At 42.2% G+C, this 576,716-nt stretch overlaps 9 protein-coding genes and 1 long non-coding RNA gene across 26 annotated transcripts; 4 read left to right on the top strand and 6 right to left on the bottom strand.

The window, feature by feature from the left end:
• Window positions 1-75,311: 75,311 nt before the first annotated feature.
• On the top strand, window positions 75,312-77,578 carry DLX2 (distal-less homeobox 2). The gene is made up of 3 exons (XM_038751700.1): window positions 75,312-75,717; window positions 76,250-76,434; window positions 76,967-77,578. Exons 1-3 carry the CDS (start codon window positions 75,312-75,314, stop codon window positions 77,420-77,422), a joined length of 1,047 nt encoding a protein of 348 aa, XP_038607628.1. The 3' UTR covers window positions 77,423-77,578.
• A 16,142-nt stretch (window positions 77,579-93,720) lies between these two features.
• On the bottom strand, window positions 93,721-99,485 carry DLX1 (distal-less homeobox 1). Of its 3 annotated transcripts, XM_038751306.1 has the most exons (5): window positions 99,435-99,450; window positions 97,780-98,480; window positions 96,865-97,064; window positions 95,316-95,469; window positions 93,721-94,992 (listed from the first exon to the last, which is right to left on the bottom strand). In XM_038751306.1, exons 2-5 carry the CDS (start codon window positions 98,090-98,092, stop codon window positions 94,931-94,933), a joined length of 729 nt encoding a protein of 242 aa, XP_038607234.1. In that variant the 5' UTR covers window positions 98,093-98,480; window positions 99,435-99,450; the 3' UTR covers window positions 93,721-94,930. The 3 variants fall into 3 exon arrangements, with proteins under 3 accessions (XP_038607234.1, XP_038607233.1, XP_038607231.1); XM_038751305.1 differs by lacking the exon at window positions 99,435-99,450 and adding an exon at window positions 99,458-99,485 and having other exon boundaries at window positions 93,721-95,469; XM_038751303.1 differs by having other exon boundaries at window positions 93,721-95,469; window positions 99,435-99,451.
• A 4,574-nt stretch (window positions 99,486-104,059) lies between these two features.
• On the bottom strand, window positions 104,060-160,921 carry METAP1D (methionyl aminopeptidase type 1D, mitochondrial). Of its 4 annotated transcripts, XM_038751300.1 has the most exons (11): window positions 160,868-160,910; window positions 122,695-122,864; window positions 120,518-120,667; window positions 118,236-118,384; window positions 117,570-117,612; window positions 114,862-115,025; window positions 107,207-107,304; window positions 106,061-106,108; window positions 105,063-105,141; window positions 104,838-104,919; window positions 104,060-104,317 (listed from the first exon to the last, which is right to left on the bottom strand). In XM_038751300.1, exons 1-10 carry the CDS (start codon window positions 160,905-160,907, stop codon window positions 104,841-104,843), a joined length of 1,020 nt encoding a protein of 339 aa, XP_038607228.1. In that variant the 5' UTR covers window positions 160,908-160,910; the 3' UTR covers window positions 104,060-104,317; window positions 104,838-104,840. The 4 variants fall into 4 exon arrangements, with proteins under 4 accessions (XP_038607228.1, XP_038607227.1, XP_038607229.1 ...); XM_038751299.1 differs by lacking the exon at window positions 104,060-104,317 and having other exon boundaries at window positions 104,668-104,919; XM_038751301.1 differs by lacking the exons at window positions 104,060-104,317; window positions 120,518-120,667 and having other exon boundaries at window positions 104,668-104,919; window positions 160,868-160,889.
• A 14,498-nt stretch (window positions 160,922-175,419) lies between these two features.
• Window positions 175,420-230,741, bottom strand: HAT1 (histone acetyltransferase 1). Of its 2 annotated transcripts, XM_038751218.1 has the most exons (12): window positions 230,672-230,741; window positions 223,539-223,638; window positions 219,894-219,998; window positions 209,262-209,337; window positions 208,078-208,198; window positions 199,832-200,011; window positions 199,414-199,535; window positions 198,809-198,913; window positions 198,327-198,433; window positions 193,205-193,356; window positions 191,876-191,992; window positions 175,542-175,709 (listed from the first exon to the last, which is right to left on the bottom strand). In XM_038751218.1, the coding sequence occupies exons 3-12, from the start codon at window positions 219,985-219,987 to the stop codon at window positions 175,542-175,544; spliced, it is 1,242 nt and encodes a 413-aa protein (XP_038607146.1). In that variant the 5' UTR covers window positions 219,988-219,998; window positions 223,539-223,638; window positions 230,672-230,741. The 2 variants fall into 2 exon arrangements, with proteins under 2 accessions (XP_038607145.1, XP_038607146.1); XM_038751217.1 differs by lacking the exon at window positions 223,539-223,638 and having other exon boundaries at window positions 175,420-175,709; window positions 230,672-230,714.
• Window positions 230,742-232,220: 1,479 nt separating this feature from the next.
• On the top strand, window positions 232,221-238,482 carry LOC119932461. Its single transcript, XR_005452314.1, has 3 exons — window positions 232,221-232,319; window positions 234,741-234,990; window positions 238,447-238,482. It is a non-coding gene; the product is annotated as an uncharacterized LOC119932461 (long non-coding RNA).
• Window positions 238,483-239,843: 1,361 nt separating this feature from the next.
• SLC25A12 (solute carrier family 25 member 12) lies at window positions 239,844-318,476 on the top strand. Its single transcript, XM_038751669.1, has 18 exons — window positions 239,844-239,899; window positions 240,840-240,893; window positions 258,902-259,044; window positions 263,677-263,792; window positions 272,718-272,857; window positions 275,972-276,118; window positions 277,875-278,013; window positions 279,056-279,149; window positions 280,972-281,056; window positions 290,917-290,998; window positions 292,392-292,550; window positions 297,591-297,643; window positions 297,919-297,999; window positions 307,800-307,940; window positions 311,845-311,983; window positions 315,843-316,001; window positions 316,170-316,260; window positions 317,808-318,476. The coding sequence occupies exons 1-18, from the start codon at window positions 239,888-239,890 to the stop codon at window positions 318,004-318,006; spliced, it is 2,034 nt and encodes a 677-aa protein (XP_038607597.1). The 5' UTR covers window positions 239,844-239,887; the 3' UTR covers window positions 318,007-318,476.
• Window positions 318,477-327,148: 8,672 nt separating this feature from the next.
• Window positions 327,149-386,818, bottom strand: DYNC1I2 (dynein cytoplasmic 1 intermediate chain 2). 6 transcript variants are annotated; one of them, XM_038751319.1, is made up of 17 exons: window positions 386,763-386,818; window positions 374,874-374,991; window positions 371,916-372,033; window positions 361,852-361,996; window positions 357,904-357,963; window positions 355,378-355,493; window positions 343,113-343,202; window positions 342,698-342,860; window positions 342,500-342,599; window positions 341,832-341,957; window positions 340,743-340,889; window positions 339,163-339,276; window positions 338,690-338,823; window positions 337,662-337,806; window positions 333,279-333,419; window positions 330,575-330,700; window positions 327,149-327,832 (listed from the first exon to the last, which is right to left on the bottom strand). In XM_038751319.1, exons 2-17 carry the CDS (start codon window positions 374,979-374,981, stop codon window positions 327,719-327,721), a joined length of 1,947 nt encoding a protein of 648 aa, XP_038607247.1. In that variant the 5' UTR covers window positions 374,982-374,991; window positions 386,763-386,818; the 3' UTR covers window positions 327,149-327,718. The 6 variants fall into 6 exon arrangements, with proteins under 6 accessions (XP_038607247.1, XP_038607249.1, XP_038607250.1 ...); XM_038751321.1 differs by having other exon boundaries at window positions 361,852-361,993; XM_038751322.1 differs by having other exon boundaries at window positions 361,852-361,942.
• A 58,597-nt stretch (window positions 386,819-445,415) lies between these two features.
• On the bottom strand, window positions 445,416-461,337 carry LOC119932123 (cytochrome b reductase 1). The gene is made up of 4 exons (XM_038750988.1): window positions 461,151-461,337; window positions 449,317-449,525; window positions 445,979-446,133; window positions 445,416-445,778 (listed from the first exon to the last, which is right to left on the bottom strand). The coding sequence occupies exons 1-4, from the start codon at window positions 461,335-461,337 to the stop codon at window positions 445,478-445,480; spliced, it is 852 nt and encodes a 283-aa protein (XP_038606916.1). The 3' UTR covers window positions 445,416-445,477.
• A 13,287-nt stretch (window positions 461,338-474,624) lies between these two features.
• DCAF17 (DDB1 and CUL4 associated factor 17) lies at window positions 474,625-503,214 on the bottom strand. Of its 2 annotated transcripts, XM_038751356.1 has the most exons (14): window positions 502,992-503,214; window positions 498,081-498,184; window positions 496,839-496,929; window positions 494,326-494,462; window positions 492,985-493,063; window positions 491,336-491,425; window positions 486,477-486,584; window positions 485,476-485,581; window positions 484,605-484,747; window positions 482,400-482,509; window positions 479,681-479,768; window positions 477,089-477,172; window positions 475,852-476,007; window positions 474,625-475,319 (listed from the first exon to the last, which is right to left on the bottom strand). In XM_038751356.1, the coding sequence occupies exons 1-14, from the start codon at window positions 503,148-503,150 to the stop codon at window positions 475,179-475,181; spliced, it is 1,596 nt and encodes a 531-aa protein (XP_038607284.1). In that variant the 5' UTR covers window positions 503,151-503,214; the 3' UTR covers window positions 474,625-475,178. The 2 variants fall into 2 exon arrangements, with proteins under 2 accessions (XP_038607284.1, XP_038607285.1); XM_038751357.1 differs by lacking the exon at window positions 475,852-476,007.
• Window positions 503,215-508,992: 5,778 nt separating this feature from the next.
• On the top strand, window positions 508,993-570,423 carry METTL8 (methyltransferase like 8). Of its 5 annotated transcripts, none has more exons than XM_038751873.1 (10): window positions 508,993-509,071; window positions 539,726-539,881; window positions 545,376-545,467; window positions 556,675-557,054; window positions 558,653-558,702; window positions 563,374-563,437; window positions 563,865-564,004; window positions 566,644-566,750; window positions 566,882-566,947; window positions 569,756-570,032. In XM_038751873.1, exons 2-10 carry the CDS (start codon window positions 539,739-539,741, stop codon window positions 569,944-569,946), a joined length of 1,233 nt encoding a protein of 410 aa, XP_038607801.1. In that variant the 5' UTR covers window positions 508,993-509,071; window positions 539,726-539,738; the 3' UTR covers window positions 569,947-570,032. The 5 variants fall into 5 exon arrangements, 4 of the variants coding, with proteins under 4 accessions (XP_038607801.1, XP_038607799.1, XP_038607802.1 ...); XM_038751871.1 differs by lacking the exon at window positions 508,993-509,071 and adding an exon at window positions 526,086-526,268; XR_005452338.1 differs by lacking the exons at window positions 508,993-509,071; window positions 566,644-566,750 and adding an exon at window positions 526,086-526,268 and having other exon boundaries at window positions 569,756-570,423.
• The last annotated feature ends 6,293 nt before the right edge of the window (window positions 570,424-576,716 follow it).

Here is a 576,716-nt window from a genome sequence, read left to right as displayed (position 1 = left end):
TGTAGGATTTCCATGTTTTGTCTAAAATATATATTTGGAGAATGCCTTACGTTGGAAAATTGTATTCAGTTTGAACTCTGCACACTGTTAACCTATGACATCCTGGCTCTTGGAGATAATTGAAAATTGGATGAGAGGAAAGGAAAGGAAGTTGAGAGTCAAAGTTATGCTCCAATCCAAGCCAGATAAAGGGCATTATGTGATTCCTATTTATAGAGGATTATGGAATGGTCATTCATACAAGCAACTGGAAATTGAGACTCCTGGGTTCCATTTCTGACTCACTCCAGCCCTTAGGTGAAGCACTTGATCTTGCTGTACTTCCCTTTTCCCAAATGAGAAACCGTGATTGTCATCAGGGATCCCAGTAGTCTTTCACATTGGAAAAACAGCAGGAAGCTCTTTGCTAAACATTTTTGGTTTGGCAAATTAACTACAACTGCCATCACTTTAAGGCCACGATGAACTTCAAAGAACACTGAACCTGCACATTTCTGATTCGTTTACATAAAGTACATTCAATCAATCTAATGAGAGCTATTAGTATCCTTAGCTCTTTTTCATTTGAACTAGAAATTCAGGTTCTCTCAACAGAAACTAGAACTTGGTTCAGGTCTATATTAAGCCAATCACTCACTTCTGAGCCAAAAGAGACACACACAGTATTTGTCTATTCACAGCCTGAAAGAGGTATTTTTTTGGAAAAAAACCCAAGTTATATCAAAGAACTTCCCTCCGAAATACAAAAGTCTAAGCAGGGTTTTTTGTTCTTAGAACAGTGGCCTGGCATGACTGAAGAAACCTCTGCCTTTGAAAATTCAGCCAGAAACCAAGAAGGATGGGTTGGCAGGCTGGAGAAAGAATTGGAGGGGACTGAAAAAAGGAAGGGGCTCAGAGGAGAAGATACAAAGCTATTCCCCACCTCCATCCTCTTCTAAATTGCCACCTACCCTCTAGAGTGGACGGAGGTCCTGAGGCAGCAAAAGTCAAATCCTGAGTGCTACTTTCTCAAGCATTACCTTGCCTTTGTTGCCTTCACACAGCTGTTCAGTCCTCTCTAGTTCTGGCCTCTGAGACTAACTTTTGTGGGAATCAACTCCGAGTCAGGCTTAGACCCAAAGGTTAACAGTGGTGGGACATTTTTTCCCTTTTTTTAATAAAGAAGACCCTTGAGGAAACACCGGAGATCATTCTTCCCAATCCTCCATATTTTGTAAAACTATCTCCAGTACAGATGCCTCTAATATTTTATGTTCAGCATTCCCCTGCATGGGTTGATTGAATTCCAGAGCAGCTACTAGGAAGGTAAATAAAACTGGAAACCATCTGCAGTCATCACTGCCATCTCTCTTCAAGGATCCTTATGGAATAATTCAATAAAGACTGCTTTGGACAATAGTTATTATAGCCCTATAGCTCCCTTCCCCCTCCGCAATTACATCCTTAAGAAATCTCGGTGAATTCAGCTTCTTATAGCACAGCATAATCTGGCCATTGAGATGCTGGGTGTCATTTCTTTAAGCTCGTCTCAAATTACTTGAAACCTGAAGGACTTGGGAAAAAGTAAAGCTGCTGGTGTACTGCCTGCTTGGAAAATGATCCCTCTTTTCTCAGAAAGGGGTGAGGGGGCGCGGTGAAAAACCCAGAGAAGTTTCACCCTCCCCTGTTGCACTGGGAAGCTAAAGATCAGTTTTACAAAATAAGTTTCAATATTTCTCTATTTTCAGAGTTCTATGCCATTTTTCCCTATTCTGCTCTCTCAACAGAAGCTCTTTTGTGATTAGCCAACAGCTTCTCCTGTGCTATTAGGCAATGGGCCTCAAGTCTAGCCATGGTGACATTTTAGCAAGCTCCAGTGCAAGGCTGCCCCCCATTTCTGGTTTTTGTTATATCTTTGATTTTTGCTGATGCCTGCTGCCAAGAATGCACCTAAGATTTGGTTTAGAGAATCACAGAATGAATTTTCCCAAGGCACGATTTCTTTTCCCTTCTTAGTCACTGCAAATAGACTGCAGACTGAAAATAATAATAATAATAATGGCATTTATTAAGCGCTTACTATGTGCAAAGCACTGTTCTAAGCGCCAGGGAGGTTACAAGGTGATCAGGTTGTCCCACGGGGGGCTCACAGTCTTAATCCCCATTTTACAGATGAGGGAACTGAGGCCCAGAGAAGTTAAGTGACTTGCCCAAAGTCACACAGCTGACACTTGGTGGAGCCGGAATTCGAACCCACAACCTCTGACTCCAAAGCCCGTGCTCTTTCCACTGAGCCACACTGCTTCGCTAGAACTTCTAGACTGTGAGCCCTTTGTTGGGTAGGGACCATCTCTATATGTTGCCAACTTGTACTTCCCAAGTGCTTAGTACAGTGCTCTGCACACAGTAAGTGCTCCATAAATACGATTGATGAATGAATGAATGAAATAAGAGCTGTTAGCATTGTTTCAGGAGAAAAAGCAGATTTTCTTCATAGGCAGAAACACAATATGTGCCTATACGTATAGTATCACAAAATATCTGAGCTGGAAGAGACCATGAGAGGTCATCATCTAGGCTAATGAAGATCTACTCTTGCCCTAACCCTCTGCAGTTTATCAATCTATCAATACTATCCATTCTGCTTCCTTATACAGAGCTCTGTACAAAGTGCATGGGAGAGTACAATAAGTAGACATACCTCTGCCATTAAGGAGCATGCAATCCAGGACAGGGAGTCAGAGACAAAAATAAAATTACATTTAAAAAAGGAAAAAGCAATATGTTCTTGAATTAGAGCTTCAGGAGTCCTCTCCACAACCCACCCACCTAACTTTAATCTTTACTAGGCCCCAATCTTTACTTTGTATAAAGTGAAGAAAATACAAGCTGTATGATATCTATGACTTTCAATTATTCAGTTCATTACAAAGACTGGAAAGAATCACGCATCAACTAGTTTTTTTTTGTTGTTGTTGTTGTTGTTGTTATAGTATTGGTTAAGTGCTCAAAGTTAGAGTAGATGCAAGCTAATCAGGTTGGACACAGTCCATGTCCCATATGGGCTCAGTCTTAATCCCAGTTTTACAGATGAAGTAATGAGGCACCGAGAAGTGAAGTGACTTGCCCAAGGACACACAGCAGACAAGATGGGATTAGAACCCAGATCCTGACTCCCAGGACCATGCTCTTTCCCCTAGGCCACACTGCTTCCCAATGCTTCCCACTATGAGGCTAAGGAGAGAAAAGCTGTGTTCCAAGTCTCATGGCTCAGTCATTTGATGCCTGCAAAGGAATACAAAATCAGAAAATAGAAAAATAGTATCCTGGCCCAAAGCAACTAGCAATGTGATAACTGTATTGAAAAGATTTCAGAAAGGATGCGATAGATATCAAGAGGCAGAAATAAAGTCATCCTCAGGCACCGTGGGCAACAAATCACAACAATGTAGTAAAGGGAAATCTTTTCCTGTACTACACAACAATGAAATGTGGTGGTCTGATTAGAAATCTACAATAACCAAAAAAAGTCTCACTTTCAGTAGCAACGTCATGTTTTTGACAGATGAATATTAATATATCACCAGAGTCTGGTGGTGTTTTTCAGACATTCACTAACAGTAGTAATAGTATTTATTTAGACTTACTTTGTGCAGACCACTGTACTAAACGCTGGGCAAGACACGTGAGAATTGGACATAGACCTGTCCCTCGCAGGGCTCACAATCTAGTAGAAAAACTCACTTTTAGATCAATTTCAGGGACCCAGACATGAGTTACTGGCTGGTATAAGCCTGGCATAAAGCCAGTTTTTAAGACACTTTAGCTCTCACTAGGAAAAAGTAATCTGGTCTGAAGATGTCAATGACACAGAGAGACATCAAATATATGATGTCCGTTGATGTGAAGAATCAGCAATTCTCATTGTAAGTTTCAGTAACTGAATCAAAAAACAAAGCTCACAAACTCATTTTCTTAAAAAGACGAGAAAGGTGGAAGACAAGATGGACATATCTTGAGCATTTTCTCTTCCAAAGCCTCCTTCTTCGAGGAAGCTAAAGGAAAGGCATTAACATCCTTATATATATCTGGGGCAGAGGTTGACTGCAAATGACATATGCGCTTACTAAACCTTGTGCTAAGCACTAGAGTAGGCACAAGGTTATCAGATTGGATACAGTCCATGTCCAACACAGGACTCAGAGTCTAAGTCAGAGAGAAAACAGGTATTTTATCTCTATTTTACAATCCAATCAACTCACTTCCAGTTGCAGTGGCTTGAAAAAAAACAAATACTATTTTTAAAGTGTGTTCTGGGAGCACAAAATATGTGTGTAAAACCAGGCAAGTCTATCTATTGTTTATGGCTCAAACAAAATTTCAAGTATATTCTTTAATTAAATAGGGAAACGTACAATCATAGTCTTATACAATTAATGTTAGAATTAGTGATAATGATGTCTTCTGGTAATGTGCTTCAGTATTTAAAATACTCAGTTTCAAAAATAAAAATTCAATTGACTACAAGTCAAAATCTAATTTTCACAGACAACTGAACTGTAAATATCGAGCTGCCCTATTCTTACTCTAGTTTTCCATTTTACCTTTCACCACTCCCCAGCTGCATCTTAAATACACATTTTATTCTCTGCTTCACTGTACGGTATTTAGCACTTAAACTAAAAATACTGACTGGTTGTTTTGAAACTCAGACAACTCTACATACCTCAACAAAACGCACAACAGTACAGACAAGTCATGCAAAATAAAAGACTCTCGGTTTCCATTCCTGTTTCCTTACTTTTCTCATTCTGAACTCTTTGGTCTTACACATTTATCACCTGTGAGGTCCATCAGTGGAGCCAAACTCGCCCTCAACACCCATGATACCTTTATCACCTGAGCAGTTCTTTTCATATGTCGTGATCTGGCGTAAGAGAGAGTGGAGAGAGTGATGGTCTGTTGGACACGAAGAGGAAGGGAGTTCCAGGCCAGAGGCAGGATGTGGGCAAGAGGTCAGTGGCGAGAGAGATGAGAACGAGTTTCAGGAGGCTGGCATTAAAGGAGTGAAGTGAGTGGGCTAGGGTGTAAGAAATCACCAAGGTAAGATAGGAGCGACAAAGTGACTGAGTGCTTTCAAGTCAATGGTAAGGAGTTGCTGTTTGATACAGAGGTGGATAGACAACCACTGTAGGTTCCTTAGGAGTGGAGAAACATGGATTAAATGGTTTGTAGAAGCAGCAAATGTGTGCTGAAACTGACCACTTGGGTATTCAGATGTCATCCCCTGATGCTAAGGTGCCCTCCCTTTCCCAGCAGTTGTAACTCCATTCAGGCTCATGGGATGTTATGGGTCTCAACTGGATAAAAGATCCTTGGAGGGAGAATAAAGAAAGAAGTAAAACAACCCACTGAAACACTGTATTTGCTGTCATACTACCAAAGAGCAGCCCATCTCAACTGGGGAGAAGAGCAGGAAAGGGGACCCGTTGTGGGCAGGGAATGTGAATGTGTCTGTCTATTGTTGTATTTTACTGTCCCAAGCACTTAGGACAGTACTCTGCACACAGTAAGTGCTCAATACATATGACTGAACAAATGAGAGGGAAGAAAAACTTGAAGAAGCTGATCAGCATCATGGGTCCACATACTGGAGAGTACAGGACTTACATACATAACTTTAAATTATAGGTTACAAATTACTTATCTGTATTAATGTCTGTTTCCCCCTCTAGACTGTTAGCTCATTATGGGCAGGGAATATGCTAATTCTGTATTGTACTCTCCCAAGTGCTTAGTATAGTGCTCTGCACACAGTAAGCGCTCAATAAATACCACTGATTGGAGAGAGGAAAGAAATATCTAACACAGGTGAGTAAGTGATAATACAAATTTGGTCTTTTCAGTGGTTACTCTTCATTTACAGGCTGTGGCTTGAAAACATCCTGAACCTTTGCTCAGCCCATATCTCTCCTCTCACTAAACCCCTCAGCTGGCTTCCTGTATCTCTTGCATCTAACAAAAAAACAACCACCAAAAAAATGTTCCCAGTCAGCTTCAAGGATATCTACTGTCTGGGCCCACCTTATCTCTCCACTCACTGTTCCCCATCTCACTTTCTTCATTTCTCCCACATAAATCAGCTGAGAATGTCCTAGGTTATAGTACCTTCACCAGGAGATAAATGAAACAAAGCATATGCTATTAGATGGCAGTCTCAGCTTTAAGTCTTGCCTCTTGGACATACTAAACTGTTCACTGCCAAGGATAGGGAACAACAAAAAAGACCTCTCACTCCTTTGTACTACACTCTACAGACAAGAAGCAACAATTAGGGAGTGCAGGAGAAGAAAAACACTACTTCTGCAGCTGCAGCACTCAAGAACTTTCTAAAATGAACCAACTACCATTTTCAAGTGCTCTGTTAAGGAAACTCTCAACCTCAGTGTGACTAAGTGACCATTTTTTGTAGTTCCAATTTTTTTTTCAACCTATGTGAAATCTGATTACAAAACCATTTTAAATATATGAATTCAGACAGAGAAATATGTGGGTGGGTGGTTGTGCGTACACAAAGACAAGTACTTGCGGCTTGTAAATACATATGTAAAGGTATAGCTCACATGTTCACACCTAAAAATACATAACATACACCCAGGACTCCTAAAATGTTAAGACTGCGTTCTCACAGACCCCACGTTAAGAAAAGCTCACACAGTAATATTCACAATGGAGTCCAAGGAACATCCTGAGAAGCAATGTGGCCTATTGGAGGGAGATCGGGCCTGGAAGTCAGAGGACCTGGGTTCCAATCCCAGCTCTGCCACTGTCTGTTGTGTGACCTTGGGCAAGTCATTTCACTTCTCTGTGCCTCAATTACCTCATCTGTAAAATGGGAATTAAGACCCTGAGCCCAATATGGGACACGGACTGTATCCAACTTGATTATACTATACCTACCCCAGTACTTAGTAAGAGCTTTAACAAATACCATTTTTAAAAAATTAAAGAAAAAAACTTGTGGGCACAATCAATCAATGGTATTTTCTGTGTGCATACTATGTGCAGAACACTGTACTAAATGCTTGGAAGAATATGCCATTCTTTCCCACATCCAAACAGGTTTGTGGTGTCAGATGAATCTTCCCTAATTCCCTAACAATGCTCTAGCCAAAACACACAGTGAAGACATGCATCCTGACAGAACTGTATCTAGAAGGCAGTAAGCTGGGAATCAGAAGTCCTCGGCTCTTTTACTGACTCCACAACTGACTCACTTTATTAAACTTGGAACCTCTTTGCATTTGGATTTTCTACTAGTAACAGAGTGATATTCCTGGTGCTGAATTTCAAGAGGCTGAGATGCTTTACCTTTTCTAAAGAAAACTACTATAAAAATATCAGGTAGCAAAGCATTTGCTAAAAATGAGGGCCTTGTAAATCAAACGTCACTATCAATCCACTCCCCATGAGTTTGGAGATTTGGAGAAGTTATTCTGAAAGCAAATCCATGTACCAACTTCAAACCCCTCTAGGAACCACCCAGCCTAGCAATTACTGCCTTGTCAGAACTTGTCAGATTAAATACAAGTGATCTGTAATTTCCAAAGGGTGATTAATATCCTCTGGGATAGGCCAGGCTCTTAGTTCTAGCCCTACCCAAATTCTCAGCTGGCCCCAAAAAGATTCTAGGAAAGAGCCCAGCTCTGAAAGACTGAGAGTCCTCTTTATTTTCATTAAACAAATGATTCCTTGCTAGCAAACTGCTAGGACTTGATAACTGATATAGCCTTAAGTCTTTCCAAGGCAGGTGAGTTAACATGGTCAGCAATTAAACTGAGGTTCCAGTTGACTGGAGACTGACAATCGAATGTATTCTCACAGACCTCAGTAAAGTGCCATACCTAGAGTACACTTTCACTAAATAACATGGATTGATTTTAAATAATGGTCAAGAGAAAGACATGAGTAAGACTTCAGCACTACTATCCCTTTTGAGCAGATCCCAAGGCCAGTTAAGCATGGTTGAGGTCAGACCAATTTGGAAGAGGAAAAAATGGGAGCAGAATGGTATGTTGGAGATACCAATGGAAAGAGAAGAGAGTTTACCAAAGATGACATTCCATCTCTGAGCTTCCAATACTTTACTCTATGTAAAAGCAGGATTTAATAATAATAATTACAATATTTTGTTAAATATTTACTATATGCCAGGCACTGTACTAAGCGCAGGGCTGGATACAAGATAATTGGATTAGACACAGTCCCTGACCCATGTGGGGCTCAGTCTCAATCCCCATTTTACAGATGAGGTAACTGAGGCCCAGAGAAGTGACGTGACTTGCCCAAGGTCACACAGCAGACAAGTGGCAGAGCCAGAATTAGAACCCATGACCTTATAACTCCCAGGCCCGTGCTCTATCCACTAAGCCATTGTTCCTTATATGTATAATTTGGCAAACATTTAAGCTTAGTTAGCCTCCCCATCCCTTAATCAGGCATTAGACCAACAGCTTCCCTAATTGCAGCTCTTGCACACTGCCCCTTTCCCCCTCTGGTGGACTTACGCTGCTCTGAATGAATATGCAGAAGTAGAGGCTTGGAAAAGGGTTTTTTCTCCACTTCCAATTTCCCCTTTTAAACAATACTCATTGCTACTAAGGGATCAGCATAGTTGACAGTTTCATGCTGCTCTCTAGGGCACGTGCTTCCCACAAAACACACCCCAACATTAAAGCTTGAGACTTTAATTATAGAGAAGAAGAATAGTTCACATCTGTCTGGAAAACAAGTCAGGTGGGGGGCTTTCTACCCTGTTTTAAGTCCTGGGATTTTCCATCATTAGCCATCAAATCAATTCTTAAAGCATTTTCTTCTAATCCCTGTCGGGACAGTGTGCCGCCACCGCACACACACCCAAATACATATAGATTGGAGGGCATGGCAGAAAGTGCCATCTTGATAAATCTAAAGTCTGTTTACCATTGTCCCAAGCACAAGGCTATGTGCTGGCAGTCCTCACTGATAACCAGATGCTCTGAGATTCAGCCCTCAGTAACACTGCACAGCCGGCTTCAACAGCTCTCTCAGCCACCCAATCTCTAAGCCACCATCTGTGGAATGCTTGTTTCTGCTCCACTTGATTCATTACTCACTCGGTGATGATGATAATTATTATTATAGCAGCTGGACCGCCAATGCTTCTACCAGCCAAGAAAGTGTGTGGGAGGATGTGGGGCAGGGAGAGACTGAGAAACAGAGAAAAAGAAAAATGCAGTTATTATTGCATTAAATCATTAGATCCAGGTTTTCAAACCTTAAAATGACTCCATCTTTTGGCCCAGAGGTCAACCAAGCCCCTAACCTTTGGACAAATATCAGCTGTCAAGCCCAATATCCAGGTTGTAAAAAAAAAAAAAAACAACACTGTGTGGTCTGCTCAGCAGCTGGCCTGCTCTGATCAAGAACTGAGTAATTTTATGATTTTCTTCAAGAGGGTCAGGACACAGAGAAGGTGCTATCTTTACCCCTCTTGACTTCTAGAAATACTTGGCAATGGAAAAAGCCTATAGCTACAGTCTAGCCTGTAGTCTAGATTCTTAGTTAAAAGTCCTCAAACCTTGGCCATCAGATCAGCTATGTTGCCAATGGCCTGATCAAGTATTTGAAACTTGTCACTGAATGGTGTATGGACACCATTTCCTAGCTGGTTGAGAGAAGGTGGGATTGCTAAACTTCAGTGTGCAGAAAACAAACATTTCTACTGAGAAATCCTCTTCAAAAATTGCTTGCCCTGTGCAGACATAATCTGTCTTTGTTGACCATGGAGGATGTAGCACTTAAGACAGCTAAACTTTATCCTTGTTCAGTTTGACCTATCTTGATACTGGAATTAACTGTTGGATGGAAAAGCAAAGAATCCTAATCTTGGAATTTACTGACAGTGAGATGGATCTGAAATAGATTTTGTTTCACCTGAATTACAAATAAACAAACAAACAAGGCACCCAACCCTGAACAAGGCATCTTAAGATTCTCTCAAACAGGATAACTTTGTCTTCTTTGTCTCTTTGTCAGAAGCCTTGGAAATTAGGATTAAACCAGGATACCAGCACTCTAATGACAAATCCAGACTGAAATAAGCCCCAAGAGTACACAGGTGGCTGTCATTGTTTTCCATTACCAAAAAAATTCCCTTGTTTAGTTGAATAGAGATACAGTGGAGCTGATTATCCACAGTGAACTATTTAAGCACAATCTGGTGTTCCAATCTTCCCCAAATTTCTGCTCCCAAACAGTCACTCATTCCTGATTGTCATATGCCAGGTTGAGGAGGAGGAGAAGGAGGAGGAGGATAATAATAATAGTGATATCTGTCTGGTTTAATCAGTGACATTTATTGAACAGTTACTGTGTGTGGAGCACTGTACTAAGCACTTGGGAAAGGACAACACAACAAAATTAGTAGATGCAATCCCTGCTCAAAAGGAGTTTACAGCTTAAGAGAAAGGATGAACAGGAACCTTTTTTTTCCCCCTTTTAGACTGTGAGCCCACTGTTGGGTAGGGACTGTCTCTATGTGATGCCAATTTGTACTTCCCAAGCGCTTAGTACAGTGCTCTGCACATAGTAAGCGCTCAATAAATACGATTGATTGATTGATTGATTGATTATCCCTTTTTGCAGATGAGAAAACTCAAGGACACTTTGGTTAAATGACTCACCCAAAATCATACAGCATGGGACTGGTGGGACTGGGATTAGAACACAGTTCACCTTCCTCCCAGTCCCATGCCCTTTCCACTAAGTCCCACTGAATAATACAAAGGCCTATCCAAGAGCCATGAAGCTCTCCCTGACGACTTCTGGGGACTCAGAAACATCACCATGTCACTGGAAGTTGCTACCCAATATCACTGGGCCCCAACCACCTTCTCTCCCAATTTCCCAAGCATTTCTGAAGCCCTCAGAACCCCTGAGTTTGATTCAGGCCAGAAATGAGCCCAAAGGCCTCACTCCAGCAGGGTCCTGGGGGTTCAAGAGGGTTCAGAGGAGCCCTGAAGGGTCGGAGACTGATTTCCTTCTGGAAATAGATTTTGCTACATTTGAATTACACACACCCCCGCAAAAAAAAAAACAAAAAAACAGACACCCAACCCTGAACAAGTCATCTTTAACCTACTGGAACCTCAGGGCCCCTTAAACTGGGAATGTTTCAGCCCAGAGTGAACCTAAACGCCCCCATACAGTGACTCTAGGGTACCCCAGCCACAGTAAAAGCCTTTCGGGCTACAAGAGTAGAGTTCCAGCAAAGAGAGCTCCAATATCTGGAGTGAAATCACACCCAGTTTCTTCAGTGGCTCTATGGATTCTATTTGATTCTGAAATTGGGTATTTTCTCTGCTAAGACAAGTACCCAGGGTGAATGACGTGAAAGACGTGTTTCTCTTGATGAAGGCTAAGACAGCATGACATTGGAGAAGTTAACCAGGGTGGGCTCAGAGGGAAGCACCTGCACAATTTTGGTCATGCCCAAAGTGCATTCCTCTGACAACAAAATTCTTACCAGGCCTGGAAGCCTGCCAGATTGGGGGGCATGGGGGGTGCGTGCACGCTCGTGTGTGTGTGTGTGTGTGTGTGTGTGTGAGAGAGAGAGAGAGAGAGAGAGTGTGACTTGTGTGACTCAGGGATCTATCACAAAAGCTTCATGAGTCACCCGCTTCCTGACCGACACTGGGTAGACAACGTTCAGGATGCACATAGAGTACAGGAAGAGAGATTCTTGGCCAGGAGAGGAGAAAATGTCTTCTTTTGAAACAACTGGGGTTCTCAAAACAAAACACTACACACACAGGTAGGGAAAAGTTAGTAAACTATATAAAAACAGGTGAAGTTTCTTCTGGCTAATACAGCCCTCAATTTATGATTTTTTTTATTAAACAGAATAGGCAAGCACTGAAACCTGTCCTCCTTGACTTGCCACATCCTTTCCAGTTTGCATTGCTTAGGGACACTCTTTGGAGGTCACACTTCACTACTCTAATGCTAACCTTCTCACTGTACCTCAGGCGCAGTAGCGTCTAGTTCGCTGCCAACCTCTTGTCCCTGCCTCTGGAAAGACAATCAGCACACCAGCTAAACCTTAACTACACTCAGAAGTATCTTTGCAAGGCTAGAAAGGAATCAGGGAAATGCTAGCCACATTGCTTTTCTGAAGGAGTATGGCCAGAGAGGCAATACCTTCATCCCCAAGTTACGATCCAGAACCAGGTGCCCAGAGCCACCAACTTGTGTTAACATTCACACCCTCAGAGCTGAATTGGGGAGGCGGGGCCATGTACTGGGTTGCCAAACAAGAAGACATCAACCTATAAAGAGTCCTGAGAGAGGGAGTGAACATTAGCAATACTGGGCTGAGGCTAACAGTCCCCAAATTTTGCAGCCTCGGGCTAGTCGGCATTTCATGAACCCAGACTGAGAGAAGGCATAAAGAGTGGAACTTCTTGCTGTTCTGGTCATTCTGCATTTTTTTATGGTATTTGTTAAGCACTTACTATGGGCCAAGCATTGTACTAAGCGCTCGGGTAGGTATAAGCTAATCAGGGTGAACACAGTCCATGTCCTACAGTATTAATCCCCATTTTACAGATGAGATCACTGAGGCCCACAGAAGTTATGTGACTTGCTCAAGGTCACAGCAGACAAGTGGCAGAGCCAGCATTAGAACCCAAGTCTTTCGGTTTCCCAGGCCTATGCTCTATCCACGAGACCATGCTGCTTCTCTTCTCAAACCTCTCCTCCCCAGGGTGAGCCTAGGGCTGGGTGGAATTCAGGAACCAGAGCCTCCCAGACTCAGTGGGGTGAAGGAGGTTTAGGAGTAGAATGACGTCAAGAGCAAAAACCTGCCAACCACTAAACCTCCCCCAAATCCAAGCCAGGACTGCAAATGGCTGGTTTCGCTAAAATGTCAGGGCTGGCCCTGCTGAGAGCCCCTCAGCCAGAGGCATCCCTGCGGACTAGCTTAGGAATAGCACACACCTTCACAGGAAAGAAGTCTCTGCCTACAAGAACTGCAGCTGCATCCACTCCCAGTCCCAAAGGGCAAGTCTACAAATGCGGCTTTCCTGCTCAGGCCAAACTGGTTCAGGCTGCCCTGAAGGGAGCGGGAGGGAAGGAGGGAGGGTGGGTGGGTAGGTGGGGTGTGGAGGGAGAGGGAGGCAAAGCCAAGAGAGCTCGGTTGTAAGGTAGGCTGACTGCTTCTGTGGCATGTGGAAAAGAAACACAAACAACCCGGCAAAGTCCCCGGCAGCTGTAACAGCCAGGCCCATTCCTGGAGGCCACAAAGATCTGTCAGAAATTGTTCCTGCTAATTCATCCTCATTCTCTGTGGCTGCACCAGGCATGGGACCATCTCAATCCACTCCTATCAAGGCCCTTCACTATCACCCAAATCCACCAACAGCCTTAGTGAACAGCCTCCCCAAAGCATTTTGTAAAGCTGCTTTTAATGCCAGTTCAGGACTCTGAACCTCTTCTTTCCAGTTTTCTCATGTCCTTGTTGATAGGAAGTGGTAGGAAGTAAGACAAAAATCAAACCTGATTGGGATGCGTGAGAATGATGGCTTGGGAAGGGGAAGTCTGCAGTAGGATCTTGGGTAAAGGTCAGTGAGTTTTAGGGTTAAGGATTCTGTGCTTTACATCTTGACTCTGCCACTGATTTTACTTTATGGCCTTGGGGACCATCTAGTTAACCTCTCCAGACCCACAGTATTAAAATAATGCATCTGCTTCCCCCATCCTTGTCCCACAGAGGCATCAATAAAATGAATGAGAGAAAAATCCACAAGAGTACCACTGAAGTATGAAAAACAAGGATGTACAAGACCTAACAGCTCATGAGTCTTTTTCTACTTCCCCACAGAGAAAATTTGTGTCCTTAATCACGCATCTAACCATCAAGAACACTAACAGGCGTTTTCCTGACGGTTTCTTGAAGCTGAATCACTAATCACAGAAAATCAGAATTATCAATTCCAGGCAGAGCTTAATATCCTGTTCTTGCCTATTGACAGATGGGTTCAAACTGATAATTCCTCAGGCACAGCTGGAATGGGCAGAAATGAAAGGCTTTATGACTGGTGCAAAAAATTGCTGCAGAGGAGACAGACAGAGATACCAGCTGGCTGCTCCCAAAGTGTCCTCTCCCTCGACACTCCCTCCCTCAAACCTGTGCAGACAGCTCTTGGGTTCTGGGTTGCCTGGTGTGGCCAGTCCTGGGAGTCAGAAGGACCTGGGTTCTAATCCTGACTCTGCCACATGTCTGTGTGAGCTTGGGCAAGTCACTTAACTTCTCTGTGCCTCAGTTACCTGATCTGTAAAATGGGGATTAAGAGTGTGAGCCCCACGTGGAGAGGGAATGTGTCTGTTTGTTGTTGTACTATCCCAAGCACTTAGTCTAGTGCTTTGACACAGTAAGCACTCACATGACTGACTGAATGAATGAATGAATGTGGGATAGGGACGGTGTCCAACCTGATTAACCTGTATCTACTCCAGCAGGTAGAACAATACTTAGCATATAGTAAGTGCCTTAATAAATACCGTAACAATAATTATAAAGGGGGAGGGGAGGTGAAGGAGAGCAACGGGTCCAATGTAAGTTTGGGGGAAAGATGTGTTGGTGGAATGGTTGACCTTGTATCACCTTGCCCTTTAAATTCTACTAATCCCTCTAACTGAGCACTCCACTGATCCAGCAAGCTAGCCCTCGCTCTACATGTCCATGTCTAATGCTAACAGTTACCTCTCCTGTTCCTTTCCTGTAACTTCTGTCTCATATGCTTTTTATATGCTCTTTTAGACTGTGAGCCCACTGTTGGGTAGGGACTGTCTCTATATGTTGCCAACTTTTACTTCCCAAGTGCTTAGTACAGTGCTCTGCACATAGTAAGCGCTCAATAAATACAATTGATGATGATATGCTTGAACCTTGAAGAGTTATATTGACCCATTTCCCCAATTAGACAACAAGCTCCTTAAGGGCAGGGTCTATGATGGGTTGCGTCCTTGGTAATGCCCCACAGTACCCAGGGCAGTGCTCTACTCACAGTGAGGCGAGTCTTGCCTAAGTCTCAGCCTGGCTCAGGCTTGGGCTCAAGTGTGGTGGCCCTGTCTTCCCCACATCCACTTTCTGTTCTGCAACTCTGTACAATCCAACAATGGCTTCTATTCCGCACTTACTATGTGCAGCACACTCTATTAAATGCTTGGGAGAGTAAAATACAAACAGAATTAGCAGGCATGTTCACTGCCCATGATGAGCACAAGTGAAAAACATCCAGTAAGCCCGTTGGGACTGGGCCATGTAAGGCACAAACCACAATCAAGGTCCCCTTTTTTCCCCCGGAAGTGAAGTCAGGGTTAGCCATGTCTGGCTGGGGACTGGTCCAAGGATGACTCCCACACTGCTGGCACTCTTGGGGCTCAGGTCAGCCCAGGAAATGCTCTTAACCATGGATGCTCTACAAACTTCACTGAGTGACTGATTCCAAACATCCCACTATATAGAGATTTTAATTATATTCCCCTACCTTCCACACAACAGCCGGATTCCTCTAGGTGTCATTGGCAATACAAACATTATTGCATGCCTTCCAGTCACATGGAGGCACATTATAACTACGTCAACAGAGATCCAATCTAATTTTATTCCAGATGAGGGCTGGCTTAAAGCAGATGTCCTGGGTTTGCTATGAATAAGTCACCTGAGGGACTCCAAGAAATGCAGCAGATGTAGAATAAGTGGCCAGGAATTGGACTGCTCCAGTAATTATTTTAATAGTCAAAACCTACTGGCAGGTGGGCTTAGCTTCCCTAGACCATATTCAGTTCACCCTCTCTCTCCTACAGTGAACATGAGCATTTGGATCCATTAATAGATTCACTGGTTCTAGGGCCTTGGAAGCTTTCATCATTTTTCTATCATCTAATTTTTTCCAGGGAAGTTTTTGAGGGAGCAAATTCATCTTACAGAGTGAAATTTCTTGACTCACTGCAAATGCACTGATGCCTCAAACACATTCATGTGTCTACTCAGTATCTGGCCCTGCCCATGTCCCCATTCCCCGCCCAGATTAGAGAATGAGTGAGCAACCATGGCTGCTCAAACCACCTCACATTTTCCCTAGCTGAGGCGCAGACCTTCTTGGCAGGGGAGCCTCCAAAATAGGGATCACCGAGGTCACTGCCCACAGTGTGACTGTCCCTTGGAGACAGTTTGCTCAAGTTGCTAAACTGGGTTGCCTCAGGATGCCTGAGAGCTGGCAGGGATGGCTCCAGCCAAGAGTAGGGTTTCGCCTCAGCAACACACTTTACCAGGCTGTTTCTAAATCTTGACGCATTTACAAAGAACTCAGCCAGGATGCCAAGGGTATGCCTTCTCTAAGCAAATGGAAAACATGGAGCTGAAAGGCGGGGCCCATTCACAGGAACTCTGGGCTACAGAATGCATGCAGCACCAGAAGGTGCTCTAGGGTTTATGATTAAGTACTTCAACATCTCCCTTTTAAAGGAGAAGAGACTGTTGCCTGTCAGGATGAAAGGCTGAATTGAGAAGTTAACAGTGGTCTGGGGCTCTGGTTTGAAACGAACAGGGAAGTGTTCATTCACTAACAGCTAAAGAGACTTGCTTTCTAGGAAGGATGCAAATGAGGTTAGGTCTTTGTGGAGTGGGTGAACCTCCACCTCCCTGCATCCCATTCATTGAGTCCTGTGATCTCATCACAATTAGGTAACAAGATACATCCAGCATCCGCGGTTGGTTGTGGATCTCACCATTCAGACTTTAAGAAAAATAAGACAGGACAGGACTGAAAACAGATGAAAGGAAAGGTTCAGAGATGGCATTGCCAAGAGAATCAATGTCCTCTAGACTGTAAGCTCATTATGGGCAGGTAATGTGTCTGTTATACTGTAGTAATAATAATAATAATGGCATTTGTTAAGCGCTTACTATGTGCCGAGCACTGTTCTAAGCACTGAGCACTATTCTAAGCACTGTACTCTCCCAAGTACTTAATACAATGCTCTGCATATAATAAGCACTCAATACAACTGACTGATTTGGTACATACTGAGTGCTTACTGTGTGCAGAGGCACTGTATTAAATGAGCAAACCTCTAAATCACTTAAATCATTTGCTTTTCCTGAGCTCCCATTTTTCCAACTGGCTCCCTGTTCCTACAGAACATCAAGCCTCACCCATCCTGGGGCGGGGCAATTGGCAAAGCAATGATCCAAGCAGTCAGAGCCTCCCTGGCACCAGGAATTTACGGGGCTACAGCTGGGTGCGCTCTCACCTCCCACTAAACTCATGTGACTTATCTCTCTTCCCAACCTCCAGAAGGTTGGGTTTCCTGCTCTACCTACTTCTTTGATTGCAAGCCCCATGTGGGGCAGGAATTGGGTCCAATTTAATGATCCGGTATTTACCCCTATGTTTAGCACAGTGCTGGGCACACAGTAAACGATTAATACATTTCTTTAAGTTTGTCAGCAGGAAATGGGGCCTGGAGTGGTGAGGTGCTTAAGGCTTACACCCTCCAAGTAATACTTTAGTACTTTAATATTGATATTTAGATTGTTGAATTTTAACTTGCTCTCACTGTTGTTCATATTAACTTGTTTGATATGGCTACTTCTCCATTTAGATTGGAAGGAGACTAGGGGTTCCCCTTTCTCAAGGATTCCCCTGCCCCACAGGGGGACTTGAATGGTACCTTGCCCCACTCTGGGGATTTAATAATTAAATATAAATATCAGATCTTCTCTCTCCCCACCAATGGTGCATTTTGCAGGCTCTGTGTATTCCAAAAAAAAAAAAATGGATGGATTGACAAAATGATCGAGGGAGATTTGGGGACATTGCAAAAAGTTTCACTTGGCTTATCCCCCCCAGCTCCAGACAACGCTCTCTCCCTTCTCTTGTTCACACCTCTCCTGAAAACCTCCATTTTCTGTGCACTCAGGGACAGCCTCCTTTTGATGGACTGATCATTGTTATCACTATTTCTAAATTAGCCCCCAAATTTCCTACTTTGGAGATTTCACCAACTTCTTAATTGGGCAAGCTGTGCAGGAGTCTTATAGCCTAGGACACAAAGATTGTGTAGCCCAAGCTGTAACTGCTTATGGTAAGAACCCCACCTTTGTACAGCCTGCATGTTGCCACGTAAACTGGTGACAATCACTTTCAAAACATTCTTATTATAATACCAGTTCTATTCCATTTATACTTCAAAATAGTTTTGTTTCTTCTTTTTTTTAAGAAAGCTAGTACAAGCAGTCCTCAGGTTAAAACACAATTGGTTCCTGAAAAACTGTGCCAAGTCAAAACATTGTAAAATAGATCCAATTCTCCAATAGAAACAATATCCTAAATGGGGGATTGGTTCCTGAACCAGCCAGATACTATACTTTTACTAAAATTACCCAGAATTGTGCACACAAAGATAGATGAGTAAGGTACTTCTATTAAATGTATTTATATTGAGTCAGAGGAGTTCCACAATAGGGTAGAAAACTTTTTCTTCACTGAAAGTAAAACGGAGGCAGTCATAGAAGAATGTTCAGCCAAGTATGCAGCAAACAGAATGTCTATCTTGGAGTAGAGGGTTCAGGAAGATCATGACATCAGAAGGGGATGTTAAAACAGCACTAGATACTGTGGGTCACTACTGCAACACAATAACAAGAGGCTAGTCCTTTATACACACAATGCACAAAGAACCATCCGTCCACATTGGTCATACCCATACACAATGATGAAAATTTTTAGAGTCAATGCTGCCATTTTGGAATCCAAAGGATTGCTACATAAAGTTCACCACAAATGGGAATGAGTGATTTGTATGTGTTCTTTGCAGCAACTAGCACGCTTTGTTAAATCATCATCTTGAGAGCTTCAAAGAGAACAAAATAGGCAGTTTACAGAATATTTAAGTCCATAATTTCATCATCAGCAATACTGTTGTAACAGCTAATGAGCCCAGTTTTGTTTTTATAATGTATATTTAAAGTATACCTAGTCTGTTCTCCTCTCCATTCACACATGATCCAAAGAGGCGATTAGCCAAGAGTTGTCAATTCCTGGGTTTAGATAACATCTTGGTTGTTTTGGAAAGAATAATTTAGGGTCTGAAGGAAATACATATGGGCTGAATGAAAGTTTAACTGAACTGCCACATGAGGAAAGAATTCTGGGATTCAGAAAGTTCCTCACCTCCCCGCAGCTCTCCAGCAAGCTAACAGGCCACATCACATTTAGCCAAAGACTCAAGTGAAAAGATCAAATACTGCCAAATAGGCCTGCCCGTCTTGGACAACATCTCCAAAAGAATCTATATCTACACCAAAAGTCCTCCCTTTAAAAAAAACTCTTAATTTTCAATACCCCTAGGTCATGAGCCAAAATACAACTTACTGTTCCTCCTTAGCACATGTGACAGTCTGGACAACCCCAGAACTAGGCAGGGTTTTTAGGTTAATGGTTAACAAGCAGGCCAGTGCTCTATAGCTGGGTTAGAAATGTCACAACTGCCAGAGGCAGAATCACCTCTGTGAATATTAACAAGGAGTCTCCGTGAATGGCAGAGTGCTACTTACTTATTTCAACACTAAATTAGCCTGTGGAAATACAAATTAGACCTTTGCAAATATCCCCTTCAGGGACCTCTCCAAGAGATTACATATGGAAGACAGCCCACTAATCATGTTTACTCATGATGATTTCTAAGAAACACATTTAAATATAGTCCAACGTTTCATTAAACAGACAGGCCCAACTAGGCCCTGACCAGAGCAAGTACTTAGAAATAAGTCCACAAGCCCTAATTTTCAGTGTGGCTAGAGAGAATTATTTAGCTTTGGAATAACTAGAGGGAAAAGAAAGAACTGGGTGAAATATGGCTAAAAACGTCTTGGCCCTCACCCTCTATACACAAAAATCTTTCTTTCATGCATACACCCCCACACATCCCCTACCAGGCTTCCATGACCTGGGGAATCAACCCAGCCTTGAATGGAATAGGTGAGTGTCGTGTCCATAAGTGGGCAAAATGATGAGGAAAGGTTGGTCCCTCCTTCCAAAACATTAGATTCCCATGTGGAGAGATTTTGCCCCACAAACACTCCTGCCTGGCAGAGATATCCTGTCAGCAGCATTAGCTGCCTATGTTAACAGGTGTAAAGAAGGAAAAGAGGCCTAGTTGGGATGGGTCCTTCCCCAGCTGGTGGAACTTTGTTTACCAGGGGTGGGTATGGGAAGGCTTGGGCACGGCAGGGAGGAGATTAGTGACTTCTGTTCTTATTCAAACTGCTTCCAATGCTGTAGGAGGTATCCAGAAAGCCATTTTCCCACTCCAATGCTATCCCCTTTCATGGACACCATTCATTCATTCATTCAATCGCATTTATTGAGCACTTACTGTGTGCAGATCACCATATTAAGTGCTTGGGAGGGTACAATACAACAATAAACAGGCACATTCCCTGCACACAACCGACACACGCTCTGCACTCACTGAACGCCAGATAGCCCCTTAACTGAGGGTCATTAAGATTACATATTATCTGCCAATGAAAGTCTACTGCCTGGACCAGATTGAGGCAACTGGGCAAGAGTCATTCTGTCAAGCTGTGATGTTTTTTGAGCACCCATGCTATAAGCTGCGCTGAGAGGCATTACAAAGGGAGAAGACATCATCCCTGCCTTTGGGTAGGGTACCGTCTAATGAAGGAGACACCTGTATAGCAAAAGAAAAAAGGATTGAACATAAATAAGTGAAACAAAAAGGATTTATAAGAAAAAAGCAGAAATGCATAAACAAATGTATACAGTGACAAGTGCTGAGGAGCAGGAATCTGTCATTTAACTGGACAGCAGGAAAGCATTAGACTTATTCATTCATTTCTATTCCCACACCATCACACATCAATTACTCAAAACCTTCCCTTTGCTCTTTTAGCTTTCCTGGCCCTCTCTCAAGAGAGGATCTCTTGCCTGCTTACAAAAATCTATGCCCTCTACCTGTGCTACCATCCACTCTCCTTCCCTCCCTGACTACTGTCTTCCTCCCCTCACTCTCTGATGGCTCCTTCCTTCTGCTTTCAAACACACCCCTGTATCTCCTATCCTAAAAATCCCTCTCTCGATCCTATTACATCATCCAACTTTTGCGCCTTCTCTCGCCTACCATTCCTATCCAAACTCCTAGAATGGGGTGCTTACAGACATACTGCCACACTTTCTTTCCTCCAACTCATTCCTTAACCCTCTACAGTCCAGCTTCTTTCTCCTCCACTCCACAGAAACTGCTCTCCCTAGAGCCACCAACTACCTCCATTTCAAATCAATTGGACTCTAATCCATCCTAATCCTCCTTGACCTCTTGGCAGTCTCTGACACTGTGGACCACCTCCTCTCCTGGAAATGCTAACCTTGGTTTCTCAGACAATTCTCTCCTAGTTCTACTAGTTATTTTTTATGGTATTTGTAAAGTGCTTACTATGTGCCAGGCACTATACTAACCCCTGAGGTAGATACAAAGTAAGATTGGACACAGTCCCTGTCCTACATGGGGTTCACAGTCTTAATCTCCATAACTGAGGCACTGAGAAGTTAAGTGACTTGTCCAAGGTCACAGAGCGGATAAGTGGCAGAGCCAGAATTAGAACCCAGGTCCTTCTGACTTCCAGGCCTGGGGTCTACCCACTAGAGCATGCTGCTTCTTCCTTTCTGGCAGTGTCATTTCAATCTCTTTCACTAGCTCATCCTCGCCCTGTGAGTATCCCTCAAAGCTCTATTTTGGGTCTCCTTCTAATCTCAATCTGCACCTACTACCTTGGGGAGTCCAGTAGCTCTCATGGCTTCAGCTACAACCTTTACACGGATGAATCCCAAATCTACCTCCCTAGCCTGACCTCTCTCCTCTGCAATCTCGCATCTTCTCCTGTTTCCTGGACACTCTGCAAAGATGTACCACTGGAACCTCAAGGGTAACAAGTCCAAAGATGAACTCCTCATTTTCCCTCCCAAATACTCTCTTAACTTTCCCATCATAGTTGACTACACCTACATCCTCCCCTTCCCTCAGGCCAGTAACTTTGGCATTATTCTGTACCTTTTTGCCTGGAACTGCCTCCCCTTTCATATTTGTCCGACCACTGCTCTAGCCATCTTCAAAGTCCCTCTGAAATCATATCTCCTCTAGGAGACCTTCCCTGATTACTCACTCATCTCCCCACCCCCATTCCCTCCTTAGTGCCACTTTGGAGCTTCCCTGTCACCTGAACACTTGGGTACTCTCCCTTCCAACACTCCCCCACTCGCCAGGAACACTATATTCATAAACTCTGTTACGTCTCCCTACCTGTAACTTATTTTAGTGTCAGTTTCCCCCGTTAGGCTCTAAGTTCCTTGAGGGCAGGAAATGGGTCTACCAAGTCTATTGTACTCTCTCAAGCACCATGTCTGCACCAAGTACAGTGCTCTGTACAGAGTAAATACTCAATAAATACTACCGATGGGCAGAGTTTCTAGTCCTACCAATCAGATTATATACTTTTCAGACCCTAAATAGCAAATTCTTATTATTAAGCACCAGCTCAGTATCACTTCTTTGGAGTCACAGGCCCCATGAAAAATTGGATTCTTCCCTCTCCTGCATGCCACTGTCCCCGACACCCCTTCAGTACAGCACCACTTCCAATGGCCTACAGCGCCTACCTTTGTGTGACGCTCGTCTGAAAAAGTGAGAACATCAATAAGCCTGTGTGCCTGACAAAATCATCATCATCAATGGTATTTATTGAGTTCTTAGTATGTGTAGAGCACTGTACTACGCGCCTGGGAAAGTACAACGCAACAGAGTTGGCTGACACATTCCCTACCCACAAGGAGCTTACAAGGGAGATATTCAGAAATAGTGCCATGTGAACGGCAGGCAGGGGGTTAACCATAACCAGCACATTTGAGAAATATGATTCAAGGGTCCCCATCCCTCAGTCAGTCACGGGAACCTGAACTTAAAGACTTAGGCCGCCAATGCCTCCCTGCCTTTCCTGAGTGATTCAGGCCGGTTATTCAGCAGCACAGCCAGGTTGCCGAGCTCTAAGTGGTCGCGGCTGAAAAGGCCACTCTTGAGAAAGGATTTAAAGCACAAAGTGCCCTTGTTATGTTACTTCACAGGATGAGGAAATGAAGTGGTCATTTCTTTTTATAGCTTCAGCTACAGTGGGACCGTCTAACACTGTCCTCTGCTGGAAGCCAGAGAAGATCCTCCCTATTGCGATTCACCTCTACTCGACTTGTTAAAATCTCTCCAACCTGAATTCTCTCCATAAAAGGGTTTGTTTGGGGAGCTGAGGTGGGCGGGGAAGGATTTTAATGTGGCTTGTTACAAAGTCAGATGGCAGGGCAAGTTCGTGCTTGTAAGTTTCAGATGCAACCGTATTTTCATTTTCAAGTGTAAGCATGTTGCTCCAGTCCAAATACAAGACAAAATGAGATTCTGAAACATCAGAGAGTAGATTTCTCAGCATTAATCCTAGAAGTCTTCCCCACAGATTTCCCTGCTCCTCAAGCCTACAGTACTACGCTGTAACAGACGTCAACACTGCTTGTCAATAAGAATCCAAAGGCTGGAGTCCCCCCAAATCTCCTAAAACTCTAGCAATTATAAGGATTCCCCCTCATCTAAGCCACTCAGCCTAAACCTTCTGTGCTTCAAGCGCGCGCACACACACACACACTCAAAAAAAATCTATATTTTCCCTGACAGATTGAGCAACACAGTGAACTATGCTTCCTCTTGAAAACATGTGCAACTAGTTCGGGCCACAGGCAGCTTTAACTGGTTTTTAACTGCACTGTAAGCCCCAATGTTTGTGAAGATGCTGGCAGTTTACAGTCTCAGATAGCACAGGAGGAGTCTAAGAAAAGTCATTCAATCTTCAGCGGGGAAGGGGGAACAGTATAGTTACAGCCAGGATTCAGCCTTTTTCAATTTTGTGAAGAGCAGTGACAGTACTGTTCTAGAAATTCTCCAGAATCCCCACACTCAACAATGTCATCATCATCATCATCTCACTAACATTTTTTTAAAGTAATTCACTTATGTCATGAAGTTATTTGCATCACGGAAATGTTCTTTTTGTCAAAATGTTCACCTATTGCCAGTCTTTCGTAGGGCAAAGTGAGTTACTGGAATCGTGACATGCACTGGGGTGAATGTGTTTTAGTGTCCAACGCAATGAGGTAACTAAAACAGGCCCTGTCTCAGCTTGTCTTTCTTGGCTCCATCCTTTCTGCTGCCAAGCCCCAAGCCATCCTGACTCTCCTGTGAGTCCTGTGAGCAGCTCGAGGGTTGGAGGATCCTCTAACCCAGAAATAAAGTTTTTTTTCCCCTGAGGGCAGAATAGCTGACTGAGCAGAAATGAAAAAGATGGAACAAAACAGGAACTCCTTTAAAGGCGATTGCATTTGAAAAGCAGTGTGGCCTAGTGGCCTGGGAATCAGGGACTTGGATTCTATTCCTGGCTCCACCACTTGTCTTTGCGACCTCAGCAAGTCATTCAACTTCTCTGTGCCTCAATTTCCTCACTTTTAAAATTGGGATTAATTATCTGTTCTCCCTATTACTTATCTGTGAGCCCCATGTGGGACAGGGACTGTGTCTAACCTGATTATCCTGTAACTGTGCCAGTTCTTGACACGTAGTTAGCATTTAAATACCACAATTAAATTACTTTCAGAAAGATACAAGAAAAATTTACATCTGCACTCTGTCAGGGGATCAGAGAGGAGAATGTCCTTATCAGAAATTAGATAACCCACAGTGCTGAGAGTTGAAGAAAAAAATTCCTAGGGAAGGTGGTGAATGAAGTGGAGGAAGGGGTGAGAACCAGCCACTGAGGTGATGGAGTGACTTCTAACAGAAGAAAAGGAAGTAAAATGGGACGGGGGTGCTGTGGCTGCTGGTATGTGGGACAGAGACCGTGACCAACCTGATTAACTTGTATCTACTCCAGTGCTTGGAAGAGGACTTGACACTGAGTAAGCACTTAACTGAAATAATATTATTTCACCTTCAACTTCAGTTCAGTTGCAAATCACAATTCGTTAAGAAAGGTGGGAAACAACACCTAGCCAAATCTACCAAATCTTTGATACAGCTAACCTAGAGAAGAAATAGTACGTCATAGACACTGATTGCAAATGGAATACTTATATATGGTGAATTAGGCAATATTTCTGATCTTTTTCTAACCAATCATAAGAGAACAGTGCAAATGGATTTTGAAACAGAGGCAAAGATTTGAGGGAACATGACATGGTCAAATCAGAAAATGAGAATGAGAGACTTGTTTTGGTGATACCCCTTCCAGAGCATTTAATAAAGCAAATGTTTTGTTCCAAAACAAAATCAGCATCACAGTAATGGTGGGAAATGGGGCTGAGGTTAAGGAAGAATGAATCTAAATAACTTCATGCACCTTAGGTTTATTATGATTCAGAAAAAAAACTAACATTTTCTATTCAGTTCCTATTAGGCATCCTGAAGGTTAGAAAAATGAACATGTTCAAGAGCTTTACAACTCAGACAAGTCAAGAATTCTAGGGAACCCGAGCTCAAAACAGTCCATCTCCTTCCAAGGACAGGACAGATAAAGAAAAAAGATTAAAACAAAAACTCATCCATTGCATCCTGGGCCTCGTACTAACAAGGCTTACCTAATCCTTGCCTGGCCTCTACCTCCCTACAGAGCAGCTGCAGTTATGTAATGCTGAGCACATCTACAGCAGTTAAACATGCTGAAATTAAAAGGTATTTATTGGTTAGAAAAAATAAAAAGCCCAGGACAGAGGAAGGAGAGGTGGCAAAGCATCAAGATCAAAAGTCCTTTTTTAATGCTTATTATGTGAAAACAACACTGGAAGCCAGACCATGTGAAAAAACGGTGTTTTAATCCTGTGCTACCCTTTAGAGAATATTCCATTTACTTTCTCCCCCAGATGCACTCAAGAAATGTCCCAAAAAGCTGAAATATAGTGTCCTATGTTCCAAAGCAAGGGACTGATCACACTCCCACAGAGTTTAGGTCCAAGGATGCAGTGTTTCAGAAGATGCACTGCTGGCTATCTTATCTGGGAGCCCAGAAGCCGGGGAGGAACAGGGAAGCAGCCCCACTCGACAAGAAATCCAAGTCTCAAATGAGCAGCAAACCCAGATGAGTCTGGCGCTCTGGTGAACTTCTCAAACCTAAGTCCAGCAAATTCCTGACAACACTGGAAACAGGTTCCCATTTTCTGACCTGGGGTTGGCTCCAAAACAACTCCCTGGAATTTTCTCCTGGACCTCACCTGGATCAGAAAAGGGATCGTGACACCCTTAATTCTTTGATATTGAAACTAGGTTGTAAGGCGCTGTGACTCTAAACCCACACTGGGAGAGGTTACAGTTCTACTCTGTTGTGATATATATGCATATATAGTAGCTAAGCCACCCCATCCTCATTCAAGTTCTGCCACTGCAGCAAGATACAATAAAGTATGGAAAGTAGTAGCCTTCTAGACTGTAAGCTTGTTATGGGCACGGAACGTGTCTTCTAATTCTGTTGTACTGTACTCTCCCAAATGCTTAGTACAGTGCTTTGCACACGGTAAGTGCTCAATAAATACAATTGAAAGAATTACTGTACATGCAAGCGCACGCGCATACACACACACACACACACACACACAGACATGCATATACGCTTGATTCAATTTCTTCAAAATTGTAAAGGGGTCTAGAGTCCAGGAAGTGGTAATCTTTTTGCCAACATTTTATACCTCAAAAAGGTTTTTAGAAGCTTTTAGAATAAAAATAGAAGCCTTCATAGCAAAAGGACAGGGTGCCTAAAATTGCTTTACTAAAAATAAAGAAACCTTGGTTATTACTCTCTCCTTTCATGTAAGAAGCACAGAGTTGCTTTTTATCTACTGCCCTTCCATCACCCAGTTCTTTCCTCCCACCTCCTCGTCTACACTCAACAACAGACGGTGAATTGGCTGGTTGCCCACAGAGACAAACAAGAATAACTTGAAGATATTTAAGGAATAATGATGGCTACACGTTTTCAGTTGTTTTAGTTTTTCCTCCTGGCTTCTTACCTCACTTTCATGCACACACCTAAGCTTACCTGTGATGAAGGAGCAATTACCCCCTTGAATATGTCTGGAGTAAAAACAAGCCACACATGCTACATACTGCCTTTCTGCCCTTACCTACAGTGCTTTCTCCCAGGACCAGCTTCAGAGGGTAAGCAAATGAAGCATGGCGCACTACTTTGTTTCAACATGTGGCTACATGTGTTCCTACATGCAAGCATATGAGTGCCTAACCTCCAGCAAGTTAGTTTTATAAAACTCTTATTTCATGAAGAGAATTTCAAACCTTTTCAAGAATAAAAGGCACGATGATTGACACTGGGCCTAAGCGAATATAGTAGGTTAGGCCCGATTCTATCATCCTTAGGAAACAGTCATGCCTGACAAGGGCAGGTTGAAAAAAAGTCCCAGAATCCACCTGTGTCGATAATAATTTTTCTGGAGTCTGACTCTTTAGCTGGTGTAGCTCAGCACTACAGGGTTGAAAAATAATTGGACATAGTTATAAAGGCAAGGAAGTATTTGCCTGGAGATTGTTTCCTTATACTAGCCTCCAATTAATTTGATAGGAGCCCATCTATGAGATTGATAACTGCTCACCCGCCTCCTGCCCCCCCACCCCACCAGCCTGTCTGGGAGCTGGACCTATCCTAGGGTAACCCAAGGCAAGTGCAGCACTTGGAGTACATGCCGTCAAAAGGTAGGGGGGCCTGTAATGCAATCATCAATCAGGAGAAATTGATCACTCTCCCCACCTTCAAAACCTTATTACAAAACACATCTCCTCCAAGAGGCCTTCCCTAAGTTCCAATTTCCTCTTCTCCCACTCCCTTGTGTCACCTCCCTTCTGCGTCACCCTTGCACTTGGATTTGCACCCTTTATTCACCCCACCCTCAGCCCCACTGTACTTAGGTACACATCCATAATGCATTTATATTAATGTCCATAGACATATAATGCAGAATATAATGCATTTATATAAATGTCCATCCCCCTCTAGACTGTAAACTCCTGGCAGACATGGAATTCCATTATTTTGTATTCTCCCAAGTGTTTAGTACAGTGCTCTGAACCCAGAAAGCCCTCAATAAATACAATTGATTGATCAATTGGGAGCATGCAGATGGCAGGCTCCCTGGAGCAGGCATGAAGGCAAGACTGGTGGTACAGCATGCCACAGAATACTGATCTGGCTTTTCCAATGCAATCCCTACTGATCAAAATATCTTGGAATTTGCTTAGCACTTATTTCATCCAAAGTGCTTTCACAATGCTTATCATTTTATCCTTACACAATTCCTGTGAGGTAGAAAGCAGCAGGAATTATTGTTTTTACAGGTGTGGACGCTGAGGCAAAGAGAGGCTTCATGTCCAATATTACAAATCAGGCATGCCAAATATCACATAGCAGGTGAAAACTAGAATTAGAATCCAGGTCTCGATTCCTAAATGCATACTCTTTCCACTAGACTATGTAGGTGGCCCTGTGCAGATTCAGGCCAATTTCTCCTAGGGAATTAAAAAAACCCCACAAAATGTAAACCTTAAAGGTATAATCTCGGTATCCAGTCAAAGAGCATTAATGTCTATGAAATGCAAGATAGGAGGAAGGAAATGGTTTCTATACAGGTCATCAGTGAACTTCATCATTCTTTTCATTCACAAAATCAGTGTCCAAATAGTTATTACTTGTGCCAAAGACATTAAAAGTGTCTTTCCCTGATGCTGCCTATGAAGTTATAGCAGCGCCAGGCTTCACCATTCCAGAAATCTGGACCTAAGAAAAACTCTGCCTCCTCAAAAATCAGCTTTGATATCTCATGAGATATACACAGTACAAGCCAGGACAGGACTTCCATGAGCTTTAACTAGTGCAGCTATCACAGTCCAGCTGAATTTGCATGGGTGTGTGTGTCCGGGTGGGGTGGGGGAAAAACTAGTCAATTTGATTTTAACACCAGGATTTAGATTACACATTCCAGAACCTCTACAACCTGAGAAATTCTAGAATTAACATGCATTTTTCAAAGGACATGAACACTTTATTCAGAGCACTTACCACTTGTGCTGCTAAAGAGAGACTGCCCATCTTAGACACAATTACTGTTTCCCTATCAAAATGAGCACATTCTGCTATATTGTAACGTCACTATTTTATGCTCTTGAATGGAAACAGAAGAGCTATGAATTTTTCCCAAACATTCCAGACATTTCCTGGCAGACACTGCTCTCCCAGTACCAAATACACATTAGAGACAGTGAGTGTGTGTATGTGTGTGTCTGTTGTGTGCACAAAGGCCTGTATGTTCAGAGGTATTAGGTCTTGACGCTGGAAGAATCATATCTCTATTCTCTGTTTTTTTCATTATGGAAGCTCTTCATCCTTTCCAAATGGAGGGGAGTTTGGGCAGAGAATGCTCTAGGCATACAAAAGCACTTTCTTTTCATTCTTTTGTTGTAGTGGTAGATTTTAAATTCTTTTACCCTGTGCCCAGTGTGCTACAGTCAGTAGGTGTAACTGCTTTTCACTGTGCTTCTTTTTAAAACTCTAGAATAATAGGGCATTTTAAAAAAAAGACATACACTTAGAGCCACTATGAGTGGATGCATGCTTTTCTCATAAAAGTGAGGCATATGTGAATAGTACTCTGCCCCTTAACAGGGTCTTCTAGAAGCTATTTCAATAGAAAGAAGCAGTGTGGCACTTAGTAGGCTGGGGCCGATGAGCAAAGAGCTGGCAACCACATCAATAGAATTCAAACTCTCCTGCAGAAGTGCTATGCAGAGGCAAGTTGGGAAGTTTGGAGAGTCAAGGAAAAGACAGCTAGTTAAATGAGGGGATTCATTTCACTATATGCACCTCAAGGCCAGAGACTGTGTCTGTCCTTCGGCACCTAGCACCCAGCTTTATGAAGGTGCTCAAAAATACTGCTAGCTGGCTGTTGCTTTTAATCATTCTCCCTGTCATCAGGGAAATGAAAACAGTGAAAAATTCATGGTAATAATAATAATAACAATAATAATGGTATTTGTTAAGTGCTTACTATGTGCCAGGCATTGTACTAAGTGCTGGGGTTTATAAAAGCAAATCTGGTTGAGCACAGTTCCTGTCCCATGTGGGACTCACAGTATCAATCCCCATTTTGCAGATGAGGTAACTGAGCCACACAGAAGTGAAGTGACTTGCCCAAGGTCACACAGCAGACAAGTGGTGGAGGCAGCATTAGAACCCATGACTTTCTAACTCCCAGGCCTGTGCTCTATCCACTATGCCATGCTGCTTCTCTAATGAAATATATTTTCTATCTACCCCACTGCTTAATAAAATACTTTGCTCATAGTAAGCTCTTAAATAGCACAATCGTTATGCTATAACACAAGCAATAATAGACGGAATGCAGTATCTAGCGATCACTGCAGCATTTATTGAACCCCTGTTGAGTACTCGGCACTGTATTAAGTTCTTGGAAGAGTACAACTGTAGCAAGACAAACGTTCCCTGCCCTCAAAGTGTGATTAGTGGTTAGCTGTTATTAGTATAGCCCACCGGTTAGATATAGAAAACACACTGGAATTTGGGGCAACCGGTCGACTAAAGAGGGCAGGTAGAGTGAGGAAAAGAAACACCACCCCTGTTAGGTAGCAAATGAACACAGAGTTGTAACTCTTAGGGACGAGTGGAAGCATCAGTGTAGGGAAAGAGAAGTGCGGGGAGGAGGTACAGGCCTGGAATGACCTCTCTGCCCTCTGTTCTGGAAGCTGCCAAATCCCAGGTGTCCCTCCCTGACCCCTACAACAGAGAAAATTCAGAGTTTTCTCCCAGAAAAACCTCTTCTTACAGTGGGAAGCTTGCTATTACTCCACTCTTCACAAGTGTCCTCAGTCTGCAGCTATTCTTCAGTTCATTCAGTTGGCTACACTCTGGGCCTGTCTGAAGATAAAGTTGTGTGCACCGCACTTAGTACGCTGCCGGAAATGCTGCTTCAATAATAATAAATAATAATAATAATGCTATTTGTTAAGCGCTTACTATGTGCCCAGAACATAGCGCTGACACAGTCCCTGTCCTGATCTGGCAATGAAGCAGCTACCCATCCCCTCTGCTCTTTTAAAGCATCTGACAGTCAGAATGACAATGGACACACAAAGTCAAAAGCATATTTAGCTGAAACTTTGGTTTTGCAGCCTGCTAAAAGCAGAAAAGCGTGGCCAGGAAAGCGGCAGGTCAAGGCCGTTTCCTGATAGTCATTTTTAGGCTCTACATTGCCTTGGAAACTGCAACCCACAGAAAATGCCGCTTTTTCTGCTCCATTTTTTTAATTAAGTTGCCAAAAAAAATACATGCTCTATTTATTAATTGCTACTTGACCGTTTAGTTTGGGGATTATCAGCTTCTTTTATGACCCAACTGAATGTAATCTTAGAACAACACAGAGTTGCAAGACCTTCCTGTCCAATCCCCTGCCTCCAGGGAGGACCACATCTAAGCCACTCTTGCCGACAAGAATCTCGCAAAATGGAAATTTCCCAACTTCCCTCAAGACACTTAGTATTTCTCATTATCAGGAAAATAAGCAGCATGGTCTAGTGAGAAGCAACATGGCCCAGTGGAAAATAGAAATAATAAATATTTATTTGTATTAATGTCTGTCTCCCCCTCTAGATGAAGCTTGCTGTGGGCAGAGAAAGTGTGTTTATTGTTGTACTGTATTCTCCCAAGCACTCAGTACAGTGCTCTGCACTCAGTAAGCACTCGGTAAATATGACTGACTGACAAGAGTACAGGACTGGAAATCAGAGGACCTGGCTTCTAATCCCAACTGCCACTTGCCTGCTGTATGATCTTGAGCAAGTCACTTAACTTCTCTGTGCCTCCGTTTCCTAAATCTGTAAAATAGGAAATATCTGTTCTCCCTTCTAATTAGACTGTGAGCCCCATGTGCGACAGGGACTGTTTCCCACTGACTGTATTATAGCTACCCAGTGCTTAGTACAGTGGGTTGTGAGTGCAGAACAAATACCGTAATTATTATTTTAGCTATCCCTCCTAGTGTACCTTACTTCCATTTGCTTTTGGCCCTCAATTCAGATGGAGATGAAAGCAAGGAGATTATCACCTCCTAAAAGTCAGAGCTGTTTTCCTCTTTGAAGGGCAGTGGGGAATCACTAATCTGCAGTTGGATTGGAAAGACTGACCAAGGTGGCAAGTCTTTTGGGTCAGATTCTGCAGCAGCCCAATTTCACTGACCTAGCTACCACTCATTTCATTCCAAGGTTGCAGGGTGCATGAGATTTGGACCCTTTGGGGTTCTAGCGAGGATCAAAGTTCAGCAACGGAGTCCAGGCTCAAGCTGGGGCAGAGTGGACTGTGCCTTCCTGTTTCAAGTTTCCTCACATGCAGGTGAGCTGGAGCCTAGTAGCTGTGACATCACACATCCAAATAATTTTCTATCTCAGAAATACCCAGAAAAACCATGCACTTTCAAGACTGATAGCCAGTAATCTACTGGGAAGCAGCCATGGCCTAGAAGAAAGAGCAGAGGCCTGGGAAGAAGAGGACATGGGTTCTAATCCCTGCTCCGCCGAAGAGCAGAAGCCTGGAAGGAAGAAGACATGGGTTCTCATCCCCACTCCTCCTCCTGTCTGTTGTGTGACCTTAGGCAGATCACTTAACTACCCTATGCCTCAGTTACTCAGTGCCTCAGTGCCTCTGTAAAATGGGAATTAAGATTATGGGACACAGACTATGTCCAATCTGATTATGTTGTATCTAAGCCAGCACTTAGTACAGTACCTGGCAAAAGTAAGTGCTTAAATACAATTTTTTAAAATATCAAAAAACCTACATGCACCCGTATTCCTGCCTGTCCTCCTGTCTCCTCCCAAAAGTGAAGCCAGGCCCAGTCAGGCCACTGGAATTTCAGGTCTGATTCAGATCTACGGTCCTGGGGATCAAGCACTTAGTACAGTGCTCTGCACATCCTAAGCACTCAATAAATACAACTGATTGATTGATTCCTTAGGATGGGCCTTGGTTGGGTGAGCATTGCAGTAATTAAGGATAAGAAAAGCTGAGTCTTGATACACAGGTCCTTCCACTAAGTCACTACTGTAAGGAGATAATGCCAGAAATGGTCTTGACATAAATATTCCTAGCCAATCCTTGCCAGCCCAATTTTAGAATTGTGGGAAAAGGTCTGAATTGAAAACCAATTTTTTTTCACCCATTTCACCCCAATTTTCAGCAGTAAAAATCCCCACATTACAGGGCAGAAAGGAACTGAGAGAAACACTTAATCAGTCTTTGAAAAGTTAAAATATAAATTCATTAGCTGGCTGAGTCACAAGTCAAAACCAAATCACAGAGTGGAGGCTGCTTCCTGGAGTTTTCATGTTAATGCTCTATGCTCTTAGAGAAAGGGGGGGCACCTATCAAGGTAAAAATCCAAGGGATGAGACAGTGGAAATGACGACCTAAAGAACTGCCAATAGGACTCGATGCCTTGTTTTGTACGTCACTGGAATAAAATTAAGCAAGTGGATGGAAGGCTCTCAGTATGTTGCAGGTTCACATAATACATTTTCCCTCAAGGGGCAATATAAATGTCTTTGTGGTTACACGTGCCAAACGATTTATAATTACTTAGATTGCTTCTTTTTCCAAAATAATGGCATTTGCTAAGTGCTTCCTATGTGCCAGGCACTGTACTAAGCACTGGTGTAGATAGAAGCTAATCAGGTTGCCTCCTCCAGGAGGCCTTCCCAGACTGAGCCCCTTTTTCCTCTACTCCTCCCCATCCCCCCCACCCTACCTCCTTCCCCTCCCCACAGCACTTGTATAAATATTTGTACAGATTTATTACTCTATTTATTTTACTTGTACATATTTACTATTCTATTTATTTTATTAATGATATGCATATAGCTTTAATTCTATTTGTTCTGACAGTTTTGACACCTGTCTACATGTTTTGTTTTGTTGTCTGTCTCCCCCTTCTAGACTGTGAGCCCGTTATTGGGTAGGGACCATTTCTATACGTTGCTGACTTCTACTTCCCAAGCACTTAGTACAGTGCTCTGCACACAGTAAGTGCTCAATAAATACTACTGAATGAATGACCCATGTAGGGCTCACAGTCATAATCCCCATTTTACTGATGAGGTAACTGAGGCCCACAGAAGTTAAGTGACTGGCCCAAGGTCACACAGCAGACAAGTGGCAAATCTGGGACAAGAACCCAGGACCTTGGATTCCCAGGACCACCAAGCCATGATGCGTTTCACCTGACCAACTGTAAGTCATCCTAAGTATTATATAGGTTACCTTGGCTCCTCCCTTCAAGGCCCTACTGAGAGCTCACCTCCTCCAGGAGGCCTTCCCAGACTGAGCCCCCTCCTTCCTCTCCCCCTTGCCCCCCTCTCCATCCCCCTGTCTTATCTCCTTCCCTTCCCCACAGAACCTGTATATATGTATATATGTTTGTACATGTTTATTACTCTATTTATTCATTTATTTATTTTACTTGTACATATCTATTCTATTTTATTTTGTTAATATGTTTGGTTTTGTTCTCTGTCTCCCCCTTCTAGACTGTGAGCCCACTGTTGGGTAGGGACTGTCTCTATATGTTGCCAACTTGTACTTCCCAAGTGCTTAGTACAGTGCTCTGCACACAGTGAGCGCTCAATAAATACGATTGATTGATTGATTGATTCTCCCTTGCCACATTCCAAGACTGCATTCATCAGAGCCAGTTCCCTGTGGCTGGTACAGAAGAGAAGGGGACAGGGAAGAGTTCTTTTTCCTGGCCCCACAGACCGCCCGCTTCAGCCGGCTACTCCTGCCAACCACACAGAGTTGGGAGAGGAGAAAGACATGGGGAATCCAGTCAGGTGGAAGGGCTTCCAAGCCATATTTGTCACAGGGTGGGCCTCGTGGGGGATGAGAGCAGTGGACAAAGGCCAGTGAAGGGCAACTCAGAAGGGTAGCCCACCAGGGCCACCCCAAACTTCCCAGCCAACCCAGTTTCTGGGCCCTACTCTCCCCACAGTAAGGCCAACCCTGGCACCCAGCAACCTGGCCAAGGTGAAAGGTGCAATGCCTGAATCATATCCCCTCCCTTGCACATCACATTCCTTCCAATACACGGTATAAGTTCCAAGCCTCTGCCCTTTGATCATGGCTAACTCATTTCCTCTCAGCCCTGTTGCAGATACAAAGGAAAGTAGCATTTCAAAAGCTCTTATATGTGCTTCTAAACCCACAAACTGGAACAGTTGGATTGCTCTCTCAACTACAGTGAATTTGCCACTTTCTGTCTACTGTCTCCCCTATTCAAATTTAAAATCTTTGAGGGCAAGAATCATGATTTTTTACTTTTGTTTATTACCTAAGAGCCTATTAAAGTGTGCTGCAGGCAAGAAGCAAAAGTAAATATAGTTGATACTGATACTATCACTGGAGTGTGCTCACAACCACAAACTTTCTAGCATGTTATGCAAATCATGCACATCTTGATGCCATTACCAACTCCCATATTTAAAAATCCAAGCACTGTAGAGTGACGTCTTCTTAGAAGGAAGCTTCCTTTGCTTAGAAATTCACTAGAAGTGTTCCAAAGATTGACAAGTCAATGTCTTTAAGCCTACTCTTTTTTTAAAAAAAAAATGGTATCTGTTAAGCACTTACTAAGTGCCAGGCACTATATTAAGCGCTGGAGTAGATATAGGATAATCAGGTGGGACACAGTCCCTGCCCCACATGAGGCTCACAGTCTTAATCTCCATTTTACAGGTGGGGTAACTGAGGCACAGAGAAGTTAAATGACTTGCCCAAGGCCACACAGCAGACACGTGGCAGAGCCAGGATTACAACTCAGGTCCTCTGTCTCCCAAGCCCATGCTCTTTCCACTAGCTACACTGCTTCTCTGGTGAAATGTGCTGGAGAAGGACAAAGCATTCCTGTTATTCCATTCATTCATTCAATCGTATTTATTGAGCGTTTACTGTGTGCAGAGCACTGTAATACTAAGCATTGTTCTAGGATATCGACAATCCAAGTATAGACTACACTTATATAAGACCTTGGTACAAAAGCAATTCAGAAAATTGAAGTTTTTTAAATATTAACTCCTGGCTCTGAACAGCTCAAGTAAGAGTAGGTACTTGGGGCAGGCAAGAGCTTGCAAGAGAGTCAGCCTGAAGAACAGGAATGGACTTGTATAAATTCACAGAAATGCCAGCCCTTAAGCTCTATAAAAATCCAGGAGGGAAACCTCGCCGGTAGCTGTGGGTGAGTCAAGGCTGTTTTGTCAGAGCTTACGTTCAGCTTTCATGCTCCTCATGCCATCAACTCCCAACAAGCAGCAGGCAGGACAAACCAGCAGCAGCAGGAGAGAAGGAACTGTTTGGAGATCAGAGAGGAAACTGATTTCTCCCACCCTCTCTGGAACACTAAGTGCTTCCAGAGCTCTGTGCAGCCCTCACTAGTAGCCAGGAAAGTGGCTCTTGGTGGTGAGAGAATGTGAGTCATTGTTCATCTTCCAAAGTGCAAGGGTGACACAGAAGGGAGTGGGAGAAGAAGAAATGAGGGCTTAGTCAGGGAAGACCTCTTGGAGGAGATGTGACTTCAATACGGCTTTGAAGTTGGGAACGGTAATTGTCTGTCAGATACAAAGACAGAGGGGATTCCAGGCTAGTGGCAGGATGTGGGCGAGAGGTTGGCAGAACGATAGATGAGATCAAGGTACAATGAATAGGTTAACATTAGAGGAGCACTAGAGGAAAGAAAGAAAGAAAGAATGAAGCGGCAGGGAGAGGGGTGGCAGAAGAGACAGGGAATGGCACGAGACAATAGTGATGAATATCACCACCAGTCTTAAAAGAACGGAATGCTAGCTAGATGCCCGGAGTCCCATCAGAACATTTCAACAAACTGCTCACCGTTTCATTGCATTTGGAAATTTAAAACTAATACTAACAGTACATTCACCTTCTTAGAGAAGGCTCAAAGGAGTGTTACACAAACGATTAGGGGGCTGAAAGCTGGAGCTAGCAGGAAAGGCTAAGTGGTTATTTCTCTGGAGAAGAAAATGTTGAATAATTACTTTGAATCTAGGGATTTTCATTCAGGTGTTCATTTTCCCAAAAATAAGGAATAGGCTTAATCTACAGTGGGAATTGATTTTCTTTAGATAGCCATGAAGATGATTAAGCATTAGATACGGTAACCAAGGGAAGCTGAAGGCTTCTCACTGAAGAGTGTTTCTGGGGTTTTTTTTGTTTTTGCTTTTAAAAGTAGGTTACATCCATCCTCCTTGAAACCACTGGGATGGGTCAGAAGATTCCTCCAAACTTTACCCAATTCTGTATATAACACTGCCTCATATTTTCCTAGAGTTTCCAGAATCCCAGAATATCACATGGCAGAATATCACAAGGACGAAACAATAATAATTGCTGTCAAACATTAAGCCCCCAACATACTATGGTAACTTTGAAGAGTATGCCCAAATCCTCTATCAGCCTTGGCACGTAGTGAGGGTGTAAACAAATACCACAGTCATTATTATTATTACCAGCCTATCGTCCCCTTTTGACCTCTAACAAAACTCAAAACAGGAAGAAAAATAATCTGATACAGATTTTATTGTCTTCTTCCTCTTTAACAATAAATTTTACGGCATGGGAGGAAAGGACAAAAGATGAACAGAAGCCAGGAATTAGACAACTGGTCCATTTTACATTCCTGCAGGATGTGACATTTAAGGAAGATTTTAAATGAATAATGATAATGGTATTTGTGTTAAGTGCTTACTATGTGTCAAGCACTGTTCTAAATACTGGAGTATATACAAGTTAATCAGGTCAGATACAGTCCCTGTTCCACATGGGGGTCACAGTTTAAATTGGAAGGAGGAGGATTCAATCCCCATTTTACAGATGAGGTAACAGGCACAGAGAAGTTAAGTGACTTGCCTAAAGTCACACAGCAGATAAGTGGCAGAGCTGGGATTGAAATCCAGGTCCTCAGACTTCCAGCCCCATGCTCTTTCCATGATAGAGAAGTGGCGTGGCTCAGTGGAAAGAGCACAGCCTTTGGAGTCAGAGGTCACGGGTTCAAATACTGGCTCTGCCAATTGTCAGCTTTGTGACTTTGAGCAAGTCACTTAACTTCTCTGTGACTCAGTGACCTCATCTGTAAAATGGGGATGAAGGCTGTGAGCCCCACGTGGGACAACCTGATCACCTTGTATCTCCCCCAGCACTTAGAACAGTGCTTTGCACATAGTAAGCGCTTAACAAAGACCATCATTATTATTATTATATTATTATGGTAGGTCATGCTGCTTTCCAGTGAATGAATGAATTAAGGGAGGGATGTGGCAAGCAGAATACAGCCGGCTGCTTCAGAAATATTGTAGGAATAAAGCCACAGACTAGGTGAAAGGAACAAAAAGCAAGCAAGAACAGGCTTGGATGAAATGACAGGAGTCAGCAAAGAGATGAAGGAATATGCTCAATGTGTGGAGGGAATATGTCTGTTTATTGTTGTATTCTACTCTCCCAAGCGCTTAGTACAATGCTCTGCACACACTAACTGCTCAATAAATAGGATTGAATGAAAATACACAGGGCAGGAGAGTTGGATGCTGTAGCCCCAGTGTGAGGAGGACAAATGAGCTCCAAAAGATAACAGGAAGCTGCAGTGGTTTTCAAAGAAGGGGAAAGTCAGGGCCAAAGCCAGAGACAAATCATTTCCACCACTATGCCTGGATGGACTGGGGGTGTGACAGGCCAAGTAAAAGGAAAGTGTTGGCTCAAAAAGCAAAATAACTACGGTCCAGGAGGGCACCATCCATGACTTTCAAAGTGTGGGGGGCAGGGGGTGGCGAAGAACCTTTACCTTTTCAGAATGCTTCCCTATTCCCAGAGCAAACATCCATATTCATTGTGTCCTTGGAGCCTTTGGGTACTTGCCACCTCAGTGTCTTCCTCAGCTCTTTGTGCTGCAGCCACCCCAAAGTGGGAGAACTATGCCATTGTATTCATAATTACAGGTTCTTCTTTATACTGGAAAGCCTCAGGAGAGTTTCCAGAATCCCAGAATATCTCATGGCAGAATGGTGGATCCTGCCTAGTCCCTCAAGTCATCCTCATTTCTCAGGCTTCACGCTCAGCCTCACACTGAGCATGATTAATTAATTACATCTGCAGTGCATCCCACTCACCCTCAGAGGATCCAGGATTGATTGGGAGTCAAAACAGAAACTGATCTTCAGATCAATAGGCAGTTTAAAGATGTGTATGAAGCAGACATATAGCACCTGCTCATCAGAAATCAATAAGAACAGAGATGGGGAGAAAGGAAAGGAAGCCTCATCAGCAAAAATTGATCCAAACTTTTCCTGGACTGGTAATCAAAACAGTAGCTCTGAACTTGTTCTCTCAGCTTTTCCCTCGACAAGGGAGACACAGGCAGCCTGAACAGAGAGCCGACTGCTAGGAACTACACTGTAGGTAGGTGCTGCCAGGTAGTGCTATTTTCATATTTCAAACATTTTGTTCTCACTCATGTGTCCAGAATCTTCTATGGTCCATCATGGGGGGATGTTGCCATTGGGCAGGTGTGAAACAGAAGAAGGGGAATTTTGAATCCCAGGTTGTATTTCTAGCTCCAACTGGCTATGTAACATTGGGGAAAAAGTTACCTGATGGCCATATTTCAGCTCCATCTGTTTCAATAGGGGTAGCGTACTTGCTGCTGGCCTGTCTCACCAAAGAGGACTGAAGCAACGGGAGCAGACAGGAGAGAGATGTGGAACTAATGAGCTGTTTTTGAACTAGTTTAAAATCCTCAGGTGAGAGGCGCCAAGCTGGTGTTCTGATAATTATGACCCTGATCTCCCAGGGCCCAATGAAGCACGAAAGAAAAAAAAATCACTTCACGGTCTTATCTCACTATTCTCCTCCTTCCCTTCCAGCCCCTATATACCTCTTCCCTATTAGCATGTGCATCTCATACTGCATATCCTTAATTCTTGTTTTTTTAATAGATCTTAAAACTTCATCCAGGCCAAACCCACCTCCTACATAGAGCCATTTCACTCAGCTCAAGACACATACACCCATAATCCCACACTCAGAGCCATTTTTTCTCCACGAAAGTTTATTACTGATTTACTAGTTCCTTTATGAATGACTTTGCTCACACCCAGGAGCTAGTAAAAGACTAAGAAAGGGATCCTTATTTTACAGGAAATGGTGGGAGCAGAGGGAATTAAATTTAGGGATTTACCCAGAAGCCTAGATTCCATCAGAAGCAAAGCCAGTACCTTCTCTTTATTAAAAAAAAGTTTCAAATACTTCTTTTTAGTGGACAACAAGAAACTGGATTATACACCTTGGGACAGCAGAGGTAAGGGAGTATTGAAGGTTTAAGCTTCACAGAGTTTAACCACCAAAACCCCAATTGGAATGGAATTGGGCTCCCTTCAAAGCCCTACTGAGAGCCCTGAGAGTTCTCCTCCTCCAGGAGGTCTTCCCAGACTGAACCCCCTCCTTCCTCTCCCCTCACCCCCCTCCCCATCCCCCCCTTACCTCCTTCCCCTCCCCACAGCACCTGTATATATGTATATATGTTTGTATGTATTTATTACTCTATTTATTTTACTTGTATATATTTATTCTATTTATTTTATTTTGTTAATATGTTTTGTTTTGTTCTCTGTCTCCCCCTTCTAGACTGTGAGCCTGCTGTTGGGTAGGGACCGTCTCTGTATGTTGCCAACTTGTACTTCCCAAGCGCTTAGTACAGTGCTCTACACACAGTAAGCGCTCAATTAATACGATTGAATGAATGAGTGAATGAATGAATGAATACCACAGAAGAGAAGTTTTTAATTCCCACTCATCAGAGCTCTCTAGGTGCCTCCGTCTGTCCTTCAAAGAGGGCACTGAATGGTGAGTTCTGAAAAGCTATCTAAGGTCGCCTTGACTGGCAACGTGATTTATTAAAGGAAAACAGAAGTGAAGAAATAATTTGAAGTCAAGAAATACTCAAGTCAATCTGATTTGGGCTTCTCAAAAATAACTGGGGTGATTCAATAAACAAGTCAGTGTACAATGCTAAGGAAACCCTTAGAGAGAGGCAGCAAGGATGAATGGTATTTATTGTGTGCTTCCCATATCCACAGTTCTGTACTAAGCACTTGAACATGTCTGCTAATTATGTTGTACCGTACTCTCCCAAGCGCTTAATACAGTGCTCCACACATAGTAAGAACTCGCTAAATCCCACTGATTGGTTGGGAAAGTACAATATAACAGAGTTAGCAGACATGTTCCCTGACCACAACGAGCTTACAGTCTAGAGAGTACCTTCTTTCTCTCCAGTGGAATAGGAATGAATGTTCAGTATTGTGTAGGTATGAGACAAGTCTAGGTTTAGTAGCTTAGGTGGTCCCAACAAGGAGCTATGGGAGGAGAAAGGAAATTCTGAAAGGAGCCCAGTTAGCTATTGTATTACATTTTCAAAACTACTGAGAATAGTCAAAACTACCTAAGCATACAGGACCTGCTGTTGACACAAAACTGGATGGAGACAGTAACAATGTAAATATCCTCCCTGCTTAGGAATTTTGTAGTTACCTGTAAAAAGCCTAAGACCCCAAATTTTAAGTATTAGATAATGAGGAAACAATTCAGAGAACTACAATACAAACTTAGTATAAAACATTAGCCACCTCGGATGACTGAGGCACAATTAAGTCCTTCAACTGGTTTAAGGATTATTTCTGAGTCCTCTTTTGGAAATATCACACAGCCATAAAACAGTGTGGTGGGAAGTATGCTGACAGCTAAAGCCCTTTAAAAATCTAGATCACTGGAGAGCTGTTGAGTTACTGTATGTGCTCTGCATTTTAACACTTCCCCTGAGAGATTAAGAATGAAAGAAAAAAATGGGTTATCCCATCCAAAGAGCAGTTTATCAGGTCTAACCATGTACAACTGTCCCATCCCAGCTCCACTACCTCATGCTGCTCTGACACACCTGGAGAATGGCAATCAGACATTCATTTCAGCAAGACGACAAATATATTCAATGCTTAATCCAGGCACTGGAAGCATGGGATAAAAGGTTCACATGGATTAGAATCTTTTTCTCACTTCTTGCTATAAGAACTTGCTACATATGAGCCAAGAGAGCTTTCAGCATTTGCAGTCACAGGAAGGGAATGTCCAACATACACACACTTAAAACAGAAGTGTGGGAGAGGAGCACAGACAAAAATGCCCCACCATAAATAAAGACACTATCCAAGAACATTTCGTCTCCTTCTAAAATTTTCACCAAGGATCTTTCAGTGCAGGGCATAGAACTTACGACTTCAACAGACCAGGCCTGCTTATCCTGGAAATAGCATGGCCTAATGGATAGAGCATAGGCCTAGGAGTTAGAAGGAGCTGGGTTCTAATCCCAGCTCTGCTACCTGTCTGCTGTGTGACCTTGGACAATTCACTTCACTTCTCTTCGCCTCAATTACCTCATCTGTATAAACGGGGATCAAGACTGTGAGCCCCATGTGGCTCAGGGACTGTGTCCAACCTGATTAGTTGTACCCACCCCAGCGCTTAGAACAGTGCTTGTACACATGTAACAGATACCATCATTATTATTATTATGATCCCAGACCCATGGCCCAATCTCTTCTTAACCAACTGGACCACAGCAACGGTGAAGGGGATTCAGAGGAAGGGTGACTTATATTCCCCCCTGCCTCACCCCTGGCAGAAGTGTCCTCTCCCCACTTCACTGAGCAGCAGTGTGCACAGTCGGGATGGAAGACAGTGTTACACATAGCCTCATGTGCCCCTTCCTCCTCCCCACCTTTGCAGAAGCATGTTTGGAGCATTGGGGTTGTCTAATTCATTCCAAGACTTGCCCAGTCTTCCAGCTCTAATATCTTTGTAGTCCTGGGAGGTGAGTGATAGTTGATCCTCTGGGAGTCAGGAGCCCTGGAGCCACTAAGAAACCCCAGAGCTCAGAGGTAGATGGATGCATCAGCAGCATCTTACTGTACGCACCCACTGTGTGCAGAATGCTATACCAGGCGCTTGAGGTCATATGATTGCAGTAAAAGGCAAAGCCCTGTCCTAAAGAATTTTACAGGGGTTCCAATTCAACCCCACCACACTTCCCCTCTCCACTCTCAAATCTTTCCTCCACTAGGAGAGGTGCCAGTTTAGAGCAGTCCATCATCTCTCCCAGTACAAATTAAGCACCGGGTACTGTTGCTGTGGTCATCTATCCAGCTGTGTTTCAGGCAGACAGAAATGACTCAGGCAGATATTAGACACACCTTGACAAGTATATATATGAAGTAAAATATTTTCATTGGGAACCAAGCAAGTTAGAACTGTGGCAAAATCTGCAAAAATAACCTCCCTCATTTTTTAGTCTTCAAAAGCTGGTCAGTGGATTTAGCTCACATTCAAATTTCTTGGCCTCAATCGTGATTCCGAAGGCAAAAAGTGTAGAGGGGGAGAGGAGAAAGGATGACAGATAAGGGTGTCTGGAATGCAAGTCCAAATTTGTCTTAACTCTGCCACGGTCTGGAAAAGTTGCTAGGTATGGTAAAATGCTGGAGACAGAAATTCTAAAGCCATCCTGAGCATTTTAGACCTTATTTACATCTTCTGGCACATTTCCCAATGAGTCATACAGGCACCAGCTAGAAAGGGAAAATCTGGGAAGTGGGAACAATTTTTCAGGAAAATAAAACAAACTTTTCATTAATAATACAGGACACAAGAATTTTTTACAATTGCAATTTGCACCCTGAAAATTGTCTGAGAAACAGTGTTTTTCACACAGAGAAGCAGTGTGGCCTAGTAGATAGAGCACAGGACTGGGAGTCAGAAGGACCTGGGTTCTAATCCTGTCTGCTGTGTGACTCTGGGCAAATCACTTCACTTCTCTGTGCCTCAGTTACCTCATCTGTAAAATGGGGATTAAGACTGAGAGTCCCATGTTGGACATGGACGGTGCCAACCTAATTAGCTTGTGTCTCCCCCAGGACTTAATATAGTGCCTGACATGCAGTAAGAGCTTAAATACAATATGAAAAAAAAAATATATATATATATATATATATAAAACCAAACAGGAAGTTCATAGGATATTATGCAGTAGAATTATTTTTGTGATGGTCATTTACATGAAAGAACTCTTCCCCGTCGCCACCACCCCCCCTACTACAAACACAGGGGTGATGGTAAGCCTTGGGCTGATGGTGACAATGACAAATCCATGCTTGTCCACATCATCTTCAAACCAGAATCTTTTTCAACACACAACTACTCATTCAGGTACCAATTTCTGAACTAGCCAACAGACTCAACCGTACATTTATAACTGAAATATTACCGGGGAGCTTTGCAAAGACAGAGTAGAAGCCAGGTTCTTTATTGCACATTTATAAAGCTATAGTGCAACCAAGTGGACTGAACTGAAACTACTGCTTGGCCGTCGTCCAGACTGACAGAAGTAAATAAATGATGTCTCTTGACAGTCTCTTTGGGTTTGAGACTCCTCTGCTTCTAAAGAGAATGAAATATATAGTATTGAATTTCAAGAAATAAAATGAAATCCTAAAAGAGTTACCAATGACATTTATTAAGCACCTAGTGAGTGCAAAGCACTGTATTAAGCACTTAGAAGAGAAAAACAGGAGCAAGACACACACATGTTCATTGTGAGGTGGAGCTCACAGATCTACTGGCCAAGTGGATAAGGGTCAAATTTGAGAGCACTCAAACACATTTGCAGAATCTGTTTCTTCAACTCCTCCTTGGAATCCAACTAACATGAGGAATATTCACTGCTACTTTGGATCATGGTTCAGCCAGGCAGAGCTGAAAGACGAAAACCATGCACACTGAGTTCTATGCCTTCTAGGATTAAGGTCTCATGATTGGCTTAAGAATCTGTTTAAAAGTCGACAACTGTTTCATGGTAGTGTTAGTGGTTCTGATCTGATTCTCTCATCCAAACACCAGCCCATCTAAACTCTTCATACTGCCCTGAAGGCAATCAGAGTTTCAACCCAAATGCTCTCCATTAGTCAGGTAGAAGGGGCTGATGTTAGAGGTCATGTGGAGGTCATGGGGAAGGGACTTGTGGCAAGTAGATCCAAAAATATCAACAAAAAAGAAAAAAAAACTATGTGCACATATCAATCTTAGATACTTAGCTTAATGCTTAAAGATGGATTTGTTCCAAGATGATTAAGGCCAAAAAAAGAAAAAAAAGAAAATAATTTCAAAAATCTACAGCTAGTCCCACGGAGATCTGGCTATGGTCTCCAAAGGAATGGCTAAGGAGAAATAAAAACTATCCCTCATGACCAAAGACAATCTAGGTGCTCCACAAAATAGACTCTGCTACATGTGTAGAGTTGGTAATTTATGCAGCATTGCACACTTTTAACTTAAAACACAGAACTTCACTCTGTGAATCAAGGCTAGCTAGGAACTCTGGAATCAAGTCTAGTATGATTCCCTAATTCCTATCAAAATACACATGACACCTCACCTATTAATTGTTGGCTTTCTATTTATGTACAAGAATGGCATCAAAGATTTGACAACACACTACAAAGGAGCTAATTCTTGATGAAGCCACTTTTGATGAGCACACATGTCTCTGGTTTGGTCAAGGGTTTTTGTAGCCTTTACAATGGGGCGAGGTAAGAACTGACCAAATATTCTTGGAACCAGCTCAGGTTCTGCTCTGCTCTGCCACCAGAGTAGATTAGGACTGATTTAATTTGTCGTTTATGTAGTTTACTGAACACCCCCAGATCCTAGGGTGCTTTCTGCTGTACCTAGCCTAGACCTACTAGGCAAGTAGGCTTGCAACTTAACTGAATCATATTCATTCATTCATTCATTCAATCATATTTATTGAGTGCTTACTATGTGCAGAGCACTGTACTAAGTGCTTGGGAAGTACAAGTTGGCAACATATAGAGATGGTCCCTACCCAACAACGGGCTCACAGTCTAGAAGGGGGAGACAGAAAACAAAACAAAACATGTTAAGAAAATAAAATAAATAGAATAGTAAATATGTACAAGTAAAATAGAATAATAAATCTGTACAAACATATATACAGGTGCTGTCGGGAGGGGAAGGAGGTAGGGTGGGGGGAGGAGGCGGTGGGGAAGAGAAAGCAGGGGGCTCAGTCTGGGAAGGCCTCCTGGAGAAGGTGAGCTCTCAGTAGGGTTTTGAAGGGAGGAAGAGAGCTAGCATGGCAGATGTGCTGAGGGAGGGCATTCCAGGCCAGGGGGAGGACATGGGCCGGGGGTCGATGGCAGGACAGGTGTGAACGAGGCACAGTGAGGAGGTTAGAGGCAGAGGAGTGGAGGGTGCAGGCTGGGCTGTAGAAGGAGAGAAGGGAGGTGAGGTAGGAGGGGGCGAGGTGATGGACAGCCTTGAAACCGAGAGTGAGGAGTTTTTGCCTGATGCGTAGGTTGACTGGTAGCGACTGGAGATTTTTGAGGAGGGGAGTAACATGCCCAGAGCGTTTCTGCACAAAGATGATCCAGGCAGCAGCATGAAGTATAGACTGAAGTGGGGAGAGACAGGAGGATGGGAGATCAGAGAGGAGGCTGATGCAGTAATCCAGTCGGGATAGGATGAGAGATTGAACCAGCAGGGTAGCAGTTTGGATGGAGAGGAAAGGGTGGATCTTGGCGATGTTGTGGAGGTGAGACTGGCAGGTTCTGGTGACAGATTGGATGTGAGGGGTGAACGAGAGAGCAGAGTCGAGGATGACACCAAGGTTGTGGGCTTGTGAGACGGGAAGAATGGTAGTGCCGTCTACAGTGATGGGAAAGTCAGGGAGAGGGCAGGGTTTGGGAGGGAAGATAAGGAGTTTCTAGATGGGGGCAGACATCCAGATGCAGATGTCTTGAAGGCAGGAGGAGACACGAGCCTGAGGGGAGGGAGGGAGAGCAGGGGCAGAGATGTAGATTTGGGTGTCATCAGCATAGAGATGATAGTTGAAGCCGTGGGAGCGAATGAGTTCACCAAGTGAGTGAGTGTAGATAGAGAACAGAAGGGGACCGAGAACTGACCCTTGAGGAACCCCTACAGTAAGGGGATGGGAGGGGGAGGAGCAGCCCACAAAAGAGATTACCAGGACACCCAAGGGAAAGAGAGGTGTCAAAATGGTGCCAGACTCTGAAGTATTTCCAATATTAAACTATAATGGCCTATAATTCTAGATCAACTGTCTCCAAGTGATGTTTTGTGGCTCACTGGGGTGACTATGGAAACGAACTGGGTGTTTCCTGAGCATCTGAAGCCTGAAATCTTCACCGTTTCTGTGTGAGCATGTTCCTTTGCTCCGTCACACACCCTCACATGCTCAGACATGTCAAAGATGGAAGGCTGTTAAAATGGGAATATTCCCTCGCCAAATGACTCACCTCCAAAAGCATCTCCAGCCCCTCGGTCTTCTAGTGGAAGCACAGGGTAAGAAGCACCCCACTTTCTGGTGGGAAGCAACATGGCCTAATGGAAAAAAGACAGGACTATGAGTTGGGAGACCTGGGTTATAATCCTGGTTGTGCCATTTACCTGCTGTGTGACCTTGGGCAAGTTATTCAACTTGTCTGTGCCTCAGTTTCCTCATCTGAAAATGGGAATGATATAGCTGTTATCCCCTTCCCCAAAATGTGAGCCCCATATGGGATAGGAACTGTGTCCAACTGATCATCAACTACCCACCCCAGTGCTTAGCACATAGTAAGCACTTATTATTATTGGGGGATGGAGGGGCAGCCTATGTGTGTGATATAGCCCACAAAAATAAATCCATAATTATATCATGAAATATACGATCTACAGCTTAGAGTTTACAGTTGCTCTAAGGTAAGAAATTGGATATTTTGAATTAAAACTATATATCCTATATGTTCTAAGATGGAAATGTAGTCACAGAACAGCTTTAGGTTTTTTAAAAGGCAAGTTTAATAGAGCATTAATAGCCTCGATACCAAAACTGTAATCACCGTTTGAAATTCAAGAGAGACACTTGTTTTCAAGGTCCCCGAAAAGTCTTATAGCACAGGACCCCAAAGGAAGGTTAATTCATTATTCATTCATTCACTTATTCAATCGCATTTTGAGGGCGATTACTGCATGCAGAGCACTGTACTAAGCGCTTGGGAATGTACAATACAACAATAAACAGTAACATTACCTGCCCACAACAAGCTTACAGTCTTCACTACCATCACTGGCACCAAACCAATCCTCTCCCAGCCGCAACACCCAACTAGGGTGGTCTCATACAGAAATGGTGCCTGTTTTTGAGCTTGCTGCTGGATGTTGTATAGGGATTGTCTCTGTTGCCGAACTGTACTTTCCAAGCGCTTAGTACAGTGCTCTGCACACAGTAAGCACTCAATAAATACAACTGAATGAATGAATGGAAGTTGCTTAAGGAGTGGAAGCTGGTCTACTTCTTAATGCTACAGGTCATGCTGGACTGTATGGTCTTACAGCACTGCTACAATACTCACTCCTACCAGTAAAAGTCCGTAGTTTGGTGCATAATTGTGACCAAGGGTACTGAAGTGCCAAATGAGATTCCAGGGCTGAATCCTGAGGCCCTGTCACAAATACATTCCAAGCGTACACTGAAACAAAATTAGTTGGTAAGAGTTAATTCTCAGTAATAGTGATGATAACCATATTCCACTGAAAATGCCTGCAGGGACCTATTTGCATGATATAGAGGGATTTGTTCTGAGGTTTTTTTTCCCTTATGCAAGACTTTCTCTTACTCCCAGCTGAGAAAATTGTGTCTTTGACAGTTTTTCTCTGGACCAGATACACGTATATGCTATAAAGCACATGGTCCTCCTCACCTATAGTTAAGACCGTAAAAGACTTTATTTCCGCTCCTGGTCAAACCACTGATGGGCTAAGGAAATGAATCTGCTGTCTTCTTTATGCTATTTCCCCATTGGTAAAAGTGGAAATAATACTAATCTAGCTTCCTCAAAGTGGTATTTTCAGAATGGAATAGTATTTTCAATGTTCTTTTCAATTCCCAGAAAATGCGGTAGAAAATATCATAACTCCAGAAGGTCTGGACAGTTGTATCTGTGTGAACTGCAGGAAGGAGGGGTGGATTGGTGCACAGACCCATGAGGGCTAAGCCTAAAGTGGCACTGCTTATGGGCTGAGAAATTTTTCCCCTGGTGGACCACCCTCCAACCTCCTCTTCCCTGCTCATCCTCCTACAGAGATGCCAGAGAATGACACTCGCTGAAATCCCGGCTGCGCTTTCTTTCCCTCCTCCCTCCGCACCCGACCCCACCTCTCACCACCCTTCAAATCTTCCTCCATCCCAATCAAAACAGCCAAGACCAGCCCAGGGTTCAAGCTGCTGGACAAGGATTCAGTTCTGCACAGTCTCCAAAGTAACTCTCTTCTATAATTACGACTTTATTAAGTGCTTATTATGTTCTAAGCACTGGGACAGACAAAAAGGGTTAATGGAGAGTGCATAATCTTTTACAAATGAGGAACTGAGGCACAGAGAAGTTAACTGACTTGCCCAAGGTCACACAGAAGACAAGTGGCGGAGCTGGGATTGGAATCCAGGTTCTTCTGATTCCCAGGCCCGTGCTCTATCGACTAAGCCACATTGCTTGGCTTCTCATAAGGCAAAAAACTCAGAGTACTAGGCACAGGCCTACCACGCTCCACAGTCTGGAAAGCAAGGATAGGACCACATTCACCTCTAAGAAAATGATTAACAGACTCTGGGTCACACAGTCTTTTCTACATGACATCTGCCCAAATCCAGGCATTTCTCCTCCAGCAAATCATGCTTCTTGCCATTCCTCTTCTGTGGACACCCCATGTGCAAAAGATGGATAATAACACAAAGAGGTAGATGACCTGCCATCACTATTTGGCAAGGAGAAGCAAAGCTGGGAAGTGAACCCAATTCCTGTCTCAGAGCCTGAGGCTCAGACAAAGCTGAACTCCATAAGCAGCCCACAGGCCTGACAACAGAAGCCCATGGGTTAGAGATTCTACTTTATATGACTTCACCAAAACCTGCCACAACCGACAAAAAGCCAAATCTGTGAAGGATCCTCTTCCTGGGTGACATCCAGCACATTCTTTGTTAGCCCAGACAGTAAAACAGCTCTAAAGTAAAAGTATTTTTGAAAGGCCTGGCCTGCCACACCAACCAACTCACATTTTCTTGCTAAAACAGATGGATCTGTTGGCAAAATTGAAACCATAAGCTTGAAGACCTCAGAGTAGGCAGAGCTTTCGAAGGCAGAAACCCAGTAAGTAATCCCAGCACTGAGAAGAAGAGAAAGCTACCCAGAGCCCTGAACTCTCAGAAGGATCCCCTAAAGCCAACCACATGGCACTGTTCTCCCCTTCACCTTCTCCATCTGCCCTGGCGCCACTCAAAATTAGCTCCTTTGGAGCCAACAAGTGGCCACTGGCTTAAAGTGCCCACTGAGCTTCCCTGGCTCCACATCCATCAGAACCTTACTCTGGTGGATTACCTTTAATCCCTTCCTCCTGCTTTTCCAATGCAAGGTGAGGAAGCTATAAATTGTGCCTTTAAGTATAAGGGTCTTGGACGACTGAAAGACTGAGTGGGGTGTTGGATGCACAGCTCAGTGTACAAGTCACATATGAAACCCGACAGAAAGCCCCCTTCATGGCAGTTCACTATCCTACCAATTTCCTGTAGCAGAAATTCCACTCATCAGGGAAGCAATTGCTCAACTAACACTCCCCTTCATAAGCAGAACCTCAGTACCTAGTCTCTCCAAACCCACCTGCACCCCAAGTGCCGGGTAAGGCTTCTATCAATCCCCAGCCTGGGAAACCATCTGCCAGTGGTATTTTTTGAGCACAAGGCACTTTCCTTGCCCTTGGAAAGAGTCATTCCCTAGAGGAAAGAGCACAAGTCAGAGGACCAGGGCTCTAATTCCAGATCTCCATTTTCCTGCTGTGTGAGCTTAGAGAAGTCACTTCATTTCTCTGGGCCTGTTTCTTCACCTGTAAAATGAGGAAACAGTCACCTGTTCCCCCTCACTCAGACTGTCCCTAAATGGGACAAGGGCTGCGTCCAACTTGATTATTTTGTATCTACCCCACTACAGTGCTGGGGTAGATACAAGTAAGCACTTAAGTACCACAATTATCATTATTATTGTTATCATCATCATTATTAATACCGTCAAGAAGCTTACACTCAACTGGGGGTGTCAGATAAGCACAAATCATTTTCAAATAGCAGGAGCGGGAAGAATCCCCAGGATGTAACAGATACAAGTACTTCCAGATTAAATAGAGGATTAATAACTGAAGATACACAAGTGTTGAGGATAGTGCATAGATATATACATGTTAATAGTAGCTGTGCGATTGATGAGACTTGGATGTCGTGAATTAACTGGGGAAGGCTTCCTGGAGGAGGAAGGGTTTTAGGAGGGTTTTGAAGATGGGAAAGGCTGTGGCCTGGAGGATTTAGGGGAGACAGGGAATTCCAAGCAAGAGGAGTAATGTAGACAAGGGGTCAGAGGTGGGAGAATAAGTATGAATAAGATAAGACAGGAGATAAGAGATGCTCTGATACTGGGCAAGAGAGAGAGACAGAGTGACATCTCTGAACAACTTTCACTAGAATCTCATGACCCATTATACTAACTTTTAACCAGGTTTCTCACTGGCTTTTCATTTCCTTTCACCTCACTCTAGGCCATTTAAAAGATTTGTTACAGGAATCTGCACTGAAGCCCATGGCGGTTTAGTTCTCAGGAGTCATTCCCAATAACTTGTCTGGGCCCAAGGCAAGGAACCTTTGGCTAACCCACGGGGCTGAACTGAACCCTCTCATATTCACTGTCAGTCACCAAAGTAACTCAGACAGATGGACCACATAAAACACTTTCCTCCTAGGGATAAATATCTTTCTCACTAGCTTACAGGCTACAGCCAAGATTGCCGGAAAATCAGGGAAAGAACTTGAGCAGTTTCCATTTAATTCCAACCAAAATAAGATTCACTTTTACATGAATTTCCCAGAAACTACCACAACTCACCACATTGCCCAGTAACACCAAGGGATTCAAGGACATACATTTCTAATCTACTCAGGTCACTCCAGAGCTGGCTTGTTCCTACCATTTGCAGTTGGAGCCACAAGTGAAGCCCAAATGTTCTGACTACAAAGGAGTTGGGCTTCTGACTGAAATTAATTAAGGACACCTGGGCTCCCTTGAACACACTCAGAATTCTCTTAAAGGGACAACCAACTTGTGCTTGACCTGTTGAAATCAAAAAGCAAGCCAGAGGCAGAAGAGTGCAATTTCCATTGTAGTCACAAAGACAAAATGCAAAGCCTTTACAGCTGGACTAAAACTTCAACCTGTAAGAAACAGTTGACAGGGAAGTGCACTGGCAGTAGCACTTGGTTTAAGCTTCAAGAAAAAAAAATTGAAACCATGCGTCTTAAATAAACTGGTCATTAGAGAGAGCCTGGGTAATGCCCTGGCACCGGCTTCCTCCTTGATCTGAATGCCAACAGTTACAGATTGTTCTTTTGCAAATATCTGGGATAAATTATACCCTCATCATTCTGAATGTGGGTTTCCCATTGAAGGGGCCAAGTTGTCTTCTCAAATATGTTTAGCAGATCTCGTTCCCAACCCCCAAGCCTCTAGCTTCCTCTCTAGACATCATCTAGGACATTTTTTACTATGGAACCTGAATGTACAGCCTAAGTGGAATAAAACTAAAGGGGGAAAAATCTACTCTTTCTTTTTCTCAAAAGCCTTAGATTGAACTTTATTTGAGAAGGCAGGAAACAACCAGGATTTTGGAATTCTAATTTCTTACCCATAAACTGATCTGAAAAAGACAAGACACCTCCAACATTGCTGTCTAAATTGGGGAAGTAATGGAGTTAACCTTCTTGGGACTCAAAGGAGAACTTAGGTCATAATCCATAATCAATCAGTGAATGGTATTTATTGAGCTCTTACTGTGAGCTTACAGTCTAGAGGGAGAGAAAGACATGAAAATAAATTATGGAAACGCACTTAAGTACATAAATCTGAATCATGCTATTAAAGGGAAGGGTGAGATAGGACATGGAAATGCCAAACCCCAAATCTGTGGGTGATGTGGGAGAAAACAACAACAAACCCCACAAATTTCAAAGAAGAAAAATCCCATGGAAAAGGAAGGAAAAAATGAATCTAGCCTCACAGATTAGTCATGAGTAACAGTGTGGCCTAGTGGAAAGAGCATGGGCCTGGGAATCAGAAGGACCCAGCCCTGCCACTTGCCTGCTGTGTGACCTTGGGCAAGTCACTTAACTTCTCTATGCCTTTACCTCATCTGTAAAATGGGGATTAAGACTGTGAAACCCACATGGGGCATGGACTGTGTCCAATCTGATCATCTTGTATCTATTGGGCAAGTCACTTAACTTCTCTATGCCTTTACCTCATCTGTAAAATGGGGATTAAGACTGTGAAACCCACATGGGGCATGGACTGTGTCCAATCTGATCATCTTGTATCTAAACCAGCAGTTAGTACAGTGCCTGGCACATAGCCCTTAACAAATACCATTTAAAAAAAAAAGTCATGAGATCTATTACTTCATAGTCTTAGGATGTCTTTTAAGCATAAGAATGCCTTAGTCACAAATACTGAACAGGAAGAAAAATGAAAATAATAGGCAAATATAAATGAATTAACCCCTATTGAAATACCAAGATATCCTAAGTGATTCAAGTCCCTTCTGAAAACAATATACCTTCCCACGAAAAAACTAGGTTTACACTTGCAAACAATCCATATTCCTGAGGCCACAGTCTACTGTTACACTAGAATTATCCAGAAAATGTACTGATGTAGTACTAGACTAGTACTAGACTGTGAGCCCACTGTTGGGTAGGGACCGTCTCTATATGTTGCAAACTTGTACTTCCCAAGCGCTTGTACAGTGCTCTGCACACAGTAAGTGCTCAATAAATACGATTGATTGATTGATTAATGTAGGCACCCATTCAGAACTGAGGATCAAGTGAAGCCCTACAAGAATCAAGACCTTTGGGGTCAGCCGGGTCTTCACCCAGGCATTTCAGCATATTCCTCCAAGACGCCGACCTAGCTGCTAATATTCAAGTGGAGCCTCTTTCCACTGAGGAGTACAACTGTACTTTGTGCTACGCAAAAACCTGACTACAGGAAATAAAACACAGTCATCTCACACTTAAAGACGCAAGAGAAGTTACAATTCAGTGAAACAAAACATCCATGGGGCACGTGGCCATGGGAGCTGGAACAACTTAGGGAACAGATGAGATTTCTGAAAGCACAGAAGGAGGAGTCGAAGTGGATTACTTAGGCGGTATCTCTAGGTGTAAAGCCCAGTCAGCCAGGAGGGAAACAGATTAAAGGAACAGTGAGGAGAGAAGCTTTGGGGGAACATATGGAGTAGGCGGGGGAGCAAAAGGAAATGAAAGGCACCATGAAGCCAGAAGCAGAAGTACAAGGAGCTTTGAAAAGAGAGGAGGAGATGCCTGAGCCTTAACATGGAAGAATATAGGAAGCAAGGGCATATTCCAGCAGGGGTGAGGGCCATGTGATTAGAGTACAAGAGAGAAAAGCAATTTCAGCCTGGGAGTTTTACTGGTCTGGAAGTAGATGGGAGAGAAACAGAGAGTAACTGGAATAGAAAAATACTGGAACTTGGAGTGGCAAACACAGATTTTCAAGGCTTTAACACTTACTAGAGATGATCACTTCACGTGGATTTGAGATAAATTCTGGAACAGAGGGAGGAAGACTTTGTAGGGTGTGACCTAGAGCAAAAGGAAAATTCAGAATTCTCATCACAATTTCTGTGCAGGCTAGAAGCTCTCCTGAATTGCAGTGGCCAGGAAGAATAAATGTAAAACAGGACAATGCTAGAAGCCCCAAATTTCGGGAGAAGAAAAGGAATGAGGAGCCACACCTGGGATGGGGAAGGAGAGTGGGGAGGGGAGAGGCACTTTTCCGGTTTGATATTGGACAGCCTGGTTTCCAGCTGGTACGTCCCCTGTCCGGAACTGACATAGCAATTGGACACCTTTATGTCTGGTATTTTAATTTTTAAATGCCCAGTCTCTTTCTGTCTAAGCTCCTGCCAACAATCCATGACTCAGGAGTAGCTCCTGTGTTAAGATGGCCTGGGGAGAACTCAATGGTTCTGGAACATGGGCAGTGATCAAAGCAACCCAGTCTTAAGTTCTGCAGATTTCTCACCAAATGTTTCATATATTGTCATTCATTCATTCATTCATTCATTCATTCAATCGTATTTATTGAGCACTTACTGTGTGCAGAGCACTGTACTAAGCGCTTGGGAAGTACAAGTTGGCAACATATAGAGACAGTCCCTACCCAATAGCAGGCTCACAGTCTAGAAGGGGGAGACAGACAACAAAACAAAACATATTAACAGAATAAAATAAATAGAATAAATATGTACAAATAAAATAAATAAATGTCATGCATTGCTTTGATGGCCAGCATAATGCACATAACATAGACACTTTTGTTATTTCCAGGTGGTGGAAGGCCAGTTAGTATTCATAAGTGCAACGTGGCTCAGTGGAAAGAGTCCGGGCTTTGGAGTCAGAGGTCATGGGTTCAAATCCCGGCTCCGCCACTTGTCAGCTGTGTGACTTTGGGCAAGTCACTTAACTTCTCCGAGCCTCAGTTCCCTCATCTGTAAAATGGGGATGAAGACTGTGAGCCCCACGTGGGATGACCTGATCACCTTGTATCCTCCCCAGCACTTAGAACAGTGCTTTGCACATAGTAAGTGCTTAATAAATGCCATCATTATTATTATTTATTATTATAAGTGCCATCAACGTTCAACCTAGACCAGATGAATCTAGAGCTGCAGTCCCTAGAAAGTCTTTTAGGGAGCAGGGCTCTAAAGACGCTCACCACATTCAGCAGATAGGCCTGACTGAATTTGGGTCTGTCCTTCCCAGAGTTAAGTTCTTAGAGTGTAAGGCCATGTGTTTCTTACGATCTCTAAAGTACCCATAAGTCACGAGCTTTAATAAATGTTCAACAAAAATCCAAGCTGGTCACTTTTACCTGTTGCTAGTCATCCCATGTTAAGCCTCCAAATAGTGATTATTTCAGTTCTAGCTGCAGTGTACTCACCTGTGCAGTAAAAAGAATACAGCATATTCACATCTGCAGTAAACACATTCCCTCTCTATTTTCCTCCACCACCCCTACTTCTTTCACAACTTCGGCGTGGTCTAATGGGAAGAACACTGGGTGTAAGGCGATTCAGGAACTAGAATTAGCTCCGGCACTTGCCTGTTGTATGACCTTGGAGAAACCATTTAACCTCTCTGGTTCTCAGTTTCATCATCTGTAAAATGGAGATAATGGGAATACCTCTACTCCCTCTTAGATTGTGAACTCCATGTGGGGCAGGGACTGGGTCTGGATTCAGGAACTAGAATTAGCTCTGGCACTTGCCTGTTGTATGACCTTGGAGAAACCATTTAACCTCTCTGGTTCTCAGTTTCATCATCTGTAAAATGGAGATAATGGGAATACCTCTACTCCCTCTTAGATTGTGAACTCCATGTGGGGCAGGGACTGGGTCTGGTTTGATTCTCTTGGATATATTATAGGGCTTGGCACATTGTAAGTGCTTAATAAATACCATTATTACATTCTGTTTTCCATATTAACAGGGTAGCTGCTCTATTTTGAATAAAAGCTCCTTAGTACTGTTTGAGATTTGCAAAGTGTCCCTGGGAAAATGGAAAACATCTTGCCGATGAGTGTCTGCAGATACATGTGGGTGTATGTCATTAAAAAAACTCATACTTCATGCCTGCCGACTGAATCATGTATTTCAACCTCCATATAAAAATGTGTTTCAACACAGTATTCCAAAAAATTTCATAATCTAAAAGTTTGCTCACACAAATTTTTGTAGGCTGATTTATATTTCTAAATTCTCACTTCTATTCAAAGTTTATTTTTCATTCCATTATGGATTTACATTGACATTACTTGGAATACAATGTTGTAATAAAAATATAGTAAATAACAAATTATGCACTTTTTGTTTTATGCTATAGAGATATATAAACCATTAAGTTTAATAGTATTTCTCTGGAGCATTTTGCAGCTGAGAAAACTAAGTCTAGGGGGTCTCAGAACAAATTATTACCAGAGTCAAGAACAGATTCCATTCCCTGCTCTGATCACTAGGCAACGGGGTAATTTTCAAATTCAAAGACTGAGAGCCAGAGAACATCTTGCAGCAGCAGAACTCAAGTCTTCTTCTTAACTGATCCATTTTTTCCAAAACGTCTCAGGTGTAAGCTACTCCCAGGCCCAGCATGGCCCACCAGTGGCTAGTGGCTGGCTAGGTGGCTCTCCCCCTTCTAGACTGTGAGCCCGCTGTTGGGTAGGAACCATCTCTATATGTTGCCAATTTATATTCCCAGCGCTTAGTACAGTGCTCTGCACACAGTAAGTGCTCAATAAATACGATTGTAGGAATGAATGAATGAGTGAATAGGTAGGGCCAGTCTGGGTTGTGACTGGCTGTGGGGGCACTACTTGTTTGCTCAGAACTCAGAGTTAAAATAGAAGCTACTCCAAGCCAGTAAAGAGAATGGCAGATAGAAGCAGAGGAACTTCTGCTCTCAGCTCTCAAAGAAGCAGTGTGGCCTAGTGGATAGAGCATGAGCCTGGAAATCAGAGGACCTGGGTTCTAATCCCAGCTCTGCCACTACTTTTTTTTAATGATATTTGTTAAGCACTTACTGTGTGTCAGGCACTGTTACTAAGCACATGGGTAGATAAGAGTTACTCAGGTTGGACATAGTCCATGTCCCTCATGGAGCTCATAGTCTTAATCCCCATTTTACAGATGATGTAAGAGGCACAGAGAAGTAAAGTGACTTTTCCGAGGTCATCTGGCAAAACTCAAGTCCTTCGGGCTTCCAGGCCCCTGCTCTATCTAAGCCATGCTGCTTCTCATGTCACTTGTCTGCTATGTGACCATGGGCAAGTACCTTAAGTTTTCTGTGCCTAGGTTATCTCATCTGTAAAATGGGGATTAAGACTGTGTTCACCCTGATTATCTTCTATCTACCCCAGTGCTTAGAACAGTGCTTGGCGCATAGTAAGAACTTCACAAGTACCACAGAAAAGAAATAAAAATCTACTCCCTCTTTCTCCCCACCCTCTATCATTCAATGCTGGGATTTCCTGGTCATGGTTTTCAGTCTGGCCGTGGCTACCACAAAAGAGAAGCTTTTTTCCCCACCATCCCCAAAATGATTATCACTAATACTTTTAAAACCTAAAGATCTTGTGGCAGCAGATGCTTTAAAACACTTAAGAGATGGGTATGAACTGAAAGCGAAGAAATGAAAAAAATGTTCAGCTAGGACTGTTTGATGTGAGCATATTCTACTCCCCATGCTTAGCACGGTTTTAGCTTATAGTATGCCTAGATGTCAGAAAACAATCAGAGAACATCAGGTTTCCAACTACTGAGACACTGGGATTTCTCTTTAAGAATAAATTTCAAAGGTTCAAGTCTCCCTCACTGCAATGGTTTCCCATTACTAGTTTCTCAAAGATAGACAGCCTACACCTTAGTGCTCAAAGTTTCTTCGGCTCTCAACCCTGAGCCTTGCCGATATGGTATAAGACGTTGGGTCCAAATCTGTTTTGAAATTGACTAGAAAGGGTTAAACTAGGGGGTCTATTGCAGGCAGACCATAGCTCAGTGTTTTCATATAAGCATACATCACTATCTCATGACTCCCAGACAAGAATTGTAAGAAGAAAAGGCAAAGCAGAGAGGGATTGAGAGAACATGTTTAAATGTCAGACCAAGAAAACCACTTCTGGGTAAGGCAGGGCATGGCTGGGAGGCAGAAGGGAGACAGTGTGTGCTTAACCTATTTTTCAAGGAGAAGTTTAAATCCCTAAGGCCAGCTCACCTGTCCTTCTGCCCCTTGCATATTTTCCCTACTTTGCTGCCTTTGAAACCAACAGGTTATACAAAGGGGATACACAAATTCACAAGGTGGGGAAAAACATCTGGACACCTTTAAGTCTCCACCTTGATGCCTCCTCCAAAGACTCCACAGGAATAATACATAAATAAAGGACACAACCTGCTTGAGGATTTATTGCTGCTTTCAACCTCCTGTGAGAAACAAACTTACACCTGTCAGTTGGGATTCTGGGTTACAGACTCTCCCAAAGTTGCCAACTGCTGAGATAATTTTTACAAACAGTATGAGTAAAAAATTACTGACTTTCAAACATTTTACAAACAGATCAAAAGTGGCAGAGAGTTTTTTCCTGGTGAATTGGGGGGTGAATAATAACTGTTCACATGGGAGCAGCCAACCAGTCTCAAGTTAAACTCCACATTCGGGCACCCCAATTGATTAAACTGTCTTCTAGACTTCTAGTCTAGTCTTCTAGACTGTGAGCCCGCTGTTGGGTAGGGACTGTCTCTATGTGTTGCCGACTTGTACTTCCCAAGCGCTTAGTACAGTGCTCTGCACACAGTAAGTGCTCAATAAATACAATTGATTGATTGATTGATTAAACAAGGGGGCGGCAATGTCGTCGTCTCTGGGATTCCTCCTGCCACTAGCCCAGGTGGCGGCTGCCTACATTTTCACACATTGAAAAGTACAGACACACCATTTTATCTCGCTTCTACAGACTACTGCTGAATTTACGGAAGGTTGGCAATCCTGAGAAGGTTTCCCAGTTGGTGCAAAAGGATTGTTCTTTTCCACTTACTTGGACTAATCCCTTGAAAATAGAAATGCTTTTCTCTGCACAGGCATGGATGAATTGCAGGCTAAGCCGATGGCCCTTGGCCTTTAAGTCTACGGTACTGGACAATTAACCTCCATCCTTAAAACAAAAAAAGGAGCACAATCCAGGAAAACCAAGAACTCCCACTTTCTCAAACGTCAAGGGAAATTTACCACAGGAAATGTGTTTCTTCATGTTCAGGACAGTTGTTTTGGCCAGCTAACCAGTTCACTGAGGTAGTGTCGGTCCTACCCAAACTAAAAGCAAAACTTAACTCTTGTGCCTCCAACAGAGGTCTTTTTGCCATGCCAGCCACACTGATATAAGGCAGGGGTGACTTTCAGTGGCCAGTTAAATCACTCATCTCAGAAAGTTCTTCGTGCAGCCTACACCATAATGGGGTCCCAAGAGCAATTCTTTCAACCAACCAAGACCTTTCTCTTCCCTGACCTGCCAAACTTTTCCGGCCTCTGCCCCATGCCCTCTTTCCTCTTCTCGTTCTATTAACAGGACTCATAATCTCTCTGTATTCTGAGACATGGGATCAGACAGTCTCAGACATATTCCTGCCCGTAATAAGCAGGTATTCAGGGAGAGAGTGACAGCAACTTTAAACGGAGGGGTAGGCCCGGCAGAGTGACAAAACCTCTGCACCCCATCACCTTTCAGAGGAACCATGCATGGTTAGGACTGGGATCTGGAAGAGCCCATTACTGGTCATTTTAAGGTTTAGGTTTCCTGATAATAACTACCAGCTGTGTCAACCTATTTCTATACGTGGACTGATTGCACTTAGGCGACAGATAATTTCTTCTCTCTGCTCTTCGACTGCTCCCCACACCAGAAGACTAAAAGGGGGAGGGGAGCAGTTTCCAGACAAAAGATGTCTTTTTCACAACTCACATACTGAGGCTCCCCACAGCTGGCACGAGGTCATCCCTCAGCTTCCCCTCAGCTTCCCCTCAGCTCCCCTTGATTGGCTATTAACCCTTGGGGACAAGCTTGGGACTTGACAGGAATGTGGTTTCCACACATTGGTCCAACTTAATGGTGGCCCTCAAGTTTCCAGGAAACTTTTGTCAGGCAGCTTGTCAGGCTGCTCCCTTGAAGTTAATGCTGTCCTTTGTAACCCCAAGAGAGCTGTTGGAGAGTCAGCAAGGGTCAAGGAGAATTGGGGGAGCTTTGGATGGCCAGGGAGGTCAGCTGTTAAGTAGAGTTGGAGAGTCCAGATTTCCTAGAGGATAAATTGAACTTGGCAGTGTTAAGCCACATGAACTGACGCTGCACTTCAGCAACCTTGCTTTCAGTCAATGTTTCAGCCCACATTGTGCAAAGCCATAATGCCATCCTTTCATGTGGCTCTGAAAGGAGGCGACTAAGACACTCCAGACTGCATGTGTTTTCTGTTGCTATTCAAATTACTATCTATTTGTGGACAATGAAATGATTGAAGGAAATTACACTTAGCATAAAATAAACCTGACAATGATATTTCCTTTATTTGGCCCTTGGAGTACCTTTCATCTGAGGATCTCATAACACTTTTTAATAATTTGAGAGACTTCATCTCTTGGTGGATTCATTTCTAATTGGTTGATTCTTTTAGTTATTTGTAAAACACAAAGCAACCATCTGGGGTTTCCAGCAATGGAAGAATATGGCAACAAAGCTAAAACAAAAACGCCCTATTTCTACAAGGCAGACATTCTTCTTCCTACTGCTGCCGATTTTCTTTTTCATACCAAAGAATAAGAAAATAACCAAGTTCTACCCTATCAGGGGTCAACATGAGCACTCCTTCCCAAATATAAATTCTACTAAAGAACTATGAACAATGGAATGAGAACATAAATGCTTATTCAACATGAGACAAGAATTTTCAAGTAGGTGCCTCTCAAATTTTATAGCAGGAAAAAGGTTGATTTCATGTAATTACTTTTTCAAAAAGATACACTGGGCAGGGAGGAAAGAATTACAGTAACTCTAATCCTTCTCTTCTCTCCAGATACAAGTCCAGATAGGCAGCTATACCTACAGGCACAGAAGCAAATCAAAGGCAATTGGATTGGACTCCTGACCAAATTTCTGCTTGCCTCCCCGTAGTCCCTCTCCCCGCACCCCACCAGGCTCCTGGATAGGATGCAGATGGAGAGATCTCTTGGGGAGAGAATTCTTGAAGGATCAAATGTTTGAACAGGCACTGAGCAAGCCTCCACAGTACTCAGCTCTGTGATCTGACAACTTTATAACTCAGAAGGACCCTGACACTTCCAGGTTGGGTGTCCAAACCCCTTCGATAATTCTGGTATTTATTAAGCACTATGTGCCAAGCACTGAATTAAGCACTGGGGTAGGTACAATATAAACAGATTATACAGGCTTTGTCCCACATGGGGCTCTTAGTCTAAGGGGCAGAAAGAGCAGGTATTTAATCCCTATTTCTACAGATGAGAAAACTGAGGCACAAAGAAGTTAAGTGACTTGTCCAGCAGGCAAGTAGAACTGCCAGGATTAGAACGCAGGCCTCCTGGCACCTAGGCCCATGCTCTTTACATTAGGTCACACTGCTTCCCCTACTTCCTCGCTTCTCTTCAGTCACATTACTAAGTAGCCAGATATTTTACAACTCAAATGGTTTGGCTCACTTGCCTACTAAGAATTTAAAATAGATAAACATCCAAGATAACCCGACGCAATCTTGAAGTCCCAAGAAAGAAAGAAAACAGGACTCGGAGTTCATTGCCAGCTCTTTTCAGTGACCCCCTGCTTAGCTTTGAGCAAATCTCTTTCCTCCTCCAGGTAGAACAAACAGTAAAATAAGTATAGTCCGAGTTACCTCACTGGCATGTGGATGAGGTAAGTCTATAAAAGGGTTTTAAAGCCTTGGATAAAAGGAGTTACGTGAAACGTTACTGTCAGTGGGCTGGGAAAATGCCTTTACAAAGCCAGCGCCCAGCACATTCTAGCAAATTACAGTACACGAACGTAGGAGTCTTTTGGCTAGGATATCCAGACTTAGAGGTTCATTCAGGTATTCTTCAGTTCTGACTGCACCCAAATCAGCTCATCAGAAAACATCTGAAGAAACAAATTCCTAAAACTCCGTATTTCTTAGCAACACAAATTCTCAGTCTCATCCTCCATACTGCCAAGTAAGGCTTTGGAAGCGGTCACTTCTATCAGAGATTACATAGATCAACTGAGATCCACCTTGTTTCCCTCAGGCGGATGGGTACTTTTGCCAGGAGTATCCCAATGGTCGGGAGTCTGTCTGATAGACAGCAGCTTCCTGGGGGTTGTGGGAACTTATGTTGCTCCCCTCCTGATGCTCCTCCTGCCTGCAATGAGGCTCTAGTTGACAGTGAGGTGGGGAGAGAGGCCTAGGGGCTCACAAAGCCAAACATGCTCCTGTCAATCAGGAGAGCAATTAGGGCATCTGGGGCAGACTCTGGGCAAGACTGGTGTTGAGCAGTCTAAAAACAGTCCCTATGCATGTGACAGTTTGCCCAAGTAATTACTTATGCAGAAAGTTATTTTTGGCCCATGCAAGATTTTGGAGCAAAGACAGATATTTTCACGCAGACTGTATATTCCTCACTTCTTCCTTAGGATAACAAACCTGACATAGCTTTTTTCCAGATCTTTCCTACCTCAGAAAACCCTAATCTGAAACCTATTCACTAGTGCCAATTCATTTCTTCCTCTGCTTATTGATGATGCAGGGGTGCAAGGGCCTGAAATTTCATCACCACATGATTACGAACCCTGTATATTTCACCCTTCTGCTTGTGCCCAAAATCCTGGACTCTCTCTTTAAGTAAAAGAAATAAATGTCCAGAGAATTGAGTGCACAATGTAGTCTAACCTTCTCTCCTTTCAATAAATAAACTTTATCCAAGTAAAAACAAAAATCTGTTTCACATACCCAAGATGGGAAAATCAGAACAGGAAAATTTGAAAAAAGGCCAATTCAATGAATAAGAGAGAAATGAAGACTCCAAAAGTGCTTAGGTAAGGCAACTAGTTAACTACACCATCTACAATTTTCACCAAACATCATGAATAGATTCCCTGGAATCCAGTATTTTCTATGCAAAAATTACAAAGAGCTCCTCAACAGTTGGAGCCCTAACATGAAGCTGATGCAAAAACAGGAAGGGACAACTCTGAAATGACCAAAGGCAGCCAGCTTTTCTGAATAGTTTTAGGCAAAAGTTGTTGTTTTTTTAATGGTATTTGTAAAATGCTTACTAAGTTTCAGGCACTCTACTAATCTCTGGGATAGATATAAGATAATCAGGTCAGACACAGTCCTTGTCCCACACAGGGCTCACAGTCTTAATCCCCATTTTACAGATGAGGTATCTGAGGCACAGAGAAGTTAACTGACTTGTCCGCACTCACTCAGCAAGTGAGTGCCAGAGCCAGGATTAGAATCCAGTTCCTCTGACTCCAAAGTCCATACTCTTTCATTAGACCACGGTGCTTCGCTATATGAAATAATTGGGATAACGTTAATTATTGACCCAAATGGAATTTAGCGTGTGTTTTACACTCACAAAATTATCCAGATCATTGACGCCTAAAATTACATTTTAGTCTCCTTTATTCTACTCACACAGACCAAGAACCCCCATCTACACAAAAGATCTGGTTAGCTGGGACAAAAAATATTTTTGGAGCCATGACCTGGATAATTTGCAGGTGGAAGAACAGCCTTCATCATGACTTAATTATAAAAATTGGGATTTGGATAAGAGGGTGAATTTGAGAGTAGTTGTGTAGGACAGGCAAGAAATAATCAACTCATCCAACAGAGGCTGGGTTGCACACAAATGGAGGCCAATACAACCCAGGAGAGAAGTAAAAAGACATTAAAGAAAAATCAAGAGTAAATGTAATGAGAACCACACAGAAAGATGTGGGAAATGGAATGTCACAGTTAAATGGTCCCCAGCAGAGCCATTCCTAGTAGCAAGGCCAAACTGCCCCCCACTCCAACGCATGTACCCTTTCCCCAGTGGACCCAACTTTTTGGCAACTACTACAGAGGTTAGCTACGAGATGGCTGATACAAAGTTCTGAGGATATTGCCGGTTCTAGGCAAGGTTGCTGAAGTTCAGCATTAGTTCACATGGCTTAACACTACCAAGTTCAATTTGTCCTCTCTAAAATCTGGACTCTCTAGCTCTACTTAAGAACAGCTGTGTCCATCCCTGGCCTTAGCACGACTGATAAAAGTGAGGGAGCAAACTTGGGTAAGGTGAGAGAAGCCTTCCAAGGCCTGAAGAAGGTATATGTCCCTAGAACTCTGTCCCTGCCATCTCTTTGCTAACATCTGTGGTAGTTGCCAAAAAGTTAAGTCCACCCTGGAGGGGATACATTCCCATGTTGCACACTTCTCTTTTTCCTTCTCCTCTTCTCTTTTTCCTTCTCCTCTTCTCTTTTTCCTTCTCCTCTACTCTTTTTCCTTTCATCTTCCCTGGGGCCAGCACCGAGCCGGTCCTGCACTCCTGAATAGTTGACAGTGAAGTAACTGGTGGTCGAGGAGAGGCACAAACTGGCCATTCATGGCCTAGTATTAGGGGGAAAGTGGTAGGCCAAGAAATCCATCTGATACTTGGGGCAAAACTAAGATTTTCAAGGTTAAAAGGTTAGAAAGTATCTCAGCCATATGGACTAGTTTATCAGACTGTCCTAGACACTCTGTGTACAGGCCTACTCTTGGGAGTAAATGGGTGAAGCTACCTTTTCAAACCGGCTCTAGACAACTGTAAAAGGGCCATCTACCCCTTGAATGCTGACAAATGCCCAGTTGTCTTTCAGGTTGTTCTGACTCCTTTCTTCCTGCCATTCTGCCACCATTTCAAATATATTCCCAGACTGGGCAACCCCATCTGTCCTTCTCTCTCCCTCTCTTTCTCCCCACCTACACTCGGGCAGCATCCAGTACGGCTTGCACCCTCAGACTTCATCCACACCCCAACTCAGTCAAACTTCTGTTTCAGTTTTGCAGTATTTCCAGCCCCTGACACCCCTAAAAAGACGTTGGATTTGAAAGTCTGAGATATCCCTTCACCCAAGTACCGGTAGGAGCTACAGGTGTGACACCACTTGTTTATTCTCAGCCATATATTTGAGGAGCAGGTAACCAGGAGACAAAAAATCTAAAGGACTGAGCAGTGAGTCTGAAATCATTCTGGTCATATTACTGGCTCCTTTTTACAGCCTTTTGGTTTGGTGTCTGTAGACATTTCTGAGTGAATAGAAAGGGAAACTGTCCCTAGAAGGAAGGTGGAAGAAAGTAGACAAAGAAGGAAAGGGATTTTTCAATAGAGGAAATTCAGTGTTTCAGTAAATGCCGCGAGACACCCCTGATCTTGAGCCTTTCATTTACCAAAGTCTGATAACAATGGAAGGAAATGAAGGTTGAAATGTTCACTTGAAACTATATCTTTTTTTTTCCCCTTAGAGCTGTGTTGCTCCCCTGACACTAGTAGCTTTGTAAAGAATTCAGCTCCTTTTGGACACCTTGTGCGATCATCTCGGAGAGTAAATTTGGGGGTTTTAGGTGCTTTCTTGAGCGGTCTGAAAGCAAAGCATACCCATAGTATTCTTACTCACCCGTCTCACGGGACCTGTGGGTGTTGCTGAAAGGGCAGAAGTTAACCAACAAAAAAGGAAGGAAGTGGGGAAACAGTTCAATTATCTTGTAGCCACTGTCCCAGAAAAGAGAATTTGATTTATTCCATCAGGATTTATGCAACTCACAACTCAAGCCTTGTAACAGCAGCTTTCAGCGATCAAAGGAAACACAATTTTGCTCTCCCTGTGATGGTTGCCTGACTAAGCCCTCTAAGTATCTGGAGCTCAGCTCAGAGGCTCAGACCTAGCTCTTGGTGACAAGCTGCTGACACACTCTTTCACCAATCCAAATGCTTGACAGCGGCGAGTATCCAACTCTCCACTTCAAGACCACTCAGATCTTCCTGGGTGCGGCCATCAAATGCACCCATCAAGGGGTGGGGTGGGGAGGCTGATCGACAATTCACCCACAGTCATGTAGGGATCGGCTGAGCGAAACCCCTCATCCTTGTGAAACCCTGGAATTGCCTTTGGAGCTGTGATTCCAGCTCAATCCTCCTAAGGGGAAGAGAGCATCTTCCAGGCAAGGGGCCTTGACTGCCTCCACCCCCATCTTTTTCTTTTTACTGGTATTTGTTATGTGCTTACTTTGTGCCAGGCACTGTACTACGCACTGGGGTATACACAACCTAATCAGGTTGGACACACGTGTCTCATATGAGGCTCACAGTCTTAATCCTCATTTACAGATGAGGGTACTGAGATTTACAGAAGTGACTGACCCAAGACTGTGGTGCAGACAATTGGCAGAGCCAGGTCCTTCCAGCTCCCAGGCCTGGGCTCTACCCACTAAAGACATACATTCATTCATTCAATTGTATTTATTGAGCGCTTACTGTGTGCAGAGCACTGTACTAAGCGCTTGGGAAGTACAAGTCGACATGCTGCTTCTCTGGATAAAGAAAGGCACCCAGGGCAGGCAGGGCACAGTGTCTGGGGCACTCTGGAGTTCTGGCCTCACAGTGCTGGGCACAGTGTTGGACTGTACTTCTCTCTCTTTTTCTCTCACTCACTCTCTCTTTCTGTCTGTCTCTCCGTTGTGCTCTGGGAGAGCTCAAGAGGGGCTGGGGCTTTATGGCATGGCTGAGAGAGGGTAGCGGTCCAAAACTGGGTTTAGGCCTACAAGTCCCCTGCGGAACCTCTCCTTTCCCTCTGCCAGCCTGTAACGCCCATCACCGGGCAGCACCACCCCAGTCTCTGTCAAAGGCAAAAAGTGGCAAGCGTCCTCCCACCCTGCGGCGTCAGACTCACCCTTCGGCAGTTTTCGCATGAATCATAAACTCCATGAAGAAGCACCGGCTTGAGACGTCTTGGTGAAAGCAGGTTCACCTCGGCCTCACCCGCGCCGGCTCGACTCTCTCCAGGGCAGAGGTGTTTAGGAGCGGGCAGGAGGCCGAGGGGAAGACGTCGTGGGTAGGGCGAGGGATTACGGGCTCGCTTCCCCGGTGAAACCCAGACCGCTTGGCACCCTAAAGAAATGCACCATTAAAAGGGGGCATTAGAGAAGCAGCATGACTCAGTGGAGAGAGCACGAGCTTTGGAGTCAGAGATCACGGGTTCAAATCCATGCTCCGCCGATTGTCAGCTGTGTGACTTTGGGTGAGTCGCTTAACTTCTCTGGGCCTCAGTTACCTCATCTGGAAAGTGGGGTGATGACTGTAAACCCCCCGTGGGACAACCTGATCACCTTGTAACCTCCCCAGCACTTAGAACAGTGCTTTGCGCAAAGTAAGTGCTTAATAAATGCCAGCAGTATTTATTTATTATTAGAAAACGACAGGATTACGTGAGCCCACTGTTGGGTAGGGACTGTCTCTATATGTTGCCAACTTGTACTTCCCAAGCGCTTAGTACAGTTTTCTGCACATAGTAAGTGCTCAATAAATACGATTGATTGATTGATTGATTGATTGACAGCCATGCGAGGCCGTCATGCCAGGGCTGCGGGGCCCGGGCTTTGGAGTTCAGGCTTTGGGTTTTGAATCTGGGTTTTGGAGTCCGGGCTCGGGACTTTAAAGGCCTAGACCAAGGCGGGGAGCGGCGTCCCGGGCTCGGCTTCCTCCTGCGCTCGACGGCCGAGGATTGTCGGGGCGAGGAGAGCGCTAGTCCCGGTCCCAACCCAATCAATCAATCAATCAATCGTATTTATTGAGCGCTTACTGTGTGCAGAACACTGTACTAAGTGCTTGGGAAGTACAAGTTGGCAGCATACAGAGACAGTCCCTACCCAACAGTGGGCTCACAGTCTAAAAGGGGGAGACAGAGAACAAAACCAAACATACTAGCAAAATAAAATAAATAGAATAGATATGTACGAGTAAAATTAATAAATAAATAGAGTAATAAATATGTACAAACATATATACATATATACAGGTGATGTGGGGAAGGGAAGGAGGTAAGATGGGGGATGGAGAGGGGGACGAGGGGGAGAGGAAGGAAGGGGCTCAGTCTGGGAAGGCCTCCTGGAGGAGGTGAGCTCTCAGCAGGCCTTGAAGGGAGGAAGAGAGCTAGCTTGGTGGGTGGGCAGAGAGAGGGCATTCCAGGCCCGGGGGATGACGTGGGCCGGGGGTCGATGGCGGGACAGGCGAGAACGAGGCCCGGGGAGGAGATTAGCGGCAGAGGAGTGGAGGGTGCGGGCTGGGCTGGAGAAAGAGAGAAGGGAGGTGAGGTAGGAGGGGTCGAGGTGATGGACAGCCTTGAAGCCGAGGGTGAGGAGTTTCTGCCTGATGCGCAGATTGACTGGTAGCCACTGGAGATTTTTGAGGAGGGGAGCTGAACCCAGAGCTGAAGAGCCCACTCATTCATTCATTCAATAGTATTTACTGAGCGCTTACCGTGTGCAGACATGGCTGCGGAAGCTACCGCCCTAGGGAGGCAAACGAAGGGGTGAGGGGACGAAGGAACGAAGGAGGAGGGGCGAAGAAGCAACCCAAGAGGCTTCGCGAAAGCCTGTGGTGAAAGGCGAGTGCACACTCATAATAACAATAGTAATAATAATAGCATTCATTAAGCGCTTACTATGTGCAAAGCACTGTTCTAAGCGCTGGGGAGGGTACAAGGTGATCAGGTTGTCCCACGGGGGGCTCACAGTCTTCAACCCCATTTTACAGATGAGGTAACAGGTCCAGAGAAGTTAAGTGACTTGCCCAAAGTCACACAGCTAACAGTTGGCAGAGGCGGGATTTGAACCCATGACCTCTGACTCCAAAGCCCGTGCTCTTTCCACTGAGTCACAATGCTTCTCATTCATTCGTTCGTTCATTCAATCGTATTTATTGAGCGATTACTGTGGACTCAGCGCTTGGGAGAGTACGCTAAAACGATACACATATTCCCTGCCCACAACGAGCTTATTCGTTCCTTCATTCTGAATGTTGCTGAGAAGCAGCGTGGCTCAGTGGAAGGAGCCCGGGCTTCGGAGTTAGAGGTCGTGGGTTCTAATCCCGGCTCCGCCACTTGTCGGCTGTGTGACTTTGAGTGAGTCACTTCACCTCTCTGTGCCTCAGTTCCCTCATCTGTAAAATGGGGATGAGGACTGTGAGCCCCATGTGGGACAACCTGATTACCTTGTATCCCCCCCCCCCCCATTGCTTAGAATAGTGCTTGGCACATAGTAAGCGCTTACCAAATGGCATCATTATTATTCACTCGTGTTGATTGAGCTCTTATTAATAATAATAATGATGGCATTTATTAAGCGCTTACTATGTGCAAAGCACTGTTCTAAGCGCTGGGGGGGGATACAAGGTCATGAGGTTGTCCCACGTGGGGCTCACAGTCTTCATCCCCATTTTACAGATGAGGTAACTGAGGCCCAGAGAAGTGAAGTGACTTGCCCAAAGTCACAGAGCTGACAAGTGGCGGAGCCGGGCTTTGAACCCATGACCTCTGACTCCAAAGCCCGGGCTCTTTTCCACTGAGCCACGCTGCTTCTCCTATAATGATAGAATTTATTAAGCGCTTACTATGTGCAAAGCACTGTTCTAAGCGCTGGGGAGGTTACAAGGTGATCAGGCTGTCCCACGGGGGGCTCACAGTCTTTATCGCCATTTTACAGTTGAGGGAACTGAGGCCCAGAGAAGTTAAGTGACTCGCCCGAAGTCACCCAGCTGACAAGTGGCGGAGCCGGGATTCGAACCCATGACCTCTGACTCCAATGCCCGGGCTCTTTCCACTGAGCCACGCTGCTTCTCTTATTCTGCGCGAAACACTGTGCGAAGCGCTTAGGAGAGTGTTGAGGCAGAGGGAAGGGGGCGGTGAGGGCGGTGGTGCATCCTGAGGCCTTGCGATGGCCTCGCCTCTCTCCCACGACCCACCGAGCTGTGAGGAGGCGCCTAGGCGGCGGAGCGGGGCACCACGCCCGGTTTTAGAAGCCCCGTCAGGCCCGTGGGCCACGGCCTCCCGCTTGAAGCCTGGCTCAGCCCAGTCTCTAATATTATTATTGAGCACTTACTATGTGCCAAGCACTGTAACAGATACATGTCAATCGGGTTGGACAAAGTTCCTGGCCCACACTTTTAATCCCCATTTTACAGATGAGGTAACTGAGGCCCAGAGTCTAGTGACTTACCCAAGGTCACACAACAGACATGTGGCAGGGCCGGGATTAGAACCCAGGTCCTTCTGACTCCCGGGGCCGGGTTCTATCCACTAGGCCACTCTGCCTCTAAGATCTAAGCGGTTCCAAGCAGAGCTGAAAAGACCCCAAATCGGATCCTTCTGACCCGTTAGTTCTTCGAAGCCCAACTTCCCTTCTGCCTCCCGCACGCCCAAAGCGAGCCGGATCCCTTTCCTCCCGAGACAGTATCAATCCCGGGAAAGGGCTGGGATCGAGGGAGAACCCAAATTGTCAACCATCCCACCTATTTTTCACGCGTCCCCTCCCCTATCCCCTGCACCCTCCTCTTTCTCTGAATCGCGACGGAACTTGAGTTTACTATTGGAGCGAAGAGGCTCAGTTCTTAAAGCTTACGAACCCCATCTTTACAACTTCTCAGGAAAGCTGTAGACTGTAAGTTCCTTGTGGGCAGGGAACGTGTCTAGCAACTCTGTTATACGGCACTCTCCCCAGCGCTTAGTATAGTGCTCTGCACACAGTAAACGCCCAAGAAATACGATTGATGATGATGATCTGTTGGGAATTGGATCCCGAACGTGCAAGTCTGTCCTCCCCCTCCATTTCTTTTAGACTGTGAGCCCACTGTTGGGTAGGGACTGTCTCTATATGTTGCCAATTTGTGCTTCCCAAGCGCTTAGTACAGTGCTCTGCACATAGTAAGCGCTCAATAAATACGATTGATTGATTGATTGATTGATTGATTTCTGCTCACGGTATGTCTCTATATCCACCTACCTACTTTATCTCCCTCTCTCCCTCCTCTTTGTCTTTGTCCAACACTGCATACCCGAACCAGATTACAGGGGGTTTTCGGATTGGAATAGGGCCAACCATCTTCCTTTTCTGGTTGGAGCAACTGAGAAATCAAGTTTCCTTAAACCCTAAAGTCTCAAATTCATAGTGATGAAATCTCAGGAGGCAAGGACTGTGTCCAACCTGATTATCTTGTATCTACTCCAGCGCTTAGTACAGTGCCTGGCACATAGTAAGCATATATATATATATATATATATAACGACGGAAGTTGTAATAAGAAAACTTCTGGGAAGTTTTATGTTCCTATTTAGCAAGAAATATCAAAAAGAAGAATTACGTGCTTTGCTTTGCGCAAAAATAGCTACCTTCTGGGCAGAGAAAAAGAAAGATCTGAGTCGTAGAGGCGCAACAGCAAAAATGAATCGATATGAAATGCGGACTTGCCCCCTCGTCCCCCTCTCCATCCCCCCCATCTTACCTCCTTCCCTTCCCCACAGCACCTGTATATATGTATATATGTTTGTACATATTTATCACTCTATTTATTTATTTATTTTGCTTGTACATATCTATTCTATTTATTTTATTTTGTTAGTATGTTTGGTTTTGTTCTCTGTCTCCCCCTTTTAGACTGTGAACCCACTGTTGGGTAGGGACTGTCTCTATATGTTGCCAACTTGTACTTCCCAAGCGCTTAGTACAGTGCTCTGCACACAGTAAGCGCTCAATAAATACGATTGATGATGATGATGATGACTTAATAGATGCAGAAAATGGATTCGACGTCACCATTGGGGGGAAAAAATGAACTCTAAGAGAATTCAGTGAGTGCGAAAAGGAAAGAGATATATCTGTGAGAACGCCCTCCCTGCCATGGATCACCCGGGGTCTCCATACCCATCACTGGGAATTCCATCCCGGCAGCAGTGGAAAGCAGTTTGTTTTCTCGTTTCATTCTTCCCGCAGGCGGGAACAATTGATGAGGGTTCATGCTGATGTTCGCGTTTTAATTGCCCGCCGGCTTTTGGTGGGGAGAGAGACCAGAGACAATATTTTCAGAGCAATGACTTGTTTTGCATTACCCTGTTGTTACAACAAGTTCATTCCGCGACACAGTTATGTCTTTCGGATGGGGATCTTCAGACAGTGAGCGCTAGCATAATTTTGTGGCTTTTAATTACTATTTTGTTCCTTTGGGGGTTTTGAGAGACTGGCGCCTAGGTATGATTACACTGTCTACCTGATCTCACGGTGCTACAGCGCTATCTTCCGCTAGGTGGCGAAACGAGGCAGCGTCATAAATTTAAACCTGAAAATACTCCACACTCCACGAAGTGCATTTTGCTCCCCCAGTGGTTCACCCACCTCTGACTTCGCTTTTTTTTAAAAAAATGTGAATCCTCGCCTCGGGCTGAAAGGAAGACACTGAACATTTGGCCCAGAGTTTCCCTAAAAGAGATGTTATGCACAGAGTAAGCGTTCAGTACATGCTACTGATCGCATTATGCCAAGTGGCAAGAAGCATTACACAACGTGGAACTGTTTAGATGTTTCTGTTTTGGAAAGTCACACTTTTCATTTATCTTCTGGAAAAGAAGGGGAAAATCGTGAAGATAAAGTTGTTTATTCTTTGACTAGCATCGTTTCTTTGGCTCAATCCCGCAATTAAATACGCCTAATAAGGCTACATATTCATAATTAATTAGCAAATCGCTAGGTGCGTGAAGAAAATAGAAAGTGACGTTCAAAGATATTATTAAAGGTAATAATACCTTGTATTTAAATAGTTTTCTTTCCAAGAAGGAAAAACTCTCTACAGACATTCTCTAATTAATCCTCCAAATATATCTGTAAAGTTGGGTACGTGGCAGGTATTATTATTATTATTACAGAAGCAGCGTGGCTCAGTGGAAAGGGCCCGGGCTTCGGAGTCAGAGGTCATGGGTTCAAACCCCGGCTCTGCCAATTGTCAGCCGCGTGACTCTGGGCAGGTCACTTAACTTCTCTGTGCCTCCGTTACCTCATCTGTAAAATGGGGATTAAGACTGTGAGCAACCGGAGGGACAACCTGATCACCTTGTAACCTCCCCAGCGCTTACTTAGAACAGTGCTTTGCACATAGTAAGCGCTTAATAAATGCCATGATTATCCAGCGCTTAGAACAGTGTTCTGCACATAGTAAGCGCTTAATAAATGCCATGATTATCCAGCGCTCAGAACAGTGCTTTGCACATAGTAAGCGCTTAATAAATGCCATGATTATCCAGCGCTTAGAACAGGGCTTTGCACATAGTAAGCGCTTAATAAATGCCATGATTATCCAGCGCTCAGAACAGTGCTTTGCACATAGTAAGCGCTTAATAAATGCCATGATTATCCAGCGCTTAGAACAGTGCTTTGCACATAGCAAGCGCTTAATAAACGCCATCCCCTTTTTATGGGTAATTTGGGTCAGCTAAAGGAGGCGACTGCGAGGAATAACGCCGGAAGTTGCACGGGAAAAAGAACAACAAGAGCTGCTTTCGGTCGGTTGGGAACTAAAGTCAGACCGTGGGATTTCGAGTCGCTCCATCTCTGTTGTAAACAAAGCGGGAGAGGCAGCGGAGGGGAGAGAATCCCGCTCTGCTTTTTCTTCCAAGCCAAACCCCAAACCTCGGTCGGCACGTCTCTCCGGCCCTCCCCTCCCCATCCTTTCCATCGCTGCTCTCACTCAGAGGCGGCGGTCCCCGGTTGCCATGTGACCCCCTTCGGGAGGACGGGGCTGCCGATTGGCTGTTGCTAGGTGACGTCGCCCGCCCTCACGTGACAAGTGTTAAATGCCCGCCTGGCAGGAGCCAGCTCGGCAGACAATCGTAAAGCCGGTCCGGACCGCTCCCCCGCTCCCCGGCTCCCGGTGCCTGCCCTCCCCCGCCCTCCGTGCCGGGGAGCCAGCCCCGCTGGGCCAGAGGATGAGGATGAGCGGGCCCCGCTGATCGCCTCCCCCGGCTTGCTAGATAATTGCCGCGCTCCTTGTTTTCTTTTTCCATAATTACCCCGGTTGCCGGAGGGGAGAGGGAGCGACGGGGGAGGCGCCTCTTCCTCCCCCCACCCTCCCCGCCCTGCCTGTCCCCCCGCCGCCCGCTCCGTCCAGGCCCGGGACAGGATGACTGGAGTATTTGACAGTCTGGTGGCTGATATGCACTCGAGCCAGATCACCGCCTCCAGCAGCTACCACCAGCACCACCACCAGCACGGCAGCACCAGCAGCGGCAGCAGCAACAGCAGCAGCAGCACCAGCAGTACCAGCCTTCACAAACCCCAGGAGTCCCCCACTTTACCCGTCTCCACGGCCACCGACAGCAGTTACTACACCAACCAGCAGCACGGAGCGGGAGGCGGCGGGGGCGGCGGGTCGCCCTACGCCCAGATGGGTTCTTACCAGTACCACACCAGCGGCATCAACACGGTCCCCTATTCGGCCAAAGCCGGCTACGACCTGGGCTACTCGGCAGCCTACGGCTCCTACGGCCCCTACGGAACCAGCTCGTCTCCGCCCAACAACGAGCCCGGTATGGGTAAACTCTATTGCCCTTTTATTCTGGTTTAATTTATATAGAGAGAGATCTAGATATAGTCGAAAACTGGTCTGCCTCCAGCCCCGTACTCACACCCGGTCTGGTGGAGGGGGGAGGGCGGGAAGGGGAAACTAAAGGCACACTCTCTTCCACCACTAATTCGCGGAGTTTAAGGCGCAGGGAATCGCGACCAACATTTTGCAAGAGTGGGTGTAGGATGTTGTGATTTTGCAGCGATGCACCGGAGTTAAGGTCTCGCAGGTGGTTTTATCTTTTCCTTTCCACCGACCCTTTTCTTGTTTGTTTAGGATACTTCTTGCTCCTCTCCATTTCCTTTAGAGAGGTCGTTGGGCGCCCTCCCCGCTTCCCCTTTCTGAATTTCGGGGTGGTTTCGGGCATCAGCCGGGCCCTTGCCAACCCGCCTGGCAGTTGATCTCCCCTTGGTGCAACCGTTTTCGGATGGCCGCACTCCCGTCCGCCGGCGCCACATTGTTCGCGGTACGATTATTATAACGTTTCGTTGCAGAAAAAGAAGATTGCGAGCCCGAAATCAGGATAGTCAACGGGAAACCAAAGAAAGTGAGGAAACCCCGGACGATTTATTCTAGTTTCCAGCTGGCAGCTCTGCAGAGGCGTTTCCAAAAGACCCAGTACCTGGCCCTGCCGGAGAGAGCGGAATTAGCGGCGTCCCTAGGCCTCACTCAGACCCAGGTAAGAGAGCGCGATGGCGGTGGTGTCTCCCCGCATCTCTCGGTGTGGAGTTTCTCACCTGTCCGCGCCTCTCCGGTTGGGCCCATCACTGAGCACCTCCCTAACACTGTCAGACTTTTCTTCTCCAACTTTTTGGTTTTAAAACAAAATCTGAAAAAGGCCTAAATCTCCAACCACCCCTTCCCGCTTTCCCCCCTCCTCCCCAGTTCCTAAGGCTGGAAACGGATTCCCACCCCTGCCGAAAATGCAGCCTCCCCATCTCTCCTACCCCACGGACATGTCTGCGGGCCAGAGAAGGGACAAGTTAACCGACTGGGGAAAAGGCCCAATTTCGGCCTCCTCCTACCTGGAGAGGTTGCAGGGATTACAAGGCCTCTGGTACCGACCGGTCCGTTCTCCAGGCCGGACTGGAATGGCTCACCCGGTCGGTCACCAGTGGGCCTATCTTTCTCTCTTTTCCCCTGGCCCTTCCCCACGGCCTCCCCTTCCAGACCCCCGTACTTAAGTACCTCTTCTCCTTCTTCTGCCGCAGGTGAAAATCTGGTTCCAGAACCGCCGATCCAAGTTCAAGAAGATGTGGAAAAGCGGCGAGATCCCTTCGGACCAGCACCCGGGGGGCAGCGCCTCGCCAACGTGCGCCTCGCCCCCGGCCTCGGCCCCTGCCAACTGGGACTTCGTTCCGCATCAACGGATGGGCAGCGGCGGGACCGGGCCCGGGGCGGGGGCTGGGCCCGGGCCTGGGGCGGGGGGCGGCGGCAGCAGCTCGGGCTCCAGCCCCAGCAACGGGGCCGCCGCTGCCGCCGCCGCCGCCGCCTTCCTGGGCAACTACTCGTGGTACCACCAGGCCTCCAGCCCCGCCGCCCACCTCCAGGCCGCCACCCCCCTCCTGCAGCACGCCCAGCCCCATCACCACCACCACCACCATCACCATCACCACCACGGCGGCGGCGGCGGAGGAGGAGCCGTCAGCGCCGGGACGATTTTCTAAGACCAGAGAAAGAGGCGGGGAGGATGGCCCCCTCCCCCCGTGCCCACCTCCACGACCACAACTTTCCTCCCCCCGTCCTTTCCCCGACCCGGCTCAACCTCCCCCCCGGGCCCCACTTTGACTGGGGGAGGACGGATACTGGTGGTTTGATGAAAATACGGTCTGTGGCATCTGTTTTTTCACTCCCCTGACACCTCCCACCTTCTTTCTCCCATGCCTGTTGGGCCCGAAAGAGCTGGAGATGTTTGCCCGGTGGGTCTCTTCAAGGGGGGAATTGCTGCAGTCCGGTAGATCCTTTCTGAAGGGTCCTGCGGGCCCTCCCAGCCCCCCACCCCTTCTGCAGAAAGGAGAAGCCCCTCTGGCACTGTTTCCGCCTGGGCCCTTCCACCCCCAGCCTCTCATTCATAGCCTGACCTCTCCTCTCCCCTTCCCGGGTGACCAGGCGCCTTCTTCTCCCTGCGGGCGAAGTCCAGAAGAGTGACGTTTCACACACACATACACACCCCTCCTTCCCCTCCCCTCCCATCCCCCGAGGGCTCACTGTGAACTGAATTGCTCTTTTTTTGGAGTCGGTGGCTCGCCCTCTTCCACCCCCACCCATTTCTCTCCTTGCCACACGCAAAACTCTGGATTTACCGCTCAGTGTGGACCTGATCCTTTGCCCCATCTCATCTCTCTCTGCCCCCTCCAACCACACACATTTTGTTTTTTGTTCCCGTGCGTGCGTTGCTGCCCTTTATTCACAACCTCTCCGTCCCCCCTAGCTGTCCCCGGAAACGCCCCCCCCCCCCCTTAACTCCGCTTCTCCATCTTCTCTTTCTCATCTGATCACCAGTGGAGTTTTTTTATTTTTATTTTTTTAAAAGTTTAGGTGCCTTTGCGGATGACCTCATTTTGATGTTGGGGAAAAAATGATTTTTTATATGTGAACATTGCAAAAAATATATATACGTGTTTAAATTATCTTTTTTAAAATCTGTGCAGGATCGTTTTCCCGCACGCACAAAAAAAGTTTGTAAATAAAGGTGTTTGTGCAGAATTTTCCCTGATTTATTTGTATAAAATAATGTATTCATCTTCCCAGGTTCTTTTACGAACCAACTGTGAGAACTGCCGAATGGCAGTGGCTTCACGTCCTTTTTTTTTTTCCTCTTCCCCGTGGACGAGTTTCCTCGCAGTTAAATTAAGCTACTGATTTTCTTTTTTTATTCCTTAAACCTTACAACGAAAGGTATTTTTTGAGTTATTTATTATGAAAACACGCTCTTAATGTTGATTTTACAATACGAAGAGATTATTTAAATAAATTATTGTTTTCATTGTACGTTGTGCCGTGTTTCCTGGGGCCCGCGATGGGGGGTGGCTATGAGTTTGGGTCTTCTCCGCGCGTTGGCGACGAAGGCCCCGAAAGCCAGTGTAGGCTGGATGCAAGGGAGTCTCTTCTTCTAGGGAAGAAACTAGAACCCATGCCCTCTTGCTTCCAAGCCTGTGCTCTTGTCACCGAGCCACGCTGCTTCTCCAAACGTACTAAACGCTTGGGAGAGTGCAGTAGAAGTAGACCCTTTCCCTGCCCACAGCGGCCCAGCAGTGTAGGACTACCCAGTCTTCAGGGGATAGAGAAAGGGTGTTTTAATCCTCATTTGTGAGCCCTTTGTTGGGTAGGGACCGTCTCTATATGTCGCCAACTCGTACTTCCCAAGCGCTTAGTACAGTGCTCCGCACACAGTAAACGTTCGATAAATACGATTGAATTTTGTGCATATTTATTACTCTATTTATTTTACTTGCACATATCTATTCTATTTATTTTATTTTGTTAATATGTTTGGTTTTGTTCTGTCACCCCCTTTTAGACTGTGAGGCCACTGTTGGGTAGGGACTGTCTCTATATGTTGCCAACTTGTACTTCCCAAGCGCTTAGTACAGTGCTCCGCACACAGTAAACGTTCGATAAATACGACTGAATTGTGTACATGGTTATTACTCTATTTTACTTGTACATATCTATTCTATTTATTTTATTTTGTTAGTATGTTTGGTTTTGTTCTCTGTCTCCCCCTTCTAGACTGTGAGCCCACTGTTGGGTAGGGACTGTCTCTATATGTTGCCAACTTGTACTTCCCAAGCGCTTAGTACAGTGCTCTGCACACAGTAGGCGCTCAGTAAATACGATTGATTGATTGACTCGGCTCGCCTTTGCAGTCGTTGCAACTGCCGCAGCGAGTTCACCGTCTCCCGTCAATCAGTTAAGCGATCGATCGTATTTACTGAGCGCTTACTGTGTGCAGAGCGCTGTACTAAGCGCTTGGGAAGTCCAAGTTGGCAACATATAGAGACAGTCCCTACCCAACAGTGGGCTCACAGTCTCTGGCCGTCGAGGCAGCGGTCGGTGTGCCAGGAGGCCGTGAATCACCGGGCGAGCGGCTTTTGCTCCCAGACTCGGTCCCGCCCCCCTCGCCCTGGCGCCACCGACCGCCCCGGGCCCGGGACTGTCTCGCCCGCCCCCGCCCCGTTGCTCCGGAGGCCGCGGGAGCCGCAGCCGCCGCAGCCGCAGAGGCCTCCCCGGAGCCACGAGTGATGAAAGGGAATGACCGGATTCAGTCTTTCCCCCGCCCCCGCCCCATCCACATCCTTTCCCTTCCAACCTCAGCTCCGCAAGACCCCCTAATAATCAATCAATCAATCGTATTTATTGAGCGCTTACTGTGTGCAGAGCACTGTACAACATATAGGGACAGTCCCTCCCCAACACTGGGCTCACAGTCTAGAAGAGGGAGACAGAGGACAAAATCAAACATACTAACAAAATAAGATCAATCAGTCAATCGTATTTACTGAGCGCTTACTGTGCACAGAGCACTGGACTAAGCGCTTGGGAAGTACAAGTTGGCAACATATAGAGACAGTCCCTACCCAGCAGTGGGCTCACAGTCTAGAAGGGGGAGACAGAGAACAAAACCAAACATACTAACAAAATAAGATCAATCGATCAATCGTATTTATTGAGCGCTTACTGTGCGCAGAGCACTGTACAACATATAGAGACAGTCCCTACCCAACAGTGGGCTCACAGTCTAGAAGGGGGAGACAGAGAACAAAACCAAACATACTAACAAAATAAGATCAATCAGTCAATCGTATTTACTGAGCGCTTACTGTGCACAGAGCACTGGACTAAGCGCTTGGGAAGTACAAGTTGGCAACATATAGAGACAGTCCCTACCCAGCAGTGGGCTCACAGTCTAGAAGGGGGAGACAGAGAACAAAACCAAACATACTAACAAAATAAGATCAATCGATCAATCGTATTTATTGAGCGCTTACTGTGCGCAGAGCACTGTACAACATATAGAGACAGTCCCTACCCAACAGTGGGCTCACAGTCTAGAAGGGGGAGACAGAGAACAAAACCAAACATACTAACAAAATAAGATCAATCAGTCAATCGTATTTACTGAGCGCTTACTGTGCACAGAGCACTGGACTAAGCGCTTGGGAAGTACAAGTTGGCAACATATAGAGACAGTCCCTACCCAGCAGTGGGCTCACAGTCTAGAAGGGGGAGACAGAGAACAAAACCAAACATACTAACAAAATAAGATCAATCAATCAATCGTATTTATTGAGTGCTTCCTGTGCGCAGAGCACTGGACTAAGCGCTTGGGCAGTACAAGCTGGCAACATATAGAGACAGTTCCTACCCAGCAGTGGGCTCACAGTCTAGAAGGTGGAGACAGAGAACAAAACCAAACATACTAACAAAATAAGATCAATCAATCAATCGTATTTATTGAGCGCCTACTGTGTGCAGAGCACTGTACTAAGCACTTGGGAAGTACAAGCTGGCAACATATGGAGACAGTCCCTACCCAACAATGGGTTCACAGTCTAGAAGGGGGAGACAGAGAACAAAACCAAACATACTAACAAAATAAGATCAATCGATCAATCGTATTTATTGAGCGCTTACTGTGTGCAGAGCACTGTACTAAGCGCTTGGGAAGTACAAGTTGGCAACATATAGAGACAGTCCCTACACAGTCTAGAAAGGGGAGACAGAGAACAAAACCAAACATACTAACAAAATAAGATAAATAGAATAGATATGTACAAGTAAAATAGAGTAGTAAATATGTACAAACATATATACAGGTGCGTGACTTCTACACCGTGAGCCCGTCGGTGGGTAGGGATCGGCTCTATAATAATAATAATAATGATGGCATTTGTTAAGCGCTTACTATGTGCAAAGCACTGTCCTAAGCGCTGGGGAGGTTACAAGGTGCTCAGGTTGTCCCACGAGGGGCTCACAGTCTTAATCCCCCTTTTCTAGATGAGGTGAGGGCACAGAGAAGTTAAGTGACTTGCCCAAAGTCACACAGCTGACAATTGGCGGAGCCGGGATTTGAACCCACGTGGTTGCCGACTTGTACTTCCCAAGCGCTTAGTACAGTGCTCTGCACATAGTAAATGCTCAATAAAAGCGATTGAATGAATGAATGAAGACACAATAATAATGATGACATTTATTAAGCGCTTACTATGTGCCAAACACTGTTCTAAGCGCTGGGGAGGTTACAAGGTGATCAGGTTGTCCCACGGGGGGCTCACAGCCTTCATCCCCATTTTACAGATGAGGGAACTGAGGCGCAGAGAATTGACTTGCCCAAAGCCACACAGCTGACAGTTGGCGAAGGCGGGATTTGAACCCATGACCTCTGGCTCCAAAGCCCGTGCTCTTTCCACCGGGCCACGCTACTTGGAGACATAACCGGAACGCACACGCACATTTTATGGCCTGTGCCTCTCGGGGCCGCGTGGATGTGGCTTTGGAGGGGCGGTGAATGGGGGGGGGGGGGGGGACGTGCGCAACAGCACAAAAGACACACGTTTGATTGCAATGGAATGCTCCTTGACCCGCGTGCACACGAATTGAACCTCGAACACCCAGGCGGCCGCATATACATAGCCGGCTACATTAGGGATTAAGTGATGCGAGCATGGAGCAGGGGACACTTGCATTCACGCTTTGGGAACAATAGTGAGCGGCCGCGAGTGCTTGCAGGCGGAAGAGGGTCTCACAAACACACATGCACACACAAAGGCAAACATTGGGCTTACACGCTTTCCGGACTGTAAAGGACCCCTGGGGCCTCCATGCACGCGAGCGCGCTCGCATATACGCATTCCCACGCAGGGTCAGGATCCCGTGCCCAGTTCCTGCAGTTCTCACCGGGAACGGGGATGAATCCTGCGGGAGCACCCGGGAGGCGCTTCCCCTCCAGGGAAACCGAGTCCACAAGGGTGGGGGAGACAAGCTGCCGAAAATCAGACCTGGAGTGGCCCCGGGGCCAGGGCTTCCCTCTACTCCTGGAACGCCTCAGGGAATGTGTCTGATGCTACATCCTACCCTCCCAAGCGCTTACTACAGTGCTTTTGAACACAGCGCTCAATAAATACCATTCATTCATTCGATCGTATTTATTGAACGCTTACTGTGTTTACAGCACTGTAGTAAGCGCTTGGGGAAGTATGACAACAAGCGAGACAATCCCTGCCATCATCATCATCATCATCAATCGTATTTATTGAGCGCTTACTGTGTGCAGAGCACTGTACTAAGCTCTTGGGAAGTACCAGTAACGAGCTGTCTAGAGATAAGCTCGTATTTATTGAGCGCTTACTGTAGGCCGAGTACTGTAGTAAGCATTTGGGAAATACATACAGCAATAGAGACAATCCCTGCCCACAACGGGCCCACAGTCCAGAGGGATTATTATTAATAATAATACTCATCCCTGCTCCCTGCCCACTGGCTGCCTCTAAGAATTGATGAGAGAAAACTGTACCCTGAAACAACGTCACCTCCTGCTGTGGAGGAGATTCGGTACCCCTTCAGTGACAAAAGTCCAAGAGCTCCCCTCCTCCACCCCCAGCCCCCACCGCCCACCTCACAGTGGCAGAAAGAGGGGCTGGGAAAAGGAAATCCGTGAAAGCTTTAATCACCCACTCCGCTGGGCCGGGATCTGCCCAATCCTGCATCACTGCCCATCTCAAAGGCCCGGTCCTGAGAGTATTTCTCCCTGGTCACTCTAGACTGTGAGCTCGTTGTGGGCAGGGATCGTCTCTCCTTATTGCGCTTTTCCAAGCGATTAGTACAGTGCTCTCAGCACGGTAAATACTCAATCAATCAATCATATTTATTGAGCGCTTACTGTGAGCAGAGCACTCAATAAATATGATTGAATGACTGGGGGAAGGAGAACCGGGGGCTGACGGAAACTCAAACCCTGGACCTTTCTGTGTGTTTTAGCCTTGGCCCCTCACTTTCCGAAAGGGAGGTGACCAAAATGAAGAGGAAATGTTCTCAAGGGGCTACTAGGAGAAACTGGATCCAGGCCTCTCTCTCTTAATGGTTGCTGCCTACTCATTGTCGCTACTGTGGTTCTTGTTCCTCGGTCACTGAATGCCAACCATGTGCCGGGCGCTGTGACTGCGGCCTCCTGACGAGGACTCTGGGGGACATCTGCAACCAACTCCCAAACTGCAGCTGATTTTGCCGGGCCTCGGGAAGCTCAGGTCTCGCCCCACCCCCCGGGATCTCCAAAACAGCTGCTCTTCCCGGCAGCCCCCGACCCCGAGGCGGAAGAAGCGGGGTCTGAAGATGTTGTTTTCCAGCGGCTGGGACCCCCGTCTCCCCTCCCTCCCCCCCGCGAAACCAGAAGAGGAGAGACGTGGTAGTAAATTGGCTGGTGTCGAGGATCTGCTGCAGACAAGATGATTAAGAGGCCTAAGCCGGAGCGCCCGGGGCAGGGAATGTGCAGCCCAACTTGGGATCACGCAACAGGCCTTGGCATGAGAGGAGCCTAGGAGCCGGGCGGGCCAAGCTCCGGGGTGGGCTGGGCCCGGGCCTGGCCTGGCAGACATGCAGGAGTCACCCAACCGGGCCAGGCCGCAGCTCTGCCTGCAGCCGCCCCCGCCCTCCCGTGGGAGAGGCGGCTACACAGAGACGCTGCTGGGAATGGGGAGGGAGGGAGGAGACACACAGAGAACAGGGAGACAGAGACAAAAGGGGAGAGAGACAGAGGCACTGGAGGAAAGGAGGGAGAGCCTCGGAGAGACAGCGCAGGAGAAAAAATGGGAACAGGCCCCAGCCCTGAAACTGGGCAGGGAAGGAAGAGGCCAGAAACAAAGAGAGGGCGGGAGGGGAGGGAGAGAAGGGCTCCGCCACAGCCCGAGGCGAGTGGCTTTGCAAGCATTTCTCACAAGTTGCAGCTCTCCGAGACACAGGGCCCTGTGATCAGCCCGGCGCGCAGACAGCCCCTCCTCCGCCCCCCGCCCCGCCGCTGGTGAACGGCGCTCCCAAATGGGCCGATGAAAAATGGAAATGGGAAACAGTGAACTCCGCTCCATCCACTGGGAAACCGGCCGCGGTCATAAAGCCCATAAATCTTCATTGGAATCCCCTTCAATTTGCGCACGTGAAATATCAGACCAGAGACAGGATGTGACAAGCGCTAGGGAAGGAGGGAGGGGGAGCGATTCTCCTCTGCTCCCCGAGCCCTTACAATCTCCGCATTATTCCCGCGCGAGAGGCTTTCCCAAACTTGGGCAAAATGTTAATACTAATATTTTGCCCCTTGATGCTTCTTCCTCGTAAATAAACCGACGAGAGCATCTCCTCCCTCTCCCCCCCCACCCCACCCCCAGGAAGCGTTTGCAAACGTTTTGGGGGGGAGAGGGCAAGCGTTTGCAAGACCGATAAATGCTACAAAATCGCCACCCCCACGACCTCCCCGTCCCCGGCCCTCCGCACCGACTGCAATCCGGGCAGGCCTAGCGAAGGCGGGGCGGGGGGCGGGATGAAAAGAAAGAAATCCCTTGACTCTGCTCGGCACAGCTATAAATGTGGGATCGTTTAGGTGGCTTCCCCTCCGCCTCGCTGCAGGATTACTTGTGAAAATTGGAAATATCCGTCTGTGTGCGGAACGGTTTCCGAAGCTTGGCGGGGCAGGGTCTGAGGGGGGGATTGGGTTTGGTTTCCACGGGACTGTGCGTTTGTGCCACGGCGTGCGGATGTGTGAAAATGAATATGGATATATAGGTGTTTGTGTGTGTGTGCGCGGGTAAATATATATCGCATCTGTGAATCACACCGCCCCGGGAACTGTTTACAAACACCAGGGGAGGGATTCTGAGGCCTTCCCAGACTGAGCCCCTTCCTTCCTCTCCCCCTCGTCCTCCTCTCCATCCCCCCCATCTTACCTCCTTCCCTTCCCCACAGCACCTGTATATATGTATATATGTTTGTACATATTTATTACTCTATTTATTTATTTATTTTACTTGTACATATCTATTCATTTTATTTTGTTAGTACGTTTGGTTTTGTTCTCCGTCTCACCCTTTTAGACTGTGAGCCCCCTGTTGGGTAGGGACTGTCTCTATATGTTGCCAATTTGTACTTCCCAAGCGCTTAGTACAGTGCTCTGCAAATAGTAAGCGCTCAATAAATACGATTGATGATGATGATGACGACCAGGCCGAGCTGCCCCAGGAAGGCGCCGTTCGTTGTGGGCCGCAGGGCGCAGGCCAGAAGGGCAGTGCCAGGGCAGAAGGGCACCTCCTAAGAAGGCTTCCACCTCGAGGCCTCTCCTAAGAAGGCTTCTCTCCCCTTCCCCTAAGGGTGGAATTGGAAGTTGGGTCCCGTCCCCTCTCCCCCCTCCAGTGGACCTTTGCAAATGTTTGGTCCAGGAGCTCAGCCAAAGGGCAAGGTGACGTAGGGAAGCAAAACAACCGTAAGCCCCGAGGTGAAAAATAAGAATGATATTTAAAAAAAAAAAACCCACCAAGAAATCCGGAGTTGGGAAGCGTCCGTCCGTCGCCCCGCCCCAGCATGAGGCCCAGCGAGGTACCCGGGAGGGCCCTGGGAATCCGGGGCGGCTCCCGGGGGGAGGTGGACCCGGGAGGGACGTGGCACCATCATGCCCAGGCGGTGGGGCCGGGGGCCACCACCATCCACCCGGCCTCTTCAAGACGTGGGAGTTCCGCCTCGCGGGGCTGCGCTTTGGCAGTGATTGCCACATTACAAGATGTTACATTCCGCCCTGGGGCGGTCAGGAGAAGTAGAAACGGGTGAGGGAGGGAGAGAGCCCTCGGATTTCTAAACCTATGTAAATTAAAAGGTATTCCCTGGCAGCGCCCGCAGAGGGAGAAAATGAGAAGCTCCGCGCCCGGATCGACAGACGGACCTTTTCTTCCCGGGGAGCGTCTTTTCCTTTATTTTATTTGCCACCGCAGGAAAGATGGAAACGGGGTTGTCCTCGGCCATGGCCGCTTTCCGGGGGATTTCCAGCCCCTCGTTTTCGAGAGGCCGCTCGGCGGGGGGTCGTGCGGGGCGGGCAGGGGGCCGCGGGGGAGGAGGGCGGTCGGGGGGGGGGGAGTGGAAGGGGGTGCGGGGGTCAGCCGGACTCGGGCCAGGCTGCCCGCTCGCCCGAGTCCGGCCAGGACGGGCGCAATGGGGCGCTTCCCCCGCAGACCCCCTCCTCTCCTCCCCCCCCACCCCCTTTTCCCCCTCCGAGCCCCGCAAGGTGAAGCCGCCGCCTTCCCGAGCCTCGGTGCCCCTCCTGCCACGGGTGGGCGGCCAGAGGTGCCCGCCCCGCATCCCGGTCCTCTGAAAGGCCCAACCCGGCTGGCGGGGGGCACGGGGAAGGTGCCCAGGGCGGGGCGAGAGCCCGGGTTTGGGCCTCCTCCGATGACTGGGACTGGACTGTGAGCCCACTGTTGGGTAGGGACTGTCTCTAGAGGTTGCCAGCTTGGCTTCCCAAGCGCTTAGTCCAGTGCTCTGCACACAGTAAGCGCTCAATAAATACGACTGATTGATTGATTGATTGATTGGACTGGGGTCCAATTGATCGATTGGACCCGCCCCCCATCGGGAAGCGGGTTCCCCTAAGGGCCAAGGTCGGAGGGCCATCCCAGGCCCGGGACCCCATTAACCTCCCCCTCCCCCAATTCCCGACCACCCCTCTCTGCTCGCTGCCCCTGCCCGCCTCTATTCCTGCTGTCTGCAACTGCCCCTGCCCTCTGGCTCTCCCTCCCCTGGGCCCCTCCTCGCTGCCCGCTGCCCTCTAACCCCTGCCAACGCAACCCGCTCCCTCGAGTTCCGAGGACCGACGGAGGGCGCGGAGCTGCTTCCATTGTGCCCTCCGCTGCAATGCCACAGCCGGGGATGGGCAGGACAAGGGGGGGATGGCGGGGGATGGGGAGAGGAGGGGATGTGGCTAATTAACTCCCCCCCTGCTCTGATCCCACGTTGGGTCCGGGGGACGCAGGTAACCTGAGCAGAGACGGCGCGACAGATCCTCTCCCTGGCACATTTGCGGGGAGGACGGTGAAAATTTGCCATGGGTGGGCAATTTACTCATTTGCCCCTATTAAAAGAAAAAGAACAAGAAATTCAATTAAAGCAGCTCTGGCAAAAGGAGCTATTTGAGGCATGAATGTGTCCCCTAAAGCTGTAGCAATCATGTGGCATTAGACACTTCCGGAATCCTATAGCCAACTTGAAAAATCCCAGACCCCTTTTTTCCCTAATTTTTGCTCTGATCTGTAATTTTATCCACATTTGCACTAGTTTGAGCATTCTGGCTCTCCCATCTGAAAGCCTGCAATTACTATATAATTCTTCGCAATTTCAGATGTCCTAATATGGACTGTAATTTTTGCGCAAGACAATTTCCTGCTATTTCAAGCATCAACATTGTCAAAGTTGTATGTACATAATAAATGGGAATATCAATGCATAGTTTTTAGCATAACATCTTGACTCCTCGATAATTATATCCGTTCGGAGCCTACGCAGAATTAGCCTGAATTGCATGGTAACTGCTGCTGCTTTAAAATTTTTAAAAATTACTCATAATTTTCCCAAAGATTACCAAGATCTCGAGTGCACAATGTCATCAGCGTAATGAAGAGTAAACATTTATGCTAATAATCTGCAATTTTTTTCATCAGCTATAAAGACAGAGGCTATATAGCCGAAAATTTCAGTCATATTCTGCAAGAGCAGAGCTGCGAAAAGGCTGCGGCGCGGAGAGCCTAGCAACGTCTCGGGGGATCGTGTGCCACACTGCTCTCTCAGGATAGGATTATTGTACTTGTTTCCTTTTATTTTCTTTTCGGTTCCGTTTTGCCTTTCGTTTGTTTGACTCTGTGTTTGGTTTGATTTTTTTTTTCTCCTCTCTCTCTCCCGTTCCCTGCCTAGCCAAAAGCCGTACTCGTTCCTTGTGATCTGTTGTAGCAAAGAATGTGTCCAGATTAACTGACACTGAGACTGGGAAGCAGGTAAGGGTGGAAACCGGTTTCATTTTTCTGAGGGTTGGGGTGAGCGCGCTCTGTCGATAAATCTCCCCGGTCGGGGATTGGAAGGGTGGAAGAGTGATTCTGTAGGTACCAACTAATTCTGCCGTCCAAAACTTCTGGTCGGTTCTATCGGGATTATTCTTTTTCCTTGAAAAAAATTAACAACAAAAACAACAACAAAAAAAAGGCACAATATCTTGGTGTTTCAGGAAGGGCTCCATCCCTGCTCAGGGGTTTGCGGGGTGGGACGGTGCCACCGTTTCCAGTCGGTGTTGCCTTTCGAGTTGCTAGCGCCGTGGAATTTGCATCCTCATCGGGAGGAGGGGGGAAAAGGGTGGGAAGAATTCCCAAATTGACTGTAAGAGACCCAGGCGTCCCCTCCAGGCTGGGCTTCTCCCCATTGACCGTCCGGGCCGGGGGTACAAACAGAAGAGGGTCGAATCCCACCTGTTTGGATCCAGAACAGCGAGATACGGCTAAATAGGATGGAGGACTGCGCAAGGGAATCGGTTTTTATTTATCCTTGTGAATTTTCTAACTACTTCCATCTAAGGTGATCGGTTTTCTCCTTCCCCCATCCCACCCCTCTCCCCCTCTCCCACCGGCCTTCGGAGTCTTCTCTTCCATGGGAGAGGTTTCATGCTTTCCTGCCCCTCTAAATGCAATTTGAACGGATCGATTTACTTAGGTGCCCAGCGAAGGGCCTTTTTAAAAGAGAATCTTCAACTTTTCATGCCTCCTCAGAGAGTGGGTAACCGGGAGCTGGAAAGGCGAGGGGCGCTTTGATCTGGTCCAGATGTAGACTTTGCCTTTTAAAGCAATGATGATAATGGTGGTGGTGGTGATGATAATGGTCTGCCGTGAAAACCAATAAAATATAAAAATTTTTCGGAGTCTATTTGAAAATATTTTCTGGATTTGGGAGCTGATGCCCCGCAATTAGGCTGACACGCCTAAGGGATCCAAGCCATTCAATGATTTAAGAAAGACACGCCAAAGGTTGGTGAGGGTTCCCTTTTTCCTAGGGTCTGGGTGTGTGTGCGTGTGTGTGCATGCGTGTGTGTATGTGTACATATGTGTGCGTGCTTGTGTGTGTGTGTGTCTGTGTAAGAGATGATATTAAAGAGGTATCTGTTGTTTGGCAATTTTGCTAAGTCTGTCTTCATTACTTCAACATTGTGCATTTGCTAATTTGGAAGCCCCTTCCCATTGACAGTCCTGCTCCATACACCTGCAAGCAATTTGCCGAGCTCCAGTATAGGAGAATTGCAGAGATGGCAGCTCGCACCTATTTTATTTTTTTTCCTTTTCTCAATGCACAGCAAATTTGGCTTTCAGTGCGTTATCTCTTTTGTTAATGCAAAAAGATTCCCTGGGCGAAAAAATTGCTCATAATTACCAGAGAGATGGGGAAACTGCATTAGAATAAATAAACCTGAAATTACTGTAATTATGTTGTGTTTGATGGGCTCGGCTTGTAATCAAGAAGAGAATACAGTGAAATGATGCTGACCCTCTTGGTTTGCAGCTGTACCCGCACTTTGGGGGCTTTTTTTTTTTTGCAGAAAAGAGTCATTTTGATAATCATTAAGCTGTGTGTAACCTATTTCAGAAGTGTTTTAAAATGAGGTTCACATTTTTTGAACAAGGAAAAAAAATCCCAAAATTGCATTTTGCCATTACAGACTCATACATAAGGGAAGGTTGTGTTTTCCAAGTGACAATTTTAAGACATAATATTCGAAATCAGTATTTAATCATTATAATGAGGTATTGTTTAAATATAACCACCTTTAGATTATTCATAGTTTAATTAATATACTCATTATGAAAATCTTTGAATCAGATATTTGATGAACTACTTGTCAGTAACAAGGCAGCATTAATTAGGCCTATAGTGAGATTAACATTTTTAAAAAGCACAACCGCTTATAATTATAATAGAGCCTAACTAAAGACCGCCTTCCTGGAGGTAAAACTAATAATTTCTCTATTTGAACTGTTAGCAAGATATTATTAAATTAGTCTAAGCTAATATCTCCAAGTATTAAACTCCGCTTGACCAAACGGATTCTGCCTATGGCTCAAGGCGTGGCGGCCGGTTGCCGTGTGCGAGGATGACAAAAATCCTTTTTGCGGGATCGCCACCTGCCAATAATCTCGTTGGCGGCGGTGATGGTTGGTAGTGGTAGTGTTGGCGGTGGTGGCGGCAGTGGCGACAACGACTCCGGTCAGTCACGCCTCCCTGGGAAAGCCGGGCCAGAAGCTCCACTCGCCCATGGCTTTGGCAAGGCCTCGCAAAGGCAGAAAGGGGGTGATTGGGGTTGCCGGTTCCTCTTCTTCTTTTCGGTGTCCCTGATTGCTTCCAGGGATCAATGATCCGCCTGCGGGTCCCGAAGATCCCGCCTGCCACTTCCCCAGTTGAGGTGTCCCTGCCGCCCTCCCGCCTCCTTCCGAGGAGGGAAACGTTTGATCGTCCGTCTCTGGGAACTGGAGAATGGGTGCATGTCTCCACCAAAAATCAGTCTGCCCGTAGAGCTGGAAATCCTCCCAAAGCCCAGCCTGAGCTTGCAGATCCAGACCCAGACTGAAAGCCAGCCACCGGAATCAAAACCATCTGCCTGACCCCGGCCCCCTCCTCCGCACCAACCCAGCCTGGGCCGGCAGGTTCGCCAAAACGCGAGGCCTCGGGCCTTCCCGGGCTCAGGGAGGATCCAGGCCTAGTCTCCTTCTCTGTGAAACCAGGCTCAGGGTGGCTCCAGATCAGCTGAGGCCAGGCCGGGCTCAGGGCAGATCCAGGCCTGGTCCACCCTAGAGTCAGCCCAGGTCCACGCTAGTGCCAGGCCAGGCTCAGACAGAGCTCAGGTCGGATCCGGGCCGTGCCCTGGTGACCCTCAGACAGGGCTCCAAATCAGACCCAGGCCGGGCCCAGGGCGGAGCTTCAGCCCTTCCCCTAGGCAGAGACGGGGCCTGGAGCCAGCTTGGGGGGTCGAGACCCCAGTGGGTTCCCCCCGGCGTGGGCAGATTTGACCAGGGGATGGGGGCGTGCGGGGTGTGGGGCGGCCTGGGTCCTGCCGCCCCGGTGCAGAAGGCCGGGGCCCGGGGGAGAAGGCGGGCCTTGGGCGCCGGTCCTGCGGCTGCCATCACTAGGAGGGCCCGACTCCCTGGGTGTGCACCGGGGAGACCCCGCTGCTCGTGGCGTGAGCCAACCCCCTTCTGAGCCCGCGGCAACCACGACCGAATGGAGGTAGGCGAATGCGGAATACGCGCGAACCAGCCCCGGCCCGAGCTTGGGCCCGGAGTTTGGCCCAGCCCAGAGGAGACCTCAGAGCGCCGATAAAGGCGGGTCTCGGTGGCCAAAACCTTCCCGAGCCCTTTCCCCCGCCCCGCACAACCTCCCCACCACAGGCCTTGGACAGACTCATTTTTTCCCTGCAGTGTCCACCACTTACACACACTCTCTCTGTCTCTCTGTCTCTCTCCCCCTCCCTCGGGGTCTAGCACTGCCCCCCACCAAGACAGTGTGGACTCGGCCCAGCTCAGGGAACGGATTGCCGGATCGGCCGGCGGGAGCGTGGGGCGACCAACTGCCTCACCAACTAGCCAAGGGGCAGGAGGGGTCAGGAGGCTTGGTCTAGATCCTGCAGCCTGGTGTAGGGAGTCAGAAGGTTATGGGTTCTAATTCCAGTTCCACCACTTATCTACTGTGTGGCCCTGGGCAAGTCACTTAACTTCTCTGTGCCTCAGTTACCTCGTCTGTAAAATGGGGATTAAGACTGTGAGCCCCAGATGGGACGGGGACTGTATCCAACCCGATTTGCTTGTATCCACCCCAGTGCTTAGAATAGTGCCTGGCACATAGCAAGGGCTTAACAAATACCATTATCATTATTATTATTAGACCGGAGGTGGAGAGGAAGAGGGAAAGGTGGAGGGGGGGCGACTTGTCCACTTTCTCCGAGTCCAGGAGCGGTGACCGCACCTGCTCCCTCCTCTGAACCAGCCCGGTGGCACCTGCTCCCGCTCCAAGCCTGGGTGTGCGGGGGTGGCGGGGAGACGGGGTCCCGGGACAGCCCGGAGGGGGTCGCGGGGTCTCAGGAAGAGGGAACAGAGGGGTGCTGGGGGGGAAGGGAGTGGGCAGCGTAGCGGCCATAATAATAATAATGGTGTTTGTTAAGCGCTTACTAGGTGCCAAACACTATTCTAAGCGCTGGGGTAGATACAAGGTATAATCAGGTTGTCCCACTTGGGGCTCTCGATCTTAATCCCCATTTTACAGATGAGGCACAGAGAAATGGCTTGCCCAACACATCCCACCCGTGGCGGAGGCGGGTTTAGAACCCACGACCTCTGAGTCCCAAGCCGGTGCTCTCGATTGAGGAAGGGGGGAGGGGGGAGGGCACGGGGTTGGCAGGGCTCTCCAGCTGCCAACTTGTACTTCCCAAGCGCTTAGTACAGCGCTCTGCACATAGTAAGCGCTCCATAAATACGATTGGATGAATTAATGAATGAATGCCACCATCCTCCGCCTGCCCCTGCCCTTGACTTTCGCCTCCTCGGAGTCCGCAGGCCCCGCGCTTGGAGGCCCAGTGGGACCCTGCAGAGGCCGCAGGACTGACTGTGGTGGTCAGCAATGCCTGCCCAGGCCCGGCCCTGCCCTGGGCCCTGGGGGGCTGCACTTTGCAGCTGCCTCAGCCCCTGTCCTGCCATCCCCGTCCCCAGCCCCTGTCCTAGCCTCTGTTCCTACCCTCGAATTCGGCCCCGGTCCTCATCCCCATCCCCGCCCTTTCTCAGACCCACCTCCACCCCTGTCCATGTTTCTGCCCCACCGGCTGACCTTCTCACGTGGCGGCGGGTCTCGGTCGAAACCAGAATTGTACCGTCTCAAAGAAACTTTATAACTTATTTACAAAGATTTTTTTTTTCCGGATACAAAGCAATAAGTTAACATTCTCAATATAAAACTAAACTTTGACATATAGAACACTAAACACGGTTGATTTCAATTGATCACATCTTCGAAATTTCACAAGTAAAAGGTCGAGATTCCCATTTCACAAAGCGTCATGTTTTACAGCCACACGAAACAGAACGGAAAGAAAGGGGCTAAATTTGTGCAACATGTTTACGGAACAATAATAATAATAATTAATAATAATTAATAATACTATGTACAAAGATTCGATCCTGCACTCGAGAATGTGCATGTAGGTTTCGGGTTGGCATTATTCTGTGGTAAAGCCTCTGGAGGTCTGTCTTAAAGCTGCATTGTCTCACTTCGGAGCCAAGTGGAATATGATCGTTTCGCCTCTCGGTTTCTTCCTTCCCACTGACGATCAGTCAACTTGGCCCTTTATTTTTCGTGGAGGGAAATCGGATTCTGCTTCTCGCCCAAGCAAAGCGCTCAAGCGCTCCTAGGATGAAGGAAAGCGGGTGGGCTCGGTTTCTTTCTCTCTCTCGCTTTTTTTTTGTCTTTTCGCTCTTTTTTAAAATTAACACTGGGTATGTGAAAAATGCAAATCATTCGGACCCAACGTCTCCCCACCAGCAAAATATAAAAGTCATTGTAAAAGTTAAAAATCGCATCCCTTGTACTAAGACTGCATTTTCATTTGGAGTTAACTGTCCATTCGAACAGTGCGCTTTGCAAGCTGGATAGTGACCAGGTGTCTAGCATTCGGATAGTGGTATTTGAGTCAATTTCTTAATAAATAAAATTCCCTTCCCACCCTCCTCCCCTACCTCCCTCTAATAAACTACACAGATGAATAAGCGAGGGCACAGGGGAATGTCCCAAAAAATTACAAGGTGGTGGAGGGGGGGGTGTCATCCGCCCTCCACCTCCTTTCCCCATTGCTATTCAAGAGGCCGTAGAAGTTGGGGGGTAGCAAGCGAATGACCTACATTCGTCAGAGCACAGGGACAGAGAGACAAGGAGACGAGACAGGACAGAGAAGACCTTTTCTACAAACTTTTTGTTGTTGTTGGTTTGGGGGTTACTTTTGTTGGTTTTTTTTTTTATCGTCCCAACAAAGCTGAGGGTTGGCCGGTCTCCCTGCTCCCAGGCTGTCCTCCGGATGATCTAATAGATGGCCCGAGGCAGCTCCTCTCAGCTGTCAGCAGTTGGGAAGCAGCCCCGATTCACATCTGTGCCTGTTGTGTGTGCAGCGTGTTCCAAGCCAAGTGGTCCCTATGGCTGAGGCCTGCGGGATGGAGGAGGAGTAATTGTGGTGGTGGTGGCGGTGGTGGTCCTCATCGTTTGCATCCTCTTCTTTCTTTCCCTTCTTCCCCTTCTCTGGTCCCAAGTGTTTCCTCATGGTGGTTGGGCGGGGGGGAGTATATGTGTGTGTGTGTGTGTGGCAGGGAGGGGAGTTAAACAAGTGGGAAGTGGAGGCCGGGAACGGGCCGAACCGGGGTTTTGTAGATCACATGAGTTGAGGCTGCTGCATAGCTTCTTGGTGGGCCGAGGGATACCACGACGTGTAGCTGGGGATGTAGGTGCCCGCGTTGCCCGTGGAGCTCTTACCCGAAGACGCGGTGGTGTTCCAGCCGGGGGGCACCGGGGGGGAGCTGGCCGACAGAGCTCGCCCGTTGGCCAAGGCGCTGGTCTCCAGGGCCGCCCCACCTTGCTTCATCAGCTTCTTGAACTTGGACCGCTTGTTCTGGAACCAGATCTTGACCTGCGGGAGATGAACCGACCGGCGTCACCTCGGGGGGCCTGCTGGAAGGGAGGCGAGAGGGCCCCGAGGCCCGGCGGCGGGTGGGGTCGCCCAGGACCCAGGAGATCCGGCCCTCGGGAGGATCCAATCAATCAATCAATCAATCGTATTTATTGAGCGCTTACTATGTGCAGAGCACTGTACTAAGCGCTTGGGAAGTACAAATTGGCAACATATAGAGACAGTCCCTACCCAACAGTGGGCTCACAGTCTAAAAGGGGGAGACAGAGAACAAAACCAAACATACTAACAAAATAAAATAAATAGAATAGGGACGTGATGATGGGGGTCGGGGGGAGCAAGAGCCGGGCGGTGGCTACTGCGCCCAGGCCTCGCGGCGGGGAAGTTTGGGTAAGGAACCCTACACTGGCACTGGCCGCCGGATCGAGCCACCCGATGCCCTGGGAGAGGGGATCTTGGGATCAACCGGGCACCCGGGAGGTAGTGTCGAGGGCATTTGCCCTTCAGGAGCTAGAAATGAGAACTGGTCCCCGCCTAGCTTCTCTCAAACGATGCCTCCAGTCTATCCAGAAAATGCCCTCCACTTGGGATGAACGACAACATCACGATGAGGGGGATGGAGAGGAGATGACAATAACGCAACGATCATTATCATATCAAGAGCCGAAAAGCCAGAAATGATCTCAGGGAAGGCATCTGAACCCGCAAGCGGGTTCCCTCGGGTGCGGTTGGATTCCCCGGGGAGGGGGTTTCTGCGGACCCCGAACCGCCCCCAATGCGGGTCCGGCCCCGAGTTTCCTGCGCTCAACCCTGACCTGAATGCGGGATGGAAGGCGGATTAAAAAAAAAAAATCCCCAACGAGGATCAGGGGACTTTTCCTCCTTTCCTAGTGCATTCACTCTGCAAGTGATTGGGGAGGGAATGAGAAAGAGGTTTTAAAATCATCCCCCCCCCAACCAAGCTGGGGAGGAGGAAAGGAGGAGGGAGAGGAGGAGCAGGGCGGTGGAGTTGCCGAGAGAAAGGCCGAGAGTGATTTGTAAAGCACTTCAAAGCCCCGAGGGATTAAATCCGTTTCTATTGTTCCAGTCGTTCGGCTTCGCGTGGCCTTAGAGCCGCCAACAAAACCTCAGGACGAAATCCTCCCCGGGCCTGCCGCTCCCCACAGCTCAGGGGACCCCGAGGCAGAGGGCGAACGGGGAAGAGATGCAGAGACGGGGAGACAGGCGGACAGGGACCAAGGCAGGAAGAGACAGAGGGGGAAGAGACATCTGAAAAGCGAGGAGAGGACAGAAACGGGAAAGAGCATTTTTAAAGGAGGAGGGGAGAAGCAAACCAAGGAAGGAGGGGGCCGAGGAGAGGGGCTGCGTGGTAGGGGAGGGGGCTCTCCGCTGTACCTGTGTCTGCGTGAGTCCCAAAGAGGCTGCGAGCTCGGCTCTCTCCGGCAGAGCCAGGTACTGAGTCTGCTGGAACCTCCTGTTCAATGCCTGCAACTGCAAACTGGAATATATAGTCCTGGGTTTGCGAATTTTTTTCCCCTTCCCATTGAAACGAACTTCCCCTCCTTCTACCACGGTGCTTTTCTCCGAGTCTGCCCCTGGAATAACAGCAGAGAACAGGGAAGGGGGGGGGGGGCAATCATTAATAATGGTGGTGATGATGATGGTGATGATGATCATAATCACAAGGTTAATTAATAACAACAAGTGGCGATGAGGAGAGCGACAGCGGTAGCACAAGCGGTAACAAAGAGCGGCAGGTAAAGAAGTGGGGGGGGGGGAGGAAGGAAAAAGAAAAAAGTAAGGGACCAAGTGCCACTAACCAAGGCCGGGGACGATTTCGGCAGATCAGGCTGCTTCGCGGGGAAAGTTTGCTATTTTCGCAGGCTGCAGTTTAGGTTTAATTACCCTTAATTGCATACATTGTTTATAGCGCTACGCAATAAATAATTGCCAAGACTAATACGTGCACATCTGGGTTGCTGTTCTCCAGCGGGGCATTGTGTGCTCAGTGTACTAAGCCGCCCAGAGGCTCAGCTGATTCGGGGAGTTGCGGGGTGGGGGTCGCTCTCTGGATTTCGTCTTTTGGGGATGAGTATATGACTTTTAAAAAAAAATTCTTTGCTCTTCTATAGAGTCACAGATGGATACCAGAAAACCTTCTCGTACCCTCTCTCCAACGCGACCCACCCACCCTCTCCACCTCTCTCCTCTCTCTCTCTCTCTCTCTCATTCTCTCTCCCTCTCCCCATCTCTCTTTCCTCACACCTCCTCCCCTCCCCTCCCTCCCTGTGGAAAGCCAAGTTCACATACCTGTCTCCTCTAACCGGGTCTGAGTCAGGCTGGAGCTGTTGGGGTAGGATTGCACTGAACTGATGTAGGGGTTAGACGAGTGGCTGCTGACAGAGTTGACATAGGGGTAGCCCAGCGGCCTGGAGAAAGACGAGGCTGTGCTGTAGGAGCTGTCGGGCTGCGAGTGGCCGGCAGAGTGTAAACAGTGCATGGAATAGTGTCCGTGGGACATGGGAGAAGGAGACATTTGCTGGCTGGGTGGACCAAACTCCATAAAGACAGCCTTGCCCGAAACAGGGCTGTTGAGGCTTTCTGGCATAGTAGTCATGGTCATCTCTTCTCGCTGGGTCTGGGTGTGGGTCTCTCTCTCTCTTTCTGTCTCTCTCTCTGTCCTCTGCTTCCCTTTTTGGGGTCTCTGTGTTTCTCAGGACAGGAAGGAACCCAATTTAAGCGGAACCGGGATTTTCACTTTCCATTCATAAGAAAATGGAGTTTGTCTCTTTGAAAAGTCTAAGCATGATGCTGCCGAGCTCCCCAAACTCGCCTCAAAGCTTTGACTCAGCCGAGGTCATGAATATTCATGAGCTTGCGGAGCTGATTGGTCCGCCGTCTTGCATAATCGCCTGGGATTGGTCCGAGCTGCTTTGGCTCGGCTGGACTAGAGGGAGCGAGGCGAGCAGGGCTCGGGAGAGACGCGTCCCCGCTCCCCTGTGTGTGATCATCTGCAATAGAGCAACGACCGGACATCACAATGCTGCGGCGGCGGCGGCGGCCGCCAACGCCGGCCGGCCGGCCGGCCGGGCAGGCCTCCCTCCCGGCCCCCTCCCCGCAACCCCTCCCGCAAACCGCCCCCTCCCCTCCTTTCCCACCCCGTCGCAGCCGGATCCTTTGGCCCGCCACCAGGTTCCCGCCCCCCCAGGCTCCCGCACCCCAGCAACCCCTCCACCTCCCAACCTCCAGCATCCCTCCACCTCCTAGGGCCCCGCACCTCAGCATCCCTCCACCTAAGGTCCCGCACCCCAGCAACCCCTCCACCTCCCAACCTCCAGCATCCCTCCACCTCCCAGGGCCCCGCACCTCAGCATCCCTCTGCCTAAGGTCCCGTATTCCAGCAACCCCTCCATCTCCCAACCTCCAGCATCCCTCCACCTCCTAAGGACACGCACCTCAGCATCCCTCCACCTAAGGTCCCGCACCCCAGCAACCCCTCCACCTCACAACCACCAGCATCCCTCCACCTCCCAAGGCCCCGCACCTCAGCATCCCTCCACCTAAGGTCCCGCACCCCAACACCCCTCCACCTCACAACCTCCAGCATCCCTCCACCTCCCAGGGCCCCGCACCTCAGCATCCCTCCACCTAAGGTCCCGCACCCCAGCAACCCCTCCACCTCCCAACCTCCAGCATCCCTCCACCTCCCAGGGCCCCGCACCTCAGCATCCCTCCACCTAAGGTCCCGCACCCCAACACCCCTCCACTCCGCAACCTCCAGCACCCCTCCACCTAAGGCCCCGCACCCCAGCACCCCTCCACCTAAGGCCCCGCACCCCAACACCCCTCCACCTCCCAAGGTCCCGCCCCCATCCCCTCCCACCCCCCCCCCCATCTCCCGCGCTGCAGGCCCCGCAGCCCAGGTTCCCGCGTGTCCCCGCAGTGGCAGGCAGGCACGCACTCACTGGGCCGCCGCTCGGGTCCTCACCAGGGACGGTTCGCATCTCTCCTCCGGCGCGCTGGGGCCGGGGCCGGGGCCGGTCTGACTGAGCTCAGGCCGCTCCCGGGAGCGAGCTGGACGCCGCGCTTCTCCTCCCAGGAAAAAGGCGGCTGCACCGCCCCCTTCCCCGAGCCCCCCTCCTGCGCCGCCGTCGCTCTGCGCTCTCTGCGCCTCGCTCTGTCTCTGCGCCTCTCTCCCCCTGTCTCTGGCTGGCTGACCCCCTCCCTCACCGCCCCCTCCCGCAATTTCCTCTCCTCCCGCTCGGGCTGGAGCCTCAGTGGCACCGCCCGGGGGACCTCAACGACTGAACGGCCGCGATGGCTACCCCTGCGTGGGTGTGATAGTGTCCTCTTTTACCTCTTTCAAATACACCAGGCTCCCCGGGGGTGGGGGCCTCCCGTGCCCAATCGCACCGCCGCCTTGTGCCATAGTCCCCCAACGCTTCCCTCCCCCGGTACTACGCGGGCTCTACCCTAGATCCGTCTAGGTGCCCGGGGTGACCACCTTTCCCTTCCACCCGACAAGGCCCGGGGTTGGAAGGAGGCGAGCAGGCCCAGTCTTAGTCCCCTGTGAGCCCACTGGTGGGTAGGGACTGTCTCTACATATTGCCAACTTCTACTTCCCAAGCGCTCAGTACAGTGCTCCGCACACAGTAAGCGCCCAATAAATACCACTGATTGATTGATTAGCGCCCCTCGGCCACGCGCGAGGGTCCGCGGATTAACCGGGCTGACAGGGCGGGGCGGGAGCCCGCCAGCCCCACGGTGAATCCCAAATTACTTTGTTAGATAATTAGAAAGTGTTGATAATTATTTCTTTCATAATTTGGAGGTGCGACGGTAACAGGGAAATGAGCTTGTGAAAGTTCACACGTGCGGATGTATTAGTTACTGATTCATTTGATTAAATGCTAGTCTCAAGTGCTCTGATCCACAGCTGAAGGCGGCCCCATTAGCATAACACTGATGTTTAATTTTCATACGCATAATTAGCCATATATTTAACACTAATAGCAACATGCAGCCTTTCAGCGTTAAACAGCCTGGGATGTGATCTGGCCTGGGCTGAACCTTCTCGGTTGCACCTAGCCTGTCTCGGGTGCGCAGTTATCACAGGACCAAATCTATATAATCAAGCACATTTTGGCAAAGAGGGAACACCAATAAAAATGAACATTCAAAACAAATTACATCGCTGATGTCGTTACAGATATTAGTGGAGGGGGGCTTCTCTCTTTCTTAACTTCTGCCGCAGCTGAGACTGAGAGCTGCTGACGGAATTTCCCTCAGAGAACGGCGCGATGCTGGGGGCAGAGATATGACAGGAAGCTTGGTTGGAGCAAAAAACAAAAGCAGAAAAAAAAAAAACCCACCCAACCCCAAACAAAAACAACACACACACACACATCCCAAACCAATACTGGGTTTGCCAACGTTTAAAAGATTTTTTTTTTAGAAAATCTACGAACCACACTTCGAACTACAGTGATGCTTTTTAGCAACAGCAGCTAATGACTCTCCAAGCTGACAGCCCCCGGGCCTCTCAGCTCCTTGTGATTTAGTAGTTGGCTCCCGTGATTTTAATTGCTCGCCCCCAGCGCCTGTTCTGCCTCCGTTTTTTTTTTTTTTTGGGTGCGATGGGTAAAGTTCATTTTCGTGACCCAGCCGCGGATGGGCGGCCTTGCAGACGCCGGGGAGATGCTCCCCTTTCCCCCCACCCGGACTCGGCCCTGGCAACCGGCTCTTCCCCCGCGGGCCTTCGCCTGAACCGTGGCTATGTAAGTGACCAGCCGGAGCGGGTGCGGGGGTCTCCCCCCAATCGTGGACCCAGGTGGGCGGGGGAAAGGGGGAACGGGGGAGGAGAGGGAGGGGGAAGAGAACTGGCTGACCCACCGGTCTGTCTGTTGGAATTCTGTCTGGCCGGAAAGGAGTGAGGGTGGGAAGGGAGGAAAACGAATTCCCAACCGCAGTGGGGGTCAGTATCCTTAGCGATGGACTAGTGACTGTCCCTCCCACAGTTGATCGAAGGAGAGGGGCTATTCGGCTTTAGCGTTTGCCAGGGTGGAGTGGGTCGGACAGCGAGAACCAAGCGGTTTGGGGCCGTTGGCCAGCTCTTCCGAGGACTAGACAGCCGGCTGGAAATCTTGCGATGGCTCTATCTTAATGCTGAATTCAATGAATGCCCAAAGGGGCCGCCGTGGGAAAGAATGGGGGGATACATTCAGTGTATGGAGTTGTGAACCCTGAGGGATCATCATCATCAATCGTATTTATTGAGCGCTTACTATGTGCAGGGCACTTTACTAAGCGCTTGGGAAGTACAAATTGGCAACATATAGAGACAGTCCCTACCCAACAGTGGGCTCACAGTCTAAAAGGGGGAGGGATGCCCGTTGTAGACGGCGGGGGGCATATTTCGGTGGGGGCGTGAGGACCACGAGCACCCACGAAACGATCTTGTTCATTGGTTTTGATCCCAAAACGCACTCTCGTTCCGATTCTCCTTCGACTTCGGAGGTGGTGGTGGTGGTGGTGGTGGGGTTGCCTATCCCTTCTACACCCGGGAGGCTCTTCCCCCTCCTAGGGAATCGAACAGCTGCTCTAAACTATCCGGATTTCCTAGACCCACTGAGGTGATAACCACGAGGCGAGGAGAGACAGACACAGATCCTATTTCCTGTCACCCAGCGCTTCTCAAGTGCTGAACACCACTTGCCTTGCCTTTCCCTTGGAGAGCGGCGAGGCGTCTTCGGAGAAAGTTGCCATCGAATGGTGACGGTCTTTAGACGCGGCGTGAAACACTACCGCAAACCGAGAGAAAGTTTTAGCGTTTAGCGGTTCAAGAAGCAGAGGGGGAGAAGGGAGAAAAGAGATCTTTAAAACATCCTGTCTGGTTTTAAGCTTGAAAGCTCAGTCTATGTGAAATGTTTATAGAGTCCAAGTGTGTTTCTTATGGAACCCAAGTGTGTTTATGTTTTTTTTTTTAATTTTAGTAGTCAGGATTGTAGTAGTCGGTAGTCTAATCAGGATTAGAAATGTGTACCGTAAATACCTGCACCTCGGTATAATTGCGGCACAAACAGCTTGTTACCACAGCGGTTGGTAAAATCCTGCAGTCCTAATAAAATTATTCTTGGATAAACCCCGAGTAAACAGATCCTAAAACAAGATGCCGAACTAATCGCTAGCAATCCGATTACGGTATTCTGCGAAGGGAAATTGTCCTCTGGGCACATCCCTCATCAAGCCCTGGTGGCCTGGTTGGCTCGGGATGAGGAGTGGTCCCTGGACAGCAGCCCCCCGGAGCCTTGCCTTGCCCTGTCCTGGGTCTCTCTCCCAGCATCCGCGCCTGCAGCTTGGCTTCATCCCTGTCCCAAATCCCTCCTCCGCACCAGCTGGGAATCACATCCCCCTCGCCTTGTCCAGCTCAAGCCGGCGCTGACCGCCCGGGGCCGCGGGGGTTGGGAATCCCACCCCCAGGCAGAGCCCAGGGGGCCCCAGGAGTCCGTGGGCCCTGCACCGACCCTTTCCCTCACCACACCTCCCCCTCTTATTGAGGGTGGGGGAGTGGGATTTGGGGTTCCCAAAGAGGCTGGTGCACCGGACCGCTAGGCCACCCCGTATCTTGGGGTGGGGCATCAAGTTGGACACTGAAAAGGGGAACCTGCTTGGGACTGCGAGCCCTGCTTCCCAACGGCCGTCCCCCCTACTCCCCAATTCATGTAAAAACGGAACAAAATCAACATGCCTGATTGCCAATGGCCCTGTTCCGTGCAAGGCCCAGGTGCAATCTCTTCTCTCCCGCCCCCCTGCTCGGGGAGGGGAGGAGGTCACGGGGATGGGGAGGGGGCTGCGGGGGAAGGGGTCGCTTTCGTCCGGCACAGTTCTCCCCAAGGGAGAGGAGCCATCCAGAAGAGTTGCGGAGAAAAAGTTAGAGTTAAATTTTCAGTACTAAGTCAAACTTCCTGAGAAGGACTCCCGCCCGCCCTCCGCCCCTTCCGGGGGCCCTGGAGAGACCTAGGCCCAACCCGGGGTGGAGGGCCTTGTTTTCCCTTGCTCCGGCCTGGCTCCATCCGGGGCTGGGGGTCGGGGGGAAAAGGGGGTCCATGCTCCCAAGGGTCCAGGGGGGAGGAGGGTTGTGCCCCCGAAGCCCACAGGGAGGGTGAGAGAGTTTGTGCTCCCAAGGTCTGGGGTGAAATGGGGGCCTGTGCTCCCAAGGCCTTGGGAGTGAGGAGGGGAGCTTTGCTCCCAAGGCCCTGGGGGTGAGAAGGGGGGCTTTGCTCCCGAAGTCCTGGGGGGAGGGGGCGGGCTGTGCAGCGGTGGGGTCCCCGCTACGACCCCGGGGGGCGCGGAGGGGGCAAGGACGAGTCTGTCACCTTTGAAAAGTCCAAGTAGGACAGCCTCAGCGGCGGGGGCAGCTTCGGAACCACCGCCCTCAGAGGCCCCGCTTGTTTTCCTCCCCTCAGACCCCCTACCAACCCCCCACCGACCCCCGGAGCGCCCCGGACACAGGGCACGTCCCCCCGCCCCAGCCCAACGGGGCCCAAACCGCCAACGGCCCATCGTCATTAGAAACAAGATTTTATTCCATTTGGTGCGGGGATTACACCGAACACGTCCTCATGAAACAAGAAGGTCGCCAGCTCCTTGGCCCTCGAGAATGGCCGGACCCACGCGGCTTGTTTCTGGCCCCGCACTAACTTTCGTCTTGGTCCACGGCCTCCCTCGTGCGGGGGCGAGCCGGGGTGAGTTTCCAAGGAGGAAAATGACCCGGAGTGAAGAGTCAGGAGTGCCTCTCCTCTCCCGCGGCCCCAGTGGGCCTCCCCACTCTCCATTCACCTAAACTTTCCTGCAGCCGGGAAAAGCGCAAAATTAGTTAGTCCTTGTTCAGCGTCGACCCCTGGCCAAAAGTTTGGCGGATTCGACCCAAATCTTCTGCAAACTCGTGTGGGCTGGCAATGGTGCCTCGAACATCTTACCATCCTCATTCTCTCCCTTTCCTCGCCCTTCTTCTCCCTTTCCCCGATCACCTTCTAGAAAGCCCTTACTGGGGTCCGGGAAAGGGAGGAGTTCGGATTCCACCCTCACCCCCTGCACTCCTGCACGGAGTCTCTGCCACCATCAATCCATCTCCTTGGGCTCCTTGAAGGGTTTCCAAAATGGAGCTCACTCTCTTTACAAAGAGCACGAACTCATTCATTCATTCAATCGTATTTATTAGCGCTCACTGTGTGCAGAGCACCGTGCTAAGCGCTTGGGAAAGTACACTACAACAACAAAGTGACAATCCCTGCCCAAAACGAGCTCGCAGTCTGGGAGAGGGGGGAGGTCAGGGCCTCTTCCCGTCGTTCACGAACCCCCAGGTTCACCTTTTAAGCTTCTTCTAACAGTTTTGTCAGGATCTCTGCTCCTTCTGATGTAATGACGATGGTATGTTCAAACTGGGCTGATCTGAAACACACACATTGGGACGGTTTTAGGGCGCAGCTGGCAAAGTCCGCGGTGCCCTGGGACTTGCCAGGACGGTCTGGCTGTCTGTCACAGGCCGAGTCCTCGGAGAAATATAATTTTTTAAATAAAATAAAACAAAACACCTTTTATTGTCTGTAGAGACTGCTGTCCATTTATCCTCCAGAACTTTAAACTCCGAAGATCCCTCCGTGATGATTGGCTCTGTGAGAGGGAAAATATTTACTCCAGTGACCTCATCAAAATTCTTGTCAAACATAGTTTAGGCTCATTAGTTAAAGAAGAATAAAATAGTTGATCCTCCATGTACTTCTCCGCCTGTACATGTCATCTCCTAGTCTTTTAATTGACGTTTTGTTGCTGCATTAAACTAAAAAATAAACAGTAGGAAAAGGAAACACGAAAGCGTTTAAACATAAAATGAAGTTGCCCGATGCGTTTTTTGTAAAGAAGGGCATTTTAATCAAGCCTTAATTAAGACCCTGTGGATAACAAGTAGGAAAACACCAGTCTCTGTTATAAATATCAGTCATTTAAAATATTTTAATTTTTAAAACATCCTCAAAATGTTCATTAATCAGTAAAATTACAATTTTCTTATTTCCCTCTAATTGCATCACCATTTAGTCACAGTTAGAAAAATTGTTCTTTCTGTAGCCGTGTTTGATTGGTGTCTAACAGGTTGGGTTTTTCCAGAGAAAGAAACCTGGCTCGTTTAGCTGGGATGTAATAAATCAGAAGCCCGCAACAGTTGCTGACATAGAGCAAATGGCATGATTGTCACTAGCGATCTGGGTGTTATGCTCCCCCACCCACCCAAACACCGAACTAACAGAATCAGTCGTTGGGCGGCTGCAATTTCAAAATGTGTTGGTTCTCAGAATTCTGGAAGTCGGCAACAAAAGGCATGATCTAATAAGGTTTCTTTTTATGGATCTGAATTATTTCATTATGTAGCTTTGCCTTCTTGCTCCTTCCCATCACTTCCCGGGCCGGCTCCACACCCTAGGCAGGGCTCGAGGAGGGGCGTCGAGGAGGCCTGAGGGCATCTCGGGGAGGGGCGGGCAGGCCCGGGTCGGTCCGGTCCAACCCGGCCCGGCTGCTCCAGCTCCCCGCCACTCACCTATCGTGAACGCCATCCCTTCTTCCATTACCAAATCACTGTCATTCGCTACAAAAGAAAACAGAAGGCGAAAGCCCCAAATTTAGAAGACAGATCTGCGAGCAATCCGAGGCGAGGATGCGGCTGTCCAGTGGTTTCCTTTTGGGGGCCTTCCAGGAGGCCTTCCCAGACTGAGCCCCTTCCTTCCTCTCCCCCTCGCCCCCCTCTCCATCCCCCCATCTTACCTCCTTCCCTTCCCCACAGCACCTGTATATGTGTTTGTACAAATTGATTACTCTCTTTTACTTGTACGTATCTATTCTATTTTATTTTTGTTAGTATGTTTGGTTTTGTTCTCTGTCTCCCCCTTCTAGACTGTGAGCCCACTGTTGGGTAGGGACCGTCTCTATATGTTGCCAACTTGTACTTCCCAAGCGCTTAGTACAGTGCTCTGCACACAGTAAGCGCTCAATAAATACGATTGATTGATTTTGGGGGGCGGCGGGGGTGATGGGGCTCCTCGGGTGAGGTCGCAGCTCCCTCCCCCCCACTTCCCACGGGAACAAGGCCAAACCGAGCCTGGTGAGGGTCCCGCCACCGGCCCCACCGGGATGCCCTTCTTCCATCCTTCTCCCTTTCCCGGGGGGTCGGGGGGCCGAGGGGGTGCGCGGAGAGGTGGGCGATAACTTACACCTCTCTCAAGAGGTACGTGCTGCTAAATACATCAGCTGTCAACGCCGGGTGGGGTGTAATGAAGTTTAACCACAACAGTCAGTGGTTTGAAAAGGGGGCAGAGAAAGAAAAACAGAAAACAGTCATATAAGCATGCTGGGATATTGATGCACTGAAGTTTTGTTTTTATCCCTGTTAACTTTTTCTAGACAAATATCCCCTCTGCCTTCCAGCCAAGCACCCTTCAGGAGAAGCGTCCAGGCGAGATAAACCGAATTTTAGGGCCGGGGAAAACTGCTGGGATCTCGTCCAGGAACATCACAGTATGCCGGTTCAGATTAACATCGCCCTCCCACCCCTTATCTCTCTCCCTACCAAAGTCAGCGGAAAATGGATTGAAAGTAGGAAAATTGGCGTTAGGAGTAGAACGGCTCAGTTACAACTCCATAATTCCATTCAACAACAGCTTCCCCAAGTAAACTATCACTCTCTTACCATGATGCCAGATTTCCGGGTGTCCATGGAAATAAGATCCAATTCCGTGCCCAACGAAATGAGGACAAACTTGCAAGCCATTCTGATATGTTATGCGGCTTTAAAAACAACCAAACATGAAATATGTTATTGTTTAAATGAGGGCGATCGTTTCAAATATCCACTAGTGTCACCCTAAGCCACTTCATAATCACATACACTGCAGTCTCAAAAATTGGAATTTGGTGCAGCTTGAAGCGAATTCGTAGAAACGTGGAAAGAAAATCCATGCATTTACACAGTGGGTCACTCCATTTAGAAAAGACCCACTTATTTCAGTTCTAAACGAGACCTGTTTTAAATAATAGATTGCCAAGTATTTTGTAGTTGTACATAATATTTATAACACATTATATATACGCAAATCATAATTGAACACTATATCCGAAATCAATAATGTTCATTTTTCCAGGGCTGCTCAAAAGGACAGCCCTCATGGAAATATTTGCTTAAAGAGCTAAATAGGGAAAAATAAACATCAAGTAAATGTCTTCAATTTCCACCTGCTTGGTTCCTGGCTTCTCTTAGTTCTCTCCAAATAATTAAGCAATTTTTAAAGAGACGGCTAAATCTGGGGCCATTCACCTTGACAATGTCTGCATTCACGTCATAATTTTGTGATCCTCTAGGAATTCCATCCAGAATTTGCATCATTCACAAAATTAATAGAAATCCTCAATCAGAATACATAAATCCAATAATAGTAGTATGACTCAATGTTCTGAATACTTTATTACTGAGATGAACAGAGATGGGTTCCTGCATTGTATTTTGACTACATTAAAAAAAAGATCAAGTACAGCAAACAGACCAACTCAAAAAAATTCAAAGAAAAGGTTTGAAAAGCTGTATTTTTGAAATCAAACGGACATGCTTATTTCTGTGAATTCAGAAAGATAAGTACTTACAGACCTTCCATTAACTATTTACATTTACATGTTGATGAAGGGCTTTGTGACATAGTTTGGAACATTTACACCTTCATGCATCAAGGTACAGGGATTTCCAGGCACTACAATTACAGTCCTTTACAATGTCAGGGTCCTGAGATCCAAGTCAGAGTTTCCCGAACAGACTCACACCACTTACTTAGTCTACCCTGCAAGCCCAGGTTTTTAAACTAACATCTTCATCAGCTTTTCACTGCAAAATCACCGCCCCACAACATTTCCACTCTCATTTACTCTTATTTCCACTCTAGAGAAGGAGCGTGGCTTAGTGGAAAGAGCACGGCTTGGGAGTCAGAGGGTGTGGGTTCTCGGTCACTTAACAGCGCTGTGATTTTGGGCAAATCACAACTTCTCTGTGCCTCAGTTAACTCATCTGAAAAATGGGGATTAAGACTGTGAGCTCCACACGGGACAACCTGATTACCTTGCATCTACCCCGGCGCTTAGAACAGTGTTCGGGACATAGTAAGAGCTTAACAAATACCGTCATTATTAATATTTCCTGACTTCACTTCAATACCCTACTTTCTCGGATTGTGAGCCCCCTTCCCACTGAGGGGCAAGGACCATATCCAATTCCCATTTGTATACTCTTTCCCAGCACTTGGTACAGTGCTCTGCACCCAGTAGGTGCTTGATAATTACTCTTTATTACACCTTCAGCCACCCTGGGAGCGCCTAAAAATCTTTCATGATGTCATCACTGCTACAGAATCCGTGTGCGATTCCCCCCTAGGTCTTCTTTCTCAGTCAACTACAGTCATGGAATAACTGAGATTAAAGAACAAACAATGCAGAACGAGCACCAGGAATCAAAATTTGGGGTCCATAGTTCACAAGCTTTGCCGAGTGCTCAAATGAACACAACTCTAATTATTTTACTGCCTGTAAGAATGCTTTGCAAAATGTAATAAATAACATTCATTCACTAGTATTTATTGAGCACTTACTGTGTGCAGAACACTGTACTAAGCGCTTGAGAAGTACAAGTCGGCAACATATAGTGACGGTCCCTATCCAACAGCGGGCTCACAGTCTAGAAGGGGGAGACAGACAACAAAACAAAACATGTAGGCAGGTGTTGCATGTGAGGAGGAGGATGAGAGTCAGGTGGAGGAGGGGGCAGAAGGAGGAAGGGAAAGGGGACAGAAGGGGTAAAGGGAGTAGGAGTGTAGTGGTGGGAGGAGAGGAAGGATGAGGAAAAGGGGAGGCAGGGAGAGAAGGAGATGGGGGAGTTCATTCAATCGTATTTACTGAGCGCTTACTGTGTGCAGAGCACTGTACTAAGCACTTGAATGAAGAAAGAAATCGCAGTATTACCTAGTAACAAACAAAACAGCTGGAGGAACAGAATAAGACTATTCGAGAATGTTTTTCTCAAAGAACCTGGCAGTCAAATGCTTTCCTTCAGTGTATGGCATACAAAATTTCTTACTGCGTTTTCTCCTTAAAAGTGAGTGGCAAAGAAACTAAAAAGTGTCAGTCCTACACTTTAATTCCTAAAGAGGGGACAAGAAGGACTGAGGAGGGATCAATGTATGAAGTTTACTTGAAGTTAACTCCTTTATAATGCTCTTTCCTCTTCAAAAAGGACGCTGGTAGCAGCTGGTTGGCTGAAGAGATTTCAAAGTCAATCCCCCTGCAATATCCTTAAACTCTTGGTTCTTCTTGCACTTCAAGCAATAAGAGACACTTATGTATTCTGGATGGCTAGCATAAAAAAGAGAACCTATATTTTACAAAGGGGTGGAAGGAGGAAAGAATACAAATAAATTACTGTCAATTCCTTTGCTGAATAACATCTGTTCCATCCCAGAGCTCTACTGGTAGAAACACACTTGGGATACTTGTTTCAGTGAAATTTTACTTTGGAATAGAAGTTTGTCTTTACCTTTATCTACAGCGGTTGGAACAGTGCTTGACACATGGTAATCCTTTAATATAATAATAATAAAAAGCCAAGTGAGGGGAATCTCATTTGTGCTCTCATTTGACTTTTTCTCTGTCTCTTCTATTATTTTGTGGTTTTAACAGAGAACAAGGTGATTATCTTTGCTTTCAAGTTTGAAATTCTTGTGTCACTCAGTCAATTTAGGGGCCTTTAACAGTCAAGTTTCCTTTTCTGACACTGGAACAAATTCTGGCATGGGAAATCCAGAGCTGTGCGCTCCACTTGACTCGTTTACCTTGAACAATGAAGACAGAAATGTTAATAAGACTGGATTCTAACTGTAGTAAGTGCAGTAGCTTTCATGCACCAAGCGTGGCAGTGCCAAGACCAGCTTTGCAAGGAAGCAATGTAGAAGCAGTTTGACGGCTGTCAGTGAAGAAACGAGTCCTGTGCATATTCGTGATGTTGGCTGTCTTTTTTAAAAAATTTTGCTGAGAACTCTATCAGCACTAGCTGTTCAGTGGTTCCTATCTCTAACTGAGGCAAAAAACAATACAAAAAAAAAAAAAGCTCCAGGAATACAGACTCTCAGGAAGTATTTACCATTTGAATATTTGGAGCACAAGTCCTCCTCAGGAAACAGAGCATAATTTTGATACTTTTTATCCATAAAACCTATTCAGAGCAAATGAGGAAGTGGTATGTATTTAATAGGGCCCACAAACTTTTCTCGTTTATTTTGTATTACTATAGTAAAAACCTCAGTGTTTCTAGCTTTAAAAAATACTCCTAAGAATTTCATTTCAGAAGCATTTTCTCCAGTTTAGTTTCCATCACTAAGAGTTTAGATGCTCCTGATATGGGGTTAGAGGATTAAGAAAGGAGACAGACCTACTGACTTCTCTTACTTGACTGTTCTTTCAGGGACAAGGGTGTAATTTTCAAATTGGGAGAGAAGTTTTGTATTTTTCAATATAACTCGTGTGCAAGAATGCATATGGGAGAAGATCTAACAGATGCATTTATTATATTTGGGTAGCCCACCTGATCTAAAACCCGGTTATAGTTTCCTCATTAAAATATTTATTTGGAATGGCTCAATGTATCTGATTTGGTAAGTCACAGAATCTCCTTGGAAGCTTTTAAGATAGTTTTCTTTTCAGCAGGGCATTCTTGACTGAAGGAATCCACAAGTCCAGGGATCCCCTCTAATGACAAGTAATGTTTAAGTATAATTAGTAATATTTTTGAAAGCCAACAATTGTTTTTGAAAGAAAGGTACATTTTTGGTTTCAAACTGGAACACAAATTACTGTATTTTTCTTACAATAGTGCTGAACTTTTATTTGAGGCTGCTTCTGAAAAGCAGACATGATGGATTGAAATAAAAGATAATTTATTGCAATGCTTACTTTCAAGTGCAGAGAGAAGCAGTGTAATTGTAATTTACAGTAGCTGTCAAGGAAAATCTATCACAGATGACATTAAAATGACTTATTTTGCCTGAGCCACTTATTGTTTAAATGTGCATAATCTGATAGAAACAGATTATTTTTTTAAAAATCTGCTTTATATTGTTCTAAATTAATATCAAAACATATACTTATGGGTTAAACATTTAAAAACCATTGATTGATACTTTCATCACGGCATTTACACCTCTAGTTTGAATTCTGTTTTCCTGAACCACAAAATATTTAACATGTTTGACTCTACATGTTTTCAAGGAAGTGGTGCAGATTGTGTGTAAGAAAACGGAACCCTACTGAACAGTCGCTTCCCTCACAAACAGGAATAGGTTCATATATAGAGTCATTTTCAGTTAAGAATTAGGAAGATTTAGTCAGTAATCCGAGAGAGATATCATGGACACCTCTCCACACAGAATTCCACCCAGAATTTCAAAGCTTCTATCTCCTCTAAGCTAAAGTACTCCTAATGGCTCTGTTTACTAGAATGTAACTGCTACTAAATGATCCTCAAAATGCTTTTCTCAGGCCAACTCAAAGTAGGCATGAAATCAGTAGAGGGAGGATGCAAAAGATGTTGATTGCCTTAGAGTAAACACTGTGACTAGGTTTTAAGAGGTTCTGTAAACCTTCAGACTTTTCCAAAGTCCTTCTTGCTTACAGGTGTTTATTTACAGGTGTGTGGGGTTTTACTGGCCTGAGATTTTTGTCTGTACATGAAAAGGCAAAAATAATAGCTGTCCAAGTACAAATACTTCAACAAACCAGAAGGTGCATGTAACAGAGTCTGTGCCAGCTTACTCCATAAATGGTATATCTAAAGAGCCTAAACAATATAAAATGTGTTTGCTGGGAAGAGCCAAGCAAAACGTTCATGGCCTATTAATTTTTTTTTCATAGGTTCGGAAACCCAGTTGTTACGATGAATCTGATTTTTAGGGACTCCGTGCCTGCATATTTTACTTTGGAGGAAAACTGACCTTTGCATTCAAAGAGCAAAAATCCAATGTCACTTTCAATTCTGCTCTTCTTTTTTATATAGCCAGAATTAATGTAGTGAATATGTAATGAAATGCATTATCCTGCATGGAGATTTATCAGATTTTCCAATTGAATGCCATGCTTTGCTAGGACTAGCTGGAGTTCACCTGCATGTTGGTGTGGCGTGTGGCTCTTTATTGTAAAGAGTTAAGTCGTACACAAAAAAAGAGAACAAAGGTCAGCACCCAGCCGCCACTTGAATGTGAGATTTTTCTTTTTATTCCCCTTGATGTATACTAGGCTCTGTGTTATTAGTCTTAATGATGGAAAATTGTAGTGTTGATACAAATCTTTTTTTCAAAGTAGTAGGCGGGAGCTCCATTTGTTAGTAAGTTTTTTTGTGACTAAAAGCCATGGACAGTACATTTATGTAGCAGTAAAAGGCCTAGATGCTCTTTCCATAGCAGAGCTAATTATTCCTACTGTGACCTTACTGATCTACCCTGTTCCTAGTACATCTCATCTGCACGCCTGTTCCTCTGTGTAGATGGTGTCAGAGAATATGAAAAACCCTATAATGAAACCATTTTCATGATGGAGAAAGGCTACTGGAGTTGCACTTGCTACAAAGAGGCTCAATTATATGAGTAATTGTGATAATTTTCTACATTCATAGCCTTCAATGGGGAAAAAAGAATGAGAGCCACAAAGGAAAATTACTTTAACAAGAAAGTACAGAGAGTAAAAATGGAAGAAGAGACAAAAAGGGGAAAAAAATAACCAGGAAAAAAAAAGTTTAAAAAATAGATCTGGAGGGAGGAATAGCAAGACAGGGAGAACAACAGAAATGCTCAAAAAGCCTATGTGCAGCTGTGCTGCACAATTAAATTGAATTTTTTTTCTGCAGTTGATGAATGTGACTACTGCAAATGTGCCTCTGTAGTTAGCTATCATTTGTTGTTCCGTGACAGGAAAAGGATAATTACCTCTCAGAGAGAATCAAAGGCTGACATGCCCTTTAGACACAGCCATGAATGCAGAGCTCGATAGAATGCTTGAATAAGAATCTAGTGTTCTATGCCCCCTTCTACTGAAGAATAAATTTTGTTAAAATGCAAGAGTACCACCAGTAAATTTGTTGAACCCTAGGTGTTCAAAAATATGAGGTGCATCTATCGACTCATCCCATTTGCAAAAATAAAACTGCATTCTGAATTCATTTCTATTATATTCATGGACAGTAAGATAGTGAGATATGCATTAAATTTCTTTTCCCAGTAGGGGTCTGATTCAACATTTCCTATGAAAGAACAGAAAGACACTATCCTTTTTTCCCAGGCTAGTTAGCCTATAATTTAAAACTGTCAAAAACACAATTTTGTACAAAGTCTTCAATAAAAGCTTCTCAGATATAACCCAAAGAGATTTTACTAAAGTTTGAATCAGAATCTGTTACAATATTTTTAAAGCCATAAATACCTATAACAGATATTTTACTGCTTTTTTTTCACTTTAAAGTATTGAAGGCTCATAAAGAAAAAAGCAGTGTCTTTTTGAGGTGACTAGCCTTCCATTTAAAAAAAAAAAAACCCACAACGTTGTCATTAGTTTATATTAATGAGGGGAGCACTTTAAGAAGTACCAGTGAAAACTGCACTTTAATGATATAGCCATTTTAAAAAAAACATTTGTGAAAAAGATCTAAAAATGCACAACATATTATAAAGCAACGGTTTTGCATTAAAAAAATCCAAACACATACACTGCAAAGTGGACTTGGACTATTTTTTTTAGAAGTGGAAACAATAAGCTCTCAAACAAAAGGACTGTCAAAAAGGGAGAGGAAGTATTTCCAGGCTCTCTACTTACCCTTCCTAGGGAAAGGTAAGGATCTCCTGAGCTAATGCCTTCAGAATACAGGGACATATTTTGGCCATTCCTTTATAAAAATAGCCTCCCCCCAGAGAACTGAAATATATATATATATATATATATATATATATATATATATATATATATTTAAGATCAATTCATTAATTTCTTTGCACAGCACAAGCAAACCTAAACTCCAAAGCTAACACTGAAGTAGGTTTTTAACATCCTTGACTGTTTCCAAAGGTATCTCCGCTGACCCTGGTGTAACTCACTTTTTAAAAAGATTTTTCTTACCAAGGGAACAACATTACAGCTTGGCAGTTCACATACTGATATCAGACTGAAATGATGGTTCGGAATCATAAAACATGTCATCAGTTTTATACCAAACCACCAATAACCTTTGTCCCACTTGCCAACCCTCCCTTTACTTGTCACTATAAGACTTACCTGATTGTGTTTCCAATTACAGAGAAGGGAGCCCCTGCTCTGCAAGCTGCAACTGCTTCATCTCTACATCTCCTGGCAACCTCCACTAACTTTTTACCATATTTATCCACATTGCCCACCAAGAACGTTTCAGAAGTGTCTCCGTGGTAGCCATTGTAATACACCTAAGCATAAGCACAAATTTGGAAAAAAAAAATCTATTTCTAAAATCCAGGGACAAGCCATTTTCATAATACAGTGTGACCTATTAAGGAATTCAGTCTATGTTTAACGGATTCCTGTGTTTTTTTCCCAGCCACTAAAGTTTACCTGCAAAAAAAACTGGCATGGGAATGTTGGAACCCATCAGAAATGCAAAAAATGTAACTGCAACAGAGTCACTGAAAAGTAGAACAATAAGGAAGTGACTAGCATTGCACCCAATCTCAACATACTGATTAGTTTAGTGCTGCTATTTCAACATTTAGATCTCTTAGATTCATTTTTTTGAGTAAGACAAAAATCTGTTGAGTATATTCTCCAATGTAGCTAGCCAACATCATGTGCAAACTTACTGACCATTAAAATACTCCACATTCAACACACAGAGGCTTAGAAACCCAGGAAATATTTAACATGGTGGAAATAATTTCTTCAATGTAATTAGGGTTTACTATGTCTTCCATTTACTAATTCTACATTTTGAAAGTGAATATATTACAGTCAGAAGAAATAAGACAGACATGTCAGTACCGAAACAAGCAGCAGGGGAATTTAATTTCAAGATGTAGGCCAGTCCTATAGAAGGAGGACTGATTAAGAGTTACAATACAATGCTGATCTAGTAAACCACAAAGCTTGGGGTTTGACAATGCCTTTTTTTAACATTTTGAAAGATTTAACTACATTTCCTTATATTCTACCTGCAAAAATTAATAAAGCTATTTGTGAAAGATGCATTTTTTAATACTTCATTGTCCATAATTCTGACTTACCCATTTGGAAGACAAACATTAAATAAAATCCAATATCTGCACACATAATATTCTAGAATGTTTACTATGCAACTATATTGTTACTTCCATAATCATTGTTTTCATCAGCAAAATATCCTAGTTTTGCACTCTAAAAGTGGCCTTTTTGTTCTGAAGATCAATTAACAATTGAGAAAAAGAGCCCGTGTTTTCTTTTCAGACACACAAGAAGTGAATAATTACCAAACACAATGTTTATTTTCATGGAAAGAGGAATAGAATCAGAGAATTGTATCTTGCTAACAGGTACTAGATTACTGCAAATTCTTGGACACTATACAACATTCATCTTATTTTGTGCCTTTTTACAAATCATGAAAAAAAGGACATTATAAAATCCTCCTGCATTGTTGTTAAAAATTATTTTGAAAATATAGCAAAAGAAGGGGTAAGCCCTCTACAAAGACAAATCCAACAGAATCCTGGTTCTTGTATAAGTAGTTCAGATTTTATTTAAGGTGGTTGGAAAAGGAAACAAATCTTAAATTAGGTGATACCTGAAGGAAGCGAATACATGATGAACAAATCTTTGTTTCAGGTGCGTGTTATGAAACACCTGCTTCTAAATAGTTTGATTTGGTTAAAACATGCTGAAACCAGAACTGGATCACAATAAACTGGTAGCATGGCATTAAGGTTCAAATGACTTATGCGGAACATAAACATCTTTTATAAGGATTGTAACCCTAATAGTTCTTTGTGTATCACCCTGCTCAACCAAACTAGCAATAAAGATGTCAGGATCCAAAACAGTCTGCGTGGTTTTTCTCCTCAAAATGCAATTTTTCTGTGCTGTCTCTCAAATTATTACCTCCACTAAAATACTTTATTAAGTCTTTGCCTTACACATTAAAAGAACCAATTAGCCAGAAATGATTTCTGGAAAAAAACCATCACCCTTTGGGCAAAGTGAGCTATAAAAAGAGTTAATACTAGTCAGGGAATGTTAGAATGCTAACAGAATTACACCGGGTTCTGAACCTACTCAATTCGGGGTTCTTGTGTTACGCTGCTTAGCCTAGTTAAAAGTAGAACAATTAAACAGTTGGTGAAAATCCAAGTCCTTGTTTATATCATTCTCTTCCTATAAATCTAGGGTTCAAGGCTCTTATACCAGAAATGGAATATAACACTACCTTCGGATATTTTAATAAATGTAGGGAAAACTGCTAGCAAAAGAGTTGCTGTCCAAATAGACTGACATACACAGGCCAATGTAGCCTCTAATGACAGAGTAAGATAATGACAGGCCCCACTCAAAATCAGCAGGAAGAGGAAGATCAATCTTGGCAGAGTGAAGGAAAAATGCTGGCTTTCTTCATGTTAGCTCATCTCATACATATCTATCTTCAGCAGCTGCCCAGTACCGTGGTGTTCTGCATTAACTACACAGTGGATCAATAACAATTACACCTTCTCAAAAACATGACACATAGCAGGATTGGGTTGACATTTCACTTAGGCCAACATTGATCTCAGTGCATCTGATTCCAGCCCTAAATTCAAGTCAGGCCTGGGTCTAGTTGGAATAAACACAGATTTAAAAACAAAAAAGGAAACCAGCTGCTTGCGCCCAGGCTTAGAAGTAAACAGCTCATACATCTGTACACTCCGCATTTTCAATCTACTCCTCTTCCTGTTGCTACTAGCAATTCTTAAGTTGATCAAAGACTAGTTTTTATGTGATTTACTCACTGTGACATCGATGTTGATAATATCTCCATCCTGAAGAGGTCGACTGAAACATAAACAGAAAAAAAAAACAACAGTGACAGACAGGACTCAATAAAAAGTAATACCAAAACAAACACATAATAACTAGCACCACCCAAACCAGTGAACTATAAAAATAATCTGGAGGATAACTGTAATAAACACTGTATTTTTCAGCTCTCATTTTTCATTCTCGTTTTTTTCATTCTCCTTAGAACAAGTGCAATTCTACATAATTTTATGAAAAATGCCCAAATCAATTGTTTGAAAACAGATTACTTCTATCAGATATTTTTCCCGGATGGCCTTATGCTTCTTTGCTAAGTGCCAACATTACTGCTTCAGTGCATACATTCAGATTTTCTCACAATTTCTAAGGGCTGAAAAAATATAATATTTAGTGTACAATCTCATTTCTGGACCATATGCTTTATTAAGAGACATTACATTACATTACACTGATGGATGGAAGTGTTTTGTCTAGTTAATACTTCAGTATTATCATGAGATCAGCCCTTTTTACCACAGGCATCTGCAGTAGGCGTGTGGGTAACAATTAAACTACAGAGTCTTTCAACATATGTTACATAGCTTAGTTTCATGTTTTAGTTTTCAATGGAACAATACATGATATTAAGAGATAAATACCTGTCAGGAATACCATGACATAGCACGTTGTTTACAGAGGTACAAACAGATTTTGGAAAACCTCCGTAGCCAAGAGGTGAGGGATAGGCATTATGTGTGATTATTTCCTGGTGAACAAGAGAATCTATCTCTTCAGTTGTCATGCCAACCTAAAATATTAAATAAAAAAAATTATGCTGAGACAGTTGGAGACAATTCTCCTATGTATTGAATATTACTGCAGCAATACCACTTTAATAAAGCCCAAATTACAAAATAACACACATCTATGGACAAACATTGCATTGTTTTCAATATTTTTTTATTTCAGAGATATTCTAAATTTTGCATTTTGGTTCTCAAGTTTAGGGTGCAGTTAGCTCCTGTGGTAGGGGAATGGAAATGCCTAATTTTGGGGATCTGACTGATTCTTCTTTTATTTACTCTTAAATAGTTAGTACCAAAGCAGCAGCGTGGCTCAGTGGAAAGAGCCCAGGCTTGGGAGTCAGAGGTTGTGGGTTCTAACACCCTGCTGCCACTTGTCTACTGTGTGACCGTGGGCAAGTCATTTCATTTCTCTGTGCCTCAGTTCTCTCATCTGTTAAATGGGGATGAAAACTGTGAACCTCCTGTGGGACAACCTGATTATCTTCTATCCTCCCCAGCGCTTAGAACAGTGCTTGGCACATAGTAAGTGCTTAACAAAATCCATTATTATTCAAATGTAGAACTTGGGGGTACAGTTTAGAAGGTTTGAAAGCCAGGTCTACCTTCATTCAAGTGAAATATTAAATCAGGTTTGTATAACATATACAGATCGCAGATGGTCATTTTTGAAAATAAACAGAACTCTGTTGAGCTCACAATACTGTCTGCCCTTGTGATTTCTTTCTCCACATTGTTTTTCAGGCCATTCCATCAGTCCTGCTATTGGGCTTCCATAGTTAATTAATCAATCAAATCAATGGTATTTACTGAACACTTTCTGTGGGCAGAACACTACTAAGTGCTTAGCAGAGTACAGTACAACAGAGTTGATGGACATGTTGCCAACTTGCACTTCCCAAGAGCTTAGTACAATGAATGCTCTGTACACAGTAAGCGCTCAATAAATACGACAATGAATGAATGTTCCCTGCCCAAAAGGAGCTTACAGTCTACAAGGGGAGACAGACTGTGGTAGTGGAAAAGCATCCACAAGTCCAATTCATCTGCTACCTTGCAATAGAGAAATGGGATCAGGATATGGGGATCTATTGCTAGCACAATTTTATCTCCTACCGACCAATTATATTAATATTTATGTCAGAAGATTTGTTAAGTTTTCTTTGCCTGGAGAGTATTTTCTCATCTGCAAGTTTACTACCCTGCACCCTTATGGTTCACGTTTAGCAATCAATCACTCACTCAATAGTATTTATTGACTGCTTACTCTGAGCACAGCACTGTACTAAGCAATTGGGAGAGAAGAGAGTTAGTAGACACGATCCCTGCCCTGAAATATGGGGAACTGACTACTCTGTCCTGAATAAAAAAGTCATGTGAGGATCAGTGCAGTTGGTTAAATGCACAGACTTTTATGAGAATAATTACTAACTAAATTGTGGTATTTGTTAAGCGCTTACTATGAGCCAAGGACTGTACCATGAGCTGGGGTAGATACAAGATAATCAAGTCCCACATGGGGCTCACAGTCTGAGTAGGAGGGAGAACAGGTATTGAATCCCCATTTTGCAGATGAGGGAACTGAAGCACAGAGAAATTAAGTGACTTGCCCAAGGTCATACAGCAGACAACTGGCCAAAGAACCTAGGTCCTTGGACTCCCAAGCCTGTACTCTTTCCACTAGGCCACGGTGCTTCTCTTAGGCCACACTGCTTATATGTGTGTTCTTCTCAGAAGGAGAAATTTGAAAAAGATAGATCAAAGATAGAACAAACCACTACTTCAAATATACATAGAAAACAGAAATTAGGGAATAGAGGATTGAGGGGCCTAAAGGCTGAATGATTTTGTTGTGGAGCAATCTAGCCAGCAAGAATTCAGACCACAACCTCTCCAGCTCTTGAACTTGGGGAACTAGACATTGGGATACACAGTAAAAGGATCAAACACTATCTTCTGAGCAGTATTACAGCTAATGAAATCCCTTTCTCCCATAAGTTCCCCTCCCACAAATACATTACGCTTCCAACACACTGAAAACAAGTTGAGTTAAACTAGAAGAATTAAAAAGAGCAAGAAAATCCTTGAAAACCTAGTAACCACATAAGTCATCTTGAGGCTTCGTAAGGCTTCTCTACCTTTAAACTCTTTCCAGCTAGGAGGAGGACATGACGGGCCAGCTGACAAGCCCGACGAAGCCCTTGAATCTGATCTTCATTCTTAACTTCTATGCTGTCTCCCCAGTCTGGTACAATGCCTGTCGTCACATAGTCTGGCTTCTTTATGTGCTTGGAGAAAAAGGATTGAAAATGAAGATCAGAAAACTGAGCATGACAATGGGATCATTTTCTCAGATACAGCCTCTTGCTTCATGGCATTTTGCCCTTCCTGTCGCAGCACCGACCCCCTTAAGCCAGCAGAACAAACCCTCAAGGCTGCCTCAGTATTTCTTCCCCTGCCCTTTTGAACTTAACATTGCCTGTTAGTATTGACTTTTGATATTCTGTTAACCTTATGGTGCTGAAACCCAAGTGAGACTAGTGCAGACTTCTGGTCAAAACAAACAGTGGTTTTGTTTTCTTCCTCTCTTACTGCAGTCGCTCCTTCCCCACCAATATAAAACACATCATCATTGATGAAATACAGCATTCAGATTCACCACTGTCAAGTTGCTAATAAAAAGTACTTTCTTCTTTTTAACACAAAAGTAAATTTTATGCAAAAGATAGCTCACAACACTCTCTCTGAAAACGGTACTTATAAAAAGGCTAATTGTCAACCACACTGAGGCAGTTGTTTTTCTTACACTTCCCAACCATATCCAAACAGGGCTTCCTTTTGGGGGCACCCAGATTAACTGGAATATTACCATCATCACTAAGATCAAGAGCAAAACTTAATTCCAAGATCCCCAGTTAAAAAAGAGAACTCTCCACTATTTATTTGAACTCTACTGGAAATACACAGAAGTTAAAAAATGGATTCTCACAGAGCTCCTTTCACTATGGAAGGTCTGTAAAGCTCTTTGCAAACTATTTATAGGCACAGTTACAGGAGCAGTTTAAAAGCACATAGCCATATTTCAGTCTAGGACAGAAAGCTTTGGAATTCAGCATTATTTAAGAAAAACTTCAGATGAGATAGTGAAAGGACCCTGAAGTTAATGCTCTTCCACTTTTTTTCAAAAAAAGATCATGTGATCCTCAAGGACCTCAGATGGCCAGACTTTTAGCTTTCCCTCTCTTTCAATAGTAGACTCTCTTAAAAGTATACTGCTTCTTCCGGCATGCCAAGGCACGGGGCACTATGAATAGGAGTCTCCGATTTTTAAACTCCAGCTCCAATTCTTAAAGGACCCTTGTGCTTTCCTTCAATATTGCTTTGCGATTTTATGAGACCATAGTACAAGCAGGACGTTCCAGCCAAAAGGTGGTTATTGAAATGCTTATATAAAAAGTTCCACAATTTTACAGATGTCTTTCCCTTACCTACAATACAATGAATAATTGGCCTTGTGGCTAATTTCAAGAAAAATCTCGCCACATATTCTTTCCTTGATGGCTGCATCTTCCACTGGGGGCTTTTGTGTTGATCCATTTAATTTTAGGAAACTTTACCTACTAGGCTTCAATAAATATACTATTATTGGCATTCCATGAAAAATGGACTAGGAAGGGAAAAGAAAGTAGGTGCCTTTGTGACAAGTCTTTATGGCTGCTAGCTATTCTGATTCCCTCCAAATGATTCACACATCTCTGTTACACTGCAGTTTGAAAAATGGACAGATTGCCTTTTCTAAGAATTTCAATCCCTGAGGAATTCAAGAATACTTGGAGACCTGACATTCTATTTTATTTATCCTACAGGAACCGTTTAAAGGCAGCAGCAATAATATTGAAAATATAAAAGCAGGTTTTCAGGCTTTAGAAAAAAAGTGTCAATGTCAAGCAGTCCCTTTGAACGTCTCAACCTTGCATTTTCCATTTCAATTTTTGTTTTTGTACTGTGTTTTTTTAAACAATCAACAAATTGCAGTGGGATACACTGCTTTTCATCCCTTTTGCTAGAAATCCACATTTTAAATGGTCTAAAGGAGCTGCAAGTTCAATGCTTTAATGAATACTTATTTTGTTTAGGGTAAGAGTTGGATGCTGAAAACTTCCCATGTTGCTGTTGCAATTTCATATCATGAACCATGTCAAAGGAGCACAGATTTAAATGTCCCAAGGGTCAAGAGAGCAAATATGCTCGATCACTCGTACGGCCAACCTTTCTACTGGCTGGAAAATGAATCCGATAATAGACATTACAGTACCTTTGGAACCGGATGAGCTGAAGAAACTGCAGCTGGTGAAACTATACTGTGAGAAGTATTTCTTTGTCTATGGAAAAAGAAACATCTTCTTTGTTGACTACTTGACTGCTTGAGTAAGTAGATACGATTGACTGGTGCACAGAAAACTCCATGACAGCCAGTCATACAGCCTGTGAACAGAGATAGATGTATAAAAAAAGACTAAATGAACAACAGAATGAGTGCCACGGTTGAAATGTCTTTTAAAAATCATTACTACTTCAATATTCTATCAACCCTAACTGTAAAAGGAAATGGATGAGGAAAGTAGACTACGGGCTGGGTTCTAAGTATCACATCTTCTTCAGAAACCCTTCCCTGGCTATGCTCTTATTCTCTCACCCTATTTTCTCTCCTTGCTGCCTTGTCCATACATTTAGTCCCACCCACTAGGCACTTTGGTATTCAGTCCACTCCCACTCCCACAGAACTTCTGTACGAAGCCGAAGCCTCACTTTTGTTTGCATCCCTTACTTGTAATTTATTTTACTGTTTCTTTCCCTTATCTGTAATTTCCTTTAATGTCTGTCTCCTCAGATAGACTGTAAGCTCCTTAAAGGCAAGGCTCATATCTACAAACTATACTGTACTCCCCCAAGTGCTTAGTATGTTGCTCAGTACAAAATAATTACTTAATAAATACCACTGACTGATAGTTCATTAATTCAATAGTCATATTTATTGGTTAATGGTATACTTATATAATTATTTGATATCATGGAAAACAAACCAATACCATCACCTTGCTAGGTCCCATATGAGAGAAAAACAAGTCCCTTGCCTGATATTCTGGGCATCAGGACAATTGATCCTGGCCTGAGGGCCCTGATTTGAGAATAACACACTCTTGTTAAGAGCACATTCCTGGGAATCAGAGGACCTGGGATTCTAAATCTGACTGCCACTTGCCTGTTGTGTAACTTTGGACAAATCACTTAACTTCTCTGTCCTGAGTTTCCTCATCTATAAAATGGGGATTAAATACCTTTTTTCCCCTCCTAATTGGCCTGTGAGTCCTATGAGGGACAGGGTCAGTGTCCAACCTGATTACTTTGGTGCAGAGTAAGTGCTTCACGAATACCACAATTTTAATCACTGTCTTTCTGGTTGATTTCTGTACTTCAAAAATGGTCTGTTAGACCTCTTTTCTTACACCAAGTAACTATTGTTAAATTTGTGTATGGAAGGCATTCATGACAAGACATAGCAGCAGTGTGGCCTAGTGGAAAAAATATTGACCTGGGGGTCAGAAAGCCTGGGTTCTAATCCTGGCTCTGCCATTTACCTCCTGTGGGACTTTGAATAAGTCACTTAACTTCTCTCATCTGTAAAATAGGGATTCAATACCCTTCTCCCTCTGACTGAGTCTGTAAGCCCCATGACCTGATGATCTTGTATCTACCCCAGCGCTTAGTACAGTGCTTGGTCCAGAGCAAGAAGAGTTTAACATATACAATTATTATTATTAGAATATAATATAAGCCAGGAGGATCTGGGTTCTAGTGGTGGCTCTGCCACTTGTCTGCTGTGTGAGACCTTGGTCAAGTCACTTAACTTCTCTGTGCCTCAGTTACCTCATCTGTAAAATGGGGATTAAGACTGTAAATCCCATGTGGAACAGACACTGTGTCCAATCTGATTACCTTGTATCTAGCCCAGCACTTAGAAAGTGCCTGACATATAGCAAACACTTCACAAATACCATAAAAATTATTACTATTATTATATTATCACTGAAACTACAGTCTAAGTTAGGTAAAAAATAAAATGGATTGTAAATACTTTGGATCAAAAAAGAAGTTTTAAAAGATTGTTATTCCACCACAGTTCTGACAAGTTTTGAAGCATACTTTGAATATCAATGAAGCCTGCTTCACTTGGGAGTCAAACTTAGGTTGTAAATGTTAGTTAGGTCCATATATCTGAGGGGGTTGTTTCAACTCTATAAAGTTCTGTCCTAAATTCTTTCATCAGTAAAATGAAGGGGCAGGAGGAGTAATGCTAATGACCTATCTTACTGAATGGTTTGCATAATGAAAGCCACTTTCTTAAATTCAGTTCAGTTATTCCGCAACTCACATTTTCACTATATGCTTTTGGATAAAATGCCTGTAGGAAAGTTGGGAACATTCTTTCCACAACATACATTTTACCTAAGCAGAACATGATATTCTTCTGGAAGAGATAGTTGTGTAAATATGTGCAGGCTTGGGTCGTGGCATGCAACTACAATGCAGTTTTCCTTCATGTGGTGTTTATCACCAAGGACCCCTGTATTATAGGAGAACCGAGTGCGTTTCCTCAAATTTGAATGATTCAAAAAGAATAAAGACAACATAGGTGTATTGTAAACCCCCTCACTAAGACAAACTGGATTTTCCACTTACAATTCACAGTCTGGAGTCTGCCCTGGCTAGCAATCAAGTGCAAATCCAATGGGCTCGCTTAAATCTAAAACCTTACCACACTTGGGCTCTAGTTACTTCAAAAATGGTTTCTCTCCTTGGGCACTGTCATGGCAGCTGAGACTGACCTGCCTGTTCATACTGACAGTTTCCAGATGTATAATTTGGGGCAGGTAGGCCTATCACTGTGGAATTCTCTGCTTTCCCAGGACAGAGAGAAAGGCAATTTGTTGATTTGTGGGATCCATTAAGACTACTAATTTTTGAGGTTCCTAGACGAGGCTATTATTACACTGGCTTCATGCTTTTTTTTTTTTCCTGATGTGCTATTACTATTATTGCTGGCTGTTTTAAATATTTTCATAGTATCATATTTCTCACCAATACAAACTCCAACCTTTAAAGAGGGGAACCCCTTCTAAAAAGGATTCCTCCCTGGCCACTTGACCCCACCTGCACTGACGGGCAGGTTAGATGGGTTAGAAACACACTGGTTTCTTGATGTTTCTAACCCACGCCAGTCCAAGCCCCTTCCGTTAAACTGGTAGTGCAGATAAATTGTTTTAGAAAACAGATGGAACGTGAATGTTAAAGGATTGTATACTGTTAAAACTTGCTGTCTCTGAAAGTGTTGTCTTAATCATCCATTTTGGAACTCTCAGTTTTTTCCCCCCTCTCCTGTGCATGGTGATACAGAATGGGGGCCAGATACCACGCAATGGTTTTGGGAAAAAAAAAGTTTAAAACTACTGGACCAGTGCCTGGAAATTTCACTTCCTCTTCAGATGGTATCCTCTCTCGGTATTTATGAATTGCAGGAGTTTGTTGACACATTTTCTTAGGCTGTCTTTCAAGAATCCAAACAAATAGTATTTTTCATTATACTTTATGGCCTAGTATCTCTTCAGGTTTGAGATGTGTGGAACTCCTTTTTCTCCCACAGAAATTTGAGAAACTTTAGCGATAATTACCACTAACATTTACATAGCACTTTTCATGTAAAACATTTAAGACCTCAGTCCAACTTTTAAAATGTTCAATGTCAGCAATAGCTTTTAGAGCCTCCGAAGTGGCAATACAAAGACAATAAACTTTACCAGGCTAGATTATGATAGATTACAAGGAAGTTAACAAATTACTGGTGTTGACACTGCAATTAATGGCTGTGGCTACGGAAAAAGTACAGCTTCTATCAGTGGTAACCAGTTCGGCATAAGGTTAGAATAAGGATAATCCTTATCACACATTAAACTCCAAATTCAGGTCATATAAACCTCACTACAATATGGGAATGAAGATGTGGCTCTCAAATGCTTTGCTTGAGACTGAATTCCAAAATGTCAGTGCACCTGTACTGCCATATAACGGATTTGTCTGAGGAAAGACGCAAGTGTGTCAATCAAATTGCTTGACAAAGGAATCCCAAACGTCACATTAAGAAACGCTTTCAATGTGTTTACAATCATGGTTATATAGTGAATCACGCATGTCAGCGCAGTCTACCAACTATCTCGCATTCCTAAGAATTTCTTTATTAGGAGTGATATCCTTTACCTCTGGCCCAGAAAGCACACTAAAAATGTTACCACAAGGTAACAGGATAATAGGGTAGCCTTCGATGTTGTTATTCGGCTAAGTATTCATTACAACCCAGAAAAAAAAATATATACTACTTCTACAGGTGAAAACGGAAACAAGTTCAAGCAAATAAATGTCCTTAAAGGATAAAGCCTCCTCACCCCACAAAAAAACACATGAAATTGTGTCAAAGGTAAAAGTAGATACCAAAACAAAATACCTCGCTTAAATGGCAGAAATTAATATATGATCTTTTTTCTAATGTCAAAATCGAATAACAAAATCAACCAGAACCTCAACCATATTTGAATGGCACAGACGGGAAACTAGTGTCTAGCCAATCACTGACTTAAAAAAAAATCTTAGCTTCCCACATATTTCCTTCCCAAAGTAAGTACTTTTAATTCTTCGACTGCAACAGCTAATTTGATCCATCAACATCATCAATCATCACGAACAGGAACAACTAGCCCTGCTTCATCTGTCGGCTGATCAGAGCTCCCCTTTACAAACACCTATGCTGTTGCCAGTATTCTATTTACTTTTGTTCAAATTCAATTTTCAGCACGTAACCCCTTTGTGAAGCAGGTTTACAAAAACAAGAAATGCGAGCATGGTAATTATTGCAAGAGGCAGGTTTACCAACCTAGTGTTTATGATGAATCCATTGGAAAATCAACAGAAACATCAGGAGAGCTCAGAGTCAGAAAGCAGTGGCTTTGTATCAGTACTGGTCTTGATGTAGCTCATCATTATAAAGGTATAGTGTTTAACAGAAACTCTGAACAGAATTTTTTTCAGGTAGTAAATCTATATGTCATTTGTTATGAAGACTAGAATATTTACTGTCATCGAGTTTAATAATATGAATTATTTTCCGTGTCACAAGAATGGTATCAGCACAGAGTTTGAACTGAACATTGAAAATTATAGGCAACTGCTTGTCTTACTCCACGGAGCATCACACTGTGCAGTGTGTAAGTCTCTGGAAATTGTTGTATGTCTCTCGGATCCTGCAGCATATCTTTCATTTTTTAAACTGGTATTTACAATGTAAATCTATTTGATGATTTTAAATGTTTCCATATACAGTACAGTAATATAATCTTTTATGGAAAGCTACATTTTTAACAGCCTAAATGGTGGAATTATAAAATTCAAGGATGATGAAGTGTCTAATTTTGTTGCACAAGGTGTGCCCTATGTTTATTAGCCTTTTACTCTAGGTCTGTTTTAATTACTAGTTGTTCATGCACACTGCACTAGATAGTGAATTGCTCCCATTGCACACACTGAGCAGTGTAACTTTATGTGTAACTTTATTAATGACCCTTAATTAATGTGATTTTATTTTTATAAATGAGGTTTTTCATTTTGGTTAGTAAAGAGTTTTACGGGAAAAATAAATAAACTTTCAAATGGGTGCTTTTCAAAATTTTCTTTTAATTGCATTTATTATCTAGACCATACATTTACTTGAAATATAGTTAAGGCAAGAATATTCATGCACCAGAAACTTGTTAGTACCCAATTCCACATTTCAAAAGTATCAAATGTTTGATTGGAAAACACCTCATTACAGAATTACCTTTTTTTGGACCTATGCCATAGTGACTGACAAATCCAAAAGACAAGGTATATCATTAAAAAAGGAAAGACATTGTGAAATGTCTTCCTTGATATTAATTTAGTTCCATAATGATAAGTAAATGTCTCAGTCTAGTAACAAAACTACCATTTATAGCACATTAGAATTAACATATAATTGATTTAACAAATGAAGCCAATTAATTTTGGATGAAATGAGGTTGTGTCTTAGATTAAAATGATCTGTGATTGCCAAAATTAAAAACAATCATGTTTTGTTAGTCCATTTTCAGAAACTGCTTTTTCAATCATTAAATCCTCTTCTTTGCTCAAAAATCTGAAAAAAAAAAAAATACATACCTAACACTGTCATGGGTAGCCTGAGATATTTTTAGCTCTGTTTCAAAGTGTTATTTCACATAGTTGGTTAAGCACTTCATGGTATAGGAATACATTTGGAAGAGGCTGATTCAGAAACCACAAAAAGATAACAGTTCTTGGACTCTAACCAACTAACTAGAAGAGAGGCAAACACTACGGTTCCCAAATAAAAGAATGTTGTAAAATGGATCTATGTGGCTTCCATTTCTTAACCTAAAATATTTTAAAACTCCTCTCTGGGCATGGGACAATGCACAAGTAACAGTGAAAGAGAAATGAAAGCCGGCGTATTCAACACAGCTTCCTTCTTGATTTCTTTAATAATCTGTTACCAAGGGACACATGTGTTTCAAAAACAAAATGTGAAAGATTAAAGATTCTTTCCAATTCCAAGTAACCTGTAACCAGAAGAGAAGCTCATATTTCACAGGCAATAACCTGTGCATTTGCTGAAGAAAAGAACAACACAAGGGAATGCCCCAGGCAGAAGCAGAAACTGATTGGGCAAAGAAGACGACAAGGGCCCTTGAAACTAAACAAAAGCAAATTCATTCTGTTGACAGATGTTGATTACATCAAAGCAACGAAGGAACTTTTTTCCCTTTCTTTGCAACCAATGCTTCCCCATTATCTGCATAATACAGTTACAACATACCTCTGACCAATTGTAATCACCCACATCTAACTTGTAAAAAAATTCTAAATTCGGTGAAAAACACTGTAATGAGGTTTTTGCTATAGGCCTCTAAACAACAGTGTATTCACATGGTCATGTCTGCGTACCCATGCTGGTCACGGCATCATGAGCCCCTTGCTTCCAGGGGTTAACTGCTCTGGCAGCCAAATAAAATACAGAGAGAGCCATGTAATTATGGAGACAGTCAAAGGGCAGGCTCTATTTTGAAATCTATTTGCACAGACAAGGTCTTCCAATTTAGCTTACAGGAAACAAGCTGGTAAAGGGAGTCTCCTTTTCTCCAGATGCTTGCCACACTTTTTTCTCCAGTTCAGGAAACCATGGATATGGATACCATACACCAGTGTTTCCTGGATTACAGACCAAGATGCTAGTACAGAGAGGAGACTAAAACTGTTCAACAAGGCTGTAAAAAAACCATTTTTGCCTAATTAACAGCATTTGGCAAAATCCCCTAAATGACATAGCAACTGAGTATTCATTAAACAACACTTCCAGAGAGCCTGCTGTCCCACTTGCCATGCAGGTGTTGAAAAAACAGAATATCAAAAGATTTTCTCAATATAATATGTACACTGGAACTCAAAATATATTAGCATCAATGCTTGCACTGGTGTAAAGATTCTACTACCAACATATTAAAATAGTGTCGTTATGGTAACGCTCCAAACTGCAAACGTACTAAAATTTTAAACTACTCAGTGATAAACTGTCATTAAATACTCTTTCCACCCCCCAACTCCCCAGGCCCACAGCACTTATGTCCAATTTTATTTATTTGTACTGATGTCTGCCTCCCCCTCCCCCGCCCCCCTGGACTGTTAGCTCGTTGTGGGCAGGGACTATTACTGTTTATTGTTATACTGTACTTTCACAAGCGCTTAATACAGTGCTCTGCACACTATAAGCGCTTAATAAATACGATTGAATAAATGAATTATTCCCCAAGTTATGATTTTTCTAAAATCTTAAATATGTAACATTTGTTGTATTTTGAATCAGCTACTTCATTTAATGTAATTTCCAGCTCCAGCTAGCCTGCAAAGCTTGCAAATAAGATGAGGTTTCAATTCCTGAAAACTTTTTATGTGAAAATCAGGCATGCGCCCAGTGAAATAATTCAGGAAATCTCAGCATACTATGAATATTCAAATTGAGGTGAAAAGAACCTGAAACCAGGATTAATCAATTCTAAACTAAAGGCTAAAAATTACGGTCCTTGAATAAGTAGGTAAATTGGAAAGTTACAAAAATCAGACCCTCTTCTAGGTACAGGATGGATGACAGCCTTAGGGCACGCTAGACTAATAATAACAACATTCAAGTAGTAGTGCCCAGGTCAAGACAAAACATGACCCTCCTCCTCCTCATAGCTCTTTAGGAAGCTGGCTTCATGCCACCTTTTTATCAATAGCTATTGATAGAGCATAAGATCAACAGCAAGTATGAAAGCACTTGAGGAAACCATCTCATTTTGTATATTTTAGAAGAATTGAATTTGGTTGATTCCCTGATCAGTTGGTCACTAGAGTGTACACACACATTCAAGCCCTCAAATTAAAACTCACATGGTAAAAATAGTAAACATATCTATTTATTAAGCATATGTTGGGCAAAATTTTTGAAAATTTGGCAGGGGATTTAAAAAGATATTTAACTGCACTGGTCCTTATTTTGGTGGTCACCAAGAATTATAGTCAGAATATAGAGTTTAAAGGACAAAGCTAAAAATCAACTTGTAAGGTGGTCAAATAGAGCTGGCTGGGAAAAAAAACCTGAAAATTTCAAAGAGAAAATTGGGGTAACCACTAATTTACAATGAAATTTCTCTTTTTGAAGCATAGATTTGCTTTTTTCTGTATCAAAATATCAAGTGCTCTGCGCACAGTAAGCGCTCAATAAATACGATTGATGAAGTGCCTGGCTTGCTTTAAATTTTTACCATTGAGCATAAAACATTTTGTCATGTTGAAGTAATTCACGCTTAACAAATTTCATTGTCTTTAACCACATTGTACTTGAGTTTCATGAATTTGTTTCAAGAAAAGTAGTGTTCTTCAGCATTTCCGTAATATACTAGTTCCTTGCAAAGAAGTATTTTATTCTTATTGGGATAATAGCAATGTAAATTTAAATGTAGGTGCTTTAATCATATAGCACTGTGAAAGAACATCCACTAGCTTTCTGTATCTGATAAAAATACAAAACAAAAGGCCAGTGTAGATTAGAATTAAAACACAGCAAAATGGAAATGAGTCAAATTCAAAATCCAGCCAGAGCAATATTAAGAGTTTCACACACTGTTGGTGCCTAGGGAATAAAATCTCCTAGTCAGCACATGACATCTGGCAAACTTCAACATCCCAAAGTCTAGCAAAAGAAACATTCCTATTACCTTACAGCATTTGTGAAAAAAAGATGAAGAAAATACAGGAATTTGTATAAAAATACACAAATCAGAACCAGAAAGGGCAATCCGATAAGATTCACACATTTAATTGCATCTTAGGGACAATTTGTTAACAAATGTACTTTTAAATTAAGAAACAACTGAGTAGGAATGCATGAATTCTTTTGAGGAACAGGATATTAATAGGTCTCCTGACATGACAAAACCTATGAAATGTATTAGTTGTTTAGGATCAAAACTGACCACCCAAGGAGAGGGGGAAAAAAACTGTAACAGGTGATATACCTAGCTGTTGCTTTCATATGTATTGTTTATAATTTCTGTAAAATGTTTCAAAAGAGCTAGGCTTTATTTTACAAATGTTTCAATTACTGTATATTGTGTATGCATTGAACTCCAGCTAGGTGTTTATTAGCTTTATTTGTGTCACTTAGATGTTGCCTGTATTAGTCACCTGGTATAAAATAGTTGAATTGCTTTAACCTGAATGGAACAACCCCATATCAGTGACATAAAAAAAATTAAACCCAAAATGTTTAACGTATTATGTTTTCATTAGTCAGCTTCTTAGATGAAAGATGTACAATAAAAATAATACATTTGAATAGAATTTTTGTTTTGGACTTCATTGTAATTGTGTGTATTTTATTGGTGTCCCCCACTCAAACAATAGTGACCACACTTAGAAGAAGTCTGTAATTACACCCAACCAAAAAATTTCAATAAAATCATGCATTCTCTCACTTCTCCAAGACTTGCAATGCTGGCCAAAAGACTATCTTCACAATGAGTGCAAAGGTAAAGCATATTTTCACTTTACACCAAAAGTAGCCACTTTGATAAATTAAAAAAACCTCCAAGTTTCCAAAAAGCAGTCTCCTATTGGGCTGGAGTGTTTTTATTGCTGAGAACAATTTTATAAGCAATTCAACTGGGCTTCCAGTTGGCTAGCTATATACACAAGGGACATTTGCTCCACATTTTCAAGCATTGACTTAAACTGGGGCAATTGAGATATGAAAAAAATGGCTTCCAAATAAAAGAGAGACCCAACAAAATCCTGTTGCAATCTCAGCCCCCAAAAGTCAGGTGTACCTTTGTTTGGAAATGGTGATGTGCTATAAAAAGCTAATTACTTCACTTACTGCAGGTTTCTTTTAAATAGCCTGAAAATTCATTTTAGAACTTAAGCAGCTGCTCATAACCAAAACTTAAAGCAGTATTTCTCAATGAGAGTGAGCCCGTTGTTGGGTAGGAACCGTCTCTGTATGTTGCCAATTTGTACTTCCCAAGAACTCAGTACAGTGCTCTGCACACAGTAAGCGCTCAATAAATATGATTGAATGAATGAATAAATCCATTTCATTCTAGGCTACTGAAAACCTGTCATTCCACCCAACATATTGTTTACAATATATTGAACTTTAGTCTTAGCATACCATAAACAAAAATTAATTCCCAATGTTCTTACTGGCTTCCTATTAGGAAGAGTTCCAAACCCGAAGAAGTGGAGTCAGGTGGAAGTTCCAGGTCAGAGATCATGTAGGAGAAGATGGGATAGGTTTGTTCAGAAAGGGCAGCAAGGCAGGAAACTACCTATGCTCTTCCATCGAATGCTCCAGATGAAAATTAATGGTACTGGGGTGGGAGATGCAGGAGGTGGAAGCCAGAAAGTATTTCTTCCCTTTATATTTCTGGGACTCTACGAGCATTTGGCAATAAAGGGAAAACCTAGGGAGTAGTGGCCTCACAATAAACACCTGAGCAGGGGTTGTTTTATGGCTATATTCTCTCAAATACCTACAGAAGGATAATAACCTGCAAATGTTTCACTTCCGTGAGTTGGTGGGGAAGGGGAAATATCACAAGACTATACCTCTGAATTATAAAGATACTCTGTCTAGAGCTCCCTGTAGCAAAAGTGTTTGGTTTTTTTCCATCAGAAGCTCTCCATTTTTATTCTGTCCCTGAACGTTATTTGCTCAAACCACTATTCGACGCATGGCTTCCTGGGTGACGGGGACGATTTTAGAAGCATTTGGGAGAGTGCAATATAAAAAAATGTGGGGTGAGCATTCTATTGAAATAGTCAACCTGATAATTTCACCATACCTTTCTTGCTTTGAATATACAAATATCTCCTTTGCATAAAGGTTCCTGTTTATCAGACAATGATACAGGAAGAACTTGTTTATATTTCCAGCACTACCAACATACATCATTTATGACAAAAAAAAACAAGCACTCCATAAGAAATGTTCAATCACTGTCAATCACACATTCTAAAATACACATAAACCAAAGCATGTGGCGTGAACAGTATTAAATTCAAGCTAAACACAGAATTACCAGCATAACAAACAAAAAAACATGTAATTATAGGTGACTCATGGGCCTATTTATACAATGCACAAAATAACTCAGGAAAGGTGTGTAACCACAGAAACGTGACAACCTAATTTAAGTATTTTTAAGTTTGTATTTAAACACAGTGGAAATGATGTCCATCTACGATTAACATATTTTAAAGGACATTACTGCTAATCTTTGTTGCCTGATTACTGATCGAAATAACTTTCTATTTCAACAACAAATTAGTTATTGTAAAAATGTAGTTAGAAAACATTTTCACAACACTGTGCTAGAAACACACACCTGATTCCTTAGCTGTGAATGCTAGTTTTGTGGCAAACTGCTGTTTTCGAAACCACTTATTAATGCCAAAAGAACAGACTATAAAACAAATCTCATGATATCAGAACATTATTAAAAATATGTTTTGACATATAGGTTTTTCTAAAACCCTACACTATTGCACACAAATTTCCCCCACATAAATTAACTGCGATTGCTGAAGTGCTAATAGCCATTTCAGTTTATAGTTCTTTCTCACTGATAATTACAATTTGCATGGTTTATTTTTTTAATACTATGATTACTACTAATGTCCCATATTATACTTCATAACCTTAATGAGTAAAACATTATTTTGTAGCTCACTGGTTCTTATACTTAATATGTAATATTCAGTGTGTATTTCATTATGTAGATGAGCAATGATGTTTTTTGACATGATTTAAATGGGTCAACAGTATTTTCCTAGTCACATTAATCATTCAGACAGCTAGAAGGAAAAAAATAGGTCTTGGAAACTAAAACTAAAAAAATCTGTTCCTAATATTGACATTCACTATTGGTTGGATAACTGCATATGTGCTACATAAGAAAACAATAAAATACATCAAAAATATATTTTCTCTATTGTTGAGAAAACACAGCAAGGCCACCCATTCTATTTTGCAACACTGAGGGGGCCCCTCTCTAAGTTGCCCATCACTTGGACAGCACCACCACACTTCCTTTCCCACAAGTCCACAACCTCGGTGACAACTTTAACTTTCTTCGTTTCACTTATCACCTACGTGAAGACTGACTCCAAATTCTTCTAAAATATTTTCCAGACCTGCCCCTTCCTCTCCCCTGGTACAAATATGCTCATCAATTCTCATGTGGCCTACTGTAAAATGTCACTGGTCTTCCTTCACCTAGCCCTAACCCCACCCCCTGGTCTGGCCCAAACATTCCTAGCGTCACAAGCCAAATTTTAAAAACACAGGTCAGAGCACAACATTCTTATCTGCTAAAAACTCCAATGGGTTCCTATTGTTTCTTGTAAAATGCAAAAATTCTTAGCCACTGGCTTCAAGGGTCCTCAACAACTCGCTGCTTCTTACCTACTTTTTTCTCCCACTACACCCCAGCTCATATTCTCTGTTCCTGGTACAACTCAATGGTCCCTCGCTCTCAAGTCTCTTCCTTCTTACCCACCGTTTATATGTTTCCCTCTTTGGGACACCTCCTCAGCTTCAACAAACCACACTGAAGCACCTTAAAGAGTGCTCTCTTTGAGAGCCATTTTCTGATTCATTCATTAATTCATTCAATCGTATTTACTGAGCACTTACTGTGTGCAGAGCACTGTACTAAGCACTTGGGAAGTACAAGTCGGCGACATATAGAGACGGTCCCTACCCAACAGCGGGTTCACAGTCTAGAAAGGGGAGACGACACAACAAAACAAAACATGATTCATCTCTCCCCTTTCTTGGTTGTGCCACCTCAAGACTCGTGCATTTGTTATTTAGTTTTTATTAGGCTTCAAGGCTTTCCTTCAACTCATTCCCCCTTACTCAGCTGCTCCTTTCCTTTACCATACCCCAATCCAATCTCTTCATTTCTCCCAAGCTAACTCAACTAAGCACCTCTCTCAAGTCTCTCACCTCTGACCTCTTGCCCATTGTTTCACCAGTTTAGAACTCCCTGCCTCCTCAAACCCAGAGACCATAATCCTCCCCATTTTCAAATCCCTCCTGAAATTCCACCTATGCCAATCTTCCTTGATTAATTCCCACCAGCCCAAGTCGTAGAAATCCACCCACCTCCACCAGCACTTATGAACTTATTTATACCTACTGTGAGCTCTTTTGAATACGTGTTTATTCAATTATTCTTTTGAATACTCGGTTTGTAAATATTTTTACGTTTTTCTCCCGCTAGAATCTAAACTCTTTGGGGGAAAGGAATGTGTCGTTTAATTCTTTGTTTTGTACTTCCCAGGCGCTTAGTACAGTGCATTGCACCTGAGTGCTCATACATTCTATTACCACTACTATTACTTCTCTTAATATTATCCATTATTTATTTTCTCACTTTATGGATTACCATCATTATTTCATTTGTTAAATGCTTACTATGTGTCAAGCACTGTTTTATGGGCCGGGATAGATACAAGTTAATCAGATTGGACACAGTCCCTGTCCCACACGGGGCTCACAGTAAGAGCAGGAGGGAGAACAGGTATTTAATCCCTAACCAATTAGTTAGTTCACTTCTCTGCCCACAATAAGCATTCAAATTGCAGAGCAGCATGACCTAGTGGATACAGCATGAGCCTGAGAGTCAGAAGGACCTGGGTTATAATCCTGGCTCTGGCACTTGTCAGCTGCATCATCTTGGGCAAATCACTTAACTTCTCTGTGTCTCAGTTACCTCATCTGTAAAAATGGGGATGAAGACTGCGAACCTCATGTGGAAAAGGGACTTGTATCCAGCCTGCCCATTCTTTACCTACCCCAGCACTTAGTACAGTTTGGGGTACATAGTAAGTGCTTAACAAATACCATAAAAAATCAAATATTGTTGATACTGATTTCAAACGTAGTAAACACATAAATGGTAACATGCAAAAACACTTGAACATCACTCTTTTCCTAAGAAAGGAAAGAAGGACAAGTCCCTGCTTCTAGAAAGTGTGAGAGGTGAAAACCAAAGAGGTATTTAACATAATACATCAAGAGTAACGAAAGTAAAAACTTAAAACAACTGAGAAAAGCACAGGAGGATCAGCTATCAAGTTTCTCTTTCAAATGGTCTTCAGGTGGCACAGACTCGCAGTAGCTAGTTTAGGTCTAGAAAAATAGTGTTACCAGCCCTATCATATGGGTGATATGCTATAAGTGACTACTAACACAAGGTTTGGTACATAGCACATTCAGGTGAAACGAGCACGGGCCTAGGAATCAGAAGACGTGAGATCCAATTTCAGTTCTAATCTTACCTCTGGCACTTGCCGGCTGGGTGAGACCTTTGGGCAAGTCCATTAACGTCTCTGTGACTCAGTTTCCTCATCTGTAAAATGGGGATACCACACCTGCTCTCAATCCTTCTTAGGCTATGAGCCCCGTGTGGGACAGGGACTGTGTCCAACCTGATTATCTGACTTGTATCTACCCAGTGCTTAGTTCAGTACTTGGCACTGAGTAAGGACTTAACAAATACCATTGTTGTTGTTGTTGTTGTTCTTCTTCTTATTGTACAGCTCTTTGGCAGGGAGGAGACTTATGTGCCTACTTCTCCAAAGTCATCCTTGTACACAAAATATTTTTTTTTCTTTCTGGAACAAGGTGGGTCACGGAGGGCACTCATGTTCTGAGAATTCCCCAATTAGGTCAATTACAATCATTTGGTATAGTAGAGACAGAGACTAAGAAATGTATGCAGAATCAATTTTAAAACAAATCTGCCAGTCAATTGGGAAGTGAATATTAGGAACTCAGTGTTTTAAAATGCCTATTACAACATGGTTGCTCATAAACATTAAAGTTATCAAAAAAAGAGATGAGAAACTGTCATACTGTATGAGTCCCGATCCCTGCCTCTGTTCTTGGATTATAAACCAGCAATGTCTTTTTCCAACTACTGAACATTTAGTACCCAAGCAGTCAATATCATTTTTGCAGTAACCACTGAGTACAAAGGCCTTTACTGTGGAGGACACAGCACCAACAGAAAAACACAGAGCTGCAGAGTAACACAAAACATAGCTGACAGAAGCAGACAGACATTAAAAAATACATTCAGAATTGGCAGAAACACATAAACACATTATTTATAGGGAAACAGAAGTGTTAAAGAGATTGCAAACTTTTCTCTGTTATGGGAGTTTCCCCATAATTATTCACACATTTGTATCCTCCAAACTGGGAGAAATAAGACTCCAAAGTTTCAACTGCTATTTGATGCAGTAGCTGAGGTTGTTCTCCCAGGAATGCAAACTTCAATCCTCTTTGGGTTGTATAAAGATCTCCTTAATTGTTTCCAAATGGGATTTAAAATGCTGACTTTGATCTAGAAAGTGTCGAGGACCTGGCCACCTTGATGATTTTCTCCTCCATCAAGCATCATCAAGGCAGTTGAAGTAGTCCCTAAATTACAGGGCTAAAAGGCTAAAAACCTAAGAACCTAAGAAATGTCCAACTGAGGCATACCAAACTCCCAACCAAGCCTAGGCTGTAAACTCCTCTAGCCCGTAAGCTCCCTTTAGACTTTAAGCTCACTGTGGGCAGGGAATGTGTCTGCTTTATTGTCATATAGTACACTCTCCAAAGCGCTTAGTACATTCATTCACTCAATTGTATTTATTGAATGCTTACTGCTGCAGAGCACTGTACTAAGTGCTTGGGAGAGTACAATAAAACAATAAACAGACACATTCTCTGCCTGCAGTGCTCTGCACACAGTAAGTGCTCAATAAATACAATTGACTGATTGTTTATATGCTGCCTTCAACAGTGGCAAAGGATATGCTTGGTTAACCTAATGGTAAATTGTGGGTGAAATCCAGCCCCCTTTTTTGCTTTTCATCTCCATATTTGGCATTTAGGAAGGGCACCATAGCTTTTCCCTGCCCGGCAGCGCAGATGCCACACGATGCCAGGAGTCACTGTGAAGGACGTAAACCAGCAGGAGTTCGTCCGAGCCCTGGCTGCCTTCCTCAAAAAGTCGAGGAAGCTAAAGGTCCCCGAATGGGTGGACACAGTCAAGCTGGCCAAAAACAAAGAATTGGCGCCTTATGATGAGAACTGGTTCTACACTTGGGCTGAAAGCGCCTAAAAGGCACCAGGACTATTAGTTTCCTGTCTATGCTTGGCACCCTTGGAGATGGAACAGCTGGGCCCGTTGCAGAGTGGGAATGGTTTTGCTTCCTCCCATCAAAGCCCTACTGAGAGCTCACCTCCTCCGGGAGGCCTTCCGAGACAGAGCCCCCTCCTTCCTCTCCCCCTCCTCCCCCTCCCCATCCCCCCACCTTACCTCCTTCCCCTCCCCACAGCACCTGTATATATGTTTGTACGTATTTATTATTCTATTTAGTTATTTACTTGTACATATTTATTCTATTTATTTTATTTTGTTAATATGTGTTGTTTTGTTGTCTGTCTCCCCCTTCTAGACTGTGAGCCCGCTGTTGGGTAGGGACCGTCTCTATACGTTGCCAACTTGTACTTCCCAAGTGCTTAGTACAGTGCTCTGCACACAGTAAGCGCTCAATAAATACGATTGAATGAATGAATGAGTAGCTGTTCTTGCTCAAGGGTATGAAGAGTTATACAATCGTTATATTTTTGAGAATTTTAAAAAAATTATGGAAGATTAAATCCCAATTTTAGCCACATTATATGCAGTGCTTTAAATTTTAATATGAACCAGTGTACCCTTGAATGTTGGGGTTGCTGGAAAAGAGAAATTACATTAACTTTCCTCTTAAGGACACGCCTATACAAACAAGTAAAGCAATCAATGGTATTTACTGAGCGCTTTCTATGTGCAGATCACTGTACTAAGCACTTGGGAGAGTATAATACAACAGAATTAGCTGACATAATCCCTGCCCATAACGAGCTTACAGTCTAGAAAAGAGTGAAATTCGTGTCCACATTTGATCTCTTGACCAGATTCTCTTGGGGTTGCCGGTAAATTCTCCAACTATGGGGATCTAGAACACAACTGAATAACTGGAGAATTTCCACAGAGTCAATTTTTTTTGTGGATTGCTCTACTGATCCTTAACTATTGAAGGAAACTATTATAGTGTCCAGAGGAAGAAAATATTATTTCTCCATCTGCAAAAAGGATCATGGTTGCCCAAACCAACTATATAGCAGTTCAATATAGTAAGCCTTCACATATCACAAATTCACAGAATGCAGGATACACACACACACACACACACACACACACACACCCCACCAAAAGTCTCAGGAGGCTTTGTGGTTTACCCTGCTAAGACACGCTTTGACTAGTCAAATTTAAGCTAAATCTCAGCTGAGTCACTCATCAACAGCCTGGCTGTGTGCAGGGCCTTGAGAGGTTGGGTTATTCTTGTCTCCACTGGTTTCAATAATTCCTTATTTTTTCCCCTCTATATTCACTTTTTTTAAAGTAATGAAAATGGCATCTAAGCAGGATTTTGTGGTTACAAAGTGTGTATAAAATGAAGTTTTCAGTAAATTACTTTAGCCAAAATATTGAAATTTTAGACTAAACTGAAATCAGGGCAAGTAAGCATGGCACTTGTCAATGTCAACTATTCATGCCTTAGAAAATAAAGTTTACAGGGTAAAAAGAAAACAAATGAAATATACACGAAATGAAGAGGAAAAATTGAGCTCAATTCTCTATTTTAAAGGCGTGAATTTCATTAGTACAGGGCTAACAATAAATGTTCAATAAATATCATTGATTGGTTGATTGATTGATATATGGGAAGGTTAAATAGAGCAAATGTGGTGAAAACTGGACTGCAGGAACAAACTGAATTTGTTTACAACATTTCTGCTCCTGCAACATTTCTGCTCCTGCAGAGTTGAATTTCAGTACATCTCAACTTTTTCCCACAGGAATTCATTCTCAATATATCATGGAAATCAGCCAGAAAACAGGGTTCAATATGCAGAATTCTGCTTTATGGTCATGCTCCAGGAATGTGTCTTGGCCATCTATGAAGAAATTCATTCATTCATTCTATCACATTTATTGAGCGCTTACTGTGTGCAGAGCACTATACTAAGTGCTTGGGAAGTACAAGTTGGCAACGCATCTCCTCCTGCCTTCAGGACATCTCTACCTGGATGTCTGCCCGCCATCTAAAACTCAACATGTCCAAGACTGAACTCCTTATCTTCCCTCCCAAACCCTGCCATCTCCCTGACTTTCCCATCACTGTAGACGGCACTACCATCCTTCCCGTCTCACAAGCCCGCAACCTTGGTGTCATCCTCGACTCTGCTCTCTCGTTCACCCCTCACATCAAATCCGTCACCAAAACCTGCCGGTCTCACCTCCGCAACATTGCCAAGATCCGCCCTTTCCTCTCCATCCAAACTGCTACCCTGCTCGTTCAATCTCTCATCCTATCCCGACTGGATTACTGCATCAGCCTCCTTCTCTGACCTCCCATCCTCCTGTCTCTCCCCACTTCAATCCATACTTCACGCCGTTGCCCGGATCATCTTTGTGCAGAAATGCTCTGGGCACGTTACTCCCCTCCTCAAAAATCTCCAGTGGCTCCCAATCAACCTACGCATCAGGCAAAAACTCCTCACCCTTGGCTTCAAGGCTGTCCATCACCTCACCCCCTCCTACCTCACCTCCCTTTTCTCCTTCTACAGCCCAGCCCGCACCCTCCGCTCCTCTGCCGCTAATCTCCTCACCGTGCCTCCTTCTAGCCTGTCCCGCCATCAACCCCCGGCCCATGTCCTCCCCCTGGCCTGGAATGCCCTCTCTCCGCCCCTCTGCCCATCCGCCAAGCTAGCTCTCTTCCTCCCTTCAAAGCCCTACTGAGAGCTCACCTCCTCCAGGAGTCCTTCCCAGACTGAGCCCCCTCCTTCCTCTCCCCACAGCACCTGTATATATGTATATATGTTTATACGTATTTATTACTCTATTTTATTTGTACATATTTATTCTATTTATTTTATTTTGTGAATATGTTTTGTTTTCTGTCTCCCCTTTCTAGACTGTGAGCCCGCTGTTGTGTAGGGACCGTCTCTATATGTTGCCAACTTGTACTTCCCAAGCGCTTAGTACGGTGCTCTGCACACAGTAAGTGCTCAATAAATACGATTGAATGAATGAATGAATATAGAGACGGTCCCTACCCAACAACGGGCTCACAGTCTAGAGATGCCTGAATTACCTTCAAAAATGTTTTTTTTATTGGCAATTGGACAATATTTTTCACCAATACTTTTCAAACCCCTTTGTTAGGGAATCTTTAGAGAAATAATCACCAATAATGACGTTCTGTGTCTTTCCCCTTCATATATGTTTCACCTAGATGACAATCTAGGGGCAGTTTCCAGATCACAGGCAGAGACTCCAAGTGCTTTTGAGTTTGTTAGCTGCCCAGCAGGCCTGGAATCTTCTGAAAAACCCTGCATCCTCATTCACTTCGACTAGACAGCTTCAGATCCCAGGGACAACTTGGAGATTGAAAGGTTTGAGCTCTTTTCCTTAAAACTAATAGTACACTTAACCTTATACAATTATTCTAGCCCATTCTGAAATAGTTTAAAATGATCGTAGTTTTCACTGACACAAATCAGAGGATGCTTTAGTTCAGCCACCAACATTTAATCTTTCGGACTGACATAAAACTGAGGCCCAAGACACTTTTGGCTAATGTTAGATCATGAAGAACATTTTTCAGCAACAGAAACTTTATTCTATTCACATCAATTTTTTTTCTGAACCTTTAATGCAAAAATTGAATTCTTAATTTTCCCACCTAAAAGAAAACACTGCAACACAAAACCCCTATCTTTTATAGGAAGATAAAAGTGGGAACAGCAAGAGATGGGGGAGGAAAGAGAGATGGGAGAGAGACTCTCTCTTTTTTCTCTCTTTCAGGTCATTGGCCCTTCCCTGACTGAACCTGTATCCCCCAGGAACCCTTGAGAAGATATGATCAGCTGCTGCTGTTTTTACCACCTCCAACAATTGAGTATCTTAGGCTGTTTGTTGCTTTTTGTTTCTTTTTATTTGATTCTCTTTGCTTTTCACAGGAGAGAATACAGTAAGCGCTCAATGAAAACCAGTGATTGATTGATTGAGTAGAAAAGACCCCCCTTCCTTTTTTTAAAAAATGGCATTTATTAAGAGTTTACTATGTGCGAGGCACTGTACTAAGCACTGGGGTAGATATAAGATAATTAGGTTGGACACAGTCCATGTCCTACATGGGGCTTAGAGCTTTAAACCCCATTTTACAGTTACGGTAACAGAAGCACAGAGAAGTTAAAGAACTTGCCCAAGATCACATAGTAGACAAGTGATGGAGCTGCGATTAGAGTCCAGGTCCTCCAACTTCCAGGCCTGTGATCTTTCTATAGGGCCACACTACTTCTCTGTGCCCCTCTTATCTAAGCCACCTCTACTAAGCCACTCTTACTATTCAATGACGGCTTCCCAAATAGTCAAGGGATAGTGGTGTTTGCTGCTACAGAAGTCTCAGAGACATTCTGTTCTGTAACCACAGACTCCACCCATTCTTTTCACTAGCCAGCTCACAATGTGTGCCACAGGGCAGATGAGGTCAGGGTGAGAGGATGTGAATTATGTAGCACAAGCCATCCCAAAAACTGCAACTAGAAAAACCATATTAGTGTATGATCTGCTGGTAATAGAAAATTCCTTTCCCCTCCTAACCACTGATGTCTGAGCAATACTCACTCAAATGATGAGGGGTCAGAATGACTGTATTTTCATGAACAAAATGTGCAAGTTTGCAAGAGATTTTCTTTAAAAGACACCCACAGTCACTGACACAGTGGTAATATCATCTTCAAATTGAAGGCCAATGCTACTACAGGACGCTGTGTAGGCTAGAAATATGAGCACATTCAGGAAAGTTTGGAAAATTCATGTAAAGTCCATAATGGCATAATGAGGGATAAGGGGTGAAAAGGAAAAAAAGTTTCTGATGTTCAGTGACGTATTACTAACCATTAGGATGGATATCCTGGGATTTCACTTGGACTTGCACCTTTTCTTCACCTCACCTGCGGCCCCACAGCATTTATGTACATATCTGCAATTCATTTATCTTTATTAAGGTCTGTCTCCCCCTCTAGGGTGTAAGCTCCTCGTGGGTAGGGAACAGGTCTACCACTTCTGCTAGTCTGTACACCCCCAAGCGCTTAGTATAGTATTCTGTACACAGTAAGCACTCAATATGATTGATTGAATTTCAAATAGGGCGACCACTATATTCTTAGAAGCGTGACCCCTCTAGGCTGGAATAAATTATTCAGAAATGGACTTAACTGGACAGTTCATGAATCTTTAACAACAAATTTACTCTTTGCTACTAGAAGAAAAGATGTCACAGGATTGTAAAATTGTTATGCTATTGTAATTTTCTATTCTGTATCTATCCATCCGTTCTCAAAAGTAGGACTCTAAATTTGAGCTTATGTCAATGCAAAAAAAAAAAAGATTCTGTTTACTGAAAGGAAATGTTCACATTTTACTTATCAATAGAATGGGACAAAAGTAATTACCTGCATTTATTTTTGCTCCATTTCAAATATGCATCTTGAACATTTATTTTGAAAAAATGGGCTCTTGCAAAACTAGGCTGATGTTCATCCGTGGTTTGCCCTTAGACAGATGTTTGACCTAGGGCTTTCCAACTGCAGGGCTTGATGAAATAAACAGCAGAGAACTACTGGGTCCTGAGTCAAGTAGAGGAAGTGGTTTCTGAATAGGAATACTAAAGTAAATGGAATTCAGGTAAAATTCAGATTTCCAAAGACTAAGCTAAAGTTTCAGTGGGAAAAGTATTTTACTTTTCCTACATAGTCCAGTTAACAGTAATCATTCACCTATGCTTACTATTAAGTGAAAAATGGAAATCATGAAAGCCAAATATCATAATATCATTATTATTTTTAACAGCACGATTGGAGTTTCAAAACAATGAAAATGGGGTTTTCCTTAGGAAAGAAATTCAAAACTCAATAAAAAGAAGAATGAAATTCACTATTTAAATCACTGCCATTTAAATCAATCCACACTAACAACATCTGGCAGTGTTTAGTACCTCAGAGGTCGTTGCGCCTCTTGGCACCATTTCGTATGTTCAGACAGTGGAGCAACAGCAGAAGACACAGAGGCAGCAGTGCCAAGGATATGAGAAGTGGTAGCATAGTACTGATCATCAAAAACAAACTTTGTTGAAGAATCTCTGCACAATACATAACGAGGCTATCTTGGTGCTCTGATCTTCCACGGCTGAAAAGGCATTTATTCCATCTTTGTATAGTTTCAGTTTAAGATCTCAAATTTTCAACTATGATCTCCATGCTACTAGGTCATTTCCTTGTTTAAATCAGGCCTGTGAAGCTTCTCTTTCACTTTTTTTCCTGATTATCTCTCTTTTCCAAGGATTTAGAGAGCATATCAGAAACAAAGCAAATACAGTAATACTAAATGGAATAACACTAATCTGAATTGTTGCCAGTAAGCCATATGATGAACTCAAATGTTCATTCCCATAAACTCTTCCTAGAGGATTCAAAACATTACTTCACACTCAATTATTGTTCTGGTACACAGTACAGAAACAAGTATCAAAACCAACTCTGTACACCTATTACACATCATTATTCCAGTTACCACCAGTATCAACCAATTGTATTTACTGAATGCTTAATGTGTATGGAGGACTGTTCTAAGTGCCTGGGAGAGTACAATCTAAGAGTTGGTATACAGGTTTCCTGCTCACAACAAGGTTACAGTCCAGAGGGGAAGCAGACATTAACATAAATAAATCAATTATGTATATGAACATAAGCTGTGGGACGCAGGGAGGGGTGAATAAAGGGTGCAAATCCAAGTGCAATGGCAATACAGAAGAGAGTGGGAAAAGAGGAAATGAGGGCTTAGTCAGGGAAGGCCACTTGGATGAGATATGCTTTTAAGAAGGCTTTGAAGGTGGAGGGAATAATCGTCTGTTGGCTATCAAGAGGGAGGGCATTCCAGGCCAAAGGCAGGATGTGAGCAAGGGGTTGGCGATGAGATCGAGGTACAGTGAGTAGGTTGGCATTAGAGGAGTTGAGGTGGGTTGTAGTAAGAAATTAGTATGACGGGACAAGGTGATTGAGTGCTTTAAAGCCTACGGAAAGTGTTTCTGTTTGATGCGGAAGTGGATGGGCAATTATTTGGAGGTTCTTGAGTAGAGAAACATGGACCCAACAGTTTTGTAGAAAAACGAACCAGGGAGCAGAGTGAAGCATGGACTGAAGTGGGGACAGACAGGAGGTAAGCAAAGAGAGCTGAAGGAAGGCCAAAGTAACCCCTATGAACAAGAAGGGTTCTAGAGGTGATATGGGGACTTATAGACTGGCGAGTGGGTTTCTTTTCTGTAGCTTGCAAATTATATCATTTATAACTAAGTTCAGGATCAATAATTGTATGTTCCTTGAAGGCAGAAATGATTTCTTTTACTGCTGTTGTACTCTTCCCAAGCATTCTGCATAGAGCTCTGCATACAGTAAGTGTTCAGTAAATGCTACTGATTGACTTACAAACACAAAACCTGTTCAGTGTTCCTTAGGGACACCTCTAAATGAAACAAAGGGCTGAGATTGGGCAGGTCTCCTGATGTCCAAACCCATGCACCTCCAAATTAGCCTGCCGCTAGACTCTTTTGGATAATGAAATGTCACAGGAAGAACTCACAGAGCTGTAAGTCGGGTGAAAAAAGGCAGATAAGTTTCAGTGTGAGAAAGTGCACTATAAAACAACCCAAATTACAACTACACAATGATGGGCTCGGTGTTATCAGTCACAATTCGGGAAAGAGATCAGAGTTATTGTTGATCGTTCTTTTAAATCATAAGTCCAATATGGAGCAGCAGGAGCAGCTAAAAAGGCCAACCACATGCTGAGCATCAGCAGGGAGGGGAATCAAAACAAAACCAAAGACATAGTTTTGCTACTATATCAAAACTACAGACTGAAAAAATTAGGACTCTTCAGTCTGGAAAGACGAAAGCTGAGAGGGCACATGATTGAAGTCGACTAAATCTTGAAAGGAATAGTCAGGGTGAATACAGAACAACAGGCTGAGGGGCTACCCCTTGAAGCTTAAAGGTGGTGGGTTCAAACAAACAAAATAAAATACTTCTACATTCACGATGGAGTTTGTTACCAGTAGAAGTGGTAGTTGGGAAAGTTTATGGATGAGTGGCAGGGGGAAAATTAAGGATGTAAAGGGAAAAGTTATATACGTTAGATGGCTCAACTCAGAACAACAGGATTGGTGTCTAGGAGGGAATCATCACATTCCCTAAATCATCCTATTGTCCCCACCAGAGATTAAATACACTCAACTGACAGTTCATTGGTTTTATCTGGTAATGGCATTTATGTTTTTATTTTGAAGTACCCACTACCTCAAATGATTTTTAACACATTACCTTTCAAAATCTCTGCTGGCTCTCCCAATGTAGGGCTAGTGAAATACATGGCTGGACTTTTCAACCTGGATACTGGTCACCTATTAACTGCTTGAGGCGATTGGACTAAATCCCTGCCAAAACCTCCTCTAAAATTTTGATTCTTGAAAACAGACAACACATGAACACAAATACAGAGCACCCTAACTACCAAATTGTGGGAAGCAAAATAGTTCCAGGGAGTCCCTGGGAAGAAAGAAGTTAAATAAGAATGCAATTACCATAACTGTAACTGTGTTTTGAGTGCGGTAATAGTTTTGGGGGCAGGGATCATGTCTACCACCTGTATTGCACTGTACCTTCCTAAGTTCTTAATACAATCAAGCAATCAATCAATCGTATTTATTGAGCGCTTACTATGTGCAGAGCACTGTACTAAGCGCTTGGGAAGTACAAATTGGCATCACATAGAGACAGTCCCTACCCAACAGTGGGCTCACAGTCTAAAAGGGGGAGACAGAGAACAGAACCAAACATACCAACAAAATAAAATAAGTAGGATAGATGCTCTGCACACAGTAAGCACTCAATAAATACCAATGATTGATTGATGGATGGATGGAAGAGAGAACAGGTAAGGGAGGGGTGATGCTCTGCTCCCACTTCTCTCGTTGCAGGTCTGGGAGCTCTCTCCCCTTCACAATTTACCAGAGCCGAGCAGGGGTCTTTCTGAGCTGGTTTGGCGAGGGGTGCGGCTCCCCTGCCTCTTCTATGAGTTATCCCAGGCAGGGATAGCCTGGACAGATTCCTGCCCATGCATTCAGATCCCAGGCAGGGAGCTGCATGAATGGACAGGAATTCCACCCAGGAGGGAGAGTGACTGGGAAGAGACCTTGTGCATCCCCCCTTCAGCTATGATTGGGGGTGCCTTTTGGTGGGGGTGCACCGTGGGGTGTTGATAAGGGAAGTGGGGGGGACGGGGAGGAGGAGGACCCGGGTGTCAGCCACATGAGCCGCTGCATTCATCCAGCTCTTCCTGTAAAGAATATCCTTTGCTTTATTTTGCATTCTTCTCTAAGGTTTGTCTTATTTTCAAAGTCTCAGCTTTATAAGAGCACTCAATTCCTGAAACTACTTTGGTCTTTGTGGTTCCCTCCCAACAACCCGCTACCTTTCTGCATTATTGGAGTTACACGTCATTATCCATGAAGCTTTATATTTATTGCTCTTCCTGGTTATGGCCATCCACGTTATCTTATCCCATAGTAGCTGCAAGTTTATCCTCTAGGCTATAAGGTTCTTGTGGATAGGGGACTTGTCTACCAGCCCTGTTGTGCTGTACTCTCCTAAGCGCTTAGTCCAGTGCTCTGCATAGAGTTAGCACTCAATAAATACCACTCATTGATTGACAGCTACTTAAATTTACTGACGTGTACTTGTAGCACATCATTCTTTCAAGGAGATCAAAAATTTTAATGCTTATTTTGTTCATTCTAATATCAACCGGTTTAGTATCATTACCCCATTTTATAGAAGGTAACTGAGGCAGGGGAGATTAAGTGATTTGCCTAAGGTAATACAGTGAGTCCATGATGTAGCCAACTCTGTAACCCCGGGCCACAGATTCTTAGCCCACTGAGTGCTCTGTCACTATAGCACACGTGAAAATTGAATTAGAAAACTCTGAAATTAAGTTTAATATAAATCCATTACTTCTGACTGTTTTATAGCAAGCCCATGCTTTGCTTATAACCTTATCAAGGCAAACCTACAACTCTAGCTAGTATAGGGGAAAAATCATAAATGCATACAAAAACAAACTAAAAATAAATCACCCAGGAAATGCAATTACGTTTAATTACATTGAATGCTAATACTTCTCTTGCAATCATAAAAACAAATGTTTAAAATATTTTCTAATGAAAGAGCCACCAGGAGAATATTATGCAGCTAATAGTAATGTATTTGTTTAATATTTGACTATTATGTCATTACTCTAAATCAAGTATGACCCAGATTAAAAAATAATAACCTGCATAGAAAAGAGTATTTCAATTTATCTTAACATTTTCCATTCATTTCAGCAAAGGCAAGGACATTTCTAAATACCATCGTAGTATGTCATGTAATGTATAAAGATGCTCCTTTGTTCTTGCTTTATTTAATAATTGCTGTCATTTTTACAAGCAGCAATTGCAAGATGTCCAATAAGTTCTTCTATTCTGTGTTCCAACTGCTGCCACCATTTTTGGTTTGATTTTAAAATAATCTTTCACATCATTTACCAATACTCCCACAGAATGGCAGTATGGAGTTGATGGGATTATACCTGGAGTTATATAGAAATCTCCAGGTATATGGAGACACTGCAATAATAGCATAGAAAATAATACAGCGAGAATAAAGGCCAAACAACTTTTTTATTTCAACCTCCTGCGAATCCACCTTTGGTAAAACACCCCACACCAGGCATCAAAATCATCACACAGATCTTTTGATTCCTTCTGAGGGAGGATGAGGGGGGAATGAGTGAGAGAGAGAGAGAGAGAGATTCAGGGGAAGGAAGAAGAGGGGAGGAGAGAGACGGGTAAGATCACGTTTATCAGTCACAATACTTCATCTGGGCCTTGGTCCAGGTAGTCTGCTTGTCTGCATTTGATGAAATTTAGGTGCCATCAGGTAACAGTAGGGGTCAGGGAATTTGCCAGAAATGTGTAACTTAAAACGAAAAAATGAAATTAAAATACTACTTTAGCCAGATGATTTCTTTCTGCAGGATGCAATAACCTGCAAACTACAGAGGATACAGTGTATAGATAATTCCTCGTGTGTTACTGGTTTCTTTTTCTCTGGGAGATAGAAAATATTTAGGCCAGAAAGTGTATGTAAACATTTGCAGCATTTCAGTACTTCAGTGTACCAACTTCCAACTGGCAACAGTTATGTTGCTAACTTGTACTTCCCAAGCGCTTAGTACAGTGCTCTGCACACAGTAAGCACTCAATAAATACGATTGATTGATTGATTGTTCCAGAAGAACCTGCTTATTTTCCCCTTCCCTTACATTATGCTTTGCATGTGGATTTGGGATTGCTAAGGGGACGTATTGACAGTTCAAAAAACTTAACATGCATTCATTCATTCATTCAGTCATATTTATTGAACTCTTACTTGCGCAAAGCACTGTACTAAGAGTTTGGCTAACACCTTCCATGAATCTTCAGGGAAGAAAAGAGAACAGCAGTGGTACAAGTGCTTTGTCCAACATACTTCGGCTCTCACCCACCATTCTGATGACACGATCATTTTTCAGTCTATCCCCTTGCACTAAAAATAACTTTTCACTTAAAAGTACCTCTGGGTAAACACCCCACAGGAACTGACAGTCATCAAAAGGATCACACAGCTCCAGGTTTTGAGAAATGCAAGAAAAATCATTCATTGTTGTACAGCTTTGAAAACAATTTAGACTGCTATGCATAATAATAATCATCACTCAGTTTGTTCTGCAGCTGACATTAATATTGACTTCTACGAGAACACACATTGAAACTTGAGCTCTTTCTTTGAATTTACTTCTGAAAACGTTAGAAAAGATGATTTGCTGTCCAACGATACATGCAGATTTTTCCTTTCCCATCTCCCTTCACCTTTGAAATGCCACTGCCACTTCCAGTTCAGATGACCACAAGCCCGGCTAGACCAGAGACTTGGAAGGAGAAGCATTATAGCTGGCATATTCTTAAGCTTGCTTTTGAAAGGATTAAGTTCATAGAGTTAAAAGGGCCCAAACATTATTAGGGAAGTCAACCAAATGAATGCAAGGTTCAAATTTTCTTATGTGATTTTAGTTCTGGATATTCATCCAGTTATAAAGATCACCTTCCAGAATAAATTACAGAAGTACAGTACAAAGGAGAAAATGTCAGAATAACGTGAATGTTCGTTGCTGTGAGGGGCAAGGGAACCAATGATAATAAATACACATAACAACAATGACTACTTGGAATTTTCTCCCACTCTCTCCATCTCATGGGGAAAGAAGGATGAAGAAAGAGGAGGAGGAGGTGGAGAAGAAGAAGCAGGGGGAGAAAGAAGAGGACAAGGAGGAAGAGAAGGAAGAAGAAAAGGAGGAGGAGAAGGAGGGGAGGAAGTTAACCTGATTCTCACTACTCTACTCCCCAGATTCTCCTCCTACCACTCTTATTATTCCTTCCCAGTCTCATTTGCTGGCTCCTCTCCCATCTCCCACCCCCTCATAGTGGATGTTCTGCAAGGCTCTGTTCTGGGTCCCCTTCTCCTCTCACTGTGTGCCCACTCTTCCGCTCACATGGCTTTAGCTACCACTTCTATGCTGATAATTCCCAAATCTCTCTAACCCTGACCTCCCATTTAACCTGCAATCCTTTATCTTCATTTGCCAAGGGCATCCCAAACTTAACATGTCTAAAACCAAACTACTCACCTTCCCTCCTAAATCTACTTATTCGCCTCCTAACTTTTCTATCTCAGACACTACCACCACCATCTTCCTTGTCTCAGAAACCCATAACTTCAGGTCACGCTCTACTCCTGGTTCTTCAACTCTTACATTCAATTTACGGCCAAATCCTGCATGTTCTTCCTACACAACACCTTCCGGATCTGCTTTTTCCTCTCCACCCTCTCTATGGGGCACAGGCCTGGGAGTCAGAAGGTCATAGGTTCTAATCCCGGCTCCACCACTTGTCTGCTGTGTGACCAAGGGCAAGTCACTTCACTTCTCTGTGCCTCAGTTACCTCATCTGTAAAATGGGGATCAAGACTGTGAGTCCCACAAGTCCAACCTGATTTGCTTGTATATACCTCAGCACTTAGTACAGTGCCTGGCACACAGGAAGCACTTAATAAATACCATCATTATTATTATTATTGTTATCATACTGCAACTAGATTATCACAGCCTCCTTGCTGGTATTCCTGGTTCCTGCCTCTCTATTCCCCAGTCTGTATATAATAAGCTGCTGCATGAAGGATTGTTTAGAACAAGTCTCTCAGTTCTTCTGGCTCCCAGTGTCCCTCTTCATTAGCTAAGATCTTGCTACAAGTAGTTTCATGGTTCTCCACACACCCCACAAGCGCTTAGTACAGTGCTCTGCACACAGTAAGAGCTCAATAAATACAATTGAATGAATGAATCATACATAACTGTGCTCTTCACTCACTACTCCTCACCCCACTCTCTTTATTCCTCCATAACTAACTTTCTAATTGTACCTCGCTCATGCTGTTTCACTAATTTGGAACTCTCTCCTTCCCAGATTCGACAGATCTCAGCCCTCCTGAAAGCCCACCTCCTTCAGCATGCCTTCCCTGATTAATTCCCGGCATCCCAAGTCACATGAACCTATTAGTTATCTCTAGCACTTACAAACTCATGTATACTCAAGCTCAGTACTTAAGTACATATGGTTATTCAATTGTACGTTAAATACATATTTTTAATTTATCTGATCTGTAGATACATTTACATCTGCTTCCCTCAGAGTTTGTGGGCAGGACATGGGTTGTTTCCACTTTTTAGTGCTTCCCAAATGCTTAGTACATTGCAATGCACCCTGTGGATGCTCAATAAATGTCATTTCACTGCTGCTGCTGCTACTTCTACTATTATGCTGAGAAGCAGCGTGGCTCAGTGGCAAGAGCTCGGGCTTGGGAGTCAGAGGTCATGAGTTCTAATCCCGGCTCCTCCACTTGTGAGCTGTGTGACTTTGGGCAAGTTACTTAACTTCTCTGTGCCTGTTACCTCATCTGGGGATAAATAAAATGGGGATTAAGATTGTGAGCCCCACGTGGGACAACCTGATCACCTTGTATCCTCCCCAGCGCTTAGAACAGCACTTTGCACATAGTAAGCGCTTAAATGCCATTATTATTATTACTATTAATACTACATTTTGCTAGTCAAAAATAACTTCTATGAAGAGTCTGATACTTCTGTTTTCAAAGCATTTTCTACATACAAAAATATATATTTACACATTACAGACTCCTACAACAGGCTCATGTGAATATTCAAATGATGACTGCTGAGTTGCTTTGGGTATTCAAGAATGGGAAAACACTGGAATATAGGGCAGGCTGACCAAAATAGTATTAATGGTAAAAGTCAAGCTCAAACTTTTGCCTTCAAGTCAAACCATCTCTAAAAAAAATATTAAGGGACAAATTCTTGTGCTCCATTTTTGTGAATTAAGCTAGCAAATATTTATTTTAAATTATTTACAATGGTTTTCCTCCTCCAACAAAGGATTCTGTGGTGGTTTATATTGATCATAGCAAATTACTTGATGATAGATTATGTTCATGGCATATAAAATAAATAGAAGAGTTAAGATTCTAATTAATATTAAGTTACCAAACAAACATTTATTTTGGGAACTAAAGATCTGATCTAAAATTAGGGATTTGATTTGACAAACCTCACTGGAGTTATTCTTTCTTCTTCAACTGTATTCATTCATTCAATCATATTTATTGAGCACTTAATGTTACTAAACACTTGAGAGAGTAAAATTTAACATAATATAATATTCTTTAGAGTGACTGATCAAGATTCAGGTAGGACCGCTATGCATGCAAGGAAGAGATTAATGTATGCAATGAGAATCTCATTCAATATTCTGAGGAACTATTAAGAGCCTAATGATTAAAGCTACAACTCATTAAGAGAACACTCTTAAAAAATAAGTCTGATCCTTATTGAGTCAAGTGTTAATTTTATAAAAATTTAGTTTAAAAAAAAACTCACCACCAACTTTAAGCAGGATTTCCTTTACAATGGATTGTGGATTCATTACAGTTTATGCCTACAGATCTACTGAGTGTCACTGAAAAAACACAGTTAAATTTATAAGGTTTTACTTTGATGATTTCATTCACCACTTACATGATGTAAGGTATCACCTGCTTCCTCAGCACTCCACACACATTCTCCCTGCTGGGTCATTTACCTATGTGTCTGAATGCACAATTCTGGGCAACGGACTGAACAATAGACACTCAGAACACTAGTGTAGGAAAACAAAAAACAGAAATGGGGGCGGCTGACAGCTCTATTTTAAAGAGTTGCCAGTTTTGTTTTGTTTATGTTTTGGGTGGGGGGGAGTTTATCCTTTCCATTACAGGTCTTATCCTGTTTGATCTTTCAGCAAAGTCATCATCTGTTTTTGACATCTTATTGATGGCAATGAAAAAGCATATGATGTCTTAAATTCAAAATAAAAATAATACATCAATTGGATGTCAGAGAAAAAACCTAGGATGTGAGTTATATACTTAAAGAATCATAGCCTGCAAGGGGACCTTAAGAATATATTACTCTAATCAATGGTTTTTAATGATGGCTTACTGTATGCAGAACACTGCCCTAAGCACTTGAGAGAGTACAATACAATGGAGTTGGTAGACACAATCCCTGTCCACAAGGAGCCCACAGTTAAAGAGGGGGAGACAGACATTGAAAGCCATCGCAGATACGGGAAATGGCAGGGCATAAGGACATGCAGGTATAGATACTTTTGGTTATCAATATCAAGATATCTATCTACTACATGGTTGTTTTTAATCAAAATGGTTTGGCTCTTTTTCCTAACCCTGGAAACATTTGAAAACCTGCACTGAAAAAAAAATCTTTCCTTTCTTAAGCATATTCCTATTTTTCTCCCAACACCATTCTTATTAAACGTTTCACAGGAATATGCATGAAAACAGAAGCTTTATTTCATCTTGTCCCACTGTTTATTCTTCACCCAATGTCATAATTACAATGGCACAAACAAAAGATTAAGAGACATCTGAAATAGATGTGTGTGCACCTCCCTGCTTCACTGACTTTCCATCCCTTTCAGGTCTTAGCAGAAAACAGTTCTCCTTTGTTTCCACCTCCTAATTTTTTCCCCATTTCCTAGCTTTGTAAATGTACCAAGCGCTGGAAACCGTTCCAGGATTTCTGAGGAAGGAGACAAGACAAAGGTGTAATGTTTTCCCCAAAGTGGCCTGAAAATGTCACAACCAAAAAGGTAGATGTTTTCTGGTGAAAAAAAAGATAGTTTTCATGTAAATAACAACAGCAGCATTAGAGTTTACTTAATGAATTCTTAGCTGTTGAATTTTTAGTCTCCCAGCAACCACCACCATCTATCGTAAAAAGGGATGATACCACATAAGCTATTATTATTTAGGTGTGCTGGCAAGATGGTTGGCTCATAAAGCAGTCAGTATCAGGGTCCTCTGACATCACATGGGTCATTGCTGGGATGGCAGCATTACATCATGATGGCCTACAGATGTCCAGCTGAACCTAAACCAATCAATTGTATTTATTGAGCGCTTACTGTGTGCAGAGCACTGTACTAAGCGCTTGGGAAGTACAAGTCGGCAACACATAGAGACAGTCCCTACCCAACAGCGGGTTCACAGCCTAAAGCATTCCTGCTGGTCGATCACCTCTCCCCAGCCGCTTCAGGGACTTGTACTCCCCTCCCATGGCCCTGGTAAAAATAAATACCATATTCAACCCAGCCTCAGCCCCACAGCATTTATGTACCTCTTTGTCATCATTATTATTATTAATTCATTCAATCACATTTATTGAGCGCTAACTGTGTGCAGAGCATCTAACTCCCACTCTAGACTGTTAGCTGCTTATGGGAATGGAACATATCAACCAACTCTGTTGTATTGTACAATCCCAAGTGCTTTGTTAAGGGCTTTGCACATAGTAAGCACTCAATAAATACCATTAATTGATGGACTGATATGGGGCATCAGAGAATGTTAGAAAACCACCATTTCGGATCTCTCCAGCCCCAACTGGAAACTCGTAGCTATGGGTTTTAATCCTGGCTTTATCACTTGTCTGTTGTGTGACCCTGGGCAAGTCACTTCACTTCTCTGTGCCTCAGTTACCTCATCTGTAAAATGGGAATCAAGACTGTGAGCCCCATGTGGGACAGGGACTGTGTCCAACTTGATTACCTTGTATCTACCCCCGCGCTTAGAACAGGGCCTGGCACATAGTAAGCGCTTGACAAATGCTATCGTTATTATTATTATTCTCGCTGCGTCAGTTGCCTCATCGGTAAAATGGGGTTTAATCCTACTCCCTCCTATTTGTCCAACCTGATTTACCTTCTCTACCACAGTACTTGGCACATACTAAGTGCTTAACAAGTACTATCATTAATAATAATAATGGCATTGGTTAAGTGCTTTCTATGTGTGAAGCACTGTTCTAAGTGCTGGGGGGGGGGGGAATACAAGGTGATTAGGTTGTCCCACTTAGGGCTCACAGTCTTAATCCCCATTTTACAGATGAGGTAACTGAGGCCCAGAGAAGTTAAGTGACTTGCCCAAAGTCACAAAGTTGACAAGTGGCAGAGCCAGGATTAGAACCCATGACCTCTGACTCCCAAGCCCAGGCTCTTTCCACTGAGCCAAGATGCTTCTCATTTTATTATCACAATATCATTTTACAGATGAAGAAGCTGGGGCCCAAAGAAATTACGATTAGCCCAGGGTCACCCAGAGGGCAGGCGGCGGGATTAGAACCCAGGTCCTCAGATGCCCAAACCCGTGCTCTTTCTACAGGGCAACACCAAGTTTCACAAGGTCGGCCCATCAGTGCCGGTGGGTACCACACTCTAATTCCTACCTCCTTCCCTTCCTCACAGCACTTGTACATACTTGTACAGATTTATTGCTCTATTTATTTTACTTTTACATATTTGCCACTCTATTTACTTTGCTAATGATGTGCATATAGCTATAATTCCATTTATTCTGACGGTTTTGACACCTGTCTACATGTTCTGTTTTGTTGTCTGTCTCCCCCTTCTAGACTCTGAGCCCCTTCTGGGGTAGGGACCATCTCTATATGTTACCGACTTGTACTTCCCAAGCGTCTAGTCCAGTGCTCAGCACACAGTAAGCACTCAATAAATACGGTTGAATGAATGAATAATTCCTTGGGGAAAACGGCTCCTAGTCCTCGAGGCCAGCATGGGGCCGGGGCCTATAGAGAAGCAGTGTGGCTTGGTGGAAAGATCCTGGGCTTTGGAGTCAGAGGTCATGGGTTCAAATCCCGGCTCTGCCAATTGTCAGCTGTGTGACTTTAGGCAAGTCACAACTTCTCTGTGCCTCAGTTACCTCATCTGTTTCATAACCTGTCTTGAGCCCAAGGTAACATAGTCAATGTCACCAAGTAATTTCAGTCCTGCCTTCATTCATTCAATCGTATTTATCGAGCACTTACCGTGTGCAAAACACTGTACCAAGCACTTGGGAAGTACAAGTTGGCAACATATGGAGACGGTCCCTACCCAATAACGGGCTCACAGTCTAGAAGGGGGCGAGAGACAACAAAACAAAATATGTGGACAGGTGTCAAGTCATCAGAATAAACAGAAGTAAAGCTAGATGCACATCAATAACAAAAATTAATAGAATAGTAAATATGTACAAGTAAAATAATATATACAGTGCAGTGGGGAGGGGAAGGAGGTAGGGCGGGGGGATGGGGAGGAGAGGAAAAAGGGGGCTTAGTCTGGGAAGGCCTCCTGGAGGAGGTGAGCTCTCAGTAGGGCTTTGAAGGGAGGAAGAGAGCTAGCTTGGTGGATGTGCGGAGGGAGGGCATTCCAGGCCAGGGGGAGGACGTGGGCCGGGAGTCGACGGTGGGACAGGTGAGAAGGAGGCACAGTGAGGAGATTAGTGACAGAGGAGCGAAGGATGCGGACTGGGCAGTAGAAGGAGAGAAGGGAGGTGAGGTAGGAGGGGGCGAGGTGATGGACAGCCTTAAGAATCCGCCGGCTTGAGACAGCTGGGAGGGAGAGAAGTTTTCAGTGACCCACTGGAAGGAAGAAGGCAAACGAGAGTTAAGGCCTTCTGACAGCAACAGTGCTCTGCTCACAGTAAGTGCTCAATAAATACGATTGAATGAATGAATAAAATGGGTTTAATAATAACAATAACGGCATTTATTAAGCGCTTACTATGTGCAAAGCACTGTTCTAAGCACTGGGGAGGTTACAAGGTGATCAGGTTGTCCCACGGGGGAGCTCACAGTCTTAATCCCCATTTTACAGGTGAGGTCACTGAGGCGCAGAGAAGTTAAGTGACTTGCCCAAAGTCACACAGCTGTCAATTGGCGGGGCCGGGATTTGAACCCATGACCTCTGACTCCAAAGCCCACTGAGTCATGCTGCTTCTCTGACTGTGAGCCCCCCATGGGACAACCTGATCACCTTGTAACCCCGCATGTGTTTTAAACAGTGCTTTGCACATAGTAAACGATTAGTAAATGCCATTATTATTATTTGGGGTCGACTCTGTGGGGGCCATGGAGTCTGCTGGGTTCTGGGCCCGGCCTTGGTGCCCGGATGGTGGGGCTCCTGGGGCCCAACGGCTTCCTGTTCCCCTGAGTCCCTGACAGAATGGGGCGAAGTAAGGGGGCGAAGCAGTCCCCTGGCTCGACCAAAAACTGTGGTTCAGTGGCAAGAGCCCGGGCTTTTCATTCATTCAATCGTATTTATTGAGCGCTTACTGTGTGCAGAGCACTGTACTAAGCGCTTGGGAAGTCCAAGTTGGCAACATAGAGAGGTGGTCCCTACCCAACAGCAGGCTCACAGTCTAGAATCAATCATATTTATTGAGTGCTTACTGTGTGCAGAGCACTGTACAAAGCGCTTGGGAAGTACAAGTTGGCAACATATACAGTCCCTACCCAACAGCGGTCTCACAATCTAGAAGGGGGAGACAGAGAACAAACCCAAACATGCTAACAAAATAAAATAAATAGAATAGATATGTACAAGTAAAATAAATAGAGTAATAAATATGTCCAAACATATATACATATATACAGGTGCTGTGGGGAAGGGAAGGAGGTAAGATGGGGGGGATGGAGAGGGGGACGAGGGGGAGAGGAAGGAATGGGCTCAGTCTGGGAAGGCCTCCCGGAGGAGGTGCTTTCCGCTGGTGGCTTCCGGGAGTGCACCCCCTTAGGGACCTGGTTTATGTTGCGGGGTGGGTCTGCTCCCCTCCGCTTCTGGCTACTGGAAATGTGGCCTCTTAGCCAAGCAGAAAGGGCAGCAGACCTGGGATTCAGAGAACCTGCTTTCTAACCTCCTGCCACTTGCCTGCTGAGACCTTGGACAAGTCCTTTCACTTCTCTACGCCTCAGTTTTCTCATCTGCAAAATGTGGACTCAATACCCATTCTCCCTACCCCACAGACTGTGAGTCCCCCGTAGGATGGGGCCGCCATCCAATCTGATTGCCTTGCCTATACCCCAACGCTCAGTACAGTGGCTGACAGTCAGGCCACCACAACCCTCCAGCGTTTAGAACAGTGTTTTGCACATAGTAAGCACTTAACAAATGCCATAAAAAAAAAAAGCCTCAATCACCACTTCCCTAGACCTCAGCTTCCTCCTCTGCAAAAGGGTGATTCGATTCCTGTTCTCCCTCGACTAGGAGCTCTTTATAATAATAATGATAATTTTGGTATTTTCAATCAATCAATCAATGGTATTCACTGAGCGCTTACTGTGTGCAGAGCACTGTACTAAGCGCTTGGGAAGTACAAGTTGGCAACATATAGAGACAGTCCCTACCCAACAGTGGGCTCACAGTCTAAAAGGGGGAGACAGAGAACAAAACCAAACATACTAACAAAATAAAATAAATAGATCTATACAAGTAAAATAAATAGAGTAATAAATATGTACATATATACATATATACAGGTGCTGTGGGGAAGGGAAGGAGGTAAGATGGGGGGATGGAGAGGGGGACGACGGGGAAAGGAAGGAAGGGGCTCAGTGTGGGAAGGCCTCCTGGAGGAGGTGAGCTCTCAGTAGGGCCTTGAAGGGAGGAAGAGAGCTAGCTTGGCGGATGGGCAGAGGGAGGGCATTCCAGGTATTTGTTAAGCGCTAGAAGGGGGAGACAGACCGCAAAACAAATTAACAAAAGGGAGCCAGAGGTCGTGGGTTCGAATCCCAGCTCCGCCGCCTGTCAGCTGTGGGACCACGGGCAAGTCACTTCACTGGGCCTCGGTTACCTCCTCTGGAAAGCGGGGGTGAAGACTGGGAGCCCCACGGGGGACAACCTGATCACCCCCCCCAGCGCTTAGCACAGTGCTTCGCACATAATAAGCGCGTAACACATATCATTTTATTATTTCCACCAAGCAGGAGGGAGGGAGGGAGGGCGTGTGACCGGCCCCAAGGAGCTCCTACCTCGGCTGAAGATCAGGAGGCCAGTCCTGGGCGCCGACATCTTGGCGAAGCGTATCACGTGTGCCCCCAAGTTTTCTTTCATTCATTTATTCGATCGTAAGTTCATTCATTCATTCGTTCAATCAATCAATCAATCGTATTTATTGAGCGCTTACTGTGTGCAGAGCACTGTGCTAAGCGCTTCATTCAGTCAATCGTGTCTATTGAGCGCTTACTGTGTGCAGAGCGCTGTGCTAAGCGCTTGGGAAGTCCAAGTTGGCAACATATAGAGACGGTCCCTACCCAACAATCAATCAATCAATCGTATTTATTGAGCGCTTACTGTGTGTGTGCAGAGCACTGGACTAAGCGCTTGGGAAGTACAAGTCGGCAACATACAGAGACGGTCCCTACCCAACAGTGGGCTCACAGTCTAGAAGGGGGAGACAGAGAACAAACCCGAACATATTAACAAAATAAAATAAATAGAATAGATATGTCCAAGTAAAATAAATAAATAAATCATCATCATCATCAATCGTATTTATTGAGCGCTTACTATGTGCAGAGCACTGTACAAAGCGCTTGGGAAGTACAAATTGGCAACATATAGAGACAGTCCCTACCCAACAGTGGGCTCACAGTCTAGAAGGGGGAGACAGAGAACAAACTCAAACATATTAACAAAATAAAATAAATAGAATAGATATGTACAAGTAAAATAAATAAATAAATAGAGCAATAAATATGTACAAACATATGTACATATATACAGGTGCTGTGGGGAAGGGAAGGAGGTAAGATGGGGGGGATGGAGAAGGGGACGAGGGGCTCAGTCTGGGAAGGCCTCCTGGAGGAGGTGAGCTCTCAGTAGGGCCTTGGCAACATCTAGAGACGGTCCCTACCCAACAGCGGGCTCACAGTCTAGAAGGGGGACACAGACAACAACGCAGAACATATTAACAAAATAAAATAAATAGAATAAATATGTACAAATAAAATAGAGTAATAAATACGTACAAACGGGTGCTGTGGGGAGGGGAAGGAGGTAAGGCGGGGGGGGGATGGGGAGGGGGAGGAGGGGGAGAGGAAGGAGGGGATTCAATCATTCATTAGTCATTCAATCATTCATGAGTCAATCAATCAATCAATCGTATTTATTGAGCGCTTCCTGTATGCAGAGCACTGGACTAAGCGCTTGGGAAGTACAAGTTGGCAACATATAGAGACGGTCCCTACCCAGCAGCGGGCTCACAGTCTAGAAGGGGGAGACAGACAACACAGACCATATTAACAAAATAAAATAAATAGAATAAATACGTACAAATAAAATAGAGCAATAAATACGTACAAACGGGTGCCGTGGGGAGGGGAAGGAGGTAAGGCGGGGGGGGGGGGGGATGGGGATGGGGAGGAGGGGGAGAGGAAGGAGGGGATTCAATCATTCATTAGTCATTCATGAATCATTCATTCAATCGTATTTATTGAGCGCCTACTGTGTGCAGAGCACCGGACTAAGCGCTTGGGAAGTACAAGTCGGCAACAGATAGAGACGGTCCCTACCCCACAACGGGCTCACGGTCTAGAAGGGGGAGGACAGCAAAACAAAACATGTGGACAGGTGTCAAATCCGTCAGAATCGTATTTATTGAGCGCTTACTGTGGGCAGGGCACTGCGCTAGGCGCTTGGAAAGTATAATTCGGCAACAGAGTGAGACAATCCCGACCCCACAACGGGCTCACGGCCTAGCTCAGCGCTTAGAACAGTGCTTTGCACGTAGTAAGCACTTAACCAAGAGCACGGGCTTTGGAGTCAGAGGTCATGGGTTCAAATCCCAGCTCCGCCAATTGTCAGCTGTGTGACTTTGGGCAAGTCACTTAACTTCTCTGGGCCTGTTACCTCATCTGTAAAATGGGGATTAAGACTGTGAGCCCCTCGTGAGACAACTTGATCATCTTGTAACCTCCCCAGCGCTTAGAAAGGTGCTTTGCACATAGTAAGTGCTTAATAAATGCCATTATTATTATTAGAAGGGGGAAGTTCTGCTCCATGTCCCCACTCTCATCCCCAACTCCAACGACCCAACGCCACCACGTGAGCAGGCCGGCAGGATTTTTAGCATCAACCTTTCGATGCATGGGAAAGCCAAGCTGGCAAAAGGTTGGGAGAAAAGAAAACCCACGATCCGAGTCGAAAAGTCACCAAATTGGGCAGCTTCGGTCAAACGGTTTCCCCTGATGCGGCGGCAGCAACAGCAGCAGGGAAAAGCCCACCGCGAAATTCATTCAATCGTATTTATTGAGCGCTTACTGTATGCAGAGCACTGTACTAAGCGCTTGGAAAGTACAATTCGGCAACAGATAGAGGCAATCCCGACCCAACAACGGGCTCATGGTCTAGACGAGGGGAGACAGACAACAGAACAAGTAGCCAAGTGTCAATACCATCAAAATTGATAAATAGAATTATAGATATACAGAATTACAGATATATACACACACCTGACACCTGTCTACATGTTTTGTTTTGTTGTCTGTCTCCCCCTTCTAGACTGTGAGCCCATTGTCGGGTAGGGACCGTCTCTATATGTTGCCGACTTGTACTTCCCAAGCGCTTAGTCCAGTGCTCTGCACACAGTAAGCGCTCAATAAATATGATTGAATGAATGAGAGCCTGTGTCCAACCTGATTTGCTTGTATCCACCATAGTGCTTGGCTCATAGTAAGCTCTTAATATTTATTACTCTATTTGATTTGTACATATTTATTTTATTTTGTTAATATGTTTTGTTTTGTTCTCTGTCTCCCCCTTCTAGACTGTGAGCCCACTGTTGGGTAGGGACCGTCTCTATTGCCAACTTGTACTTCCCAAGCGTTTAGTACAGTGCTCTGCACACAGTAAGGGCTCAATAAATATGATTGAATGAATGAGTAATAAATATGTACAAATATACACAAGTGCTGTGGGGAGGGAGTGGGGGCTATGGCGAAGGGAGGAGAAGCAAAGGGACTCAGTCTGGGAAGGCCTCCTGGAGGAGGTGAGCTCTCAGTAGGGCTTTGAAGGGAGGAAGAGGGCTAGTTTGGCGGATGTGTGGAGGGAGGGCATTCCAGGCCAGGGGGATGACGTGGGCCAGGGGCTGAAGGTGGGCCCCAAGGAGTACCTGTTTTTGGGGCATCCTGAAACATAATTGTTCAGACCAGTTGTCCATCTCTGGTCAGTCAGCACAATTTCTTCCAAGTCCAGCGTTTGTATCTAGGAGGTGTTCCATTCTTCAAGGACATCTCACTTACCTGGTTTTCAAACTGAAATTTGATTTATACCTTTTCTATCAACCTTAAGAAAAGAGTACATCAAGTGCACGGCACAGAATTACAGCAGAAGAGAGAAGCAGCATGGTTTAGTGTCAAGAGCCTGGGCTTGGGAGTCAGAGGACGTGGGTTCTAATCCCAGCTCTGCCACCTATCTGCTGTGTGACCTTGGGCAAGCTACTTAACTACTCTGGGCCTCAGTGACCACATCTGTAAAAGGGGGATTAAGACTGTGATTCCCATGTGGGGCAACCTGATTACCTTATATCTGCCCCGGTGCTTAGAACAGTGCTTGGCACATAGTAAGCGCTGAGCATTAATGTGCAGACCACTGTCCTAAGCATTTGGAAGGGTACAATATAAGTATACTGAATTCCAAAGTTTTATGTATTTTGATGCATAGTTCTAACAGCAGGCAGCATACAGAGAGTGATTTTGATTGTAATTGCACTACCAATATGAAGCTTGAAAAGGAAGTATTAGGAAATGGAAGGTCAGTACTTTTAGAAAACCAGCGTATGTTGGAAGTACTCTCGAAGAACCAAGTGAGGGGACAAAGCCTTAGTAAAGCCAAGACTAGGCTTTAATAAAATTCTTTCTTAAAATCAGTCAGTGGTATTTATTGAGTTCTTGCTGTGTGCAGAACACTTGGGAAAGTACAGTAAAACAGAGCTGATAGACATGTTCCCTTCCCACAGTGAGATTAAAATGAAATGCAATTATTTGTCAGGACATATCTATCAAGTATTAATTACATATCTGTAAATTATTTATATTAATGTCTGTCTCTTCCTCTAGATTGTAAGCTTGTTTTGGGCAGGGAATGTGTCCACCAACTGGGTTATATTGTACTCTCCCAAGTGCTTACCAGAGTGATCTGCACACAGTAAGTGCTCAATAAATACTAATGATTCAATGACTCTTGAAGCTCTTCTTTTCCAAACTTGGCATCCTGTCACAGAGTTCATGTGTTATACTGCTTTGAGGTTTGAGCATCATGGGAGGGGTGAAAACTAGTTGAGTTTCAAATGATAGAAGGAATAAACTTAGGACCCCGTCAAATTTACCAAAAAATATATTCTTGTGATTTATCACTCAAAGCCCATAAAAATAAACACATTTTTTGTAGTACCCAAGGATTCTGCCACCATGACTTATGAGATACCAAGGGCAGTCAAAACCTGTGAAGAGAGATAGCTACCTATCAGAGAGGTAAGAGGACTTGAATGATCTCAGTTTTCCTAAATGAAGCATTTCTGTGCCACCTAAACACTTAAGTACAAGCAACCGTCTCAGAAATCTATTACTTTCTTCTATCTGTAATTTATGTTAGTGTTGGTCTCCCCTTGAGGGCAGGGGGAGAAGCAGAATATGTAATTTTGAAAAAATTTCAAATACATCCCCAGTCAGTCAATGACTGTCTCACCTCTATATTGAATCCTCAGTTACAGTGTATCTTTGGTTGCAAGGTAATATCATAAACATCCATCAGGTCTGATAGGGCAAGGTGTATTTTTTTCAGAGGATTTTTCTAGTGGAGAATTACTCGTGACCCGAATCTGCTTAGGGCACATCTCCCTTTTGGTCTTAAACCAGGACTTGCAAAGAGTCTCCAAGCAACAGGCGAAATGGCATATGGGGCTGGACAGAACCATTCGGACCCTAAGGCCTCCTCTAGGTATCTTGACAACTGCCTGTGCACCTGATTGACTGACAGAGAGGGTTTCAAGTTTGTTGAGCCTCTAGCCCTATTCCCTCACCCTGTCATATGTGGAACACATCCTGTTCTTGACCCTAAGGCCTTTAATCTCAGGAGTCCCCATGTCTTTGCCGATTATAGCCAGAAGGTTCCTGCATTCTGTACTCTACAATTAGATGTTCTTATGATCTTGAGTCGCCTTTGAATTTTTCTACTTTACCTTAGGGTACGTTTTATCTCTTGTCACCAGGAACTTGAGTTTTTCCTTGTACCAGGAGTTTCCGATGCCGGGTACACCCCAAACCCCTCATTAATTTCTTCTAAACATATTTCATAAACACAAATCTACTACTTTTTCTGCATTATTCATCTTCCTTTCAGCAGCCCCTCGAGAATAAGAGCAGGGGGTTAGGTGTTCTTTCCTTCTGTGATTTCTCAGGTCCCCCCACCTCTAAGGGTGAATCCTGCCTCCAAAAAGTGGTAATGTGCATCTTTCCCCCAAGGCAAAGTTCTTGTTCTGGAGCTGAAGCCTCAGCACATCAACAGGGCGGAAGAGATTCCCTGAGCCTCTCCATCCTGCCCAAATGCAGAGCAGCAAAGGCATTTTTGATTGGCATCAGTGCACTATTTAAGCACCAAATGTCTGCTGTGTGACCTTGGACAAGTCACTTAACTTCTCTGTGCCTCAGTTGCCGCATCTGTAAAATGGGGATTAAGACTGTGAGCCCCATGTGGGGCATGGACTATGTCCAACCTGATTAACTTGTATCTACTCCAGTGCTCAGTAAAGTGTACAGTATATAGTAAGCACTTAAATATCATTAAAAAAATCTAGGATTGTAATTCTGTTTGGGTATGGCATTGTAATAATTAATTCTAGTGTGTGCTTTCACTAGGGGTTCTTCAGTCACATCTTGCCGAATTCAGCACCAATTCCTTCAGAAGATATCTCTAGACCAAGACAGAAAACTGAATTATACTTGTACTTGGAATAGCAGAGTGTGGTTTACAGACAGGATTATGCAGCTACATCCATGTTTATAAGGAATAACCCCACAAAAACATGTTTTTGCCAAGGTCTAAACAATGCAACTTGCTCAACGGGATTGAACTGGGCCAGCTATTTGAAAAATCTAGATAATCAGGAGATCAACTGAAATGGGTTCTCACACAGGAAAATGTTTTACAACAGTCTAGTGACTCATTGTTGGCAGCAAGTAATTTCTGGTTAATCTGAGACGTATCCTAGCCTTGAACACACACGGTGCAACTCAAAACTGTACATTTCTGTTCACTGAACTAAAAACAGAGATCTGGAGAAGATGGAGCCAGGTAAACAATATTATACTGCATTTCTATTTTAAGAGTCCTTGGCTTTTTCTCTTCTTACCCTCTGGAACTGGGAGATAACATCGATTTCCTAGTTAGCTTAAATGGCAAAGCAGCTGTCTATCACCTCTTTAAAAAGGAAATGTGAACTCAACTGTACCCGAATATTTTGTTTTAAGATTTAGTTCATAGTAGTCGTAGCGTTTTTACTTAGGTTTGAATTTATTTTACGGACACTGAAGAGAGTGGAATCTTGTAAGTTCCTCTGCGTCTCAAGTCTGGCTTCCAAATTGTCTAAAGATAGAATGTCTCCCAGGATTAGTGTGGTGTTTGGATTATGACTTTAACGAGTGGGTGTGCAGGCATTTTTACATACGTGTAAAAATGCATTCTAGTAGTGATTTCCAAACAACAAAAGAACCACCCCTGCAGTCCTTCAAAAACTCTCCCCTTCTCATTCCCACCTTCACACATATTTTTCTTCACATCTCACACTATGCCTCCTCACATTTACTCCCTCTAGATTAAGCTCATTGAGGGCAGGAAACGTGTTTACCAACTCTGTTGTCCTATACTCTCCCAAGCACTTGGTACAGCGTTCTGCACACTGTTAGCACTCAATAGATACCATTAAGTTTTAACCAATCGTTTTGTGAGGTCCCTTCCAGACTTGTAGGGTGTTTTTTCTCACCTGCTTTCGCCAGTTGCTGCTTCACTCTTTTGAAGTTTCTTAGAATGCTCCCCTCAGGAGGGAGTCCAGCGAGCAGCAGCCAGAATTAGTACTGTAAGCATAATGATCTTTTTCCTTCAACAATCATCATTTGAAATACATCTCAGGGTTTACACATCCCCACTTGAAACCTTTCATTTAGTACAGTTACATGCCTGTTACTCAGGGGTGTTCAATAAATATTTGATGACGGTGATGACCCATATTGCCATACTAAATAACAAGACATTATGCTATTACTTTGCTTATGGCGATCGCTGAATAAATAGCAAACCACAATAATGACCTAAACTAGAAATTTGTTGGATTTAAGATTATTTACTCTTACTCTGGACATGAGGCGCAGTAAAAACTGAAGTTAAGAATTCTCATCAGGTCAGTTAATATGTTAAAATAACTTTTCTCAAGTAAAGGGCATGCTCTAACACCAAAAGATTGAAAATATAATTAACAAAATTTGCTCATTTTAAAGGTTTCATGCATAAAATTTCTCAAATCATACATTTTTGAAGGCATAAGTTGTATAGAAAATTATTGTTTTAACACACTTGAGGAGATCCTAGATTTGTATTTACGTAGAAACTTGTTATGCTGAAATTTGGTTAGTTTTACCTATGAATCCATACATGTGCACTTAAAAAAAAGTTCAGGAAAGAAAAGTTGGTGTAATATCAATTAAAATGAGAGTTAACCAAAAGGTCACCACAGATTTTGTTAGAGTGTCAGGCTTAGAGTGTGTTAGAATAAATTTCCTTTTACCAGGGATAGTAGAATTGCACATTATTTTTGAAAATACCCTCAGTTATTTTATAATCTGGGTTTTCATTATGAATTTTGGATAAAACACTGCTAGGGAATTAGGGAACATTCTTCTGACAACTTGTGTTTACCTGGATAGAACATGATGTGATGTCAGAAGAAACTATTGTGAACACACACAAGATGACTATCAAAGCCCAATATGAATGTGTCAAACACAAACTGACTTTTCAAGAGAACTGTTGTATGAGAAAAGGTAGGAAGAATGGGTTAATTTGAACAATGAACAATTTTAATACTCTGACAGATCCTGGCTCCTCTTTATTCGCTTAGTTCTGATAAATTTCAACACATTTATAAAGTTTACTCAAAAATGTCTTTTTGAAGCATAAAAATCAATCTAAGACTACTTGTTTCTAGACTGTCCCCTTTGGGAGCTGCATGCCGTTCTGATCACAGCATTTTAGGAAGACATAGAAGTGGAGCACAGAACAAGTTAGGATGATCAGAGGGACAAATGAACTTCTGCATGAGAGCAAGTTGAAAGAATTCGAACTCTGAGTGGTTAAGATGAAGGCTGAGAGGGGATATGATTGAAGCCTACAACATCATGAAAGGTAAGACAGGAAAAACATAGATTTGTTGTTCGCCAAATCAAGTAATAGGATATAAGGGACTAGTCATTAAAGCTTGAAGGAAAACGGTTCTAAACGAACCAAAGGAAACATTTTTTCCCACAATGATTGGTAAACACATGGAACTCATTACCACAGGAAGTTATGTAGGCTGAAAATATTGGTAGGTTGAAGAAAATTCAGGGGACGAAAATGCCATAATTATTAGAGGGAATGTAAGGGGTAAAGAAAACTTAAGAAGCAGCATGGCCTAAAGGATGGAGAATGAGCCTGGAAGTCAGAAGGACCTGGCTTCTAATCCCGGCTCTGCCACGTGTCTGCTGTGTGACCCGAGACAAGCCACTTAACTTCTCTGTGCCTCAGTTACCTCATGTGTAAAATGGGGATTAAGAATGTGAGTCCCACTTGGGACACGGACTGTGTCCAACATTATATCTACTCCAGTGCTTAGTACAGTGCCTGGCACATAGTAAGCACTTCCATACCATTTAAAAAAAAATTAGGGATTTAAAAAGTACATTTCTAAGCATTAGGAGTGATGTCAAGCAGATTCTTCATCCAAGCATCTTGCTGTTAATATCAGACTACAGAATCTTGAGTGGAATGTACCACAGGTTTGCCCCAACCATAGCATTTTTGTGCTCATAGTTGTAGGAGTTGCCCTCTGTTTTGGTTATGAACGTTTCTTTGCAGTTTTGCTTTTTTAAAGAAATCTTCAGCACAGCACACAACTCAGTGCTGGTCACTGAACTGAAATGTAGATGATAATAGAGTCTAAACTCGCCTCCTGCCAGATGTTAAAACTAATAACAATCTTTGCCTGATTCCTATTTGCATAATGGGTCAAAATCTGTAAAATTCTACCTCCAAAGTAAATATAAGGGCAAAATACAGTGTGAAAGTAAAAGTGTGTAATTCTGAAAATTATTGATGTTGTAATAATAAAATAATAATGATGGCATTTATTAAGCGCTTACTATGTGCAAAGCACTGTTATAAGCGCTGGGGAAGTTACAAGGTGATCAGGTTGTCCCACGGGGGGCTCACAGACTTAATCCCCATTTTACAGATGAGATAACTGAGGCCCAGAGAAGCTAAGTGACTTGCCCAAAGTCACACAGCTGACAAGTGGAGGAGCCGGGGTTTGAACCCATGACCTCTGACTCCAAAGCCCGTGCTCTTTCCATTGAGCCACAATTTGTCCTTAAGATTTTTTTTTTAAATCTTCAGAATCCTTTCTGAACATATGAGTTACTAATGCAAAGACTGGTGTTTCAATTTAACAAAACCTTCATTACCAGATTTATTCTTCTTTACCAGGTTTTTTTTCCCCCTTTCCCATCCTCAGCCCCACAGCACTTACGTACGTATCCGTTCTTTATATTAATGTCTGTCTCCCCCTGTAGACTGTAAAGTCCTTGTGGGCAGGGGGCATGTTTACCAACTCTCTTATATTGTACTCTCCCAAGCACTTTTAGTGCAGTACTCTGCACCCAATAAGCGGTCAAATGATTTCTCACATACTAAAATATGCTCCCAAATACATCATCCAGATGCATCCTCCCTGATGTGTGTGCAGCTCCACGTCCTCCCCTCTACACACACACACACACATACATATATATATATGTATGTATACATATATATATATATTCCCTATGGCTCTATAGGCCAATTCTGCCTGGACACAAGATAAAAATAGCTACCTCCAACTCTGAGAAACAGGCTGCAGTGGCTAAATGGAACACCTGGATCCCATCTTCTGACCCAAGGGTGAGGTCCAGGAGACTACCTCTGACCTCTTCCCAGAAAATGGGATGCAGGCATCCCCTCACTCCCCTGCAACTCGGTGCCAGTCCGAGCTCACTGAAGGGTAAAAATAGCATCTCTCCCACTCAGAGACTGTGACTGCAGGAGGAAATGGAATGGGACACCTGAACTCCATTTCACAAGCCTGCAGAAAGGGAAAGGGAGACCAGCTAAAAATAGTCACCTTTCCACTCGGACTGGACTTCTGATGAAGAGGGGATGCCCGGGTCAGAAAGGTGGTCCAAACATCTGTCTCATCAACACTTCAAGACTTGGAAATGTGAATGGGCTAAAAATAACCCACCCATCACAGAATCTGAAGCTCTGGGTGAGAGGTGATTTCTTAATCCCCAGGAGGGGAAGTCTGAAGGTAGGGGGATTTGGAGGAAAAGGAGCTCACCTGCTGCTGGTCCTGCATCTGACCGCTTTCCGACGTAGTAAAAATAGCTGTGACAATTGGCCAGGCATTCTCTCTGTTGGGTCCCAGCCAGAGCACACTGTGCCAGCTTTTAGTTTGCCAGCCAATCTGCTTTTAGCAGGGAAACCAAGTGACCATCACAGTAATCCTGGCAGCTAATCTCACCTTTATAGAAGCCAATGAAAATGAACAGATTGCTTTCAATTTTACTCTTGCAACTCTGGAGGCGCAGCATCAATGCACCCCAGAAAAAGGGAAAAATACTTTCTGTATCCAGCTGAGCCCATTCTCAGCAGGAACTGGAGAATCATTCTGTCAGCCTCAGAAACTGTGCTTCTTGCTGCTTGTCTCCAGGTTTACTCAAGATTCCCAATGTTCTTGGACACACAAAACAAATGCACCAAAAAAATACCTTTCTGGTGATGGAGGGGCTGGGAACCAGAGGACCACCCTCACAAAACCACGGCTCCAGATGGAGTTATGGGGCCCAGATCAACTTTCACACAGAGCTGCTAAAGGATGCTCTTCATGGGTGTATAAGAAACACACATTTTCTCATAGTCTACCAGTCTGAAGAATGCTGAGTTGCCTCTCATTGTAGCTTTAATAAGGTATGGTCTCTTTAATAGAGCCTAGTGCCTTTCTAAATTATTTTTCTGAAACACTGCATTTGCAAAAGTCCACAACACTGACTTCCTCATGTAAAAAGTTCCAAATGGATGTGTGAGAATAAATTGATAACGCAAATAGGTCACTGAGAAATGGCACAAAAAACGGTTTTGTCAGATCAATTTGCTGAATAACAAGGTGGACAATCTCAGCTGCTAAAGACAATACAGTGTAGTAATTATTAATGAATAGAAGTTCAGCATTTACTCCCATTTCGTCAGGTCTTCCCCTCGAGTGTTATTTCTGTACTATTTTTTGTGACCCTCAATTTTTGTTAAATGGCATTTGTTAAACACTTACTACGTGCCAGGCATGGTACTAAGCGCTGGGCTAGATTCAAGATCGGACACAGTCCAAGACCCACGTAGGGCTCACAGTCTTAATCCCCATTTTACATATGAGATGACACACTAAGAAGATAAGTGAATTGCCCCAAGTCACCCAGCAGACAAGTGGCAGAGCGGAGAGTACACCCCAGGTCCTAGGACGGGAACTCTGCTCAACATTATTATCTTGTACCTACCCCAGCGTTTTAGTACAGTGCCTGGCACATAGTAAGTACATAATACTATTATTATTATTATTATCCTGCGACTCCCAGCCCTTGCTCTTTCCACTAGGCCATGTTACTTCCCAGCATTTCTTATTCCCCCATTTGTTTTTCCCTCCCCTTTCTGCTTTCACTTTCTATTTCTCTGCATCCTGCCTGTTTCTCCTATATCTACTGCGGTATTTAAGCACTTACTATGTGCCAAGCACTGTGCGAAGCACCGAGGTGGTTACAAGCAAATCATATTGGAAAGAGTCCCTGTCCCATATAGGAGTCACAGTCTAAGCAGGAAGGAGAATAGGAACTGAATCCCTATTTTACAGATGAGGAAACTGAGACGCAGAGAATAATAATGACGATATTTGTTAAGCCCTTACTATGTGCCGAGAACTGTTTTAAGCACTGGGGGATCAGGTTATCCCACATGGGGCTCACAGTCTTAATCCCCATTTTCCAGATGAGGTAACTGAGGCACAGAGAAGTTAAGTGACTTGCTCAAAGTCACACAGCTAAGTGGTGGAGCCGAAATTAGAACCCATGACCTCTGACTCCCAAGCCTGTGCTCTTTCCAATGAGCCACGCTGCTTAACTTGCCCAGGGTCACAAAGTATGTAGATGGTGGCCCCAGGATTAGATCCCAGATCCTCTGACTGAGGCCCACGTTCTTCCCACTAGGCCACACTGCTTTTCCATCACTTTTCCTTGGGCTGCATTCCCCATTAGAAACATGCTTCCAAAGACTTGTGATGGTCAAGATAGAGTTTACTTCTCACGTTGTCTGTAAACTACAACCCTTTCCATTTTGCTCACTTTTAAGACAGATAGCAGGGTAAGGGCAGGGATTGTCTCTCTTTTTTGCTGAATTGTACTTTCCAAGTGCTTAGTACACTGCTCTGTACACACTTAGTGCTCAACAAATACAATTGAACAGATGTAGCCAGAGATGTAAAATTATAAGAAATATTTAAGTCAAATAAACCCCCCACAAATTTCTAATACTCTTTCCCCTTGAGGAAAAAAAAGGGTGAATTTGAGAAATATTTAAATATGCAATCTTAACCAATAAAGATAACTAGGTTATTCAAAAATTTCACCTTGAAAAGCATTTTATCATTCAAAAGTCTTACAACAAATTTCCCCTCCATATTTCCAATTTGAAAACTGGAAATGATGGGGGAAAAATCTTGTGTGCGGGAGGGAAGCAGGAAAAATAATTTTCCCTTCCAATCTTAGTAATTAATTTTCACATCTCTACGCAAAACTCAACTAACTTTACTTTGTGGTTCTGGCTCTTGCCCACCAATCACTAGATAACGTCTATTGACAGGTCTTAAGGTAGAGAGTAATACACCAGATAAGGCAGTTCCTGTGCCATAAAGAAACTATTGTTTGTTCCACAGCCTATATGTTAGCTAGCAAAACCAGCTGGTATGACTACACAAAGTATGATATTGCATCTCACAACAATAAGCCTGACGGTACAGTTCTGGCTTCTATTATGACCTTACATTTATTATGCCTTAAACATCCAGTTTTCCTAAAGTGCAGGATTGCATTCTTGCAAATTCCTGCGTTAAACCTCAAGCATGCACACAATTTCTTCCAACACCGCAGCATCCTGAATCCAAATGTTCTAGCCAAAACAAGTACTGAAAACACACATTCTAGCTCCTGTAGTTTAGCACTAGTCAAATGTCCATGGATTTATTTTTCTTGCTCTTCCAAATTCTCACTAGTTTGTAACCTCCTTGAGGGCAGGGATCATGCCTATTTAACTCTATTGCACTTTCCTGAGTGCTTAGTAGAGTTCTGCATGCAATAGGGGCTGAATAAATACTATTGAAATGCACCTCTTTGCTTCACCTAGCTATTGGTGTAGGTTTTCTTTTTAATGGTATTTGTTAAGTGTTTACTATGTACTAAGCATTACGATAGATTACAAGCTAATAAGTTTGGACACAATACTTCACCCGCATGGGGCTCACATTTTACAGATGAAGTAACAGGCACAGAGAATAATAATGATAATAGAATTTGTTAAGCACTTACTATGTGCCAGGCACTGTACTAAGCACTGGAGTAGACACAAGATAATAGGGTTGGACACAGTCCCTGTCCCACATAGGGCTCACAGTCTTAATCACCGTTTTACAGAAGAGGCAACTGAGACACAGAGAAGTGAAGTGATTTACCCAAGATCACATATCACATAAGTGGCAAAGCCAGGATTAGAACCCAAGTCCTTCTGACTCCCAGGCATGTATTCATCCATTAGGTAACAGTGCTTCCCTGAATTTCAGGGAAATCTAGGTCTCCCCTGGATTTCTGAATCCTGAATCGGAGTGATGCTGGAACGTTGTTCTCCACACCTTTCCCTTCAGCTTTCAATGGCAGGAAGGACACGGAAGTATACAAACACGGAAAAACAGAATAACATTTAGTGAAAAATTGTACCTGACCATAACACATTCCCACCATTACTGTTACGTCAGTAGCTATCAACTTATTAATCAGCTACAAGTTTGTATTTAATTTGTTTTAAACCATGCAATTGCAATGTTGTACCAGATGTTTCAGTCTTGTTTATTCAGCAATTAAAGGATCCTGGGATTTAAAGTATTAAAAAAATTACATCACAAAAAATAGAAAATATTCAAACAAAAAAATGAAAGAGATAACCTTTAATGGAGTACAATGTCACAAGAGAATTTGCAAATAGGAAGCCATTATGGATTTTTCATAATGCAATGTAACATCTGTAAATTTCCTGTACATAAGAATGGCATCTTTATGCTTGGGCAAGTCGTTCTATTATCCTTCGGTAATCTGAGACAAGTTGCTGGAAGCTTTCCTCCAATTGTTCATGTTGCATGTTTATATCTATTTGGTTCATCTGGTTTGTGAGCTCTTCTGGCCTGAGAAATCTTCGCATTTTGGCAAGATCCCTCTGTTTTTTCTTAAAAAAAAAAGAAAAGTTAGAATTTAAGGAAGTCTAAATATTCTGAAGTCAACAGTGAATGAAAAAGAAATTTTATGTGCTTAAAAAGGATAAGAAAGGTCTACTTTCAGCTTCACTTTCAAGTAGAAAGTACTTGGCAAACTACAGAGGAACAGGAACAGGCCCCTAAACATATATCCATGCCTAACATTTTAAGTGAATTAAATTTGATCACTTTCTGCTCTAAGTAACCTTAAAGACTGGCCAGAATCTTCATTTTATTCCAAATTTATCATACTTTTATCTAAATGGGAAATTTAGTATTATTTTAAATAATGTTTTAAAAGAACTACAAATTCAACATTTTGGGAGAGTTCCTGGGGCTACTTTCCTCCTCCTCCCTCCCGAGGTATGGCAAAGGTAAGGAGTGGAGGCAGAGATAGTATTGGTGCCATGCCTGCCACTCCCCAACCTGTCAATTAAGGTGGGATAATAATGATGATAATATTAATAGTAGTTAAGTGCTCACTATGGGCCAACCACTTCACTAAGTGCTGGGGCTGACACGCTGTAAATAGATTGGACAATCTAAGAAAGAAGGAGAACAGGTATTTCAACCCCCATTTTACAGATGAGGTGACTGAGGCACCGGTGTTAAGTGACTTGCCCAAGGCAAGTGGCAGAGCTGGGTTTAGAACCCTGGTTCTTTCCTCTAGGCCCTGGTCTGCTGTTCATATTGGATCCTTTTTACAGAGACAGGAGTGAATAAAATATTAAAAGCCTCTGTCTTTCCTCAGTCATCTGCTATCAATTTTCCCTTCCTGAGTATTGGGGGAGGGAGGTGGAAGGGAAAGAAAGGGATGACATTTTTACTGATGATCTTACAGGAGAGGCCCATATGCCCAAAGCTGCTGCCCCATGATGAGCTCTGAGGCCTGCCAGGGGTTGCCCAATGGCCACAGCAGTCCTTCACCCCCTTCCTGACTACCACTGTGGGTGGGAAACCTCACACTTCCCTGCTGCAGGGGGAACAGCACGTCACCGTCACCGGTGCAGGCACCTTGCCTTTCCGACTCCAAGAACTGTTTTCTCATGAAATGTCCCTTCATTTCTAAACCTTGTGTTTTCGATAACGCTTCTAAACTCTGTATTTTGATAGCTCTCACTGTACAGTTTATTCTTGTTTTTCTACATGCCTGTCTTTCGCCACTTAGATTGAGTCCTCTGTGGGAATGGGACTGTTCTACACTAGTAGCACTTGGGCATAGCCTTGAGCACTGTGCTAAGCATATAATAATAATAATAATAATGGCATTTATTAAGCACTTACTATGTGCAAAGCACTGTTCTAAGCACTGGGGAGGTTATAAGATGATCAGGTTGTCCTAAGGAGGGCTCACAGTCTTAATCCCCATTTTACAGATGAGGGGACTGAGGCACAGAGAAGTTAAGTGACTTGCCCAAAGTCACTCAGCTGACAATTGGTGGAGCCGGGATTTGAACCCATGATCTCTGACTCCAAAGCCTGGGCTCTTTCCACTGAGCCATGCTGCTTCTCATACAGTAAATGCTGAATAAAAACCAAGTCAATTTGGGCCCCTTCAAATTCATTCATTATAACTGTTTTCAATTTCACCCTGCTAATTTTCTTACTTCTCCCTCATCAATGCCTATGTCCAGTGCCCTCATCAATTATTCCAAACCTTTACTTTCCTTCTGAAACGCCTATCCTCCTCTCATCCATGATGATCTTGCCAATTACCTTGTTGACAAAAATCAAAGCCAGTAGGCAGAAGCTCTCCCAAGTCCTCCCACGCTTACTTACCCAGTGCACTCCCAACACACTCACACTTCTTGGCTGTCTAAAGAAACCATCTCCAGCCTTTAAAAAAATCTATCCTTTCCACTTGTGCCTCTGACCACATCCCTTACTTTAGTCCCCAGGCCATTCACTGTAGGTCACTAATAACCTCCTCCTTGCCAATTCTAACTGACTTTACTCCATCCTAAATCTCCTTGACCTCTCAGCTGCCTTTGACATCCTCCTCTTGGAAACCCTATCTAACTTTACTTTTCCTGAAATAGCTCTTTCCAATTCTTCTTCCTCTGACTGATCCTTTGAAGTGGCTCTTCTTCTGCCTCCCACTCCCTAACTGTGGGTGTCCTGGATGCCCTCTCTCCTCCATTTATACCCGCTGCCTCGAGGAGCTCTCTCATTTCTGCGGTTTCAAACTTCCAGCTCTGTGCAGACGACTGCCAAATCGAACTCGCTAGCCCTTGGTCTTTTTCTTGGTCTGCAACCTCACAGTTCCTCCTGCTTCCAGGGCACCTCTACCTGGATGCCCCACCAGCACCTTAAACTCAGTATATCCAAAGCTTAAGTCATCTTCCCACCCAACTCCTCTTCTCCACCTAACTTTCCCTCACATTACAGAGCACCCTCCCTGTCCCCCAAGTACTATCCCTGGCTCCTCCCTCTCTCATTCTTTCTATATTACCAGTCCTGCCAGTTCTTCCTCCTAGCTGGAATTTATTTTAGGATCTAATCCACTAGATTGTAAGCTCTTCGAGTGCAAGGCTCGTGTGTACTAACCATTGTTCTCTCCCACATGCTCAGTAGAGTGTGTAGTTAAAGGCACAAGAATATAGATACTTTTTAATTTCCTTATATGTCAGTAACAAATAGATACATTCACAGGCATGCCTTATGGAGAAGGTGACTTTTTAAAATGACTGTGGAGGAGAGGAGTGACAGTTTGGCAAGGCTGAGTGGGGGCAGGAGGGAGTGCAAGCATTTCAGGTGATGGGACAGGCTTGAACAATGAATCAGACTAGATTGCCTTCCATGACCCTCTTGAAACATTATGGGTTAAATTCCAGGAATAAGTCAAAAGCTCCCAAACCTCCGGCTCTAAAATTTAATCATGGCCACACTCCTTGTAACTATTCCCTCACCCGTAGATGAGTTTAAGGCCAGAACACTTGCTGGACTTTTCACTTACAAAGTAATCATTAAAACCGATAGTTCTACAGACTGTCTCTTTGTATTCCTCTCCCTCTTCCCATATAATAATACAATCACAATTCAAGTTCCCCTACAATGACAGAGGGCCTTCAATGTCCATAGGCCTTACATTCTGCCAAAACAGCACGAACAGTACACTTTCAAACAGAGAGTCATTAAAGTCACTGGAAAAAGACAGAAGTGGGGACCACAGGAGGGTATGGAGATTTGGGTGGAACGTCAACGTACAGAGTAACTAGTTTTAATCAGGTCCTTTGGGCAGGAGGACAGATCATTCTGCAGAACTGCTATGATGCAGTTCCTATTCCTGTCTGTAATTTATTTCAGTATCTGCCTCCTCCATGAGATTGTAAGCTCTCTGAAGGCTCAGTACAGTGTTCTGCATATAGTAAGTGCTCAATAAATACCATCTATTAGCTCACTAATGCGATGTTTTGATTGATATTACCCTTTTGGTCAGGGAAAGTGTCTAACAACTCCACTGTATTGTACTCTCCCAAGCCCTTGGTATAGTGCTCTGCATCCAGTAAGTGCTCAATAAATACTATTGACTGCTTATATAGGAGGAAAAAAGATTGTGATAAATTGACACCTTGCCAGAAGACTCCTGCTGTGGAAAACTAGTGAAAATTTCCCATAATGGGGGAAAAAAAAATTGAGGGAATATACCACAATCCCTTAATTGGTATACCTAGAGGATAGTCCTGGAAAATCAAAACTGGTAGGGAAAAGCTCACTAGCACAGTGGACTGACCACACTGTATTTTGCTTCTGGCAAGAGAAGCAGCAGGATGTAGTGGAAAGAGCACGAGCTTTGGAGTCAGAGGTCATGGGTTCGAATTCCGACTGGGCCACGTCTGCTGTGTGTGACCTTGGGAAAGTCACTTAACTTCTCTGAGCCTCAGTTACCTCATCTGTAAAATGGGGATTAAGACTGTGAGCCCCACGTGGGACAACTTGATCACCTTGTATTCCCCCTCAGCGCTTAGAACAGTGCTCTGCACATAGTAAGCGCTTAAGAAATGCCATTATTATTATTATTATTACAATGCCTGGCACATAGTAAGCACTTACTAAATACTATTATTATATGGCTTGTTATATCACAGCTCATATTTCAATTTCCATTTTGCTTACCTGACTTCCCTCCTAAGCTAGTAATCAGTTTCATCTATACCACGTAGCAGCACTGGTTTGCTTCTACCATGAAAACATAATATTACAACACAGTAGGATCATTTCCCTCCTGACAATTACTATTCAGTGGTTACTGAAGCAATGCATATTATACAAAGGGCAGTGAAAAGAAGGAGCTAAATGTTACAACATTAAGATTATGCCATAGTTAATAACCATTTCGGCAGGACTATTCAGTAACATTTATTAACAGGGTTAATGGGCACAGTAGGCACACAGATACTTTTTGATGATGACAAATGAACTTCAGCAAATCACTATAGTTGCAGAGTTTGATACCACTTTTAGTCAGGCAGCAAAACATGACCTAAAGGTATTTTCCATAATTCTAAATGTTCAAATCTCAGAGAAGCTCTTTTCCAAGTGGCTAATTAAATTCATTTCTTTTAATAAATTCTTTTGCTCTGCATACCTTGAAAACATTACCAAGACCACAAATAGTTTTCTGGGGAGGCCAATATTCTCATGCAATACTGACAGATACATTTATATTTAGGATAATGAAATTTCTACTTTCACATTACTCTTTTATCTCTTTAATGACATTAAAAAAAGGTGTTACCTGATTATGTGCCGGGGTTGTTTCCCAAGGATTTCAAGAGCGTGCGTGTGCGTGCAGTCCTTGTTTCCAGATCATCCACCTCCCCACCAAAGAGATTAAAAATGACCAAGGGACTTCTACAGTTCCAGTCATACCAGGAAAATTCTATCAAATTAGGAGTCATAGGAGCCAGGGAAGATGGCTTGCTGCTTTCCTGAATTTGAGCTGCATGGGCTTTACTGTACAACACAACCCTGTCCAAGTCCAACTGGCACAGGAAACTCTAGGGTCTGAATTGTTTGGAATTAGAAATAACAAAAACAGCACTATTACACTTGTAAGGATGTGAACTATTTGCCTAGTATTAGAACTCCATATGGCACTGCTGCATGTGCACACAAGCGCCCCATCGTTTAAGTATGCCTGGCCCTATCCATAGCTTTTTTTGCCATGCCTAGACTTAATGTTCCCTTGATTTTTGGGGTGCCAAGTTAATTCATATTTGATTAACTTCATATTTGTTCTCTTTGTTCTAATGAAGCCAGCCCTGTCCCTCCATGACTTTCCCTTCACTGTAGACCCACCACCCTCCCTGCCTCACAAGCCCATAACTGTGACATTATCTTCAACTCATTTCTGTCATTCAACCCAAGTATTCAATCTGTCATGCCTTGACCAAGGCCATATGCACGTGGCACAATTGTTTCTTTTGACATTGTACCACATTCTAGCCAGACCTGCATTTTCAGAAGGACATTCTCTAATTCTGCAATAGCATCAATCAAAAATCTGTAATGAAAACACATGTTTAAGGAAAACTGACTGTTCCGTATTTGTAATTTAGGAAGAAAAAACCGTGATCAATTAAAAATTCCATAAACATGAATTTGACATAATATAAACTTAGATTTTTTAATATATGGCCACCATATGGCCAAGCTATGCTCCTTCAAAAAGTGGCTTGATTTATTATTGGCTTTATTGTGCGTTACATTCTCTCAAAGACTTACAGGCAGTCAGTTAAGTTTTGCTTTGGAATCAGCCCCAACTTGATGGCTGAGCTCTAGAGGTAAATAAAAAATTACTACTGTAAATCCCTCTCTACCCCACCCCATCATCATTTACCCCCTTTTCCTCTCTTCCAGCAGCTTTCCTGTCCTTGAGAAGGAGAAGAGAAGAAGGAATGGCACTGACAGCCATGTTTACAGGAATAGCTTTTGCCCCCAATCTGGCCTGCCCTGCCCCATTCCTAGGATTAGGGCATGGAAGTAGGGTTACAACTGGGAAGGAGAAGGGGGTTTGAGTGGAAGGGGCAATGCTGTATGAATCACTACTTTAAAAAAAAGAGGAAAAAAAAGAAACCACTGAATCGGGGGGCAGCATATTTGGGCTGCCAGAGAGGGGCAAGAAAACTGTTTGGAAAAAGAGAGAGCAGGGTCATATTTTCGTTGAATAGTTTAACCTTAAATTTCCTTCTAATAAACAGAATCATAAGTATGATATCATATTTGAATAGCTTAGAAGCTGAAGCAAAACCTTATGCTCAGTTACTACACAATGCCAAAATCTGGTTTCTCTCCTCCTTTCCAGTTTCACATTTCCTCCTGCCTTCAAGGAATCTCTATTTGGATGCCCCACAGACAATTCAAACTTAACATGTCCAAAACAGAACTCATTTTCCCACCCAAATCATGTCCTCTCCAACTTTCCCATGGCTGTAGATTAGCACCACCATCCTCCCTGTCTCACAAGCACATAACCCTGGTGTTATCTTCAATTCAGCTCTCTCATTCAACCCACATACTCCATGTCACCAAACCCTGCCTGTTCAACCATTACCACGTTGTTAAAATTTGCCTTTTCCTCTCCACCCAAACTGCTATCACATTAATCCAAGCACTTATCATAACCCACCTTCACAACTGCATCAGCCTCCTTGCTGATCGCCCTGCCTCTTATTTCTCCCTGCTCCAGTCCATACTTCACTCTACTACCTGGATTTTTTTTTTTTTTTTTTTACAAAACTGTTCAGTCCATATTTCCTTACTCCTCAGAAACCCCCAATGGTTGCCCATCCACCTTCTAATCAAACAATAACTCCTTACATAGGTTTTAAAGTAGTCCATCACCTTGACCCCTCCTACCATATCTCCCGGATTTCCTACTACGACCCAGCCCACATACTTCACTCATCTAATACCAACCTACTCACTGTACCTCCATCTCGTCTACCTTGCCACCAACCTCACACTCTTGTCCTTCCTCTGACATGGAACACCCTCCCTTTTTATATGACAGATGATCGTTCTCCCTTCCTTCAAAGCTTTATTGAAAGCACATTTACTCCAAGAGGCTTTCCCCAACTAAGCTCTCATTTTCTCTTCTCCCACTCCTTTCTATGTCTGTTACCCTTGTACTTAGATTTGAACCCTTTATTCACCCCCTCCCTCAGCCCCACATCACTTACATATCCACAGTTTATTTTATTTATATTAACTTCTATATCTCTCTCTAGACTGTAAGGTCACTGTAGTCAGGAAACGTGTTTACCAACTCTCTTTTATCGTTATCTCCCAATAGCTTAGTAAAGTGCTCTGCATACAGTAAACACTCAATAAATACAACTGATTATTTAAAATCCTGCATTCTCCCCACTTCCAAAATGATGATATATTGCCAATTTTCAATTGAAAAATCAACTATTCACCACCTCCATGATATGAAATAGAGCATTTTTAGAATCTTAAATTCGCTGTTTTTATGAATAAATTCACCTTCTTGCATTTATTCACAAGCCATTTATTTTTGTGACTTCAGCGACTTTGTGGTATGTCTCCAATCCGTATTATTATGGCTGTCATACCAAATCTCACTTCTTTTAAGAAAGGTCAGGGGAAGGAAAAAATTATGCTTTCTAGGTTCTCATTGAGTTACACAAAGGGAGGTCACCTGATACATCATGTAGTCTGTCTCCTGATAAACCTTCAGTGTGGTATTGTCTGGCAACTGTTTTAGTTAATATGAACATTTGGAAAATAGTAAAACACCTATAGGCTTTAAAGAATTTCCATAGTTTGTTAGATAGCTTGATGATTTCTGTAAAATTACATTTAACCATGCATCCAACTGTATAGACTACACCGCATGCTTGAGATGGTTTATAAAAAATTGTTCAAATAATATATTTATAAAATTAAATAACAATTTATTAAATTTGGCTACTGGATTATATTTCTAAAAGTATTTACTAAAATGATATAATGAAAAATTATGCTGGTGTGTTCATTCAACACTAAAAGCAGAGAAAACTACATATGCTCACAGTTTATCAATATGAACACAGATGAAAGTATATATATATATTAAAATTCTTCACAAAATTTATAAAGTTTTACCAATAATAAAAAATATTAGCTCACAGCAATTCAAGATGTCTATATTTTAAAAATAACACAAAAACACTCATTTGTAATAAAAAGTTGCATTACTGAATACTATTGAAAGTCACTTTCCAAATTTCAAACCCTCAATTGCCAGTAACTGAATGTGGCACCTCTTCAGGAATATATATGGGATGGCCCCTCCTTCATATTGAACAGTCCACCACTCTCACCACCTTCAAAACCCTAAAAAAACCACATCTCCGAGAGGCCTTCCCTGTTTAAGCCCTCATTTCCCCTACCCACCCTTCCCTATGTTTATCTATGCATTTGGCTATGTTAACCCTTAAGCACTTACCACGATTCCACAGCACTTATCATCATCATCATCATCAATCGTATTTATTGAGTGCTTACTGTGTGCAGAGCACTGTACTAAGCGCTTGGGAAGTACAAATTCGCAACATATAGAGACAGTCCCTATCCAACAGTGGGCTCACAGTCTAAACTTATGTACATACACTTATGTACATATTCTTCAGTTCCCTCACCTGTAAAATGGGGATTAAGACTGTGAGCCCCACAGGGGACAACCTGATCTCCTTGTATCCTCCCCAGCGCTTAGAAGAGTGCTTTGCACATAATAAGCACTTAATAAATGTCATTATATATATATATATATATATCTATATATAGCTATAGATATCTGAAATTTATTTCTATGTCTGTCTGCCCTTGTGGACTGCAAGCTCCATAAATAACAACAGTGATATTTTTTAAGCGCTTCCAATGTACCTAAGTGCTAAGGTAGATACAAGATAATTAAGCCCCATATGGGACTCAGAGTCTAATTAGGAGGGAGAACAGGTACGGAACCCCCATTCTGCAGATGAGGGAATCATGGCATAGAAAAGTTAAATGACTTGCCCAAGGTCACAAAGCAGACAAGTGGCAGAGGTGGGATTAAAACCCATGTCCCCTGATTCTCAGGCCCGTGCTGTTACCACTAGACCATGATGCATCTTCGTGTAGGTAGGGATCATATCTACCAACTTCTACTGAATTGTACTTTCTCAAGCATTTAGTACATGGCTCTGCACCCAATAGGCACTCAATAAAACTACTGACTGATTGATGCTTCTGAAATTAACACAGCACAAATACACAATCTGTCCTCCAATAATGTGGGAGCTCTTTGCTTAGAGAACTCAATAGCCTCATTGTGGATAGGAAACGTGTCTACCAACGCTGTTGCACTGTTCTCTCCCAAGTGCTTAGTACAGTGCTTTACACATAAAAAAATGCTCAATGAATGCCATCAATTGACTGATTGATTGTTTAAGGAAACACGTAGTAAACCCACCTTGCCCAGCACAGGCACCCAAGTATTTTTTACAGTTTTACATAATCTTCTATTCAGAGAGCTGCTCTTCGGGAAAAGTTCCCTAATTCCCCAATATCATTCTACCTAAAATGTTCAATGTAAACATGGATTATAGATGAGTTAGCTGTACTTGCATTGATACCAAAAAAATTTACAAACTCATTTCCTCTAAAAAGGAAAATCATATACATGTTTTAATATGCCTCAAACTACTACGAAATACATTGAACTTGTTTTGGTGATTGTGCCACTACACAACTACTGGATATTTTCTCAAGTAGAAATGATGGCTACTGAAATAAAACCAAGCGATCTAGAAAATTTAATGTTCACAATTATTCGGAATGTACTTTAGGCTGTAAAAAGCTGAACTTTTGTTGCAAATGCTCCCAGGATTTACAAAGATCATTGTTTCCACTACAGTTATCCAAGTTGATGGGGTCTCGGTCCTGTCATGCAGACTTTAGAAATGAGAACCTTACATGAAGAAATTGATTACCGTGACAGTGGTTTGTGCAATACCACCCACAATTTCATTCCTGCCTGCTGTGTCCCTTGATGGACCTGTAGTGCAATCAAATTTATTGAGCGCTTACCGTGTGCACAGCACTGTACTAAGTGCTTGGGAGAGTACGATATAACCGAATTGGTAAACATGTTCCCTGCCCACAACGAGCCTACACTCTAGTGCAACAAGAGAGTACATAGGAAAGAGTGCAACACACCGCAAAGCTGTGCTCCAGGGAAATAATGAATAATGTCAATATTCTCGAGAACATATGCACACTCAGGGATATGAATTGCTCATACTATTAATATAAACTTTAAATTACAATGAAAGATTTTGTTAATGCTACACTGAAGCATAGTCTGTAATAAGTATTGGATTCGGCAGGGTTATGTCAAAGAAAAGTTCATTATCCTATTGGGAACAAGGGGAATAGATGGGGTACTTTCTCTAGGGAATTAAGTAAATGATAATAACAATAAAATGTGGTATTTATGTGTTTACTACATTCAGGTAAATACAATACAAAAAGATGAAGCACAGTCCCAAAGGGATTCACAGTGTAAGGGAGAAGGAAGAAAAGGTATTTAATCCTCTTGGACATATGAAGAAATTAACAGAGGCACAAAAAAATTACACAGCAAGCAAGTGGTAGATCCAGGTTGAGAACCTGGGTCTCCTGACCCCCAGGCTCATGCTTTCCACTAGGCTTTGCTGCTAGAAGTGCCTACTAACCTAAAATTAAGAATATAAACAAGGATATGTGAGGTTAATTTAGATATGGAGAAATATGAGAAAAGAACTGTAATGCACTGACCACATTCAAAGAAAACTGTCAAATTTATGGAACAGCTGCTAGTGTGTTCTGTCACCTTTGAAAAGTTACAGCGTGGCTCAGTGGAAAGAGCCTGGGCACGGGAGTCAGAGGTCATGGGTCTAATCCTGGCTCTGCCATTTGTCAGCTGTGTGACCTTGGGCAAGTCACTTCACTTCTGAGCCTCAGTTCCCTCATCTGTCAAATGGGGATTAAGACTATGAGCCCCACATGGGACGTGATCACCTTGTATCCCCCAGCACTTAGAACACTGCTTTGCACATAGTAAATGCTTAACAAATGCCATCATCATCATTATTATTATTAACTCCTCTGTGCTTGTTTCCTCATCTGTAAAATGGAGAGTCAATGCCTTTTTTTTCCCCAACTTATACTGTAAGACAGGTACTGTGTCCAATCTGATACACTTGTATCTACCCCAGAACTTAAAGAGTGTTTGACACATAGTAAGTTCTTAAAACAAACACAATACTTCTACTACCAGCAACAATAACAGGAAATGTTTCAATCAGTCAGAAGTGGAAATGGCATTCAAATGTGATGCAAAAAGTGGATTTTAGTTCACGGTTACTATTCAAACTTTCCTAAAATTGCAATACTTGAATAGTGCTATAATATCAGATTAAACATATGAATTAAGCAGTCAGTTCCCCTATCCCTGAACTCTGTGCCTTGACTGACCCACACATGGGCACAAATATTTCTTTTGACAATGCATCAAGTTCTAGCCAGAAACACATTTGGATGTTACAAGAATGTTCCCTAATTGCCCATCATTGTTCTACCCAATTGGCATGTGTTGCCAATTTGTACTTCCCAAGCGCTTAGTACAGTGCTCTGCACATAGTAAGCGCTCAATAAATACGACTGATTACCCAAAGTGCATAATGAGAACATGTATTAGGGAAGAACTGATTATATTCTTTAAGAGAGAGCTTACCAAGCTATGGTTTAAGTGCTTAGTACAATGTTCTGCATACAGTAAGCCCCCAGTAAATACCATTGATTGATTAACCGGCTGACTTTGACAAAATGGGTCACAATTTCATGGCACTGGATTTAAGACATCTGCAATGGGATAGGATTGCCAGTAAAGGATGCCTTCACTCAAATGCATTAGAAGGAAATGAAGTCAAAAATAATTCAGAAACAAGGTACAACAACAAGACATTCGGAATCTTTGGCAGTGGGTACTCACCTGTGAAATTACCTGGAAGTCAGAAAAGACTTCCAATAGATTTTAAAGGATACTTAAGAGGCAAAATGGCAAAAAACTGAAAAGACCAGCTGTAGTATGTTGGATGCTTTCATAGTTTGTATAAATTAAGGGGGGGATCATAAAGTTAGGTGGTTTACTGGAAAATACTGGGAAGGTTTGGCTATTTAAAAAGGGACCAATATAAAGAAGAATGAGAAAACACAACTACACTGAACTAGGAGGAATAAAACCACTAAAGTGGACCACAAGGCTTTGGTAAAACCAAGTAAAAGAAACATAAGCAAAGAAATTCTACGTTACGCTGGAGTACTGGTATACACATAACGAATAATGACAGCTGCAAAGATGAAGAACTCAGGGAATGAAGAACAAGATGCTTTACAATGGCCAACTAGAATGAAAAGCCAGAGAGACTAATTGAAATTGTTTAAAGCATTGCAATTACAGTAAAAGCTTTATCTGGCACTTTTCCAGCCCAGCACTTCATATGCCCTGCAGAAGGGCAATTTTAGCCAATTGATCCTTTGTGAAGAAAGAGTTTGCAATGTTTGAGTCTTGCCCAACCAAGTATGCAGTTCCCCTGCTCATAAACACTTTACTAATCTGTTTAGTGAACAGCTTCAACTTCTGGTCTCCTGAGTGATGTCTGTTCCACCACCTTTAAATTGTACATCCTCTCCATCTGCATGGTTTACAGTTCTGCTAATCTGATTAGCAAGCTTACCTCTCCCTTCACAACAGCTTCAGATCAACGTTATCTCCTTACCAGATGAACAAACAGCCTTCACCATGATTATAAAGATCTGAAGGCTGGCCAGTCCAAACTATGTAAATCAATAGTTGACTAAGAGTAATTTACATACCGGAAGATTCCTGAAAGACTTTTGCCATATTTATTAGTTTTAAAACTTCTTCACGACTGTAAATACCCTTTCGACTGTCTTTTCTTCACAAAAAGGGGAAGCTTTGTGTACGTATACTATTATGTATGCTAAAGACTTATTTTCCTGTTTCCCCCTTTAAGTTCCTTGTGGGCAGGGAATGTGTTTATCAACTTTACTGTATTACACTCTCCCAAGCCCTTAGTTCAGTGCTCTGCACACAGTTAGTGCTCAATAAATACCACTGATTGATTAATATCTAATCCCATATTGCAAGCGCATTTCTTTTTAGCACAAAATATTAGCTGGAAGTTTCAAGTTAACACTGTTAGAAAGTAAGAGGTAACCTCAGCACTTCAGTAGTTAATTAAATTTCCATCTAATTACTATTGACACACGGTTCACAGACATTCTGCTGGGTATAACACGTGAGAAAGAATGGATGTCAATAGGATACCACCTAGGTTCTGAATGGTGAGGTGAAATGGGATACCCAAACTAAGAACAGTGCCCGGAAACACCTTGCAACTTTACTCAGCTCATGAATGTGACATCGTAACTAAAGGTGGGAAGACAACTGTGGCAGAAAGACCAAGAGACAAAAACAAAGACAGCCCTTGTGGCAGAAAAGCCCTGGTGAACAGGGTTGAAGGACTTCCTAATCTGTAAATGCTTGGCAGGAAATTTGGGGCTCGGTGAGTGTATGCTGAGGCAAGCCACCATACAGTACAGATCAGATCCTAGGGATCGGTTTTTTTTGTGGGATGGGTTGTAAACTGGAGTATGCCAATCAATCAGCGCTACTTAGTGAGAACTTACTATATGCACAACACTGTACTAGGTGCTTGGAACAGCACAGTAGGGTAAGCAGACTTGATCCCCACCTTCAGAATTTTACTTTTATAGCCCATCACTGTTAGCAGGACATATGTCACTAGAACAACAATATAAGATTGATTCAATAGCAATTCCCTAGGTATCAGCACTGGGTTACTTTGTTGACATCATTTCACACACTCATGCCCTTACACTCCCTTCCCCTATTTCCTATCTGATCCTCTCATCTATTAGTTTATTAACCTTCCCACTCTTCCAACTACCCACTGCTTTTCTTCCTATTGGTCCATGCAGCTCTCCCAAATCTTTGTTTCTTGTTCCTCATCTCATCCTTTTCTATTTTCTTTTGTATCATCCTTTTTTCCCTACTTGTTAATCTATTCAGGACATAATTTTCATTCCTTTTCTCCTTCATTCTGTTCCATTAATCAATCAATCAGTGGTATCTAAGTGCAGAACACTGCAATAATAATTATGCAATTGTACAGATTGGTAAACATGTTCCCTGCCCACAAGGAGCTTACAGTCAAGATCATCTCCTTTATAACCTCCTAAACACAGAGATTTTGTAGAAAGAGCCTGGACCTGGGTATATGGAGACCAGGTCTCCCAGTAGCTTTTTTTGACTTAACCAACTCAAACACTTGCTCCTCCAAAGTATTTTCGGGGGACAAAATGAGATAACTGATGTGAAAAGACTTTGGGGGAAAATGAAAAGTGTTGCATAAATTCACCAGGGTATTATTTACTCTTTTTTGGGAGACCAAGGCTAGGCCCAGGTAGCACCCTCAGTGACCTGGAATCATGAGCTATGAAGCTACACAAGTATACAATCCCAAGCCAAAACCACCCCGACCTAACATACCTACCCACGGTGTGTTTAATTCCAACAAAAAGTATTCAGAGCTTGCCCCTACCCTGGCATCTCTGTTCAGTGCTCCAGGACCCTCAGCAAAGATGCATTTGGGCAGAGTAAATGGGTTTATGCTTATAGTGAGTCTGTCACAGAAAGGCAGCTGCAGCTACTCTGCTTCCCTTACACCAGTTCCCATTTGCAATCAGGACAAAGTTCTGGCAGTAATTCTCTAAGGGACAGAGGGAGGTATGGAGGAGAAATAAGAGAAGACAGATTACCAAAACCTTGGTATTGTCAGGAAATACTTCAGCTGGATGCAAGTCGATAAATAAGTTATCGGAGACTTAATAAATATGTACTGTGTACGCACTATGTGTGTTCCTTTTAAGCCCTGTAGAGCTAGAAAGAACAAATCAATCAATGATATTTACTGGGCACTTACTGAGTGCAGAGCACAAGCGCTTGAGTAAGTACAATATAGAAGAGTTGGTAGAGGTGATCAAACTTCAAAAGAAATCACAGAAATAAAATGTGAAATTTTTAAATTTTTACACATTTCACATTTTTAAATTTCTATTTCTAAATACATTTTCTATAGAACAGTGAATCAATCAATCAATCAATTACTGTGTGCAGAGCACTGTACTAAGCGCTTGGGAAGTACAAACTGGCAACATATAGAGACAGTCCCTACCCAACAGTGGGCTCACAGTCTAGAAGGGGGAGACAGAGAACAAAACCAAACATACTAACAAAATTAAATAAATAGAATAGATAGGTAAGTAAAATAAATAAATAGAGTAATAAATATGCACAAACTTATATACAGGTGCTGTGGGGAAGGGAAGGAGGTAAGATGCGGGGGATGGAGAGGGGGAGGACGGGGAGAGGAAGGAAGGGGCTAAGTCTGGGAAGGCCTCCTGGAGGAGATGAGCTCTCAGTAAATGTAAAACATTTTCAACCAATGAAGCACTTAATTCTAGAACAAAACAGGTATGTTCATTGCCATCCTTTCCATGTGAGTACAATGGTTAATTGAACTGGTTACTAATCAACAGCATTTATTGAGCAACTGTGTTCTGAGCACTCTGCTAAGTGTTTGGGCAAATATGACAGAGGTAAAAGACAATTCAGGCCTTCAAGTAGCTTGCAATGTTATGAAATATCTGCATACAATCTTAAGGCTGTACCACCTAGGCCCAACAAAAATATAAAAATTAGAAGGATTATATATGCTGATGTCAAATTGTAGTAGATGAACGATCCAATTCTACATCTTCTGCAAGTCTAACCCAAGTCAGGAAGTAAGGTAAAAATTACCAGTAGTTTTCCATTCTAAACAACAAAATCCTAGCAGGTAGATAAACTTGATGTGCCAAATATATTCATATCAATTAAATATTCATCTCTGAATAATAAACCAATGTTATCATTTTAAACATTATTAAATGCATGAAAGTGAAAGAAAATTTACCATGCTTGGATTAACCACAGGGCAGAATAGTTTTAAGTTATCTATACCTTATATGGGCCGATCAATCTTCTTTTAACGTCCAATCTATAGCCTTTGGATTGGTCAGCATCACCCATATCAGTCACACGCAATCGGAGAATTTCATACACCCGCCTGGCATGTTGCTAACAGAGTTAGAGAAAGCAATAGGAATGCATATATAGTAACTTTGAAATCCTTAAATTCCCAAGTCACCTCCAACAAGTGCATGACTGCAATTGATACCCTATACTCAGGCACATTTATCATACCCACATCACATTTTAATCATGCCAAATTGAAAATCATACTCATTTCCCAGAAGGGACAGAAATGCTATAAGGGAACATTTACTTCTTGTTCTTTCCTAGATTAGCTAGTGTTTGATTTTAAGATACTTACAAGTACTATTAAAAGTTTAACTACAGCTTTTAAACTGTAGTGCTGTGGTCTGTTACACAGCAAGAACACAGCCAGAGCTGTGCTTTAAAACACTTGCAAAACAAGCCTGACTGAAGAATTGTAGGAAAAAGCAGAAGCACAGCTCTCCCTCCTGTCATCCAGAGGCTATTGGGATCATCTTCTGGAAGGAGACAGGCTTCTCTGACAAAAGGAGGAAATGCCCATCCAATGGGGCAGGCCTGAATTCTCCTCATGGAGAGCTTGGAGAGGGAATTCATTTTGGCTTCCTAGGCTTTGTATCAGCTCCTGGGAGGGATCCACTATAAGAAGTTTAATGACATAATGCATTTCTCTCTGCTTAAGCTACACCTGGGCTGAAAAAGAAAAAGAAGCTAGGGTAAGTTCATTTTGGGTTGAGTTTGAACCTTTTCTCCGGCCAAATGCCCAAGCAAAGCCTTCAGGTAGCCATGAGGTTCAGCACCTGGTCACTGGTTTCTGATAAACAGGCAATCCAATTTGGCACTTGCAACGTCATATATCATCTTGTAAGCCTCCACTTTTGTTTGTTTCTGTTGCTATTCCTTCCAGTTTGTAATACTGAATAAATATCAGGTCATTATTGTCTTCGGGGACTCTGGTTTGGCCATGATTCCTGGGGACCTTCACCAAGCGATCACCTGGATGGATCTCAGCTGGAGTTCCAAGTCCCAGCCCTTTTTGGGTCACTAAATACAGGCTGCCTAACTGGTTCTAGAGTGGTGTTTTATGCATAAGTGGCCTAACTGCAAAAGCTTCAGTGTAATAGTTCTGAGAAATACGCCAAATGGCATAAAATTCAGCAGTATAAGATATAAATTGCATAGGAGCCAATTGTAATATTTTACTGTAACAAATGACTGTTGAATATACAGACTATTTTTCCTGAGAAATATGAGCCTGTGCAAATAAAAAATTACCTTATTTATCTTGAGCTTTTGTTGAGCTTCTGTCACCATATCTGGACTAAATCCTTGCATTAATTTCTTTGGGGAAAAACAAGGAAGATCTTGACACAGTTTCACAAGTACAAAGTCTCTTAATTTCACATAGTTTTCAGAGGGATCTTCAGCTGAGGAAATAAAATCAGAATAAAATACTCAATCAAATTTTTTTTTCCTAATTAGCAAGCCAAGCACATTTGTTACTCTAAGCTACTCTTTTGAGAGACTCGACACCCCACAAATAAAACTGCTCGAAAATAAACAAGTTATGTATTACCCATGCCTAAGCAGTAATAATAACCACCCAACCTGCACACCTTACACCTCTAATACCAACCTACTCTCTGCACTTTGACCTTGACTATTCTGCCACCTTCCTCTTGCCCATGTTCTCCCTCTGGCCTGAAACTCCCTCTCCCTTTATGTCCGACAGACCACCACTTTCCCCACCTTCAAAGCCCTCCTAAAATCACTTCTCCAAGATGCCTTCACTGGCTAAGCCCAAATTTCCATACCTGCCTTCCCTTCTGTGTTGCCTATGTACTCGGATCCTTATGCCTTAAGCACTTAATATTCACCCCACCCTCAGCCCCACAGTACTTATGTAAATATCCATACACTCTGCCCTTTCCCTTATCTCTAGTTTTAATGTCTGTCTCCCCCCTCTAAACTGTAAGCTCCTTGTAGGCCAGGATCATGAGAAGCAGCGTGGCTCAGTGGAAAGAGCCCGGGCTTTGGAGTCAGAGGTCATGGGTTCAAATCCTGGCTCCGCCAATTGTCAGCTGTGTGACTCTGGGCAAGTCACTTCACTTCTCTGTGCCTCAGTTACCTCATCTGTAAAATGGCGATTAAGACTGAGCCCCCCGTGGGACAACCTGATCACCTTGTAAACTCCCAAGTGCTTAGAACAGTGCTTTGCACAAAGGAAGCGCTTAATAAATGCCATCATCATCATCATGTCAACCAACTCTATTGTACTTTCCCAAGAGCTTAGTATAGTGTTCTGCACACAGCTAGTACTTTAATACCACTGATGGATAAAAATACTCATCTCAGCAATTATCAAGGGAAGAGCTGAAATCCTTTCCCTAAGCATGTAAAATAATATTTGAGCCAACAGAGACTACCATTATTTCAAAAGCCAAAACTAAGTATTCATCCTAAGTAAAAATAAATAAATAAATAATTCTAATTTTTGGCCAATCCCAAAAAATACATTTTTAAATGTTCAGCAGGGGAGATTTTTTGAAAGCTTACTTTAGTTTGAGTTCATCTGGAACTCTCCATCTAAGCTACGTGAATCTATGTCCTTCCTAAGTGAAAATGTTTACTCTATATATTCACATTTAAAAGTGAGAAAGGCAGGTCTCCCATTGAGAACAGGACAACACAGCTTTAAAGATGACAATGTAATGAGGTAATAGCACAGGAAAAATTGTATTAGTATTGGAATGTCACGGCATATGGAGACCATATTTCTTTCAATTTTGCATCTAAACACATCTGTGTTCAGCTTAATAATATCCTCACATCAAACATTTTACATGTTTGAAAAAGATAGCTTGAAAATCTTTAAGCTTTCTTTCCAAAACAAATACATCACTCTTACCAACACATTCAAATACTGACTTCGTACCTAGATAATCATTAGTGTCATGGCGGGCTCCCAAACCTGCTACGCTTTCATAGTGCTCTTCAAATGCTTTGAAAATAGCTTCAACCACTCTACTTTAATAGTGGTGCCCAAAATTAGTTTATAAAATCTGCAGAATGGCAATGTAGATACCACTACATCAATCTTAGATTTTGTACTTCTTCCCCGTAAGTGCAAACACAGATTAAATCCACATAAAATGTTTGACAACTTCATGACTTCAAAAAGTGTCACTTATGTAAGTGAACCTGGCACCATCTTTAAGACATTTTTACTTTCATTCTATTCTTTTCAGCTCTGGGGTAATGGTCTTTTCTGAGTGTCAGACACAGCAACATGCAATGGAAAGACAAACAAAGAATCAGGAGACTGGGAATCTAGACACAGCTCTGCCACCAGGCTCTAGAGTTTTTCCTCCACAGTATTTCCTCTCCACCAAAACGCTCCCCATCTGCTCAAACCCTTGTCAGTTCTAAAAAATACCACATCAGCTTCCTCACTGCTCTCCCTGCCTCCAACATCTCCCCTCTTTTGTCTATACTACACTTTGCTGCCTGGATCAGCTTTCTAAAATGTCTTTTGGCACACACTTTTTCATTCTCCCAAAACTACCAACAGAACTTATTTCCTTCCACATTAAGCAGGAACTCATAACCATTGGCTTAAAGGATTCCCATGAGCTCTCTCCTTACATCGCTGCTCTCTTCACCTGCTATACCTTAGTTCATGCTTTGAGCTCCTCCCAAGACAATCTTTTCATGACTTGCTCACTTCTCGCCCCTGAGCCCTCGCCTGGAACTACTACCCCTTTCAATTTCCACCAGGCTACAGTTCTCAGTCTTGAAATCCCCTTCTTCTCTGGGAGGCACTCCCTGATTAATTTCCCAGCTGGCCAACAGGCTAAGCAACCTCAGGAGAAGGGAGGACAATTCTGCAAGCCTAGCTGACATGGTGTTGACACTGCTTCCTACTGCACTGGCTTTTTTTAGCAACCTCTGTACCCCTCCCCTATTTCTGATCATGCCACCTCCTTCTTCCCACTCACAAGAACTAAAATTAAATAGTTTAAACTCTAAAAGGTGGTGAAACATGGAAGTTTCTTGATCCTTTTCTTTTCCCCCTCAATTAGTCAGTAAATTTACTGAGTGCCTCCCGTGGGCCGAGCCCTCTACTAAGCACTTGGCCTGTATTCTAGAAATAGTAAAACATAAAAACCATATAGAGAAGCACTCTCACAGTGTACTAGGTAGGAGTAAGATAGAGGTGATCTCTCAAGTCTTTGGTAAATTCTTTGAGCTCCTCACAAGATGCTAAATAATATCTTCACCTAGGTTCCAGCTGAAATGCAAACAACTAGTCACCAAAAATGGAACAGTCATAAATAACAATTTTAAACATCTATACTGTAGACTGTCAAAATTTAAACAACAGACCCAAAGGGCAAAAGCTATATATCAATTACTTCTGAACTTCTCTTCTTCAAAGGGATCAGCAGGATGAAAACATTCACTGGGCACACAGAGGAGTACAGAGTGGAGGGAAGAATGGGGATATTAGAGGGTCTTCAGATAAAGATTACTGGCACGAGTGATCAAGTGGAAATTGGAAAAGGGGTCCATAGGATATAGAAATGGTAAGGAAGCACGAGAAGTGTAGGGAAAAATGATCAATGCGGAGAGTTCACAAATTTGAGTGGGTGTCAAAATGTAATTAATGAGCGATTTTGAGCCTTTGAGTGGTCACACTCAAATACCAAACTCAGGGTGTCGTATGGGTATACAAAATCTTTTGTCTCTTCAGGCCTGCTATGAATTTCATTAGACGCAATGATTAAAAAAAAAAATCACTCAAAAGGAATTCAGAATCTCCTTTGGCTTCTATTTTTTCCTTTCGGAATAAGTAGCAATTTGTTGATATTTTTATCTGATAAAACCTGGGGAAATGAAAGGAAGGGAGAAGAGATGAGAATACAGATGAAGTAGGAGGCTTTTCAGGAAAAAGCCTGGCTAGCATATTTTACTCTTGGGTAAATCAACATTTCTAGCAAAACTCTTCACCAGAAAAGACCATTCACAAAGCACTGAATCCAACTCAAATCCACAGGCAGATTCTGAAATCTCCTGGAGCACATCCTAGTTTTATAATTCTCCATAATTTTGTCCATCTCTCGAGTTTATGAAATCCTTACCTAGTCAATTTAGAATTTTATTTGTTGCTTAACAGTTGTAATCCTTTGACCATCTCACAACTGTGAAGTCCATTTTTCCTAACAGCAGAATGAGAGCTGAATGGAAAGATAATTCATCTCTTCAAACCCTCCTAGCTCCCCGTTGAAAACAGCGTGTTTCCAGCAGATTATTCCGCAGGGCAATTTAAAATCTGGTTTGGAGGCAGTTTTAATTTTACTTGCACTGGCTAATAAAAGCTTCATGTAACAGAAATACGTTATACTTTTTAAAAAAAATTTTAACAGGTACTTACCATAAACTAATGTAGCCAAAGCCACAACTGAGGAGGGTAGCCTAACATTTTAGCTCACATCGTTTTCACTACAGCTAAAAAAGAAGGAGTTAGTATACTTCCTTGCAGGTTAATAAAATGCAGGAACCAAAAATTTTATGAACATATGGTACAATGTTATCCTCTTAGATCACGCAGTATGCTTATTTTTTGAGCAGTATCTTTGAAATGTGGTGACACTGGGGGAAGGGAAGGAGATAATGTGTCACTTTATTCCTCTAAATTGTTCACATTCTGCCATGTTGTCCTCTCTTGCAGTTCTCACTGTGTCGGTGTATTGTTCCATCAGTGGCTTCATCTGATGATGTCTTTCCCTTTTAGAGCAGTTCATTCTCTTTTCTCCCCCAGTTATCCCATTCACAGTACTCTACAGTAATCCGTACGTAATGGATTGCGGCTCACCCACTCCGTTCTTACACTACTGAATTGACTTTTATTTTCTCCGAAGTTGTGAAACCATGCAATTTAAGGGAATGAAAGTTTTTAAAACAAATATACAAATCCCACTTCTGAATTCCAGGGCACCAGTTTAATTCATAATTAGTATTCTTAACTTCCCTTTGTGGTTTCAACCAGGGCCACCCAAGAAATACAAAAATGCAATCTTGGGAAAATAAAGCTGGCCAAGTAAAAAATTAATGTCAAGAATCTTTTCTTATCAGTAAGATTATTATTGATGACTAGTGCTAACAAAGCAATGTAAACTAGTTTAATAGATATCCTGCCTGTTCAGTGTCAGCCATGGACTTGGGAATGTATAGTTCTTACATATAAATGGTCTTACATATAAATTTATGCCCTGGAGCAAGCTACATTCAACACCAATTAATTCAAGCAGATGGACGGACATACAGGCAATGTTAAATCTATGGCTGGAAAAACTTATGACGATTAGTTTGATAATAAAACTAAAAGGGCACGTACCTGTAATATCAAGAACTGTAGGAGAAGAAATATAGTATCTGTGAACTGTTTCAAAAAGCTGAGCACCATGGCCCTCTCCTTGAAAAGGAGGCAATATCAGCATCTGGCTGTATTACAGAAGGAAAGAGGATGTCTTAATTAAAACTGACCTTGCAGTAATAAGGTTTATAAGCTACATTTACATACAACTAATTTAAAATCAGACATTTAATCCAGTGTTATGGACAAATTATGAAAGTTCCTGGGATTTCTAGGTAACACTTTCATCAAGTTTTAAAGAAAAACCTTCAAATTACAAAGATAGTCAAAATTGGTATAAGCTTCTACCCTATTTAAAAGGGAACAATGAAATAAATCAGTACATAGTCAGTGAATAATGGACTTTTTTTTAACAAATCAACATCATTATAACAAGTATTGGAAACTTCAGCAGTTCCCTCTTCTGAAATAAAAGACAAGGCACGTGTTACACTGCCAATTACCTTACACGTGGCCGGGTTTTGTCTGGGTACACATAGTAATTATAGACTGTCATGTAGCCTACGGTCGCAAAGAGCGTAGCTCCATCCTTATTATACTTCTCAAATCTGCAGATAAAACAGAAAGCCAAGCAGGTCAATTACAGTCGCGCTCCCATGCAGTGTCCATTTTCTTTTCCATTCTCTGACTGAATTTTCAGTGTCAGCAAGCTACTCTGTGAGGGCCCAATGGGTACACCTGCTATGTTCTGAATGTACAATTCACTTAATTGGTGTGCAGCAACTTGGATAAATCAGACCTCTTTACATCACTTCAGTGCACTTGCCTATTATAAAGATGAATAGGTGGCAAGTAAAAGAAAACACAGGCAAAGCTCATTTTACTGTTTAAGCCTACATTCAGGGCTCTAACGGACAACAGCATTTAATTCAGTTCTATTCTCAAGGTCTCCCAAAGCATAATGAAGGAAAACTCAAGTCTAATAAACAATGGTTTTTCTTTCCTGGGAAAAATATCATTATACTGTCCCAATAATTGGCCAGCCACAATTAAAATGCAGGCTTTGTGGAGGTAATAAGGTCCACTGTTGCTTTAGAACTGTACTTACACTAGAAAGTAGTTCCATCTTTCATCATCCACGTCAATAAAGCTAGCAGTTTCAATAAACCACATCAAAAAGGTCTGAAGCCTTTCATGATATTCTCGAAAGCCTGGACATGTCATGTCAGCCTAGGGAAAAAGCCAAGAAAAGTCAGGTGAAACTCATCACAGAGGTAAGAGAAAGTCTGCGGAGCACAAAACTGTCCTGTGGGAAAATGTCTACAAGCAGAATGTTCTGGTTAAAATGTGTACACACAAACACTGAAAACAGAACTCTACAAGAAAACTCACATACATATCCCCCAGATTGGGGATCTGAAAATAAAACTACCACCAGAAGAACAAACTGGCAGTTTCTACCATCACCCAAAAGGGAAAAACATCTACGATGGCTTGATTTACTCTGAAGCAAGGTTTGCTTTTACCTTGTATATTTGATATGTGATGTTTTCACCGGCTTCCTTATTATGAACTGAGTATGTATGGAGCAATGTTCCAAAAGGCTTGAAATTAACTTCCTTTTCCAGCAAAGAAATAAAGTCATCTGTGTTTGTACAAAATCCCGGAGGAATGATCTCTCTTATTTTGCTCTCAACATCATCTGCCTAGGGAAAGAACATAATGGATGGGGGAAGGGTTTAAAATAAATCAAAGTCAGTAATTATCAGTTAAATTCGCTGAAAAATATGGTCAAAAATCAGGCTTTTTAAAATGCCAGAAAATCAAATCCCCAAAATCTTGTAGCCGCTGATGGCAAATAACAGATCACACAGCTGTAAATTTGGAGTAAACTGGGGAAGATAAGTTGTCAGACATAAAACAAAGCTTTGTACCAAGGTGATTTTATAGTGAACTCATACGAAAACCCAGAGTGTGATTAAAGGGAAACGGTCAAAACTACAAAGGATATTGGAATTCGTATTTCTGCATAAACCAATATATTGAGAAGGTCACTGTGTCTCCAAAAGGCACTGTCCATTTGGCCAATAAGTCATCTAATCTCTGCTGTCTCAGGAGAGACCATGTTCTTCTAACCAAGAATACCAGCCAACAAGAAGGGGGAGAGTGGGGTGAAGGAGAAGCTCTCACAACCTCCTAACATCCAGACTAAAATGGACTCACCAATTTAACCACATCAAATGTTGATACTCACAGAGTTGCCTCTAAAGTATTTTTTAGATGTGAGCCAAATGCAAGGTTGTAAATGAAAATTGCACACAGCCCTTACATATATGGTCTGATTTTTACAGCACTGGGCATAAAGGGGAAAGAAAAAAAAGACAAGTCTTGATAGCAAAATTAAATTCAGAGATTAAACTTACCCTTGTTAAACAACCATGGTGAATGTTAAGACTATCAGCTGAGCAGACTTCATAATCCTTTTCAAACCTCCAAAAGACCACTTGATTGAATACATTTACTACTTCTCTTTAACCATGAATATTTGATGAAGTTTCACAATAAGGTATTACTGCTTCTCACCAGGCAATAAAACTTAATGAATTGGTCTCAACTTAACAAAACCTTACTCCTCAATACAGCCCCTAAAAGCCTGACATTACATTCAACAAAATGAGCTTGCATTCTAGTCCAACTTTTTTCTGAACAATGAGGCCAGGTTTTTACTTAATGGAGTTTGCCGTGAGTTCAGCTGTAATGTTTGTATTGTATCTATTTCCACAAGGACTGACACAAGAACACTTTGTGTTAACTTACTAAGCAGCTCTTTCACACCGTTTACATGCATGATGGGTATTAGTTCTAAACTAAGACCCTTGCTACTTAGCATTCAAAACAGGGAAATTAAGATGCTTAGGACAAAATACACTACAAAAGGCTAATACAACATGCTACTAATTCCTGTCCTTTCAAGCATCGTTAACTAAGTAGAAGCAATGCACCTGCACATGAATAGCACTTTATTATTATTCAGTTACAATTTTAGGATAGAGAACATGGATGGAGTTCAGCACAAACAAGTTTTATCCTCAATGCCTTGGAACCACCAACATTTATATTTAACTTGCTGTATAGCTGCAAAAAAGAGCTATTAAACAGTTAAGATATAGCTCTACAGTACTTTGTCCAAAAGCCTCCTTTTAATACATACATCAGTCTTTGCTTCCATTTCAAGACAAAGAAGTTGTATTTACCAGAATTCTTTTTTGTTTTCTTTCTAAAGTAGTATTTGATAAATATTTTTTGTCTTGTAACTGTTAGTTACACCGAATAACTAAGTAGGAAAAACAAAATTGAGCTATTTTATACGATCACTGCACCTTGGATATCCATATGAGGATTATTTTATCAATGAAAACTTCCCTGTGCAAATGGACTATGAAATTCCAAGGTATAAAAATCCAAAAACTGATCGACAGAACTGATGTAAAATGCTTGAAGAAAACTACATTTTAAAAAGAGACTTCTGTGCTGTAAATGATGTGAAAATTAAATGTTTATTTTGTTTGTTGGTTACTTAAGTTAATGAAGATTACTGTCTTTTAAACAGTACATACGGTATATGTTTTAATCTACTGGTTGCATCTTATTTGTACATTTCCCAGGCTTAATTCCTACAGTTATAGCTACAAGGCTTATCAGCTGGCAGTGTTGGAGTTAGGAAGACTTCTGCTATGCAAGTATTTGAGATAACACACCATCTGTCTCCAGGAGATAGCATTTTGCTGAAATTTCATAACCTTGGTTTACCACATGTAATTGGCACCCTACTGTGTAATAAGAACTATAGTATTTATTAAGCACTAACTACGTGCCAAGCACTGTTCTAAAGGCTGAGCTACATACAAGTTAATCACGTTGGACACAGTCCTTGTCCTATATGGGGCTCACAGTCTTAATCCCCATTTTACAGATGAGGTTACAGGCACACAAGTGAAGTGACTTGCCCAAGGTCACACAGCATAGTGGAAACAGCACAGGCTTGGGAGTCAAACGATGTGGGTTCTAATCCTGCCTCCACAACTTGTCTGCTGTATGACCTTGGGCAAGCCACTTTACTTCTCTATGCCTCAATTACCTCATCTGTAAAATGGGGATTAAGACTGTGTGTGTGACAACCTGCTTATTTTATATCTACCCTAGCGCTTAGAACAGTGCTAGGCATACAGTAAGCACTTAAATACCATCATATATATATATATATATGATGTTCTCCGTCTCCCCCTTTTAGACTGTGAGCCCACTGTTGGGTAGGGACTGTCTCTATAGGTTGCCAATTTGTACTTCCCAAGCGCTTAGTACAGTGCTCTGCACATAGTAAGCGCTCAATAAATACGATTGATGATGATGATATATAAATTATATATATATAAATTATATATATATGCTTTATCAACACACACACACACACACACACGGCACACGGCCCAGTTTTCAAAGCAGAAAATATTAGAATGAAGATATTAATTTACATTTAATTGAAATATTTATTTGTTTAGCAGTTTACCATCTTTTAAAAAAAATGAAGCTAACTGAATTCATGAATTTGTTTCCTTACTGAATCCCCAGTTCCTGGAACATTTTTGCATGTTAAGTGATTGCAGAAGAAAGAAAACAGTCATCAATCAATCAATCAATCGTATTTATTGAGCGCTTACTATGTGCAGAGCACTGTACTAAGCGCTTGGGAAGTACAAATTGGCATCACATAGAGACAGTCCCTACCCGATAGTGGGCTCACAGTCCAAAAGGGGGAGACAGAGAACAGAACCAAACATACCAACAAAATAAAATAAGTAGGATAGAAATGTACAAGTAAAATAAATAAATAAATAAATAAATAAACAGAGTAATAAATATGTACAACCATATATACATATATACAGGTGCTGTGGGGAGGGGAAGGCGGTAAGGCGGGGGGATGGAGAGGGGGACGAGGGGGGAGAGGAAAGAAGGGGCTCAATCTGGGAAGGCCTCCTGGAGGAGGTGAGCTCTCAGCAGGGCCTTGAAGGGAGGAAGAGAGCTAGCTTGGCGGATGGGCAGAGGGAGGGCATTCCAGGCCCGGGGGATGACGTGGGCCGGGGGTCGATGGCGGGACAGGCGAGAGCGAGGTACAGTGAGGAGATTAGTGGTGGAGGAGCGGAGGGTGCGGGCTGGGCAGTAGAAGGAGAGAAGGGAGGTGAGGTAGGAGGGGGCGAGGTGATGGAGAGCCTTGAAGCCCAGGGTGAGGAGTTTCTGCCTGATGCGCAGATTGATCGGTAGCCATTGGAGGTTTTTGAGGAGGGGAGTGATATGTCCAGAGCGTTTCTGGACAAAGATAATCCAGTCATCCACTGCTAGAATTTCTGATGGGTGCTGGGATGAGAATGTGAAGGCTGCAGGGTGTAGACCTAATTCACTGTAAGCTGGTTATGGTCAGGGACCGTGTCCCCTGATTCTCTTGCATTGTTCTCTCCCAAGCACATAGTACAGTGCTCTGCACATAGCGCTCAATAAATCCCACTGACTGATGGAGCCATTTCATTTTCTAGTAATTACATACAGCACATACAATATTGGCTTACTGTCTGACCATGGGCAAATCACAAACCTCTCTATGCCTGTTTCCTTGTCTATAAATTGGGGATAATAATACCTGTGAATGAATAAATGGGAATAAGAATGTGCAAATGGACCCTGCTATTGACTACTGAAATGTACAGGTACAGAGAAGTCTGAGACCCATCCTGTATACTGTAAGTTCCTCCTCTAGACTCTAAGATCCTTGTGAGCAGTGAACATGCCCACCAACTAGGTAACATTGTACTCTCCCAACCACTTAGTTCAGTGCTCTGCACAGAGTAAGCACTCAAGTGCAGTAGAAGCATCATGGCTCAATGGAAAGAGCCCGGGCTTTGGAGTCAGAGGTCATGGTTTCAAACCCCGGCTCTGCCAACTGTCAGCTGTGTGACTTCGGGAAATCACTTAACTTCTCCGTGCCTCAGTTCCCTGATCTGTAAAATGGGGATTAAGACTGTGAGCCCTCCACCTTGTATCCTCCCCAGCGCTTAGAACAATGCTCTGCACATAGTAAGTGCTTAATAAATGCCATTATTATTATTATTATTGATAGATGGATGCATAAAGTGAAAGTTTTCCAGAATTTTAAAAGTCTTCACTATATCAAGGCACCACACACACACACACACACACACACACTTGGGTGAAGACTGCATTCATCAACTGAGTTATAAAGTAAGTACAACAAGGAATAGATAAATTACAGCAGCATAAAAATACTGCACATATGAATCACATGCAAAGCAATACCGAGCTTCTTAGCATAAAAGAGTAATTCATAAGTTATACATCTAGAAAATCCTAGATAAGAAATTGCTATTCAAAGAAAAACTCCTTTGCAAGATTTACTATCTGGCACATTTACACATTCTTACTTAATTTTTTAAACTGCATGAATCTCCATAAACATACACTGGGCCCAAAAAACACAGTTGTCAAATGACTGATTATTATTTCTCTCTCTCTCTCTCTTCAATCATCACCTATACCCAAATCCTCACCCAATTTTCATTTCTTCAGTGATTCAATGGGCACAGGAAAATACATAAACTTCTTAGCTTATTAGCTTGAACATTTAATGATAACAGGGAACTGGTAAATGGGAGCTGAGGGTCTGGGGGAATATCTGCACTGCACTTTTTGCCTACAATCAGAGTTGGGATAACTGCAAAGAGGAATATCATTTGCTTTTATTCAAGATTCCTAGCTGTTGGCACTGGCAACTAGGTTCTCATTTTTGAGCCCTGCCAGTTCACTCAAATTCCTACATAGCCAGAATAGTAGATTTGTCCTTTGGTTCGAAGATGAGACTGTCGGAGAGCAGTATTCATGAATATGAGTATCTTTGAGAGAAAACCTCATGCACACTTTGTCTGTGAAAACAGACTACTGCACCTTTTCTCACACTCAACAATGACTTTGAAATGGGTGAGGGCACAGTGGTCTCTATTGCTGTTTAGATCTCAGAAACATTCTGTTTTGGAACCACGGACTTCACCCAGAACATTCTTCCTATCATCTAAATCCTAATGCATATCCTGTGGATTTTAGATATTCTATACATATGTTTATCTTATATTTACATTTATATGTATGACCGAGAAGGTAAGGGTATTACTCAAGTGTGTCCAAACTAATTAACTTGTATCTGCCCCAGCACTTAGAACAATGTTCGACACTTAGTAAGCGCTCAACAAATACCATTTAAAAAAATGCAAGAGTAGACTGGATTGTGCAAATGCATGAGATAAGCATAGTTACATTGTCTATCCAGATGGTGGTTAGTTTTGAGGGCAGACAGGGAATAAGAGAGGAACACTAAGGGCCTCAAACCTTAAACACAACAGAAAACCCTTCAGTTTGATTGTTGGAAAGAAATGATGAAGTAGGGTTTAGTAGAGAGATGAAGTCTAAAGACATTATTTTAGAATACAAATTAAAAAACCCTTTTATAAGTATAAAATGATTTCTAGCTCTCACACACAGGATCACAAATCTAGAATTACATCATATTTTGTTACTGCAAGAATGCTACGGCATTTTTGTTTTATCTTTTTGACTTAAAGTTGATGATTTGACTTGATGATATAGTAAAACCCTTAGAAATCTTAAAATGTCTTGGTCCTGAAATAACTGGATCTATAAAATGATTTCTAGCTCTCACACACAGGATCACAAATCTAGAATTACATCATATTTTGTTACTGCAAGAATGCTAAGGCATTTTTGTTTTATCTTTTTGACTTAAAGTTGATGATTTGACTTGATGATATAGTAAAACCCTTAGAAATCTTAAAATGTCTTGGTCCTGAAATTACTGGCTCTAGACTATGGACTAAATGCCTGGATACAAGGTCCCTTGTCAGAGCAAGAAAAAAAAAGTAAAGTCCACGAAAAAAACAAAATCATTCCATTTTTTCTTTCAAGAATAAAAGTATCTATGCTTGACATATTTAAATTATATTTGACACAGTAGGAAATAAACACCAAACAATTAAAAGTAAATTCAAATACACAGGCTTTTTTCATTGATCCATCAATAACCAAATCAATATTTCCCTTGGAAAAAACCTATTATGCATTTTTACAACTAAAAAAAGTCTTCGGTTCATTTAATGTTAGAAACCGGTTTTATTGTGATAGGCTTGAATGACTGTTGTCTGGGGGCTACACCTCATTATCCATCATCCTTATCACTATTTTTTTTTTAATGGCATTTGTAAAGAGCTTGTTATGTGTCAAATAGGTACAAGTTAATGAGGTGGGACACAGTCCCTATCCCTCATGGGGCTCACAGTCAGCTTTTCCCTCCACTTGGCCCTGGCCTGGAGCTTAATCCTTCCCCTTAGGATATAGGGCCTCTGCTAGCCCAAGATAAGAGAGAGGAAACCTAGGTTCAGGTAGGGAATCATATCCCTTGTCTCTTTGTGCCCAGATCAGACAAACACAGACCCTGGCTCCCAAAATAGACGCTGGAGGTGGAGGGGGAAAACACAGCTCTAAATCAGTAAAGGAGAAATAAGAAAACAGTGCGCTTTTCTCCTGGATACCATGTTAGAACTAGTCTGTGTCATGCTCTCTATTTCTCCCCTTCTCAGGAATAACAAGCAGAAAATATCTCATTTAAGATTCTTTCCAAATCAATAATGTAACCCCCTGCTATTCCTCCCGAGAGAGTACAGACTGTTAGGTCCAGGTCCTACAAAAATTCACAAGAACCAAGAGGTGAGTATTGTTCTATGCTCTCGTTAGGAGATAGTCATTAAAACTTGGTTGTGTGGCATATGAGATTATCATATCTAAAGAATATCTAGGCTGACTTGTTCAAAGGTTTAATGACAAGCACTTGATTGTGGAAAATCTACATATTAATAAGCCTTCTATGATGAATGCTAAAACGAAAATGCCAGTTTTATGTCTGAAGTGATACTGAAAATTCAAATGAGTTGTATGTGTAAAAAGTTTCATGCAGCAATCACTGGGGGAGGGGAGAGTAAAGTGGGTCAGGGGAAATAAAATGAGGGAGAAAGGGGAACACCTATCCTATATCCTTTTCCAAAATGTTTTTAGCTATGAACCCATATTTCTGGCCAAATGATCAATAAATAATCATTTGACCAGTAATCGCCAGTCATTTCCAAATCCTTTTAAAAAACCGAAAATAGCTTGTCATGCAATAACTTCACTTCTTGTTCCTTTCATCTCTTTATATATGGAGAAAAGTCATGTCCAATTTTCCCTTCTAATTTTCTTTCTTAGCATTTACTCAACCTCGTTCGAGGCACAATATTTGTTGGTTAATTTTAAAGAATTAAAAATACTAGAAAAAAATCCATTACAGTATTTCAAATATAGAGCTACTTATTAAGCAGTAAGTCTTCTAGACTGTGAGCCCACTCTTCTAGACTGTGAACCCACTGTTGGGTAAGGACTGTCTCTATATGTTGCCAACTTGTACTTCCCAAGCGCTTAGTACAGTGCTCTGCACACAGTAAGCACTCAATAAATACTATTGATTGATTATTAAGAATATAATCAATGTGATTTTGTAACTTTTCCCATATACATTTTCCAGGAAAAGCATTGTCAGAAAAAATAATATTTTAGCTGTTAGTAAACCTCAGGATAAAACAAAATGTGGTTCTGCCATTACCTCCAAACAATCAAAATTTTCATTAACTTTAGATGCATACTGGATACGGAAGAGTGTTGACAGGTTACCAGCATTATAGTACAAAAGGATCTTCAGACCTTTGTATCCAAAGGCAATTTCACTAGAGAGGGGGGAAAAAAGGCAGCAATCAAGAACTGCACATCAATATAAAATTTATAGATGAATAACTTGACCACCTAAGCAGTTATTAAATGAAAAAGGAACACATAATATTGATGAAGGAATGAGATACATATATAAAAAAGATTATACAAGGAGTACATGGAAGACTACTACTTCCAGAAAGAAAATTAAGAGGTAGAGTATATTTATTTACCCTTTTTTCATTGAGGAGAACCACCTCCCTCCATGGATCTCACCTACAAGCTGAGTATTAAACTCATTTACTTCAGAAGTAAGTTTTAATTTGGTAAATTAATATAAGGCAAATTAGAAGCATCGGTCATTCTACAATGAAGATAGGGACTTTGGATGTTATACTGGATAAAACAATACCTCAAATATATTTCAGTTTCCCAAAACGATAATGCAAATGGGCCTCCATAAATCACTTTTTGGTGAGAGAAAATGGATGATAAACAATATTGCAAATAAAGCATTGTAATATCTTTCTAGATATGATCATAACATTGCAAAGACTTGGAAGAGTTCTGAGAAGATGTTTACTAATTAAAAATAATACTAACTTATCTGAATATAATTCTGAGGGTCTTCACCACGTATGATTTAACAGCAAAGAAAATAAGAATTATCCAGACTAAGCAAGTTTCAAGTAATAGCAACAACTATATAAACTATATGAAATCCTTGTTCACACCTTCTGCAGAAAGTAGTACGGGGAGAGGAATAGGAAGGGGAGAGAAAGGACCTTAAATTAGTGCATGAGAGAGGGGAAGAGGCAAACAAGGAATGAGAAAGATCTCAACTCATAATTCTAGCTTGAAACCTGAGTTCAAAAGAAAACATGCGATGCAGACAGTAAAGTGCAAAGTGCTTGGAAAAACCAGAAGGAGGGTTCTAAAAGGAAGGGGGTGGGGGAGAGAGAGAGAGAGATTGATGGTAGGGTAAATTTGGCTCTGATATGCGGATTTAGCAAGTAAACACGTAAAATAAGCTATGTTCCTCTGTCCTACTTCTTTCTTACATTTAACTATATCACTTACTCATCCCCAAATATTTGGTGACTATATTCAGGATTGAACGTGATGTTGTCATTGTCAAGGTCTTCAGGAAAGCGAACTGTTAAAAAAGAATTACAATCATTAGCCATTTTTTCCTATTTAAAAGTTTTAACACAATTATCAGGGCTATTATTTTAATTTTTAATTAGAAAGCCACCTCCTCCCCCTGACAACTGACTTGATTCTCATGAACAGACAGGATTTAAGATACAAAAGTTGAGAAGCAGCATGGTGTAGTGGATAGAGCATGGGGCCTGGGAATCAGAAGGACCTGGGTTCTAGTTCTGGCTCCACCACTTGTCTGCTGGGTGACTTCGGGCAAGTCACTTGACTTCTCTGTGCCTCAGCTTCCTCATCTGTAAAATGGGGGATTAAGACTGTGAGCCTTATGCAGGACATGGACTGTGTCCAACCTGATTAGCTTGTACCTACCCAGTGCTTAGAACAGTGCCTGGAACTAAGTAAGCGTTAAGAAATACCATAAAAAAAAGAGTGTTGTTGGAATGTCAATCTCAAATCCTACTTTCCCTAAGAAAGGAACAAGCTGACCCTGTTTAATAACTGCTGCAGTTTCTAGGCAGTTTCACAAAACTAGCTGAAGTAGTATTTTTTTTGGGGGGGTCACCATCCATTTATCACTTATTCTTGTGATTTATTGAAGAGCTCATCTCCTAGTTTGTCAACATCCACAACTTTCACTTCTCCTCTTCTACATCTTTTTGAATGTTAGGTGCTAAGCGCTGGACTAGGTACAAGCTAATCAGGTTGGACCCAGTCCATGTTCCACAAGGGGCTCACAGTATTAATCCCCATTTTATAGACGAGGTAACTGAAGCACAGAGAAGTTAAGTGACTTGCCCAAGGTCACACAGCTGACAAGTGATGAAGCCAGGATTAGAACCCTGGTCCTCTGACTCCCAGGCTGATGCTATTTCCATTAGATCATGCTGCTTTCCAAAACGTATAGAGCACATGAGCCCTACATACACATAAGCTACTGCACAAGAGGCTGAACAAAATTGGATAACGCAGTTTATAATCTAGAGCCAAACAGCAACATAATCATGTGGACATGTAAAATATGCAATGGAAATTAAATAATTGCATTCAGAAAACCTAAAAAGCAAGGTAATTTACAATACCTGCACCACTACAACCTTACTACTACCTAAATACTGGTTTTGAGACATACAGAAGCAAGAAGAATGATAATGATTATTCAAGCAATAATCAGAAACTTACCATAGATGTCAGCTAAGTACAATGCACACATTATATAGGATGAGAAGAGTTGAACATCCCTCAAAAATCATAGTATATTTTGAAATACGCAACATTTCCAGGTACCATATTCTAAATACAAATTTCGATGGCAGTGTATATAAACAATTCTGTCAACTATAACAATCAATCAATAGTATTTATTGAGTGCTTACTGTGCACAGGGGACTGTACTAAGCACTTGGGAGAGTACAAACAACAATACAACAGACACATTCCCTGCCCACAAAGAGCTTAGTATCTAAAGGGAAAATTACAACTATCTATAAATGGGCAAGAGTTTATTCTGGCAGTGAACATATTACCCCCCAAAAAAACCTTAAAAAAATCTACAAAGTCTGAAATTGGGTGGAATCGGGTAAAAATCCTAATTATGCAGAATTACAAAAATCACTTGCCAAGTACAAATTACGTTAGACAACAAGGTCATGGTTAAAGCGGTGTGCTTAAGAACACTTTCAAACAGGTCTGGCAGGAGAAATGCCAGGAAGGAAATGAAAAGCACAAACTATGAAACCCATCATGTTACTCGTATACTTCCCAGAAATTATTGGAAAATTCTGGGAGGAGGTTGGATTCTCTGCCAATAGCAGGAGAGCTCCACCCCATGCCCCCCACTTGAGAGCACTTGGATAAAGAGTGGTAGTTTTCTGTGCTGTGCTTGCCTGCCTCTTCCCTTGTGACTTAGCCAGAGGTATGACGTGGTAACATATTTCTCTCTGTTTAAGTTATCCCTGGAGCAAGAAGGAAGGAAGCTAGGGTGAGCTAATTTAGGGTTACTTTAGTCTAAACCCTTCTCTAGCTACTTCCTCCCAGCAAAGTCTTAGGGTTGCTACCCAACCAAGCCCAGGATGAGTGGTTCCCGGTACAAGGAATTGAGCCTTGTACTTGCAGCGTATACCTCAGTGGTTTTCAGTATCCTTCTGCAAACTTCAGCTTTGGTATCTTCTGTTGCTATTCTTGCAAATTTGTAATACTGATTGCATTGCGACTTTGGCCATTATCTAGTTTGGGAGTCTGGATCAGCAGTGAATAGTGGGGTCTTCAAAGAATTACCAACTGGATCCTGGCCCAAGTTTCCAATCCCACACTTGCATTTTCTCCTCAAGGAGTGAAGACATAAACACACATAAATGCAATGATTCTGAAGTCGTGGAGTGGGCATCTATAAAAATCTTCCACGTTACATTTGGTAGTTCTATGAAATGAAGATGGTATCAAGGAATAATTATATTATTGTGGTATTTGTTAAGCGCTTACTGTGTGCCAGGCACTGTACTAAGTGCTGGGGTGGATACAAGCAAATTGGGTTGGACACGGTCCCTGTCCCTCACAGGGCTTCCCGTCTTGATTCCCATTATACAGATGAGGTAACCAGGGCACAGAGAAGTGAAGTGAATTGCCCAAGGTCACACAGCAGATGGAGCAGAACCAGTAGTAGAACCCATGACCTTCTGACTCCCAAGTCCATGCTCTATCCACTACACTGGTAGAAACTGAGGCATGAGAGGATAGTCTACAGGACAAAAATCAGAAGGGCAGTAACTTGCATGGAAGAGGAGGAACAAGAGCACGTACTTGGAGATGTTATTTATATTAATATCTGACTCCCACTCTAGACTGTGAGCTTGTTGTGGGCAGGAACGCATCTGTACTCTCCGAAGTACTTACTACAGTGCTTTGCACACAGTAAGCACTCAACAAATATGACTGAATGAATGAATGTTGTTAAAGTCAAGAAATATCATTTGTGGGCCATACACCTGAAAGGTTGTACCCATTTAATACGAGAATACAAGGATTCCTTGGGAGAAACCCAAATATATAGTCTTTCATTTTTCAAATGAATACTTACCTTACAAGATCCTGCACATTTGAGTTTTACGTGAAGTTCTAGGAATTTGGTAATTTTCAATGAAAAAAAAGCTAAGTTAATTTTAACCTAGGTGTTTCTGAAAATGCTCCCCCATTTAAAAAGAAGCCTAAAGGATCACAAATAAGGTTATTTGGGTTCAATAAATAAATCCTACCTTTTATCGGTATTCTACTCAAAAATAGCAAAATTCCCCACTGCCCTGAGTGTCTATATTTGATAATGCTTTTGCCTAGTATCCTGCATATTGGATACCAAGTCACAAGAAACTGTTCTCTTTGCTGGAAATGTTTGAACAGTTCACAAATGATCCAGAGAAGTTTGTACTCAAGAGAACTGCAAAAAAATCATTTGTATGCCTAAGAAAGACCAGCAATTCAAGAAACATAGAACTCATGCTGACGCCTCAAATATAAATTGTCTTTCTACAAACCCTCTATTTTCAAAAATAAAAATCATGGCTTTTTTTCTGCTTCTGCATTAGAAGCTCTGTACTTAGTCACATGCAAGCACTACCAACTGTGATGTCCTTTACACCTGCCTCAGTTTGTATTGTTCTGTCGAGATTTAGTCAAGTACGAACATTTCCACTGCACTGCCACTTTGGGCCATTCCTCTCTGTAAGCTGGTTTACTTCATTGTACCTAAAATTTATTTAAAACCAACCAATTCATTTTTAACCTTGCATGTCAGTTTGCTTTGTTCTCTCTATACTAGGCACAGACAAACGTTTTATTTCAATCTCTGTATGTCTCCATGTCAATTTACATATAACTAAATTTGTGATATCCCTAATCTATTTCCTTGTGGTCTACAAATAAAGCTATGTTTTTGTTCCATTTCTGTCTGTATCACTCTGAGTCCTGACTCTGCCACTTCTGCGTGACCTTGAGCAAACCACTTCATTTCTCTGTGTCTCAGTTATCTCACCTGAAAAATGGGGATTAAGATTGTGAGCCCCATGTGGGACATGGACTTTGCCCAATTTGATTAAGCTGTATCTACTCCAGTACAGTCCCTGGCACATAGAACGCACTTAAATATCATAAAAAAGGTCAGGTCATGCAAAGATACTTTCAATTAAAGTATCTTTGTATGTGAGTCCTGATTATTATCATACATTTTTTAATGGTATTTGTTAAACACCCACTATGTGCCAGGCACTGTACTAAGCATGGGGTTGATACCAGCTAATCAAGGTGGACACAGTCCAAGTCCCACATGGTGCTCACACTCTTAATTGCCATTTTACACATGAGGTAACTGAGGCACAGAGAAGTTAGTTAAGTGACTTGCCCAAGGTCACAGAGCAGACAAGTGATAGAGCCAGGAGTAGAACCTGGTCCTTCTGACTCTCAGGCCCAAGCTCTTTCCACTAGGCTGTGTTGCTTCTCATACATAGAAGGTACTAAATTCGCATTCGTCAATTCCTTGTTACAGAACTTCTTCCTTGGCTTTTATATATCGATGCTGCTATCCATGGATAAACAAATGACATATAATGCCAATAACCACTTATTCATTCCAGTGCTTAGAACAGTGCTTTACACATAGTAAGCGCTTAATAAATGCCATTATTATTATTATTATTTTATTAAATTGACTGGATACACTCAGCATACCATGGCAGCACCAAGTTGTGGGTTAATTAAGGCATTCATGACTAGCTTCAGTCAGTAGCATTTACTGAGCACTTACTATGTGTAGTACTGTATTAATTGCTTAGGAGTTAGGAAACACGGTCCACGCCTTTACGGAGAGGACAGGAAAGGGTCAGAAGATAACTACATAGGCTCCAAGCCAAGTTGGCCCTTCATCATTTAGATACATCTTTTAGACTGTGAGCCCACTGTTGGGTAGGGACTGTCTCTATATGTTGCCAATTTGTACTTCCCAAGCGCTTAGTACAGTGCTCTGCACATAGAAGCACTCAATAAATACGATTCATGATGACGATGATACCCCCCTGCCCCACCACTCTTCACTGTCAGTCCCAGGGCACCTTTGCTTGTAGGACAAATAGGATGCCGTGATTTGGGAACCCTGAAAATGGGGAGCCAACGTTCATCATGTTTAAATCAGGGACAGTTAACTAATAGTCTCTGGATAAAACAAAGAAAAAAAACCACCTTGTACTAATTCATGGTTTAACAGTAAAATTTGTCATAAGAGTCCAAAGTAAAATTTACTTACAGACAATAACCAACTGAGGAGAAGCAAAATGTAAATGCCTTACAATCCAGAATTTGGGATACATTTAAAGGAAGTACTAACATTTTTTATGGATACCTAAAAGATTTGCACGGGAAAATAGTCTTTTGCGACTGACCATTTCTTTCCTAACAAACTACTTCCAAAAACATGCAAAAAATTTTCTGGTTTAAGCTATGGAGAACTCTAAGAGAGAGAACAGATAGATGTGGCAAAGAGGATGCTGACCCTGATTCTTCCCAAGCACAGAGAATCAGTCATATTTATTGAACATTTGCAGGGAAAAGAGAGAAATGCAGGGGCTGTAGATTTATGCACAGAGGGAAGAATTCTTCCTTCTTCTACTACTTCCCTCTTTGGGTTTCCTAGAAGTTTCCAAAATATAGCTGTTCTGACTGTAATTGATAAAGCCTGATCCAAGGGCTTACCACCTTAGGGAACTGTAGACACTCTTTAGCTTCAAGATTTAGACTTGGAAATCTCATTGAAACATTTAGACCAAGATATTTTTGTTGAATAACCACAATCATTTTTACAATCATTTTTCTCTAAAACACAGTATTTTCTCATTCTCCAGAACTATATAGTGCTCCCCAAAATTGTGACTCCTCAGGTAAAAAGGATAATAGCCTCCCATCTATAACTTGTTTTGATGATCTCTTCCTTTTGAAGTACTGATTACTTTTGTGAATTCATATTCTATGAGCTTTATAACTGATATGGGCAATTCAGAGTTTTTGAAGAGGTGAACAAGTAAAGACCAAACACTAAGGTTAAGAAAACCCAAGGCTCCTTCCATGACCAAATAGCTATTCACAACCTTATATCTCCAGGTTCTTGACTAGCATAAAGCTTGGTCCCAGAAATTGAAAGTTCCAGCTTCTTTTTTCTAAGAAAACAAAACAAAACCCTGGAGCCATTCATATCTTAAACTTGCCTTCCATCTTTGTAAAAAACAAAACAAAACAAAACAAAAAAACCACCTCAACATCAATAGCAGATGCAGTGAGGAACGAAATCAGAAATGAGCCTGATCAATTTCCCTCAGTGAGTTTACGGAGAAAACAGTATGCAAGAAAACTATGAGCTTCCTCCTTTTTTGGCACAACAGAGACTGGGGATAAAATGCAGTTATCAAAGCAGAAAAATTACATTTTTTAAACAAAACTATTCTAATGCTGTCAATCACTTTGGTATTAGTGTTTCAAGCTAAATATTTTACTTAAAACTAGGCATTCCACTGTCACTAGTTTGAATATTAAACACAGACAATGCTGGAGGAAGGAAGACAGGAGAAAGGAAGAAGATCTGACCAAAGTTGAACCGAGTTGAGAAACAAGAGCAAGGCCAGACACAGGGTCAAGACAGTCAAAAAAGCAGCAAATTCATTGCTAGCAATAAAAGCACATGGTCAGTTCTCCCACAACATGGAGATTATGTTCCTGAAGAATGTCACATTCACATGAAAATACGTTCTTATGGCAGACCTGATTTTAGAAACTGCTTAACACTAACAGCCAGAGTAAGCTTTCTAAAGCAACTACCCTTTAAAACTCTTGTATGTAGCCTATAGGGCATGGAAAAGAGAAAAAAGGGAGTAAAGAAAAAACCATAATTATGAAATTAAATTCAGGTACACATAAAGGCAAGTGAATAAATATTTTATTTCAATATTTGGTAAACATACTTGCCGTTGATTACAATTTTAATACTAGGACTTAAAGTGATACTTCAGAGTTATTTAGATTTTAAGCTAATTAAATTATGAATTCAAGTTCTACAAAGTCAACCTACTAATCACTTGTTTCCAAAAGCTTAAGAAAAATGATTAATAAATAATTGTTCTCTATGAATTTAGTACTAGCAATAGCATCATGAAACCATAATTATAATTTATTTGGGTTAATAGTAGTTTTCACTGAGTGTTTACTGTATTAAGCACTTAGTAACTTCAAAGCAAGTGACACATTCGCTGCCCAAGAGGAGCTAACACTCTAATGAGAGCCAAATAAAAAGGTTTTTACAGATAATTATAACAGAATATACAATTGAACAAATTATATATAGTAGTGCTGAGGATAGGTACAAATACATAAATCCTTAGAGATTCATGTTTTTTTATTGACAGATATGCATAGGATTGAAACAGTCAACTAATATACCAGCAGCAACATCACCCCTTCCTTTTAATGGGTACTGGCTGTAACTAAAAATATGTTTTTATATTTACTAACCTACTTCGCTTCAATAGGCAGGCTGCCAAAATATCACTGCTACATCTTCCTAGAGTCACAAGGGAGACTGTTAATCATAATTTGACCCGTTATTACTTGGAGGTGATTCTGAGAATTCTTTTAGAGAAAAAAAACAACCACCTGGGATTCATTCATTCATTCAATCGTATTTATTGAGCGCTTACTGTGTGCACAGCACTGTACTAAGGGCTTGGGAAGTACAAGTTGGCAACGTATAGAGATGGTCCCTACCCAACAACGGGCTCACAGTCTAGAAGGGGGAGAGAGACAACAAAACAAAACATGTGGACAGGTGTCAAGGATTCAGACCAGGGTAAGAAAGGTAAGCAAAAAGGGATACTGGGATCACAAGGGAAATACCAATCACTGATTAAAGAGTTTATTCTTCCTGACCCTCTACTATAAAGCCCAAGTTTCCCCCTCTCATGAAAAACCATTCAGGATTATATCCAAAGTCATTACCTGGAATGGATTTTAGCTGAGACTGCCCACCACTTTCTAGATACCTGCCTTAAAGCAGCAGGTGCAAAGTAGATGTTACAAGGGCATTTTAAAGCCCATCTGAGCTCAGTATTTCAGTTTTGCTCTTTGCCCGAGTGCCTAAAAAACTCAAATCTATTTGAAGAGCAATATTTTGGGAACTCTTCCAACACTTTTAGCACATATTCCCTTTAAAAATAATCACTGCCTTAACAACCAGCTCAACCTATTTTGGCATTCACAGGTCTGAAAGACCAGTTGTTGGGAATTTGGGGACTGCACAACAGCATTCTGTTATCAGGACATGAGCAAATGCATGGGATGCTGTGGGCTTTGGGCAACCGTGGCCTGCTGACAACAACCTATCTCTCAGTGCCACTCTCAACTCTACCACTTTAGGAGTGGTAAGGTCAAATCATGGAATCATCCCTCGCCATCCTATTAACTATGCTATCCCACGGAAACAGCAACCAGTATAAAAACAGTGGGGAGGGGAAGCCCCACAAAAGATTAAGGTATATGTCCTTATAATCTATTTCCCCTTTCTGTAATTTATTTTAGCATGTAACCAGGGAAGAAGTGTGTAGCACACCATTTAGTACACTTAAGAACTTTGTACGACAAAACCCATTTATGGCCAAAGTGACCCCAGCAAGGTGTGGATGCTTTGCCACAACACTATAGACAAATAGGTGGTTGTGAGGGTAGCTAATGTAGCTTTTGTCCCACATGTGACATGGCTATTTTTTAGGATTTCTGCTGCATCTGTCCACTACACGAGATGCCCTAGGTGATCCTCTGGTCAGAAGTTCTCAATCAAGAGTATTTAGTGAACACTTGTAGGCAGAGCCCTGTTTTAAGTGCTCGGGAAAATACAACAGAATTAGTAGACATGATCCCCGCCTTCCACGGAGCTTACAATTTAATGGGGGAAGACAGGTATTAAAATAAATTCCAGATTGAAGGAAGAAGGAAAAGGGGATTTTATATATATATATAAGTTAAGGCTTAAATATTTAAAATATGTACAGAAGTGCTAAGGGAGGTTGTGAATACTTAAGAGCTTAGATGGCGGAGAAGTGCTGAACACATGTGTGTGTGTGTCTGTATGTGTGTTTGGGGGGGGCATATAAGGGATATAAGGTATAGCCACAGCAGACATCCACCTATTTCTGGCTGTTTCAACATAGTAATAAATCTAATCATGAATCTCAGTACGTTCCCTAAAGCATTATTGTCTGAAGTAAATTCAGACCAACACAACAAAGTCAAATGAATAAGCCTCAAGAAGCACCTTCACCTATCTAGTCTTTTTACCCCAAAGTGGCCATGCATTTTACCTCCTAATATGTCCTCAACCAATTTTCTTAATCATCTGAACCGCACCTATGCTAGTATATTAATTTCCCTTGGCTGCAGCACTACTAAAAACTCACTGTTGACGGGCAGCATACAGCATGCTGCCAACACATTACTACAATCTCCATAACCAGACTGGAAAGTACCCAAATATTCACTATAGGTTGTACAAACTGGTCTTAGAAACCCACATTTATTGCTCTGTAGTTTTCACTTTAAGAGATTAGGTGACCTAAAATTTAAAAATAATGTCGTTTATACACCATACAACACAAAATTAAATAGAAACTCTTTGATAGTGGGGAAAAATATATTAGGCTAACTGAAATTCCACTGACCACCTGAACCCCTTCAACAGTTTAATCGCTTGTATTAAAATGGGCCTGTTTTTATACTGGTAACATGTTGAATTACCTATATGCTCATTCTGAGAAAAGACATTAATACAATCTTAATGTCTAGTTGTAAAGGGAGGAAATTAAGGTGGTTTGCTTTTGGAACACTTCTAAAACTAATCCTATTTCACTGTTCTGCTTTGGTTTACTGAATCTTTTAAATTATTTAAGTATATAACAACTATTGGTCCATCCAGGCAAGTAGTCAACCTCCAGCAGTAGTACCAAGAGATTCTCAAAGGAATGGTATGCTAGTTGTCCTTCTCTGGCAATCTCTCCTAATGATTAGAAATGAACATTTCAAATTTTCCTCAACTAATTCATATGGGTCTACAGTCCATAAACTAATAATACGAGTGCATTCTGGGCTACTGATTTTCCTCCAAACAGAAAAAGGGGATTTCAATTGAAAAAAAAAATCAGCTTACTTTGCCTCCTCAATCACTCTCCACCAGAGCACAGCTTTCACTCTGTTTACTTATCTATTACCCACCTCTTCTACATCAAGGGTCAGGCCACTTGTCTTTGTTACTGCAACATTTTTCCTCCCCCCACCCCCCCCCCCCCGCCAACATTCCCTTCCCATTTTAAGAAAAATAAACAAAATATAATTTACTAAAACTTGGATTAACTTATTTCCTAAGCAATTTTTACAACTTTTACAAAGAGCAAATATAAACAAAACACTTCAACACCAAACCAGTATTTAAAAACGCAATTCACATTTTACAAAAGGCCAACACATTAAACAGTAATATACCTAATTTTAGTTGAATAGCTTCATTTGTGTTACACTTGTATTCAGCCAACTTCTTTTCCATGGAACTCTTGTAGTCAACCAACAACTTTTCCATAGTACCAAGCCCTGAGGAAAAGGAAATTTAGAGGGGTTCATTTAAAAGTTGATTAGTAATCTTTAAAGTGTTTAAAACATTAAGCATCTCATATGAACTGAGATCAAAATATCATAAAAACTGGAATTTGTCTCCTTATGGCATAATAGCAATAATGCCAAACTAAATGGACTCAACTGTCTTGAGAAGGACGCTTATGAACTGTCCTTTTTTCCACATATTAGTATGGCTGAACATTTTGGAACACACAGCACTAACTTTGGTCAGCAATCAATCAGTGGTTACTGAATGCTTACTATGTGTAAGAGCACTGTACTAAACACCGGGGAAAGCAACATACATGGCTACCCCTCATTCTTTAAGATGACACTGCCAACACTCATTTACTGGTTTAGGGTTTCAAACAGAGAGAGAAGAGATGGGTGATGGAAAACCAAAAATAATGCCACCATCAATAATATCTTCAAAATAAAGACAAGAAACCTCATTTTGGCAACTTAAACTGGCACCTCATTGCTCTACACTGCTAGAAAAATCTTAGCCAGTGTGCTTCTGAACTTCATTGGAAGCAGAGGACCTGGGTTCTAATTCCGACCTCACCACCCGCCTGTTGTGTGGCCTTGGGCAAGTCACTTTAACTTCTCTGCACCAGTTAACTCTTCTGTAAAATGGGGATTCAAAACTTGTTCTTCCTCCGCTTAAACAAGGACTGTCTCCAACCTGATGCTCTTTTATCTACCCCCGTGCATAGTACAGTTCTTGGAACATAAAAAGTGCTTACATTAACTGTTCATCACCACATTTCTAATCCAGATTTAGGCTGTAAGACAGTACATAATGTGGTGAACAGCAAATATTGACAAAATTATGGAACATCAAACACTTTTATACTATAACTGTAATACAACTACAGCATTTGCCACATTTGTAAGTTTGAACTTTGGCAAATTAAATTACCTAGAGTTCGCCAGTAGTTTTAGACAACTCCAAGAGGCTATAACTTATGTTACTTAATTTGTGGGAATGAAAACTTCCGGGTCTCTGAGAAACTTTCAACTCCCTACTGATAAGTATCATCAAAGGATCTTGAGGCAGTTCTCCAAAAGCCTCTATATGTTAATGTCTGGACTCGTTATGAAAAAGTTTGCAAAAGATTTAAGAGCTCTCTACAGAAACAGTTCAGCACTATGGACTAATAACACGTCTGAAAAGGACTGAATTCAGTCAGTAGCAGAAGACCCCGTTATGCCAAAGCCAGCATATTCTCCAGGAAGCCTGCAATAGGGAGCAACGACGTGGCATTGAATAGAAGCTTGCAGTGGCAACTGCTGTAATGTTATATTATACTTAGACATTACATTCAAGTCTTGAAGAACTTCAAGAGCATTACCTAAGTCACACAACACTAAGAGAAAAGGCATGATCACTTACCCTGGGGTTCTAGAATACAGTTTGGTCTAACAGCCCTAAGATATAACAATGCACCTTTACTAAAGGGGCCTGTGGGACGGATGGCAGCAGGTATCTTCAAGTACAAACTCCACAGTGAACTAGAAGGAAAACCACCATAAAGGAAAATAAGAAGCACAAGCTTAGCCGGGGAATGCCAGAAAACAAGACAGTATGACCAAACTGACACAAAGCCAGAAGAAACAAGCAGTGGCATCAGCCTGTCAATACTAACAGGTTAAGTCTGTCTCTGATTGACGTTTATCAGCTTGCCAATTCCTTCACACATAAGAAACACGAATTTTGGCATAAAGAGTGGGCATCTGTTCTCCTCACATGCTGAAGGAAACTGGCTGAAAAAAGGGGCTCCTGAAGACAGTCCACCTGATATTAAAGTCTGATTTTTTAATATAAAATTTGGTAAAAGTTGATATTGCAGGCAAAATCCCATATATATATATATACTATATATATATAGTATGCTGAATTGCAATACTGCTTTAAATACTGTTAATTTGGTCTACAGGTTAGAAGTAGTAGTATATATTATGTGCTTACTGTATGCAGAGCACTGTATTAAGTGCTGGGAGAAAATAAGAGGTGGGAATTAGACATCATCATCATCACCATCAATCGTATTTATTGAGCGCTTACTGTGTGCACAGCACTGTACTAAGCGCTTGGGAAGTACATGGTTCCTGTTCCTAGAGGGGACTCATAATCTTAAGAGTACAAATGGAGAGAAGGGACTGGAGACTGACACATCAGGAATAATGAACCAGCAAAACACACACAAATACACCAAATAAAACTAGATGCTAAAATAAAAATTAGGTGCAAAATTTTTTCAAGCTATTTAAACTATCAAGGAAGTACGAGGTTGTGGGTGGTTTTGATGAGCACTGCCAATAAAAGTGCAAGCTGTTGTATGGTTTTCCTTGAATGCTCATAATTAGCTATGGACCCTTTCAAAGCTGATTGTCAATTTGTTACCCTGCCGACTATGGAATAACTTGTGCTTCCAGGACAATCACACCCATGGTAGTTTATAAATGAGTGACATAGAATTCTGAGTTCTAATCCCAGGATCTGCAACTTGCCTGCTGGGTGACCTTGGACAAGTCACTTAACTTCTCTGTGCTTCAATCTCCTCATCTGTGAAACGGGGATTAAATACCTATTTTCTCTCAGACTGTGAGCCCCAGGTGAGACAGTCTGATTATCTTGTACCTACCCTAACATTTGGTAAAATGTTTGACCTTGACACATGAGTGCTTAACAAATGCCACAGCTATTATTACTATTATTATTATTATTATCCTCACTGGCTTTGAGATGGAAAAACTTCATACGTTAGAAGTATCAAGAACCAATGAAGCAGTATGGCCTAGTGGAAAGAGCACAGGCCTTGGAGTCAGAGGACATGGGTTCTAATCCAGTCTGCCACTTGCCTGCTGAGAGACCTTGGAAAAGTCACTTCTCAGTGCTTCAGGTACCTCATCTGTAAAATGGGGATTTGGACTATGGGTTGTGGACTGTCTCCAACCTGATTATCTTATCTTGTTGTAGAAGCAGTGTGGCTCAGGGGAAAGAGCACGGGCTTGGGAGTCAGAGGTCATGGGTTCTAATCCTGGCCCCGCCACTTGTCAGCTGTGTGACTGTGGGCAAGTCACTTAACTTCTCTGTGCCTCAGTTCCCTCATCTGGAAAATGGGGATTAAGACTGTCCATGTGTGACAACCTGATTAACTTTTATCCCCCTGGTGCTTAGAACAGTGCTTGGCACATAGTAAGCACTTAAATGCCATTATTATTATTATTATCTATCCCAGCGCTTAGTAGTTCCTGGCTTACAAGTGTTTAACAAATACAATAAAAGTCATCCTTGTTCTACAATTACGCACATTTGCATAAAACAGAAAAGAACTAATCGGGTTTACACAGCCCTGCTTCACATCACTAGTGATGAAAAACTAAACGAGAGGCAACCATTACAAAAATTTATCTTAAATGAGAAAATTACTCTTGAATAGTCAAAGTAGTACAGTGATTTCAGAATACCAAATAGCAAAATATACAGAGCTCAGCAAATGTCAGGCTTACTAGTTAGATGAGCTGTTTTGCCTTTGTGTGCTTCCCTTTGGATTTAATTGTATATTTGTCTTATCTTAATGTCTCTCTGCCTCCAGTGAATTTGTAGAGCCTGGATGATAAAAATCAAGGACTTAAAATTCGGGAAATATTTTGTCAGAAATCTTACTGTCAATTAAATCAATTCTGAGATTAGAAGATACAAGAAACACTTAAATTACTGTTTGCAGATCATGAAAAATGAATACAAATAACTTATATCTCTAAAAATATATTTTTTTAAAGAAAAAAACCTTAGACTAATTTCATTAACACACTGAATGCTGGGAAACCAAAATCAAAACAAAATGGGATTATAAAGATGTCTACACGTTTCACCAAAAAAAAAAAAAAAAAAAATCACCTAGACTTTAGGTCAAGTTAAATGACATTTTCATTGCTTTTATGCTCTGTTAATTCTCAAATTCACCTGCTCACTGAAGCTTGTTTATATCCCTGTCACCAACCTCTTGCTTACATACACCCCACAGCCCGGAGCTTCGTATTCAGCAGACTACTGCTCACCCCATCTTCAAAGCCTTCCTAAAATCACATCTCCTCCAGGAAGTTTAACCTGATTAATTTTTCCTCTCTAACTGCCATTTGAACACTTTCATGCCACTTACACCCTTCCTTCTCTCTGTAAATTATTTCAGTTTGTCTCACAACTTTGAAGACAGGGACCATGTCTACTAATTTTTACACTCCCAAGTGCTTAAAAGGTGTTCTACATGCAGTAAGTACTATGCAAATACTACTGAAACTAAGTCTTGACAAAGAAGCTTTTGCACAATATAGGTAATAGCCTTTTAATAGGAGTACTTTATGAACCCCCAAACCATACACAGTATTGCACTTCGGGATTACCTTCCCGCCAAACACTAAAGTAAAATGAAATATGTTGATGGAAAATGCAGGATACGCTTTCTGTTCCAAACTGCCTTACAGAGCTCTATTCTCATAGTGATTCTTTGATGATATAGCAGCAGGGCACTGTAATGGGATATTTTGTGTCTAATACTGTTTTCACTTTTGTGTCCTTGCCACTTGATTCTAACATCAAATAAGACAAGATACAACGTGGCAGGGAGTGTGGGTCTGGCAATGACCTTTTTAGGCACGCAAGTACCCACAGATGCCATTGTAAGTGGCATCTTTTCCAAGAACAAAAGATAATTATACATACATTACTGCAAATATGAGAATTTCAAAGAGGTATATACTCTGTAAATATACATGGAATTTGGCATCTGTGGTATGAAAGGGCTTATTTATTAATTCAAAGTAAACATCCAATTCTTAGAAGTAAATATTGATTTTAATTACTAAATATAACTAATTTATCAGACACGACACTAAATCAGCTAAACAACCTTTTCTCATTTGGAATGCTAGCAAAACACCTTTATTCCAAAGTACTTAAAGCATTTCACTCTACTTTACCATGATGGTTATTTATACGCTGATTTTTGGATGAGACGATTAAAGCAGAGGAAATTTTGGTGACTTTCTCCGAGGTTTTATAGGAGCACCTCCAAGCTTTGAGCTCATCACCTCGGTCCAACTTGTTCTGCAATTCGTCTGCATCATGCACATAGGGTTGCTTTTAATTTCCCGCTGGGTTTGATTTGGTCGGCAGGCTAGAGTGGGACGTCACAGTGTAAGCCCGACAGCTGCGTTGCCCAGTGTCTTGCGCCTATTTTGCTTTGCTGGTGCCATGTCAAATCACCCGTTTGGGAAGATAAACGGCAAGTGGACAGAAAAAACGTCTCTTTTCCTGTGATTACCCTATAAAACACAGCACCTGGTATAACAACTGCCCCGTTCCTTTTCCAGAGGAAGCCAGAAAACAGCCCGTGGGAGCCCGCATTTCTTTCAGCAAGCCTCTCCGGCAGCTCGGTCGTTGCGGGCAGGGATTGTCTCTCGACTGCTGCAGTGTACTTTCCCGAGCGCTTAGTCCAGTGCTTTGCACACTGTAAGCGCTCACTAAATACGACTGAATTGATGAATCTGGGAATGGACAAATCCGCTCAGAACTGCTTGAACTGAGCGATCTTCCGAGAGGTAGGGGAGGTGCCTCGTCTCTCACAAGCCTGGAAAGTCCGCGGAAGAAGTGAGGCAGGGCGGACTAGTGGGCAGCGCAGTCAGATGGCGGGAAGGGGCGATGTCATATAACAATAATAGTAGTATCTGTTAAGCGCTTACTATGTGCCAAGCACTGTTCTAAGCACTGGGATAGACACAAGGTAATCAGGGTATCCCACGTGGGGCTCACGGTCATAATCCCCATTTTACAGATGAGGTAACTGAGGCACAGGGAAGTTAAGTGACTTGCCCAAAGTCACTCAGCTGATAAGTGGCGGAGCCGGGATTAGAACTCATGACTTCTGACTCCCAAGCCCGGCCTCTTTCCACTAAGCCACGCTGTAATGATGGTATTTGTTAAGCGCTTACAATGTGCCACGCGCTGTTCTAAGCGCAGGGGTAGATACAAGGCAAGCGGGCTGGCCCACATGGGGCTCCCAGTCTTCCTCCCCATTTGACAGATGAGGTGACTGAGGCCCAGAGAAGTACAGGGAAGCAGCGTGGCTCAATGGAAAGAGCACGGGCTTTGGAGTCAGAGGTCGTGGGTTCAAACCCCGGCACTGCCAGTTGCCAGCTGTGTGACTTTGGGCAAGTCACTTAACTTCCCTGGGCCTCAGTTAGCTCATCTGTAAAATGGGGATTAAGACTGTGAGCCCCCTGTGGGACAACCTGATCACCTTGTAACCTCCCCAGCGCTTAGAACAGTGCTTTGCACATAGGAAGCGCTTAACAAATGCCATCATTATTACAGGGACTTGTCCAAGGTCACGCGGGATTAGCACCCATGTCCCCCGACTCCCAGGCTCGGGATAATAATGGCGGTATTTGTTAAGCACTTACTATGTGCCAAGCAGTGCTCTAGGCGCCAGGGTAGACGCAAGGTAATCAGGTTGTCCCACGCGGGGCTCACAGTCTTAATCCCCATTTTCCAGAAGAGGGAACTGAGGCCCGGCAAAGTGACTTGCCCAAAGTCACCCATCTGACAAGCGGCGGGGTCAGGATTAGAACCCACGACCTCTGACTCAATCAATCGTATTTATTGAGCGCTTACTGTGTGCAGAGCACTGTACTAAGCGCTTGGGAAGTACAAGTTGGCAACATATAGAGCCAGTCCCTACCCAACAGTGGGTTCACAGTCTAAAAGGGGGAGACAGAGAACAAAACCAAACATACTAACAAAATAAAATAAATAGAATAGATATGTACAAGTAAAATAAATAAATAAATAGAGTAATAAATACGTAGAAACATATATACAGGTGCTGTGGGGAAGGGAAGGAGGTTCTTGCCACTGAGCCGGGTGGATCTTTTTCACAAGTTCTGTCCACAACACTCATTCATTCACTCGGTCGTATTTACTGAGCGCTTACTTTGTGCAGAGCACTGTACTAGGCGCTTGGGAAGTACAAGTTGGCAACATATAGAGACGGTCCCTACCCAACAGTGGGTTCACAGTCTAAAAGGGGGAGACAGAGAACAAAACCAAACATACTAACAAAATAAAATAAATGGAATAGGTACAAGTAAAATAAATAGAGTAATAAATATGTACAAACATATATACATATATGGAGGTGCTGGGGGGAAGGGAAGGAGGTTCTTGCCACTGAGCCGGGCGGATCTTTTTCACAAGTTCTGTCCACTCCACTCACTCACTCATTCACTCAGTCGTATTTATTGAGCGCTTACTGTGTGCAGAGCACTGTACTAAGCGCTCGGGAAGTGCAGTTTGGCAACATATGGAGACGGTCCCTGCCCAACAGGGCAGGGAAGCAGCGTGGCTCAGTGGAAAGAGCCCGGGCTTTGGAGTCAGCGGTCATGGGTTCGAATCCCGGCTCCGCCACTTGTCAGCGGTGTGACTTGGGGCAAGTCACTTCCCTTCTCTGGGCCTCAGTTCCCTCAGCTGGAAAATGGGGATGAAGACGGTGAGCCCCACGTGGGGACAACCTGATCACTCTGTATCCCCCCCCAGCGCTTAGAACAGTGCTTTGCACATAGTATGCGCTTAACAAATACCAACATTATTACTATTTAGTAAGCACTTAACAAAGACCAACAGTATTATTACTATTATCATTATTGGGCAACTTCTCTGTGCCTCAATTACCACATCCGTAAAATGGGGATTAAGACTGTGAGCCCCCCCTCCATGGGACAACCTAATCACCTTGCAACCTCCCCAGCGCTTAGAACAGTGCTTTGCACATAGTAAGCGCTTAACAAATACCAACATTATTATTGGGCAACTTCTCTGTGCCTCAGTTACCTCATCCGTAAAATGAGGATTAAGACTGTGAGCCCCCCCACCATGGGACAGCCTGATCACCTTGCAACCTCCCCAGCGCTTAGAACAGTGCTTTGCACATAGTAAGCGCTTAACAAATACCAACATTATTATTATTATTATTACTATTTAGTAAGCGCTTAACAAATACCAACATTATTATTATTATTGGGCAACTTCTCTGTGCCTCAGTTCCCTCATCTGTAAAATGGGGATTAAGACTGTGAGCGCCCCCCCCCCCATGGGACAACCTGATCACCTTGCAACCTCCCCAGCGCTTAGAACAGTGCTTTGCACATAGTAAGCGCTTAACAAATACCAACATTATTATTATTGGGCAACTTCTCTGTGCCTCAGTTACCTCATCCGTAAAATGAGGGTTAAGACTGTGAGCCCCCCCCTCCATGGGACAACCTGATCACCTTGCAACCTCCCCAGCGCTTAGAACAGTGCTTTGCACATAGTAAGCGCTTAACAAATACCAACATTATTATTATTATTATTACTATTTAGTAAGCGCTTAACAAATACCAACATTATTATTATTATTGGGCAACTTCTCTGTGCCTCAGTTACCTCATCCGTAAAATGAGGATTAAGACTGTGAGCCCCCCCACCATGGGACAGCCTGATCACCTTGCAACCTCCCCAGCGCTTAGAACAGTGCTTTGCACATAGTAAGCGCTTAACAAATACCAACATTATTATTATTATTATTACTATTTAGTAAGCGCTTAACAAATACCAACATTATTATTATTATTGGGCAACTTCTCTGTGCCTCAGTTCCCTCATCCGTAAAATGGGGATTAAGACTGTGAGCCCCCCTCCCATGGGACAACCTGATCACCTTGCAACCTCCCCAGCGCTTAGAACAGTGCTTTGCACATAGTAAGCGCTTAACAAATACCAACATTATTATTATTATTATTACTATTTAGTAAGCGCTTAACAAATACCAACATTATTATTATTATTGGGCAACTTCTCTGTGCCTCAGTTACCTCATCTGTAAAATGGGGATTAAGACTGTGGGCCCCCCCCCATGGGACAGCCTTATCACCTTGCAACCTCCCCAGCGCTTAGAACAGTGCTTTGCACATAGTAAGCGCTTAACAAATACCAACATTATTATTATTACTATTTAGTAAGCGCTTAACAAATACCAACATTATTATTACTATTGGGCAACTTCTCTGTGCCTCAGTTACCTCATCCGTAAAATGAGGATTAAGACTGTGAGCCCCCCCACCATGGGACAGCCTGATCACCTTGCAACCTCCCCAGCGCTTAGAACAGTGCTTTGCACATAGTAAGCGCTTAATACCAACATTATTATTGGGCAACTTCTCTGTGCCTCAGTTACCTCATCTGTAAAATGGGGATTAAGACTGTGAGCCCCCCACCCCCCTTGGGACAACCTGATCACCTTGCAACCTCCCCAGCGCTTAGAACAGTGCTTTGCACATAGTAAGCGCTTAGCAAATACCAACATTGTTATTATTACTATTATCATTATTGGGCAACTTCTCTGTGCCTCAGTTACCTCATCTGTAAAATGGGGATTAAGACTGTGAGCCCCCCCCCTCCATGGGACAGCCTGATCACCTTGCAACCTCCCCAGCGCTTAGAACAGTGCTTGGCACATAGTAAGCGCTTAACAAATACCAACATTATTATTATTATTATATTTAGTAAGCGCAATAGAGAAGCAGCGTGGCTCAGTGGCAAAGAGCCCGGGCTCTGGAGTCAGAGGTCGTGGGTTCGAATCCCGGCTCCGCCACCTGTCTGCTGGGTGACCTTGGGCAAGTCACTTCACTTCTCTGGGCCTCAGTTCCCTCAGCTGGAAAATGGGGATAAAGGTTGGGAGCCCCCCGTGGGGACAACCTGATCACTCTGTTTTCCCCCCAGCGCTTAGAACAGTGCTTTGCACATAGTAAGCGCTTAACAAATGCCAACATTATTACTATTTAGTAAGCGCTTAACAAAGACCAACATTATTATTACTATTATCATTACTGGGCAACTTCTCTGTGCCTCAATTACCACATCCGTAAAATGGGGATAAGACTGTGAGCCCCCCCACCATGGGACAGCCTGATCACCTTGCAACCTCCCCAGCGCTTAGAACAGTGCTTGGCACATAGTAAGCGCTTAACAAATACCAACATTATTATTATTATTATATTTAGTAAGCGCAATAGAGAAGCAGCGTGGCTCAGTGGCAAAGAGCCCGGGCTCTGGAGTCAGAGGTCGTGGGTTCGAATCCCGGCTCCGCCACCTGTCTGCTGGGTGACCTTGGGCAAGTCACTTCCCTTCTCTGGGCCTCAGTTCCCTCAGCTGGAAAATGGGGATGAAGGCTGGGAGCCCCAGGTGGGACAACCTGATCACCTTGTAACCTCCCCAGCGCTTAGAACAGTGTTTTGCACATAGTAAGCGCTTAACAAATGCTATTATTATTATAATTATTATTATTATTATTATTAATGGCGCGAGGAGGAGCGGAGGCGGCGGGCAGCGCTGTCCCAGCGCGCTATCGCGTCGCCTCAGGATCCGACCCCCGCTCAACTCCCCCCCCCCCTTCTAGACTGTGAGCCCACTGTGGGGTAGGGACCGTCTCCATATGTTGCCGACTTGTACTCCCCAAGCGCCTAGCACAGTGCTCTGCACACAGTCAGCGCTCCATAAATACGATCGATCGATCGATCGGTTGATCGAACTTTTCCCGGGAACTTACCCGCCATTTCCGAACGGCGGCTGAGGCGGCCGCGGGGAGCGAATCAACCGGCGCGCGCCCCGGCCGGAAGTGAGCGCCCCCCGCGTGACGCACTTCCGGCCCGCCCCGCCGCCCAACGACGAGCGAGCCGAATTGGGCTGAGGCGGGGGGGGGGCGGCCATAATGGCGGCGGGGCCTCCTCAGCTGAAGGGCAGGGCCGTCCCGCCCTCTTCGTCTAGAAGGCCCTGCTGAGAGCTCACCTCCTCCAGGAGGCCTTCCCACACTGAGCCCCTTCCTTCCTCTCCCCCTCTTCCCCTTCTCCATCCCCCCCATCTTACCTCCTTCCCTTCCCCACAGCACCTGTATATATGTATATATGTTTGTACATATTTATTACTCTATTTATCTTGTACATATCTATTCTCTTTATTTTATTTTGTTAGTGTGTTTGGTTTTGTTCTCTGTCTCCCCCTTCTAGACTGTGAGCCCACTGTTGGGTAGGGACTGTCTCTAGATGTTGCCAATTTGTACTTCCCAAGCGCTTAGTACAGTGCTCTGCACATAGTAAGCGCTCAATAAATACGATTGATGATGATGATGACTGTCTCCATAGGTTGCCAATTTGTACTTCCCAAGCGCTTAGTACAGTGCTCTGCACATAGTAAGCGCTCAATAAATACGATTGATGATGATGATGATATCAAAAAAAAAGGAGCAGGGAAGCAGTTATAAAACTAGAGAGGAAAGAGGGGTTCCAAGATACAGAGGAACAACTTCCATAGACTGGACCAAATGTGACAAGTAAATAACAGAAGCCAAGCATGACACCAAGGTTGTGACTGTCTGGAGTAGGGAGGATTATAGTGGTGATGAGTAATGAGACTTTTTTGTGCATCTCCTTTCTTCTTGGCAGAAGACAGTCACCTTTCTTCAATTCACTAGTCACAATTTACTAGTTTAATAACTTTTTTCTCCAGTGACTAGCCACTAGCTATTTGGGGGTAAAGTGTGATGATTTAAGGTCCTTTCTCACAATCCCCACATATAGTCCTGGGCTACAGTGTGAGGTAGCCTAATGTGAAGTTTTACAAAGCTGGTTCCTGTTCCCGCATCCTTCTCCCATAGTGATGTGGGCCTTCCTACAATCTGACCCACATTTCATTGGTGTTGGGTAGGGGGTGTGAAAGAGCAAGAAATAGAGGACTACCTACCAGTGCTATGCTAATAACTAAGGTTTCTTAATGAAGAAACATCTAGGGCTTCTCAGTGCAGTACACAAGCTCAGCATGAATCTTGAAAATAGTTGGCTAATGCAGTTGGCTATCGTGACAACTGCCAGATACTTTATGGTCCTACAGCTTAGCAATGGCAGCATGCTGTCATCACTTTGGCCGCAAACGCTTTTTGTCTACAAAATTCTTGCATGCACTATGCTGTGTGCTACACTCTTGCCCACCTACTTGCTTGTTGCGCCCATGGCCTCAGGGAGAGCGTGGACTAGCAGGGACAGGAGAGTGCAAGTAGTGCTGTGCAAACCACTAACTCTGTAAACAACTGCTTTACACAGGATCTCGGTCCGAAGGTCTTCGTCACTGGAGCAATGCTCATCCATCATTTATGACAGGAGACTCTATGATCATCACCAGTGATGCGGGTAAAGAAGGGAAAGGTAACAAAACGATCTGTGCGGGTACTCTCGATGTACATCAACTTCTGGCCCATCAAATCCCTTCCCCAGCCCAAACCCACCAGACCAACCCTAAGGAGAGATCCAGTTAGTCACAGCAGCTTTCACTGTCTGGAATGGTGGAGACATACCCCAAACCAGCAGCTTTTCACCCTAGTAGGTGGCCACAGTACTACTAATCCATTCTGATGGCTTCACCCTATGTTGCCAACTTGTACTTCCCAAGTACACAGTAAGCGCTCAATAAATACGATTGATTGATTGATTCACCCTGTGCTGCACACAGGACTCGTGCAGGGAAAGTCTCCCTACCTGGGCTAGCAGCCTCATCTTCTGGCTAGTCAGAACTGGGGTAAGGAGGCAAGTTAGCTGAACATCTGCTTGATAGCAGAAACTGGCCCACCCAGTGTTCGAGGCCTCCTTACACCAGGCTGCTCTACTTATCTTGGATTAAAGAGGAGGCCTTGAACACTGGATAAGTTGCTACCACTAAGCAAATACTATGCTCACTTGCCTCCTTACCACAGTAAATTTAGGTTCTCTCACATCTGACTTTCCTTAGTGGCTGAATCTTAAATTGGCTTTACAGTTCCTCATTCATGCAAATCAGCTGGATTGTCCTTGTGGCGGCTTTTCTTGTTTAAGGAAGGTGGAAAAACCTTGCTTCCTGGTAATGCAGGATTAAAAATCTAGGCCAGAATTAATTTGGCAAGTTATTTTATCATCTTAAAGTGTTCATGTATTAGGCACTAGAAGAGAGGAGGTTTTGGTCAGATAGGAAAAAGGAGAAAAGATGAGGGCAAAGTACTTTTTTAAGAGTTTGTTTGAACACTTTCCATGCCCTCCTTAAACGAAGAAGGGGAAGGAGAGGAGGAGACAAGAAAGAAAAGAAAGGATAGAGAGAAGAGGGAGATGATGAGGGCAACTCATCAAGTCCCCACCACCACTGCTTCTCATTACTGTAGGTACAGCCATAGCCACTGACAGAAATACCTGGGTAGAAGCAGAGGTGGAAGTTACCATAGAGAAAAATCTGTCTTTTAAAAATGTGGTTTCTCTTTCATTTGCTAGAGATTTTTTGCTTTTCTATTCAAAATAGACTTTCAAATTATCTTCAGCCCTAGATCTTGAGCTTTCAATTATTCCTTTGGGTAAAGGCAACAGAGAATCTTGTGCAGGGAATCCCAGAAGCAGCTCCATTCATGGGGAGTTTAAGAATGCTCTCCAAATTTTGGTTTCAGATTTAATTGTTTAGTTTAAATTAGAGAGCTTGTTTCTGCCTCCCTCATGTTGATAATCTGGGTAAAGAATGATGCCTCTATTTGTAAGAGCAAAATAATATTTTGTAAATTTAATTCTATATGAACTCACTCCAAACATCTCAAATGCTCTGATTATTACATTTCCAGTTCAGGAAATTAAGAAACACCACATTCAGTTAGGTTGCATTCTAATTAAATTCAGCTTAATATATTTAAATAATTTTTATGCCAGCTAGGAACTGCAGTGTGTATAGTTTGCAAGAGGTATAATCATTTAAAAAATACCAATTTTACATCATTTTCATGTTACATGGTTCAGTACCTAATTTTTTATTAAATGTTTAATGGGGATCAAGACCAGAGGATTCAACCATGACTTTCACATCTTAGGTCACCCTACTAGTAATACCAGTAATAACTCTACTCTGAAACAAATTAATAAGCTTGTTTCAGCATGGAAGAACATATATATATACTGATGTAAATATCTTCATACATAGTATCATAAGTTGTTTCCAAGAATGTGTCTTGCTTTTAATGGTCTCTCCACAGTACTTTGCACTTAGGTGCTCTATAGATTGATAGATTTTGAGACAAAGTAAAAATAAGTATGTGTAGCCTATACTAAACATAATAAACATAACATGACAAATAAAGTATATACATTGTATAAAAATCAGTTTTACCCATCTTTAATAATGTTATTTTTAGAACAAATTATCAATCAATCAATCAATCGTATTTATTGAGCGCTTACTGTGTGCAGAGCACTGTACTAAGCACTTGGGAAGTACAAGTTGACAACATATAGAGACAGTCCCTACCCAACAGTGGGCTCACAGTCTAGAAGGGGGAGACAGAGAACAAAACCAAACATATTAACAAAATAGAATAGATATGTACAAATAAAATAGAGTAATAAATATGTACAAACATATATACATATATACAGGTGCTGTGGGGAAGGGAAGGAGGTAAGACGGGGGGGATGGAGAGGGGGTATTGTATTTATTGATCACTTACTATGTGCAGAACACTGTGTTCAATTACTGTAAAAAGGGTATAGTAACGTCACTGTTAAATAAGTAACTTGTTCATTTAACTTTCCCTAACCTCTTCAGAAATTGCTCTTATTTTTCAGTTGAGAGCAAAAATGGCAATAAATCAGAAGATAATTATGGAGGACTAGTACTGGATCTCAGTGGTGTGAAGCATAATGTGAGACTGGACAGGAGAGGTTTTTGGTCTCTGCATATCCATCTGATCTTCCCAAGGGAGCTCCAAGGATGGCAAGCGAGAGCCCAGGTAATTTGGACAGGAGAGGCTTTTGGTCTCTGCACATCCATCTGATCTTCCCAAGGGAGCTCCAAGGATGGCAAGCGAGAGCCCAGGTAATTTGTAAGGCTGTGGCAGGCGGCAGCCTTACTGGTTACTCAAAATGGTACAGTCTGGTTGTCAAAATGGTATAGGGTATAGAAAATCTGTAATTGGTAAAGGAAAAGTGTACATATTATATCACAGCACCAATTCAAGGTTCATTGTACCTGAGCAAACAAGAACTGGCAATTCTTTGGAAATGTTTGCATTTCTTATCGGCTTCTCCAAGTAATGGCAGTGTAATTTATTCTTTACTACTGGGTGTTGTTGGGTGCCACCAAAAAGATACTTGTCCAAGCAACAAGAAAATATCACGGTATAGGTTTACAAGGGAATATTTAAAGCCCTGAGTTTTCAAAATTACAAGGGCCAATGAGGATCTAATTGCTGGGAAGCAACCACCAGGTGAGTCGCCATATAGCCGCCTGCAGTCTTTGCTTGAGGATGTGGTTGGACAAAAGGGTTTAGCCTCAGAATTACCCCTAATTAATTGTCCATGGAATCCTTTTTACCCCCGGTATAGTTTAAGTCAAGAAAAATACTTTACCACATGGAAATCTTATTATGGCATAGTCTCAACCAAAGGAGCTCTCTAAGCACCTAGCACAGCAAACTTCAAATAATAATAATTATGGTATGTGTTTAGCACTTGATATGTGTCAAATACTGTTCTAAGTGCTGGGGTAGATTCAAGTCAATCAGGTGGGACATAGTCCTTGTGCTACATGGGGCTCACAGTCCAAGTAGGAGAGAGAACAATTATTCAATCCCCATTTTACAGATGAGGTAACTGAGGCCTTGAGAAGTCTAGCAACTTGTGTGAGGTCACCCAGCAGGCAATTGGAAAAGCCGGGGTTAGAACCCAAGTCCTCTGACTCCTAGGCTTGTGCTGTTTCCACTAGACCTTAACTGTCCCTAGGAGAACTTGGTCCATGCCTAAAGGGTTGGAGTTTTCCCACTTATTGGCAGAGGAACCAGCTTCCTTTCAAAATGTCTAATAGCTTCTGGGAAGTATAGGCATAACCCAACTCATTCAAACCATGATTTTATAGTTCATGGGCCCCTTCCCTACAATCCTGCCAGCTGTTTTGAAAGTATTTTAAAGCATCCTTGCTCTCTAACAGCTGAATGAATAGGAATAAGGGGCACGAGCTGGGCTGTAGTAGTAGAAGGAAACAGAGAGAAACAGAGAAGTAAACAGAAGAAAACAGAGAGGTAAGAGGGAGCCAGCTGGTGAATAGCGCTAAAGCCAAAGAACTGAAGTTTTATGTAAGAAACAATGGGAAACTTCTGGAAATATTCTAGTGTAGAGTGATGTGTTCTGATTTGTTTTTTTAAAAAGATGTAGACAAGAGAGAGGCTGGGAGTGGGGAGATTAGTAAAGAGATTGTTGCAGTAACCCAGTCAGAAGATAGTGAAAAGGTTTTCTAGGCTGGAACTTATAAGGATGGAGAGGGAAAGGAAGAGGAAGAATTTAGTTTTGGGTGAATTAAGTTGAGTGTGCTGGTGAGTCATTGAGGGAGATGGTCTTGAATGAATCAGTGGTATTTATTGAGTGCTTATGTGTAGAAGCACTGTACTAAGTGCTTGAGAAAGTACAATACAATAGAATTGGTAGACATGATCACTGCCCACAATGAGTTTATAGTCTACAGTTTACAGAATGTATTGATTATTTGCCCAAAATATGCTAAGTCATCATTTGGTCTTCCAAAGACCGCTTTGGTTTAATTTGCTCCAGAATCCATTTATCTATCTTTAGGGCAGTCCATGGTATTTGCAAAAACCTTCCCCCACACCACATTTTAAAAGAATCGATGTTTTTTCTATCCTCTTTTTCCCCACTGTCCAGCTTTCAGATCCATACATTGTCACTGGAAACACCATAGAGTTGACAATTTGTATTTTTGTGGCAATTGTTACTGCACACAGTAAGTGCTCAATAAATATGATTGAATGAATGAGAGAGGTTAAACAGGTAGGAAGAAAACCGGGGAAACCTAAATCCCAGGCTAAAAAGTTTCTGGGAAGAGAGAAAGATCACAAGAGAAAGGCCAGGGATGGTTGGAGAGAAAAGCAAACAATTGCTTCCTAATGTGTACTATTTGTAAAACATTTACTATGCGCCAAGCCCTTGAGAAGCAGTGTGGCTCAGTGGAAAGACCGTGGGCTTGGGAGTCAGAGGTCATGGGTTCAAATCCCTGCTCCGCCACTTGTCAGCTGTATGACTTTGGGCAAGTCACTTAACTTCTCTGTGCTTCAGTTCCCTCATCTGTCAGATCAATCAATCAATCAATCAAATTTATTGAGCGCTTACTGTGTGCAGAGCACTGCACTAAGCGCTTGGGAAGTACAGGCTGGCAACATATAGAGACAGTCCCTACCCAACAGTGGGCTCACAGTCTAGAAGGGTGAGACAGAGAACAAAACCAAACATACTAACAAAATAAAATAAGGAGAACAGATAGGTACAAGTAAAATAAATAAATAGAGTAATAAATATGTACAAACATATATACAGGTGCTGGGGGGATGGAGAGGGGGATGAGGAGGAGAGGAAGGAAGGGGCTCAGTCCGGGAAGGCCTCCTGGAGGAGATGAGCTCTCAGTAGGGCCTTGGATTAAGATGAGGATTAAGATTGTGAGCCCCCCCCCCCCCCCCCCCCGTGGGACAAATTTATCACCTTAGAACAATGCTTTGCACATAGTAATCGCTTAACAAATGCCATTATTATTATTATTATTGTATCCTCCCCAGCGCTTAGAACTGTGCTTTGCACATAGTAAGTGCTTAATACCCAAATCATTATCATTATTATCCCAAGTGCTTAGTGCCATAGTCTGCCCAGTTCGTGCTCAATAAATACCACTAACTGATTGATTGAGCGGGCCCTGGCCCGCACAGGGGCTCAAAGAAGAAGAACTATTTCTTCCCAGACTGAGCCCCTTCCTTCCTCTCCCCCTCGTCCCCCTCTCCATCCCCCCCATCTTACCTCCTTCCTTTCCCCACAGCACCTGTATGTATGTATATATGTTTGGACATGTGTATTACTCTATTTATTTATTTATTTATTTTACTTGTACATATCTATTCATTTTACTTTGTTAGTATGTTTGGTTTTGTCTCCCCCTTTTATCATCATCATCATCATCAATCGTATTTATTGAGCGCTTACTGTGTGCAGAGCACTGGACTAAGCGCTTGGGAAGTACAAATTGGCAACATATAGAGACAGTCCCTACCCAACAGTGGGCTCACAGTCTAAAAGGGGAAGACAGAGAACAAAACCAAACATACTAACAAAATAAAATAAATAGACTTTTAGACTGTGAGCCCACTGTTGGGTAGGGACTGTCTCCATACGTTGCCAATTTGTACTTCCCAAGCGCCCAGTCCAGTGCTCTGCACACAGTAAGCGCTCAATAAATACGATCGATGATGATGATAACTGTTTAATCCGCACTTTACAGATGAGGAAACGGGAGTGACGGGGACGTGAAGGTGGCTCGCCCAAGGTCACCGAGGAGCGGTTCTCTAACACTCGACGTCCGCAGAAAGGTAGGGGGGGCATGGGGGATCCGGGCGAGTGGAGGCCCCGGCGACCTGGCCAAGTGAAGAGCAGGGATGGCGGCCGTCCCGCCCTCTTCGTTTTGAAGGCCCTGCTGAGAGCTCACCTCCTCCAGGAGGCCTTCCCAGACTGCGCCCCTGCCTTCCTCTCCCCCTCGCCCCCCTCTCCATCCCCCCCATCTTGCCTCCCCCACAGCACCCGTATATATGTTTGTACATATTTATTACTCTATTTATTTTACTTGTACCTATCTATTCTATTTATTTTATTTTGTTAGTACGTTTGGTTTCGTTCTCTGTCTCCCCCTTTTAGACTGTGAGCCCACTGTTGGGTAGGGACTGTCTCTATATGTTGCCGACTTGTACTTCCCAAGCGCTTAGTACAGTGCTCTGCACATAGTAAGCGCTCAATAAATACGATTGATGATGATTATGATGACTGTCTCTATATGTTGCCAATTTGTACTTCCCAAGCGCTTAGTACAGTGCTCTGCACATAGTAAGCGCTCAATAAATACGATTGATGATGATGATGAGCCCCTTCCTCTCTCTCCCCCTCGTCTCCCCCTCCATCCCCCCATCTTACCTCCTTCCCTTCCCCACAGCACCTGTATATATGTTTGTACAGATTTATTACTCTATTTATTTTACTTGTACATATCTATTCTATTTATTTTATTTTGTTAGTATGGTTTTGTTCTCTGTCTCCCCCTTTTAGACTGTGAGCCCGCTGTTGGGTAGGGACCGTCTCTAGATGTTGCCAACTTGTGCTTCCCAAGCGCTTAGTACAGTGCTCTGCACACAGTAAGCACTCAATAAATTCGATTGATTGATTGATTACTGTGTGGAGAGCACTGTACTACACGCTCGGGAAGCACAAGTTGGCAACATATATCTCCCCCTCGTCCCCCTCTCCATCCCCCCCATCTTACCTCCTTCCCTTCCCCGCAGCACCTGTATCTATGTTTGTACGTATTTATTACTCTATTTATTTTACTTGTACAGATCTATTCCATTTATTTTATTTTGTTAGTGTGTTTGGTTTTGTTCTCTGTCTCCCCCTTTTAGACTGTGAGCCCGCTGTTGGGTAGGGACTGTCTCTATATGTTGCCGACTTGTACTTCCCAAGCGCTTAGTACAGTGCTCTGCACATAGTAAGCGCTCAATAAATACGATTGATGATGATGATGATGATGATGAAGTGAGTGGCCACCGGGGCCTAGCCGCGGGGGCCTTTAAGAAAGGAGGCACCTCCTCTTTTCATGGGCGCGCTGCCGGCGGGCGCGCGCGCGCGTGCACGCTGACAGCTCTCCACTTGCTCTCTCGCTCGCTCCCGCGCCCAGCATGGCGGTCAAGGTGACTCCAACTATCCGCTGTCGCTTATTGCACAAGAGGCATTAAGGAGCTGCATTTTTAAAATAATAATTATTTTGTTACTCTGCAGCAGATAATGCGTGTTGGCCTTGGGTCCCCCGCGGGGGGCGGGGAGGAGGAGATGCCCTGGAGGGGGGAGGAGGCAGGGCCGCAGGGAATCCGGGGGGCTGCTCGGGCCTCGGGGGGTGTCACCGGCCACAAACCCCAGGCCTGGGGGTGCAGCCAAGCAGCGGGGGAGCTTCGGGGGCTTGGGCATTGAGGGGCGCGGTGAGGGGGGGACGAGGGCTGCACTGGAGCCAGGGGCAGGGGAACAATGCATTTTGTTGCAGTTGGCATTCCGCTAGCGGATACACTGTAAAAAGCCTTGAAAGGGCCAGGCGGAAGGGGACTCAAATTTCGTTGATCAGGTCCAACCCCGACAGATCGCCGAAAAGAGGCGGCTAGGCCATCGGAATGACCTGGGTGTCTCTAATTTCCTTGGTGGTCACCTGTCTCTATATGTTGTACTTCCCAAGCGCTTAGTACAGTGCTCTGCACACAGTAAGCGCTCAATAAATACGATTGATTGATTCCCCCGGTCTCCGGGTGGGGAATGGGGTAGGTGGTTTCTGCGACTGGCAGGCTGGGGGTGAGCTTTGCTGACCCTCTCAGGACCGGGGGCACTGCCCGGTCGGTTACAGACACCTGCCGTCTCCTAGGCTTTTCATCCTGCATCATGTCTTTCTGCCGCCTAGGCCCCGTAGGTGAAGTGTGTCGGTGGTTATCAGCAGGTGATGCGTATTTTGCTTTTAATTTAAGATAAACACTCTCGTAAAGGAGATAAAGGGATTGATTATGAGGATTTGGCCCCTTCTTATCAGCGGTAGATTGTAGAAGGGTTCCTAGTCAAGCATTAACTTGCCTTTTTTTTTTTTCTTTCCAGGTGCAGATAACCAAGCGCGGGGATTCTCATGAGTTAAGGAATATATTCCTACAGGTAAACATATTTATATTACGTGGTTTTAGCTGGCACTTGTGCAAGTCACAAGCCTTATTCAGGATCTGAATTTCAGGAATGGCCTCTTATTTTCAGCTGTGTCAGGACACCACAGTGCATCTTTGAGTTCCGCTTACCACTTTCATGAACAAGAACCTTCCTCACTTGTTTTACTTTTAGACATGCCCCAAGATGTGGGAGGAATAGTAAAAGAAATAATTTATTTCTGGCTTTTTTTTCCCCACAGAATCTCACTTCTAATACTTTTGAAACATGCCTTCATAGGTCATGTTTGTTCTCTTAAAGGGATACATGTCAGGTTTTCATGGAATCTTTTCATCCTCAAGTAGTTCAGCAGTAGATCTTTCTTGACCACACAGGACTTGTTTAGAATCAACACTATTTTAAGCAAACCTGCAGCAGAATAAAACAGCACATGCATTTGCTGTGAATAGCATCATTCTTTTATTCATACTAAGTCCCAGAAGACTTGTAGATTGAAGCAAGAGACACTTGGCAGGATTTGGGAAAGATGATTCCAAAATTCTAGAGAAGAAGTATGGCTTAATGGAAAGAGAAGGAGCATGGGTGTCAGGGGACCTGGGTGCTAATTCTGGTTCTGCTAGTTTTGTGCTCTGTGACCTTGGGCAAGTCATTTAACTTTTCTGTGCCTCAGTTTCCTTAACTGTAAAATAGAGGATTTAATACCAGTTCTCCCTCCTACTTAGACTGTGAGCCCCATAGGGGACAGTCTGACCTGATTGACTTGTGTCTACCCCAGCATTTAGAACAGTGCTGGATGTAGTTAATCAATCAATCATATTTATTGAGCGCTTACTGTGTGCAGAACACTGTACTAAGCGCTTGGGAAGTACAAGTTGGCAACATATAGAGACAGTTCCTACCCAACAGTGGCTCACAATGTAGTTAAGTGCTAAACAGACACCGTACTGGTACTTCTAGTACTAAACACTACCAACAGACGCCATAGTATTATTACTACAACTACTACTACTAATAAAAAAATGTTGGAAATTTGAAGGTTGAACAATCTGTAAGGCTAATGACCTTGGCTGTGACCTTTTTAAAGTATTTTTAAAATTAATGAAATTAGTTTTGCCTTGGTTTTTGTAAATTCCAACAGTTTGATCTCAAAAAGTTGCATTTGTTAAGGGAAACAAAGTGTTTGAAAGCCAAAGGTATTCAGAAGGTAGTGGGAGAATACAAACTCCTTTCAAGGTGCATGAGTGCATTTTAAGTTGTGGTATTATGGGTTAAAATTCAATTTAGGTAGCAATTTGAAATGTTTTAAATTTGAGTAAAAATAAGATTTAAAATTTCAGAAATTACAGGTTTTGTTTGCTCTTTTATTTTTGTGATTCACTTGCCAGGAAGTGTTCCTCTAGTAATATAACTTCTTTAGGCATTTGTAACTTGTACAAATTGCCTACGAACACCCAACATCAAAGTTAAAGTTGATGTACTAGTAATGCTAAATCAACCTTATTTAAACTCAGTTAATTAGACTCCAGTGATAATCCAATGTTTAACAATATCCACATCTTGGTTTTAATCTATCAGTGGTATTTATTCAGCACTTACTGCGTGCAGAGCTTTGTATTAAGCACTTGGAGTGTAGAGTACAGTAGAGTTGGTAGATGTTCCCTACCCACCAGGACTTTAAAGTCTAGAGCGGGAGAAAATAAATTATAGATATATACATAGGTGCTGTGGGTCAAGAGTGTGGTTAATCTCAACTACCTAAAGGATTAAGATCCAAGTGCTTGGATGACACAGGGAGAGGGAGTAGAGGAAATGAGGGCTTAATTTGGGAGGGACTTTTGGAGGGGATTTGATTTTTAGTAAGGTTAGTAATATGGGAAGACAGTGGCCTGTCATATATGGAGGAGGAGGGAATTTCTGGCCAGAGGGAGGATGTAGTAAGCGTTCAGCAGCAAGATAGATGAGATGAAGGTACGGGGAGTAGGTTGGTGTTAGAAGAGCAAAGTGTGCAGAATGGATAATAGTAGGAAGTCAGTGAGGTAAGGCAGAAGGTGTGTGGGGAGAGGTATTTGAGTGCTTTAAAGAGGAGCTGGATGGGCAGTCAGTGGAGGGGAGGGAGATGAGGACTGGATTTTTTTTTTTTTAAATGATCCAGGCAACATAGTGAAGTATGCACCCGAGAGGGGAGAGACAGGATGCAGTGAGGTCAGCGAGAATGCTGATGCAGTATTCAAGGCAGGATGTAACTGTTTGGTTGGAGAGGGAAGGGCAGGCAACAGGATCTGATGATGGAATACATGGGTTGAATGAGAAGTGAGTAGAGGATAATGCCAAGGTTATGGATTGGTGAGCCAGGGAGGTTAGTGGTGTTGTCTGTAGTGATGGGAAAGACATGGAGAGGACAGGGTGCGAGTGGAAAGATGAGGAATTCTGTTTTGGCCATGTTTGCGGTGTTGGTGGGACATCCAAGTTGAGATGTCCTGATGTTTTAAGATAGAAACTCTGTGTTGAAGCAAGAAGAATGCTCTAATATACACACAAACTCATATACACTCCCACCAGATGGAAACAAAATCTGATAAAATGTACCAGTTAACCAAGGAAACTCAATAGTCTATATAAAGTTGAGGTAAGGAATTCCTTAACAAAAAAGACACCCAAATGATCACCCTTTTCAGATACCTCATTCCCAAATACATTTATGGCAGTAGAGATACTCACAGTTTACCTCACAAATAAGTGAAGTCTACTGAATTTGACTGTCATAGATTTAAGGTGGATTTGTAAATCAACTTAAGCCCATTTTGGTAATGACACTAGAAAGAAAACCAGAATAAAATATTATGGAGCTTAACCCAAATATTTTTAAAATGCATTTAGAGGGATTCAGAGTCAGATTAAATAGGCTAAAACACTAAAAACTCATACCCTACATATACTGTATAGTATTTGGTCTTATATTAAAAATATAGCCAACGGATTATGATGACAGGCTTTTTCTGAGAAGATTGGTAGTGTCTAAGCCATTATATGCTGTTTTGCATTATAATGGACTAATTGAAAAACATACATGATGCTTGAAATTAGACAGGATTAAGATGAAGCTGTCTAGGCTCTGAAGCATTTTATAATACTTGTATCTTTTTTCCAGCTAAAGATAATGGTAAAAAAATGTGCATTTGGACTATTTCCTGCATAATTAATTCATAGTTTTTGATAAATATTGCAAATAGCTCAAAACAGCTAGCAGAGTATTGAGTCCAAGTCACCCTATTTTCTCAGTTTTACAAATAGACCCTGAAGATGACACATGAGATTTTCACAGTTGATTTTTGGGTTTTGGGGGGGCTTTTTTTAAACTTTGTGTTTCTCACATTTAACTCTAATATCCAACGTAATATTTTAAGCAGCTGTTCTGGAATCTTGTTTATTTTTCCGGTTTAGATTTTGGGAAGCAGTGGTGCATAGGGGTGTTAGGGTAACTTTTATAAAATTTCTCACATAGGTAGCCTGAAAGAAGGAAGGCAGTCTTGTGGTATCTGGTTGAAGGTAGCATTTATATAGTGGCTGGAGCCATGCTGTCCAAGTGGAGGATTTAGTAATCTGTTTGATTTGTTACATGAAGGCATTTTATCCAGATTATTCAGGCCCCAAAGTATAATTTTTGGAACTGAGTGATCTGTTGTGTGATGTAGTTGAAGCAGTAATAAAAATAATTATGGTATTTGTCAAGTGCTCACTATATTGTCACCACTATTCTAAGCTGTGGGTCAATCAGCTCAGACACAGGCCCTGTCCCGCATGGTTCTCACAGTCTAAGTAGGAGAGAGAACGATTTTTGAATCCCCATTTTACCAGTTCAGGAAACTAAGGCATAGAGAAATCAAGTGACTTACCCAAGGTCACTCGGCAGGCAGGTGGCAGAGCTAGGATTAGATCCCAGGTCCTTTGATTCCCAGGCTGGTACTCTTTCCATTAGGCCATGGCTGCAATGGACAATTGCTCAGTCCTCCATTTCATTTTAGTTAAATAGACTCAGCCAGTTATTTGATTTGCTTGGGAATCAGCGATTTGCTCGATTTGGATTTAAAGCGAGTTTCATTTGGGTCCTTAAGAAGAATGGAGAGGAGGAGAATGAATAATAATAATAATAATGATATTTAAGTGCTTAGTGTGTGCCAGGCACTTTAGTGAGTGCTGGGGTGGATACAGGCAAATTGGATTGCCCTATGTGGGACCCCCAGTCTCGATCCCCATTTTACAGATGCAGTAACTGAGGCCCAGAGAAATGAAGTGACTTGCCCAAGGTCACACAGCAGACAATTGGCGGAGCTGGGATTAGAACCCATGACCTTCTGACGCCTAGGCTTCTGCTTTATCCAGTCCGCCATGCTGCTTGCCCAACATGACTCCAGACAGGCTTCCAAATCTGTGATCCAGACCTGATAATATGTAGAACTGGTTGGGTTCAGGCCAGATTCCCTTCCAAGACTTCCACAGTCGCTAAGATTTTAGGGCAGTTGAGTGCTGGGGAGTCCTTGGTGTGGTGCCTGGAACTTGAGCTATTGAGTTTTTCCTTTCCCCCTCTCAACCCTTACAGACATATAGCATGGGGGTCTATGCGAATGTACCTAGTGTTGCATAACATTGCCCCCACCCCAAATGTGACCCTTTCTGTTCTAACTTATACTGAGGCCAGACCCATTTGTGGCAATTCCAGGGTCAGTCTGGGCTACGAGGGACCGGGGCAGGTGGCCAACCCACATAGGACTCCAAGCAAAGAAGATAAGGAAGGATGGCGTCTGCTTTTTGCTTAGCTGCAAGTTGTCTGTGAACCAGTTTGGAAAATTAATTAATTCATTCAGTCATATTTAATGAGCACTTACTGCGTGCCAAGCACTGTACTAAGTACTTGGGAGAGTACAATATAATAATAAACAGACACGTTCCCTGCCCGAATGGTGCTTGACATTATTGGTACTTTGTTGGAAGCCACTATTGTTTAAATAAACTTGGGCTTTTAGAAATTCATTATCCATTGTTAGCTCGATGCCTTTTAGGTGCCCGGTTATCACCAGGTCATTGAAGTACACTGAAGTCAAGAAAAAGTACACGTCAGAAACCTTGTTCCATGGCTCAGTGTTATTCTGACAGTGAACTTCCTACCCTTCCAGCTTAGAGTTATGGGGTTGGCAGTTTAGAAGCTTTCTTGTGTACATCCTGTGGTTTCATTGTAAAATGTGGAAATTATTCCTAAGGTACAGAGTTGTGTGATTGCAAGTGTCCACTGAGAGATGGCTCAATTGTGTTTAAATGTGAAAATTTCTCCATTAACTCATGTATACCAGACATGTTTGTTCTATGAATTCCTGTGACTTCATATTTTGTGACTCATTTGGGCCACTCCCATTTTCATTCTTGGGCCTACTGCTTTTCCATAACATGCATTTTCACTGTGCATTTTGGATTTTGGGGAGCCAAAAGATCATGGCTTCTAAGCCTGGCTGTTCACTTGTCTGCTGTGTTACCTTGGGCAAGTCTCTTCATTTCTCTGGGCCCCAGTTCCCTCATCTGTAAAATGGGAATTGGGACTGTGAGCCCCACTTGGGACAGGGACTTTGTCTAACTCGATTTGCTTGTCTCCACCCCAGCGCTTAGTACAGTGCCTGGCACACAGTAAGCGCTTAACAAATGCCATCTTTTTTCTGGTAATGTGTGCTTCTTATTAATTATTATAGTATTTAAGCGCTTACTATGTATCAGGTACTGTTCTAAGCGCTGGTGTAGATATCTAGGTAGCACTTGAAATGATGTTGGAGAAAGCAGTTTTTCACTTGCATTTGGCTTCAGTCAACTGTGTATACTATTAAGTGAGCTTCCTTGATGTGGGATTTATCAACAACGTAACCTCTGTATTGTAAGGGAACTGAGTGTATATTTTCTAGTCCTGTCCCTCAGGACTCAATGTGCTGGTGACCTTTTCCATTCTTTGTGCTTCACCTAAGTCCTTTACTTGGTCAGTTGGTCAGGCAGGTTTTATCTAGCACTCTACAAGCTGTGTCAGGCTGAGAATCAAAGAATTCAGAATGTCTGGAAACTAAATTTGACCTTTTCTTCTTCAGGAAGTCAGGATGCTTGTGTTCTCTGCTTGTGTAGGATTTGAGGAAAATGTAATGATATGTATGTGCTGCTTACATGTTACCATGGCTACCTAGACTCTGAAATCTAGCCTTTATTTGGGAACAATGAAGAATATTTCATTCTAGTTTGTTCTAGTTATTTGACTCACCGTGGTCACCATTTTCTTACTTGATGATTTGTGCCATGTTTGAGCAAAATTTAATGCGGATTTAATGCATAATGGTCAACAGCTAATTTTTAGAGATAGCAAGTGAAGTTAAGCAGTGATTCACTTCCACACACCCTACCTACTTCTCCCAATCCATACCCTAGGAAATCAATGCTTATGGTGAAGCAGTAAACTTTGCATGATGTGCAAAATCAAAAATAATACTAGGAAAATAATTATAGATGTCTTAAGTTATTCCAAGGTAACATTTAGTTTAAAAAAGCAACCTGCCTGTGGGCTGTTGTTGCAAAAAAGTAGATGCGTGGGGCAGTAGGTATAAGTGTACTCATTTAGGTATGCATTGTACACTTATGTACAATAAAAATAACCTCAGACTATTTTCATTAATGCATGTGAATTGTGCGTGATTTTAAAAATGTTGCAGTGTTTAATGGAGGCCAATATTAATGCTATGTTAAGATTAGTTTTTAAATAAAGTGTATTTTCATATCCAAATTTATATTATTTGGATATTGCACATAGATTCATATGCATTTTACAGTTTCATACCCAAATTAAACTAAAAGGAGGAAACTGATAAAATTTGAAAGTAGTGTTGTAGCCCTAAAGCAAAATTTAAGTGGCACATCTTTGCTCTTTGCAGATGATGCCAGGCTAGTCCATGTTGGGCACTTAAAGGGCATGCATTCCTGCCTAAATTTGGCTTCTTCCCTTGGCAGTCAAGAAGAGAAAGAGTGAAGAAGTTCAAGAGTTGTAGCCTCCTATGTTCAATTCTCACTGTGATATGTACTATGTGATGCCTTCTGTGGTATATAAATTGCACAAAGTATGTGGTATTAAAATGATGGCAGTCTGAGTGGTGACAAATGTATATATATCTCTGAGACTGCCATCATTTTAATTGTTGAAAGTGAGATGTGAAAATTACATTGACAGTTAACCTTACTGGGATGAGGTCATGGTACACTGTGTTTTGACTCATGTTACAGCCACACTGGAGAGAAGCAGGGGAACACAAATCTGCTTAAGTCAGTTAGGAGAGGTCTTCCTGATGAGCTTGCGGACTCTTTTTGGGGAAGGTATAACCTAAACTAAATAAATATCGGGGAAAAAAAGAGTAATCATGTTAATTTCTATGGGATTAGGCAAAAACATATATTCTCCAAAAAGCAGGAAGGCAAAATTGACTTGCTTACCCTTTTTAGTGCTGCTAAGCGGCTTTTTTTTTGTTTGTTTTTACAATTAAAAAATAAAACGATGAGATCTTTCGATCGAATGCTGAGAAATACTTGGCTCTGGTAGAAAATAAGGATTTCTTCTGGCTATGAGTCCCCTTTGTTTTGGGAAATAAAAAATCCTTTACTTAGATGTGTTACCCTTTTTATGGTATTTAAGCACTCACTGTGTGCCAGGCACTGTACTAAGCTCTGGGGTAGATACAAGCTACTCAGGTTGGACACAGTCTGTGTCCCACACAGGGCTCACAGTGTTAATCCCCATTTTACAGATGAGGTAACTGAGGCACAGAGCAGTTAAGTGACTCACCCAAGGTCCCACAGCAGACATGAGGCAGAGCTGGAATTACAACCCAGGTCCTTATGACTCTCAGGCCCGTGCTCTGTACACTAGGCCTTGTTGCTTCTCTAATGTGAAAAAATGAAATAGTTGTAAATTGTAGCTTTATAGGTACCTCCTAGAAAAAATTATCCCTCTGCAAAAAAATTGCAGTTTGTTTATTCTTTGCTTAAACTAATGGGATTTTCATTTCAACAGGAAATGAGGTAATGTACATTTTTGAAGACTTTTTCTTTCCACACATCTCTATGGTGGAAAATTCATTTTTAGCTTATTTTTTCATGAAGATATTTCAGGGTAATAATTCTTTCCTAGCCATGAATTTGATCAATGTTGGGATGTTGCAGGTCTAAAGGTCACTTTAAAGCTGCTGTAGAGGTGTTCTGAGTATTAAATACTTGTCTAAAGTGAATTTGTTAGTCAGGCCTTTATGTTGGAGTATTTCCAAAACCCTTTTAAATATCGTGACCTTCTCACATGGAGCTGAAAGTTCTTGTGTATAATTACCACACATATGTGCATATGAGACTCATGCCTCTTTTCAAAGATGTTTTTATTTTAGCGGATAAAATTATATTGTCCCAAGTTTTCATTTCAAAAATTACAGAAGTTTCCTGAGCTCTACGCACATTTCCTTTTTCAAATGCTAGTGGAGTGTTTGTTAAAATTTGATTAAGAAAACAGACTCATTATTTTAAACTAACACAGTCAATTGCATGTTGTTTTTCACATGACACTGACTACTTGCCCAGCTAGAATTTGTGACAGATATTTGAAGTGGCAAGTGAAAAACTATGATATTGAGTGTGGTGGTCCCCAAGTGATGTGGTCAGATTGGGAAGCCCCAAATTTATTTTCTTCCTTTTCATATCCACCACCAAGTAGGATTAATAGTTTAATTTTTTCAAGTGGTGAAATGAAGCAGAGTCAGAAAAGGAACCAAAGAAAATCACTGAAAGCTCAGTTTCTGGTTTCAGATTTTGACCATACACTACTGCTTGGTTTCTCAGTGAAAAAATACATATCGATGTTCTAAAGTATTCATTGGGGAACCTGATCTCCTATAAGATGCGCGCACAGTACATACAAACAAGATTGTTCACTTGTATAGACATTACTTTTCAGATTTTTATTATAAGGCCTCTTCAGTGTTCAAATTTTTTCATGGTTCACTGTTTACCTATTCTGTCACTTCCTAAATCCTTTGTATTTTCATTCATTTCATTTATATTTCAACATCAAATTTCTCCCATTTCTTTTGCTAGTTTTTGGGCCTTGAGTGCCCTGGCCTTGTGCTGTCTGTTCAAACTAAGCTCTCACCAAATTTGCCAAGTAATTGCCCTTAATTTAATGAGTTAATTAGTTAACTGCCTGCTGGTGCAGTTAAGTAGTGACTCCTTGTGGATGAGAAGACATTTAATTTCTCCTCTCAGGTATCTGTGATTGCTGCACTTTGTCTTTGGCTAAAATCAAGTTAAAATAGATTGGGAAGACTAGAAAGAGCTAAAAAAAAAAAACCCACCAAGGAAAGTAGCTGGTGGCATCATTTATAACTCCTGGCACTAGTGAAGTCTGGTCCCAGTTGGCAACAATGAAACCATTTGTTTTCTTCTTTGACAGCTGTGTCCTTGATGGCATGTGGGGATGCAGCCTTACTTCCTGTTACTCTGTTAACCACTGCTGCCGTGCAATGCTCTTTATTCAAGAGTAGTATCCATTTCCACCCTTTCATCTAGGTGTGTGTAGGTATGTATATGTATGTATGCAGAGGAGGGGATGCTCCCGGAAATTGTAAGGCAAGCTTCCCTCAAACCAAAGAGAATTTTGGTCCTGCATAAGTGGGACAGATATACTTTTGAAATTAATTTCCTTTGGAAAAAAATGAGCCTGGGCTAGAATTTCCATGGCCCAAGCCTAATGTTAGCAAGGGAACAGTGTGAACAGGAGTAATGCTATTGTTGCCACATATCACTAATCATATTTCAGGGCTTATCTAAAAAACTAATGCCCGAGTGGCAGAGAGCAATTTGAAGTTATCCAGCACTGTTCTCCCATCCCAAGCCACGAGGAGGGCTTCAGGGAAGCTTCCAGAGTGTGCATCATCATCATCATCAGTCGTATTTATTGAGCACTTACTGTGTGCAGAGCACTGTACTAAGCGCTTGGGAAGTACAAATTGGCAACATATAGAGACAGTCCCTACCCAACAGTGGGCTCACAGTCTAAAAGGGGGAGACAGAGAACAAAACCAAACATACTAACAAACTAAAATAAATAGAATAGATATGTACAAGTAAATAAATAATAAATAGAGTAATAAATATGTACAAACAGTATATACATATATACAGGTGCTGTGGGGAAGGGAAGGAGGTAAGATGAGGGGATGGAGAGGGGGATGAGGGGGAGAGGAAGGAACGGGCTCAGTCTGGGAAGGCCTCCTGGAAGAGGTGAGCTCTCAGTAGGGCCTTGAAGGGAGGAAGAGAGCTAGCTTGGCAGATGGGCAGAGGGAGGGCATCCCAGCTGCAAGTTGTGTAGAGAGAGTGGAGAGCCTGCAGTTGTCAGTTGTACAACTCCTGGACTAATCAAGGGCATGCAAGAAGAATACACTGCCTTCACCATCCCAGTTTAATGCTTTCAAATCCTGTTGTGCTGAGTTATGACAGTACGTACTAGTGTCATGTCCTAGCAACTGGCTACTATACAGAGTTTCATTTAGTGCTCTTCTGAAAAATATGGATTCTGAAAAAAAAATTGAACCTGCTGCTTTTTGCCTCCAAAGTCTATTTAGCTAAATCAATCAGTGGTATCGATTGAGTGAATTCTGTGTGCAGAGTACTGTACTAAATGCTTAGCACTGTACTAAAGAAAAGTAGAGAGAGTTTGAGAAGCTAAAGGTAGAAATTGCTTGTTATCAGTAGCCAACATAAAATTTACCATACTGCTTCATTATTGTCATCATTTAATATAAGATACTTTGGATTTTAAAGATCCTTCAGGACACAGGAGTATATCAGTATTCCAGAATAGTGGGATTATATGGTATTGCAGATGTCTTGTGTTTTAGGAGACCATTTATTAGGGCTTGCACATAATTTGTACAGTACCTAACAGTAGCAATACTAACTAAATAGGTGGTAGAAATTTGGGAAACTTGTTCCAAGGAATGGGCTGAAACAAAGGAGGTGGCTTGGGACTTTCCTTCCTTAAAGGAAGGGCCTAAAGGCTCTAACAAAGGCCTTCCCCATTCTAGGGCCAGATTAAGGCTCTAGTGGAAGCCTTATTGTCATCATTTAATATAAGATGCTTTGGATTTTTAAGATCCTTCAGGACACAGGAGTATATCAGTATTCCAGAATAGTGGGATTATATTATATTGCAGATGTCTTGTGTTTTAGGACACCATTTAGTAGGGCTTGCACATAATTTGTACAGTACCTAACAGTAGCAATACTAACTAAATAGGTGGTAGAAATTTGGCAATGAAACTTGTTCTAAGGAATGGGCTGAAACAAAGGAGGTGGCTTGGGACTTTCCTTCCTTAGAGGAAGGGCCTAAAGGCTCTAACAAAGGTCTTCCCCATTCTAGGGCCAGATTAAGGCTCTAGTGGAAGCCTAGGGTGCTCCCCAGGTCAAAGTTCATATCCTCCCTAGAGCACTATGCACCAGCTGAACTACTTTTAGCTTAGAGCAGTTAGTCCGTCAGTGGTATCTGTTGAGCACCAGTTGAGCACGAAGTTTAGTACTAAGCACTTGGGAGAATGCAGAAGATGCAAACCACAAATTTCCTGCCCTCAAACCTACAATCTAATGGAGAAGACAGAGAGACAAAAATAATTTACAAAAAGAAGGAGCAGAAAGGACAAGACAGGAGCAGGTGCTAGCATGGGGAATTAAATCCTTCTCCTTCGTACTTAATCCGTGAACCTTATGTAGGATGAGCTGTGCCCAACCTGAGTATCCTCTATCTACCCCACTGCTTGGCACAATGCTTGGCATATAGTTGTTCCTTAACAAGAACCATTATTATTGATAGTATTATTAAAGTAGCAGAATAAATATTTGAATATGCAAGTAAATATACATAAGTGTTGAGGATCAGAATGAAGTATGCAAGTGCTCTGGATGGTGTTGGATTGGTGGGACTGAGTGGTTGTGAATTAATCAGGGAAGTCTTCCTTGGGGAGGTGGGATTTTTAAGAGGACTTTGAAGATGGTGCTAGTTGTGAATTTGTATACTATGTATTAGCTGTGGTGAGAGAGCTGATGAATTTTTTTATTGGAACAAAATGAGAGCTGCTCAGTATTGTGCAAGTGCTTTAGTTCTGTGACCCCTGACCCAAAGCCTTATTAAAATCACATCTCCAAGAGGCCTTCCCGCACTAAGCCCTCATTTCCCCTACTCCCTCTCATTCATTCAGTCATATTTATTGAGTGCTTACTGTGTGTAAAACACTGTACTAAGCACTTGGGAGAATACAATACAAAAACCAAACAGACCCTCCCTCCTGAGCTCACAGTCTCCCTTGCACTTGATATTCACCCCATCCTCAGCTGCACAGCACTTAAAATACAAGTCGTAATATATTTTCATATCTGTCTCCCCTTCTAGATTGTAAGGTCCAGTGGGGCAGGGAACTTGTATACCGACTCCTTTCTATTAATTCATTCTATCATATTTACTGTGTGCAGAGCACTGTACTAAGCACTTGGAAGGTACAGTTATACTCTTCCAAGCGCTTAGTATGCTGCTCTGCACCCAGTAATGCACTTAGGAAATACCATTGCTTGATTTAAAAAAATGAACACTTTATTTTGTTGCAGCACTGTGGCAGTACTGGATCAGACAGAGGTATCATATGATAAAAAGAATGGTGCTAGGTGGGCCTGGGGGACCAAGAGAGAATGTGCTCATTCAGATTTATTCCTCCACTACTCTCTGTGGTTGGAGTCTGTTTTTGGGGGGAGTTGGAGAGGGGAGAGAGGAGTCCAGGATTCCTTCAGAAGCGCTATCTTTGTAACCCATCACTTTGTATTCAACCTCTCTGTCCAGATGGGCTCCTGTCAAACCAGCATTGCTGCTCCAGAGAGGTCAGGGCTTGGTGACCTTTGGTCCTAACATTCTCTGACCTCCTGTCAATGGTATGTCAGCCTGAGGGAAATTCAATGGCTGCTGATGCTGCTGCATTGTTGAAGAGGGGAAAAAATAACTCAGTTTAACAACTCTTCTCCATTTGCCGCCCATACTCCATTTCCTTCCCAAAAAATCTCCAAACCCCAATTAATACTGAAATTGATAAAACCATGTTTAATCTTTCACATAGTCTCCAGGAATTTAACTCAGTCTCTGTACTTTTCAGTCAGCAGATGCTTACTAACTTCTTGTTGAAACTTTTGGGAGTCCTTCTTTTCAGGTTTACTGATATGTAAAACTTCACTGATGTGTGTTTGATTAATGCTACTGATCAAATGAGTTGCAGAGTTTACCCAGCTTGGACTAGAGTGCGCATCAGTACCCTAGTTCCTGTGCTGACTTGCAGAGTGAAAGGCATTCCTCATTCCTGATTTTCACATTTTCCAGTAGAAAAGGCCACTTGGGTCAGTTGCTTAAGCATTTGATTTTAATCTCAGATCTACTAGTCACTCTGGGGATCTTTGGGCAAATCCAACAATGGGCTTAATCTTTTCAGATGCACGAGAGGACAGACAGGGAGGCTTGGCATTTAAAAACCTCAGAAGCCGATGGATGAATTTGGGAGTGTAAATCACATGAATAAAGGTGAAAAAATCATTTAACAATGAAACTGTGACTTGCTAATTAAAAAGTAAGACTTCTTTCCCCAAAGGTTTTAAATTACAGTCAAAATCTTCACATCTAAATAGGACACATGATCACGCCACACATTATTCTTCCCATTTCATAAATAGAGCAAATTTATATTTGCAATTTTCTGGCTTCTCTGGTACATTGAGGAAATAATCTGAGTTAATGTGGGTGAAGTAGGCTGAGGTCCTTAGTTGGCAATGTAATAATAATAATAATTTTGGTACTTAAGAACTTACTATTTGTTAAGCACTGTACTAAGCGCTGAGGTAGAGACAAGATAATCAGATTGGACACAGGCCCTGTCCTACATGGGGCTCACAGTCTAAGTAGAGGGGAGAATAGGCATTAATCCCTATTTTACAGATAAAGAAACTGAGGCCCGGAAAACTTAGTGATTTGTCCAAGGTCACACAACAGGCAAGTGGCATAGCTGGGATTAGAGCTGATTCCCAGACCTGTGCTCTTTCCACGGGGCCACACTGTTTCTCATGTGCCTAGAGTGGTACTGGTTTTTTTTTTAAGCTTTTCAGTGTCTAATGTTATAGCCGAAATAAAAATTGGTGACAGGTGCAAATCTGAGGAACTGTGCTCCATAAAAGCAGTAGTGGCATTATTTAGCTGACCATTATTGACGAATCGATCAGTAGTCTTGAATGTTTGCTCTGTGCGGAGCATCGTACCAAGCATTTGGGAAAGTACAATACAACAGAGTTGGTAGATGTGATCCCAGCCTACGAGGAACAGGGGAATCTACAAGGGGAGACAGACATTAAAATAGATTAGGAATAGGGGAAATAGAGTATAAAATTATTTTCATAAGTGTTGTGGGGCAGGGCAAGAATCATGTTATAGCCCATCTTTCTATGTACTCCAACTTTCTTTTCAGCCGTTTCAAAATTTTTTCAGTTACAGAAATACAGTAAAATTCCATTCTAAAGGAGCCGACCAGATATGATATTTCTGGAAATCTGGAAAGCCACATTCCCTCTTTACCTTCTTATGTCCTACAGTAAATCAAACCGTACACATATGAGTAAACCAATACAGGCAGCTTGTCCTATTTTCCTCCTGGGCCTGTGGACAAGGAAAGGTAGAGAGGAAGTGTGGTGTTTCATGAGAGGTGATTTTCAGAAATTGAAGTGGCAGGAGTACACCAGTATTCCAGATTGGTGGGATTTTATTGTATGTGGAACCCTTGAATATCTGAGGGTTTTGTGAGGCCATTTGTTAAGCATGTACAGTACTTGTTAGCAGCATATTAATTTAATATTAGAAACAATAACGAGCTTAGTTTTGAAGATGGAAAGTAAAGATTTCATAAGGAGTGTTATGTGACAATGGATTGTCTCGAGGGAACTATTAAAATATTGAAAGCAGTAAACCAAGCTTGCATGGCTATTGTGTTTTCCCTGGTGTTCCATGTAGACTGCCACTGCTGATGGCCTGCTTCTTTTATTTAACAGATTAACATAGAAATAGAAAATGACAATGGTCAGCCCTTCAAGATTATCATTAAGTGATTTCTTGTTGACTTTAGCAACTATGGCGAAGAAATAAAAATTTAGAACTGCTCCACTCAGTACCTTTTCAGAGCCAAATCTGGGATCTGTTCATGAGTTAATGAAGGGAAAGAAGGTCCTTTCCTTCAGTGCCAAGGCTATGGTAGATCTTGCTGGCAATATACCCCAATTAATAAATCTGACTTGGGAGTTTGACGCAGATATTGCTTTAATTGTGACTCTTTTCAGTTACTGAAGCTTGGAACAACTACAGTACCAATGAGTATTTTCTGTTTGGTTTGCTTTTCATTTTTCACGCCAGGTTTTGGCTTGTTTTTTTGGCTTCTCTGAGCAGTGGAGACTTAGAGAACCCTGAGTGTTTTAGGTCTCAAGTGTTTCATGTTCTAGCATTCTAAACTTTTATCAAGTTTATTTATTGAGTACTCATTTTGAGCAGAGCACTTTACTAAGCGATTGGGAGAGTACAACAGAATTATACACATTCCCTGCCCACAATGAGCTTACAGTCTCGAGGGGGGAGACAGACATGTGAATAAGTAATTTGTAATTTATAACTTAAAGATATGTACGTAAGTGCTGTGGGGTTGAGGTGGGGTGAATATCAAATGTCCAAGGGTCACAGGTTCAAGTGCATAGACGCCACCAAAGGGAGAGTGAGCCAGGGAAGAGAGGGCTTAGTTGGAGAAGGCCTCTTGGAGGATATGTGACCTTAATAATGGTTTGAAGGTGGAGAGAGTGGTGGGCTGGTGTATACGGAGGGGAAGAGAGTTCTAGGGTAGGGGGAGGACATGGAAAGAGGTCAGTGGTGAGATGAGATTGGACCACAGGGAGCAAGTTGGCACTAGAATGGAGTATGCAAGCCGGGCCGTAGTAGGTCAGTGAAGTGAGGTAGGATGGGGAGCTGATTGAGTGCCTTAAAGCTAGTGATAAGGAATTTATTTTTATGCAGAAGTGGATAGGTAGCCTTTGGAGGTTCTTGAGGAGTCAGGAGAAATGGCATGAATGTTTCTGTTGAAAAATGATTTGTGCAACAGAGTGAAGTGTGGACTAGAGTGGGCAGAGGCAGGAAGCCAAGAGGTCAGCAAGGAGACAGATGCAGTAGTCAAGGCATGATAAGATAAGTGCTGGGATCAACATGGTAGCAGTTTAGTTGGAGAGGAAAGGGTGGATTATAGTTGTGAGGTAGAACTAACAGGATTTGTTGACATCAGTCAATCAGTGGTATTTATTGTATGCCTACTATGTGCAGAGGCCTGTACTAAGCCCGTGGGAGGGTATATACAACAGAATTAGCAGACACATTCTCTGCCCATGACGAGTTTACAATCTAGTCTAGACAGATTGAATATGTGGGTTGAATAAGAACTGAGTCGAGGCCACTTCGAAGGTTACGGGCTTGAGATAGGATAGTGGTGTTGTCTACAGTGAGGGGAAAGATACTGGGAGGACAGGGTTTGGGTTGGATGATAAGGAGTTCAGTTGGGGACATGTTTAGCTTGAGCTGTTGGCACGACATCCAGGTAGATATGTCCTGAAGGCAGGGGGAAATATGAAATTGCAGGGAAAGAGAGGGGTCAGGGCTGGAGATGTAGATTTGGGAATTATCTGCATAGAGATGTCATTTGAAACCCTAGAAGCGAATGAGTCCTCCAAGGGAATGAGTGTAGATGGAGAATAGAAGGGGATCTGGAACTGAGCCTTGAGGGACCCCCACTGTCAGGGTGGGAGGCAGAGGAGGAGCAGTCAGAGAAAGAGGAGGAGAACCACGAGATAACAGTGTCAGTGAATTCAATTTTGGATAAAGTTTCAAGGAGAAAGGGGTGGCCTACCAATGTCGATGGCAGTTGAAAGGTCTTGGTGGATTAGGATAGAGTAGAGGCTGTCAGATTTGGCGAGAAGAAGGTCATTGGTTACCTTAGAGAGGGCTGTGTCTGTGGAGTGAAGGGGAAGGAAGCCAGGTTGGAGGGGATCTAGGAGAGAATTGGAGGAGAGGAAGTGGAGACAACAGCGGTGAACAACTCTCTCAAGAAGTTTGGAGAGAAATGACAGGCGGTAGATGGGGTGATAATTGGATGGAGCCATGGTGTCAAGGGAGGATTTTTTTTAGGATAGGGGCTACATAAGCATGTTTGAAAGCAGTGGGGAAGAAACCATTGGAAAGTGAACAGTTGAAGATGGCATTCAAGTTGGGAAGAAGGGAGAGGGCAAGTGTTTTAAAAACGTATGAAGGGAGGGGGACAAAAACAGGTGCAGCGGGTAGATTTAGAAGGGGGCAAGGGATATCATCTTGAGTTATTGCAGGGACGATTAGGAGACTCAGAGGGTGGAGGAGGAGGGAAGGATTGTAATAATAATAATGATGGTATTTGTTAATACCATGTTGGAGATCATGCCAGATGGTTTCAGTTTTGTTGATGGAGAATAGAAAGGGACCTGGAACTGAGCCTGTGACCAGGTCATTTGGGGAAAGAGATGGTGGGAGTGGGGGAACAGGAGGTTGAGGAGGAAGTTAAATGCCTTGAATAGCAGGTGGGGGCAGCGGGTAAGGGAGTGAATCAGGAAGGAGAAGTATTGTTGGCTAATGGCAGGGACTGAATTGAAACAGCCCTCAATTGCTGAGATGAATTTCCCTGCAGTTTGTGACATTCTTTAATTGAACGGAAAGTTTTCTTTTTATCGTGTCTTTTTTTTTACATCTTGATTTTTGATATTTAACCTATGTACATGATTCTGGTTTATGTTCACTTAAATGCATAAACTTTGTTTTTTTTCAGTATGCCAGTACTGAGGTAGATGGAGAGCGTTACATGACCCCCAATGACTTTGTCCAACGATACCTTGGACTCTACACCGATCCACATTATAACCCAAAGACAGTGGAGCTCCTGGCAGGAGTAGCTGATCAAACCAAGGATGGGTGAGAACTTAAAATCTTTTCACATACTCTCATGGATGTGAATGTCTTCTAGGTTTATTTTTTCAAAAGCCACCCATAATTTTGAAATGAATGTATTAGGAGTTTTTTGGCCATTTGGAGCTTGGGCAAATTATTTTATTTGATCCTTTTAAGAATTTGGGGGGCAATAAGCCATAAATTGATTTTCACTTGTGAGACAAGGTGATATGAAAAATATACTTTTGTGTTTGTCATATGTATGTGCGGGGGAGGGTACATTTCATTGGAAAAACTGAACCATTAGCATGAAAGGGGCCTAAGAAATAATTACATTCTCTTGTATCATGTGGAGGGGTATCAAAATCCAGTGAAATATGTGACCACCAACTGTAATTCTTGTTTCTTAATTTCTTTGGAGAAATTGTAGTAATATTTTTGACTCATGATTGAGGTGAAAGAGAAGAAGTGGGACCTAGTGATTAAAGCACGGGCCTATGAGTCAGAAGGACCTGGGTTCTAATCCCAGCTCCATCACTTTAATCGCCAGTCTTTTTTATTGAGTGCATACTGCGTGTAGAGCGCTGTACTAAGCGCTTGGGAGAGTACAATATAACAAGGTTGTTGTCTGCTGTATGAGCTTAGGCAAGTGACAACTTTTATGGGCCTCGGTTACCTCATCTGTAATGCGGGGATTAATACTGTGAGCCCCATATGGGTCATGGACTGTGTTCAACTTGATTAATTTGTATATCTACCCTAGTGCTTTGTACATGGCCTGCACATATTAGCCTAACAAAACCATGGAAACCTAAAAAGATGCCCAATACAAAAGATGTGTGATTGATTAATTCAACAATAAGGTTCTTAAAATAATGAAGATAGTCCCCATTTGACCTGAAAGAGTTAATGCTCTTCACCCAATACCCAAGCATACCAGGTAGTAATTTTACGAATGGAGAAGTAGGCTCATTATTTTTGGAGGCCATCAGGAAAGTAATTATGCCTAATGAAAATAATTCAACTTCAGTTGTTAATAGGCAATCCTAGGGGCTGCTAAAATAGATCTTATTAATTTTCCTTTGTTTTTAATTTGGTTTCTGGGGTTGTATTTTACAAAGTAGCCATGTCTTCTTAGATGTTACCTTTTGAACCTCTGTGCTCCAGTGTAGCTTCTGCTATTCGAAGCTGTGTGTGGTTCTTATAGCTGAGCTGGGTTCTGAAGCAGTGTGTCATTGTACTGTCAAGTGGAGCCAAAAGTTCAAGTTGTCAGAGCAGAGCAGGCCAAAAATATCATCAGAGAGGAGTGGTCCTGGTAGGAGAAGAGAAATAGAGGGTCTGTTTAAAGTAGCTTGCTACTCATCTTTGAAAAGGTAAATCTCATTTATGTAAAATTAAAAGCCTTTTAATATTCATTTTTTGGTTGCAAATCTGACCCATAAGATTGTTTGTGATGGAAATAATAAAATGGCACATAACACTCTGTTGTTTATAAAAGTGAAATTTTTCTAGTGTTGCCCTTAATCGTCTTTAAAGTGTTTCTCATTGAGATCATGACCTTGTGCCTCAGAGTTGCCCTGTTAGTGATGGTATTTAGCCTTTTGCAAGTACATTACTCCCTTAATCTAACTTGTGGCCCTCCAAATAGCAGTAAAAGAGTAAGCACTAAGCAGCAGAGCTGTCTTAGGAGGGGGAACACAGGAAAAACTTGTTTGTAAGGTTGGTGTAAAGAGCTCAGCAAATGGTGTCATAGCAGGAAAGCAGACACCTTAGCTAGGGAAAAGATAAGGGAGACAGGTCCTTATTTTTAAGGACCTGCTTTGACTTTCCCTCCATTAAAAAGCTGTTGAGGTCCCCTAGCTTTGGGACCTCCACCCTGCTCTTATGTTCTGTGGACTCATCCAGGTATGGATGTAGGATTTGACAGCTCCTGGCAGACCTGGACTGGCTCTTTAATTGGCACCTGGAAACCTTGGCTTAAAAGCTTGAAATCTGTTAATTAAAAGCCGTATTTCAGGGACGGGTGAATAAAGAGAGCAAATCCAAATGCAAGGGTGACACAGAGGGAGTGGGAGAAGAGGAAATGAGGGCTTAGTCAGGGAAGGCCAATGGAGAAGGTGTGCCTTCAATAAGACTTTGAAGGTGGGGAGAGTAATTTTCTGTCAGATATGAAGAGGGAGGGCATTCCAGGCCCAGAGGCAGAATGTGAGCGAGAGGTCCACGGCGAGATAGGTGAGATCGAGTCGGTACAGTTATCTGTTGGCATCAGGGGAGCACAGTCTGTGGGCTAGGTTGTAGCAGGAAAGCAGTGAGGTGAGGTAGGAGTGCGCAAGGAGTGCTTTAGAGATGGTGGTAAGGAGCTTCTGTTTGATGCAGAGGTGGACGGGCAACAGTGGAGGTTCTTGAGGAGTGAAGAAACATGGGCAGAACATTTTTGTAGAAAAATGATCTGGGCAGCAGAGCTAAGTATGGACTGGAGTGGGGAGAGACAGGAGGCAAGGAAGTCAGCAAGGAGATTGATACAGTAATCAAAATGGGATAGGATAAGTGCTTGGATTAATGTGCTAGCAGTTTGGGTGGAGAGGAAAGGGCCTATTTTAGTGATTTAGTGATTTTAGTAAATTTTGTATTTAATACAGTAAAATGACAATAAGGTTATAAATTGTAAAAGTTCTAATAGTAAAAGACCTAAGAATTTGCATGAGAAATATCAGTTATGATAACTTCAAGCCGACTATCCTCTAACCCATTAATTTTCATTGAATCAGTGGTTGTTAGGACACAATTTTCCCATAACATGAGGTTCTTCAAGAGCACGACTACCATGTTATAGCCCTGGGAGGTAAGCAAGTGGAATTCATTACGACAGGAAATGCAGGCGGAAAATATTAGTAGGTTCAAGAGGGATTGGATACATTAATGGCATGTGATCCATAAAGGATACCATAGGAAAAGTTAGAGATGTAGAGGGGAAGAAAGTAGGAATGCTAGGTGACACATCCTTAAACATTAGGATGATTGTAAAGGAATCAGTTAATCAGTGATATTTATTGAATGCTGTACCAAGCACTTGGAAGAATACAATACACGTTTCCTGCTCACCAGGTGCTTACAGTGTAGAGGAGGAGCAGCATACAGTCTAGAGGTGACAGTCTGAAGTAGGCAACCATCACCAAGTTCCTCAAGTATCCTGTTATTTTGTGAGACAGATACTGTAAGGGATGGATCATTGGCCTGATCCAGTATTGGTGCTATCACTTGACCATATAATGAAAATAGAAATGTGATTCTTGTTTTTAGGAGTTTACAAGCTGAGGAGATAGGCAGACATTCAAAGGAATACATTCATAGTATGCATTTACAAGATGGAAGTAGGAATTTGTAATCTAATTAGTGTGGTATTAAGCGCTTAGTATGTGTCAAGCACTAGGATAGATGCAAGTTAGCAGATAGACCACAGGCTTGGGAGTTAGAAGGACCTGGGTTAACAGTGCTTTGCACATAGTAAGTCCTTAATAAATGCCATTATTATTATTATTATTATTATTATTAATGCCAACTCTGCCACTTGCATGCTGTGGTACCTGGGGCAAGTCATTTAACTTCTTGATGCCTTGATCACTTCATCTGTAAAATGGGAATTAAGACTGTGAGCCAATGAGGGACATAGATTGGGTCCAACCTGACTACTTTGTAGCTTCCTCAGGATTTAAAACAGTTCCTGGCTTAACAAGTAACATTTTTTTCTTTTAAAGTTGATCAGGTCAGGCATAGTCCTTGTTCTGCCTGGGGCCCACAGTCTAAGTAGAAGGGAAAATAGGTATTGAATCCCCATTTTTTACAGTACAATTGAGGACACTGAGGCACAGAGAAGTCAAGCGCTTGTTTAAGGTCACACAGCAAGCCAGTGTCACAGCTGGGATTAGAACCCAGACCTTCCGACTCCAAGGCCTTGTTTTTCCATTAGACCATGCTGCGTCTCATAATATCATTGAAACATTAGTCAAAGAAACATGTTAATAGATGAGTATATTCTACACAAAGGTACACCTTAAGCTGGAATTGAGGGAATAGTAAAGGCATGGAGAGATATCTTTGACATCCATCACTGGTTTTATGTATTGTGGAAGAATGCCCTCAAATCCTCCTTCTTCCCACCCACCTACTGTCCTCAGGCCCAGTACTACAGCCCTTAGAAGATATCTTCATTTGAGGAAACCTCAGCAGACAGTGTCAGAGAAGCTGGGTGGCAGTGCTCTTTGGTGTTTTCTTTCCTGTATATCTTGGATTTTCTAGGGCACACTTTTTATTTGTGGCAGTTCTGTGGGTGTGTTCAGCCGGAAACAACAGCTTCAGGCAACAGTTGAGTGATTCTCTGATGCCAGCTGAAGTCAAGCAATGGTGAATCCAAGAGGGAGACTGAATGAGAGATTACAGGAGCCAAAAAGAACATGTCTGCGTCCTCCTGAGCCAAAGGGGAGAACCAAACCTGCCTGTAGTGCCTTTGACCTTAATCCTGTATGTAACAGTAGTAAGTTGTTCACTTCCTGCTGCAAGAAACCGTGGAAGGTCGCTTTCTGTGCTGGCAAGGTCGTTCAGAAACCTGAAGCATCGTCATCTCTACAGACTTAAAAATATTTATTTTTTTCATTTCAGGTTGATCTCCTATCAAGAGTTTTTGGCATTTGAATCTGTTTTGTGTACTCCAGATGCCATGTTTGTAGTAGCTTTCCAATTGTTTGACAAGAGTGGAAGCGGAGAGGTGACATTTGGTAAGAATATTTCCAGAAGAAAAAAGTTTCTAGTTTAGAGCAATGATGTAGGCAGTGAGGTTGGTCCAGACTCTAATTCCGGATCCAAACTGTGATGTAGATTGCTGCATGTTTGCAGCTTTGGTCGCCAAGTACAATGCTAATTTCCCCAAAGGATTTATATAGATAAAATGGAAAATCAGTTTTCTTTCTTTAAAGTATTAAGCTGTTTCAAAAGATTGAGGAATCCTGGAATGTAATTACTTCAGCTCATTGAATCACTGACACTGTCACATTCCTAAAATAGGTGGTGCAAAATTTTCTTGTTCTGGGCCAGCCTGGGCAAAATTCTTAATGAAACAGACCGTGAACTGCATGGAGTAATCCTCTCATTCTTTGAGGGATTTCTGTGTAATAAGTTCAGAGCTTCCATGTAGCATCTTTGGAAACTTTCTGCAGTGTCACTTGAAAAGAATATAATGAGAGATGGTTTGAAAGAGAGAATTAGGAACCCCCTAAGTGAACCCTAATTTTGGCCGTTTGGTTTGACTGGAGTAGAATAATTGCCATTTCTGAGGTGGTTGCAGAAATGGAGAAGGTTAATTATATGGTTAATTCTCCTGGAGTATTAGCCATATGACACACTACTGAATGTTTCTTGTAAATACAAATTTGGGAAAAAAAAATCTGTGGCAAACGTGTTTTCTCCATGATTGCAGTATACATTAAATTTTAAGAGTAGTGGATTAATCTGTGGACTAATGTATAGAAGAATAAGCTTGTCCCCCAAAATTAATTTGATATTTTCAAAATGTGTAGTCATTTGTTGAGCATTGCTAGAGAACTGGTTTTTAAGGTGAGTGTCTGGCCTTTTGAGTCTTCCCTGAGTTGTAATCTACAAATAGAACAAAACCCTACATTGCTATAGATTCTGGATGGTAATCATTTGAGAGGGTAAGAAAGTACAGGCCTGCTGAGGACCCAGATGAGTCTTGCATTAGACCTGTTGGCTTTCCCCCTAACCAGTAGGCTTCCTCTCATCTGCTAGTTGGATTCTCTTCCCGGGGCCCTCTAAGATCCAGATAAAGAGCTGTGGAAACATTGAGAGAAACATATTCAGGGCCTTAGGGAGCTAAAGAGTGCACCTGTGATCCTCTTTCTGTAGTCTCATCAGTTTTCCTCACTCTGGAGCTGGCCCTCTCCAGTTTTCCTCACACAAATTATTCATTTTCCTCTTGAGCTGTTTGCTGTCAGTTGGCAACACAGGCAAATGAAACATTTGGCAATTCAACTCCTCAGCATTGTCAAAGCATCTTAATAATGCTGTTCTCTACGCCTTGTGGGTATCACACTTGCCTATTTGTGTGTCCTGACTGTAGTTCTGTCTGCACTTATGCAGTACTTGGACTGGAGCTTTGAAAACATAATTGAAACTGTTCAAGTTTCAGATCCAGCGAGTTCTCACCACTTGCATGTTGTCTAGGCATTTGAATCCCTAAAGCTACTTTAGCTTAAATTTTCCCTCATTTGGCCTTCCCATGTGCTGTCACTTTGGTTCTTTGTTCCCTTCTCATTCTTTATCCTTCTGCCCTAATTCTCCCAATTTAAAAAAGAAAATCCTAATGCCAGGTCGTAACAGCCTGCTGTCAGTTGAGACCAAAGGAAGCCTCCTTAGCCAAGCTATAAGTAAATAAATTAATTTTAAATCAGGGATCAGCGGATGAGTGGTCAGCACACATTCTTCATCGCAGAACCCAGGTCTTTGAAGGGTGTCTCACTGTAAACCTCTATCTAGCAATGACCTACTAATTCTTCTCTCCCATGCCCCTGGAAGTGTCAATGTGTAGATTTTTAAAGGCAAATTGAATCTGACGTCTAATATAGAAGGACTGACAGGTGGCACTGAAGCATTCTGAGTTGCCTGGTCCGCGCCTGTGTTCCATGTATCACCTACATAATTCAGCCTCATTCCATCTCCCCACAATTTGGGGATGGGAAGGTTTTCATGACTATTTTGGTCCAGGAACAGCAGCTTTTGACCTTTCTGTGGACCTGATCCAGAAACTGCCCCAAGATGTTTGGGCCCGCACTAGCTGTCCTATGGCTGGTGGCACTTATAGGCTGCTCTGATACCCTCTCCCTAAGCCCTTAGAAATGGAAATATTATATAGCATTTCATCCCTGATGATTTTTCAGGATACCAGTTTTTGTTTGCTTCTCTCAGATCAAATTGGATAAACGCAATGTATTACAGGAGAATGTTGAGTTTAAATTTGGCAGAAATGAAGGGGTTCATTTTGTAGTAGTGACACCTTGAAAACTGAAGATTTTCCAAATAAATCAATACTCATGTGTATCTGTTTAGTAGTACCACCTGAGGAAAAACATTATGCCTTATGTTAAAACATTAAAGCATTATACATTGTGTGGTCCCAAACAATGCTGTCAGTGGGGAATTTTTCCCACAGGCAACCTCAAGTTTCTGTAAATTGGAGCTTACTGCTACAGGTTTTAAAAGGGAGGGGCGGGGGGACAAACCAAACATGTAACATTTGGTGCCTCGCCCAGAGGCGATGAGAATCCAATCTTTGTTTTTGTTCATTTTGCCTTCATCCATGCCTGTCTGTCATACGTGTGTTGAACTACTGAACAAATGGGACACACATCAATCTGTGTTGTGATACTGCAGGTATCCATATTTATTAGCTGCATTTCTATGAATTCGTAAACTCCCCGATTTTCTTTCATAACCCTTAGTTCTGTGCATTTCTTTAACAATTGTGTTAAAATTGTGTACTATCATCAGGTGGCATATAGTGATTTCCAACCAGGTACTCATGATTATACAAGATTTAGTAATGCTTTTTACTTCAGTGCTAGGGAGCTGTTAGCATTGGTAGAGGTGTACTAAGTTGATGAGGTCTTAAACAGATCTTTTTTTTTTAAGTTCATGCATATTTGGCTTTCCAGGATGCAGCACACGATTCAGTAGGCGTTTTTAGAGTGAAAGAGGCAACAACTTCTTTTCCGCCTCTGAGGTTCCTTCACTACAACTGCTTTTAACCCTGGTGCCTGCTGACTGCCTGCAAGCTTGTAGAGCTGCTTTCTCCCACTGCTATGGCTGCTTGTCCTGCAGTGTTGGTCTGTAACAAAAATGAGATGCCCACAGGGGAGTTGACAAATACATCATCTGATGTTAAGTCATAGACCCAACCAGTCATCGACATCTATCCCTAGGAATAGCCCAGTCCTAACCCTATACTAAACCTACCTAACTCTAGTCATTTTCCTAACCTTGGCCTTAGTAAGATTTTTCAGCTGTTTAGTTTGTCGATAGGTTCTTCTGATTTTTGGGGACATCAAAGATTCAATATAGTTGATGATTGAATTGTGGGTGTTTGTTTTTTTAATGATTTGTGGTTGTCCTGCAAATGCTTTGCGGTAATTGGAGAATCCTAGGAGGTGCTCGAGGAAGCTCTGCCTTGGTATAATCACAATGGGATTGACCAGTTTATTGGAGTTGTTAACTCGAAGTGTCCTTGGTTAGCAGGGCTGGAAACAGTTAATGGTGTTGCTAACTGAAATTAAATAAAAATAATAGGTGTGTCATGGTTTTATAAAATAGAACACAGTATATTCCTGAATGGCAGTCATTCTACACTGAATTCCTGTTTAATACAAATTTAAGCCATTTTGTAAATATAATGTTTTCAAAAAATGCAACTTTTTGAATTCCATAAAAAATAAGTGCTAGTTTGTCCAGGTATATTTTATGGCCTCACAGATCCATGGAAGCCTTCACATTCTCTAAGGCGCTGTAACTGTTTGTGAAAGACATTTCTTCTCTCTGAACTCACGGCTCCATAGGAAGAGTACTACTCCTTAATTCATCACTGCCTCTGGAATGTTAGTATCAGAAGTAATTCCTTTCATATTTTCCTAGCTGGACAATTGGGTCATTTCTCCAAGAGGAAGTACTGATTGTATTGATGCGTCTGTTGGTCACATCCGGACCGGCTCAGAATCTGAGATTCTCCTAGGGTCACGTGTAGACTCCAGTAGAGGCAAAATATGACAGCCCCCTTTTCTAAGTCCTATTAGGCTGAGAGACTATGTTATTGCTATTCCTTAAAATAGTTGCTAACCTAATTGGGAGGCCAGTTAAGGACCGTGGAATGGTAGGTCTTGAGTACCTGAATGAATCAACTAACATCTTTAACTCCTTGAGTCCTCTGGGTGTTGTCAATTAAGTAGGAAACTATCTCCAGATTTAGCCTGATCACTTTTCTCTCAGAGTGCTCCTTGAGCCTGAGCAGCCCAGCTTTAAGGAAGCCAGGCAAGACCCATTTTTTTTAGGTTGGCCTTGAACCATTCCTGGGAAAATATAAATGGAGTCACCCAGGTTGGGTCCCGGAATTTAAAGCAAAGAAGGGTATTATTTTTCCTTGGTAGCATACCTTAATGAAACAGTGCCCTTATTGAAGGAAGTAATTCCTGCAGGAATAAATTCTATTGTATATAACAGGACCATTTTCCTAGTGTTTTTATGCGTTGTTTTTCCATAGAGGAGTTCAGAAGACTGTAAAAACATCATTGACCAATTCCTATGTACAATATTTTTTAAAGTGATGAAGTAGTTTATTAGGGAACAGAATCTAGCCATCTCACCAACTCGACTGAATGGTCTTTCTGTTTTATCTTTTCAAGCACATTTTTTTCCCCCAGCGATTGTTCCACTGCTGTTTCTCCCCTTTTCTAGAAAGCCTTGGCGTGCCGTGAGTCTTGATATTCTTCCCTTCCAATTATGCACAAAGGCATTCAGGGGGCTCTGTTCTACCCATCACACCTGTGGATGTTTTCTTATAGTGCTTCTATAACTTCACTGAAATACCGTTTAGCTGCAACTCGGCTTCTGACAAATGATTTGTCACCGACTAGCCTGTAATTTGGAAGCTGTGGTTCCTGGGCTGGAGCCCTCAGAGGAGATATGACCTTGGAAGTGTCGTTTTGTGGGCTGATGGTAGGTGGGTTGTATTACAGGGCTGATGGCTTGTATACCTACAGGAGGAGTTCTCTGGCCACACCGTTGGTACAGCAGCTCCTTCCAGGCTCATCCATGGAGCAGGCATGGTGGCAGTCTTGGAGGAGAGTGCCAGCCCCGGTCAGAGGTAATTTTGTATTGCAGAAAGGTGAACAAAGTTTAGGTTGGAGCCTCTTTCGTCCCCCATTCTCCCTTTCCCGCCCCCCCCTCCCAAAATCCCCCAAACCTCCCCCCAAAAATACACAGTGGGAGGGTTAAGGATGGATGGGAATGGGATCAGAAGCTTGGGTGATAGCAAGGTTTAAAGATAAAAAAAACCTCCCAGTTGACCATACATATTTGCTGTCTCACATGCTTGAATGACATTATTACTCAGTTTAGTACTTTATTTGTCATGGATGTCTCCTCCAGTGTTGTAAATAGTTTCAAAAAATCCATCCACTACAACTATTACTAGCCCTCCACTTTTATTGGTGTTTTCACCCTTCAGCCACTTAAGTGAACTTGCCCATCTTTTTGTCTGTCCCCACCTGCCCTCCACCCTCCTCTCTTTCTTTTCTAATCAAACAGAACACAGTAATATGTTCTTCGTTTGGCCCCAGTTCTCAAGTCTAAGGAAACTGGATTTCTCACTCAAGTCATCCTAAGCCAAAAAGCTTGTTTTCAATTTTCAGTCAATTGCGTCGTAGATTTCTATTCATATGAATGGTTCCAGTCTGATTTGGCCATGGTCACGTGTGACTATCAAGTACTTTAATATTCAGTCCAGAACGGTGGCTCCCCACAAAATCACTGGAGACAACTTAAAGCTGTATGGCCTTGGGTCCACTAGCTGGAGACCCTTGTTTGCTATTGGGAATAGGGGATTCTCTCCGGAAAAAAACCTTGCTGTGCTCTTCTGGTTAGTTGCATTGGGTGCATTTGAGACTGTTGGTGTTCCCTTTCATGTCACACAGGACCTAATAAAACTGGATAAAATAAGAAGAAAGCCATCTGCTTGCGATAATGCATCACAGGAGCATAATCCAGTGAAGAAAATGAAGGGGGGAGAGAGACATGAGAGCTGCCTCCTGTGAATTACTCCCCAAATCTGCAGCCTTTGTGTGATTTTTTATAAGAGGATCCTGGTAATGTTTGTAATGATTAAGGGTTGGACTCCAAAACCACCAATCGGATAAATGATTCACAATACGCTAATTACTTCTGTAGTGCACCTTGAATCAGTCTTATGTTAACTGGCTTAGAAAATCATTGAGGGGAAAAAATAACAGGTTTGGGAGGAGAAAGAGGAATACACTGAAGAAGCTATAGTAGTTTAAAAATGATCAGTCTTGGCAACCATAGCTGAATATGGTGACCAACTTGAGCTATCTAATTAAGAGGTTTTAGGGTTAATTGACAAACCACATTATGTACTGATATCCAATAATGAAGCCTTAAAAGAAGGACAGCAAAGCAGATTTATTCTCAAAGTTAGTAGTCTTTGGGGAAGTGGAAAATAGTCAAAAGACAAAATTTGGGAAGACGTTGTTACCTTGGTTAGTCTAGCAGTCAGTTTACCTTGCATATCAAAGGCATTTGAAAAGATTTGTAATTCTAGTTCCTATTTAACTCAGTTTAGAATAATATTTCTTATCATTTAGCCCTTTCTGACCTGGTTCACTCTATTAAAATTTGTTATCTGTTGAAGCTGAGTTTTTCTGATATGCTTTTGGAAATAAATTTAATCTCTTGGTTTATTAGGCAATTAAAATTTCTTGGATTCAAAGCTTTTTGTATTAATTGCCAATTTGATGTGCTCTGGTTTCTCACTTGAGAGTCTGCTAATTTGTGTCCGCATACAGGCTGTCTGTTTTACTCCATGATTAACTGAAAATCAGGTCCAGGAAACAACATGTACATAGTTTAGTAACTAAGTTTGAGGAAGTCTCTTCCTTTAAATATGGCCCTTCTAAAATCCATTTGGTATTTATAAATACATGAATAGCTTGTTTCTTTAACCCCAGAGTAAAACCATCAAAAGCAACATCTTTCCCTTCCCTTTCTCTATAAGTTTGTTCTTTCATATAGCTCATCCAGTGCAAAATACTGGTACTTCAAAAAAATTTAAAAAAGGAGTTTTTATTTTTTCTTAAGAAATATTAGAGCTGGTATGACTCTCCGGGTCATTCCTAGATCCCGAATTTTTTTCAGTGGGCCTGTCATAAGGTTTCTCATCCCAGAAAGATGCAAGATTAAATGAAATTCTGTTAATCTTTATATTGTTCCACGTCCATTGTGATATGCCTTTTGGCAGAGGACTCAGATGTTTTTCTGATTTAGGCCAACTTTGTCGGTTAGAATCAGGAGTTCCAAGCTGTTTTTAGTATGAAATATTGCTCTAAAGGCTTGTTGTTGTTATTGAGTTGTTGGGTTTTTTTGTTTTTATTTTTAAGTTAGCAATGGCCAGAATTCTGTGTTGTTTTTCAAGGAAAGTACAAACCAGAAAGACCGCAATAAGTGACATGAATTTATAAATCTGAAGTTGTTCATAATGTCAGAGTAAGAAATCAATGCTGCATTCCACTGGAAAACAGAGAATCCCATCTATCCAGTGACATCCAGTACTTTCCTCTAGCCCTGTTGATTGCCCTGACCTGGTTCAGGGACTGGTTCTATTAAGTCTCAGATTTGTAGGATTTCTTTCAACACTCAAACCTACAGTTCTGAATTCTACAAGCTAGAACTGCCCTACTCAGCTTGACGGCAAAGAGCTGAAAGAACACAGAACTCATCAACAAATCAACTGAGCGGTTCATTCAAAAAGGTAGCCAGTGCACTCTGTCAAAACAATGCAGGTTTGAGGAGATAGAAAAATAAGACGTATTCTGCGACTTCCCTTTATGAGTGGAGTAATTAATGATGGGAACAGCCTTCATTAACAAAGTTGGATCACTGAAGCTTGTGAATAATTTTGAAGACACTGCCTTCTTAAGATGTCAAAGAAACTTCCTCCTTTCTCCCTTGTTACAAATTGCTTTTGTGCACTCGTTTTTAGATTAGGATATCCAGTCTAGTCTTGTAGCCGTCAATTGCAAATTGATTTATGCAGCAAGTGTTGAACTGTGTAAGAAAGTTAATGACATTTTTAGTGCATGCAGACAGGCCATCAGAGGAGACCTCAGGGTTTGGGTTTAAAGTACACATCTTGATTGGTTCCTATCCTAGAGTTACTGTACATTGTTTTGTCCTTTTTATTGAAAAGTGAATCACTAACTTCACTTCTCTTAAAACATTTTCATAATTGAGACTAATAATCATGGTTTTTGTGGGGGCTTTGAAGCTTTGTGTCAAGGCCATATTTTTTTTGACAATATCAGAAGCTTTTAATAAGGTGCTTGCTGCTGAGCTAATGATATGCTTTTGGTGGCATTTCTTATACCTATCTTCAATAGGCATATTCAGGCTACAGTGAATGTAATAATCAAGCCTCAATCAAACCATACTTAGTATGACAAATATTGCATTATACTGTAATTTAGGTATTCATGCCTCTGATAAAGGGCTTAATTCGACTCCTTGAGCAACTGGGAAAACACTATTGATTTCTTACCAGAATGCAAAGTAGCAGCCATTTACAGTGTGAGATATAAATCACTTCCTAATTAAAATTAAATCAAGAGAAATTAAGAATCTGTGGCCTTACATGTAATAGTACACAATCTTAAGTGTAAAATTATATTCTGCATCAATTGTGTTCCTAGGCATGTTTCTTTGAGTACAAAAGAAAAAATTGCAGTTAATCTAAATAGAAGTGGATGACTTGACTTTTAAAACTTTTCTTGATTTCCTTCTACTAGGAACATTGCAATGGTCGATTTATTTATTCCCCATATAATTTAGGTATTTTTCTTTTCCCTTCCAAGAAAATGTGAAAGAAATTTTTGGACAGACCATTATTCACCATCATATCCCTTTTAACTGGGATTGTGAGTTCATTCGACTGCATTTTGGACATAACAGGAAGAAACATCTTTCCTACTCAGAATTTACTCAGTTTCTTCAGGTCAGCTATTTTATTTTTTGTTTTTGTATCATAAAGGAACAATTACGCTCTCTTGATGAACATAGATCATTTTAGAATGCTAGCAGATACAGTAATAAATGCTTTTGTGGTGCATGCAGTCAAGTCAACTTAACAGGGATTTTTAACTATGCTAACTACTCTAGTTGCCTTAATTTCTCCTATTGGGATCTTCTCAGGCATTTAAAAATCTTTATGTTACAAATGGACCATGGGTTTGACCCTGATGCCTCACCCTTTTCCTTCATGTTGTTTACAAGGCTTTTTTCTCTAAAATTTCCTAGAGTCTCAGACAAAAATGGGAATGGTTAGTGCTTGTAGATCAGGACAGTTCCTTCCACTTGTAATTTTAATGTTAAGCCCTGTGTGCTCAACAACTGCTGATTAGTTTTTAGTGTGTAGAAAGAAAATAGACAGCTTGCATCCTTGTCCTTTTCCTTTGCCCCCACCTCTGCCCGCCATGGTTGCTGTCCATTCCTCCCCACTCCAAAGACCATCTTTGGCATTCTTTTTCGATATCCCAGGTGTGTTCTGATTTGGGGTGTAGGAGACGGAACCCTGTTTTCCTCAGCCAGTTCTATCTGAAAGTTCAAAACTTCCTGAAATTTTTTTCCCTTCAGTCATCATCAGCGGTATTTATTGAGTGCTTACTATATGCAGAACACCGTGTTAAGTGCTTGGGAGAAAACAATACACTTCAGTCTGACAAATAGGCTGAGTAATTCAGGCTAGGTTCAGGCCAGAGTTGGGTCTGGGCTAGGTGATTTATTTGCCACGCTCTCTGCCTCTTTAATTTACTGGGCCTCTTCAGGTCTTCTGCTGAGTGGAAAAGCAAAGGAAGGGGCCCTAACCCTTGCTAAACAATGGTGCTGACTCTCTTCCTGTTTTTATCTCTTCACATCTCCCTGAAGCAAAATCTGAAGTTCTGGGAGCTAAATGGGAGCTAAGTGGGCCCAGCCAAAGAAAACTGTTCATCAAGCCAGGTCAGATCCCTGCTCTGGAGACAGCAGCCACTAAGCTCAGGCTGAGTTCTAGCCAGACCGCTGTCAAGCCGAGCTCCAAAATTTAGGCCCTGGAAGACATTTAACATTTCCCATCTAGTTGGTGGGACCAAATCCTGTTTCAGTTTCTGTTCTTCATTGGGGGACAGGGAGAAGGAAGCTGATTAAGTTGCTTGCATTAGTTTGCAGAACTGTTTCCCCCCAAAAAACGAAGAAGGGGAGCGGAAACAGTGTTTGGCTACATTGCATGTACATTTTATTCTAATTTTACAGTTTACTCTGTTTAGTAAAATACTTCAATCAATCAATCAATCAATCGTATTTATTGAGCACTTACTGTGTGCAAAGCACTGTACTAAGCGCTTGGGAAGTACAAGTTAAAGGTAGATCCCCATAGGCCTTGATGAACTGTTTTCTGGTAAACCATCTTTAATAAATGAACCTCATAACAAAAATTGAAGTTGAAAGAATAGCTATATCTGCCTCTGTCTCCAGGAGCCATGACAGATCATTCCATCTGTGAGAGTTGGGGGCTGAAAGGAAGAAAGGGGAAGGGACATTATGGGGCAGGACAATGAATTTGTAGGGAGAGAGGACTGTGTTTTTTGACATTTGTTTTTAATTTTGAACTTCATTTTTGGAGATTATCCCCCAGAGGGCTGGTTTCTACTTGAAGGAGAAGAAACATTGAATTTAGAAATGCAGTAGAAGCTTTATCCTTTCCTCTCCTTGTACTTCCCAGGAGTTTGCAGCTGCCTGAGAACATTGTGAGTTGTAGTTGTTGCTCTCTAAGTGCCGATTGGTCAGGATTCTTTGCCTTTTTTTCCCCCTGAATATGAAAATATGCGCTTGTTTAGGGAGGTGCTAGTTCCTTAAAGATGATGGAGACAACAGAAAATTCACTGAATAAGGTAATTACAAGGATGAAATTTCTGAAGAGCTCGATCTGTAATTTATCTATATCTGTCTCCTTGTCCAGATTGTGAGTTTTTTAAAGGCAGAGATCATGCCTGCTAATTATATAGTACTTTCCCAGGCACTTAGCAAATTGCCCTGCCCACAATAAGTGCTCAATAAGTACAATTGATCGATAATCTGTTTTTTTGTGGGGCTTTAAAGTATGTCTCCTCAGAAATACTTAAGTAAACGGCCCCCCCACCCAAAAAAACCCTGCTATAAATAAAATATATCAGCAGTAAACACAATAGTTTAATCCTACGTCTATTTGCATAGGTACTTGGCTTTTAGGTTCCTGGACATTTAAATTTTTAACGGTACTTCTAGGGATCACAAATGACAAAGTTCATTAGAGCTTCGTAATGTTGCCCTAGCATGTTTTATCAGGTTATGTTATAGTCCTTGAGAACAGTTTTGTGTAGCACCCAGGGCATTATTGATATTCAGAAGATGCTTATTATTGCTATTACTGGTTATAAAACCTGGCTTCAAAGTAGTTCATAAAATTACCATTTGTTACAAAGTTTACGATTAGGGCACCAAAAGATTTCAGAACCCTAGTTATGCAATTTGTCTCTCAGTTTTCGAGTTTTGAGATCCTAGGTATTGCATGAGCTAGTAGCTAGATTTTAGTACATTTATTAAAATTTGTTTGAAAAATATTTTATAACTCATTTACTGAGAGTAAATATTTAGTTGCAACATTTGACAATGAAAATCTCCAAATTAAACTGTTATTTCCAGAAGTACTCTTACATGACAAGAATGCTTTCAAGCAACAAGGAATACATTACTACAAATTTTAAGGCTGAAATAAAGAACCTAAAATATTATGTTCTGTTTATTCTCAGTTATGAATGCTCTTCAAGTAAAATTTGAAGTTTTTAAATTTTTCTTTCTTTTCTGTATTCCCGTCTTCTGATTCATTGTTTCTACTGAGGATTAACGTGTAGTGCAATTGCAAGAAAACATGCCTCTTAAGAAGAAGAAATAAAAAGCTTTGTTGTAAATACAGTGCTGTGCATTGTTCATTGCTGTAGTAAATCCATGTGGGAGAAGGAGCCCCCTGCCTCAGCACATGCTAATGATGTATGCTTTAAGGCCAATCTAATGCTCTGTTTCTAATTATTTCTTCCAGGAACTGCAGTTGGAACATGCAAGACAGGCCTTTGCACTGAAAGATAAAAACAAAAGTGGCCTGATTACTGGACTGGATTTCAGTGATATCATGGTTACCATTCGATCTCACATGCTTACTCCTTTTGTGGAGGAAAACTTAGTCTCAGTAAGTGAAAGAAGAACTCTTACCCTGCATAAAGTTGTAGTGCCAGTGCATTTTTTCATAAAGGCCATTTCCTGAATTCCCTATATCAGTTCTTTTCTTTGTTAGCAGCCTTGGCAAAACAGTCTAGTCCAGTTTCTAATTACAGCCTAGTCCAGCTGAGCCACTTACGAGCAGATTTCTCGAACAGCACTGAAGCTAGCAACTTGGTTATCCAAGGAAAGAGGTGTATAATCCACAGATAGCTTTATGAATGCTGTGAAGGTGGATAACAATGATTGACAGCAAATTATAGTTTGGAAGATGACACATTTATCTTTGGATATGACTGGCTATAGATTAGCTTCCAAAATCCTAGCCCTTCACAGACAAGAATACACACACATGCACGCACTTCCCAGCTCCTCAAATATCTCATGCACACACTGCCCCCCTTTATGACTTTTGGGCATTCCCCCATATATCTACCTGCCATCATCATGCTTGGAGGGAAGCTTTCAGATAAGTTTTGAAGAAGGATGCTGGGAAGTGGTGGTGATGACTCTCTTTCCCTCTCAGCCCTGACCACAGTACTGGTTTCTAAAGCCACCAAATCTGCTTTTTTTTCCATTTGCAACCTGTAGCCAGAGGATGTAAAAGTGTGTGTAGGCTAGGCAATTATTTTCCAGTAGGACAGTGCAGTACCCACCCCTCAATCTCCATGCTTTCCTAAGAGCATGGGCTTCTTTCATTTTTAGGGTCTGTGGTTTTTTGTTTTTCCTAATGAGATGTAAGTGCTTACTGTGTGCCGGGCACTGTACTAAGTACTGGGGTAGATAACAAGCTAATCAGGTTGGACATAGTCCATATCCAACATGGGGCTCACAGTCTTAATCACCATTTTACAGGTGAGGTAACTGAGGCACAGAGAAGTTAAGTGACTCACCCATGGTCACACAGCAGACAAGTAGGGGAGCCGGGATTAGAACCCAGGTTGTCTGATTCCCAGGCCGGTGCTCTATCCACTAGTCCATGCTGCTTCTCCCAGCATGTTGTAAGCCCTGTTTCAGAGAGATGGCTGTTTCCCCCATTCCTGCCATGGACTACCACTACCATTTTGCCAAATCACTAAACAGGGTATGACAGCCTTATAGTCCGTAATCATCTTTTGTTTTATTCGCCCATGTCAAGTCTTGGATGTAATGAGAGCCGGTCAGATCCAGGGCAAACTGATTCAAATTTAAGCTGTTTATGTGAATGCCTGAGTTGCATATTATGGGATTTCCACAGCTGAAGTACACCTGTGGTAGTAGTAGTAATGATACTAATGATGTATGAAAATAAAATATTTCCATTTCTATTTGTATTGCGCTATATATTTGGGTATATCATTTTCATTTTCTATCCAGATTGGAGAATGTAGTTAGATATGTGCAGAGAACACTTTAGCAAATCAGGTGATAGGCAGATGCAGCGCTCTTGACTTAAAATTTTTTAATGGTAATTGTGCCAGACACTGTACTAAAGCCTTGGGGGCAAGCTAATCAGGTTGGACACAGTCCACGTCCCACATGGGGCTCACACTCTTAATCCCCCATTTACAGTTGAGGTATGTGAGGCACAGAGAAGTGAAGTGACTTGCTCAGGTCACTCAACAGACAAGAGGCAGAGCAAGGATTAGAACCCAGGTCCTTCTGACTCACAGGCCCATATCTATCCCCTAGCCAACTCTGTTTCTCTTGGTGTGACAGTCATTGCTTTTTGTTCTTTGGTCCTCTAGGCCGCTGGTGGAAGTATTGCACATCAAGTTAGCTTCTCCTACTTCAATGCATTTAACTCCTTGCTTAATAACATGGAACTTGTTCGTAAGATTTACGGCACTCTTGCAGGCACAAGGAAAGATGTTGAAGTCACAAAAGGTAAGATTGATTTTTCTCCATTTCCTTCAAGTGTTTACAGTTTCTTTTCAGGTTGCCTTGGGAATGTTACCGATGTTCACTTTCAAGGGCCAAATCTGGTGGGTCAGAACTGCCATATTTACATTTCTAGTTAACTCTTAAAAGAAGTGTCCCTGGCTTGCCTGTCTTGGAGTGCAGAAGCCCAGGTGAGATCACTGGCAAGAGAAACTGGGAAGATGCAGGGTATTCAGAATTTTGGCCTGCCAGAATGGCATTTCTGGAGTAAGAACTGTAAATGCATGAATAAGGAGCAGGGACCCATTTTTCTTTTCCTTTCTCGCTCTCTCCATCCTTTTTATTATGCTCCAGGAAGACTGTTTCAGAAAAGTGGCATGCCAAGACCTGCTGGCTAGCACACTCATTTCTGGCAGTGATGTTGGCTCAGTGCCCATTTTCAAAGTATTGGCTGCCAGTTTTGGGGTTAGCAATGCCAGTTTCCATTGGAGGTGCTGCTTCAGACATCTTTGCCAGAGACCCAGGCATCTCTCCCACCCTCCTACCGCTACAGGCCCTTTGTCCATGGGTGGGGAGTTCTTGGTCAGTTAGTCAATCTGTGATATTTATTGAGCACTTAGTGTATGCAGAGCATTGTATTAAGTGTTTGGGAGAGTGGGCTCTGGCTGCAGCTCTCTGGACTCCACTGTAGGCCCTAAAAGTTGGGCGTATCATCCATTTGCCAAAGGGCCAGGCAGCTCTCTCTGGTGGCCTATTCTTCATTATTTCTTTGTCACTTAGTAAGCTATCAATTTAGGTGGTGGGTGGAGGATTGAGGAGTTAGGGTCGTGGTGACAAAAAAAATCCAGAAAAAAGAGAAGACGAAAGGATATTGAAGAGGTTTTATTTTTTGCTAATTTTTTACTTTTACCAAACTCCCAAGAAACTTTGACTTTTAGCAAGTATTTTCAAGGACTTACATTTTTAATGGAAGAATCCTTACCTTAAAATTATTTCATATTTAAGGAAAGTGCTTGGTATGTGTTCTAATATTACTTTCCCCTTACAGAGGAATTTGCCCAAAATGCAATCAGATATGGACAAGTTACACCACTGGAAATTGATATTCTTTACCAGCTTGCAGATTTGTACAATGCTACAGGGTAATTATTCCCCGTAAAATACATTGCGTGTATAAGGCAACTCTTTAAATCTAGAATGTATCTGGGACCTGAAAATTAAGTTTTCTTTACTTGTGCTTTCATCATGGGTATAAACATGGCACATAAGCCATGGATCTAAAAGAAAAATAAAACTTTTTTTCATCTTAGCATGGGATAAGGGCAACCTTCTGGACTATGTGAATCCTGTAGTCCTGCAGTATTCATCTCCATTACATTCTGAGTCACCCAAGAAGTCCATGAAGCCTACAAAAGTCAATACTTTGCTCTGAGCAGATGGGAGGAGGGTCAGTCCACTTTCCCCGTGAGAACCCAGTGAAAGTCTTGATAAGGATCAAGCGAGAATTGAAATAGGTTGAAAGTAGAACCATCATGGCATAGTGGTTGAACTGAAGAAAGCAGGAAGGGGCATTGATGATGATGGTATTTGTTAAGTGCTTACTATGTGCCAAGCACTGTTCTAAGCGCTGGGGTAGATACAAGGTAATCAAGTTGTCCCATCTGGGGCTCACAGTCTTAATCCCCATTTTACCGATGAGGTAACTGAGGCACAGAGAAGTGAAGTGATTTGCCCAAAGTAACCCAGCTCATAAATGGCGGAGCCGGGATTCGAACCCACAACCTGCGACTCTCAAGCCCATGCTCTTTCATCTGTACAATAGGGAAGCATCATCATAACAATTTGTCTGTGGAAAGTTAAATGGGTTTAGAGAGAAGTGAGACTCAGCTTCTGGAGCAAGACGATATGTGTTGAAGACTCTTGAAATACTTTTGGCTCGTAGGAACTACCGATGCTAGTCAGTTTTGTATTTATTAGCATCATTTTTTCCAGAGTCTTTCAGACAATATATCATTACTTCTTATGGTAAAATAATAATATTAATGACATTTATTAAGTGCTTACTATATGCAAAGCACTGTTCTAAGCACTTGGGGAGGTTACAAGGTGATCAGGTTGTCCCATGGGGGGCTCACAATCTTAATCCCCATTTTACAGATGAGGTAACTGAGGCACAGAGAAGTGAAGTGACTTGCCCAGAGTCACACAGCTGACAAGTGGCGGAGCTAGGACTTGAACCCATGACCTCTGACTCCAAAGCCCGCGCTCTTTCCACTGAGCCACGCTGGTTAACAGAAAAGAAGGCACAGAGAGGTTAAGCAGTGAGACTCAGGTATCCCTTTCCTGAGGCAGTAGGTTTGTTTTTTGGAAAGCATTTCTCTAGTCAAGTCGAATGTAAAACTGGAAGCTAAATTTGTCAGGGAATGTCTTATGCAGCTAAAACAAATGTTTTTAGAGCAAGAATTGGGAACTGTATTGTGTTAGGGAATTTTAATTTTTGGAATATGCTCCTTTAGCTTGTTTCCAATGCTGCTGGAGAATGAAAACCTCCAGAGAAAGGGCTCTGAACTCTTGAGTCCTAAACATATGTTGTTTTGTCTGAAGTTCAATTGCATATGTAAAATGTTGACCCCTTCAAACTCCTGATGGTTGAGCAGGTGGCCATTGTGCTCTTACAGTCCAGTCTCTTGTGCGCTAGCTGTAATGATGAAGGGCAATGTTCAGATTGCTTAAGTATAGAGCAGTGTGAGGGAGGAGGAGATGAACAAATTTGCTGCTTAAGTTGCCAGCTGCGCTTGCCTGACTACCCATTCTGAGACTCACTCAAATCCAGTCCAGAGTTCTGCACATAGCAGATATGTAATAAGCCCACATTTAGTTCTTATAGAAGAAAGGAGGTATTTCTTGGGGTACATTGCTATTTAATCTTAACAATTATTCTTCCTCCCCTGTTCTTGCCTGAAGGCGTTTGACTTTGGCAGATATTGAGAGAATAGCCCCGTTGGCTGAAGGTGCCTTGCCTTACAACCTGGCAGAACTTCAGAGGCAGGTAGGAGGAATCTCATAAATTCAGTCATCGTAAGTGCTAAAATAGCAAGCAGAATGATGGCATACATCTTTGGAATGTTTGTTATGTAAATTAATTCAATTTCACATTACTGGGTTTTCACTTATTTCAGACCCTGAAGATGATATGCCTCCCTTTGTCCCTCCACCTTATGCAATAAAAATTCCCACAAGCAAACCTGATTTTTTTGCAGGGGAGGGGGTGGTCGGGAGGGCTCAGCTCATTAAAATGAGAGGAAATGCGGGCACAATACTTACAGAGGATAAGTCTTTCTAGAATTAGCAATCTCTTTTTTTCCTTTTGGCTATCTAGTCATGTTTAAAGGTTAATGTTATTAAATTCAGTTTGTATAATATAGGTGACATTTATGGGATATCGCTTTTGTGTGAAACATCCTTGTGGGAAACAAATCCTTCACCAGAGGTGAACTTTGTGGATTTCAACCCCCAAAAAGAAACTCTTGATAAACTCTCTATGCCTGTAGTATTATTTACAGAACTTAACCTTTTGGCTTTTATATTTCTTGTACTTCGCACAGAGTTTTGCGTAAGAATGAAAAACAAATCGTCTGAATCCTAAAAATATTGCAGATTTGCCACCTCCTGCCTTAAAAACCTTAATTCAGAAGGATGAATTAAGGGTTGGGGAGGAAGGTAATATGGGGAGAAGAAGAAAGGAAGAGAGAGAAAGAAATGAATACAAGTTATACTCAAGACAGATCACTGTCACATAGAGGAAAAATCTGATGTGTACAGACAGATTTGATGTGTTCCCTCATTACTCACTGAATTTTTATAAAATCATTATCAGTCCATTTCCGTCAATGAATGGAAAAATCCAAGCCCATTCATTCATTCAATCGTATTTATTGAGCGCTTACTGTGTGCAGAGCACTGTACTAAGCGCTTGGGAAGTACAAGTCGGCAACATATAGAGACGGTCCCTACCCAACAGCGGGCTCACAGTCTAGAAGGGGGAGACAGAGAACAAAACAAAACATGTGGACAGGTGACAAGTCATCAGAATAAATAGAAATAAAGCTAGATGCACATCATTAACAAAATAAATAGAATAGTAAATATGTACAAGTAAAATAAATAGAGTAATAAATCTGTACAAACATATATACAGGTGCTGTGGGGAGGGGAAGGAGGTAGGGCGGGGGGGATGGAGAGGAGGAGAGGAAAAAGGGGGCTCAGTCTGGGAAGGCCTCCCAGACGAGGTGAGCTCTCAGTATTCATTCATTCAGTCGTATTTAGGTGAGCTTAATTGTCTTAATCATTGTTCAGTGTAATTGTTGAACAAGGAATATTGTTGTCATTGTTGTTGGTTTTGTTTTTTTTCAAAATAATGGAAAATCCTTTTAAAATCAAAAGCAATTTCCCTTCCCTCACTGCTGTTACCCTACTCCAGTGCCATTACAGCATAGTGGAGTTCCCTGGAGGTCTGGTAAGTGTGTTGCAATTTCTGACACCTCAAGTTTACAAGCCTTATATCAATCATTGGTATTTTTTGAGGGCTTTAAGCGCAGAGCACTGTTGTAAGCATTTGGGAGAGTATAATACAAGAGAATTAGCAGACACATTCCCTGCTCATAATGAATTTACATCTTAGTATCAGGGAAGTGATGCAACTGCTGTTTCTGGTGTGAATTAATGCCTGAAGTCAGATTCAGAGATAATTTCTTGCATCTCATGGTCATCACCAATAAGATTGGGAGATTTTATTTTGGAGATTTTACTTTGCACTTAATATACCTCATCCTGAAGCACTGAACAAACTCAATAGTAATCTAGTAAACTGAAAGTAATTGGGTCATAAATGATTCTTCAGATGTAAGTTTTGTGGTTCCATGGCTCCTATTATGAACATGGCATAGTGGATAGAGCACAGGCCTGGGAATCAGAAAGTCATGGGTTCTAACTCTGGCTTTACAGCTTGACTGCTGTGTGACATTGGGTAAGTCACTTCTCTGTGCCTGTTACCTCATTTGTAAAATGTGGTTTGAGTTGTGAGCCCCACATGGGACAGGTACTGTGTCCAACCCGATTTGCTTGTATCCACCCCAGCACTTAGTACAGTGCCTGACACATAGTAAGTGCTTAACAAATACCACAATTATTAGTATTATTACAAGATCAACCAAGAGAGTTCAGAATTAAACTGCCATCTCCTATTCCTTATTTCTTTTTAGAGCATGTAGTTTTGAATTTAATGTATTGATACAAAACAGGGCCTGAGCAAAATCAAACTATTTCCAAGTAATTATTCTTTCTTTCATATTTATTGAGGGAAGAAAAAGCTTTTGTGTATTAATAATAATGATAATAATAATTAATATTATTAGGGTATTTGTTAAGTGCTTGCTATATGCCAAGCATTGTTCTAAATGCTGAGGTAGATATAAGGTAATCAGGTTGTCCCACGTGGGGCTCGCAATCTTAATCCCAATTTTACTGATGAAATTTTGAGGCACAGAGAAATCAAGTGGCTTGCCCAAGGTCACAGATAAACAGGTGAGTGGTGGAGCTGGGATTGGATTCCATGTTCTCTGACTCCCAAACCCGTGTTCTTTTTCCACTAAGCCATGCTGCTATTCTGGTTGCCTGTGGAATTGTGTGTCTCAGGCCTACACAGTGCCCTAATCCTTTTCAAAACGCATTACCAGTAGTAGTAGCAGTCATATTGCCGGTGGAGGTGGGGTGTTCTAGGAGAGATGTGTCCATAGAGTCGCTAAGGGTCGGAGACGACTCAACGGCATAAGACAAGACAGTACAATAAGCTGCATTATATTGGGAACTGCTTGGGATATGCTACAGAAGGTCTACAAGTTTATTTTCAGTCCATAGATTTTGATCTGCCCCTGTATATATATTTACCTACACCATCCATTCATCTTCCTAAATAGCCCTACCTGCTTCTATTGCTTTCATTCATTCATTCAGTTGTATTTATTGAGCGCTAACTATGTAAAGAGCACTGTACTAAGCGCTTGGGAGAGTACAGTACAACAATAAACAGACATATTGTCTGCTCCCAATGAGCTTATAAGCCATATCACAAAGCAGGAAATATGATCACCTTCCTGTAGCAGTTTCTTCTGAGTTCACCCTACCAAATGTGGATTCCTAACACCAAAGAGGAGGGGAGAGAAAAGAGTATTTTAACTTTTATATAAGCCTTATACTTGATTTCTCTGGGGCTTTCTGTCCTTGCTTTTGAGAAACCATGCCAAGAGGGGTTACTAGTTTGCCTAGAAGGCAGCAGGATTGCAGGGCTCTCCATCTAGCAGTCATAATCTCTGTAGGCATTTTCTGCTTCGATCTGTTCTCCCCTGACTTGGACCCACTGCCTCCTAGAAGGCAAGTCAAGATGGATCCAAGATGGTATTTTTAGATTAATGCAAAATTTTGAGAATAAGTGGAGTATTTAGAATGTGTGGCTTTATGGAGAATGCCACAGGCATTTTCTTGGCCTGAGATAGTCACAGCATTGGAGTTCTAGCCTTTGCTGGGCTAAGGCCAGAAGTAATTTGACCTCATGGATGCATTTGGGGAGCAGAAGTTTATTTCATTTAGAATCATATTGCTGAAGAAAAGGAACTTGAAATCACCTGGTCTAGCCCTCTGCCCTGAACCAGTGCATGACTATAAATTCTCCGGGACAGACATTTCCTTAAAGAGCTCCAGGGCTGAGGTCTCCACAACCTGCCTGGGTGGCCTATTCCCACGTTTTATCCGTCGCCTTCCAATTGCTCTGCTGTAACTGAAACTCATTTCCTCTTGTTCAGTCAGTGCTCAGAGAGTATGATGAATAACTGATCAGCGTCTTCCCCAGTAAAAACAAAACAAAACAAAAAAAATCACCCCAAAAAAGCTTCATGGTCATTAAGCTAGTCTAAAAGTTTTCTTTAGGCTAAACATCCCTAACTCCTTTCCCCTGTTTTCACAGTTATGATAGCTTCTCTCTCTTTTTTGGATATATCTATGTTTGGGTAGAATTAAGCCCTATTGCAATTCCTTTTGGTTAAAGATTTTTTTTGTATTGTTCTTCTACATCTGAGTATGCACTGCCTAAAAGCAGTAATTTCTTTGTTTCCTCTGAGCTGGCTGCTCTAAGGAAGGAGTAGCACTCTACTGACAAAGACCTTTTTAAAAATCTATTAAGCGGTCAAACCGGCCTCACTCTTCTTAAATTCCTGTAGAACTCTGGGAGAATATGTACAAGAGAAGTCAAAGAAACCACAACTCATTACACTACCAGAATACTTCTCTTAGGAGCAGGCCTGGAATTAAATTTTGCTTTCCATTGACAACTAACTTCATTAGAAAATAACATCCACTAAAGCTGTAACCCCAAGGAAATAAATTCTGCTTCCATTTTTGGTTTATTTGCTAATGGCAGCCTTTGTTTCTTAGTTTTATGTTTTTTCTTTATGCCCTTAATATCTAGGGCATCGTGGTTAATGGGGATGACAGCCAGAATAATATTCTATTTATGAATATTCATGAACTGAAATCCATAGCATTAATTATTTTAATTGACTTACCTGAATACTAGTGAACCAGAAGCTATAGTGATAACCAGTAAATAAAAAAAAACCTCTGGCAACCACATATTGTACATTATCTTCTAAATGCTGTTAACCACATATTGTACATTATCTTCTAAATGCTGTTAATGGAATGGAAGTGACATTTATTTTAGAAGGCATTTGAGTATTTTATAGCTAAGGTTGTTTTAAGTCAAGAATTAAAGCACAGTGCAATCCTTCAGTTTTCATAGGATATTGTGAGGCTTATAGGAAAAAAATGCTTTAAAAGGAGGGGAAAAAAAGAACAAATGTGACTGAAAGCAGGAGAAACCCGCATATGAATAAAATGACAAGTACTTATGTAATTCTTGTTGGGACTTAGAGTTGACATTTATCCATTACATTTATTCTGTAGAATAAGCCTGTCTTGCAGAACTTATATTGCCCAATTCTATCCTAATAGTATAAACCAATATATTTTTATTTTGTGAGGATCTATATTTTTAAGAAAAAAGCTTAGTTGAATAAATTGGGAACAAGTACAAATCATACTCTTTTTACCAATTATGTGGTTTTAGATTTAAGAAAAATTCACTTATGTAGTTGTATTTTTGGAAATTATAAGACCATTATCGATGTGCATTTTTAAAGGAAAGTAGTCATATTTTTATTCACAGCATATTTTAAAGTTGAATGAGGCACTTGTAATTGCTTAGTATTGGGCTGTTCATTTCTGGATAGGTACTGACAATTTGATATCCTATTTATCTCCAAAGTGCAGTTAGGCTATTCCCACCTGGATTTTTATTTTTGAAAGTGAGTGTTTTAAAACTCTGGTATGGCATGTTGGAGGAGCCAGACTAACTAATGATGATGGTCGTCATATGCCACTATGGAATCCTCCAAGCTATTTACATTCCCTCCTGATACAGTTTCTTACAATTTTATTGGTAGAGTGCATAGTAAAAAAAAAACAAAACATTAGTTATCTGGGGGAGTAAAGGCAGCAGATCACATTCCTTTAAGGTAGTTGAAACTCCTTCAAAATGCTGAGTTGATTTTTGAAAAACCTTAAAAAAGCAGATGCCATTAGCAAACAAAAAAGGTTTTGTGAATGTATAAATGAAAAGAAAACCTGAGCAACCCACACATCTGTCTCACAAATACTACTACTACTAATGGTATTTGGTAAGTACTTCCTATGTGCAAGGCACCCTTCTAAGCGCAGGGATAGTTACAAGGTTATCAGGCTGTCCCACGCGGGGCTCACAGTCTTAATCCCCATTTTACAGATGAGGTAACTGAGGCACAGAGAAGTGAAGTGACTTGCCCAAAGTCACACAACTGACAAGTGGTGAAGTTGGGATTCGAACCCATGACCTCTGACTCCAAAGCCTGGGCTCTTTCCACTAAACCACGCTGCTTCTCTGTTGATCCTCATATTAGTTCATCCTCAGTATCCAGAGTGTAATGCTGTATTGATGAGAGCTATCAACAGAAGGTGAATGACTGAAAGACTCTACTGTATACCTAGAGGATTGGCTGTAACCAAAAATAAGCAAAAGCGCTCCTTGTAAAAATCCATGACTGATTCATGTACTGAGAAAGACCTTTCAAGTTGGATATGTTGTTGAGAATTGAGAGCCAGGGAACACTTACAGCAGATTTATATCATTTTAAAATACAGCATGTAGATTTGTGAGACTCCTGCTAGAGATGATGCCCGAGGGATAACAGACTCATTCTGTCAGTCACTTCTGTAATTTCATTTGGTGCCTGTTGCCTTCCTCAAAGTGATGCTGCTGGAACCAGCATCAATAAGAATTTTAGGGCAGATGTAGATCAAAGCTAGATGTAGAAGAGACCTGTAGTGGCCATCTCATCCATCTTCCTCCCTCCAGGCAGGACTGCAGCCTGGACAGCAGAGTTTTGATCCTGTTTTTAAAGACCTCTAAGGAAGATTGTATACCCTTCTTGGGTTACTCCTTTTCTGCCAGGAAGCTGTCCCCTAAATATAACAGGAATTTTTCCTGTCGAGTTTACATCCATTGCCATCTTGTCTGTCAGTGGAAGTAAGACAAAGCTGACCATCACCCATTACTCATAGGTCCATTTTCTCACTTCTTCTGACCTCTGGAGTTATTCAGTGGGTTGAATGGAAATCTTTAGATCTGTTTAACTTGGTCTATTTTGTTCAGACATCTTTCAAAGGAAAAGGAGTCCTTTGGGAAACTACACGCTATCCTCTGTGTTGAAGAAGTTTTATCAGGGGGTTGAAGCAACTCCTTGACCATTAATAACAGTTTTTTAATAGTTGGGGGTCTGTGCCATGCCTAGTGAGATATCTGTAAAAGCTTTTGCCTCCACTATTTTGAGTGCAGATTTTGTAGAGCATGGCAATGGTTAGCCAGAGGACTTTAGCTCATGGTTACACATGAACTTCTTTCCATATGTGCTTAACACCCATAATTTGAAATTATAATACATATCTTTACGTTTCGGTGTATTAAGCATATAGAAAAAGCTGTGCAGATGATGTGAGCCTTTGGTTTTAGGGGGGTGAGTCCTGCTTTGGGTTTTAAATGGCCTAAGAAATGTAGAACTGAAGTGACAGTTTGTATGTCAGTCTCATTTTCTGACTCATTGCATGACCCTGAGCAGTTCCTTTAACCTCCCTCTAATAGGCTCTGTCTTTATGCCGAGAATAATAATAACTTCCTGCTGCAGGTAATGGGAGAATTAATGAGACGATAGTGCAGAAGGATTTCCAACTACTTGGAGAAAGTTCAGCCTGTAAATACATGTATTGTTGTTGAGTGAGTGTTCATATTCTGGAGTATGTTTAAGTTCTTTTCTGTAGTGCTAAAAGCATTCCCTCACCACTGTGTTAGTTTATTATATATGTGCTTTACGGGCTGCTAAGTATATTAATGTTCCTTTCAGAAAACAGGAAACTCTAGCCCATCATTATTAGTCATATTATCATTATTTTTAATAACTCCTGAATGATATTTGAGTGCAGAATCCTGTTACCTTTTGGGTTCCATTTTTTCTGCTGTTCTGCTGAATCAAAAACTGCCTTACAAAAGCTGGCTAAAAGTTACCCTTTTTTTTTTTTTTACTTCAGATTTCCGGAATTTAAAAAAAATCAATGGCTAGTCATTAGTGACATTCTGTGTTTGTATGTATGGATTAAATGTGATGGATTGCTGTGCAGCCATATAGATTATCTCCTCAGGAAAACTATTTCCAGCCAGAGCATTGTGATTGTGGCTGGCTGTGTATTATTTTTTCACTTGTTTATGACAGATTATTCTTTATATTTGTTTAAATTCTATTTTAAATGTAGACGTACATCGTTTTTCACAGTTGGTCTACACTGAAGCCCTTATCCAGTGTACTAGGTTTATAAGAATTGTAAGAGTGCCAATTATAACGCTGAGGCCAATTCTTTGCCAGTTCTTCCAGTACACCCCTGGGAGCAGTAGAAGTAAGAGCAGTCCCTTGACTCGCTCTCTTAGTCTTCATTTGGTTTCCTGCCTCAGGTGGTGTGTTGCTCCCTGGGTGGCAACTATTTTCAGTCCATCACTTTTCATGTGCTTCAGGAATTAGCAGAGATGTGTAGCAGACTAGCACTGACTCTGCTGGTGGCAGTAGCAGTGGGAGCTTGATTCCACTTGCTGGCCCTTGCCCCACCTTTAGCCACCCCATCCTTATGATCCCGCATGACCATGGAGTGTCCTTTGGGTTGGTGCTTGTAGCACCCTGGCTTTTGGGGGTGAGGGGTGTGACATGACAATAAAGAGGAAATCACTCAATCACTCATTCTCTCCCCTTTCTCACTCATTGCCCTCCCCCAGATTGGTTCCAGGTGCCCTATTGCAAAAGAACAGTACATCCCTGCCGTGAAGGGGGAAGAATTGAAATCATTAAAAGTAATAATAGTACCAGAGTATGCTAGACCAGAACTCCCATTTTTACAGGCATTTATTGAACATTAATACTGTGCTAAACCCTGGTTAGAACAAGAACTGTGTGGTGTCATCATAGAGTTATTTCAAATCAAATGTTAGATAGTAAAATATCAGGTATTATTTATTCACCATGAGAAAAATGCCGGGTTTTTTCACTCGTGGATGATTTGAAATCTGTAAGTTAAAAAGTGAATTGCAGCACAGTAACCATATATCAAATAGCTTCAAAGTGTTTACAAGCGTGCCTACCCATAGAATAGATGGACTCATTGAGGCCAGGTGAGATCCATTGCCTGATTCAAGAACACAGAGCTAATCAGTGGTTATTCTTTTGCCTGATATCATCTCTCACTTATGAGAGGCTCTTTTTGGCAAGGATGATTTACTATTGAGTTTTTTTTTTTAATTTTGCTGAGGGTGGGGTTGACTCATTTGTGTCTTTTCTTTGCCTCTCATAGCCATGCCTCTGAATGTTTTAAATAATGCAGCAGATAGCTGATTGTACTGATATTGAGTGTTCAAACCAACTCTTTAGCAGAACTGAGTCTAGTATGGCTCAATGAGGAGAAAAAAAAAGGCCTCAATAACTAAACAAAATTAGGGGGCATTCCTTGTCTAGAAAGTCAAAGGCATTTTGGTTTGGAAATCCAGCTTTCAGTAAAGTAAAATTGCCTTGGTCCCAGTTAGTTTGGATAATCACTATTTTACTGAACTTCCTTCTCTTTGCCAAATGTCATTCAGAACTTTGTTTGCTTGGAAAGTACCCTATAATATGCCTATATTATAAAAGCACCTATATATAGGAAAAGCAAAATACTTAAAATATAAAATGCATTTACTTGCCACTCCTGAATAAATTACTTTTATATTATGTCCACTTGACCTCAGAGGGACTATTAAAGGGCATATTAAGATTTGTATTTGAAAATGCATTACTTAATGTCAATTCAACATGATGCTCTTAGACTTTTTTCCATTCATTCATTCAATCGTATTTATTGAGCGCTTACTGTGTGCAGAGCACTGTACTAAGCACTTCGGAAGTACAAGTTGGCAACACATAGAGACGGTCCCTACCCAACAGCGGGCTCACAGTCTAGAAAGGGGAGACAGACAACAAAACAAAACATATTAGCGAAATAAAATAAATAGAATAGTAAATATGTGCAAGTAAAATAAATCTAGTAATAAATATGTAGTACCAGAAGTGAATTTTTAGCAATTTAAAAAAATCTATGAAAAACAATAGATGTCTTTTCATTTTCCATAAACCTTTTCAAATTTTTGTGGTTTTTTTTTTTTTCTCTTTCCCCCTCCTCCCCCACCCCCCTTAGCATTCTCCTGGACTAGGCAGGTCTGTCTGGCTCCAGATTGCTGAATCTGCTTACAGGTTCACTTTGGGCTCAATTGCTGGAGGTGAGTGACATGTCTGTGTGCTGTTTCAAGCCTGGGTTAATGTAATATTATCTCACTAGACTGGGGCAGATCAGTGGAGGTGCAGTTCATTGTTTCAGAGGGTAAGGACTGGAGGGCTCTGTGAAGTGCTCTTTATTTTTACCTATGATCAGAGGACTTGACATAGTACTGCCGAGGCACCTCTGGCTCCAGACAGTCTTCGGGGCGAAACCTCTATAATGACATAGACCTTCCGGATTCAGTACTTTACTCCCATTAATTATACCCGATGGGGCTGATACCAGGAATGGAAGAAGAAAACCAAAGGGGAATATCAAAGATTTAAGTCCATATCTTAGAAGTGACCTGAAATGTAACCACCTTTAAGATGGCCCATTTTGCATTTTGGTCTCTTTTTCTTTGATTTCTGAAAGCTTGAGATAAGAGGTTACAAAAAGAAAACCACCTCCAATCTGAAATCCCTGTGCTAGATTTTTAATCTCTTTAATACTTGCAGTAGACAGTGTGAAAAATGTGAAGAAGCTTTTGCTTTTCTCAGGACACCACACAAAAATGAGCAGGTATGATTAAATGCCTGTGATTTTCAAAACAAGCTGGGATGATGAGACAGATTTTCCTCTCTTGGGCCCTGTTTAAAAGATTGAAAGAATTATATGGTTGGCAGCAACTGGCAGTGGTTAATGTAATGAATTTATGCCAAATACTGAGAAAGTAAAGAAAAGAATACTAATATTAGGCAAGACCTGGCTAGTTGTTAGGGCTAAAATATACCAGGGTTTTGCTTCTGAATTCTGATGTATGCAAGAAGAGAAATGCTAGAGTCTGCGTGCGCATGTGTGTGTGTACACGCACGCCCCTGGTTTGAAGCAGTTACCTGCTAGTGGATGCAGTTCATTAGTACTTCTTCGAATGTGGTGGCTGAATGTAATAAAGTATCTTCTGCCAAAAAGCATCAGTTAAATAAACACAAGAATTACAGCCACTTGTGTGTGTGTCTGTGTATATATCTTTAAAGGCAATCAACACTGGGTTTTAAGAACTAAACAGAGTTTAAAGAGAAACTGAAATATTGCACTTAATAGTCTTTTCATGAAAGAAAACTTGTGTTAATGAATCTGACGTTGTTAGTCTGTTTCTTAATTTAAGTTCGTAAAATATGAAAGAGCACTCTTGGCAGTTATTTTGTGAAGCAGCTTGTGCAGAGCATATATTTATGGATGAAGATAATCTGTTATCCTTCAGCTGGGTTTGGATAGGGAAGTAATATACCCACATTGCTGGGGGAATGATTATTGTGTTTTATCTTCTGTTCCTTGAGTCTGGATTTAATTTCGTTGGATTCTTTCAGCTTAATTGTGTTGCTCCTTAAATCCATGGATTGTTCTCTTCTTAGCTGTGGGAGCCACTGCGGTGTACCCCATAGACCTGGTGAAGACTCGTATGCAAAATCAGCGTGGCACTGGTTCTGTGGTAGGGGAACTGATGTATAAAAACAGCTTCGACTGTTTTAAGAAAGTTCTGCGTTACGAAGGTTTCTTTGGTCTCTACAGAGGTAAGCACATGAACCCCGTAGATCGATTGGCCACTGGTGCTAAGAGATTTTTCTTCCCCATCAACAGCATCAACTCCTTTCACACCTTAGGGAAAACCAAACCAGATTCAGGCCCAGTGAGAACAAGTGCACATCTGTCTTTTGTTCCTCATTCTTCTGCTTCCCTTGATCTTGCTGGCTGCTAGCAACATAGTCTGGGAATAAGACCTTCATTTCCTCCTCTTCTCCTTAAATCCTAATCCTGTGTTTGTGACAACATGGATTCTGTGGCTATGGATGTGGGGATCTTAAAAACAAAGGCTTATTTCTTCAGATGGAAAATGAGCCTCAGGGCCAAATGAACAACTGAGTAACAGTGTTGGTTTTTTTTTCTGAAGGATATAAGAGGCAGAAAAATTTCTGAGAAATAAGAGCAAGACCGATTTTGGTCTCAAATATGTTATTGAACTTTTCTGTCAACTATTTGTACCCATATATGGTGTAGGATCTGTAGTTGAGGTACATATCATAAGCAGGTAGCCCTGAAAATCCTAGCTGCCCTTTCTGTCATAGCCGTGGATTACTTTGTTTTTTTGCTGTTTTGTCATTTAAATGTGTATGTATATGTACATTTATATTAAAGACCTTTGAGTGTTTAAGGATACTTTTCTAAAAGCAAAAGATTCAAAAGTTGATCAAATTGGGTTATTAACACAAAAGTTCCTGTCTTCAATGCCTTTGTCAAATGGACTTCTGTCCTAGTGTTTTCACAACTATCTCCCTAGAATATTTTGCTGTGTAGATTGTTTTTTTTTTCCTACTGGTGCGTGAGATGGAGGTTATTGCCACTGGAGATCCTACCCAAGGAGGCTTTAAGCAGCCTTCTAGGTATCAAGGAGGTAAAGCAAAGAAGTTTCTCACACTGGAGACTCCAGAAGAATTCCAGACTGACCCTGATTTAAAAGAGTATATTGATCAGGTTTCTGGAGTTGTAGTCCATTCTTTCTTGCAGGAACTTGTTTCTCTTTTAGAAAGTATTGGACTTGAGTTTGAGTGTTTTCTCATTAGAATTTAGCATTTTGTTCTGGAGGGAGATTATTTTATAATCCCCCCAGGCGCCACTTAGGAGTCTTTGCAAACCCTCCTTGCCAGCTCAGGTCCTGGGTAGGGTAGAGGGTTTACAGGCTGCAGTGTTTACAGAAGCATTCCCGTCTCTCCTCAGGTCAATTATGTACTCTAGCCAACTGGCTTAGAACCTCCTCAAAGGCAGATAGACTGGGCCTTGCACCGTTTGTGCAAGTGCAAGCATGAGAACACATGGTACTATTAATTCAGATAATTTGGTCTGAAGGTGAGGGCCACTTTGGACAGCAAACACAAGACTCTATGCTGCCCAGATCATTGTCCTAAAAAGTTGTTCAGTCCACATCTCCTCAATCCTCAGAAACCTCCAGTGGCTGCCCATCCACCTCCGCATCAAACAGGGACGCCTCACCATCAGCTTTAAGGCATTCAATCGACCAGCCCTCTCCTACTTTCCCTTGCTGATTTCCCACTACAACCCAACCCTCAGACCTGGCTCCCCTAACACCAGTCAGCTCACTGTTCCTTGATCTCACCTGTTCCACCTCCTACCCAATGCCCATGTCCTCCCTGTGACCTGTAACTCACTCCCTGCTCATATTTGACAGAGCACCATTCTCCTCACCTTCAAAACCCTCTTAAAATTACAGCTTCTCCAAGGGGCTTTCCCTGTTGCCATCTTTCTTTTTTTAAGGTATTTGTTAAATTTTTATTATGGGCGAGGCATTGTAATAAGTGCTGGGGTAGATTAAAGATAATTAGGTTGGATACAGTCTGTGTTTCACATGGGGCGCCTAGTCTTAATCTCCATTTTACAGATGAGGTAACTGAGCCACAGTGCCTCACACAGCAGACAAGTGGTGGAGCTGGGATTAGAACTCAGGTCCTCTAACGCCCAGGCCCATGCTCTTTCCAGTAGGCCAAACCCTCACCTCAATGTTGCCTATAAATTTGGATCGGTACCCTTTAAGAACTTGATATTCACTCCACTCCTAGCTCCACCGCACTTAAGTACACTTCTCTCTACTCTCCCTTTAGTATTTATTTTAATGTCTGTCTCTCCCTTTAGACTGTAAGCTCCTTGTGGACAGGGAGCATGGCTTCCAACTTCATTGTATGGTGCTCTCCCAAGTGCTCTAGTACAGTATATGCCATTGATTGATTGATTGGATATTTCTGAACTAACACTAAAACCCAAATCCCAGCACTCTGAAATCTGGTTTCCAGTCAATCAATGGAATGATATTTATTGAGTGCTTACACTGTGCTAAGTACTTTGGAGAGTGCAGTACAATAGAGTTAGTAGACATGGTCCCTGCCCTCATAATGCCATTTTTACACCTTGATCTGTTAGAACATGCAGGATCCTGGGTTCTCTAAAGTGCAGCAACATTTCAGAGAGCATTGTCCCTGTATTTAGCCACAGAGAAAAAGCAGTGGGAGATGTGCATGTTTTCAAGGAGTTTGAGTTTTGTGGCCCAGTAGAGCGAGTGAGTCCTTATATGTGTGTGTTTAGTAGTGCAGAGCTGGATTTTCTTTTAAAGGAGGGGGATCAGAGGCTTTAGGCAGGAAGACAAGTGAGGCCTAAGGGGAAGAGCCAGGGGTCTGAGAGTCAGAGAACCTGTGTTTTAATTCCGGCTCCATCCTTGTCTGCTCTGTGACCTTGGGCAAGTCACTTAACTTCTCTGTTCCTCAGTTACCTCATCTCTAATATGCGGATTAAAGCCATGAGCCCCGTGTGAGACAGGGACTATGTCCAACCTGATTATTTTGTACCTTCCCCACCACTTAGTTGAGTGCCTGGCCCATGTCAGTGCCTAACAAAAACCATTTTTTTTTAAAAAAAAGGCACCCTTTCTTTCTTTCCTTTTTATCTTCAGTCTTTCTGTAAATGTAATAAATGTAATAACTGGCCTTCAGCATAGTAAACCTGTAAATTGCAGCTAGAAGGGACTATGCTGTAAGAAATCTAGGTACTGAATACATTAGCAACTGAGCTTCCTGAGTATCTACTTACTGAGAGTTTCCTTTTGGGACTTAATGTCAGTTAAATGGGCCAGGTGGCAAGAGGTACATCTTTGGCTTTCTTTAAGATCTGTACTGATACAAATCAATTTTTAAAATGAGAGATTAGTTTTAAGGAGTAGCCCTATGAATCTTGTGTAGTATACTGTGATTGTTAAGATTATCATATAGCACATAAAATTGGTCTGTCATTCTGTCAAGTGATTGACAAAACTATTGGCAGATGAGCCCAAGATTTTTCACAAGATAGAAAAGGGAGTGAAATGGTTTGAATCAATATTTTATGAAAATTCTGTGCATTTTTATTCAATCAACTTGTAGAACAAACATGGGCTGCTATGATTGAACAGAAGTTAACTGAGAAGTAATAGGTGCAGATAATCTTGAGTTTTAGGAAGTTAAGACTGCCATCTACTGATTTATTTTTTTAAATCATCGTACTCCTTAAAAGTTTGGTGCAGATTATGTATTTGTCATTGATAATTCAGTTTGACTGACAGTAGCTAGTATGTAAGATTACTTGCTGGCTCTCGACCCATAAAAAAATAAATCATTCAGCAAGGTCTTCAGAGCTGGCTTAAGATCAGAAGTGAGGGTGCAAATGTACACACTCATACAGAGCCACACACACGTGCCCATCATCTTCCCCTGCCCCCCGTGGAATGAATTGTAGGGTAGAAAACATTTATTGGTAGCATCTTTAAAAACGAATTCCAAAAGTTTGGGTAAACCACATATTTTAGAAAATTGAGCCCCATGAGTACCTGCAGATGTTAAATCGTTGGTTTTCTTGTTCCAGACTCTGGCCAGCACATGAAAATTTAACCACCCAAGAAACGTCATGCCAGTTGGGATTTTGGACAGAGACTTATGTTTTTGTTTTTAAGAATCAGGAATGTTACTCCACTACATTTTCTCCCTCTAGCGTTTTGCTTGGTTGTAACCCAGTTAATTCTCATACTTTGAGTTTATTAATTGGGCAGAGGGAAAATGGGGTGAGTTACTGTTATACAATACCCAGTATCAATATCCTATTAAATCAATAACATTCAACCATAATGGCTCTGTGTATTAGATATTTTCAAAGCCTACAACTTTTGCTTAAGAATTTACCTTTACTAAAACATGTCTTTGTGTCCCACTGCAACTTATTGTAACGGGTGAGATTTTTAAAAAATTATACAGAAGAGTAACGAAGTTCCTTGGCAGTGGGGTGGAAATGCTTATTTGTTCATTTACACGCTTTTGGGGGTAGATAATACAGCCAAGTTTTATAGGAAATTTACTTAGGAAAAGGATTTCTTACCCCATGAGAAAATGAACCATTTTATGAATTATAAGTTCAGTAAAACCTCATGAATTCAGATAATGCTAATTTAGAATGTGGGATTTGGCTGAGATGTTTATGTACAGTTCTATGAAAAATAGCATTACTCTAGAAACCCACCCAGGGGCTGCTCTAGGAAGAGAGATAAACACAAGGAAGCAGTTACAAAACACACTAATGAAAAGGTTGTAGAGAAAGGCAGGAAGGGTAGTTGAAAGTCTGAACATGGCAGCTGATGAAAATTTTTAAATGTGAGCCCTGAATTCTCTAGAGAGAGAGAGAGGTTTGTGGGTATGCACGCATCATGCTCTTGCTTATACAAAAGAGAAAGCTCAGGTTGAAAATGTATCCTACTTCTTTATTTAAAAAAAAAACACTTTTGCAATTTGGAGTTATGTCAGATTTAAATTGGTCTTTTCAACTCCCAGTAGTTTTGCATTTAAATGATTTTTACTGAGGTAGTGATGTTGCATCCATATGTCAGCGTTTCCAGGTTGAGCGGTCGTTTTTACCAAACCAGACTTCCTATTGTATAATTTTTGCAGAAGCCTATAGTGTTCAAGTGGATAAATGTGCCTCGATCTGCTCAAAACCTATGTTCTTCATAATTTCATCTGTTTCCCTAGGTCTGGTGCCTCAACTTATAGGTGTTGCCCCTGAAAAGGCCATCAAGCTGACTGTAAGTACCTTTCTCCATGAGACCGTGGATTAGCAAAATTGGTTTACGTTCAGATTTTTATTAAGAAGTTGGGCCTCAACTGCTGAGATTCACATGTTTGTTAAAGGCAGGGTGGGGACTTTATTGCACAAGTTTGCTTTTACCAGCTTCAACTTTTGCCATAAAATGAGTCCTTTGTTGATTCTGCAAACAATTGTATGCATGTGAAGTGGAAAGCCTAGGGGTGGTGGAGTGGGTGGGCCATGTTAACTTTCTAACCTGATCTTTTTGATTAGGTTAATGATTTCGTCCGAGACAAATTCACCAAGAGAGATGGTTCCATTCCGCTCTTTGCAGAAGTCCTGGCTGGAGGTTGTGTAAGTGTGAATCACGGGCCATTGCTCCCCATGGCCTCCCTACACCCTCCCCCACTTTAAAAATAACATGGAAGGGAAACTTATCCATGCTGACAGCTGGCCAGGTTCTCTGTCAGCCAAGGCTCCCCTATTCACTGAGAATGGTCGTCGCTTTCATTGGAGAAGCTAGTTGTATTTGAGCATTAAGGAAGGGTGGGAGGACCGTGGTCCGTCACTTCTTCCAGCTTGCTGAAATGACTCTCAGAGCTGGTGTTAAAAAAAGCTTGTGTTCTCATCCCTCCTTCCTAAATGTCACAGAGGCTGGAAGGGAAGAAGAGACTCTTGCTTGATCTGAAGTAGTACACTTGCACCGACTAGTACCTTTATTTGCCAATTACTACTTTTTGGGGGTCAAATGGAGTAGGTAACTGCAGCATTATTTTTCTTTATTGAAAAAAATAAAATCTCCTTCAGCATGAGCTATAGTTTCAACATCCTTGATTGAGAGTTACAGATCACCCTGGCACTAGAAAGAAAGGTAAGACTAAGCAAGGCTGAAGGCCTGTTAGCCATGACTACACAAGGCCAGGGTTTTTTGGCAGGTCATTTTTTCTGGAGCAAAATCCATGGTTAAGGTGAATCTGCAAGGTAAGTATAGCCCGTAGGGGTTAGGATGTGCAGACAGAGTGACACTTTTGAAGCCACGTTGTATCACCAAGCTGTGATCCAAGAACTCCGAGCTGCCTCTGTTGTTGATCTTTGGGAATCCCCAGAGTCCAGAAGGGCGGGTGGGCACTAGAGAGTGGCTTCCATTACTATTGCCAGGGCAGCTAAACTCCAGGGCTAGTGAGGAGATTCATGTGCAGATCTAATCTCCTTGCAAAAATACCCTTTGTTCTGGAGCTCAGCCAATTTCTACTTCACTGGGCTGACTGTGGCAATTGGAATGTAGCAAGTGTCTCTCTGGGTAGCTGACTAATGAGTTTTTATCACTTTGAACACCCAACGAGACTCCAAATGAGTGTTTGTGCCTGTCATAAGTGTGTTCCTTCTTGGCTCAGATCACAAACTCCTTGTGGGCATCGGCTGTCTTTCATTTTTCTCTGTAAATTCTCCAGATACCAGGTTCATCATTTTGCACAGTGAAGGTGCTCAAGGAATAATTTTGGTCATGCACACATGGCCACTATTGGATTTGGTCATGGGAATGAAGACACCTTAAGTTTGCAGGGCAGTTTCACTTGTGGGACTGCTGCCCCATTTGGTAGCATTATGGTGTGTTTTAGAGTCGTTTTAGGCTTTCTCCTAGGGAATCCTAATAACTTCCAGTTGAGCATCTGCAGCCAGAATAAAACCTCCTCAGCTGGCTGTGAAGTCTGGGGTGATGCTGTTGATGACCCCTGCAAGCTTTGACTTGGAGAGGATGCCCTCGAGGGTGAGCAAGAAGGACTGTTTTTGGTTCTCTCTGATTAGGTTTGGCAGCACGGCACATGCCTGATCCCTCACCTGTCAGCCACCAAATTTCCCGTGCAGGGAAAGTGGCTGGCCCTATTGTTTGAGCGGGGCAAAACCACCTCCATCACCAAATAACACTTCACTGAAGGACGAGTTATATGGGTAGCTCCAAAATCAGGCAGTGCATGAATTGAGTTTCTTAGGGTTCCTCCCCCCCAGCCCCTTGCCTCCTCACTGGAACACTGTAATTATCTTTTCCTTAACAAGAGAGTACTTGCAAGGCATAAAATGTTTGTTTTCTGTGGCTTTAGTTTCCATTTGGTTAGGAAGTGCTTTGGCCTATTTTACCACAAGCAGAATCTTTTTTAAGCATTTTCCAGACATCCTGCAAAGGGGTGATCTCTTTGTCTCAGGTTGCTAATTATCTTCCTCTTAGGGTTTGGGAAATGAATGCATAGACAATCTAGCCCGCACAGCTAACTCATTCCAACTTGAGGTGAGAAACTGACTGACAAGTGAATTAGGTGGTTGAAACACAACCGGTTTATCATGTAAGTTGCCTTGTTTTATGCAGGCTGTTTCTTTTCAGGAGGGACCCGTGCACAGGCTGGGGCTTGGGGAAGCTGGAAGTTCAAAGTGAAGCCTGGGGTGCTTTGAGGGATATTTTGACACTCTAAATCCCTTCCCGAAGCATGCTTCATTCTCTAGGGATCTAATGCTTTAATTGTCTTTGATTGGTCCTAACCTGAAATTGGCGGGGCACCTCCTGGTCATGTTGAGGAGAGTTTGAGAGGCAACAGTCTCTTCCCGCCTCACCCGGAATTATTGCCGTCTTGTGTTTTGAGTTGGTGATGACGTAAGAGAGGGATGGCTCCGGAGTGGTGTGGTTGAGTGCTGCCAGTGAAGCCAGCCACCGACACAAAGGGCGATGTGTGCAGCAACTCTAAAAATAGCCCAATTACCATTCTTAAATGGTAGCTAATACAGATTAATCTGAGAGAGATGGAGCAAGGGGAATCAGATCCTCGGGGAGTTGCCCTGGCCCTGCGAGGAGCTCTGTGGCAGTGGCCCTGTGATTCGCAGGGCCCTTGGAGAAATCTGGTGCAGGTCACTGCCAAAATACAAATTTAGAGAAAGGGTCCCCTTCCCTCTTGTAGGTACGACCTGGTGCAATATAGAGCTGCAGATTCAAAGGCTCCTTAAAAGTGTCTGATTGCTGTGATGATTCCCTTCCATGCAGGTTTTGACTTTGCTCGACTCCAATGTGTCGGGTTTAAAAGGCGTTCCTTTGTTTTCGAAAACAAAGGGAATCAAGCATAATAAAAGGTCTTGTGTTAAGGTTTGGCGTAAATAGCCACTCTAAAACCAGAATCCCAGCACATCAGTCAGCTTCGCTGTTTGTTTTTCCATCCACACCCGCTTGGCCTCCTGCCCTGGTAAAATCTTTCAGGAGGCTAGTTGGAGAGCAGGTGGGTGAGGAGCTGCTTAGTTCCCTCAAGTGGCCTGGCCTAGTGGAAAGAGCAGAGAAGGGAGCCAGGAGACCTGGGTTCCAATCCCAACTCTGCCACTTACTCGCCCATTGTGTGGCCTTTGGCAAGACACTTACTTTCCGTGTACCTCAGTTTTCTCTTCTGTAAAATGTTGATCAAATGCCTGTTCTCCCTCCCCCTTAGATTGCAGGCCCCCTGTGGGGCAGGAAGTGTGCCTCACCTGATCATGTTTACCCAAGTGTTTACCAGTGTTTAACCGATACCATGATTATTAATCAATCAGTAGCATTTATTGGGTGCTTACTGTTTGCAGAGCACTGTACTAAGTATTTGGTAGAGTACAGTCGGTAGACACTATCCTTAGTCACAAGGAACTTGTAGTCTAGAGGGGGAGACCAGCGTTAAAGGGAATTCCAGATAGGGAAAATGTGAGCGTAATAATAATATTAATAATAATGATGGCATTTATTAAGCGCTTACTATGTGCAAAACACTGTTCTAACCCTGGGGAGTTTACAAGGTGATCAGGTTGTCTCACGGGGGCTCACAGTCTTAATCCCCATTTTACAGATGAGGTAACTGAGGCGCAGAGAAGTTGTGACTTGGCCAAAGTCACACAGCTAATTGGTGGAGTGGGATTTGAACCCATGACCTCTGACTCCAAAGCCCATGCTCTTTCCACTGAGCCACGCTGCTTTTCCCAAGCAGCGTATTGGGAAGCAGCTTGGCTCAGTGGAAGGAGCCCGGGCTTGGGAGTCAGAGGTCATGAGTTCTAATCCTGACACTCCGTCACTTGTCAGCTGTATGACTTTGGGCAGAGTCACTTAACTTCTCTGTGCCTGTTGCCTCATCCTTAAAATGGGGATTAAGACTGTGAGCCTCACGTGGTACAATCTGATTACCTTGTATTTACCCCAGTGCTTAGAACAGTGTACATAGTAATCGCTTTACAAATACCATTATTATTATTGTTATTATTATTATCTGTACATAAGTGCTGTGGGGCTTAGTGTGGTGTGAATATCAAGTCCTGAAAGGATACAGATCCAAGTGCATAAGTGGCACGGGAGGAAGGGCAAATACGGCAAATGAGGGCTTAGGGAAGGCCTCTTGGGAGAGAGATGATTTTAGTAGGGTTTTAAAAATGGGGAGAGTGGTGATCTGTTGGATGTGAAGGGGAAGGGAATTCCAGACTGAGAACAAAGGTTCAACAGTGAAATGGATGAGATCTAGGTTCAGTGAGTAGGTACAGTTACTATCTTTATTACAATTTATTATATGTATATATATTATTTATTATAATTTCCTTCTGTCCATGAGCCGGAGGTTAGATATTAGGTGGTTGCCCGTTTGGCCTAGCGGATAGAGCATGGGTTTGGGAGTCAGAGGCCTAAGTCCCAGTCCCATCTCTGCCACTTGCCTGCTTTGTGAGCTTGAGGAATTCACCTGACTTCTCTGTCCCTCAGTTTCCTCATCTGTAAAATGGGGATTAAATATCTGTTCTCCGTTGTACTTTGCTCCATGTGGGGCAGGGACTGTGTCTGATCTGATTATCTTCTACCTACCCTGGCATTTAGTTCAGTGCTTGGCACATAGTAAGTGGTTAACAGGTACCACAATTATTACTCTTGTTTAGTTTCTCATAGCTTCCCCAGACCGAGCCTCTTGATGGTTTAACCTGTTAGACATCAGTAATTCAGAATATTCTTTTCTTCCTAAGACCACCAAATGCTCTTTTACTATATGTACAGCATTTCGATTTCTCTACAGTCATAATTCATAGGGACAGATGTGTTGATTGAGACTGTGAGCCAGTCTGATTTGCTTGTATCCACCCCAGCGTTTAAGTACATTACCTGACACATAGTAAGTACTTAACAAATACCACAGTTATTATTAGACACCGCCACTGCTTACGTATGTGAATTGAGTTGCAGGTATAGGTGAGGTGAGTCAGCAGGGGGTTGTGAGATGAGGAATGTAATTTCCTTTTAAACACTGAAGCTTCCCGTGGCCAAATCAGATCAGGAGGAAAGGGATGGATTCCTGCACATAGCTGTTTCTTCTAATTTCTGGTCTCCAACAGCTTCACCCACCTGTAGCCTTGAAGAGAGCCAGGTGTGTAGTTGAGTCAGTGAAGAACAAGAAGTAGGGATGTTTTCAAAGATATTTCTATTTTGGTGTAACAGAGGCTCTGGGGTGCAGTGCCAGCTGGAGAATCCGGAGGCTCAAGTGGTTGCTGTAAATTGTTGGGCAACAGTGAGCAAGCAAGCTCATAACCTCTCTGTACCTTAGTTTTTCCATTTCAATCAATCAATCAATCGTATTTATTGAGCGCTTACTGTGTGCAGAGCACTGTATTAAGCGCTTGGGAAGTACAAGTTGGCAACATGTAGAGACAGTTCCTACCCAACAGTGGGCTCACAGTCTAAAAGGGGGAGACAGAGAACAAAACCAAACATACTAACAAAATAAAATGAATAGAATAGATATGTACAGGTAAAATAAATAAATAGAGTAATAAATAAGTACAAACATATATACATATAAATATGGCTATATAATATTAATATAATATTATTAATAATTATTATTATAATTATTAAATGGGGGTAACAATTCTTGTCTCTTTCCACCTCAAAGATTATGTGAGAATAGTAATGTGTACTTCATAAATACTGGGAAATGCTATTATTCTGATTGTCTAGGCATATGTAGCTAATTTTGTTCATAGCATAAGTTCATGCCTGCGAGTAGGCTCCTTGTGGAGTCAGCTTGCAGTGCTCAGAAACTAGGACTGTTCATTATCAGTTTAGTCCTTCTGACCCGAGCACTTTTAAGATCCTCATTTACCTTGGGGGAGCATTTTCCTGATCTGCAAAGGCTACAGAAAGCAGTAGCTTCCTTTCCTTAGGGCGCATCTGTAGCCGTTGGTATTGCATATGTCGATAGTACACCCCACACAGTATATATAATTTGGTAGGGTCGATCTTCACTGCTAATTGGGTTGCCTTTGTCAGTATTTTGATCCTAAAATATATCAATTTTGTGTGCAGTTTTGAAGAGATTGTGGGAACGCTGAGTAAATTGCGGTTGGATTTTTACTTTCAGGGTGCATCATTTCCATGCTGAGGTCAGGTACTTTGTTTTTTGGACTGTTTTGGGGTTTTCATTTTGGTGTGGGGCGTTTTCTTCCTCCTTTGAATTATTACTCGGATTCAGCGTTTTCAAGCCCAGTTTTGTAGCTGGTGGGAAACAGTTTCAGTCCGACAGGCAACAATTCAAAGTAGGAAATAGAGGGAACTCTGGGTAAGCAAGTCTTCCTCCCTTTGTGGAATATGCCCCTGGGGTGGGATTGAAAGGGCAGGAGGTCTAATGTTGCAGGGTCATCTGTTGTTGTCCCCCCCCCAGCCGCTGGCAGGTCGGGAGGAGTTTGTGACTGGATCTCAATCTGCATCTTTTCTCTCATAACCTTTGCTGTCAGATTTTGTTGGTTCACTTTCTCATTTGGTGGGTTTTATTTCATGTGACACACAGGTTAAATAGAAGCTTTTATTCCGGCCATTTCTGTTGCATATGAATAACCTCTCTTTAGACTCAAATTTTTGAGGTATCTTTTTTAATTTAATAGAACAAAGACATGCCCATGTTAAATAAAAAGTAATCAGCCAATTTTAATAGTATGTTCATTTTTTTTTCCAAAAATCTACTGTGCACATGTAGATGCCTAATAACGTTTGTTTTATTATGACAATGATTAAATTTAGCAATTTGGAACCAATTAGCCAATTGGAGAAAAGGCTATCCAATTTCACTATAGGTATTAAGCATATCAAAACATAAAGAAATCACAATGATAACTTTCCACATGGCAGTTTAAGAATTCTGTAGCTGCAGATCAACAGGCCTAAATTTTTATTTTGCTCTATTCTAGATAATGTGGGTTAGAATACTTCAGGTAATTGGCATTTTACTGGTGGGATCAGATCTTTCTAATCTACTGAACTTGCTGGGCCACATTATACATGTGAGATCTGATCCTTTTTTCACTATAGTTATCACAGGAACGTAATAAGTCACTGGTATTGCAGAGTCATCAGCACATCTGAAGAAATGATCAGAGAATGAAGCTGAAGTCGTTGGCTTACATTTTTCTCTGTACTATAAAACTTTGAGAAGTTTTAACCAAGTTACAGGAGTTGCTTTTTTTAATGCTTACTGTATTTCAATTTTTAAAAATCACAACCAAATTTATAGAGTGTAAAATACTCTCATATCCCCTTAGATTTCAGAGGAACCAAAGAAATACGTAAACGTATACATTCATTTATGTACATCGTATTTAGTTTTGTGTGCATCCAACATATTGTGGTATAACAATAGGGTAGGCAAACATGTATTTGCCCTTGACCCTAATAACAATACTCTCTTAGGGTTGAGCTCTCCTTGTGTTTTTTTATGGAAATTTTGAACCTTTGCATTCAGAGTAACTTAGTGATTTAAAAGAGGAATGAAAACGTCAGTAGAAATAGGAATATTTTCTGAATCGAGTTTTTGTCATGGTGGTGAGGCTACTGGGTTGTTATTCCCTTCTCTGCAGGATATTATGATTTATAAATGATTAAAAAATAAAAGAACTTCACATTTACTAAAACAATATACCCTCAGTTAATGAGTGGTTACAAAGAGTCTGAAATTGTCTAGTAGTAGCATAACATATTTTCAGTATTATAATCCGTAGTTATAATTTTTTAAATCTGCTTTGGAAGATGATGAGCATTTTGCCCTAGATTGATTCTGCCACCGTTATTTACAGAAGAAACTTTGAGGTAGTCCATAAACTTTTTCAATCGGCTTGGCTTTAATAACAAGTGCTTAGTACAGTCCAAACGCTTAGTTCAGTGCTCTGCACACAGTAAGCGCTCAATAAATGCGAACGAACGAATGAATCTGAAGAGCAGTTGTGTAGATTATCATTTTAATATCAATCAATCAATCGTATTTATTGAGCGCTTACTATGTGCAGAGCACTGTACTAAGCGCTTGGGAAGTACAAATTGGCAACACATAGAGACAGTCCCTACCCAACAGTGGGCTCACAGTCTAAAAGGGGGAGACAGAGAACAGAACCAAACATACCAACGAAATAAAATAAATAGGATAGAAATGTACAAGTAAAATAAATAAATAAATAAATAAATAGAGTAATAAATATGTACAACCATATATACATATATACAGGTGCTGTGGGGAAGGGAAGGAGGTAAGATGGGGGGATGGAGAGGGGGACGAGGGGGAGAGGAGGGAAGGGGCTCAGTCTGGGATATAATATACTCTGTCCCTTGGCAGTCTTTTAAAAAATATTGTGTATTTCAGTTGAAACACTGAAATGCTTCTTCCTGTGGGGCAGCAGATTAAGAAAAAAAAAGAAAAACACCCCAGGGAAATTGTGATGCAATTGTAAGTCAGGAGTTTGTATTTGGCCACTTGCGGTAGTGGCCTGGATTATTGAGTGTTTCACCTGGCTGTAGCCCCAGAAGCTGGGAGAAGCCGTGAGAATCTGCAGCACTCTGTCTAGGTAAATGCAGGACTACTGTCACTGTAGATAAAGGAGAGGAAAATGAAAACTTTCCTGGATAAAGTTGTAGATAGACTCTGGGTTGGGATCGGAGAAGTTAAGCTTTGATACTAGGAGTGGAAACCTTGAGTAGGAGGAATCTGGGTATATTTAATGCCATCTGTTTTGAGGGATGTTTGTAAACGCTTTTGATTTGGAAATGAAAAAGTCAAGGAAGTTGGGGGTAGGAATTGAAGTCAGATCAGACATTTTATGATGCTCTGGTTGGAGAGGAGAGCCCCTATGGCACACCAGTAAAAAGTCTAAACAATGTCACTTTTCAAGACCATTTCCATGCTTCCGGAACCAAGCTGTCACATTGAATATGTCCGCTTAATGTGAAATGCCACTGTGTTACAGTGTTGAGTTTAGGAGCTGCTCTGGCGTAGGGAGAAGTGTAGCAGAATTCTGACCACAGTTAAGCTCCTCTTCAGAGGCCAAATCATGTTTTTTCCCACTGGGTTTTCTCCATTCTCCTTACAACAGATTGCCAATTGTCAGTTCATACATTATTCAGATTCATGCCAAACTACCAGCTCGTTTGGGAAACGTAGTCTTGATTTCCGGATGTTGTGGGTTTATGTGAACCAAGTGTTCTGTTTCTGTGTACTCTCTTAGAAATTTTACCCACATTTCCTTGAGGTGTTATGAAATTTAAACCTTTTGGAATGATCTCTCCTTGAGTGCCAGAGTAAGAATTTGCGAGACAGCTTTGTAAATCTTAGAATCTGACCCAAAGCATTTTTTTTCCTTACTCCATCCTCTGCCCTGTCCATGGAATGGGGGTCGGTTGTATTTATTTTCTTCATACTTGGGAATACAAACCAAGTTAGATTAAAAAGAAAACCAAACAGAAACCAACACAAGTTCTGCTAAAAGCCAAGAAAGCAGCTGGCTAAGCAGCAGGTCATAGCAAGAAATAACTGAGACCGCAGCTTCAATTTAGCCACCTTCTCGCTTTAGCTTCCATTCTGCAATGCCGTATAGCCTGCCTTTGGTTTTAAGTTGCCATTGAAGGGCAGGGAATGCTTGGCCATATTCTTCTAACCTTCTGAGCACCACATTTGTTTTCGTTTTCTTTTCCCTAGGATTTTTCTTAGCGCTCTAATGATCTTAATAGTTTTTATTATTAACGTTAGGGGGGCAAGGGAAGGTCTGAGATGTGTGGGATTTTTCCAAGTGTGTCTTGTGGCCCCAGTTTGAATGGGGTGCTCCACTGGGAAATTCCCTGTGGTTTCTCATCCATTGTTGTCTTGCAGGCTGGAGGATCCCAGGTCATCTTCACTAATCCACTGGAAATTGTGAAGATTCGATTGCAGGTAGCAGGAGAGATAACCACCGGACCTAGAGTCAGTGCCCTTAATGTGCTGAGAGACCTGGGGCTCTTTGGGCTATATAAGGTAGGTAGCCTTTCTTTGAGGGCTCACAGTAGTGCCCTTAATCCACTTTACGTTACATTTAAACGAACCACTGAAACAAAACTTTGTGGAAAAACAAACCTTTCTTGAATTTAAAAGCAATCTATTCCTGCAGAGTAGCCCCAGAGTAGGAAAAAAAAAAATTTACTAAGAATGGGGTGAAAAAAATCCTGCCGTTTATATTAGCGGCAGTGGGATACATAAAAACAATAAAAACACTCCTCCGTCCTGTCCTTCAGGCTTTTATGCTAAGCTGCAGGGAGTCCCATATTGCAGACCTGCTGGCTTCTGGCAGAGATCATTTCATTTGATGGGGTTTTGTGAAAAGTTTCTTTGGCCTTCCCTTTGTGTTTGTTTAGGAGTCCAAATTGTCTTACATTTATTTTGAATCTCTGTTATCTCTATTGTTATCTGCCCAGCATGAGCCGCTCTTTGTCTTAATAATGTGACCACAGTGAAACAGTAGTAGAGTTAGGTAGAGTTCAGATCTTAAGAAGTTAAGTGGTGGGATTTGTCAATAATGAATTCCATTTAAAAACCCATACTGTACTGTACTTTAGCAAAATGCCAGTCAACAGATTCCTTCCCTGCAGGTATACTTACTCCCATCATTACAGATCAGGTGTAATGGAGCAGAAGCTATTAGTTTTCTTAAACAGGAAGAGTATTTCTTACCTCACCCTTTGCTGGGAACATGGGGGTAGTACGTAAATTCAACAGCCATGGGCAGCTGGGCACTTGGGAAATGTTTGTGCAGCGGATTTATTTATAGAACAGACTCAGTAAAAATGTGTAAATTCACTTCTGGAGCTGTGGGGTTTCATTCAGAGTCTCCCAGCTTCCGTGTTTTCAAGAGAACGCACCGATCTGTTCATGGCAGGTTTTGAGTGTCCTTGGAGGTAAAGATCCCGTCCTCCTCACAAGCTCAGTTCCCGATAGTTTTAGCTAGTTTCTCTTGGTTCACTACGTTCCCTAGACCCCTGGAGTTTTTAATGATAGAATGTGCCTTTTTCTAAGCAGAGTCCTTTCCCGGCATTTCTCCCTCCTACCACAACTGCAACTAGAGTGGAGAAGGGGGAGTAGTAACCTGGTTGGGTAAATAAAAAATAAGGCAGCGGCTAGCACACGGATCATGGACACAGCAAACTCGATCGGCACTCTTAGTGCCATTGTGTACCCTGGGTCAAGCTGGCCCTGGGTGATTTTAACTCGGTACCTGCATTTTTCTCTACATTGTGTGGTTGAACTTCGAGTCTCCTGGCTACAGTCTCCTCTAGGGCCTGGATATGGGGATTGGTGACGGTAATAAGGATGCTGATTAAATTCTGGGGACAGTATGTAATCAGGCATATTTGAATGCTGACTCCGTACAGAGCACTGTACCAACTGCTTAGGGGAGAGTACGACAGGGTTAATAAGATATGATCCCTGTCCTCAAGGATCTTACACTCTAGTCAGGGAGGTAGATGCTAAAAGTGCTTAGTACAGTGCTCTGCACACAGTAAGCGCTCAATAAATACGATTTGATTGATTAAAATATACAGGTTGGGAAAACAACACATTTGAGGCATAATAATAAGAATGATGGCATTTGTTAAGCGCTTACTATGTGCCAAGCACTGTTCTAATCGCTGGGGGGAGACAAGGTAATCAGGTTGTCCCACATGGGGCTCACAGTCGTAATCCCCATTTTCCAGATGAGGGGACTGAGGCACAGAGAAGTTAAGTGACTTGCCCAAAGTCACACAGCTGACAAGTGGTGGAGCCAGGATTCGAACCCATGACCTCTGAGTCCCAAGCCCGTGCTCTTTCCTCTGAGCCACGCTGCTTCTCAGTTCTCAGAGATATGTACGTAAGAGCTGTGGGAGAAGGGGATGGAGTGACCAAGTGCTTAGGACATTGGCTGTGTCTTAGCACCTTGTTACACACCCCAGCCCCACAACACTTGTGCAGATGTTCTCTGCTATTTCCCCTATCCCTAATCTATTTTAATGTCTGTCACCCCCCTGGATTGTGAACTCCTTGTGGACAGGGAGTTACACAACTCTGTTGGATTGTCGTTTCCCGAGCACTTCGCACAGTGCCCTGCACGCAGCAAGTGCACAGTAAATAGCATTGATTGATAGATGACTGATTCAGGCACAGTTCCTACCCCTCAAGGGGCTCCTAATCAAAACGAAGGTGGGGAAGAGAAGAGGATGGAATCTCTCAACGGGGACGAAGCTTGAGCCTCAGTCGTGGGACGTCGGGACTGAGGACCGGCTTCAGGGATAGGGTTGTTGTACTAGTGGCTTGCTCAGGGCCCGTCGCACACCCCCATCCCCACAAATCATCATCATCATCGATCTTATTTATTGAGCGCTTACTATGTGCAGAGCACTGTACTAAGCGCTTGGGAAGTACAAATTGGCAACATATAGAGACAGTCCCTACCCAACAGTGGGCTCACAGTCTAAAAGGGGGAGACAGAGAACAAAACCAAACGTACTAACAAAATAAAATAAATAGAATAGCTATGTACAAGTTAAATAAATAGAGTAATAAATATGTACAAACATATATACCTATATCCTGCCTGGGGCACAGAGTGCCACGAGTGGGTAGGCAGGCGAAGTTCACATGTGGAGGTGAGGACCATTTGCCAGCTGCGGGCAGAAGTGGGACTAGAACGCAGGTCCCTGGGTTCCCAGAGCGGCGTTCTTTTCACTGGGCCAATCAATCAATCGTATTTATTGAGCGCTTACTATGTGCAGAGCACTGTACTAAGGGCCAGCACCGTAGTCCATGTGGACATAGACTCCTGCACTCTTAGGCTCTCCAGAGATGTTGTGGGGAGAACAGAGGCAGCTGGCCACCAGCCTGCCCCTGCTGATCCCCAGGTTCAGGCGAGACTTAAGCTGGGGGGAGAGATGTGGGGCAGGAAGGAATCTTTACCTCCAAGAGAACTAAAAGCCTGTCATGGACAGATCAGTGCAGTCTCTTAAAAACATGGAAGCTGGGAGACTCTAATCCACAGAATTCAAAATGAAATCCGCAGCTACAGAAGTGAATTTGCACGTTTTTATTGGGTTTGTTTTATAAACAAATCGTCCTTGCGAACATTTCCAGAGTGCCCAGCTGCCTATGACTTCCTTCCTTCCTCTCCCCCTCGTCCCCCTCTCCATCCCCCCATCTTACCTCCTTCCCTTCCCCACAGCACCTGAATATATGTATATATGTTTGTACATATTTATTACTCTATTTATTTTACTTGTACATATCTATTCTATTTATTTTATTTTGTTGGTACGTTTGGTTTTGTTCTCTGTCTCCCCCGTTTTAGACTGTGAGCCCACTGTTGGGTAGGGACTGTCTCTATATGTTGCCAATTTGTACTTCCCAAGCGCTTAGTACAGTGCTCTGCACATAGTAAGCGCTCAATAAATACGATTGATGATGATGATGATCAGTCCGACACCATTTCTGCATTTGATTCCCAGCCTCCGCTTCTTGCACATTTCCGTATTTCTATTTGTGTTTTCATTTGTGTATTCAATTATTTATTCAACTATTTCATCCTGATACACTTGTACTGCATCCTGCCCACTGTTGGGTAGGGACTGTCTCTGTATGTTGCCAACTTGTACTTCCCAAGCGCTTAGTACAGTGTTCTGCACACAGTAAGCGCTCAATAAATACGATTGATTGATCCTGTTCTAGCCATGTTCTTCCTGCTATTCCCACTATTTGTAAAACATTTTTGCCTGTCTCCCCCTTAGATTGTAAACTTCTAGAGGGCAGGAAATGATTTATTTCTGTTGTATTCTCTCGTCTGATTAGTTCAGTACCTAGCACTCAGGTGCACCTCTTTTTAAACCACTGGTTTATGTTGTCATGTGTGTTGCAGGGTGCCAAAGCGTGTTTCCTCCGAGACATTCCCTTCTCTGCAATTTATTTTCCTGCTTATGCTCACTGCAAACTGTTGCTGGCTGACGAAAATGGACACGTGGGAGGCTTTAATCTCCTTGCTGCTGGAGCAATGGCAGGTAACTGCAGTTACTTTATCAAAAGATCATTTTTTTTCCCCATTATCAAATGTAGAATTGAGATGAATCGGTCCCCTCTGTGTAGGAAGAGTTATCGTTTATATCTGACTTAATCTAAATACGATCACTTATCCTTTGTGGGAGGTAGTGTAATTCTGATGAGTTAATTACATTTGCATAATGTGGATAAACAACCTAATGCAGCTTAGCAACTTGTAGCCAAATTATGAGCTTTTCACCCTTCACTACTTCTGTGTCATCTAGGCTAGTGTAAATCGTGGGTGAAGTTGAATAGACACGGAAGAGCTTTGTCTAGTTTCAGATTCTTAGAATAGCTCGAAGAAAAGCTTCAGAGGCCCAAAAAATGTTTTTTAAGGTATTTGTTTCGCTGATTTGAAGGATTAGTGTTGTGAACACTTTCTGGCCGAGTAGCGGCTCAAACGTCAGTCTCTGTAACCGTGATATGGGTGGAAAAGGATCACAGATCCGCTAGTCACTGGCACTTTGTTCAGTTGTCAGTCAGGGGTGTAAAATGTGAAGGGTGAACGTACACTCTGATGGTTGTGACCCCAAAATGCCTATGAAAAGTGGGACCTGCCGGTTTCTATCTTGGGAGAGCGAAACAGTCCGTCCCGCTCCGGGTCTCCCTGTCCAGGGTCGGTGGCCTGCGGCCCTCCTCAGGCTCCAGGGGTTGAGGAGAGGCCAGGTGGTTGTTCACATGTGTGTGAGCTGCTTTTGACTGTCTGCCGGAGGCCGCTCCCACCCTCCTCCCCCATTCCTCCCTCCTCCCCAAGCTTGCTGTAAGCTAGTGCTCAAGTCAGACCAGCTGCATTTCATCAGAACAGTTGCTTGTGCCGCCCCGGTCTTTATTCAACTGGAAATGTTCAAGGTAGAAGGTTGACTTGCTCAGGGCTGGGTATGCCAGTCCTACACTTCTCCCCCCCTTGATGATACTCACTCGCTCTGACTGCATCACTCCTTTAAACTGGGATCAACACTTCCACCCCAGATTATTTTGAGGGGCTTTCAAGGGTCCACAAATGAGTTGTCCATGTCCAAGTGGGCATTTTGCTTTTGGTCCAGTGGGGCAGGGCTGCTGTAACCACTGAGTTGCCCCGGGTTCTGACCTACTCAGCCTTCCCGTCCCGCCATCGGCCCACGTCCTCCCCGGGGCCTGGAATGCCCTCCCTCTGCCCATCTGCCAAGCTAGCTCTCTTCCTCCCTTCAAGGCCCTACTGAGAGCTCACCTCCTCCAGGAGGCCTGCCCAGACTGAGCCCCTTCCTTCCTCTCCCCTTCTTCCCCCTCTCCATCCCCATCGCCCCTCCTTCCCTTCCCCACAGCACCTGTATATATGTTTGTACATATTTATTACTCTATTTAACTTGTTCATATCTATTCCATTTATTTTGTTAGTATGTTTGGTTTTGTTCTCTGTCTCCCCCTTTTAGACTGTGAGCCCACTGTTGGGTAGGGACTGTATATGTTGCCAGCTTGTACTTCCCAAGCGCTTAGTACAGTGCTCTGCACACAGTAAGCGCTCAATAAATACAATTGATTGATTGATTTCAGGGCCATCACTTCCTTTGCCCTTCTCACCTTCCCCAACCTCCCCTCCTGTTATCTTCTGCTGCCTCTAGGCTCCAGGAGTGGGAGGGTCACCACTTTGGCCCAGGAGGCTCGCTGGCTTTACTACCCAGCCAGTCAGTCAGAGTCTTTAATCTGATCTGTAGCTGCAGGACTATTTTTTTTCTGCCAGGAAACCTAAACAATATTACCTCAAGTTTGTGTGTTTTCCTGAGAGTGCTGTCTCCATGCTGTCAGCTACTTCTCAACCACGGAGGTTAGATACAAACTTTCAAAAAGGAATCATTTCACATTTTTTCCCATAAATGATTGTAATTGTAACCTTCAACATGCAACCCACTCTGTTCATCATCATCATCATCAATCGTATTTATTGAGCGCTTACTATGTGCAGAGCACTGTACTAAGCGCTTGGGAAGTACAAGTTGGCAACATCTAGAGACAGTCCCAACCCAGCAGTGGGCTCACAGTCTAAAAGGGGGAGACAGAGAACAAAACCAAACATACTAACAAAATAAAATAAATAAAATAGATATGTACAAGTAAAATAGAGTAATAAATATGTATGAGCACTCTGTTGTGCTTAGTACAGTGCTCTGCACAGAGTAAGCACTCAAATACCACTGATTAGTTGACTGAAATATGTAATTGGACCGATCCAATCCAGTGAGCAAGAGGAAAATCTTTTATTTAGAGTTCCTTCTGAATAGGATCCAGGTCATTACTGATGGAGGAGGCATTTACTTTTGCCTAATGCACTGCTGAGGTTGGGGGCTGTTAATGGGGGTGTTCAAATCCAGTTGATTTGGAGGGGGAAAGATTTCTGCTTCCCTTTTTTGTTGTTGCTCTTTTGGTCCCTGTTTTGTTTTAGAAGTAACTGGTATAGTTATGAAATTTATTTTTGTGTCCTGCTGATGATCAATCTCAATATGACCCCAGCAGCCTCTCCACTTTTAAAGGATCAGTCCTTATAATAATAATAATGATTAATAATTGTGGTATTTGTTAAGCACTTACTCTGGGGCAGGCACTGTCCTAAGTGCTGGGGTGGAGACAAGCAAATCGGGTTGGACACAGTCCCTGTCCTTATAAGAGGCTCAGTCTCAATCCCCATTTTACAGATGAGATAAGTGGGGCACAGAGAAGTGAAGTGGCTTGCCCAAGATCGCAGAGCTGGGATTAGAACCATGACCAGAACCATGACTCCTAGGCTCCTACTCTGTCCGCTATTCCATGCTGCTTCTAGCCCCTCCTCCTTAGCCCAGGCTTAGTGACTTCTGCTGTGTAAATTGTTACCGCAAAGAGTACGCCAATTAAATGTTGGCCCAAAGAGCCAGGTGGTTTTGAGAGCTGTGCGTGTGCATCATGCCTGCCAGGGGTGACAAGAATCAGCAAAACCATGTTGCTTTGGCTTAACAGCTCATTAAATACATATTCCCATTCTATCCTTTTTTATGTGAAAATATTAGCATCTTATTTAAAAAGAGGATGATGAAGTGATTGATAGAATCAGAGGAAGCTATTGAGAGAATTGTTCTGTAAATACCTTGGCCTAATTCTTTTGACTCAAACTAGAGTATTTCCAGTTCAGCGTGGCTCAGTGGAAAGAGCACGGGCTTTGGAGTCAGAGGTCATGGGTTCGAGTTCCGGCTCCACCATGTCTGCTGTGTGACCTTGGGCAAGTCACTTCACTTCTCGGAGCCTCAGTTACCTCATCTGTAAAATGGGGATGATGACTGTAAGCCCCACGTGGGGCAACCTGATCACCTTGTATCTCCCCCCCCTCCAGCGCTTAGAACAGTGCTTTGCACATAGTAAGCGCTTAACAAATGCCATCATTATTATTATTATTCTCTCTCTCTCTCTCTCTCTCTCTCTCTCTTACACACACACACCCACCCCCAAAAAAATCCCAATTTAGAAGAAGCACAAAAGCCTTTTACTGTGACTTTTACTTTTACTGTGACCCTGGGTGCAAATAAGAAACTCTTACACCGTTTTTTTCATTAGTCTTAAGAAATTCATTCAGTCATATTTATCGAGCACTTAGTGTGCAGAGCACTGTACTAAGCACTTGGGAAGTTCAAATCAGCAACATATCGAGACGGTCCCTGCCCGACAACGGGCTCACAGTCTAGAAATGTTTAATGAGCCTTGAATTCCCTACAAGAGTTTAAAGATTATAGTTAGTTCTGAGATGTTAGAAGTATTTCTGTCTTTTACAAGATAACCGATAACTTTGCGTAAATTAAAAATGTGGTTTTCTCCTGAAAGGCGTGCCCGCTGCTTCTTTGGTAACCCCTGCTGATGTCATCAAGACAAGACTGCAAGTGGCAGCCCGGGCCGGTCAGACCACATACACTGGGGTTATCGACTGTTTCCGAAAGATCCTCAGAGAAGAAGGGCCAGCGGCTTTTTGGAAGGGAACTGCAGGTTGGTGCTGGGCTGGGATGGAAAGATAATAATAATAATAATAATGATGGTATTCGTTAAGCGCTTCCTATGTGCAAAGCAAGATGTGTTTTAATGGGGAGGCTCGCTTCTACTCTTGTAACCATTGCCCTGCTTTAAAACGTAGTAAAAGCGTTTCCTTTCCCGCAGCTCGAGTGTTCAGATCATCTCCCCAGTTTGGTGTGACTTTGGTCACCTATGAACTTCTGCAGCGCTGGTTCTACGTTGACTTTGGAGGCCTGTGAGTATTGGATTTCATGTCTCTTAAAGGGAAAAAAAAGTTACAAAACATTTCAACTTAGCCCACTGTGATTAAATTCTTACAGCAGCCTGAGGTGGATTAATTCAAGTGAGTAATAGCATTTATGCACTCCCTGGATATAGTGCACTGTAGTGGAGGATTGGGGTGGACAGACTAGCCAAGTGTTAATAATAATAATAATAATAATAATGGCATTTGTTAAGCGCTTACTATGTGCAAAGCACTGTTCTAAGCGCTGGGGAGGGGAAACAAGGTAATGAGGTTGTCCCATGTGGGGCTCACAGTCTTAATCCCCATTTTACAGATGAGGTAACTGAGGCTCAGAGAAGTTAAGTGACTTACCCAAGGTCACACAGCAGACATGTGGCGGAGCTGGGATTCGAACCTATGATCTCTGACTCCAAAGCCCGTGCTCTTTCCACTGAGCCACGCTGCTTCTCAATGTTCTCTTGCCCGCAAAGAGCTTACACCCAAATGGAGGAGACAAGCATAAAAAAAAAAAATGACTTAGCTACCAGAGTTGAGCTCAATCCTTCACAGCATCCGTTTAGGGAGGGGCAGTTAAGGGAACTAGTCAAAATGAAAAATTGCATTTTGGTATTGCTCGCCCTCATTTCCATAGCTCATTTTACTGACTTTAGCTTTTCTTTCTGCTATCCCCTGCCTGTTAAAAGGGCAAGGATAGGGGATGAGAATGAGGCGTCCACCTTGTTTCCACCTTGACTTTCTCTAATGCATGCCTGGTGCACTTTCACGTCTTCTATCCTAGCAACATCCCTGGGCCATAGAGAAATGCACACGTATAGCATATCCCATTTTAGAAATGGGAGATTTGAGGGCCAACAGTTACACACCTTGCCTGGGGTTGCCTAGTGCACCGGAGGTAGAGCCCCAACTAGAACCCAGGATCTGACTTCTAGCCCCCTGTTGTGCCCCCTCTTCTCTCACCCCGCTTCCTGGAACTCCCAAATAGCGTTGCCTCCTGCATTGGCTGGGTCGGGCATGACCCAAGCCCTCCCTCATGGCAGTGCTGTAGGTTCGTCTGCTCTTACCTTCTTCTTAATGCTCCTCCTGACCCCCCCTCCCAAGTGAGGTCGATCTGCAAGTTTGCTCTGGACATCCCCCAGCACCCCTCCGACTCAGCTGAGCCGTCAAGCAGAGAGAGGCTAAAAGCCTCTTGAAGCTACAGCGTTTTGTCCCTGGCGTCATGGTACAGGGTGAACTGACCTGGCTGCATCAGCAGCAGTTGAAAGGAGAGGAGCAGCACGCCTGAATTTGCTTCTCCTGTGCTACTCTAGAAAATTCACTGCCAATTAGTTCCTTAAAACCCCCTTCCAGCGTCAGTGCTTAGTAAATAGGATTTGGGGGCAGTTTCCCCCAGTCCAGTCTGAGTAAATCATTCCTAACGCAAAGGGAGCCCGGGTCAGGTCAGATGTGGGAGCGGGACATTTTCTTGCCGGTGGGGCACTTATTGCGTGCGCGATCGTCAGTGGCGTCACTTTTGCTGTTTTACCGTCTGCCAACAGCAAACCGTCAGGCTCCGAACCGACCCCCAAGTCACGCATCGCGGATCTTCCTCCTGCCAACCCGGATCACATCGGCGGATACAGACTGGCAACAGCCACATTTGCCGGCATAGAAAACAAGTTTGGCCTTTACCTCCCCAAATTTAAGTCTCCTGCTGGGGTTGTTCTGCCCAAGGCAGCGGCACCGGCCCAATCCTGAGCCAGCTGTAGGTAAGGGAGGAAGAGAGATGAGTAAGAGCAGCAACTGTATTGATGGGGTCAGCTGCATGTGCCTCTAGCCGAACGGAAAAATCCAGCCAGTTCTTTCTATATGACGTATACATATATTTGTTTATAAAGTAATCATTTGCACAGAAGAAACGATTTCAAGCTTTAGTCCCGTGTTGAAATGTTTTTCTAGCTCCTTGCATGAATTAGCATCCCAGACTGCTTTGCCCAGCTTGCACTTGGAGTGACTGTACATATTGTACATCTTTGTACAGAACCACCTTGGCACCTCAGCCCAACAAAATTGCATTTCTAGAGATGCATTACCGCAGTTCTGAGTGGCTTGAAATGTACAGAATGTTTTGAAAGTGTTTTATTAAGAATCATGTGACAAGGTATTGAAATTCATTCTCTTATATTGGTGGCTTATGTTAATAAAGCATCAATATTGGATGTGTTTAACTCCTGGCAAGGTGTTTTCCATGGACCGAAAATATCTTTGCTGAGAATGGTGTCATGAGATCTATTGGGGGCACTGTTAAATAGCATAGTGATTCTGAAGAAGCATGTGCACCTGAAAAAGAACAGTTAAATCAGGCTGAGCTGTGCGGACTTCATTCACATGTACTTACTGCTTTTTTGCTTGATCTGGGGGTGGCAGGGGGAAGAGTCTGTGAAAGGCTGTTTTCAGTCCGAAGCCCCTGTCTTTCCTGCCAGTGTGAATTGCTCTACGTGAGCTAGTTGGGTCTGTCCTGGCCTTGCTCTTAATCAATCGTATTTATTGAGCGCTTACTGTGTGCAGAGCACTGGACTAAGTGCTTGGGAAGTCCAAGTTGGCAACATGTAGAGACAGTCCCTACCCAACAGTGGGCTCACAGTCTAAAAGGGGGAGACGGAGAACAAAACCAAACATACTAACAAAATAAAATAAATAGAATAGATATGTACAAGTAAAATAGAGTGATAAATATGTACAAACATATATACAGGTGCTGTGGGGAAGGGAAGGAGGTAAGATGGGGGGATGGAGAGGGGGGCGAGGGGGAGAGGAAGGAAGGGGCTCAGTCTGGGCAGGCCTCCTGGAGGAGGTGAGCTCTCAGTAGGGCCTTGAAGGGAGGAAGAGAGCTAGCTTGGCGGATGGGCAGAGGGAGGGCATTCCAGGCCTGGGGGAGGACGTGGGACACTCTTAAGGAGCTGCACCCAAGGCCACCAGCCTGCAAAGTCTGTTCGGAGCCTCAGGGCATCGTCTAAATTTGCATCCGCAGGGGTGGGTTTCAAATCAAAATAAATAAAAAATGCCCAAATCGTTTGAATGTGGACCATCCTTGATATTAGCAAGGTGAGGCTCTGTTGTCCCCCAAGTCGGCATGGCTCCTGCACCAGGTTGTCAGCAGCCCCCTAGGGTAAACAATGCCCTCCTCCAGCTTGTTGGATGCCCCAGAGGAACAGTGCTGAATGCAAACTCAGCAGCAGCTGGAAAGTCGCTCCCCACAACTTCGATTAGTGTTGCTTTGCACATAGTAAGCGCTTAACAAATGCCATCATTATTATTATCTAGCTTTACTTCTATTTATTCTGACGACACCTGCCCACATGTTTTGTTTCGTTAGTAAGCGCTTAATACATGCCATTATTACTATTATGTGGGACAACCCAATCATTTTATAATCTCCCCAGCGCTTAGAACAGTGCTTTGCACATAGCGCTGAACAAATGCCATCATTATTATTATTATTATCTAGCTTTACTTCTGTTTATTCTGTTGACTTGACACCTGCCCACATGTTTTGCACATAGTAGGCGCTTAATAAATGCCACTATCATTATAATCTCCCCAGCGCTTAGAACAGTACTTTGCACATAGTAAGCGCTTAACAAATGCCATCATTATTATTATTATCTAGCTTTACTTCTATTTATTCTGACTTGACACCTGCCCACGTTTTGTTTTGCACATAGTAAGCGCTTAATAAATGCCATTATCATTATTATGTGGGACAACCCAATCGTCTTATAATCGCCCCAGCGCTTAGAACAGTGCTTTGCACATAGTAAGCGCTTAACAAATGCCATCATCATCATCATTATTATTATTATTATTATTATTAACAACCACATCCTTCACTTTAGAGTGATTGGGATGGAGTGGGATAGCGTGTGCTTCAGTTGACAGGGTGGGGAAAGCCCATCACTGGTGGCTGTTAAGTTCTGAGAGCAAAATTTACAGAGAGACAAAGGCACTGTATTTTATAATAAGAGGCTGTTGCTTCCATGGTGATATCTGACTGCTCTAAACAGGCTTTTTGCAAATGACTGGTCTCCCTAGGCTAGGCGAGACACTGATCTAGATCTGCCACCACACTCCTGTTGAGAAAAGTAGAGTGGGTCCCATGGGTGGCACGCTCTGGGAAGGAAGAATAACCTTGCTTCTTTGGTTCTATGGTCCCAGGTAGCTAAACCCTCCTCTGAAGGAGGGTTTACTGCATCTATATCATCATCAATCGTATTTATTGAGCGCTTACTGTGTGCAGAGCACTGGACTAAGCACTTGGGAAGTACAAGTTGGCAACATATAGAGACAGTCCCTACCCAGTAGTGGGCTCATGTCTAAAAGAGTGGGCGCACAGTCTTGCTGCTACAAAACGTGCTCGGTTGTACAGTCCTGAGCTACAATTATAGAAAGACTTCAATCATTTAAATGGTTACTGTGCACAAAGCACTGTACTAAGCGCTTGGGGGTAGTGCAATTCAGAGTTGGTAGACACATTCCCTGCCCACAATGAGACTGTAGCCCAGCCAGATGGTTTGTAGTTTATTAGTCTTTTAGACTGTGACCCCACTGTTGGGTAGGGACTGTCTCCATATGTTGCCAACTTGTTCTTCCCAAGCGCTTAGTACAGTGCTCTGCACACAGTAAGCGCTCAATAAATATGATTGATTGATTATTACCAATACTACAATGCAGTCCTTTTCTTTCAAGAACTGAGCTTCTCCCGGAATCTGAAAATAGGATTTGGCTTACACACGATTATTCTCCTCAACTCATTAAAATCATCCCTCTCTTCCAGGAAGCCTTCCCTGTCTAACCTCTACTCCCCATCATACATTTACATCCATACCCACCCAGAGCACTTGTGCACATATCCTAATATTCAGTTATTTCCCCTACCTGTAATATATTGTCAGCTTTGCTGACTAGACTGTGAACTCCTCATGGGCTGGGATTGTTTCTACCAATTACTGTACCCTCCCACATGCTTAGTGCGGAACTTGGTCCACAGTAAGTGCTCAATAAATAACACTGATTGAAAATTGACCACGGTTCTGGAATTGGAGCCTGGACAATGCGGGAGGTAACAGAATAATGCAGGGATTTCTGAACGGGAAATCAAAAGTCTCAATGGAGACGGTTGGTCTACAAGTGCATAGATAGTTTTACTCTTCCACCTCCTCTCCATCCCATCCTGTGAAAGAAATGCCACCAGATGGGAGAAAAATAATGCAACTTCTCCTTAATTATTTTAAGGAAATCACAGCATTGAAATTGAAAGTTGGGTTCAAGGCCAGCTGTAGCCTGGAGATTTAAAGCCGAATGACCTGAAATTATATATGGGATCTTTTAACTTTCATGAACATCAAGCAATATTTCTTTTCATTTAAGAAAGCCTTCCAGATATAGGAAATAAGTACAAGAGAAGCAGTATGGCGTAGTGGAAAGAGCCCTGGCATGGGAGTCCTTGGACCTGGGTTCTAATCTCCGTTTTGCCATTTACCTGCTGTGTAGCCTTGGGCAAGTCACTTAACTTCTGTGTCTGAGTTTCCTTATCTGAAAAATAGGGATTCCATACCTGTTCTTCTGCCTGGGACCTGATTATCTTATATCTTGAGAAGCAGTGTGGCTCGAGTGGAAAGAGCCCGGGCTTTGGAGTCAGAGGTCATGGGTTCAAATCCCGGCTCCGCCAACTGTCAGCTGTGTGACTTTGGGCAAGTCACTTCACTTCTCTGTGCCTCAGTTACCTCCTCTGTAAAATGGGGATGAAGACTGTGAGTGCTCAAGTGGAAAGAGCACGGGCTTTGGAGTCAGAGGTCATGGGTTCAAATCCCTGCTCCGCCAACTGTCAGCTGTGCGACTTTGGGCAAGTCACTTCACTTCTCTGTGCCTCAGTTACCTCATCTGTAAAATGGGGATGAAGACTGTGAGCCCCCCGTGGGGCAACCTGATCACCTTGTATCCTCCCCAGCGCTTAGAACAGTGCTTTGCACATAGTAAGCGCTTAATAAATGCCATTATTATTATCTACTCTGGCGCTTAGTACAGTGCCTGACACACAGAAAGAGCTTAACAAATACAATTATTATTATTGTCGTTTCTCGATTAGGGCTCAGATATCTGCATGGCATTTGTTCCCGGTAAGAATTTAAACCTCTGGCCAAAATGTCAGTTTAACACGTTCACTTTGCAAGCATCCAAGTCAGGGGGAAGGGCCAACCTTGTCATACCTGGTTGATGTCGCCCGCTTTTAAGAACGTTTTCAAGTTCTTCAAATGGAGCCGCTTCTGCTGTTAGAACAAGACCATTTTCAATCTCAAAGTGTGCCTATTAACGTGTTCCAAAAAGCATATTATTTAGTGAGGAGATAAAGGCAAAATGGCTTACCGTGCGTTCTGGCTCGCTTTTCCGGAGCGTGCCGTAATTCCAGAGTCAGTCAGGCTTCTGGGGTGGTGAGGTTAGACGCTTGACACCTTTCCCGGTCACCGCCTCACAGCTTTGGGATCGAGTCGCCAACGGCTAAGGGGGAATGGGGAGGGACGGGACACAGCAAGGGGCCTCCCAGGCAGTCAGCTTGGGATGAATGTATATATGTTTGTACATATTTATTACTCTATTTATTTATTTGTACATATCTATTCTATTTATTTTATTTTGTTAGTATGTTTGGTTTTGTTCTCTGTCTCCCCCTTTTAGACGGTGAGCCCACTGTTGGGTAGGGACTGTCTCTAGATGTTGCCAATTTGTACTTCCCAAGCGCTTAGTACAGTGCTCTGCACATAGTAAGCGCTCAATAAATACGATTGATGATGATGAAAAACCTTCTAGGCTCAAAATGCTGCTCCAAGGACCAACTGTGAATAGGTAGTAGAGGCCTAGGCTCAATCAACGCTAGCTTCCCCCCATCCTCACCTCAACATCCTGTGGTTTTCAGAGGCTGGAGCTGATCCGGGGCACCATCCCAATCAATCAATCAATCAATCAATCGTATTTATTGAGCGCTTACTGTGTGCAGAGCACTGGACTAAGCGCTTGGGAAGTACAAGTTGGCAACATCTAGAGCCGGTCCCTACCCAACAGTGGGCTCACAGTCTAAAAGGGGGAGACAGAGAACAAAACCAAACATACTAACAAAATGAAATAAATAGAATAGATAGGTACAAGTAAAATAAATAAGTGGAGTAATAAATATGTACAGACATATATACATCTATACAGGTGCTGTGGGGAAGGGAAGGAGGTAAGATGAGGGGGATGGAGAGGGGGATTTATTGAGCACTTACTGTGTGCAGAGCATTGTATTAAGCACTTAGGAAGTAATAAATCAATCAATCAATTGTATTTATTGAGCGCTTACTGTGTGCAGAGCACTGTACCAAGCGCTTGGGAAGTACAAGTTGGCAACATACAGAGACAGTCCCTACCCAAAAACACCATCCTTCCAATCAGCCCAACACTCACCGACTGCTGGGCCCTGAGGGAGCTTAATATATCCTTTGAGTCAATCTGCTGGCTCCCAATTAAGAACCAAGAAAATGTCCTAGAGTACAGTGCTCTGCACACAGTAAGCGCTCAATAAATAGGATCTTAGACATAAATATTAAATATTAAACATATTAGAGAAGCAGTGTGGCTCATCGGAAAGAGCCCAGGCTTTGGAGTCAGAGGTCATGGGTTCGGGTCCCTACCCTGCCACATGTCCGCTGTGTGACCTTGGGCAAGTCACTTAACTTCTCTGAGCCTCAGTTCCCTCATCTGTAAAATGGGGATTAAGACTGTGAGCCCCACGTGGGACAACTCGATCACCTTGTATCCCCCCCCCCCCCCAGCACTTAGAACAGTGCTCTGCACATAGTAAGTGCTTAACAAATGCCATCATTATTATTAGGATTGAATGAATGAATGAATGAACTCTATTTTACTTGTACATATTTATTCTGTTTATTTTATTTTGTTAATATAATAATAATAATTGGCATTTATTAAGCGCTTACTAGGTGCAAAGCACTGTTCTAAGCACTGGGGAGGATACAGGGTGATCAGGTTGTCCCACGTGGGGCTCACAGTCTTAATCCCCATTTTACAGATGAGGTAACTGAGGCCCAGAGAAGTTAAGTGACTTGCCCAAGATCACACAGCAGACATGTGGCGGAGTTGGGATACAAACCCATGACCTCTGACTCCAAAGCCCGGGCTCTTTCCATTGAGCCACGCTGCTTCTCTAATATGTTTTGTTGTCTGTCTCCCCCTTCTAGCCTCTGAGCCCATTGTTGGGTAGGGACCGTCTCTAGATGTTGCCAACGTGTACTTCCCAAGCACTTAGTACAGAGCTCTGCACACAGTAAGCGCTCAATAAATATGATTGAATGAATGAATGACATTCAAATTGATGACAGAGGAAGCTGGCTTGTAGACAGACAAAATTATGTGTACCCGACAATGCTTTCCAAAATATACAGGTGGTTTGGCCTTCAGAGCTGATACTGGAAATATTGATAATTGTTGGGATACTTTAAAAGATGGACATGTGTGAGCCCTGGATCAAAAACATAACACAAAAAAAAACCCAAAACAAAACATAAAAACCTGTCATGCTGGCTCCTGTTTTTGAGACTGCCTTTCCAAGTAATAATAATAATAGTAACATGGTTTGTCTTTTCTATCTCTGTTTTCGTGTTTTATAGTTTTTGCCTCATCTTAAATCCCAGCTCTGCCAATTGTCAGCTGTGTGACTTTGGGCAGCTCCCTTAACTTCTCTGTGCCTGTTACCCTATCTATAAAATGGGGATTAAGACTGTAAGCCCCCCATGGGACAACCTGATCAACTTGTAACCTCCCCAGCGCTTAGAACAGTGCTTTGCACATAGTAAGCGCTTAATAAATGCCATTATTATTATTATTATTAATGTTGGTATTTGTTAAGCGCTTACTATGCGCACTGTTCTAAGCACTGGGGTAGATACAAGGTAATCAGGTTGTCCCACGAGGGGCTCACAGTCATCATCCCCATTTTCCAGATGAGGGAACCGAGGCCCAGAGAAGTGAAACGTCACACAGCTGACAAGTGGCGGAGCCGGGATTTGAACCCATGACCTCTGACTCCAAAGCCCGGGCTCTTTCCACTGAGCCATGCTGCTTCCCATTCCCAAATCATTCATGGTCCAGAGCTTTGGCTTAAAGATTCCCAATCCTCTTCCTGCAGATCATACACCAACTTGTTCTCATTGCTGCTGCTTCAATTCCAAACTTGTGAATCTTAAGTGATCTCACCTGGGCTTACTTAAGGATTTAGTGCTCCTTGATTTATAAAAGAGAAGCATTTGCCAATAAGAAGATAAACACACTTTTCCCAAGAATTAGCAACTACGAAAACGAACTGATTTTGATTTGCCACTCGCCTTCCCTTCTTTCTTCCTGATGCGGAGGCAAATGAAAAGTGAAAGGGCAAAAAGCGAGCAGCAGCACAGGTACCTGGATAATAAATGCACAAACTGGATAATAATAATAACACTAACTGTGGATATGTTAAGCGCTTAGTATGTGCCAGGCACTGCACTAAGCGCTGGGGTGGATACAAACAGATTGGATTGAACACTTAAGTGGCAAGAGAATGGGCTTTGGAGTCAGAGGTCATGGGTTCAAATCCCAGCCCTGCCAGTTGCCAGCTGTGTGACTTTGGGCAAGTCACTTAACTTCTCTATGCCTCAGTTCCCTCATCTGTAAAATGGGGATTAAGACTGTGTGCCCCCTGTGGGACAACCTGATCACCCTGTAACTTCCCCAGCGTTTAGAACAGTACTTTAGAGAAGCAGCGTGGCTCAGTGGAAAGAGTCCGTGCTTTGGAGTCGGAGGTCATGGGTTCGAATCCCGGCTCTGCCACGTATCTGCTGTGTGACCTTGGGCAAGTCACTTCACTTCTCTGAGCCTCAGTTACCTCATCTGTAAAATGGGGATTAAGACTGTGAGCCCCACATGGGACAACCTGATCACCATGTAACTTCCCCAGCGTTTAGAACGGTACTTTAGAGAAGCAGCGTGGCTCAGTGGAAACAGCCCGGGCTTTGGAGTCAGAGGTCATGGGTTCGAATCCAGGCTCTGCCACGTATCTGCTGTGTGACCTTGGGCAAGTCACTTCACTTCTCTGAGCCTCAGTTACCTCATCTGTAAAATGGGGATTAAGACTGTGGGCACCACATGGGACAACCTGATCACTTTGCATCCTCCCCAGCGCTTGGAACAGTGCTTTGCACATAGTAAGCGCTTAACAAATGCCAACATAAACACAGTCCCCATCCCACATGGGCCACACAGTTTTCTTCCCCATTTTACAGATGAAGTAACTGAAGCACAGAGAAGAGAACTGCCTTGCCCGGGGTTAGAACTCATGATCTTCCACCTCCCAAGCCCATGCTCCATCCACTATGCCATGAGTTAAGTACATATGATTTTTCCACCCCAATTTTGAAAAAAAAAATAAACATACAGATTGCACCATCAAATTTAAACACCACCGACCACTTAGTCTTCTTGCTACCACCTGAAAAAACCTCTTTTTGAAAATAATGGCCCGGCGAAGGCTGGGGTGTTGCTGGAATATGAAGTCACTTTACCTCGGGAGGAGTTTGTAATCAACCACAATGGCATGGGTTTTCTTGTGACCCTGTGAAGCAGGCTTCTGGCACAAAAGAATAAAGGAACTTAAGGAAAACGCAACAATCCAGTGTAACCTTTTTCGGAAGTATCAGGCATCCCCGGAAAGTACAGAAACAACTGCTACAGTGTGTGCTTGGGGCAGCAGAGAAGCGTTCAGTTGGGCTGGCATTTACTTGATGAATGCAACTTTCAAGAACTGATCGAAACGGGATAGGTTAATACACCTAGATGGATTCTTTTATTTGGACACGGCTACCGTACAGCGTGAAGCAGAAATACGAAACGGGATCAAAAGGTGGGAACGTGACTAGACGCATGCACTTCCACGGGCAACAATAATAGTCTCACACACCACAGGTCAGAAGATGGACTAGCGTGAAAACATTAATCCGTGTAAGAGAGTAGTGATTATTTAAAAATAGGTAGAACTTACACAGCCTACTTTTCAGAAAGAGTGGTATGCTGATAAATTGAAAAAAGTTCGAGAGCAACCGACAGCAAATATACATCTGCGTTCCTCAGCGAACTCTGCACCTTGCGAAGTCAGGTCTAGCTGTATTAAAAATTACAGAAATCCTATAACAATATGCATGTTATTCTATAAAAAGTGAAATTGCATGACTTGGTTGCAGCTAATTTCTATTTGTTCTTGAAGCCCACAGGATGAGTCGCTATTTTTCCCCCTTCCATTTACCTTGTAGTTTTAAGCATGCTTTTACTCTGGAACCTACTCAGAATCACCATCAAATCCACTACTACTCTTCAGTCAATTTCAAGAAATCTAGCCCGGTATGCGGGTGGCGGCTTCCTCCTCTGCATCGGCTCTGTTGGCATTAATTTCCGCTAGCGTTCGGCCAAAGCGAGCCCACTCATCATTGCGGGGGACGGCGATTTGCTGTTGAAAGATAAAAGATGTCTTGCGTACAGCGAAATGAATGAGCACGTCGTCTTCGCTGCTACTGCTGAAATGGTTGGCAAGTCGTTTTCCACTAATAATTCTAAGGGGGTATTTGTTAAGTGCTTACTATGTGCAAAGCACTGTTCTAAGCGCTTGGGGGGATACAAGGTGATCAGGTTATCCCACGTGGGGCTCACAGTCTTAATCCCCATTTTACAGATGAGGTAACTGAGGCACAGAGAAGTTAAGTGGCACGCCCAAGGTCACACAGCTAAGTGGCGGAGCCAAGATTTGAACCCATGACCTCCGACTCCCAAGCCTGTGCTCTTTCCACTGAGCCACGCTGCTTCTCAACAGGACTGGCAGGAACAAGAGAATGCAAGTGGCACAGCAGGCAATCCGAGAAGCAGCGTGGCTCAGTGGAAATAATAATAATGATGGCATTTGTTAAGCGCTTACTATGTGCAAAGCACTGTTCTAAGCGCTGGAGGGGATACAAGATGATCAGGTTGTCCCTCGTGGGGCTCACAGTCAATCCCCAATTTACAGATGAGGTAACTGAGGCTCAGAGAAGCTAAGTGACTTGCCCAAGGTCACACAGCAGACATGTGGTGGAGTCAGGACTCGAACCCATGACCTCTGACTCCAAAGCCCATGCTCTTTCCACTGAGCCACGGAAAGAGCCCGGGCTTTGGAGTCAGGGGTCATGGGTTCGAATGCCGCCTCTGCCAATTGTCAGCTGTGACACTTTGGGCAAGTCACTTCACTTCTCTGGGCCTCAGTTCCCTCACCTGTAAGATGGGGATTAATACTGTGAACCCCCTGTGGGACAACCTGATCTCCTCGTAACCTCCCCAGCGCTCAGAACAGTGCTTTGCATGTAGTAAGCGCTTAATAAATGCCATCATTATTATTATTATCAATCAATCGTATTTATTGAGCGCTTCCTGTGTGCAGAGCACTGTACTAGGTGCTTGGGAAGTACAAGTTGGCAACACATAGAGACAGTCCCTACCCAACAGTGGGCTCACGGTCTAAAAAGACTGGGTTATTATTATTACAGGGTCTAAATCCTGAGGCCTCCAACCAGGTAATTTGACTTTTCTACTTTTTTTACTCGAGTGGGTGAACTAATTTAGCGGGCTTGTGTGGGAAAATCCAACCTGCTGTCCCGCTAGGCCTCCTTGCAAGGACTCGGGGAAAGAGAGAGGCCATGAGGTCAGATGGGTGGCCTGAATCGCCCCTGGGGTCACGGACCTGTCCTTGAGCAATGGCTCAGGCTCCTGCCGTGGCGATAATGGAGCAGCCAATCTCCTAAATGTCGGAAGCCTGCTCTTTGCAGGATCTGAATTCCAGATATGCACAGTCGGACAGATACCTGAGAGGTAGGGTGGCTTAGTGGATAGAGCACGGGCCCGGGAATCGGAACGAACCGGGTTCTAATCCCAGCTCCACCACTTGTCTGCTGTGTGACCTTGGGTAAGTCAGAGAAGCAGCGTGGCTCAGTGGAAAGAGCCCGGGCTTTGGAGTCAGAGGTCATGGGGTCAAATCCCGGCTCCGCCACTTGTCAGCTGTGTGACTTTGGGCAAGTCACTTCACTTCTCTGGGCCTCGGTTCCCTCATCTGGAGAATGGGGATTAAGTCTGTGAGCCCCATGTGGGACAACTTCATCATCAATCGTATTTATTGAGCGCTTACTGTGTGCAGAGCACTGTACTAAGTGCTTGGGAAGTACAACTTGATTACCTTGTATCTACCCCAGCGCTTAGAACAGTGCTTTGCACACAGTAAGCGCTTAATAAATGCCATCATCATTATTATTATTATTTAACTTCTCTCAACTTACCTCAACTGTAAAATGGGGATGAAGACTGTGAGCCTCATGTGGGACAGGGACGACTGTGTCCAACCTGATTAACCCAAGTGATTAGAACAGGGCTTGGCCCCCTTTTAGACTGTGAGCCCACTGTTGGGTAGGGACTGTCTCTATATGTTGCCAACTTGGACTTCCCAAGCGCTTAGTACAGTGCTCTGCACACAGTAAGCGCTCAATAAATACGATTGATTGATTGATTGGCACATAGTAAGTGCTTAACACTGCTCTGCACACAGTAAGCGCTCAATAAATACGATTGATGATGAAGTACCATAATTATTATTATAACTGAGTCCTGGAGAATTGCATACAAGATAGAGATGGGTTTCCTCATCCACTCAATTCCTGATGGGCAACTGCTCGGTATTTCCCCCCTACCCCCGGGGCCAATAATACTGCTTTGATTTTGTGGACTAGGTTCTGGTCTCATTTTACCCACACCATCAGACGGTGGTTAGATGATACACGGCTATCAGATGGTGGTAACTTTCTGTTGCTAAAGCCTGGGCAGGATTAATCCAGTAATGTCACAAACGACAACTGCCATGCACTACTACTATCAACCCCTTACATGAGGCAACTTAAATTAACTGACTTCAAACACTATAGTACAAAATGATATTAAAAATAAATGCTCAAATAGCAAAACTCAGCTGTGACCACATATCAGTGAATTCTATAAATTCCCATTATAATCAGATAGGAACCTTATAACAATGTACTACTGTTGCAAGTAGCTCGAAAGACCTAAGTCATGCCCAAGAGTCAAAATCATGTCAGAGTTAAAGTCACAATGGCAATTTTGGCTTCATGGTCTGAAAGCAGAAGGCTTGTGTTAGAATTATGAACCGAGAATCACATACCTCTCCCACATCATATATAACTATCTGTCCTTCAGAATCGCCTACGGCAATCTCTCTCCCAGAATGCGTCCATCTCACACGATTAAGAGCGGGATTACCCTCCACAGAAATGCTTGCCGTCGGCACCTGAATTCATTTAAAATATAGTGCATTGTTAAAAGTTTCATCAGGATTTCTATAAACATGCAAAATAGTAGCTCCTCTTCCTTTTGTTACGCCGACCGTATTTCTTGGAAACAAAGGTAAAATAGATACGGACATCTTTCCAACATTTCTTCATGTCAAGAGAAACTACTTTATGAACGAGAACCAATCTCTGAAAGCTCTTATGGAACATCATTTAAATCTTCATACGTAAAATCCTTCATTGGCACAACACAGAGTTTTGGGGGAATAACGAACTTATCCTCCCACCTTTAAAGTCACCCTTAAAAAAACTGGGTCTGTTTTCTAGCTGGGATCTTTAACTGGTCCAGTTCCAGGTATTCTTGGAAAGGCTCACTGGACAGCGTCACTCCTCTGCCAGTGATTCAATTTCCCAGACAGCTCTCTCATGTTAATTGAAAATGGCACCTATTAAGTGTTTATTATATGCTAGTCACTGGGGTGGATACAAGGTTATCAGCATCCCAGGATCTTCTCTCTCCCCTTCCTTCGCAGAAAGGTTTCCAGATTTGAGAGTGGGGAGGCCAGTGTGAAGTTGTGACATCAACGGAAGAGTATTACCAGCCAGGTTTGTGTCACCCTGGCCTATTTCTCCCCACCAACCTGGGAAAAAATCTTGGGTCGAGAGAGGGTAGAGCAAGCGGGAGGATAAACTCTAGGGTGGTGGGGAGGGCAGATGCTTGATTATGGAAGAGCCAGACAGGGACAGTGAAGGATGCGGGGGGAGGCTTACTTTCCCCTTCCCCTCTTCCCTCCTCCACTCATTCATTCATTCAATCGTATTTATTGAGCGCTTACTGTGTGCAGAGCACTGTACTAAGCGCTTGGGAGGTACAAGTTGGTAACATCTAGAGACAGTCCGTACCCAACAGTGGGCTCACAGTCTAGAAGGCGGAGACAGGGAACAAAACCAAACATATTAACAAAATGAAATAAATAGAATAAATATGTACAAATAAAATAAATAGAGTAATAAATATGTACAAACATATATACATATATACAGGTGCTGTGGGGAAGGGAAGGAGGTAAGGTGGGGGGGATGAATTCATTCATTCAATCGTATTTATTGAGTGCTTACTGTGTGCAGAGCACTGTACTAAGCTCTTGGGAAGTACAAGTTGGCAACATCATCATCATCATCAATCGTATTTACTGAGCGCTTACTATGTGCAGAGCACTGTACTAAGCGCTTGGGAAGTACAAATTGGCAACATCTAGGCAACTCCCTCTCTCTCCTCCCCACCCTCATTTCTTCTTCCTCCCCGTACCCTCAAAGCTTGGCATCCAATAGTCAAAATGGAAAGTTGGAATCCGCTGTCCTCGGCTAAACGAAAACTGACCTTCAAGGATAAATTCCTAAAACCTTCTTTCACTTAACCCCCAAGAAACCTAGAACTATCCACAGTGTGGACTTTTCCTTCGAAATATTTTGAAATGCTTCGTTACCGAAGGAAAAGACCTCAATTTAACAAAGACCTTACGGGTGCCTCTCAAGCTGGGTCTTCCCTAAGGAAATAATCGTTGAGGCGCACTTCAGCCAACCAAGCTTGGAAATGAATCAGGAAAGCCCCATCCAGGACTGAGGAAACACTCTTTGATGGTACTATTTGGTAGTTCCACTCAAATGCCAATGAATAATTCACTTTGGCACTACAGACTAATGTAATCCTCCAGCAATTCTCACACTGCTAACACGTACCCCTCCTCTGGCTCTACCAACAGCAGAGGAAAACCAAGTGATTTCAGGGCCTCAGGCATACACGATTCACTTAGTAATCCCATTAGAGAGGCCTAAAGCAGGGGTGGGCAACTATTTTACCCAGAAGCCGACTTACAAAATGCCCCTGGCCAGCAAGGGCAGGAGGGGGGAGAAGGGGAGGGAAGGATGTTTAAACGAGGCAGCGAAGCCCTTCCTGCCGCGGTAGAAGCCCTTTCTGCGGAGCCGACCACAGAGCCCGAGAGAAAGGGCTCGGCCCTTCGGCAAATCCATCCTGTAGGTTGGATTAAATCAGCTGGTGAGCCGGATCTGGTCACATTTGGCCCGCCCCGCTTTAGGTGACACGGCGAGCAGGTGTCAATTAGTTCAAAGACACTGGAGTTCAAAATTCCCCCGTCTTTTCCTTCACCTAGCTAGTATTCCATCTGAAGTTGAATTTTAGCCTGAATTATCCAAAGAACATCTGGCCCCAGAAATCCAAATCGGCAGCCCGCCTCGCTAATTAACATACTCTATCCCTTGAGCCTCCTGGGAAGAGGGCTGTGCTGGGATATTGCAGACAGGAGAGGGTTTTTCCCAGGAAAAACGAATCGTCTCGGTATCCCTGGCCACCGTTTTTTTCCTTTCAGTTCTGCACAGCGGGCTGTGCTTTATTTGGTGCACAAAACTTATTTGGCTTCTTTGTGATGAAGCCGCATTCAGACAGTTCCCATACAGAAGCCCTTTTAGATTCTGCCGGATGAAAAGCATTTCAGAAATTATTCAATAAATCTCCAATTTTCTGTTTGCAGAGCAATTTCTGTCATTTTCCTGCCTCACCTCTGTGTCATTGTTGAGATTCCACAGATCCAGCCTTCCCATGCCATCCACACAGGCAAATAAGGCAGGGTGGGTGGGTGACCACATAACATCATAAACATAGTCTGAATTGTCCTCAAATGAGTATAGAGGTTTGTTATTCTGAAAGAGAAAAACAGTTGCCTCTTAGCACACATGACCAACGATATTAACCAAAAACAGTTTTAATCCCCCCCCCGACAAAAAAAAGATTTGTGTCCTATTTCACTTAAACAAGATTATGAATAGTGGAAACTACTTTTTAATTTTCTGAATTGGATTTTATATTTTTATTTGAAGAGGCAGTAACACTAAACTGCCTCAAACTGCTTGAATAAAAGTAAAAGTACATTTTCAGATTTTCCCTTTTTTATGGTATTTGTTAGGTGCTGGGGTAGACACAAGCTAATCAGGTTAGGCACAGTCCCTGTCCCACATGGGGTTTACAATCCTAATCCCCATTTTTCAGGATGAGGTAGCTGGCACAGAGAAATTAAATGACTGGCCCAAGGTCACACGGCAGACAAATGGCAGAGCCGACATTAGAACCCAGGTCCTTAATGACTCCCTGACCATCCATTAGTTACCATAAGAACCAATTCTTTAATTTTCCTTAAAATTACCTCAACTGGGCCACTTGACTGCTCACTCATACTAAACAAATCAAAACACTAAAAGAATGAATACAAACCTCAAGTCATCTGAGTCTTGAGTTACTTTAAAAAGTTGCGAAATGAAACTATCCCATTAGCTGTGGTTCTAATGCTAACTGACACTGCTAATGCCAACCGAAATGAATGATCTGAACAGCAATTTGACTCAAAACTTGCTCTAGGTTGGTCCGATTCCAACTAATCACCGGTGTAGGGGAAGGGTGAGGATTACTGGGGTTTGCGGGGGAGTAAAGCAGGGTGTCAAAAAGCCCATTTCAAAGAAAAATGATCTGGTGGAAATCGAAATTAAAATCCCATGACCTTGTCCCTCCCTCCTCAAGCCCTGAACCTCCCACCCTGCAAAAAAAACAACTCAGCTATAACTGGATGGCAATCGGTACCATGGAACATTAAAGTAAATCACCAAGCCCATACCAAAAATGTTTAGAGTTAGAGAAGCCCCTCTGATTTTCTGGAGACTGGCTCCTCCCCAGACACACTCAGTCCTTGTGATTCTGATGATCTTTCCCAAGTTAGCAATTCTGAAGGCCAGTAGGACACTTGTCTGGGGGTGCTTTTCCCAACTGCAAGATACAATCGACTGGCCCGAGAGGGAGCCTGGGCTGGGCCCCGCAGAGCTGCTTTAAGAACTGGGCGAACTGGACAACTTCCAAGGGTCCACTGCATCCCCGGCTCCTTCGCAGCCACTGTTGCAACTGCTGTTCTCTACCTAAGGGGTACCCCGGCCCCCGCGGAGAAGCAGCGGCCTGTTCTGGGAACAAGACAGCTTTCAACAACCCGAGCCTGCCATCGTTTTAAAACTGGCTGGGGTCTCTGGCCTGCCGTTCTGGGGAGTTGTGTTCTAATCTGAATTTACTGGAATTTTGCTGTGACGTTTGGTTATTGATTGTGACTACCCAGAACTCAGAAATAATGGCAGCAATTTTCTAATCCAGCCCTCTCTGTAACTGCCTCGCAGGCCTCCTGACTAGGAGCGGATTAGAGGCTGGCTACACACGCGGACGCTTTTCGGACCAGATGAGGGGCAGTGCCAGGTTGAGGTCTGTCAGGATTCACTGGCAGCTTGGGAAAAAGGAGTCTTGTATCTCCTTCAACGTGTTTTGCCCTTGGGGCCGAGCCAGATCTCCATGAGCCCAAGATTTCATCAGTGGAGCCTGCAAATGCCAAATACTTTTCCTGCTATTTTGGGCCAACTCGATTCTGGGAATAGAACGCTTGTTCTTGGGTAAACAGAGTTCAAGAGGGAGGAGAGAGTCATGCACAGCCGAAGTTTTCAGGCCCTATACAGATTTGTGACGTGGAAGATATGGATCGAAAACTTGGGAGTGATGTGCTTCTGGACGGCTGTTCTCAGCAAGCAAGGACATTTAAAAGGACTAGATGCTCAACCCAGTTGCGGCAAGCAAAACAGCGTTATTCTAGCCACGTGTCTGCCATCTGCTGCTGTCCTGTCAAAGCAGCCACAAGGACACTGCTTCATCACCTGGGAGGCTACAATGCTTCCCGGCAATATATCTCTCCACGATACATCAGGAGGCACGGAAGGCCTGGTGGGATTGAGGAACAGAACGGAGAGCTCTGGAGCAGCAATAGGGCACAAGGTATGTAAAAATGTCCACGCCAGATAACTGCAGGTGAGGTGGGTTGGGACTGGGAATACATGCCCACCTGACACTGCTCCGGTTAGGTTTTAACACCAGGGCCATGGAGTTGATCTGGATGAACTGATTTGTTTTGCCCAACCCAGGTCACCAAATCCTGGAGGGAAGAACTGAAAGTCACATAAGATAAAAGATAGGATGGTGAGCAAGAGAAACACGCTCTGCTGCCTGACGTCGAAGACTGGTGACTAAGGTTCTGATACATTTCCAGAGCATAAGTCCTGGCCTTAAGGCCCTTGTGTGGCAGACACTTGAGAAGAAGGTCAAAAAGAGTAATGGGGTCAAACAACATTAGGCTTAGGGAGCAGGAGACATCCTGTTTGACTTGCCAGCCAGGAGAAATCTCTTCCTGTCCAGGAGGGAGTTCTACTGAAACAGAGCCAGATGGCTTTGGACAGTAACTTCTGGCAGTTGGACGGTGTTGTTGCCAATTTACTCCACACTTCAGAAGTAAAGCTCTGGTTTGTTCACAAAGGTGAGGTTTCTTCTTGTTTTACGTGTGTGTGTGGGGGGGGGGGGGGATGGGAGATTTTCAACACCGATATTTAAAAATCTGCACATTTCATATAGGCACAAACAAAATGAAACCACTGGATTTGAGAAGACTGATTTGCAACAAGAACTCCAAAGCTTTACACCAAAAACTCTTCCAAGTGTACAGTGCCACATACACTGAGTGAATCTAAGTCTTTTCAAAAAGCCACCAACATCTTGTCTGAGCGAGGGGCTCTAGTCTCACAGTAGAGTGGGTAAGTTAAAAGAAATCCTTGGACCACAAACCTTTTTAGTAGCTCTCAAGTTTCCACTGGCATCACCCATATTTGCGAATTCTACTTCTTGCTAACCTCCTAAGAGAGCACACTTACATGCCTGAAGCAAATATAATAAAAGCTCCACTTCAAAAAAAAAAAAAACCCACAAATTCCTCTGCGAACCTAATAAAAAAGGAGAGACTGTTTATTAAATTTCTTTCATGTCCTCCATCGAGTTTATTTTAGGCCCTGGGCTAATTTTTGTGTTGATAATACCAAGTCTAGGCACATTAATGGAACTCAGTTTTAGCATTTCAAATTTTCCTCCTCAAAGTTTTCTAAACTGATTTCATCTCCAACTAATTAGAAGTCTTGAAGAAAGAAAACAGCCAACTCTGGAGCTTCCCACCAGAGGCTAAATCTCCTGGATGGCCTTCCTTACGGCAGATCTCCTGTGGTCTCCCAACTAAGACATTGGCAAACTGATCCAATGCAGTCAGAGGGAGCATCTCTCAAAGCCTCTAAATTGCCTGTTGAACCTCTTGAAGAAAAAGCAAATAAGACAAGGAAGAGCTCTAAAATAAAATCTCAATTTTGGTTACTTCTGGACCACCCAGAGGTACTTTTGGCGAGAGTTAAGGGGGTGGAAGGGGGGTAGGGAGGGTCCAAAGACATGGGCTGAATTTAACTCAATTCTGAATTTCAATTAAACTCTGCATACCCAGAAGCCAACGCTGTAAAATCATCATCATCATCAATCGTATTTATTGAGCGCTTACTATGTGCAGAGCACTGTACTAAGCGCTTGGGAAGTCCAAATTGGCAACATATAGAGACGGTCCCTACCCAACTGTGGGCTCACAGTCTAAAAGGGGGAATAATAGAGTTAGTAAAATGGCACTGCGATTAGCTGTAACAGTGAAGCCAAACTACTTTCATAATTGAAAAAGGGGAATACAAATGAAGCTGTAAATTTTTACCATAAACCCGCTATCTTCCAGCTATTTTAATTCCCGCTGGTTTTGAACCAAGGGTGGTTCCAGAAACAATGAACTTAAATCTTCACAATTTTTTTTAACTGGCCGGCATGTTATTAGCAAGCCCAAACTACGTAACTTAGTGTGCTTTATTTTTTCCTTTCATCTAATTTGATTTACCAAATGAGTACCTCTAAAGCAACTTGAACTAGGCTCACTGAGGTTTCTTGTGTAGCTTACATCATAGCACCACCTTGTGTCAAAACTCAACAGAATGACCACATATCCATATTTAAGATACCTTAGTTGTCCAAAGTTTCACTGTCCAGTCAAATGAGGAAGTGACAAAAAGATGGGAGAAATCTACGGCCCCAACGGCCGCATGGCAGTGGATCCCAGTGATTGGTCCTTGGTGTCCTTCAAACATCTCACTGATTCCAGCTTTGCTGTTACACAACACAGAAATGGTTAGACCCGGCTCTTTGAAACCATACCTCGTAGCAATAAAGCCCCCATATCTACAGTTCAACATTATATCCTGGCATAACCTGCACAAGTCTCGGGGATGAGATTCTGTTGCACTGAAATCCCCCTTCAAGAATTAAGGTAATGTTACTTCTTGCGTTAGAAGTTATCCTGTTCAGACTGAACAAGACCCAGCTAAAGCAGTAAGTAAATTCTAGAATCATAAACATTAAGGCAAATAACAATCCACCCCCGCTCTTCTGCTACTTGAAGCAATGAAACAGGAAAGATGGGAAGCAAGGCTCCACAGAAGAGACACAATTTTGGCTGCTTTTACAGCAGAGAGCTTTGAGAGAGGGTGATATGTGTTTGAAACTTAACCAGGACACTCAATTTTAGTTGAGAAAGCAATTGATAAGGGAGAGCCAGACAATTTCGAAACGGATTGAACAGCAGGAGAAATACTACTCAATTTAAAATGTGTCCGTGATGTTACTGCACAATTATTGTTAGATTTGAGAAAAAGTGTGAGGTGTTCTATCTCGATTCAAATGAACAAAGGACAGGAACGTGGCTGATTACCTTCCTGGGCACAACGTAAAGATTCATTCCCGAGCACATTGTAAATGCGCGGTAAGTATAAATATTAATGAAAATCCCTTTATACTTAACCCAAGAATTTTATCAAGATGGGGAAAAATAATTTTCCCTTAAGAATGCAAATTTTCATTTTAGGCATATTGGTGTGAATGCTTTCTGTAAAATGCTGGTGAAGATTTTCATTAAAATAGGCCTCTATTTTGTTGAAACATGGTTAAAAGAGGGCCACGTTATGACTTTCCGATAATTCCAGTTTCTATTTACCTGCCATGGCGGCACGCTGTGTACACAGAACCTTCCTCACTCCCAACAACAAAGTTGTTGACATCTCCAACAGGGAAGGACATAGAAGTGACAGCTACAGGTTTGGATTGCTTATGGACCAGCTCCATGCTGTCCTGTGTAGAAAAATACAATGAATTTATTTTGCAAACGTGTAACCTTTTCTTTCAACGAAAAGCAGGGAGGTTTTATGGTCTTCATTGGGGGACAAAATATGCTACTGCCATTCTCATTCTGCACATGTTGATTTAGATAAATTTAGGTATAGACTTGAAAAGAGTTCCATGGTGGTAAAAGGATACAGTAAGTTACTGAATTTTTTCCCTTGGAAAAATCTCACAACCAACATTAGGAAAATTAGTGTTGAGTTTCTTATTTGAGTTACAAGTGTTATAGTTACAAAAATCATCCCTTTCACCTTATATAAATTTCCCACTTTTCCAAGTTCACGCTACCTGTGGCTGGGAAAGCATGTCCAGACTCCATGAGCAAATTTTCCCATCAGTTGAGATGCTAATCAGGTTGTGAGCATTCTGAGTTCCAACTACATTCACACAATACACAGGGTGCTAAAGTGACAGACAACAAAACAGAGTTTCACTGATTATTTTCAAAGTAAATCCAAACAAAAACTGTCGAACAGATCAGATTATTATAATACAGATATAGCATTCATCTTAAAAATACTATTTTATTAATCCCAGCTCTTCCACTTACCTGCTGTGTGACGCTAGGCAAGCCACTTTACTTCCCTGTGCCTCTGTTCCCTCTTCTGCAAAATGGGGATTTAATACCTGTGCTCTTACACCGTGAGCCCCTTGAGGGACCTGCTTATCTTTTATCTAAGCCAGTGCTTAATACAATACTCGGCACATGGTAAGCACTTAAATACCACGATTATTATTATTATTTTCATTAAAAAAAATTTCTGAATTACTGAACCAATGAAAAACAGGTTAAGGTCCCTAAGTCATAGATTTTTATACAACTAAAGAAAAATTCTAAAATCCAGCATTACAAATAGGTGGGCAAGCAGCCTAATGTCTTTTCACCCCCGATCTATCTCCGCTTCGTGTTCCCTCCCTCGATGATTCCCAAACCAAGCTTTTTCTCCCGTCCCTTCTCTAGGACACTGCTGCTCTGGGATGGTTGCTTTTTTGATACTGAGCTGCCCGGAAAATATGCAAGCCTTACATCTGGAGCTTGAGGTAGGGAAGGGAGAAAAATTCCCAACTTTTCCCAACTTCATGGAGTTAGAAGAATGGGCTTAAAAGGGCCTGTGGCAGCAAGGGTTCAGGCTGGAGCACAGACTCCAAGGCAATTGCTCAAATACTCAAAGAAGGGGAGAGTCCAACCACATCTCCTCAACCCAAGTGCAGCTGATAGGCCCCTGACAGTCTTGGTAAATGCAGATTATTTTCCTCCACCACATTTTTCCTCCAAGATTTCACTATTCTCTTGCTCAAGGCTTTATGTCTCGAGCCAGCTTCATTGTTACTAGGACTCCCGTACATCAGAGCTCCAAAGCATTTGCTAAAAGGAAGCCTGACTCTGTGTTTCCATCCTCAGTACCTTTCTCCCAAATGATCCCCTCACTGACTTTGGCTTAAATCTAGCTCGTCAAACAGGTATAATTAGCGGGCGGGGGGAAAGAACAATAAAAACCACTGGATATTCTAGATTTTGGAAGATATGAGGGTACTGTTAATTGGAGAATTCATGTTTTTTGAAGTCATACAACACAGGCTTTTTAAAAATTTAAATCTCCTCCAGTAATAAAAATATCTTCCATTTCATCATCTGAAAAATATGAAAGAGCCCTTAACCATTCAGACTTTGCTTGACTAACAAAAAGGTGCTGTTTTGGAGGAGAGAAAGGTAACTCTGCCTTGCCCCACAAAGGAACACTTTCTTACTGCCAATGTTGCTGTATTCATACATCAAAGAATGTTCATTCTGCAGAGACCCTGGATCAACACCATCAGGGAATTAAGTGAACACTGTAATTCTTTTGGAAGAGGCTTTATTTCCCTACCGTGTGAGCAGCAGCTGAAAGTGGAGTTCTCTGGACTGGCGTTCTCTTATTGCTACGATTATCCCACAGCACAATCTGGCCAGAATACGTACCACCAACCACCAGATTTGGGTGAAATTTTGCAAATGTTGCTGACATCACAGCAGACTGCAAATAAACAAGGCAAGGATTTTATGTTTAAGGTAAATTAGAAAGGAAAACCTGACAAGTTACAGAAAATACACTGTTTCCTCAATGCAACTTAATGTTTTCCATGTTTTGTTTTAAAACATTTAGTACAAAAAACAAACAACTGAATGGTTCATTTCAATAAAACGGTTGGCACTTTTACTGGGAAAAAAAAATTCCATTTTTCTCCTGATTTATATTTGTTAGGAGTATGTCACTGAAAAAGATTAAATCAAATAACATTTCTACGTAAACATATATTGAAGTAATTTGCTAAGGAAAGCAAAAAACATTTCATATTATAGTATCATATGATAACATAATTAGCCTTGCACTCTGTCTTGACAGTAATCTGACAGCAGATTATATGCTAGTTTTGATTCAGTTAAGTGATTTTTCAGAATTATGACATTTTCAAAAGACCGTCTTGAGCAAACAGAAAAGGTTTGCAAATTTTACCTTTTTACTACACCCACTTGAAAACATGCATCTGTTTCCTACTTTGAGCATATGCTTTTACTTAAAACTATCCTGTTCCAACTCCTCGGGCCATGTATATGCAATTCAGTGAGCCAACAGTCTAATTGTACATTCAACAACACAGTTCCTGAAAAGCTCCTTTTGCTAAAAACATTTAGAAAGGTTTCCCTTTTACACAATCAGTCAGAATAAAAGAAAAACACAAGGGCTCAGGACTTTTGGTCTGCTAAATCTTGAAAATGTTAGAATGACTGCAATATACCAATTATTTTAAACCACTGAATTCTTCCATTTTTGGTCAACACCTTTTTGCAAATACATGGGATGAAGTACATGTCAACCCAATGAAACTGTTATGTTGACTAGCAGAAAAGAAATGGCACTGGTCCAAATTAATCAAACGAAGCCTTAAACTCAGGAAGAGGGACTCACACATCATACCTGGCAGTGAAACACATACTCTGGAGTAGTTTTCTTGTACTTCATGTTCCATACAAGGGCCACACCATCAGGTTCATGGGGCGCATCTTCATTGTTATTATAAGAGGCCACAAGCAATTCCGGATACTGTTAAAAAAAAAAATTCAAATGGAAAAGAAATATTGTGCATAACTGAAAATTGCCTTTGGTCCTAAACGTTAAACCCTTCAGTTTTCTCTGCTAATTTTAATGTTAAAAATCAAGATGAGTCCCATCACCAAGAAATCTTATGACTCTCCAGTTATGGCTGGGCTTAATAGTAAATTGTCCCAGATTACTGGACAGAAATACAGTCCGAGTGTTTAGAGGTTCACCTGCTACGCAAGTTTGGTTAGCAACTGGTTAAAAAATACACCCAGATGGGTACTGGGTTCCACTGACACTGATAAAATTGAGAAGACTATTACTTGTGGAATAGATGATTTTGAAAAGTGCTAAAGATATAAAATTGGTTCTTTCAAAAGTATTAAACTATATTAGGCTAGGTTAAAAAATTACTGGAACTAGTCAAAAGTATTTTTTTAAATGATCAACTTGATAAAATCGCAACAGAGAGGTATCTGTCTAGAGTTGTCAAAAATGCATTAAGTTAATGTAAGCTGGTACAATTTTGTAATTTTTTTTTTTACCTGAGATGACCAGTCCAAGCAACTAACAACACGATGTTTTGACCAACGTTCATCGAAAAACTGCCTGTTTAGAGACAGTTTAGCACCTGCCTGTGTTTCTCTGCAAAAGAAGTGCAAAGACAGAAGACTTAGAATTCATACCACCTTTTCAGTTAGAATAAAACTCACCAGGCTCTAGCCTGAACAATTAAACATTACCCTTCTTTGTCTTCTAAATCTCTTCCACTGTAGTCAAAGAAGATATTAATCTGCTCAGAAAGAGCTCTTTCAACGATTCTTGTAGAGTGATCAAAGAAACTTAAAAATTCTTCTGAGTGCAATATTTGTTGTTTTTCTTCTTCAGTGAGCTCATGAGGTGGAGCTGGTGGGGATGGTGGGGGGAGAAAAAGATTTGTTTCTGAAGGTTTTTCCTATAAATACCTGTCAAAACCTCTCATGACAATATAGACATTTTGCAACCAATAGTGTATATTTTTTCCTGAAACAGCTCCTTCCATTCCATTTTAGAACACTCCCTTTTGCTATTTTAATTTGTCTCAAAAGCAAACCAGAATTAAAAATAGCAAAACTCATTAAGACATATTTTAAAAATCATCCATTCCAATTTCTATACCTTCTTCATCGTCATCTTTTTTCTGTGCTTTCTCTTCTTCTGGTTCTTTGGGTGGCTTTGGTGCCACTGCATCCTCATCATCCTCCTCATCTGAAAAAAAAAATCACAATTAATAGAGAACTGTGTTTTAGCGGAATGCTCATCAATGGCCCCCCAGGTAAGTCATGAGGAATGCGTCATTCACAGCTTTTTATTAAAAATGAAGACAACACCAGTTACATGACTGTATTTCTCACAGGCCTCCTTTGGAAAATGAAGATATTCTCCTGTAATTCCATGTTAATATACAAGAATATTAATCAGGAAATATTTTTGTTGAATTTTCCACAAACGCCTACTTAAAACACAACAGTCACACCAAATTCTGTAGCTGCGTAAACTGAAACAGGACACCTCAGCAATTGCAAAGAACTCCCACTGGAAATAGATGAAATCTTGCAAGCATTTATCATTCCAGACAGAACAACATGCAACTATCACATAGTTTTATGTAACATGCTGACACATTAATGCTGCAGAATAAAGAAAATCAAATGCCTAAAATAGCCTACAGAGCCGCTGCGTACTTGCGATCTGAAGCCATCAGTGTCTAATGGGCCTTCATATGGCATAAAGATGGCTCACATTAGCTTTCAGGTTGCTATTCTGAGAGGCAAATTTCACTACAGATAATAGCTACGAGACTACCCTTTTCCGTTCTGTCATTTTAAAATGCACGTCTCATTATTATATATCATGTTTGGCAATGCGAATTTTTGAACAAACTGTGTTTTCCTTAATTTCAATAAATAACGGACAACATTGTTAAAGACTAATGGCACCCAAGGCTTATCTGACGTGGTGCGTTGCTCCTTGTCCTTTTTAACACAAAGCCAGAAAGCAACTGTAGGTTATTTAAAAAATGTCAGAATATACGCATTGCTTATTTCCTCTTGCCCTGCATTCTGCAATAGATTCGCTGGTGGGGGTTGGAGGGGTGGGGTGGGGGGGTAGAGAATCCTCCTTTTTATTGGATAAACAGATTTGTCATCTGTCTATAAGAACGGCAGCAGGAGCCTGCAGCTTGCTTCATCTCGAGTAACGAGGAACTACTTAACGGGGGGCGGGGGCTCAACTTGTTTGTCAGAGACATCACTCTGACCCACGTTGCAAGTTACCTTAAAGCACGCGCACACACACACACACACACTGAGTGCACAAAGAGTGGTCAAGGGATGAGAACCAGCTGCCAAACCAGGGTCTCAGCAGCCAAGGCCAGCTGACTAGATAGCAGCAACCAGATGGTACTGCCGGGATTGTGTCTCCCTGCTCTAAGGTGGCAATGGGATGGCATGACATTTTTCTGCCTGACTGCTTCCAATCATGTCTTTCCCCAATGGCAAGCCTGTGCAATTACCAGCACTCCAGGAGGTCTTCAGACAAGCCTTTACCCTGCAAACAAAATACAGCTTGTAGTCCCTACCAGCTGCCAAACCACACACATAGTGTTAGGTTTAGAGAGCGCTGAAAAACCTAACTCTATAGTGTAGGCAACAAAAATATAAGCGTACCTGAAGGAAAGAAAGCTTGAAATGACACTGCATAATGCACACCGTGATACAACTTCCAACTTAATCAAAATGATAATGACGTATGCCAATCCCACATTACTGGAAATTGAGCGATTTTTACGTTCTGACAAGTTTACAGAACTAGGATAAATGGCATGAATGATTTCAATATATGCTCATACTTTTGAACCAAATGGTGAAGGTTAAAATTTTTCCTTTCAAGGGCCTCAATCAGCCACAAAGGAAAACAGTAATCACTGTCTTTTCAGCCAGCCCAACCGCATTTGTCAGCCCTTTCTCCGTCAATGCAGCCAGAGCAATCAACCTGCCAAACATTCAGAATGGAAAAACAATCTGAAAATACAGGGTATAATGCACCTGCCAGTGAAAATGGCCATTTCAAGAAAAGCTAGTGATCTCAGTGACCCCGCTGAGGAGGCGGTGGTGCAAAGGGGAAAGAACGCGTAAAAGAATTCTTAGTGATCTCCACTCTCTTGCACATTGACACTTCCTTACAAAGCATGCCAATTACAGCTTTTGTGCTACTTAAAAAATGAAAGCTTTTTTGGGCAAAAACATCACAGAGAAACAGAAAGACACTACTCCTTTTTAGACGAATTCGCGTGTACAACCATTAATCGGAAAACTGTATCGCTAGTGGCCATTCAACACTCTCTTGCTCCAAGATGAGGGGAAATGCTGACATCGTCTAGTCTCTGAAATAGTGACTAGCCATAAAGATAATTTAGTTGTATTTATAAAATAATGGCTTCCAGAAGATTGAAATGATCACTGCAAATTAAAAATTCGGTATACGGAAACCTGCGTACTTTACCCACTAGGTGCTACGATTACACATCATTCTTATCAATTGTTGAACCCAACTGTGGCTGGCAGAAGGTCCAAACCTTCTTTGAAGCCAGGGAAGGATTTTAGTTTCCCAACACAAATCCTCCTTAGCATTCCCAATTAGAAACCACATCCACCCACCCACCTCCTATCCCCGCCCCCAACTTTACCGCATTACAATAGCCTGTAAGCCCCATTTTCAATGACAGGTGTCAAATTCCTGTCACAATGCATTTGGTCAGCACTTTAGTGCTAAGTGACCTCATAATCTGCATATTTTAGAGAAAAGATCTTGTAGAATATCTGCCCTCCCTTTGAACATTTAAAATGTAGATGGGGTATATTATCCCTCCATATGACATTCTCAATCCATATTGTCCACATACATTATTTTGGTTGCATTTGAAGGCTACGTAGAGTAGCAATTATTTAAATATATGCCCTCGTGATTTTAGTTTCAGAATGACTGACTACATTTTCGTAATCTGCCTATAACTTAACAACTACTGACTGAAATCTACAGTGGGGCATCTACATTTCAGAGGTATAATTGGAAGCTGAAGCAGAAAAAGGAAAATTGGAAATTTTTGTTTCTCTCACCAGAAGCAAAAAATTAAAAAAATATATATAGGATCACTGTATGCTTTGGGTGGGAAAACTGGGCTTCTAATTTATAACAAGAGATATTCATGATCATGATACCAAAAAACATCAGTTAGATCAGATCTAACAAACACTTTTTAAGAAAACACATCTCCTTTTTTATATATATGAATAAATGGCATGACCTCAAAATTTACAACTTTCACTACGAAAGTACTTTAGTTTTTAAGACAAATATTCTAAGTTGATCTCCACTTCACAGTAAAATAAGGTTAAAATATTTAAACTTGAAAAAACTGCACAAGAGCAGGAAGATCAAAAATGGGACTGCCATGTCACATCAATTTATTGATGAATATTCATTACAATATGCTAAGTGGTTAAATCCTTGCTTTTTCTGACAGGAGATCTAAGGTTACACACTGAACAGTAAAGACTGCATAAAAGTAGCAGTTACTTTTAAGGTGACAAATCTCATGTCAATGAATGCTAAAACCAGGTTTAATGAACCATTGAATTTTTACTTGGAGTTAACATCAAAATTGTGATGTATTTTGGTGAGATGGAAAGAAAAGCAGTACTGTAAATTAGGCTGTACCTAGCAATAACACTACAGAGTGAACTTCCAGTTGTCTGAGTAATCTGTTGCTAGAGTAGGTTAATCAAAGTTAAATCATCTGTGAAATGGGTGGCTTTTGTTAAGCTGGAAGTGTCATCTGATCAAGTTTTCCCATCTGTATTTCATCATATTTAAGTCATGAACTAAGAATAAACTACCAACAGGCACAAAACTATTTAACAATTATTCTTTTAACAGATTACTGAAGCATACATTGTTAAAATTAAAGTACATCTATACCATTTTATCTACAATTCCATATAAAAGCGCATAAAAAACCTCTTATGGGAAGTTTCAATCCAATACCCAATAAAATATTATTGAATAAAAGAATATCATTTATGTAGTGATACTGTCGCTATCCACTTAAGTAGGATCAGTATATGCACAAATACGCCTTACTGTATGTCAATGCCATTACATTTAAAAACTTTTAAATCCTGGCGATATGGAAAGCAAGAAATCAAAGGTTCTTACAATTTAAAAATACACCCATTCATTCAATCGTATTGAGCGCTGTGTGCAGAGCACTGTACTAAGCGCTTGGAAAGTACAATTCAGCAATAAAGAAAGACTATCCCTGCCCACAACGGGCTTATAGTCTAGAAGGGGGGAGACACAGCAAAACAAGTAAACAGGCATCAATTTAAATAGAATTATAGACATATACACATCAAAACAAGTAAACAGGCATTAATATAAATAGAACTATAGACGTGCACATATATACACAAGTGCTGTGGGGCGGGGAGGGAGTGGAGCATAGGGAGTGAGTTGGGGCGATGGGGAGGGGAGAAGGGCTGAGGAAAAGGGGGGTTTAGTCTGGGAAGGCCTCTTGGAGGAGGTGAGCCTTCAGCAGGGATTTGAAGCGGGAAAGTGTGATTGTTCGGTGGAATTGAGGAGTTTTTGCTTGATACGGAGGTTGATAGGCAACCACTGGAGATTTTTGAGGAGGGGTTGACATGCCCAGAACGTTTCTGTAGAAAGATAATCCAGGCAGCAGAGTGAAGTACAGACTGAAGTGGGGAGAGACAGGAGGTTGGGAAGTCAGAAAGGATGCTGTCGCAGTAATCCAGTTGGAATAGGATGAGTGATTGTACTAATGTGGTAGCAGTTTGGATGGAGAGGAAAGGGAGGATCTTGGTGATGTTATATCACCATATAATTTTTAAAATAAACTGGGTTTTCAATGTGCCCCTGGAATATAAAAACAATTCCCCTTAATTATTTTAAGAGACTTGCTTTCTTTTCTGAATCAATTTCTGAACTTTAAGAACTTCATTTCCACGTGTCCTTCTCTACTTCCGTTTCTTACCAGCCAGCTACGGTTTTCTATATCCATCAGACAGAGTGGCTTAGTGGAAAGAGCCTGGACTTGGGAGTCGGAGGTCGTGGGTTCTAATTCCGGCTCTGCCACCTGGCAGCTGAGTGACTTTGGGCAAGTCACTTCTCTAGGCATCAGTGACCTCATCTGTAAAATGGGGTGAAGACTGTGAGCCCCACCTGGGACAACGTGATTACCTTGTATCTCCCCCAACACGTAGAACAGTGCTTGGCACATAGTAAGCGCTTAACAAATGCCATCATCATCATCAGACCAGCATTCTCTAGACCTTCAAAGTATTATCAAGATCACATCTCCTCCAAGACGCCTTCCTCGATTAAGCTCTCTTTTCTCTGGCTCCCTCTCTATTCTGTGTCATCTATGCAAGTACATCTGTGACCTTTGGGCATTTGGTGTTCACCCCACCCTCAACCCCATAGTACTTGGGTACTTATCTTTGAATTCTACTATAAATTACCCATTTATTCATATTAATACCCATCTCCACCTCTAGACTGTATACTCGTTTTGGGCAAGGAGTGTGTTTCCCCACTCTGTTGTATTGTACCCTCCCAAGTGCTTAGTACAGTGCTCTGCATATAACTGTCAATAAACACAACTGATTGATTGATTGATATTAAGCAATTGGTTGACAAGGTCTGGCTAACAGTTGTCAATAACGTTCCCACCATGAAATAACAGGAAAACAACAAATGTTAGGTCAGCTCTCTATATTGCACTATTGAAGGTGCATTCTATAAAAAAATACTGCCTGAAAAACATTCTGGCTGCTAGACTAGTTGAAAACATCTCTAATAGGCATGTTTAAAGTACAATTCAACCCCTTTTGGGGACACGCCGTCTCTATGTAAAGCCCACGGGAATAGACAACTACTGAAAAAGCATTTCTTAAAATTAACAGAGTTGACTTTTAAAGGATACACAGGAAGAGGGGAAAAAAGGAAACCCTAACTTCTTCTGATGTGTCTTTGTGGCAACCACGGTTTGGAGATGAGGAAAGTATGGTACCCAGGGCCACCCTCTTGCAGTGAAGCTCTTTACCTGCAATGAATGAAACTATCTGGGATTCCAATCATGATTCCAATCAATCTCACTCACAGCAGCAGCTGCTGTAAGTAGAGCGCCTCAGAGCAAAAACAGCACTTCCAACTTACAGAATAAACTTGAAAGAACAGAGAATGGAAGGAATGAAGACAGATGCAAAAATAAAGTTTTAGGGTCTAAAACAGTTTTATCTCCAATTTGCAGCCCCATTTTATTTCTATCCTGATTATATGGGCTACCAAAATTTACACCGGCTACTTTAATTCACTCTCTGTTACACTAAAATTGTGATTTGGGCAATTTTGTTTCATGGTGAGTCTAGGAAATTTGCTACAGCTCCTAAGTGGGAACCAACCAGGATAAGTTGGAGGCGAAGTGTATTAAAGCAATGTCTAAGCACCACTACATTTAAGCGCAAAGTGCTTCCATTATAAAACTGTAATTCAGGGTTTGCATCATGTCCTCACCCAAAAACTCCACAAATTACTAAATGAAATCTAATACAAGACACCTGGATGTGGGAGTAATTTTTTTCTCTACCCATTAAAATGATATAACATCCATTCTATTTCCATGAAATTCGGACAGCCCTGAGAGCAGCAAGGCATGGCTGGTTACCCATTTTATCCCACTAAAGCGCCTCAACTCTGATTTAAAAAGCCACGCCTACGAAGAGCAGTCAATTCAGTATCTGCAGCCTCTCTGAGCTTACCTTCAGTGTCATTACTGACGGCAAATTAAATGGTGGTCGCCAGTCACAATAAGGACACCCCCCATTAGGAATCAAATTTAGTCTATTCATTTCACTAGTGAGCAGTCACACTGAAGAAACATTGGACTGAACTACTTTATTAGAGACAAATGACTCACATTATAAAGCAACTAAAGGGATCTCAAACTGGTATTGTTTTATAGGTATCTACATATAATCCACCTTCACCACCATCAATCTTCACTTTGAAAAATGAAGTAATTGAAACTTATTCATAGCATGATTATATGGCATATGAAAACCCAAATATGGTACCTTCTATAGGATAATATATTCAATTTTACTGAGTAATGGGTGGTATCTAGTTCAGGTAGAGCTATTTCAGGATCACTCATCAGAAGGTTAAATTTAATATTTTTTATGGAAGAAGAAAAGGCCACAAAAAACAAGGATACTACATTTTATTTTTTAAAACTATGATAAAATGTGATCCTTAGCATAAAGCAGACATGAGCTGCTAAAAGAACACATTAGTTGCCTGGAATTGTTTACCAGCACCATATCTGAACTCTAGGGAAAATGTGTGCCTCAGAATGAAAAAAAAGAAAAGACAAGCAATAGACAGAAACCCTACATGGCTTGCTGGAAATATAGAAGATGTGAGCAAGGGGGGGGGGGGGGGAAAAGACACCCTTGAAAAAATAGGGAAGTTCACCTGGATACAGAAAAGCTCAATAAGACTGACCATTTCTCTGCTGAAGTTCTTTGAAAGAGTAAATATGCATGAGAAGAGAGAGGAACCAGTAGAATAATAGCTTATTTTTTCAAAAAGCCTGTGATAAGGTCCTCAACCAAGATGCTACAACTGGGTCTTATTTAACATACTCATATGATCTGAAAAGGAAGTTGGCTATTATAGAGATATAAAATCCTTCTGTGTAGTGAAATATCATGCTGATACGAATAAACTATACAGGATAATCCTGAAGCTGAATGAGAATGCAGAAACCTGGCAGTTGAGCTTCAATATATGCAAATATCATGCACCCAACCTAAGGGACCATGATTGAAGCTTACAGAATCAAGGAAATATGAACACAGGGGGGACACAGACTTGTTAACCAAATCTCCCACATCATCAGAACTTGGGAGCTCCCACTGAAGCTTGAAGATAGCAGGTTCTAGACAAAAACAGCAAACACTTCTTCACACAGTGGCTGGTAAACCTGTGGAATTTGTTGTATACAAAATTATACAAAATCAACAGCCTCATGAAGAGCTTCGGATATATTTGTGGACGATAGGCGTTACGGGAAACTAGAGGGAGAAGTTGGGGTGTTGGTTCAAGAAGAGTTCAACTAATCCACCACATCTGAATCTACGAAGGATATGAGGGATTTTAAAAGGTACATCCCTAACTCCAAGGATAACAAAAAGGGCAACTATCATACTCTTCCTCACCATCATCATCAATCGTATTTATTGAGCGCTTACTGTGTGCAGAGCACTGTACTAAACACTTGGGAAGTACAAGTTGGCAACATATAGAGACAGTCCCTACCCAACAGTGGGCTCACAGTCTAAAAAAGTCCTCCAGACATCCCTGGGAGGAAAGATAAGTTTTAGACGTACTGAGCTTTAGGTGTTGGCATAACATCCACATGGAGAGCTCCTAGAGGCAGGAGGAAATGGGACTACTGCAGAGAAGGGAAAAAAATTAGGATTGGCAAGATAGATTTGGGAGTCTCACATTTAAGGGTGAAAGTTGAAGTCGAGAAGCAGATAAGCTTTCGGAGGGAGTGGTTGTATGAGACAACCACTGGCACTTGGAACAAAGACCTGAGGGACACCCACAGTAAGGGTGTGCGATGCAGAGAAAGACCCGGCAAAAGAGTCTGAGAAAAATTCTCCAGAGAGGCAAGAGGAAAATCAGGAAAAAACAGTGGAGGAATAAACAACAGGTGACAGTGTTTCCACAAGAAAACAGAATGATCCAGCATGTCAGAGGCAGCCAAGAGGTCAAGGAGGATTTGGACAGAGCATACAGATTCCTAATTAGATTTGGCAACAAGGAGGTCGTTGGTGACCCTGGAGAAAACAGTTTCAGTGGAGTGACGAGGCAGGAAACCAGACTGTACAAGATCAAGAAGGGGGTTGGAGGAGAGGCAGCTGGAGCACAGAGCCAGTTTGAGGAGTTTAGACAGGAACAGGAAAAGACAGAACGATGGGTAGATGATACTTTGGGGTCCAAAGGTTTTTGTTTTTTAGGATATGGGAGATGTATAATCAATCAATCAATCAATCAATCATATTTATTGAGCGCTTACTATGTGCAGAGCACTGTACTAAGCGCTTGGGAAGTACAAATTGGCAACATAGAGACAGTCCCTACCCAACAGTGGGCTCACAGTCTAAAAAGCTCACTGAGGGCAGGGATAGTGCCTACCAACTCCATTATACTGTACTCTCCCAAATGCTTAGTACAGTGTTCTGCAAACAGTAAGCACTCAATAAATACCACTGATCAATTGTGCTTGAAGATAAAAGAGAAGGATCTGTTAGAGAGTGAATTACTAAAGGTGGCAGGGAGGTCACAAGAATTTTTAGGAGGGGAGAAAAGACGGGGTTAGAAGTCACAAAACAGTGAACAAACAATTATTGGAAATCAAATTACTAGGCATATGATTTAAATGCATAATAGTACATAACATTCATCGGAGTATTACGGGATTGTGTTTTGGGAGGAAATTTACTTTTAACTGTTATAGTAAAATAATAGTGAAAGTAATAAAATTCAGATTTTATTCAGAACAGGAATCATAGTACAGACCCTATTAAAATTTCAATATTGCTACCTACATTCTTGGTTTAATGCTCTTAAAAGCATATCATGCTGTCTCTAAACATTAAAATTTAATTAAAAGGAAAACTTGTAGAAACACTTCCAAAATAACTTATTCCTACTCCAGAAGTCATATACATCATTTGAATCAAATACTATGAAACAGATTCATCATTTCAATTATGCTTACATATTTTGCCATTAAATAGTTAAAAAGTTAAAAAAATCGACATTTAACCAAACACGTTTTCAGGATCACTCTGGAAAAATGGATGGATGCATAAATAGCTTTAGGATGATTTTAACATTAGTGGTACCAAGTAAAGGTATCAAGAAATGTGTTAATTTCAAGTATACAACCAGTTCTCCTAGAACACCAGGGATACATTCCTGTAGCAATATATGCTAAGGAAAAATCTCACTTGGTAATAACCTTGTAGTCGATGCTAATACACACAGTAAGCGCTCAATAAATACGACTGAATGAATAATGGCTCAGCCTTTTTTTTCCCCAATGCTATCCTGAGGGTCTTCAAAGAAATGTGGGTTTTCAGAAGACTGTTCCCTAGTTCTGTCATCGGGGTCTATCCAAAACGTGTTATGAAAACACATGTTCTGGCAGAACTGACTACTGTTGGATCAGTGAAAATGGCAACTAGCTTTATTTAAAGAGGCAGTTAACGCGTCTTGTCCAACTCATCTCTTGCACCTAATTTGGTGGCTCTAAGAGGCACACTACCAGTGAAAGCTTGTGTTTTCTCTTAATGCACCCAATTTTTTACACAGACCAAAAATGATCTAATTCTATTCTGAATGGCTTTAACTTCAGTTCTTTGGGACCACATGAATACAGAAACTATAAACACACAATCATCTCTGATATAATGCATGTTTTCATGACACTACCTGGACAGCACAGCACCAAGGAATTAGACAACATAATTCCCACAATGTGCTCCTATGTGCATATGACATGATTCAAAATTTGGCATAAATAGATGCGGTACTGGAAAAAATGTTGTATGTGTAGTTTAGGTCTAGATATACATACAAACCCAACTTTCTGTAATGCTAGGTTTGTCACGAACACAACTGCGGGATTATAATGATGATGATGATGGCATTCGTTAAGCACTTACTATGTGCCAAGCACTGTTCTAAGCACTGGGGGAGATACACGGTAATCAGGTAGTCCCACGTGGGGCTCACATTCTTAATCCCCATTTTACAGATGAGGTAACTGAGGCACAGAGAAGTTAGGTGACTTGCCCAAAGTCACACGGCTGACAAGTGCCGGAGCCAGGATTAGAACCCAAGACCTCTGACTCCCAAGCCTGTACTCTTTCCACTGAGCCATGCTGCTTTTCTAACGCTGTGTGTGTGTCTCTCTCTCTCTCTCTCTCTCTCTCACCCTTTTGGTCTAATTTGCTACACCTTTGTCCTACAACATATTCATGAATTTAAACTCTTCAAAATTTGGGAGACTTCAGCTATGTACTTTGGAAACACAAGAAATAAAATATGAAGGGGTGTAGCATTCCACTTTAAGTTGTTAATTTTTAAAATCACACACACAGAAGGCATATCATGAAATTAAATGATCAAAATAATAAAACACAGCACTTCATTTTCACGCTAGCCTTGGTACTGATAGCGTTTCTACAGGTACAATTTTTACATTTATATATAACTGGACTCCCAGCTACTTGATAATTTGGGATAAGAATGGAAAATGGACTAAAAATAGAATTCCTATACTTCCTAAAGAAGGTTTCTCTGACTTAAGTTTCAATCCTTTTAAAATATGAGCAAATTTGTATGACAGAGTGAGAGAGAAATAAGGCTATTACTCACGCAACAGACAGAAATGAGAGGAAATCACTACTAAAGATTAAAGACAATTTTCATTTGTGAACTAAAATTTCACAGTTCCAAAAGTTCTGTACTTCAATCATGAATCATTAATTCTAATGATTTTATAATGCTTAAAGATTATTTGAATGTTGATTTTTTTTGGGTGGGGGGAGTCAGTCACTTTAATTGGTCTCAGAACCTGAGTGCTACACATTGTTCATGACACGTGCACAATTCCTAAGAGTATATATGGGTTCAGGATTACTAATTACACAGAATACGCTACACTTAATTCATAAAATAGTAAGTTTAACTAATAATTTAAACTCATTGACTTTTATGGGTTATGTAATTCAGCAGATTGTAAATGTCATAAATGAACTGAAGCATAAATGCGCTGAAAATTACGTTAGGGGTTTAATTTAGAATGGCTTTTCGAAGAATTGTTTAATATACATTTCTAATACAACTAGAAATGCTACTAATATGCCTCCACCATGACCTAGAGGACTACCTCTGCTGAAGAAAGACTAATTTAATATCTATAGTCTCAGATTACTGATGTCATTAACATAACCATTCAAAGCGATGTAGCAGTAGCTGACAGTCACAAGGCAAATGAAATATCTCGAAAGATTAACTGTTTCCAAAACCACTATTTATATCAATGATAAGATGAAGAACATTTTTTAAGTGCTACATATGAAAACACTGAACAAATTACATACTTTATCCTTCATTTCTGAAGCTAAAAATGCATAACCATTATGTTTTATTAACAGAATTCCTTTTAAAAAAAGAGAACAAAAGAATACAATTGCAACACTTAAACGAAGTTGATATTTACCTTCCTTTGGTTGGGCAATAACTGGTGTCTGCGTTTCCTTTGTATATGTAACTATTTCTCGGGGCGGAAAGTCAACTTGGGTAATTTTAGCCATCCCAAGTTTAATGGGTCCTCTTCTAAACAAAGGGAATAAAAACATTATTAAATATTTCGAATACACTCGCATTCCCACTTTAGGTGGGAAAATTAACTCCTTATTTCAATAGCAGCCCACACCTTCAAAATGTTAACATCAAGTAGAAATTAATATAATCACCAGAAATAAATGAATAACAAGTTAATCTTATTTTAGCAAAAATGGGAAATAATTAATGTAGAAATTAGACACAGCAATTAGCACCCCATTTAGACCCGAAATTTTCGGGGGAAAGGAACACAGGACTGAACTGGAGATTCTTTGAGCAAAGGGAAGAATGGGTGATTCCTCATCTTTCTCCCACCCCCTTTCCTATAAGTTTCTCAGTGTAGCCCCATAATAGGAAATAACTGGATTGAAGAAAAAATAATTATAATTTTCCTCTTTGAAAATGGTCACACTTCATTGGAAAATATAACATCCTGCTTCAGTACAGTTGAATTGAATGGGTGGAAGCAAATGGTCAAAACAACAATTGGAAGCCCAAATACGATAGTCACTCACTGGTAAAATGGCCATTGATTTAAAGTGGTTGGCAGTGCGGTATCGCTGTCATGACTACTGGCTATTTTGGGAAGGACTAACATAATGAAGTTTAGCAACCTTCAGGTAGGAAGGAGAGGATGAGGGAAATCGTGGAGAGGAAAAAAAAGGAGGGAAATCGTGGAGAGAAAAAAACAGGCCAGGATTTTTAAGGCCAGGATCAATCCCTGGGTTTTTGTGGGGGGAGATTCCACTGGATAACACACTTTTGTTTTTCTTAAGTCTACCAGACAGGTAAATTTTAGTTTGGATTGAGGAAATTAATACTTCAAAGGCATTGATTTAATTTGCATTGATCATTATTATTATAATGCTACAGTTTAAGAAATTAAAGTACAGTGAGGTTGAGGAGCTAACCTAAAGCAACAAATCTCATGAGTGACAAAAAGGAATTCAAATCACGTTGTGATCTTTCTTGACAGAGGAAGAATGAAAAAGTAAAAATAACTAATAAAACCTCGCCTGTATCCAGCATCTGGCTGATCTCTGCTGGGCCACCCCCATTACATACATAACTAGAGCTGGAACTCTAAGTGTGCTTCCAGTTGGCTATAGAAATGAGAGCAGAGTTCCATAGTATTTGCTTTTCGCTATAATTTAACACAGCAATAAGATTTAAGAATAACCTCTCCAAAAAAGAGGCTGCTTTAATTTATATATTATCTCCATCATCCTCATAAACCCAATACATATATTTGGATTATCAAGATAACGCATACACTACTTAGCGTTAATCTCACGTCTACAGAGTTTTTAGGGTGGACAGACTATATTTTGGAAAAAAATATTTTGAATATTGCTAAATATAAATTAAGCTTTCACAACACTTCTTTGAAATGGACAGGCAAACAACAGCATGTATTTAGAACCTATTCAGAGCTGAGAACTGTACAAAGTGCTAGCCAAAAATTAAATTCCAGTGTATGATCAGGACTATTTGGGTTCTCATGCGTAATTTTAATAACCTATGTGCAAATTGGGATGTTTTTTAAAAATTTCCCTCTCCATAAGTTTAAAAACAGACACTTTAATTAATAAATTGGAGAATGATTCACGATTCACTGCCCATTACTTATAAAGCCCTCAATGATTCCCTATTGCCACTCTTAGTGTTCAACCACCTCTAACATGTCCATATTTATTTTTATATTCCTTGGCACTTATGTATATATGAATAGCCAACTATAAAACTAATTATTTACTCTGAATACACTACTTGAAAAGAATTTTATGACTGTCTCCCCATTAACTTGTCAACTGAATGGGCAAAGAACATCTAGTACTTTTGTTGCACCTTCCCCAAGCACTTACTACAATACACTGTACTCAGTGGGGCATAATAAATACTATTACTACTACTACTACAACTACTAGTTGATGTAAATTTTGTTCATAATAAACACTATTACTACTACTACTATAACTACTAGTTGATGTAAATTTTGTTCCTTAAAATAACCTTCACACAAAGTATACTCACTTTAAAAAAATAATTTAGCACAGAGTCTTAGCTTTTGGAAAATAGTGTACAAGGGAATTTGAAATAACTTTCCATGCAATAATAGGCTTTTAAAGAAAATGGGTTGATAAAGAAAATTTAAAAGATTTAATACTGACAAATTGATAATTAATCTCCAAAGGATATGAAAATAGCTTGGCAAAGGCTATTAAAGATCAGATGGCTGGTCTTTGAACTCTACTACAACAAAATTACAAAATTTGAGTAATATCGCCCAGGCAGAACTAACAATACAAAAGCCCCTCCACGCCATTAGCAAATTTTCACCAAATACATCATAACTTCACAATCTTAATAAAAGAGGGAAGATAATAAATCAATTCAATACCCCAAATCGGAATCAGAGTGGAGCTGAAGAACTGATGGATCAGTATCCCAATGCAGCGTCCTGATTGGTTGCAGAACAACCATGCAGCATTATCAAAAAAGGCCATACGTTAGTCAAGCAAATAAAGCCCACAACTGCAGTTATTATTCATTGTTAAATTGAAACAATGCATTTTTGTTAGTAAAGTGAACACAGTAAACCCTCAGTGCTTTAGTTCATGCAATAAGTAAAACATGCTTAAGACACAAGCACATAGCTGAAACCAAAAGTCAGTACTTTTGCAAATCAAAAGTCCAAATTGCAAAGCAGGAGATAAATGTAGATCCTAAAAAGCACAAATGTGCGCGTGCGTGTACACACACACACACACACACACACACACACACACATACTCTCCCCCCCTTTATAAAAGACACCTAGCAAGGTTAGCTGATGTTAAATCTTTAAGCCCTCTTTTACCACACAAAATTAGTAAAATCCTATTTAACATATTACAATCTTGCCCAAAGCAATAAATATGTGCAGGAAATTGTCATATTGGTAAAGGAAATGAGTCAACACATAAGCCTTTTGGTAGAGAAACCAAAAAAGACTATACCACTGGGACACAGAATAGCTAGCATTTCCAAGATGTGACCCTGCTGTAATTTATGGGTTAAGCACTGCCTTGGGCATATGTATGTCATCTGTTTTAAAGTCAACTAAGCTAATGTGGTGTCCTACAACAATTAGATTTTGTACTAGAATGGTATTCTAAAATATAAGTTCAGTATATACTTATGAGAAATAGATTTCCTCCTTCCACTTTAAATAAATTATTTCTGGATATAATTAAAATGTAGTTTTATTCCTGTCTGGAAAGGGAACTTAAACAAAATAAAAACTAATATCCCTAACTCCTAGATAATCTTGCTAGTGCCGTTCAATTCTACTAAAATGAATACACTCTACTTCATTGCACATTATTAACATAACTAATTTACAATTGTTTGGTGTAGGGTTATTAAAAGCTAAATGAGACACTACAATTTCAGCTATTTTCTTCAGATTTAAAAGAAACAAAGTCTAAATGATTACAAATCAACCGTCCTGATATATGAACAGAAAAGTGAAAAATAAATTGCCTCAAATTTCTCTTTATGTCAGCTGCTTATTTTATTATATATTAAAGAACATAAAATTTTAGTTTCAAAATTAAATTTAAAAATCTGAAGGGAAAGAACAAGGAACAATAGTAGTTTATGGATAAAAAGAAATGGAAAGACAGTGAGGCTTCTAGGAGAAAAGTTAAGGGAGCAAAATGAAATTAAATATTATTGATTCAAATGTGTAAAAAAAAAAAAACCCTTAGGAATGCTGGCAGGATAATACCCAAGCCCCGGACAATAAATAGGCATTCTTTCCTTGGATTTAAGGGAAAGGTCAGAGTTAATAAAAATGCATTTTGCGCTATGCACTGAAGGACAACAAACTTGGGCTTTATTGAACCACAAAGGAAATGGACTTCAAGAGATAGAGCATTCCTTGTGGACTGTCTTGAATTCCTCCGATAGTAAGAGTATGATATCAGGTTGAGATTAAATAGGGTATGGCTGAGAAAGAGGCCAATCTTACAATGCTCCGAGAAATAAACGGGCATTGCAGGGCATCAAATTAAATTAATTCCCTGTAAGCACAGTTAACTTTTGACTATTTACATTAGAAGAGCTGGGAGGTGGGGGGGGGGGGGGGGCTGATTCATGAAATTCACAAATATTCTGAATTCACCATATTAGCCAACAATGTGAAATAGTCCCCCAACAAATCTACCAGAGCTGCTACCAAATAGCAACACTGTACTGACTGGTTTGCACTTTACCTATTTTCTTTCCTATTTCCCTTCTAGTCCCAGCTGGAGGTCTTAATAGGCACTGAAACTGGCAGAACGGAGAAGAGAAACAAAGAGCATGGAAAATCCACAAACTGGAAAATCAGATTATAAATAATTGAGTGTTAACTATCACTAGGCTGCATTCTGCACCTGTTGAGCTTCTTTTTCAATCTGGGTTTGCTTTTCTTCCTATCCCTAATTATTCCTGTTTTAAGAACCATTTTTCCTCTCATTTTAAATGTGGACAATACAGTATGGTTTAGGCATTAGGTCTACTTTATTTAAATTACTGAATTTGTGAATATATCTGTAACAGTACTCACAAAATTTGAACTATTCAGGTGCTCCTGTAAAGTGAACTGGCTAGTATTTGTATGCTAATACAGAAATTCTTTACATGTATACTTTCCACTTTTAGACTGTGAGCCCACTGTTGGGTAGGGACTGTCTCTATATGTTGCCAACTTGTACTTCCCAAGCGCTTAGTACAGTGCTGTGCACACAGTAAGCGCTCAATAAATACGACTGATTGATTGATTTCACTTGCTCCAGGTAAGTAGATACCCATCTACTTGTTGTACACACTCAGCTTAACACAAATACCACAGCAAATAATAGTAGTGAGTTCCACCATAAACAGAATCACTATCTTCTAAGATGGATATAATCTTAGAAAAAAAACCCAAGACAATTAAATACCTCAATGAAAGGATATCAGTGTGATAAAACTGGCATATTAAATGCTTTCATTATATACAGTATCATCTCTAAAGCTAAATAATTTGCTCACACATAAGCACTCTCAAAAAGATAGGGAAATTTTAAATTTTGAAATTGAAAGTTTTACTGGTGAAATGTTGAAGTTGTGGTCATCTTATTCCTGTCAGCAGTTTGGCTTTGATAAAGCCTGCCCCCCATTCTCTTCCCCTAGCCGCCCTCCCCCGACCCCTACACCTCTGAAAAAGGAATTTGTGAGGGCTGCGGGGCTGTCCAAAGCCAAATGGAAAATGGTCAGTCCCAGGTTGAGCCCTGTCTGCACAGCAAAGTTCAGGAACTCAAGATTTTCACTCCATGGCAGGTAAATTCCCCATCCCAGACCCCTACGGATTTTGGATAATAATCCAGGTCCTCTGCCTTCTCCCTTCTGCTGGTCACCTTTCATTCATTTCACTCGTTGCCACCAAACAGTGCAGCTAATTGCGAGTTGTTCTGGTAAAAGGTCAGTGGGAGAGGTGACTGCAGGTAAAGGTGAAAATGATGTTTGGGATTATAAATGGCTTTCAATTTTTCTTGGTCTCAGTCAGCAGGTTGTGTTTAAGGTATTTTCAGCATTTGATAAGAAGTGGCTACAAAGAAGACTACTGGAGTTGACAAGCAATTAGAAATGAATGAAAAAGATGTCTCAATATACACCTAACGCTCAGCACGAGAATGATCTAGGTGAATACATATGTCCCAAAAAGACTTTCGTTAGCAGTAAGTCTCAATATGTGAGGGCACGGGATCCTGAAAAAAATCTAGAGTGTACTTTTACAAGGGGTGGTATGGGCAAGAAATATTGACACTGAAAAAAGATGCAGTATTTCCTACACATTTACAGTACTCCTTTATTCTTGAATATTTGATGTGACTATTACCCTTCCTAGCAAAACTACTGCTATTGACAGGATTGGCTAGGTTTATATAAAACACTTTTATCTAGCAAACACATTTCACACCATTTTCCACCACAACCAAACACTGGTTCAACAACTGGCGTAACAACAAACAGCAAGTTATTTTCAGGTTTGAAGACAGATGAATTTCAAAGCACATAATTGTACATGTCTTTCACTTTCAGTTAAGGCACAATTAAGACAGATCAGCTGACCTTTGGTGCTGAGTTAATCGAGACTGATAAAGTTAAAATATCTTAAAATTATTTTCCCCCAGATTGAAAGAGCCTATGCCAGTGCCTTTCAGGTTTCAAAATGTCAACATTAACTCAACACTGTTATTTAGAAACCTCATGAAACATCAACAGTATCTAGGCAATGAAAGCATTCCATCATTAAAATATTAAAGGAAAATTACCGTACCTAGATCCCACGGCGCCATCTCCAGAGTCTTGGCTTCCAGCCTCACTTGGAGTGCTCACAGATTTGGAGGATGGAGACATAGGAGGAGGGACTAAATAGTGAAATAGACAGGTATCCGCTGTTACTATTCTCAGAGGTTGCACTGCTTATGATGTTTCAAAATTAATTCAACATGAAATATTTAAAGAAAAAAAATGGCAAACCAAAAGATACATGAATGAAAATGAACAGCGGAAAAAAAGGGGGGAAAAGATAATGTTAACAATTCATGCTGGAGACTCATGCAATTACATTTAATGCATCTGGGCTTTATTAATTAATAAAGTTGATGAAATGTGCATTTTGAGCTCAGCCTTTACCAAATGTTGGCACGAACTTTCAAAGGAGACTCCTTCCCCCGCTATTCATAATCTCATATAAACTACATCACGACACACTTAATTTAGCCTCAGTGATTATTTCCAGAAATTGAAACAATGAAATACAGTAGTCTATTAAAAAGTTCTCGTTTTCTGGATCTATGAATATAAGAATTAAAAAAGGGGACTCCCCCCATGGAATATATTACAGGAAACATTAAAATTTTCCAAATTAGAAAAATTGATGCTGCCAAATCATTAGGTGTACATAAGAGTGTCTCCTTTAAAATGTTCATTAGTTTCCAGCAATTTGGGTGGAAGGATGCAAACCGGTCATAAAGCAACATGCCTTTTAAAACTGATGCACAACAAAAAGTGAGAGCATGCAACTTAAATATTGCAAGGCTTGTGTTAATTTCCTTACCCCAGTATTCAGAAAAAACTGAAGTGTACAAACAAAGATACAGACACCCAAAATATTCTTAATCCCTTCTTATAGAGAAATGCATATTTTTCATAGCATATAAACAAACAGAACACATGTATTTCCATTTATTGGAAGCTTTTAAAGTAATACAGGCAATAATATTTGGGCCAGTACTGTTTAAAACTTAGTGATCTACTGAGGCGTAACACAAGGATCATCACTGCCATCTTCTGGTTAAATTTTACCACAGCTGTCTTCAAACCCCAATTATTCTCCAAAAACCTTTTTCAATACTATAATAATAATAATAATTGGCATTTGTTAAGCGCTTACTATGTGCAAAGCACTGTTCTAAGCGCTGGGGAGGATACAGGGTGGACAGGTTGTCCCATGTGGGGCTCACAGTCTTAACCCCCAGTTTACAGATGAGGCAACCGAGGCCCAGAGAAGTTAAGTGACTTGCCCAAGATCACACAGCAGACATGTGGTGGAGTCGCGATTCGAACCCATGACCTCTGACTCCAAAGCCCGTGCTCTTTCCACTGAGCCACGCTGCTTCTCTACCAGCTATTAGCATGACTGCATTTTAAAAGACATATTTTTAAAAAATGTATTTCTACTGAAGATACACTCCCCTTATTTTTAAATAATTACTAGAGAATTCCATTTATGCATCTAAACCAAAACCATATGCTGCTTTTCTGTGGTATTTGTTAAGCACTTACTATGTGCCAAGCACTGTACTAAGCGCTGGAGTAGATACAAGATAAGCAAAATCAATCAATTGATGGTATTTATTGAGCACTTAGTGTGTACAGAATACTGTACTAAGCGCTTGGAAGAGTACAATACAACAAAGTTGGTAGACACGTTCCCTGCCCACAAGGAGTTTACAGCCTAGAGGAGGAGACAGATATTAAAATAAATTACTGACAGGAACATGAATGCTGTGGGACTTAGGGTGGGATGGTTACTAAGTGCTTAAAGGATAAAGATCCAAGTGCACAGAAGACGCTCCTCTGCCGCTAACCTCCTCACTGTGCCTCGTTCTCACCTGTCCCACCATCGACCCCCGGCCCACGTCCTTCCCCTGGCCTGGAATGCCCTCCCTCCACACATCCTCCAAACTAACTCTCTTCCATCCTTCAAAGCCCTACTGAGAGCTCACCTCCTCCAGGAGGCCTTCCCAGACTGAGCCCCCTCTTTCCTCTCCTCCTCCCCATCCCTCCTGCCCTACCTCCTTCCCCTCCCCACAGCACTTTGGTATATTTGTGCAGATTTATTACTCTATTTATTTTACCTGTACATATTTGCTACTCTGTTTTGTTAGTGATGTGCATATAGCTATAATTCTATTTATTCTGACGGTTTTGACACCTGTCTACGTGTTTTCTTTTGTTATCTGTCTCCCCCTTCTAGATTGTAAGCCCGTTGTTGGGTAGGGACAGTCTCTATATGCTGCCGACTTGTACTTCCCAAGCGCTTAGCACAGTGCTCTGCACACAGTAAGTGCTCAATAAATACGCTTGAATGAATGAATGAGGGCTTAGTTGGGGAAGGCCTCTTAAAGAAAATGTGATTTTAATACGGCTTTGCAAGTATGGAGAGTGGTGGTCTGTCGTATATGAAGGAGGAGGGAGTTCCAGGGCAGAGGGAGGACGAGCGCAAAGCATTGGCGGCGAGATAGACGAGATGGAGGTAGAGTGATTAGGTTGGCGTCAGAGGAGCAAAGTGTGCAGGCTGGGTTGTAGTAGGAATTCAGCAAGGTAAAGAAGGTGGGGGGTGATTTATGGATTGAGGAGGAAACAAGCACAGAAAGGCCAAGTGACTTGCCCAGGTCACTCAGCCACTAGTTAGTGGCAGAGATGGGACTAGAATGCAGGACTCCCAAATCCTTTCCACTAGGCCATGCTGCCATCTCTACAATCCTTGAAAATCCCCATCCCTTAACCACTCTTCCCCAGCCCAGCAATGATAATAAACCAGCCTCTCCACCGACAGTTGGAGAGAGGGGAAGAGGATGGATATCCGAAAGTGTCAATAAACTCTCCCGGATCGGACATAGTCTCTGTCCCAAATGAGCTCTCAGTCTAAGGGGAAGGGACAACAGGTGTCTTATGAGGAAGCTGAAGCACCAAAATGCCAAGTAGGCAAATGGCAGAGATGGGATTAGAACCCAGGTCTTCTGAGTTCCAAGCCCATGCTCTTTCCACTAGACCACACTGCTTCCCACAAACAGAAGTTAATGGTACCTATGCATCTGAAATTAGGTTTAAGTATTCCAGCATTATTTCACCATAAAGGGGATTGTGATTCTAGGTTCTATTTGAATATGATCTATCAGAGTCTTTATAAACATATAAATATAAAAAAAAATTACCAGCCCAGGCTCATTTTCTACTTCTTTAACTAATGGTAACATAAGAGAAAAATAACCAGGCTTTTAGTCCCTCTAATTCGCTGATTGTATCAAATTTTCATGAATGTAAAAATAAGATAAATCATATTTATGCCCTTAAAAAATGAACACTGAGCAAAGAGAATATTGCTACGTGATTAGCCTAGTGACACAATATTATATATCCATATGTGCATGAAACTGTGTTCCACCTATGACTCAGCTTAGCCTCAAGCATTCAAGTTAATGCATTACAAATGAGGTTTGCAGTATCAAGACTTTAAAAACAAACAACAAAAGCAAGTTGAGGGTGAGTTTCCAACTCCTATATCTGCTCACTGATCAAAGAACAGCATGAGATTTGACGTTAAAACAATAGCCCCTGATTTATCCCTGGCTAAAAGTTATTTTGAAAAATCACTGAATTTTGGATAAATTCTGATAAATACTATCTGAATTGTGGGACTTGGAAAATTTCATAAAGTGATTCTCATGCTAAAAAACAAGGGTCACAATAAAAACTACCAATCTCAAGTAAAGTGTTTAAACATTATTTGCATCAGTAGTATTTTATTGATATCAACGTGGTCTTTCCTGTTAATTTACAGTACATTCCCAATGACCTATATATAAAGGTGCTATGTCCAATCAGATGACCTTATATCTACCCCAGCACCTACAACAGTGCTTGGCACAAAGGAAGTGCTTAACAAATGCCATAATTATTATTTATTGGTGTTACTTTCTCCATTCCCAATTCACAACTTTGTACAATGTTTTTCTTATCACCCTTTTATTTTTTCACCCAAGATATTTTTAGCTATAGCTATTATTTAGCTATTATTTTTAGCCAAGATATTATGAGGGTATCTGGACGTTCTGAACGTTTTAGGGTCAATGCCTCTTTTCCCAACCCGATATGCTCAACTAACTTCCCCTGGGTATCCTGCTTTTTTCTGATTCTCTGGAGTACCAGGAGTCACCTTTTGGTTAGTAATGGTCACAGGCTACTTCCAGCTCCCTCAACCCCTTTTAAGGAGCTGTTATTGCCACATTTTGACCCAAACAACTCAGAAAATTCTAGAATTCCAGAGCAAAAAATGTAACTGTTACTTCTGCTGCACTCTTGGACTTTAAAGAACACTCTGAATACTGAATTCATGCATTCATTCAATCGTATTTATTGAGCGCTTACTGTGTGCAGAGCACTGTATTAAGCGCTCGGGAAGTACAAGTCGGCAACATATAGAGATGGTCCCTACCCAACAATGGGCTCACAGTCTAGAAGGGGGAGACAGACAGCAAAACAAAACATGAATGGAAGACACTCCTGGGCAGAAGACAAGCTTTCTTTGAGCTAAAAATTGTCATTAAGGCACACCTAAAGCATTCACTCCCCATGCTAGCAGTTTAATCTTGAAGCCCCCGTATGAAGAAAATCTATTCAGGAGCCTTTTATCTAATGTGAGAAGTGTTCTACTTCAGAATAATTAACATACTTATTTATATTTTAATTAGAGAAGCAGCCCGGCCTAATGAAAAGAGCACAGGCCCGAAAAGAGTCAGGCATCTGGATTCTAATCCTAGCTCTGTCACTTGACTGCTGCGGCACCTTGGGCAAATCACTTCATTTCTCTGGGATTCCGTTTCCTCATTTGTAAAATGGGGATTAAGTACATGTTCTCCCAGCATAGACTGTGAGCCCTGTGTGGGATGGGGATTGTGTCCAACCTGGTTATTTTATATCTACCTCAGTGCTTAGTATGTATAGTACTTTGCACATAGTACTTACCAAATGCCATAATAAATTATTATTTCAAGTCTTGAAATGAGAATTACGGTACTTATTAGGTGATTACAAAGTGCTAAGTACTGCAGTAGACAAATTAATAAATTTGGACACAGACCTAGCCATACATGAGGCTTTACAGGTGCATTGCCAACTTGGCACCTGTAAAGGAACACTCTCCAACAGACAAAAGGTCCATGATATGCTATTAGGGAGGAAAAAAGGGAGATAAGGAAAAACTAGGGATGTTCCGTACTACAGCCCTAGTCATTAGGGTGGAAGACTGTCCTCTTCCTCTGTTCTTCCACGCATCCTGTTATTCCAGCCAGAAGATGATATCTGGCTAAACTGGTAACGGCATTTCTTATACTTTTATATCATAGAATAATCTTATAATAAACTATTAGAGCTAAGAATTATACTGAAGTCAAAAGCTATGCTGAGCGTGCAAGGTTTCACCCCAATTCTTTCAGCTCACTGAACCAAATACAACAGAACTGGCCCTCTCCAATTCCTTGAAGCCTGACCCAACCCCATTCCTGAAGTACCAGAATCTAAAAATAGGACTAGTCGCTGCTGGTATAATAGCCAGAACACTTTGAAGTTCTGAAGTTCAGAAGTGAGGTGAGCCAAGGTCTGGATAAAGCTGCATAGGGTCCAATGGGTGCAGAAGAGGTTCAGTAATGTGGGTGACAATAAAGGGGAGGGGAGAGGGGGAAGGGTCTTTTTCAAAGAGAAGCAGTGAAGGGGAAAGAGGGCCTGGAAAGGAATGGTAGAGTGGTGAACCATGGAAAAAAAGACTAATACAAAGCGGAAAATAACTAGAGTCCGGGAAAGGAGAAGATTAAAGGCTTAAAAAAAGGATTGGAAACCAGTGATAAACCATAGATGGTTCATGAAACATTTATTCACCAAATGATAAACCCCCAAACTTAAAAAACTAACCTTGAGTGCTACAAGCTCTCTTGTGAAGACAATATCCTGGAACACTAAGTCTGTGGGTTCCATGATAACAATTCCTGAGAGATCAGAATGAACTAAATTATCCTATGACAATTATTACCCTATGGAAGGGAATGGGATCCGGAAAGCAGCAGTGGGGGCAACAGCTTAATAAGAAAAGGCCGTCACCAAGCTACAGGGAAGTGTATGCAATGCAAAAAGCTGAGAACCCTAGCCTGTCTGCGCCCAGTGTCAAGACGTAATACTGCTGTAGTGGCTGAACCCTCAGCAATTGTCATTAGTGCTTAGAACAGTGCTTGGCACACAGTAAGTGCTTAACAGATACCATAGTTATTATTATTATTAGGCTCACCTGCTCTTTATTAATGGTATTTTTTAAGTGCTTACAATGTGCCAGGCACTGTAATAATAATAATAATAATAATAATAATAATAATAATAATAATAATAATAATAATAGCATTTGTTAAGCACTTACTATGTGCGAAGCACTGTTCTAAGTGCTGGGTACTAAGCCCTGGGGTGGATACAAGCAAATACATCCCCTTCCTCTGACAAAACTAGTACAAAAGTATCTGGAATAAGATAGCTCCAAATAAGGTAAAATTTGTCTTGGAAAACTGCCTGGGCCATGTGGAAGGAGGGAGAGGATGAGGTTTAGTAAAAGACAAGGTGAGAGAACACTCCAGAAACAAGCACTGATTTTGTGGCAGGAGAAATAAGCATGTTGGGTGACGAGCAGGTTGACTTGCCTGAAATGAAGAGCACAAGCAGTATACAGGGGAAGAGAAGGGCAGATGGCACAGCTGATGCTTTTTCACTACACTCTTGATGCTCTTTCAAGCCTTGCTCTGGACCTCCCTAGTGCTTTCTAATTCTCTAAGTACTCTATCTCCTTTGCATGATTCTCCTCTCTCCCATTCTTTAACCTCTATACTATTCCTTTGGGAAAATCATCTGCTAACCACTATATATACACATGGATGACTTTCACCCTCATTTCACTTGCTCATCAGTCCCCATAATTCCCAATATCCATAGGTTAGCTCTTTCCAGGTGTCTACATGTCTAAAACACAACTTCAACTCTTGTCCAGCAAGCCTTCTACACAGTCTAATAAGGTAACACTTTAACTAAATCATCACAAAGTTCTAAGAAAATGTTCTGACTGCAACTTACTCTATCACCTTGTATAGCTTTGGGCAGAGGTGGGAGATTGCTAGAGAAAACAAAGATTTCTTTCAGGAGAGAGGATATCCTCTGTATTCTCTCACAGGCTGTCCTTTTACCATTTTTTTTTTTTTACAAGAAATGTTGAGCATTCTGTAGTCAATTTACATGCTTTATAGTGAATAGGCAAAAATCTACATAGTTCTGTACTTCAACTCAGAAAGTTAATGAGCTTTCGTCCCTCCCCCAATCACTTCAGACTAATGGAAAATCTGACACAATTTGATTTCCAGGCATGTAGTAGATGTTTCCAACTTGAAAGGTTCTGAATTGTTTTGAGAATGGTCTTTGACAGGTGAGGATGGGTACCCTCTTGAACTCTCTCCTCTGGTTTCCTTACAAGGGCTGGGAATATGAGAGTGAAAGTGGACAAGGAATGTAAACTCGGAGAACAGAAAAGCCTTTGTAAAGAGGATCTAGAAATCTAATGCTATAATGACCAAGGAATGAAAGATACAAGACCTTAGCCCCAAGCTAGTCAAAAATGATCCATTTAAAGTGGACAGTTCACTCTCTGCAATTGGAAAAAGCAGAGGGTTTGTAAAAAGTTTCTCTTCCTTCACTAAAAGAGTTCTCAACTACTTATTGAGACTACACCTGACATAGTGCAACATTAAAAGGCTGCCTATAGTCACTTGGGAGAAGGGTCCTGCTCTCCAAAACTTGATTGTATTAATAGGTTCATATTACACAAACTTATTACTTGAACCTGTTTCAGATCACAGATTACCCATTAAGAGTCAAAATCCGCAAAAAAGATTTGGGTAAACACCATTTTCTATAAAGATAGGAAGCATTCTCTTATAGTGGTGGGGACGGTGTTGTGTGAGACAGAAGGTTCCACCACAAAATTGGCACCTGTCAATCAGCTACTTGTACAGGGTCATTCATGGGAGAAGTCCAGGGGATGGTCACAGCTTCCTGATGTTTGCATATGCCATATGAATGAGAATAGGCAAAGGAGAGAAGGTAAAGAAAAGGTAGCCATGGAGGTAGCGTTACCTTCAGGAAAAGCCTACCCTTGCTCTCCCTAACCTGAAACACCAGTCATTGTCCTAACTTCTCCCTCTCCCAGGTGGCTGGAAGCAGCATGGCCTAGCGGAAAGAACACAGGCTTGGGAGCCAGAGGACGTGGGACTAATCCTGGCTCCGCCATATGTCTGCTGTGTGACTTTGGGCAAGTCACTTAACTTCTCTGTGCCTCAGTTACCTCATATGTAAAATGGGGGTTAAGACTGTGAGCCCCATGTGGGAAAGAACTGAGTGCCTTACCCTTCTCACTGTAAACCCACTCTCTTGGGGAAACTCATCTGTTTTCACGACTTCAGCTACCACCTCTAAGCAGGGAACTTTAACCCTAATTCTTCATTTACTCATCTCCTCTGGCCTCCAGGACATCTTCACTTGGCTGTCCTGGTGGCACCTCAAACTCAGTGTCTACCAATTAACTGTATTTATTGAGCATGTACTGTCTAAAACAGAACTACTCATCTTTCCCCTTAAACACCCTGCTCCTCCAACTTTTTCATCTCAGTCAATAACACTACCATCCTCCCTGTCCCTACCATCCTTGACTCCTTGCTGTTTTTCAGTTTTGACAATCTACTACCAGATCCTACCAGTTCTTCCTACATGACCTCTCAGATCTCCCAGATCTGCTCTTCCCCACCAGCCTAACAGCTACCTTCAGCCTCCTCAGTGATCTCCTCGTCTCCAGCCTCTCCCCACTTCAATAATAATACTTGCTGCTGCATGGATCAGTTTTCTGAAGCATCACTTGACAAATTCTTCAAAACCCTTCACTGGTTTCCCGTGTCCCTCTACATAGAGCTCTTCACAATTTGGTTCCAGGATCTCCACCACCTCACCCCCCCACTCGTATCTGCTCTCTTCAACCCATTAGTTTCATTCCTCCTAAGCTAACCTTCTGCCTGTACCTCACTCTCGACTCTCCCACTTTTGTTCCCTCCTCACGCTGATCTCCTGTCTCCTGAAGGAGCTCTCCCCATATGCAAAAGCCCACCCCAAAACCCACCTCCTCCAACATGTCTTTCCAGTTCATTCCCAGCACCCCAAGTCATATAAACCCTTCAGCCACCAGTAGCCCTTATGCCCGAATTTAGCCATCCTCAACATTTATGTGCATAAATTTACTCAATTATCCCTTCAATTATTTATTGATTATTCTGCCGATACTTTCATATCTGTCTCCCCTATTAGAGTGAATGCTCCTTGTGGTCCAGGAGTGAATCACTGCTTGCTTTGTACTTCCCAAGCGCTTTGTACAGTGCACTGCACCCAGGATACTCAGTAAATACTATAACTCTTAGATGTTCCACAGTTTGCTAAATTACTCAGTGGTGGTTCTGGATAGCCTTGATGCCTCAGGGAGTCCAGGCCCTGGAAAAATGGACTCCAGTTCAGGAAACCCTATTGAGTTGGGGCAGCATGAGGATCCTTTCACAGTCCAGTGGGTTTGGCCAGGGACCAAATCCTTCTTGGGATTGCCCCAAACCTACTAGTTTAGCCTGGATGCCCTCAGGGGCACAAAGCTAATCCTCCAAGGTCATCCTGAATGCCAATGCCAATCCCAAAATACACCAAAGTCAACAGCCTGCTGGGAACCCACAGAGCAGCGTAGCTAAAGGAAAAGTCACTTTGGCATTTGATAATTCTGCCCCTTTTGAATACGTGCCTGGAATTTCATGTAACGGCTACATTTTAATAATTTACTTTCAAATAAATGGGAGCTAAGAAAAATAAATGATGAAGTTGTACATCAGAACCCCGAATATTCATTCCATTCGCCTCTATTACTACAGTCTAGCTAAATGTTAATCCAAATATTGACCACAACATAAGCCCAGCCAGAAACTACAATCATATTTATAACCTTACCCATTGGGGACTCTGGAGTTAGTCCCATGCTTTGAAGCAACGCTTCAGCTTCTCTTCTTTTTTTCTCAAGATCAGACTCTTCTTGTGCAGGAGCAACTACATCCTTCTTCTGATCAGTCTAAATATTTTTTTAAAAAGTCAAAAGCCTTTATAATGCAGTTAACAGGTTAAATCTTTCCTATCATGAGGAATTTTTTTTTATTTCAGTAATTTACACTGAAATAAATTTACACTACTTAAATATAGATTTCTCATCAATAAACTAGTATTTCCCTAGTCTGTTTTCCAAATATAGCAGTAATTTACACTAAGAGTTTTCCAAGCGCCAAACAGATTTAAGGATCTGAAATATTTAGAAGGGCTAAACTAAATGGAAAGTGCCTAAGCACTGGCAACATAAGACTATCAATAATCTTACTCTTATTGCAAAAACACACCAAGCCACTAATGGCATCCCCAGACCACTGCTTGAAGAAAATGTAAAAACATTTTTTCAGGTCACCCTATTACCTTTATAAATGTAATAAAAGAAACCATGGAAAGGCCCAATTCTTGCTGAATTTGATTTATGGGCACAGCTGATTCATTCATTCAATCATATTTATTGAGCGCTTTGTGCAAAGCACTGTCTGATACAGATGAAGCCAATACAGTCGATTTCAGTTCTTTATAGATAACAGTACTTGAAGAAAATAAAATGCTTATATAGAAAATAAAGAGCTTCAGTGAAATAAAAACATTTCATGACAGAGTTCTTGTTTCAGAGAAAGCCCACCACAAATTTAGGAGGGATTGGAAAACATATTTAATCAAAATCCACAAGAAATTAGGATTCCCAGAAACCTAAATTATAGTCAATGAAAATGCCCAGAATAGGTGGTCATGAGGGCTACTCTATAAAATGGAAATAAATTACAGATATTACATCTGTCTGTCTTAGATGTCAACTTCTAAACACTGGATTGTAACAGCTCAAATAATTGTATCATTGCATACAGCTCCCTTGTTGTATTCCAGGTGAGAATAAAAACATCACATAATTAAAAAATCATTTCTACCATCTCTATTTAAGATATATTCTAGTTTGGGAAAAGGGCATTGAATTTGCAAATATAATTCTTTGAAGGAATGCGGGAGTGCTGTTTGTAGAAAAAACAGGCTGGGAAGAGTCTCAAAAATTCCACAAAGTGAAAAATCAGTGTCTAGGTAACAGTTCTTTCCCTCACCAATAATTGTCTATGATTTCAAGTAATTTAAGCACTCCTGCTTAATGATAATCCAAAACAAAAATTTTCAGTCAAATAGCTTTAATCATGTTCAGTTCCCAAATACTATTTATGCAGTTTCATTTCAGACATAAAAAAGACCCAATGGATTTACATCACACTGAGCCCCTCTTTCATTCTACATTACACATCAGAAACATGTCTTGAGTATTTATTTTACAGAACAAACATGACAGTGCATTCCTGATGAGGCTTACCTAGCATTTTTGTATCTATTCACTACTATCACTAAAGTAGAATTCATCAGAAATACCTTCAAAATGTTATTAATTCGACTTTAGCATATTTTTAACAAAATAGAAATTTGGGAAAGACCTACAGTTAAATCCGTACGAACAGTTCTTAATAAAAGCCTGTATTTAAAACTTCCATCCTAAAACTCTCAATAAGATGCTAGTGGTATTACAAACTGTCCTTGTAAAAATGAAAGGCAACAATTGGCCGTCTGTCAGGCCCGGGTTATGGGTCGCATTCTGGGAAAGCTCTCTTAGGCCTGAATCATGATCCTGGCAGCTGCCCATTATTCAATCAAGGCACTGGCTTAAAACTCTTACTAGCTTATAACAGTACAGAAAGGTGTAGTGGGCACAAGAAGAACCTTCAATAGAGACCTGTAGAGTGTCACTGCTAATGGTACACTTAAGCAAGCCCCTATTCTTTTTTTGTTTGTTTGCTTGCTATTGATTTTTTCCCTTGGGCAGAAGATAAGCCTTGGCTATCATATACATCCTGAGTACTGCACTGAGGAGACACTCAGGGAACAACATATTGCCTACACCTATACTGGTTTAAGGACACAGATATAGCTACAGAATTCTTATCATAGAAAAAATAAGGGCAAAAATTATTTCACAGAATTCCTACCACAAAAGAAATAAGGGCAAAAATTATTTCAATGTAGTGGATTGCCAGATGGACCTAATCCACACCCAGTGCATGTTTGTTGCCGGTAATACCCCAAAGTGCATAGATGTAATGTAATGCATTCAGTAGCACTACTTCCTTACCCTCTGAAACATCTCATGTACAAGTTCATATGCGTAGAAGCAGATCTTCCACTTTTTTTTTTTTTAACAGTATGTGTTAAGTGCTTATTATGTGCCAGGCACTGTTCTAAGCTCTGGAGTAGATACAAAGTAATCACGTTGGACATTGTCCATGTCCCACATGGGGCTCAAAGTCTTAATCCCCATTTTACAGATGAGGTAACTGAGGCACAGAGAAAGGAAATGACTTGCCTAAGGTCAGACAGCAGGCAAGTGATGGAGCTGGGATGAGAACTCAGGTCCCTCTGATTCCCAGAACTGTGCTCTAGCCACTAAGCCACGCTGCTTCTCAATGTCTCATTCTGTACTTAGAAAATCACCTGTGATCGTTGTATTGCCACAACTTCAATCCTACCTGTAACATGGCTATTTTAGGCTCACAAAGTATTCAGCAAACATAAAACTTACTTCTCTGCTTTGATACTGAATTTATTCATCTTAATTGGAAAAAAATTAAGAACGCTTGGTTTAACTGTTCTATAAACTATCGGTTAATGCAATGTGACACTAAGGTAATTGGATGAACAACTCTGACCAAATATTTTTAGACATTATGAAATGATTACAAAGGCATTACTTTAGGGATATTATATTATCTTTAATGGAACAAGGTAAAACAGGCTTACTTCCTTTTTCTTTCGTTCTTCCTCCTTTCTTTTCTTCTCCTCTCGGATTTGAGCTAGGCGTTGTTTCTTACGCTCCAATTCGGCCTTCAGCTCACTTTTGTCAGACATGATTAAGATCCTAATGTACGAAAATGCAAACATTAAAATAGTCACAATAACGATGCCAATAAATTACTTTTAAAAGTTAGTCTTACAAAAGAAACTGACAAAATGAAAGCAGGATAAAGAAATCATAAATTACTAGAGTATTCAGTGTCACATAAAAAAAATCAAGAAAACTTAAGGTCACAAAAGAAACTAACTGGAGAAGTGAAACTATCAAGGGATTTGAAAAAATAAGTTATATTGGACAAATAATGTGGTTTAAGGGCTCTGCACATAGTAAGCGCTCAATAAATACGATTGATGATGATAAGGGGAATAGGCCAACTGGGGGGGAAAAAAAAGACATCCAAGGATGTTAACTGATAAATTTAGAGAAGAGCATCAAACAGTAAATGATAGGAAAATGGCAAAAAACTAAGATCACTCTTCTTCTCTGCAGTCTCACATTTCCCCTTGCCTTGGCATCCTCCAAGTAGAGATGTTTGACCAACTCCTCAAACTCAACATTTCCAAAGTTAACTTCTTCCCTTCTCCTCCTCCAGACTGTTGACAACCCCACCGTTCCCATTTCAAAACCCTGAAACTCTTACATGATCTTCACTGCATCAATCTTTCAATCTCATATTCTGCCAGTCCTCTGGGTCTGTTAATTCTACCCCCATAGTATATCTTGAGTTCACCCTTCCTCTTCATCCAAGATTCTACCATCCTGGTCCAAGCAAGCATTATATCCCCTCTTGGCTACTGCATCAGCCTCCTTGCTGACTTCCCTGCCTCCAGCCTCTTCCCTCTCCAGTCCATTCTCCAGATCATTTTTCGAAGTAATCTCATTCTGGGCTCACCTTCCCACTTCTCCAAAACCTCCAATGGTTGCCCATCCATCTCCACATCAAATAGAAACTCCTGACCACCTGCTTTAAGACATTCAATCACCTCTCTCCCTCTTACCACTTTGCTTCTCTACCACTACGATCCAGCCTGCACCCTTCAGTTCTCTAATACCATGCCTCCATCTCTCACCCCTTTCACTGCCGAACCCTTGCTCACACTCACCCTCCTACCTGAAACTCCCTCCTTCATATTCTACAGGAAGCCTTCCCTAACTAACCTTTCATTTCCCCACCGTATTCTCCCTCCCTTCTGCATCACCTATGCACTGGTCTGCACCCCTCAACCCCTGTGCTACTCATCACATCCACGCCCCAAAAGAACCTTTGTACACATTTCCTTTCACTCTATTTTAATGTCTTCCTAGATGGTAAGCACCTCGAGGGCAGGAATCAGGTCTACAAACACTACTGTGTGCCCCAAGTGCTTAGTACTGTGCTGTGCATTCAGTAAGCACTCAAATACCATTGACTGCTCATATCCCAGAGCAAGAAGACATCTTCTTCTCTGACAAATCTGTGGTCATACCTCCATGATCACTTGAGGTAAATCAATTCCAACAGAAATGCAAAAGAATTACAAAGTGATCACAGATGGAAGCACTTCTTATGCATTTAATGTGTTGAGGGATGGTTTAACGGAAAGAAAATGGGTCTGGGAACCAAGAGACCTGGGTTCTAGTCTCTTATTTGGGACCTCAGTTCCCTTTGTCTGTAAAGTGGGGATAAAATTTCTAGTCTTTCTCCCATTTATATTGTTAGTCCTGTGTGGCTCAGAGATTGTGTCTGAACTGATTATTTTTATTCAATCGCATTTACTGAGCTATTACTGTGCATACAGCACCATACTAAACACTTGGGAGCGTACAATATAACAATAAACAGACTCATTCCCAGCCCACAAAGAGCTTACAGTATAGAGGGACCAGTTTAAAGAATAGTCTATAAACCCCAAAGCTTAGAGGCCACATGGTTAATATATGCCATCAATCTTATTATTTTGACTTCTAAAAGCTTTATTCCCTATTATCTCAACACTACTAATAATAGTGATCTTGGTTAAGCGGTTGCTATATGAGAAACAATACGCTAGGTACAGTGCTCTGCAGTCAGTAAGCACTCAAATACAATTAACTTTTTTATGGTATTTTTCAAGCACTTAAGTGCCAGGCACTGTACCAAGCACTGGAGTAGGTACGAGCTAATCAAGTTGGCACAATCCATGTCCCACATGCGGCTTACAATCTTCATCCCCATTTTACAGATGAGGTAACAGGCACAGAGAAGTGACTTACTCAAGGTCACACAGCAGACAAGTGACAGAATCAGGATTAGATCCAGGGACTTCTGACTCCCAGGAGCAAGTTCCACTAGGCCATGCGGTATCTCATTAATTAATTAATTGTGCTAAGCATTGAGATCTTATAAGCACAATGAACACCGTCCCTGTCCCACAGTATATTACGGTACTTTTTAAGCCCTTACTATGTGCCAAGCACTATTCTAAGGAAGAATCATAACATCCTCATTTCTGTAGCTAAGGAAACTGAGGCACAGAGAAGTGACTTGTCCAAGGTCACCCAACAGGCAAAATGAGAGTGGATTATAGGAGCTTCAGTTCGCGTTGTCCATTCATTTTACTACTCGGGATGATTAAGAGAAAAAGTTAGGAAGAAATGACTGCTCCAATTATTCAGTTAGAAAATCTAGGCCCATCTATTCAATCCTGAACTCTTCAAAGAAATAATACACATACAGCGAATATACATATTAAAATAGCCAATTAAAATTTAGTCAAAATATACTTCATTTATTTCCCCTGCTTTCATGTCTTCCAGTTTCTAATCAAATAATGAAAAGCAGCTAATCTTGGTGGAGAGTACTAAATAAGGGATCAAGAAACTTGAACTTTACTCCTCATTACTGAATGGCTGATTGATAAACGGCTATCGCTATGTACCTAAGTATTCTCATCGGCATGGTTAGGGTGTTAAATTCCCAACACAATACTGAGGGGCTTAATAGGCATTTATCCTTCTGAGGTGATCGCAAAGGGAAGCATAAATACATAAATCACAACAGTAATCAAGATAAGGTATCTGGGAGAAAAAACCCGGGCATCTTGATGAAGCTTGTCAAAAGGAAATTTCACAGCAAGGAAAAACAATGACTGCAGCTTCCTTGAGATAAAAGTGAAATGCTGATTTCAAAACGGTCTTCTTTATTGGAATTGACACCTGTAAGGAGCCTGAAAAAGGAAACTGTAACTCGGCTATGTCCCTACCTACCCCCGACCACTTTCATTACAGTATTGTTGCTGCGAATGAAATTGACAACTAATTCTCAAACACGCATCTGTGTTTGGATAGCACATTATGTACATTCCCTCCCACTAGACTGTGAGCTCGTTGTGGGCAGGGACTGTCACTGTTTATTGTTGTATTGTACTTTCCCGAGCACTTAGTACAGTAATCTGCACCCAGAAAGCACTTAATAGGAATGAACAATGGAATGAATTAGACCCTTAAAAAAAAGCCCCGCAGTCAGTGGAGAAAGGTTAAACAACTACACCCAACTTAAAACACTTTAGTGCATAAATAAAAGGATTCCTCTCATCATCACCATCAATCGTATTTATTGAGCGCTTACTATCATCATCATCAATCGTATTTATTGAGAGCTTACTATGTGCAGAGCACTGTACTAAGCGCTTGGGAAGTACAAATTGGCAACATATAGAGACAGTCCCTACCCAACAGTGGGCGTCCCTAGGGAGGCATGAAACCCCGTGGCTGCTCTGCTTCTTCTGCCTTGGGACTCCAAGAGCAAAAAAAAAAAGTTCAAATCCCGGCTCTGCCAATTTCTCAGTGGTGTGACTTTGGACAAGTCACTGGAATGAGCCCGGGCTTGGGAGTCAGAGGCCGTGGGTTCTAATCCCGGCTCTGCCACTTGCCTGCTGTGTGACCTTGGGCAAGTCACCTAACTTCTCTGTGTCTCAGTGACCTCACCTATAAAAAGGGGATTAAAAATGTGAGCCCCACGTGGGTCAACCTGATTACCCTTTATCTTCCCCAGTGCTTAGAACAGTGCTTGGCACATAGTAAGCGCTTAAGAAATACCATAATTATTAATTATTACTATCAATCAATCAATCAATCAATTGTATTTATTGAGCGCTTACGATGTGCAGAGCACTGTACTAAGCGCTTGGGAAGTACAAATTGGCAACACATAGAGACAGTCCCTACCCAACAGTGGGCTCACAGTCTAAAAGGGGGAGACAGAGAACAGAACCAAACATACCAACAAAATAAAATAAATAGGATAGAAATGTACAAGTAAAATAAATAAATAAATAAATAAAATAAATACTATTAAGTCGCTTAACTTCTCTGGGCCTCAGTTCCCTCATCTGCAAAATGGGGATGAAGCCTGAGCCCCACGTGGGGCAGCCTGATTACCTTGTCTCTACCCCAGAGCTTAGAACATTCATTCAATCGTATTTATTGAGCGCTTACTGAGGGCAGAGCACTGAACTAAGCGCTTGGAAAGTACAATTTGGCAACATATAGAGACAGTCCCTACCGAACAACGGGCTCACAATCTAGAAGAGCCGCTTGTCTGCTGTGTGACTTTGGGCAAGTCACTTAACTTCTCTGGGCCTCAGTTACCTCATCTGTCAAATGGGGATGAAGACTGTGAGCCCCACATGGGACAACCTGATCACCTTGTATCCCCCAGCGCTTAGAACAGTGCTTTGCAAATAGTAAGCGCTTAACAAATGCCATTATTATCAGAACAGTGCTTCGCACATAGTAGGTGCTTAACAGCGTGGCTCAGTGGAAAGAGCACAGGCTTGGGAGTCAGTGATCATGGGTTCGAATCCCAACTCGGCCGCTTGTCAGCTGTGAGACTTTGGGCAAGTCACTTAACTTCTCTGGGCCTCAGTTACCTCGTCTCTAAAATGGGGATTAAGATTGAGAGCCCCACATGGGACAACCTGGTCGCCTCAGCATGGCTCAGTGGAAAGAGCACGGGCTTTGGAGTCAGAGGTCATGGGTTCGAATCCCTGCTCCACCACATGTCTGCTGTGTGATCTTGGGCAAGTCACTTCTCTAAGCCTCAGTTACCTCATCTGTAAAAAGGGGATTAAGACTGTGAGCCCCACATGGGACCTCATCACCTTGTATTTCATTCATTCATTCAATCGCTTAGAACAGTGCTTTGCACATAGTAAGTGCTTAACAAATGCCATTATTATTACTATTGTATCCTCCCTAGCGCTTAGAACAGTACTTTGCATTCATTCATTCAATTGTATTTATTGAGCGCTTACTATGTGCAAAGCACTGTACTAAGCGCTTGGGAAGTACAAGTTGGCAACACATAGAGACGGTCCCTACCCAACAGCGGGCTCACAGTCTAGAAGGGGGAGATAGACAACAAAACAAAACATATTAACAAAATAAAATAAATAGAATAAATATGTACAAATAAAATAAATAGAGTAATAAATACGTACAAAGACGTATACATATATACAGGTGCTGTGGGGAGGGGAAGGAGGTAAGGAGGGGGGGAGGGGAAGGAGGGGGAGAGGAAGGAGGGGGCTCAGTCTGGGAAGGCCTCCTAGTAAGCACCTAGTAAGCAATTAACAAATACCATCATCATCATTATTATTATTATTATTTACACAGGATTAGAACCCATGACATCTGACTCCCCAGCCCGGGCTCTTTCCATTGAGTGACGCTGCACACAGTTAAGCCCTGAATGAATGAATAGAGGCCGCCAATCCCCGGTTCATTCATTCATTCATTCAATCGTACTTATTGAGCGCTTACTGTGTGCAGAGCACTGTACCAAGCGCTTGGGAAGTACACGTTGGCAACATACAGAGACGGTCCCTATGCAACAGCGGGCTCACAGTCTAGAAGGGGGAGACAGACAACAGAACAAAACATATTAACAAAATAAAATAGAGTAAATATGTACAAATAAAATAAATAGAGCAATAAATACGTACAAACATATATACAGGTGCTGTGGGGAGGGGAAGGAGGTAAGGCAGGGGGGAGAGGGAGAGGAAGGAGGGGGCTCAGTCTGGGAAGGCCTCCTAGTAAGCAACTAGTAAACGCTTAACAAATGCCATCATCATTATCATTATTATTTAGACAGGATTAGAACCCATGGCATCTGACTCCCAAGCCCGGGCTCTTTCCATTGAGCCACGCTGCACACAGTTAAGCGCTGAATGAATGAGTGAATGAATAGAGGCCGCCAATCCCCAGTTCATTCACTCAATCGTATTTATTGAGCGCTTACTGTGTGCAGAGCACTGTACCAAGCGCTTGGGAAGTACAAATTGGCAACATATAGAGCCGGTCCCAACTCAACAGTGGGCTCACAGTCTAGAAGGGGGAGACAGACAACAAAACGTATTAACAAAATAAAATAAATAGAATAGTAAATATGTACAAATAGAGTAATAAATATGGTGCAAACATATATACAGTCAATCAATCGTATTGTGCGCTTACTGTGTGCAGAGCACTGTACTGAGCGCTTGGGAAGTACAAGTTGGCAACACATAGAGACAATCAATCAATCGTATTTATTGTGTGCAGAGCACTGTACTAAGTGCTTGGGAAGTACAAGTTGGCACCATATAGAGACAGTCAATCAATCAATCAATCGTATTTATTGTGTGCTTACTGTATGCAGAGCACTGTACTAAGCGCTTGGGAAGTACAAGCCGGCAACATATATAGAGACGGTCCCTACCCAACAACGGGCTCACAGTCTAGAAGGAAGAGAGGGACCACAAAACATGTCAGAACAAAAAAATCATCAGAAGAAATAAAATTAAAGCTATATGCACATAATTCACAAAATAAATAGAATAGTAAATATGTACAATTAAAATGAGTAGAGTAATAAATCGGTACAAATATATACAAGTGCTGTGGGGAGGGGAAGGAGGTAGGGCGGGGGGGATAGGGAGGAGGACAGGAAAAGGGGCTCAATCTGGGAAGGCCTCTTGGAGGAGGTGAGCTCTCAGTAGGGCTTTGAAGGGAGGAAGAGAGCTAGCTTGACAGTGCTCTGCACACAGTAAGCGCTCAATAAATACGACTGAATGTATGAAAGGAGGGGGCTCAGTCTGGGAAGGTCTCCTGGAGGAGGTGAGCTCTCAGTAAGGCTTTGAAGGGAGGAAGAGAGCTAGTTTGACAGTGCTCTGCACACAGTAAGCGCTCAATGAATACGATTGAATGAATGAAAGGAGGGGGCTCAGTCTGGGAAGGCCTCCTGGAGGAGGTGAGCTCTCAGTAAGGCTTTGAAGGAAGACAGCTAGCTTGACAGTGCTCTGCACACAGTAAGCGCTCAATAAATACGACTGAATACGCTTTGTTGTCTGTCTCCCCCTTCTAGACTGTGAGCCCGCTGTTGGTTAGGGACCGTCTCTATATGTTGCCAACTTGGACTTCCCAAGCGCTTAGTACAGTGCTCTGCACACAGTAAGCGCTCAATAAATACGATTGATTGACTGCCTCTATATGTTGCCAACTTGTACTTCCCAAGCGCTTAGTACAGTGCTCTGCACACAGTAAGCGCACAATACGATTGATTGATTGATCGGCTGTCTCTATATGTTGCCAACTTGTACTTCCCAAGCGCTTAGGACAGTGCTCTGCACACAATACGATTGATTGACTGTCTCTATATGTTGCCAACTTGTATTTCCCAAGCGCTTAGTACAGTGCTCCGCACACAGTAAGCGCACAATAAATACGATTGGTTGATTGACCGTCTCTATACGTTGCCAACTTGTACATCCCAAGCGCTTAATACAGTGCTCTGCACACAGTAAGCGCACAATACGACTGATTGATTGACCGACCGTCTCTAGATGTTGCCAACTTGTACTTCCCAAGCGCTTAGTCCAGTGCTCTGCACACAGTAAGCGCACAATAAATACGATTGATTGATTGACTGCCTCTATATGTTGCCAACTTGTACTTCCCAAGCGCTTAGTACAGCGCTCTGCACACAGTAAGCGCTCAATAAATACGATTGATTGATTGACCGCCTTTATATGTTGCCAACTTGTACTTCTCAAGCGCTTACTACAGTGCCCCGCACACAGTAAGCGCACAATAAATACGATTGATTGATTGACTGACCGTCTCTATATGTTGCCAACTTGAACTTCCCAAGCGCTTAAGTGCAGTGCTCCGCACACAGTAAGCGCACAATACGATTGATTGTCTCTATATGTTGCCAACTTGGACTTCCCAAGCGCTTAGTACAGTGCTCTGCACACAGTAAGCGCTCAATAAATACGATTGATTGATTGTCTCTATACGTTGCCAACTTGTACATCCCAAGTGGTACAGTGCTCTGCACACAATAAGCGCTCAATAAATACGATTGATTGATTGACTGTCTCTCTATGTTGCCAACTTGTACTTCCCAAGCGCTTAGTCCAGTGCTCTGCACACAGTAAGAGCACAATAAATACGATTGACTGATTGTCTCTCTATGTTGCCAACTTGTACTTCCCAAGCGCTTAGTACGGCGCTCCGCACACAGTAAGCGCACAATAAATACGATTGATTGATTGATTGTCTCTATATGTTGCCAACTTGTACTTCCCAAGCGCTTAGTACAATGCTCTGTACACAATAAATACGATTGATTGATTGACTGCCTCTATATGTTGCCAACTTGTACTTCCCAAGCGCTTAGCCCAGTGCTCTGCACACAGTAAGAGCACAATAAATACGATTGATTGATTGACCGTCTCTCTATGTTGCCAACTTGTACTTCCCAAGCGCTTAGTACAGTGCTTTGCACACAATACGATTGATTGATCGACCGTCTCTATATGTTGCCAACTTGTACTTCCCAAGCGCTTCGCCCAGTGCTCCGCACCCAGTAAGCGCTCAATAAATACGACTGATTGATTGACCGTCTCTCTATGTTGCCAACTTGTACTTCCCAAGCAGTTAGTCCAGTGCTCTGCACACAGTAAGCGCACAATAAATACGATTGATTGATTGACCGTCTCTCTATGTTGCCAACTTGTACTTCCCAAGCGCTTAGTACAGTACTCTGCACACAGTAAGCGCACAATATGATTGATTGTCTCTCTATGTTGCCAACTTGTACTTCCCAAGCGCTTAGCCCAGTGCTCCGCACACAGTAAGCGCTCAATAAATATGATTGATTGATTGATTGACTGTCTCTCTATGTTGCCAACTTGTACTTCCCAAGCGCTTAGTACAGTGCTTTGCACACAATAAGAGCACAATAAATACGATTGACTGATTGTCTCTCTATGTTGCCAACTTGTACTTCCCAAGCGCTTAGTACGGCGCTGCGCACACAGTAAGCGCACAATAAATACGATTGATTGATTGATTGACTGTCTCTCTATGTTGCCAACTTGTACTTCCCAAGCGCTTAGTACAGTGCTCTGTACACAATAAATACGATTGATTGATTGTCTCTATATGTTGCCAACTTGTACTTCCCAAGCGCTTAGTGCAGCGCTCTGCACACAGTAAGCGCACAATACTATTGTTGATTGATCGACTGTCTCTATATGTTGCCAACTTGTACTTCCCAAGCGCTCAGTACAGCGCTCTGCACACAGTAAGTGCACAATACGATTGATTGTCTCTCTATGTTGCCAACTTGTACTTCCCAAGCAGTTAGTCCAGTGCTCTGCACACAGTAAGCGCACAATAAATATGATTGATTGATTGACTGCCTCTCTATGTTGCCAACTTGTACTTCCCAAGCGCTTAGTACGGCGCTCCGCACACAGTAAGCGCACAATACGATTGATTGATTGATTGACTGTCTCTCTGTGTTGCCAACTTGTACTTCCCAAGCGCTTAGTACAATGCTCTGTACACAATAAATACGATTGATTGATTGACTGCCTCTATATGTTGCCAACTTGTACTTCCCAAGCGCTTAGCCCAGTGCTCTGCACACAGTAAGAGCACAATAAATACGATTGACTGATTGTCTCTCTATGTTGCCAACTTGTACTTCCCAAGCGCTTAGTACGGCGCTGCGCACACAGTAAGCGCACAATAAATACGATTGATTGATTGATTGACTGTCTCTCTATGTTGCCAACTTGTACTTCCCAAGCGCTTAGTACAATGCTCTGTACACAATAAATACGATTGATTGATTGACTGCCTCTCTATGTTGCCAACTTGTACTTCCCAAGCGCTTAGTCCAGTGCTCTGCACACAGTAAGAGCACAATAAATACGATTGACTGATTGTCTCTCTATGTTGCCAACTTGTACTTCCCAAGCGCTTAGTACAGCGCTCCGCACACAGTAAGCGCACAATAAATACGATTGATTGATTGATTGACTGTCTCTCTATGTTGCCAACTTGTACTTCCCAAGCGCTTAGTACAATGCTCTGTACACAATAAATACGATTGATTGATTGTCTCTATATGTTGCCAACTTGTACTTCCCAAGCGCTTAACCCAGTGCTCCGCACACAGTAAGAGCACAATAAATACGATTGACTGATTGTCTCTCTATGTTGCCAACTTGTACTTCCCAAGCGCTTAGTACGGCGCTCCGCACACAGTAAGCGCACAATAAATACGATTGATTGATTGATTGACTGTCTCTCTATGTTGCCAACTTGTACTTCCCAAGCGCTTAGTACAATGCTCTGTACACAATAAATACGATTGATTGATTGTCTCTATATGTTGCCAACTTGTACTTCCCAAGCGCTTAGCCCAGTGCTCCGCACCACTAATCTCCTCACTGTACCTCGCTCTCGCCTGTCCCGCCATCGACCCCCGGCCCACGTCATCCCCCGGGCCTGGAATGCCCCCAATCCCTCTGCCCCTCCGCCAAGCTAGCTCTCTTCCTCCCTTCAAGGCCCTGCTGAGAGCTCACCTCCTCCAGGAGGCCTTCCCAGACTGAGCCCCTTCCTTCCTCTCCCCCCTCGCCCCCCCTCTCCATCCCCCCCGTCTTACCTCCTTCCCCTTCCCCACAGCACCTGTATATATGTATATATGGTTGTACATATTTATTACTCTGTTTATTTATTTATTTATTTTACTTGTACATTTCTATCCTACTTATTTTATTTTGTTGGTATGTTTGGTTCTGTTCTCTGTCTCCCCCTTTTAGACTGCGAGCCCACTATCGGGTAGGGACTGCCTCTCTATGTTGCCAACTTGTACTTCCCAAGCGCTTAGCCCAGTGCTCTGCACACAGTAAGCGCTCAATAAATACGATTGATTGATTGATTGACTGTCTATGTTGCCAACTTGTACTTCCCAAGCGCTTAGTACAATGCTCTGTACACAATACGATTGATTGTCTCTATCTGTTGCCAACTTGTACTTCCCAAGCGCTTAGCCCAGTGCTCCGCACCCAGTAAGCGCTCAATAAATACGATTGATGATTGATTGACCGTCTCTCTATGTTGCCAACTTGTACTTCCCAAGCGCTTAGTACAGTGCTTTGCACACAATACGATTGATTGACTGTCTCTACATGTTGCCAACTTGTACTTCCCAAGCGCTTAGCCCAGCGCTCCGCACCCAGTAAGCGCTCAATAAATACGATTGATTGATTGATTGTCTCTATGTTGCCAACTTGGACTTCCCAAGCGCTCAGCACAGTGCTCTGCACACAGTAAGCGCTCAATCAATACGATTGAATGAATGCAAGGAGGGGGCTGAGTGTGGGAAGGCCTCCTGGAGGAGGTGAGCTCTCAGGGGGGGCTTTGCAGGGTTTCGGGGGCCGGGGTGCCCCCCCCCCATGCGCGCGCACCCGCGCGCGCCCCCCTGTGCGCGCGCCCGCGTCCCCCCCCCGCCCTGTGCGCGCGCACCCGCTCACCGTCCCTCGCCGCCGCCGCCGCCGCCGCTCCACTTCCCCGGCCACACAAAGGAGGAAGGGCGGCGGCTACGGCGAGCGCGCACGGACAAAACGCCTCAGCAGAACGCCGCGGCCCTTCCCCCGGAGCCGGGTGGGGCTCATTCATTCATTCAGTCATTCATTCAATCACATTGATCGAGCGCCTACTGTGCGCAGAGCACTGTCATCATCATCCATCGTATTTATTGAGCGCTTACTATGCGCAGAGCACTGTGCTAAAGGCTTGGGAAGTACAAATTGGCAACATCTAGAGACAGTCCCTACCCAACAGTGGGCTCACAGTCTAAAAGGGGGAGACAGAGAACAGCACCTGTATATATGTATATATGGTTGTACATATTTATTACTCTATTTATTTATTTATTTTACTTGTACATTTCTATCCTACTTATTTTATTTTGTTGGTATGTTTGGTTCAGTTCTCTGTCTCCCCCTTTTAGACTGTGAGCCCACTGTTGGGTAGGGACTGTCTCTATGTGATGCCAATTTGTACTTCCCAAGCGCTTAGTACAGTGCTCTGCACATAGTAAGCGCTCAATAAATACGATTGATTGATTGATTGATACCTGCAAAATAAAATCATCATCATCCATCGTATTGATTGAGCGCTTACTATGTGCAGAGCACTGTGCTAAAGGCTTGGGAAGTACAAGCTGGCAACATCTAGAGACGGTCCCTACCCAACAGTGGGCTCACCGTCTAGAAGGGGGAGACAGAGAACAAAACCAACATACCTGCAAAATAAAATCATCATCATCCATCGTATTTATTGAGCGCTTACTATGCGCAGAGCACTGTACTAAAGGCTTGGGAAGTACAAGCTGGCAACATCTAGAGACGGTCCCTACCCAACAGTGGGCTCACCGTCTGAAAGGGGGAGACAGAGAACAAAACCCAACATACCTGCAAAATAAAATCATCATCATCAATCGTATTGATTGAGCGCTTACTATGCGCAGAGCACTGTACTAAAGGCTTGGGAAGTACAAGCTGGCAACATCTAGAGACAGTCCCTACCCAACAGTGGGCTCACCGTCTAGAAGGGGGAGACAGAGAACAAAACCCAACATACCTGCAAAATAAAATCATCATCATCCATCGTATTGATTGAGCGCTTACTATGCGCGGAGCACTGTGCTAAAGGCTTGGGAAGTACAAGCTGGCAACATCTAGAGACAGTCCCTACCCAACAGTGGGCTCACCGTCTAGAAGGGGGAGACAGAGAACAAAACCCAACATACCTGCAAAATAAAATCATCATCATCCATCGTATTGATTGAGCGCTTACTATGCGCGGAGCACTGTGCTAAGCGCTTGGGAAGTACAAGCTGGCAACATCTAGAGACGGTCCCTACCCAACAGTGGGCTCACCGTCTAGAAGGGGGAGACAGAGAACAAAACCCAACATACCTGCAAAATAAAATCATCATCATCAATCGTATTGATTGAGCGCTTACTATGCGCGGAGCACTGTGCTAAGCGCTTGGGAAGTACAAACTGGCAACATCTAGAGACAGTCCCTACCCAACAGTGGGCTCACCGTCTAGAAGGGGGAGACAGAGAACAAAACCCAACATACCTGCAAAATAAAATCATCATCATCCATCGTATTGATTGAGCGCTTACTATGTGCGGAGCACTGTGCTAAAGGCTTGGGAAGTACAAGCTGGCAACATATAGAGACAGTCCCTACCCAACAGTGGGCTCACCGTCTAAAAGGGGGAGACAGGGACCAAACATACTAACAAAATAAAATAAATAGAATAGATATGTACAAATAATTAAATAAATAGAGTCAAAAAATATGTACAAACATATATACATATATACAGGTGCTGTGGGGAAGGGAGGGAGGTAAGATGGGGGGATGGAGAGGGGGACGAGGGGGAGAGGAAGGAAGGGGCTCAGTGTGGGAAGGCCTCCTGGAGGAGGTGAGCTCCCAGCAGGGCCTTGAAGGGAGGAAGAGAGCTAGCTTGGCGGAGGGGCAGAGGGAGGGCATTCCAGGCCCGGGGCCCACTGTCAATCAATCAATCGTATTGGTTGAGCGCTTACTGTGTGCAGAGCACTGTCAAGCTAGCTCTCTTCCTCCCTTCAAAGCCCTACTGAGAGCTCACCTCCTCCAGGAGGCCTTCCCAGACTGAGCCCCCTCCTTTCTCTCCCCCTCCTCCCCCCGCCTTACCTCCTTCCCCTCCCCACAGCACCTGTATATATGTTTGTACGTATTTATTACTCTTCTCTATTTATTTATTTTATTTGTGCATGTTTATTCTGTTCATTTTATTTTGATAATATGTTTTGTTTAGTTCTCTGTCTCCCCGTTCTAGACTGTGCGCCCACTGCTGGGTAGGGACCGTCTCTATGTGTTGCCAACTTGTACTTCCCAAGCTTAGTCCAGTGCTCTGCACACAGTAAGCGCTCAATAAATACCATTGATTGACTGAATGAATGAATAAATGCCATTATCATAGCTCTAGCTCTCAAGGCCCTGCTGAGAGCTCACCTCCTCCAGGAGGCCTTCCCACACTGAGCCCCTTCCTTCCTCTCCCCCTCGCCCCCCTCTCCATCCCCCCATCTTACCTCCTTCCCTTCCCCACAGCACCTGTATATATGTATAAAAGGTTGTACATATTTATTACTCTATTTATTTATTTATTTATTTATTTTACTTGTACATATCTATCCTATTTATTTTATTTTGTTAGTATGTTTGGTTTTGTTCTCTGTCTCCCCCTTTTAGACTGTGAGCCCACTATTGGGTAGGGACTGTATATGTTGCCAATTTGTACTTCCCAAGCGCCTAGTACAGTGCTCTGCACATAGTAAGCGCTCAATAAATACGATTGATGGTGATAGCTCTCGTTATCCGCTGGGACTTCAAGTCCCGGCATGCATCGCGTTAGCGGGAGGGGGGGAGCGACGAGCGACTGGGCGGGGACGTGGAGAGCGGGGCATTATGGGAGTTGTAGTCCTTGGTGGCTCGCTTCGCATTCTGGGAAGAGGCTCTCTCTTGGGCCTTTCACAGTCTCTGCGTTGAAAGTCAATGGAGACCTGAGGAGAATTCTTGACAGCGCCAGCCTACAGCGGAGCTCGGAGAATGATTAATAATTATAATATTTGTTAAGCGCTTACTATGTGCCAAGCACTGTTCTAAGCGTTGGGGGGATACAAGGTGATCAGGTTGTCCCACGTGGGGCTCATAGTCTTCATCCCCAGGAAGGACCTGAGGCCCAGAGAATCAATCAATCAATCATATTTATTGAGCGCTTACTGCGTGCAGAGCACTGTACTAAGCGCTTGGGAAGTGCAAGTTGGCAACATATAAAGACAGTCCCTACCCAACAGTGGGTTCACAGTCTAAAAGACTGACTGAAAGAAGTGAAGTGACTTGCCCAAAGTCACGCAGCTGACAATTGGATTTAATAATAATAATAATAACAATGGCATTTGTTAAGCGCTTACTATGTGCAAAGCACTGTTCTAAGCGCTGGGGGGGGATACAATGTGATCAAGTTGTCCCCCATGGGGCTCACGGTCTTAATCCCCATTTTTACGGATGAGGTAACTGAGGCTCAGAGAAGTTAAGTGACTTGCCCAAGGTCACACAGCAGACTTGTGGTAGAGCTGGGATTTGAACCCACGACCTCTGACTCCAAAACCCGTGCTCTTTCAATCAATCAATCAATCAATCGTATTTATTGAGCGCTTACTGTGTGCAGAGCACTGTACTAACCGCTTGGGAAGTCCAAGTTGGCAACATAGAGAGCCAGTCCCTACCCAACAGTGGGCTCACAGTCTAGAAGGGGGAGACAGAGAACAAAACCAAACCTACTAACAAAATGAAATAAATAGAATAGATATGTACAAGTAAAATAAATAAATAAATAAGTGGCTCTTTCCACTGAGCCACGCTCTTTCTCTTTAGAGGCGACGCTAAAACAGGTGCTTTTTGGGGTGCTAAAATTCTCACCTTTCACCTCGATTTCGAATGAGGTTTTTTTTCCCGGAAAAAGTTTGTGTTGTATCATCCAGTCTTTTCTCACTGCAGCGGGGAATGAGACCGTTCGTTGGGTATGTTTCTTCTTTAGAAAAACAAATACACGCCGGAAAAATTAGCCTATGGCATTGTGCCTTGAAGTAAATCAAAGATAGTGTATCCACACTGCAGACCGTTATTTTGTGGGTGAATCCCAAGCTTAGATGAAAAATGCGTTTTGGAGGAAGTTTAAGCCAGAAATTTCCGTATGATGAAAGAAACCTATGGATCATTACAAGATTTTTCTCTAACGATCTTATATAACCACAAGACCTCTTTTTAGAAACATAGCACCTTGCCCAAAACATAAAACCAAGGCCATGCCTTAATCTTTGCACTTAGGATATGATCCCAAACATACATTTGTGTGACTACCCAGCTTGGCAGCTGAATAATAAGAATGATGGTATTTGTTAAGCTCTTACTATGTGCAAAGCACTGTTCTAAGCGCTGGGGAGGTTACAAGGTGATCAAGTTGTTCCATGGGGGTCTCACAGTCTTCATCCCCATTTTACAGATGAGGGAACTGAGGCACAGAGAAGTGAAGTGACTTGTCCAAAATCACACAGCTGACAAGTGGCGGAGCTGGGATTTGAACCCATGACCTCTGACTCCAAAGCCTGTGCTCTTTCCACTGAGCCACGCTGCTTCTCTAAGATCAAGACCGATATATACATTCAAACAGAGATGCCAACTTCAAATTTTGACCTGAGGGTGAATATGGGGTGAGGCTTGGAAAAAAAAATGAGTTGAACCTTCCCCTGTGAAATGAACATGTGGGGCTGGTGGATGGACAAGGCGAATAAAAAGGCTGGCATTTATTAAGCACTTACTCTGTGTCGAGCCCTGTTCCTAGTGCTGGTTAAGTTAATCAGGCTCTACATCTCTGCCCCTGCTCTCTCTCCCTCCCTTCAGGCTCATGTCTCCTTCTGCCTTCAAGACATCTCCATCTGGATGTCTGTCCGCTATCTAAAACTCAATATGTCCGAGACTGAACTCCTTATCTTCCCTCCCAAACCCTGCCCTCTCCCTGACTTTCCCATCACTGTTGACATCACTACTATCCTTCCCATCTCACAAGCCCGCAACCTTGGTGTCATCCTTGACTCTGCTCTCTCGTTCACCCCTCACAGCCAATCTGTCACCAAAACCTGCCGGTCTCACCTCCACTACATCGCCAAGATCTGCCCTTTCCTCTTCATCCACACTGCTACCCTGCTGGTTCATTCTCTCATCCTATCCCGACTGGATTACTGCATCAGCCTCCTCTCTGATCTCCCATCCTCTTGTCTCTCCCCACTTCAATCTATACTTCACACTGCTGCCCAGAACATCTTTGTGCAGAAGCGCTCTGAGCATGTCATTCCCCTCCTCAAAAATCTCCAGTGGCTACCAATCAACCTACGCATCAGGCAAAACCTCCTCACTCTCGGCTTCAAGGCTGTCCATCACCTTGCCCCCTCCTTCCTCACCTCCCTTCTTTCCTTCTACAGCCCAGCCTGCACCCTCACCTTCTCTGTTGCTAACCTCCTCCTTGTGCCTCGTTCTCGCCTGTCCCGCCGTTGACTCCCGGCCTACGTCCTCCCCCTGGCCTGGAATGCCCTCCCTCCGCTCATCTGCCAAGGTAGCTCTCTTCCTCCCTTCAAAGCCCTACTGAGAGCTCACCTTCTCCAGGAGGCCTTCCCAGATTGAGCCCCCTCCTTCCTCTCCCCCTCCTCCCTCTCCCCATCCCCCCGCCTTACCTCCTTCCCCTCCCCACAGCACGTGTATATATGTTTGCACATATTTATCACTCTATTTTACTTGTACATGTTTACTATTCTATTTATTTTATTTTGTTAATATGTTTTGTTGTCTGTCTCCCCCTTCTAGACTGTGAGCCAGCTGTTGGGTAGGGACCGTCTCTATATGTTGCCAACTTGTACTTCCCAAGCGCCTGGTACAATGCTCTGCACACAGTAAGTGCTCAATAAATATGATTGAATGAATGGATGCAATCCCTGTTCCACATGAGGCTTTCAGTCTAAATGATAATAATTAAGTTATTAAGTGCATATGTATTATTATTATTAAGTTATTTTTAAGGCCCTGGGGTAAATTAGACATCCTTGCCTCATATGGGGCTTGCCGCCTTAGTGGGAGGGAGAAAAAGTATTTTATGCCCATTTTACAGATGAGGCACAGAGAAATTAAATGACTTATTCAAGATTGCCGTGGCAAGTGCTGGAGCCAGGATTAGAACCCGGGTCATCTATCTCCCAGTCCTGTGTTCTTCCCACTAGACCAAGCCCCTTGTCAAGTGTTTAGAGTTGGACAGGGCTTGGAGTACCCATTCCTAGAGCCCCTATCCTAAACATCTGCCTCTTCCCCAGTCTGCCTGCCACGTTTCCAGACTGGGCAGGGTTTGAGTCAAGCCCTTGGCTTTTCTTTAGAGTGTTGCTGAGCTGTGGGGCTGGGCAGGAGGGAGCAGTGGTGTCTGCTCAGCGCTGGTGTCTGGTGCAGGGCAACAGGAACATCACATGGGTCTGGGTTAAAGACCTATGACCCGTTGGCAAGGAACAAAAATTAAAGCTGCCATCCTGGCTCCATTTTCACTGGCTCCAGAGGGTGGAGGAGCGCTAACTACAGCTTCTCTCTCCTCAAAAAACAACAGCAACAATGAAAAAACCCGCTGTGGGGTGGGGGGAGCAAGTAGCTGCTGTTACTGCTTAGGAAGCAGGATATATTTAATTTCTATATTTATTTGTTCATATTAATGTCTGTCTCCCCGTCTAAACGGTAAGCTCATTATGGACAGGGGATGTGTTCGTTCACTGTTATGCTGTACTCTCCCAAGCACTTAGTGTAGTGCTTTGCACATAGGAAGCTCTCAATAAATACAATTGAATGAATGAATGGAAGGAAAGGATTGGAGGACGAGGTTGGCCGCTATTTTCTGTAACCGATGCTTCTGCTGTTTATCTAACACTACTATCAACTCTACTTTTGGTAGAATGGCAGGGCTAGGCCCCTTCTTGCCAACCCCGTTGAAAGCTTTTCGGAAGACAGAATAGGTCCTCAACATTTGTGACTGCCCTGCCCTAAGCAGATGTTTGGTCTCATTACCCCTTCCTCACTGGAGGTACGGTCAATGAGCTACGGGCTTCAGATAGATTTGTGAAGGTGGTGGTTTGGCCTATTCTGAGTGAAGACAATTTTAGTAAGTTGCCCTAATTACAATTGGCATTAGGGCCTCAAGTTGAATAGGGAAGATCATTTATAAAAATACAGAATTGTACCACTGGCCCCGTGTCACAGATCCCTGTGGGAAGTTACTGAATATGTTTAGCAGTCTTTATTGGTTGCCACTTGCCTAGGATTTCTAGACGGGAATTTTAATGCTCAAATTAGTTTCCCAGTCCCTCCAACCTTTCTGCCAGTGAAGGAAGTGTTTTCTGGCCTCTCCCACACATACAAAAAAAAAAGCCTGAACTCTTAGATCTCAGCTGAGAGATCATCAAATTTCTCATGCTGCTGCAGTATTGTGTGTCCAGGTTTGGGAACACTTCCAAAAAATGTTACTTTTACCCCAACTTTTTATGGGAGCACTGGCAGATCATTATAGCTTTTGCCAACTTTGGGAAACTATTTTAACTGTCTCCCTTCTCTCATCGCTTGGAGAAACGCCGTAAAGTACAGGCCGCACTCAGTGAAGTGCCTGTGAACTGGCCAACAAATCTTCCCTCATAATCTAGCAGAATTTACTTTTCTATTATTCTTATTATTGTTCTAGTCTGTATTTTTCCCTTTGGAGTGTTTGCAGCACTGTTAACTTAATATAGGTTTTTTTTTTCATTATTTCCTCTACTTGTCTTGATGCACATATTTTCTCTCTCAGTGTCAAAATAAGGTGATGGGGAATTATGAGTTTCTTCTGAGCTGAGCTTACTTTTGTAATCTGGTAACCTTTGGCATGAAGCACATATACTAGTGAATGATGGAGCACTTAAGAGTGATTCACCACTGAGCATTACAGAAAATAGGCTGACGAGTTCAAAAATTCAAGGCAAGTTCCCTCTACTCAGCGTGGTGTATATACTGTACTATCACATTTTTTTCTATTATGTGGTTAAGAAGAGAGGAGATGATGATGGCTTCTTAAAGTTGCCTATAATGCACTCAAAACTCTGTTAGGTGTAATGGTTTTAAAAGGTAGAGTGAAAACATTGCCAGGAGATCAACACAAAAAGAATAATTTCAGATAGAGCCAGGAAGGTATATGCTCCCCTAGATACACGTGTCCCCCATTAGCTATAATAGAAATTATGTCTGCATCAAGGAGAGCACATACCCCAAAATGTATTAAAAAGATGCTATGGGTAAATCTTGCTTCCTAGATGTTCTTATATTCTCAGACTAGAATAAGTTCCTGGAGTTGGTTAGCCCTTCATTTTTTCATCTTTTTTCGGTGGGGGCTATAGCATCAATTACCATAATGCACTGAGAAATTGTATAATGTCCAAATAGCACCCCAAATGATTAATTTTCAGAACCAAAGCACAGAAACCGGACTAAAGTTTCTGTCATTTCAAGTAAATATTTGCTCCCCATTTGACCGGACTGATTTTAAGGTACAGCCCTGGGTAGCTGAGACTATCTGAATGAATATGGGATTTCATTAGCAGGAATGGCATTTAGTAACAGTGACAGGTGAAATGCAATATGCAAAGGGAGTGGGGAGGGAAGAAAGGAGGAAGAGGAGAGAGGAAGGAGGAGGAAAAAGAAGGGGTGGGGAAGGAGAGGAAGTAAAATGTACTCACCCTTCCTGCTGTGCAGTCTTCTCCCCTTAGTCCCACCACCACCTATCTTCAGTGGGATCTGGGACTAGGTTGTCTCACCCCATCCCTCTCAATACCCCATGAGAACAAGCCAGATGCTTGTTTTATCCCCCATCCGGCCTGCCCAGGGTTGTGGCAATTTACACTTCTCAGGGCTAGGCCAGTCTTCACGTTGCCACCGCCTGCTCTTTGCCTTCACTCTTGCAGCAGCAGTGGCAAGGGGCAAGTGGCAAGAAGACAGTCTGGCCTTTCAAGGTGCCTGCTGCCACGACCCCTGCGCCGTTTCCAGTGGATCTCCCCGGCTGCCTGGGTAGGCTGTGTGGAGATGAGGCAGGATGAGGCAGGAAGACCGCTCGTCCTCGTGAGGCACTTTGGGGGAGAAGACCCAGCCCCAGCCCCTCGTGAGAGGGCCAAGAGTGGAGCCAATATCTTGGTTCCACTTCTGGTTCCTTTCTGGCTCCAAGGAGTGAGGTAGGCCAGCTCTAGCTGCCTACTCTGTCCAAAAAGCTCAGGGGGCAAAGCCCTTCTGGGGTTGCTGCCTGTGTCCCTTAGTGCTGTAGATGGAAGCCGCCACCCTGGAGCATCTATGGAAGTCTCCTGTTCAAGAGAAGTTACCGAAATTGAGCTAGAGTTTTCCGGTACGCAAACTACTTTCCAAGAGTAAGTTGGGCACTTGGGGAAGCTGTAGAAAACTGTTTTGGGCTATTATGATCAATCAATCAATCAATCATATTTATTGAGCGCTTACTGTGTGCAGAGCACTGTACTAAGCGCTTGGGAAGTACAAGTTGGCAACATATAGAGACGGTCCCTACCCAACAGTGGGCTCACAGTCTAAAAGGGGGAGACAGAGAACAAAACCAAACATCCTAACAAAATAAAATAAATAGGATAGATATGTACAAGTAAAATAAATAAATAGAGTAATAAATATGTACAAACATATATACATATATACATTATGATGCATTTTCAAGCTTTAGTGCCTTAAATGGCAACCTCCCTGGTGGCCTAAAAGAATTGATATGGCTTGTGACTGTGTCTAGACTATTTCCAAGGATTTTTTTATACAACTGGGACTGGGTTCCACTTTGGCTTTTTCAGTGAATCTCACCATCACTGGCTTTGGCACTCTCTTCAAGTACAAAGGTGAAATGCACACACACACACACACACTCTCTCTCTCTCTCTCTCTCTCTCTCACACACACAATCTTCATGCATTAGAGGAATCTGACCATATGCGTTGATCTGATTCAAAATGATTATATAAATCTCCAATTTGAAATGTAACCTGCCTTAATTTGTGCTGGGGCTGGCTTAGCCATAGCTTCTTTAGGCGGAATCATTGTAAGGCTTAGACGTGTGTTTTGGAACCAGTTCCCTCCCCTATCAGTAGTTGCACATGATTCTGGAAGAAAAACGTCCACTCCTTAAACTTCCCTCCGCCCTCTACACATTTCTCTACCTTTCCACCCTTCCAAGCCCAGTTGCCTTGTAGCAACTAAAAGATGATTCAGAAGATGATTCATTGGGAATGGAGGTTGGAAGAGGTGCCAATACTCCATATACCAGCATCTCTCCCTCAGATCTTAGCTTGATTTGTTAACTTTTGAAGTACTCAATTAAGCTCTGTGGTAATACAGCAAGGAGTGGAAGCAGTAAAATGAGTTAGCATAGCAATTTTTATTAACATATAGCCTTTGCTATCCTGAAATGATAGGTATGAAAGTCTTTTAAAGTTTCCCTGAAAAAAAAACACCTTTTATGGTTTTTAAGAAAAGGAATAAACCTAAAAATCTGGAAAGGACTGGCAGTTTTGGTAGTAGTTTGGGATATAGTAACCCATGGAAATAAGAGTGAGGGAAAAGTAGACACGAGTAAGGTAGTCTTTGCTTTCTGGATGTAATTCAAAAATGCAATGCGATAAGAGATTGCACGGTTTTGGCATAAAATATTATTTTAGTCATTTCTTTCAGGGTTTTGGGGCTGAACTATATGTCTAAGGAGCCCTCTGCTGGATAAAGCCAAAGACATAACAACTCAAATAAATAGGTAGACAATGTAAAGTGTGTGGGTAGACAATGTAAAGCGTGTGTGTGTGTGTGTGTGTATTTGTGTCTGATAGGGAAGGGTCATTTGTTTTGTGGCTCAGTCCCTTGTGTTGTTGTAGTCTGTTTATGCCCACATCATTGTGTCCATTTTAGAATTTAAGTTCTGTGAGACCAGAGAATGTGTCTATCCATAATTTATTAATTTTCTTAGAGATATTAATGTCTCTCTCCCCCTCTAGACTGCAAACTTCCTGTGGGCAGAGGGCTTGTCTACCAACTCTCTTGTTCTGTGCTGTCCCAAGCATTTAATAGAGTGCTCTGCATACAGTAAATACTGCATAAATATCATTGATTGATTATTTTATTAATCCAAATACATAGAAAGGATCAGTCCACAATATGATCATGATATTAAAATACTTTACAACACCTAATTACTCTTTATATTGCATGTGTATATGTTTGAAGATACCACTACCAATAGTTCATTTTCTCTGTGTGTGGTTGTGGCTGAAAAAAAATAATGATCAAATCAAGAGTCCTAGCCACACCATATAGGTGGAAAAGTTGTTCTTTATGAGTGGTATTTCATTGCCTGATGATGATTAGACTGCGAGATCACAGCTGAAGCAGTGTGCTTCAAAACTCCTTTCAAACAGGCCTCGCCAAAAGGCTGGCAAGAAAATTGCATAGATGGATGGACCAGTAAAACTATGAAACCCAGGGTACAAAGAGCTGGTTTGGCCTAAACATCCCAAAAACGACTGGGACATTCTGATTGAAGTTTGGCTTCTCTTCCATTAGTGGAAGAGCTTCACCCCACTCTGGTAGGTGTGGAGCAAAAATCTTAATTTTGTATGAAGTGCTGTTTCGAATTCCAGTTTCTCCGTTTCTCTCCCGAACTCTAGCTTGAAGGAAAGATTCACATGGTGATGTATTTTCTCTGCTTAAGTTCTACCTGTGGTAAAAAAAAAAGGAAGCTAGGGTACACTGACTTGGGCTTATTTTAGTTGAAAATCTTTTTCATCCACTTTTCCCAAACAAAATCTTATGTGGTTTTTGGTAACCAGGTAATGAAGCCTTGCATTTGCAGCTTTAAACCTCATCAGCTTTAAGCATCATTCTGTACATCTAAACAACATCGCTAAAATCTGCCGTTTCCTCTCCATCCAAATTGCTACCACGGTAATACAATCACTCATTCTATCCCGCCTGGATTACTGTATCAGCCTCCTTGCTGACCTCCCAGCCTCCTGTCTCTCCCCACTCCAGTCCATACTTCACTCTGCTGCCTGGATCATTTTTCTACAAAAACATTCAGGTCATGTCACCGCCCCCATCCTCAAAAAACTCCAGTGGTTGCCCAACCACCTCCATATCAAACAAAAACCCCTCAATATTGGCTTTAAAGCACTCCATCACCTTGCCCCCTCCTACCTCACCTTACGTCACTCCTTCTACAACCCAGCCTGCACACTTCACTCCTCCAGTGCCAACTTTCTCACTGTGCCTCGATCTCACCTGTCTTGTTGCTGACCCCTAGCCCACGTCCTGCCTCTGTCCTGAAATGCCCTCCTTCCTCAAATCTGACAGACAATTACTGCCCCCCACTTCAAAAGCTAATTGAAGGCACATCTCCTCCAAGAGGCCTTCCGAGACGCCACTTTTCTTCATCTTCCACTCCTTTCTGTGTCACCCTGACTTGCTCCCTTTGCTCTTCCCCCCTCCCAGTCCCACCGCACTTATGTATATATCTGTAATTTTATTTATTTGTATTGATGTCTGTCTCCCCGCCTCTAGACTGTAAGCGCGTTGTGGGCAGAGAATGCCACTGTTTATTGTTGTATTGTCATTTCCCAAGCGCTTAGTACAGTGCTCTGGACACAGTAAATGCTCAGTAAATATGATTGAATGAGTGAATAAATAGACCTTAGTCTTTATATCTGTTGTTGGTATTCTTACCAATTTGTAATATTGATTGCATTTTGGCAGTCTGATTTGACCAAGATGACGAAGGCTTTCACAGAACTATCAAACAAGATTCATTCATTCATTCAATCGTATTTATTGAGCGCTTACTGTCAATCAATCAATCGTATTTATTGAGCGCTTACTGTGTGCAGAGCACTGTACCAAGCACTTGGGAAGTACAAGTTGGCAACATATAGAGACGGTCCCTACCCAACAGCGGGCTCACAGTCTAGAAGGGGGAGACAGACAACAAAACAAAACATATTAACAAAATAAAATAAATAGAATAGTAAATATGTACAAGTAAAATAAATAGAGTAATAAATCTGTACAAACATATATACAGGTGCTGTGGGGAGGGGAAGGAGGTAGGGCGGGGGGGATGGGGAGGGGGAAAGGAAGGAGGGGGCTCAGTCTGGGAAGGCCTCCTGGAGGAGGTGAGCTCTCAGTAGGGTTTTGAAGGGAGGAAGAGAGCTGGCTTGGCGGATGTGCGGAGGGAGGGCATTCCAGGCCAGGGGGAAGATGTGGGCCGGGGGTCGACGGCGGGACAGGCAAGAACGAGGCACAGTGAGGAGGTTAGCGGCAGAGGAGCGGAGGGTGCGGGCTGGGCTGGAGAAGGAAAGAAGGGAGGTGAGGTAGGAGGGGGCGAGGTGATGGACAGCCTTGAGATTTTGCCTAAAGATCTTGGCTGGAGTTTCTAATCCCACATTTCCCTTGGATTCCTCTGAAGATAGGATGGTCAATTTTAGTCTTTATTCTGTGTTATGCAGTTAAATGGCCCCAGTCTCAGTCTCATGAGGCAAAAGCTTCTGTGCATGGTTTTTAGTCTTCTCAAAAATACAGCTCTAAAAGAGCTTCCCCGTTCCTGATTGCCACATGCCAGACTTGATTGTCTGCTGCTATTGTCTCTCAGCAGTGTACAACTCTGCCACATCATTTGAGGTTGTGCCTTGCCATATCTTTAAAACATTTCATTTATCCTCCTTGTTCACGCCCCTGCCCCAATTTCACCTCAACTCATAACGGCAGTTTGGGTATCCTGCTGACAGTCATTATCACCCCTTGCTTCATCCAGCAATGCTTGGGTAGAGATGAACGTAGTTTTGATGTTGGTAGACTAACAGCACTCCAGATTCTTATACCGTCTGGGATCCTATTTTTGCAGTTTGGTGTAAGCGATGGTAATAGGAGTCTCCTAAGATAAGAGAATTGTAGGTCCAAGTTTCTGTCATGTCGTTTCCTCCTCTTCTTTCCCTGGCCGGGGCTACTGCTCCTACCGCCAGCAAGTAGGAGGGAGAAGGGCAGGCTTTGCAGCTACCACAACCGGAATGGGATGATCCTCCTTAGTCCGAACCCTGTTTGAAGAAGACGACTGAAGGGTGAGGAGTGGCCAAATCCTTTTTGAATCTGTGGATATTTTCTGCTTGGACAACCCTCTGTGGTAATATATTCCTTATGCTTAACTGTGTGACTTAGGGCAAGTCACTTAACTTCTCTGTGCCTCAGTTACCTTATCTGTAAAATGGGGATTAAGACTGTGAGCCCCGTGTGTGACAACGTGATTACCTTATATCTGCACCAGGGCTTAGGACAGTGGTTGGCACATCCTAAGCGCTTAACAAATACCATTATTATTATTTATGGAAAAGGTTTGCCTTTTGTTCTTGTTGAACCTTTCTCAGGAGATATCCTCTTGTCCTGGCGTGATTCAGTCCAGTGAACAATCATTTCTGTGCTTGGCCTGTCCACTCCCTTCATGATTTTGTAAATTTCTCTTCTGTCCCCTTTCAGATGCCTCTTTGTGACTGAAAATGTATATATATATATATATATATATACAATTGGGATTTATATGTACATAGGTGTGTGTGTGTGTGTGTGTGTGTGTGTGTGTGTGTGTGTGTGTGTGTGTGTGTGTGTTCAGGGGCAGTGCAGTGGAGATGAGGCAGTGATGAAGAACCCTCCCTTGCAGTTTTGGCCTTGTGGTGCTGGGTGGAATGGGTTGGGTGAAAGGGGCAGGTTTGGGGTTTATGGCAGTGTGCAAGCCCTCCCTGATTCCAGGGTTGCAGCCCTGCATCCGGTAAGTGCTCAATAAATACCACTGATTGATTACATTTATCCCCTAAGGGATAGCCGCTAATGGCTATTCTCCCTCTTTCCCTTTGTGAATTGTTCCCCATTACCATACAGCTTAGTACAGTGCTCTGCACACAGTAAGCGCTCAATAAATACGATTGATTGCATCCCATCTCATCCTTTGGCATTCACCCCACCCATCCCAGTGATCCCTCCACAACCCCCTTTCTTCCCTCCCGGGGTACTGCTTTTTGCATTCTTTTCCCATGTTTCAGGGCTGGCTCAGCCCCTTCTCCAGATGCAGTCAGTTCCTGTCCAGGACTGGCTTGGCTGTGACGACCAGAGAGGATAACCGAGGCTCAGCGGTACTCTCCATGGCTGCGGCAGGCCTGAGGCTACGTGTGGGCAAGTAAGGGATGGAGGTGTTGCCCCCCTTTCAGAGTTCCTTCTGTGCCCTGGCTCGTCCAGCCTTGACCTTACCAGGGGAAGGAATCAGCCTGTCTGGGAAAACATCTGCACTGCACTGCCATATAAATAAATTAATTAATCATTATAATAGTTTGGGCATTTGTCAAGCACTTACTATGTGCCAGGCACTGTACTAAGCGCTGGAGTGGATACAAGCAAGGCAGTTGGACACAGTCTCTGTCCCTCACGGGGCTCACAGTCTTAATCCCCATTTTACAGATGCAGTAACAGGCACAGACAAGTTAAGTGACTTTCCCAAGGTGCTACAGCAGACAAGAGTGGTGTCAGGGAGGAGGGAATAGTCTAGAGGGGGATCATGGTAATGGAGAGGGAACGCTTGAAGAGCATGGAAGCTGTGGGGAAATGGAGAAACAGTTTGGGAGAAAGAGGGGCAAGGGGTGCAGAAGCAGGGGGAAGGGGGTGGTTTAGCCAATCCTCAGGAAGAGTCAGTTTACCCCCAGTCAAGGGCGGTACAGTACGTGATAAATGGAGCAAGTGCCATAGAGGAGCTTGTGTCATCAAGGCAAAACCAAAGTATTGGAAAGCCGAAACAAGGTGTAAATTTAGAAACAACATAAATGCCAGTCATCGAATTTGAAACATCATACATTGTAAAGTGCCTACATTTGCACAAATTGGTACGGTATTAGAGACTGGACACCTGGATTGCTTGATTTTAAAGAGTCTGCTTGAAAATGGGATCCATGAAGAATGCTGTTTAGTCCTATGTTACTTAAGAAATCAGAAAATTAGCAAATAACTCTTTCGAGTAAATCAGTCATTTTGATTGCTAAACTATTGCAAATGCCTTATGACCAAAGTACAACCTCTCTCCAGAGGAGAATCTCTATCAGAGCTTTTCCTTAAACTCATAAAATCTTTTAGGGCAAATCTCGTTCTGTACATTTCCATTAAGACTGAAAATTACTTCTAGAGGAAAAGAGATAAAATGCTTGTGATAAAGTGAATGCACTATGTTAATGATAGGAGGTGGGGCGGCAGAGGTGGAAGAATTGATGCTGCTTTTACGGTGCAGAAAATTCAGCCTTTTCCATTTGGGTTGGACAAAATGTAAATGATGTCACCTTCCCCTCCTTGGGCAACAAAGTTATCAGGCAGCAGCGGTATCACTAAACGCACTGGGTGCCTGACATTAAAATGACTTCAAGGTTATTTCCTTCCATTTCTATTCTCTTGGAAATCTTTCAAGATTTTATTGTAGATGAAAAAAATGCATAATGCTACGGGAAACAAAGACTGTGCTACGTTCTTACTATGGGATTATTGCCATTCAATCTCAATGCTGATTGAAATCCAGGACTTCTGTATCACAGCCTTAATGAGATGCTGGCAAATATCTTTCTGCCCCACTGGAAATGTAATCTTTCTGTTGAACATTTTGTCTCAGTGAATTTCATCTGCGATAGGAATAGGCATTTTGCATTTGAATCAAAGAGGTCGCTGCTTTAGATCAGATGGTGTGGTATGTGCCCTGTTCACCTGTGGGTGAAATTGATCCCTTATGATTTTGAAAATTTATCAGTGATTCATTAAATATAATTATCTCATTGTTTCATCTAAATGGGCTTTAAAGTAATAATGTCACTACCCAGTTTTGATCTGCAAATCTACCTGTAAAAAGGCCTGCCAATTCCAGTGTAAACAATGCTTCCCTACAGTCCCTGTTCCTGGAGAATTAATACAGCGTCTTTTAATACAGCTTAATACTCCTGGAGCATTTATTTAGCAAAATACATGCATAGAATAGCAATTTTTCCCTAAATAGTGACATATTTTACACCATTTCCTCAGATTAAGAAATAGTCCAAGCTAGGAATTGAGGCTTAAATACTAGTCTAAAATAAATCTTCCCTTTGCCTAATTATTGTAGCAGTTTTTGAGCTTTGGAATAGAGTTCATCATCAAGGAAAATGCTAAATTATATCCTTATTTGCAAGGGTGTGGATGATGGATTCTAGACCATAAAACAAATATCTATTTTATATAAAATAATGACAATGCACACACATGCCAAGTATTTATCTTGGAAGTGGAATGGTTTCTTCTGTTTCTTTAAGCAAATATATATTGAAGCAGACATTATTATTTGCAGTTGTAGCTACTATGACTTGAAATTAAGTAAATCCTTTATTTTTTTCCTCCTTCTCTTTCCCTCTCTCTCTCTCCATCCCCTCTCTTCCTCATTCAGTAGTTCTCTCCTTGTCACTCTTTCCATCTACTGTCCTATTCTTCTTTTCCCTCTGTCTGTTTTCTTTCTGACCACATTTTTCTCTCCATTTTTCTGTCCCCACTTATTTGTTCCTCATGGTGCACTCTCTTTTTTGTCACTACTTTTTTCTCATAGCCCTTATTTCAGTAATTCTCCATCCCTTTCTGTGAACTTCTCCACTTCTGCTCTTTCATTGTCTTAAAGTTTCTCTCTACGTAATTCTTTTTCTGCCACTAACTGTCCCTCTCCCTCAGTGTCTTCACTATGGTGGTCTTTTTAAAATCATTTCTGATTTCAGTTTCTCTCTTGGTGACCTCTCTCTGGGTCTCTCCTTCAATGCCTTCTCCCCTCTTTCTCCCATGCTCCGTCGGTGTGTCTGCTTCCTCCTCTCTTTCTCCTTATTTCTCTACTCATAAAGCTGCCCCTCTTTCATCACTCTCTGTAGCTTTCCTCAGCATTGTCCCCCCTCCCGTGTTTCTCTGTGAGCTCTCTCCCCCACACACCCTCTGCTTTTTCTCTTCTCCCTTCTTTCTCAGGTAGCTCCTGTTCTTAGCATCTCATGCTCCTCTCTACCTGGAATTCTCCCTTCCCAGTTGACTCGTGGCAGGTTAACTAGAGATTCTTGCTCCTGTAGGGCTGCAGAAGAACCAGAGAGTAGGAGGGAGGGAAGACCCCATTAGCAGTGACGAGTTTATGAAGATAATCGCTACAGAAAGTTGTACAGTCAGAAAACCTCACTCATTTCAAGAGGGATTGATTAAATTCACGGACAAAAGATCCATATTGGGCCCACATCCTCCTTCAGACCTGGATTCAATCAGTCACTGGATCAATGGTATTTTTTGAGTGCTTACTGGATGCCAAGCCCAGTACTAAGTGCTTGGGAGAGTACAATACAACAGAGTTGGTAGTCATCGCCCCTGCCCACAAGGAGCTTACAGTGAAGAGCTGGAGACAGATGTTAAAATTAATTATGGATATGCACATAAGTGCTAGGGGGCTGAGAGTGGGGTAAATATCAACTGCTTAAAGGGTACAAATCCAATTCTAGGGTGATTCAGAAGGGAGATGGGGTAGGGGAGGGCTTAGTTGGGGAAGACCTCTTGGAGGAGATGTGATTTTAATAAGGCTTTGAAGGTGGGAGAGTGGGGGCTTGTTGGATATGAAGGAAGAGGGAGTCCCAGGCCAGAGAGAGGATTGGGGAAAAGGGGTCGGCAGTGAGATAGATGAAATTGAGGTGTGGAGAATAGGTTGGCGGTGGAGGAATGAAGTGAGCAGGCTGGGCTGCAGTAGGAAATCAGGGAGGTAAGATAGGAGGGGGCAAGGTGATGGAGTGTTTTAAAGCCAATGGTAAGAAGATTCTGTTTGATGCCTGAAACTCCCTGCCTCTTCATATCTGGCAGTCCACCACTTTCCCCACTCGACTAAGTACTTGGCTGTGTACCCCTTAAACACTTTCATACTCACACCAACTTCACAGCACTTATGTAGTCATCTATGTAAGCTACTCTTTCTCCTATCTGTAATTTGACTGCAGCTCTGTAGACTGCAAGCTCCCTGTGGGAAGGGATTACCTGTACCAACTCTGATGTATTTTACTTTCCTAAGCAGTTTGCTCTGGCCTCAGTAAGCACTCAGTATATACCAGTGATTGATTGATTGACTGACTTCTTGTGTTCCATAGTACACTTCTTACACTTGACTTCTTAGTATAGTGCTAAGTGCTTAGTACAGTGCTCTGCACACAGTAAGCGCTCAATAAATACGATTGAATGAATGAATCTTCCTCCACATCAAAGAAAACTCCTCAGAATTGCCTTCAAGTACCTCTACCAACTTGTTCCACCTTGTCTGTCTGCTCTCTTCACCCACTTTTCCTCAACACTCACTCTTCATGGCCCCAATATAACTTACTAATTGTACCTCACTCTCTGCCCTCCTCCCTCTGTCCCTTTGCTCACACTGTTCCCCTGGCTTGGAACTTCTTTCCTTCACAAATCCATCAGATTCCCAACTCTACCATTCACAGCTCTCCTAAAATCCCACCTCACCAACAATCTTTCCCCGATTAATTCCCAGAATCTTAAATCATATAAACCCATCAGGCATCTCTAGCATTTGGACCCATTCACAACACTTTTGTATATAAGTTTATTCAGTTCTTCATTCAGTTATTTATTTTGATTATTCTATTTTCTAAATATGTTTCTGTCCATCTCCCCTGTTAGACTGTGGGCAGGGAATCTGCGATTTTTTGGTGCTTAGTATGGTGTATTGGGCCAGTGGGTGCTCAATAAATAGTATTTCTAGTACTACTCCAAAATGGAATAACTTAATTGTCAAGCACTGCAGAATTGCTGACTTTTGAAAGGTATGCTAGAGGTCCACATCTCCAGGTCGGAGACCTCTCAAGGTCAATGTCACTTTTGTGTTCATTTTATTGTTGAGAAAACTGAGGTCCTGAGGGTTTGTGATGGAATCACCCAAAGAAATCACTCTGCAGCTCAGGAAAGGGGAAGACCTATTCAGGCTATTGGACCTAACCCTCTTGTTTATCTTTTAGATAGGAAAATAGTATTCTTATATCACATCTACAGAACTTGTGAAAATTATGTTTTTGTCATCACATTAAAAGTTTTTTTCTTTCGTACTGTACTGCAGTTCACAAAATAAAAGCTATGCAATTTCTGACTGTGGGGAATGTTTGTGCATTTAGCCATTTTTAAAGTTTCAAAATGACATGTAATGTATAATTATAATTACATATGTACTGTCTGTGTGCTGTAATTTGTTTAGTATAGGACATTTGAATTTTGCAACTGCATTTGGAATTTAGCAGCTAACAGCTGTAAGGAAAGAAATCAACTTGACATTGAAGGTTTTTTTTTAAATGGTTTAATCCTACCATTTCAAATAAAATAAAGAAAAAAATTTTAAAGTTTTTGTTTCAGGGAATTAAAATAATCTGTGTCATTCAGAAATAATGCTCCATCAGAAAAACTGCATTTGTGTTCTTTGAAAAGAAGAGATCCATGCAGCCAGAATGTGGAATGGAAAGTTGATAGAAAAACCCAGAAAATCAGCATGGTTTGTTTGTGAAACGCTCTTGCCCCCATGAAATTTTGATGTGTTTTTTCCTTAGTTGAATTGTTTCTCTTCACTCTTGTGTGCCATGAGGCAGAGAAGTTTAGAATTACCATGTTATGAATGTGACTGAATTGTCTGAAAATATAATTCAAAATAGGTAGTTATGAGCTTAGGATGAAAATTTCTCATGTAACAGTCAGTAAGGCTTTAAATGACTGTCCTTTCCTATACATTTAATTTAGACATTTTATGACCAAGCAATTCTAATTGATCATATAAAATCCCAAACACAGTTGAGTGTTCCATTTGTAAATATTCAAAATGTTTATTAAGATAATCTGAAACCTGGGTCATTTCCAAGTTGTTAAGTGTTTGTACAGCTTTTAACAAATCCAGTTTTTTCAAAGTTTGTTGATTGAACAAGGAAATGGAACAGTGCTTAGACAGTGCTTGATACATAATAAGCAAACAATCCATCAATGCTATTTATTGAGCACTTACTATGTGCAGATCACTGTATTAAGCACTTGGAAGAATAAACTACAACAGAATTAGCAGACATGTACCCTGTCCAACCGAGCTCATGGTCTAGAGGGGGAAGCAGACATTAATATGAATATGTACTTAAGCACTTAACAAATACCATACCGTAAAAAAAGGCAAAAGGGTTGGAAAGTAAGTCCGAGTATAGGATCGAGGGTGAAAGAAAGATTCAAAAATGGGATCAAGTGAGTATTATGGGTAAGAAGCATACAATGAAAGGGAAGAAGCAGGTGAGGTTAAGAAGGGGAGGAATATTTGAGCATTGGAGGGATAGGGGTCAGATCAAGAGCTCATTGCCATAATGGTACATTAAAATCTTATTACTGTTTGATGTTATTTCTCCTAACTGAGGTCCAACCTGTCTACACTCAGGTGAGGGTGAAGCAGCCAGAAGTGAACCCTGCTGGGGCTCTGCCATCAGTAGTGGATGTTTGTGACTAAATCCACGCCTAGTACAGTTCACTTTGTGGACAGGCTCAGCAGGAGTCCTGCCAAGAGCTGGCTAACCTGGGCAGTGAAGGCTGCAGTGGTGAGTCCAGTGGCTACCAAGGTGGCTACTGTAGCCAAGCGCCTGCTCATCCACGGCCCTATGGCACAGCCCCGGAATTATGCTGCAAGTTCTTATACCTTCAAGTGGGTTTTGTGCTTCAAATTTGTTTTGCCATGTGTTCTGCACTCCTGCTTCCCTACACGCTTACTGCACCTGCTGCCCCACTGGGAGCATGAAGGGCAGAGTGAGGGAGTGTGAATGGTGCTGGGCAAACCCCTGGCTTTATAATCAATTCCTTCACACATATTCTTCATGACTGGACCCAGGCTCATCCTTCAGTGAGATGGAGACGCTCCATCAATACTTTTAAGAAGAGCTGATTTTAGAGCAGTTGCTTAGTACAGTGCTCTGCACATAGTAAGCGCTCAATAAATATGATTGATGATGATGATGATGATGCTCAGGGCCATCAGTATTAAAGACTTGCCAGTTGAAGAAAAATCTGGCTCAGGAGCCTTGGAAACCAAAGTTCCAGGGCTCAGTCTGTCTTGGAGAGACTGGTTTAAAAAGTGGAACTACTACCCTGGCAAGTTATCGTTCTCCTTAAAATGCTTTCCTGCTCCTAGAGAACTATCCCTGTCCCAAGCCTAGAAGCAGGGCCACAAGCCATAGCTGTAATTGCTTGTTTTTGTTTTGTGTTTTTGCTCTTGTCCTTAATAGTTGTAATATTGTTGGCCCTCACTGGCCAACTCTCTTAGAGTCTTCCCTACCCCATACAACATAAATTGACTAGAAATGTGGTCGCCTTTAGCTTGGGGCCTCAGAATGAGTATCAAATATTTGTCAAACAATTGAAGAAAAAAAATTAAACATGCCGTACTGTAAATTAGACACCTTTGGGTTAGAGCTCGGAAATGTCACAAAGATATTATCAAACGGAGGTATTTCTTGAGTGCTTCCTGTGTGCCAAGCTCTGTACTAAGTGCTTGGGAAAGTATATTGTAACAGAATTAGTAAATACAGTCCCTGCTTCAATCTCTCATCCTATCCCTAAGCGCTAAGTAAATACGATTGAATGAATGAATGAAAGGAGTTTACAGTCTAGGGAATATATTTTTCTTAGATTATATTCCTCTTAACCTGTCATATTCTGCTTAGAAATGGATCCTTAATAGACAATAATGCCTTAAACCTAAAGTATTAAGATCGAATTGCTGCTTACATTTCCATGCACATATAAAACGACTTCAATTTAACATTTTGTTTCATGACATATCTGCTAGCCAGTAGCTAATACACTTTCTAATACAAAGAGTTAGAGCTATTTATTTCAGCAAGGTTAATTTCAAGTGAAGTTGCTCTTTATGTTTTAAAATAGATTTCTTAAAAAAGAATATTTAAACATAGCCTTAACTTAAATTGGTTCAGCACCCTAGAAGTTCAAATTGAAACCAAGGACATTCAGAAGAAAGAGAAATTACCGTGACAGAGAAATTAATACACCCTCTCTACCCTTCAAATTTTAATTCATTGTTTTATGAGTCCTGTGCAGTTTAACTACTTGCGGCCTTCCCTTCCCTTTCTTTAAATGTGTAATAGCATCAGGGGTTGGTATTGAGCTCAGGTCTAGGGATTTTATTAATTGATCAAACTTGTCAGAATATACATCATAAAATATGCGGTTTGGGAAATGATTTTTTGATATCTTTTCTGAATCAAGCAGTAGAACTGTTTTTCTTTTCTCAGTACCAGTAACATTTGGCAATCCGCTATGACTATTTTAGTTCTTCTCCCTCTAGGTCTTTAAGGCAAATAGTGATTTTAGTGACCTTTGAATAGTGTTGGTCTTGTAGGTAGGAAATAGGGGATTTTCCCAGGGCGTCCCTCTTTAGAGTCTCCTGAGCTCCAAACTGCACTTGTGGTTTCCGCCATCAAACCCATTTTTAATCATCATCATCATCAATCGTATTTATTGAGCGCTTACTATGTGCAGAGCACTGTACTAAGCACTTGGGAAGTACAAATTGGCAACATATAGAGACAGTCCCTACCCAACAGTGGGCTCGCAGTCTAAAAGGGGGAGACAGAGAACAAAACCAAACATACTAACAAAATAAAATAAATAGAATAGATATGTAGATATGTAATGTTTCCTGTTCATTGTTTATCTCTCACCTTAACCATTGTTCTCATGCCTAGTGGTCAGTACTTTTGTGTCAGTGGTTAAGGGCAAGGAATCAACTGCACGTATTTATTGAGCATTTACTGTGTGCAGGGCATTGTAATAAGCACTTGGGAAAGTACAACACAACAATATTCTTAGGAAAGTACACACTTCCGGGAGTAATAATAATAATAGTAATAATGGTATTTGTGAAGCGCTTACTATGTGCCAAGCACTGTTCTGAGCTCTGGGGTAGATACAAGGTAATCAGGTTGTCCCATGTGGGGCTCACAGTTTTCATCCCCATTTTACAGACGAGGTAACAGAGGCACAGAGAAGTTAAGTGACTTGCCCAAAGTCACACAGCTGACAGGTGGCAGAGATGGGATTAGAACCCAATCCCTGAATTAGAACCTGACTTCCAAGCCCGTGCTCTTTCCACTAAGCCACACTGCTTCTCATGTGTTGTGTACAGCACAACAATAGGCTTAGGAGAGTACAACATGTTGCTTGGGGAAACAACATGACTTAGTGGATAGAGCATGGGCTTGGGAGTCAGAAGGACCTGGGTCCTAATGCCAGCTTGACCGCTTGACTGCTGTGTGGCCTTGAGCAAGTTTATTCACCTCTCTGTGCCTCAGTTACCCCACCTGTAAAATAGGGGCTAAGATTGTGAACCCCATGTGGGACAGGGTAACTGTGTCCAACCTGATTAGCTTGTATCCGTCCCAGCACTTAGAACAGTGCTTGGCATAATAGTAAGCGCTTCACAAATACCACAAAAAAAACCAGTATAACAGACACATTCCCTGCCTACAAAGGCTTCCGATCACTTCCCTAGAGCATGCCAGACAAATTTCACACCAGGCTAAGAGGTAGGATATTAAGAAAGCCAGAAAATGAGGCCATAGAGGACAGAAAGGTCCCAGTTCACCATGTAAAATTTAAATCTGCTTTGGCACAACCTAACAACCTGCTGTCCTGGGCACCTTATATTTCCTGAATGAATTATTGTTTAAAGGCGTATGCTAAGCATATTTATGGCTTTGCTCATTCCTAGGAACTGGAAATATGAGTGAAATAGATAAATCCTTGCCTCAGTGGAATTCATAACCTATATAGCTATAGATAGGCAATGAATCTATGGAAAAAGTGACTAGATTTTGGGACAGTCAGAGTATGATGGAGGCAGGGTCAAAGTGGGATGAACCTCAAAAGGGACATGGCCAAAGCGGGGGGGAAAGAAAAACGGAAAGAGAAAAGAGGGAATGGGAGTGGGAGAGAGGAGAAAAGAAAGAAGGAAGTGGAATGTAGAAAAGGGAGAGTGGGAAAGGGAAAAATAAAATTTTGGGCAAATTTTGACTTTTCATAACTATACTGGTTATACATCCTTTAGATTAAGTAAGAAAGAAACCTGTTATTTTGATTTGCATTACTTGATTGCCAACACAGAAAGCTTAATAATTAATTTAGATACACTTGCTTATATACTAGATTAGATATTTAAAATTATGTGGTATTTATTAAGTGCTAAGCACTGTACCAAGTGCTGTACCAAGCACTGTCCTAGACACTGTCTGTGATCTGAGGGATGACATTTGGGACACATTTCAAGTTGAGTTAAATTGAATTGATCTCAAAGCTAAACAACTTTGTGTATTTCAAAATTAAAGTCAAATTCACATTTTTTTCTCTTCTGTAGGATTCCTAACATCCTGGACGTCCTGAAGCTTGATTAGAGGAAGGAGATGTGAATATTTCTAATTAACTGGTAAGATTCTTTGTTTCTATTAGCATTTTGAGGCCTTGGGAAGAAGTCATTCGCTGTGAAACAAAGGCATATTAAGAGTTAGAGAAAAAAATCCCCATAGTTGTTAAGATTGCATTTCCCAATCTAATTTCCAGAGTTCACCACAGGTGTCTTGATCTATCAAAAAGTATTATGAAAACAGGGTTCTGAACCTGAGATCTTGAGAGAAACTACCAGAGCTGAAGCCTTTTTTTGCCTAACCAGTGTTTCTGCCTTTAGAGGTTGTGCTCACACACTAAGATTTAATGGTTAAAAAAAATCCTCCTTTAAAAACTACAGGCCATCTGAGGTTGCATTTTATTTTGCCTCTTTCCCTTCCATCTAACATTCAGGATGATTTAAGCTGTGGTGAAGTGAGATCCCACAAAACTGGCAAACACCAGGATGAGATCAATAGTGATGAATTAGTGGGAACTGTAGTAGAGTATGCCCCTTCAAAGAAGAAAATGATCTTGCTGAAAGTATTATTTCCCGACTTTTACTCTCTGCTGTCAGCTGGAATTACATGTGAAAAGATTGAGGTGCAGTGGCTTACACCCAAGGCTTAATTTGTGTCAGGGTTTCTTCCTGGCATCTCTATCCTTGGCAATTCAGAGCATGGCCCATCTGGGCTTGGCATATCAAATGTGCTTGTAAAGGTACAATTTATATTTTAGATTTGTAAGCATCTTTGGTGTCGTAAGCATCCAACATTATTACATCATCATCATCATCAATCGTATTTATTGAGCGCTTACTGTGTGCAGAGCACTGTACTAAGTGCTTGGGAAGTACAAGTTGGCAATGTATAGAGACGCTCCCTACCCAACAGTGGGCTCACAGTCTAAAAGAGATGGGAAAGGAGGAGGGAAGCAGATGGGAAAGGAGGAGGGAAAGGAGATGGGAAAGGAGGAGGAAAGGAGATGGGAAAGGAGGAGGGAAGGAGATGGGAAAGGAGGAGGGAAGGAGATGGGAAAGGAGATGGGGAAGGAGGAGGAAAGGAGAAGGGATGGAGAAGGGAAAGGAGGAAGGAAGGAGAAGGGAAAGGAGGAAGGAAGGAGAAAGGAAAGGAGGAGGGAAGGAGATGGGGAAGGAGGGAAGGAGATGGGGAAGGAGGGAAGGAGATGGGAAAGGAGGGAGGAAGGAAGGATAAAACTACAGCTACAGTTAAAATGCTCTTTTGCCCCTATTAAGCTCGAAAAAGTGACCATATTACTGTATTGTGTGTGGTAATGTTGGTAGTAATGACAGTTTCACCACACATTCAAAGTCTTTACAAATTTTTAGTGTAAATATAAAATTATAAAATCCTTTGAGCCTCAACACCCCCTTTATTTCAAATTAAATACTGCATACACCTTACCATTCTCAGGCTCTCCCCTGACTATCTTTGACCTAACCCTGTACTTAGGAAGTTGGCTCACAGGAGGGAAGATAATATTTGATATCTTTCAGGTGATCTGTGAGGCCACATTAGAGGTGACAGCTGCTAGGTTAAAAGTGGGGAAAGGGGATTCATTGCTGTAGAAGCAATGATCTGGATAACCCTGAGTGTAGGGGTGAATTGGTAACCTTGAAGAGATCTTTTTTAATTTGCAGCCACAGCACTGACCCTACTGGTACCTGCTTGGGGAAGGAATAGGGCCTCAGACACACTGAACTGCCATCTCCATCCTCTCTTCATCCACTCTGTGCTACCCAGGAACATGGGGAAGGTCAGTAAAGAATAAATCAGGATATCTGTACAGGGATGTACACCAGGAAGGGCAGGGCACCTTTCTTTAGCTTCCCTACAAAGGATTCCTCATGTTGGTCTCTGTTGATAGTGGGCAGCATAGTCCACATAAAGGACCTGTAGAATGACAGTTGATTTTTCAATTGAGAAGCAGCGTGGCTCAGTGGAAAGAGCCTGGGCTTTGGAGTCAGAGGTCATGGGTTCAAATCCCGGCTCTCCAATTGCCAGATGGGTGATTTTGGGCAAGTCACTTAACTTCTCTGTGCCTCAGTTACCTCATCTGTAAAACGGGGATGAAGACTGTGAGCCCCCCGTGGGACAACCTGATCACCTTGTAACCTCCCCAGTGCTTTGCACATAGTAAGCGCTTAATAAATGCCATTATTATTATTATTATTATTATCCTAGAACTCTTTCAAATCCTTTGAGTGTGGTAAAAACCCACTGCAAAATAACTGTCTGGAAATCTGATATCTGCTAAGTTATGATAATGATTATTTTATTAAGCACTTCCATTCATTCATTCAATTGTATTTATTGAGGGCTTACTGTGTGCAGAGCACCGTACTAAGCGCTTGGGAAGTACAAGTCGGCAACATATTGAGACAGTCCCTACCCAACAACGGGCTCATAGTCTAGAAACACTTATTATGTGTCAAGTACTGTTCTAAGCACTGGGGTAGATACATCAGGTTGGACACAGTCCTGTATGGGGCTCACGGTCTTAATCTCCATTTTACAGATGAGGTAACTGAGGCACAGAGAAGTAAAGTGACTTGCCCAAGGTCACACAGCAGACAAGTGGCAGAGCCACAATCAGAACCCAGGTCCTTCTTACACCCAGGCTCATGCTCTATTCTGGCCTCGTGGATTAGCCTCAAGCCAGAAATCTCCAGCATCACAATAATTGTTGCTGGCCAGCCAAAATTTAACTCCTGTTTCATACTTCTCCATGTCAGAGGGATAATGCACACTGCAAATTTGCATCAGAGGCCTGGAGATGATAGAATAATAAAAGATGAGCCTCGGTCCAGAGACTCCAGAACCTGCAGAGAGAACGTGATTAATAATGCTAGCGATTTGCCCAGCATCATTTGCACTCTCATCCTGGCCAGTTGTGTTCCTACAGTGGCAGAAAGTGCAATGGGTAACTAGGCAGCCAAGGGGGCAACATATTGTTAAGTGCATTTTTGGTCTTCTCCCCCATTAAGTAACTACAGGTAGAACATGGGCTAGACTCCAGGTCTCTTGCCTAAAGCAATTCCCTTCCATTGGACCTAAAGCAGGATTGGGTTTTTAGCAGTAATATTATTGAGTAGTTACTATTTGCAGAGCCCTGTACTATTTGATAAATACTTCCATTCATTCATTCAGTCCTATTTATTGAGCACTTACCTTTTGCAAACCACTATATTAAGCACTTGTGAGACTACAGTGTAACAATAAACAGACACGTTCCCTGCCCACAACAAGCTCTTAGTCTAGAGGGGGGAGACAGATTTAGAAATGAATAAATAAATCACAGGCATGTATAATACAATAGAGTTGATAGATGTGATTGCTGCCCACAAAGAGCTTGCAGTCTAGAGGGAGTCAGTACTTTACTAAATGCTTGGGAGAGTAGTAACAATAGTATTTATTAAATGCTTAGTGTGCAAAGAGTGCTGTTTTAAGTGGTGGGAAAGATCTCGCAGGTGGCAATTAGACACTGACCCTATTGCTTGTGGAATTTGAATGCAATTTGGTAGAATTGGTAGACCTGATCCCTACCCTCAAGAAGCCTACAATCTAGTGGACTCCGTACATCACAGCATTCTAACCCTCTCCCCCAACTATCTTTGGCTGACAGGAGTTGGCTGACAGGAGTTACGGTACATTTGTGGAACTGGATTTAAAACCAGATACTTTGGGGAGGCAACTGGGGGAAAAGGACTGGGAAAAGCAACAGTGAGTTTAGGGGAAGAAGGAACCAATAAATCCGATAAATTTTGGGTTTGGGTGAAACCCTGCAAAGAACAGATTCTGTTTGTTGTTGTTGAGAGCCTTTAATGGTGGCAGTTATAATTTGAACTGTCAAGAGTGTTTACTAAAGTGAGAAACATATTTAGTTACCACTGTTTCAGGAAACTTCACAGTTTGTGTAGTGTGGCCTCTGGGCTTGGATGCAAAGAACAGGCAGTCATCAGAGGGATTATTCATTTCTCCTTTGACAGTGATCCCTGTGGTAATTTTGCCAATAAACTTGGATTTCACCAAACTTGATATGTTTATTTATATAAACATATGTGATGTTTGGAAGTTACTCTGTACTTCAGGGGATAGGGAATGACCTGAGACATGAAGGTGTAAATATGTAACATGTAAAGATGAGGCCTGGTGGGGATGAAAATGACATTTCCCAACACGGCATTTGTTTGAGTAAAATGCCAAACCATAGAGCGTTGGCGTCTGTATTCGGGAGCAAGTTTGGGCAAATTTTCATTCCAAAACAGATTACCAAATGTCACTGAGCATGTTTCTGTAACAGTTTAATCAGCACAGATGTGAAAGGTGTGCTCTTGTAGTGAGCCTTCTTTTCTTAACTGCTTCAAGCATGCCATAAAAATGCAGAGAGTTAGGGAAAATGAGATGGAAGGGAATGGGCTCATCTGTAGTCTTCTGGGTTCAGAGCCCAGTGTTCAACTCCTCAGTGGTCAACGCTTAAATCCAGGAGTGATTACATAAATCTTTGGAAACCTGTTGAAGTTGTGCTGCCTTGAGTTTGCTTCTGAAGGTTGAAAACCACATCAAACCAAAAACAGGTTTTAGAAAGGGAATTCATTCATGAACGAGGTGTTCATTTCATGATTGATCTTAGATATATTATTAAGCAGACATGTAAAGTTGTCTTCCACTTAGTTTTGACAAAGATTTCTCCCAACTAGGATTATGCTGGCAGCTAGAATGGTTTCAAACCCTGATTAAGATTTCAAGGTTTCTTTCTCTACATATAAATCATAACAAAACCATTATTTCTACATAGCACCCTTGATTTTGCAGCCTGGTATTTTTACTTATTATATTCAATACACTTAGTCCCATGAAGTTTGTACATTGATTCCTGACTATAATTGAGCATCTCCCCTTTGTCCTCAGTTTCTCCAGTTGTGAGGATTAATGAGGTCATGATTTTGAGGTGCTCTGAGTTGCTTGGGAGAAAACCAGTTCTCCTTTCTGAAGCTGCCTGAACGTGACAATAAAGGAAGCGTGAAAGGGAGAGAAAGCCTCCTCCTCTCTCTCTTTAGTCTCCTTTTGAAGCAGGGGAAAACCCATCTGATCACAATCCCTCCAAACTGGGGTCTACATTACCAGTTGCTCTGCTCCCTCTCAGCATGATTTTTTGAGTCATGTTGGGAAGCTGTTTGAGAGTATCGGATCAGTGGCAGACGTACAGACATGCCAGCCGGACTGGGCAGCAGAGCATAATCAGTCAGTCAATTGATCCTCTAGACGGTAAGCTCCTAGTGGGCAGGGAATGTTTCTACCAACTCTGTAATATATTGCATTCCCAAGCACTTAGTACAGTGCTCTACGCACGGTAAGTGCTCAGTAAAAATGATTGATTGACTGGACCTGGAAATATAGATGTGTAGTCTCCCACCCTTCCTGTACTTCTTTTAGGTTAAAGATGTCCCTCTGATGGTACTCCACTCTCTGATTCTCCTTATGTTATAGAGTCAGGCACAACATTATTATTTAAAATATTAACTTTTACCAAGCAAGTGGTTAAAGTGTTGTCAGGCTGGCTGTTCTCGTTCTCCCCTGTTCTTTCTGTTTCTCACTGCTGTCAAACTAAATAATGCCTTCAGCTCCAGAGTGCTCATTTAATAAATGATGATGTGAAGCTCCCAGAGAAAAACTTCCAATTTTCCCCTTGTGAGATGTCTGTGATATCAGCGTACTGTGGCCTGATTCAATAAGAATGTATATTGTAAATTCACATTTGGGTTAATTCCCAGGAACTGTAGAAACAGCAGGTGGCTTAGCTGAGGTCCTTTCTTTCTTCCCATTCCACTCTCTATGTGTGTCTTGCCACAGACTTGAACCAGAACCAATGCAATCTGTTTCTAGCCTCTGTTTATCTGACTTTTTCAAGATGCTTTGGGGAAAGAAGAATAGCCTAGTGATTAATTAGGCTCCAAACTAATTCTGGGTGAGTCCACTCAAAGCATCTGCTGTGATCTTAGTTAACTTCTCACCCAGGTCGGAGAGAGGGGCTTTCTTTCTAGGTGTTTCAGGAAATGTTACTTAAAAATGACCTTTGCTCAAGCAGCCTCCTTGTTCTTACCACCCTCTAGGGAGGAACTCCCAGTTCTTTTGTCCACCTGGCCACCAACCTGAGTGAAAAATATTCCTTGGAAACAGCATCACAAAAGCTCACGAGGGGGTAAAGGACTCCAGGGCCAGCAGGGTTAAATCCTTCTGACAGACTTAAGTAAAAAAAACCCGAAATGGAATGTGCCACAACAGCTAGGTAATGTAAACACATCATCTTGAGATGATGAAAACTAATTAGCTAACCCTTCGAAAGGCAAATCTTCCAGGTCTTGGTGACATATATCAAGATGGGAAATTCCATGACTGGAACACTGTCCTTCCAGCCACATAACAATGAACAGCACTTGGCTCTAAAATGGTCTGACCCCAAGGACACCTGTTGGGTTTTTTGTTGTTGTTGTTGTTTTTTACTTTAAAAAAGACAGGAGAGGAAGGAGTTGGGGAGCGAAAGAGCTAAGGTTTGTGGGGTCCAGGTGGATGATAATTGTCTCACCTCAGCACTGACCAGGTTTAAAACAGGGAAGCAATTCTCATTCAAATAGAGCAAGTTGCCCATCTTCTCACAGCTTAATGAGGCCACATTCTCTGTGCAACTTGAAAGAGGTGTCAGGAAGTGAGTATGACTCTTTGCATGTACATTAAACCAGACCCGTAAATGCTTTTTACCCACTTGCCCATGCCCTGGGCAGTTTTTGACAGTCAGCAGTGTTTACAAAAGCCTAGGATGTATACGGAGCATTGAATGAGGTTCTGTCTGAATGGTAAGGAATGCAGATTTTACTTCCTTTTATTCTTTATTCGCTTCTTATGGGGAGGCAGGAAGAGACTATGCATACTAATTTTTTGTCCTTATTTGCAAGGCTGCACAAAAGTTAGGGGTTTTTGACTTGTAGCAGTCATGGGAAAACTTCAAAGAGTTTATTTCAGGAGGAAAATCTCACACACACGCTCTTAGTTCTGGCACTTCGGCACACTGATCATAGAGAGAAGGAGCTGAGAAATATCCCACTGGGTAGCATGGAAGAAAAGCAGATCCATATTTATTTGTTTGTTCTTTTAGCCAAGCCCTGTAGAGGAACTCTAGGGTATTTTCATTTTTCTGTGCCTGTAAATACCACTTAGACCCATAATTGCAAAATTTTAAAACCAGGATTCTCTAATCCTGGCTCTGCCACTTGTCAGCTGTGTGACTTTGGGCAAATAACTTCTCTGTGCCTCAGTTACCTCATCTGTAAAACGGGGATTAAGACTGTGAGCCCCAGTTGATCACCTTATATCCCCCCAGTGCTTAGAACAGTGCTTTGTGCATAGTAAGAGCTTAACAAATACCATCATTATTATTATTATTATCCAACCACAACAGGTAGAATTAAATGGAAACTACCACTACTCAACGTGGGAGGAACCAACAATCTTAATATCAAATGCAAGGGCACTTTTTTTAAGAGATTAATGATGAAATCTCAAATTTTATTCACCCACCTTGAATATAACCATTTATCCACTCACTGAGGATAAGAACTTATTCAAACAAAATTACAATTTACTATAAGGTGGAGAGTGGACTGGCATTTTTTTTCCTTTATGTGCAAGGCTAGGGTTTCCTTGAACTCCCACAATCACTTAGTACATGTTTTATACATAGTAGATCATCAGTAAATACTACTGAACTCAACTTGTGGTTCTTGTTACCTAAAAATTAATCAGGACTTCATTCTCAGTACTGCAGCACTATAGGCATAATAATTAGCCCCAGCCTGGAGCTAGAAACTTTTAAAAATTATTTCCACACTCTTCCAAGACTGTGTTCGGTCTGATTTTGTTCTGGAGTAGAGGAAAATTAATATTTTCAGTTAATACAAAAATTTTTTTAATCAGTCCTTTTTTTGTTTTTGACATTTTTTTGCTTTGAGGCTAGGTGTCAACATTTAAACAGACGATTGGATGCGGGGGAGGAGAGAATAATTAAGTGAAAGTCACTTATTGCCTTCCAAAAGTTTATACTACAATTTTTGTGGAAGGAAAAATTTAAGGAAAATCTGCCTCTTGTGTGGATGAAGTCAAGGACTCCAAAATACACATGAGAAGTGAAATACTTCCCAAGAAAAACATCAGGAACTCAAAAGCTTTCCTAAATACAAAACAGACCTGTTTTCATTTTTAAAAATCCTGTTATTGCAGCATCCTGAAGCGACCCCCAGAATCTTGGAAATACCATAGACCAAGAGTAGTGAAATGGGCCAATGGAAATATTTACTTGATGTGAAAAGAAACAGTGGTTATACTGGGGGAGAGAATGCTCAACCACAGTGTTATCCACACTGAGGAAAAAACAGAAATGGACACTTTTCTCTAAAGCAAACCAGTACACACAGCTTTGGCTATGGAGCCAAAACTAAAGGGGAGTCGGGTGGGAAGAGGAGAAAGGAGTAAAGAGTGGCCAAAAAGGGGGGAAATGGGATAGAAATTTGGGGAAATTTGATGAGGTTTAATCAAGATCTTGTAAAATGTACGAAAGGATAGTTGTCTTCCAGCTTCATGTCATATTATGAGGATATTAAGATTTTAGGTTGATAATGTCTATGATGATGATGGTATTTGTTAAGCATTCTCTATGTATCCAGCACTGTTTTTAGTGCTCAGGTAGATATGAGTTCATCAGGCTGGACATAGTCCCTGTCCCACAGGGGACTCAGTCTAAGTAGGAGAGAGAGCAAGTCCCCATTTTACAGATGAGGAAACTGAAGCATAGAGGATTTAAGTGACTTTAAGTGACTTGGTAAGGTCACCCAGCAGGCAACTGGCAGAACTGGGACTAGAACCCAGTTCCTTTGATTCTCAGGCCCATGCTCTTTCATTCATTCATTCATTCAATAGTACTTATTGAGTGCTTACTGTGTGCGGAGCACTGTACTAAGCACCTGGGAAGTACAAATTGGCAACATATAGAGATGGTCCCTACCCAACAACGGGCTTACAATCTAGAAGGAGAGAGACAGACTAAAAAACAAAACAAGTAGATAGGTGCCAATGCCATCAGAATGTTTGGTTTTGTTCTCTGTCTCCCCCTTTTAGACTGTGAGCCCACTGTTGGGTAGGGACTGTCTCTCTATGTTGCCGACTTGTACTTCCCAAGCGCTTAGTACAGTGCTCTGCACATAGTAAGCGCTCAATAAATACGATTGATGATGATGACGATCAGAATAAATAGAATTATAGCTATATACACATCATTAATAAAATAAATATAGTAAATATGTACAAATATATACAAGAGCTGGGGGGAGGGAAAGGGGGTAGGGCAGAGGGAGGGAGGGGGTGATGGGGAGGGGAGGAGGAGGAGAGGAAAAAAGGGGGGTTTAGTCAGGGAAGGCCTCCTGGAGGAGGTGAGCTCTCAGGAGGGCTTTGAAGGGAGGAAGAGAGCTAGTTTGGTGGATGTGCGGAGGGAGGGCATTTCAGGCCAGAGGAAGGACGTGGGCCAGGGGACGATGATAGGACAGGTGAGAATGAAGCACAGTGAGGAGGTTAGCGGCAGAGGAGCAGAGTGTACGGGCTGGGCTGTAGAAGGAGAGAAGGGAGATGAGGTAGGAGGGAGCGAGGTGATGGACAGCCTTGAAGCTGAGCGTGAGGAGTCTTTGCTTTATTTGAAAGTTGACAGGCAACCATTGGAGATTTTTGAGGAGGGGAGTGACATGCCCTAGGCCACACTGCTAACAGGTACAGCTCTTCAGCTTTGTTCTTGGCTGGACTTGTAGTCCATAAAAGTCAGTATCTGGGGCCTTTTGGTGCAGTAGTTAATGCGTTATCTTTCAGTTACACAAAATAAGTTTGGCCCAGCTTGGGAACAAAGTTTGAATTTTGAGAAAACTGTAAGTATTTGATTAAACATATCAAAATATAGAAAAATGGAAAAGAACTGATACCAAAGACTAACGTGTCACCGAAACATATAAACCCATGGGCTGACCCTACATCTCTCTGGTCCTCCGATTTCCAATCTGAAATACCTTTTCCCTGGGGCAGTGCCAGGTAGCATGGGAATGCTCAAAAAATGTTAAAGATAATGTTGATGATGGCGAGGAAAGAATTATGTAAATCCAAGATATGATTCTTACTAGGACTTTTTTTTATCAGAACACAATTTAACTTTTTTTAGTTATGGGAGAAGATATTTTATTGTACAGTAGTTGACTCAATAAAAATGATGGAGTCTCTTTTGGTAATGGAAGATGAACCTCGGTTATAAGACTTCAAGACCAAGAACCTGTATTGAAGAAATTGATTATAGTGATAGTAGTTTATACAGGATCACTTGCATTCTCCTGTCCCTGACAGATTCCTGCTGGAGTGAACGAGTAGACTACATTAGCCAGGTATTTTCCATGATTTCTGCTGGGTTTGTCCATCCCAAGGAACACTATAGGTATTTTTTCAGTCAGAAAATTTCACCATTGATGGCAGAGCCCCGGCATGCAGAACCAAAACTTGAACCTAGGACTCCTGATTCCCAGAGCAGTACTCTTTCGGTGGGGCCAACAGCAGAGTTCGACATGACCAATAAATGCCATAAACAAAGGAGAGGCTCATGAAAGAAAATAGGCTAGGAAAAAATGGGGGAGAAAGGATTTTTTTTTTCTTATGATCACTTTTGTCCTTACCAGAACTGTACAGTGGGTGGTCGGTATATAAAACTCATGATCAGAAAAGTGGTACATACAGAAAATATTAATAGTTTAATTAGTGATCGGATCAATTTTGACTTCTGAACAGAAAGGTAGGCACACATAGGGAAGAGTTAACGTTTTACAAGGTTCCCAGCCCTACCTTCAAGGATTGATGTAAAGGACAGTGACGGATTCTCCAAATACCTTCTTCCCACTGTTGAAGGCAGAATAGTGGGTGGGATGGACACTTCAAATGATTTGGTAATGTCATTGCTCATATTTTTGAACCCTTAGAGCCTTCCAGCTTCAGTCTCCAGCAGCAACGTTAGTGAGGGCTATTAACCTCTACCATTCTCAACCTAGGTACTAGTCCAGACACTGCCACAGGCCTGCTGTATGACCTTGGGCAAGTCCCATGCATTTTCTAGACTTCTGTTCCCTCATCTGTAAAATGGGGATGATGCCCGCCTCTTCCTACCTCAGAGGGATGTTGATAAAAATGACATATTTTATTTGAAAGTGCTTTGGCAAAATTAAAGTCCTAAACAAAAAGCAAGGTATTAGACTGACTTTTTGATAATCAGCCCTAGATTATCAATGACCAACTGCACCTATCTAAATGAAATGGAAAGAGAATTAATTATTAGAGATGTTTTAAAGCAAAATGATAAAATCCCAGCTACATAGGCTTTAGATAATTTGATCAAGTTCAGTTATACAATCAAATTTGAATTTCACACCAGAGGTGGGGGAGAAGTATGGACCTATTTTTTAGTTTAATGTGCAGAATACAGACAATGGAAAGAGAATTAATTAATAGAGGTATTTTAAAGCAAAATGATAAAATCCCAGCTACATAGGCTTTAGATAATTTGATCAAGTTCAGTTATACAATCAAGTTTGAATTTCACACCAGAGGTGGGGGAGAAGTATGGACCTATTTTTTAGTTTAATGTGCAGAATACAGACAATTTCCCTCAAACCAAATCACAAAAATTTTCGACAGTTTGGGTTGGGAATTTGAGGTCAAATCCCTTTAGACAGAAGGCTCTTGGGAGCCAATATAGAAAAAATTGAGTAAAAGGACTGGCTTTCCACTTATTCTCTTCCAAGATTATTTGTTTATCCTGAGAGATGAAAGGATGACATGTCTTATGAACCACTGGTTGTTATTCTTTGCCTGAATATCATCTTGGGTTTTTTTGTTAGAAAAATCACCAGAATATCTGAAAGTTTTTAATGAATAAAACCCTTTATTTTTAGGAGAAAATGGCTGGAACAGTTTGGGGCTTTTTTGGCCGCCTGTTGCTACCACGTGCAAGTTTCCTGCTGATTTGACTTTTTCTTCCACTGTGTGATTGGTGCCAAGATTTACATGATTGCTGTGGGGAACAACTGGATTTAGCATAAGTGAGACTAACTGCTTTTCCCCTAGGGAGAGACAAAAAGGAAAAGCACATGAGGCCCAGAGACAATATTATCAGGAGTTATATTCCTATTCAGTTCTTTTATTCAGCCTGAATCTTAGATTCTATTGCCAATAATAAAAAGAAAGAAGTAAAATTGGCCTGGAGTCAAGGTCTGGGATTAGCAAAGAGACTATTTTGATTTTAGGCTAATTCAGTTGGTGAATGTCGTGTATACATTGTGGTTGTGGTCAGGCTTGGATTTTTTAAAACTTAAAACTTGATGTGTTTCATTTTACAATGAAAATATAAATATGAAACAATAAGAAGAAATGAATTTGTTTGAATAAGCCCAGGAAAGCCCAGTTGGTGTAGTTTGCCATAGTTCCCTAGCGACTCTCCTTTCTTTGTGGGTTGCCACTGTCATTTTGGCTAGACTTTCTCAGTCTGCGTATTGTTTGATTTTAGATTAAGTTGTTCTGGCCCAAGATTACACTAGCCCACAGGACAAGGAACCATTTTTCAGGGATGGGGAGGAAGAGGGAGACATGTCTAATAATGATAATATGTAAATAGTTAGATCAGACACAGTTCCTGTTCCACATAGGGAAGGGAGAACAGGCATCAAATTCCCATTTTACAGATGAAGAAACTGTGGTACAGAAAAGTTGGTGATTTGCCACAGGTCACATAGCAGGCAAGTGGCAGAGCTGGGATTAAAACTCAGGTCCTCAGATGCCCATGTCCTTTCCACTAAGCCATGCTGCTTCTTGTTGCTTGACATAACAATAATAATAATAATAATGGCATTTATTAAGCGCTTACTATGTGCAAAGCACTGTTCTAAGCGCTGTCATACATATTCCCTAAGCAGGTACACTTAACCTGCACTTAACCTGGGGTATATATCCCCAGCACTTATGTACATATCCTTAGAATTGGTTATCTCCCCTACCTGTGGTTTAGTAAAGTCTGTCTCCCCTGCTGTATTGTAAACTGCTTGAGGGGAACATCTATTATAGATAGATAGATAAATCCTATCTATTTACCCTATTACACTCTCCCAAGTGTATAGTGCAGTGCTCTGCATACCAGGAGTGCTAAAGAGATCAAATAAGAAATGATTGAGTAGGGGTGGTCAGGCGACAAATTCCACCTCTACTCATAACACATAAACTCAAACACATGAACTCTTCAAGTAGTGGTTTTTAGTGAACATGCTATTCAACTTTAATGCCAACACTGCTTAAAGCACTTTCTCACTTCATGGAAAAGTTCTAGTTCTGTAGCATGTGCAAAGTTATCATGGTTCAAACATCTCCCTCCTTTTACACTGTGCCCTTATTTTAGATAGACGGAGATGGCGAAGTTATTAAATATTTATAATTGTTCACATTTGAAAAATTGTATTTGAGATCCTCTCTACGTTTTACATTAATCAATCATATTTATTGAGCGCTTACTGTGTGCAGAGCATTGTACTAAGCACTTGGGAAGTACAAGTTGGCAACATATAGAGTCCCTACCCAACAGTGGGCTTACAGTCTAAAAGACTATTTGATCTTTGACTATTAGACTATTTGAGTTGACTTTTGACTATTTGATCATGTAACTATAATGTATTTTATCACTGTTTTTCAATAGATTTATGTTGTTTTGGTCAATACATTTTTCCTCCAAGAAAACTATTCTTCATTTAGTGCTTTTTCACTTAATACTCTATTTTAATGGCACTCACAAGAGCACTAACTGAGGAATCTGGCTCCACTTCTGATCTGGCCCTTGTGCTATTATTATTATTGTTAGTAGTAGTCATATAGTATATTTGAAAGAACATGAACCTGGGAGTTAGAGGGCCTGGGTTCTAACCCCAGCTTCACCACTTGTCTGCTGTGTGACCTTGGGCAAGTCACTTAACTTCTCTGTGCCTCAGTATTCTCATCTGTAAAATAGGGATTAAATCCTACCCTTTAGATTGTCAACGTCTTGTGGGCAGGGAACACTTGTACCAACTCTATTATATTGTAGTCTCCTAAGCATTTAGTACAGTGCTGTGCACACAGTAAGTGCTCAATAAATACAATTGATTGATTAATGGATTAGTAGTAGTCTAGCAATAGTAATGGTATTTATTGTGTGTCTACTGTGATCAAAGCACTGTATTTAGTGCTTGGGAAAATACAACAGAAGGTACCTAAACATGTCTTTTTAGAGCCTTCTAGGGTTTTCTACCTGATTTTTGGGAAGAAGAGAGTGGTAAACTGTCGGAAATAAGCCATCAATGGCAACAGGTGCTCAGGGGCCTTGGACTTTATTTAAATTTGTTTCATTCAACATTTAATCCCATTATATCGTGCTCAGATTGTGCAGTTAAGTTGTACACTGAAAAATGTGAAAGATGTTTTAGTTATTCATGGTTCAGGCACCTGTCACATCCCTATTAGAACTAATTCATTTATATATTCCCTTTTTCTACCTCCTCCTTTCTGTAAATTATTTCAATGACTATTTCCCCAGTTAAAGGAGTACAGTCCTTGAGAGTGGGGACCATATCTATGGATTTTATTGTATTCTCCCAAGTGCTTAGTCCACTGCGCTGTACAAAGGTCCCGTTCAAATCTGCTTGACCTCAGCTCTTCGAAGTAGCAGTAACTGTTTTACATATCCACCTCTCCTTCCTCCTAGTTGTAAATTATTTTAATGTCTAATAATAATAATAATAATAATAATGCTAATACTCGTGGTGTTTGTTAAGCACTTACTGTGTGCCAAGCACTGTACTAAGCACCCGGGTAATCAGGTAGGACAGTGTCCCTGTCCCACATGGGGCTCACAGTCTAAGTAGTAAGGAGGATAGGTATTGAATTCCATTCCTTATAGATAAGAAAACTGTACACTGAGAAGGTAAGTGACTTGCCTAAGGTCACAAAGCAGTCAAGTGGCAGAGCAGAATAAGAACCCAGGTCCTGTGCTGTTTCCTCTAGGCCACACTTCTTTGTTGGTCTTTACTAGATAGTAAGCTCTTTAAGGATACGGGAAAGGAGTACAATAACTCTGTTTGTACTCTCCCAAGTGTTTAGGTACAATGCTCTGCACATAGTAATTGATTAATAAATTACTTAAATTAGTAAGTGATTAACCTGTATATATGTATATATGTTTGTACATATTTTTTTACTCTATTTATTTATTTATTTAATTTATTTGTACATATCTATTCTATTTATTTTATTTTGTTAGTATGTTTGGTTTTGTTCTCTGTCTCCCCCTTTTAGACTGTGAGCCCACTGTTGGGTAGGGACTGTCTCTATATGTTACCAATTTGTACTTCCCAAGCGCTTAGTACAGTGCTCTGCACATAGTAAGCGCTCAATAAATACGATTGATGATGATGATAATAAATACTGTTGATTGACTAACATATGCATTCTTTTGACTATCATATCCCTGTCTAATTAGTCTATTTTGCTTCTGGCTATTGTATTAATGTGAATATTTTTTTGTCTAGCCCATTCACATTCACCCATCCCTGACATATTTTCCTGACTTGTTCCCTCTGTGAAATAGCAGGAACATGATATTGAAATGTCATATCAATTTGAGTTGTATACTCAGGTGTACAATCGATTTGGTTGATAGGTCCTTGTGGGCAGGGAATGTGTCTACCAACTCTGTTTTTTTTGTGTTGTTTTTTAAATGGTATTTGTTAAGTGCTTTCTATGTGCTAGGCACTGTGCTAAGTGCTGGGGTAGAAACAAGATAAGCAGGTTGGACACAGTCCATGTCCCACATGGGGCTCACAGTCTTAATCCTCATTGTATTATTATTAATAATAATAATAATCATTTTTATTGAACACTTTATAGATGAGGTAACTGAAGCATTGAGAAGTAAAGTGACTTGGCCAAGGTCACACAACAGGCAGGTGGCAGAGCTGGGATTAGAACCTAGGTGCTCTGCCTCCCAGGTTTAGGCTCTTTCCATTAGGCCACATTGCTCCCAAGTGCTTTCTACAGTGCTCTGCACACAGTAAGTGCTCAATAAATGCCCCCTTCTAGATGGTGAGCCCACTGTTGGGTAGGGACCGTCTCTATATGTTGCCAACTTGTACTTCCCAAACGCTTAGTACAGTGCAATGCACACAGTAAGTGCTCAATAAATACGATTGAATGAATGAATAAATAAATACAATTGATTGATCCATAGATTGATAATCAGCAGCGTAGTAGGCATTCTTCAAGTAGGTTCTAGGTGGTTCAAGTGTATCATTCCAGGAGGTTAGAGGTTATTGTTTTTCACCTCCTCCAGGAGGCCTTCCCAGACTGAGCCCCTTCCTTCCTCTCCCCCTCGTCCCCCTCTCCATCCCCTCCATCTTACCTCCTTCCCTTCCCCACAGCACCTGTATATATGTATATATGTTTGCACATATTTATTACTCTATATATTTATTTATTTTACTTGTACATATCTATTCTATTTATTTTATTTTGTTAGTATGTTTGGTTTTGTTCTCTGTCTCCCCCCTTTTAGACTGTGAGCCCACTGTTGGGTAGGGACCGTCTCTATATGTTGCCAATTTGTACTTCCCAAGTGCTTAGTACAGTGCTCTGCACATAGTAAGCGCTCAATAAATACAATTGATGATGATGATGATGATGATGTTGCCAACTTGAACTTCCCAAACGCTTAGTACAGTGCTCTGCACAGTAAGTGCTCAATAAATACGATTGAATGAATGAATGAATAAATACAATTGATTGATGGATAGATTGATAATCAGCAGAGTAGTAGGCATTCTTCTAGTAGGTTCTAGGTGGTTCAAGTGTATCATTCCAAGAGGTTAGAGGTTATTTATATTTAAGCAGCATTTATTAGTCTTTCATTCTTGACTTCTTTGGGGTTCCTCTTTGACTTTGTGCTTAATGATGACATGTATTCTCCCCTCCTGGAATTGATTTTACATCAGGAAACAGGGGACTTCCCCAGAAAGGGAAATCAATATATACTGGCTGAGGGGGTTATGTGTTTGTTGGAATTTCTGGGCTTGCTGTTTAGGAAGCCCACTCCTTCTCTGGGAGCTAAACCAGGCCGTTATTGGCTCAACATGTTTCTTAGCCAAAAGAACCCTGGAATTTGAGAGGATTTTCTTAGGCAGCAGACTATCACAGACTAGTCATTAACAGCAACAGTACCCTGTGCACCTCTGTTCCACTACTGCCTGCTCATTAGAACAAGTTGAAAAATAACTCCGGCTCCACAGGGATTTGCTCGCCTGTGTTGTGGTTGGAAGTAAGATGACAGGATGCGGTGCACTAGAAAGCTAATAACTATGCAAGCGCTCCATTCCTGCTGAGGTCACTGGGAGTTTGTAGTCTGACGAGGTGATAGGTACTGGAGCCACACACAACTTCTGAGAATCCCAATCTGTGAAGCCAAAAAAAAAAAAAGGGAATTTCTTTGTCCATTAGGGTGTTGAAAACCACCCAGATTTTCTCCTGCTGGGTACAAACAGACAGAGGCACATTGTCGGGTGCCAGATCTAAAGGGGAGTTTACTTGTATCTTGGATTTATACGTGTCTCTCTTGCCAGACTCTGTGATCTTGTGGAAAATCCAATCAGTTACCAAATTGGATGGAAACCTGTGGAGTCCTGAATTATTCCGGTTTGGAGAGGTGCAGGAGTGAACCAAGAAGGATATAACAACTTTGTAGCTATTACTTTCATCATCATCAATCATATTTATTGAGCGCTTACTGTGTGCAGAGCACCGTACTAAGCGCTTGGGAAGTACAAATTGGCAACGTATAGAGACAGTCCCTACCCAACAGTGGGCTCACAGTCTAAAAGGGGGAGACAGAGAACAAAACCAAACATACTAACAAAAGATCACAGACTCTGTGATCTTGTGGAAAATCCAATCAGTTACCAAATTGGATGGAAACCTGTGGATTCCTGAATTATTCCGGTTTGGAGAGGTGCAGGACTGAACCAAGAAGGATATAACAACTTTGTAGCTATTACTTTCATCATCATCATCATCAATCGTATTTATTGAGCGCTTACTGTGTGCAGAGCACCGTACTAAGCGCTTGGGAAGTACAAATTGGCAACGTATAGAGACAGTCCCTACCCAACAGTGGGCTCACAGTCTAAAAGGGGGAGACAGAGAACAAAACCAAACATACTAACAAAATAAAATAAATAGAATTGATATGTACAAGTGAAATAAAGTCACTATTGAATTGTTGGCTTTAGGCAGTAGCTGAGTTGCAAACCCCTGGGTTTTAGCTGTCTTCTAATGTTTGCGGTAATACCAGGAGGAGAAGATCCCACCTGTCACCCAGAAACAACCTGTTGAACTCAAGTAAAACAATCGTCTAAAAAAGGGCCCAAGTGATCTGTTGAAAATAGACCCATTATTTATAACAGGTAACTGGGTTTCCCAGAATTTGAAATGTGAGCTTGCCACATATGAATAGAAAATACCAAATGAATTTGCATTAAGAATGAGGGCTAAGCCCTGCCTCCATTCACTGTAGTTCAGCATGAATAATATGTTACGAAACCAGGCTGCAGTCACCAATGGTGCTGTCAGTAGACACACTCCCCTCTTCAATCAATCAATCAATCGTATTTATTGAGCGCTTACTGTATGCAGAGCACTGTACTAAGCGCTTGGGAAGTATAAGTTGGCAATGTATAGAGACCGTCCCTACCCAACAGTGGGCTCACAGTCTAAAAGGGGGAGACAGAGAACAAAACCAAACATACTAACAAAATAAAATAAATAGAATAGATATGTACAAGTAAAATAAATAAAGAAATAGAGTAATAAATATGTATATATACATATATATATATATATGTATACAGGTGCTGTGGGGAAGGGAAGGAGGTAAGATGGGGAAGAGAGGCTACCTACCAACACAGGACTTTAGTTGATGGTTGGAGGGGTAGCCTAACAATAGCAAGTGAATTTAATTTGTTTTTCCACAAGAGATACTGGCAAACAGCCCTAGTAAACAAAGTTAAGAAGAGAATGTATTTTTTGACACTTTGATTAAATCCCACAATCAGTATCATCATCATCATCATCATCATCAATCATATTTATTGAGCACTTACTGTGTGCAGAGCACTGTACTAAGCGCTTGGGAAGTACAGATTGGCAACATATAGAGACAGTCCCTACCCAACAGTGGGCTCACAGTCTAAAAGTCTTAACCCCCATTTTACAGATGAGGTCACTGAGACACAGAGATGTTAAGTGACTTGCCCACGGTCACACAGCCGGCGAGTGGCAGAGCTTAGATTAGAACCCAGGTCCCAAACCAAACTGCCTCAAACCCAACGGGCTCTCCTTTTCCTGTGTTCCCTAATACCCTAACAATGTTTTCACCAAACCTGTCCACTCTCCCAGGGAAAAGATTCTAGATTTATGCTCCACTTGTAGCAATTCTTTGAAAATTAGCCACAATACGAAACCATGGTCACAATTGAAAAGGAAAATGGAGACAACTGGGTATCAAAGCTTTCAGGTAACCCCACCTATTCCTTGATATAGCCAAGGAATAGCATATATGACCGTGGTGTCAGTGTATATATATCGAGAGAGAGAGTGAGAATGAATAAGAATGAATGTATGTATGTATTTTATGTATTTTATGTATTGCGCCAGATGGTAAAATACATAAAATACATACATACATACATTCATTCTTATTCATTCTCACTCTCTCGATATATATACACTGACACCACGGTCATATATGCTATTCCTTGGCTATATAGAATGAATGTATGTATGTATTTTATGTATTTATGTATTTTACCATCTGGCGCTGAACTCTGAAAGTAATTGTGGTGTTTTTCGCCACCTTGTGGTTGTTCCCAAAAAACACATTTGTTGAAATAAGTACCTTCACTGTAATCAGGATAGCATAAAATCATTTTCAGTAGTCAGTATGACCAAGTACACACATTTTGCCAAATAGCCTGACTCACAAATCATCCAACTACCTCAGAGAAAGGCAAAGGAGTATGTAGTGTATATCTATATCTTATAATAATAATGGCATTTGTTACGTGCTTGCTATGTGCCAAGCACTGTTCTAAGCGCTGGAGTAGATACAAGGTAATCAGGTTATCCTGCGGGAGGCTCACAGTCTTAATCCCCATTTTACAGGTGAGGTAACTGAGGCACAGAGAAGTTACCTCCTCCAGGAGGCCTTCCCAGACTGAGCCCCTTCCTTCCTCTCCCCCTCGTCCCCCTCTCTATCCCCCCATCTTACCTCCTTCCCTTCCCCACAGCACCTGTATATATGTATATATGTTTGTACATATTTATTACTCTATTTATTTTACTTGTACATATCTATTCTATTTATTTTATTTTGTTAGTATGTTTGGCTTTTTTTTTCTCTGTCTCCCCTTTTAGACTGTGAGCCCAATGTTGGGTAGGGACTGTCTCTATATGTTGCCAATTTGTACTTCCCAAGCGCTTAGTACAGTGCTCTGCACATAGTAAGTGCTCAATAAATATGATTGATTGATTGATTGATTGATTAAGTGACTTGCCCAAAGTTACACAGCTGACATGGGTGGAGCCGGGACTAGAACCCCCGACCTCTGAATCCCAAGCCTGTGCTCTTTGCACTAAACCACGCTGCTTCTCTTCTCCCATGCTGCTTTTACGTATGCATGTATATGTCTTTATATTATATATCAATCAATCAATCAATCAATCGTATTTATTGGGCGCTTACTTTGTGCAGAGCACTGTACTAAGCACTTGGGAAGTACAAGTTGGCAACATATAGAGACAGTCCCTACCCAACAGTGGGTTTACAGTCTAAAAGGGGGAGACAGAGAACAAAACCAAACATACTAACAAAATAAAATAAATAGAATAGATATGTACAAGTAAAATAAATAGAGTAATAAATATGTACAAACATATATACATATATACAGGTGCTGTGGGGAAGGGAAGGAGGTAAGATGGGGGGATGGAGAGGGGGACGAGGGGGAGAGGAAGGAAGGGGCTCAGTCCTCAATCCTATATACATATAGGATTTTATTTTTCCTGTTATTCTACAACAAGAGTTGTTTCTGAGAGACAGTCTAAGATTAGGGCAAAATACTCCAAGAACACAGACTCAGTGATTTTGTTGGTTAGCGAACTATGGAGAAGAAAGTAGATAAATGGTACCTGGATTCTCTAGTAATTACTCCATCTTTGAAATTACTGTTTTCTCATATTCAAGTCTGTAGTCTGTCATTTCATCAAGTTCGATACGTTCATCTGACACTCAGCACTATCTACATGAGAAAATTACATCTAAATCCTGTAGAATTTTTAACTTTCAATAATCGTAATTCTTAGAGTTTAGAATTTGTACCAGTGTAAAGATATAGCAGTAACTTGCATAGTTTTTTTTTTTTTTATTAAGGGAAATTCAGATACGTTCTGCAATTAGTAATCTTTTCTATCTCCAAAGAAAGTCAATCACTTGTGATAGAGCATGGGACTGGGACTCAGAAGATTTGGGTTCTAATCCTGACTCCGTCACTAGTCTGCTGTTTGACCTTGGGCAAGTCACTTAACTTCTCTGTGTCTCCGTTTCCTCATCTGTAAAATGGGGATTAAGACAGTAAACTCTATGTGGGACAGGGATTGGGTCCAACCTGATTATCTTGTATCTACCCCAGCGCTTAGTGCAGTGCTTGGCACATAAGCACTTAAAAATACCATAATTATTATTGTTATTGTGTAACTTCCATTTTTCCCCATTTACACATCTTATTTAGCCAATACGCCGATTCAGTCATGAGTTCCAAGAACTAAATCTGTTTTTCTGATTCCTGTATACCGAGAACATAAATGACTAAAACAAACACCATCCTAAAGCCGTAGCATACTGGGTCATTGGAATATTGGTGGGTAGTAACAATAATAATAATAATAATAATAATAATGGCATTTATTAAGCGCTTATTATGTGCAAAACACTGTTCTAAGCGCTGGGGAGGTTACAAGGAGATCAGGTTGTCCCACGGGGGGCTCACAGTCTTCATCCCCATTTTACAGATGAGGTAACTGAGGCACAGAGAAGTGAAGTGACTTGCCCAAAGTCACACAGCTGACAATTGGCTAGAGCTGGGATTCGAACCCATGACCTCTGACTCCAAAGCCCGGGCTCTTTCCACTGAGCCAGGACTCACCTCTAGGTAAGATCATTTCTATGTCCTCAAAGGTAACTGAAGTTAAAATTTCACGGAAATCAGAGCCTTCTAGCCCCTCTCGGTGCTTAGCACCTAAGTATTAGGTTCCTTGAGACCTGCGTAATAAAAAAATCAGGCTTTGGTAAACTATTAGTTTACTTTGAGTCTTACCCCATTGGTTTACTGAGAAGAAATTGGAAGCTTCTTGGAAATTCTCAACTCATTTTCCTTATAATTAATGATGGTGTCTGACTGGAACCAAACCATCCTCTATCCTCTATACAGTGCTCTGCACACAGTAAGCGCTCAATATATACTATTGATGATATTTTTGTTTTTTAAAATAATCCCAACTCCACTTTTCTTAAGGTCTTTTCCCTCAAACCCAAGAATTGACAAACAGTAATTTAGTCTTATTATTTTAAGATCCGTTCAAAGTCATGGGGTGCAACTGGGAAGACATTGGACTGTGTGCACCAGTCCAGTATGCCACCCAACAAGCCTGAGAGACCACCACAGGCTGGGAGTGTAGGATGCTGCTCCCATCATCTACTTCCAAGCTGCTCGGCTCTGGGAACTGCAGGAAAAGGCTTAAACACTTCCCATCAAGCAGGCAGCTGTATCCATGTTAAGATATAGAGGCACGAAAGTGTCACTCGCTCTCCCAACACAAAACCTTGGACAGGCAGCATGGTTTAGTCGATAGAACACAGGCCTGGAGTCAGAAGGACCTCGGTTCTAATCCCAGCTCCGTCACTTCAATCAATCAATCAATCAATCGTATTTATTGAGCGCTTACTATGTGCAGAGCACTGTACTAAGCGCTTGGGAAGTACAAATTGGCAACATATAGAGACAGTCCCTACCCAACAGTGGGCTCACAGTCTTAAAGGGGGAGACAGAGAACAAAACCAAACGTACTAACAAAATAAAATAAATAGAATAGATATGTACAAGTAAAATAAATAGAGTAATAAATATGTACAAACATATATACATATATACAGGTGCTGTGGGGAAGGGAAGGAGGTAAGATGGGGGGATGGAGAGGGGGATGAGGGGGAGAGGAAGGAAGGGGCTCAGTCTGGGAAGGTCACTTGTCTGCTGTGTGACTTTGGACAAGTCACTTCACTTCTCTGGGCCTCAGTTACCTCACCTGTAAAATGGGGATTAAGAATGTGAGCCCCGCGTGGGACAGGGACTGCATCCAACCTGATAACCTTGTATCTACCCCAATGCTTAGAACAGTGCTTGGCACACAGTAAGCACTTAACAAATACTATTATTATTATTGTTGTACGAGCCATCTAACTTGAGAGGGCACCTTGGCTTTAGGAGTTTTTAGGGACTGCTGCTCAAGACCTTGGACTCGGGGTGGGGGGACCTTTAACAAAAATAAATCCCTTCTTACATTCATGAATATATAGAAAGTATGATTTGGACTGTAATCGCTATTCTAAGGTGGGAAGAAGGCTACTTTGAATTAAAACTATATGCTCCATGTTTAAAGATGTAAACTGAGCTACAGAATGGCTTCATGTTCATTAAAAGGCAAGTTCAAAATATCATTATCCATTTCTATATCAGAATTGTGATCATTTTGTTTTCAGTTGGGAAAACTAATTGTCTTCTGGGAAAAATAATGGTCTAATACTACCAGGCCCAAAGGAGAGTTAATTATGTCCTGGGTGGCATTAAACTGAACTGGTCAGACTCAGCTTCCCTGCACTCTCATCCCATTAAGCAGGGCTCAATTTGTGCCAAGATGCCCTGGGGCACAGCCCTAGGACCTGGGCTATAGTGTCAGGACTTGTGCTGGAAGCTGAGACTATAAATAATCATCAATCATATTTATTGAGTGCTTACTATGTGCAGAGCACTGTACTAAGCACTTGGGAAGTACAAATTGGCAACACATAGAGACAGTCCCTACCCAACAGTGGGCTAAGTGTTTAATAACTGCTTACTGTGTGTAGAGCATTGTACACAGCATTGGGAAAGAATACTCACGTGGAAAATAGACATGATCCTAGGCCACGGTCCCTCCCTCAGGGGACTCACAGATGAAAAAAAATTTCTGGAGGGCAACGAAGCATGTGAGCTGGGATGTAGTGGGAGAAGTGAGTGGATAAGGAGGAGGATGAGAATTGATTGAGTGCCTTAAAGCTGATGAACAGTGCTTGGCACATAGTAAATGCTTAACAAATACCATCAATGATGATGATTATTATTATTAGGAGTTTCTGCTTGATGGGGAGAGAAATGAGTACCCATTGGAGGTTTTGGAGGAGGGGTGAAGATACATACCTGCAGAATTTTAGAAAGATGATCCATGTAACAGTGTCAAGTATGGATTGGAGAGGGGAGAGGCTGGATACAGAGAGGCTAGGAGCAGTCAAGTTGGGATGTGAGCCCACTTTTAGACTGTGAGCCCACCTTTTAGACTGTGAGCCCACTGTTGGGTAGGGACTGTCTCTATATGTTGCCAATTTGTACTTCCCAAGTGCTTAGTACAGTGCTCTGCACATAGTAAGCGCTCAATAAATATGATTGATGATGATGATGATGATGTGACTAGTGCATAGATTAGAATGGTGGCCATTTGGATGATGAGGAAGCGGGGAATTCTGGAAGTGTTGTGGTGGAAGAACAGGCAGGATTTTGAAGACCATCTCTCCAAGGGGACTCCCGAGTCCCCTTGCTCCCAGAACTTTCGCATCCTCCTCCTGGGTTTGCCTGGACTCTGTCAATGCGTCTGAGCCACGGAACTCAGCCACAGAAGCAGTGGCAAGGGGAACCATGGTGCCGAAAAGAAAAAATGACATAAAAGTCTCTGGGTTCACACTGGTGCCAGACAGAGACAAACCAGCTGAAAACAAGGCTTTTTTACGGTATTTGTTAAGTGCTTACTATGTGCCAGGCACCGTACTAAGTGCTGGGGTAGATTCAAGCTAATCAGATTGGACATAGTCCATGTTCCGCGTGAGGCTCACAATCTTAGTCCCCATTTTACAGGTGAGGTAACTGAGGCACAGAGAAGTTAAGTCACTTGCCCAAGGTCACACAGCAGACAAGTGGTGGAGCCAAGGATTAGAACCCAGGTCCAAGTCCTTCTAACTCACAGGCCCATGCACTATCCACTGGACCATACTTCTTCTCTAGAGAAGCAGTGTGGCTCAGTGGGAAAAGCCTGGGCTTTGGAGTCAGAGGTCATGGGTTCAAATCCCTGCCAATTGTCAGCTGTGTGACTTTGGGTAAGTCACTTCACTTCTCTGTGCCTCAGTTCCCTCATCTGTAAAATGGGGATTAAGACTATGAGCCCCCTGTGGGACAACCTGATCACCTTGTAACCTCCCCAGTACTTAGAACAGTGCATTGCACATAGTAAGTGCTTAATAAATGCCATCATTATTATTATTATTAGACTTCCCATTGTTAAACCAGAAGACTGGCTACCCTAAAAATAGACCTAGTGAGAGGAGGGCAGGTGTGGAGCCAGACTGCATGCCCAAGAAGGAGAAATTTCCCTGACTGCCTATGATAAGTCCTTTCTTCCAGTGGGGAGCCTCCCAAACTTGGGTAGGTTGCTTTGGCAGAATTTACATCACCGCTGAGAAGCATGAGAGTAGTCTTTTCCAAATCACTGTGGTTTTGTGGCAAAGATTGATTTTAATCTTTTTTATGGAACAACAGCGCAACCAACCTCGGTCGGTTTTGGCTTGTCTCCCCTATGCTTGTTAAAATAATTTGTGACCTCATCCATTTTATGTGGCATTCCGGGAAGCACGGGTTTATTAATTTTAAGCTCCTCTCTTTCGGTTGCAGCATCCACCACGTAAGCACGAAACTCAGACTTGGGTTGCCATTAGATTAAGGTACTCAGCTCTCTCCCATTTAACCACTCTCTTCTCCACCCCAGCTTGCATTCTGCATTCCTTTTAAACTATTCTACCTTGATCTCCTCTCTCCCACAGCCTGACTTCTTGCTCAAGCCTTACCCCCTGCCTGGAACTCCCTCCCACTTAATTTCCAACAGATGACAGCTTTCCCATCATCAAAGTCCTTCTGAAATGACACCTCCTCCAAAAGACCTTCCCCTGTTAATTTCTAACCTTCCCATTTTATATTCCCCCGACTGCCACCACCTGCACTTAGGTGCTCCCAACTCCCACCACCCCCACTCCATACCATTTATATACATCTTATATACACCATTAGCTCCTACTGCCTGGACCCTGAATTCTTCAGGATCATGTAAATGGATTTTATTGGATAGGCCCAAGTACATAGGACACACTATAGGCATTTGACACTATTGATGGATGGATTAATTGATTAGCTTAAAGGAGGACTGCCATCTTCACAGATTTTCTTTGATTCACAGATTGGGAAAGATTTTACAGGGTGGTGTGGTAGTAGTGATATATAAGGAACTCCAAATGCTATACCGACTCTCTCTTATTATATGGTACCACTACCTACCTTATACCACTACTGCTTTTCTTACTGGTGTTGGCCCCTCTGCTGCCCTGGGGTCCAGAAGAGGGTCAATGAGAAGTGAGAACAGCAGAATTGCTAGGTGCTCTACAGTGATGAAAGTTTTAGTAACAGAGATGGGTGAAGCAAAGTGTGGCAAAACAATACCTCACTCATCCACAGCAGCCCCTGGCAAAACAGTGAGGTATTGTGAAGGATGAAGAATGCTGTTTGGGGAGAAAATGAGGACAATTACAGATTTTTGAAAACCAAAGCTGGAGAAAAAAATACATTGGTTTCAAAGTCCTGCTCATTATTCCAGTTGTCTGTGCCTATGTTGTCTAAAACAGATTGTAAGCTCCTGGAAGGCAGGGACATTGTGCTCTTTATGAGCTGTACCACCCCCATGCCCCTACACACAGACTCAGCTAGAGTGCCAAGACTTTAAAAACCCTTACTAGATGAAGATTGGTTAAAAACTAGCTCCTTTGTCATATTTTTAAAGTAGAGCACTTTGGAGACCAAATCCAATGGTCTCTACTCCACCCTATTCCTCCTCGACCTCTCAGCTGCCTTCAATACTGCCGACCAGCCCCTTCTCCTGGAATCCAACCTCGGCTTCACTGACACTGTCCTCCTATATTTCTGGCTGCTCAGTCTCTTTCGTGGGCTCTTCCTCTGCCAGTGCTCAATAAATATGATTAATTGATTGATTGATGGAGTGTCCCGTCAGGAACAGATGGAACTCAGTCCTGAGACCTGGGTGAAGAAATCATAATAATAATAATTATAATTATGATATTTGTTAAGTACTTACTGTGTTCCAAGCTCTGGCCTAAGCCCCGGGTTAGTTAGAAGATAACCACATCAGATACAGTTCCTGTCCCATGTGGGGCTCACAGTGTAAGAGGAAGGGAGAAACAGGGTTTGATTTTTAGTGCTAGTAACTTGTAAAGAGCCATTTGCACTGTTTTCCCTACCAGTCATGTTCCCAGTGGGGCATGGAGTGCAATGAGCAAATAACCAGGCAAGGGGCAGCAATCAGTGGTATTTATTGAGCGCACATTGGGTAGTGCATTGCATAGGTGATTTTTTAATTATTATTGTGCAGGACCCATTTGCATCCGCATCTCTTTGTCCACCTAAAGCTTACATTGTTTTGTCGTTTTCTATGCCCTTCCAGACAGTAATCCAGCCTTCTGTTGGCCTTTTTGGCTGCCACCAAATGTGGACTGATGAAGTCACGCAACTGTGTCATAGCCTTCTGATAGGCTATGGAGAACTGAACTAAACCAAGAACTGAAAGCTTTGAAAATATCTTTATTTCTCCATGAAAGCAAGTCAGGAAAAATAGGCAGGACATTTTTCTACAAATTATAAAATATTCAGATCATATAAAATTTTATAAATATGCTGAGGTAAAGTATTCTTTTAAACTAGAAACCAAATACGAAGGTATTTTTTAACTATTAGAAGTATCATATTTCCCATTTAAAAATTTATATTAGCTGCACAAAACTCCCAGATTTTGTATTTTAGTCATTTCTATTGTTTTTTATTCTTTCCCTCCCATCTGACACTGGAATGGTCCCAGCTTCTTTGCCTTTCTTTCACTCTCTCTTCCCAGCCTCCTTTCCCAGGCTAAGCCACTAGGATGCTGGGACACTGCAGCATGAGGAAGAAAAACTTGTATTTTTTTATGGTATTTGTTAGGTGCTCACTTAAGTGCCAGGCACTGTACAAAGAACTGGGGTAGATACAAGCTAATCAGGTTGGACACAGTCCATGACCCACATGGGGGTCACAGCATTATAGATGAGGCCACTGAGGCACAGAGAAGTGAAGTGACTTGCCTAAAGTCACACAGCAGGCAAGTGGAAGAGCTGGGATTAGAACCCAGGGCCTCTGACTCCAGGCCTGTGCTCCTTCCACCAGGCCATGAATGCTTATTTTGTGTCTGTCTTCCCTATTAGATTCCGAATACTTTGAGGGCAGAAATCTCGTCTACTAACTCTGTTGTTCTCCCCCAAGTGCTTTGCACAGAATAAAGGCTCAAGAAATACTGCTGATTGATTGAAAATGGACTGTAAAGTTCGAAGTGTCCTGCTCCTTTTCCTATTAGACTCCTATTTATAAAAAGGAGTTTATTTACATTCCAGTCACTGCCATAAATAGTCATATAAGTCCAGCAAGCTCGATTACTATAATGAGGAGAATGAGACTGACAGGAGGAAACACTTTACTGGACCCTCTAACAAACCCAAGCTAAGTGAGTAAGGAATTTGTATAGGGCCCTTATTTTACTGAACTCATTTTGTCCTTCCAACACCCATTTCTTGTATTTTAAGCTAATCTCTCTCTAACACGCCATTCCCACTGCTCTGCAGACTTATCCACTCACCGGCTGTTTATCTATGCCCAGTGGTAACCGTGACGCCTAACATTCATTTGCCATTTGCAAACACCAGAAAACAGATATTTTTCTGTTTGTTTTTTTAAAAAATACCAGATAGATACGGGAAGAATAAAAGCTAAAATAAACACTGGAAACCTTTGAAATTTAAATTTGACTTTTGCCTCTGCACCTTTCAAAAATAAAACCTGGAAAATTACCCCTGGATTCTCTAAACCCATTTTTCCATTCTTAATTTTTTTTCTCAGTGTGATCTTTGAGGCAGGAGAGAGTAGACTCCCCCAAATCAGCTCTGAACACGCCCTTCTATGTTGACATTTCCAGTTCAGCAGGGGGAAGGGCTTAAAAAAGAATGACACGCACACTTTCATTTCTTATTTCGGAAACCCAAAACTGCTTGTCAGCGGTTATTTAACCATGTGATTGCTTTCTTTGTCATTTTTGCATGGTTTGATACCGTTCTAAACAGTATAGCCCCACGGAACCACACAAGTAGAAGAAAGGCCTCAGGAAGGTTCTCAAATACTTAAGAGATACGAAGTTGGAACTTGGCCACATTTAAGAACATTAATGTAAAAGTGTAATATGAATTTAAATTTCTTAACAGAGCTATTCTAAGCAATGTCTCTTCCAGCATTTGTCTCTGAAGCTGGTGTTCAAATAAGGTTTTCTTTTCCAGAAACAGATTATGGGGTGAGCCCAGCCAGGCCAGCTCTCCAGGTGGTATAAGCTATAATTACTTGGGGTGCTGCCCATCATTTTTTTGGAATTGATACCAAACTTTCTCCTCCCCCATTCTTTGAAGCAGATTATATAATGGGAGTGAGAGGGGAAGAAATAGACTTAGACCTTTGAAAAACAGAGGTGCAATTATTAGTACAAAAGCCAATTTTTTAAATTTTTTAAAAAGCCAATTGAAAAAATTTTAATCTGAAATAAAAAGATTTGCTAGATAGATTTCACTATGGATTGTTTTTTTACAGTGTTGGATAAGAAAGGAAAGAAAATAATGCAATGTCACATTTCAAAATTATCCTGAGTTAAGACAGGATAACAAAGAAGATTTTTTAAAAATCACCAAGGCTGAGTGAGACACCTTAGAAAGTCATTTACTTATTTTAAAGACAAATCGTTAATTTTTCTCTAGCAACATTTGGTTGGTTTTTATAAAAAGAAATGGTCATTCCCTTTCATAAGAGGCCTGTATTCTAGTTATCCACTACCATTTACACCCTTTATGGCAGACTGGACCTACTAGATTTCGAGAGATTTTAGGTTTGCAAAGTGGAAAGAAGGGATTGCTGTATGTGAATATGTTGGACACAAGCATATGCAATATTATATATCCGCTACATTAACACACCCTATATGTGTGTGTAGACTGAATCTGATATGTGGTTTCAGATCCAGATTACATACTAAGGAATGAATTTATTGAACTTCCTGAAAAAATGTAGCAAAGATAATCTATCTTACTGAATAGTACATTGCTCAAGGCAAGGACTCTAGTTAAGCCAAAAGCCACTCTGAGCATGTGCGGGACAATAGTCCTCTCCTATTTCCAGGGAGGTGTCAAGCCATTGTATTTTCTCTGTATGTTGAATCCCATTTTCATCCCAAAATACCCTTTATTAATCACATACCATATCTATAACATTAAAGCAAAAAATAAGAAGCCTATATGACCATGTGCTAGTGCTTACCACAATTTGAAATTTCAACTTTAAACATAACTAGAGTGCTCTGACTTTCCTTGACTCTCCCCAGGCTTTTCCCAAACCTACTTATAATACTAAAAATTATCATAATGATGGTGCTTGTTAAGTGTAAGCAGTGGACACAATCCCTGTATTTACACGGAGCTCACGGTCTGAGTAGGAGTTAATCCCTATTTTGTAGATGATACAGGGACAGGGAAGTTAAGTAACTTGTTCAGGGTCACACAGCAGATAAATGACAGAGCCAGGATTAGAACCCAAGTCTTCTCTGATTTCCAGGCCTGTGATCTTAGGGCATGCTACTTTAAAACCCAGGGATAAATATAACTAGAACCTGAATTAAGACCCGGCCCTTAAACACCTCTCTTCCTCCCTTTCAGGTGCTGAGTCTTTAGAGCTAAAACAAAGATACTTAAAAAAAAAAAACAGTCCCACAAATAAACTATGGAAGTTTGACAGTCGTGGAATGTCAAGGTCCAGCCTCTCTTCCTGGCACCAAATTCCTTGGAATATTTTACGTTCTGAGAAGGTTCAGACAGATCAGTCAAGGAGTGGAGACTGCGCAGTAGGTCCTGATGATGGAGTAATGGAGTAATCCAGAGTAATGGATACTTGGGAGTGGGCTGGCACAGGCCTGAAGTGACCTCTGGCCAGCAATACTCTCTTTTTGGTACAGATTGCAGGCTTTGAGTCTTTAAAGAAAAGATTGAACAACTCATTATTTCAATGTGATTTTATTCACATTACTGAAGTCCTTTCTGGGTCAGATAAGTTTGTAAGTCCTGGTCACAAACAGGATCTTCCACAAAACACAGGCCTGGGAATCAGAAGGACCTGGGTTCTAATCCTGGGTCTGTCACATATCTGTTTCAAGACCTTGGGAAAGTCACTTCACTTCTCTGTGCCCGTTACTTCATTTGTAAATTGGGTATTAAGACTGTGAACCTTGCGTGGGACATGGACTGCGTCCAACCTGATTAGCTTGTAACTACTCCGGCACTTAGTACAGCACATAGCAAGCGCTTAACAAAAGCCATAAAAGGTACTACTTGATACACTGTTTTAATCAGGGTTATTAATCTATATGCTATTGGTAGATTTTCAGTTTAAAGGCTTCATGTTGTAGGGGAGGGAATTAATTGGGTTGCTGTTTGTTGAATTTCAGTTAAAACTTCATCCGGCTTCACGGGATGTTGTTGCGACAGTTTCAGCACCGTTGCTCTGTACGTGGCCAAATTTTCCATTTAAAAAGCCAGGTGGTACTGTCTAGTGTACGTTGGGTTCTCATCTTAATTTTAGGGAGAATCCGCTCTATCTGGTGGGCTGGGATTAACGGTGCCAGAGTTTGCCAGAGGTCAGAGTTTCGGTATCTGTTGCAAACATGTTTGAATCCTAGTCTGAGATGGGATTGCAGTTAGAAGCCTTGGAGCAGTGTGGGAGTGGAGAAAGTATTGAAACTTCAGCTTTTCAAGCTCCAACTACGCGCCCATCCACCTACTCACTCCTTTCAAGGCTTCTAAGAAGAGATCGCTCAGACCCAGGGAGAGGTGCCAGGATAAACCTGTACAAATTAAGTGCTGCTGGAAGGACTATTGCTTCTAAGTTCATACTTGGCCCCTGAAGGGAGGACCCATCAGGCATTACTGGTCTACAGGTTTTCGCTACAAACAATGGAAACCCAAAACCCCGACTTTGCAGACACTAGCCATAAAATAGTCCTCCCTGTCCCTCCCTTCCCCTTCCCACCCCCCTGCCCCAGGCATTTAGCTAGAAGCAGAGCCAGGCAACAGAAGTATTGCCAAGTAAACCACCACCCAGTGGTACCTGGAAGAGTATGGTAATTGAAATAGGCCAACAAAGAGTAACCCTTCTGTGGTCTACCCTGAAAACAGAAAGCCTCTACATATATCTTGATAGTTTAAAACAGAACAGAAAGAGCTGACCTGGAGCAGTAGCTTTTATTGACAGGACCACATGGCTCCAGCTACTCAGTACTATTCTTTACATGGTAGACCTCTGTCCAGCCTCATCAAGATTAAGATTTCGTTTTCTCGTGGCCGCTTCGCTGTTGAACTCCACATCAGTCTTGTCCGTATTGCTGCAGTCCGTTACCATAGAGCATTCCGCACCCTCTGGTGTGCTTCCACTTGAATGAAGAAGTTTCGAACTTGGTTCCTTAGGACGTTGCCACTGGGGTCTGGTGACTATCCAGAAAATGAGAGCACCAAAGACCAGAATCAGAATGCCAAGGACATTGGCTAAAATACCTTCTGGTGGGGATGTACTATATGCGGGGTTTTTCCTAAAATGAAAAAAAAAGGAAATGATGACAAGTAGCACGATGCACGGTGTGGATCAACATGTTGAACACACAGCCTAAAAACCAAAAACCAAACACTTGCATCTGGACAGTTTCCCCTAAAATTACACAATCTTAAGAACCAATATTTTTCATCAAAACCAAAAGGTGAAATGAAAAAAAAAAAAGCCTCATGTACTTACAATGAAAAGATCAGTTTCTCCGTCAATCCCATAAGTGCTGTTGCAATCACTGTTCCGAAGATGAGAAGACCGGAATAAATGTGAAATGGCATGAGAAGTGCTCGAAGAGAAGGAGGAGCAAATGGAAGCAGAAACACAAATAGACCTATAAGGAGCTAAACACAAGACATAAGAGCAGTTAAATTTCTCTTTGATTTCTTTGGTTCAAAACTCCAGACTGATTACTGTATTGACAAACTCTGGTTGCACATGAAATTTGAATGGTATTTGGTAATGAAACCAGCTACATAAACATACATCATCATCATCAATCGTATTTATTGAGCGCTTACTATGTGCAGAGCACTGTACTAAGTGCTTACATCACTTACAAGCTCAGCATATCACAGATTTTATATTTTGCATCATTCCTTAAGGACAACAGGCGATAGAAAAAGAGTTGTGGCATAATTAAAAGCAGTTTCAGTAGGGCATCATTTAAATAGCCCATTGTTTTCCAACACTCCATCACTGCTGGATGACCTTGGGCAAGTCACTTAACTTCTCTGGCCTCAGTACCCTCATCTGTAAAATGGGGATTATGACTGTGGGCCCCATGTGGGACAGGAACTGTGTCCAACCTGATTAGCTTGTATCGCCCACAACACTTGGCACAGTGCCTGGCACACAATACGTGCTTAACAAATACTACAGTTATTTTATTATTACCACACCATTTTCAGCATGCCATTCCAGTGCTTAGAACAGTGCTCCAGTGCTTCGAACAGTGCTTGGCACATAGTAAGTGCTTAACAAATACCATTATTCTTATTTACTGGGCCCCACATTCCTGAAAAAGAGGCACAGATTTGGAAGAGCCTGGTCTGGAGCCATTTCAACATCCACTTGGGTGGCTCCTGTTTTAACGGACTTTTAGAGAGATGGTTTGGTTAGATGGGTCTCTCAGATTTTTGATCTATTTAGGAGGATAGGCAGGAAGAGGAGAGCTGGATTGGGAGACAAGGGAATGAGCAAAGGAGAAGGAATGGGGAAAGTAAGTCCTGTGGCCCACTTACAGCTCACCCTAGCCTAGGTGGAAAAAAGGGGCAGCTGGGGTAGAGAAAGAAGCACAAAATCATTCACACCTCCAAATAAGCTTATAAACTGATGGCATGAAAGAGCACAATCAGTTGCATTACCTCTGTTCTCTGGCAAGGCAGATTCCTTTTGTATGTTTGCAGATAGAAACATTGAAACTTTATTGGGGTCCTTCTCATCCACCCCATCATGTGGACCAGAGGGAGACTAGTGCTATTTCAGAGAGCTTGGTTTCTCCTTTCTTTGATTCTTATAGCTTAAGAACAGGCTTTCTTTTGAATCTGGTTTGCTTTTATCTGGGTCTGATCATTGACTGCCAGACCTTTAATATGAATGCATTTCTGAACAGTCATATATTGTTACTACCCATTGTGCGGGATAAGTCGCCAAAAAGGTGAGCAAGACAAAAGGGAGGAATAGAAAAGCTAAGGAAACAAATGGTGTTACGGGCACCATGCACTATGGGTACTAAGAGGAACACAGGATCTTTCAGGGAAAAAAAAGGCAAACAGAAAGGGACAAATAACAAAACCAAGCAGAGCCAAAGCAGGTGAAGGGTAGAACATCCACAAACTGAAATTGGAGAGTTCCAGGAATTTTGCCAGAGATGCCCCATCATGGCCCCCTATTATTTCCTCTTCCAGTTCTCAGGCAATTCCCAGTCCATCCTTTCCTGTGTCCTTGCCCCCCCACCTCACCTTTATGCTATTTTTTATTTTCTCCAATTTCCTTTCATGAGTTCCTCTGGGGGTTTTAAGGGCAGAACAAGTGAGATTGGAAATGGGGGAGGAAGGTGATCCAAGTTCTAATTGGGTCTTTTTCCAGTTTGCTTTGGTCTCTGGACAAATCGCTTAACTCTTTTGTACCTAACTTGTGGCGTAAGGAATAGTAAAAATTTTCACTGAAAGTACTGTGGTGCTACTATGTCACTACTATGAGTGACAATTAATTTGGGAAGGTAGGGGAAGAAGGAACTACAGAATAATTATAATAATGTTGGTATTTGTTAAGCGCTTACTATGTGCCAAGCACTGTTTTAAGCGCTGGGGAGGATACAAGGTGATCAGGTTGTACCACGTGAGGCTCACAATCTTAATCCCCATTTTACAGATGAGGGAACTGAGGCACAGAGAAGTGAAATGACTTGCCCAAAGTCACACAGCTAACAAATGGCAGAGCCAGGATTAGAACTCATGACCTTGGGCTCCCAAGGCCAGGCTCTTTCCACTGAGCCACGCTGCTTCTCTAAGCATCACTGAGGTAGCTCCAGGGGCTTGAGGGAATCTAGTCACAGATCATGGGAGAACTAGTGGTTGCCATGCCAAGTTGAAACTCTGGATTGTAACACGGGGACTCCTTGTTTAATCCTCTTAAAAAATTCCAGGAACATTTTGCATTTGGCATTTGCAGAGCACTTCATTCATTCATTCAATCGTATTTATTGAGCGCTTACCGTGGGCAGAGCACTGTACTAAGCGCTTGGGAAGGACAAGTTGGCAACATATAGAGACGGTCCCTACCCAACAACGGGCTCACTTAATGAAGACTACACACCCACAAGAATGAATATAAACTGCATTCACCCATTCCCAAAATTAAAAAAAAATTAACAAAAACAATATGAATATATTAAAAAACAGCGATGACCATAATGCAGTTATATGATCAGATACCAAAGTAAACCTGCACCAATAATGTACAATTTTGAATTAACGTTTATGTGAACATATGTAATACTTAATTTTCTAAGTATTATCTTTCACTGCCTCTAGACTGTAAGCTCTTGTGAGCAGAGATCATGTAATGGTATTTGGTCTGTACTGGGTCCCCCAAACAATTATTACAGTGCTCTGTCCACAGCAAGCACCCAATAAATACTACTGATTGATCGATCAACTTTGTTTAGCAAAAATGCACCCTGAATTAACAAGCTAGACTGCTATCATTAGGAATGCTAAATACATCTATCATCTGATGCTAACTTGAAATGGGCTCAATCACTCGATTCAAGTCAGTCAAAATACTTCAAAAGCCGTGGGAAAGCTAAGCCAAGGTAAATTTTACAGCACTATATCAACAGCTGTAAGAAATACTAGCATTAAAAGAGCAATAAAAGAACAGCATAATAATGGGGACTAGATATAAAGGGAATAGTGGGTTCCAATATAATTTTTAAATACAGGATCACAACAGGTTTGTGGCATCCAAATCGCCTCTTTGACATTTATTATTACATCTGTAAATACGGTGAGGACTCTGACCTGCGAGACGTAAAGTATTACAGCAGTCAGCCCAATCCAGCTGTGCAGACTGTACATGTTAGGAATGTTCTTGGAGTTATGGAAATCAAAAACTGCTACCAGAGAAATAAGTGCAAGAATCATCGCTACGGTATGTAACCCAGCATGGATGAGTTTCATCAGGAGTTTGCTGCATTTCCAGGTCCAGGGCAGTCTGTATACAATAATAGCTGGGAAAAGAGAGAAAAGACAGAATTTATTTAAGGATCAATAGGAAGTCAACGGCCTGCTTACAGTTCCCACACACATTCCCACTGATACGCAACTATTGAAAAATTGGGCTCTTTAGATAATTTGAGTAAAACTTGATTTCAATATCAGCTAGCGTAACATGAGCTTATCAAGCGATATTTAAATGAAAAACAAGTTTCTCTTCACCACCATATTTGAGTTGACATTTAAAAAATAGAGGGAACCATAGAGTTGGGAAGGAATTGGAAAGGATAGTCCATTGGTTTACCCAGTATAGAGCGGGACAAATAGTCACCGTAGCTGTCCGTAGTCTAACAGGCACAACTTTCCTAGTGTCTGCAATGCTATGATGGTGTTTTGCCAGCTCCTATATGGCTTCTGGTTCGACCTGCCCCACACCTGTGAGGCAGGGCCCAGCCCCTGGGAACCTGAGGGTGAGGAAAGTGTCTCAGGTTCTGTGGACCAAGGTACTCGGTGGGAGGAGTCGTCGATGAGGCCACATCACTGCCCCACGGGAACTGACGCTCCTCTATCCTGGGGAAAACTTTTGCCTCAGAGCTCTGAGCACAGCTGGACTGCAGATTTGGAAATATGCATTGGGAGTTGCCAGCCTAATGCTTGGGACTATGAGTTGTACGCATCTTAAACCCCACTCTCATCCCCATCCTCCCTCCTACACCAACTGCTGTATCCTGATGAGGAAATTGCCCCAAGGCTCATGTAACACTTGTTCCACTGCTGGGTGAGGGAGAATTTGCCACTTTTTCTTTCCCCCAGGGGCATAAAAAGGCTTCCTTTTACTGTATCCAACTGGCAATTTTATACACATTCTGAAATGAATTAAATTATATTCCTGAATATACAAACCCTTCCTCTCGGCATTGCCAGCTATGCCACTGGACTCGAAACAGAAAATGAGAGCTGGCATTTGGACCTGTGCTGCAGGTAGAACAAAAGCACGATTATAAACACTGTTCGCAGTACGAGAAAAACCCACCAGACACTTCAGTGCAGATCCATCTCCAGAGCAGCGTGTAGGAGATGAGGAGGAGAAAGTTATTTAGAAATGAAACAGCTGACATTTAGAATTGGAGAAAAGTATGCCAACAAAAACGTTTGGTACAAAAAAGACCAAACCCTTGAGCCAAACAATAGATTGTGCTGTTAACCCATAAAAACACTTTGATCTATTCTGTAAAGCAACAAAATGTTGAAAATCTTAACCCAAGTCCCCGTTCAGACAGAGTGCGTGGGTCCTAGCCAAGCCAAAAGGAAAATGTCCATAAATTTTATGTTATTTCTTAGATTTTTGAAATTTGCAGAAGTAATTGTGCAATGCCTCTCACTGTGAGTCATCATTGAAGAGTTGGAAACTTTCAGTCAGACTGGCCCATAAAATGACATTTTCCCAGAGGACTTCCTCTTTGGGGAGTCTTGTGTAGTTGCTCAAACCTGAAAAGCAGTGTTATGTCTGCTCTACCAGTGAAAGCCCAGAAAGAAAATAGTCAGTGAGCATGTCTGCAGAAAAACTACTCATGAATGACAAATTACCTTAAGGCCCAATTCATGAGACTTTTTCCCCCCTTGGATCCATGGCATGCCAAAAGTTACAGAATTTTCACAAAGGGAACTCTGTGTGCAATGCAGAATGTGTATGTTCCTCCACATGCTGTGCAATGATACTGAGTAAGCATGGCATAAAATAGACCAGGTTTATTGTCAAGATGCTATACCTTCACTGGTTAGCAGCTTGACAGACTAAGGTTCACAGTGTTTTTTAAAAGTATGCATTTCCTACAGCCAATACAAGGGCATCACAAGAAAGGGAAATTTCAGTTGTCCAAAACAAGTCAAACCACATGGCTCAGACCAAGAGCTATTCCAAGAAAATGGTAAAAATTGCCTGGAGAGCTGAATTTGAGTATTTTTCATTTTTTTGGCTTTGAATTTCTTGGAAGCTGTGTTTGCTGGCCAGTGGACAGAAAGTGGTAATATAAATACTGAAGTTAGGAGAAATGGTACATAACGGCTACTTGTTCTGTAATTAAAACAAGAGTTAGAATAAGAAGTTATTTTCAGAGAAAAGTTAAAATGTGGATACTAGTAAATGTTTCTTTTAAAGTCTTTTCTTTAAAAATGAAAACTTCACCTTTAAAGGTAAAAAAAAGTAGGTAATTGTACGGCATATTAGCATGAAGAGCTGAAAAATAGCTAGAATATCTGTGCCAATCATTTTGACAGTGTAATTTTCTAGGGAAAAATAATGAGCTACAGCTGAATATTCAAAGCTTGGTCCATTTACTGTTCAAGGTATAAAATTCTACTCTGGCCTTCGCTTATCCATCTCTCACCCATCACCCCAAAATTCAGTGTACCAATATCCTCCAAAATCATGGAAACGCTTTAGAAAAATGCCGTGTTTCAATTCTTTCCAAATCTAGCCAGTCACAATAACTGCCAACAATAGGTTCAAGAAAGGTTTAGATAGATTCATGGTTTATTAGAGGGCAAAGTGTGGGGGATGACCAAAGGTATGTCCTTAATCATGAGGACACTATCAAACTCCTTCTTCCAAATAACCTTTGGAGCCACTGTAACAAACAATATTGGGATGGTTGGAGCATCAGTATGACCCAACTGTCAGACCATTATGTTCTTTTTTATGTGCTTTTCAGCATGTAGTACAGTGCTCTACACACATTAAGCGCTCAATAAATACCACTTGTTGATTGATTGGGAGGAAGCTTGCTGCTGCAGGAATCAGGAGACAAGTCATGTCAGTCTTTCAGAAATCAAACCTCCAAATCTTTGAATTAATCCTCTTAACCAGTAGGAAGCTAGGGCATGACAGCAGGTCCACACGGTATGTACATTTTGTTTCAATAATAAGATGAGGGTCTTTAAAGTAGTTAAAAATAACTCTAAATCCCTTCAGGACATCTCTACTTGGATGTCCCGCTGACACCTCAAACTTAACATGTCTAAACAGAACTACTTATCTTTCCACCCAGACCCTATCCTCCCTGTAACGATCCTTTCACTGTTGACAGCACCACTATCCTCCCTGTGTCACAAGCCCATAACCTTGGCATTACCCTTGAATTTTATTAAAACCATAAGAAAAAAGTATTGGGAAGCCTAATTTTTAAATATTTTTGATTGAATTTTGCAATTCTGATATCCCATATCACTTATTAATCAATCAATCAATTGTATTTATAGAGTGTTTACTATGTACAGAGCACTGTTCTAAGCGCTTGGAAGAGTAGAATATAACAGAGGTGGTAGACACATTCCCTGCCCACAACGAGCTGACAGTCTAGAGGAGTTTAACCCATTCCCCTACCCACTCTGCTTCCCACAGGCATAACAGGCCACGTGTGATGGGGGACAAGGAACTGGATGGTACTCAATAAATACCTTTGATTGATTACAAGGCAAAACCGTTAGAATCTGGAAAGCAGCAACAAGCAGCAGAGAAAGCAGAAAACCTAGAATAAGTGCCCCACTCCCACAACTTAAATACCTCTAATCGGTTCAAAAACATAGTTGCGTCTGATTTAGGGAAATAAAAAACTGACATGAAAACTCCCCAGGGTGTGGGACAATACAAGGCATCCAAGATAAGACCTCCCCAAGGAGAAATGAAGACGGTGTGCCTGACTAATTGAGTTAGATGCACACACAACCGTGAGTTAATTAAAAGTTTACTTTTGACATGATTCTCTTCCATCTCTTGACCTGCAGCCATAGAAATTTACATGGAAAGGAGGAATTTATTGATTTCTCAACTGTGGCTGAGGCCTCTCTGTGGACTTTTTTTCAGGTTCAAAGGTTTTTCATATTTTTTTGTAGCCATATCAGTTTCTTGAGGACAATTCATTTTATCTTTTTAGAGTCTCTTGTCACAAAATTCCTTCCAAAGTCCATTTTGCATCACAGGTTATATTATGTATTTCTTGAAGGGTTGCTTTTTCTAATTTCTTTAGGTCTCAGAATATCTCTGTCTCTCACACCTCAATTTGTAGTAGATAAAGTATATGCTGATTGGGCACAGTCCCTTTTCCACATGGGTCTCACAATCTAAGGGGGAGAGGGAACAGTTACTGAATCCCCATTTTACAGATGAGGAAACTGAAGCACAGAGAAGTTAAGGGACTTGCTCAAGGTCACAAAGTAGGCAAGTTCCGACCAGGATTAGAACCCAGGTCTTCCAGGCCCGTGCTCTTTCCTCTAGGGCACGCTCCTCCTTAAGCTTTTACATTTGCAGCTTTGTATCATTTTGTCTTCCCCTTATTAGCTCTCATTGCTTTGCACTACTGGTTTTCTGCCGGTCTTAAGAGTTATCATCATTCTCTCTTCTGAACTATTTGTAATATATTTTGGAATTCATTAAACAGCTCTTTCCAACCGCCACTTTACCACTTCATTCTCCCCCCCAAAAAAATCCTGCATAGTATAGTGTTTCTAGTTTCCCTGAAGTGTACACCTCTGCAGAATCAACTTGGGTTAAATTATAATGAGCCTCGTGCCCCTCTTTGCCCTTCCCTTTACCTTCTGATAGGCAAAGTGAACTCTGAGGGTACTAGATGGCTGGGAGGCAGAGCGGGTAGCGTGATGAAAAGACCAGACCTAGGGTCGGGGTTGTGGAATCAAGTTTCACACATTCCAGTCCAGTGAGTTTTGGAAGTCTCTTTCCAGTAGTGCAGTTAGTTTGGGATATTTCAGGCCACAATTTCCCTTGGCACTCACTCCCAGGAAGCAGTGCAGCTCAAGCCTATTTTCCTCTGCTTTGCTCACAGCAGGGACAAACAACAGGAAGCCTGTTGTTGGGAAGTAGGGATTGTCTCTATTTTTGCCGAATTGTACTTTCCAAGCGCTTGGTACAGTGCTCTGCACACAGTAAGCGCTCAAAAAATATGACTGAATGAATAGGAAAACACCATCCTCTGAATGATAGGTCCAAATAGTTCTCAAAAAATGAACCCTTCCCTTATCACCTTCTGGGACCTGCAACTGCAAACTGTTTGCTGACCTCTTTCCACTCCCAAACTACCTAGACACTACTTTGGAAGTAGCCCCATACGGGGTAAATATTGTGTATGATCTGATTATCTTAGCTCTACTTAAGCATCCGCAATATATGGCACATGGCCAATACCAGAACTAAATACCACATGTTCATATTGTTTTAGAATTGAACTAATTTAATTTACACATTACAGTCTATCTTACTGTTCTCCCCGGGGTTTTTGAACTAGGAATCTCCAATATGCCTAGGGTGGTGCACTGACTTTTAGGCCACTGTGGCACCACTGACAGCATAATAATAATAATGGCACTTATTAAGCGCTTACTATGTGCAAAGCACTGTTCTAAGCACTGGGGAGGTTACAAGGTGATCAGGTTGTCCCACGGGGACTCACAGTCTTAATCCCCATTTTACAGATGAGGTAACTGAGACCCAGAGAAGTTAAGTGACTTGCCCGAAGTCACACAGCTGACAATTGGCGGAGCCGGGATTTGAACCCATGACCTCTGACTCCAAAGCCCATGCTCTTTCCACTGAGCCACACCGCTTCACACGCTGCAGCATGTGTGCTCCTGTGAATTCAACACTGGAGCTGGACTTGTCGAGAATGAAGTATGTGTATGTCTTTTATACGATACTGGTTTCCTGGGACAAATAAAAGCAACCTAAATTGTGCTCTGAATTTACATAATTTTGAATCCAGAGCCCCTTCCAGGAGCAAGTGTTATCAGCAGCCCCATTTTACCTCTGTGAAAACTGTGGCTCATAACTTTTGCCCCCAGTCTCATGGTGCGCTGCTGGAAATCTGAACTTCCATTTCTGTGTAATACAAAGTGGTAGCCAATCCTGGGGTGTTTCTTCCACTCTCCATATCCAAAATTACTTTTCTGCTACAGTACATAGTCTGGTAGCAGCAGATACCTATGACAGCAGAAACCTGAATGAACACTGTAAGAATTTACAGAGTAAATAAAAGTCCTATGGTAGTATTAAATTCAGAGATGACTCACATCAGTGTTGCTGGACTTTGAGGTAACCTCAGTGAGCTTTTTTTACAAGGGGATGTATTTCTCTCCCCATACAGGAATAAGCTGAATAATAATAATGATAACAATGATAATTTTAGTATTTGTTAAGCACATACTATGTGTCAGGCACTGTACTAAGCTCTAGATACAAGATGATCAGGTCTGACATGGGGCTCACAATAGACTGTTAGCCCCATGTATGGAATGCCCATTTTGCAGATGAGGTAGTCATTCATTCAATCACATTTACTGAGTGCTTACTGTGTGCAGAGCATCATCATCATCATCATCATCATCAATCGTATTTATTGAGCGCTTACTATGTGCAGAGCACTGTACTAAGCGCTTGGGAAGTACAAATTGGCAACATATAGAGACAGTCCCTACCCAACAGTGGGCTCACAGTCTAAAAGAGCACTGTACTAAGCATTTGGGAGAGTACAGTACAACAATAAGCAGACACATTCCCTGCCCACTAATGAGCTTATAGTCTAGAGGGTATTGATCCCCATTTTGCAGTTGAGGGAACTGAGGCACAGAGAAGTGAAGTGACTTGCCCAAGGTCACACAGCAGACAAGTGGCAGAGCTGGGATTAGAACCCAGGACCTCTGACTTTATGGGCAGGGAATGTGTTTGTTCATTACTATATTGTACTCTCCCAAGTGCTTAGTACAGGGCTCTGCACATAGTAAGCGTTCAATAAATACAATTGAACGAATGAATAAATGACTCCCAAGCCTGTGCTTTTTCCATTAGGCCATGCTGCTGAATAATGTTTCCTAAAGGTGCAATCCTTAGATGAACAAGATTATCCGAAAAATTTCCCCTCTGTTGCCTGGGAACTACTAGTTCCTGAACATGTTGTTTTTGTGGCTTTATCCGTGCTTCCACCATTCTTTGTAAATCGAGTCGCTGTTAAATTCAACCAACTGCCTCTTCTTGGGCAGGAGTTACGAATCTGGCATTACGGGTATCACAGGCCCACATTTTATTTTCCTTCCAGACACGGAAACAAATGATATACAGAACTGACAACCGATGCCAGAAAGCACCACCAATGAAAATAACCTGCTTCCTCTAGTGTCTGAAAGACCCAGCTTCGGGACTTGCAGAACTTGGAAGCAAGCAAAGCCAGTGCAATTTCAGTTCTCGGTGCTTGGCACAGAGTAAGCGCTTAACAAATTCCATCGTTATTATTCCCAGAAATCACGGATAACTCCTAACGAGAAACCTCCAGGCTGCCAGGGCCTGTTTGAACCACAAGTCACCATAGCCTAACAGGAAGCTCTGAAAACTTCCCCACCAATGAGTCAGGGCTGGAAAGAAACAATTACCAGTTAAGGCGACGGAGAATCACCCTTGCTGTGTGTCCTTTGAGCTCCAGTGGGGCTGGGCTGAAGAATTCCAAGGGAATAATTAAATCGGAAGTTTCCCCGGCCTGGACTAATGGCTTTCTAATAACTCTTTGGACCCCACCAGGGAGGTGTGCAGACCAAAGGCGCGCTTACACTTGTGCAGTGGTGGGGTCGCTTAAGGTGTCCAGGAAGTTCAGGAAGCCGTACTGGAGGCGGAGGAAGTGGGGGAGAGGTCCCCACACTGCGCTGACTCCTGCGCCAGCGGCCCCTCCAGAAGGAGCGATAGGACGGCCCAGGCTCTGAGAGAGGGGCACCGACCCATGCGGGCATCATCTTCTTTCATTCATTCATTAAATCGTATTTATTGAGGGCTTACTGTGTGCAGAGCACTGTACTAAGCGCATGGGAAGTACAAGCTGGCAACATATAGACAAATCGGCAACATATAGAGACGGTCCCTACCCAACAATGGGCTCACAGGCTGGACGGGGGAGACAGTCAACGAAACAAGTAGACAAGTGAGAATGATGGCATTTGTTAAGCGCTTACTATGTGCCAAGCACTGTTCTATGTGCTGGGGGGATACAAGGAAATCAGGTTGTCCCCATGGGCCTCACAGTCTTAATCCCCCTTTTACAGATGAGGTAACTGAGGCCCGGAGAATAATAATGATGGCGTTTGCTGGGCACGTACTATGAGCCAAGCACTGTTCTAAGCGCTGGCGGTGGGGGGGGTGGGGGGAGATCTAGACTGTGAGCCCATTGTTGGGTAGGGACCGTCTCTATATATGGCCGACTTGTACTTCCCAAGTGCTTAGTACAGTGCTCTGCAGACAGTAAGCGCTCAACAAATACAATTGAATGAATACAAGGTAATCAGGTTGTCCCACATGGGGTTCACGCTTTTAATCCCCCTTTTACGGATGAGGTAACTGAGGCCCAGAGAATAATAATGATGACATTTGTTAAGTGCTTACTATGTGCCAAGCACTGTTCTAAGCACTGGGGTTGATGTAAGGTAATCAGGTTGTCCCACATGGGGCTCACCCTTTTAATCACCCTTTTACATATGGGGTCACTGAGGCCCAGAGAATAATAATGATGACATCTGTTAAGTGATTACTATGTGCCAAGCACTGTTCTGAGCACTGGGGTTGATGTAAGGTAATCAGGTTGTCCCACATGGGGCTCACCCTTTTAATCACCCTTTTACATATGGGGTCACTGAGGCCCAGAGAATAATAATGATGACATCTGTTAAGTGATTACTATGTGCCAAGCACTGTTCTGAGCACTGGGGGGGATACAAGGTGATCAGGTTGTCCCACATGGGGCTCACAGTCGTAATCCCCCTTTTACAGATGAGGTCACTGAGGCCCAGAGAATAATAATGATGACATTTGTTAAGCGCTTACTATGTGCTAAGTGCTGGGGGGGATACAAGGTAATCAGGTTGTCCCACGTCAGGCTCACAGTCTTAATCCCCCTCTTCCAGATGAGGTAACTGAGGCACAGAGAAATGACTTGCCCGAAGTCACATGGCTGACAAGCGGCGGAGCGGGATCAATCAATCAATCGTATTTATTCATTCATTCAATCATATTTATTGAGCACTTACTGTTTGCAGTTCACTGTACTAAGCACTTGGGAAGTACAAGTTGGCAACATATAGAGACGGTCCCTACCCAACAGCTTGCTCACAAGCTAGAAGGGGGAGACAGACAACAGAACAAAACATATTCACAAAATGAAATAAACAGAATAAATATGTACAAGTAAAATAAATACAGTTCATTCATTCATTCAATCGTATTTATTGAGCACTTAATGTGTGCAGAGCACTGTACTAAGCGCTTGGGAAGTACAAGTTGGCAACATATAGAGACAGTCCTTACCCAACAGTGGGTTCACTGTCTAAAAGGGGGAGACGGAGAACAAAACCAAACATACTAACAAAATAAAATAAATAGAATAGATATGTACAAGTAAAATAGAGTAATAAATATGTACAAACATATATACATATATACAGGTGCTGTGGGGAAGGGAAGGAGGTAAGATGGGGGGGATGGAGAGGGGGAGAGGAAGGAAGGGGCTCAGTCTGGGAAGGCTTAGATTAGAACCCACGGCCTCGGACTCCCAAGTCCGGGCTCCTGCCACTGCACCACCCTGCTTCTTCTTCAATCAATCAATCAATCATATTTATTGAGCGCTTACTGTGTGCAGAGCACCGTACCAAGCGCTTGCGAAGTACAAGCTGGCAACACATAGAGCCAGTCCCTACCCAACAGTGGGCTCACAGTCTAAAAGGGGGAGACAGAGAACAAAACCGAGCATATTAACAAAATAAAATAAATAGAATAGATAGGTACAAGTAAAATAAATAGAGTAATAAATATGTACAAACATATATACATATATACAGGTGCTGTGGGGAAGGGAAGGAGGTAAGATGTGGGGGACGGAGAGGGGGACGAGGGGGAGAGGAAGGAAGGGGCTCAGTCTGGGAAGGCTTAGATTAGAACCCACGGCCTCGGACTCCCAAGTCCAGGCTCCTGCCACTGCGCCACCCTGCTTCTTCTTCAATCGTATTTATTGAGCGCTTACTGTGTGCAGAGCGCTGTACTACGCGCTTGGGAAGTACAAGTTGGCAACATATAGAGCCAGTCCCTACCCAACAGTGGGCTCACCGTCTAAAAGGGGGAGACAGAGAACAAAACCAAACATCCTAACAAAATAAAATAAATAGAATAGATAGGTACAAGTAAAATAAATAAATAAATAGAGCGCTTGGGAAGTACAAGTTGGAACACATAGAGCCAGTCCCTACCCAACAGTGGGCTCACAGTCTAAAAGGGGAGACAGAGAACCAAACCAAGCATCCTAACAAAATAAAATAAATAGAATAGATAGGTACAAGTAAAATAAATAAACAAATAGAGCACTTGGGAAGTACAAGTTGGCAACACATAGAGCCAGTCCCTACCCAACAGTGGGCTCACCGTCTAAAAGGGGGCAACAGAGAACAAAACCAAACATCCTAACAAAATAAAATAAATAGAATAGATAGGTACAAGTAAAATAAATAAATAGAGTGTGACCTGGGACAAGTCACTTGGGTTCACCGTCTAAAAGGGGGAGACAGAGAACAAAACCAAGCATACTAACAAAATAAAGTAAATAGAGTAGATATGTACAAGTAAAATAAATAGAGTAATAAATATGTACAAACATATATACAGGTGCTGTGGGGAAGGGAAGGAGGTAAGATGGGGGGGATGGAGGGGGGAGAGGAAGGAAGGGGCTCAGTCTGGGAAGGCTTAGATTAGAACCCACGGCCTCAGACTCTCAAGTCCGGGCTCCCGCCACTGCGCCACCCTGCTTCTTCTTCAATCAATCAATCAATCGTATTTACTGAGCGCTTACTGTGTGCGGAGCACTGTACTACGCGCTTGGAAAGTACAAGTTGGCAACATATAGAGACAGTCCCTGCCCAGCAGTGGGCTCACAGTCTAAAAGGGGGAGACAGAGAACAAAACCAAGCATCCTAACAAAATAAAATAAATAGAATAGATAGGTACAAGTAAAATAAATAAACAGAGCGCTTGGGAAGTACAAGTTGGCAAAACAGAGACAGTCCCTACCCAACAGCGGGCTCACCGTCTAAAAGGGGGAGACAGAGAACAAAACCAAGCATCCTAACAAAATAAAATAAATAGAATAGATAGGTACAAGTAAAATAAATAAATAAATAGAGCGCTTGGGAAGTACAAGTTGGCAACACATAGAGCCAGTCCCTACCCAACAGTGGGCTCACCGTCTAAAAGGGGCCTAAAAACAGTCTAAAGTCTAAAAAGAAATAGAATAGATATGTACAAATAAAATAAATCAATCCTCATCATCAATCGTATTTACTGAGCGCTTACTATGCGCAGAGCACTGGACAATCAATCAATCGACCCTCAGGCGAGGCGGAGGGTCGGGCCCCGGTGCGGGTGGGGGAACTGCACACAGTAAGCGCTCAATAAATACGATTGATTGATTGATTGATTGATTAAGCGCTTCGTATGTCTCGCTCCGAAAGCGAAGCCCTGTGGTTCAGGGCGGCCCCCCGAGCCGGCCCGGCGCCCCGAGGTTGCCAGTGCCAACCAGTGCCAACGGTGCCAGGCCTCCCCTTGCCCCCCGTACCGCTGCCCTGCAGGAAGACGAGGCCGATGACGATGAGCAGCGGGTGCCAGTTGAACTCGGCGGGGCCGCCGTCCCAGCCGAGCCCCTCCCGGTACTGCAGGGCCCAGGCGAGGGTGAGGCCCACGGCCAAGAAACCCCCCAGCAGCGCCCAGGCCAGCAGGCCCACGAAAGCCCGAGCCCCCTCCATCGCCCTCGCCCTCCCTGCCAACTGGGGCCGGGGGTGGGGCCGGGGCGGAGCCGGGGGCGGGCCTCCAGTCCTCCCATCATCATCATCAATCGGATTTATTGAGCGCTGACTGGGTGCAGGGCACTGGACTAAGCGCTTGGGAAGTCCAAGTTGGCACCATATAGTCCCTACCCAGCAGCGGGCTCACAGTCTAAAAGGGGGAGACAGAGAACAACACCCGACATACTAGCAAAATAAAATAAATAGAATAGATATCAGCATCAATCGTATTTATTGAGCGCTGACTGTGTGCAGGGCACTGGACTAAGCGCTTGGGAAGTCCAAGTTGGCACCATATAGTCCCTACCCAGCAGCGGGCTCACAGTCTAGAAGGGGGAGACAGAGGACAAAACCCAACTTACTAGCGAAATAAAATAAATAGAATAGATATCATCATCATCATCAATCGTATTTATTGAGCGCTTACTGTGTGCACAGCACTGGACTAAGCGCTTGGGAAGTCCAAGTTGGCACCATATAGTCCCTACCCAGCAGCGGGCTCACAGTCTAAAAGGGGGAGACAGAGAACAAAACCCAACATACTAACAAAATAAAATAAATAGAATAGGTATCATCATCATCATCAATCGTATTTATTGAGCGCTTACTGTGTGCAGAGCACTGGACTAAGCGCTTGGGAAGTCCAAGTTGGCAACATATAGTCCCTACCCAGCAGTGGGCTCACAGTCTAAAAGGGGGAGACAGAGAACAAAACCCAACATACTAACAAAATAAGATAAATAGAATAGATATCATCATCAGCATCAATCGTATTTATTGAGTGCTTACTGTGTGCAGAGCACTGTACTAAGCGCTTGGGAAGTACAAATTGGCAACATATAGAGACAGTCCTTACCCAACAGTGGGCTCACAGTCTAAAAGGGGGAGACAGAGAACAAAACCCAACATACTAACAGAATAAAATAAATAGAATAGATATGTACAAGTAAGATAAATAAATAGAGTAATAAATATGTATAAAACGTATATACATATATACAGGTGCTGTGGGGAAGGGAAGGAGGTAAGATGGGGGGATGGAGAGGGGGACGAGGGGGAGAGGAAGGAAGGGGCTCAGTCTGGGAAGGCCTCCTGGAGGAGGTGAGCTCTCAGTAGGGCCTTGAAGGGAGGAAGAGAGCTAGCTTGGCGGATGGGCAGAGGGAGGGCATTCCGGGCCCGGGGGAGGACGTGGGCCGGGGGTCGATGGCGGGACAGGCGAGAACGAGGCACAGTGAGGAGACCAGCAGCATTCCATCCTATTTAATGATGGCATTTTGGTAAGCCCTTACCATGTGCAAAGCACTGTTCTGAGCGCTGGGGAGGTTCATGCATTCATCCAGTCGTATTTATTGAGCGCTTACTGTGTGCAGAGCACCGTACGAAGCGCTTTAATCAATCAATCAATCGTATCTTTTAGACTGTGAGCCCACTGTTGGGTCGGGACTGTCTCTATATGTTGCCAATTTGTACTTCCCAAGCGCTTAGTACAGTGCTCTGCACACAGTAAGCGCTCAATAAATACGATTGATGATTTATTATTAATACTACTACTACTAATAATAATGATGGCATTTGTTAAGCGCTTACTATGTGTAAAGCACTGTTCTAAGCGCTGGGGAGGTTACAAGGTGATCAGGTTGTCCCACGGGGGGGGCTCACAGTCTTAATCCCCATTTTACAGATGAGGTCACTGAGGCCCAGAGAAGTTAAGTGACTTGCCCAAAGTCACACAGCTGACAATTGGCGGAGCCAGGATTTGAACCCATGACCTCTGACTCCAAAGCCCTGGCTCTTTCCACTGAGCCAAGCTGCTCTCTATGTTGCCTGAGCGCTTACTGTGTGCAGAGCACTGTACTAAGCGCTTAGCACTGTACTAAGCGCTTAACTTTAAGCTTTAACTAATATTAGATGAGTCACAGGTCATGTCGAGTTCGAGTCCCGCCTCCCCCACATGTCTGCTGTGTGACCTTGGGCAAGTCACTTCACTTCTCTGTGCCTCAGTTCCCTCGTCTGTAAAATGGGGATTAAGACTGTGAGCCCCACATGGGACAACCTCATCTCCATGTAATAATAATAATAATTGGCCTTCGTTAAGCGCTTACTATGTGCAAAGCACTGTTCTAAGCACTGGGGGGGGGGGATACAGGGTGATCAGGTTGTCCCATGTGGGGCTCACAGTCTTAATCCCCATTTTACAGATGAGGTAACTGAGGCTCAGAGAAGTTAAGTGACTTGCCCAAGATCACACAGCAGACATGTGGCGGAGCCGGGATTCGAACCCATGACCTGACTCAGCGCTTAGAACAGTGCTCTGCACATAGTAAGCGCTTAACAAATACCAACATTATTATTATTATTATCAGTTCCTTTATGTTTGTCTTAAATGAAACATAACATATTGTGTAGAGCTGACTTTGAATAATCAATCAATGAATCGTATTTATTGAGCGCTTACTGTGTGCAGAGCACTGTACTAAGCGCTTGGGAAGTACAAACTGGCAACATATAGAGACAGTCCCTACCCAACAGTGGGCTCACAGTCTAGAAGGGGGAGACAGAGAACAAAACCAAACATACTAACAAAATAAAATAAATAGAATAGATAGGTACAAGTAAAATAGAGTAATAAATATGTACAAACATATACATATATATAGGTGCTGTGGGGAAGGGAGGGAGGCAAGATGGGGGGGATGGAGAGGGGGACGAGGGGGAGAGGAAGGAAGGGGCTCAGTCTGGGAAGGCCTCCTGGAGGAGATAAGCTCTCAGTAGGGCCTTGAAGGGAGGAAAGACTGGGTTATTAGATTCTGTTAAATCCATTATTTGGATTATTACATTTTTTGCGCACACTTTTGCAGTGAATATTTTGACCATTTCCAACAGATGCTTCTCAGAGCTAAACGATACTTTATTGCCCCCATCTGTGTGGAGTGTGATTAGTTTTTGTTTATTTCAAATTGTAAACAAATTAATTTAATGATGACGAAAAGTGCCAACATCCAGAGTTTCAGTGAATCCCAGAAGCTCAGCTACTGCTAGTTCTTCATTCAAGGTTACAAGGTGATCAGGTTGTCCCATGTGGGGCTCACAGTCTTCATCCCCATTTGACAGATGAGGGAACTGAGGCCCAGAGAAGTGAAGTGACTTGCCCCAAGTCACACAGCTGACAAGTGGCAGAGGCGGGATTTGAACCCATGACCTCTGACTCCAAAGCCTGGGCTCTTGCCACTGAGCCACGCTGGGTGCTTATTGTGTGCGGGGCACTGGACTAAGCACTTGGGAACCCACAGCCCTGGATCACTGCCACTGTCTGCCTCCTTCGCTCCTATGCTCGAGCTGCTAAACACTGCTGGCAAAAGTCTAAACACCAAGCCAACCTCATTCACTTCAAGTTTATCCTTTCTCGCCTTAACTCTGCCCTCTCCTCTGCCAGACAAAACTATTTCTCCTCCCTTATTGACACCCATGCCCATCATCCCTGTTAGTTCTTCCATACATTCAACTCCCTTCTCAGGCCCCCAGTTCCTCCTCCTCCTCCTTCCCTCCCTCCCAATGATCTGGCTTCCTACTTCATTAATAAAATTAAATCCATCAGGTCCGAGCTCCCCAAAGTCCTCCCCGCCTCCTTCTCCAACCCCCCGGCTCTCATCCCTCCCCGCTACTCTCCCATCCTTCCCAGCAGTATCCTCAGAGGAGCTCTCCTCCCTCCTCTCAAGTGCTACTCCAGCCACCTGTGCTTCTGACCCCATTTCCTCTCATCTTATGAAATCTCTCGCTCTGTCCCTTCTCCCCTCCTTAACTTCCATCTTCAACCGCTCACTCTCCACTGGTTCTTTCCCCTCTGCCTTCAAACATGCCCACGTCTCACTAAAAAAACCCTCTCGACCCCACCTCACTCTCTAGTTATCGCCCTATCACCCTCCTACCATTCCTTTCCAAACTCCTTGAATGAGTCATCTACATCATCATCATCATCATCATCAATCGTATTTATTGAGCGCTTACTATGTGCAGAGCACTGTACTAAGCGCTTGGGAAGTACAAATTGGCAACATATAGAGACAGTCCCTACCCAACACTGGGCTCACATGCACTGCCTCGACTTCCTCAACGCCAACTCTCTCCTCGACCCCCTCCAATCTGGCTTCCATCCTCTACATTCCACGGAAACTGCCCTCTCAAAGGTCACCAATGACCTCCTGCTTGCCAAAACCAACGGCTCCTACTCTATCCTAATCCTCCTCGACCTCTCAGCTGCCTTCGACACTGTGGACCACCCCTTTCTCCTCAACACGCTATCCAACCTTGGCTTCACAGACTCTGTCCTCTCCTGGTTCTCCTCTTATCTCTCCGGCCGTTCATTCTCAGTCTCTTTTGCGGGCTTCTCCTCCCCTTCACATCCCCTTACTGTAGGAGTTCCTCAGGGGTCGGTTCTTGGTCCCCTTCTGTTCTCTGTCTACACTCACTCCCTTGGTGAACTCATTCGATTCCACGGCTTCAACTATCATCTCTACGCTGATGACACCCAAATCTACATCTCTACCCCTGCTCTCTTTCCCTCCCTTCAGGCTCGTGTCTCCTTCTGCCTTCAAGACATCTCCATCTGGATGTCTGCCCGCCATCTAAAACTCAATATGTCCAAGACGAAACTCCTTATCTTCCCTCCCCAATCCTGCCCTCTCCCTGACTTTCCCATCACTGTTGACGGCACTACCATCCTTCCCGTCTCACAAGCCCACAACCTTGTTGTCATCCTCGACTCTGCTCTCTCGTTCACCCTTCACATCCAATCCGTCACCAAAAACTGCTGCTCTCACCTCTGCAACATATCCAAGATCCGCCCTTTCCTCTCCATTTGGTCCCTACCCAACAGTGGGCTCACAGCCTAGAAGGCGGAGACAGGGAACAAAACAAAACATATGAACAAAATAAAATAAGTAGAATAAATATGTACAAGTAAAATATATAGAGTAATAATAAATAAATAGAATAATATGAGGGGAGCAGCCCCCTGCCTCCTGCTTTTTGTGACCCTGAAACCACTGCTCCTTCCCAATAACATGAATCCCCAAAGAGCTACAACTTAGGGTCCCAAAGTTCACTTGGGGACACTGTTCTCGACAACAAATTGCCAACATTACCTGAGGTGCTTTTGAAAAGGTTGTACATATTACTCTAAAATAGACCATGGATTGTGAAGCATTTTGTTTTGGCTTTTAGAGAAATGAGAGACTTGGTCGTTAAAACCTGAAGAACGTAGATGGTGTTGTGTTGCTTTTCCATGCCCGGATTGTTGCATTTTTAAAATAAGGCTCCCTTCTCCAGCAAGATCACTTTTTACTCAAAGAAGTGAAAATGTTTACAAAATTTTAATTTATGGTTTCTCATGAGCTTTGTATCCAGTTCCAAAGTGACAGTCTGAAATTAACCCCCCAAATTGGTCTTCAAAATATCCCCCTGAGACAGGTATATGATAAATATTACTGTTGCTGTTTTATAGATGGAGCCTCAAAGACAAAAAGCCCAAATCATCCAAAAAGTCAGAGGCACAGTGGGAAGGTGTTCTGACCTTCTGATGTGTGGCTTTGTGCTCCATCAACATTTGTCAGCCCTCGCAGGTAAAGGTCTTACAGCAGAACTCAAGGTAGCAAATTTGCATTGTTATACTGAGAACCATAATGATGATGGTATTTATTTACTGTGTGCCAAGCACTGTGCTGGCACCAGGGTAGATCCGAGATAATAAGATCAGACACAGCCCCTATCCCACATGGAATTTACAATGTAAGAGGGAGGGAGAACCTATAGTTTACTTCATTTTACAGATGAATAATTCTCCTCAAAATGTGTTTTCTTCTTGTGAAGCACAGCACTTAGAACAGTGCTTTGCACATAGTAAGTGCTTAATACATACTATCATTATCATCACTAGAACAAACTTGCTAGCAAATGAAATATAAGTATAGTCTGGTTTGTGAAGACTGAATAAGCACCCCTTAAACAATCCCAACTGTTGACTAGAGCAACCTAGAGGTAATCTTTCTTCTATGTGTTCCTGTGACTGAGTGGGTGTGGAGGGAATCTAAAGAAAAAGGCCAGCCAAGTGACTCTACTTGCCCCAGTATAACACTGGGAAGGAAAACATACACCTAATTAACAGTGATTACAGAAAGCTTGTTTGGTTTTCACATAAACCAAATATGTAAGTGTTCTCTGAGCACCTTGGATGTCAAAGCACTATATTAAGCATTCTATATGCGCTATCCAAGAACTGTTTCTGTTTTACAGAAGTTTTATTTGCATGCTTCATCTATCGTGTGTTTGGCTTTGTTAATAAATGATATAATTATATTTCTCTCTGGCACCATTGCGTTTTTAAAGGTGGTCTCTTGGAAGACTCTCAGAGACACGGTTACCAAAGTATGTCCATTAGAAAGGAATCACATGAATAAACAGGATTTAAGTGAGGTAGGCTTGAGAAATCCTAGATGGGAAGCTTGAAGGAGGGGGTCAAATTACGGGGCGTTTGGTGTAATTTCTCTTGTTTTTACCAACTAGAGCTAAGGGAAAGCACAATTCCAGACTACATTTTCTATTCTGAATGGCCTGATTTGCTTAAATCATTTGGGCTGCTGCTTTGAATTTAAGACTTTAGGACCAAATAAATGTTTTTGATCATTTTTATAGAGATTTCATGGAAGGCTTATTATTCACCTCCATGACCAGGACATTCTTTGGACATACACAGTTCAGAAGCCGCCCTGACATAACAACAATTTAAAACACTGTTTTATGTACATTAGCTATGCCTCTTAAATCTGACTAAGCAATGTCTTTTATCTTCTTAATCCAGTGGTACTGGTAAACCATGAGTGTCTCAACTTTCTCAAAAGCATACTAGCTTTCTCAAGAATCTTTTTCCTTGGATTGTCTTTTTTTCTCACCTTTCAATTTTAATCTTTTCTTTAATTCTTGCCCAAGAGGTTTTATAAATGGTTTTCCTCCTAGCCCTACCTACCCACAACAGGGGAAAAAAAACCCCAACAACAACCTTCCATTAGCTTTTCTAAAGCTTTATAAAGAGCACAAATTATTCATTTTATTTTTCTCACTCTCTTTTCCACCCTTTACAATTTTCCATGGTCTATGAATATTTATAAATCAGACATTCACCTATGCTATTTACAGTTGCATCTTTAGCAAAGGTTTAGAATGCTTATTTTTGAACATTGCAAACGTTCCTAAATTTACCTAGTGCGACCACAGCTGCAGGCTCCTTAAGCCCATTTATGCTTTTTGTCTTACCAACTAGACACTCAAATACTGTTGCTACTGTGCTAATTCTGAGATTAGGAAAGACAGTATGTTCCTGAAAAATATTAGTGAAATAATCTTATTTCCTGTATCAACACACCCAATTGGAAAAATATCCATTATTCTTTGGAGGCCAAGAACTTGCCCCAAGACTATAATAAAATCATGGGTTTGATAGCCATGGCCCTCCAACCCCTAGTTCCCCAGTTTTGTAAGATGTTAGTGTAGTTGGTCTGAAGACAAACAAACGACAGAGCATAAATGTCTGCTGAGCTCATACTTGGAAACATGCCAAATTTAGCAGCTGCCTAGTGGGGAAATGGTCAACTGTGAAGATACTTGAAGAGAAAAGATTATTGTAAAATAGTCATTTCGTAACATGGCTTTTTTTTTTACTAGTTAAGTAACCACAGTTAAAAATAATCAGGAGTTTGAGTCACATCTTAAGACTTCAGAAATGGGCACATTTCTTTTTTAGAGTTGTGGACTAGTTAGCTTTTTATTGTCAATTCTCCCCCTTTCCTAACACCAGCACTGGGACTCAACTTCCCAAAAGGTAGTATTGCCCACTGGTTGGGCTTGTACTGATCAGCAAAGATTTATGGAATTACTCCTTGTGGGCAGGGAACATCTCTGCCAACTCTGTCAACTCTGTTGTATTATACTCTCCCAAGCACTTACTACAGTGCTCTGCACATGGTAAGTGTTCAATAAATACAACTGATTGATTGTCTGACTTACTGTTTGCTCCTTCTTTGCCTACTCTTTCCCCACTCTTCTAATCTTCATGACTTAATGAAGATCTTAATAATCTTCATAGTTGCTTTGTGTTCCTCATCTCCCTATTTTCATTTTCCTCAGTTTTTCCTTAGGTTCCACTCTTCCTATGACCTCCTTTCCCACCCTGCTCATCCCTCACCATTCTCACCCTCCCTCCGAGGACTATTTCAGAGTGTGTGAGGGGACCCTCCTCTACCCAATCTCTGGATCTGAAATGGGACCCAGGCTTTCCCTGGGTACCCTGAAGCCCTGGGTTTTAAGGAATGAGAATGTCAAAAAATGCCTTCCTCCTCCCTGCCTCAGTGCAGGAGAGAAAAGGGGAATTTGAGCCATTTCTGAGCTTGGTTGGGGTTCAAGAGGATCCGCAGCTGGAAATGTGACTCAGGCATCCTCTCCCTTGCCTGCAGCCCCTTCTCCTAGTTGATGAGACAGTAACCTTAGGGCTAAGGGTTAAAGAGGATATATTTGGGTCCCATTTCCAGTACCGGGGAAGGTTAAAAAACAAATTCTTGTAAGCCCTTTCCAGGACACTGTGAATGCTTCTTTCCATTGGGTTGCGGCCATGTATATACAATGTCACGACTCAGGGACGTGGTGAACCCAATCAAGTACCCTTGGAATCTGATACGGACCCAGAATAGTAAATCTGTGCCTCATTGTATTAATCCACAAAGAACTCATAGGACTTAGAATTGAAAAAAAGTTCTTAGGATTCCACTGTCTTTTAAGTGGTACTAACAAGGTTGCCTTATTATAACACAGTGAGTCTACTATTTGTCATAGTTCAGCAGGGAGTGTGAAATAACTATAGGTTGAGATTATGGAGGTGAAGCAGGCTTGGGTGTAAGTTCATATTCATTCATTCAGTAGTATTTATTGAATGCTTACTGTGTGCAGAGCACTGTACTAAGCGCTTGGGAAGTACAAGTCGGCAACATATAGAGACGGTCCCTACCCAACAACGGGCTCACAGTCTAGAAGGGGGAGACAGACAACAAAACAAAACATGTAGATAGGTGTCAAAACTGTCAGAATAAATGGAATTATAGTTCATATTCTCCTAGTTGGTCTGAAACTACTTGATGGATAGTTTCTGCCAGTCAATCGGTAGTATTTTCTGAGCACAAAGCACTGTTCTAGCACTTGGGAGAGCACAATAGAGATTAAAAAAAAAAAACTACCTTCAAGGAGAAAATACACCAAATATATTATAGAAAATTGAAAGATGTATAAATTCTTGTAGTGAATATGAAAACTGATCTGTGCAGAATTGCCATGAAGAGCAGTGAGTACGTAGATGCTGAGATGGTAGTTGGGACTTGCCTAGGGGGTGCTGGCTGATTTTCCCACCTCCCTTATCCCACCCCATGGGCTCTGGAGAGCATCCTAAGGGCACACACTGCAGTAGTGGAGTTTAGGGTAGGGCTGGAAGTGGGGGGCTGGAAAACCTGAAATTCTATCTGCCAATCAAGTTGGCCTCTTGACATTAGGCTTCTTGGGACAAGTCCGAGAGCCGGATTTTGATGCACATGGCTCCAAAACTTTGGTGTCACCTCTTCAGGCAATGTCTGCTTAAGGTTAGGTTGAGGTTTACAATTTACCCCATACAGTTTTGAACTGAAAAATAATTTTCTGTTCAGAAGTCCCATTGCAAAAATAAATTTCATTGCAAAAATAAATGTGCCCACAGGAAGGCACATTCATTTTCTGGAGTTTTAAAGGGGAAGTTGTAATCCCTGCCACTTTTTAAACTTCAGGATACTGGAGGATAAGTGAAATAAATGCAAAACACTGGGTATTTCAGGGAAGAGAATATCAGAGAACAGAGAACATATTAGAATGGGAGATGGCTTTGGCTGCACTTCCCATTGGGCCCTATTACTCATGTACCCCTGTGCCAAGTGAGGGGCAACAGGGCCCCAGTCCCTGGGTGGCACCTTCTTGGAATCTGATGGGGAAGGGGCACCAAGGCCAACCTAGCACCCAGGCTGGGTAGATTCAGGATGGAAGTCAGCCTCTCTTAAAATATTTAAAGACCAAGTCTACAGAACAGATGCTTTATGGTTCCAAATTAGAAGTATTTGGGGGAAAAAAAACCCCCTATTTTAGAGATTGCTTTCCATTGCCATTAAAAGGGCAATTTTGGGAAAAGAATTAGTAGACTAGTTCAATTAATGGCTCATTATGTTAGATTATTGATAATTCTCCCCTTTTCAAAGCTTTTATAATATTTTAAGTATAAGCACATAAGGTGCTAGGAGTAATTCAGTGTGTTAACTATTAGAAAATGCTATTAACTACAAAATGCAAATCAAATGGTAGGAAAGGCTGTTGGCTGTTGCAATTGCAGACATTTAACAAACACCAAGATTAGGAATCAGACTTAAAAGTGTTTCTGAACATTTTCCTTGGACGAATTTAAGAGGCAAGTTGGATAATGTTTCTAGGAGGGGGTGGGGTCCACAGTGTCAAAGGCAGCTGAGAAACAGAGGAAGATTAGGACTGGTTTTAGTAAGAAGGAGGTCATTGGTGACTTTACAGGAGGCAGTTTCCATGGAGTGAAGAGGGCAGGGAGCCAGATTGCTTAAGCTGTAAACTCATTAGGGCAGGCCAGTCGAATTTTGTGTTTTGGAAATGCATTAAACGTCTTCAAGTCATAATTATTACCTGATATAGCACCCAGTAACATATGTAAAATGTGTTGTGATTCTCAGAAAGTCCTAGATTAGATATTGTAAATTTATTCTGTGTGGAGAAAGCTTTTTCAATGTTCAAAATGGAAGGTATGAAATTAGAGAAGCAGCGTGGCCTAGTGGATAGAGCACAGGCCCGGAAGTCATAAGGACCTGGTCCCAGTTCAGCTACTTGTCTGTGTGTGACCATGGGTAAGTCATTTAACTTCTCTGTGCCTCAGTTCCCTCACCTGCAAAATGGGGATTAAGACTGTGAGTCCCATGTGGGAATGGACAGAGTCCAACCTGATTAACTTGTACGTACCCCAGCACTTAGTACAGTGCCTGGTACATAGTAAGTGCTTAACAAATACCGGTAAAAACAAATTAAAATTCAAAATTGAGACAGTTTTGTGGCCCTTCCAAATAGAAAGGCAAAATGCTTTCTTGAGACCACTTCTGCTTTCCCAACAGGGCCATATTTGGGATTTCCCCCACCTATTTTGGGGTCTTGCTTTGTGTACTAAACTACATTGTTAATCAGTTCCTTTTCAACTAAAAAAAGTCAACAAAAATATCTACTAATATTTAGGTTTTGGAATTTTCAACTTCTTCCCGCTCTCCTCCCCACAACTTTCCCATATAGACAACACCATCATCCTTCCCTTATCACAAGTCTACAACCATGGCATTTTCCTTAACTCATCTCTTTTCAACCTGCATATTCAGTCAGTCACTAAATCTTGTTGTCTATCTCCACAACGTTTCTAGGATTCCCACCTTCCTCTTCACTACCACTTGTTCTAGTGCTTGTCCTATCCTGTCTAAGTTACCACATCAGCCATCTCACTGACCTTCCTGCCTCTGGTCTCTCCCCTCTCCAGTCCATACATCACTGTACTCGAAAAAATTTTTCTGCACATGTCTCCCTGCACCTTAAGTGCCTCCCATGGTTGCCCACCTCCACACCAAGCAGAAATTCCTCTCCATCGGGTTCAAAGTATTCAGTCAGCTCCTTCCCCCTAACTTATCATTGCTCCTCTCTCACTACAACCCACTTACACACTTCACTCCTCTAATACCAACCTATGTATTGTCTCTCACTCTCACCTCACCTGCTGTGCCAATCCCTTGTTCCCTCCTGCTACATATCCAACAGACCAACACTCTCCCCTTCTTCAAAGTCCTACTGAAATTATAGCTTATACACTGAAATGAATTACATACTGAAAGGAAGCCTTCCTGAACCAGGTTTTCATTGCCCCCCCCTCTATTTTTCCTCCCCACTGCCTCTCCCATGCACTTCGTCCTGTCCCCTAAGAATTTAGATATTCTCCCTAATCTCAACACCCACAGAATTTATGTATATATCAACTGCTTCCCCTAATTCATTTATTTCCCCTAATTCTCCCATTAGACTGTAAACTCCTTCAGAGCAGGGACTGTGCCTACCAACTACACACTCTCACATACACTTAATGCAGTGCTCTGCACAAAAGTACTCAACAAATGCCACTGACATTGATTGTCCTGCTTTTCCCTCTTTTGCTCTTTTAGGCTAAGGCACCCTTGATTCCTAACTGTAAATCTCTATGACTGCATTAGGTATGGCCGCCATCAAGATGAATCTGGACTGACAGAGAAAAATAGACATTTAAATGTAAATGCCTAAATGCTAGAATCCCATACTAACATTCATACACTAGAATAAGCTATGATTTTTAGAGTTATTTCCTTCTTTTCTATTTTTGCCTGTTCTGAATTCATTTTAAAGTTGAAGCTGACAAATGTGCTGACCATGTGGATGGCATGCCACAAGATTTCTCTGAAACAAGAACCACATGAAAATCTTTCCTTTCTTCCCCTAGTGTGCCTTACTTTTTATCTTATCTGCACTATGTTGAATAATGCAAAGTGTCTTCAGTGAGTTCTAAGGGCCGGATTTGTTGCAACCAAGAAGTGTCATAATCTAAAGAAACTGGCAGAATGCTCAGTCTTCTTAACATTCAGTCAAGTTCTTGGTAAGTAATTAACTTGTCTTGGTCTTCCATAGAGTCTTCCACATCTAAAACTGCAGATACCAAATGTCAGTCACTGGAATCAGTTAGAGGTACTGCTTTCAAATCAATCATATTTATTGAGCGCTTACTGTGTGCAGAGCACTGTACTAAGCTCTTGGGAAGTACAAGTTGGCAACATATAGAGACAGTCCCTACCCAACAGTGGGCTCACAGTCTAAAAAGGACATTCAACAAAATGAGGGAAGATGGGCTGATATACTCCCTAAGTGCAAGCGCTCAATAAATACGGCTGAATGAATGAAAGTGTGGAGAAAGTACAAGCTTGACTGTTCTCCCAGAAGTGAACGAGAAATGAAAAGCAACAATTTCCAAAACAAAAAGCTTGACCAGACCAGAACACCACCAACATTCCCATTCCATTCAAACAGAAAACTGGCAAAGGCAGAAAAAGCGCTGATCCATTAATGAATATACAGTGTTTATTAATTCACAATAAAAGTAAAATCTCTGATAACGTTTTTAGTTTAAAAATTTGTGTATTCCCTCACAGAGCTTGATTCTCCCCTCTGAGGCCAGAGACCATATCTACTAAGCAGAGAGAAGAGAAGCCTCCATCCACCCCTTTTTTCACCTGAACGGAAGGCTAAATAGCTCACGTGCTGGCAGTCTGTAGAGAGGCCAGGGGAAGATTCCAGTTACATCTAGTTCTAGTTCACAGTGAATATTAAAATGTCCCCCAGAGGACATTGGAAGGCAGAATCGCTAGCCATATGCATCTGCCGGTTAGATCAGTTCACATTTCCTAGGCAAGTTCTTCGTTGAGTACTGTGCCCACGTTTGTGAGCGCGGGTGTCTTTGCAAAGCTTTATAAGAGGCTACTCCAAGAATCAGACCCTGGATTTGGAGGGCCTGCTGGATCCGTATTCCACGTATTAGGATTTAGGCTGGACTGACTGCTTGGATAGAAGCTCTTACACAGGAGGTGGTAGATCTCTAAGTTCGTTTTCTCTACTTTTCAACATTTCTTGCTTGTGCTTTCATCCTCCTCCACAGCACTGCAGACCATCTGGTATACATAGCAACTGAAACCCCTGTTGGGCTTCTGTTCTATGTGCAAAACTAAGTCTCGGTCAAAGTAAACTTCATGGCTGTATGTCTGTAATGAGACAGTAATAACCGTGAACAGAAATGTTATTTTTCAGAGCGTGGCTCTCTTTCGAAGTTCTACAAATCACCCTAATACCAAAAATCATACAAGTAGAAATTTATGAATTGAAAACTTAATAGAGAATCGGAGAATGGGGTTGAGTGAAATTAGCATTGAGAAAGGCATTGAATAGAAGGATGAAATAAGCAGCCTAAAACCGATAAATAAAAGAACAAAACAGCTCAACATATAAAATGGAGAAGAGAAGTTTGGTGGGGAGGGAGGAAGAGACAGGTGAGGAAATAGGGGGAAAAAATAGCTCTTCCTTCACAGATATTGGTAGGGTGGAGGTTCATGGTTGGATACTTGTGAGGTGGGGAAAGATATTACGTCCTGCCAACAGTACGCTGCATCTTGTCTCAGTTTCAGGGATGGAGGGTGAGTTTGGGGTACAGTGAAAGATGGAGAGCTGTTTAATGCCATCCTAAGACTTAGGTGTAGAGAGAGGTCTGGAGAATTAGGTTCAACAGGTTTTACTCACCACATCCCACGACTCCACTAGTGGAATGCTCTTAAGTAAATTGCCACGTTCATTACAGTGGAAGTCAAGGTGAGCTTTTCCCTCCACATCTAGTTGAGTTACTGCCACGATGGACAGCAAATCCAACTCATCTTCGTAATCCACAATTTTGAAAGTCTCCATGGGAATTGGAGAAAAAAGTGAGATGAGGGAGAAAAAAAATCTTGTTATCCACAGATAGGCATTATAAGGTATATATATTCTGTTCTTACAGTATTTTTAAAAAGTCTGTGAAAGACTTTGGGGTTGGAGAAAAGGTAGGAAGAACTGCCTATTTGAGCACTTGGTGCATGTCAGTGGAATTCTAGAAAGAGGATAACTAAAGTAATCTATCAATTACAGAACCCAAGGGAGTCCTGGAATAACATACCACTAACCAGTCAGGACCTAGGTGAAGGAAGTCAGCAGTTGCCTCTAGCATGGTTGTCCTGTTTTACACCCATCTAGACCCCTTACCCTATGCTAAGAATGGAATAGAAGCCATTGTCTGGAATCCCAGGGCTGAAAGCTCTCTGTCTGCTAATCATCATCATAATCGTCAGTGGTATTTCTTGAGCACTGTACTATACGTTCGGAAGACTACACAGAGGAAGTAAACTGACCCCTGCTCTCAAGGGTGTTCAATCTTATGGAGATGACAGACATTAAAGTAAACTACAGGTAAGGGAAGCAACAGAGTGTAAAGTATAAATATATATATGGGCTGTAGGGGTGGGGAACGGGATGACTACCTAAGTTATTAATGGGTACAGACTCAAATGCATGAGTGACTGTAAGGAGGGAAAATAGGATGTGGGTAGATGAGAGATTACTCAGGCAAGGCTTCCTGGAGGAGATGAAGTCCAGTTGCCCTGAGAATTTCAGGGCAACCGCCAACAAAAGAATTCAAGTGACATACTCAATGACTTCACATTGAGTATGTCATTTCTCATGGACTGGAGAGAGGGAGATTAAGCAAGGACTTGTATGCAGTAGTCAAGTTGTGATATGCCAAGTAATTGGTCAAATGCAGGTTAGGAGAGTGATAAGAAATCTGGATCAAGATCCTTTCAGCTGCAGCAGTACATGTAATTTCCACTCCTTTCTGTAAGCTTCAAACCCCGGGGTCACAACAACGGGGGAAATAGGGCTAAGAGAAGGTGTCCAGATACCAAACCGACAAACAGAACCTTGCTGGATCATTTATTTACCAAATTACCTCTTCTTCTGGATCATCATCCAACAGGTTTATACGTTTCTTCACCACCCGTCCAGAAGCTGTGACAGTTACTGAACTGCCTGTCTTAAAAAAATAGACATATGCAGAAAAAAAAATCAGATTTGAGACACATATGTTGAATTATAAATTAATTCTGAATTTTGAATTTGGGGCATAATCCCTAGCTTCAAAGAATTTATATTCCAAATGGTAGAGAAAGGACAAACCAAAACTCCAAATATACATTTAGAAAAAAATAAAAATGCAAGATGTATAAAACGAAAGTGTACAAATAAGAAACACAGACAGTGGTATCTTCCAAACATTCTGTGCTTCATTTGCTATTCAGCCATCCCGACGAGGTAGTGCCCTTAACTTTAAATGCCAACCCCCGGGTCTGCAAGGGTCCTGCCAGCCAGAGATATAAGTGTAGGCCTGGGTATTTGGAATAAAAGGCTCAACCAAAGTCAAAGGCTAGTAATATTATTCTGACAAGGTGGACTGGGAAAGGCCTGGTCTGTGCTATGGTTCAGAGATAAAATAATCATGTACAGGGATAGTGGCTAGGTTTGCTTGTGTGGAGGAGAAACCACAAGCTGGGAGAAGAGGACAATTAAGGAAAGATCCTTTTGATGAAGACCATTCATTTTTATGTGACACAAGTGGCAACAGGGAGTTTTTGAGAAGGGGTATGACATGAATAGATTCATGCTTGAGAAAATGATTCTCCAGGCTGGAATGTTGAAAGGCTTTAGGTAGACCTATAAAAGGATCTTTGAGGAATCCGAGAGCAAGATGATTTAGGCATATAGAGCAGAGACATCAATTTGTGATACTAAGCTGGGGAAGTGGGACAGGGTTGATGAGGGTGGAGGAGAACATCAAGGAGGGGAAGGAGGTAGCTGGTGGAGCTAACACTTGATGGTGTTGATCTTCTAGGTAAAAAAATACCATTTTGGAATAGAAGAAGTAAGGAGGGGAACACCACAGGCTTAAGGAGGGAGTTTAAAAACTTGAGACGGGTAATGTAAGCTCTGACGAGGAAACTGATGTGAGAGTCCTCTACTGAATGCACTTGGGAAAATACGGCAAAGTATGAGATGCATCCCCTGCCCAAAAGAAGCTTTTGTTCTAATGGGGGAAGATAAACGTATAATTCTACAAATGGAATAATAAATGCAAGTGATTATATAATTGAATTGACCACATATTCATAAGTATAATGGAATACTGAATGTAAGTGATTGTGTAATTGAATATACCATATATTCATAAGGGCTGAGGAAGGGCCTCGATAAATAAATGCTGAAGGTGGCTATTGTTTTGATGGCTTGAGATGTTGGGAGTTCATCGGGGAATGTTTTTAGGAGGGAGAGGGATTTTAGAAGGGCTTTGACCATGGGGGAGAGGTGTGATTGGTAAGGGGAGGAGTGACTTGCAAGTCAGGGGGACAGTATGAGGGAGGGAATGGAGTTGGGAGAGTTGAGAATGAGGGATAGTTAGCAGATTAGCTAAGGAGTTATGAAGAGAGACAGCTGGGGAGTAGTGGATGAAGAGCATCGATATGCAGGGTGGAAGAATTGGTAGAGCCTTGAAGCTGAATGTGAGGAGTCTTTGCCTGATGCAGAGGAAAATGGGAAGCCAAGGGAGGTTTTTAAGTTGCAGAGAGATATGTGCTCATCCATTACAGCAGCATATAGAATAGACTGAAGGTGGAAGAGGCTGGGGGGAGGGAGACCAGTGAGTAGCTTAGGTTCAGTAAGTCTAGCTGCAATATAACAAGAACTTGGATAAGTATGGTAGCAAGTAGTTTGGGTGGAAAAAAATGGACCAATCTGGGAGAGGATGTATAGGAAGATCTGGCAGGATTAAGTAGTGGCAATCAGAGAGTGATCCTACCACAGTCAGAGCCGAGTTGAAGGAAGGTGAGAATTTACAGAGGATTCAGTCAGTCGAATTTTGGATTCCTCTTAAAATATCACTTCTAACAGGGAATGATATATATGTGGTTATCTGTTGGAAACCATTACTAAACCTTCTCTTTCTGCCCCAAAAGCTGCATGTCTCCTTTTTAGGTACTTTTAACCTCTTGACTCGTTCTCAGAAGATGCCCCTAAAAGGTAATGGATCACCCAAGATATAAAACTATGTATGTGATTCTCAAAGGTCGATACAAATAATTCCAACCCCAAGCTTATGTGACTGAATATAGGATGAAGCCCCAGAGTAGGAATTCAGCACTGAGAATATAAAGATAAGTGGTGGTCATAAACAAATTCCAAATATACTGATATATATATATATATATATATATGGAAAGAACACATGAGGAAAGAACACATAGTCAGTTATGGTATTTAGTACATGCCAAGCACTGTGCTAAGAACCATAATAAATACAAGACAATTAAAACAGGCCAGGTCCCTGTCCTTATCAGTGTGGAATTTTTTTGCCATGCAAACAGAAGTGTTTAAACCTCACATACAGAAGAGTTGTTAATACTGTTTGGCATATTCTATCCAAATGTCAGGCATATATTATTAGCGTATACAGAGGATTTTTAAATTTATCCTCTCCTACTCAAAGCCTTACTTTATTCTCTCTGTTGGCCTTAATGACAAAATCTTCAGTGATCTGATGTTGGGAACTGTTATTTTCTATTTCCTTAAGCTTCAAAACTCTAAAACGGAAAGAAAATATAATAAAATCTATGGGCTTACATTCTGTTCTATGTCCTGAAATTTAATAAACCGACAATGAAATTACAACAAAAACACACATACTCAGTGAAGCATTCATTATATAAGTGTCCATGAAATTTTTCCAAGTTCAGGAGACTAACCTTCCTAATAAACTCTAAGTAGGAAAGCAATCGCCACTTACACAAAGCCACTTACCAGCAATATAACTTTACTTAATGAATATTTGCCACAAAGGGAAAGAAGTTACTATAGGAACCTGACCTTTTTCATTGGATAATTAAAGCTCTATAGCCTTGTCCTCTGCACCACCATGGATTTTAACAATCCATTATTTAGAAGTCAATAAATACAATACCTAGTTCGATTGCTCAGTTTTATATTGGAGTTGTGAAGATAAGTTAAACTGAATTGAAAGGCTTGTAGCATGCTTAAACAGTGCTCAGCACTTAGAACAGTGCTTTGCACATAGTAAGTGCTTAATAAATGCCATTATTATTATTATTATTATGCATGAAAAATTGAAAAGGCAAACACTAAAATAACACTCAATCTATTTAGGGCCATAATTTTTTTAAAGTTTTTTTTCTTAGAACAGATTGCACACAAATTCTGAATTTAATAGAGTTGTGCTTCAGTTCAAACACTGTCAACAGTGAGATTCAATCTATCTGTGTGTCTTTAAGAGCGATTCTTTACTCATGAATATATAGTTCTGCACCTTTTCTGACTTCTTGTCATTCAGGGAATGTGTCTACCAACTCTGCTGTACTGTAGTCTCCCAAGCACTTAGTACAGTGCTCTGCACATAGAAAGGGCTCAATAAATACCAATGATTGTTTGATTGATGTGAAGAACACTGCTTAAATCCCAATGGTTAATAGGGGAATGGTGTCCTACCACCAGGAGGACAAGCTTGGGTTGTTTTTGCAGTAGTGGTGATTCTTTGTCCTGAGACACTTGAAGTAATTTGTTTGCATTATTTAGGTCCAAATATTTCTATGGATACACTGCCCTGAGATTTGTTAAAAAAAACCCAACAAAAACTGGTTCACGCTAACATTAAAACAAAATAAATACTGATCACATACTGTGAGCAAACATTGTATTAGGAGCTTTGGACCATAAAACACTGGTCTCTGTCCTCACGGATCTTATTCAAGGCACAAAACATACTAGTTTCAGAGAAGCAAGTATCTTGTGTGACTAGTAAAGAAGCCTTGTCGTGTTCCTGTAAAATGTTTGAAATTCAAAGATGCTAAATCTAGAGTAGTGCGGGATTCTGAAATAATAGGGATAGCGGATGAGGAATCTTATACCGTCCCCACAGAAGCTAAAAAGATTAGGAGACGTAAACACCAAACTAGAACACACCCTCACAACCACTCATCTTCACAGAAGATGAACTTCTAAATGTTTCTTATCCCTTTCTTATCCCCAGCCTTTGAAAAACCCGCAAAACAGACACAAATCCTTTATGGGCCTTATATGCATTATTTCTGATAGATGAGAAAATAATCTAATTTTAAAAGTTTACTGGTGTCAAAGATTCAAAGTAGTATACTGGGTAAAATATTACGGGCCCTCAAGCCCCCATACCTTCCTAAAAACATCCTTTATCTTTTTTCACCTTTCTTTTAATTACACCCATTTCAGCAAAATTCAGTTATGAAGCTTTTCAGCCCCTATAGTTTAACTGTGGCATGATAACGGATGCCCATTTTCTCGTCCTAGAATCCCAAATCAGGGTTAGAAATGAGACCTGATGAAGATACCTGGCTCCCATTTTCTGGAATGAGTTCCTGGAGATTCTGGGTCAAAAATAGGATCCAGGCTAAAAAGGGACCTCTTTGGTTCAAGAATGGAAAACAAACAGATAGCATGGATCCCCCAACTGCATACGACAACCTGCAGGATTACCAGTGGTGGTTTAAGATGAGTTTGGGAACTGGTTTTCAGACATAAGGAAACAGAGGTGGAATTAGTTTCAAAAAAGGAACAGCCATTTGTGAGGAGTGGAAATAAGTTGACAGTTTGGATTCCCCTCTTATCTGAAGTCACATCTTAGCCAGGGAAACACAAACATGGGAGAATGTAGATCTCGTACATATTTTTGAACTGTTGTGCTTAACCTCAATAGCTACATTGTTTTAGCTGGGTTACCGTGGGCCAACATTGACTCAATTTTGTTTACATTTTTCCACACTGAGGCTATCAAAAAGATTTCAGATAATTTCATCCCTGACCACATCCCCCCACTGTTAGAAACCACACAAACATAGTAGAACTTTTACTAAAATTGAAGAACCCCTAAAATGGAGTTTTATTCTGAAAGGAATCTCCAATCCTCCCTTTGGGTCAGAATGACAAAATGCAATGATCTTTCTTTTGTCTGAATGGTAGAGAGATATTTTGGACTCTATTCCTCCCTTCACAATCACCAAATAGTCTAAGAAATTTTTACCACTGGTAATGCTGGCTACTAGACAAATAATACCCATGCACTGGAACTCTAAAATTATTCCTGCCCACCATCTCCTACAAATACAGATGCCAAAAAATACGGCGGAACGTGACTTTTAACTTTCAAATGATTTAATGCCAATACTTACTTGACCTGATTTGGGCCTACATGAATTATCCTTCCTGAGGCATCGGGATGGAAATATATCCAATCGGATTCCAAGGAACAACATTCCATTTCTTGGATTCCATTTTTCGCCTGACATTAGAGCCGGGGATTAGAGGAGGTAAACAATTTATAATTCTTCATCACTGTTAGTCACTCAAATTTGTTCAGAAACAAATCCCCTAATATCAGAGCAGATTAGAGTGGAAAGTTCATCTCCTTCCCATTCCACCAAGTGATTTCTAGAAGCAAAGAGGCTGGGAAAAAACAGGGAAACTTGGAGGGTCATCCCATGCCCCCAAATCCTCCCACTCTCCCACCCCTAAAGACACCCAACATTTGCTTTAGTTTCCTCACTGAACTTAAACTTCCTGGTTTTATATTGTAAGTATAACTTTGTGACAATAATGTGCCAACTGGACCCCCAGAAGAGCTTAAATTACAGTGATAATGTCTCTGGCTTTGCTAGCCATATGCTGCCAAACTAAAATATAAAATTTCCTATCTACACTTCTTTTCCCACTCCCATGGCATAAATATCTCAAAATTGTTCAGATTCGCAAGAAATGGCACAGGGTGGGGGCTGTTCTGCCTTGCCCTCAGATTTTGCAATGAATTCAACAGGACGTGAGGAAGTCCAGGCTTGTATACAAATGCATGAGCCCTAGCTGCTGACTCACTCCAGCTGTATATGGTTTCAGCTGCAAATAAGGAGGTTTATTACTTCATTAATGTTAATCAGAAAATGCCCTCACTGTGCAGAAAGTGGGTGGTCAGGACTAATGTGTGTGGGAGATCCTCCAGGCTCATCTCCCCTGCCTTTTCGCTGGGAGCTCAGAAGTTTTTAAAGAAATTCCTCTAGCCTCCACGGGAGGTGGGGTTGGAATAAAGAAAGGGTATAAGACGTAAAAGAGATGTAACCATGGCATGGAATGAAGCAGATTTAAACCCACCTCACCAGACCTGAGGGGCAAGATTATAATAAACTGAGATCTGTACATAATGCCCGAGACTTATTTTTCATGCCTTCATGAACAAAAGAGCAGAAGGTAGAAGAATTCAAATCACATTACAACTTTACTGAACATTTCTCTCTCTAGACTGTAAACTCATGGTGGGCAGGGAACATTCCGTGTGTACCAACTCTGTTCTACTCTTCCAACTCTCCCAAGTGCTTAGCACAGTGGTCTGCACACAGAAAGTACTCAATAAATATGACTGACTGATTGATCTAGTTTTCCCTAGTTAAGAAAATACAAGAATTGCTTCCTCCAAAAAGAGATGAGGTAGGCGCCATGGCCTAAGGGAAAGAGCATGGGACTGGAAATCATCATCCCGGCTCTGTCACTTGCCTGCTGTGTGCCCTTGTGCAAGTCACAACTTCTCGGTGCCTTAGTTTCCTTAGCTGTGAAATTGGGATAAAACTCCTTGTTTTTCCTCCCTCTTACACTGTGAGGCCAATGTGGAACAGAAACTGTTTCTGATGTGATTATCTTATGCCTACCCAAACACTTGACACATAGTAAGCACTTAAAAAATGCCATTATTTTTACATGCTAACAAAGTTGCCTGGAAGAAAAAAAGATGACTTTCTTTTTCTCTTATTTTCTCTAACTGAGGGGCTAGTACTAAAGTATATGTGTTTATAAAATTCCTGGAAGATGAAAAAAAAACAAGTCTTGGTTAGTTTAACTATTCATACCGAAAAAAAATCACCCATCACTGCACATAAAAACATTACTAGAAAAAAATTCAGGGAGGTAAATTGGACTAGTGAAGCCTTCAGCCAATTAGAAACCTGAAATAAATCATTTTTTAACAGGAATAAACAGGGGATAATTACAAAATAAAAACTACAATATAATCTTTAAAAGTGTTTCTTTGATCCCCATTTTAGCCAACTCCAGCTAGTTAGTCCTACTCTGTTCCGTGGGAGAGAAGGAATCGATCTACCCCTGATCACTTGTGATTGCAGGGTAAAATAGTGGAAATTCACAAATAGATTAGACAGGGCTTTTCAGCTGGGCATAGAACAGAGAGGTAAGAATTGAGAAATCCTGGGGAGGGGTAGGAGGGCAGGAGATAGAAAGGTGCACATAAGAACTATCTCCAGGAATATAGGACTGAGACAAGGGGTTTTCACATCCTCTTACTATGCAAAGGTCTAATGAAAAAAAGCAGGCATTACCAAAGAATGATCTTTTAAGGAACAAATATGGAAAACTCCTTTTTGTTTTTTCTTGTTTGGAGTGATGATGTAGTGCCAAGGGTATCCTCCAATCTGAAATGCGTTCTCCAGGGAAGACACTTCAAAGAGCAGTGATGGAGTGTCTGTAAAAAGGGATAATGGAAGGGTTACTTTGGGAAGCCTTACCATTCTGATACTCTTTAAGACTGTTGGTTCTTGGAATTCATAATTTTTCCATTAGCAATCATTGCTAAGATGCCAGTTACTGGATATTATGAAGATCAGTGCACATAAAGAGAAAAGGACACAACTGGGAAACTGGCTTATTAATAGCAAGTAGAAGGGCAGAAGAAGTCTTCAGACATGAGGATGAGGCAGTTTTCCAGATATCAGTACTTTCAGAATTGCCCTCAATGTAATGTTAGGTTGCCCAATCATGGTTGGGAAAACTGCAGTTGGCATGGGAAACCCTTGTACATCTCTAAGTATATCTATCTATCTATCTATATATATATATATAGATAGATAGATATACTTATACACACACATATATCAAGGAACAGTTTCAGGTTCTTCCAACCCCTCTGTTGCCACTGTCAGAGGTGGAATAACTAGGCTGGATGGACCACTGATCTGTCTGGTTTATGTTCTTTTTTTATATTCACTCTAGAGAAGGTTGCCTAGCGAAGGAGAATAATACCGATTACTAACTTTTCACATCAGATTAATTCCTACGGAATTTCAAGGTGTTTGACCATACGAAGATGCTGAAAATATAACAGAGGGAATAAACATCTCAGCAATATTGTGCATGATCATTTATAACTATCCAATCTTTCAAATATGTAAAAATACTATGCAGAGGCCATACCTGTTATTTCAATATTACAAGGAATGCCAAAAGGAGCTTCTCCCACAGTTCCAATGGCCCCACCCCAACTGCATGTACACCCTAAATCAAGTTTCTGCTTCATGAACTAAAAAAAGAAGAAAAGAAAAAAAGGCAAAACAAGGCCATTAGCATATATCAATCAATACACTGCTTAGAAAAACAATTTTAAAATATACTGCCACAAATTAATTCCATCTTTTAGATTTGTTAGGGGGTTTGGTATTACACTCTACCCCTCGCCCCCTTATGGAATTACAGTCACTTGGACACAGTCCCTGTCCCATTTTACAGATGCGGTAACTGAGGCACAGAGAAGTAAAGTGACTTGCCCAAGGTGGCACTGCAGACAAGTGGCAGAGCCAGAATGAAAACCCGAGTCCTTCTGACGCCCAGCTCTATTCGCTAGGCCATGTTGCTTCTCTCACTTCTCACAGTTTCATAGTGTAGTCAGTTTTCCAAACATGAATCCACACATATTGTGACTATTCTTTTCCTGGCATGCGGCAATCCAAAGGGAGTGGCTCTTTTTGAGCAAAGCTTCAAGGGAGCATGAAACTAAGAGGCAACAACAAAAACTCTCAGGGGCTGCCAAAGCAGACAAGTCAGCGTAAAAGAGGACAGTCTTTATTATGTACTTCCAAATTCAGTGTGGTTGGGATCATTGGTAACAGATCATTCTTTTGTAATAATTATGGTATTTACTGAGCACTTAAGTGCCAAATATTGTGCTAAACACTAGAGAAGATACACAATAATCAAATTAGAAACAGGCCTTGCCCCACACAGGAGGCAGGGAAAATGAGTATTTTATCCCCATTTTATTAGGGTCACTGAACACTGCCTCCCTTTCATCCACACCCACCTAAATTCACCATCAGAATCATCATCTCCGAATAAGACCACTAAATATATCTTCTGATGTAAATTAAATTACTCTCTCATGTGAATTTCAGTGGGGCCCAAATTTCATGTTTTATTACCTGTTCAGTGATGGTCTGGAAGCTGTAAAGTCTGACCAGACCTGAACTATGCATCACAATCAGCATTCCATGAGAAATTGTGGCATCTGTCACACTGTTGCCAAAGACCTGGGAAATAAAAGAGAGTAATAATAATAATGGCATTTGTTAAGCGCTTACTATGTGCATAGTCACCAGGGTGACAATTTATACAACACACACTGTTGCCACAAACTGTCAGAATGCCTTATATCTCTGATTATTTTTCTAGTTCTCCCTCCATCCCTACTGCCTGTGTTTTAATTTATGAATTATTTGCAATTCAACCCTTCTTTTTAAGCTACAGAATAATAAGAGGCAAGTGTTCCTTCTGAGCATGGCTCCATGACAGTAAAGGGCTGAAAAATCAACTTTGAAACCAAAGTGTTATTAGGGGAGAGCTACTGGAGGCTAAGACTCTGAACACTAATGGGATCGACATGTACACACTGAGTGAAGAACGTATCCCTTAATGAAACTGCAAAATTCATTTTGTTCAAAGAGCTTTGTGCATACCCATTAAAAAAACCTACTCTCCGTAGAAACATGAATATATTTCATCTCTCTAATTCTTAATGGATACCACTCTACCATGCACATTCGGCCAGGTGCCTATTCATAATGCTAAAATGTTCTTTACAAAGCATTTATGGAGGGAGATTTTTAATTCAGCTAATCAACATTCAAGAGATGGGGAAAGTAATTTTAATGAGAAATAACCAAATCCACAATTTCACACCTCATTTTGTTTTTTCATTCTCATTATCAGCAGTCTTATAAAATCAGATCTTTTCACTTAAAATAACATCTTGAAATTTTTAAGAAAATGTTAAATGTAGATTAGACAAGGATGATGAATATTGACATCAGTCTGATCCCTATTTTCCTTAATGTCTTAGTGCCCAATTCTGCTACTATTTCTGAATTCCTTGGAATTTCAAAATTCATCCTGCTACATTCTCATTATTTATTTCATATATTTGTACATATTTGTAGCAGCTTATGAAAGAGACGCTCTTTACAAGTTACAATTTATACCAGGAAAGTAGAGGAGAATGCTGTAAACATCAAGCACTGTTTTAAGTTCTGGGTTAGATACAAGTTTATCAGGTTGGACACGATTCTTGTCCCACATGGGTCTCACAATCTAAGTAGAAGGGAGTAGGGTTTAATCGCTAATTTACAGTTGAGGAAACTGAGAAATAGAGAAGTTAAGTGACTTGTCCAAGGTCACACAGCAAGCAATTGGCAGAACTGGAATTAGAACCCAGGTCCTCTGACTCCCTGCCCCCTCTTTCCATGGGGAGAGTGAGTTGGTTAAAAAATAAATGTTGAAATCATTCAATGGTATTTATTGAGTGCTTACTGCATGCAGAGCTCTGTATTGAGTGCTTGGGAGAGTAAGGTTCCACAGAGTTGGTGAAAGAAATGGTAAAATTTTTGTAGTATTGGTATTTGCTAATAGCCCGCTCTAAACATGACAAGATAGATAGATAGGGCTACATCTTTACGGCTCATTTGACATTTTTTATTTAAAAAACCATGATTCTTCAACTATTTATCCCTTTAGCCTGCCATTTAAACACTCTAAAAAGACTCGTAAAAATCACTTCACTCATTTAGCCCTTTCTATTGAAGAGGTCTAGAATTGATTACAGAATCTTCCTTATTAGCTAATTTTATGTCATATTTGTGAGGCTTACAGATGTCAAGCATCAACACCCTCATTTTAGGAGACATAGAAAATTGGCCAAAAGGTTAAAATAACTTCCAAAAAGTAACGGAGTAGTTGATCAAACCTTCCCAATTCCAGGGTGTAGCCTTTAACAACAATGATGCGCTGTGGTTTTGCTGTGAACTACTAGCCCAGTTATATTTCCTTTTGTGACATAAAAGGGGGATGTCTGCCAGTTACTATTAGGTCCTTATCCACATCTTTATGCAATTTATTCCCCTCAATCTAAGGGGGGAAATCTCAAGGCAGAATACTCATCTCTCAAGGCAGTAAAAAGATGAAACTGACACCAACAAAAACCCAAATAGCCTATCAATATACTATAATTTCTGGGACAAGATAAGAGAGGACTCTCACCTAAGGTTCCAGGTGGATGTTTTGAATTTAATCAATTTGTATTGAGTACTGACTGTATGTAGAACGCTATACTATGAACTCGAACGAAGCAGCATGGGACAGTGGAAAGAGCAGAGTACTGGGAGTCAGAGGGCCTGTGTTCTAATCCTTGCTCTGCCAATTGCTTACTGTGAGACCTTGGGCAAGTCGCTTAACTTCCTTGTGCCTCAGTTCTCCCTCCTATTTAGACGGTGAGCCCCATGTAGGGCAGGGACTGTGTCTACCCTAATTCACTTGTATCTACCCCAGTGCTTAGAACATTGACACATAGTAAGCACTTAACAAAAACCGTTAAAAAAGACTTGGTAGACATCATCCCTGCCCTCAAGAAGCTTAGAGTAGAAGCAGCATGGCTCAATGGAAAGAGCCCGGGCTTTGGAGTCAGAGGTCATGGGTTCAAATCGCAGCTCCACCATTTGTCAGCTGTGTGACTTTGGGCAAGTCACTTAACTTATCTGAGCCTCAATTACCTCATCTGTAAAATGGCGATTAAGAGTGTGAGCCCCCTTGGGACAACCTGATCACTTTGTCACCTCCCCAGCACTTAGAACAGTGCTATGCACATAGTAAGCAATTAATAAATGCCATTATTATTATTATTATTATTATTATTATGGATAAGGACATTAAAATAATCTACAGTTAGGGGAAACGGCAGAGTATAAGAATATGAACATAAATGCCGTGGAGTGGGTGGTGACTGTTAAAGTGCTTAAGTGGTACAGGCCCGCGTGCATAGTTGGAGAAATGAGGGGTTATTTAGGCAAGGCCTCTTACAGGTGATATGAAGTGCATGGGCTAGGTTATAGAAGGAGATTAGCGAGGTAAAGTGAGAGGGGGGAAGACGGGGGAGAAATGGATGGGAAACTATTGGAGGTTTTTGAGGAGCGAGGAGGATTTAACTTTCTTTTAGAAAAATGATCTGGGGAGCAGGGTAAAGTTGAAATTTTTGAAGTTGATTTTGAAATGTTTCCTGCAGTGTCTTTCCAAATCTGGTTTAAAACTGCAAAATCCCACTCACTTCATTAACTATTACCAATGGCAGAAATATCTTCTGGTAGTTTGAATAAACAAAAATGAAAAACCAAACACCCAAATCAAGAGGCATTCAAAAAAATGCAGAAATAATAGAAGTGATTCTGAATCTTGAAAACAAGAATAATCAGCAAATCTTTGTGGTTTTGATTCTCCAACTTCCAAAGTGGGACTTTCAGCTATTTTAATACTTAACTTGTATAAAGCACTTCAAACCACTTTACAGTCTAATTAATTAGCCCAAACATTATCTCTACAAGATGGGCAGTTCATTATCCCCTTCGGCAGAGAAAGAAACACTAATCAGTTAAGAGCCTGGCATAATGCCAATCGTAGAGTTAATATTTGAGTTAAAAGTGGGGCTCAATTTCTGATTCCCATCCTAAATTCAGATTTTAGGACATGTTACTTCCATCAGCATTCACTTTCACAAATTAAGGTTTTCTTGGTCTAAAAGCAGCCCTGGGAAGAGCCATATTCCCCTAAGCCTAAAAATTTACAGTGGGAGAATAAAGTAGAAAGCAGGTCGTACCAAACTTGCTGTGGTTAGACTCTACAGCTTGTGGAAAAGGGAATGGGAGAACTGGTAAAAATGTTTTGTTATGCTAAAACATTTATTTCTTTGCCAGGCTGGTTTCACACCTTTGATTTTGTGGAATTAAGTGTTGTCTGTTCACCAATATTAAGGCCACCCAAATTGTAGGAAACTGCCCCCATAGCAGCCAGCATTTTTTCAGATATCAGCAAGGCAGCAAAGCTGCCTACAGAAGAGCTCTGATCTTCAGAATCTCTCCAGCACCAGCAGCTAGTCTCACTGCATGTTGGCCTTCCTAATTAAGTTTGAGAGGTGGTTTTTTGTTTTGTTTTTTTAAAGAAATCCTGATTTTCCACTCCAGGGTGTCCAAACCCACCCAGACCCCCAGAATTCTCTTTTGTCCATGCGGCCTAAAACACTACCTCTGTGCCTTCCCTCAACTAAACTACTAAGGGTTTTGCACAGGTTTAAAAAATATTTGCCAGGAGCTATCACCATTCCAAAAAAAAGTGGGGGAAAAAAGAACCTGGTAAACCACCAAGAATGGGGCCTATAAGCCGTACTGTAGCTACTCTCCCTCTGAAAATTCAGGACTGCAAGGGACCCTAGGTTCACCTGGGTCATGCTTTAAATATTAGTCTCACTTGCTTATGGGTGACATAAAAACAACAATTCAGGTGGTTTCAAAACATCAGGCAAATAAGAATTGTAGCCCTGAAGTATGAAAAGTTCTGCGCAAGCTCGGGCTGGCCTGCTTTGGCCCAGCCATGAACTCCATCTGGATCCAGGTAGGTTGAACCTCTTACCCTGTTTCCAGCTGGAGGTAAAGAAGGTAGATACTGGGTGGGAATCAGCCACTGTCATGCTGTCCTAAATATTACAGTCACGCTTTCAACCTGGTCCCATGGAACTTAGAATCCCAGCAGTCTACATGAATGACGAGCAGATAGCAACACTAAATACGAAGCTCTGCTCTCCATTTGGGCTGGATATGCACCGGATCAGACTAGGACCCCTCAATCTGGCAACGTTGGGACAAAGGTGTATCTGGCTGAACTACTTTACTTTGGTCCAGGCTGTCTCCTGAATCCCCTGTTTACCACATACTGAATCACAGTTTGTTCAGAAGGAGGCACTTACTTTTTTATTAATCTCCAGCACTCCTATAAGTGAAAGAGGGAGGACACTGAACACACCAAGGTACAAGAGTACAGATTGCTGAATGCCTGCCTAGAAAGAAAAAGGTAAAATTAGAGCCCATTGAGCACAGTATTGTCTGAAGTATAAGAATTGTTTTCGTGAGTAGGTAATGTCTTCCTGAAATGCCAAGTTATTTAGAACTAGTCAGGTTAGGTATCACTAGAGGAATGTGTATTTAAAAAATCCAAAAAAACTTCCATTATTTTAGCATAAAATGAAAAATGATTAACAGAATAATAATTGTGGTATTTAAGTGCCTACTATGTGCCAAGAACTGTTCTAAGCGCTGGATGGGGAGAACAGGGTAGATTGTAGTGATTTTGTGAAGGTAGAATGGATAGGATTTGGTGACACTGAATACGTGTGTTGCATGAGAGAGATGAGTTGAGGACAAGATTAAGGTTATGGACATGAATTACTGCTTAATACTACTACTACTGAAAATAAATATAATTGATAAAAATGAAAACAAGCAAATAACGAATAAATGGATACATTCACAAGTGCTATGGGTGGCCGATGGGATGATATAACCAGAAAGGTAAGGATTAGTAGCTGTTTAAGGTTTACAAAGTGGGGAGGGGCCTGGACAGAGATTTGAGATGTGGGAGCTCAATGCAGAGGAAGGGTGTGGGCAATGGGTTAGAGGCAGAAAAGTCAAGAGAATCAGGTAGTTAAAAGGTTAGCTTTGGAGGGACCATGAGTGTAAGCTGGGGGGTAGGAAAGGTAAAATGGTAGAAAGTTAAGGAGAAACTTGAAACCAAAAATATTACTTCTTATCCCTTTTCCCTTTCTAATCTTATCCAGTACCATTACACAAGTCTTTGTGCCTAGTGAGGAGGGATCCTGATAGCCAGACATAACCCGCCTATTCAAGCCTATCTGTTCTGGAGCCCTACACCATTCTGTGGTATTACAGCCCTGTCCTCCACCTGCCTGAAGAAATCAAATGACTGGAAAAAAGAATGAGGAGTAATGTGAGATACAAAAAGGGGAAAGTGGGAAGACAAAGAGACTACATTAGAGGACAGACAGAGGGACAGTGAAGTAGAAAAAGTCACAGAAAAGACACAAATAGAAAATGATATAGTAATCTCAACAGCAGTCATTCTTATAAGTTCAAGCTATTGGGAAATTAGAAGAAAGGATCAGGGAGTGAAGAGGAAGATCAGTGAGGAAAATTAGAGTTGTCAAAAGAGCAGATGATAAAAGTGTGGATCGGGGTTTTGAAAAAGAGAATTTTGAGAAAGGGGAGAATCTAAGGGATTGATAGCTTGAATGTTGGGAAAGGTGGATAATGAAGAATCAAGGACTCCATATGGAAATAGATGACCACTTCACAAGTACAAATGCATTTGGATAATGAGAGTTGAAATTTAACGTGAATCAGTGTCACACAATCTGATTAAAGGTACAACAACAGGGCAGCACATGGGAAAAAGTCAAGTCACTGATTAATTTTTATAGGATTCCCCAACATGTCAGGTCTCTAGATTATTATTAAATTCCAGGTTCCCTACAGATCTGCCTTTACAGATTATCTCTTTTGATAAGAATATCTCCTCTGACCACATTTTAAAGAAACCTACCTGTCTGGCTACTGCCGTAACTTTGTTCTGAGCTGACTTTACAACAATGACTTCTTGAGGGGTATCCCAACTCAAATACCTATTGATAAAAAAGGAGGGGGGAGGGGAAGATTCTTGATGAAGAGTCAATCTTTAATAATATTCTGGAAAAGTCACAAAGAATGGATGAACTATTATATGAGCCAAAGCAAATGCGATTTTGTTGTCTGGATTCATTCATTCAATCTTATTTATTGAGCGCTTACTGTGTGCAGAGCACTGTACTAAGCGTTTGGGAAGTACAAGTTGGCAACATATAGAGACAGTCCCTACCCAACAGTGGGCTCATCTTACTGACCATGCACTCTAGCATAAAGCAGTTTACTAAAAGGAAAATCCACTGGATTGGAACTCAATGTGATTTTGGGATTTTGCTTTTTACATAAGGAATTCTCAATAAAATGTTGTTAGTTATGATGATGGAAGTGCAGAAGTCCTGCACTGAGCAGCATAGCTCAGTGGAAAGAGCCCAGGCTTGGGAGTCAGAGGGTATGGGTTCTAATCCCGGCTCCGCCACTTGTCGGCTGTGTGACTTTGGGCAAGTCACTTAACTTCTCTGTGCCTCGGTTACCTCATCTGTAAAAACGGGGATTAAGACTGTGAGCCCCACGTGAGACAACCTGATCACCTTGTATCCCCCCAGTGCTTAGAACAGTGCTTTGCACATAGTAAGCACTTAATACTATCTTTATTATGATTACCATAATCATAATGGTAATAATCATAATTTTTAGACTGTGAGCCCACTGTTGGGTAGGGACTGTCTCTATATGTTGCCAATTTGTACTTCCCAAGCGCTTAGTACAGTGCTCTGCACATAGTAAGCGCTCCATAAATACGATTGATGATGATTACCATTATTATACTACATTCAAAAGGCATGCGGACTATGAGGAGTTTAAAATTAAACATTTAAAGTCAGATTACATTTAGTGATTTTTATAGCCTTTGGATGTATCAGTTATAAAACTTTTAATTTAATTCGAATAAGTTAATGGTGAAAGGGCAGGTCTTTTGCTCTGCCCTTCTAGAACATCAGCCTACATTTTGGGAATCAAAACTCGGCTGTAAAATCCTGAGACACAGAGATTTATCATATTAAACCACAACAATTTAATCCTGAAGAAAACTCATTCTTCCTTACTCTACGATAAAGGAAATAATACACTGTAGCAAAACCCTAAGATACAAGCTCCCAACAAAGAATTTTACAAATTGTAAATTAAAACATATCCTTTCTATATAATCAATACCATTTAACAGAAGAGTCTTGGCTAGTTAAACCTCAAAAATGTTGAATACCTGAATTTGCAGTAGGAAGCAAGATATACTTTTTCAAGTATTTCTCCAGTAGTTACAGATATACGAAGAAGCCAATTTTGTGCTGTCAGTGCGATAAGGGAAGATTTATAGTCGGATGGATTAAGCGGCATGTCCCCCTGAACAAAAAATAAATTGGGAACATTTAGCCGAGAATGTCACACTATCAATCATCCAAGTAAAACAACAAAATCTACAACAAATCGTTGTTCAATAAGCAGCCCAATAGAGAAGCACATGCAGCAGCTCTATTAATACGGAAGGGGAGAGTTGTGTCCCATGTAATTCCTTTCAATGTAAACTTTTTAATCAGTCACAAAAATTCAATGTCTGAAATAGGCACTGGAAGTTGATTCTATTGTTCTTTTACTCCATTATTGTTTTAACACTCATTTCCCTCATTGGCAGTATAATTTTTAATTATTCACTCTTTTCTTCTACATTATTCCAACTTATGCTCTTTGCTTTTTCTAAACTAACCTCCTAACTATCCCTTGCTTATGATTCTCCCCTTCTCTGAACACGGCTTACACCTTTCCCCCTGCATGCAACTTCCTTCCTTTCAAATATGCCAACCAGAGTCCTCTCCACCCCTGGTCATACCGCCTTAGAACTCATGAATATACCAGCTTATCTATTACTTATTTAGCTTTTTTACCTATCATTTGTATCTAAACCCTTGCTCATTATCTATTGTATATTTGGTCATTTGTGTCTACTAATGACCTCCACTAGATTAGAAGGCTCTTGAGGGCAAAGGGTTGTGTCTTCTTCTATTGAGTGTTCCTGAGTATTATTACGACTAGTCATCATCATCATCAATCGTATTTATTGAGCGCTTACTGTGTGCAGAGCACTGTACTAAGCGCTAGTCCAGCCCTCTCTGCCTATAATGGGTCCTTAAATACTGGTGGTGATTACTTTGAAATGACATGAATTCTTTGTCCCTTGAAGAGGCAAAAAACATGCTTCATCCTTCCCCACTTCCAATTAAAAATGAACTAAGAATTAATGAACAAAAATTGGAATGGGGGTGCTACAGGAAACAGGACCGTCCTAAAGAATGTAGCCTTTATTGCCAGTGGCACTGGAGGAGGGGATTTGGTTGAGCTGCAGCCACAGGGTGGGAGTCTAATGCAGGAAGTGGGAAAAGAACAGAAAGCCCTCATTTGGTTTGAGAATAAGAGGTTGAGCTTAAAATAGAGACCAATGGGGTTGCTTGACTTATGAGAAGAGTAGGACAGAACAGGACCTAGATATTTCTAAATCTGTGGCACGACTGCATTTCTTAATTCTATCCTACACCCATCATTAATAGCAATTATATATTGAGCCATACTACTCTTTGTACTGCATTGTTCTGACTGCTGTGGAAGTTAGAAAGAAGCCCTCCCTGCTGTCACTGCCTTTTACCCACCTAAGAATATACAAACAAAAAACTTTCCATCCCCAGCCCATAGTCCCCTAACTGGTTACAACTGTTCAACTATTTGAGCTTGGGGGCCTGGGGGAGAAACCTACTGCAAAATTTTGCTTGGAGTGGGGAATGAAGGGAGAAAGATAGGCAGGAGAAGTGGAATTCAAACGCCACTTCATTTTTGCTTCTGAATGAATTTTCCTTTTCAAAACCCTCAGACAGTATTTAAAAGGCATATGAACCATGTCTGGAAGGGTTTATCTTGAACTGACCAAAAATCAAGTAATACCCATGCATTTCTATATAACTTATTCTGCCTGGGTCCCCTTAAATCCTAAAATGACATTATTCACTGGGTTTGTGAATTTTCTTTTATAGGAAAATTGCTCATCTAACTGGGAGAAAGCATGTTCTATTTTAAGTAACTTCAGGCTGGCGTCAAAGTATAGCCTTCTCTTGATGCTCAACATGGCTCAAGTCTTTCACCCAAAATGTCGTTCACTTCAAACAAAAAGGGAAAATGTTAAATGGAGGCATCCTGTTTTTATAGTTTGCCCCATTTTTTTCAATAGCTCATTCTGATTTGCTGAAAAATCCAATGATGAACTGTCTGGTTTTCCCCAAATAAGGAGATACCTCCAAGCCGCTACTTAGGTTACAGTTTGGGGGAGAAAATAGGGGGGAAACCTTTACAAACCTTTATATAAATTATACTGTTAAATCTTCTTATGAACACAGGTAACCTGCCCTGAAAAACTATAGAAATTAGAAAAGATTCATGATGTCATTAAATCTTTAACTTGTCTTTTGATTTTCAAAGCATTACACAATATATTTATATAGTAAGCGCACAATAAATACGATTGATATATGCATATATTTTTATTTACATATACATACATACGCATAATATTTTAAAATTCACTTCTGGATCAGAGTAAGTAAAAATACCTTATTAGGAGGCAGCAATGGCTTTCAAGTTCAAGCAGTCAAAATTACACTATTTTGGTTTCCAGTTTTCCGCAAAATAATAAATGGCTCTTCTAGATTAAAATAGGATTTTGAAAACAAATCTTACCACTGAACATTCCCACAATAAAGCATCCTCTATTTTTTCTGATTTGGAACACTTTGGCATTTCATAAAGCTTTCTTGGCTCTGAAGCAACACTGAGACAAAAGGATTTCAAATTATTAGTCTATTTCATAAACTGCTTTTTACAGATCATTCTATCCTCAAATATCATAGCAAAATAAATCTCACGAGGCTGTTAGTAAAATGGAATAATTCTTTTCAAACTAATGCTATTAAGATGAAGCTCTGCTGAGGAAAACTGGAGGGGACGGCTCAGCCTCTGGATATTTTCACTTTTAAATCAGATGCACAGTTTAAAAACTGACTGCTTAGGTACCGTCTCAAATGAGGATCGGGTGCCAGAATTAGCCTTTTTTTTCTTTTCCAGAGATCAAAGTTTAAATAGAATCAAAGTTTAAATAGAACAGCACTTCATAGGATGTTAAATATACTCAGTTTTCACTGTGCAAAAGCAGAATAGGGAATGTTCTTTCGACAGTGAGTTGGGCATATGTACAGGGCATTAGATATGGCAAATGTTACTACAGCATGAGTTTTCCTTAATGTGGGGTTCCACAAAAATGCAACCACTGAATTACAGGAGAACTCAGTGTACTACCTTTCTTTGGTAGGCTATGAGGACGATGCCCTTAGATGACACTGGAGAAAGAGATTCATTTTCTTTTATTATCGACTCTTAAAGCTCCAAGCTATACCACTCACAATCAGTACAAAATTATCTTCCAAAATAGTGATAAATTAAAGCACAAAGTATATTTCCCCAACACAAACCTAATTATTTGAACTTATTACCTCTTTTTAGCTGACTATCTTCTAAGTGGATCTATGGCACAAAACAGCAATATTTTCAAATAACCAACACTTCACTTGAAATAGCTACCTACCTATAATACAGTTTATCACCTCGATTCAGAAACAACAGAAGTGAAATTTAAAACAGTAGGATTTTAAAGGACATTTAAATTTCCCTAGATTAGGCTAAAGCTCTGCATTCATTCTGCATTGCGTGACTTTAGGCAAGTCACTTCACTTCTCTGGGCCTCAGTTACCTCATGTGTAAAATGGGGATGAAGACTGTGAGCCCCCTTGGGACAACCTGATCACCTCAGCTCAGAACAGTGCTTTGCACATAGTAAGCGCTTTAATAAATGTCATTATTATTATTCAACATTTCTTATCTTGCTAATTTAGGTAGCGATAACACAGATTTTCATGAGAGAATTACCTGCAGACACAGGACCGATAATTGTCAAAATAAATTCTTCCTCTCTCGTAGGCAATAGGAGATTTGGAATGTGTTGTCCAAACATTCTTGAATTTAGTACTTTCCTAAAAGATACAATGAATATTGTGGACTCATGTCTCTAGAACTTCAGTGCAACAACGGATTCAATAAGTGTGCAGTGGGTATGTTCTTTGCATGAATGATATGGTAATTTTTAGTAATTGCGTGAATCAACAACACATTAAATGCACAGCTACAGCCCTTCAATGGACATTACAGCACAGTGTTGTAGATGGAAGGGGAAGCTGAGGGGAAAACATACTATACAATTTTCTTATTTAAATAATATTTATAAATTTTCCTTAGTCTGCTTACTTTGCATTTTACCTAAAAAATGTCAGGTGCAGTAATTATATACTAGCTCTTCCTCGCTCTCAATTCTTCTTCAAGCTTTTGCCTCACCTGAGTTTCTTCTCTTCTGTACAAAATTGGGGAAAATCTATGGAAGCACAAAACTGGAAACTTACTGAGCTATTAATAATGAGCTGATATTCCAGTTTACCCATTTTTCATAACTATTTCCCCTCTCTAGCTTTGGGTCTCTCTTAAAGCCCCAAATAACAACAGAGTGGAAAAAAATAAACATGAATCTGGAGTCAGGACACCTGGGCTCTGATCAATCAATCAATCAATCGTATTTATTGAGCACTTACTGTGTGCACAGCACTGTACTAAGCACTTGGGAAGTACAAGTTGGCAACATCTAGAGACAGTCCCTACCCAACAGTGGGCTCACAGTCTAAAAGGGGGAGACAGAGAACAAAACCAAACATACTAACAAAATAAAATAAATAGAATAGATATGTACAGGTAAAATAGAGTAATAAATATGTACAAACATATATACAGGTGCTGTGGGGAAGGGAAGGAGGTAAGATATGGGGATGGAGAGCGGGACGAGGGCGAGAGGAGGGAAGGGGCTCAGTCTGGGAAGGCCCCCTGGAGGAGGTGAGCTCTCAGTAAGCACAAATCGGCAACATATAGATACGGTCCCAGTCCTGGCCGGATTTCCATTAATAGTAGTAATAATGATGGCCTTTTTTAAGCACTTACTAGGTGCCAAGCACTGTTCTAAGCGCTGGAAGGGATACGAGGTAATCAGGTCATCCCACATGGGGCTCACAGTCTTAATCCCCATTTTACAGATGAGGTAACTGAGGCCCAGAGAAGTTAAGTTTCTAGACTGTGAGCCCACTGGTAGGTAGGGACCGTCTCTATATGTTGCCAACTTGTATTTCCCAAGTGCTTAGTACAGTGCTCTGCACACAGTAAGCGCTCAATAAATATGATTGATGGATTAAATGACTTGCCCAAAGTCACACAGCTGACGAGTGGCGGTGTTGAGATTAGAACCCACGACCTCTGACTCCCAAACCCGGGCTCTTTCCACTGAGCCACGCTGCTTCTTAGGCACTTACTATAAGCAGAGAACACTGTACTAGACTATACACTGGCTGGGGTAATAATAATTTTTCTCTGTCTCCCCCTTTTAGACTGTGAGCCCACTGTTGGGTAGGGACTGTCTCTATAGGTTGCCAATTTGTACTTCCCAAGCGCTTAGTACAGTGCTCTGCACATAGTAAGCGCTCAATAAATACGATTGATGATGATGATGATGATGATGGTATCTGTCTGTCTCCCCCTTCTAGATTGTGAGCCCGTTGTTGGGTAGGGACCGTCTCTAGATGTTGCCGACTTGTACTTCCCAAGCGCTTAGTACAGTGCTCTGCACACAGTAAGCGCTCAATAAATACGATTGAATGAATGAATGAATGAATGATGAGCAGTTACTGTGTGTCGAGCACACTTGTAAGCGCTGGGGTAGATACGAGGTAAACAGGTTGGACACAGGCCTTGCTCCACAGGGGACCCGTGGTCTAAGTAGGAAGGAGAACAGCAGAGAAGAAGCGTGGCCTAGCAGATAGAGCACGGGCAAATGGGGAAGGCCCAGACCATCCAAGTCAGAGGACCTAGTTTCTAATCCTGGCTCCCCCCACTTGCCTGCTGTGTCACCTTGGGCAAGTCACTTAACTTGTCTGTGCTTCAGTTACCTCATCTGTAAAATGGGGGTTAAGACTGTGAGCCACTTGTGGAACATTGACAGCATCCAACCTGATTTGCTTTTAACTACCCCAGTACACAGTAAGCACTTAATCAATCAATCGTATTTATTGAGCTCTTACTGTGTGCAGAGCACTGTACTAAGCGCTTGGGAAGTACAAGTTGGCAACATATAGAGACAGTCCCTACCCAACAGTGGGCTCACAGTCTAAAAGACTTAACAAATACCATTAAGAAAAATTTGAATCCCCATTTGATAGATGAGGAAACTGAGGCACAGAGCAGTTAAGTGACTTGCCCAAGGTCATAAAGCAGGCAAGTGGTGGAACTGGGATTAGAACCCAGATCTTCTGACTCCAAGGCCTGTGCTCTTTCTGTTATGCAACACTGCTCTTCTTCTGCAGCAGCACAAGCCTCATCAGGCTCCCTCCACTGTTGGGTAGGGACTGTCTCTATATGTTGCCAACTTGTACTTCCCAAGCGCTTAGTACAGTGCTCTGCACACAGTAAGCGCTCAATAAATACGATTGATTGATTGATTGATCATCAAGGAGAGGGCAAAGTGCCGTTGCTTTTAAGGAGAAAATAGTTGCTGGTTTTCACTGACACAGTAATAACAGCTTTTTCCAAAACACTTCCAGATCGGTTATGTCTGCTTATGCTCACACCATCTTTTTGAGGTAAGGAGGCTTCAGTAGCCCCATTTTACAGATGAAGAAACTGAAATGTAAACTATTATTTGCCCGAGATCATACTTGCCCAAGGTCAGTGGAAGAAACTGGGATCAGAATGATCAGATGACCCCCATCTTACCTCCTTCTCTTCCCCACAGCACCTGTATATATGTATATATGTTTGTACATATTTATTACTCTATTTATTTATTTATTCATTTTACTTGTACATATCTATTCTATTTATTTTATTTTGTTAGTATGTTTGGTTTTGTTCTCTGTCTCCCCCTTTTAGCCTGTGAGCCCACTGTTGGGTAGGGACTGTCTCTATATGTTGCCAACTTGTACTTCCCAAGCGCTTAGTACAGTGCTCTGCACACAGTAAGCGCTCAATAAGTACGATTGATGATGATGATGATTGATTGATTGATTAAATTCTCTGGGCCTCAGTTACCTCATCTGAAAAATGGGGATTAAGACTGTGAGCCCCATGTGGGATGACCTGATTACCTTGTATCCCTTCCAGCGCTTAGAACAGTGCTTGGCACCTAGTAAGTGCTTAAAAAAGGCCATCATTATTACTACTATTAATGGAAATCCGGCCAGGACTGGGACCGTATCTATATGTTGCCGATTTGTGCTTACTGAGAGCTCACCTCCTCCAGGAGGCCTTCCCAGACTAAGCCCCTTCCTTCCTCTCCCCCTTGCCCCCCTCTCCATCCCCCCCATCTTACCTCCTTCCCTTCCCCACAGCACCTGTATATATGTATATATGTTTGGACACATTTATTACTCTATTTATTTATTTATTTTACCTGTACATATCTATTCTATTTATTTTATTTTGTTAGTATGTTTGGTTTTGTTCTCTGTCTCCCCCTTTTAGACTGTGAGCCCACTGTTGGGTAGGGACTATCTCTATATGTTGCCAACTTGTACTTCCCAAGCGCTTAGTACAGTGCTCTGCACACAGTAAGCGCTCAGTAAATACGATTGATGATGATGATGATTGATTGATTGATTGAATTCTCTGGGCCTCAGTTACCTCATCTGTAAAATGGAGCTTAAGACTGTGAGCCCCATGTGGGATGACCTGATTACCTTGTATCCCTTCCAGCGCTTAGAACAGTGCTTGGCACCTAGTAAGTGCTTAAAAAAGGCCATCATCATTACTACTATTAATGGAAATCCGGCCAGGACTGGGACCGTATCTATATGTTGCCGATTTGTGCTTACTGAGAGCTCACCTCCTCCAGGAGGCCTTCCCAGACTGAGCCCCTTCCTTCCTCTCCCCCTCGTCCCCCTCTCCATCCCCCCATCTTACCTCCTTCCCTTCCCCACAGCACCTGTATATATGTTTGTACATATTTATTACTCTATTTTACTTGTACATATCTATCCTATTTATTTTATTTTGTTAGTATGTTTGGTTTTGTTCTCTGTCTCCCCCTTTTAGACTGTGAGCCCACTGTTGGGTAGGGACTGCCTCTATATGTTGCCAACTTGTGCTTCCCAAGCGCTTAGTACAGTGCTCTGCACACAGTAAGCGCTCAATAAATACGATTGATGATGATGATGATTGATTGATTGAATTCTCTGGGCCTCAGTTACCTCATCTGTAAAATGGAGCTTAAGACTGTGAGCCCCATGTGGGATGACCTGATTACCTTGTATCCCTTCCAGCGCTTAGAACAGTGCTTGGCACCTAGTAAGTGCTTAAAAAAGGCCATCATCATTACTACTATTAATGGAAATCCGGCCAGGACTGGGACCGTATCTATATGTTGCCGATTTGTGCTTCCCATTAATAATAATAATATAATAATACAATATATAATATTATATAATAAATAATAATATAATTATAATAATTAATAATATATAATAATAAATAATATATAATAATAATAATAATGATGGCATTTACTGAGCACTTACTAGGTGCAAAGCACCGTTCTAAGCGCTGGACCAAGCGCTTAGTATGGTGCCCTGCACACAGTAAGCGCTCAATAAGTACGACTGAATGAATGAATGACTCAGCCTAGGATGATTATCCTTGGGATTGTCCTAGTTGAATCCTCTACCCTCACGTTGAAGGGGTAAAAGCAGAAGTTACCTGGCACATCAACTTCCTCAGGATGCCCAGGTTTTTCCTCTGGATGACCCCGGCATCTCCCGCGACAAGTCCCCGCGTCCTGCTGCCCAGCAGGTGACAGACGTTGTCCTTCCTGCGGCCCGGGAAGCCAGGTGTGCGGGCTGCGGAGTCTGGGCGCATCGGGCACCGAGGGGGCAGCTTGCCAATCCCGGACCGCCGGAGGCGCGGGCAGGAGCAGCTCACAGGGGGCCTGGACGGAAACAGAAAATAATGATAACAACAATAATGATGATGGCATTTGTTAAGCGCTTACTATGTGCCAAGCACTGGTCTAAGCGCTGGGAAGGATGCGAGGTGATCGGGTTGTCCCACGTGGGGCTCCCAGTCTTCATCTCCATTTTATTAATAATAATAATAATGATGATGATGGCATTTATTAAGTGCTTACTATGTGCAAAGCACTGTTCTAAGCGCTGGGGAGGATGCGAGGTGATCAGGTTGTCCCACGCGGGGCTCCCAGTCTTCATCTCCATTTTATTAATAATAATGATGAAATTTATTAAGTGCTTACTATGTGCCAAGTACTGTTCTAAGCGCTGGGGAGGATGCGAGGTGATCGGGTTGTCCCACGGGGGGCTCCCAGTCTTCATCTCCATTTTATTATTAATAATAATAATAATGATGATGATGGCATTTATTAAGCGCTTACTATGTGCCAAGCACTGTTCTAAGCGCTGGGGAGGATGCGAGGTGATCAGGTTGTCCCACGCGGGGCTCCCAGTCTTCATCTCCATTTTATTAATAATAATGATGGCATTTATTAAGTGCTTACTATGTGCCAAGCACTGTTCTAAGCGCTGGGGAGGATGTGAGGTGATCGGGTTGTCCCACGTGGGGCTCCCAGTCTTCATCTCCTTTTTATTATTATTAATAATAATAATAATGGCATTTATTAAGTGCTTACTATGTGCAAAGCACTGTTCTAAGCGCTGGGGAGGATGCAAGGGGATCAGGTTGTCCTATGTGGGGCTCCCAGTCTTCGTCTGCATTTTAATAATAATGATGATGATGGCATTTATGAAGTGCTTACTATGTGCCAAGTACTGTTCTAAGCACTGGGAAGGATGCAAGGTGATCAGGTTGTCCCACGTGGGGCTCCCAGTCTTCATCTCCATTTTATTAACAATAATGATAATAATAATAATGATGATGGCATTTGTTAAGCACTTACTATGTGCCAAGCACTGTTCTAAGCGCTGGGAAGGATGCGAGGTGATCAGGTTGTCCCACGTGGGGCTCCCAGTCTTCATCTCCATTTTATTAATAATAATAATGATGGCATTTGTTAAGCGCTTACTATGTGCCAAGCACTGTTCTAAGCACTGGGGAGGATGCAAGGTTATCAGGTTGTCCCACGTGGGGCTCCCAGTCTTCATCTCCATTTTATTATTAATAATAATAATAATGATGGCATTTATTAAGCACTTACTATGTGCCAAGCACTGTTCTAAGCACTGGGGAGGATGCGAGGTGATCAGGTTGTCCCACGTGGGGCTCCCAGTCTTCATCTCCATTTTAATAATAATAATCATAATAATAATAATGGCATTTGTTAAGCACTTACTATGTGCCAAGCACTGTTCTAAGCGCTGGGAAGGATGCAAGGTGATTAGGTTGTCCCACGTGGGGCTCCCAGTCTTCATCTCCATTTTATTAATAATAATAATAATAATGATGACGATGGCATATATTAAGTGCTTACTATGTGCCAAGCACTGTTCTAAGCACTGGGGAGGATGCGAGGTGATCAGGTTGTCCCATGTGGGGCTCCCAGTCTTCATCTCCATTTTATTATTAATAATAATAATAATAATAATGATGATGATGATGGCATTTATTAAGTGCTTACTATGTGCCAAGCACTGTTCTAAGCGCTGGGGAGGATGCGAGGTGATCAGGTTGTCCCATGTGGGGCTCCCAGTCTTCACCTCCATTTTATCAATAATAATAATAATAATGATGATGATGGCATTTATTAAGCGCTTACTATGTGCAAAGCACTGTTCTAAGTGCTGGGGAGGATGCAAGGTGATCAGGTTGTCCCACGTGGGGCTCCCAGCCTTCATCTCCTTTTTAATAGTAATGATGACGATGGCATTTATTAAGTGCTTACTATGTGCCAAGCACTGTTCTAAGCTCTGGGGAGGATGCGAGGTGATCAGGTTGTCCCATGTGGGGCTCCCAGTCTTCATCCCCATTTTACAGATGAGGTCACTGAGGCACAGAGAAGCTAAGTGGCTTGCCCAAGGTCACACAGCTGACAATTGGCGGAGGCGGGATTAGAACCCATGACCTCTGACTCCCAAGCCCGTGCCACGCTGCAGAGTCAAGGTCAGGCCCCTGGACAATGGATTAAACGGAGCTGGCACAAGCGCTCCCTCTCGCGCGTTCTTCTTTAGGCAAAAAAACAACAACAACCCAACCAAAAAAACCCCACAAAGCAAAACAGCGCTCAGTACAGTGCCTGGCCCATAGTAGGCGCTTACTAAATACCACAATTATCATAAAGACAAAATAAAAAAGCATTAGTGAACACATTCCAAGCCAGAGACATGGGCTGCGACTCCTTACAATATGTATACACGCCCAAACGCATAGTACAGTGCTCCGCACACGGTTAGTGCTCAATAAATACGGTTGACGGATTGTGGCCCTGGGAGCAGAGGGCTTTGGGCGGGGGTAAAAGCCAAGCCGTGCTTTCATTCATTCATTCAATCGTATTTATTGAGCGCTTACTGTGTGCAGAGCACTGTACTAAGCGCTTGGGAAGTCCAAGTTGGCAACATATAGAGACGGTCCTTACCCAACGGTGGACTCACAAGCTAGAAGGGGGAGACAGACAACAAAACAAAACATACTAACAAAATAAAATAAACAGAATAAATATGTACAAGTAAAATAGAGCTCATTCATTCACTCATTCGTATTTATTGAGTGCTTACAGTGTGCAGAGCACTGTACTAAGCACTTGGGAAGTACAAGTTGGCAACATATAGAGACAGTCCCTACCCAACAGTGGGCTCACAGGCTAGAAGGGGGAGACAGAGAACAAAACCAAACATACTAACAAAATATGTACAAGTAAAATAAGTAAATAGAGTAATAAATATGTACAAACATATATACATATATACAGGTGCTGGGGGGAGAAGGGAAGGAGGGGGGATGGGGAGGGGGAGAGGAAGAAGGGGGCTCAGTCAATCAGTCAATCAGTTGTATTTATTGAGCGCTTACTGTGTGCAGAGCACTGTACTAAGCGCTTGGGAAGTACAAGTTGGCAACATAGAGAGACAGTCCCTACCCAACAGTGGGCTCACAGTCTAGAAGGGGGAGACAGACGACAAAACAAAACATACTAACACAATAGACTAAATATGTACAAGTAAAATAAGTAGAGTAATAAATATGTACAAACACCTATACATATATACAGGTGCTGTGGGGAGGGGGAGGAGGTAAGGAGGGGGGATGGGGGCTCAGTCAATCAATCAATCAATCGTATTTATTGAGCGCTTACTGTGTGCAGAGCACTGTACTAAGCGCTTGGGAAGTACAAGCTGGAAACATATAGAGACAGTCCCTACCCACAGCTCCAATCAATCAATCGTATTTATTGAGCGCTTACTGTGTGCAGAGCACTGTACTAAGCGCTTGGGAAGTACAAGCTGGCAACATATAGAGACAGTCCCTACCCAACATGGGGCTCACAGTCTAGAATCAATCAATCAATCAATCAATCAATCGTATTTATTGAGCACCTACTGTGTGCAGAGCACTGTACTAAGCGCTTGGGAAGGACAAATTGGCAACATATAGAGACGGTCCCTACCCAACAGTGGGCTCACAGTTTAGAAGGGGGAGACAGAGAACAAAACCAAACATACTAACAAAATAAAATAAATAGAATAGATAGGTACAAGTAAGATAAATAAATAAATAGAGTAATAAATATGTACAAACACCTATACATATGTACAGGTGCTGTGGGGAGGGGGAGGAGGTAAGGAGGGGGGATGGGGGCTCAGTCAATCAATCGTATTTATTGAGTGCTTACTGTGTGCAGAGCACTGCACTAAGCGCTTGGAAAGTACAAGCTGGCAATAAATAGAGGCAGTCCCTACCCAACAGTGGGCTCACAGTCTAGATGGGAGGGACAGAGAACAAAACCAATCAATGGTATTTATTGAGCTCTTACTGTGTGCAGAGCACTGTACTAAGCGCTTGGGAAGTCCAAGTTGGCAACATCTAGAGACAGTCCCTACCCAGCAGTGGGCTCACAGTCTAAAAGGGGGAGACAGAGAACAAAACCAAACATACTAACAAAATAAAATAAATAGAATAGATAGGTACAAGTAAGATAAATAAATAGAGTAATAAATATGTACAAACATCTATACATATGTACAGGTGCTGTGGGGAGGGGGAGGAGGTGAGGGGGGGTGCGGGCTCAGTCAATCAATCAATCGTATTTATTGAGCGCTTACTGTGTGCCGAGCACTGTACTAAGCGCTTGGCAAGTACAAGTTGGCAACATATAGAGACAGTCCCTACTCATAGCTCCAATCAATCAATCAATCGTATTTATTGAGTGCCTACTGTGTGCAGAGCACTGTACTAAGCGCTTGGGAAGTACAAGCTGGCAACATTGAGAGACAGTCCCTACTCAACAGTGGGCTCACAGTCTAGAAGGGGGGGACAGAGAACAAAATCAATCAATCGCATTTATTGAGCGCTTACTGTGTGCAGAGCACTGTACTAAGCGCTTGGGAAGTCCAAGTTGGCAACAGATAGAGACAGTCCCTACCCAGCAGTGGGCTCACAATCTAAAAGGGGGAGACAGAGAACAAAACCAAACATATTAACAAAATAAAATAAATAGAATAGATAGGTACAAGATAAATAAATAGAGTAATAAATATGTACAAACATCTATACATATGTACAGGTGCTGTGGGGAGGGGGAGGAGGTGGGGGGGGGTGCGGGCTCAGTCAATCAATCAATCGTATTTATTGAGCGCTTACTGTGTGCCGAGCACTGTACTAAGCGCTTGGGAAGTACAAGTTGGCAACATATAGAGACAGTCCCTACTCATAGCTCCAATCAATCAATCAATCGTATTTATTGAGTGCCTACTGTGTGCAGAGCACTGCACTAAGCGCTTGGGAAGTCCAAGTTGGCAACATATAGAGACGGTCCCTACCCAACAGTGGGCTCACAGTCTAGAAGGGGGAGACAGAGAACAAAACCAAACATACTAACAAAATAAAATAAATAGAATAGATAGGTACAAGTAAGATAAATAAATAAATAGAGGAATAAATATGTACAAACATCTATACATATGTACAGGTGCTGTGGGGAGGAGGAGGAGGTGAGGAGGGGGGATGGGGAGGGGGAGGGAAGGAGGGGGATGGGGAGGGGGAGAGGAAGGAGGGGGCTCAACCAATCGCATTTATTGAGCGCTTACTGTGTGCAGAGCACTGTGCTAAGCGCTTGGGAAGCACAAGTTGGCAACATCTAGAGACAGTCCCTACCCAACAGTGGGCTCACAGTGTAAAAGGGGGAGACAGAGAACAAAACCAAACATACTAACAAAATAAAATAAATAGTCGGGCCGCCTGCTCGGGGGGAGGAAACCCCGTGGCTTCCCGGCTCCCGTCGCGGGCAACCGGTAGCCCCCCACTCGCCACCACCGCCCCCCAAAACCTCCAGGCTGTTCTATTACCGGCCTTGCCAGGCGATCGGACGGGAAACTACAACTCCCAGCAGGCCTCGGGGCCCGCCGGCGCCGTCCGCCGACCACGTGACGCGACAACGCCCAATTAGGATCCCGGCAGGGCGTCCAATCAGAGGCGCGGGATCCCGGCCGGACGTCCAATCAGAGGCGCGGGATCCCGGCCGGGCGTCCAATCAGAGGCGCCGGAGGGGCTGCGCCCCGATCCCGCGCGCTGACAGGAGGAGGCCTCGTGGCGAGCGGGCTGTGACCCGCTGAGGGAACCGCACAACGCGCCTTCCCCGACACGCCCCGCCGAGGGGAAAGGTACGTTAAAACATCAATCAATCAATCAATATCAGTCAATCAATCAATCAGTCGAGTTTATTGAAAGCTTACTGTGTGCAGAACACTGGACTAAGCGCTTGGGAAGCACAAGTTGGCAACATCTAGAGACAGTCCCTACCCAACAGTGGGCTCACAGTCTAAAAGGGGGAGACAACAAAACAAAACATATTAACAAAATAAAATAAATAGAATAGATATGTACAAGTAAAATAGAGTAATAAATATGTACAAGCATTCATTCAATTCATTCAGTCGTATTTATTGAGCGCTTACTGTGTGCAGAGCACTGGACTAAGCGCTTGGGAAGGACAAACTGGCAACATATAGAGACGGTCCCTACCCAACAGTGGGCTCACAGTCTAAAAGGGGGAGACAGACAACGAAACCAAACATCTTAACAAAATAAAATAAATAGAATAGTAAATATGTACAAGTAAAATAGAGTAATAACTATGTACAAGCATTCATTCAATTCATTCAATCGTATTTATTGAGCGCTTACTGTGTGCAGAGCACTGGACTAAGCGCTTGGGAAGTCCAAGTTGGCAACGTATAGAGACAGTCCCTACCCAACAGTGGGCTCACAGTCTAGAAGGGGGAGACGGAGAACAAAACCAAACATACTAACAAAATAAAATAAATAGATATATACAAGTAAAATAAGTAAATAGAGTAATAAAATAGAGTAATAGACAGTCCCTACTCAACAGCGGGCTCACAGTCTAGAAGGGGGAGACAGAGAGCAAAACCAAACATACTAACAAAATAAAATGGATAGATAGGTACAAGTAAGATAAATAAATCAATCAATAAATAGAGTAATAAATATGTACAAACATATAAACATATGTACAGGTGCTGTGGGGAATCGGTCAATCAGTCGTATTTATTGAGCGCTTACTGTGTGCAGAGCACTGGACTAAGCGCTTGGGAAGTACAAGCTGGCAACATATAGAGACGGGCCCTACGCAACAGCGGGCTCACAGTCTAGAAGGGGGAGACAGAGGACAACACAGAACATATTAACAAAATAAAATAAATAGATATATACAAGTAAAATAAGTAAATAGAGTAATAGACAGTCCCTACTCAACAGCGGGCTCACAGTCGAGAAGGGGGAGACAGAGAACGAAACCAAACATGCTAACAAAATAAAAGGGATAGATAGGTACAAGTAAGATAAATAAATAAATAGAGTAATAAATATGTACAAACATATAAACATATGTACAGGTGCTGTGGGGAATCAATCAATCAGTCGTATTTATTGAGCGCTTACTGTGTGCAGAGCACTGGACTAAGCGCTTGGGAAGTACAAGTTGGCAACATATAGAGACGGTCCCTACCCAACAGTGGGCTCACAGTCTAGAAGGGGGAGACAGAGAACAAAACCAAACATATTAACAAAATAAAATAAATAGATATATACAAGTAAAATAAGTAAATAGAGTAAAATAGACAGTCCCTACTCAACAGTGGGCTCACAGTCTAGAAGGGGCAGACAGAGAACAAAACCAAACATATTAACAAAATAAAATGGACAGATAGGTACAAGTAAGATAAATAAATAGAGTAATAAATATGTACAAACATATAAACATATGTACAGGTGCTGTGGGGAATCAATCAGTTGTATTTATTGAGCGCTTACTGTGTGCAGAGCACTGGACTAAGCGCTTGGGAAGTACAAGCTGGCAACATAGACGGTCCCTACCCAACAGCGGGCTCACAGGCTAGAAGGGGGAGACAGAGAACAAAACCAGACATACTAACAAAATAAAATAAATAGAATAGATAGGTACAAGTAAGAGAAATAAATAAATAGAGTAATAAATATGTACAAACATACATACATATATACAGGTGCTGTGGGGAATCATTCAATCAGTCGTATTTATTGAGCGCTTATGGTGTTCAGAGCACTGTACTAAACGCTTGGGAAGTACAAGTTGGCAACAGATAGAGACGGTCCCTACCCAACAGTGGGCTCACAGTCTAGAAGGGGGAGACAGAGAACAAAACCAAACATATTAAAACAAAATAAAATAAATAGAATAGATATGTACAAGTAAAATAAATAAATAAATAGAGTAATAAATATGTACAAACATATATACATATATACAGGTGCTGTGGGGAAGGGAAGGAGGTAAGATGGGGGGGATAGAGGGGGACGAGGGGGAGATTGATCGATCAATCAATCAGTCAGTCGTATTTATTGAGCGCTTATTGTGTGCAGAGCACTGTACTAAGCACTTGGGAAGTACAAGTCGGCAACATCTAGAGACGGTCCCTTCCCAACAACGGGCTCACAGTCTAGAAGGGGGAGACAGATGACAAAACCAAACATACTGACAAAATAAAATAGATTAGATCTGTACAAGTAAGATAAATAAATAGAGTAATAAATATGTACAAACATACATACATATATACAGGTGCTGTGGGGAATCAATCAATCAGTCATATTTATTGAGCGCTTACTGTGTGCAGAGCACTGGACTAAGCGCTTGGGAAGTACAAGCTGGCAACATATAAGCAGCATGGCTCAGTGGAAAGAGCCCGGGCTTGGGAGTCAGAGGTCATGGGTTCGAATCCAGCTCTGCCACTGATCAGCTATGTGACTTTGGGCAAGTCACTCAATCACTCAATCGTATTTATTGAGCACTTACTGTGTGCAGAGCACTGTACTAAGTGCTTAACTCAGCTTCTCTGTGCCTCAGTTACCTCATCTGAAAAATGGGGATTAAGACTGTGAGCCCCCCTGGGGGACAACTTGATTACCTTGTATCTACCTCAGCGCTTAGAACAGTGCTTTGCACATAGTAAGCGCTTAACAAATACCAAAATTATTATTATTATATAGAGACAGTCCCTACCCAACAGTGGGCTCACAGTCTAGAAGGGGGAGATGGAGAACAAAACCAAACATACTAACAAAATAAAATAAATAGATAGGTACAAGTAAAATAAATAAATAAATGAATTCCTCATTCAAAACCTGATGGGGGACACCTGAGGCTCAGAGAAGTTAAGTGACTTGCCCAAGGTCACACAGCAGACAGATCTGTGAGCCCACTGTTGGGTAGGGACCATAATAATAATAATAATAATAGTGATGGCATTTATTAAGCGCTTACTATGTGCAAAGCACTGTTCTAAGCGCTGGGGGGATACAAGGTGATCAGGTTGTCCCACGTGGGGCTCACAGTCTTCATCCCCATTTTACAGATGAGGGAACTGAGGCCCAGAGAAGTGAAGTGACTTGCCCAAAGTCACACAGCTGACAAGTGGCGGAGCCGGGATTTGAACCCATGACCTCTGACTCCAAAGCCCGGGCTCTTTCCCACTGAGCCACGCTGCTTCTATCTCTATATGTTGCCAACTTGGACTTCCCAAGTGCTTAGTACAGTGCTCTGCGCACAGTAAGCGCTCAATAAATACGATTGAATGAATGAATGACCTCTGACTCCCAAGCCCTGGCTCTTTCCACACTTGTCAGCTATTTTGTTGTCCGTCTCTCCCCCCTCAGACTGTGAGCCCAAGAAATATTGGGAACTTTAGAGCGCTGCTGACCATCCCAAGCGCTTAGTACAGTGCTCTGCACACAGTAAGCGCTCAATAAATATGATTGAGTGGAATGGAATGGAGCATGAAGTCTGTCTCCTCCCTGCTGGCCCTCTGGGAGCTCCCGGGGGGTCTGGAGGCGCCTCCCAAGTCCCAGGCTGCCGTCCCACGGGGGCCATGACCGGCGTTAAGCAGCCCGGGCTTTGGAGTCAGGGGTCATGGGTTCAAATCCCGGCTCTGCCAATTGCCAGCTGTGTGACTTTGGGTAAGTCACTTAACTTCTCTGGGCCTCAGTTCCCTCATCTGTAAAATGGGGATTAAGACTTTGAGCCCCCCGTGGGGCAACCTGATCACCTTGTAACCTCCCCAGCGCTTAGAACAGTGCTTTGCACATAGTAAGCGCTTAATAAATGCCATTATTATTATTACGATTATTATTTAGAGCGCTTCTGACCATCCCTTTAGTGGAATGGAGTATTGATGACGGCCGACCGAAATTGGCAAACGCTAATTTTGTGACCAAAATCTCCCCCTTCTAGACTGTGAGCCCACTGTTGGGTAGGGACTGTCTCTATGTGTTGCCAATTTGTACTTCCCAAGCGCTTAGTACAGTTCTCTGCACATAGTAAGCGCTCAATAAATACGATTGATGATGATGATGATGGCAAAGGGTTAGTAGGTTAGGGGACAGCCGGCCAAGCATTGGACCGACTTCCCTTTCCTCCTTTTCTTCATCCTTGTGACCCCGCTTCTAGACTGTGAGCCCGCCGTTGGGGGGGGACCGTCTCTATATGTTGCCAACTTGGACTTCCCAAGCGCTTAGTACAGTGCTCTGCACACAGTAAGCGCTCAATGAATCCGATTGAATGAATGAATGAAAGCCTCATTAATCATCATCATTATTATTGTATTTATTAAGTGCTTACTGTGTGCCAAGCACTGTTCTAAGCGCTGGGGTAGATAAGAGATAATAAGGATGGCATTTATTAAGCGCTTACCATGTGCAAAGCACTGCTGTAAGCGCTGGGGAGGTTACAAAGTGATCAGGTTGTCCCACGGGGGGCTCACAGTCTTCATCCCTATTTTACAGGTGAGGTAACTGAGGCCCAGAGAAGTGAAGTGACTTGACCAAAGTCACACAGCTGACAAGTGGCAGAGCCGGGATTTGAACCCATGATCTCTGACTCCAAAGCCCATACTCTTTCCACTGAGCCACGCTGCTTCACGAGATAATCCGGTTGCCCCATATTGGGCTCACACTTTCAATTTATACGAACTACATAATCTCTTCCAACTGGATAAGTATAAAATGCTATATATCAACTAATTGGTCTTTTCCTTAAATTCCACTAAGTAGGTTTTATTATAATAATCATGGTATTTGTTAAGCGCTTACTATGTGCCAGGCACTGTACTAAGCACTGGGGTGGATACAAGCAATTCAGGTTGGACACAGTCCCTGTCCCATGTGGGGCTCACAGGCTCAATCCCCATTTTATAGATGAGGTCACTGAGGCCCAGAGAAGTGAAGCGACTTGCCCAAGGTCACACAGCAGACAAGGGGCGGAGCCGGGATTAGAACCCAGGTCCTCTGACTCCCAAGCCCCTGCTCTTGCCCCTAAACCATGCTGCTTCTCTTCAAAAAGAGCTGTGGTGTAGTGGCTACAGCCCAGGCCTGAGAATCACAAGGTCATGGGTTCTAATCCCGTTTCCTGCCACTTGTCTTACTGTGTGACCTTGGGCAAGTCACTTCACTTCTCTGGGCCTCAGTGACCTCATCTGTAAAATGGGGATTGAGTGTGTGAGCCCCACATGGAACAGGAACTGTGTCCAAACTGAATTGCTTGTATCCACCCCAGTGTTTAGTACAGTACACTTAACAAATACCATTATTATTATTATAATAAAACCTACTTCAGGGAATTTAGGGAAAAGACCAATTAGTTGATATATAGTATTTTATATTTATCCAGTCGAAAGAGATTATGTAGTTAGCATAAATTGTTCATCCTAGCAGGATTTTTTTTTTTAAATGGCATTTGTTAGCGTTTACTATGTGCCAGGCACTGTACTAAGGCGCTGGCGTGGAAACGAGCCATTTAGGTTAGACATAGTCCACGGACCTACAGTTGCAATCCCCATTTTACAGATGAGGTAACTGAGGCACAGACAAGTTGGATGACTTGCCCAAGGGGGGACAGCAGACAAGTGAAGGAGCTGAGATTAGAACCTAGGTCCTCCTGACTTGGTCTGTGCCTTCCCCATTTTACACATCTATATTAATGTTTTTCAAATGTTTCGACATTGAAATAGCACAGTGTATTGATTGGCAATTGATTAAACACCGAGTCAAAGATCATACTGGGATAAATACTCAACTGTCTTCCCCACCACATGTCCACGTGGCCATTCCCAGGTTTTTTGCACACATACTGCCACTTCCTTCTCCCCTGTTGAGAACAAAACAATGATCAGTATTGATCAGTATTTCACACTGATTCTCTTAAGCAAGGGATAGACAATTAGTATTTTCTTAACCTGTTTTTCTTACTTAAAAAAACACAAAACGAAAACTTTCTCACTCTCCAATCTGCCAAATTTTACGTAGGTGTTTCCTTCTTTATCAGAATAATGATAAGTCTCTTGGCTGGGTATCTGGAAGAAATTCAGTAGCAGTGACGAGGACCATGTTTTCATTTTTTTATTTCCTAAATGCCCTCAACCAGATTTCTTTAAGTTCTTGCGTGACTTCTTCAGATTGCGGGCATATAGTATCTTTAATTTTTTATATTTTTATATTTTTATATTATATATATATATATATATAAATATTTTATATTTTTTATAAAATGTTTAATTTTTTTATGTCGATATATGGCTTTGGTGTGTTCTGCAGTTATTAACTGACAAACTCACACAACAATCAGTCATACGGAACCATCGTCATCATCAATCGTATTTATTGAGCGCTTGCTATGTGCAGAGCACTGTACTAAGCGCTTGGGAAGTACAAATTGGCAACATATAGAGACAGTCCCTACCCAACAGTGGGCTCACAGTCTAAAAGAACCAGGAACCAAGATCTGGAAAAATAAATAATCTTCCTAGATAACAAAAAGTTAATAATGCTTTCTGAGTGCAGGATACCATACTAGCTAGGCCTTTGGGGGAGTTCAGTAGGAAAAGAAGGTATGTTCCGTTCCTTCTAGGAGTTTATAATCCAATGAGGGAGACAGGCAATAATTTTTTGGTAAGATGAAGAGACTGCTTAAATAGTAGAATATGTAATCTGTGTGCATAGGAATGCTCCTGGTGACTGTGAGGATGTAAGTGCCCAATTGGTAGTGGAAAGACGTGATCTGGAGCAAAGAATTAAGATTGCAGGGGGCCGTGAAGATGGGTGAGTGCTACAGTGTGGTGGATTTGAAGGGAATGGGAGTACCAGGTTAGGAGAAACGGTAGGAATAAGGGAGAGTCAAGAATGAGGCACAGTAAGAAGATGATGCTGGGAGGAATAAAGAATGTGAGCTGCGGTAGAGTAGAAGAAGAGTACTGATAAACAGAAAAAAAACCCCATGGAATTTTTGAAAGCAAACAGTGGGGAGCTTCTCTTTGATTCAGAGAAAAATGAACTATTAGTGAAGGTTTTTGAGGAGAGAAGCTTGTGTAGGGTGTAAAATGTGAAGAGCAGTGGACCTGTAACAATTTTCAGTCAATCGTATTTATTGAGCACTTACTGTGGGCAGAGCACTGTACTAAGCACTTGGAAGAATACAATGTAACAGAATTGGTAGACACATTCCCTGCCCATAATGGACTTACAGTCTGGGGGTGGGGGGGAGACGGACAATATAAATAAATAAATTACAGATGTATGCACAAGTGCCGTAGGGTTAAGGGCTGCAGATCCAAATGCAAGGGTGACATAGAAGGGAGTGGGAGAAGAGGAAGTGAGGGCTTAGTTGGGGAAGGCCTCTTGGAGGAGATGTGCTTTTAATAAGCTTTTGAAGGTGGGGAGAGTGATCATCTGTTGGATATGGAGAGGGACATGGGTAAGGGGTTGGCAGCGAGATAGATGAGCTCGAGGTACAGTGAGTAGGTTGCCATTAGAGGAGCAAAGTGTGCAGCCTGGGTTGTAGGAAATCAGGGAAGGGGCAAGGTGAATGAGTACTTTAAAGCCTATGGCAAGAAGTTACCGTTTGCTGCTGAGGTGGATGGACAACCAACTAGAGATTCTTGAGGAGTGGAAAAACAGGGCCTGAACGTTTCTGTAGAAAAATGATCTGTGCAGCAGAGTGAAGTGTGGACTGGAGTGGGGAGAGGCAGGAGGCAGAGAGGTCAGTGAGGAAACTGATGCAGTAATCAAGGAGGAATAGGATAACTGCTTGGATTGATGTGGTAGCAGTTTGGATGGAGAGGAAAAGGCAGATTTTAGCAATGCTGTGAAGGTTGAATTGATGGGGTTTTGTGGCAGACGGATTGATTGTGTGCTTGGAATGAAAGAGGTGAGTCAAGGATAACACCAAAAGTTACAGGTTTGTGGGACAGTTTTGAGTCTTGAGAGACACCCACAGTTAGGGGGTGAAAGGCAAAAGAGAAGCCTATGAAAGAACAGTATTAAGCACAATGTGTATAGAGCACTACACCAAGTACTGGAAACAATATATAGGTGGAAATTAGACACAGTCCCTGTCCCTCGGGAGGCTCACAGTGTAAAAATGAAAGGGGGAGAGGAGCCTCGTGACAGATGAATAAAGTGGGATGAAACAAAACACTAAAATAAGACAAAAACAAAGGTCAGTAGAGTACTGTGGCTGAAGCTGTAGAATTTCAGGGTCCTTGTGGCTCGGAGTCCACAGTCAGCACCACTGAAGCAGTAGCTGCCCCAGTTATTTGAGGGTTTTGTGGACGCACCCTGCTGCCGCTCTTTTTCTCTGTCCTGGTTTTGGAAGGAGGCATTATGGTCAGGGAACAAGTCTACTAATTCTTTTTGTATTGTGCTTCGTACAGTAGTAAGTGCTCAATAAATACTATTGATTGATTAACTGATTGATAGAGGCTCCTCCATCATCATCATCATCATCATCAATATTATTTATTGAGCACTTACTGTTTGCAGAGCACTGTACTAAGCACTTGGGAAGTACAAGTTGGCAACATATAGAGATAGTCCCTACCCAACAGTGGGCTCACAGTCTAAAAGGGGGAGATAGAGAACAAAACCAAACATAGTAACAAAATAAAATAAATAGAATAGATATGTACAAGTAAAATAAATAAATAAATAGAGTAATAAATATGTACAAATATGTACGAACATATATACATATATACAGGTGCGGTGCGGGTTCCTCAGGAGGCAGGAGGATGTGAGGGTGCTATGATTGAGGGGTCGGTGGGTGAGGCAGAAGGTAATAATAATAATGGGATTTTATTAAGCACTTACTATGTGCAAAGCACTGTTCTAAGCGCTGGGGAGGTTACAAGGTGATCAGCTTGTCCCACAGGGGGTTCCCAATCTTAATTCCCATTTTACAGATTAGGGAACTGAGGCACAGAGAAGTTAAGTGACTTGCCCAAAGTCACACAGCTGACAATTGGCAGAGCCGGGATTCGAACCCATGACCTCTGGCTCCAAAGCCCGGGCTCTTTCCACTGAGCCACGCTGCTTCTCGGTACCTTGAAGCAGCGAGGAGGCAATCAGGGAGGGTAGCTTGCCCCGTGAAGGTATTTTCAAGGTACCTTGAAGAGTCATGGCGCTATATGGAGTGGAGGTCTGGGATCTAATCAACAGTGGCTAAAGTCAGTACACAGATAATGTGGGGCGCAGAGGCTTAGAATCAATCAATCAATCAATCAATCGTATTTATTGAGCGCTTACTGTGTGCAGAGCACTGTACTAAGCGCTTGGGAAGTACAAGTTGGCAACATATAGAGACAGTCCCTACCCAACAGTGGGCTCACAGTCTAACAGTCTAAAAGTCTTAGAAGCCATGCTGTGGGGATTGCCAACATCGGGAGAATGTCTGGTGGAGAAGTCTGGGAAAGAGACTGATAAGGAGTGACTAGGCGGGTAGGAAGAGAATCCTGAAAGAGAATCCTGGTAAATCCAGGACTGGATAACATTTTCAGGAGAAGGGAGAAGTCTGCAATGCCAAAGGCAGCCGAGAGGTCAAGGAGGATTAGGATAGACTAGAGCCCATAGGAATGGCAAAGAGGAAGTTATTGGTGATTGTGGTCTCGGAGTGAAGGGTGCAAAAGTGACAGAGGTGAGAATGCATTATATATGTATATATGTTTGTACATATTACTCTATTTTACTTGTACATATCTATTCTATTTTATTTTGTTAGTATGTTTGGTTTTGTTCTCTGTCTCCCCCTTTTAGACTGTGAGCCCACTGTTGGGTAGGGACTGTCTCTATCTGTTGCCAATTTGTACTTCCCAAGCACTTAGTACAGTGTTCTGCACACAGTAAGCGCTCAATAAATACGATTGATTGATGATGATGAAGAAGTTCTGGAAGAAGCAGCAGAGGCAGAGGATGAATATATCTGTTGAAGAATTAGGGGGAAATTGGTGGCAGGGAGATGGGGTGATAGATGGAAGGTGCGTTGGGATCCCGAGGTTTTTGTAGATTAGAGGAGGCTTGACTATAATTGAAGGCCGAGCAGGAGGAGCCGTCAGAGAGTGGTTGAGAATGGTGCTTAGGGAACGAAGAAGGGTGGCCGCAAGGGCTTTCAGAATGTGACAGGAATTGAGTCAGAGGTTCAGTTGGTAGATTTTGAAAGCAGGCAGAAGATTTTTGGGGGAATTGACCAGGAGGGATCAGAGAGAGGATGGAAAGGTAGGATGGAGTTAGGGAGGTACCTTGGGTCTTTGGAGAGCTCACGCCTGATGGTTTCATTTTTATCAACGAGGTCATTTGGCAATCATCGGGGCAAGAGAGAAGAGAGGTGGGGACATTGAGAAGCAGTGTGGCCTAGAGGAGAGAGGATGGTCTGGGAATCAGAAAACCTGGGTTCTCATTCTTTTTCTGCCACTTGTCCGCTGTTTAATCTTGGGCAAGTCGTGTAACTACTGTGCCTCAGTTTCTTCATCTGTAAAATGGGTATTAAGTACCTGTTTCTGGGCTCTGGGCATGTTACTCTCCTCCTCAAAAATCTCCAGTGGCTACCAATCAATCTGCGCATCAGGCAGAAACTCCTCACCCTGGGCTTCAAGGCTGTCCATCCCCTCGCCCCCTCCTACCTCACCTCCCTTCTCTCCGTCTACAGCCCAGCCCGCACCCTCCGCTCCTCTGCCGCTAAGCTCCTCACCGGGCCTCGTTCTTGCCTGTCCCGCCGTCGACCCCCGGCCCACGTCCTCCCCCGGGCCTGGAATGCCCTCCCTCTGCCCATCCGCCAAGCTAGCTCTCTTCTTCCCTTCAAGGCCCTACTGAGAGCTCACCTCCTCCAGGAGGCCTTCCCAGACTGAGCCCCTTCCTTCCTCTCCCCCTCGTCCCCCTCTCCATCCCCCTATCTTACCTCCTTCCCTTCCCCACAGCACCTGTATATATGTATATATGTTTGTACATATTTATTACTCTATTTTACTTGTACATATCTATTCTATTTATTTTATTTTGTTAGTATGTTTGGTTTTGTTCTCTGTCTCCCCCTTTTAGACTGTGAGCCCACTGTTGGGTAGGGACTGTATATGTTGCTGACTCGTACTTCCCAAGCGCTGAGTACAGTGCTCTGCACACAGTAAGCGCTCAATAAATACGATTGATTGATTGATTGTTTCCCCTTCCCCTTAGACCATGAGCCCAATGTGGAACAGGGACTATTCCTGATCAGCATAGACTGTATCTATCCTAGTGCTTAGTAAGGGGCTTGTCACATAGCAAATGCTTAACAAAGACTAGAGAAGCAGCGTGACTCAGAGGAAGGAGCACAGGCTTTGGATTCAGAGGTCATGGGTTCAAATCCCGGCTCTGCCAATTGTCAGCTGTGTGACTGGGCGAGTCACAACTTCTCTGTGCTTCAGTTACCTCATCTGTAAAATGGGGATTAAGATTGTGAGCCCCCCGTGGGGCAACCTGATCACCTTGTAACCTCCCCAGCGCTTAGAACAGTGCTTTGCACATAGCGCTTCATAAATGCCATCATTATTAAAGACCAGATTTATTATGATTTTTCGGTACTTAAGGATAGAATTAAAGTATTGGAATAATTGGTTGTGGACACAGAAGTATGAGGGGAAAGTAATGTTGCTGAATGGAAGACAGCAAAGTTGTGGCAAGTGGGGCCAAATTTAAAGAGGCTGCAGCTGTCTTAGTGCCAAATAAATGGCACGTTTTGTGAATGTGAACACCTTATTTATTTTCTATTTATTTATTTTATTTGTACATATTTATTCTATTTATTTTATTTTGTTAATATGTTTTGTTCTCTGTCTCCCCCTTCTAGACTGTGAGCCCACTGTTGGGAAGGGACCGTCTCTATATGTTGCCGACTTGGACTTCCCAAGCACTTAGTACAGTGCTCTGCACACAGCAAGCGCTCAATAAATACAATTGAATGGAATCGATTGGCATTAGCCAGGCTCTGCAGCGGTAGGAGAGGAGGTATGCTCCCTCCACCCAGTAGGGAATGTGTGTTTGGATGTCACTGTCGCCAAAGAAGCAAAACTATTGAAGAAAGGTACTATTTTAGTTCCAAACTCTACAGTTGTCTAGCATAAACCAAGAGAGAGCATAAAGAAAAAATTGTAATATGAGCTTTGATCCTCATCAATATATCCTGGAGGAAAGTTATTTTTAGCCTTATTTTGCTGGTAGAAAGATAGAAATGGCATGGATAATTGCAGATTCAGCCTTAGAACTCAGAGTGAATGCCTTTTCTCTTGGTCTTGTGTGTAATCCTTACCTCCATTTTAGTCTTTATAAAATGTTCAGTCAACTAGATACTAGGCTCTGTTTAGAAAGGGGGAAAGCACAAGGAACATCTTCTGGATAAAATGACCTTCAATTTTCAGATTGCCTCACCTGGACAGATATTTTATGTTTATTTTCCTGGCTGCCCAAAAGTGATGGCAATGTAATCTGTTGTAAATTGTATTATACACCCTATTTAATAATCCTTACAAAACACTCAGATCATACTCTAAAATTTTCAAGGAGTAGTGTGGCATTTAAAAAAAATTTATTTATGACCTAGTAACAAATGATCTTATTAAATTAAAATTGGACTATTATGTCTGTGCCTCCCAAAGCAACTTCTCAGATTTGGTAAAACATAAAAGAGTGAGAGATTATTGTCTTTTTTAGCCTAACCCAGTAGTCTCTAACTTTGGTTTTCGTTTACTCTGGTTGCAGTCGCAATGTCTGTGACTTCTCAACTATTGCACTTTTAATTTGCGTGGAATGCTTTTATGCAGTTTATTGTGCTTAATATAAACATAATTTTTATCAGGCCTGAGAGTTATTGAAACACTTGTGTATTTAAACAAAACATTTAAATACCAGTTCAGAGGTTAAAGAGATTTGGCTCAAGGCCACAGGGGGGGAGTTGCTGAACATGGGTTCTGGATTTCTATAGCTCGCATTACAATAATAGTAGAGTCCTAAAAGCACAAATGCAACCATTTTTCTTATTCGCTCCACTTCACCTTTCCTTTGTTCCTTTCCATCGATTTCTTTTCTCCCTTTGTCCTCTTTCTACTTTTCATTTGCTTCTCTTCACCTTTCTTTCCATTCTTATTCATTCATTCATTCAATCAATCGTATTTATTGAGCACTTACTGTGTCCAAAGCACTGTACTAAGTGCTTGGGAAGTACAAGTTGGCAACATGTAGAGACGGTCCCTACCCAACAACGGGCTCCACCTCTCCCTCCTTTTCTTGCCTTTTCTTTTTCTTAATGTCACCACCAAAAAATGTTTAGGGGGATGAAGGGACGTACGAAGCGTAGCGAAGACATGGATTATGCCCTTGGAGCTTTTACAGTTTATTGGGGGGGAAAGAGACAAATAAAAGCTACATCCAATTCTTCAATAATCTGGGATTGCATTTTTACAGAACCCCTCCTTAAGGAAAATTGGCATTGAAGACTTGACCCCATGCCTGTTGCTGCATGTATGGGCACAACTGTTTCCTCTGGCACACATCAAGACAGGTGGGGAGGATTCTCCCAATGTGGGGAAAATGATTGCCTATCATATTCATTCATTCATTCATTCAATCAATCATATTTATTGAGTGCTTACTATGTGCAAAGCACTGTACTAAGTGCTTGGGAAGTACAAGTTGGCAACATATAGAGACAGTCCCTACCCAACAGTGGGCTCACAGTCTAAAAGGGGGAGACAGAGAACAAAACCAAACATACTAACAAAATAAAATAAATGAAGACAGATGACAGATGAGGGGTTGGCAGTAAGGTAGACAAAATCAAGGTACAAAAATCAAGGTACAGTGAGTAGGTTGGCATTAGAGGAGCAAAGTGTTCGGGCTAAGGTGTCGTAGTAGGAAAGCAGCGAGGTAAGGTAGGAGGGGGCAGGGTGATTGCTTTAAAGCCTATGGTGAGGAGTTCTGTTTGATGTGGTAGATGGGCAACTGCAGAAGATTTTTGAGGAGTGGGGAAACATGGACTGACCGTTTTTGTAGAAAAATGAGTAAAGTATGGACTGGAGTGGGGAGAGACAGGAGGCGGGGAAGTCGGCGAGGAGGCTGATGCAGTAATCAAGGGGTGATGGGATAAGTGCTTGGGTTAATGTAGCAGTTTGGATGGAGAGGAAAAGGCTGATTTTCACAATGCTGTGAAGGTTGAGGGAGAGAGTTCAAGGATAAGACTAAGGTTATTTGGGTTGAATGACAAAGATGTCAAGAATAACACCAAGGTTACGAGCTTGGGAGAAGGAAGACGGAGATACTGTCTACAGTGTTGGGAAAGTCAGGGGGAGGGCAGTGTTCGGGTGGGAAGGTAAGGAATTCTGTTTTGGACCTACTAAGTTTGAGGTGTCAGTGGGACATTCAAGTTGAGAGGTCCTAAGTGGCCTTCAGCACAGCATCAACATAATGCTGGGGCCACTTAGACAACAAATGGGTCCTGATAGAAAAAATCCTTTCTGTGCACTTCATAGAGTGCCGCACCCCTGCCTGCTTAGTTGTTCATTGCACTCAGGGCCTCAGTGGGAACATGACTTGCAGGGATGAGATAGTGAGAAGGGCCCTGGGCAAACCACCATCAGTTCCTTCACCCACTTTCTTGAAGGCCCTCCTCTTGTTCTCGATAGGAGTCTCCTCAGTAGTGGCAGTGCCACTCAAGTGCTGATTATGCAGGGCCTAGTACTAAGCATTGGGGCTGAATCCCTGGTCCACAGATAGTTCATTCCCTGGTGGGAGGGAAAAGAGCTCAGGCCCCGTCCACTTGAGGCAGGGCCTAAACCAGGCCAAATGGCCACACCGTTGCCAACCTTCCAAATGTCATACAAAAACTTCTGCCCACTCCATGCTCCAGTGGCCTAGGTCGTCTCCCTGTTCCACTTACCTGCGGGAATAGCGGGCTGGAAGGAAAGAGCTATCCTGAACACGAAGTCCGCCTCCCTCCCCACTGGTTCCAGAGCCCAGATGCGGAGAAGAACTCCGGGCAACATGGCTGCAGCTGCAGTAGATGAATATGTGTTTTTTGCCTCATCCAAAAGTCCTAAAATGACACCGCAATTCCAAATGTCAGAATAATTACCACCGTCATTATTATTATGACTGATTACCCGCTATAATTCTATTTATGATGACGCTACTGATGCCGTTCACTTGTTTTGACGTCTCTCCCCGCTTCTAGACTGTGAGCCCGTTGTGGGCTGGGATTGTCTCTATTTGTTGCTGAACTGTACCTCCCAAGCGCTTAGTACAGTGCTCTGCACACAGTAAGCGCTCAATAAATGCAACTGAATGAATGAATGAATGAATAATTATTTCCCCACTCTTTCCTGAACCTGAATCCAGTTCAGGGCTAAAATACACCAGGCAAAATGAACAATGTAGAAAATCATTCTCTGAGTTTAAAAAAAATTTGAATAGTGCTACCTTTTGGGGAATATAAAAGAATACCCCTCTGGTCGGTCACTGAACTGTATGGGTCTTCAGGAGAAATGAAGTGGTAAGTAGTATTAATAATAATAGTAATAATGATGATAATTGTAGTATTTGTTAAACACTTTCAATTTGCCAAGCACTTTACTAAGTGCTGGGCTAGGAGCAAGTTAATTAGGATGACCGTAATTCCTGTCCCACGTGGAGTTCACAGTACAAGCGAGAGGGAGAACAGGTATTTAATCCCCATTTTCCGGTGATGAAACTGAGGCACAGAGAAGTTAAGTGACTTGCCCAAGATCACACAGCAGTTAAATGGCAGAGCTGCAATTAAAATCCAGGTCCTCCGACTCCCAGGCCAGTGTGCCAAAAAGCCACACTGTTCTTAGCACGTTCTTCTGCTTTTACAATGTTTCTTTAAAAGTTTACAAAAATATTAACCTTCCACTCCTCATAAATATCATACTTCACAAGCACGTCAATTTTTCTTTTTAAAGAACAGAGACAATGAACGATAGTAAAAGGACCTATTGCCCAATAAGTTAGCCTTGTGCTTAGTTCAGTGCTCTGCACACTCAATAAATATCATTGATTAGCCACCGCATTTAGACTTCATTTACTCAAATTGACGGTGATCAGTAAGCTAAAAATGAAAAGTACCTTGGAAATTAACTCTGTCAAGGCCCGCAAAATTAAATCACAATCCGGCGTGTTAGGAAGTTCCCTGCCAACCAGTTTCTTCCGTTACATCAGTGCCATCCAATTTATTAAATCTGAGCAATAATCTCAGTCAGAGTGGAAGCGAAGGAAATGTTAAAGAATCTGATTTACAGGAGGAGCCGGAATCCCACTTTAATCAATCAATCAATCAATCAATCAATTGTATTTATTGAGCGCTTACTATGTGCAGAGCACTGTACTAAGCGCTTGGGAAGTACAAATTGGCATCACATAGAGACAGTCCCTACCCAACAGTGGGCTCACAGTCTAAAAGGGGGAGACAGAGAACAGAACCAAACATACCAACAAAATAAAGTAAGTAGGATAGAAATGTACAAGTAAAATAAATAAATAAATAAATAAATAAATAGAGTAATAAATATGTTTTATTTAATTTAATTCATTTCACTTTAATTCATCATTCAGATTTAAGACGACTTAACCTTTAGCCTCTTAACCTCTTTCTGATGAAAAGGTAATTTCTCTAGGCTTCATCGTCTGTAAAACTACATTGTTTTAGGAAGGAGAATTTTCCTCAAGTTCGCAGCTGTGGGAAACTACTATTTTCTTCAAGAAAAAAGAGTAACGTGCAAGTAAAATGTATTTCTGTTTCGAAAGGACCAGTCTGCAGAAACCCCAAGACTCTTTGGTGTCTCGCTCCAGCGGAAATGAACTGTACGGCAGAGGGGGCACAAGTCTCCTAGGAAGCCTCATTCCAGGAGCTGTGCAGGCACAATCGGTGCAGCCGCTTTTGTTTCCGATGACTAACAAGGCTGGGCCATCTTGTCTCCTTTTGTGCCAGAATCCGAGGTGAGTGTCAGTTTCCATTTGGAAAAACAGGAAACCAGTATCAAAGCAAATCACTTCGGTTTTTCTTTCGAGGGGGAAAAAAAAAAACACCCCACCTCACTTCCATTTTGTTCGCGTTCATTCCCTCCAGCCATTACATTCTGCGTTTTGTTACTTGGTCACTAAGCTGAGCGCACGTTGTCAAGTACGTGCCCACTTGCAGTTCCTAAGGGGCCCAATATTGGGCTTGGGATGCTGGTGTCTTCTGGTTTTGCGTATTGTCTGGGATTTCTTTAATTGGCGGTTCCACCGATGAGAGCAGGGGAGAGAGATGTCCAGTCCCCCCGTACAAGATTCAGTCATTCAATCGTATTTATTGAGCGCTTACTGTGTGCAGAGCACTGTACTAAGCGCTTGGGAAGTACAAGTTGGCAACGTATAGAGACGGTCCCTACCCAACAGCTTGCTCACAGGCTAGAAGGGGGAGACAGACAACAGAACAGAACATATTAACAAAATAAAATAAATAGAATAAATATGTACGAGTAAAATAGAGTAATAAATATGTACAAACATATATACATTCATTCAATCGTATTTACTGAGCGCTTTCTGTGTGGCAGAGCACTGTACTAAGCGCTTGGGAAGTACAAGTTGGCAACATATAGAGACGGTCCCTACCCAACAGCTTGCTCACAGGCTAGAAGGGGGAGACAGACAACAGAACAAAACATATTAACAAAATAAAATAAATAGAATAAATATGTACAAGTAAAATAGAGTAATAAATATGTACAGACATATATACATTCATTCAATCGTATTTACTGAGCGCTTTCTGTGTGGCAGAGCACTGTACTAAGCGCTTGGGAAGTACAAGTTGGCAACATACAGAGACAATCCCTACCCGACAGTGGGCTCACAGTCTAGAAGAGTAATAAATATGTGCAAACATATATACATTCATTCAATCAATCGTATTTATTGAGCGCTTTCTGTGTGCAGAGCACTGTACTAAGCGCTTGGGAAGTACAAGTTGGCAACAGATAGAGACGGCCCCTACCCAATGCATTCAATGTGGCACTGCATGGATATCGCCCACTGTCTGAACATCAGATGTATCTCACGTGCACCTCACAATCTAAGAGGGATGGGGAGTCACGTGTTTAATCTTCATTTTACGGAGGAGGAAGCAGAGTCCCAAACAGGTTAAATGACTTGCCCAAGGTCATCATCATCATCATCATCAATCGTATTTATTGAGCGCTTACTATGTGCAGAGCACTGTACTAAGCACTTGGGAAGTACAAATTGGCAACATATAGAGACAGTCCCTACCCAACAGTGGGCTCACAGTCTAAAAGGGGGAGACAGAGAACAAAACCAAACATACTAACAAAATAGAATAGATATGTACAAGTAAAATAAATAAATAAATGAATAAATAGAGTAATAAATGTGGTCACACAGTACAGAAATGGTGTAGCCAGGTTTAGAACTTCCAGACCCTTGCTCTTTCCAATAGGCCATACCGCTTCCCAACTGAAATAAGAAAGGTAGAACGAGGAGTAGATTTAGGAAAATTGAGGAGTAGATTTAGAAGAGAAGCAGCATGGCCTAGTGGATAAAGCACATGCCTGGGAGCCAGAGGACCTGGGTTTTAGTGCAGGCTCTATACTTCCTTGCTGTGTGATCTTGGGCAAGTCCCTTAACTTTTCTTTGCCTCAGTTTCCTCAGCTGTAAAATGGGGGTTCAATGCCTGCTCTCCCTCCTACTTGACTGTGAGCCCCATGTGGGACAAGAACTGAATCCCACTGGATTAACCTGTTGCTACCCCAGTGCTAAGAATGATGCTTGGCAGATAGTAAACCACTTAACAAATACCAGTTAAAAAAGATGAATAATTAAAATGTAAATGTGTTAAATTTGAGATGCTGGTGGAACATCAATCACTCAGCAGTATTTATTGAGCACTTACTGTATGCACAGTGTTGTATTAAGTGCTTGGGAGTGTACAGTATGTTTAGTAGACATGTTTCCTGCCCTCAAGAATTTTATAATCTAATGGGGCAGGTGGAAAAGGTGCAGTGTGGTGGGGGGGACAGGGACCATCCAATTGGAGATATCCTGGAGATAAGAGGAGGTATGGGATTTCAGATTAGGTGAGATGGCAGGGCCAAGAGAAGTAGATGCTATGTAGACGGGATTCCAGACAGATTGAGTGTAGAGGGGTATAATAAGAGACCTAGAACAGATCCTGTGGGATATCCATAGTAAAGGGATGAGAGGTGGGAGAGGAGCCATGAACTAATCTGGAGATGAACTGTCAGAGAGATGGGAGGAGAAAAAGGTTAGTACAGTATAACAGAGTTCATTCATTCAGTCGTATTTATTGAGTGCTTCCTGTGTGCAGAGCACTGTACTAAGTGCTTGGGAAGTACAAGTTGGTAACATAGAGACGGTCTCTACCCAACAGCGGGCTCACAGTCTAGAAGGGGGAGACAGACAACAAAACAAAACATGTAGACAGGTGTCAAAATCGTTAGAACAAATAGAATTAAAGCTATATGCACATCATTAACAAAATAAATAGTAAAAATGTATACGTAATAAATCTGTACAAATATACATACAGGTGCCGTGGGGAGGGGAAGGAGGTAAGGAGTTGGTAGACGTGTTCCCTGTCCACAGCGAGCTTTTGGCCTAGAAGGGGTTGAAGGCCTGATTATAGTGGGTCAAGAAGACTCGGTGGGAAGGAAATGAAAACAATGTGTATAAAGAACCCATTCCAGGGGTTTGGATAAGAATGGGAACAGGGAGATGGAGTGATTGCCGGGGAGGGGTGTGGGATTGAGAGATGTCTTTTTCAGTGTGGGAGAGATTTGGGCATGTTTGAAGGCAGAAGGAAAGGAGCCAACAGAGAGTGAGATATTAAAGGTAGCAGTGAGGAAGGGGAAAAGGGAGGGGGCAGGTGCTTTTAGGAAGTGAGGGGATAGGATCTGTGGGACTGGAAGAGGTGAGAATTTAGAGAGAATGTGGGAGACCTCCTTTTGGGAAACAGAAGGGAAGTGGAAGAGAGAGGCAAGGACAGTTAGAATGGTGAGGTTGTGATGGGAAAATTGTCATGCTGCTGCTTCTACGTGGTGGACCCTGTATTAATCTATACTTATCAAAGCTCTCCCTGGACACCTGACCCAGGCCTCATATGCTTTATGATGCCAGAATATGTACTTGTTGGGTGACAGCCCTATACAAGTATTGTGAATAACTCATGCTTGGTACATTAATCAGATAATATATTGTTATCTGTCATGCTGGGTCATTAAGACGTACAAATGAAGCATCATAGGCAGTTGCTTGAAGTTTGACATCAAAAAACTTAACTATTTTACCTCATGTCAAAAACAAAAGCGCTGGACAATTGGTTAGTGCAATAACAATAGATTAGCACTTTGAATTTCTGGGAAGTGTAAAAACGAATGGATCAGGCACCTAAGTGGCTTAAGCACAGTAACAAAATTGCTTTAAAAATATAATGGGTACTCCTAAAGCAAGAGGGAAAAAAAAGTGTGACTGTGACATGGATAAGTTAAGTTTCTGATGAGTGGAAGTCATTCTTTAATAGGTATGTGGCATTTTGTATGGTAGATTAAATGCAGTCTGGAATTTGGATAAGGAAGGTCAGAAAATTTTTAGTGTTTACTTGGGGTGATAAGTGAGTATCTGAAAATAATATCTGGTGCCTTGCGTTTCCTCTTCCTTAGCCACCCCCCTCCCAGCATTCATTTGAAAATTAATGAAAACCTTCTAATTGTTGTTTTAGGAATTTTTTCCCCCATGAGGTCATATTTAGTGTTAATTGAAAAACTGCGATTGCACCAATACCAAAATCTTCAAATTCAGACTAGAGTTGGTTCTTCTTAAACTTGATGTGCAATAGTTGAAATTATTTTATGTGTTGTCTATAAATGCTTTGCATATTTTTCATAGATAATTCAATAAAATATCAGAATGAAATATAGGTGTGTAATACACCTTCCCTCATCTAACTTACCAAATTTCCACTGTGGTTTTATTTTATAACTATATCAAAATTAATTTTCAGGCATTCCATTTTCTCTGTGCCCTAGAGTCCGGATTTTTTTTTACATAATTTCAATTAGTATAATGTTCTAGAAATGAAAAGGAAAAAGGTAGCATGCTGTATTTTAAGGTGGGGCAAGTCTTGGAGACTTCTCTTTTGGCCAGCCCCTTTCCTAGAGCATTGCGTGAGATGGACAGGCCCCCCCCAAAATCCTGAGAAGTAGCTGGCTAATGTGGGCAGTCAAAATCCAGCAGCCTATTGGGTCCAGCATCAGTTCTATGTTGCAGTCATTTTGCCTGTAATTTAATTTTTAATTAAAAAAAAACACAAAACTTTGCACGCACCTCTGCCTGCCTACTATGCATTGCACTCTCTGCCCTAATGGAAACACACTGTGTCCCCATTCCTCAAAAACCTTAATAATGCTACCCATTTTACTCCAAGTTAAACAGAAACTCCTGACCATGGGCTTTAAGGCACTCCATCACCTTCTTCCTACTTATCCACTCCCTTCTCCTATTACATCCAAAAATTCGCATCCTTCCTTCCTCTCAAGTTAACCTACTTCTCGTGCTTCCCTCCTGTCTCTCCCATCTCTGACCTCCCTGGAACTCCCTCTGCCTTCAAATCCACCCGACCACAGCCCTCTCCGTCTTGAAAGACCTCCAGAAATCTCATCCCTTCCAAGAGGCCAACTCCAATTAATGTTGTCTTCCCTCCGGGTCATATTTTTATGAGAAGCAGCATGGTGTAGTGTGTAGAGCCTGGGAGTCGGAAGGTCATGAGTTCTAATCCCGGCTCTGCCACTTGTGTGCTGTGTGACCGTGGGCGAATCACTGTACTTCTCTAGGCCTCAGTTACCTCATCTGTAAAAAATGGGGATGAAGAGTGTAAGCCCTTGTGGGACAGGGACTGTCTCCAACTTGATTTGCTTGTATCTACCCCAGCACTTAGTACAGTGCCTGGCACATAGTAAGCACTTAACAAATACCATTATTATTATAATTATTATCTACCTAACTACCTCTTCTGCACTTGTGCTTAACTATGCACTTGTTTATTCACAACACTGTAGCACTTCAGTCAATCAGTGGTATTTGTTGAGCTCATACTGTGTGCAGAGCACTGATTGAAGAGCTTGGGAAAGTACAGTGTAATAGAGTTGGTTGACATGATTCCTGCCCACAAGGAGCTTACAGAGTATGGGAGGAGACAGACATTAAAATGCCCTACAGGTTGCCCTTCTATTCATAGCATTTTACATATCCTATTACTTAAACATTCATGTATCTACATAGCCACTTTATCTTTCTCCTTTTTGTAAATTATTTTATGTGTCTCTCCTGCTAGATTGTAAAATTCCTTAGGGCAGGAATTGTCTCTTCTAAATCTATTAAATTCTCCCAAATGCTTAGTTCAGTGTTCAGCCCATATCAGGCAGTCAATAAATACTATTTGGTTGATTGGTCAGGATGAGGGTCTGTAAGTGGCACTGTGCAAGCTACTGTCATGCTAATCAATTCCTTTGCATAGATTCTCCATCTTGAAGTCTCTGGACCAAGCAAGGCATATCAGTTGACACTTTAAGAGATTCCATGATCATCCCCGCGTAATTTCTTTTCTCATCTTGAGTTTTCATATAATTTTTCCCTAGATGTTATCCCATTTTAACACTTCATTCATTTTTGGCACTTGCATCTATTTTCTTCTCAGGGAATTAACTGTTGACACAAGACATTCTTCCTTAATCTCTTCTAACTTTAAACTTACGTTTCTTTTTACTTCTGTCTAGCATTTGTTTCAGATTGCCTTTCTCATTTTGCTGTTATCTATAGAGTGGATAAAGGAACTAAAGTAACCTGTCATTTGCGGCCTGTTACATGATTTATTGTGTCAGCATAGTGTTCTTTATGTCTGGAAAAAGTGGATGAGCAGGTTTTTGAGCAAGATGATGATGATTTTACCAGACTTTTTCTATATTGCAGTTGATTGAAGTAGCCAAGAGAGCAAAATAGCAAATCCTGTATTTCACCAAATGCAAAAGGAAAACATCTTAGGAACATAAGACTAGAAGAGATACCTTCAAAGCCATTTCCATATTCCTCTCTTCCTTCAAGCAGGGCCACTTCTGAGCCATCCCAAATAGATGAGCTATTTTGTTTTTTAAAGATAGTCAGAGAAGATGGTTCTACAATCTTCTTCAGGCACCAGAATAGTAACATCATCTTCTCCCTAGCGACATCGTGATGATGCTTTGAATAGCTTAATAGAAATAGTCTTTTTGAACTGTCTCTGAGAGCTGTCAGTGAGAGCAAATAGGTTTTCATTTTGAAGGAGTATAGTGGGACAGCATGAAGTTCCAGGATCTCTGCAAATGCTTATTATTGCTGCTTTCTGCTTTTAGTAATAAACCGGTTTATACCCTGAAATTATAATCATTAGAAGAAAAATTAGAACAAGATGGGAATAGGTTGCCCATGCCGTCTGCTTCACAGATGACCACCATCAGAATAACTTTGAAATGGCCAGGGTTAATTGGAGTGTCAGTTTTTAGTTCAATAGGTAGTTAGCTCTTAAGATTTCCCACCCATCAGCTTTCACCGTACTAACAATAACAATGATAATTTATTGTACACTTGTTCCTGCCGGCCTCTCGGGGAGCTCAGAGTATTTTGTGCTGAGCGATACAGATGATGTTTTCTTTTCTGGATGAAACCTCTGTACCAGCCTCTGAGCTGAGCGAGGAAGCTGAGTGATTACAAAGGTAACTAGCTTTTGACACTTCACAAGTCTCCTCTAAAGGACGTTTAGAAAACTAGGAAACATCGAAGGGAGGGTTAACAAACAGGAGAATATATTTCTAGTGTACTGTACATCTATTTAAAACAACAGATTCTTTCCTTAGGCTTTCAGCTAGATAAACAATTAGGAGCTGCCATTCTTTGGGCCTTTCATGTACTTCTAGGAGTCCAGCTGCTGCTATCTTAAAGAAAGCCTTGATGATGATTATTATAGATTCTCCAGAACAGTAATCTGGGATGTTCACTCCATCTATCTATATAGTGCCTGTTGTTACAGTATCTTGCTACCTAGAAAGTTATGTTCGGATAAAATATTAATAAAAGCAAGGGAGATGAAAGGCCCGTTCTTTCTTGCATCTGTCCCATTGGGACCAGGTCAAATTTAGGAGAGTCAGCTTATTGAAATTCCAGGTTGCTTGGGCGAAGAGAGGCCTTTGACTTTGGCTTGCATTTTGTGAACTGGGGCCTGAGGGAAAAACCCTCAAGGAAAAGAGAATGTTGTAATCTGTGGTCACTTTAGAGAGAATACGCCAGGCCCGTTACCTCCCATCCTGTCCCCCAAGTCCCACAGAAACTAAGTTTGCTGGGTCAGATTCAGGCTGGACATGGGCAGTCCTTCCCTCCTACAGTTGTTGCCTATTCTTCACAACAAAGGCGAGGAAGGTAAAAAGGACAAGACAATATTGCATATTGAAGGCTGTCCATCACCTTGCCCCCTCCTACCTCACCTCCCTTCTCTCCTTCTACAGCCCAGCCCGCACCCTCTGCTCCTCCGCTGCTAATCTCCTCACCGTACCTCACTCTCGCCTGTCCCGCCATCGACCCCCGGCCCACGTCATCCCCCGGGCGTAGAATGCCCTCCCTCTGCCCATCCGCCAAGCTAGCTCTGTTCCTCCCTTCAAGGCCCTGCTGAGAGCTCACCTCCTCCAGGAGGCCTTCCCAGACTGAGCCCCTTCCTTTCTCTCCCCCTCGTCCCCCTCTTCATCCCCCCCATCTTACCTCCTTCCCTTCCCCACAGCACCTGTATATATGTATATATGTTTGTACGTATTTATTACTCTATTTATTTATTTATTTTATTTGTACATATCTATTCTATTTATTTTATTTTGTTAGTATGTTTGGTTTTGTTCTCTGTCTCACCCTTTTAGACTGTGAGCCCACTGTTGGGTAGGGACTGTCTCTATATGTTGCCAATTTGTACTTCCCAAGCACTTAGTACAGTGCTCTGCACATAGTAAGCGCTCAATAAATACGATTGATGATGATGATGATGAACTAGAAGAGGCCTTAAAAATTGGAGAATCAGAGATTGCAGTTTTGTACATTTTATGTCATTCTCAGGTAATTTGTTGCAGTAGTCCCGTCTGAGTGAGACAGATGGGTGAATTTCTAGGGCAAAAACTGCCATAAGCCAGAGATTTCGGTGATCAGAAAGCCTTACAAGGTGATGAAAAATGGGCCTGATCACATTCATCTGAGTAGTTGCTTTCTTGACATTTGTTTGCTTCTTTCTTTCATCAACCAGGTACTAAGGAAATCTTCAAAAGTCAGGTTCATGTGTTCTTTAGGCCTTTTGTAAATAGTTTCATTTAAGCATGGTTTATCTAGAATGTCAAAATGGCCTAGCCAGATATTTGTTCAATAGGTGTGAGGGAAAGACTATTCCCTATTCCGCCAACATGCATCTAAGCGGGGGTTCTGTAGTTAGTGCAGAAAGTGTAGTTGATGCCAATTTGTACTTCCCAAGCGCTTAGTACAGTGCTCTGCACATAGTAAGCGCTCAATAAATACGATTGATTGATTGATTGATTGATAGTGTACATGAGTTAGTTATTCTCCTCCTCTTTAAATGGGCCAGGGAGCTCAAAGTCCCCTTGTTTTCTGGAATGTGCCATCCATGCATCCTTTCCCTGCTCCCAAAGAAGGTGTGTAGGGGAGGCTGTGCTGCTGGCTCTTGCCAAATGTCCGGGATTGTGCTTTCCAGGGGCCAAAAGTGCATTCTCCACTTCTCTGGTCATAAGCCTGGGAGAAGGAAGTGATCTCCAAAGGGCACTTTGCCTCATCGAGTCTTAGGCAGGGCATATTTCCTAGCCCTCCAGATCGCCTAAAAGCTATTTAACAAGCCCTTAGAGGAAAGATAGAATCCTTGTAGTTTTTAGCCTTTTTTAAGAATATTCCGATTTCTTGATTTCTAAGGAGAGCATCATTTCCTTTTCAGCTTATTCTTCTTATCCCTAGACCTATTATTGAGGCTTTTTGCTTTTCATACTCTGGAAGTTAGTTCACCGACTTTGTTTCTTAGGGAAGTTTACCAAGGTCTGACAACTATTCCACGGTAGTTTGGCCTGCGTCAAATGTGCTGGTCTCTTCCACTTCCAGTTGCCATCAGAATCAAGCAGGACCATTTCATTCAGCTACCCACCCGTACTGGAAGATGAAATGAGGTATCTGGAAGCCTTTATTTAAATATTGCTTTGATCCTCTGAGAAACATGAATGAATACCTTAGCATGCAGCAAGCAGCAATAAAAGTCTTTGAGTCAGTCATTCAGGAATTGCTGCATACCACTGACTGTTCTATAAAATCACAAAATTAGACATGCAATTCACCCTGGATTAGTTTGCCTAGCACTACATAAAGATTATCAGTCAATATGAAGTGCCCAGGATACAGCTGTATTCACAGTGGGCACGCAATAAATGTTATTCACTGACCGAAGATGCTCAAGATTACTGTCGTTAGATACCCAAAGTTTTCCATTAGCAATATAGATCTCAAAGTTTCCCAGGGATTTAGTTTTCTTTATCCTGTTAATCTCTTTACTAACTAAAGGACTTAGAAAGTTGTATCAAAAAATCAGCAGGCTAACAGACGGAACCAAAGCCACCATTTGATAATGTCAAGCAGTCAAGTCATAGATTGTGCACACCTGAGGAATGCCCTTGATGGTTGGGAGGACCTTCTGCTAAAGCCCTAGAAAATCAATCTGTTCTTTCCTCCTTTTCACACACTACAACTGGTATAGAGGAAGCCCTGTGGGAAGTACACTATTCACAGAAGGGATTATAACCAAGTTGGCCCTTCTTTTCTTCCTTTCCACCCCTCCCCCAGCTCCCAAATCCAAAACCTTCTCATTCCATGAGGGAGAACAAGGGGAGAGTCTTGGGAATGCATGTTCTCTCCCCTGTGGAGAACAGCTTTCGATCTCCATGCAGTGACTCCAAGGAGTCATCAGGGAGAGGAGTACTTACTCCAAGACAGTGGACTTTCCCAGTTCCAAGATCAGTGTAATGTTGGAATCTGTGCAAGCTCCAGAGAAACCCTTTGGACATAGGCAGTTGTCCTAAGACCATTAAAATGTGTTGACTTAACCCACTGGTGATTTTGTTAAGCCTCCCTTCTGCACAAAGCCTTCTCAGACCAAATAGAAGTGAAAATATGGTCTTCCCTACCTTCATCCAAGTAGTTTCCACTTCCAAAAGTATATAGATTCATTCAATCATATTTATTGAGTGCTTACTATGTGCAGAGCACTGTACTAAGTGCTTGATGGCTTGGGTTCTTGCTGTACTGTCATTAGGTATGGGCACTTTTAGGCATATATCAGTATGCCCTTTCACAGTCATTGGAGATAGTATGAGAAGAGTCTTCCCCTGCTCTTCTTTCCATTTTCCCTCATGATTTACACTCTCCATTTTCCTACTGCCACTAGCAAGCCTTATCCCTTTACACCTCCATCTCCTTTGTTCCCAATTCTTCCAGGCTGGGCTCTCACTTCTGCCACCCCAGCAGCCCTGCACATACTGAACCAAAAAGTCTGATTAACTGAATATCTGGATAGGGAGAGCAAAATAAGACAAGGTTATACTCTAAGACTTTGCCTGAATAGATTATTTCAAGGTCTGGGACATGTCTGTTAACTTGCATTGTATGGAACATTTATAAATGCATAGAGGCATTTAAAAAAAACAGCTATAAGCACTCTTTGATGTTGAGACATTTTAGGCTAAAAACTTATCTGCCACAGGTTCAAATTCCGCCTGCTGCTTCAGTAGCAGCCCCCAGGTACAGCTTCTAGGCCAGTTCCTAAGAAAGTGAATACAAGCCATTTTTACCACTCAATCTCAAGGTAGTATCACAGCATACAAGATTTTGATGGGTAGTCCAAAGCTCATGGGTCCAGATAATGCTTAATTCACTTTCATTTGACTGAACACGACACGTGAGTTTTGGAATCGAATGTTGACTGGAGAGTTGAAATAGGCCAACGGCAAGAAGGGTGAGCCGAAGAAACACCAAAAGAGTGCTTGCTTGGAAGTGTAATTTACTGCAATATGGCACAGGTTTTGACTGCAGAAATCAAAGACTGCGGACCGGTCGTACTGGCAGCTATTAGGCACTGAGTGATTTAAGCCCCCAAATTTTTACAGCCTGCCAGACAAAGAACCAAAAATAGCAACCAATAAGCTCTGTGATCAATGGCCTCAGCTTATAATACAATAAGAGTCAGTAGTGACCTGACAAAATATTCTGGCAGCCCTTGCCATCCCTCACTTTTCCCTTGTTTAGCAACCCCCTTTTTTTTATGTGAAAGCTTGGTGAGGAGGATCTGGGTAATTTGTTTTAGGGATTTGGGTAAGCAAAAAAAAACAAACAACATTTTGAATGACAACCCCAAGTTTGTGAGGCACAATTTGAATTATAAACATCATATAGGCTAATACAGTTGTGACTCTTCTGTTTCCTACATCTTAATGAAATCAGCAGATAAAAATCCTCATGGAGACCATTGTGCTCACCAGAGAACAGACTCCATGGATGCAATTCTCGAAAGAACACCGTGCACACATCTGTCGTCTCATTTACACTCATGTGCATGTCAGCACCGTGGTCTACAGTGTCATATCACATTTAAAAACCAAATCGGGATTTACCTGAACTCCATTATTTAGCCATTACTACTGCAAAACACTATTTTAGAAAGATCTCCATCTCTCTATGTAATTATACATAGGATTAAAAATTTAATTTTCATCTTTTAAATTGAAAATATTTGATGTGAGGCATGAATTTCAACAGTGTTTGCTTGTTTCCACTGTGCTCTGTTTGTACTATTCAGCATGCGGAAGATTTATGAATAAGCTGGATGCAGAGCGCACTAAAAAAATATAATTGTGCTGCTAGTGTTTTGTTAGTCATTCGCAGAACACTCAAAGGAGAAAAGAACAAAAGCACATCAGGGTAAAGGTGGTAGTAGGTGGAGCATTTCATTTCTCTTGCTTCCTACTAAGAGCTTGCATTAAGTTGAATAGGAAAAACAAACAAAAAGCAAGAGCATCTGCATTAGCCATTGAATGCTTCATTTCTCATCATTGTTAGTCACATTTGAATGGAACTGTAGTTAACAGTTTTTTAAGCAACCACAGTGTATGATGAAAACATAAAGACAAAAAGTAGAATTTACATGCTTAGGAAAGCTATGAAATGTTTGGGAGATATTGTTTTTCTGTTCACTTTAGAGTTTGTGCTTCGAAAATAGTGATTTCAGGGAAGGTCATGAAGTGTTCCAGTAAATGTTTAGAGCCCTAGAATACTCTTTGGTTGCTATTGTGTACAAGTACCTTTTAGCATCTCTGTTTCTACTTGACAGTTTACAGCAGTAGACTGAATCCTGTGATGAACAAGAAGTGAGTGGGGTGAAATGCCAAGCGGCGTTACAGTAAATGTTCACTAAAAAAGCAAGCTCTTTAGAGATCTCTTGGGGTGACATTTCTTTTCAGAGGTACATTTGCCAACATACTGTACTTAAAAGAAGATAAGCCTAAATGTTATTGAAATGAAAGAACCCTGAATAATCCCGTGGATTATTAAGATTTTATACTGCTAACATTTCTTAATTCAGTATTTATTTTGTTTGACTAATATTTGAACATTTATTTGCATAACCTGGGGAAGGAAACTGAACAGCTCACCCTTCTCCATTAGCATCCTGTGCCCGCATATAGGAATTGGGCCTTTCGTGGAGGGGAAATATTTAGGTCTCCTGAAGTTCATTTGCATGGAAGTCTCCCAACAAGATCTTGAGCTCACTTTAATTTACATTTGTATTTCTAAAATTAAATCTAAAATACATAGTCTTAAGTTTTCACCAATGTCATTTTGGTCAGTAAAGCAGCTGTTCCCAAGAAGAGTAATCATTTCAGTAAAATGGTGGATTGTGAAGAGGGGGGACCAAGTACATTTGTTGTCTTCACATCTCTGTGAATTCTTTGTGAAAAAACCTGGAGCTACAGGAGGGAAGCAGCAAAGGCAATCTAGTTGTATTCAGTGAAGCGCCTTTGTTCACACTTTCCTGTGTCTGCTTTTATAATAATAATAATAATCGTGGTATTTGTTAAGCACTGACTATGCGTCAGGCACTGTTCTAAGCACAGGGGTGAATACAAGCAAATTGGGTTGGACGTATTGGATCGTATTAGGATGAAGACCCTCTAAACCAAGGACTGCCCTTATTTGATGTTCTGAACAATGTCCAGAAATATTGAAGTTCCTAAACAGATATCCACTAATAAACATTTATTACTTCACAGGTGCCTGATTGAAATGAATGCCATTCAGAGACTTTCTGCTTCCTACCTAAGCAAAGCCAAGTTGCGGCAGAGATTTCTAAGCAATAGCCGACCTGTTGTTCCCCTTGGGTCCCGGATTCTAACGGATCCAACTAAAGTTTTTGAACATAACATGTGGTGAGTTAAGTCTGTAATTCTAATATTAATTATGTAATAATAATAATAATGGCATTTATTAAGTGCTTACTATGTGCAAAGCACTGTTCTAAGCCCTGGGGAGGTTACAAGGTGATCAGGTTGTCCCACAGGGAGCTCACAGTCTTAATCCCCATTTTACAGATGAGTAACTGAGGCACAGAGAAGTTAAGTGACTTGCCCAGGTCACACAGCTGACAATTGGCAGAGCTGGGATTCGAACCCATGGCCTCTGACTCCGAAGCCTGTGGTCTTTCTACTGAGCCACGCTGCTTCTCCCGCTTACATGCTCTTACAGGTAGAAATTTTCTTCTTATGTTTTTTTGGAAGGAAATCATGATGGTAACTAACACAAGGATTAAAACAGTTTAGCACCGAGCTCATCTTATGGAGGTTAAGATCAACCCTGACATACTGAAAGAGTTGGAAGCCAGATAAACTAACTGTAACTCAAATATTACCAGCTTTATCCCTATTAAAAAAAGAAATAAAAGAGAATAGTGGGAAATGTAATATTGAAATTCAGAATTTAATAGTTGATCTTGCTAAAACATTTATATATTATAGACAGTCAATTGAGTACATGTACTATATAATGAAGCATTCATGCCTAAATAAAGGGAAGCACAAAATTGGATATTTGGAATGCTTTGTTTGTATTAATGCTCATTGGTCTCTGCACCCTGACTTAATGGGTGATCTTAAACAATTCACTTAACTTCTCTGGCCTCACTTTTCTCACCTAAGAAGTATAAATTCATTCATTCATTCAATCACATTTATTGAGCGCATACTGTGTGCAGAGCACTGTACTAAGCGCTTGGGAAGTACAAGTTGGCAACATATAGAGACAGTCCCTACCCAACAGTGGGCTCACAGTCTAGAAGGGGGAGACAGACAGCAAAACAAAATATATTAACAAAATAAAATAAATAGAATAGTAAATACGTACAAGTAAAATAAATAGAGTAATAAATCTGTACAAACATTTATACAGGTGCTATAAATAACAATGGAATGATCAAGACTCATAAAGCAATTGCAGCATAGGCATGTAGGCCTAACAGTGACAGATAAGACCAAAAAAAGTCAATTAATTGTATTCGTTAAGTGCTTACTGTGTGCATTGTACTAAGTGCTTGGGGGAGTACAGTCCAATAGAGTTGGTAGGTATGATCCCACAGTCTGGAAGGGGAAACAGAAATTGAAATAGGGGAAATAAGATGATAAATTATTGTAACAAACTGCATTTAAGCTTTCTGTCTCCAAGCACTCCATCGTTATGATTAATCCTTAGGCTTGCTGGCTCGACCCGGTCATTCATTTATGTTTGCCAAAGACTTTTTTTGTTTGTCAATCAGTGCCACTGTGTGCAGAGTATTGCACTAAGCGTTTGGGAGACTTACAGAGTTAGTAGGCATATTCCCTACCCACAGTGGGATTCCAGCCTAGAGAGGGAGATAGACATTAAAATATACAAAGTGTTTGTATATAATTTATGCTGTGTACAGCAATCTATCAGTGTTATTTATCAAGCAATTACTACGTGCAGAGCACTGGACTAAGCATTTGGGAGAGTACAGCATAATAGAATTAGCAGGTACATTCCCTGCCTGTAACAAGCTTACTGTCTAGGGTGGGAGACAGACATTAATATGAATAAGTGCTGTGATGCTGAGGGTGGGTTGAATACCAAGTGCCCGAAGGTCACAGAACCAAGGGCATAAAAAACACAGGAGAAAGAGGGAGCCGGGGAAGAGAGGGCTTAATTGGGAAAGGTCTCTTGGAAGAGATGTGACTTTAATCAATCAATCAATAAATCGTATTTATTGAGCATTTACTGTGTGCAGAGCACTGTACTAAGAGCTTGGGAAGTACAAGTTGGCAACATATAGAGACAGTCCCTACCCAACAGTGGGCTCACAGTCTAAATGGTGTCTAATGATTGTGAAAGACTATCAGTTCTAAATAATTTAGCTTTGACCAAACACCCGTGGCATACTGGGCCTCCCTGGAAGCCCAGTCATGATAAAATTAATGTTCAAAAATAACCCAACCAAGAAAAGAAAATAGAATCACAAGGCCTTGAATCTTATGAGGTTCCTAAACTGCTGAGTGACCCTCGGCTCCTGCTGTAGTCGGCTCAGCTAGAGAGGGATCAAGGAAAAGGAATGATTTAATGTGAAACTGAAAGTCCACACAGAAGAAAATTTAGATGTAATGGCACTTGGGAAATTTTAGATTACCTGCTAAGAAAAAATTCCTTACAATTGATCTTTATCTTAACTTGGAATGGTAATATTCAAAACTGGATTACATGAAGAGAAACTTGATTTCATGAAGAGAGAAGACAAGCAGACAAGCCTTCAACTGGTCTCCAGAGCATAGTCTAATTGGCTTAATATCTTGATGATGATTCAACAAGGAGGGCTTCTTCTGGTGTCTTTTTCAAGTATTGTATTCTCTCCATTGTTCTCACATGTATTAATGCACTTCTCTAACAGAGGGACTAGTCATTGTTATAGTGACAGTATTCACGATTGACTATTCTGTATGATTGGATGAACACCGTTTAGAACATACCATGAAAGTGCTTAAACTGGGTGTAGTTAATCATCAGTTTATAATAAGCACACATTTAAAAAGCAAAAATAATAGTTGCAGCTTTTAGCACTTAAAATCTGCTAAGAAAAGTCCTGTGAGGTTCTGGGCAGGAAAAGAATCTCAAACTTATGGCATTGGGAAATATAGGGCTATAATGTTCCATAAGTGCTTTATATCGTTAATTCATTTTCTCTGTATAGACCTTATTTAATACAAGCCTGCATGGCAAAAGGAACTGAAAATGTAATTTTAGCCCACCAATCTGAAGCTCCTCTCCCAATCTTGTTGAGGAAATGTATCTGTTGTCATATTTTTCACTAGAAATGTGAGGGATGAACAGCAACAGGGGGAAAATGCCATTTTAAAATTTGAAAGGAGAGAATGATGGAGGGAGAGAGTAAACAGAACCCTGGACTGGGGCTCGAGTGGTTAGGCAGCATAACAGTCTCTAAGGGAGCTAATTACACAAATCTGTTCTTGTAAAAAACATTCTTCAGTTTATCATATAACTTTTTTTTTCTTAATATCAAAAATGTTGGGCCAGGTACTATAGAATATATTTACGAGGACAGTGAACTCTTACAATTGAAGAAAGAAAGAAAAAAAATCAGTGTTTGATTTTTATTTTTATTTTTTAAAAGCCCCTACTGGCCCCTTTTCCAGGTTTAGTGAAACGCTCAACTGGCCTTTTTGATTTTTTTATCAAGTAAACATCTTCATTATATTATTGTTGTTGAAAACTAGCATTGGAATACTGTCCCAAAACTTGTGCCTTCCTCTTCTGCCTTGGTAAGGAAGGGGAGGAGGTGAGACATCTGGATTAAAGTTCCCTAATTCTTGGTCATTTTTGAATGCTGTGGGATGTAATCTAAGCACCATCTGAGTTCTGCATGATCAGTAAATGTTCCAACGCTGGAGAGAGTCCCAACAGTTAAGAACGGGGTGGTCAGGACAGTCCCCAAATTTCAGAAGGACATATATCCTTTTTTTTAATAAAACCTTTTTCTGTATCCTTTTTTTTTTCAAAATTACCCAGCCAGCCTACAGAAATAAAGATCTGTCATCTAACCTGAGATCTGTGATCAGGTTATGTAGATCATAAGCGCTTGGGAGAGTACAACATAACATCAAACGCATTCCCTGCCCACGACGAGCTCACAATCTAGAGCTGAGCTCACAAGTCTGTAAACTCAGTGTGGTCATGAAATCTCTCGACCAACTGTTATATTATACTCTCCTAAGCGCTTAGTGCAGTGCTCTGCACACAGTAAGTTCCCAGTAAATATGACTGATTGATTGGTTTATCCATATATTTTGGGGGTTCCAGAATGTTTCCCTTTGCAGCCTCTCCATGCCCAGAGGTTCCAGGTTGTGCTAGGCTCTCACCTTGGAGCCTCCCATGCACTTCGGGCTCTTTCTTTGGCCCCTTATTCTGTTTAAGACAAGGTCTTCCTCTTTTCCAAATCCTGCATTGACTCTGGGACATCCCTCCACCTTGGGATCATTGCAGGGCTCATTCATTTCCTTCAAAATGGCCCTTGGGGAAGGGGTTAATAGCAACCCGGTCACAGCAGTGACAGTAAGAAGAGCTGTAATCAGAGACAGATGAGCAGTGAATTTCACACACGCATGCACACACAGAAGCACATAAGCAGGGTGTGGGCATGTATATGTGTTGGGTTTTCTTTCCTGCAAAAAAAAGAACCCGTGACTCTGTATCCTTTAAGCCCTTGATATTCACACTGCCTCCAGCCCTGTATCCCTTATGTACATATCCATAATTTAGACTGTAAACTTGCCGTGGACAAGGAATGTGTCTACCAACTCTGTTGCATTGTACACACCAAAGAGCTCAGTACAATGCTCTGCACTCAGGAAGTGATAAAAAAAAAGTACCATTGGTTGATTGACTCAATAAGGCCTTTTATAGATCAATTCAGTGTTGGTATGGGATTGGATTATCCTCTATTTTCAGTTATCACGAGTAACAAACACCTGCATTAGCGCAGATAATTGAAAGCTTACGAATTTCTCATAATCAAAAATTTAAAATTCTGCACCTGAAGCCCATTTCTATTTAGAAAGACATTTGTTCCATGTTGCTACTTCCCTCATTTATAGTCCTGTCCTGGCAAGGATTTGCAAACTCAACTGTTGTTTTTATTCAAAAGTGTTTCAGCTGTTCTAAAAAAGCACAGCACTCTGCAACAGTAAAACAAGAAAATAATGCCTCTATTTACCCGGAGAACAAATTCTGTATCTAAAAATATGTATAGAAAAACTTAGTTCCTTAGCAAGGTGACATTTTTTTTCCTGGTACCTTATGCAGTATATCATTTGAATGTAAATGAAATCAGTTTATGGAGGGGGAAAAAAGAAACAGCACTAACAACAGCCATACTTGGAGAGGTTTTTGTGGGGAGGGGGGTGGCAAGGATGGGATTTAAATATGCATGTATGTATTCAGAAATGTGTAAGACCTCATATTTGTAGCACTGAATATTTGAATTCAGTGAAAAGGAGCAAGAGACTGATTCAGGATGCTCCATTTGTAAATTAACAAAAGACAAATTCACCATTAGAATGGGAGACAACAACCACATGGGCATTCACGTGTTCAGACACCAGGGAAAGACATTTTAGTAGCAGTCAGCTAAGGGGCTGAGGAAACTCAAAATGAGGGAAGAAATGAAACAGAAGAACTGTAGGAGTTCCAGATTGCACCACGATTGTCGGAAGGAACATCTTGCCCCTAATGTATTCATTTGACATTGGAATAGACAATGCAGTTAATCTGTGATGAATCCAGAGTGGGAAAAAAAAAAGGAAAAAAACACAATTCAAAGCATTTGCTGAAATTATCTTTTTGCAGGGACCACGTGCAGTGGTCTCAAGAAGAAGAAGCAGCGGCCAGAGAAAGAGCAACTGAAAACTCAGCTGTGAGAATTCAGTGGGAAGATCAAGGTAGTCATCCACAAATTTCGGAAAATAATGAATGCCACTAGAATACTCATTTTATCTTTTCCAAATCTTTGCCATTTCACTAATTGACTCATATTCTTTCTCCATTTTTCCCTTCATTGTTGCATTGCCTCATTAGCACTTGAGTCGTTAATTCTCCCCATTATCCATTCTTCTTATTATGGCATTATAAAGCATTTAATTGTGCCGGTCACTGAACTAAATGATTGGGTAGATACAAGGTAAGCAGGTTGGACATGTGGGACTCACAGTTTAAGTAGAAGGGAATGTTTCTGCTATATTGTACTCTCCCAAGCGCTTAGTACAGTGCTGTGCACACAGTGCTCAGTAAAAACCAGTGATGATGAGGAAGAAGCCAAGGTAGAACTAGGCTACAAGGTCATTATTCTATGTCAACTAATCCCTCCAGATTTTCCCGAGATTAGAAATATGTATTCCTTGAACGAAGTTGTCCTTGGGTTAGGTCATTTGTGCCCAATTAATGGAAGGCGAGCTTTGTCCTAGCAAATAAGGTCTACTTCCATAAAACAGCAGAACCTTGGGTTTATGTAGCAACTGGGACTTCATCTAGGCCTGAACCTTTAAGGAGCTCCTTCCCTAAATGACCGTCTAAAGTGATGGTGAAGATAGTGAGCCACCTTGTGCCTTCCCCCTCCTGCTTCTCCCCTTTTACATCAGTCATTTATACTGAAAGCATGTCACCCTCATCTTAATTAGGAACTATTTATGTATCATAGATATGCTGCACAATTAGCACATTGTTGTAGGCTGCTTACCTGTCTTGCACCCATCTCTTCCCTCAAGGATCTTAGGTTTTCATGAATGCTTTCTGCACACATGTAGGCTTGAGTGTCTTTTTACGGGGTAAAATAATTTCTGGTATTTATATGTCGAGGTGACACCGAGCACTTTGGGGAAAAGAGGAACAAAAATCAGTGGCTGTGGTGTTTGATTACTCAGTCTAATGGGTAGAAATGTGAAACCATTGCCACTAGGGTTTTATCTTTTGTTGCAAAGTAAGTAAAGTGAATCCCTGAAAACTGGAGATGGGAGAAGATGTGAAATTTGGAGATAGGTTTTCCCAGAACCTTTAAGCAGGGAGATGTAAATTTAGACAGTTGTCCTTTGAAATAAAATACATCTTGTTTAATTATGCCTTACTACATGCTACTGACACATAGTTGGTTTAGGTAGTATTTCAACTTTATATAAATTTAGCAGTTGTAAAGGTACTGAATTTCATTGTGGAGTAGTAAAACAGTGTCTGAGCAGAGGGGAGGAGATGTTTAAGGAAAGTTTTGGATTTCAGCAGGATTAAGAACAATCATAATTTCTATTCATCTTTTAAATTTTCAATTGTATACATTTCTCTCGAACAACATCCGGGAGTAAATACAATAAAATTCCCTGTTAATTTAAAACTAGGAGGAGGAATTGATTTTTTAAAATGAATTGATGCAAGAATGGAAGCCTCATCTTACCATTACATTGATAGAGATAGACCAGCTAAAAAATGTCTTGTGTCAGGTTCTGCAGGTCAGTACACTAGGGATTTGCTGGACCCGAGCAGCAAGAGTATTTCAAAGGTATGAATCCATTGTGACCTGAAAACATTCAGCAGAAGCCTCTGGTTGATAACAGTTGTTATTTTAAGTTGAGCATGAAAAGTTTGGAGAATGACTGCTCCTTAACTAGTTTTATATCACATCGTGCCCAGCACTATCCCAATGTGAGCATACAATCAATTACTGAATAATAAGCAACTTCCCAACGTGCCTGGAATGGATGGAGTCTGGCCTGTGCTTTTAGCCCACAGATTAACAGTAATATCTTTATAAATATTTGAATTTGTGTTTAGATAGCTGACTGCTGATATTCCTGTCCTGCCTTCCAAGTGGGGGAAAAAAAGCCTTGCAGGATAAGGCTTTCACAGAACCCTGCTGCTGTAGTGGTGGCTGTGGGTGTGTCCTGAGCTCTGAGCTCCAAGGAACCTGAAATTCTACTCCTCTAGCCTCCGCACCCTACTGATTTGGGGTTTTTTTTGTGTGTATTTGTGTTTTAATGCTTCATCATCCTTGATACGTCTGTCTCTAGTCCCTTCTCCTCACTTATGCACTTCGATTGTATAAGTGGAAACAGCATGGATCAGTGGTTGGAGCACGGGCATGGGATTCAGAAGGACGTGAGTTCTAATCCCAGCCCTGCCACTTATCTGCTGTGTGGGCAAGTCACTTCACTTCTCTGTGCTTCATTTACCTCATCAGTAAAATGGGGATTAAGACTGTAAGCCCCATTTGGGATGTGGACTGTGCCTAACCTGATTATCCTGTATCTACCCCAGCGCTTAGTACAGTACCTGGCACGTAGTAAGTGTTTAACAACTACCATTATAAAAAAAAATTGGGAGCCCCCTGAGGGTCAGGAACCATGTCTAATTGCCACCTGTATATTCTCTTCCAGTGCTTAGTACAATAATAATAATAACGACATTTATTAAGCGCTTACTATGTGCAGAGCACTGTTCTGAGCACTGGGGAATTTACAAGGTGATCAGGTTGTCCCATGTGGGGCTCACAGTCTTAATCCCCATTTTACAGATGAGGTAACTGAGGCCCAGAGAAGTGAAGTGACTTGCCCAAAGTCACACAGCTGACGAGTGGCGGAGCCGGGATTTGAACCCATGACCTCTGACTCCAAAGCCCGCAAGTTACTTAACTTCTCTGAGCCTCAGAGAATGCTGTACAATGCTCTGCACACAGTAAGCGCTTAATACCATTACCACTACTGTTACTTCTGCCTGAGTATATAAATGTGGCTGAAAAGGTCAAAAAGACATATAAAACCACAACATGCTAAAGATATAGTACATGTAGGACATTCTGTGAAAAGTATATGTTGCTCCTAGAATGAATAATAATAATAATAATAGCACTTGTTAAGTGCTTACTATGTGCAGAGCGCTGTTCTAAGCGCTGCTGAATTGTCATAGATAGCTGGTCTACAGTCTTTCTCTTGGCTTCAAATACTTGGACAAATATCCTTGCAAGCAAAGAGCTACCCCATTTTTGAATATTGCAGTCAGTGACTTAACTACATTGACTGAAGACATGTTTTAGTGTTGTGCGTTCAATATTCTTCTTCTGTCTTGCGTATGTTTTGATTTGGCTCGCTATTAAATAAGTACTTGGGACTGAACTTCATTCGTCAATCAATCAATCATATTTATTGAGCGCTTACTGTGTGCAGAGCCCTGTACTAAGCACTTGCAAGAGTACAATAGAACAGACTCATTCCTTGCCCACAGTGAGTTAATAGTATCATCTTACTATCGTGTATTCATTTGGTGTATATTTCATAACCTTGAATTTTTATACTAATGGAGTAATAGTAATTTGGGAAACCAAATTCTTTCTTGGGGAAGGAGGCAAGATGAGCTTTTTGTAGGAGGAGAAAACTTGTTCTCTAAGCACAGGCAGAACAATTCTACATCAATTAGTGGAATTTATTGAGTGCTTACTATGTACAGAGTACTGTACTTAGCGTTTGGTAGGGCACAGTACAGCAGAGTTGATAGACGCATTCCCTGCCCTCAAGGAGCTTACAGTCTGCGTGACAGCTCAGGACTGAGACTTCCACACACTTCCTTTGTGGAGTAAGCTTGACAGGGGCTTGGCGGGCACTTAGTTGGCTGAGTGGGAGCAGTAGTTGATGCTTGAAAAGTAGCCCGTCTCTCCATGTTCATCATCCTCATCATCAATCGTATTTATTGAGCGCTTACTGTGTGCAGAGCACTGTACTAAGCGCTTGGGAAGTGCAAGTTGGCAACATATAGAGACAGTCCCTACCCAGCAGTGGGCTCACAGTCTATAAGTTGAAAGCTGGGTCACCGAGTTCCTCTGACAACAGCCACATAGAGAGTGGTTGCCACGAGGGGAGGATAGAGTTTGGGAACAAAGACTATTCTCCCCTCCATGTGTTGCCCATGTCTACTGGAAGGCCAAGGATAAAGTTGAGTCTGAATTTAATAAGCAGTTATCTTTAGTTTGTCTCCAAGAAGTATAAGACTCTAAAGATTTTCTTTTTTTCTGAATGCCTTTCTATTTAGAACAGGAGTAGGTGAGCAGAGATGCTAACGTTCTTTCAAAACTGCGTCAACTTTGCTCTGAAAGTAGCTGCCTGTTTTGGCCTATTTATGTTAACAGTGAACTAGAGTGAAGCTAATGAGAAGGTTATTTTGGGGACCTTGGAAACCGCAGTAAAAAAAATGACAGTTTCCTACAAAAAAAAAAAACTGTTGTATTACTGAAATAGAAAGGTTGGGACTAGCCTCTCCCCATAGAAGCAGATAAGGCAGGCTGGGGAGGACTGCGGATACCACTTTCAAACCTTTGGTTTGCTTATTAGCATGTTCAGTCTCATTCTAAGCAAGTGTGCCGGCTGCCCGTGGAGACACAGCACAAAAGATCCCATTTAAAAGTGGAGACAAAGTGGTAGGTTTCTGTTGAAACCTTGCTGTTTCAGTCCCTTGGCAGGGCTCCTCATAGCATCATACGTGTCAGTGTACTAATGAAGGAAGAGGAGCACATGAAGGGGTTACTGTTCCCTGAAATAAAAACAAGGGTGAGCCAAGCAGGATTGATGAGGTTAATGTGGGGATCTTATTCAGGGGGTGGAGGGGCAGTGGAGCGGTGGAAGGAGGAGGGAAACAATTGCTCTCTGCTGATGGCCAACACAAGTGTGTTGGAAAGGAGTAAATAAAACTAAATTCTGCCACAACCTACATCCCTACGGTGCCTCAAGGATAAAGGAAATTGATTTATTCGCAACCGTGAGCTCTACGAGATAGGAAGCCACAAAGGGACTGTACAGTTGCTCTTTGGTAGAGTAGTAGTTTAGGTTGAGAAGCAGCGTGGCTCAGTGGAAAGAGTCCGGGCTTGGGAGTCAGGGGTCACGGGTTCTAATTCCGGCTCTGCCACTTGTCTGCTGTGTGACCTTGGGCAAGACACTTAACTTCTCTGTGCCGCAGTTCCCTCATCTGTAAAATGAGGGTTAAGACTGTGAGCCCCATGTGGGACAATCTGTTTACCTTGAGTCTACCCCAGCGCTTAGAACAGTGCTTGGCACATAGTAAGTGCTTAAAAAATACCATCATTATTATTAGTAGTAGTAGTAGTATGTGCTAAACCTTTTTTTCCAGTGCTGATAAGGTCTGAGAGAACAGCTGTTAACATTTTTGATTTAAAAACTTTTTCCTGGGCCATGCACAGTTAGCCAGTAGTCTCAGTGCCTTCATCCATCTCCCCGGGCTCTGTGGACTGCAGGAAAATCAACGACCTTTTGAAGGCATGGGATTGGACTGATCTTCCTCCTGTCCCCACCTTACAAAATTACATGTGGGAGAGTCACCCATGCACTACCGACACCCAGTTGTAGCTCTTTGCATTTTTTTGTGTGGGGTAGAGGAGAGGTTCTGGGAATTTCCTCTCCTATCACAGTCAGGCTACAGCCTCACGACTTCTCAGCAGCAAGCGGGAGAAGCAGCATGGCCCAGTGGAAAGAGAATGCACCAGGGATTTGGAGGACCTGGGTTCTAATCCCGGCTCTGTCAATTGCTTGCTGTGTAACTTTGGGCAAGTTGCTTAGCTTCTCTGTGCCTCAGTTTCCTCAACCATTAAATGGGGATTCAGTACCCATTCTCCCTTCTGCTTAGACTGTGTGGGACAGGGACAGTGTCCAACCTAATTATCTTGTACCTACCCCAGCATTTCACACATGGTAAGCACTTAACAAATACCGTAAAAAAATCAAAGCAAAATGCTGAGATGAAGACTTGAATAGAATAAATTGTCTGAAGCCAAAGCAAGAGGCTGGGAAAGAGAGAGGGAACAGAAAGAAAAATTATTCTTCCCCTGTCTAAAATTAGTTATCAAACCATCTTTTGCCTCTGGATTATCAAATGTCTAATTTCCTATTAGTATGTTCCATAAAGCCGTAACAAGCCTGGTATCTAGGCATTATCCTTGGCTCATCTCTCTCATTCAGGCTGCCACCAAATCCTGTCGGTTCTACCTTCACAGCATCACTAAAATCCACCTTTTCCTCCTTATCCAAACTGCTACGCCGTTGAGCCAAGTACTTATCCTACCCTATCCTGACGACTGCATCAGCCTCCTTACTGAACTTCCTGTATCCTGTCTCTTCCCACACTAGTCCCTGCTTCACTTTGCTGCCCAGATCGTTGTTTTTAAAAAAAATTTTCAACCCGTTTTCTCACTCCTCAAGGACCTCCAATTGATTGCCTATCCACCTGTGATCAAACAGAAACTGCTTACCATTGGCTTTAAAGCACTCAATCACCTTGCCCTCTCCCATACTTCGCTTATTTCCTTCTACAACCCAGCACTCTCACCTTCCTCCCCTAACACCAACCTGCTCACTGTAACTCGATTTTCTCTATCTTGCCACCACCCCATCATCATCATCAGCTTCTGCCTTGAAACACCTTCCCCTTTCATATCTGACAGACTCTTCTCACCTTCAAAGTCTTATTAAAATCATATCTCCTCCTAGAGGCCTTCCATGATTAAACCCCCATTTCCTCTATTCCCTATTCCTTCTATGTCACCCTCACATTCAGATTTCTACCCTTTATACACCCTACCCTCAGCCCCGCAGCATTTATGTACGTCTGCAATTTATTTTAATGTCTTTCATCCCCTCTAGACTGTAAGCTCTTTGTGGGCAGCGAGCCTGTCTACCCACTCTGTTATACTGTAATATCCCAAGGGCTTAGTACAGTGCTCTGAACACAGTAAGTGTTCAATAAATACGATTGATCAATGGATTATGTTCCTTTTTGGGAAAGAGGTTCCTTTCCTGAGAAGAGTTGAGAAAAATATTCTTGGCAATTTGTGGAAAATCCATACTATTCTTTCCTTGGAAAATGTCTCTCCTGCCCTAAACAAGACATCTGTGTGTATGTTTTCTCTTCTTGTGTCTCTACTTGCATGTCTTTCCCACTATACCATTTAGTGCTTTTGATCATAGGTGTATCCATGTTCTGCATCTGCCTCTTCATCCATTTCATTACACAAATACCTATCTTCTCATCTCCTAAGCTGACTCTGGGTTTTTTTTGTTTGGTTTTTTCTTTTGGAGGGGGCATTACTCCCCAGCTAAGCAGCTGTAAGGGCAGTGGGGTTGGGTTGGAGGTGGCAACAACACTGCACCTCTGTTGCTGGTCCCACTGTTTTCTTTCCCTTCCCCAATACCGGGGTTTTCTAGAGGGTAGAGATGTGCTATCTACCCCTCTCCCAAGGGCAGCATTTGCCTTGTCTTTGCTTCCCTTGTGTCCAATTTGATTAACTTATATCTAACCCAGTGGTTAAAGTAGTGCTTGACACATAGTAAGTACTCAATGAATATAATAATAATAATAAAAGTAATAATAATAATAAATGTGGGTATTTTCTAAGGTTTTCAGCCACAATTCAGCTACTCTGCTTCAAACCAGCCTTGCAGATAGGGACTGTTCCCTAGAGTGAATGATCATTTATGACAGGTAGGTAGTAAAGAGTGGCATAGTAAAGCTTTGGTACTTGTGGACAAGGCTGCTTTAAAGTGCATGCAGTGCACTTTCAAATATTAAAGTTTAGACTTACAGTTTTCTTTAAGAGTCCTTTCATTAGTCAGGAAACCGTATCAGTGATCTCTAGACACATTGAAATTCCCAACTTTGAGAGTTCAGTTATTTGCGTAATCAGTGTGCAAAAATAACCTTAAATTGCTTTTTGTTACATAGCAACTTAGAATAAATTTTCATAATTCATATTAATCATATCATATGTATGTCAGAGAGACCCAGATGATTTAATAGAATTTCTTGTTTATGATATTCAATGTGATTCAGGATGAATATTTAAAATTGGCTAGAATGTGTCATGTCCCTTCTTAACTGCACGAATCTTTGATTTCATAAGTGAATAAATGAAAAGTCGTTTTATCCTGTGGCGGTTAGAGTGGATTACCACATCCCTTTCTCTGTCATTAGCACACACGGGCTTGAGGGAGGCTATAACCAGAATAGGGCAAACAGCCATGCTATTCCAAGGAAGTTCCTAACAGCATTAGCACACCTGCTCAGGAGATCAGACTGTCAAGAATGTGGGAAGGTCAGGTTTCTTCAAACTAGTTTCTCTAATCCCTTATTGGCTCAAACTAATAAATGAGTAACCCTCCGGTTGAAAATAAGTTGCCCACTGATGGGAAGGGAAAATTCACACTTCCAAGTCACCACATCCTGTTTAATGCTGTATTCCATCAGATTCAGGGAACTAAATTATGAGCTGTACAGATATCACCATTGTTGCCCTAAGGATAATAATGATCATCATCATCATCTGAGGAATCAGAAGGCTTTATAGAAGACCAGTGGAGTTTTGATGGGAGAGATCCCAAATTTCATGTAACTTTCATTACATATAAATTTCACAGAAAAGCATTACGGCCTAGTGGAAAGAGCATGGGCTGGGGAGTTAGAGGACCTGGATCCTAATCCCAGCTCTGCCGTTCGTCTGCTGTGTGACCATGGGCTTCTCTGTGCCTCAGTTATCTTAGCATTAAAATGGGGATTGACAACTTAATTTGCAGCATAATGAATATTTGGAAGGGAGCACAACTGAAAAAAGCCTCACTTTCTAACCCCCTCCTGATTCCAAACTCCAACCTGCTCCCACTCCAAATATCACTTTGACACTTTGATGGACATGTTATCATCCTGTTCCCTGCTACCCAACGAAGATTTCAAGAGAATGTATGCTCTTGGATGCAGGGAGAATGTTGTTTTGTTCAACTCTTCTAAATGCCTAGGACAATGCAGTATACATCTGTCTGCTAAGACTTTACTCAAGGCTGTTGAAGACAACTACAAGATCTAGAAGCTAGAGCACTCAGTGGGCAAAGAGCCATGTAATCTTACACCCAAAAAAGAGAAGGTGGGTGGTTTTGAGGGTTGAAGACTTATACCACAGTTTCAGAATCTGGGGATTGAGACATACAGACTGGAGCCTCAGGGTAGTTCCAGAAGGTTCCTTAATTGTGTCCCTAACCTAGCTCTGAATGCCTGTTGTGGATACAACAGTCAATAAATACGATTGATTGTTGTGGATAGGCAAACTTCAGGCCCTGTAATTAGAGTAGGGTCCCTTTTCTGTGTCCTTCCCTCCCATTCTGTAACATTGCCTGTTTTAGGGATGGATTTGTTGACAGAACGTGATGTGGGCACACTTACTAGACTTGAAATGAAAAAAAAGTTTTGAGAACCACCAGACTATACTGACTGTGGCTTCATTCTCAACTTGGTTTGCTTGAAAAATTTTTTTAAATATATATTTCTGTTGCCTCCATGTCATCATCTCCATTTTATACCTCATCGCAATTTGAGTGAATTGTGTTTTTAGTTTTATCTATTTTCATTAATTTGATTTGAGGTGCCTTTTTTGTACTATATTATCTGAAAAGATGGCTGCAAAGGGCAATAAACTTAAAATTGTTCGTGGTGATTCATGTCACAATAGAATGTTAATTTCAATGTAAGATTTCATAATTTAGGGAAAGAGCGGGAAATGCAGATCTAAAATGATTATTTTAGGGGGTTTTAATTAGTAATGTTATTGAGTTCCAGGGTAGCATTTTCTTTTAATTTTTGTTTGAGTGGTTCAGAAATTGAGAGTTGATTTTGGAAATTTGAACTAAAGCGATATGTGTACATCTTTCCATTTGTCCACACTTGTAATTATCTGGAAAATCTTGGGGTTTTCAGGGAGTGTGGTATTGCATTTGGTTATTATTCGGTACGCTCTGATTATGGCTTTTCAGCATGAACTTTTAAGAATTCATTCTTACCTCAAGTTGACTTATAATGCTGTTTTTTTCATGGTGTTAAGCACTTACTACCTGCCAGGCAAGGTATAAGTAAGGGTATAGACACAAGCTAATCAGATTGGACACAGTCCATGTCACACATTGGGGGAAGGAGGAGGCCACAGTCTTAATTCCCATTTTGCAGATGTGGTAACTGAGGCACAGAGAAGTGAAGTGGCTTACCCTTGGTCACACTGCAGACTAGTTGTGGAGCCGGGATTAGATTCCCGGTCCTCTGACTCCCAAGCCAGTGCTGTTTCCACTAGGCTATGCTGCTTCCTACTGTTACCTCCAGCCCATCACTGCATCCATTTTCTTTGCACATCTCCAAAATCCCAAATTGGAAGCAATGTAATACAATACATAATATATTTTTAGAAAAACAAGTCTACTGGCTACAGTTTTTTTGCCTTTTGAAGAACTGCTGACAGAGTTCTCCGCATACCTGAGGAAACAAAGGAAGATTCAGATTGCTCAGTGTTGAGGTGAAGAAGTTTCCGTTGGAGTTGAACTTTAGCATTATTTTGTAGAATCTCTGTTTTCCACCCTTAGAAACAGAGAAGAGTATTTGGTATCACTTATCATTTAAGATGGAGCATTGATGAAAAAGGACTGCTGTGTGTTAAATGGTTGGAGGCCAAGTTATAGTATCATGAAGATGAAAATGTCAGCAACAGGGAAATTAAAAGAACGTGGGGGAATCTCTTTTCTCTGAATTTTTTTCTTCTTCACTCCCTCTTCCCCTTAGCTTCCCTTTTTTTTATTTCCCCATTTAAATTTTTAGACATAGGTCAACAAAAATGCATCTGGAATTTGAGAAAGTTAAAGATATTTTACAGTCAGTATGGTGTTATGCTCATCATGTGTTTGAAGATTAATGGAAAATGTTACTTCTGGTGTTTAAATGTCAGAGGTGATTATTAATAAAGCAATATGATACAATAGTTCTAAATTATGTATTATAAATTGTTTTTTTATATTAATGTCTGTCTCCCACTCTGGACTCCAAGCTCATTGTGTGCAGGGAACATGTCTGCCAACTCTGTTGTATTGAACTCTCCCAAGCACTTAATGCAATGCTCTGCACATAGTAAGTGCTCACTTAATACCATTAATTGATTGATTGTATAGTAAAAAAAAAAAGAACAATTGGGTGGGAATTTAAGTACAGAATATTGAAAGGTTCAGCCTTTTACTATGGAAATTTTAAACTTCTATGGAGAAGAAAGTTTTAATTTAAAATATTTTTTCTTCCTTTTTCATTTTAGTCAAATATGAGAATGAAGCCAGTAAATATTGGAATGAGTTTTACAAGACTCATAAAAATAAGTTTTTCAAGGATCGTAATTGGCTAGTTCGGGAGTTTCCGGAAATTATTCCAACTGAGCACCAAATTGAAAAGAAGGAGGAAGAAATTCCTTGGGATCATATAAAAAACAATGGTGCAGACTATTTCTTGAAAGTGCCGTCCCCAGCTATACCTATAGAAGAGAGAAATTCTTGCAAGATTGTGTCTGGTGATGGTGTTGTTCACAGCCGTAGCAAAGCGGGATCTGTTGGTGCCTTCCAGAATGCTGAAGAGAATAGAAAAGAGAATGTGAAGACTGGGTTATTCCCTGGTAGCAGTGCCACTTTCAGAATATTGGAGGTAATGAACCTTAAATGATGGCATATAAAACATCAAATTGATTTAAATTGTATATACTGCATTATTTGATCATTTACATGTGTAGAAGAATTTTAAGTGCCACTGGAAGTTTTGGACCCAACATAGTAAAGAAACAGGGGTACTATTATATTACTCTTAGTGCTTTTAATTGGTCCAGTGGAAATAGAGTACCAAGCAAAAGAGCACTAAATGAAGTAGAGCTCCCCATACGAAAAAAGTAAAATGGATCAGTGCATTCCCAATATCCCCCAAACTGACCAAAACAGTATAAATGTAGTTTAGGTGAATAAAAGTGAAATGACTGTACTACATGTAGATAATAGAAACATTTTGAGTCAGTGTTTTATGTGTACATATGTAAATACTTAACTGTCAGTGTAAGTAAAATGGATCAGTGCATTCCCAATATCCCCCAAACTGACCAAAACAGTATAAATGTAGTTTAGGTGAATAAAAGTGAAATGACTGTACTACATGTAGATAATAGAAACATTTTGAGTCAGTGTTTTAGGTGTACATATGTAAATACTTCATTGTCAGTGTTATTGTTCGCAATCTTGAGCAGTAGAATGGCCTAGTGGTTAGAGCAAGGGCCTCAAAGTCAGAAAGACCTGGGTTATAATCCCGGCTCTACCACTTGTCTTCTCCGTGACCTTGAATAAGTAACTAAACTTCTATGTGCCTCAGTTACCTCCTCTGTAAAATGGGGATTAAGACTGTGAGCCCCATGTGGGACAGGGACCGAGTCCAACCTGGTTAGCTTGTGTCTACCCTAGAGCTTAGTACAGTGCCTGGCACATGGTAAGTGCTTAACAAATACCATAATAAAGATCTTATTCAACCAAAAGGCACCTGTGCAAGCTTGTTGGAGAGTTGCCACTATCTAATGCTAAATTGAAATGAACTTTAATCCACTTCCTCAAGTTAGTTGAGGTGGAGAGGAAGCTTAGGAGATTCAGCTATAGTAAACTTTGAAACTGTTAGTGAGAGAGCTTTGTAAGAAATGTGGGCATGGACTTGCTCAGTCATTGGCCTGCCGTGTGACCGTGGGCAAGTTCCTTAATTTTTCCTAATCTGTAAAATGGGGACTAAGTATCTGTTCTCCCTCAGACTGTGAGCCCCACGAGGGACAGAGACTATGTCCAACCTTGAATATCTTGTATCTACCCCAATGCGTAGCACAGTATTTGGCACAAAATAAGCACTTAAAGGTACCATATTCAATGACATGAAAATTCAGTAGCATTATTGCAAAAGTCCAGTAGCACTATTGCAAAAGAAGAGCATTATAATGGCTGATGGCTGTAGAACTAGCCTATACAATGTATAGACGGATATCAAAAGTATAGTATGTGCAATATGATGCCTGTGACCAAGGAATTACTTCTAAACTTGTAGGAGAACTTAGAGTGAGGCAGTTGCTGCCCCTTAGGGAATAAGAAACTGGCATGAATATCACGTATGTTGCCTAGCTCACAAGCCAGTGTGGGTCTAGGCCTTTCTCAAATATACTGCCATTGTTGATATTAAGAACCGTGGTTTTATATTCTGATTTTTGTTCATCCTTTTGTTTCTAGGTGGGCTGTGGGGCTGGAAATAGTGTTTTTCCAATTCTCAATATTCTAAAGTAAGTAGTCAACCCTTTCTTTAAAATAACTTTTAAATACGTAAGATATATGAAAAACATCTCAATCACATCACAAATTAGGTAGGCTATTATTGAATTAGGAAATATTATTTCAGCAACATGTACCTTACTGGGTAGTATGATACGATTTGGAAGAATTTGTTGTTTGTGTGCTGGCGATGCTGGTTAAGACATGCTTTCTCCTACAGTAGTGTAGCATAAATCCCCAGTCTTCACAAGCTCAGTAAGGGTGGGGACTGTGTCTGTTAATTCTGTTGTATTGTACTCTCCCAAGTGCTTAGTACAGTGCTCTGTACATAATAAGCACCCAATAAATGCCATTGATCGATTGAGAGAGATTTTCCCATTCCCTATTTCTTTCCTTTGTCTCTCTCTCTACTCATGTCCCCTCCTCATGCACTCCTGTCCCGTTATTCTCTTAATCTCCTTGTCCCCAATTTTTCTCCTGTGAAATGGACATAGCTATGCAAAGGATCAGCACTGAGAGAGCTAAAAGTGTTGGGTAATGTTAGAAGGTTAGTTTGGGAGAAATGAAGAATGTGAGCTTGGATGTCCTCCCATCACCTCGAACTTAACATATCCAAAACAGAGCTCCCTATCTTCCCACCCAAACCCTGTCCCCCCCCTGATTTTCCCATCACTGTAGAATGTACCACCATCCTTCCTGTCTCACAAGCCCGTAACCTTGGTGTTAGCCTTGACTCCTCTCTGTCATTCAACCCACATAATCAATCCATCACTAAAGCTTGTCGGTCCCACCTTCACAACATTGTTAAAATCCACCCTTTCATCTCCATCCAAACAGCTACCACGTTAATACAGTCACTTATCCTATCCTGCCTGGATTACTGCATCAGCCTCCTTGCTGACCTCCCAGCCTTCTCTCTTTCCCTACTCCAATCCATACTTCACTCTGCTGCCCAAAATTGTTCAGAATATGTCACCCACTCCTCAAAAATCTCCAATAGTTGCCCATCCATTTCCACCTCAAACAAAAGCTCCTCACCATTGGCTTTAAAGCACTCCACCTCCTTGCCCCCTCTTATCTCACCTCACTTCTCTCCTTGTATAACACAGCCCACACACTTCGTTCCTCTAGTGCTAACCTTCTTATTGTGCCTTAATCTCACCTGTCTTGCCACCGACCCCTAGCCCAATTCCTGCCTTTAGCCTGAAACACCCTCCCTCCTCAAATCCAAGACCAGAATTGAAATCAAGCTGACTGGGCCAGAATGCGGGACTCTCCCATGCAGCTTGTGGGGAATGAATGACTATCCATTGAATGAACTTCAAAAACCTGCGAAGCCACAGAGACTCTCCAACCTGCTACTTGTGTTTCACAGAAAGAAGAGCCAGCCACCTAACTAAAAGGAAGGCTACATATTGGAATAAAGTACAGGAAAATGTACAAGTGCACAAGGAAAATAATCATAGCCAACTTGTATGTGAAGCTTTTTATAACCAAGAAACTATTCATCATACTTTAACTTATTCAGACAGATCTTAGATTGAATTCAAATCCCTGGGGCTGCAGGCCGGGTGTATAATAAGTGAACATCGTATTCATCATCCAAAAATATGTAGGTGTGTAACTGGAGCCTGAGTGAGGTTTTGCTAAATGCATATTTGTGGATGGATTTCCTATTTGGTCTGAAGGAGACATTCTTTGTTTTAATCCAATTCTCAGTGTCTGAAAATATTTATTTTCTGCCTCTACATTTCCCATGTAGTATGTAAGAGAATTACCGTAGCACAGTGGAAATATCAAATTGTCTTTAACGTTTAGTGAATCAAACTGAAGTGGAATGTCAGGCAGTAATTTTGAACTTGGAAGATTTTATCCAAGATCTGGATTACATCTGACTGATCCTCCAGTGTTGGAAGTCTGCTGCCATCTTTCCTTTCTCCGTAAGAGTAGCACTATATTTATTAAGCACTTCCTTTGTGCAAAGTACTGTGCAGGTGAGAGTTTGACAGAGGTGCCGGATCTTAAGGGGCTCACAATTTAAAGGGGAAAGAGACTGGTGGCAGACACATAGACTGTGAGCCCACTGTTGGGTAGGGACCGTCTCTATATGTTGCCAACTTGTACTTCCCAAGCGCTTAGTACAGTGCTCTGCACACAGTAAGCGCTCAGTAAATACGATTGAATGAATGAACATAAGGAAAGACCAAACAATAAGAATCCAGGTCAGGCAAGGCCAGGGTTAAGTGCTAAAATCAAATCAGAGAAGCAGTCGGTACTGTGGCTAGCCCTGTCCCACCTGCTGAAGTCATCATCATCAATCGTATTTATTGAGCGCTTACTGTGTGCCATCCCATCTTAACACTCTATATCTCTCACTGTATGCAAAAGTAGCATCACTGGGGCCATTTGGCATGGCAAAATGATTGTATGGGGCCTAAGGACCTGTTCTTGTCCAGATTCTCTTCAAAAATAGAGTCCTTGAGGTGGACTGGTTCTAGTAGGTCCATGATGACCCTGCTTCCTTTGAGGAGGGAGGAGCTGGGCTCCAGGAATGTGGCCCGCAAGTCGGCTTCTACCAGCGGTGTGAATTGCTGAGGCCGTGGAGGGTCTCATTGGCCTGCAGGTCCCCTGGATCTGCTAGAATAAGTGCCTTCCGGGCTTTTATAGTGCCCCGGGTTGAGGGTGAAGGCTGCACATGAAGCACTCACCCTGTCTTGTCCAGCACTTTGCCAGCCACCTGCCTGAGTGGCAGCCAGTCTATACAGCTGTTGAGACAGAAAGTGAAAAAGCGAAATAAATTCTCTTGATTCCCAGACAAAGATTTTTACCTTCTCTAGAGAGACTATCTTAAAGTGGTAATTAGTTACAACATGAGATTGATGAAATTCATGCCTGTATATACTGCCTCAAGTTAAAAGGGGATTCTACCAAATGGGCTGAGTTAATGCGATTAGCCTTCCCACAGAAATAATTTCTCTATCATCCATTATCTGTATACCAAACCCAAGCTGACTGTGTCAGAAGATCTGGTCAATTTATGTGCCAGGCATTGTATTAAGCACTGGGGTGGATACAAGCAAAGCAGGTTGGACACAATCTCTTTCCCACATGGGATCACACTCATTTGTTCAGTCGTATTTATTGAGATCTTACTGTGTGCAGAGCACTGTACTTAGTGCTTGGGAAAGTATAATACAGCAATAGAGGGAGATAATCTCTACCCGCACTCTTAATCCCCATTTTACAGATGAGGTAACTGAAGCACAGAGAAGATAGAGAAGCAGTGTGGCTCAATGGAAGGAGCACGGGCTTGGGAGTCAGAGATCATGGGTTGTAATTCCGGCTCCTCCACGTGCCTGCTGTGTGACCTTGGGCAAGTCACTTAACTTCTCTGTGCCTCAGTTACCTCATCTGTAAAATAGGAATTAAGACTTGGAGCCCCACGTGGGCCAACGTGATCACCTTGTATCCACCCCAGCGCTTAGAACAGTGCTTTGCACATAGTAAACGCTTAACAAATGCCGTCATTATTATTAACTAACTTGCCTGAGGCCACACAACAGGTAAGTGGCAGAGCCAGGATTGGAACGTATGACCTTCTGACTCCCAGGGCCATGGTCTATCCACTACGCCATTCTACTCATAAGCTCTGTGCCTTATCCCATTTCCAAGGAACTATAACTCATAGTCTGGAAAAACTTCATTTGTCCCTATTCTTCTGTCCATGTTTTCAAGGATGTTTCTACGCACCTTCCCCGTTCGTCTGCCCCTTTCTTATGCTCCACCATCAGAGGGTTTCTGTCTGTTTCTGGGAAAGAATTCATTGAGTAGGTACTTCTTGTGCTGCCACTCAAATGCACCTTTCTTTAGAGATGTTACAGAGATATGTTGGTGGAGAAGAGGAGTCGTGCCAGCCATGCCCACAATAGAATCACCTTCTAGACTGTAAGCTCACTGTGGGCAGGGAGTGTCTGTTTTATTTTTGTGTTGTACTCTCCCAAGCGCTAAGTGCAGTGCCCTGCACATAGTAAGCACTAAATGCGACTGATTGATTGACCTCTAGTATGTGCCCTGTCCTCTCCCTCCACCCTCCGCAGTTCCGTGCGCACTATGCGTTTTGAAGGATGTGTAATAGTAATTATGGTATATTAAGTGCTTACTAGATGTTAAGCTCTGGGTTAGATACAAGATAATCAAATTGGATATAGTATTTCTATACTTAGGACCTCTTGGGGCCAAAGTTTCATAAGAACAGAAACTTGAAATCTGTTTGCTTATGGCAACTGCCCTGTGTCGTCCTATATAATTCAGTTGACACTTTCTCCAAAATATGTGAGAAGCAGTCTTTCATATATTTGTAATGGAAGCTATGAGCCTCCAAGGTTTATTAGATTCTTTATTAGTGGGAAAGTTGGGAATATAAAGAGAATGGTTAGAGGTGTGGTATTGTTCATCCTTAAGCATTAAGATGGATGCAAGGATACGAGCATTATATGGATCCTCCAAACATCCCGTACCACTGTCGGAGATATAATATCCACTTGGATGGACCGTTTGCCTGATTTAATATTGGCATTTCTTGTGTTCTTAAATTGCTATGCAGGTGGGGCTCGTTTTCCTCTTTTCAGTTTGAGCATTATTACTACAGCAGCTTAATTATAATATTCCTCTTGTCTTTATAGCAAAACCCCAGGGACCTTTCTTTACTGTTGTGACTTTGCTTCTGGAGCAGTGGAGCTGATAAAGGTACCCTCCATCTTCTTTTTATAGAATCAGGTAGCCCCTGATTCTTAGGATTTGCGTGTGTCGAAGGAGTATGATATTTGTAAGAGAGTGAACTGAGTTTTCATTGTTTCTGTGAATATTGTTTTAAATGCATAAAGGCATAATCCTGCTATTTGATCGTCTTTTAAAAGTAAAGAAGAATTGAATCATGGCTGGCTTTAGCTGACATATTGGGCTGCAAAATGGAATCGTCAACTACTATTTTGCATATTTGGGTACAAGTCATGGGAACTAATTGCTGGAAGACTAGACTGAAAATCAAGTGCTTTGAATTCTCAGAGGAAAAAAAGCACTGCAGGCGGAAAAGATTAAACCTTATTTTTAAAATCTCAGGTCTCCTAACTACTTTGGTATCTTTCCCTTTTTTCCCAATTCTTCCTTATGACAGTCACACTCGTCCTACAGTCCAGCCCAGTGTTCTGCCTTTGTTCACGATGTATGTGATGATGGTTTACCCTATCCTTTTCCAGATGGGATCCTGGATGTCATTCTCCTAGTCTTTGTGCTCTCTTCTATTCATCCTGACAGGTAAATGAAGACTAAAGGGCAAAGCAGTGTGTTAAAGCTCTTTTATCACCAGCGGTTTTCAGGCATATCAAAGCGAAATGACAATTCTTGAATTTATTATTTAGCAAGCTACATTATGTATAATATAGAGCATTTAAAATGCAGTTTTTCTTCTTTTCAGAATTTTAGAAAGAAGCTGGTCAAACTACTTCATTAGTGTGCTTTCTGTCACCGTCAAAATGAAGTGAGCATATTCTGGCAAGACACATACCTATTAAAAGTGACAGTGCTTCAAGGAAATTACCAATTCAGAAACAGCCTAATAGACTCCCAAGGGGGGAAATTGTACTTAGTGATCAGAAACAAACATTCTTGATTTAGTACCCGAGATAAAGAGTCAGGCTGCTGAATCACATGGTTTCATTGAAGGTCCAGGCTTGGAATTCTCAATCCACTACAGGCCTAAGGATTGTGTGGATTCATCAGATTATTCTCCAGGTCTTCTTGATGCCTTATCATCCTCATTAGAAAATATATAACTAAATTTATTGTAATTTTTTGAGGGGTTAGGTTTCCTGTGTGTGGTAAAATGGGCTTCTCGCTAGTAAAAAGCACATGGAAGATATATTCAAATTCAGGCTTACCGATTACATGTCTTTGTCCCTTTCTCAGAATCTTGACATGTTACGGGTACCGAGATAAATGGGTGGGAAGTATCAATAGTTGTGCTTTCTTAAGACATCTATGAAACAAGGACTCCCATTCTCTTCCTGCATGCTCTGGAAACATATCCAGTATGAGTCACTTTGTGTTGGATGATTGTGTGCCCTTTCCAAAATACTGAATTCCTTGTGCGTTTGATTTTGGCAATAAGCAACTCTATCCCTTCCCAGCTCCATTAGTTCTTCCTGTTTATTCCGCGATGAGCGCTCTGACTATTGAATGTGAAAGGGCTTGCTAACAGATCATGGGTATCAGTCCAAGCAAGGTCTAAAAAGAAAATGATGGACATGTACATGAGTTTACAGGCTTAGGATGGAGATTGAGAGATCAGCTTGGTTCCGTGGATACAGCCGTTGCATCATAATTTCTAAGGAACTTTTCTTTCCAGTAATTCTTCAGTTGTGTCATTATTTCAGTTGCCAATTGGATGAGCCCATCCGTGGAATTTGACTAGTAGTCTAAATAGTCAAAAGATGAGGCAAGTGGGTGGAAAGGGAGACTTTTTCATTATTGGTGATAAGCAGGAAATGTTTAAATTCTAGATAGGAGCTAGGAATGAATATTTGAAATTACTTTTATTTCAATGATGGGTTTTATGATTTGGATTGAATGTCAAAGTGTCAGTTTAGGCAGATGTCACCCAAAAAAAACCTACTGTTTTACAGTTAGACATTGAATTTTACTGACATTCCCCTGTAAAAAAAAAAAAAAAAAAAAAAGGAATTATTTTTGGTGTCTCATTAACCTCTCACCTTCCTGCCGGAAACATCTCAAGCAAGAAGTAGATTGGGGAACCAGGGGTCAAAGAGAAGCTCACAGAGTGACAGCTTGAGTGGGTCATGGAAGCAACTGCCCGGAAGGAGGTGGAGGTGGGGGTACTATCTTCCTATTCACTTCACAGGCCTAAACAAGTGGTCCCAATTCCATGCCTGGAGCCTTTGGAGTTAAAAGATATGGACATGCAACCATGGTTGAAAACAAGAAAGAGAAGTAGCATGGCCTGGTGGATAGAGCATGGGCTTGGAAGTCAGAAGGACCTAGCTTCTAATCCTGGCTCTGCCACTTGTCTGCTGTTTGACCTCGGGCAAGTCTATTCACTTCTCTGGGCCTCAGTCACCTCCTCTGTAAAATGGGGATTAAGACTGTGAGCCCCATGTGGAACATGGACTGTGTCCAACATCATTAACTTTGTATCTACCCCAGTGCTTAGTACAGTGCCTGGCAACATAGTAAGTGCTTAACAAATAGCATTTCAAAAAAATGATTTGCCTGTCTACCCATCTCTTGTTTTCTCCAAGCCACACTCCCAGAGCTAGCTCTAAGGCTGAGTGGTATACTGGGAGTTGGGGGTGGGGTGAAAGGGTTTTTGTGGGGAGGAAGGCGGAAGAGGATGACTGGATTTTTATTTGTAGTTCTGTGACTAATTTAAATTTCATTTATGATTACCCCCCAGTATTAATAATGTCACATTTTTTAAAACACCTACTAATGTCTCTGGAGACAAATAAGGCAGGAAATAACCCTCTAATAGAGAGTGAATGTAAGAACCAAAGGCCTTCCATAGATTTATTCCCTTTCTGCAGTCAAATCACCTCAGTTTTTCATGATTGTTGGAAAGAATTTCTTTATTTAATACAACTTCCTTTCCCATTATATAGAAAACCTTTTCTGCGATAAAAAAATGGGTGGTCCTTTTTGATGCTAAATTTCCTTGTCATCGTAGGCATTCCTTTTAAGTTTGGTTATTGAACATACTTGTGTCCCTTTCACTTCAGCAAACATTTTATGTTCTCACTTCTGGTTTTGTTTGTTGTATGGGTGGCCTTTTAATGAATTTGAGGACAGACTCTTTTAGCTGTGATCTCGAAAGACCATGATTATACCTGGCACACAAGGAAAGACTTAGGTGGTTGGAGTATCATGTTTTGTTTTCAAAGGATGCAAGGTGTTGTAAACAGACTATCAAAGTTACTGAAACCCGGGGGAATGGTGTTATTTCGAGATTACGGGAGATATGATCAAACTCAACTTCGCTTTAAAAAAGGTATTTTTCTTTGTTTTTCTCTGAACATTACAGTATTTATCTTTTGAAGAGCTCCTTACCTATAGTTTACTCTTCACCTTGTACTTTCCACAAAGGAATATTGGATTCTCTTTTCACAATTTTATTTTTAGGGTGCTGTTTGTCTGAAAACTTTTATGTGCGAGGGAATGGTACCAGAGCATATTTCTTTTCGAAAGGTAAGGTATAAATAAAGAAAAGAAAAATTTGGCTGTAAAATTTTGATTTAGCTCCATCTGAGGGGAAAGTGACCCATCACTTTTGATATTCTTTAAAATAAGAACACCAAATAATGCAAGGTTTCAGGTTTTGCCATTGTTGTTCTCAGCAACTTGAAAATTGTCCTTATGATTTTCAGGTTAGGTATTTTCCATTAAAGAGATACTGGTATTTCTTTTCCTTGTCCCTTCTTCCTCTCATCCCCAACCCCTACATAGGTCATGGCTGAAGGTAATGTTGGTTCAAAGTGATACGGGGGGGAATGGGGTAGGAAAGCAAGTTAATATCACTTTCATAGTAGCCCAAAAGGTGTTATTTGCCAAAGAATGGGGTGAGTCCTTCCATTAGTGAGGCTGTTAGCCCATACCTGAAAAGAATTATTGACTGATTGAGTCAGGAAAAAGAGGGTTTTTTTTTGTCTCAACGTGACTTTTCCATTTTCCTTTCTTAAAAACGCACTTTGTTATTGCCAATATGGATGCTAAAAAAAACCCCAACAAAAACAAAATTGTCCTTCACAGTTACTGGAGGACTTTTCTCAATTTAGTGGTAACATATCTATTCTGTGTCAAAAATAAGAATGTAAATGTTTAGCTTTGCCTACACTAAAAGTCCACTGGTGCAATAAATCACCCACAAGCTCAAGCTTCCAAATCACAAACCGAATCAGGTTTTGCTGCAGCACACTCACATCGAGTGGTACAAACTCCAGTTGTGGCTCCAGTTATGAAACCCAGCTGCCAACAATTGAGTTCAGGTCCTTCTCATCGATTGGCATCTTTAAGAGCCGTGTATATAGGAAACAGGTCCCGGTCAACTGGGTGCCCTCTCCAGTCACTTGGAATCAATCTGCAGTTATGGTCATTGGGTTGGGCTAAAACAGGTCACACTCGAACAGATTGTCCTTAGTTGTGATTCATTTCTAATGTTCTTGATGACAAAAATAAATCCGACAGGGAATCCATGAGGCTTGGGGCTTAGAGAAGAAGAGGCAGACCAGTGAGTGGACTTGTACTGGCCTGTTGCTTTTTTGGTATAATAATTTTATTGATTGACACTGGGTTCTTAACATCTGAATTTGTAACTTTTTTTTTTTTAGTATATGCCCAGTTTTGAAACTTGGATTTAAATTTCGTCATTTGATAAAAACTGGCAATACAATTGAGTTGGAATTTCCTAGTGTTACACATGGAAGTACAATGAGTTTCCTAATGTTTCTTCTCTTCTTTGAGTTGACACATTTTGTTTGGGAACGTGCGTCTTGCTTCTGTGGTTTCCTCCCAAGCACTCAGTATGTTGCTTCGTACTCAAGCATTTGATAAACATGAATGATTGTTTGATAGATACCCAGTTTTGGGGAAGAAAGATATATTGTGGCATAGTTGAAAGAGGGTTTCTTTGCAGAAGGTAAAGTTTCTAAATGTTGGAATAACTACTGGTAAAAATTGAAGCAAAAAGAGAAAGGCTAATGTTTTATATATTATCAGTTACTGACATTTGTTGATAGCTGCCAGGCATTAAAAATTGTAAAAGGATATGGTGTTAATTTGTACTTATTGATATCATTGCATTATTGTTAAACTCCTGAGAGTTTGCTCATAAGCTGCTATCAAGATGCATTGCTTTTCCACAAGAGATCCTGGGTTTACTGAATTGAAGTTTTTCCAAGCTAGAAGAAATAAGAATAGTGCTATTCATTCACTAGACTATTGGTAAAGAGGCAGTGAGAAGGACATTCAGGAATTAAAAATATAAAATTCTGTCCTATAGCAATTTGCTTATTTGTTGCACATATCTGCTTTAGAGATACGAAATAATATATTCCTGCGGTCAAAATGCATAGTTTGTCTGTTTAGGCAGAAAACTGAATGGCACACTTGGAGAGAAGGAGAAGAAAATCACAATGATAATTATAAACATGAAATCTAGGATTTATATAGCTCCTCTATTTTCCGAGCGCTTTCATAACCATTTTCTCATTTGTCCTCACAACATCTCTGGGAGGAAGGGAGGAAGAAGCATTGTAATCCCTCATTTTATAAATGAGTCAACTGAGACTCAGATTATGAGGTCTGCCAATGGTCACACTACTGACTTTCAGCAAATTTTGGGATTACCATCTTGTCCCCATCCTCTTTCCAGTAAACAACCCCACCTCTTCATTTTGACATAAAATATTTGTGTGCCACCTAAGCAATTGGGCACTCACTCCCTCTGCCTCTCCCACTGATAGCACGTATGTACAGATTTTTAAACTCTGTTGCATCCCCCTATTTGTGATTTATTTTAGTGTCTGTCTCCCTGCTAGATGGTAAACCCCTAAGACAGGGATTGTGTCTACTGACTCTGTTGTACTCTCTCAAGCATTCAGGACAATGCTCTGCGCAAAATAAGCATAAATATTACTGATTTGATTGAACTGAAATATAAATATCTAACCAGGAAGGTTAGAAGTTGAGACCACCATAGCACCTCCCATGATTGTGACACAACTCACAGCCCTGCATAGGACATCTGGCAAAACCAAGAAAAGCTATTCTTAACAGAGTTCCTAAAGCAAACTTTTTATTAAAAAAGAGTCTTACATTATTGAAAAGTCTATATTCTGAATCTTGTAGCAGACAAAATGTATAAATGTTTTCTCAGGGCAGTGCCTCTATAATCTTGCTATGAGGAAAATCTAGATGGTTAAATGAGCTGACAGTGTTTAACTCTGTTTCTTTCCATAATCACAGGTGATGAAACTTGTTTTTCATTTTGTGCCACAGGGGAAGTCCATAGTATGTTCTCGCTGGCTGGGTTAGACGAAGTACAAAATCTAGTTGATCGACGTTTGCAAGTCAACAGGAAACGACAAGTGAAAATGCATCGTGTTTGGGTACAAAGCAAGTTCCAGAAACCATTGCAGTTGTTTCCAGACAGGCCCGAGAATGCCATTCCTGAACTTTCTGCTGCCTGAATTATGTACTGTGTCTCCAAACAAAGCAAGTTCAATTCTGTACACCTTAATAATGTATACATTAAAAACTAGGACTCTTCCACTCATTAATGTTCTGTAGGCACTTTCCAAACCTGCCACAGGGCTGCTCAGACTTAGGACGGTGTGAATGTTTGCTTATGGAGGAGGTAGAGGAAGATTAGAAGGAGAGGGAGAAGCCATCTGCTCTTTGTCACCCAGGACTTTGGCATTGGTTTTCATCTTCTCTAGGTAAGGACCCAAAACACGGCACAGTGGTCTCCGGACAGCCGTTGTTAGTAACTTCAAGGACCGTGTGAGCGAGCCCCAGAGAGCAGCCAGCCCAGAATCGTGGGGAGGCGGGTCTGGTGCTATAGGAAACACAAAAGAGGAAGGGGTAGGATCACCTGGAAGTTTTATAGCCCAAAAGTTTTCCAGAGACAGTGCTGAAAGATGTGAAATTACTTTCTGTCAGGAACCAGTCAGACACATATCTACCCTCAGCACTTAGTACAGTGTTGGGCACAAAGTAAGTGCTTGACAAATACTATTACTGTCGTTAAAGGCCCTGGGCCGTTCGGGTGAAGGTGAATGCCAAGGTATTGTTGTGGTGCTCATACTACATTCATTTTTTATGGTATTTCATTCAGTTGTATTTATTGAGTGCTTACTGTGTGCAGAGCACTGTACTAAGCACTTGGGAAGTACAAGTTGGCAACATATAGAGACGGTCCCTACCCAACAGCGGGCTTACAGTCTAGAAGGGGGAGACAGACAACAAAACAAGACATACTAACAAAATAAAATAAATAGGGTAAATATGTACAAGTAAAATAGAGTAATAAATATGTACAAACATATACATATATAAGCCCTTACTATGTGCCATGCACTGTACTAAGTGCTGGGATAGGTACAAGCTAATCAGGTGGACACAAATCCGTGTCCCACATGGGGGTCATAGTCTTATCCCCATTTTACAGATGCGGGAACTGAGGCACAGAGAAGTTAACTTTACTTTTGCATTTACATGTTGCGGATTATTTGAATAAATAACTGAGACTGCACCCTCAAAGGCTCTTGCATTGAAAGGCTCTGTTAAAAGCACCATTACTTACTGGAATTTTGGGCTTCTCCAATGCTAAATCTTTTCCACGAAGTTTCTACACTTATCATTCTTCTCAGTTATCACATCATTTATCTTACAGAGAATTCCCTAGTGACAGTCACAAAAACAAAACTAATAAGTGCCATTCTGGTTCCCAAGGTCACCCAGATGGTGGTGCCAGCATTAGAGTTCATGTCTTTCTGATGCCCAGGCCTGTGCTCTATCCATTACTTCATGCTGCTCCATACTTCATGCTGCTGCCTGGATTATCTTTGTCCAGAAATGCTCGGGGCATATTACTCCCCTCCTCAATAATCTCCGGTGGCTACCAATCAATCTGCGCATCAGGCAGAAACTCCTCACCCTGGGCTTCAAGGCTCTCTATCACCTCACCCCCTCCTACCTCACCTCCCTTCTTTCCTTCTACAGCCCAGCCCGCCCCCTCCGCTCCTCCGCCGCTAATCTCACCGTACCTCGTTCTCGCCTGTCCCGCCATCGACCCCCACCCCACGTCCTCCCCCGGGCCTGGAATGCCCTCCCTCTGCCCATCCGCCAAGCTAGCTCTCTTCCTCCCTTCAAGGCCCTACTGAGAGCTCACCTCCTCCAGGAGGCCTTCCCAGACTGAGCCCCTTCCTTCCTCTCCCCCTCGTTCCCCTCTCCATCCCCCCATCTTACCTCCTTCCCTTCCCCACAGCACCTGTATATATGTATATATGTTTGTACATATTTATTACTCTATTTATTTTACTTGTACATATCTATTCTACTCATTTTATTTTGTTAGTGTGTTTGGTTTTGTTCTCTGTCTCCCCCTTTTAGACTGTGAGCCCACTGTTGGGTAGGGACTGTATATGTTGCCAATTTGTGCTTCCCAAGCGCTTAGTACAGTGCTGTGCACACAGTAAGCGCTCAGTAAATACGATTGATGATGATGATGATGATCCATTAGGCCATGCTGCTTCTCACTTGGCTCCATCCAGGCATTGCCAGGGTGCAGATTGCCCCAAGCCAACTGCTCCAACTTCCCCTTCCCTGCTTTTGCCCATGGTGTCAGGATCCTGGGAGCTTGCCCATCGCACCACTGCCAATCAGGGCATAGGCTGGTGAAACCTAGTGCAGCTAAGGGGGACTGCTCAATGCTAGGGCTCAGGGCTCCCTCTGGTAGTCTCCCCCTTTTAGACTGTGAGCCCACTGTTGGGTAGGGACTGTCTCTATATGTTGCCAACTTGCACTTCCCAAGCGCTTAGTACAGTGCTCTGCACACAGTAAGCGCTCAGTAAATACGATTGATGATGATGATGATGATGATGCTGGAGAGCTGCACGATTGGCCAGAGTGGTCAGGAGCTCCTGCAGCCCAGAAAACACTCTGATATCGCTTAACAGTACAAATTACATGACAGAGCCCAGTGTGTCTCCGGTTTCTCTAAAGCACCTTCATTTCTGAAAAGGCCAACAGAAGACAGGGATGAATTAGGGATTTAGAAAATACATTTCTGTCCTCAAGGACGGATGTTGAGAGGCGAAAGTTCTCTCACTTTTTTCTGAGTGACCTTTGATGCCTCTGTTGGAGAGAAAACAGTGGTCTGGATGGACTGTTGGTCTGAACCAGAATGGCACTTATTAATTTTGTTCTTGTGATTGTCGCTAGGAATCCTCTGTAAGATAAATGATGTGATATCTGAGAAGAAGGATAATTGTAGAAACTTCGTGGAAAAGATTTAGCCTTGGAGAAGCCCAAAATTCCAGTAAGTAATGGTGCTTTTAACAGAGCCTTTCAATGCAAGAGCCTTTGATAGTGCAGTCTCAGTTATTTATTCAAATAATCCACAACATGTAAATGCAAAAGTAAAGGCATATTTAAAAGTATGTAAAGGGTACACATACTTTATGCATATATACATTTTATATATACCTAAAAGTATATTTATCAAAATAAGGACCATAATTCATCTGTACTTCACATGAAGTGCCAAACTACTAATTGAAAATATTATATACAGTAGGGCCAATTTTGGCAAGTCGATATTGCTATGGGAACCTGAGCACATCCTGCTTCTTGAGTTTCAATTTAAAAATTGTGGCCCAAAGGTGTTTGGGTTTTTTTTTTTTTTTTAAAAAAAAAGGATACAAAATTGAGTTTCCATTTTTACACCTGAAAAGTGTACTATGGTTATAAATTGGAAGTCGTACTTTGATGCCAGTCACTTGAGTGGTACAGGAAAATTGAACGTTTAGTCTTTATGCTCTCACAGATGTGGATATACTCTTAAGGGGTGAGGAGAGTTTTTTATTGTGCTCTCAGCAGTGAAGCTTTCTGCGTTTGATGCCTGCTTTATTTGTAGGAATACATGTGATCTGTTAGAGAAGGGCAAGTTGCTTTGAACTGATGAAGTCAGAGAGGTTTGCTACTGTACCTGCTTAGAATGTCAGTTTCAGATACTTAATAACTGCCTGGAATCCTAATTTAATTTTATTCAAGCACACAAAGCCAGCACTACTCTGAGGCATGAGTCAGGCAAAGTTTGACATTTCAAATTTCAGCCCCTTGGGATTGAGTTGCAATTGCTTAAAAATTAACCATTCTGTCCATATTATCTGTAGAAGCTGTGTGGCCTAGTAGATAGAGCATGGGCCTGAAAGTCAGAAGGATCTGGGTTCTAATTCTGCCTGTGCCACATGTCTGCTGTGTGACCTTGGGCAAGTTACTTAACTTTTCTTGCTTCAGTTACCTCATCTGTAAAATGGGGATTAAGTTGGTCTGCCTCATGGGATATGGACTGTGTCCAACCTGATTTGATTGTACCTACCCTAGCACTTAGTACAGTGTAAGCACATAGTAAATGCTTAACAAATACCATTTTTTTAAAAAAAATGGGCAATAGTGCCTTTTTTGCCCTATAATTCAAAAGCAGCTAAATACATTTTGGTTTAAAATCCCTTCTCACTCCCTAAATAACGCCAATCAGGGCAATACTCAAATGTGGAAAGTTTCAATCAAATGAGAAATGTTTCAGAAAGTTATAAGAAACTGAAGACAGGAGTGTCTATTATTAACTGTCTTACATTCACTATGACACATTTGTGGTATCGAAACACCCAGTTAATGACGACTTCTGAGAACTCAGTTGTTTTGCATCCTTCAGTCCCTTGAGAGCTTGTCTGTCCCTAGTTTGTGAAAATATTTCTTGTATCCCAGTTTTCACCATTATATAATCTAAATAGTAGATGGCAAACAGTGAAGAAGCCACAAAATCCGTTCCCAATTAATTTTAGCTGACATCTTAAATACAAAGCTGTTATATCTATTCTTTATTTTCTTTGGCTTTCTCAATCTCACACCAAAGCCTTCAAACTTTTTAAGGAATTCAACCTCTTTAGCCTAAAATCACATCCAAGTCCACACCATATTTAGATATATAGATACACACAGATACTGTTCTTAAAAAAATCCTATTAAATAGAGGAAAAAATACTTCATCTTAGCCTATGGGCCCCAAGTGGGACAGGGACTGTGTCCAACCTAATTCAGTTTTATCTATCCCAGTTCTTAGAACAGCATTTGACACAGAGTAACCACCTAACAAATACCATAAAAAAGCCCAAAACACAAATTGCTTTCAAGATTAAAAATTCTGTAGGCTATTCCTTAAAATGTTTTGTTGTAATTAGCTCAAAATGCTTTCTGGACTTCAAGTCCTACACCATTATCTCAATGAGGTCAGAAGAGGCTTGTTCACATTATTATAATCATAGCATTATTATTTTTATTATTAGCATAATGATAGCATTAGCTAGTAGGGTTGATTTTTCAGACCAACATTCCAGGGTTAGCATTCCAGTGGTCCTTATAGCCCAGTATTCTGTCTCTGACTTGGGCAGATGGATGCTTGGAGTAACTGTATGACAGTTGCCCTACTTAATATCCTTTAACTCTTTCTCCTGCCACAAGAATCCAGTCGCTTGAAATAAATCCTCATCCCCCACTATGTGTACTAATCTCTATTTTACTCTCCAAGTCCTTAGTACAATGCTCTGGACACAGTAGACATTCAGTAAATGCTATTGATTGATTAATTAATTAAAAACAGTGCCTTTATAAGTGAAGCCCTGTGACCCCCAGAATGCCGCATGGCTATGCAAGGGATTTATCTTCAGAATTTTCATGTAAAATAAATTCCTGGTAAATAGGTTATCCATCATCAAACTCTTGAAGGATATTGCACCCTGCAGTTGGCGGCGATTTAATCAAGGTCCTGGATAACATGGCTCTTCTCAGATTAAAGCTCATTCGGTCAGGACAGTGTGATTGGTTTGGGTGGGTATGAGTGGAAAATCCCAGATAGGATTATAGTTTACTGAAACTCATAATCCAGCATCTTTAATCCCTCCTCTTGCTATCTTTATATCACGAGAGATTGTTGTGAGAGTGAAACCTGGAAGAAATCGTGTTAGTCCTTCCCTTCTCCCATTGATTCTGCAACTGGTTTCTGGATCTATTTACGGATTCCCCTCCTTCTTGTCATTTTGACAGGGGCAAGGGTCAAGAATCACTCTTGCTTTTGCCCTCTACTATAGCTGCTCCCAAGTCTACCATGCTGCCTGAGGTTATACCACCCCTTCTGAATTTATAACTTTAGTTCAGACCTAATCCCCTTCCAAAAAAGGGATTTTTCACCCAAAAAACACACCTAGGAATAGCAGACATTGTCTCCAAGTACATGAGACAGGCCAGGCTCATATACACTTCCATTTTCTCAGTCTCTTAGCCTCTGACCAATCAATCAGTCAATCAGTGGTATTTATTGAAAGCTGACTATGTTCAGAGCACTGTACTAAGCACTTGGGAGAGCACAATACAACATAATTGGTAGACCTCATCATCATCATCAATCGTATTTATTGAGCACTTACTATGTGCAGAGCACTGTACTAAGCGCTTGGGAAGTACAAATTGGCAACATATAGAGACAGTCCCTACCCAACAGTGGGCTCACAGTCTAAAAGGGGGAGACAGAGAACAAAACCAAACATACTAACAAAATAAAATAAATAGAATAGATATGTACAAATAAAATAAATAAATAGAGTAAAAAAAAATATGTACAAACATATATACAGGTGGCCTCCTTAACCATAACAAGTTTAGAGTCTAGAGGGGAAGACAGACATTAATGTGAATAAATAAGTCATTTATAATATAATTTAAAGATATGTACACAAGGGTTGTAGGTTTGGGGCAAATATCAAATGCCCAAAGGTCACAGATCCAAGTGCACAGATGATACAGCAGGGAGAGCGAGCTGGGGAAAGGAGGGCTTAATGGGGATGTGACCTTAATAATTCAATTAAGGTGGAGACAGCGGTGATCTTGCATATGTAGAGGAGGAGGGTGTTGGAGGCTAGGGGGAGGATATGGGAAAGGGGTCAGTAGCAAACTAGATGAGATTGGGGTGCTAAAGGAGCTGTGTTACCTAGTGGAAAGAATACAGGCTTGGGAGTCGGAGGACTTGTGTTCTAATCCCAGCTTTGCCACTTGCCTGCTGTGTGACCAACATGGGTCGTCCCCTCTTGTTTAAAAAATATTGGCAAATAGTGCAAGAGACAGTCTCAAAATGCCTTTGAAGGGATTTAGCCGTGGTAGTAATATGTGAATTTGGGTCAGT

This window comes from Tachyglossus aculeatus, chromosome 9, assembly GCF_015852505.1.
Source record: "Tachyglossus aculeatus isolate mTacAcu1 chromosome 9, mTacAcu1.pri, whole genome shotgun sequence".
Classification (NCBI taxonomy): Eukaryota; Metazoa; Chordata; class Mammalia; order Monotremata; family Tachyglossidae; genus Tachyglossus; species Tachyglossus aculeatus.
Note: the sequence above shows the minus strand (reverse complement) of the source record. Positions and strands in the feature narration are given on the sequence as shown.

Excerpts from the sequence above, each read along its gene's own strand:
- LOC119932123 (XM_038750988.1), bottom strand. The coding sequence starts at position 461,337 with ATGGAGGGGGCTCGGGCTTTCGTGGGCCTGCTGGCCTGGGCGCTGCTG. Across the intron at positions 449,526-461,150 it reads CGTCTTCCTGCAGGGCAGCG|CTATTATTGTATACAGACTG; the intron begins GTACGGGGGGCA and ends CTCTTTTCCCAG. Across the intron at positions 446,134-449,316 it reads TAATACTTTACGTCTCGCAG|CTCCTTATAGGTCTATTTGT; the intron begins GTCAGAGTCCTC and ends TCTTGTGTTTAG.
- HAT1 (XM_038751217.1), bottom strand. Across the intron at positions 198,434-198,808 it reads AAAACCCGGCCACGTGTAAG|CCAGATGCTGATATTGCCTC; the intron begins GTAATTGGCAGT and ends TCTGTAATACAG. Across the intron at positions 193,357-198,326 it reads TACAGTTCTTGATATTACAG|CTGAAGATCCCTCTGAAAAC; the intron begins GTACGTGCCCTT and ends TTATTTCCTCAG.
- DCAF17 (XM_038751356.1), bottom strand. The coding sequence starts at position 503,150 with ATGCGCCCAGACTCCGCAGCCCGCACACCTGGCTTCCCGGGCCGCAGG. Across the intron at positions 494,463-496,838 it reads TATTGTGGGAATGTTCAGTG|GGGGACATGCCGCTTAATCC; the intron begins GTAAGATTTGTT and ends TTTTTTGTTCAG. Across the intron at positions 484,748-485,475 it reads TTGTAATATTGAAATAACAG|ACACTCCATCACTGCTCTTT; the intron begins GTATGGCCTCTG and ends CCCTTTTTACAG.
- METTL8 (XM_038751871.1), top strand. The coding sequence starts at position 526,219 with ATGACTAACAAGGCTGGGCCATCTTGTCTCCTTTTGTGCCAGAATCCG. Across the intron at positions 526,269-539,725 it reads CTTTTGTGCCAGAATCCGAG|GTGCCTGATTGAAATGAATG; the intron begins GTGAGTGTCAGT and ends ATTACTTCACAG. Across the intron at positions 566,948-569,755 it reads AGCATATTTCTTTTCGAAAG|GGGAAGTCCATAGTATGTTC; the intron begins GTAAGGTATAAA and ends TTTGTGCCACAG.
- DYNC1I2 (XM_038751319.1), bottom strand. The coding sequence starts at position 374,981 with ATGTCTGACAAAAGTGAGCTGAAGGCCGAATTGGAGCGTAAGAAACAA. Across the intron at positions 341,958-342,499 it reads GCTTGGACTGGTCATCTCAG|TATCCGGAATTGCTTGTGGC; the intron begins GTAAAAAAAAAA and ends TTTTTTTAACAG. Across the intron at positions 327,833-330,574 it reads TTATATATGATGTGGGAGAG|CAAATCGCCGTCCCCCGCAA; the intron begins GTATGTGATTCT and ends ATCTTTCAACAG.
- DLX1 (XM_038751305.1), bottom strand. The coding sequence starts at position 98,092 with ATGACCATGACTACTATGCCAGAAAGCCTCAACAGCCCTGTTTCGGGC. Across the intron at positions 97,065-97,779 it reads GACCCGGTTAGAGGAGACAG|GGGCAGACTCGGAGAAAAGC; the intron begins GTATGTGAACTT and ends CTGTTATTCCAG. Across the intron at positions 95,470-96,864 it reads TGGGACTCACGCAGACACAG|GTCAAGATCTGGTTCCAGAA; the intron begins GTACAGCGGAGA and ends CATCTCCCGCAG.
- SLC25A12 (XM_038751669.1), top strand. Across the intron at positions 240,894-258,901 it reads TAAGGAATATATTCCTACAG|TATGCCAGTACTGAGGTAGA; the intron begins GTAAACATATTT and ends GTTTTTTTTCAG. Across the intron at positions 298,000-307,799 it reads AAGTCCTGGCTGGAGGTTGT|GCTGGAGGATCCCAGGTCAT; the intron begins GTAAGTGTGAAT and ends GTTGTCTTGCAG.
- METAP1D (XM_038751300.1), bottom strand. The coding sequence starts at position 160,907 with ATGTCGGCGCCCAGGACTGGCCTCCTGATCTTCAGCCGAG. Across the intron at positions 117,613-118,235 it reads TGTCATGGTATTCCTGACAG|TCGACCTCTTCAGGATGGAG; the intron begins GTATTTATCTCT and ends TTTATGTTTCAG. Across the intron at positions 105,142-106,060 it reads AGGGATGGCGTTCACGATAG|AGCCAATCATCACGGAGGGA; the intron begins GTGAGTGGCGGG and ends TCCCTCTCACAG.
- DLX2 (XM_038751700.1), top strand. The coding sequence starts at position 75,312 with ATGACTGGAGTATTTGACAGTCTGGTGGCTGATATGCACTCGAGCCAG. Across the intron at positions 75,718-76,249 it reads TCCGCCCAACAACGAGCCCG|AAAAAGAAGATTGCGAGCCC; the intron begins GTATGGGTAAAC and ends GTTTCGTTGCAG. Across the intron at positions 76,435-76,966 it reads TAGGCCTCACTCAGACCCAG|GTGAAAATCTGGTTCCAGAA; the intron begins GTAAGAGAGCGC and ends CTTCTGCCGCAG.